This window comes from Erithacus rubecula (assembly GCF_903797595.1).
Source record: "Erithacus rubecula genome assembly, contig: SUPER_W_unloc_1, whole genome shotgun sequence".
NCBI lineage: Eukaryota > Metazoa > Chordata > Aves > Passeriformes > Muscicapidae > Erithacus > Erithacus rubecula.
This window is the reverse complement of record NW_027635709.1, coordinates 1-520520: the sequence shown is the minus strand read 5'-3', so window position 1 is coordinate 520520 and position 520520 is coordinate 1. Positions and strand designations below refer to the sequence as shown.

The 520520-nt window shown below is 44.6% G+C and overlaps 3 protein-coding genes and 1 long non-coding RNA gene across 8 annotated transcripts; 3 read left to right on the top strand and 1 right to left on the bottom strand.

Moving 5' to 3' along the window:
- Positions 1-27599: 27599 nt before the first annotated feature.
- On the top strand, positions 27600-109095 carry LOC306814072 (secretory carrier-associated membrane protein 1-like; the record flags this gene model as incomplete). Its single annotated transcript, XM_079329781.1, has 6 exons — positions 27600-27612; positions 29721-29849; positions 51684-51843; positions 95627-95728; positions 98190-98304; positions 108860-109095. The coding sequence occupies 6 exons, from the start codon at positions 27600-27602 to the stop codon at positions 109016-109018; spliced, it is 678 nt and encodes a 225-aa protein (XP_079185907.1). The 3' UTR covers positions 109019-109095.
- A 13646-nt stretch (positions 109096-122741) lies between these two features.
- Positions 122742-308469, top strand: LOC306814073 (ubiquitin-associated protein 2-like). 5 transcript variants are annotated; one of them, XM_079329785.1, is made up of 28 exons: positions 122813-122829; positions 151092-151231; positions 163172-163249; positions 164104-164214; positions 168200-168353; positions 170777-170854; positions 202558-202612; positions 203800-203903; positions 220007-220059; positions 225409-225476; positions 227727-227925; positions 228916-229120; positions 240518-240789; positions 241877-242049; positions 243812-244019; positions 245200-245239; positions 256327-256510; positions 261696-261762; positions 263093-263279; positions 264528-264619; positions 266749-266796; positions 299416-299494; positions 300924-301138; positions 303928-304027; positions 304111-304218; positions 305675-305742; positions 306447-306635; positions 308111-308264. In XM_079329785.1, the coding sequence occupies exons 2-28, from the start codon at positions 151133-151135 to the stop codon at positions 308201-308203; spliced, it is 3327 nt and encodes a 1108-aa protein (XP_079185911.1). In that variant the 5' UTR covers positions 122813-122829; positions 151092-151132; the 3' UTR covers positions 308204-308264. The 5 variants fall into 5 exon arrangements, with proteins under 5 accessions (XP_079185912.1, XP_079185911.1, XP_079185910.1 ...); XM_079329784.1 differs by having other exon boundaries at positions 266746-266796; XM_079329782.1 differs by having other exon boundaries at positions 241877-242055; positions 266746-266796.
- A 2326-nt stretch (positions 308470-310795) lies between these two features.
- LOC306814080 (ubiquitin-conjugating enzyme E2 R2) lies at positions 310796-439730 on the bottom strand. The gene is made up of 5 exons (XM_079329795.1): positions 439426-439730; positions 345281-345367; positions 323220-323317; positions 316025-316159; positions 310796-313864 (listed from the first exon to the last, which is right to left on the bottom strand). Exons 1-5 carry the CDS (start codon positions 439600-439602, stop codon positions 313645-313647), a joined length of 717 nt encoding a protein of 238 aa, XP_079185921.1. The 5' UTR covers positions 439603-439730; the 3' UTR covers positions 310796-313644.
- Positions 365946-431008, top strand: LOC306814084. Its single transcript, XR_013777086.1, has 2 exons — positions 365946-366045; positions 430616-431008. It is a non-coding gene; the product is annotated as an uncharacterized lncRNA (long non-coding RNA).
- Positions 439731-520520: the final 80790 nt, after the last annotated feature.

Genomic DNA, 520520 nt, shown 5'->3' with positions numbered 1-520520 from the left:
AGATAGCTTTGCTGTTTTTGCTCAGCCAGCAACCCAAACGATCCAATTGAGTCAAGGCCACCCCTGATGCTGTTTGGGGAGAGAATATCGCTACCAAGATTCTCTTTGCCTTGTTCCATGTATAGAAATTATCATCACAGTTCGAATAGTATTGTTGAATCCCTCTTTTCTATGTTTCAATTTTCTCAAAATTTTATGATCAGGTGTTAACAACATAAGTCTCCCAATGCTGCATGGACCCCCTTTGATGTTTGCAGGGATAGCAGGCCAAATTCTGTCCCCGCAGACGAAAAAGACTCCTGGTAGCAATCGCACAGGAACTTGGGAGGATGGTTTGTCTGAAATCAATGTGTCATTACACCACGAACTATTATTCTTATAAACATCCTGGTTTGGAGTGACATCTATTTGTATTTTTGTCACCTCCGAACCTTCAAATTTCACATAAAAATCCATTTTCCAGTTGAAACCAAAGATTTCTAGTTCTTCTGGTTCGAAAGAGGCCACAGGAGAGAATGAACCCACGTATACCATTCATCTACCTTTGGGGTTGCCCATTCCTCCACCGGAACTGCCACCAGAGACGTTGAAAACGGCTTTTTCAGCCTGGAGAGTGTCAAACAAATTGTGTCCAACCCCACTGCCTGCGCTAAACTTTCCCACACATTCTCCCTGGGCTGCATCATTGGTAGATCCATCTCATTGCCCAATATTTTTGCCAAAAAGATCAAACAGTGTCACATAAACAAACATGATTCTCTTTAAGTTTTTAAAGTTTTTTCTGCTTCACTTGAAAAATTCGCGCCATTGCTCTTTGTCTTGATCCGCAAGTCCCTTTCCTCACTCTCAGGGCTGGTTTCTGCTTGTGTTGGAGCCCGGTACAGTTTGATGCATTTCCCAGGCACCCACTTCAGACCTTTATCTGTGGAGACACAAGCAAAACCTTTTCCCCAAGTGATTAGCTTGAAAGGTCCTTCAGTTTTACCTGTTTCCAAATTTTTTGCCATAACTAAGGGATTCTCCTTCAGTTTGGCTCTCTTCTCGTTCATAAAGTGTCTTATAATGGGTGGTGTCAGCTCTGAAAAAGATCCATTCAAAAAATTCAGTACATATAATGCTTTATACAATCTCATGTGAGGCGTTGCCTCTGACTCCCCCCCTTTTTTGTTTTTCAAGGAGTGTTTTCAAAGTGTGATGAGTTCTCTCTATAATTGCTTGTCCTGTGGATGAATGTGGAATGCCAAACGTGTGTCTGACACCACATTTTTTCAAGAACTTGTCTAGAACTTTTCCAATATAAGTTGGCCCATTATCCGTTTTTACTTCTTGTGGCACACCCAATGATGCAAATGCTTGTAGAAAATGTCTACGTGCATGCTGTGCCGTTTTGTCTGTATGTAAAGATGCGAAAATTGCCTCTGAAAAGGTGTCAACAGAAACATGAATATTTTTTAATTAGCCAAAAGGCGGATACTTTGTAACATCTGTCTGCCATAGTTGAAGACTTTGCAATCCTTGTGGGTTAACTGCTCCCATGGAGATTGGTGGTTGAATCTTCTGACAATCTGGACAAGTTTGTACGATTTCTTTCGCTTGAGTTTTGGAAAGGTGGAAGGATTTCATCAATGCCTGCGCATTTTGATGAAAAAATGCATGACTCCATTTTGCTTGTTGGAAAATGTCAGGTAAAGTTTGCAGGACAGTCATAGTTAACTTGTCTGCTTGTGCATTTCCTTCCGCTAGGAATCCTGGAAGTGATGAGTGTGCTCTAATGTGTGTGATAAAATATTTGTGTGTCCTGTTTTCCAACATCGTTTTCATGCATGATAAATAAGAATATAGAAGATCATTATTTGTTTCTCTCAAAAGCGATCCTTCCAACCTTTTAACTACATTTGCTACACATGCCGAATCTGTGATCAAATTAAGTGGTTGTTGGAATAATTAAAAAACTCTGACTACTGCCGCTAATTCTACAGTTTGTGGTGATCCCTGTACTATTTTTACATTTGATTCCCATTTTCCTGTAATTGAATTTTACCATGTGATTGCTGATTTGCCCATTTTCCCAGAACCATCAGTGAATACTGTGATTCCATCCAATGGTTACTCACTTACTTTTGATTTTTCTCTGAATCTTAATTTTACTTTCAATAATTTGTGACTTGGATAATGAATTGAACAACTGTCTGTATAATCTAAAAGTGCAATTGCCAGGTCCTGTGATTTTTGAAATGCGCAGTCAAAACATGTTTTCTTCAAGGGTAAGTATATAATTGAAAAGCCCCTGCCCGCCATTGTCATCAATCTTGTTCTTCCTTTTATTATCACTTGTGCTGTCATTTCTAAGTCTGTAAGAATTTTCCTTGGAGATCTATAAGATAGGAAAACCCATTTTATAATTAAAAGAGGGTCTTTTTTGTGTTCATCCCATTGAAAAATCAAACCATATAGCTGTGTTTCTTCTCCCAACACTGCAAAATGCAATGGTAAAGAGTCCACATATCGATGTGCTTGTCTGTCTTGTATCATTTCTGCAACCTTTTGCAAGCTTGCTTGTGCTTCTGCCGTAAGAGTCCTGGGGGATTTGATGTTGTCCTCTCCTTTCACAAGATCGAACAAAGATGAAAGGTCTTCATTCATGATTCCCAAAATTGATCTCATCCAGTTGATCTCTCCAAGGAGTTGCTGCAGGTCTTGGAGATTGTTGACTTTTGAGCTGATCTCTAATTTTTGAGGTTTGATTGTTTTTTCGGTGATTTTCCATCCAAGGTACTTCCAGGGTGCGATTTCTTGAATTTTTGAAGTGCTGACTTCAAGTCCTGCCTTTTGTATTTCTTCGATCACACAAGCACGGACTTCTCGCAGTTCTCGGTCTGTTGCCGCAGCAATGAGGAGAACATCCATATAATGTATGATCCTTGCTTTGGGATATCTGTGTCTTGCTGGAGCCAAAGTTTGCACTACATACCATTGACAAATCGTTGGCGAGTTCTTGAGACCTTGGGGTAAAACAACCCAATGATACCTCTTCATTGGCTCTTCTCTGTTCAAACTTGGAACAGAAAATGCCATTCGGTAAACATCGTCTTCATGAAGTGGAATACTGAAAAAGCAGTCTTTGAGGTCAATAATAACAAGAGGCCAGTCTCTGAGAATCATCGTGAGTGATGGAAGTCCTTGCTGAAGATGTCCCATCTCCTCCACTATTTAATTCAATTTTCTGAGGTCATGAAGCAATCTCCATGATCCAGAAGACTTTTCGGATGACAAACACTGGAAAATTCCAAGGACTGTTTGTCGGTTTTATGTGTCCTTTTTCTAACTGTTCTTTCACCAAAGTTTTCAATGCACTCAACTTCTTCTTCTCCAAGGCCCACTGATCCACCCAACGAGGCGTATCAGTTTTCCATGTCAATTTTGGAGTGGCGAGTGCTGCAGTGAGCCCTACTAAAAATCCCATGTCAGGTACATGTTCCACTGTGAAGGGAGATCTCTTCCCCATACAGTGAATGGCTTTTGCACTATAAATGGACGAGTAATAGCTGTCTTTTGTCCGGATCCTGTGAATGTAATTGAATTTTTGCTTTGGAGGCATACAGAACTTCCTCCAATGCCTGTGATTTGGCCCAAAGGTACAATCAAGTTCCATTCTCGAGGCCAGAAAATATATGAAATCAGTGTCACGTCAGCTCCGGTGTCCACCATCCCTGTGATGGTTATTTTCCTGTTATTATATATCAAGTCACAAGTAATGATTGGCTGTTCACGGGTTATGTATTTCAACCATAACGCGTGTACTTCGACATGGTCATTGTAGTGTGGATGCCCTTCGCCCATCGCCGGCATTACTTGATGCTCCAATGGATGCAATGGCAGAGCTATCGCTTTTGCCAGTTGAGTATTTTGTGGAATTGTCAATGGGGGTCGAAGAGCCCTTGATAAAATTGTCAGCTCTTCGAAGCAATCTGCTGAAACAACAGTAGGATATATTATCAGTCCAAAAATGCTGCACCGGTCTCTGCGTATTATAAAAAAATCTTGTCTCTCTCGGCACGGTGCTTTGAATCCTGTACGTATAGATGCAGATTCTTCATTCAAAAAACAAACCACTTTTGAAGCTGACAGGATGTACTGCGTTCCTGGTGGCAGCAAATCCCTGTCACAGGGGATGCCCCCTAATGCCCTGCTGAGGGAGTCAGATTGACGTTCCCCGACAACTGCATTGTCTGTGCTGGTGTTGTTGCTGTTCCTTGTGTCACCGCCATCATCTCTGTCGTAGCACGGGGCTACCCCACTCTTTTCTTGTTTTTTTTTGGCAGCGGCAATGGTTTTCCGTCCACATACGTCAGAGAATAGCATTCACTTGCCAGATGTCTTCCTCTGCGATATCTAGGGCAAAGTTCTGATGGCTTGGAAGTCTTTGTGGATTAAGGACAATTCTTCCTAAAATGTCCAAAACCCCCACAGTTGTAGCATTGTCCTTCAGATGGATTATTTTTCTTCTTGAAATTTGCAAAAATCTTTTCATGTTGCTCTTGAAGGACTTCTGTCATTTACTCCTTGACTATTGAAGCTATGTGTTGTGGTGTTTCAGTCTTACTGCAGGCTTCAACCATCTCCGTCAAGGATGGCTCGCCTGCCAAAGCACTGATGACTCTTTTGCATTTTGGATTTGTATTGGCAAATGCAAGGGTTTTCAGCAGATATGGTCTGGCTGTTTCTTCTGTAATTTGTCTATTGATAGCTTGTGTAAGTTTGTCAACAAATGAGGAAAAAGGTTCAGATGGTCCTTGTTTGATCTCTGTGTAAATAATATCATGTGTCCCTGCTGGTGAAACTTGAAGAATTGCCCTGCTTGCTGCTTCCTTGATGTCTGCCAACACTTCCCTTGGAAGCCTGGCAGCTTGTTGTGCTGGATCATTGTGAGGAGGGTCTCCTGCTAATTCTGCCACTGTGAGGTTAGCATGAGCACCACCTTGGTATTTCTTTCGCAGCTCTTCCAAAGCTCTTCTCCATCCGCTCTCCCACATAAGTCCTTGTGTGTCAGTAAGAATCAATGACACAAGAGATCTCATGTCATATGGAGTCAAGTCATATTCATTGAGAATACCTTTTAAAAGCTGTTTAAAATATGAAGATCCCAGTCCATAATCTCTGATTACCTTAATTAAATCTTTAACTAAATAATGATTTATTTTTTGCCGTCTCGGGTTTTGTCCTTGTGGGTCATAATTCACTGGCATGGCTATTTCACCAGTCCCAATTTCAGGACATTCTCTGGTTCTTGTCAAGTTCATTCTAATATTTGCCCAATCAACTAAAGTATCTTTTGCTGCTGTTGCAGGTGTCTGTGTCTCTATAGGAATTTGTTTGCTCAAAGGAGTTACTTGTTGAGATTGAGGCCAAGCTGCTGCCTCATTCATTTTTTGATTCATAGGTATTGTCGATATTTGTGGTCCTTGCCGCATTGTTCTTTGTCCTGGCTGAAGAGTTCGAGAGCTTTGTAAAATTTCAGCCTTTTTCTGAAGATGAGGTTCCAAAACTGTTCCCATTTGCTGAAAAAATACTTCAAAAATGTTTTTCAGAATCACAGCCACAGAGCTTTGAATGTCTCCAGTGCTCACCATGCTTATTGGAATCCCTTCTGATGCTGTGATACATAGGGTGTTCTCCTGATCTTCTTCAGGAGACTGTGGCATCTTGTTTCCTTTATCGGTTTGTTTCTTGTATTTAACTGGAAAATAGTCTGGTATTATAAATCTTGCGCCACACGATGGCGCTGTTGGTCTAGCTTGGAGTGACTCGCTTTGTTGTTTTCGTGTCCATGGCAACTACTTGGCTTCCAGTGCTTGGGCCCGCCCCCCAGGGGTGCAGCCGCACTTCCCTTGGCCACGCCCCCGCTCGGCACGGACTGTCGGCACTTATTTCTCTCTCCCCTGCACGTCCCTGTCCCCTCTTCTCTGAATCCCGAGGTTTGTGGCATTTCCCTTTGCGCAAACGGTGACAAAACCGGTAAAATCTCACTGTTTTGAAACTCCAATGGTGTCGCAGTTACTCTATTTATTTCCACAACACCACGAATTGGAGTTATTGTCCCCTCTGCCACTGCAGAAATATAAGGCATCGCATGCCCTGTTTGTTCTCCCTCCCTGGTTTCTCCCACTGCCCCCGGGGTAGAATGTAACTGTCTCCCTGCTGGTGGTGAGGATGCTTTTGAGGGACTAAAAAAGCAAAAATCCAAATCATCAAAATTTTTGGAAAAACCTCCATTCTGAGCCTTCCCGATTGAGGGGTGGGTGTAGGTAATTCTAGAAACTGGGGTGTATCTGAGGAACCTGGGGTGTCTGAAAATGAACTGCTCTGCTGCTGGCTGGCAGTTTGTGTAGGCACCAGCTGCTGGCGGGATGCCCCCTCCTCCAGTCCTGGAATAACCTCTATAGCCTTCAAAGGACTAGAAACCTTTACTGTTTCAGTAGTCAAAGCTTCCAGCACTACTTGTGCTACTCTTAAAATATCCTTTGCTTTATTATATTTCATTGTTGCAGCATGATAAATATCTCTGTTTATCTGCTGCCAAAATCCTACTTTAAATATCTGACTTGTATCAATTTGGGGGTAATATATTCGTACCCACACAAGCAAATCTCTGAGCTCATCCTCCGTTACTGAAATTGGGTGTGAGGAGGCTAAAAACTTTAATAGATAATATTTGGACCTGTTCGTGGCTGAAGGACCCACCCATGGTGTGTGTGCCTGTAGTCTATCTTAGATCTGAACCGTCTTACCAAAGAAGCAAAGATTCCAGAACCGAATCAGAGTCCTCCTGGGCTTCTGTACAGCAGATGCGCAGGGAGAGGAATTCCCGAGATCCTCCCTTCCGACACGAGTCTGGTAACTGGCTTTTCAAGGTCTCTCTTCTGCAGCTTTCTTCAGGTGGATTTTCAGGATTTGGCGTTCATATTCACCTTTGTGAACTACGCTGCCAACACTCACGAGTCCAGGAATCCAGATGCGCACCCAGGGACGCCATGTGTCCCATCTCTGAGGGTCTCTTCAGGTGTGAGACCTCCCCAGAGAGGGCATGCAGGTGGTCAGAAGTCTGGTTCTCTCAGAGGCACCAGCAAGAAAGCAGCTTGAGACAACCTTGTGTTGTTTCAGGGATGTTTATTTATCTTATCTTTAAAAATGTTTCTGCCAGCCCGACACAGGTCCGCTCTGCAGGTCGACCATTGCAGAAGAACCCCTGGGCGGGCTGTGCCAAGGTCTTTATACTCTAAACTACGTATACAATATTTACAAATTTTCCCCAATGCCATGCAATCTCTTTACAATGTCCAGTTCTTTCTCCATCCAATCTGTGGTTCCCAGGGTGCAATTTCAGCATGGATGACACGAAGAAGAAGGAGGAAGAAGCCCACCACACTCAGGATCCTCCATCTTGACCACATGGCTCTTAATATAAACAATCTAAAAACCTGTATATACTACATTCTAATATTCTAATTTACACTCTACTTGTCATCATTTTCTGTGTCTCTTCCCTCAGCATTGGCAAATTCTCCCAAGGAGCCAAATCCAGCCCCTGCAGCTCCTGGACAGCACTCGGGAGTCTCAGAGGGGTCTGCCAGGGAGGTTTTTGCATCCCCAGAGGAGCCAGGGAAGTACCCTGGACTCCCACAGTGAGCCCTCTCTACCTCGTCACTTGCAAGAAGAACGATTTTCATTGGGGCCTTGAACAGCAGCAAGCCTTCGCCCAGATCAAACAGGAGATTGCCCATGCAGTAGCTCTTGGCCCAGTTAGGACAGGACTAGATGTGAAGAACGTACTTTACTCTGCAGCCGGGAGCCATGGTTTTTCTTGGAGCCTGTGGCAGAAGTTGCATAGTGAGACCCAAGGCCAACCCCTGGGATTTTGGAGCAGAAGTTACAGAGGATCTGAAGGTAACTATATTCCAACAGAGAAGGAAATCGTGGCCGCCTATGAGGGAGTCCAAATCCCTTCAGAAGTGATTGGCATGGAAGCACAGTTTCTCCTGGCACCCTGACTACCAGTGCTGGGGTGGATGTTCAGCAGAAATGTTCCCTCCACCCACCATGCCACCAGTGCCATGTAGAGCAAGTGGATTTCCCTCATCACTCCAGATTGGAAAACTAAATCATACTGGGATTTTGGAAATAATTACAAACTGGCCACAGATGAGGAACAAGAACCAGTGACACGGGCTGAGGAAGCTCCGCCATACAACCAGCTACCATCAGAGGAAGAACGTTATGCTTTGTTCATGGATGGTTCCTGTCGCATCATAAGGATGAATCAGAGGTGGAAAGCAGCTGTATGGAGCCCCACACGACGGGTCGCTGAGGCCACGGAAGGAGAAGGTGGATCAAGTCAATTTGCTGAACTTAAAGCCGTTCAACTGGCCCTAGACATCGCAGAAAGAGAGAAGTGGCCAAAGCTCTATTTGTACACTGATTCGTGGATGGTAGCCAATGCTCTGTGGGGATGGTTGAAGAGATGGAAAGAGGCAAACTGGCAGTGCAGAGGGAAACCAATTTGGGCTGCTGAAGAGTAGAAAGACATTGCTACTCAGCTAGAGAAGCTACTTGTGAAAGTTCGCCATGTAAACACCCATGTCCCCAGAAGTAGAGCCAATGAACAGCAGCAAAATAATCAGCAGGTAGATCAGGCTGCAAAGATAAGGGTGTCAAAGATAGACCTTGATTGGGAGCACAAGGGAGAGTTGTTCCTAGCACGATGGGCCCATGATGCCTCAGGTCACCAGGGCAGAGATGCACAAGACCGAGGGGTGGATCTAACCATGGACAGTATTTCCCAGGTTATCCACGACTGTGAGACATGTGCTGCCATTAAGCAGGCCAAGTGGGTGAAGCCCCTCTGGTATGGGGGGCGATGGTCCAAGTATAAGTATGGGGAGGCCTGGCAGATTGACTACATCACACTGCCTCAGACCCGCCAGGGCAAGCGCTACGTGCTGACCATGGTGGAAGCCACCACTGGATGGTTAGAGACCTATCTGGTGTCTCATGCTACAGCCCGCAACACCATTCTGGCCCTGGAAAAGCAGGTCCTTTGGAGGCATGGTACCCCTGAGAGGATTGAGTCAGACAATGGGACTCATTTCAAGAATAACCTCATTAACACTTGGGCTAGGGAACATGGCATTGAATGGGTGTACCACATCCCCTACCATGCACCAGCTGCAGGTAAAGTGGAAAGGTACAATGGATTACTGAAAACCACCTTGAAAGCATTGGGTAGGGGGTCTTTCAAAACCTGAGAACAACATTTAGCAAAGGCTGCCTGGCTAGTTAATACCCAAGGTTCCACCAACCGAGCAGGTCCTGCCCAGTCTGACTCCCTTAATATAGTGGATGGAGATAAAGTCCCAGTGGTCCATGTCAGAGGTTTGTTAGGGAAGTCAGTATGGATTAATTCTGCCTCGAGTACAGGCAAACACATTTGTGGGATTGTCTTTGCTCAAGGACCAGGTTGTACCTGGTGGATAAAGCAGAAAGATGGAACAATGTGATGTGTATCTCAGGGAGATCTGATTGTGGGGTAAGACAGAAGGAAATGTATAAGTGTTAAACGACTGAGTAAGATGAAAGGAAATGTCTAAGTCTTGAACATTTGAGCAAGTGAAATGAAAGTTTTTTCTTAATGAAGTTTTTGATCCTGTTCACGATATGGAGATAAGGGATGGAATGTCCTGGGGTGATGTTATCCCCAAAATCGTATGCTGTTCATGCTTGGACGGTTTGTTTTGTCTAGCTAGACAGCGCCCCTCCCCCCATTTGCTGGCCACTGCCCCTGCGCCTGCTTGCCCCTGCCTGCCCTCCCCCCACCCCCTTTGGCCCCTAGCTCGGCTCGGCTGCTCGCTCCGGCTGCTGCTCCTGCCACTCCTGCCCTCCCCCCCCCCCACCCACCCTGCTTGGCTTGGCTGCTTGCAAAAGCTGCTTTTTTCCCCTGCTGGTTTTTTTTTGCCTTTTTTTTTTTTTTTTTTTTTCTCATTTATTAGCTAGGAATACCACCTGAACCTGATTTCGGATGACCTGAACATCAAGAAATCCAGGACTCTGCTTGTTCGTGACAAGAAATACGCGTTTTCTGCCCTCCTCAACACCGGAGAAGTTCTGAGGCTGTGTACCTACTCAGATGGGTGACAAATTCCTTTGGCATCCGTGGCTGTTTTTTCCTTGTGTTGGGGAGTGGTTTTTGGTGTGTTTGCTAAATAAACAAGTTTTTTCCACTTTTCCTTGGAGGAAGTTCTTCCCAAACCCGGTAGTGGGAGAGGGAAGGAGTTCTGGGGGTTTGTTCCCTAGGGAGCTCCTTTGGGAGATTTTTCCCCTAATTTTGTCCTAAACCAGGACACATGGTTAAGGAACTCAAACAGGAGTTTAAAGAGGAGATGAGGGATGAGGGAGGAGATGAGGAAAATCAATGCAGCACCAGTATTAGTCACAGGCCCCAAATTTAGAGTGCAACGCCCCCCAGCTAGGCAGAGAGGGTACGCTCCACGAGCTGACCTGTGGTTCTTCCTGTGTGACCATGGGGAAGACATGGGAAAATGGGATGGGAAACCCACTTAAGTACTGGCAGCAGGAGTGCGTCAACTCAGGGAGGGAAGCACTAACCAAGGGAGTTCTACTAAAGTGAAGGTAGCCTCGACCTCCCATAACCAAGGTGCAGGATATTACAGAAGGGAAGATAATCTGTCAGACCCACTTCAAGGAACCTCCACCATTATGCCCAGGAAGGAAATAATAACCAGGGCTAGAGGGGCCCTGGCTCTAGCCATGGAGAGGCATGGGATTACAGAGTCTATTGGACGGTGTGGATCCCTTGGCCTAGCAAATCAGAGCCACAGAAGCATAGAGTGTTAGTTGATACTGGTTCACAGTGTACCATAATACCATCAGAAAATGTTGGAGAAGATGCTGTCTCCATTGGTGGGGTAACGGGGTGTTGCATCTGGTGTTGTTTGGGTTGAAAACAAGTAAGAAGCAGGAAGGGCCTTTGCAAAGGTTTCACAGAGATGTTTATTTCAGCCAGGTGTGTGCATTGCCCGTGGTTTAGAGAACAAAGGCTTGGTACTTTGTAAGGATCTACGTTAAATACATGAGATGAGCAGAGTGGGGAGAATATCGAAAACCAATTACCAGGGGACATTGGGGTGCACATGGGTGGGGTTATGGCCAAAGGGTCAATGGGGAAACAGGGTGGGAATGACCAAAAGGTTAACAGACAGGGAGAGGGCACAGGGCTAACCGAGGGAAAAGACGAGGAGTTGCTATCCCTAATTGGGAATGCCTTCGGTCTCTTCCTGGTTTGAAAGGACAGGTGTCTGCCAGTAAGGGCAGAGGTTTCCCTTTGAAATAGAGACTTTGGTTCCACTCCCCCCAAGTATTATAATTGTTTGAATCAAGGACTGAGGCAGAGATAAGGGGGTGGGAATAACAGCTCTTTTACTAATATATCTAACTGTACAAGCAGAAAACAACAGCAGTTGTTAAAATTGCTAACAGAACAGAATAGATAACTCGGTGTCAGTCCCTTTAGATGCAAGCACGCTGTCTCTGTGCTTGGTCCCAGTCCGGAGTTGCCGAGGGCAGGTGGGGGGCGCAGGTGGAAGGGGCGGCAGCGGCCACGCCGGTCTCGGGTGGGAACGGGCTGGACCGGGCGGCTTCTCGCTCACCGTGTGTGTCCGGGTGATCAGCTGTGTCCGCAGAGGCAGGAGGCTGGAATGGGGCAGATGCAGGGCAGGTGATCACAGAGGGTCTGGCTCTCCTGTGCTCCGGCCGCGTGGCTGAAGATTGGGCGTCCTCCTCCCCGCTCACTGGAAACACGAGTTGTCCCCCCCCGCCCCCCCCCCCCCCCCCCCCCCCCCCCCCGGAAGCCTCAGAGGTCTCTCCGGGAGCCGTTCCCACCTACCCCTTTTGTCTGGAGTCATCAGAGATTCTGGGTGTAACCTGGCCAACTCCATTGGCATGATAATGGGAAAAATTCTTTCAATTGACATAGTAATAGAAAAACACTCAAACCCCAACAGGTCTCCACAAGGAAGGGATAGCAAGAATTGACTCAGCTGGAAGCTGAGGTGAGTCTGACAGGGAAGGGGTGGCAGAAACATCCTGTTTTAACTGGCCCAGGGGCACCATGCATTCTAGACATAGACTTCTTCGGGAATGGCTACTACAAAAACCCAAAGAGGTTCAGGTGGGCTTTTGGAATAGCTGTTCTAGTGGCAGAGAGCATTAAGCAGTTGAACACCTTGCCTGGACTGTCAGAAAACCCCTCTGCAGTAGGACTCCTGAAAGTGACTGAGCAACAGGTGCCAATTGCCACCATGACAGTGCACCGCCGGCAGTACCAGACAAATTGAGATGCTGTGATCCCCATCCACAAGATGATCCGTGATCTAGAGAGCCAAGGGGTGGTCAGCAAGAGCCACTCACCCTTCAACAGTCCTATCTGGCCTGTGTGCAAATCTGATGGAGAATGGAGATTGACTATGGACTATCGTGCATTGAATGAAGTGACTCCACCACTGAGCGCTGCCATGCTGGACATGCTGGAACTCCAGTATGAGCTGGAGTCCAAGGCAGCAAGGTGGTATGCCACAAGTGACATTGCCAATGCATGTTTCTCCATTCCTCTGGCAGCAGAATGCAGGCCTCAGTTTGCTTTTACCTGGAGGGGCGTGCAGAACACGTGGAACTGACTACCCCAGGGGTGGAAACACAGCCCCATAATTTGCCATGGACTGATCCAGTCTCTACTGGAAAAGAGTGAGGCTCCAGAACATGTTCAGTACATCGATGTTCCAGTTTGAAGGACAGGTGTTGCTAAATACTGTAACTTCTTCCTATGTATCTATAAGGAGCTAGGCTTAGCATGAGATAAATGAAGTTCAAAAGAGGCTCCTTGCCTTTCTTAAATATTTTAGTTTATTTCATCGTCGTCCCAGGGCAAAAAAGGAAGAGGATTTCAGATCTTGGCTTTTTCTAGGAAAGGGTCAGGGAGGGGATATTTGACTCTCTGCCAATAGGATAGGGACAGGAGGGAAGGGTTAAAGCATTCCTTATACCTCTGATATTGGGTTACAACATCTCCCCGTTTTCTGTTTATTAAGTGAGGGCAAGATATTAAATTTATTTTGATTGGGATTATGATTTTGCCCACCATTTGTAATTGGTGGGAGAATTAGATTGTTCTATGTTTTTCATTTCTATGTGATTGACTACAGAGGTAGAAGGAATGATACCATTAATAGCTTTGAAAACTAAGTGACGTAGGATTCCGAACGCCACTATTACAAGGAAAACAATAACAAAGAATAACAAAATTGTTTTAACTATATAAGTCCACCACCCTGAGAATCCCCAGCCTTTGAACAGTTCATTGAACCAATCTTCTGATTCTTGCTTTACTTGTCCGATAAAGCTGTTCATGTTTCGGAGGGCAGTGTGGATGTTAGGAGCTTTTGAGGTCAGATTCATGCAGCAGAGTCCTTCAAATTCCTGGCATTCATGTCCATGCAGTAGCAGAAGAAAATCTATAGCAGCACAATTTTGGAGTATGGCCTGCCTGGTAATTTCCTCATCTTCTAGGAGGGAACTGATGGCGGTTGATGTTAAGTTTGCCTGTTTAACCACCCAACACTCTAAGTGGCCTAATTCACCTAGAGCTTTGGCTGCTGCAACCCACGGAAGACACACAGACACAGCAATTCTTTTTGATTTGGCCCAATGGAAAATATCAGCATTACAGTTTGGATGCAAATTGTCAACACTTCTCTTTTGTATTTTTCCAGCCGATTTTTTCTTGTGAGTCCAGTCACTAATTAAGGTTTTGTTGGGTGGTAACAGGGACAAGCGCCCGAAGGTACATGGCCCTCCTAGAAGCCGAGAAGGAATCCCTGCCCATGCCCGGTCTCCACAAATTAAAAACAATCCCTTAGGGAGACTTTTAGGACTTGAATACATTGGAGTGCCCATTGCAATATGGTTTAAAATATTACACCAATGTTTGGCAGTAAATTCCTTATGAAATTGTTGTATGAGATGGAACTCATTAGTGTTAGTAGGTTTTGGGACAATATTAAAATGAATGCAGTATTGTGCTGGGTAGGAACCCAATAACTCCAATTCTTGGGGTTCTTGAGCTGCTTTGGGCAACTTTGACAGACTCCTCTATGGGGTTTTTACACATTGCAGCTTGCTGCCTAGGATTTTTATCATTGAGCTTTTGTATTCCAAAGCTGGCTGAATATTCTCCAGCCTTCAATGGGACTCCTACCAGGCAGGTGGACATAGGATCCTTTGCTGCTTCAGTGGACAGACATATGTTTTCCTGTTGGAGCGTCTGTGCCAGGGTCACCCAAACGTTTTGATGTGGCTGAGGGACGATCCAGGCCGCTGCCAAACTGTTCAGTGTTAACAAGAAGACAACTTGGAAGGGGTTCTTCACAGGGTTGAGTGGAGGGTAGGTTTTCTCTAAAAGGAAAAACAAACATTTTAAAACATGTTAAAAGTCTCTCTCTGCCGGAAGGTCCTTCTTTATGAAGATTTTTTCTCTTCTTTCGGACGGCGTCTTCTTTTTGAAGCAATGGCTACTTGCTTCTCATCTCCTTCTGCTGGAGCTGGATTTTTTAGAACAAAAGGTTTCACCCACTTTTGGGGAATCCACCGAGGGCCTGAGGGAGTGGATATGCACGCATAACCACGTCCCCATGTAACAAGCTTATAGGGACCTTTGGTTTCCCATGTTTCTGGGTCCCTAATCAAAACTGGTGGATGCTGAGACAATTTGAACTGTTTACTGCTGTTAAAGTGACGTACCACAGCAGGACTCATGTTTTCAAATTAACAATTCAAGAAATTGACAGTGAATAGGGCTTTAAAGAGCTTTTGCTGTGGAGACATCCACACAGTGGAACTGCTCTGTCTAGCCAGGACCTGTTTGAGCATCTGGTGGGCACGCTCAATCACAGCTTGGCCTGTGGGGGAGTGGGAGATGCCAGTTTTATGTTCCACTCCTCACTGCTGGACAAATTCCAGGAACTCCTTGGATATGTATGCTGGGCCATTATCTGTTTTGATTTCCCTAGGGATCCCCAGCACTGAAAAGGCTTGCACGAGGTGTTGTTTAGCATGTACAGCCCTTTCTCCTGCATGAGCAGATGCATAAACTGTGCCTGAATATGTGTCAATAGTCACATGGACATATTTGAGGCGACCAAAACTGGGAATGTGTGTAATGTCTGTCTGCCACACTTCACAGCTGCCAAGGCCTCGGGGATTAACCCCCATACCCAGTGATGGCATGGCCTGGAGCTGGCAGCTGGGACAGGTGGCAGCAATGGCTTGAGCCTAATTCCGTGTTAGCTGGAACTGACGGACCAGACTTGGAGCATTCTGGTGGTATTGCTGGTGGCTCAGCTTTGCCTGTTGGAAGATGTCAGGGAGGCGTGATTTCTCAGCTGGGGCTGCAAGAGAGTCTGCCACTCGATTCCCTTCTGCGATTTCTCCTGGCAACTCAGTATGTGACTGGACATGCATCACATAGAAAGGATGCTCTCTATGTGAAATTAAATAGATTAGTTTTGAGAGCAGCCTGAAGAGATGCTTGTTATCAATATCTTGGAGAACTGCCTGCTCCACTCTAGACACTACTACTGCAAAATAAGCCGAGTCGGTTACCAAGTTAAATGGCTCTGAGAACTTCTCAAAGGCTCTCACAACTGCAGCCAGTTCAGCTATTTGGGGCGAACCCTCCACAAACTCAACATCAGCTTCCCAATGCTGAGTCTGTGGGTTTCTCCAAGTCATCACTGACTTGTGAGAGGCCCCTGATGCATCTGTGAACACTGTGAGAGCCTCGAGTGGTCTCTGACTCCTCACGAGGAATGAGGTGGAATTCCTCATTGAACAACTCATGAGCTGGGCCATGGACTGATATTTGTTCACTGTAGCTGTCTAGAGATATTTGGAGGCTGACATTGCCCTGGAGCAAGTGCTCAAACATCTCTTTGGTCAGCCTTTCAGGAGAGTTCCTTCCTTCCTCAGAAAGTTTGACCGGGAGGTGAATGCATGCAAAGTCACAACCAGCCAGCTTACGCAGTCTCATCCTTGCCTTCTGAATCAGCTGAGCCATCAGGTCTTGTGACTGTGTGATGGTTTTGGATCTTTGATGGGAGAGGAAGACCCATTCTATGATTAAGAGTGTGTCTCTCTGCCCCTCTATAAACTGGAATATTAGACCGTGCAGGTGTGGCAATTTCCTTAAAACAATGAATTTGAAAGGCAGCTCAGGCTGATAGCGGTGAGCCTGCCTCTCTGCCTAAGCTTTGTGTACCTTTACAATTGTAGTTTTTGCCTCTGGGGTCAGTTCCCTGGGAGAAACCAACTCTCTCTGCCCCTTTAATAAATTAAAAAGGGGTTGTAAGTCCTCATTTGTGAGGCGTAGCCAGGGCCTTACCCAATTCAAAGACCCACACAGGGAGTGGACATCTGCTAGGGTTTTAGGATTACAGTTGATTTCCAATTTCTGTGGGACAATAATCCATGCAGTAATTTCCAAGCCCAGATACTTCCAAGGTGGCATCCTTTGAACTTTGTCTTCCTGCAGTTGAAATCCAGCAGAGGTTAAAACTTTAACTACTAGGTCAAGTGTGTGTTGGAGTATTAAATTATTGGGAGCACACACTAAAACATTGTCAAAGAAATGTGATATTATGGCTTCCCTTCTCTGGCATGCACAGGGGACAGCAATGAGGTTACATACCACTGGCAGATGGAAGGACTGCACTTCATACCTTGTGGAAATACTTTCCAGTGGTACCGCTTCATTAGGGCTTCTCGATTTATCAAGGGAACTGAGAATGCAAACCTTGGGGCATCCTCAGGGTGTAGGGGGATTTGGAAAAACCAGTCTTTGATGTCTATTACAGCCAATTGCCAATCTCAGGGAAGCATTGTTGGAGATGGCATCCCAGGTTGAGGAGACCCCATGTCCTGAATTACTTTGTTTCTCTGAGGTCATGTAACAATCTCCACTTGTCCTTCCCCAGTTTCTTTATTACAAAGATTGGGGAATTCCAAGGGCTTGTTGTTTCCTCAATGTGGTTTTTTGCTAATTGCTCCTCCACAAGTTCCTCAAGTGTCTTCAACTTCTCCTTTCTCAATGGCTACTGTGCTACCCAAATTGGGGCGTCATCCAGCCACGTTAATTTCTGGGCAGGGCGCTCCACAGTGGCCAGTTCTAAAAATCCAGAGGAGTTTTAGGGATAATCATTCTAATTCCCCACTGGGAATGGTGTCTCTCCCCCATAAGGGACACTTGTAATCTATAACAAATGGATGGACACTAGGTAATTTTCCATCCGGCCCCTCAATTTGCATGATGCTTTTCGATATCTTTGCCAATTTAATTTCTCCTATACCTAGAATTTTTCCAGCCACAAGTTGCAGTTCCCAGTGTGAAGGCCATATCCTTTTCGGCATGATTGTCACATCTGCCCCTGTATCAAGCATCCCTTCTATATGGAGATGATCTGATTCATGTGTTAGGTTGCATGCCAAAGAGGGTTTTTCCTCACCCACCATTTCTACCCAGTAGGCCTCAGGTGATTTTCCATCTGCTGTGACCTCTGCTGGAATGGGAATGGCCTGGGCTAAGATTTGCCCTTCGCTTAGGTAGAATGGTGGCTGAGAACAGCATGCTAATGTTATGAGGCAGGATAATTTTCCTTTCATGATCATGGGAGCTACCTGAATTTCTAAGGGTGTGTGTGCTGTGTCTCCAACAACAAAATACTCACTCTCCATTTCCATGTGAAATACCATCACGTCTACTAAGCTGCTCGACAGGTCCACTGTAATAACTGTCCAATCAGTAGACCTGAAATGAAAACCTTTGGTAGTCACTAGCCTGACACGGCCACAAGGCTGCTGGACTTGGTTAATAGAACATTTGACATTTTTAATTTGTCTTGTATACCCACACCTTTTACCCCATCCTTGCTCTTTGTTTTTAAGAGAGAGGCTTTTGCCAGAGTAGTGCCCGCAGTATTTATATCTTTACGCATTATGGTGTTAATAGCAAGCATGCGCTGTAAAGCTAGTTTTTTTGTTTGTTGGACTTCTCCTGTTTCTGGTTGTGAGGGCAGTCTCTGGCAAAATGTCCTTGCTTTTTACACTGGAAGCAGGTGACATGCTGTAGCTGTTCAGGTGGCACTGGTTGCTTCTTTGCTCGTGGTGTTTCAGCTGCTGCAGGCTGGGATGGTGCTGGCCTTTGATTCCTTTCTGGTGCACTGAACAGTTCTGCTTTACTGGTGCAGGCTTCTATCATTTGTGCTAGGGTCGGTTCTGGATACATAGGAAGACTTAAAATGACCTTGCAACAGGCTTCATTAGCATTCCTCTGTGCCATCTCCTTTATCAATTCTGCCTGGGTTGCTGGGTCATGAACTTGTCTTTCCACCTGTGTGTGAAGTCTACAAATCTTAAAAAGTTCTCAGAATCATATAGTTTAACATTAATATAACTACCTGTAGCTTCAACTGTTGGTAATTAAGAGATTTTTTTGCTATATTGCAGATTTTATCTAAAATAAATCTAGATATTACTTGAGTTTGTTTTTCAGGGCAATGCCAATTCCCTTCACCACATAAATGATCAAGTGTAATATCATTATCTTCAGAATCTTTGGAATTGTCAGGGCTTTGGTGAAGCTCTGTTAAAAGAACCATTAAAGAACGCTTCCAAATATTAAACCATAAATCATATTCTGAGTGAGTTAGTAAACACCCGAAAAGATTTTTTATATCATGAGGTACTATCTCATTTGAAGTAAAAGTTGCTTTCATCATGCCTTTAAAAATCTCACTGGTTCTACCAAATTCTCTTTGTACTTTACAAATTTCTTTTTTATCTTGATAGGACAAAGGCTGGTAATTTCTCTTGCCATTTCTCCTTCCACCATAGACCATAGGAGCAGCTGATGGTACATATTCTTCTTCTAGGTTCTCAGCTCCAGGGCTAGATATCTCTCTATACTTTAGCCTGGGAGTTTGTGCATTGCTTCCTCCTTTACGGAGAGAATGTGTTTCCCAGATGCTGTTAGCTTAGCCCTCCCCTCCCCCATTTCCTGCAGCTGCTGGGTTATCATTCTCCCCCTGGCTCTTGCTATAGCTAGGAGGATTGGTATTTGTAACCTGAGCTGGGAAGAGGTTGTCACAGCCTGTGGTGTCTCCTTAGACTTGAGATCACCTCAGGATGACATAAAGGTGGTCTGGGATTCAGCTTTTTTTTGATGGCTGCCGAGAAGAGACTGGAGGAGGCTGTCCTCAGAGGTTTCAAGGTTGTTTATTGTTTCTTATCTCAAAAGTTCTTTGTCCAGCTAACAGCGATCTGTTCAGCCAGACATTCAGGGTGGAATCCGCCTTCCAGAGGCAGGTCTTATCTTTTATACTCTAAATTACATACTTAATATTTACAATTTTTTCCAATACACTACAATCTTATAACATTGTCCAGCTTTGTCCCCATCCAATCTGAGTGTCCCAGCATGCCATCCAACATGGGTGACATGAAGAAGGAGGAAGAAGGCATACTATGCCCTAAATCCTCCATGTTAGCTAAAACCCTCTAATATAAACATTCCTAAAAATCTATGTTTTCTACATTCTAACAGTCTAATTTATACTCTACTTATTTTGGTGGCTTGTATTTCTTCCCTCAATGTTGGTAGATTTTTCCAGGGGCATAAATCCAGCCCCAGAGACTTCAGGGTCCCATTTTAGGGTCTTTGAGGGCCTTGACAGGGGGGTCTCAGGGCCTCCAGGGAAGCCAGGGGAACACCCTGGACTCCCATAGAGGTGACTAAGGGAACCTGTGGGTGTAGGGTTACATGGGAGCAGAAACGGGTTATGAGAAAGGTAAGGGAAGGGGGCGGGGAAAGGAACTGAAGGGTAAAAGGGGTGATGGGTGAAGAAGCTGAAGTATGGCTACTGCCATAGACAGGCACCATGTGGTCGCTGCTGTGAAACAAAGAAAAATTACTTTTTGAACTATCATCATAGTGCCCTTGAGGTAAAATGGGTGAAAGAGACGGGTATAGAGAGGATTTCCTGACAGGCTGCTCAGAATTTTCAGAGCCTGGGTATATGGGAGGATTTGGAAACTTAGTAGCTTCCTGAGATATTTCTCATTTCTCCTCTTTTTTAGGGACAGGGGAATTTGGAAGAGATTGGGGGCAGAGGGTTCAAAGGATTTATCTGTGGCTGTCTTTTGTTCTCTGTTTCTAATAACTGTTTGCGAATTTGTAAGAATATTGGAAGAAATAAAGACACATTAGAATCTCCTTTTTCTACTTTTTGATGTTAATAAATTTCCTATATCATCCCAAAACAAAACCAAATTTATATCTTGCAATTCGAAATATGGAATTTCAAAAAACAGCCAGCAGACAAAATGTTCTAACCATTTTTTAGAAACTGTAATTTCTTCAGCACTTAAAATTTCCTTAAGCTGAGAAAATACACTCATTTGATGTGCAGACAACTGTGCGTCCATTTTGATGTTTTAAAAGTAATCTGCTCAATATCCTATACTTTCACACAATATCTACACAAACAAAAACGACTTTTTTTTTATTCAATTCAAAAAAACAGGGAGAAAAGGGGGTGTGGGAATCTCTGTATTTGGGATGACGAAACCCCGAACACGTGGCCAACGTTCCACTATCTGTGCCGGCCCCAGGTTAGCCCTGCCACTTTCCACTGCTTTTGGGGGGGGGGGGGGGGGGGGCAGGTGCCCTGCAGTGCCAGAAATGTGGGCTGCACCAGTGAGAGCGGGATTTATGTCGCAATCCTGTGCACACCGACAGGGAGCCGCTCCGCCCGTATGGCTGCTGCTGTGCCACAGCGTCCTAATGCCTCCCCCGCTTCTGCGCTGCTGCTGGTCCATGTGGGGAACCCTCTCCCTGCTGCTAGGGACAAATTTTGGGGTCCCCACCTCCCACGAGGGACTTTTACCTGTCCTGTGGACCTTGGCTGTCGTGTGGCTTGTGAAAGGTCCTTATCCCTGAGTCAGCACTCTCTAGAGCTGGAGTGAGTTCCTGGCCCAATCCTCCCTGCCTGGGGCTGTGTAAAAAACAGCTCTCAAGTATGGGGGGTAGTTGATCGAGCCAACTAGCGTAATAAATCTCTAAAAATGGGATTATAGTCACGTGGGCTCTTAATTTCAAGCCCCTAATGTTGGTCGCCAACTGCAGTAAATGCTGTAACTCCTTCTTAGTTATTTACTGTGTTAGTTTCTGAGAAGAAGCTAGGCTCTGCATAGGACAGGAAAAAGGATTAAAAGTTGCCCCTTTGCCTTTCTCAGGGTTTGTAGTTTATTTCATGGTGGTCCAAGGGCAAAAGAGGAAGAGGTTTCAGATAACGGTCTTTTTCTACGAAAGGGTCAGGGAGGGGATTTGCCTTTCTGCCAATAGGGTATTAACAGGGGGGAAGGGTTAAACTATGGGACATTTACAGGGGTCTTAGGACAAACCATTCCTTATACATTCCTGTATTGGGTTACAACACGAGGAGCTGCCCCCTCCAGCCTGCTCCCACCTGAGACACAGCATGGCCTCTGATGCAACCCCTGCCCGCTCCCACCTGCTCTCCGCAGCTGTGCAGGCTCTGCCACGTTTTCCATCACCGGGAACAGACACAGGCCGAGTGTGCCTCCGGCTAAAGAAAGGACTGGAATTGAGTTATCTGCTCTGATTGATTGTTAATTTTAATAGTTGCTGTTGTTTCTGCTTGTACCGTTAGATATATTAGGAAAGGGCTGTTATTCCTACCCCCTCATCTCTGCCTTAGAGTTCTTGATTCAAACAATTAAAATACTTGGGAGGGAGCAGAATTAAATTCTCTGTTTCAAAGGAAAACTTCTGCCTTTATTGGCAGATACCTGTCCTTAAAACCAGGACAGATTTTGGCACCCATTGTGGGGCAGAGGGCATTGAGTTGAGAGTTAAGACAGGAATAAAAACTCTTGAGTGGCAACATGTTGTCCAGTTTAATCTGGCTTAGGCTCCATGTGATCACAGATATCTCTCTCCCATTTGCAAGCCCTTATCTGAATATGGGCCCCCTCAACAAAGTTACTGTAGCTATTATCCGATTCGTTTGGTGGATTGATTATGTCAGGTATTCATGTTTTTTAAATTTGTTCTGGAAAGTGGTCACATGGATCCAGAGCTATCCTATTCTAACTGTGTGTTTCTGGGGTTATAACAATAATGGTACTTACAGTGAGGAAATGAATGCAAGGGCAATCTTCTCCCAACCCACAACCCAAATTTTTCAGGCTACACCACTGGTTCTCAAGGAGTTCAGATCTGCTTTAAATGCTAATCATAATATACAGTGGCTGGTGATGCTGATATGATTGTTCTATTTAGCATTACGAGACAAGGGAATATTGGCTTGTATAAGAACACTGATACCTACCCCAGGAAATAGAGGTGCTGCCCCAGAGCCTGACCTTACCCCAGGGACAAGGGATGCTGCCCCACAGCCCAGCACAGAGAGGAACCACCCGGAGTGAGTGGGGATTCTGCTGAAGGAGATGCGGGGCATGGGCCAAATGTTGAAGGAGCACTATTCCCCAGCTGGTGAGAAACCCTCCCCCTGCCCTAAAGAGGAAGTCTGATGGTGCTACAGTGGAACCTGTAGATGTTACATCTGTCCAGGTTCCAGCTGGAACACAGGGGCAGCCACAAGAAGCAGCAGCAGCCCCTGTGGAAACTAGAAAATCTAAGATTAAGACAAAGCACCTAGATAATGAGGATCATCAAAGAGGGCCCTCACAACCAGCAAGGGAGCCAGAGGTTGAGATTGTCACCAAGTCCCTCTCATATGATAGTCTCCGCAATCTGCGTAAAGACATTGCTCGGCGGGGCCGTGAGCCTTTTACAACCTGGTTACTTTGGTCTAGAACCTTACGGGAACAGGTGTACAACTGGATGGAACTGAGTCCAGGAATTTGGGATCCTTGGCCCAGGATTCAGGTGTGGACCAGATATTCGTAAGGGAGCAAGGCCTCCTTTCCCTCTGGGAGCAGCTTTTAATAAGTGTGAGAGAGAAGTTTGTACACAGAGAGAGAATGCAGCAGCACTGTAGGATGCGCTGAAAGACCCTTGAGGAAGGGATCCAGCAGCTTAGAGAGACAGCAGTATTAGAGGTACTCTTTGGGAGGGATGGACAGCATGACAATGACCCTGACAAGGTCAGGTACACAGGGCAGATGTTGTGGAATCTGGCAACCCTGGGGCCATCTCAATATACCACTTTTATTTCAATGATTAATGCTGATAACAACTAAGAGACAGTGGGTTCTGTTGCCAACAAGCTCAGAAATTTTGAGAATATGATCAATGGCCCAATGCAGACTCATGTCTCTGCCGAGGTCAAGGACCTCCAAGAGGTCCAAGAAGAAGTGAAGGGAATGAGAGAGTTGAGAGGTGAGATGAGGGATATCAGGGAGGAGATAAGAAAGATCAGTGCAGCACCAATGCGAGTCCCAGGCCCCAAATTAAGAACCCAATACCACCCCCCACACTCCCCCCCCCCCTCCAGCTAGGGAGAGAGGCTACACCCCACGAGCTGACCTGTGGTTCTTCCTGCAAGACCATGGGGAAGACATGGGAAATTGGAATGGGAAACCCACTTCTGTCCTGGCAGCATGGGTGCATCAACTCAGGGAGGGAAATGCAAACTGAGGGAGCCACACTAAAATGAAGGTAGCCTCAACCTCCCATGATCAGGGTGCAGGGTATTAGAGAAGGGAGGATGATCTGTCAGATCCCCAGGAAGGAACCTCCACCATGTATGCCCAGGAAGGAAATAATAACCAGGGCAAGAGGAGCCCTGCTTCTAGCCAGGGAGAGGCATGGGATATCAGGGTCCATTGGATGGTGTGAGTGCGATGGCCTGGCACATCAAAGCCACAGAAACATAAAGTGCTAGTTGATACTGGTTCCCAATGCACCCTGATACTATCAGAACATGTGGGGAAGGTACCTGTTTCCATTGTTGGGGTGACGGGGGGATCACAGGAATTCACTTTGCTGGAAGCTGAGATTAGCCTGACAGGGAAGGGGTGGCAGAATCATCCTATTGTAACTGGCCCAGGGGCACCGTGCATTCTAGGCATAGACTTCCTCAGGAACGGCTACTACAAAGACCCAAAGGGGTTCAAGTGGGCTTTTGGAATAGCTGCTGTAGCGACAGAGAGCATTAAGCAGTTGAACACCTTGCCTGGACTGTCAGAAAACCCCTCTGCAGTAGGACTCCTGAAAGTGACAGAGCAACAGGTAACAATCGCCACCTTGACTGTGCACTGCCGGCAGTACGGGACAAATCGAGATGCTGTGATCCCCATCCACAAAATGATCCGTGATCTAGAGAGCCAAGGGGTGGTCAGCAAGAGCCACTCACCCTTCAACAGTCCTATCTGGCCTGTGTGCAAATCTGATGGAGAATGGAGATTGACTATGGACTATCGTGCATTGAATGAAGTGACTCCACCACTGAGCGCTGCCGTGCTGGACATGCTGGAACTCCAGAACAAGCTGGATTCAAAGGCAGCAAGGTGGTATGCCACCACTGATATTGCCAATGCATTTTTCCCCCTTCCTCTGGCAGCAGAGTGCAGGCCTCAGTTTGCTTTGACCTGGAAGGGCGCGCAGCACACCTGGAACCAACTGCCCCAGGGGTGGAAATACAGCCCCACAATTTGCCATGGGCTGATCCAGGCTGCACTGGAAATGGGTGAGGCTCCAGAACATTTGCAGTACATTGATGACATTGTGTGGGGGAACACAGCAATGGAGGCATTTGAGAAAGGAGAGATCATCCAGGTTTTGCTGGGAGCCAGCATCACCATCAAGAAAAGCAGAGTCAAAGGACCTGCCCGAGCGATCCAGTTCCTGGGAGTGAAGTGGCAAGACGGACAGCGCCAGATCCCCACTGAGGTCATCAATAAGATCACTGCAATGTCTCCACCAACAAGCAAGAAGGAAACACAAGCTTCCCTAAATGCCATAGGTTTTTGGAGAATGCACATCCCTGAGTACAGCCAGATTGTCAGCCTGCTCTACCTGGTCACCCACAAGAAGAATGATTTCCACTGGGGCCCTGAACAAGAGCAAGCCTTTGCCCAGATCAAACAGGAAATCGCTCATGCGGTAGCCTTTGGCCCAGTCAGGACAGGACCAGAGGTAAAGAATGTGCTTTACTCTGCAGCTGGGAACCATGGTCTGTCCTGGAGCCTTTGGCAGAAGGTGCCTGGGGAGACTCAAGGCCGACCCCTGGGATTCTGGAGCAGAAGTTACAGAGGGTCTGAAGCCAGATACACTCCCACAGAGAAGGAAATCTTGGCTGCCTATGAGGGAGTTCAAGCTGCCTCAGAGGTGATTGGCACAGAAGCACAACTTCTCCTGGCACCCCGACTGCCAGTGCTGGGGTGGATGTTCAAAGGAAAGGTTCCCCCTACCCACCACGTCTGCCTTACCATGCACCAGCTACCGGGAAAGTTGAACAGTGCCACGGACCACTCAAGTCTACCCTGATGGCACCTGGTGGGGGCACCTTCAAGAATTAGGAAATAAACTTAGCAAAAGCCGCCTGGATGGTCAACACTCGAGGGTCCATCAATTGAGCCGGTCCTGCCCACTCTGAGCCCTTGCACACAGTGGATGGAGATAAAGTCCCTGTAGTACACATGAAAGGTATTTTAGGAAAGACTGTTTCGATTAGTCCCACCTCGGGAAAGGACAAACCCATCCGTGGTATTATCTTTGCTCAAGGACCTGGTTACACTTTGTGGGTAGTGCAGAAAGATGAGGAAACCCATTGTGTACCGCAGGGAAACCTAATCTTAAGTGAGAACTGTGTGTAAAATTTTCATTATGCAGATGGCAATAGAATAAGGGGTGGATAATATATTGGATTGCAATATAGGATGTGGCCAGGAATGTGCATTCTATCACCAACTGTTGAAGCTGGGTGAGGTAGTGATTTCCTAAAATTCGTGGCACATACCATCTGCTAATGGGCCATCTTTAAGACTAGGAGGGGCAATCATCTTTATCTTTTCCACAACCCATCCTCTCTCCAGGAAGATGTCATCTGTTCATGATGAGCCATTAAGTTCCACTGTATGACTGATAAAATTACATCACCCCACTGGGAGATGCTCTAGCCAGGGGGAGGAGCCTGGACCTTCAGAGGAAAACTGCACCCTTCTACAGGACCACTGCTTCATCTTAACCATATCTGCCACTGCAGGAGGACTGTAGCCACCATTTAATTGGACTGCTACCAACACCCTGACTGACAGAGTGTCAGGATGTATTCTGACTCTGTCAGGGTTGGGATTGTTCTTTGTAATACTGCATTTCTATTTTAATTTTCCCAGTAAAGAACTGTTATTCCTAATTCCCATATCTTTGCCTGAGAGTCCCTTAGTTTCATAATTATAATAATAATTTGGAGGAAGGGGGTTTACATTCTCCATTTCAAAGAGAAGCTTCTGCCTTTATTGGCAGACACCTGTCCTTCAAACCAGGACAACCTCTTTCTCCCCCTCCCTTTTATTGCACTGACCTTAGTGTCACCTTATTGTTCTCTTTGCATGTCTTCCCTTTTTTTTCTTTTCTCTGATTCTGGTGAGAATTGTTTTTTTTTCTGTTCTCAAGTTCTATCAATTGAAAAGTTTTCATAGAGTTCTGCAGTGCTGAAAAGTTTATCCTGGCTGGCCTCTACAATGGGGAATTGCTCGTCATGTCTGTTGCTGCTGAGCACGTGGTCCTCACCGGCATTGTGCTAGCCATGCTGGCTTCCAGCTTCACTCCATGCTTTTCCTCATATGGGGTGCTGAAAAAAAAAAAAAAAGCTGCTGCCACCCTTCCCTTTCTGTTCGCAGCATGGCTGTCTAAAAGCGGCTAAGCAAACAAAGCTCATTGTGAGCCACACTGAGATAGCCACAGCCACATGGCGCTGCACTGGCCGCTCTGTTCTTTGCCATGTGTTCCCAGCCACGTGGCCACTCCTGGCACTGGTCCTGGCCGCATAGTTGCTTGTAGAGCCAGGATGGCCCACAGCGGCATGGCCCAGCAGCACCACCAGTAAAGGGATCAGGAAGGGGCCCGGCCGGCCCCCACACCACTCCCTGGAGGCGATGGAGAAGAAGAGCTTCCCGCAGTTTTTTTTCTCTTTCTTAAATATGTTATCATAGAGGTGTTCTCAGATTTTCTAATTGGCTCAGCAGCATACCTATTTGCAGAGCCAGACAGTTTTAGGGGTAGAAGAAGAGATTATAGGGAACCTTGGCCCTGATAAATCACAGTTGTACTAATTACCAAAGAAGAGGAACAGCCTTGCCCTTAATTGGTTGCAGCTGTGGCTAATAAAAATAAATGTGATAAAAGGGGGGTGGGGGGCGGCGGCTGCTAGTCAGAGGGTTCCTGGAGGAAGAGTACCTTGAGGAGGTAGAGGAGCCTTGAAAAAGAAGGAATGATGCAAAGAGATGGTAAGGAGAATGAAACAAGGAAGAGTTACTGCTGTAAAAGATTTGCTCTGAGGTCAATCTGGGTCTGATGGAGTTAGAGCCTGCTCTTGGAGCCTTCAGTCATAGTCAAGCTAGGTAAAAGCCTGTAGTCAGTCTGCAAACCAATACTTGCAGTCATATTCTAGTGGGAAATTACCAGCAGTCAGAGTCTGCAGTTGGACCCCACAGCACGAGCTTGCTGTAGTCAGTCAGGATGGCTAATCTGTAAAGAAGAGTAAACCAGGACTCTTTTCATGTTGTTGAATGAGAGTCTGTCTTGGCTCATTTCTACCCCTAACAAGAGGTCTGCTGCAACAGCCAGTGATTTGTTCTGCCAGGCATGGAGGAAGCCCCCAGCAGCTCCTCACAGGAAATCACTTCTGTGGCTGGCTTCCTCCCTCGTCACCAAAAATCAAGCCATATAGAACCACCACAAATGGTCAGTAGAAGAGGCAGACAATTTAACAGATAATTAGTGTCTTGGACCTGTTTGGATTAAACTACCAGCTTCATCTAGTCTGAATAGCAAAAGAAATAATGCAAGTGTGTAATTTTTGCAAGTTTTCTGTTCTTATGTGGTGGGTTGACCTTGGCTGGCTGCTAGGTGCCCACCAAACCACTCTACCACTCCCTTCCCCAATGAACAGGGGAGAGAAAATAAGATGAAAAGCATCTCATAGGTTGATAAATCGTTTTACTAAAGCCAAAGTTTCTATGCCCACAAGGAAAGTGAAAAAAAAAAAAAGAGGTTAATTCTCTACTTCCCATCAGTGAACAATGTTCACCCACTTACCAGGAAGCAGGACTTCAGCATGCATAGCAGTTGCTCCAGAAGGAAAACATTGTAAACAAGAAATAACTCACCTTCCTTCTCCTTTCCTTAGCTTTTATATCTGAGCTGATGTCATATGGTATGGAATATCCCTTTGGTTAACTTGGATCAGCTGGCCTGGTTGTGTCCCAGCCTAGGATCTTGCCCACCCCCCAGCCTACTGACTGGGGGGGCAGAATGTTGGAGAGACAGCACTGATGCTGTGCCAGCAGTAGCCAAAACACGGATGTGTTCTCAACACATTTCCAGTTCCCAATGCAAAGCACAGCACTGAGAGGGCTGCTATGGGAGAATGAACTCCAGCTCAGCCCCACCCAATACAGATGAACTGCTAGTAAAGACATGGTTGAAGATGGCAGTTGCAAGCAAAACCTTGTCAGAATTTCAAATAAAGTTTCCTTTAGGTTAGAGTCTAATTCAGCTCCACTTTTTAAATATGGTAATTAATGTATCTCTGGCATCCAGAATTTGAAATTCTATGGTAAAGGTTTTTTGTAGTTAGTGAAGTTGAATCTCTAAGTCTATGCTTGTATTGACTTGTGTTCTGCAGAATGTATAGTCTGTGAGCAGATTAGCATATAAGAAATCCAAGTATCTGATACTGTGTTGACCTTTTGTGGTATCCTCACTCCATCACACAACTATATCAAAATATATTGATGCTGTAGTGCATCATCTTGTGACCAAAATAAAGTAGTTTACGCCATTTAAATAGCTGCTTTTCTTCAGGCTTATGGGCTTTTAGGTAAAGCTTTGACTGTAAAGTGTATTAGGAACTGGTTTAAAGTGTTAGAGATATCCAGGTGTTACAAATATCAGGATTCTGAGAATGAATAATGTTTTTCAGTCCCCAGTCTTTGTGCTCTACAAAGTATGAGAGTATGGTGGGACTTTGAGAAATGTGCATTTAAAAGTCAAGGAACTCTGAGAAATTGTGAAGAATTCTCTTTTCTCATTACTTTATAGGAACTGTCAGATGCCTGATTAGTCTTTTACATAGATAAAATATTGTACTTTCCTTGATCTGTCTTGTACTTCATTGTATTTTATTTCTGAAGTTTATTTTTAGTTTTGTGTGAGGATTGCGAATAAAACTTTGAGGTTTTGGTAGCCCAAGTTATCTATACACTTGTGAAATTTACATATAAAACAATTTGAACAAATCCAAATGCATCTCTTTCTGGTATACAGAGATTAAAACTGTATTATAAAGCATCCTTTTTTTGTTTGTTTGTTTGTTTTTCTTTCTGATTTGCAGGTAGAAAAAATAACTGGCCACCTCTTCCTGGTAATTTTCCAGTAGGTCCATGTTTCTACCAGGACTTTTCTGTAGACATTCCAGTAGAATTCCAGAAGACAGTAAAGATTATGCACTATTTGTGGATGTGTCAGTAGTTTATTTTAAAGAAAAAGCGAAGTCCATATTTGAACTTGATTATACATACCTGCTACTTTGGCTTTTGCAGTATCTGTAATGAGAATTTTTTTAAAATTCGGAAGTCAAATGTTGAAATTATATATTTTTATTAGCTTCAGTTTTAAATGTATTAGATTATTTAATAGAAATTTCCGTAGGAAAAAAGGAGGACAATTACCCTAAGGCAGTTTGTTTATAGTATAGCACAGTTTTCTGTTTTAAATATTTTTGTAAATGTAAATTTTTAAAATGGTTTTGTAAAATTAACTTTGACCATTTATTAATCTAGAAATAATTTTATTGTTTATTAAATCAGCTTATATATTGAAAAGTATAATTCACAATCAGTGTTAATAGACTGAGTTTAAGAAGTGCAATATCCATTTGCTTTATAATAACAGTTTTATATGGTTTAACATCATTTTAGTCTATAGCAGAGACAATATAATTTTAGTCTGTTTTAATAATTAGTATAAATTAAGTTAGCTGAAGAATCAGTCCATATTACAACCGTCCTTTGTACACCAAAAATGGTCTATAGTATTTGTAGGGTTCATTTTACTCTCATTTAGGTGCTATGTTTTGACTGGACAAATGCTGAATAAACCAAATGTACAAATGCCATGACATACATTTCTTCTGCATTGTCCAGTGTGATGAGTGCCTAATAAATACTCTGAGTCTGAAATTCCAAAGATTTAGGTGCTTTAATGCCATTAACATATTTTTATCATAATTAAGGGGATGTGAATTTCAGAACTCTTCTGTATTTTTTTTCAAATCTGCATAATTTTGCCTGGTAATCTTATTACTGTGATTGAACCACGTCATTGAAAAGCATAAAATGAGCAGTCAGCATTGAAACAAGTGAATTCCACTTCATAGTAATCAACAGCTTTTTATATTTACTGTTGGATTATTAATCTTTAAGCAACTAGATTCACTGTAGAAGGTGGGACTCATCGCTCATAAATCTGACAGATATTTAAATTTTATATTAAATCTAAGAGCAAGTACTCCAAAATTCTAGGCTAGTTACTAATTCTGGTCATTTGCTGGACTGAATTCTAAAACGTGCCATATGTTTCAAACACAAGTTGAAGTTGGGCAGCAAGAATTGGAATATAATACTGTTTTTCTTTTTCTTTCTTATGGCAGTAAATAAAGGAAGCAGTGATATTATAGTATTTCAAAGTGTATATGAGTTGTGCTCTTATACTAACATAACATTTTTCTTCCAGGTAGACTGAGTTTTTTAACTGAGTCCTCTTGTTCTTTTCCTTCTTTAGCTTTTGTGCTCTTAGGGATTACTCGGAAGGAAAGATGGGAAAGGGCATAATAAAGGAAAAGAGAGACAAAATCTATTTCAGGCTAAAAAATTAAAACACTGAGTATAGAACTTTGTGCCTTAGGGCTAGCTGTTGAATCAATCCTTGTGATCTTTCTTTCTATGGGAATTGTATTGTATATCATTAGACTTGCTTTGCTGCTTCAGTGGAGGAACTCATTACCATAGCAAACCAACCTGCTTCTTCTTGTTGGTCTACCCTACAATTTATTTCCTCTTCCAGAAGTTCCTAGATTTTGTAAGGTCTAGGGGTCTGTGAACATAATCACATTTGGATAAATCTGCCTGCTCAACACTTTGTAAAGTAGGTTATTTTTCCTCTTCCTTTTTAGCAGCCCTAAGAACATACCTTTTTATTGAGTTTTCATTTTTTGGGTGTTGCTTTGGTTGGTAGTAATGTTTATATCTTTAGTCTTGATCTGTATGTATCTGAGGAAATTTGCCTGCTTCAGATCCAAATGCTGTGCTTGTATCCCTATTCTGTGAATTCATCCACCTTTTCTCTATTCGTATCTGAAATCAGAGTTTTCAGATTCCTTGATGTGGTTTTCTCTTTGCACATTTTTTTTTTGTTTGTTTGTTTGTTTTCCCCCTGGGGAGAGCTTTTTTTTTTTAATTGACTGACTGCTCCCATGCTTTTGTGACCTACAGCAATTAATTAACAATGTCAGCTGCCAGTGGAGCTTTTCTGTACTATCTTGTTTTTGCAACAATTGCTGTTCTAGTTGCTTGTAAATAGAACAGCAGTTTGCCTGGCTCTTTACATCAGACACTACTTTTTAGATATCTGTATGGAGTTACTAAGGAAGTGTCTCTTGACTGTTATCTGACACCAAATACTTTTTGGCTGAAAAGCCTGTTTTCCAGCTATTTTCTGTCTAAGGATACAATCAATAGTACATATAACTACTCATGTTTGTTTTGCCTGTTCCTGAGAACCTCCAGAAGGATGGACACTTCATAAACTCCCCCAAGCCTGTTCTAGTGTGTTGTCCTCTTTATCCTTAGAAAGTGTTTCCATTATATAATTTAATTTTTCCCTTCCTGTGATTTATGTTCCCCTATTCTGTCCACTGTTGTTGTGGAGATACATTTATGCTCATTTGCCATCATCTTTTGTCTAAATTAGCATAGTTTCCTCAGCCTTTCTTTGTATATCATGTTTTCTAGAGATCTGTTTTTTTTTTTTTGTTGTTTTTACAGATTTGACACTTGGTCTACTTCATATTATTATGGGCTTTTAAATGTGTAGCATCAAGAACTGGAGAATGTGGACTATGTCCAATATTTTAGCTGAAGTCCTAATGTACCATGCAGAGTTAAAAAGATACTTTCGCATTTTTGGTAGTATGTCCTTGTGTTCTGTGCTGATTTAAGCTTGTTTCAGAATATTTTTTTTCTGATGAAAAATACTTGTCACTTGTAAGGTATCTTTGCAAATGTCTTGCCCTCTCCACAAAGAGCAGAACAGATAAGGAATAAAAGGCTAAATTACATTTGAAACCACTCTGATATGCTTTAAGGTTGTGTGCAAATTTTGCTAGCTTTGTCCTCACTTGCCAGTTTCCATGTGTCTTCAAAGCCCTCCATTTTGCAGGTATCCCATTTCCCTTGAGGCACTCCATTACAGGGTGACAGTCCAGCCGGTTCCTGGAAAGAAGCACATTCTTTTGTTGTGTACCCAGTGAGGATTTTGGTTTCTCAAGAATACCATCAATAAAACATCACTGAAATTAAACGTAATACAAAAATCTATTTTCATACCATCCCAAATGAGACTACAAAATAATCATCTTGATAATGTAGATGCCTAATAGCATCAGTGAAAATTGTGATCTTTATCTACAATTAACTTTCAAATGTTAATGGATGATAAAGTGTAATTAATTAAGACAGGGAATGTATATGTAAGTAGGGTTCTTCTATACAAGAAAGCTTACACTAAGAAAAATGAAATTCATAGAATCGTGGAATCCTAGAATGGTTTGAGTTCAAAGGGACCTTAAAGATAATCTAGTTCCAACTCCTCTTACAAGACCAGGTTGTCGAGAGCCCCATCCAGCCTAGCTTTGAACACCTCTAGGGATGGGAAAGTCTACAACCTCGCTGGGCAAACTATTCCAGTGTCACACCACCCTAAAAGCAAAGAATTTCTTTCTAATATCTAATTTAAACCTACCCTTCTTCAGTTTAAAGCCATCCCCCCTTGTTCTGTCATTATATGCCTTTGTGAAAAGTCCCTCTCCAGCCTTCTCTGTTGGGTTGATGTAGCCAGAAATGTGTATTCTATCACCAACTGTTAAAGCCGGGTGGGGTAGTGATTTCCTTATCTCCGTGGCACATACCATCTGCTAATGGGCCATTTTTAAGACGAGGTAAAGCAATCCTCTTTATCTCTTGCACAACCCATCCTCCCTCCAGGAAGGTATTATTTGCTGATGGCCCATTAAGTCCCACTGTATTACTGATAAAATTACATCATCCCATTGAGAGATGCTCCAGCCAGGGGGTGGAGCCAAGCGTTTCCTACTTAGATAAAAAACTGAGATTTTGAACAGCAAGTTATCCATCTTTCCACTGGATTCCAGAGGAACACCGGACCTTTCCACATCATCTCTGGACCTTCAAAAAAACCCCAAAACTGCACTCTTCTACAGGAGCACTGCTTCAGCTGAACCACATCTGCCACTGCAAGAAGACTGTAGCCACCATTTAATTAAACTGCTACCAACACCCTGACTGACAGGGTGTCAAGTTGTATTCTGACTTGGTCAGAGTTGTGATTGTTTTTGTAATACTGTATTTCTATTTTAATTTTCCTAGTAAAGAATTGTTATTCCTGGTTCCTGTATCTTTGCCTGAGAGCCCCTTAATTTCAAAATTATAGTAATTTGGAGGAAGGGGGTTTACATTCTCCATTTCAAAGAGAAGCTTCTGCCTTTATTGGCAGACACCTGTCCTTCAAACCATGACACCTTCTTGTAAGTCCCCTGTAAGTACTGGAAAGTCTGCTCTGAGGTCTCCTTGAGCCTTCTCTTTTTCAGGCTGAACAATCCAAATTCTCTCAGCCTTTCCTCATAGGAGAGGTGCTCCATCTCTCTCATTATCTTAATGGTTGTCCTCTGGACTTCCTCCACTAGATCAATGTCCTTGCTGTTTTGGGGGCCCCAGAACTGGACACAGTACTCCAGGTGGGGCCTCATGAGAGTGGAGTAGACAGGCAGAATCACCTCTCTGGTCCCACTGCTCTGGATGCAGCCCAGGATACGATTGGCTTTCTGAGTTGCAAGCACACATTGCCAACTCATGTCCAGCCTCTCATCCACCAGCACTCACATTCAAGTCCTTTTCAGCAGGGCTGCTTTCAACCTGTTAATTCCTAAGCCTATATTGATACTGGGGGTTGCCCTGACCCAGGTGCAGCACCTTGCACTTGGTCTTGTTCAACCTAGTGAGATCCCCATGGGCCACTTCTTGAGGTTGTCCAGGTCCCTCTAGAGCAACTCATGAGTGACTTTTTTTTTACCTCATCTGCTTCCATAGCTGAACTAGGAACAGGCTTTCTTAGATCACTTCACACTTAGTGCTGTATTGGTATAGCTGTGAAATCATTGTAATATAGACGTTGCGTGATGCAGACTTCTGCTAAAGCCTTAGGTCATTTCAGCTCTCAGGTGGCCATTATCTGTAATAACTTGTATCACTGTTAAATTTGAAGAGACAAGTAGGTGGAAGGTATTTAAACCATTACCCTGAACATTAAAACACCTGTGTATTCATACAACTGCAAAGCTTCTCTCTATCATTTAGTGAAGGCATTGGTTTGCAGCAGGTACAGAGAAGGGTGAAGGGAGAATTGTCAGTGAATTCCTATCTTCATCCGTAGCTTGTTAATACTCAGCTTTTATGATTTAGATTGTCTGTGACGGTACTGAAGTAGACCCCTATGTTGCCAGGGTTATTGTGTCTAATAAGTATCAGTAGTGGGTGAGATGTTTCTTCAACCCTCTTCTGCAGTGATGGTATGCTTTTAAAACTTGTCCTGTTTTTGTAACTGCAATTACCAAAATAAAGTAATAATTTTGGAAATGTCAAACTCCTTCAGAATGTGGACTTTTCTATTAATCTAGGGCATCTCCCTATTTTCCAGTATTGACTAGAAAAAGTGAGAATACCCCTTAGTAAGCTTTTTCATATTCATCAAAAGAAGGTAGGAATTTGGATTTATATCCTTTATTGGGCTTTATGCAGCAGGCACATACAAATTCTGAAATGAGTTGTTATCCTGACCTCTTGGAGCAGTGTTAAGTTGTAGATACATTAAATGTTCTTTGTTTAAAAATATGAACTTTTCTGTTTCTGATGACTCTTGAAGGAAAATATGATTTGTTTGAGGGAATTGTGTTTTGAGTTCCTTTAGCACTTTATGTATTGATGTGGGCATTTTGCTTTAAGATTTTTTTCCACTAAGTTGATTTGGGGCTTATTTAAGTACTAGATAAGGGGGAAGCAAAGATATTTGAAGAGCATTTTTCAGAATATTTATTATCTTGCCAATTCTTTACAGTCAAGGCCAAGGGGAACTGCTCAGGAGCCAAGGCAGAGCTTGGTGTACGAGGGGGTTTCCTGAGGCAGGGAAATTCCAGGGCAGCAGAGAGAGCCACCCTGAGCCTGCAGCTCTTGTGAGGCCTGGGCGTAAGGCTCCAAATAACTCACTTCACAAGACTTAAAAGGGCTTACAATTGTTCATGTACTCTTAGTTAGATGTATGGGAAAAATATTGACAAGATATTTTCAAGAGGTCAAAACAACATAAAAGACATTACTGGCAACTTTAGAAAAATCAAAGAAACTGGCAAAATATTTAGTGCAACATTCAATCAATATAAAACACTTCTCCAAGCATTAACTTGGCTGATTAAACTTGGCAAACTTTAGGCCCATTCAATTTCAAGTTACTCAAGAATTCCAAGAAGAGGGAGTTAGAAGAAGAAAAAAGAGAGACAGGAAAGATACAGAAAGGCACACATAAAGGGACCAACTCCTGGATTCCAATGATGATAGAAACTCCAAGAAGAGGTAGGGTCTAAACATATACATTGCCTCATGTTCAGCCTTAAATACCCCTTGGCCTTCCTGGGCCCTTCCCCAAGGTGGGACTTCCAGTCATTTGGCCACTTAGGAGCTGGGTTAGAGACTCCAGGGGCAGGTATGGAGCACTGCCTCTGGTGTGCCATGATTGACAGCCACTGCCAGGCTGAGGTACAGGCTCTAGGTGTGTGGGATGCAGGGCAGTTGTCTTTGAGTGACTGTATGATACTGCACTGCCTCATCAGCACAAGGTCTGACCTGCTCCTTCCCCCACACACATGCATCCCAAAATGTGTTGAGACACCAATCTTTCAGGTCTCTCACACACCCCCATACATATAAAAAACAGCTTAAGGAGTGCTAGTGAACAGTGTGCTGGGGTAATTTGTGTGACAGTTTGCATGGAAGGGTACATAGGAAGGATGTTGTCACCCCACCAGCTCAAAAAGTCCATTCAATTGGTGGTCATCACCCTCCCAGAAGGAGCTTATCTGTGGTATCCACGTAGCAGAAAGCTATGTCCTCTGCACTCACCAGAACTGATGTAGCAGTCCAGACAGTGCTCCCACAAAAACATGTAGCCATCCAGGTCCCAGGCTGTAGGACATGCTTTTGCTAGTACCTGATGCCAGTAGTGAGAACACCAGTGTGAGGTGTGGCCAAATAGATTATATGCTCGGCCTGATGGCAGAGCTATGAGAGGAAGTAGAAATGTTAAGGAGCATCAGGGAGTCTGAGAAAGATGGACTGGTAGAACCATGCTCTGCCCTCCCTGAGAAAGAAACAGGAACATCCACCAGAAAACCCCACAAAATCAAGGGGGTCCTGTATCTTCCCCTCCCCAGGCAGAAGGCAATAACTTAAAGGAAAGGAGTGAATGGAGGCAAGTCTATGCTCAGGATGGCAGGCAAACTCCCTACCTTGCCTTCCCAAGTGCCTCTATACAACAGGTATGATGAGGCTCTGGATCTGGGGAAGGTCAGTCAATTGATGATATGGATGTTGGTCCATATAGACCAAGGTCAGAAATGCTTACCCCCTATATCACAGCCACCTTTGCAAGGAAGAAAAGATGGGTTATAGTTGTAGGTGATTCCTTCTGAAGGGAACAGAGGGTCCAATATGCTGGACAGACCTCTTAGACCTCTGCTTCCTCCCTGGTGCTTGGGTTACTGTCTCAGTTTGAAAGACAGGTGTCTGCCAAGAAAGGCAGGAACCTCCCTTGGAACTGAAAATATGGCCCCCTTCCCACTGAATTATTATAACTTTGAAATCAAGAGGCTTTCAGGCAAAGATATGGGAAAATGAATAACAGTTCTTTACTAGTGTGTGTATGTATAAGGCAAACAACCAACAACAATGGTAACATCAACAAACAAAACCAGACCCAACAACAGCTTTCTTTTGGTTGCAGGCACTTTCCCCTTTGGTATAGTTATGGTCGCAGCCAACAGGGGTGCTGTTGGCTTCCAGCTGGGCACGGCTGGTGCAATGATTTCCCGGGGCTGCAGGGGGCGCTGTGGTGTGAGTTCGGGTGTCTCTGCAGGTGGACAATGGCGGGCACAGCCACCTGAGGAGATGGAAAAGGGGCTTCCTTTACAACCTCACGTGCTGGTGATCCCGGTGCTCCCTCTGGATAGGAACCTTGGAAGCAGCAAGATGGGACAGCAGGGACAAGCAGACTCTGGAGTAGCAAATGAAATGTATCAGACACTCTGCAGCTGTAGCAGGAGCTGCAGGCTATCCTGGCAGGCAGGAGGTGCAGGGTTACAGTATAGCAAAAATCCTGGAACGGCAGACAAATGGTGGGGCTGGGCAGAGGCAGCCCAGCTCCCCAATATGGCCGGGAGAGACTCCCTCAGAGGGGGGAGGGGTCCCGGGTTTTCTCCTGAGGCACCTGAGCAGATGGGGAGGGTCCTTTTCTAGTGAGGAAGAGTGTTGTTATAAATGAGAAACAAAAAGTCTCGATGTTCAGCAAAATTTAGATTGCTTTATTTTATAAAGATGGAGCAATGCAGCGCTGGGGAAAACGTGAGGGGTCACTGCCCACTCCACACTCTGTCAAACTTTGGTTTGCAGCTCTTTATAGTATGATTTTCTCATCGTAATCAATAATTGGTTCTTTTTTTGCTGTCATGTTTTTGCCAGGTAAGCAGTGGTGGTCAAAAAACATCCGTGAAGTCTCCGAGCGATTTGTCAGGTGTCATAGATAACTGTCTGGTCTTGGTAAATTCTTCCACATTTGTGTTCCCCCTATGGCAGGGCTCTTTTTGTTTCAATACAAAGTTTCATAGAAGGGAACTACTAACACTCTATTACCTTTTTCTTTTGGTAATGTAAAAAAGGCAGGCTGGATAATCCCTAGAGTACATGTCCCTCTCCATCTTTTTGGTAGGGTATTATAAGCTCTTTTCCCACAGATCCAAAATATTCCATCTGGGGCTTTCCAGCTTAGTTTAACTGATTCAGGTTGTTGCCAATAGATTCTTACACTTTTTACTTCTTTGTATGGGTTAGCTCTATTCTTATTATACCAGCATAGTCCTGTAAAACTGTTCTTTATACAATTGCCCTTTGTTAACTTTCCCCAATATCCTTTTGGAGCTTCAGGCCACCAAGACTAATTGCTTGTATTTGTAATCAGGATAGTCTTACAGGGAGTGTGCCCTACATATTGGGTAAAGTTAGTTCCCTGACTTGTTATACATACTTCTCCTATTACCTCATGACTTAGAACCCACCCTTCAGGTCTATTGACTCCCCTCAATATTTCCATTTAATTCCACTGTAACAACTGCTCTGGGCCTAATCCCTCCCCCCTCCATGGCCATTGTTCAGTTATTTACGTTCCTCCACAGATCCAACCGTGAGTTAAGTTCAGTTCAGTGGTAATTTCTTTCATTAATTCCACAAATAAATTCTTTCCCGAGGTGGGTAAGTCCTGTTCGCTGAGTTGTTGCTTTAATTTCTTGTACAAGTTAAAACTTCCCTCACAGTTTGTCCTTATTCCCTTGAACGCTTTAGTTATATTCTTTATCAAGTCCTCCTTGTAGCAATCTTGCACTCTTCCCTGATCTGAATATCCCCACATACCTTCTTTTGTGAAGCAGAGCTGTGCTTCTCCTACTGGGCAACTTTGGTATGCCGATAGAGCCCACCCTCCTTTTCCCAAATTGGTGGCTACCCAGGAACTTTTCCCCATAATAGTGCAGGTTTCTAAGTTGTGCTTATTATAGCAGGCCAAATTGATATGCGTGTGGAAGGCAAGGGTGGATACCGTGCTCTGCTGTACCTAATTGTCTGGTAGCACTAGGAACAAGCATCAGCACTATTTCTTTTTATCATAATTAGCAATAGGATGACTCCCATGATGATTTTCATCCCTCTGCCTCCCTCAAGGCCTACGGGGTTGCTACCAGTAGCCGAGGTTTGTTGAATCTTCTCAGCAGCAAGGAGTATGTCCTGGAGTCTCCCACTTTTTCTTTTGGCAGCATTTCTTAATTTTGTCCCAGCTTTTAGCTTTAACATTACAGTACAAGGTACAGCAGTAACAGCACAGTATACGCAATCCTTTCTGGCACTCTTTTGCCAATACCTTCGCTTTGGCTTTCTTCTTTCCTCTTGTTCCATTATCAAATAACTCCCACCAGTTATCAATTTCGATTTTTCCTTGTGCTGATAGGGTATTAAGTACCTTAACAGTTTCCTTATGTTAGTTTCTTTTACATTTGACACATAATGCGAATGGGAGATACCCACCATAGGAATGACACCACCACAACTCAGTACAATATGGACACTCTTTTTTTGCTAATTTTCAGGTAAATTGTCTTTTGACACTTCTCAGCTGTAGATTTTTACAGTTTCTTAGGTATTTCCCATTCAACAGGCACTAGAAATTCCCATTTACAAAACAAAGTTATTATATAAGTTACAGGTTAAGGCCAGAATATGAGAACTTTCTGACCATAACAGTCCTGATCTTTTTGTTTGAAGTGGAAGTATTCTTCCTCAAGGATGCAAAAACTCAAAGTCAGCTGCTAATGTTCCTGTTTGTACACAAAACAGGAAGGCTGCCCAAGCACTGAGGCTAAAGACATTTGAAATAGTAAATAAATACACATAAAACAACACTAAAAATTAGAATTTAACAGCACTAATTGTTTAGAATTTTAACTACTGTGCAAAAGCTGTTGAAGTGACTTTCTTTTAAACTAGCCATCACAGTTTATATGTAGCAGGTGTGTCATGCTAATATATCTCCTATTTCTTCTTTTCTTGCACACTGCCAGGAGCAAGACACTTCAGAGACCTTTCTTAGTTTTAGCTGCTGTTTCTTAAATTCTTATGACAGTTTATTCTATGCAGCCTCAATTGAGGCCGCTGCTACTGACTTTTGCCTCAGCATTGTCTTGTTTATTGCATTAATTTGGTTTTCAGGATAAGCCACATCAGTTTGATGTGCTTACAGAGCACTAGATGTTACTGTGCTCTACACACACTCCCCTGTAAACATTGAAACATTTCAAGGAATCACAGAACCACAGAATGGGTCGGGTTGGAAGGAACCACAGTGAGTCATTTGGTCTTACCTCCCTGCTCAGGGAGGGTGTCTTTAGAACCACATGACACAGCACATTTTTTTACTTTTATCTGTGGTGTTGCACTCACAGAATATTTAGCAAATCATTGCATACCGTACACAAAAGCCAGGAATGTTTTAAGTCAATGGCATGAAGCTGAGAGAAGTTAGAATCTCAGGAGAGGTTATGTTGGATATCAGGAAAACGTTTTCTACCCAGAGGGTAGTTGGACACTGAACGGGCTCCCTAGGGAAGTGATCACAGCACCAAGCTTGACAGAGTTTAAGAAGTTTGCACAACTCCTTCAGCATGTGGTGGGAATGTTGGGGTGTCCTGTATAGAGACATAAGTTAGAATTAATCCTGATGTGTCCCTTCCAACTCAGCACATTCTGTTATTCTGTGATTTTTATGATTCACCAAGTGCAGCACACTCCCCTGCTGCTGTTTTACACGAATATTTAACTCAGCTTACGTTCTAAGGCAGCCAGATTCTAGGTGCTGGCTGGGCAGTCAGGATTGCAGCATTTGAGAAGCACAACCATACATACACACATTTGATCATTACTTAAAATTACGCTGTATTCCTTAGAACTGACAAAATGTAAAGAGTTATTTCTTTTCTAGAAGCTTGATCTCTGCTCTTCAACTATCTGCACACATAACTTTACATTCAGCATTTATACTTTTTACTACTTTGTGTACAATAGCAATAGTCACTACATGATTATTCTTTTTCCTAGCTTGTACACACTCCACACTTTTCACTTAGTGAGTCAGATGGTCTACTACTATTAATAAAACCCAATATGTTGTTACTTATTTTGGGAACCAGCAAGACATTTCTTTTTTAGACTTTGATTTCATTCTTAATTGCTACACTTTTAATGATAGGAACTTTAAAATCTTTTTCTTCCTTGCCCTTGCTATTTTTACAGTGTTATTATGCACATTACATCTTTTTGTAATATTTACTACACAAATTCTTTTTATCCTAGTATTTACTATAAAATCTTAACACTTTTATTCTTTGGACTTGTTTTTAGAGTTATTAAAGGCCTTAAATGATAGAGCTTACGATCCCCCCCATTGTATTTCCTGGGTTATTCCCAGACTTCTTTTCAGATGAGGGCCCCCTCCTTCTCACAGTGCATTTTTCTTTTACAGCAGAAACAGGTATTATTAGCTTGCTTTTGGCACCCCAGCTACGTCAGTGCCTCTCTCTCTCTCCTCATCTCTAAAACACGAATATTTAGAAAGGGGGCTCATGGCGCCCGGGGCCGTGACGCCTGGTAGGGACGGGGAACTGGGCAGGGGAATCACAATGGGTTGTGTTAGCACAGGCAGGGAGGCCAACGCAGCCAAGGCGGTCAGGGCAACCGGGGCCACGGCCAGAGCAATCGGTGAAAAAGCCACGGCAGCCGGGATTGAGGCTGGGGGATCTGCCGGAGGTTTGGTGCCTGGACTGTGGGAAACACTGGGGCTGGGGGAAACTCGATGCTAACGAGGTAGGCAGTATTTTTAGAGGGTCTCAGCCCTTTCTTTTCTTGTTCTTTCTCTGGGGTTTCTGATATTTTAAAACCTTTTAGCCCTATGGGTTCTGTTTCCTGCCTGACACGTGGCATGCTCCCCGTTCTCTGGATTACTTGGTTTTTCTGAATATACAAATACATTTAAGGGCTGGCAAATTTAAGCCTCCCGGGGAATATCTGCCAGTTCCTTTATCCCTGGCCTTTACCTCCATTTAACTAGTTTGTTTGCTAACTTAAACATCACTTACTCTCTCCCCCCCCTCCCCCCCAATACAATCTACCTTTTCAGAAAACAAAGTTAAACTTTAAATTAACAATACATTATACATTCATTCATTTATGCTCACTTATTTTATTTCTTTGTGGACCACAGGAACTTGGACCCTTTTGTGGGTTGCTTGGACTTAAAACCTAGTTTTACCTCAAGAGACTGTTTTGAGGTGTTTGTGCTCTCCTTGTGTTCCGCCCAGATCCTGCCTCTGCTTGGGTCAGGATATGAAGGAATTTTGCCTCTACCTGGGCCTGGGATGGGGAAAGCAGCTTTCTCTCTTCCCTCTGTGACTCGTGTTGCTCTCCGCTTTTCCACCCCGCCGGGTCCCCACCTCTTCCTGGGCTGAGATTGGGAAAAGAATTTAGCCTCTACCTGGACTAGGATGGGAAAAAGCAGCCTCCCCTCACTCACTTTGTCCCTTCACCAGCTGGGTCCCTCGCGGGACACCGGAACCGCGGATAGAACTCCGCTCTCACTTTGTGGCAAAATCCACGTCTCATTCAGGCAAGCACACAGTCACCTTCGCCAAACCAGACAATTACAGCTTCGATGCTCCTGTCTGGGTCTTCGTGCACAAGAATTACAGGTGATTTTGCCCCGGTCTTCCGGGGAGCTCTTTCCTTGCTCAGTCTGTATTGTGAAGTACGTCATTGGGTCCTGAGAAGCACTGACGAACCGGGGCCACAGTAGTGGGGCAGCCCTCAAAATCGCAGTGCTTCTCAGGGCTCCAAGGATGTCCTGGGTTTCGGCACCAAAATTTTTATAAATGAGAAAAAAAAGTCTCGATATTCAGCAAAATTTAGATTGCTTTATTTTATATAGACGGAGCAATGCAGCGTTGGGGAAAACATGAGGGGTCACCGCCCACTCCGCTCTCCGTCGAACTTCGGTTTGCAGCTTCTCTTTATAGTATGGTTTTCTCGTTGTTATCAATAATTGTTTTTTTGCTGTCATATTTTTGCCAGGTAAACAGTGGTGGTCAAAAAACATGCGTGAAGTCTTTGAGTGATTTGTCAAGTCTCATGGATAACCATTTGGTCTTGGTAGATAAAACCGGTGAAAATCAGGAAGTCTGGTCTTTATAGATAGACAGCATTGATCGAACAAAGGCAGGAAGTCTGAGCTTGCAAAATCTATCAGACTAAATGTTATAGATAAAAAACGAGATTAAGCCGAATTAAATATGATTAAAATAAGCGATATTTATTTTGCGACCGAAACACAGTCCTCGATAGCCACAATCAAAAAGGACAATGCCGAGCCCGGGGTCGGCATCGGGTGAACACACGATTCGAACTGTATCGCTCCGAATCCCCAAATGTTCGCAAACCCGCTTTAGTTAGTCCAGTTTTTATAGTTTTTCCTTGCCCGGAGCGGAGGTCTTTGTCTTCTCTTGTCGTTCCGCATATTCATGTAGTTTTCTTTCACCGCATTGAGCTGGACAAAAGATGATGAATTTTGATGAAAGCAAGTTCAGGTTTACAGGAAGATGGAATTGAGATGTAACTTGCCGATTTTGGTTTACTGGAAACGGGCATTCAGATGTATTTTTCTTGATGGCTCTGGTTACCTTAATTGTTGGTGCTTATTGGGCTCTTATCTTTTGGGTGTTCCCTGGACAGAGCCATCTCCACCGAGGCTGTGTCTATTGTCTTGCTAACCCTGGCTCTTCAGCTTTTGTTGGCAGTTACAGTGTTGCGATTAAGTAAGCCCTGTTCCTCCCTTTGCAGCTTTTGGTTTTAAGTTTTTTATTACTTTACTCATACAGACATTGCTTATTCTACATTAATTTACATCTTTACACGAATTACATTATATATCACAAGACTAACGGAAAGTCTGGTTTTGCAAGCTGGTAGTAGATACAACTTATTTAGAAAACACAATATACATAACAGGGGGATTTAAAACAGAATGATTTCATTTTCATTTATCTAGTGTCATGCTTCACTTCAGACCTAATAATTCTGGTTTACACAAACCTCAAAACTTCTATGATTAACATGAATCTTTTAACAATTCTCACAGTATTAATAAGGTCCCAGTTCAACTGAGCCGACCCCAGCCCCTCACCTCCTCCTGCCAAAATCTCTCGGTATCTTTGCCCTTCCAAAGAGAAAACTTCCCAGGGAAGAGAGTGGCCAGCTCCACCCTTCCCCCACCTTGACCATTTCTTTTGTCTCTCTTAAATACCGGTCGTTATTGTCTCTTAGCAACAGATGGGACAATATTCCATGAGAGAAAGAAACAAAAGGAAAAAATCCTAACCCCCAACAGTTACAGACATCATTAGGAAACTTCCTACTCTGGTATGGCCCTTTGACTATTACCCATTATTCCTCTTCCACATGGGTGGTGATAAAGCTGCAACACAGCCCAAGAGCAATCAAATGAGACTTTCAGCGTCTTGTGACAGTCAGCAAGGAAATCTGGAGCACAGGTTATTCTTTTCTGTAGCTGTTTTTTAGGGTTGGGTGTTTTCCAACCCCGGGGTCTGCAGCCTTGAGTCCAGGTACTTTTGAACCCCAGATGCAGAGCCCTGAGCTACTCACTAGCGAAGAACAAAGGCTTGAGATCGTGCTGCAAAGTTCCAAGGATAACTTTATTGTCCTCGAAGGGAAATGCTAACAGTGGTCTAATTATATCAGATAACAAAACACTTTATATAGGTTTCCAAAGGATTGAGTTTCTAACCAATAAAAACTACAACTTACAAACTAACCAATTATCTTAAAACTCTAAGTAAGAAAAGAACCAATTAACTTGTGACTTTAAGAGCCAATAGAAATCCTAAGAGATAACGGGGTTTTCGGTAAGGGAGGGGGGTTTCGTTTGAAGGAATTTCTTTGTTCCATGGGATGGCGTCCCAGGGGTATGCTTTAGGGAGTGTAACATCTTCTACACTTTTCCTCTATCCTTCCAGTTGCAAGCAGCAATACTGGAAGAAACAGATGGGCCCAGGCTATTGATACATGGCTTTATGGCTGGTGTCATCACCAGAATTTTGTGTTTTTCTATAATGGGATGGCCATTAGGCATCAGGCCCAGCATCAGGCCTCCTGCTGGATGATTTACCTTTCCCAAACAGGGTAGAGAGTCTTTGCTCACAAGCTAGTGAACTAGGTTTATTGAAAGAGCTTTAAAATACACATGAAAGGGGAGAGGGATAATATGCTTGCCCATGGCAAGCTGTGGGACGATGCACCAAGGTTTGAGGGATGGGAGGCTAGCGAGGAACATCAGCCTTTGTCCCTAAGATAAACTGGGTACACTGGAGCACACCTGAAGTCTTATGGAGATGAGCCAGGGGTTCCTGAGTTAATAAGACCCAACAGAGAAACACCAGTGAATTGTCTCAAAGGAATTAAGGGGTGTTTCTCTAGGAAGGTGACACAGTTGACAGCCCAGCTGAGGTGCCTTTACACCAATGCACACAGCATAGGCAACAAACAGGAGGTAGAAGCCACCTTGCTGCTAGAAAGTTATGACCTTGTTGTCATTACTGAAACTTGATGGGATGAAGCAGTGATTGATGGCTACAGGCTGCTCAAAAGGGACAGGAGAGGAACGAGGGGTGGAGGGGTTGCCCTCTTTGTCAAGAAATGCATAGATTGTGATGTCTCTGAAGAACAGCCACGGGCAGGTCAAAAGTTTATGGGTAAGAATCAGAGATCGAGGCAACAAAGGGAACCTTGTGGTTGGTGTTTACTACAGGTTGCCCAATCAAGGGGAGCCTATTGATAAAGCCTTCTTTCTCCAGCTGCAGGAGGCATCACACTCTCAGGGTCTCATCCTGCTGAGGGACTTCAACCATCCTGACATCTGCTGGGAAAGTAGCATGGTGAGCTGTAGACAATCCAGGAGACTCTTGGAATGCATGGAGGACAACTTTTTTGAGCCAGATAATAGACAGCCCTACCAGAGGGGATGAGATACTAGATCTGATGGTCACAAACACAAGTGAGCTGATCAGGGATATCAAGATTGGAGGAAACCTGGGCTGCAGTCATCACGCACTGGTGGAGTTCACAATCCTTAAGGATATGGGTCTGGTGAAGAGTAACATTAGGACCTGTAATTTTAGGAAAGCAAACTTGCAACTCTTCAACGAGTTAGTCAAGAGGACCCCTGAGGAAACTACCCTCAGGAACAAGGGAGCAGAACAGTGCTGGCAGATCTTTAGGGATTCTCTCTGTAGAGCAAAAGATCTCTTGAACCCTAAGTGTAAGAAATCAGGCAAGGAAGGCAAGAGACCAGGAAGGATAAGTCAAGATCTTCTGATCAAACTAAAGGGCAGGAAAGAAATGCCCCGGCAGGGTAAGCAAGGACAGGTATCCTCTGAGGAATATACAGACGCAGTCCAGTTATGTAGGGATAGGATCAGGAAGGCCAAGGTACAGCTGGAGCTAAATTTAGCAAGGGGCACAAAGAATAGTGAGAAGGGCTTCTACAGGTATGTCAACCAGAAAAGGAAGGTCAAAGAAAGTGTACCCCCCAATAAACAAGGCTGGCAAACTGGTAACAATGGATGAGGAGAAGGATGAGGTACTCAACAATATTTTTGCCTCAGTCTTCAATGGCAACTTCTCTTCCTACACCTCTCAAGTGGATGGACAGCAGGATGGGGACTGGGGGAACAAAGTTCCTCCCACTGTAAGTAAAGATCAGGTTCATGGCCACCTTGAGGAGCCTTAATATACATAAGTCTTTGGGACCTGATGAGATGCATCCCAGAGTCCTGAGGGAATTGGCTGATATAGTTGCCAAGTATCTCTCCGTGATATTCAAAAAGTCGTGGCAGACAAGTGAAGTCCCAGGTGACTGGAAAAAGGGAAACATTCCACCCATCTTTAAAAAGGGTAGAAAGGAGGAGCCTGGAAACTACCAACATGTGAGACTCACCTCTGCCCTGGAAGATCATGGAACAGATCCTCCTAGAAGCTCTGCTAAGGCACATGAAGGACAGGGACGTGATTTGAGACAACCAGCACAGTTTCACAAAGGGCAAGTCCTGCCTGACCAACCTAGTGACCTTCTATGATGGAGTGACTACATCAGTAGACAAGGGAAGGGTTACAGATATCATTTGTCTGGACTTCTGTAACGCCTTTGACATCTTCCCCTGAAGCATCCTTCTCTCTAAATTGGAGAGAGATAGATTTCAAGGATAGACTATTTGGTGGATAAGGAGTTGACTGTATGGTTGTATGCAGAGTAGTGGTCAATGGCTCAAGTGTTTGGATAGCGATCAGTTACAAGTGGTGTCCCTCAGGGGTCCATATTGAGACCAGTAATGTTTAATATTTTTATCAGTGACATAGTGGGATCAAGTGCACCTTCAGCAAATTTGTATATGACATCACGCTGAGTGGTGCAGTTGGCATGCCTTAGGGACAGGATGCCATTCAGAGGGACCTGGACAAGCTCAAGAAGTGAGCCCATGTAAACCTCATGAGCTTCAATGTTAAGGAAACATTCCTGCCTGACCATTCAGGAGGCACTCTGGGAGTTGCACCACCTGAGACTTTTAACTACTAAGACCTTTGCAGTGGGCGGTTCCAGTGAACGAACAGGTGCCCTGCTTGACTCCCTACACACACCCCACTCAAACAGTCAGGCATGTTTCCTTTACAAGCTTAACCCTAAGTTTCCCATAGCAGTCTCATATGTCTGATTCCTTTAAGTATTTTAATTGTGGTACAATGTATTCCTCCAGGGAGGAACCCCAACCAAAGGAATCACTGGACTTTTATACACTTGCAATCTGTGCACCCAATCCAGTGGTGATATTTAGGCTGGGGTCTTCTCATTGTTCATTGGCTCCTGCAGTTTCTCGATGACCAGACACTTAACTGGGCAGAGCAGGTCTGTTTGCCCTGCTTGTAAAGGGTCAGCACCAGTCCATGGCTCATTGCTTAGGACTCCAGCCATTTCCTTCCATCCAGGACACAATTTGCAGCTTGCACATGGAGCTGCCTGCAGTACATGTATTCCTCAACATTGAGTAAGACCAAGTTGTGCTGGTTTTGGCTGGGGTAGAGTTAATTTTCTTCACAGTAACTAGTATGAAGCTGTGTTTCAAATTTGTGCTGAAAACAGGGTTGAAAATAAAGAGGTATTTCTGCTAATGCTGAGCAGGGCTTACACAGCATCAAGGCCTTTTCTGCTCCTTGTACAGCCCCATCAGTGAGTAGGCTGGAGGTGTACAAGAAGTTGGGAGGAGACACAAATGGGACAGTTGATTCTAACTGACAAAATGGATATTCCATACCATATGGCATCATGTTTGGCATAAAAAGCTGGGGGAAGGAGGAAAGGAGAATGTTCAGTTATGGTATTTGTCTTCCCAAGTAAATATTATGTTTGATGGAGCCCTGCTTTCCTGGAGATGGATGAACACCTGCCTGATGATGGGAAGTGTGAATGAATTCCTTGTTTTGCTTTTCTTGTGCATGCAGCTTTTGCTTTCCCTATTAAACTGCCTTTATCTCAAACCCATGAGTTTTCTAGCTTTTGCCCTTCTGATTCTCTTCCCCATCCCACCGTGGGGGAGTGAGCGAGCAGTTGTGTGGTGCTTAGTTGCTAGCTGGCATTAAACCACGATACAAGTGCAAGGTCCTATACCTGGGTTGGTGCAATCTCAGGTATCAGTACAGCCTGGGGGATGAAGGGATTGAGAGCAGCCCTGCAGAATAGGACTTGGGGGTATTAATTATTAATTAATCTGGACACGAGCTGACACCTTGCACTCACAGCCCATAAAACCAACTGGGCCGCATCAAAAGAAGCGTGATCAGCAGGTTGAGGGAGGTGATTCTTTCCCTCTTTTCTCTCTTCCCACCTGGAGTACTGCATCCAGCTCTGCACTCCTCAGTTCAGGAAAGACATGGACCTGTTGGGGCAGGTACAGAGAAGGGCCACAAAATTATCGGAGGGATGCGGCACCTGCTCATTGTAGGGGGTTTGGATTAGATGATCTTTAAAGGTCCATTCTAACCCAAATCATTCTATGATTCTTCTGTTAACCTTAACCTTCAGTAGAATAACTAGAATGTTTATCTGGAGATAAATAATAAATCATTCCTATGAGTAGCTGCTTGTCCACTCTCATTCATAAATATTTTATCCTGGTCTACAAGGATAGAAACTGTCCTCTGATATAGCAAAATCACTTCTGAATCACTGGTTATCGCTGAACAAAGACAGAAATTCATGTTAATTTTCTAAGTCTGACAGAACTAACTTCTGTGCCTCTTATGGTCCAGTTATTAAAGTTCTTAGAAATGCCTCTGCCCAAATTAAGGTACAAATGAGACCATATGCCAGTGTCAATAGTATGGGTTTTATTTGATAGTAAATAGAGAGAGATAGAAAGAAATAGAAAATTGATGGGGGGGACAGAAAGAGAGTGACAGAGACAGAATAAGAAAAATATCACCATTTGTGGATCCCAATGATGTTCCATTGATCCTCTCCAGCTAGTTATCTTGGTGGTGAATGTCCCTCCCAAAAAGCATAGAATCCTTAGCTAGTACTAGGTAGGAAAACCCAGGCATCTCCTGGGGGGGAGGGGAATTTACCATTGTTTCTTACAACAGACTCCAGGTTTGTTGCATCATGTGCAGTCCTGTGGTGCAAGGCTTCAGGAATTACTCTGGCACTTCAGGAGCTCTTTGATGGATTATGACACCACCTCCACTGCCTCTCAAGTGAATGTCCCATAGATATGGCCTGTGGGGTTGGGAGTTCCACAGCTGGGCCAGTTTGTGCAAGGAAGGATGAGTGCTCACTGCCTCTGACCAGAGGTTGCACCTGAAACCTCCTGCCCCCCGCCTTGTTTTGGGGGGGAGTCTATGTAAACCTGGCTTCTATGAACTGTGGTCTCCCACACCCCAAACTCAGCCAGGGAAGAATTTCCTTTGTTTTTGGCTTTCATGTGAATGTATTCTTCTCCTTCAGCCTTGTTTGTTTTTCCCTAGACCTGAGGTGATTAAACAATAGTGTGTGCTCTTTATCTTATCTAGGCGGCTTAATTAGAAGTCCAAAGTTCTTCAGGGAGGCTTCTGTGGTTGTAGCCTCTTTATACAGTTTTGGCTACAATGGGAAAAGCTTCATAACAATGTTTAAGGCATGAACCATTTCAGTCCCTGACAGTGCCAGATAGCATGAAAATAGCAGTTGTAATGTTGCTTACTACTGTTGTATCTTTTTTGTTCTAAGAGGCAAATATATTTGAAATAAACTGTGAGGTTGTAATGCCAATGCATGTTCTTTAGAAGAAATTCAGTAGTTAATCTGTAAGAAGGTCTGCCAATGCAAAAATGTCAGTATTAAGAGCTGAAAACCAAAAAACCCCAGATGTTTAGGACCAATAGTATAAGAAATATTTGAGTATTCAGTATGTATTAAAGAATCTAGAAGAACTTCTTGCAGATCTTGTTTCACTGAGAAGCATTTTTACTTAGCTGATAATTTTGCTCTATTACATGTAAGACAAAGAGCTTTTCATTAAAAGGGAGGAGGGGTTTGGAAAAAATTTCCTTTTGTATTGTAATATTAAGGCTGACAGTCCTGCACTCATTTACTTGCCTCATTGTAAGAGAAAATAAATAACTAGCATGTTAAAAAAAGTACAAATATCCAGTAATTACTGTAGAAGTAGCACTTATTGCAGCTGTAAAAGCCTCTTTTTTCTTCATTTTAGGTTTGAAAATATTTTATGACTGATTTTTTTCCTTGCTATATGCCTGATATTACTTGAATTTTCATGTTCCTTTCTTTTAGTTGTGAATATTTGCTTTAACCTGAAACTTGGAAAACTATAAAAATCAGCATATTACTGAGAAATTATATTGATTTATTGTCAGCATGCTTATGTTTTGTTTGAAAATGCACAGTTTAAGTATTACTTAAAAAACTGTAATAATTTATTATATGAACATAATTTAATTAAGATTTTTCTTTGCTTATGCTTCTACAGTCCATACAGTGACACTGTTTCTTAATATCTTTGGATGTTTGGCCTGGTTTTACATTGATGCTACAAGAGGGGTTGATTTTGGATTGAGTATCCTCTGGTTCTTGCTTTTTACCCCTTGTTCTTTTCTCTGCTGGTACAGACCACTTTATGGAGCTTTCAGGTAAGAACTTCAGCTTGACTTAAAATCTTTAAAAAAAATACTTCACTTGTTCAAATGCATTAACATTCCAGAATTTGTTTGTTTATCATTAAGATGATCCTTCAATGTAATTTCATTAGAAACAAGTAGAACAATTACCATGAATTCAATTGCTGTATCTGAAATGCTGATGGCAATAGTTAGGAATATCTTAGAATATACTTTAAAATATTTTAAAACCATTAGCTCCTGAGAGCACTGAAGGTCCTGGAGTGCATCTGAAATGCTTGTACATCAATTCACATAGTATGAGAAACAAGCAAGCTTAACTGGAAGCATCAGCTCCCAGAGCTATGATATCATTGGTATTACTGGGACCTGGTGGAATGAGTCCCACAACTGGGCTGCTGGAATGGAGAGCTACAGGCCGTTCAGGAGGGATAAGCAGAGCAGGCCAGGTGGAGGAGTTGCATTTTATGTATGGGAGATGTTTGATTGTACAGCCCTTAGTGTTAGGGATGATGTGGTTGACAGCCTCTGGGTGAAAATTAGGAGTATGGAAAACAAAGATGTTGTAGTGGATGTCTACTATCAATTGCCTAGCCAGGATGATAGCAGTGATGAGTTATTCTATAGGCATTTAGGAGAAATCTCTGGATTGGTAGCCCTTGTCTTTATGGGGAGATTTCAACTTCCCAGACATCAACTGGGAATACCATATTGCTGTGACAAGTAAGCATGGGAAATTCCTGAAGCTTGTGAAAGAACTTTTTAACACAAGGACTCAGGGAGCCCACTAGGAAAGATGCCCTCCTAGACTTGTTTGTGAATAGAGGAGGACTGATGGGAGATGCGATGGTTGGTGGTTGTCTTGGACATAGTGACCATGAAATGGTTGAGTATAAAATTTTCAGTGTAATGAGAAAAAAGTTTAGCAGAGTTCTAAGCTATTCAGGGAGCTACCTAGCAGAGTTCCCTGATTTTGAAGGCTTATGAGTCCACGAATGTTGGTCAGTTTTCAAGAACCACCTTTTAAAAGTGCAGGAGCAGGCAATTCCACTGTGCCAAAAGCCAAATGAGGCAAAAAAACAGGGAGCTCCTTGTAGAACTCGAGAGGAAAAAGAAATTGTAGAATCTCTGGAAGAAAGGTCAGGCTTAGCAGCAAAATTACCCAGCCATGGTTCTCATATGCAGAGAGAGGACATGAAATGCCAAAACTGAGCTAGAATTGAAACTGAGCAGTGTTTTGTCAGACAAGAAGGAGTTTTAAAGTACACCAATAGAAAGAGGAGGGCTAAAGAAAACATTGGAGTGCTACTTGATGATGGTGGTCACTTGAATAATAGGGATACAGAAAAAGCAGAGGCATAAAATGCTTTTATTGTCTTATTCATTAATAATACTGAGTCAGAGGACTGTGGGTGTGGTAACAGTCACTTTCCATTTGTGGACACTGAAATTGTGAGGGACCAGCTGTGTGATGAAAACCTTTTGTTCGCCTGATAGACCTTGAGAGGATTTGCAAGGATTTGCAAGGACTTGGAGGCTGGGATATCATTTTGCTATTTTGCTTTACTTGCAAGGATGCTGTTAATTACTTTGCTTTGCTTGTCTGAAAGACCTTGAGAGTGAGCCAAGATGTCTCTAATTGTTTTGCTCTACTTGCCAAGAAGCTGATAGTCATTTTCACTTTGCTTGCTTTAATCATCTATCGCCTTAAGTGTTAGTAAGGGTCAGTAAAACAAGGGTGAGGAAGACTACTCACCTTCATCCCTCGACCACCAGAAGGCAGAAGAAGACCCCCTAGCAACTGAAGGAGCCTGCGCGGAACTACTAGAGGGAGGGGCATGAAACCCGAGGAGCATGCGTAGAACTGCTAGAGGAGGGGCATGGAACCCCGGAAACGGAACAACTTAAAAGAAGTGAGCGGGGAGGGGGGGGGGCGCGGCAGTTTCGGAGCTGGAGGCTCCCCTGTCGCCCGGCGCTGTGGATTTTGCTTTTGCCTTCTGTAACTAATAAATCTTTTTAACTTTGATTCGATCCTTTATGGCCCATTTAGTTCATTTATAACAATTTGGTGCCGTGACTCGGATCGAGAATTCGGAGTGGGTTCCCCGCCTGGAGGGGAGGCGCGATCCACTGATTCATTTCAGTGGCCCCGGGACGGGGGCCCCATCCCAACCTCGACCGACGAACCCAAATTAAGAAGGCAAAAGCAAAGGTAAGAGGGCCCGGCTGACCCCTTAAATTTTGTGCTCAAAGTCCGGACAAAGACGCAGGACGCGTGAGTATAAAAGGGGATCCGTTCGGACGGGGTCGGGATCCCGGAGTACGACGAGTGGTGTGTGAGTGAGAGGGGAGCAGCCAGACTCCCCAAGCGAGTGCGGACCCTCAAGTAGTGCGGTTCCCATTGACCCGCGAGGGCGTGGGCCACGAAACAGGAGAAGCAAAAGTGATTTGTGATGTGAGTGAAGGTACTCCGGAGGAATGGGACAGGGGAAGAGTAAACCCCCTGCAGAAGTTAAGCTCCCACCCATACCCAGAGACAGTCCCTTGGGATTTATATTAGAAAACTGGGACTAATTCCCTGGGTCGGAGAATAAGGATAAGGCCAAGATGATACATTACTGTGTAGAGGTTTGGGGTGGGAAGGAAATTTTGAAAAATGTGTTCTGGCCAATTTTTGGATCAACAGAAAAATGGATAACACAAAAGTTAAATTTTTGGGTCAACATGAAGAAGCCCCCTAATAGAGAGGAGAGTGGCCCGTCCTAAAGCTTTTATTTATAAACTAACTGAAAAACCGGAGGGCAGAGGGAAAAAGAAGAAGGCAAATAAAAGGGAGGAAAGGTTGATTGTCCCACCACCGTTTGTGCCAGTTCCGAGTGCACCATCCCAAGCAGAAGATTCGGACTCAGACTCACCTAGTTATCAAGGGCCAGTCACAAGAAGTAAAACAAGGAAAGAACAGGAAGACCTGTTCCCACTGAGAGAAATGCCCATGGGGGGACCTCAGGCTGGAATAGGATTTATATCTGTGCCCCTTAGTTCAGGGGATGTTAGGGAATTTAAGAAGGAAATGGGACATTTATTAGAGGATCCACTGGGAGTTGCTGAAAGAGTGGACCAATTTTTGGGCCCCAATATGTACACCTGGGAGAAATTACAGTCCATTCTGAATATTTTGATCACTGCTGAAGAGAAAAATATGATTAGGAGAGAGGGGATGCGTATCTGGGATGCCCAACACGCTCAGGGTCCTGCAGCTAATATTAAATGGCCCCTTCAAAATCCTCAGTGGGATTATCAGAATCCCATGCATCGAGCACACATGCAGGACTTAAGGACAATCATAGTTCAGGGAATTAGGGAAGCAGTCCTGAGAGGCCAGAACATCAATAAAGCATTTAATGAGAGACAAAAGAGGCATGAAACTCCTACAGAGTGGATAGAAAGGTTAAGAAAGAATTTCCAGCTTTACTCAGGGATGGATCCAGACGGTCAAATGGGACAGGCAGTGTTAAAAGTACATTTTGTGTCTAAATGTTGGGAGGATATAAGAAAGAAGATACAAAAATTAGAAGACTGGCAGGATAGAGGCTTAGATGAGTTATTAAGAGAGGCCCAAAAAGTGTATGTTCGGAGGGAAGAGGAGAGCCACAAACGACAGGTTAAAATGATGGTTGCTGCGGTACGAGAAAGTAGGGAACAAGATCAGAGGGAGATACAGAAGCGGCCAGTAAGGGAGCCTAGGGAGCCTAGGGAGCCTAGGGAGAGACGTGACACCAAGGTGTGTTTTTATTGTGGAAAAAAAGGACATTTCAAGAAAGAGTGTAGGGTCAGGATTCGGGATGAGAAGGAGTTTGAGACAGATTAGAGGGGTCAGGGGCTCTATCTTTTGGGGACCCGGAAACATCATAAGGAGCCCTTGATAAAACTAAAGGTGGGCCCCCATGGCCAGGAGATAATTTTTCTGGTTGACACGGGAGCTGAAAGATCGACTATTCAGTTTTTGCCAAAAGGATGTAGTTTATCTAAAGAAACTGCCACGGTGGTAGGAGCAAAAGGAGAACCTTTTGAAGTGGGGGTTATTAAAAGGGTGACAGTTCAATCAGAATCAAAAATTGGATTGGGAGACTTTTTGTTAGTATCGGAATCTGAATATAATTTATTAGGAAGAGATATGATTATAGAACTAGGAATTAGGATAGAAGTAGCAGAGAATGAACTGCAAATTAAACTCTGCTCTCTTAGGGTGGAAGATGAAGAAAAGATAAACCCCGAAGTATGGTATAACCCAGAAAGTGTGGGACAGCTAAAAATAACCCCATTTTCAGTGATTATTAGAAATCCGGAGGTCCCGGTAAAAATAAAGCAATATCCCATATCCCCTGAGGGTCGACGGGGATTGAAACCTGAGGTAGATAGATTATTAAGCAAAGGGCTGCTAGAACCATGTATGTCACCCTTTAACACACCGATACTCCCTGTGCGCAAATCAGATGGCACTTATCGGTTAGTTCATGATTTAAGAAAAATCAATAAACGCACAGTGGCTCGATTCCCCGTGGTGGCAAATCCATATACACTCTTGAGTAAATTGGGGCCTAACAATTTATGGTATAGTGTCATAGATTTGAAGGATGCCTTTTGGGCCTGCCCTCTCGACGAGGCGAGCCGGGATTACTTTGCATTTGAATGGGAAGATCCTGATACAGGGAGGAGGCAACAATTGAGGTGGACAGTGTTACCCCAGGGGTTCACAGAATCTCCAAATCTGTTTGGACAAGCATTGGAACAAATTTTACAGGATTACCAAACAAGACCGGGAGTCAATTTGAACCAACATGTAGATGATTTACTCTTAGCAGGGGAACATGAAGAGGATGTGAGAAAAGAAAGTATAAACCTATTGAACTTTTTGGGGCTTAAGGGATTAAAGGTTTCTAAGGCTAAACTTCAGTTTGTAGAAGAGGAGGTCAAATACTTGGGACACTATTTAAAGAAGGGGGAGAAAAGAATAGACCCTGAAAGAATCCAAGCAATTATGTCACTACCTATTCCAAAGAATAAGAGACAAGTTCGTCAAATCTTAGGATTTACTGGGTATTGTAGACAGTGGATTGAGAATTATAGCAGTAAAGCTAGATTTCTTTACCAAAAATTAACACAGGAAGGAATAATGAAATGGAAACAGGAGGACACAGAGAAACTTCAGGAATTAAAAGAAAGTCTGGTCCATGCCCCGGTCTTAAGCCTCCCAGATTTAAGAAGACCTTTTTTCTTGTTTGTGAACATAGAAGAGGGTGTTGCATTTGGGGTACTTACCCAGGATTGGGCAGGGAAAAAGAAGCCTGTTGCTTACTTGTCAAAAATTTTAGATCCTGTGAGTAGGGGCTGGCCAACCTGTTTACAAATAGTGGCCGGATGTGCCTTACTGGTGGAAGAAGCTAGAAAAATTACTTTTAATGGGAATCTTAAAGTAATGTCCCCTCATAATATCCGGGATGTATTACAGCAAAAAGCAGAAAAATGGATATCAGATGCTAGGCTTTTAAAGTATGAAGGGATTCTGATAGAGGCACCCAATTTGGCATTAGAAACTACTACACTACAGAACCCAGCTGCATTCTTATATGGGAAGCCAGAGCATGAATCTTTAACCCATGACTGTATAGCTACAATAGAAGAACAGACTAAGATTAGACCGGATTTGGAGGAAGAAGAGTTGGAAAGTGGTGAAAAACTTTTTGTGGATGGATCCTCCAGGGTAATAGAAGGAAGGAGAAGATCAGGGTATGCAATAGTGCAGGGTCCAAACTTACAGATGGTAGAATCGGGCACATTAGACAGATCATGGTCTGCCCAAGCATGTGAATTATATGCAATATTAAGAGCTTTAAAACTTCTTGAAGGGAAGGAGGGGACAATATTTACTGACTCTAGATATGGATTCGGGGTAGTCCATACATTTGGAAAGTTATGGGAAGAAAGGGGTCTTATTAACTCACAGGGGAAGGATCTGATACACCAAAAACTTATAGTTGAAATATTAAAAGCTCTGAGAGGGCCAAAGAAGTTAGCAGTAGTTCATTTAAAGGGACACCAACGAGGAATAGATTTAAAAAGCAGGGGAAACAACGCTGCGGACCAGGAGGCAAAACGGGCAGCCCTGAAAGAAATGGTCCTAAAAGAAAAAGGGGGGCAAAAAGACAAGGATGGAGTCAATAACGATGAAGAGACTGATACAATTTTTACGAATGAGGAAAAAGGAAAACTTAGGAGAATGGGGGTTAAAGAGGAATCAGGGAAGTGGATATTATCAGACGGCCGGGAAGTATTACCAAAGGCAGTAGCTCAAAGGATACTGTATAAATTACATCAGAAAACTCATTGGGGAGCCCAGGGGCTGGTAGATCACTTTGCTGCCAAATATATGAGCATCGGGCTCCACGATATGGCTAAACATATTACAAAGGGATGTCGTACCTGCTTGCGGGTAAATAGAAGCAACCTCAGAAAATTACCCCATGGGGAAAGGCCTTTAGCAAAACGACCCTTTGCAAATATTCAAGTGGATTTTACCGAATTGCCAAAGGTGGGGAGGATTAAATATCTTTTAGTAATAGTAGACCATCTTACCCATTATGTAGAAGCCTTCCCGACATCCAGAGAAACCGCACAGACAGTAGTAAAAGCTTTACTGGAAGAAATAGTTCCCAGATATGGTGTACCAGAAACAATTGACTCCGATAAGGGGCCACACTTTACCTCAAAGGTAACTCAAGAGTTGGCAGCAGCATTGGGAATAAGATGGGAACAGCATACTCCTTGGCATCCTCAAAGTTCAGGCCGAGTAGAAAGGATGAATGGAGAAATAAAGAAACAACTTACTAAATTGGTATTAGAAACAAAGTTATCATGGGTTAAGTGCATTCCCCTGGCCTTGTTAAACATTCGGACTCAACCCCGAGCGGATTTAGGAATTTCCCCATTCGAAATGTTATATGGCATGCCCTATAGTCTGGAAAAGACACAGACAAATCCAAATGTTAATGAACAGTATGTTAATAAGTACTTAGTAATCTTAATGAAATTCAGGAAACAGTTGTGGGAAAAAGGAATGTTGGCACAGAGACCACCTTTAGATCTTGTATTACACCAGGTTCAGCCCAGAGACTGGGTACTGATCCGAAGTTGGAAGGAAAATCCGATAACACCTAAGTGGGAAGGACCTTACCAGGTACTGCTTACAACTGACACAGCGGTGCGCACTGCAGAGAAAGGGTGGACTCGTGCAAGTCGAATCAAAGGACCAATAGATCCGTCCAAGTTTACCAACGATCCTGAGTGGGAAGTGAAAGGCACACCTGGAGACTTGAAACTAACACTGAAAAAGAAGGTGCAGCCTTGAGAGACTTTTATTTTCCTTTTTTTTTTCTCCTTTCTCTAGGATATGAGACCTGTATCACATGGATGCTGAACTTTGGGACCCACAATACTTTTCTTTTACAATAGAAAACAGAAAAACTGGAGCGCCACTAGAGGGCAGGGAAAGCTTACTGGCTGCTGAAGTTAAAATCAAATGTAATGCTGAAAATTGTTGGGGAAATTGTAACCCATTTGTATGTTTTGTTTGTTTAGTTTGTAAAGAGGAGTGGTGGACCCATTGCCGCAACGGTTACATCCCTAGGGGGGTGTGTTGCAATTGTTATTTGAGTCAAAGGAAACTCACTTCTCAAGTCCTAGCCACCATAGTGGCTGCTGGTGGGCTTTCGGTGGATTCTGAAGTGTGGTGGAAAATCTTTTCAAAGGGAGTGAACCCTCAATTTTACTGTTATCACTCTAACGAACCTACCCCATTTGTGGCCAAAATTGTAGCTGCCCTGTGTAGATGGTGGGTACCTGAACTCAGCTGTTACACTCCTCTGATTAAAGCCCGTAAGTGGAGCAAGTACATAAAATGAATCAAAAAGCATGGGACAAGCACCCCTCCTGAAGAATACTCTTGCTGCCGAGAAGATGGAACCCCCCATAGCTTGTTGCAACCGAGTTGATGGGCGAGGCAGAGGAGGAAAATATCGTGGAGAGGGTTACCCAGGTGCAAAGAGGAGATCAGAGATCAAAACCCAGGGCAGGAAAAATAGACACTGGAATGATCAAAAAAATCATTGGCAAATAAGTTGCAGACAATGGGAAAGCTGCTACCTCCAGTTAGGAAAAATTTGTTTAATGGTTTTAGAAGGGGTGCATGCGAGTCACGAGCCCTTTAAATGGTCACTTATGAAATGGGAAGGTCAGAGAGAAATTCAAACACAAATTACTTTGGGAAGTCCTAGCTTTAATATAACCCTGGATGACCTGCTTGATAGGAGGGGTTCTAGCCCCTATAGTGTATTCTACATGTGTCCAGCATCCAACCCAGGAAGGTCATACTGTAATTACCCCGGAGAATTTTACTGTGGATATTGGGGCTGTGAAACGATTTCCCTGGGATGGCCGGTCCAAATCCAAGATAAATACTTAAGAGTTGAAAGGGGTCCACATGGATGCAAAAAGCCTTGGACAGATCTGTTAGGGGGGGTGATGAAAATCGGCACTTGCAAATGGGTCTATCTTAACGTCACGCAGCCCCAGGACCCAGGATGGGTAATAGGAAAAATCTGGGGAGGTAGAATATGGAAACCTGGGAAAGACCAGGGAGGATATATTATTATAAAAAAGGAAATTGTACCCCACGATCCTCAACCTGTTGGACCAAGTCCTGCAATAATAGACTCAGAAGCCACAATAATAGATTAGGGTGACTTAGACAGCATGACCCAAGAAAATTTCATAGAGGCCAACAATAAATCACAATTAATAGGAACCACAATCATGACACAATCAAGTAGAGGGGCCCTATGGAAAATTCTACAAGCCACCTTTAGGCTGTTGAATGACACATGCCCCAATTTGACTAAGGAATGTTGGTTATGCTACAGTATTAATCCACCCTTTTATGAAGCTTTAGGTTCTGTAGCAAAGTCTAGAAGAGTAAACGGGACCAATCCCTCCTTGTGCCTTTGGAAAAAGGCAAAAGAAAACACCCCAGGAGTGTCAATGGCTCTGGTAAAGGGGAAGGGGAGGTGTATAGGCAATATACCTTGATATAAAGACCACCTCTGCGGGGTAAAAATGGCCGTAACTGATTCCCACGAACCGGCCCAATGGTTAATCCCTGCTGCAAACACCAAGTGGGTTTGTAATACATTAGGGGTAACCCCGTGTATATCAATATCTACTTTCAATGAAACATCTGAATACTGCATTCAGGTCATGGTAATGCCCCGGATTGTATACTACCCAAAAGACTATGTGTATACTCATCAAATCCCTTCAAAGCATCACATAGAAAAACAAGAACCATTTACAGCCCTCACAGTTGCTGTATTACTGGGCATAGGAAGTGCTGGAGTGGGGACAGGAGTGGCTTCCTTAGTGAACCAACAGCAAAGATTTAAAAATCTCAGAATGTCAGTAGATGAGGATTTAAGTAGAATAGAGAAGGCAATGGACAGTCTCGTAAAATCAGTAAGATCTCTTTCGGAAGTTGTATTACAGAATAGACGGGGATTAGACCTGCTGTTTTTACAGCAAGGGGGGCTGTGTGTGGCTTTGCGGGAGGAGTGTTGCACCTATGCGGACCATACTGGGATAGTAATTGACACTATGGCTGAGCTAAAATGTCCCGTCTCTGAGGGTCTCTTCAGGCTTGAGACCTCCCCAGAGAGGGCATGGAGGTGGTAAAAAGTCTGGTTCTCTCGGAGGCGCCGACAAGAAAGCAGCTCGAGACGACCTTGAGTTGTTTTGGGGCTGTTTATTTGTCTTATCTTAAAAAAGTTTCTGGCAGCCCGGCACAGGTCCGCTCTGCAGGTCGACCATAGCAGAAAGGTCCCCTGAGAGGGCTGAGCCAAGGTCTTTATACCCTAAACTACGTATACAATATTTACAAATTTTCCCCAATGCCATGTAACCTCTTTGCAATATCCAGTTCTCTCCCATCCAATCTGTGGTTCCCAGGGTGCAACTTCAACATGGATGACATGAAGACGAAGGAGGAAGAAGTCCACCACACCCAGGGTCCTCCATCTTGGCCACATGGCCCTTAATATAAACAATCTAAAAAACTACTTATACTACATTTTAACAATCTAATTTACACTCTACTCATCATTCTTTTCTGTGTCTCTTCTCTCAGCGTGGGCAGATTTTCCCAAGGAGCTAAATCCAGCCCCTGCAGCTCCTGGGCAGCACTCGGGGGTCTCTGAGGGGTCTGCCAGGGGGGTTTTTGCACCCCCGAAGGATCCAGGGAAAAACCCTGGACTCCCACACTAAAAAAACTACTAAAGCAATGTAAAAGAAAGGGAGGCCCAACAAAGTTGGTATGAATCTTGGTTTAACTATTCTCCCTGGTTAACAACCTTGTTGTCTACCATAGCAGGACCATTAATCTTGCTAATTTTAGCACTCACTTTTGGCCCTTGCATTTTTAACAAAATCATTAGCATAGTAAAGAACAGGTTAGAAGCAGCTCACCTCATGTTAATACGAGAAAAATATGAAACCTTAAATGGGGAAGAAACAGAAGAATATTTAGAATTAAGTAAGAAAGAATTACAAAGGTTTAGCGAACAAAAGTAATAATATAGAAAAAGGGGGGAGTTGTGATGAAAACCTTTTGTTCACCTGATAGACCTTGAGAGGATATTGCAAGGACTTGGAGGCTGGGATATCATTTTGCTATTTTGCTTTACTTGCAAGGATGCTGTTAATTATTTTGCTTTGCTTGTCTGAAAGACCTTGAGAGTGAGCCAAGATGTCTCTAATTGTTTTGCTCTACTTGCCAAGATGCTGATAGTCATTTTCACTTTGCTTGCTTTAATCATCTATCGCCTTAAGTGTTAGTAAGGGTCAGTAAAACAAGGGTGAGGAAGACTACTCACCTTCATCCCTCGACCACCAGAAGGCAGAAGACCCCCTAGCAACTGAAGGAGCCTGCGCGGAACTACTAGAGGTGGGGGCATGAAACCCGAGGAGCATGCGTAGAACTGCTAAAGGAGGGGCATGAAACCCCGGAAACTGAACAACTTAAAAGGAGTGAGCGGGGAGGGGGGGGGCGCGGCAGTTTCAGAGCTGGAGGCTCCCCTGTCGCCCGGCGCTGTGGATTTTGCTTTTGCCTTCTGTAACTAATAAATCTTTTTAACTTTGATTCGATCCTTTATGGCCCATTGCATTCATTTATAACAAGCTGTATCAATTGACTGTTCGCAAGTCTGTGGGGCCTGATGGGGTCTGTGGGGCTCTGATATAGCGTATTGTAGGAGCTAGCAGATGTTAAGGCAGGATCCCTCAATAATCTACCAAGGATCATGGGAGTCTGGGGATGTCCCTGCTGACTGGAAGCTAGGCATTGCTATTCCAATTTACAAAACCAGCATGAAAGAAGACCCAGGGAACTACAGATGTGTTGTTAGTCTAGCCTTGGTACCTGGAAAAATTATTGAGATTATACTGAGTGCTATTGAAAAGCATTTAAAGAACAATGCAATCATCAGGCACAGTCAATGTGGGTTCACAAAGGGAAAGTCCTGTTTAACTAATTTGATATCTTTCTATGATAAATGTCACTTGCCTAGTGGATGAAAGGAAGGCAGTGGATGTAGTTTTTCCTCTGTTTTAAAAAGTAAGACCATTGATACTGTCCCTCACAGTGTCCTTCTGGACAAGTTTTCCAACTGTAGGATGAGCAGGTTCACGGCGCACTGGGTGAAGAACTGATGAAAGGGCAGAGCTCAAAGGTTTATAGTGAATGGAGCTATATCTACTTGGTGGCTATTCACTAGCAGTATTCCTCAGGGTTGAATTCTAAAGCCAGTCAGTCCTGTTCAGTATTTTTATCAGTTATCTTGATGCAGGAGTTGAATGCACCATTAGCAAGTTTGCTGATGACAGCAAATTGAGAGGGGCTGTTGGCTCTCTTGAGGAACAATAGGCCTTGCAGAAGGATCTGGATAGGGAGCATCACCGGGCAACCATCAGTGGCATGAAATTTAACAAGTCCAAGTGCCAGATCCTGTACCTGGGACAGTCATGCTGGGCACAAATATAGATTGGGAGAGGAGTGTCTGGGAAGCAACCCTGCAGAAAGGGATCTGGGGATGCTAGTCAGCAGCAGGCTCAGTATAAGTCAGCAGTGAGCAGCAGCCAAGAGGGCAAACCCCATCCTGGGGGACATCAAACACAGTAGAACCAGTTGGTCAAAAGAGGCGATAATCTTGCTGGATTCAGTGCTGGTGTGGCCTCACCTTGAGTACTGTGTGCAGTTGTGGGCCCCACAACTTAGGAAGGATGTGAAAGTCCTTGAATGCATCCAGAGAAGGGCAACCAAGCTGGTGAAAGGGCTGAAAGGAATGTCCTGTGAGGAGCAGCTGAGGACACTGTCTTTGTCTAGTTTGGAGAAAAAGAAGCTTAGGGGTAACCTCATGGCTCTCTACAGCTTCCTGTGGAGGAGAAGTGGAGAGGGACGTGCTGAGCTCTTCTTGGCATCCAGTGACAGGATGAATAGGAATGGTTCAAAGCTGGGGCAGGGGAGGTTCAAACTTGACATTAGGAAGCATTTCTTTACTGAGAGGGTGGTCAGACACTGAAACAGGCTTCCTAGAGAGGTGATCAATGCCCCAAGCCTGTCAGTGTTCAAGAGGCATTGGACAATGCCCTTAATAACATGCTTTAACTTTTGGTCAGACCTGAAGTGGTCAGGCAGTTGGACTGGATGATCACTGTAGGTCCCTTCCAGCTGAAAATATTCTGATCAATTCTATCTATAGCTTCTACCATTGACAGTATTTGTAGGAAATATTTAATTTCGCATTGACCTGATAATAGTTTTAAGGAAAATTCTCATTAAATCTGTATCCCTTCATGGGCAGGTTAATAGTTAAGGGTGTCTTTAATATTTGGCTTCCTGAATGAACTTCATAAAACTCTAGACTTAAAAAATCTTATGTTGCTATGTGACCTGTAGTGTCAGTAATTGAAGTAGGCTGATATTCTTAAAAATTAGTAGATTCGGTATGTATTTGTTATAAATGAACGCAATGGGCCATAAAGGATCGAATCAAAGTTAAAAAGATTTATTAGTTACAGAAGGCAAAAGCAAAATCCACAGCGCCGGGCGACAGGGGAGCCTCCAGCTCTGAAACTGCCGCACCCCCCCCTCCCCGCTCACTCCTTTTAAGTTGTTCAGTTTCTGGGGTTCCATGCCCCTCCTCTAGCAGTTCTACGCATGCTCCTCGGGTTTCATGCCCCCCCCTTCTAGTAGTTCCGCGCAGGCTCCTTCAGTTGCTAGGGGGTCTTCTGCCTTCTGGTGGTCGAGGGATGAAGGTGAGTAGTCTTCCTCACCCTTGTTTTACTGACCCTTACTAACACTTAAGGCGATAGATGATTAAAGCAAGCAAAGTGAAAATGACTATCAGCATCTTGGCAAGTAGAGCAAAACAATTAGAGACATCTTGGCTCACTCTCAAGGTCTTTCAGACAAGCAAAGCAAAATAATTAACAGCATCCTTGCAAGTAAAGCAAAATAGCAAAATGATATCCCAGCCTCCAAGTCCTTGCAAATCCTTGCAAATCCTCTCAAGGTCTATCAGGCGAACAAAAGGTTTTCATCACAACTCCCCCCTTTTTCTATATTATTACTTTTGTTTGCTAAACCTTTGTAATTCTTTCTTACTTAATTCTAAATATTCTTCTGTTTCTTCCCCATTTAAGGTTTCATATTTTTCTCGTATTAACATGAGGTGAGCTGCTTCTAACCTGTTCTTTACTATGCTAATGATTTTGTTAAAAATGCAAGGGCCAAAAGTGAGTGCTAAAATTAGCAAGATTAATGGTCCTGCTATGGTAGACAACAAGGTTGTTAACCAGGGAGAATAGTTAAACCAAGATTCATACCAACTTTGTTGGGCCTCCCTGTCTTTTTTACGTTGCTCCAGTTGTTTCTGGAGCTCAGCCATAGTGTCAATTACTATCCCAGTGTGGTCCGCATAGGTGCAACACTCCTCTCGCAAAGCCACACACAGCCCCCCTTGCTGTAAAAACAGCAGGTCTAATCCCCGTCTATTCTGTAATACAACTTCCGAAAGAGATCTTACTGATTTTACGAGACTGTCCATTGCCTTCTCTATTCTACTTAAATCCTCATCTACTGACATTCTGAGATTTTTAAATCTTTGCTGTTGGTTCACTAAGGAAGCCACTCCTGTCCCCACTCCAGCACTTCCTATGCCCAGTAATACAGCAACTGTGAGGGCTGTAAATGGTTCTTGTTTTTCTATGTGATGCTTTGAAAGGATTTGATGAGTATACACATAGTCTTTTGGGTAGTATACAATCCGGGGCATTACCATGACCTGAATGCAGTATTCAGATGTTTCATTGAAAATAGATATTGATATACACGGGGTTACCCCTAATGTATTACAAACCCACTTGGTGTTTGCAGCAGGGATTAACCATTGGGCCAGTTCATGGGAATCAGTTACGGCCATTTTTACCCCGCAGAGGTGGTCTTTATATCGAGGTATATTGCCTATACACCTCCCCTTCCCCTTTACCAGAGCCATTGACACTCCTGGGGTGTTTTCTTTTGCCTTTTTCCAAAGGCACAAGGAGGGATTGGTCCCTGTCCTGGTTTGAAAGGACAGGTGTCTGCCAGTAGGGGCAGAAGTTTCCCTTTTTGGAATAGAGACTTTGGTTCCACTCCCCTCCCCCAAGTATTACAATTGTTTGAATCAAGGACTCTGAGGCAGAGATAAGGGGGGTGGGAATAACAGCTCTTTTACTAATATATCTAACTATACAAACAGAAAACAATAACAGTTAAAATTGCTAACAGAACGAAATAGATAACTCGGTGTCAGTTCCTTTAGATGAAAGCACGCTGTCTCTGTGCTTAGTCCAGAGCCCGGATTTGCCAGAGGGCAGACGGGAACGAAGGCAGGAGAAAGGGGGGAGGGGCAGCAGTGGCCACGCTGGTCTCGGGCGGGAACAGGCTCACCCTCACTGAGGGCGGCGGCTCCTCGCTCACCGTGTGTGTCCGGGGGATCAGCTGTTTCCGCAGAGGCAGGAGGCTGGAACGGGGCAGATGCAGGGCAGGTGATCGCAGAGGGTCTGGCTCTGCTGTGCTCGGCCGCGTGGCTGAACGATCCCAGGCGTCCTCCTCCCGGCTCGCCGGAAACGCGAGTGCCCTCCTGGAAGCCTCAGAGGCCCCTCCGGGGCCGTCCCCACCCACACCTTTGTCTGGACCCATCAGGGACCCTGGGTGTAACCCGGCCAGCTCCATTGGCATGATAATGGGAAAAATTCTTTCAATTGACACAGTAACAGAAAAACACTCAACCCCGAACATTATCCACCCCGAATTTTTCCATGCCGTCATGCTACATCATATTGAAACCTTTAAATTATATACATACATGTAGTTACGGGCACAGTATCATATATAGTTCACCCTAGAACAAGGTCCCCTTGGGGTATGCATCGGGTCTCTCCATCCTTTTGCATCACCCACCAAGTGCAACCTGGTCCTTGAGCGAAAACCACCCCACGAACAGGATTGTCTTTGCTGGAAGCAGAGTTCACCCAGACAGTTTTTCCTAACATGCCTCTCAGGTGTACCACTGGAACCTTATCTCCATCTGCTGCTCCCAAGGGCTCTGACTGGGCAGGGCCTGCTCGGTTAGTGGAACCTCGGGTATTCACTAACCATGTGGCCTTTGGTAGATTGATCTCCCAGTTCTTGAAAGTCCCCCCACCCAGTGCCTTTAAGGTGGTTTTAAGCAGACCATTGCACCGTTCGACTTTCCCAGGCGCTGGTGCATGGTAGGGAATATGGTACACCCACTCGATGCCATGTTCTTTAGCCCAGGTGTTTATAAGGCTATTTTTGAAATGAGTCCCATTGTCTGACTCAATTCTTTCAGGGGTACCATGTCTCCAGAGGACTTGTTTTTCCAGGCCCAGGATGGTGTTCCGAGCAGTGGCGTGGGGCACAGCGTAGGTCTCCAACCATCCGGTGGTGGCTTCCACCATGGTCAGCACGTAGTGCTTGCCCTGGCGGGTCTGAAGCAGTGTGATATAGTCAATCTGCCAGGCCTCTCCGTACTTATATTTGGACCATCGCCCCCCATACCAGAGGGGCTTCACCCGCTTGGCCTGTTTGATGGCAGCGCACGTGTCACAGTCATGAATAACCTGAGAGATGCTGTCCATGGTTAGATCCACCCCTCGGTCTCATGCCCACTTATAGGTGGCGTCTCTGCCCTGATGGCCTGAGGCATCGTGGGCCCATCGAGCCAGGAACAGTTCCCCCTTGTGTTCCCAATCTAAGTCTATCTTTGAGACCTCTATCTGTGCAGCCTGATCTACCTGCTTGTTGTGCCTGTGTTCTTCATTAGCCCGATTCTTGGGAACATGGGCATCCACATGACGGACTTTCACGGGGAGCTTCTCTACCTGAGTGGCAATGTCTTTCCACTCATCAGCAGCCCAGATTGGTTTTCCTCTACGTTGCCAGTCAGCCTTTTTCCACCTTTCCAGCCAACCCCACAGAGCATTGGCTACCATCCACGAATCAGTGTAAAGGTAGAGCTTTGGCCATTTCTCTCTCTCAGCAATGTCCAAGGCCAGCTGAACAGCTTTGAGTTCAGCAAGTTGACTCGATCCACCTTCTCCTTCGGTAGCTTGTGCAACCTGTCGTGTGGGGCTCCATACGGCAGCTTTCCACTTCCGGTTCATCCTCACAATGCGGCAGGAACCGTCGGTGAAAAGGGCGTAGCGTTTTTCATCTGCTGGCAGCTGGTTGTACGGTGGAGCTTCTTCAGCCCGCGTCACTTGCTTCTGCTCCTCTTCATCAGCAAGACCAAAATCTTCACCTTCTGGCCAGTTCGTAATTATCTCCAAAATCCCAGGGCGATTTGGGTTACCAATACGGGCGCGCTGCGTGATGAGGGCAATCCACTTGCTCCATGTGGCGTCGGTGGTGTGGTGAGTAGAGGGAACCTTTCCTTTGAACATCCACCCCAGCACTGGCAGTCGGGGTGCCAGGAGAAGCTGTGCTTCTGTGCCAATCACCTCTGAGGCAGCTTGAACTCCCTCATAGGCAGCCAAGATTTCCTTCTCTGTGGGAGTGTAGTTGGCTTCAGATCCTTTGTAGCTTCTGCTCCAGAATCCCAGGGGTCGGCCTCGGGTCTCACCAGGCACCTTCTGCCAAAGGCTCCAGGACAGACCATGGTTCCCAGCTGCAGAGTAGAGCACATTCTTTACCTCTGGTCCTGTCCTGACTGGGCCAAGGGCCACTGCATGAGCGATTTCCTGTTTGATCTGGGCAAAAGCTTGCTGTTGTTCAGGGCCCCAATGGAAATCGTTCTTCTTGCGAGTGACCAGGTAGAGAGGGCTCACAATCTGGCTGTACTCAGGGATGTGCATTCTCCAAAAGCCGATAGCACCTAGAAAAGCTTGTGTCTCCTTCTTGCTTGTTGGTGGGGACATTGCAGTGATCTTATTGATGACTTCAGTGGGGATCTGGCGCCGTCCATCCTGCCACTTCACTCCCAGGAACTGGATCTCTCGGGCAGGTCCTTTGACTTTGCTCTTTTTAATGGCGAAACCGGCTCCCAGTAAAATCTGGATGATCTTCTCTCCTTTCTCAAACACCTCCATTGCTTTGTTCCCCCACACAATGATGTCATCGATGTACTGCAAATGTTCTGGAGCCTCACCCTTTTCCAGTGCAGCCTGGATCAGTCCGTGGCAGATGGTGGGGCTGTGCTTCCACCCCTGGGGCAGTCGGTTCCAGGTGTACTGCACGCCCCTCCAGGTGAAAGTAAACTGAGGCCTGCACTCTGCTGCCAAAGGAATGGAGAAGAATGCATTTGCAATGTCAATGGTGGCATACCACCTTGCTGCCTTGGACTCCAGCTCGTACTGGAGTTCCAGCATGTCCGGCACGGCAGCGCTCAGCGGTGGAGTCACTTCATTCAATGCCCGATAGTCCACAGTCAGTCTCCATTCTCCATCAGATTTCTGCACAGGCCAAATAGGACTGTTGAAGGGTGAGTGGCTCTTGCTGACCACCCCTTGGCTCTCTAGATCACGGATCATTTTGTCGATGGGGATCACAGCATCTCGATTTGTCCGGTACTGCCGGCGGTGCACGGTCATGGTGGCAATTGGCACCTGTTGTTCAGTCACTTTCAGGAGTCCTACTGCAGAGGGGTTTTCTGACAGTCCAGGCAAGGTGTTCAACTGCTTAATGCTCTCTGTCTCTACAGCAGCTATTCCAAAAGCCCACTTGAACCCCTTTGGGTCTTTGTAGTAGCCGTTCCTGAGGAAGTCTATGCCTAGAATGCACGGTGCCCCTGGGCCAGTTACAATTGGATGTTTCTGCCACCCCTTCCCTGTCAGGCTAATCTCAGCTTCCAGCAAAATGAATTCCTGTGATCCCCCCGTCACCCCAACAATGGAAACAGGTACCTTCCCCACATGTTCTGATGGTATCAGGGTGCATTGTGAACCAGTATCAACTAACACTTTATGTTTCTGTGGCTTTGACGTGCCAGGCCATCGCACCCACACTATCCAATAGATCCTGTCATCCCATGCCTCTCCCTGGCTAGAGGCAGGGCCCCTCTAGCCCTGGTTATTATTTCTTTCCTGGGCATACATAGTGAAGGTTCCTTCCAGGGGATCTGACAGAGCATCCTCCTTGCTGTAATACCCTGCACCTTGCTTGTGGGAGGTTGAGGCTACCTTCATTTTAGTGCGGCTCCCTCGGTTAGCATTTCCCTCCCTGAGCTGACGCACCCGTGCTGCCAGGACAGAAGTGGGTTTCCCATCCCATTTTCCCATGTCTTCCCCATGGTCTCGCAGGAAAAACCACAGGTCAGCTCGTGAGGTGTACCCTCTCTCCCTAGCTGGGGGACGTGAAGCTCTGACTTGGGGGCCTGTGACTCGTACTGCTGCTACGCTGATCTTCCTCACCTCCTCAATTCTCTCTATCATCTCCTCCCTCATATCCCTCATCCTATCTTCGACTTGTTGGAGGTCCCTGGCCACAGCAGAGACATTAGCCTGCATTGGGCCATTCATCATGCTCTCGAAATTTCTGAGTTTGTTGGCAACAGAACACACTGTCTCTGGACTGTTATCGGCATTAATCATTGCTATGTAGGTGGTATATTGAGATGGACCCAAGGTTGCCAAATTCCATAACATCTGCCCTGTGCACTTGACCTTGTCAGGGTCATTGTCATGCTGTCCATCCCTCCCAAAGAGTACCTCTAATACTGCTGTCTCTCTCAGCTGCTGGAACCCTTCCTCAAGGGTCTGCCAGCGCATCCTACGGTGGTGCTCCTGCATTCTCTCTCTGTGTAAAAACTTCTCTCTCACACTCATTAAAAGCCGGCCCCAGAGGGAAAGGAGGCCTTGCTCCCTTACGAATATCTGGTCCACACCTGAATCCTGGGCCAAGGATCCCAAATTCCTGGCCTCAGTTCCATACAGTTGAACACCTGTTCCCGTAAGGTCCCAGACCCGGAGTAACCAAGTTGTAAAAGGCTCACGGCCCAGCCGAGCAATGTCTTTACGCAGGTTACGGAGACTATCGTATGAGAGGGACTCGGTGACAATCTCAACCTTTGGCTCCCTTGCTGGTTGTGAGGACCCTCCTTGCTGATCCCCATTATCTAAGTGCCTCGTTTTAATCTTAGATTTCCTAGTTTCCACAGGAGCAACTGCTGCTGGCTGTGGCTGCTCCTGTGATCCAGCTGGAACCTGGACAGATACGACATCTATGGGTTCCACTGCAGCACCATCTGACTCTCCCTCTTTAGGGCAGAGGGAGGGTTTCTCACCAGCTGGAGAAAAATACTCCTTCATCATCTGGCTATGCTCTTTCAGCATTTGGCCTACATCCTTCACTAGAGCCCCCACCCACTCTGGATGGCTCATTTCTGCAGTGGGCTGTGGGGCATCATCCCTAGTCCCTGGGGAAGGTATCAGAGTTGTTGTCCAAGCCAATATTCCCTTGTTTCTAAATGCTAAGTAAAACAGGCCAATCAGCAACACCAGCCACTGTATAATAACAGTGGCAATTAAAACAGATCTGAAATCCTTGAGAACCAGTGGGGTAGCCTCAAAAAACTGGGTGATGGGTTGGGAAAAAATTTCCCTTGCACTCGTTATCTCACAGTAAGTAGCATTACTGAAATAGCCCCAGAAACACGCAGTTAGAGTACGATAGCTCCGGATCCATGCAACTGCTTCCGAGAAAAAATTAAAAACCCATGAATTCCTGACATAATCAATCCACCAAACCAATCGGACAATAGCCACAGCAACCTTGGTGAGGGGGCCCAAATTCAAAAAAGGGCTTACAAATGTGAGGGAGATGGCTGTGGCCACATGGAACACAAACCAGATTAAACCAGACAACATATTGCCAGTTAAGAGAGCTGTTATTCCTGTGTTAACTCTCAACTCAGTGTCCTCTGCTCCACGTCTGGGCGCCAAAATCTGTCCTGGTTTGAAAGGACAGGTGTCTGCCAATAAAGGCAGAAGTTTCCCTTTTTGGAATAGAGACTTTGGTTCCACTCCCCTCCCCCAAGTATTACGATTGTTTGAATCAAGGACTCTGAGGCAGAGATAAGGGGGGTGGGAATAACAGCTCTTTTACTAATATATCTAACTATACAAACAGAAAACAATAACAGTTAAAATTGCTAACAGAACGAAATAGATAACTCGGTGTCAGTCCCTTTAGATGCAAGCACGCTGTCTCTGTGCTTAGTCCAGAGCCCGGATTTGCCAGAGGGCAGACGGGAACGAAGGCAGGAGGGAGGGGGGAGGGGCAGCAGCGGCCACGCCGGTCTCGGGCGGGAACAGGCTCACCCTCACTGAGGGCGGCGGCTCCTCGCTCACCGTGTGTGTCCGGGGGATCAGCTGTGTCCGCAGAGGCAGGAGGCTGGAACGGGGCAGATGCAGGGCAGGTGATCGCAGAGGGTCTGGCTCTGCTGTGCTCGGCCGCGTGGCTGAACAATCCCAGGCGTCCTCCTCCCGGCTCGCCGGAAACGCGAGTGCCCTCCTGGAAGCCTCCGAGGCCCCTCTGGGGGCCGTCCCCATCCACACCTTTGTCTGGACCCATCAGGGACCCTGGGTGTAGCCCAGCCAGCTCCATTGGCATGATAATGGGAAAAATTCTTACAATTGACACAGTAACAGAAAAACACTCAACCCCGAACAGTCCCGTTTACTCTTTTAGACTTTGCTACAGAACCTAAAGCTTCATAAAAGGGTGGATTAATACTGTAGCATAACCAACATTCCTTAGTCAAATTGGGGCATGTGTCATTCAACAGCCTAAAGGTGGCTTGTAGAATTTTCCATAGGGCCCCTCTACTTGATTGTGTCATGATTGTGGTTCCTATTAATTGTGATTTATTGTTGGCCTCTATGAAATTTTCTTGGGTCATGCTGTCTAAGTCACCCTAATCTATTATTGTGGCTTCTGAGTCTATTATTGCAGGACTTGGTCCAACAGGTTGAGGATCGTGGGGTACAATTTCCTTTTTTATAATAATATATCCTCCCTGGTCTTTCCCAGGTTTCCATATTCTACCTCCCCAGATTTTTCCTATTACCCATCCTGGGTCCTGGGGCTGCGTGACGTTAAGATAGACCCATTTGCAAGTGCCGATTTTCATCACCCCCCCTAACAGATCTGTCCAAGGCTTTTTGCATCCATGTGGACCCCTTTCAACTCTTAAGTATTTATCTTGGATTTGGACCGGCCATCCCAGGGAAATCGTTTCACAGCCCCAATATCCACAGTAAAATTCTCCGGGGTAATTACAGTATGACCTTCCTGGGTTGGATGCTGGACACATGTAGAATACACTATAGGGGCTAGAACCCCTCCTATCAAGCAGGTCATCCAGGGTTATATTAAAGCTAGGACTTCCCAAAGTAATTTGTGTTTGAATTTCTCTCTGACCTTCCCATTTCATAAGTGACCATTTAAAGGGCTCGTGACTCGCATGCACCCCTTCTAAAACCATTAAACAAATTTTTCCTAACTGGAGGTAGCAGCTTTCCCATTGTCCGCAACTTATTTGCCAATGATTTTTTTGATCATTCCAGTGTCTATTTTTCCTGCCCTGGGTTTTGATCTCTGATCTCCTCTTTGCACCTGGGTAACCCTCTCCACGATATTTTCCTCCTCTGCCTCGCCCATCAACTCAGTTGCAACAAGCTATGGGGGGTTCCATCTTCTCGGCAGCAAGAGTATTCTTCAGGAGGGGTGCTTGTCCCATGCTTTTTGATTCATTTTATGTACTTGCTCCACTTACGGGCTTTAATCAGAGGAGTGTAACAGCTGAGTTCAGGTACCCACCGTCTACACAGGGCAGCTACAATTTTGGCCACAAATGGGGTAGGTTCGTTAGAGTGATAACAGTAAAATTGAGGGTTCACTCCCTTTGAAAAGATTTTCCACCACACTTCAGAATCCACCGAAAGCCCACCAGCAGCCACTATGGTGGCTAGGACTTGAGAAGTGAGTTTCCTTTGACTCAAATAACAATTGCAACACACCCCCCTAGGGATGTAACCGTTGCGGCAATGGGTCCACCACTCCTCTTTACAAACTAAACAAACAAAACATACAAATGGGTTACAATTTCCCCAACAATTTTCAGCATTACATTTGATTTTAACTTCAGCAGCCAGTAAGCTTTCCCTGCCCTCTAGTGGCGCTCCAGTTTTTTCTGTTTTCTATTGTAAAAGAAAAGTATTGTGGGTCCCAAAGTTCAGCATCCATGTGATACAGGTCTCATATCCTAGAGAAAGGAGAAAAAAAAAAGGAAAATAAAAGTCTCTCAAGGCTGCACCTTCTTTTTCAGTGTTAGTTTCAAGTCTCCAGGTGTGCCTTTCACTTCCCACTCAGGATCGTTGGTAAACTTGGACGGATCTATTGGTCCTTTGATTCGACTTGCACGAGTCCACCCTTTCTCTGCAGTGCGCACCGCTGTGTCAGTTGTAAGCAGTACCTGGTAAGGTCCTTCCCACTTAGGTGTTATCGGATTTTCCTTCCAACTTCGGATCAGTACCCAGTCTCTGGGCTGAACCTGGTGTAATACAAGATCTAAAGGTGGTCTCTGTGCCAACATTCCTTTTTCCCACAACTGTTTCCTGAATTTCATTAAGATTACTAAGTACTTATTAACATACTGTTCATTAACATTTGGATTTGTCTGTGTCTTTTCCAGACTATAGGGCATGCCATATAACATTTCGAATGGGGAAATTCCTAAATCCGCTCGGGGTTGAGTCCGAATGTTTAACAAGGCCAGGGGAATGCACTTAACCCATGATAACTTTGTTTCTAATACCAATTTAGTAAGTTGTTTCTTTATTTCTCCATTCATCCTTTCTACTCGGCCTGAACTTTGAGGATGCCAAGGAGTATGCTGTTCCCATCTTATTCCCAATGCTGCTGCCAACTCTTGAGTTACCTTTGAGGTAAAGTGTGGCCCCTTATCGGAGTCAATTGTTTCTGGTACACCATATCTGGGAACTATTTCTTCCAGTAAAGCTTTTACTACTGTCTGTGCGGTTTCTCTGGATGTCGGGAAGGCTTCTACATAATGGGTAAGATGGTCTACTATTACTAAAAGATATTTAATCCTCCCCACCTTTGGCAATTCGGTAAAATCCACTTGAATATTTGCAAAGGGTCGTTTTGCTAAAGGCCTTTCCCCATGGGGTAATTTTCTGAGGTTGCTTCTATTTACCCGCAAGCAGGTACGACATCCCTTTGTAATATGTTTAGCCATATCGTGGAGCCCGATGCTCATATACTTGGCAGCAAAGTGATCTACCAGCCCCTGGGCTCCCCAATGAGTTTTCTGATGTAATTTATACAGTATCCTTTGAGCTACTGCCTTTGGTAACACTTCCCGGCCGTCTGATAATATCCAGTTCCCTGATTCCTCTTTAACCCCCATTCTCCTAAGTTTTCCTTTTTCCTCATTCGTAAAAATTGTATCAGTCTCTTCATCGTTATTGACTCCATCCTCGTCTTTTTGCCCCCCTTTTTCTTTTAGGACCATTTCTTTCAGGGCTGCCCGTTTTGCCTCCTGGTCCGCAGCGTTGTTTCCCCTGCTTTTTAAATCTATTCCTCGTTGGTGTCCCTTTAAATGAACTACTGCTAACTTCTTTGGCCCTCTCAGAGCTTTTAATATTTCAACTATAAGTTTTTGGTGTATCAGATCCTTCCCCTGTGAGTTAATAAGACCCCTTTCTTCCCATAACTTTCCAAATGTATGGACTACCCCGAATCCATATCTAGAGTCAGTAAATATTGTCCCCTCCTTCCCTTCAAGAAGTTTTAAAGCTCTTAATATTGCATATAATTCACATGCTTGGGCAGACCATGATCTGTCTAATGTGCCCGATTCTACCATCTGTAAGTTTGGACCCTGCACTATTGCATACCCTGATCTTCTCCTTCCTTCTATTACCCTGGAGGATCCATCCACAAAAAGTTTTTCACCACTTTCCAACTCTTCTTCCTCCAAATCCGGTCTAATCTTAGTCTGTTCTTCTATTGTAGCTATACAGTCATGGGTTAAAGATTCATGCTCTGGCTTCCCATATAAGAATGCAGCTGGGTTCTGTAGTGTAGTAGTTTCTAATGCCAAATTGGGTGCCTCTATCAGAATCCCTTCATACTTTAAAAGCCTAGCATCTGATATCCATTTTTCTGCTTTTTGCTGTAATACATCCCGGATATTATGAGGGGATATTACTTTAAGATTCCCATTAAAAGTAATTTTTCTAGCTTCTTCCACCAGTAAGGCACATCCGGCCACTATTTGTAAACAGGTTGGCCAGCCCCTACTCACAGGATCTAAAATTTTTGACAAGTAAGCAACAGGCTTCTTTTTCCCTGCCCAATCCTGGGTAAGTACCCCAAATGCAACACCCTCTTCTATGTTCACAAACAAGAAAAAAGGTCTTCTTAAATCTGGGAGGCTTAAGACCGGGGCATGGACCAGACTTTCTTTTAATTCCTGAAGTTTCTCTGTGTCCTCCTGTTTCCATTTCATTATTCCTTCCTGTGTTAATTTTTGGTAAAGAAATCTAGCTTTACTGCTATAATTCTCAATCCACTGTCTACAATACCCAGTAAGTCCTAAGATTTGACGAACTTGTCTCTTATTCTTTGGAATAGGTAGTGACATAATTGCTTGGATTCTTTCAGGGTCTATTCTTTTCTCCCCCTTCTTTAAATAGTGTCCCAAGTATTTGACCTCCTCTTCTACAAACTGAAGTTTAGCCTTAGAAACCTTTAATCCCTTAAGCCCCAAAAAGTTCAATAGGTTTATACTTTCTTTTCTCACATCCTCTTCATGTTCCCCTGCTAAGAGTAAATCATCTACATGTTGGTTCAAATTGACTCCCGGTCTTGTTTGGTAATCCTGTAAAATTTGTTCCAATGCTTGTCCAAACAGATTTGGAGATTCTGTGAACCCCTGGGGTAACACTGTCCACCTCAATTGTTGCCTCCTCCCTGTATCAGGATCTTCCCATTCAAATGCAAAGTAATCCCGGCTCGCCTCGTCGAGAGGGCAGGCCCAAAAGGCATCCTTCAAATCTATGACACTATACCATAAATTGTTAGGCCCCAATTTACTCAAGAGTGTATATGGATTTGCCACCACGGGGAATCGAGCCACTGTGCGTTTATTGATTTTTCTTAAATCATGAACTAACCGATAAGTGCCATCTGATTTGCGCACAGGGAGTATCAGTGTGTTAAAGGGTGACATACATGGTTCTAGCAGCCCCTTGCTTAATAATCTATCTACCTCAGGTTTCAATCCCCGTCGACCCTCAGGGGATATGGGATATTGCTTTATTTTTACCGGGACCTCCGGATTTCTAATAATCACTGAAAATGGGGTTATTTTTAGCTGTCCCACACTTTTTGGGTTATACCATACTTCAGGGTTTATCTTTTCTTCATCTTCCACCCTAAGAGAGCAGAGTTTAATTTGTAGTTCATTCTCTGCTACTTCTATCCTAATTCCTAATTCTATAATCATATCTCTTCCTAATAAATTATATTCAGATTCTGATACTAACAAAAAGTCTCCCAATCCAATTTTTGATTCTGATTCAACTGTCACCCTTTTAATAACCCCCACTTCAAAAGGTTCTCCTTTTGCTCCTACCACCGTGGCAGTTTCTTTAGATAAACTACATCCTTTTGGCAAAAACTGAATAGTCGATCTTTCAGCTCCCGTGTCAACCAGAAAAATTATCTCCTGGCCATGGGGGCCCACCTTTAGTTTTATCAAGGGCTCCTTATGATGTTTCCGGGTCCCCAAAAGATAGAGCCCCTGACCCCTCTAATCTGTCTCAAACTCCTTCTCATCCCGAATCCTGACCCTACACTCTTTCTTGAAATGTCCTTTTTTTCCACAATAAAAACACACCTTGGTGTCACGTCTCTCCCTAGGCTCCCTAGGCTCCCTAGGCTCCCTTACTGGCCGCTTCTGTATCTCCCTCTGATCTTGTTCCCTACTTTCTCGTACCGCAGCAACCATCATTTTAACCTGTCGTTTGTGGCTCTCCTCTTCCCTCCGAACATACACTTTTTGGGCCTCTCTTAATAACTCATCTAAGCCTCTATCCTGCCAGTCTTCTAATTTTTGTATCTTCTTTCTTATATCCTCCCAACATTTAGACACAAAATGTACTTTTAACACTGCCTGTCCCATTTGACCGTCTGGATCCATCCCTGAGTAAAGCTGGAAATTCTTTCTTAACCTTTCTATCCACTCTGTAGGAGTTTCATGCCTCTTTTGTCTCTCATTAAATGCTTTATTGATGTTCTGGCCTCTCAGGACTGCTTCCCTAATTCCCTGAACTATGATTGTCCTTAAGTCCTGCATGTGTGCTCGATGCATGGGATTCTGATAATCCCACTGAGGATTTTGAAGGGGCCATTTAATATTAGCTGCAGGACCCTGAGCGTGTTGGGCATCCCAGATACGCATCCCCTCTCTCCTAATCATATTTTTCTCTTCAGCAGTGATCAAAATATTCAGAATGGACTGTAATTTCTCCCAGGTGTACATATTGGGGCCCAAAAATTGGTCCACTCTTTCAGCAACTCCCAGTGGATCCTCTAATAAATGTCCCATTTCCTTCTTAAATTCCCTAACATCCCCTGAACTAAGGGGCACAGATATAAATCCTATTCCAGCCTGAGGTCCCCCCATGGGCATTTCTCTCAGTGGGAACAGGTCTTCCTGTTCTTTCCTTGTTTTACTTCTTGTGACTGGCCCTTGATAACTAGGTGAGTCTGAGTCCGAGTCTTCTGCTTGGGATGGTGCACTCGGAACTGGCACAAACGGTGGTGGGACAATCAACCTTTCCTCCCTTTTATTTGCCTTCTTCTTTTTCCCTCTGCCCTCCGGTTTTTTCAGTTAGTTTATAAATAAAAGCTTTAGGACGGGCCACTCTCCTCTCTATTAGGGGGCTTCTTCATGTTGACCCAAAAATTTAACTTTTGTGTTATCCATTTTTCTGTTGATCCAAAAATTGGCCAGAACACATTTTTCAAAATTTCCTTCCCACCCCAAACCTCTACACAGTAATGTATCATCTTGGCCTTATCCTTATTCTCCGACCCAGGGAATTAGTCCCAGTTTTCTAATATAAATCCCAAGGGACTGTCTCTGGGTATGGGTGGGAGCTTAACTTCTGCAGGGGGTTTACTCTTCCCCTGTCCCATTCCTCCGGAGTACCTTCACTCACATCACAAATCACTTTCGCTTCTCCTGTTTCGTGGCCCACGCCCTCGCGGGTCAATGGGAACCGCACTACTTGAGGGTCCGCACTCGCTTGGGGAGTCTGGCTGCTCCCCTCTCACTCACACACCACTCGTCGTACTCCGGGATCCCGACCCCGTCCGAACGGATCCCCTTTTATACTCACGCGTCCTGCGTCTTTGTCCGGACTTTGAGCACAAAATTTAAGGGGTCAGCCGGGCCCTCTTACCTTTGCTTTTGCCTTCTTAATTTGGGTTCGTCGGTCGAGGTTGGGATGGGGCCCCCGTCCCGGGGCCACTGAAATGAATCAGTGGATCGCGCCTCCCCTCCAGGCGGGGAACCCACTCCGAATTCTCGATCCGAGTCACGGCACCAAATTGTTATAAATGAACTAAATGGGCCATAAAGGATCGAATCAAAGTTAAAAAGATTTATTAGTTACAGAAGGCAAAAGCAAAATCCACAGCGCCGGGCGACAGGGGAGCCTCCAGCTCCGAAACTGCCGCGCCCCCCCCCTCCCCGCTCACTCCTTTTAAGATGTTCAGTTTCAGGGGTTTCATGCCCCTCCTCTAGCAGTTCTACGCATGCTCCTCGGGTTTCATGCCCCCACCTCTAGTAGTTCTGCGCACGCTCCTTCAGTTGCTAGGGGGTCTTCTTCTGCCTTCTGGTGGTCGAGGGATGAAGGTGAGTAGTCTTCCTCACCCTTGTTTTACTGACCCTTACTAACACTTAAGGCGATAGATGATTAAAGCAAGCAAAGTGAAAATGACTATCAGCTTCTTGGCAAGTAGAGCAAAACAATTAGAGACATCTTGGCTCACTCTCAAGGTCTTTCAGACAAGCAAAGCAAAGTAATTAACAGCATCCTTGCAAGTAAAGCAAAATAGCAAAATTATATCCCAGCCTCCAAGTCCTTGCAAATCCTTGCAAATTATCTAAAAGTCTATCAGGCGAACAAAAGGTTTTCATTACATATTGATTAAATTCCAGTATTTTTCCTATTTTTTAGCAGTCTAGATTTTGAAAAAATTTACAATTTTGACAGGTGGTATCTTATTCTTGAAAAATAAAATGGTTGGTTTGAATGCAAAATTGAACTCTTTTTTATTTTTTTGTAAAAATCAGCATGTAGAAACTCTAAATTCACATACTGTTGGAGTATTTTTTAAAATTTCTTTTTTAGAGTGAAATTAATTGTGACATTCTCAGTTTAAATGCACTATTATTTTTAGAGATAGACTGGTAGCCATAAATTGCAGTTGAGCATAACCTTTAGACTGAGATGTTTCTTTTTGCTAGCCAAGAAGATATTGCTGTATTGTCACAATGCAAGCTGGCCTTGTTACTGGGCAACTGACTTCTCCAAATATGGAGAAGCAGCCTGGTGGGACAGACAGTCCTCCAGGAAACAGTGATAGGACAAATTTGAAAACAGACAGGGATTTGGACCCATGAGTTCCCTCCTGGACTGCGGAGGCTATTGGTCAGAGAGCTTGGACAGCCTTAACTTTGGCCAATCACAAGTGCTTGCCAAGGAACATTAAGGAGGTTATTTACGCAGCAGTTCTGAACAATAAAGTGCTTTTTGTCACATGGTCAGAGAGTGCTTGTATCTCTGTCTCGGATCGGGCACCATCGACGTCACAACTGCTGACCCCGATGTGATCAGACAGCCATACCTGCAAAAGCAGGGGGAGACAGAAATCTGTCCAGAAGAAGAGGTGGGGGAAAATTCTAGCCACGAGCTAGGGGAGGAATGCCCAGTAAGAGGGGCGGGAAACAACTGGCCCAGAGCCAAGAATCATCCTAAAGATGGGAGAAAATTTGGCCCAGAGTCAGGACATCCAGAGAGATGGGAGAAAAACATTTGGCCATGATCCAGGAAAAACGGGACAGACATGGCAGGAAGATTGTCTACAGACCAACATCCAGCAATTAAAGTATGGGTGCAGTTTCTGGAAGAGTGGGAGGTGGAATATGATGAGGAATTGCTTTTTGATTTAATATCATGGGCAAAAGGAAAAGAGGTGGAACTGACTGGAGAAATTGCATTAGATATGGAGTATTGGCAAAAAATAGAGAAAGAAATAATAAAAATTCATAACACTGATGAAAGCAGAAGTACAGAGTAACAAGGAGGGTGGTAGCAAAACACAGACAAAGGGAGGCATGGAGAAACGCAGTCGATCTCCTAATGGCGGCAGCACAGAGAAAAGGATACCTTCTCAGTGTGAAGCGACTCCAGAGGTCTACAGAACTTGGGAGACAATCCTGGCAACTGGTAAACAGCCTGCTGTTTTTGGAGAGACTCCCCAAATAAGTAAAACCTCAGCAGCTGGAAATAAAGAGCCAGGGGAGCATTCCACACCATCCAACAGAGAGGGGAGGGGGAGAGAACAAAGAAAGTCCAAAAGATGGCGGCGGCCGTGTGGTGACAGAAGGGCGAGCCCAGGAAAAAACCCCAGGATGGCGGCGGCCTCATGGTCGCCAGTGGGAAAAAAGAAACCCAGGCTCCCTCATGGGGTGTGGTTTCGGCCCCAGTCCAGCTCTCAGGAAGGCGTGGCCTCACCCCAAGCCCATCCCTGGTGGGGCGTGACTCCTACTCCGACCCAGACTTGGTGGGCAGTACCCTTGGTCATGGTCCTGCCTCAGGCAGGCGGGGTCCAGGCCCTGGGCCAGCCCCAAGGGGGCATGCCTCCACCCCAGGAAGCCCTGCCTCCAGGGAGAGGGGTGCCAACACCAGCCCAGCCTCTGGAGGGAGTGTCGTCGGCTGAGAAAGGAGGCGTGCCTCTGCCCTGAGTTGCCACGGAAACTGCCAACAACTGACGAGAGGGAGTGCCCCATGATGACGTCACACTTGGAGGGACAGGAGAAAAACCAGGAAGTGAAAACACCGACGCTCCGAAAAGCACACCTGCTTCGAGCCTCAGCCCCGACCCTGCTGTAACCACAGCACTGAAGGACACTCAAGAAAGCCAGGAAAGGAACACTACACTTCAAAGAGCAGCTCAGCCCCATTGATGTTCCGATCTGAGGTCATCTCTTCCTGGGACCCAGCTGTCTTCTGGATGAAGGTAAAGCAAAAGGCTTTAGAATTTGGTGATTTGGAGGGGGCTGAACTAATAACCCTGCCTATGTCTTCACCAACAGAAGAGGACTGGCAAAACAGGGGGGAACTGTAATGGCATTCCCATTAATGAGAGGAAATGGAACTGCCCCAGATAAATATGTACCATTTAATTGGCAAATCAGAATTACATCAGCTAGCTGCTAAACATGGGTTAGGATCTCCTGATGTAGCAAACATGCTTAGATTTGTGACTGTTAATGAGCTGACACCCTATGATATAAAACAGATTGCAAAATTAATCTGTGCTCCAGTGCAATACATGATGTTTGAATCAGCCTGGAGAACGTATGCAGAGGAGCAATAGCTAAAAAACTCGAGACTCTCACAGCAAGATCCGTGCTTTGGGGCAGGGGTCCCGCAGCTCATGGGAGTGCGTCCCATGGAAGACCCACAAACCCAGGCACATTTAAATTTGGCAAAATTAAGCCAAGCAAAATAATTAGGCATGTGAGTCCTAAATAAGGTCACAAATATGTCTGTGCCAACCCAGAGATATTCAAACATAAGACAAAGCCCCAGTGAACTAAATATGTAGTTCATAGAGCAATTGCAGGATGCCATGGAGAAACAGATAGCCAATGAGGATACAAGGAATCATGTATTGCTACAACTAGCACAAGATAATGCCAATGAGGAATGTAGAAAAATTATAAATACACTGCCCAAAGAAAATCCATCCTTGGAGGAAATTATTAATGCATGTGCTATGGTTGGGACTGCATCTCATTGTGAGAGTCCATCTGAGCCTCTCATCTGTTTCTGCCCAACGACCCTCGCCTGAGGCCTGCACTGCCCAGGGATGGGAGGAATGCCAAGTGACTGTTCCGCAGGTGATGCCTACCAGGACTGGTTTCTCATGACAACTAGTCACGGGGCGTTTACTCAACAAAGCTCCCACAGATGGAAGAACAATGGACTGGTCAGTATGGGCTACCCTGTGTGTGTTCATAACAACAAAGATGGTTTGGTGTTCCTTGAAGCGTCCTGTTTCCACCTGTTCCTCAGGGTAACAATCTCCACATATAATAGTCCATAAATCTTCCCACCTTTTGGCCAGAAGCCACTCGCTTTGGGAAAGGACTATAAAAGTGACTTTCCCAGAGGAGACCCCTGAGATCTCCCCAGACGGCAACAGACAGCTATTCGCTGTCTCCACGAGGATTCGTCTGCCCGTCTTGGTAGCTATAATCCCGACCCCCCTTTTCTCTCTCTCTCTCTCTCTCTGTCCCACTATCACATTTTGGTTGGCAGTAAATAAAGTGCATTTCTGTAAAAGTAAACTGGTTTTGTCCCCTGCTGTGTCTTTTGCGCTCTGAGATCCATAAAAGAACCAGTCACGACTCCCCCTCGGGTTGGGCGGACCGTGACACTCATAACATGGATATGTTAGCCAATTCTTTTGCAACTGCAGTAAGGCTGAGAGTGCAGTGCTTCAATTGTGGACAGCAAGGCCACATGAAGGCAAACTGCCCCAAGAAATCTGCCTCAGAGAAGAAGGCTCAAGGACAAGGTAATGACAATTCACACTGTGATCGATGTGGAAAACCCAGACATGAGACAAAGGTGTTCAAATCCAAATATCATATTAATGGTCGACTTCTCAAGAATCAGGGAAACCTGAATCTGAGTGCGATGGAGGAACGTGTGAAGACAGAAGTGCTTCCTCAGCCCCCAGCACAAGCCTTTGTGACCAGCTCACAGCAAGGACAAGGGGATCAGCCGGCCTGGATATTTACACCTCAGCCACAGTAACCATAGACTCATCAAAGGTGCATAGGGTCCCCCTTGAGGCCCAAGGGCACATAGTGAAAGGACTAAGTGCCTTCCTCTTAGGAAGATCTAGTGCTACTTTACAAGGTATTTTTGTGCATCCTTGTGTAATAGATGCGGACTTGACAGGACAAGGATATGCTATGGTATCCAGTCCTTCTCCACCTGTAACTATCCCTGAAAAAACCAGAATTGCACAACTTATCCTGTTTAAGTCTTGTGTCCCCAATGCAGATTTAACGGAGCGAGGAGACCAAGGCTTCAGATCAATGGGACAGCCAGAGGTATTTTGGACTCAAATCATAGGTAAAGAGAGACCTATTATAAAAGCTACTGTTGCTATGCCTAAAGCCAAGCCTCCACAGATAGGGATCGCAGGTTTGGTTGACACAGGATCTCATATCACCATTTTATCTGCATACAAATGGCCTTTATCTTGGCCTGCTACGCTTTCACAAACTACTATAGCTGGTATTGGAGGGACCACACAAAGCTAAGTGATAATCCAGTGCTAATCAAAAATGATAAAGGACTAACAGCCACAGTTTGGCCATATGTGATTGCAGAAAATATGAGCATATGGGGAAGGGATGTGTTATCAGCATGGGGAGTCTGAATGGGGGCGGATTTTTGACGGGGTCATTGTAATAGAGGGCAAAGAGCGTCCCACAATTGCTTTGAAATAGCTTACTGCTCAGCCTGTGTGGGTTTCACAGTGGCCCCTAACAGAAGAGAAATTAGAAGCCCTCAAAACCCTGGTTCAAGAACAGTTGGTTCAAGGGCACACAGAACCATCTATGAGTCCTTGGTACACTCCAGTATTTGTTATAAAAAAAAAAATCTGGAAAGTAAAGGTTATTCCATGATCTGAGGAAAATTAATGCTGTTATGGAAGGCATGGGTGCTTTGCAACCAGGTATGCCATCCCCCACAATGATACCTGCCTCATGAGGCATTTTGATTGTGGACTTGAAAGATTGTTTTATCACCATTCTATTACACCCAGATGATGCCCCAAAGTTTGCTTTTACAGTGCCTTCCATTAATAACGCTGCACCAGGGCAACGTTATCAATGGCGTGTGCTCCCACAGGGCATGCAAAACAGTCCAATGATCTGTCAATTGTATGTGGCTCAAGCACTCTCATCAGTGAGAGAGCAATTTCCAGGGCCATATTGTTATCATTACATGGACGATATATTGGTAGCAACCCAAACAAAAGAAGAACTTACAGAAATTCAGCCAATCTTATTAAAGGCACTGAAAACATTTGAGTTGCACGTAGCTACTGAAAACGTGCAGCAGCAAGGACCATGGAAATATTTGGGGCTAAAAATTCTAGATCAGACCATACAGCCACAGACCATTCAATTTTCAACTAAAATTGAAATCTTAAATGATGCACAGAAACTTATGGTCTTTATCAACTGGGTCGGACTGTATTTAGGATTAACTGATTGACAATTGGCACCATTATTCAATCTTTTAAAGGGTGACCCAGAGTTAACTTCACGTAAAAAGCTGAATTAAGAAGCAAAAGCTGCTCTTGAGATAGTAGAGCAAGGAATAACAAATAAACAAGTCAACCGGATATGCCCAGAGGTGTGTATTACTGTGTTTATTATCATTGTTAAGTGTTGGGGGTTGAGTGTTTTTTCTGTTACTGTGTCAATTGAAAGAATTTTTCCCATTATCATGCCAATGGAGCTGGCCGGGCTACACCCAGGGTCCCTGATGGGTCCAGACAAAAGGGGGTGGGTGGGGACGGCCCCAGAGGGGCCTCTGAGGCTTCCAGGAGGGCACTCGTGTTTCCGGCGAGCTGAGAGGAGGACGCCTGGGATTGTTCAGCCACGCGGCCGAGCACAGCAGAGCCAGACCCTCTGTGATCACCTGCCCTGCATCTGCCCCGTTCCAGCCTCCTGCCTCTGCGGACACAGCTGATCCCCCGGACACACACGGTGAGCGAGGAGCTGCCGCCCTCGGTGAGGGTGAGCCCGTTCCCGCCCGAGACCGGCGTGGCCGCTGCTGCCCCTCCCCCCTCCCTCCTGCCTTTGTTCCCGTCTGCCCTCTGGCAAATCCGGGCTCTGGACTAAGTACAGAGACAGCGTGCTTGCATCTAAAGGGACTGACACCGAGTTATCTATTTCGTTCTGTTAGCAATATTAACTGTTATTGTTCTCTGTTTGTATAGTTAGATATATTAGTAAAAGAGCTGTTATTCCCACCCCACCTTATCTCTGCCTCAGAGTCCTTGATTCAAACAATCGTAATACTTGGGGGAGGGGAGTGGAACCAAAGTCTCTATTCCAAAAAGGGAAACTTCTGCCCCTACTGGCAGACACCTGTCCTTTCAAACCAGGACAGATTTTGGTGCCCAGACATGGAGCAGAGGACACTGAGTTGAGAGTTAAGACAGGAATAACAGCTCTCTTAACTGGCAATATGTTGTCTGGTTTAATCTGGTTTGTGTTCCATGTGGTCACAGCCATCTCCCTCCCATTTGTAAGCCCTTTTTTGAATTTGGGCCCCCTCACCAAGGTTGCTGTGGCTATTGTCCGATCGGTTTGGTGGATTGATTATGTCAGGAATTCATGGGTTTTTAATTTTTTTTGGGAAGCGGTTGCATGGATCCGGAGCTATCATACTCTAACTGCGTGTTTCTGGGGCTATTTCAGTAATGGTACTTACTGTGAGATAACGAGTGCAAGGGAAATTTTCTCCCAACACATCACCCAGTTTTTTGAGGCTACCCCACTGGTTCTCAAGGATTTCAGATCTGTTTTAATTGCCACTGTTATTATACAGTGGCTGGTGTTGCTGGTAGGCTTGTTCTACTTAGCATTCAGAAACAAGGGAATATTGGCTTGGACAACAACTCTGATACCTGCCCCAGGGACTAGGGATGCTGCCCCAGAACCTGCCTCTGCCGCAGGGACTAGGGATGCTGCCCCAGAACCTGCCTCTGCTGCAGGGACTAGGGATGTTGTCCCAGAACCTGCCTCTGCCCCAGAGACTAGGGATGTTGCCCCAGAACCTGCCTCTGCCCCAGGGACTAGGGATGCTGCCCCAGAGCCTGATGCTGCCCCACAGCCCACTGCAGAAATGAGCCACCCAGAGTGGGTGGGGGCTCTAGTGAAGGATATAGGCCAAATGCTGAAAGAGCAGAGTCAGATGTTGAAGGAGCATAGCCAGATGATGAAGGAGTATTTTTCTCCAGCTGGTGAGAAACCCTCCCTCTGCCCTAAAGAGGGAGAGTCAGATGGTGCTGCAGTGGAACCCATAGATGTCGTATCTGTCCAGGTTCCAGCTGGATCACAGGAGCAGCCACAGCCAGCAGCAGTTGCTCCTGTGGAAACTAGGAAATCTAAGATTAAAACGAGGCACTTAGATAATGGGGATCAGCAGGGAGGGTCCTCACAACCAGCAAGGGAGCCAGAGGTTGAGATTGTCACCGAGTCCCTCTCATACGATAGTCTCCGTAACCTGCGTAAAGACATTGCTCGGCGGGGCCGTGAGCCCTTTACAACTTGGTTACTCCTAGTCTGGGACCTTACGGGAACAGGTGTTCAACTGGATGGAACTGAGGCCAGGAATTTGGGATCCTTGGCCCAGGATTCAGGTGTGGACCAGATATTCGTAAGGAAGCAATGCCTCCTTTCCCTCTGGGACCGGCTTTTAATGAGTGTGAGAGAGAAATTTGTCCACAGAGAGAGAATGCAGGAGCACCACCGTAGGATGCGCTGGAAGACCCTTGAGGAAGGGATCCAGCAGCTGAGAGAGACAGCAGTATTAGAGGTACTCTTTGGGAGGGATGGACAGCATGACAATGACCCTGACAAGGTCAAGTGCACAGGGCAGATGTTATGGAATTTGGCAACCTTGGGTCCATCTCAATATACCACCTATATAGCAATGATTAATGCCGATAACAGTCCAGAGACAGTGTGTTCTGTTGCCAACAAACTCAGAAATTTCGAGAGCATGATGAATGGCCCAATGCAGGCTAATGTCTCTGCCGTGGCCAGGGACCTCCAACAGGTCGAAGATAGGATGAGGGATATGAGGGAGGAGATGATGGAGAGAATTGAGGAGGTGAGGAAGATCAGCGTAGCAGCAGTACGAGTCACAGGCCCCCAAGTCAGAGCTTCACGTCCCCCAGCTAGGGAGAGAGGGTACACCTCACGAGCTGACCTGTGTTTTTTCCTGCGAGACCATGGGGAAGACATGGGAAAATGGGATGGGAAACCCACTTCTGTCCTGGCAGCACGGGTGCGTCAGCTCAGGGAGGGAAATGCTAACCGAGGGAGCCGCACTAAAATGAAGGTAGCCTCAACCTCCCACAAGCAAGGTGCAGGGTATTACAGCAAGGAGGATGTTCTGTCAGATCCCCTGGAAGGAACCTCCACTATGTATGCCCAGGAAAGAAATAATAACCAGGGCTAGAGGGGCCCTGCCTCTAGCCAGGGAGAGGCATGGGATGACAGGATCTATTGGATAGTGTGGGTGCGATGGCCTGGCACGTCAAAGCCACAGAAACATAAAGTGTTAGTTGATACTGGTTCACAATGCACCCTGATACCATCAGAACATGTGGGGAAGGTACCTGTTTCCATTGTTGGGGTGACGGGGGGATCACAGGAATTCACTTTGCTGGAAACTGAGATTAGCCTGACAGGGAAGGGGTGGCAGAAACATCCAATTGTAACTGGCCCAGGGGCACCGTGCATTCTAGGCATAGACTTCCTCAGGAACGGCTACTACAAAGACCCAAAGGGGTTCGTGTGGGCTTTTGGAATAGCTGCTGTAGAGACAGAGAGCATTAAGCAGTTGAACACCTTGCCTGGACTGTCAGAAAACCCCTCTGCAGTAGGACTCCTGAAAGTGACTGAACAACAGGTGCCAATTGCCACCATGACCGTGCACCGCCGGCAGTACCGGACAAATCGAGATGCTGTGATCCCCATCCACAAAATGATCCGTGATCTAGAGAGCCAAGGGGTGGTCAGCAAGAGCCACTCACCCTTCAACAGTCCTATCTGGCCTGTGCAGAAATCTGATGGAGAATGGAGACTGACTGTGGACTATCGGGTATTGAATGAAGTGACTCCACCGCTGAGCGCTGCCGTGCTGGACATGCTGGAACTCCAGTACGAGCTGGAGTCCAAGGCAGCAAGGTGGTATGCCACCATTGACATTGCCAACGCATTCTTCTCCATTCCTTTGGCAGCAGAGTGCAGGCCTCAGTTTTCTTTCACCTGGAGGGGCGTGCCGTACACCTGGAACCGACTGCCCCAGGGGTGGAAGCACAGCCCCACCATCTGCCACGGACTGATCCAGGCTGCACTGGAAAAGGGTGAAGCTCCAGAACATTTGCAGTACATCGATGACATCATTGTGTGGGGGAACACAGCAATGGAGGTGTTTGAGAAAGGAGAGAAGATCATCCAGATTTTACTGGGAGCCGGTTTCGCCATTAAAAAGAGCAAAGTCAAAGGACCTGCCCGAGAGATCCAGTTCCTGGGAGTGAAGTGGCAGGATGGACGGCGCCAGATCCCCACTGAAGTCATCAATAAGATCACTGCAATGTCCCCACCAACAAGCAAGAAGGAGACACAAGCTTTTCTAGGTGCTATCGGCTTTTGGAGAATGCACGTCCCTAAGTACAGCCAGATTGTGAGCCCTCTCTACCAGGTCACTCGCAAGAAGAACGATTTCCATTGGGGCCCTGAACAACAGCAAGCTTTTGCCCAGATCAAACAGGAAATCGCTCATGCAGTGGCCCTTGGCCCAGTCAGGACAGGACCAGAGGTAAAGAATGTGCTTTACTCTGCAGCCGGGAACCATGGTCTGTCCTGGAGCCTTTGGCAGAAGGTGCCTGGTGAGACCCAAGGCCGACCCCTGGGATTCTGGAGCAGAAGCTACAAAGAATCTGAAGCCAACTACACTCCCACAGAGAAGGAAATCTTGGCTGCCTATGAGGGAGTTCAAGCTGCCTCAGAGGTGATTGGCACAGAAGCACAACTTCTCCTGGCACCCCGACTGCCAGTGCTGGGGTGGATGTTCAAAGGAAAGGTTCTCTCTACTCACCACGCCACCGACGCCACATGGAGCAAGTGGATTGCCCTCATCACGCAGCGCGCCCGTATTGGTAACCCAAATCGCCCTGGGATTTTGGAGATAATTACGAACTGGCCAGAAGGTGAAGATTTTGGTCTCGCTGATGAAGAGGAGCAGAAGCAAGTGACCCCGGCTGAAGAAGCTCCACCGTACAACCAGCTGCCAGCAGATGAAACACGCTACGCCCTTTTCACCGACGGTTCCTGCCGCATTGTGGGGATGAACCGGAAGTGGAAAGCTGCCGTATGGAGCCCCACACGACAGGTTGCACAAGCTACCGAAGGAGAAGGTGGATTAATTCAACTTGCTGAACTCAAAGCTGTTCAGCTGGCCTTGGACATTGCTGAGAGAGAGAAATGGCCAAAGCTCTACCTTTACACTGATTCGTGGATGGTAGTCAATGCTCTGTGGGGTTGGCTGGAAAGGTGGAAAAAGGCTGACTGGCAACGTAGAGGAAAACCAATCTGGGCTGCTGATGAGTGGAAAGACATTGCCACTCGGGTAGAGAAGCTCCCCGTGAAAGTCCGTCATGTGGATGCCCATGTTCCCAAGAATCGGGCTAATGAAGAACACAGGCACAACAAGCAGGTAGATCAGGCTGCACAGATAGAGGTCTCAAAGATAGACTTAGATTGGGAACACAAGGGGAAACTGTTCCTGGCTCGATGGGCCCACGATGCCTCAGGCCATCAGGGCAGAGACGCCACCTATAAGTGGGCACGAGACCGAGGGGTGGATCTAACCATGGACAGCATCTCTCAGGTTATTCATGACTGTGACACGTGTGCTGCCATCAAACAGGCCAAGCGGGTGAAGCCCCTCTGGTATGGGGGGCGATGGTCCAAATATAAGTATGGAGAGGCCTGGCAGATTGACTATATCACACTGCCTCAGACCCGCCAGGGCAAGCGCTACGTGCTGACCATGGTAGAAGCCACCACCGGATGGTTGGAGACCTACGCTGTGCCCCACGCCACTGCTCGGAACACCATCCTGGGCCTGGAAAAGCAAGTCCTCTGGAGACATGGTACCCCTGAAAGAATTGAGTCAGACAATGGGACTCATTTCAAAAATAGCCTTATAAACACCTGGGCTAAAGAACATGGCATCGAGTGGGTGTACCATATTCCCTACCATGCACCAGCGGCTTGGAAAGTCGAACGGTGCAATGGTCTGCTTAAAACCACCTTAAAGGCACTTGGTGGAGGGACTTTCAAGAACTTGGAGATCAATCTACCAAAGGCCACATGGTTAGTGAATACCCAAGGTTCCACTAACCGAGCAGGCCATGCCCAATCAGAGCCCTTGGGAGCACCAGATGGAGATAAGGTTCCAGTGGTACACCTGAGAGGCATGTTAGGATAAACTGTCTGGGTGAACTCTGCTTCCAGCAAAGACAATCCTGTTCGTGGGGTGGTTTTCGCTCAAGGACCAGGTTGCACTTGGTGGGTGATGCAAAAGGATGGAGTGACCCGATGCATATCCCAAGGGGACCTTGTTCTAGGGTGAACTATATATGATACTGTGCCTGTAACTACATGTATGTATATAATTTAAAGATTTCAATATGATGTAGCATGTTGGCATGGAAGAAATTCGGGGTGGATAATGGTGGGGGTTGAGTGTTTTTTCTGTTACTGTGTCAATTGAAAGAATTTTTCCCATTATCATGCCAATGGAGCTGGCTGGGCTACACCCAGGGTCCCTGATGGGTCCAGACAAAGGTGTGGGTGGGGACGGCCCCGGAGGGGCCTCTGAGGCTTCCGGGAGGGCACTCGCGTTTCCGGCGAGCCGGGAGGAGGACGCCTGGGATCGTTCAGCCATGTGGCCGAGCACAGCAGAGCCAGACCCTCTGCGATCACCTGCCCTGCATCTGCCCCGTTCCAGCCTCCTGCCTCTGCGGAAACAGCTGATCCCCCGGACACACACGGTGAGCGAGGAGCCGCCGCTATCGGTGAGGGTGAGCCCGTTCCCGCCCGAGATCGGCGTGGCCGCTGCTGCCCCTCCCCCCTCTTTCCTGCCTTCGTTCCTGTCTGCCCTCTGGCAAATCCGGGCTCTGGACTAAGCACAGAGACAGCGTGCTTGCATCTAAAGGGACTGACGCCGAGTTATCTATTTCGTTCTGTTAGCAATTTTAACTGTTACTGTTTTCTGTTTGTATAGCTAGATATATTAGTAAAAGAGCTGTTATTCCCACCCCCCCTTATCTCTGCCTCAGAGTCCTTGATTCAAACAATCGTAATACTTGGGGGAGGGGAGTGGAACCAAAGTCTCTATTCCAAAAAGGGAAACTTCTGCCCCTACTGGCAGACACCTGTCCTTTCAAACCAGGACATTAAGTTTCATCCAACTGGAATTATTGGGCAGTGGAATTCACACGATTCTGATCCTTTGCATGTATTAGAATGGCTGTTTTTGCCTCACCAGCCAAAAAAGATGGCTCCTTCTGTCTTTGAGTTAATAGCACAGTTAATTATCAAATGTCGTCACAGGTGTTTACAGTTAAATGCTAGAGATCACTCAAAAATCCTTATTGCTGTGATGCAAGAACAATTTGAATGGTGTTTTGCAAACAGCACAGCCTTACAAAGTGCCTTGCAAGGTTTTTCAGGTCAGATTTCTTATCATTTACCAAGCCACAGACTGCTTAAGTTAAGTAGGGAGACTGCACTCTCTCTCAAAACTCTCAGTAGTCGAATACCCTTAAAGGGTGTTACAGTGTTCACAGATGGCTCTGGGAGAACGGGAAAAGCCATTGTAACATGGAAAGAGGGAAGTGATTGGCAAACACTAGAGGGATATGAGAGTGGGTCACCTCAAATGGTACAGAAGGACAGCAACCCTCTGAAAGCTCCTCGATGGATGTGGGGGAAGAAAATGTAGAACAATAATTGGAACAATTTACTCACCTACCTGGCAGAGTCATAGGACATTGAAATAACAGAGTTATTTGTTTACAAAATATTTTCTTGTTTAGAAATTGTTTTACTAAATTGGAATTTTGCACAGTTCTGAAGCTAAATGTCTTATTAAGTTATAATTTTTTAAAGAAGAGGTTTAAAGTTTTATGGTTATAGAGGTATAATTCTGTTATTAAGCAGGTAAATTGTGGTATGTGAAACCAGAAGGTAACTAAATACCCAACCGCTCCTGAACACAAGCACTGCAGCTTCAGGTACGTGGAACCTATCGCCATCTAAGAAAGCCAAATTTATTAAGCTAGGTAAATGACCCATTCAAATCAAATTTATGCTGTCAATGTCATCTTGCATGCAAAAGGGCCCTTGCGGATAAGATAACAGACAACAAGCTGCATATTTGCATTTTGAAAATTTTCTTCAAATTAATAAAAAAAGTACCGGGGAATTGTCACAGTACAAGCTGGCCTTGTTACTAGGCAACTGACTTCTCCAAATATGGAGAAGCAGCCTGGTGGGACAGACAGTCATCCAGGTAACAGTGATAGGACAAATTTGGAAACAGACAGGTATTCAGATCCATGGGCTCCTGCCTGGGCTGCGGAGGCTATTGGTCAGAGAGCTTGGACAGTCTCAACTTTGGGCCAATCACAAGTGCTTGCCAAGGAACATTAAGGAGGTTATTTACGCAGCAGTTCTGAACAATAAAGTGCTTTTTGTCACATGGTCAGAGAGTGCTTGTATCTCTGTCTCGGATCGGGCACCATCGACGTCACACTGTACCTACTCATCTTTGAGGAATTGTATAGTCTTAACTTGCATTTGCTTGTACACTAAATTCTTACATTCTTAAGACTAAAAAATGAGAAGAGGATTTTTAATTTACTAGTCTAACTTTTGTTGATGACTTTGGTTACAATGTGGGTACAAATTGAGATAAATTAAAAATACAGAGTTGCCAATATTTTAAAATTATAGTATTTAATTTTCATCATTAATATTGCATGCTCTCTCTTCGTAGTGTTGTTTTATATGAAATTATTATTCCTGATTTGGTGGAGTTCAGTGCCATGTTATTTTTCACTGGTTTAGATTTAGTAAACCTTAGCATTTCTTAATGAATATTTGTTGTTTGGAAAAGGAAAACATCTTGCATATTTAATTTTCAATCATCTGTTCAGCTGAAATAGAGTGAACTTGTTGAATAAATAAAAAATAACAAATTTCCTTCTGCAGAAAGACCTATTAGTGGCAAATTCTTGTTCAGTGACTTAAGTGATCTTTAGTTCCTTTAAAAATTTGGTAGAAAGCATATCATGCAGTCATTAGTTTTCATAGTTATGCATTGAGGTATTTGAAATTCTGCCTGTATGTTTATATTTGGAAGTTTTTTTACAGGCTTTTTGTCAGGCTAACAATTTAGTAATTTAAACAGCAAACATTTCTTGTATATTTTGTTTTTAAACAGCAACTGCTTCAGTATTCTGATCCACATTTTGTTTCAGTAATTCCATAATAGTTTTTATTGCTTCTTACAAGTAAAACATTTTCTTCCCATCATGTCAGCACTGTGAACTTCAGTCTAAAAGTGGAGCAGACTTCTGTTCTTTATGCATTGTAGCACAAGTTGTATGTTTAGTCTAAGAGGCCCAGCTGTATGCTGAACAGAACACTAAGGAATAGTATCTTGCTGTTATTCTCACCTCTGTGAGAGGTGCAAATGGCAAAAGTACTATATTAAAGAAGTAGCAATAGCTCATAAACACTCTACAAAACCACAGAATTAGTGATATTTCGAGTCACCATCAATAAAATATAAAAGCAGTTTTCCTTTAGTTAATGCAGAAAAAAAAATTAGATTGGTACTACAATATTTGTAAAAAATTATGAATTTCCTGGCTGCTTTCATTTTTCCCCCCCTCTTTCAGGAGTGACAGTTCATTCAGGTTCTTTGTGTTCTTCTTTGTATATATCTGTCAGTTTACTGTACATGTACTTCAAGCTGCAGGATTTCAAAGATGGGGAAACTGGTGAGTATTCTGTTTTTTGTAGCATTGTACTGTCTGTAAGACAAACGCTCATATTTGATATAGCAACTGCAAACCAGTCCATGTTTTTAAAAGAAAAAGTAATCTTGTGTTCACTGTACTTCTTACATTTAGCACTCAAAAAAGCATTTTTGGAGTGCTCTTAGCTAGAAAAACTATGTGAAACATATCCCAAGAGTGTGAGATACTTCTGTTCTTAGACTGGTCAAAGTTTTGTCTTTCAATTTAAGCCCTTGTCATGTTTTAACTCCAGCCAGCCCTCAAGGCCCCCACAGCTGCTTGCTCACTCCCCCACCAGTGGGATCAGAGAGATAATCAGAAGGGCAAAAGCTGTAAAACTCCCCGGTTGAGATAGACAGTTTAACAGGCAAAGCAAAAGCCACATACACAAGCAAAGCAAACAAAGGAATTAATGCACTGCTTCCCATGGACAGGCAGGTATTCAGCCATCTCCAGGAGAGCAGAGCCCCATCACACATAATGGTTACTTGGGAAGACAAATGCCATCACTCCAAACTTCCCCCCCTTCCTCCTTCTTCCCCCGACTTCATATATTGAGCATGATGTCATATGGTCTAGAATATCCCTTTGGTCAGTTGGAGTCATCTGCTCCAGCTGTGTCTCCTCCCACACACCCCCAGCTTAATTGAGAGCTTGATAGTATGAAAAGCAGCAAAGTCCTTGGCTCTGTGCAAGCCGTGCTCAGCAATAACAAAAACATCTCTATATAATCAACACTGTGTTCAGCAAAAATCCAAAACACAGTCCCATACCAACCACTGGGAAGAAAATCAATTCTATCAGCCAAAAACAGCTCAGTCACTTTATACTGCTCTTTTATATATTAGCTCACCTCTTTTAGTGGTGTGCGGAGAAATTATTTGCTCTATATTTAGGATAAAGAAATAAGCAAAACTTGGAAAAAATGAGAATAATTTAGGCTGTAATAATTTACTGTTTGAATATTATTTTGTATCATTTGTTATTTCTAATGATATTAATATACTTCCTAATAAAATGTATTGCTAAAATTGAAAGAATTAATCAGCTATATATTTGGGTGAATATAGTGCTATATCTTTGATATTATTTGAAAAGTTAATTTGTCCAAGTCAGCTTCTTATTCATAATAGTTGATTTTTCATTTTGATGCTTATAAATATAAAAGCTTTTACTTGAACTTTTTATGTAGATATAGCTTTATTTATTTTTATTAAGATTTTACAAGGAAAAGCTATTGGGAATCACTCATCCTTCATGGAAAAATCAAAACAAAAGAACAAACTTGAATTAACAAAAAGCATGGTTATAGTAGCCAGTTGATATCATGGAGAGCTATCAATAACTGGCAATAATGTACCTGTGTAATGACATTTAAGTGTATCAGTGGTTTTCTGCTAGCCTCCAAGTGTACATAAGGCAGAAATAAACATCATTGCTTTAGAACGGGAGTATAAGGAAAAATCCTGGTTTATTATTTTTGCTCTCAAAGCCACTATTTTGCTTTTTCATAGATACCTTGATTGACATGAACAAAGTAAAAAAGTGATTTTAAAGAACCAACTCTCCAAGTATGGCATGTGTACTTTTAAGGATACTTGGGGAAGTGGCATGAAAAATAGCCAGATCATCTTCAAATGCTAATTGCAGTTTTGATTTTGGAGTTCTGTGCTAGAGTCCAATTGAACATAGGGGATATCAAAGCAATTTGTAACAAGTAGAAGAAAGTTTTAAGGTGGTTTGGGTTTACATAAATTTTTTGTTCTTTTTGGTGAAAGAATCTTTTCTATCTTAATGTGGTTTTTTTATTAGGGCAACCTGCTCTTTGTGACTTCAAGTTTACGTTTCAAATTTCAAGAAAAGGGAAATATTTGAAGTAATACTTAGATAGCAATCTCTTATTTTAATCGATCTGACACTACTTAAAAAAATTATATTAATCACACTTGAGTGTTGAGAAAGCATCACTGTGTGGTTACAGCGAAATTAATTTTCCCACATAAAAGCTCTGTGTGTGTGCCATATTATTTTTTCTTTTTAAAGGAGTTAGAAGCTATCTTTTTAGGGATGTTTTCTTTTCCACAAAGTCATGGAGTCTTAAATTATTCTGAAATGACAGCATGACCAAAAAAACCCTCCAAAAATGATGAGCAACTCTAACATCTCTCTTAATTTCTTCACAGCTCTCTTGAAGGATAATAATCTTTGCTAAAATTTTCCTTATAGTTTCACTGCATGCATTGGGAAAAATATCAACTAAGCTGTAAAAGCTTATAGAACAGAAATATGCTCATATATAATTTTAATGAGATTTTCTTAAAAAATATTCAGTTGATCAGAACCAGGATATTATAAAGCTTCCCTTTATGTGGATAACTATGGATAACTGGCTGAATGGTTCACATGCTGTACTAGTCAAGTTTATTTTTTCTTTTTCCTTCAGTGGGTGGATTTCGTCTCTTACTAGTCTTAATAAGAGTATCCCTGTTGGCATTATGACAATCATAGCTGCACTTTTCACAGCATCTGCTGTTATTTCATTAGCTATGTTTAAAAAGGTAAGTTACTTATTATTCCTCTCTTCTGTTTTCTGTGTTGTGGAATTTGCTTTCCTGCTTGAGAGGTACTCTCTCACAAAGTAATGGGGATTAAATTATATTCTTGGGCATGTGCCTGTGCCTTACCTTTTAACAACCATGCTTCAGTAGTACTGTTTTGCTTATACTGTCACGAAGTTATGAAATGCTGTTTTTACAGTGCGCTTATTTCTGCAAACTAAAATGGGGAAGAATAGCTTTGAATAAAAGAAGCTGGGAGGTGAGCCCACAATGAAAGGGTAGGTGAATGCACTGGATGCTAAGGTAGGACCTGTAGATGCAAGGTTGCAATTTTCAAATCTGTGGTGATTCATCAGGCTGAGTGAAGCATGATTCAAATGATTACTAAGTTTCAGCTCTTATAAAAATAATTCCCCATTAAAATCCATAGAAGAGTGAGATGCCTAGCACCTTGGAAAAGGATTTTTATTTCTCTGCTTGGATTATTTTAACATTTTGCTGTCAGTGATTGCATAGCATAAAACCTCAAAGATGCTGTTGTCCCTTGGTTCCTTTTAGTGAATTTCCATCCAGAAGGCCTAAGTTTAGATAATAATGTACTAGTAAGTTTTTTATGTTGTTTCAGTTAAATGCAACTGATAATTCTGCTGCTGATGTGCTGGTAATTCTAATAATTCAACTGCAGTTACAGTTCCACTTAAAGGTCTTAATGCACCCAAACTCCTCTGGCCTATTTACAGTAAGGTAGAAACTTCCTTTCTCCTTATTTGTTTTTTGCATAAATACTCAGGTGTAGGAGAAAGAAACAAATTAGTATGGTGAGCATTTTTTTTTTACATTCTTTCTGCCACATAAATCTGTATTCTTTTCAAAAAACATGTATACTCATATATGATCTGGTGACATTTATAACAAAAAAAAAGTTACATGAATTTTCCTGCTATGCTTATAGAATCATAGAATCATTAAAGTTGGAAAAGACCTCTAAGTTCATCAAGTTCAACCATCAATCCAGCACCACCACCATGTTCACCACTAAACCATGTCCTCAAGTACCCATGTTTTTTAAACACTTTCAGGGATTGTGACTCTACCACTTACCTGGGCAGCCTTTTCCAAAGCTTTACAACCCTTTCAATGAAAAAATTTTTCCTAATATCTAATCTAAACCTCTCCTGGCACAACTTGGGGCCATTTCCTCTTGTCCTATCCCTTGTTACTTGAGAGAAGAGATCAACTCCCACCTTGCTACAGCCTCCTTTCAGGTAGTCGTAGAGAGGAATAAGATCTTTCCTGAGCCTCCTTTTCTCCTGGCCAAACACCCCCAGCCCCCTCAGCCACTCCTCATAAGACTTGTGCTCTAGACCCTTCACCATCTACATTACCCTTCTCTGGACACACTCCAGCACCTTAATGTCTTTCTTGTAAGGAGGGGCTCAAAAGTGAACACAGGATTCGAGGTATGGCCTCGCCAGTGCCAAGTACAGGGGGACAATTACTTCCCTGGTTCCACTTCCTGCACTATTTCTGATACAAGCCAAGATGCTGCTGGCCTTCTTGGCCACCTGGGCACACGCTGGCTCACGTTCAGCTGGCTGCCAACCAGCAGCCCCAGGGCCTTTTCTGCTGGGCAGCTATCTAGCCGCTCTTACCCAAGCCTGTAGCACCGCAGGGGGTTGTTGTGGACCCAAGTGCAGGATCTGCTTGGCCTTGTTGAATCTCATATACTTAGCCTCAGCCCATCAATCCAGCCTATCCAGATCCCTCTGTGGACCCTTCCTACCCTCCAGCAGATCAACACTCCCACCCAACTTGGTGTCATCTGCAAAATTGCTTAGGGTACACTCAATCCCCTCATCCAGATCATCAGTAAAGATATTAAACAGGACTGGCCCCACTACTGAGCTCCAGGGAGCACTGCTCATGACTGGCAACCAGCTGAATGTAACTCCATTCACCACTGTCCTGGTTTAGGAGAAATTTGGGAGGAAACTCCAAAGGGGTCCCTCTAGAAAGCAGATTCAAGTGGCTCCTCCCCAACTAGTTTGAGAAAAGATTTCCTTGGAGAAAAGTGAAGAAAACCTGTTTAGTTAAGCAAAGTATCCACAAGCATAAAAAACAAAACAAAAAAAAAAGGAGTAACATTAAACAATAAAACCTCTCGCTGTTCTGAAAAGATGGCAAATTAAGAAATTCCTTTTTATGGGGTGTAGCTTGGCTCACTCAGTCTCTTATCAGTCCCTCCTGCATTGGAAAATGCCATGTCTCGGGCCCCGGTGGGCCACAGGTGTGAGCTCCCGGGGTTTTTCTGGGTTTTTAGTCCAGAGCAGGTTTGAACAGTTCCAAGAAAAAGAAAAACCACAGTCTGGGCTAAACAGAAAAATGGGGATACAATTCAGCATCATAAAGTCACCCCAGGACAACCACTGTGCTGCAGACAACACAGTCCATGAGAAGGAAATCTGAAGCTCTTATCTCGATGTTTTGAATACAACTGCCTCAAGACATTCCACCACTTCTCCTTTGTTATGGGTTATGTTTTGACTAGCTCCTCTCCCTACCCCCCACCATGGAGCTGCCGGCCCCTCCCCCGGGCTGTTTTATCTAGCCGGGTGTTTTTCTGCTTTTGGGGGCTTTTTGCTGCTTCTGCTGCTCGCTGCTGCTCGCTGCTCAAGCTGCCGGGGGGAAAGCAGCTGAAGCAGCGGGGGGGGGGGGGGGGGGGGGGGGGGTGCAGGGGGCAGGGGGAGCAGCAGAAGCAGCAGCTAGAGCAGCGAGCAGCAGCGAGCAGCAGAAGCAGCAAAAAGCCCCCAAAAGCAGAAAAAACACCAGCCTAGATAAAACAGCCCGGGGGAGGGGCCGGCAGCTCCATGGTGGGGGGTAGGGAGAGGAGCTAGTCAAAACATAACCCATAACATCCTTCTACCCCCCTTCCCTCTCAGATCTAGTTTTAAAGGTGCAAAACTTATTTCTGGGCTAAACAGACAACTCAGCATCATAAAGTCACCTCAGGACAACCACCACTCTGGGCCTGGCCATCCAGCCAGTTTTTTACTCAGTGAAGATTGTGCCCATCTGCACCACAGGAAATCAGTTTCTCCAGGAGAATCCTGTGAGAAATAGTGCAAAAGGCTTTACTGAAGTCTAGGTAGACAACAACCACAGCCTTTCCGTCATTCACTAAGTGGGTCACCTTGTCGTAGAAGGAGGTCAGGTTTGTCAAGCCGGACCTACCTTTCCTAAACCCATTGTGGTGGGTTTAGTGCTGGCCAAATCGCCAGTGTACCCACTAGAATTATTTACTTTCTGCTGTGAGATAAGATTAGGAGAAGAGCAAAGAAGGCTCAAACTTTAAAGAGTATAAAGAAAAACTTTATTAACAGAAACTAAAAAAAAAAAATAAGAATCACAATAAAACCTTCAGGAAACTTTCCCCCCTACACCCTCTTTTCTTTCCCACTGACAATGTACAGAGACAAATTAAACAGTTTACCATCTCTAAAACAGTCTTTCTCCAGTTCACTTAGGAAGAGGAGTCTCGTCATGCTATGGAGACTTCTCCATAAGAAAACAGTTCTCTAGTGGCTTTTAATTTTCATGAATAACAGCCACCCAAAAATCTGCTATCACAAAGTCACTCCCATTTTTACAGCCTTCCCACAGCTGCATTTATGGGCCATGTCAATTTATGGGGTACTATTTTAAGGATGAGCTTTTCAAAAGCAAAGGTTCTCTTTATCTGTCTCTGAGATCATCTTAATCTCTGGGAACAGAGGTCTTTGTCTTCTTCCCTGGGGGCAAAGGGTCTTCATCATTCTCTCTCTCTCTCTGTTCAAACTTCTCATGGGATCATAGCTACTTCAACATCTGCTTGCTTTAGCATAGATGCTCATATCTACAATTTGAATGCTTCAACCACCCCATGCTTTTCAATGAGTTACAGAGAAAAATGTCTGATGTATCAATCATATCTTCACCATAGCCTTACAAGAGAATTTCAGTCCAAGTTAGGGAATGTCCTCATCCCCTCCCATCTGGGACCTGACTCCTTCCTTACTGATCTTGATGCCTTCATGTTGTTTCTCTACATGTCTTCACTCTGTCCTTTTCTTTCACCTTCAAGAGGATGGAAGGTCTGTAGGTCTCATACACTGAAAGAGTTAATATCTCCCCCAAGGCTTGCAGATAGTCATATAATCCCTGCCAGGTGGTGGCCCAGAGCTGTTTGCAGTGGAGAATTTTTTGGTGGCCAAGCTGGGGGGCAGGCCAGGATCTTAGCAGCCAGGCTTGAACATAATGGCAGCATCTGCGGGTCAATGGTTGCCCCTCTCCCTGTCCTGCGGTTTCTGTTGAAACTCAGCAGCAGCAGCATTCCAGTCGAGCCGCGGGCTGGTCTGGCCACACTTGGGGGAGGAGGAAGCAGCCAGGATCTCCTCATCTGATGGCTTCCTCTCCCCCTGCCTAGCAACTGCTGGGGCCTGGCCCAAATGGGATGGGGCCCGCTTGGCCCAGCTCCACGGAGGGCCGGGCTGGGCTGTTACCTGTACTCAGGCAGAAGAAAAAAGAGATATTCTCAGAGTTTTTTTGTCTTAAAATGTGAATCTCACAGAGACGTGTCCATCTCTTTAATTGGCTTATTAGCATGCCAATTTTCAAAACCAGCTATCAATTGGTTTTGTCAGGCATAAAGGAAGTTGTTAGCAGCTTCTCTTAGAACATCACTTCCTTGGCTGGGATCATACCCTCCTCACCAAAACTCAATTAATACAAAACCAGCACACCCATGCTGGCTGTGCCTAATCCCCTGGCTGTCTTGCACTTGTCTCCTGATGGCACTCAGGATGATCTGGTCCATGACCTTCCCTGGCATCAAGGTCAGGCTGACAGGCCCATATCTCGCTGGACCCTACTTCTGACCTTTCTTTTAGATGGGCATTACATTTACTCACTTCCAGTCACCAGTGACTTCCCCGGTTGACCAGGACTGCTGGTAAATGATTGAAAAGGACTTGGTGAGCTCTTCCACCAGCTTTCTTAGTACTCTTGGATGGATTTCATCAGGTCCCATGGGCTTATGCAGGTGTAAGTGGCATAGCTGGTTGCTGACCATTCCCTCCTGAATTACGGGGGCTTCATTCTGCACCCCGTCTGTATCTTTCATCTCAGGGGGCTGGATACCCTGAGGACAACTGGTCTTGTTATTGGAGACTGAGGCAAAGAAGACATTAAGTATGTCAAACCTTTCCTCATCCTTTGTCACTGTTTCCTGTCACATCCAACAAAGGATGGAGATTCTCCTTAGCCCTTCTTTCGTTGCTGGCATATTTGTAGAAACACTTTTTGTTGTCTTTTACAGCAGTGGCCACATTAATTTCTAGTTGGGCTTTGGATCTTCTAATTTTCACAACATCCTTATAGTCCTCCCAAGCTGTCTGTCCCTTTTTCCAGAGTTGGTAATCTCTCTTTTTTCCTGGTTTCCATCCAAAGCTCGCTGTTCAGCAAGGTCAGTTTTCTTCCCAGCCAGCTTATCTTTTGGTACATGGGGACGGTCTGTTCCTGCACCTTTAATTTTCATCCTTAAAGCACATCCAGTCTTCCCAGACTCCTTTGCCTTTCAGGACTACCTCCCAAGGGGCTCTCTCAGTCTCCTAAACAGGCCAAAGTCTTCCCTCTGGAAGTCCAAGGTGGAAGTTTTCCTGACCCCCCCTCCTTCCTTCTCTGAGAACTGAAAACTCTGTCATTTTGTGGCCACTGTGCCCAAGACAGCCTCCAACTATCACATCACCAACCAGTCTTTCTCTGTTCAAAAACAGCAGGTCCAGCAGGGCTTCTTCCCTTTTTGGCTTCAATACCAGTTGTGTCAGGAGGTTCTCTTCCACACACTCCAGGAGCCTCCTGGACTGTTTCCTCTTTGCTATATTGTATTCCCAGCATATATGTGGTAAGTTTAAGTTCCCCATAAGGACTAACAATTGTGAAACTTCTCCCAGCAGCTTGCAGAATATTTCATCTTCATTCTGGTTGAGTGGTCTATAACAAACTCCCACCAGGATATCTGTCCTGTTGTCCTTCCCCCTAATTCTTGCCCATAAACACTCAACCCTATGTCCTAGTTTGAAGGACAGGTGTCTGCCAATAAAGGCAGAAGCTTCTCTTTGAAATGGAGAATGTAAACCCCCTTCCTCCAAATTATTAGAATTCTGAAATTAAGGGGCTCTCAGTCAAAGATATGGGAGTTAGGAATAACAGTTCTTTACCAGGAAAATTAAAATAGAAATACAGTATTACAAAGAACAATTCCAAAAACACTGACAGAGTCAGAATACAACCTAACAACCCTTCAGTCAATCAGGGTGTTGGTAGCAGTCCGATTAAATAGTAGCTACAGTCCTCCTGCAGTGGCAGATATGGTTCAGATGAAGCCGTGGTCCTGTAGAAGAGTGCAGTTTTCATCTGAAGGTCCAGGGATGATGTAGAAAGGTCTGGTTTTCCTCTGGAATCCAGTGGAAAGAAGGTATCTTGGTGTCCAAAATCTCAGTGTTTTATCTAGGTAGGAAAGGCTCGGCTCCTCCCCCTGGCTGGAGCATCTCTCAATGGGATGATGTAATTTTATCTGTCATACAGTGGGACTTAATGACTTTTCATGGATGATATCTTCCTGGAGGGAGGATGGGTAGTGGAAAAGATAAAGATGATTGCCCCATCTTGTCTTAAAGATGGCCCATTAGCAGATAATATGTGCCACAGAGATAAGGGTCACTGCCCTACCCAACTTCAAGAGATGGTGATAGAATGCACATTTCTGGCCACATCAACCCAACACACCCTATCATCACTGTCATTAAATTCTAGACAGTCTAAACACTCCCTAATATACAGGGCTACCCCACCTTCCTTGGCTGTGCCTTCTGAAGATTTTATAGCCATTCATTGCAACACTCCAGCTGTGTGAGTCATCCCATCATGTTTCCATGACGCCAACTATGTCATAGTTTTCATGCTGCACAACAGCTTCCAGTTTCTCCTGTTTATTGCCTATGCTGTGTGCATTGGTGTAGATGCACGTCAGTTGGGCTAATCACCCTGATGCCTTTTTTGCATGGAAAAGCCCTAATTCCTGCATGACCAATTACAGGTGCTTCTTGGATTTCTAACATCAATAATCCCTGCATACTTCCTGCCATATGGATCTTCGTCCCCTGCCTCCACTGATATGGCAGACCGAAGGACCTTGCTAGCACACTGTCCCTCGAGCAGTGGTGTGCCACCCCCAGGCTTATCTCTATAGAGTCTGGCTTTATCCCTGTCCCTCTTCCAATCTAGTTTAAAGCTCTCTCAAGTAGCCCTGCTCGCTGCTGAGCCAAGATTCTTTTTCCCCTTTGACACAGGTAGACCCCATTGTTCTCAGCAGGCTCAGAGTTATGTAAACCAACCCATGGTCAATATCCACAAAATTCTGCTGATAACACCAGTCTCAAATCCAGGTATCAATCTGCATGATCTTTCTCTTTCTTGCCCCATCATTCCCTGTAACTGGCAGGACAGAAGAGAACACAACTTGTGCTTCAGATCTCTCAACGAGTCATTCCAAGGCCCTGAGGTCCCCCTTGATTATCTGCACATTTCTTGTTGGACTTCATTGCTAACCACCTGGAAAGCCAATAGTGAGCCATACCAAGCTGGGAAATTTCTTAGTGATTGCCCTTACCTGGGCCCCAGGGAGGCAGCACACTTCTCTGAGTTTGGTCCAGTTGGCATATCCATTCCTCTGTTCCTCTCAGAAGGGATTCACCAATGACAATGACCCTACATTTCTTAACTGAGGTGGTTGTGATGCAGAGGGGTAGGCTTCTTTGCCCTAGGCGACCCCTCCAACCTGGAAGAACCTTCATTCACAATTTCATTTCCCTGGTCCTCAAGTTGCAGAGCCTCATACTTATTGCATAAGGGCACCTGGGAACGTGAGTGGGAGGGGATTTGCCTGACAGAAATCCATTTCTACTCCCCTCCATCTCCAAGGTCCCTTCCTCCTGCTTGGTGGTGAGAAGGTAGGGGATCCTTTGCTTCTTATTATGTGGACAGTGGGTGCATTTGTCTAAGGGATAAATGACTACAGCTCCACCAATATCCTCTTCATAGTCCCTAATACATCTTAGCCTATTTCCACTCTCAGCTCTGCCACCAGGCTGAGCAGATCATTCGCCTCGTTGCACCTCAAGGTTCTGTTGCCTCTACTGTCATCCAATACCAGCGACTTCAGTTCTCAGATGTTACTCAAGATTTGGTCGGGCTTTTTTGTACTAGAGCTTTTAAGCCATATTGTCTAATACCTTTGTTTGTTATGCAGAGCAATTGATCATCACATTAGTATAGTTTATATTTATCTGCATTATTGGCATATTTTGGAGTTTTAATATTGTTCTGGTTTAACCCCAGACAGTAACTAGGTACCATGCTGTTGCTCGCTCAGTCCTCCCCATACCCCTCGTGGGGAGGAGAATTGCTAGGACGATTTGGAGCTTCCCTCCGGCTACTAGAAAGAAGCCCAGAGCCCTGCAGGAAGGAGGTAAAAGAAACAAAAGAGGCTCCTTCTCCCGGTGGTGTTCACAGCTTTATTTCGGATGTGGTGCTGGGAGAAAGAGGAAGTGGGAATGCCTGGACCTTGGATTTTAAACCTCCCGCCAGGGGCGGAGTAAAACCAGAGCCCAGACAATCAGCTTAGGGGGGAGGGGAAAGGAGAGGGGAAAGGACTGAACCACAGGACAGGGTACAGGGGAAGTTAGGGAGATACAATTTTCAATGCTACACACAGCAGTATATGAAATGCAACAGAGGATCAGAAAAAAATCTAAACCTTGTGTGTTGAGATAAGAAGAGTTTAATAATTGAAACAAAATAAAATATAATAATAACAGCGACAACAATAATAATAATGAAAAGGAGAGAGGAATAAAACTCAAGAAAAACAAGTGATGCAAAATACAATTGCTCACCACCCATTAATCAAAGCCCAGCCAGTCTCCGAGCAGCAATCAGTCCCTCCTGGCCAACTCCCCTGTGAGAGACTGGAAAGATTAATGTCTCAAAACATTTTGGGGTGCATGTTTGATGGGAAAGGGGCGAGTCAGGCCTTGCCCTGGTGAGGCAATGTACTACTTCACCCCCCCCCCCCCCCCCCCCCCCCCCCCCCGAGCCTGTATCCCAGCACTACAGTGGCTGCCAATCACTGGCACACCAGAGGCAATGTTCCGCACTCTACCTCTGGGGCCCCTAACCCAGCTCCTAAGTGGCTAAATGACTGGAAGTCCCACCTGGGGGAAGGGCTCAGGAAGACACAGGGGTAATTAAGGTCAAACATGCAGCTACCATGTCTTGATCCTACCTCCTCTTGGAATTTCTGTCTGAACACCACTGGAGCCCAGGAGTTGGTAGCTATGTTTGTTCTTTTGTATATCTTTTCTGTTTCTCTCTCTCTCTCTCTTTTCCTTCTAATTTCCTCTTCTCGGAATTTTTGAGTAACTTAAAATCAAACGGGCTTGGAGTTTGCTAAGTTGAATTGGCAAAGTTAATGCTTTGGGAAGTGTTTCATATTGACCAAATGCTGCTCTAAACCTTTTTCCAAAGTTCTTTAATTTTCTTCAGTTGCCAGTAAAGCTATTTTTTTGTTTGTTTGTTTGTTTGTTTTGACCTCTTGAGAACATCTTGTTAGTATTTCTCCCATGCCTCTAACTCAGAGTACATGAACAACTGCAAGACCTTTTAAAAGTCTCATTGAGCAAGGTTTTTTGGGGTTCTGCATCCTCCCAGTTTATATACTGGGCATATGTTCCGTGGTATGGAATATCCCTTTGACCAGTTCAGGTTACTTGTTCTGGCTATGCTCCCTCCAAGCTTCTTGTACATCTCCTCCCTGGCAGAGCATGAGCCATTGAAATGTATTAGACTCAGGACAAGCACTGCTCAGCAACAACCAAAGCATCAGTGTGTTATCAGCATTATTCTCATACTGAATCCTAAACACAACACTGTAGCAGCTACTAAGAAGAAAATTACCTCTCCCAGCAGAAACCAGGACAAATGTTCAGTCATAGCTTAATACATACTTGCAACCATGTCAATCAGTAAAATTAAGATTTCTAAAACTTTTTATATAAAAAAGTTTACTATAATGTTATTGGCACAGTAGATTCAAAAATATTTTTTTCTTTTTGTTTCCTGCTGTTACTTTTAACATGCACCCGTAGCATGTGCTATGCTAAGGATACAGCCTATTTGTATATTTTAATGTGCTGTTTCAGACAGTAGATAGCACATATGTAAACTTGGAAAAAGGTACAGGCATCCTACAGTCAAACTGCATGCATAGCAGGGCAATCAGAAGTTGTAGAATTTGTGGGGGGAAAAAAACCTGTTTATTCATTTTCAGATCCTCCCAAACATATGAACAAATCAGATTTTTCTACCACACAGCTCTACTTCATGTTTGAGACTTTGCTATTACTCTACCAAGAAATGGAAGGTTCAGCATTCTTTTTTTACTGCTTTTCCACCTCCCTAGGTGCATGGTCTTTACCACACTACTGGCGCTAGTTTTGAGAAAGTGCAGCAGGAGTTTTCGACAGGATTGATGTCCAACAAAACTCTACAAACTGCTGCAGCCAACGCTGCATCAACAGCAGCAACCAGTGCAGCTCAGAATGTGTTCAAGGGGAACTGATTGTAGAGAAATATAAAAAAATCATTACAGTTCTCTTCCATTGTACTTTATTTTCCAGTCACTTATTATATTCCCTAAAATCATATATCAGGATACACACAGAATATTTGTTTATTCTGCAGCAGTAAATAGGTAAAATGGAAAAAGTTTGTTTATTTCATAATAAATTTATTTTTAAAAGATAACCATTCTCTGTGCTTATTTAAAATGTTGCATTTTGGAATATTTAGCTTTCCTTATTTAGGGAGGACAAGCAATTTGAACAATTGGCTTGAGAATGAATTGTGGTATATAATGATCAAATAAATATATTAAAAATGTGGAGGTTTTTTTAGTGGTTCACCTTGGTAGTTTTTTTTTAACTTCAGGAAAGGACTTTGGCTCAATTTTTTTTTTTTTTTGTAAGAAATGTTTTCCCTATTTCTGCTATAAATGGGATAGACTTAGAGATGTAGAAGGTTAAGTTTGGCTATGCTTTTGCAATTTCAGCAGCTGCTGGAGGACAAATACAAGTAGGATAGATATAAATTATTTTATTGGGGTTTTTTTTTAGGATAAGTTTTTTTATATAAACCTGGAAGTTTGCATGAATACTCTTAACTGTACTTGTTTAAATAGTGTTTTGGCCCAGAATTTGCCTGCACAGAGTTATATCATTTGTTTGTATCTATTTTCATGCAGTATTCTCTACGTGTTAGAAATTACTATGGTGCAGAAACATTCTCTGTAATAGAATGTGCAATGCAGTGTATAATTTAAGGAAGTTAACTGATGGTTTCAATCATAGATCTAAATTATTATTTATTTGCTATTCTTAATTTCAGTATTCATGTCTTGGGGAAGTAAAAATCTTTGAAAAGAAACAAATATTGATCTCTAGAACATTAGTTTCATGCCACACTTCCCTCTTACATGCAGTGGCATTTTTGTTGTGTTTGGGATGTGTAGATTTGTATTTAACAGTGGTAGTAAATTTCTAGCCTTATCAGTCACAAAGTTTACTGCTTGTCCAAAAATCTAAATATACAGTATTTCATTTCCTAAAATAAAGCTTTTTAAGCAATGGCATTTACAGATAAATGCTTTCATTTTAATGTAACTCAGCTATTTCTGTGATTTCATTTAAGATGGGGGGGAAAACAGCTTCTGTTTTAGCCAGACCTTTATATGACTTTTTAACCCAAGACAGTCGTAATGTTTGGTATGGGCACCAGAAGGAGAGCGAAGCTTTAGAAAATTAAAAGACTAATTGATTAACACCCCAGTCTTAGCTCTTCCAGACTCAGAAAAGGAATTTGAGCTATATGTGGATGTTACAGGGTCATGCTAAAGGAATTTTGGTACAGAGCACAGGGGAACAAGGCAACCCCATTGCTTATTTTTCTAAAGTGTTAGACCCAGTGGCCAGAGGCTGGCCTCATTGTCTGCAGAATTGTGCATACAGCCACGACTTTATTGGTACCAAAAACTGACAATGGGAAAATATCTGATTGTAAAGTTCTGCATCAAATTAATGCTTTGTTTGTTATGATGGGGTCATTGGTTGGAGACAGAGACTACACGAATTTACTGAGGGTCCTCAACAAACAGCACCAAGTTTCTGATGGCCACCCCTTTTTATAGAGGGTTTGTATTTCCTGGGCTTAGATAGCTGATTGGTTGGGATCTCAGATTGCCCAGCTCTCTGACCAGTGAGAAGTCTGCAGCTTAGGATGGAACATGATTGGGTGAAGTCCCTCTTTGGGTTTGAATATATCCTATCATTGTTCACCCAGAGACCTGTTTATCGAACCAGGCTAGCTGAACTGGGTTTCTTATTTATGGCCAAATTGTTTGCCCAGCTACTGACTGGCTGTGCTGTGACATTGTTAACCGAAAAAGCCTCTAAATGGGTGACCAGTGCTTGGTTATTACAGTATGAATCTTGTTTAATGGAACAGGAAGATTTAGAATTGAGTAGCAGGGAAGGGTTTAACCCAGACTTCTGACTGAACGGCCCTGGAGAGAGGGGCCAGGAAGAAACCCATGACTGCATTCAAGTAATAGATCTCCAGACCTGGGCTAGGAGAAATTTACAAGACATTCCCTGGCCTGAGGAAAAAAATGTGTTTATTGATGGGTCTTCAAGGGAAGCGGGTTACAGGATGCACTATTGTGGACACCACTGAAGGCCCAGGCAGGGCTTGCTAGGACTTTTTCAGGTTCTGAGCTCTTTTTCTCTTTTCTCAGGCTGGGAAACCTTTTCCCAGGCTGAGACAGTTTCTCAGCTCTGGCCTGAGCCTTTCCCAGGATGATAACTTTCTGGTAAACAGAAAGGAATTAATAAAAAGAGATTAGCACCTGGTGTTGACTGAGAAACAGTTCTCGTGCTACGTGACAGGAGATGTTTTCTCCTGTTGTCCAATGGACCGCTGTCCTGTTCAAGACTTGCTAACCACAGTATAAATATGGTTCAGTTTTTCAATAAAATGCTTCTTTAGCCTCCCATGCTCAAAAAAGTCCTTGTCGTTACTACACGTGACTCTCAGCGTACGGCGACACACTATCATTAAGGGAATGGAATTAGAGGAAGGGGGGAGGTTACCACCCACATGGTCACCTCACAGTGGAGCTGTATGTGCTTAGAAAAATTATATTGGGACAAGATAGTGAATATTTTTACTGATTCTAAATATGCATATAAGGTGATATATGTATTTGGGAAATTATGGGAAGAAAGAGATTTATTGATCTGCAGGAGAAAAACGTTAGCTCATGAGAACTTAATTTCTTGCCTATTGGAGGTGGTGAATTTACCAAAAGTGGCAACAATAATACACGTTAGGGGACACCAGGCAGGGTGCTCAGAGGAGGCAATAGGCCATGGACTGGCTAATGAAGAGACTCAGCTGCACTGTTGCCAGAAATCTCTAAGATCCTCCCCTTGCTCCCAGTAACCCCACTGCTGCCAGAGAAACTCTTTTCCATCAGAGGAGCTTGAGATAAGTAAAAATAGTAGAGCAGAAAAAAGGGGATAATTTGTTTACAAGGGATGATAAACAGTGAATACCAAAAGCTCTGGCCCTACAAATATTAAAACAACTCCATGAAGGAGGTCACTGGGGCTCTCAAGGATTGGCAGAAGCCTTCATCAAAATGTACACTGCTGTGGATCTTTTAACTCTGGTAAAGTGAGCAACTGAAGGTTTCTTGTTTTGTGCTAAAGTCAATAAAAGGGTTACAAAAAAAGACTGCCAGGGTGTGTTGGTTTCACGTGCTCAGGGGGAGGGGTGGATTTCCCCTCAGGGAAAGCACCATGAGGCTGGGGAGTGGGAGGGACTCTCCCGTCTCTGGGAGCTTCCCCTGTGAGCTGCTGGCACCACTCAGAGAGCTGATTTGGTGATGGACAGCTCGGGAAACCAATGAAAAGTTATTTCGCTTTCACAAATCACAGTGGATCAAGTGCTGGGGTCTCTTCAGTTTCCGGCCTCCAGAGGAGCGGGGGTCTCCAGTCGGGGCCCTGGCCCAGCTCCGTGCTCGGTCTGGGGCCCAGCCCAGCATCCCAGCCCGGCACCGGCTCTGCGGAGTCCCGAGTCGGCACCCCTGCCTGGCACCGATTCTGTGGGGAGCCCTTAGTCCGGCCCCAGCTTGGCTCGGCGGGGCCGCATGGCCCCCGGCATGGGCCGCATGCTTTCCTCTTAATGATCTGGATACAATTTTAACTTCTTTATGCCTGGATAAGATTCTCGATCTCCTGAATCCCCTTAATGAGAAGAAATAAAGCATGGAGTCCACAGAAGTCGGCGGAATGAAGATAAAGTTCCTGATGGGAAGAGATTGAAAAGATGCAACTGATAAGTAGCTGAAAACCTTTTTTGTGGGGCTATGAGGGGATTGTGACTTCACTAAAATTCCTTTAAACTGTGAAATACACTTGGGGAGGATGGATGCTTGAGATGAAGACTTTTTTTTCCTCGGGAAATTGAGCTCTCTGTTCTGGGACTGGAATATGAACAGAGACACTTGATAGAGAAGGAAGTGCAGAGAATTTTGTTTTTCAGCAGCCTGCCTTTAAAAGTAGTACCCCACGTGTGCATCATAAATGTGATGAGTAAAAAAACCTTTTGTTCCCCTGATAGACCTTGAGAGGATATTGCAAGGACTTGGAGGCTGGGATATCATTTTGCTGTTTTGCTTTACTTGCAAGGATGCTGTTAATTATTTTGCTTTGCTTGTCTGAAAGACCTTGAGAGTGAGCCAAGATGTCTCTAATTGTTTTGCTCTACTTGCCAAGATGCTGATAGTTATTTTCACTTTGCTTGCGTTAATCATCTACCACCTTAAGTGTTAGTAAGGGTCAGTAAAACAAGGGTGAGGAAGACTACTCACCTTCATCCCTCGACCACCAGAAGGCAGAAGAAGACCCCCTAGCAACTGAAGGAGCGTGTGCAGAACTACTAGAGGTGGGGGCATGAAACCCGAGGAGCATGCGTAGAACTGCTAGAGGAGGGGCATGGAACCCCGGAAACTGAACAACTTAAAAGGAACGAACAGAGAAGGGGAGGCCGCGGCAGTTTTCGGCGCAGGAGCTCCTCTGTCACCCGGCGCTGTGGATTTTGCTTTTGCCTTCTGTAACTAATAAATCTTTTTAATTTTGATTCCATCCTTTATGGCCCATTGCGTTCATTTATAACAGTAACCCATAACACGGCTCTGGAAGGACTGTGGGAATGGGAGGAAAATTCATGGTTCTGTAAGTCCCCGGTGAATGCAGACTGTGAAAGTGAAGACACCCCCTAAGTCTAAAGCAGAAAAAGGAACTTTTCTCTTTTAAGTGAACTGAACTGATTATTTGGGTAAATAACTGACTGAAGTGTTCTCTGTATGTTCTTGGTAAGGAATATGGAATGAAGGGAGGAGGGAATAATCTAGGAATCTTATTCTGAATTTTTTTTGTGTGTTATTAATAAATTTCTTCTACCTTTTTTAAGTTTTGAGCCTGCGTTGTCTTTACTCCTAAATCCTATCTCTAAAGGAAATTGAAAATTTAAAATTGGCAAACCCTCTAGTCACACCGTGACACAGGGGAGGGAGGTCTTGGGCTGTATGTCCTTTCCAAAGATGTCAGGTAGATTTTACTGAAATGCCCTGAGTGAGAAGGTTTAAATATCTGCTGGTAATATTATATCAGCTAACACGGTGGCCAGAAGCATTTCCAGCTGTTTCAGCAGCTACAGGATCAATTATTAAAGTATTTTTGGAACAAATAATCCCAAGATATGGGACCGTGAAAGCAATAGACTCAGATAGGGAAACTCATTTTGCAGGAAAGATCCTTCAAGGGATTATGACTGCTTTAGGAATATAATGGAACCTCCATACCCCATGGCACCCTCAGTGCTTGGGTCAGGTAGAAAGAATGAATGGAGAAATAAACACCTTTTGAAGATGGTGATAGAAACTAAAATCCCATGGGTACAGCTTTTGCTACTGAATTTGGCAAGAATAAGGGCCGGACCCAGAGGAGATATTCAATTATCTCCCTTTGAATTCATATTTGGAAATCCTTACCCTTATAATTCTCAACCTAGTGGGTGTAGAAATATGTGACGTATATTTAAAACAGTATGAAGCCAGGGTACTGTCTCTTGTGAAATCTCTTAGACAGGAAGCTCAGCTGGCACAGACCCTGCCTTTGGACTTTGCTGTTCATAACATCCAACCAGGAGATTGGGTCCTAGTTAAGGAGTGGAAAGAAGCACCACTGGTGGTGAAGTGGTGTGGACCTTTCTAGGTGTTACTGACCACAGAAAGAGCCAAGACAGCTGAATAGAGATGGACCCATCACACCTAGGTCAAAGTCTCTAAGCCCCCAGAGATTTGGACTTCCTGTCTGGAGGAGAAATATGGGAGGCCATGACTGACACTCTGCAGGAGTGGATTGCAGCAGTAGCCAGTGCATTGACATCAGTGAAAGGCCCATGTGCCTATCCATAGACTGTCTGCTGAAATAGTCTGTGTGAGCATGCGTCCTTTCAGATCTCCAGTCATTGGAGGGCAAATTCTTGCTGTCATTGTTTTATGTTAAGTGCTTACTGTGCCTTTGCTCACCACAGGTGCTGTGGATGACAATGTGAGGATTAGATTAGGTAATTATAGGTGTTGGTTGATGTGGCCAGAAATGTGTATTCTATCATCAACTGTTGAAGCTGGGTGGGGTAGTGATTTCTTTATCTCTATGGTAAATACTATCTGCTAAGGGGCCATCTTTAAGACAAGATGGGGCAATCATCTTTATCTTTTCCACTACCCATCCTCCCTCCAGGAAGATATCATCTGCTGATGATGAGCCATTAAGTCCCACTGTATGACAGATAAAATTACATCATCCCATTGAGAGATGCTCCAGCCAGGGGGAGGAGCCAAGCCTTTCCTACCTAGATAAAACACTGAGATTTTGGACACCAAGATACCTTTTTTCCACTGGATTCCAGAGGAAAGCTGGACTTTTCCACACCATCCCTGGACCTTCAGAGGAAAACTGCACCTTCTACAGGAGCACTGCTTCAACTGAATCACATCTGCCACTACAGGTGGACTATAGCCACCATTTAATTGGACTGCTACCAACACCCTGATTGACTGAAGGGGTGTCAGGTTGTATTCTGACTCTGTCAGTGTTTTGGGGATTGTTCTTTGTAATACTGCCTTTCTATTTTAATTTTCCTGGTAAAGAACTGTTATTCCTAACTCCCATATCTTTGCCTGAAAGCTCCTTAATTTGAAAATTATAATAATTTAAAGGAAGGGGGTTTACATTCTCCATTTCAAAGAGAAGCTTCTGCTTTTATTGGCAGATACCTATCCTTCAAACCAGGACAGTTTTTTGAACCCAACATGGGGCTTGAGGACATCAAGAGATAAAAGGAATAACAATTCTTGAATAACCTAATTTTTGTGTGCTGGATATAGAAACCTCATTAGGTGGCATCATATGGTCTAGCTTACCCCATTTCGGGTGGCATGTGGTTGTGGCTGTATTTCTCCCATTTGCAGGCCTTATCTAAAAATGGGCCCCATAACTAAGGCTACTGTGTCTATTATCCAGTCTGCTTTATGGGTTAATAAGATGAGGAATTAGTGGATTTTTAACTTCCTTTTGAAAGCGGGTACATGAATTCAGGGCTATCACACAGTAACTGAATGTTTTTGGGGTATCTTTAACAATGGCACCTACTGTGAGGAAGTGACACCAGGGCAAATTTTCTTCCGACCCTTCACCCAGTTTTTTGAGTCAAATTCACCAGGTTTTGAAGGGTTCAGATCTCCTCTGAATGATAATGATGTCACACAGTGGCTGGTGTTGCTGATATGCCTGTTCTGTTTAGCATTCAAAGACAAGGGAGTATTGGCTTGGATAGCAATCTTGATACCTACCCCAGAGACTAGAGATGCTGCCCCAGAGCCTGACCCTGCCCCAGGGACTAGGGATGCTGCTCCAGAGCCTGATCCTGCCCCACAGCCCACTGCAGAAAGGAACCATCCAGAGTGGGTGGGGGTTCTAGTGAAGGAGATACATGAGATGGGTGACATGCTGAAGGAGCACTTTTCCCCAGCTAGTGAGAAACCCTCTCCCTGCCCTAAAGAGGGAGAGTTGGATGATGCAGCAGTGGAACCCATAGATGTTACATCTGCCCAGGTTCCAGCTGAACCACAGGGGCAGTCAAAGCCAGAAGCAGTTGCCCCTGTGGAAACTAGAAAATCTAAAATGAAAACAAAGCACCTAGACAATAAGAATCAGCAAGGAGGGCTGTCCTGGTTTGAAAGGACAGGTGTCTGCCAGTAGGGGCAGAAGTTTCCCTTTTTGGAATAGAGACTTTGGTTCCACTCCCCTCCCCCAAGTATTACGATTGTTTGAATCAAGGACTCTGAGGCAGAGATAAGGGGGGGTGGGAATAACAGCTCTTTTACTAATATATCTAACTATACAAACAGAAAACAATAACAGTTAAAATTGCTAACAGAACGAAATAGATAACTCGGTGTCGGTCCCTTTAGATGCAAGCACGCTGTCTCTGTGCTTAGTCCAGAGTCCGGATTTGCCAGAGGGCAGACGGGAACGAAGGCAGGAGGGAGGGGGGAGGGGCAGCAGCGGCCACGCCGGTCTCGGGCGGGAACGGGCTCACCCTCACCGAGGGCGGCGGCTCCTCGCTCACCGTGTGTGTCCGGGGGATCAGCTGTGTCCGCAGAGGCAGGAGGCTGGAACGGGGCAGATGCAGGGCAGGTGATCGCAGAGGGTCTGGCTCTGCTGTGCTCGGCCGCGTGGCTCAACGATCCCAGGCGTCCTCCTCCCGGCTCGCCGGAAACGCGAGTGCCCTCCCGGAAGCCTCAGAGGCCCCTCTGGGGGCCGTCCCCACCCACACCTTTGTCTGGACCCATCAGGGACCCTGGGTGTAGCCCAGCCAGCTCCATTGGCATGATAATGGGAAAAATTCTTTCAATTGACACATTAACAGAAAAACACTCAACCCCGAACAAGGGCCCTCGCAAGCAGCAGGGGAGCCAGAGGTTGAGATTGTCACTGAGTTTCTCTCGTACAAAAGTCTCCATAATCTGCAAAAATACATTGTAAGACGGAGCCGTGAGGCCTTTACAACTTGGTTATTCTGGGCCTGGGACCTTACGGGAACAGGTGTACAACTGGATGGTACTGAGGCCAGGAATTTGGGATCCTTGACCCAGGACTCCAGTGTGAATCCGGTATTTGTAAGGGAGACATTCCCCCTTCCCCTCTGGGAATGGCTTTTAATGAGTGTGAGAGAGAAGTTTTTACACAGAGAGAGAATGCAGGAGCACCACTGTAGAATGCGCTGGAAGACCCTTGAGGAAGGGATCCAGCAGCTGAGAGAGACAGCAGTATTAGAGGTACTCTTTGGGAGGGATGGACAGCATGACAATGACCCCAACAAGGGCAGGTGCACAGGGCAGATGTTGTGGAATTTGGCAACCCTGGGGCCATCTCAATGTACCACCTTCATTGCAAGGATTAATGCTGATAAACAACCAAGAGACAGTGGGTTCTGTTGCCAAGAAGCTCAGAAATTCTGAGAGTATGATCAATGGCCCAATGCAGACTTATATCACAGGCCCCAAACTTAGAGCCCAACACCCTCCAGCTAGGGAAAGATGCTACACCCCATGATCTGACCTGTGGTTCTTCCTGCGAGACCATGAGGAGGACATGGGAAAATGGGATGGGAAACCCACTTCTGTCCTGGCAGCACGGGTGCGTCAACTCAAGGAGGGAAATGCTAAACGAGGGAGCCACACTAAATTGAAGGTAGCCTCAACCTCCCATGACCAAAGTGCAGGGTATTATAGAAGGGAAGATGATCTGTCGGATGCCCTGGAAGGAACCTTCACTACGTATGCCCAGGAAAGAAATAATAACCAGGACGAGAGGGGCCCTTCCTCTAGCCAGGGAGAGGCATGGGATGACAGTCTATTGGATAGTGTGGGTGCGATGGCCTGGCACATCAGAGCAACAGAAACATGGAGTACTAGTGGATACTGGTTCACAGCGTACCATAATACCATCAGAACATGTGGGGGAAGAACCTCTTTCCATTGTTGCGGATATGGGGGGATGATATGAATTGACTCGGCTGGAAGCTGAAATTAGCCTGACAGGGAAGGGGTGGCAGAAACATCCAATTGTAACTGGCCCAGGGGCACCATGCATTCTAGGCATAGACTTCCTCAGGAATGGCTCCTACAAAGACCCAAAGGGGTTCAGGTGGGCTTTTGGAATAGCTGCTGTAGCGACAGAGAGTATTAAGCAGTTGAACATCTTGCCTGGACTGTCAAAAAACCCCTCTGCAGTAGGACTCCTGAAAGTGACTGAACAACAGGTGCCAATTGCCACCATGACAGTGCACCGCCGGCAGTACCAGACAAATCGAGATGCTGTGATCCCCATCCACAAAATGATCCGTGATCTAGAGAGCCAAGGGGTGGTCAGCAAGAGCCACTCACCCTTCAACAGTCCTATCTGGCCTGTGCAGAAATCTGATGGAGAATGGAGACTGACTGTGGACTATCGGGCATTGAATGAAGTGACTCCACCGCTGAGCGCTGCCGTGCCGGACATGCTGGAACTCCAGTACGAGCTGGAGTCCAAGGCAGCAAGGTGGTATGCCACCATTGACATTGCCAATGCATTTTTCTTCATTCCTTTGGCAGCAGAGTGCAGGCCTCAGTTTGCTTTCACCTGGAGAGGCGTGCAGTACACCTGGAACCGACTGCCCCAGGGGTGGAAACACAGCCCCACCATCTGCCATGGACTGATCCAGGCTGCACTGGAGAAGGGTGAAGCTCCAGAACATTTGCAGTACATCAATGACATCATTGTGTGGGGGAACACAGCAATGGAGGTGTTTGAGAAAGGAGAGAAGATCATCCAGATTTTGCGGGGAGCCAGTTTTGCCATGAAAAAGAGCAAAGTCAAAGGACCTGCTCGAGAGATCCAGTTCCTGGGAGTGAAGTGGCAGGATGGACGGCGCCAGATCCCCACTGAGGTCATCAATAAGATCACTGCAATGCCCCTACCAACAAGCAAGAAGGAGACACAAGCTTTTCTAGGTGCTATCGGCTTTTGGAGAATGCACATCCCTGAGTACAGCCAGATTGTGAGCCCTCTCTACCAGGTCACTCGCAAGAAGAGCGATTTCCATTGGGGCCCTGAACAACAGCAAGCCTTTGCCCAGATCAAACAGGAAATCGCTCATGCAGTGGCCCTTGGCCCAGTCAGGACAAGACCAGAGGTAAAGAATGTGCTTTACTCTGCAGCCGGGAACCATGGTCTGTCCTGGAGCCTTTGGCAGAAGGTGCCTGGTGAGACCCAAGGCCGACCCCTGGGATTCTGGAGCAGAAGCTACAAAGGATCTGAAGCCAACTACACTCCCACAGAGAAGGAAATCTTGGCTGCCTATGAGGGAGTTCAAGCTGCCTCAGAGGTGATTGGCACAGAAGCACAACTTCTCCTGGCACCCCGACTGCCAGTGCTGGGGTGGATGTTCAAAGGAAAGGTTCCCTCTACCCACCATTCCTAGTAATGAACTGTTATTTCTATTTCTCATATCTTTGCCTGAGAGCCCCTTAATTTAAAAATTATAATAATTTGGAGGGACAGGTTTTACATTCTCCATTTCAAAGGGAAGCTTCTGCTTTTATTGACAGATACCTGTCGTTCAAATCAGGACATTAGATTACACCATTAGAATGTTTTTCTTAATATTAATAATCCTACTTTTATATCGTCAGTTAGATTCAGGCTAGAGGTAGGAGAGTTGGTTTTTCAGTCCTAGGAAAAGTAACAAAAACCTTCAACCTTAGCAATTGTTGGGTCTGCGGATCGGCCAGGAGGATCTGAAGATTGGCCATGGGTGGCCAGCCCAGTTGAACCTAAATGGTGAGTCAGCACCCTGAGTCAAGTCCATAATGTTATAGGATTTTGGGATGAAGAAGGAAGTTCATGGCAACTTCATTCTTCTGAAGAAGGCATTTATTGTTTAAATAAACCAGGGGGTGTATACATGGAAAAAATATTTGTAACTGGACTTTACATTTGAATTTAGATTGTTGAACCCCCAACTCCCCTCTCTAGAATTATTTCAAATATCGAGGCAGATGGAATCAAATGCATGTTAAGCTCGCTAATAGTAGCTGGGTAAGGTGTTCGTACCATAATTTCTAAAGAGATTTTGAAGGCTGTAAAGCAGTGGGGAAGAGACGTTTTTTTACCACTTATTTTTAAGCTGCCCCTGAGATAATTCCACAAGTAGGACACATGTTGTTCATGACTATCAGTGGAAGTGGCAACACGGGAAGAGAACTTAAACTCTTTTTAATAATTTCTGGTCCAGATCTGACAAAACACATCTGGGATGTAACTGTAGGTGGAAACCTCATGTGGGATCTTGGAAATGTAAATATTGTGATTCTTATGGTAGGGCAACTACTGTTAGAGGACCATTAGGCCCAGGAAGCAAGCTGTATTTTGACCTACCAAATAATCATGAAAAATGGAAAAGCCCCTTTGCCAATGGAACCTGTGCTTTGAAAGGGCATTATTTGATTTGTGATGAACATGCTTATTGCAGGTTACCTCCAAACTGGTCAGGGATATATTGTACAGGGTATATTACACAATTGTTCTTTTTTTACTACCACAAGTTCAGGAAAATCAGTTAGGAATCAAAGTATATGATCTATTAGCAGAAGTTAGTGAAAAATTAAATGACTCAAATATCTATTTGCAAATAGATGACAACAGAAAAGTAGTAAAACATTAAAAAAATAAGAAAGCTCATGTACCAGTCCAAACATTAAATGCATGAGAAAAGATGGACGTTTTCATGGACTATGGGTTAAACCAAGGCTGTTTTTCCTCTTATGTGCTATAGTAACTCTAATCTTTTTACCATGCATGATAACTTGTCTAGTGCAGCTCATTCAGCATGTGATCAAGGGTATGCAAGTAGTAGCCATGCCTACTTATCCAGAAATGTCTACAAAAGGACAGAATTGAGGTCACTGCAAATAATCACAAAAAAAAAAAAAGAAAAAAAATTCAGGAAGAAGAAAAAAAAAAAAAGACAATTATTTACAAAATAAGAAGAGGGGGGGGGGGATTGAAAGGAATGAGTGAGATGTGTCTTTACAAACAAACTGTGGGCCTGCTGGAGATAAAGCCAGATACTGATAGGTGAAAAGCAATGGGGGGGGAACCACAAATTTCAGAGCAATTCCACTAATTGACATAGGCTGTTACTCAAGGCCATACTAATTTCCTGGACTTAGGGAAAAAGAACAGAGATACAAAGAAAAAGAATGGGGGAGGCACATTAGAAGGGGCTCTTAATTATTAGGTGATTTGGGAAGTGTACCTCTCAAGTACATCAGTCAGTGGGGAAAGAGAGAGAGAAATGAGACTGGGAAATTAGGATGAAAAGGAGGCTGCATCCTCCAGCAATTTGAGCAACCCCATGGGAAATGCCCCATGGCCTCTTCTTTTATTTGAATAAAGTTACAGGACTCCTCTGTCTCCTTTTTGGACACAAATATCTGACATAATGGATTAATTTTCCTGACAATACAATTGGCAATCTGAATGAGCTTTAACTTGTGACATAACTCCTGCCAAAATCCTGGAGAGCAGAAAATAAAGCCCACTTTTTAAAAGAAGCGCAAAAAACCCCGAGCTCCTAGTTCGAACTGTTCCTTTGACCAGTGAGAGGTACTGAACCATGAACGTTCACCCTGTTCCTAAACCCATCCCACCAAGGCCCAGGCTGCTTCCTAGGGTGTTAAGTCTTTGTCTCCGCACGGCCTGAGAGAGAGCTAAGGTAGGGCTGCCTGTCCCCGCAGATGCCCTTCCCAGTCGGGCTCCGCCGGTTCATCAACCCTACATAGAGCGACCCCAGTAACAGCTGCAGCCTTCCCTCAGAGCCGTCCGCGGAGCAGCCAGCAACCACCAGTACAGGGAAGACCCCTCACGGAGACGCACCATATGCCACCTCCCCTCAGCGCAGCTTTGAAGAGATTTAACCAACCCCTCCGGCTGCGCAGGCGCTTCGGGGGAGGGGTGAAGCCTCGGTCATATGCGTGCCAGGGTAGGCGGAAGGGCGGGCGAGGAGTGTGTCATGTGATGTTGCGTGACATCCCGTGGTGGGGGAGCGGCCGTGCGTGTGCGTGGGGAAGGAGGGGGAGCTAGGCAACTAGTCACGTGGCGGTGGTGAGCGCCTCTGCTGTTTTGTGAGCACATTGGGCAGGTATCGAGTAGGGGGGCCGGGGCTGCCTCCTGCTGGGAGGGGGGGATGGATGGATGGGAATGTGCGCGCACCTGTCCCCCTTCTTCACTGCCTGCCCCGTGCGCGCGGTGGCTGCGGTGAACTCGCGCGCCCAAGGGAGGTCTGGCGCCTCTTCCCATCTTGACGTTTTGGGGGCGGTTGTCGGACCCTCCGCGGTCTGAGGCCCTGGGACAAGCTCGCTGCCTAGGGCCGGTTCCTCATTGTGGTGTGAGCTTTTGTCCGGTGACGGGTGTCTGCTGGGACCGCCCCTCCCCGCTGGGCCTACTGCCCCTTCCCATCTGTGGGGGGGAATGAGGGTAGTAGCGTGAGGGGAGGTGGCTCTGCCCTACTTATGCTGGCGGCCGTCAGAGGGAAGCTTCGCTCTGCTCTAGATTGTCACCCTTCCCCCATTCCTTCAGGGGCGCGGTTAGGGGCCGTTGAGTAGGCTGCAGTTGCGGGTAGCTTCTGCCCCAGTCCGCGTTCGTGTGGGGAGGGGAAGGCCACCTGGTGGGTGTTGGGAGAGGTGGATTAATTTTTTGCGCCTTTCTATTCTGGAGAGGCGGTCTTGCACCCCTTTCTCCTTATTTTTCATCTCGTTACAGCTGGGGGGGGGGGGGGGCTCTCCAGAAGGATTTGTGCTTCTGGTTCCTTGGGCTTGTGGGTGTGAAAAAAGGGCGGGGAGTACAGTGGACCTTTCGAAGTGTATCTGGTGAAGGGAGGCGTCTTTAGGTCTTTCTAATCTCGAGTTGGGGCAAAGGAGGGCTGACAGCATAGGAAGGGAACAAGTGGGTGAATAACTATTGATTTGTGTTTTGTGTAGGGTGTTACTTTCACGTTTTATTTCTCTGTCTCCTTCCCCAGCGCTCCCTCACTGGTGCGGTAGGGCAGCTGTGTCACGGTCACAGCTACAGAATTCACTGATGGTAGCATATTGGCAGCAACACTAGGTTCCTCGAGGACATGACAATGAATGAACTGTTATTTCTGTTAACCATTTCTACTTAGTCTTTCCTCACCCCTAACTATGTGTGCTTGTTGAGAATTGCAGGTCAGTGCAGGGCTTTGTTATTGGACTGGCTTTTTTCATTTAAAAACAAAAAGAAAGCTCTTCTGTGTCTGCTATTGTTGCTGAAGAAAATTATAGCAGAAAAGTGAGCTGGTAGAAACCCTTCTGCAAGAAACTGGGTGTAGAAAGGGACCTGGTGCACCTTTGAGCTTGGTGCATGGACATGCAGAGCTCCCTTGGTTACCTTCAAAGGAACATGTGGTCTAGTGGAACAGAAACTTTCGGTTTGGTGTGGAGCTATGTAAGGGGACGCTCATACTGACCAGCCTGCTTTGTTTCTAGCTACCAAGCAGTAATCTGTTTTTAGTAATCTCAATTTAAGTGAATACTGAATATTTATAATCTAGCAGCAGATCAAGGTGTGATAGTCTCTGGGGTAGTGGTGGTGCCTGATAAAATGGAGGGACTATTCTTGTCTGAGAGCAGCTGTTTTCAAGAACAGAAATTACAGCTGGATGTGAGGGAAGGAGAAAGGAGGGGAAGTAGCATTTGCCATTGAAACAGGGCCCTTCACAACAAATCGTAGCAATTCAGCCTTCTGAGGCTTTGCTTTTTTAGTATTTACTAGGGTCTTTTAGTAATTCCCTCAATATTGATACCTTGGCCTGATCTTTTTGTTGTGGTTTGATCTAACTTGTTTGAAGAATATATTTTTAACCTTACACTAGGTAACTTGAAAGCAAGCAAGGCTAAATTATTTCATAGCATTAATGATTTTTGGGAGTCCTGGAAGGTTACACTGAGAAACTGGATTAACTAATGTGAATCAGTTTTGTGGAAAATAAGGCAACTGTGTTTATAATCTCATCAATTTAAAGGAGGTAGGTAGGAGTGGGAATGGGGCAAACTGTTCTAGTTGGAGTTTTATCAGTATGTTGATTTTTTTTTTTTTTAAGTGTTTATAGTAATAAAAACAATGGCATGGAAATTCAGAAATTTAGACTGTTTCACTTGCATTGTTTTGGCCAGTCCTCAAAAAAACTCCTGGTGCCATGAATTGCAAAAGGATTTGACAATTTAGGAGGACTTTGGAGTTACAGACTCAGCACTAAAATCTAAGGAAGCTAAGGGAAAACCCAACCAAAAAATCTTGTGTTACCAGGAGCGTGTGTACAGTTTTTAGTTGGTTTTTTTTTTTTTTTTTTTTTTTTTTTTTTTTTTTTTTTGGTGGTTTGTTGTTTTTTTTGTTGGTTTTTTTTTTTTTTATTTTTAGTTTTTAAAATTTTTAAGCTACCTTTATAGAAATTAGGAGCAGATTTTTGGTGTTTTACATTTCTTTCTTGGATTTCTATGTGATGCTTTCCTCATAGAATGCCATTTCTTGGTATGTTTTACATTTGTTGGTGTCCCCCTTGTGATACTGATTGTAGCAGAATAGTATGCTGATTAATAGTGCTTGAGAAATTTATGTATCATGGACTGTTAGTATACCGTTAATAATTGTCATTCATAGTATTACTGATGACAGTAATATTTACTTGCAATTTCAGTGATGTTTAGTACTAATACTTGAATAGGTACTTCATGAAAGACTAGGAATACAAACTAATATATTTTAATAATTTTTTAAATTTATCTTTGTCTCTTATTTGGTTACAGCACATGAGCAGGACTCTGAAGACCTGTTTTCTGTGCCTGGCTTTGCAAAAGCTTCATATGATCTTGGTAAAAGACAAGCCAAGTGACTTATCCCCTTTGTAAGATGACAGATTAAAGAAACTTAGTGTTGTATTTGTATCCTTCAAAATTATTGAATGGAAGGTGCTAGAGGAAATGTGTTGTTATTCTTCCTGAGCTTTTTGTTGAATTTATAGTTGGTTTTTTTTTCTAATACAGTCTGCTTGTTCGTAGCCCATTATGTCCTCTGCTTCTCAGAGACCTAGTTTTGACTTGTACTGTTTTTCATATAACTTTCCTATTCAGGTTATGCTCATTAAAGTGATCACCAGGATGAAAGGTTGTGAAGTAGCTCCTTTACAATTGCCTCAGATTCATATTTTACTAAAATAATACAGAGGGTTTCTCTGTTTTTCTCTGACGTGAAAGTCCATACTCTTTAATTTTGGTCATCCAAATTGGGAGTTTGTTGGAACTATCCATCTGCCTGGGGCTCCTGCAGGCTGTTTCAGGTGTGGTACCCTTGGCTATTTTCTTCCCACTACTTTGCAATGCTGCAGAGTAAACAGTGACTAAAGACAGAGTAGCAGTGATACAGTCTGATGCCTAAGATCTCATGGCTTGCTCATCTTGCTTTTACTATAGCATGATTATTTTGCTGAGCATATTGTTTTATTTGTGTTCCCTTTAGACTAAAGCTTGGAAGATAGCTTATGTGAACAACTTTGCTCAGCTCCCTTGGAGTTGTTTTTACTTCTACTTCTCTTGAATTTTTGGTTTTTTTGTTCAGCTGTCTTTGTGAAAGCTGCAAGACACTGGCTTCTTTTGAAGGTAAAATTGCCAAGCTTTTTTCCTCTCCCTCCCCGGCTTCTTAAATCAGTCTTCCAATAGATGAGCTTGGAGGAGTTCTTAACCGGGATGTGTGCAGCATTTTGCATTAAAAATGATGAAGTGTTTTCCGTATTGAGAGATCTTTGATCTTTCTCAACACTTAAAGTTTGCTCAAAGTAATATTTATATTGTAAACTTTATGGTTGGGGTGGGGTTTTTTTGCTTTATTGCACAGGAACCACTGGTTATTACAGATCTGCAAAAGATGCAGATTCAGTGGAATTTGTGTTACAGGATCATTCACTATTTGAATCCAAAGTTAAATGGAGAAAACAAACACTTGATTAACCTCCAAATTTAAATTATTAAGTTGTACTTTTTTTAACCTGGTTTAATGGAGGGGGAAGGACCCATCTTAATCTGTCATGTAGCCTTATGGTTGAAGGTGTAAAATTTAAATTCAATAGCCATGATGATATTCCTAAACATTTTTAATGGTTAGCTGTAGAGAGAGGAAGTTTTTCTGCAATTTTATTCTGTGTGGTATAGGCTTCATCTAGAACATTTCAGTTGTATTTCTTATGACTAAAATACTGTTCTTGGAAGTAGGATGAGCAAAGAAAATAATTTGTTGTTTTCAACTGTGTTTATTTTGTTAAGTGTTTTGAGGATGAGGGATATAATAATATAGAATGAAGCATATGGCTTCTGAAAACCCTTTCGTTTCCTCTATTTGGTTTCAAGTGTTAACTGAATTGTGTTTTTTTATCATAAACCACTTGTGTCCACTGCTTCTGGTCATGTCACTTGGAACTGTTAGGTTGTTATAGTAGTTTCTGCTGTTTCATCTGTTGGGCCAGGGGGGAGGGTTGGTGTCTGGTCGGAGACAAAGACACGACACTCATAGTTCACTGTATCAAGACTTAGGCTTCTTTATTCTTTTGTGAGCATTCTTAAATAGGGTGCTTGATCTTTCCCGGGCTCACACAGGTGATTGCTTATAATTTCTGTCATTCAATTTCTTGGCCAATGATACATCAGCACTTAAGGTCCAATAGATGAGCTGGGATTTTTACCCAGGTACCTGCCTGCTTATCAGACTGGCTGGGTTTCAGATTGCATCTTCTAGAAAAGCTGGAATATTCACTGCCACAATTCCCCATTTTTCAGTTAAAATTTAAAAATTTAAAAATTTGTTATTGAATTTTATAAGCTTAGTATTCTAAGTTATTGATGTGCTTGATGTATCATTGGAGCTGTGCTGTTTTTATTTAGAAAACTGTTAACATCATAATTTTTAGCTTGACATGTTATAGGTTCAATGCTTAGTAACTACAATTTTACAATTCAACATTAAAGAAAAATCATTTAGTTTCAAAACCATTAACATTTTAAAAAACAAGAAACCATTTAAATTAAAACAATTTCAAAAAAGAACATACATATTTCCTTTATTGCTTACTGGCCTTTGTTTGTTTTATTTAAAAACGATAAACTATTTGTCCTGGTTTGAAGGACAGGTGTCTGCCACTAAAGGCAGAAGTTTTCCTTTGGAATAGAGACTTTGGTTCCACTTCCCCCAAGTATTATAATTGTTTGAATCAAGGACTCTGAGGCAGAGATAAGGGGGTGGGAGTAACAGCTCTTTTACTAATATATCTAACTGTACAAGCAGAAAACAACAGCAGTTGTTAAAATTACCAACAAAGCAGAACAGATAACTCGGTTCCAGTCCTTTCTCAAGCTGTAGGCACACTCTCTCTGTGCTCGGTCCCGGTGCTGCAGCTGGAACAAAGCCCGGAGCTGCTGAGGGCAGGCGGGAGCGGAGGCAGGAGGGGGCGGCAGCGGCCACGCCGGTCTCGGGTGGGAACGGGCTGGAGCGGCGGCTCCTCGCTCACCGTGTGTGTCCGGGGGATCAGCTGTGTCCGCAGAGGCAGGAGGCTGGAACGGGGCAGATGCAGGGCAGGTGATCACAGAGGGTCTGGCTCTCCTGTGTTTCACAGCGTGGGATGGAGACGGAGCATCCTCCTCTGAGCTCACTGGAAACATGAGTCGTCATGTCCCCCCCCCCCGATCCCCTTCCCAAGCACAAGAGGCCCCCCCGGAAGCCGCTCCCACCTACCCCTTTTGTCTGGAGTCGTCAAAGATCCTGAGTGTAACCCGGCCAGCTCCATTGGCATGAGAATGGGAAATATTTTTTAAATTGACAGAGTAATTGAAAACCATTAAACCCTCGACATTATCCACCCTGAATTTTTTCTATGCCAACATGCTACAGCATATTAAAACTTTTAAATCATATACATAGATGCAGTTACAGGCACAGTATCATAGACATTTCACCCTAGAACAAGGTCCCCTTGGGGTATGCATCAGGTCTCCATCCTTTTGCATCACCCACCAAGTGCAATCTGGTCCTTGAGCGAAAACCACTCCACGAACAGGATTGTCTTTACTGGAAGCAGAGTTCACCCAGACAGTTTTTCCTAACATGCCTCTCAGGTGTACCACTGGAACCTTATCTCCATCTGGTGCTCCCAAGGGCTCAGATTGGGCAGGGCCTGCTCGGTTAGTGGAACCTCGGGTATTCACTAACCATGTGGCCTTTGGTAGATTGATCTCCCAGTTCTTGAAAGTCCCCCCACCAAGTGCCTTTAAGGAGGTTTTAAGCAGACCATTGCACCATTCGACTTTCCCAGCCGCTGGTGCATGGTAGGGAATATGGTACACCCACTCAATGCCATGTTCTTTAGCCCAGGTGTTTATAAGGCTATTTTTGAAATGAGTCCCATTGTCTGACTCAATTCTTTCAGGGGTGCCATGCCTCCAGAGGACTTGTTTCTCAAGGCCCAGGATGGTGTTCCGAGCAGTGGCGTGGGGCACAGCGTAGGTCTTCAACCATCTGGAGGTGGCTTCCACCATGGTCACGAGGTAGCACTTGCCTTGTTGGGTGTGAGGCAGTGTGATATAGTCAATCTGCCAGGCCTCTCCATACGTATATGTAGACCACCGCCCCCCATACCAGAGGGGCTTCACGTGCTTCGCTGGCTGTTGTTCAGGGCAGCAGTGGAAATCGTTCTTCTTGCAGGTGACCACGTAGAGAGGGATCACAGTCTGGCTGTTCTCAGAGATGTGCATTCTCAAAAGCCTATGGCACCTAGAAAAGCTTGTGTTTCCTTCTTGCTTGTTGGTGGAGACATTGCAGTGATCTTATTGATGACCTCAGTGCGGATCTGGCGCCGTCCATCCTGCCACTTCACTCCCAGGAACTGGATCTCTCGAGCAGGTCCTTTGACTTTTCTCTTTTTAATGGCGAAACCGGCTCCCAGCAAAATCTGGATGATCTTCTCTCCTTTCTCAAATACCTCCACTGCCATGTTCCCCCACACAATGATGTCATCAATGTACTGCAAATGTTCTGGAGCTTCACCCTTTTCCAGTGCAGCCTGGATCAGCCCATATCAGAGGATGGGCCTGTGTTTCCACCCCTGGGGCAGTCGGTTGCAGGTGTACTGCACGCCTCTCCAGGTGAAAGCAAACTGAGGCCTGCACTCTGATGCCAAAGGAATGGAGAAGAATGCATTGGCAATGTCAATGGTGGGATACCACCTTGCTGCCTTGGACTCCAGCTCGTACTGGAGTTCCAGCATGTCCGGCACGGCAGCGCTCAGCGGTGGAGTCACTTCATTCAATGCCCGATAGTCCACAGTCAGTCTCCATTCTCCATCAGATTTCTGCACGGGCCAAATGGGACTGTTGAAGGGTGAGTGGCTCTTGCTGACCACCCCTTGGCTCTCTAGATCACGGATCATCTTGTGGATGGGGATCAGAGCATCTCGATTTGTCTGGTGCTGCCGGCGGTGCACTGTCATGGTGGCAATTGGCACCTGTTGCTCAGTCACTTTCAGGAGTCCTACTGCAGAGGGGTTTTCTGACAGTCCAGGCAAGGTGTTCAACTGCTTAATGCTCTCTGTCGCTACAGCAGCTATTCCAAAAGCCCACACGAACCCCTTTGGGTCTTTGTAGTAGCCATTCCTGAGGAAGTCTATGCCTAGAATGCACGGTGCCCCTGGGCCAGTTACAATTGGATGTTTCTGCCACCCCTTCCCTGTGTAGGCTAATCTCAGCTTCCAGCAAAGTGAATTCCTGTGATCCCCCTGTCACCCCAACAATGGAAACAGGTACCTTCCCCACATGTTCTGATGGTATCAGGGTGCATTGTGAACCAGTATCAACTAGCACTTTATGTTTCTGTGGCTTTGATGTGCCAGGCCATCGCACCCACACTATCCAATAGATCCTGTCATCTCATGCCTCTCCCTGGCTAGAGGCAGGGCCCCTCTAGCCCTGGTTATTATTTCTTTCCTGGGCATACATATTGGAGGTTCCTTCCAGGGGATCTGACAGAACATCCTCCTTGCTGTAATACCCTGCACCTTGCTTGTGGGAGGTTGAGGCTACCTTTATTTTAGTGCGGCTCCCTCGGTTAGCATTTCCCTCCCTGAGCTGACGCACCCGTGCTGCCAGGACAGAAGTGGGTTTCCCATCCCATTTTCCCATGTCTTCCCCATGGTCTCGCAGGAAGAACCACAGGTCAGTTCGTGAGGTGTACCCTCTCTCCCTAGCTGGGGGAATGTTGGGTTCTAGATTTGGGGCCTGTGACTCACAGTGGTGCCACACTGATCTTCTTTATCTCCTCTCTCATCTCCTCCCTCATATCTGTCATCCTTTCTTGGGCCTCCTGGAGGTCCCTGACTACGGCAGAGACATTGGCCTGCATTGGGCCATTCATCATGCTCTCAAAATTTCTGAGTTTGTTGGCAACAGAACACACTGTCTCTGGGTGGTTATCGGCATTAATCATTGCTATGTAGGTGGTATATTGAGATGGCCCCAGTGTTGCCAAATTCCACAACATCTGCCCTGTGCACCTGCCCTTGTTGGGGTCATTGTCATGCTGTCCATCCCTCCCAAAGAGTACCTCTAATACTGCTGTCTCTCTCAGCTGTTGGATCCCTTCCTCAAGGGTCTTCCAGCGCATCCTACGGTGGTGCTCCTGCATTCTCTCTCTGTGGACAAACTTCTCTCTCACACTCATTAAAAGCCGGTCCCAGAGGGAAAGGTGCCTTGCTCACTTATGAATATCCGGTCCACACCTGAATCCTGGGCCAAGGATCCCAAATTCCTGGCCTCAGTTCCATCCAGTTGTACACCTGTTCCCGTAAGGTCCCAGACCCGGAGTAACCAAGTTGTAAAAAACTCACAGCCCCGCTGTGCAATGTCTTTATGCAGGTTACAGAGACTATCGTATGAGAGGGACTCGGTGACAATCTCAACCTCTGGCTCCCTTGCTGGTTGTGCGGACGTTCCTTGCTGATCCCCATTATCTAGGTGTCTGGTTTTCATTTTAGATTTTCTAGTTTTCACAGGGGCAACTACTGCTGGCTTTGACTGCTCCTCTGGCTCAGCTGGAACCTGGACAGATGTAACATATACGGGTTCCACTGCAGCACCATCTGACTCTCCCTCTTTAAGGCGAGTGTTTCTCACCAGCTGGGGAAAAGTGCTCCTTCTACATCTGGCTTTACTCCTTCAACATCTGACCTATATCCTTCACTAGAGCCCCCACCCACTCTGGGTGGTTCATTTCTGTGGTGGGCTGTGGGGCAGCATCAGGCTCTGGGGCGGGATCCCTAGTCCCTGGGGCAGGGGCAGACTCTGGGGCAGCACCTCTATTTCCTGGGGTAGGAATCAGAATTGTTATCCAAGCCAATATTCCCTTGTTTCTGAATGCTAAGTAGAACAGGCCTATCAGCAGCACCAGCCACTGATTAATAACACTGGCAATTAAAACAGATCTGAAATCCTTGAAAACTGGTGGGATAGCCTCAAAAAACTGCTTGATGGGTTGGGAGAAAATTTCCCTTGCATTCATAACCTCACAGTAAGTACCATTACTGAAATAACCCCAGAAACATGCAGTTATAGTACGATAGCTCCGGATCCATGTGGCCACTTCCCACAAAAAATTAAAAAAACATGAATTCCTGACATAATGAAACAAATCGGCAATAGCTACAGTAACTTTGTTGAGGGGGCCCATATTCAAATAAGGGCTAGCAAATGGGAGAGAGATATCTGTGACCACATGGAACCCAAACCAGATTAAACCGGACAAGCTGTTGCTACTTAAGAGAGCTGTTAATCCTGTTTTAACTCTCCACTCAGTGCCCTCTGTCCCACGTCTGGATCCCAAATCTGTCTTGGTTTGAAAGGACAGGTGTCTGCCAGTAAGGGCAGAAGTTTTCCTTTCAAATAGAGACTTTAATTCCACTCCTCCCAAGTATTATAATTGTTTGAATCAAGGACTCTGAGGCAGAGATAGGGGGGTGGGAATAACAGCTCTTTTACTAATATATCTAACTGTACAAGCAGAAAACAACAGCAGTTGTTAAAATTACCAACAAAACAGAACAGATAACTCAGTTCCAGTCCTTTCTCAAGCTGCAGGCACACTCTCTCTGTGCTCGGTCTCGGTGCTGCAGACAGAGCAAAGCCTGGCAGCTGCCGAGGGCAGGCGGGAGCAGAGGCAGGAGGGGGCGGCAGCGGCCACGCCGGTCTCGGGTGGGAACGGGCTGGAGCGGCGGCTCCTCGCTCACCGTGTGTGTCCGGGTGATCAGCTGTGTCTGCAGAGGCAGGAGGCTGGAACGGGGCAGATGCAGGGCAGGTGATCACAGAGGGTCTGGCTCTCCTGTGTTCCACAGCGGGGGCTGCAGACGGGGCGTCCTGCTCCGAGCTCGCTGGAAACACAAGTTCTCCCTGGAAGCACAAGTAGCCCCTCCAGAAGCTGCTCCCACCCACCCCTTTTGTCTGGAGTCATCAGAGATCCTGGGTGTAACCCGGCCAGCTCCATTGGCATGATAATGGGAAAAATTCTTTAAATTGACACAGTTATAGAAAAACACTCAATCCCTAACACCTTCTTAAGAGAACAGCATTCTTCCCCCAATCTTCTCCTCTGCAGGAGCTCATTCTTACAGGAACTGGCAGAGTAGATGGGGTTTGTACGTTGGCTGGCTTCTATTCCAGTCTTTGCCCTGGAGATAGCATGGTAGTAGAAGGGCTCTGGTGAACCTTCTCCTCTTCCTATGTAGCCTCTAACCCAGTTTTCAGAACTTTAAGTTCATAGAGCACATCTGGGCTTTGAGCATCAGCAATGGGAGGAGGAGATGTAACTCCAAAGGCGGCAGTTCCCAGGCCCAGCTCCTACCATCCCAGTGGGATCTTAGAATACTGGCACATCTAATGCCTGCAACCCCCCTCTGAACAGCGAGAAGAGAGAAGGGAGAAAGAGAAAAAGAAAGAGAAAAAGGAGTCTTGCTTTTGTCTTAACAAAAACAAATAACTTGGCAAGGTTTGGAGAGCTAGTGAGAGATTAAGGCTATCTCTGCCCTGGTTTTATCTTCTACTGCTCATGCCGGCCTTCCCCGCCCCTCTCTCTTTCCCCACAGCGGCGCTTTCAATGCTGTCCCTTGCTCCCCCTCCACTGCTGCTACTGTACTGTGGTGGCCCTGGCAAGGGCGAGCTCCACTCTAGCAGCTCGCTCTGGGAGCGGGATGGGAGGAGGGGGGGCTCACAGACAGCTGCCCATGTGGAGGAGCCTGGGGGCAAGACCCATTCCTCACCTCCCTCTCTCCGTCTCTCTTGACCTACCTGCCGGGGTCATGGTTGTTGCCCTGCAGTCGGGGCTGCAGTGGGCCAGGAGCCTCCCCCCTCCATGCCGGCAGCTCTGCGCAACTGCGCCCAGCACACCCCCAGTCACTGCACACAGTGACAGCCCCTCACTGCCCGTGGCTCTCTCTTGTGCCTCACTGCCCACGGCTCCCGCTGCCACTGGTCTCTGCTGTCTGCAGTTCCTGCTGCTAGCGGCCCCACTCTTCTGAACCCCCCTGTCCATGAGCGTGGTCTGCACCAATCAGTGGCCCTCCCCGCTGGTGGCCTCACACACAGCGGTGGCCACTGCTCCACTCCTGGGCTGTCCGATCTTCAGCTGGGCTGGTGGCACTGGGCGCTACTACACTTAGCAATTCTGGCCCGCTGCTGCCCAGGTGGACCTGTCTCAGCCGCACACCTTGGAGGTCTCTGGTTCCCCACGATCGCAGGCAACTGCTAAACACAGTCGTCACTGGCAGCTCTGCACAAGCGGGCCTGTGGCGCCAGGTTTTAGTGCTTCCAACTGCCTCTGGCATCTCCAGTCGGGTTGGCACCACCAAGAGTCACCATGCCAAGTGCCCTGAGCTGCCGTAACCCATGTGGAGCAGCCCCCATTTGTGGGCCAGTGCTTGCCTGTCGGCAGTGCCGTGCACAACCATGCCTAGTGCACCCTGCAGCTCCCGCCCCCCAACTGGGTCAGCAGACCAGAGGTCACCATGCCGGGCCCCTGCTTGACATTGACCACGTGGTGCTCCTGAGGTCCTGCGGCTACTCCACTCCACTTTACCGCTCCCACTGCCAGTGGCCCCACCCCATGCCCCAGTATGAGCATGGTCCCTGCTTGGGGAAAGTCTGTACAACCCTTTGTCCGCGGTCTCTGCTTGCCGCTGCCCACACAGGCTCTTGCGTCACCCCCCACCCTCCCCCCAGTCTGATAACTGCACAATTGGGTACCCTCTGATACACATGGTTCCCTCCAAGCAGTGGCCTTCCCACCACTGGTGCCGTCTCCACGCAAATGGGTATCCCCCAGTCTGGAAACCTTTCTACCGGGTCAGCCCCGCTGGGCTCTACTGCTTGGCATCCCTGAATCACTGCGGGCAGTGAGCCTGTGCGTGACAGAGCTTTATTGCACTTAGCACTACCGAATACTGTCTGCATGAATCTGCCTTCATTTGTAGTACCCGCCGCTGGCTTTTTCCTATTGCTCTATCACACGCATCCCACCACCCGTGGGGTCCCTGCTTTCCTCCACCACACGTCCCACCGTCCACAGGTTCCCACTTTCCTCTACTATGCGTCCCGCCTTATATGTCCAACCATCCAATATCCTGTAAGCTCCAGCGATCCAGGACCGGATGCCGTGTGCTACTACTTGCCTGGAGCTGGCATTTGCACACCCACATTACGGACATATAATCTGGCCAAAGCAATTATGAGGATCTTCTAAGTTTCACACTCACCCTAAGCAGTTCCCAGAACTACCCCACTCACACTGCAAGCATACTCTTGGCTCTCACACGTGCAAATACTCACAGTTCTCTAGATCTGCAGTTTTTCAGGGGCTTTTTCTCTTCTTCCCCTTCTTTCATTATTCAGTCTTTGTTGTCTCCCGGGTGTCAACCTACAATCACTGATGGTCCCAGGAAAGGTCATTTGAGCCACCAAATTTAGCAGGGGCGCACCATTCATCCAAAATCTAGGGCTACAGGGACAAGGTTATAGATCCTGGACTAACCCCCATTTGTGAGAAACAACGCTCACTTATGGAATTTCAAAAGTTTTTTAAACCTTGACAAAACTACAACAAAAGACTGAATAAGGAGAAAGAGCAGCGCTGGGAGTCCCCGTGACTAGCAGCCATATGCTCATTTGCAAAATGGATGCAACTGCTTTTATACCTTTAGCCCCTCCCAAAGTCTTGTTGGTCAATTATTTCTCTGCCATTCATTGGTGAATATTACTTTCTTATATCTTGATTGGAGGTCAGGTGTTGTTATGCTGTGCCTTCTAGTAACAAGCCAAGCCTCCTGAAATGCCTGATTACCAAGGCTATTACAAGGGGATGGGGAAAGAGGACTATGGGAGGATATATTACAATGACATAATTATACATCCACAGAACTTAACATACACACAATATTCATCCTTTAACTGTGAGATCCAACCATCGCATTACTCATCTATAACATCTGGCCACTCCCAGCAATCTTCTTTTATTGGTAAAACATGAAAGCGTACCGATAATATGTTTTCTTTCTCCTCTGATGTTTTGTCAGTGATGCAGATCTACTCCTGGCTATCAATATTCTTCATATTTGCCGGAGAAAACTAAGATGAGACAGAAATCCTCCCAGGATCCATAAGCTCTGGTTTGGTGGTGTTGGCTTGGGACATTACAGACACTGAGTAATCAACACTACTTCTGAGCAACATCTGACTCTTGGAAACTTTTTCCCTTTCAAGCAGTAATAAAGGTGGTGAAATGCTTTAGACAACAGGTACAGACACGTTTGTTTTGCTCCATTCTTTTTTTCTCATGCTTATATCATGGTACTGCATAGCAGTAAAATCTACACTTATTGTATACGTACAGTAGTCATGCCATCATGAAGCAGTATCCTGCAGTCTTTTCCCAGCCCTGTCATTGTGCGAAATCCTGAGTAACTTTGTGATTAGAGTATTGTGGTTTAGGAATGGTATTCTTCAATTTAGTGCTCCCACTAAAACCATGCTGCTGCTTGCTCTCCCCTCATTTTCCCCCCTCCCCCCTGTGGATTACTGTAGAGGAGAATTGGAGGCAGGAAAGGTAAAGATCAAGGGCTGAGATAAGAACAATTTACTGGAAACAGCAATGGGATAAGAAAATTAGCAGTAACAGCAGCAATATTAATAACAAAAGTGTACAAAAGAGAGAGTGATTGACATGCAAAATGCTCACTCTGACTACTCCCTCTGGCTTGGAACCTGTGTTACCCAAGGGGTAAGAATAAAAAGGAATAAGGAAGACTCTTCTGTTGAGTCACAAAGTTGAGAGTAGACCCCCTTGTTAAACTGAGCCCCAGAGTTGACAGACAGTTTAGACCCAAAGGTTTTAACAGCACTTAATTGATAGCTTAAGTTAAACAATTTAACTAAGGATTAGTGTAGAATTTGCTATAGCAGAACAGTAACCCACCAGCCAATTTACCTACAAATCTAAAGTACTTGAGAATGTATGAGAGCAACATTCCTAGTCCATTGGCTATAGCATATTCACACTCACACAGACCTAATAATATGTACAAGGTATATATGTATGAAAAATTCCCTTCAAAATCAGTGACATACATTGGATGCCTTTGCATCTTCTCAGTGGGTGAAGGGTTGAGCCTTGAGGAGTGGGGGGTATCAACCTGGGATCTGTCTTTGGCATTCAGTGATCCTCCAAGTATAGGAAACTTGAGAGTTTGCTGGCTCTGAGAGGCCCCACTCAGAGGGAAGTTGCTGGTCACAGTCTGCTGTGATCCAGGAGAGCTCAAAGGGTCTCACTTTGGACTGCTGTTTATAGGGCTTCAAGAGAGTGGGCTTTAGTCATAGTAATTTTCCATCCTGTCCACAATTTCGGGCCGTAACTTTATTTCAAAGTTCAATAACAGAAATGTTAGTCCACTTGAATGGTTATTCAGGCAGGAAAAATAAGTTTCCAATGCTGTTTGTTAAAAAGCAGGAGCTCATTAAACAGCACCAGTTTCTGGGAGCAGACAGTGTTTCTGATAAGCTCAAGAGAAACTCAGCCCAGGTGCTGCTGTCAAGGCCAAGGCCTAATGAACATTTCTCAGATTATAGTGTAGCCTGAGGGTGGAGAGGGGATGCATCACCACACTATAACTAGTATAGTGCACTATCTTTGAAGCAATTATTTTTAAAAATAATTATTAAGTAGAGATTGATATTACCCATAACAATGACTGTGGGCAAATCTCTTGCTCAACCTCAAGGAATAACCATGGGGGGCATCCTCACTCAAGGAAGGAATCTCCACACATACTCCAAGAAAGGATATGTTAGAAGACCCTGCCATTAAAAAGCAGGACTGGGCTTTTATACTAGTGTTTGACTGTCAGTTGTGTTTCTGAGCCAGCTGTGTCAGCTCAGCAACTTTAGATAAGTTATCAGTACTATCACTTGTTGGTTCCTTTATCTCAGGTACTTTACCAGGTCTGCCATATTTTCACCTCACTATCAGGATATTTAACTTTGGGACTGATGAGTTAGACTGGTTTCAGCATTTCTTCAACACCAAAAAGCTGCATGACATCCCTCCCTCTTCTCCATTCACCAGTCATAGCTTTGCAAATAGGGTACTGTTCAAGTTGTTTTGCCCCCACTCCAGGCAGAGCATCCTGCTACATCCCCATCTTATTAGTGATATCCCACTTAATGCTCAAAATAGTAGTTACTATGGTAATTAGAAGGCAGTTGCTAACTGCCCTCCTCCTTCCTGTTGCTTTGTTACTTTAAAGTGATGCCTTAAGTAGGTGTGGTAAGGTGTGAAACTGCGGCCCAGTGTGGTGAAGGTATGTCCATGACAGGGGGGTGCAATGTTGCCCTGGTCAGTGCACTGTTGCAGTGCATTGATGGTGGTGGAGCAGGGCCCTTCAGCTGCTTCTCGTTCTTGGGCTGGGCTAAATGTTGTGTCTACTGCCAATTGTGCTTTAAGATGACTGTGTTACATCTGAAATGAATTCTAATGTGCCCATATTGGCTTCATGGAGACCATCAATCTGGGGGTGTTTCCACAGTTACCATCACTGGTTTACTTCTTCAGACCTGTTGCCAAATTGTGCTGCTCATGAGTTGCAGTCAGCAAGATGAGGATATTCTTTAAAGATCTTGTTATATTCAGGTTGTTTGGGCCATTTTCACAGCAGACTGATCTTCCTGTGCTGCTTCATCCCCTCAGGAGTGTTCCAAATATTTGTGTGCATGTATTTTTCCTTAAAGTACCCTTTCATCCTGAAAATCAAACATGGATTAAACAACAAATTGAGACCTAGTGGAGTCAACATATCTTAAATCACAGTGTGCTAACTCCAGACTATCACAGGTGTGAAAAATGGAATAACACCACAGATTTTTTTAAAAAAAGTTTAATAGGGAATAAAATAAGAGACAAAAGTCAAGTGCTGGGGTGCTCCTGGCAAACATCCAAAGAACACACCAGTAGTCCCCAATAGCATTATCTTTATATTGTTACATTACTGAGGTACATACATATTCATACAGTCCATACATTATTCAGACATTCTTGTGAACTGTTTGATGTTATGGGAAATCTTCTGTTTGGTTTCTTCATATTCTGTCTTATCTGCATGACATCTTATGTGTCAAGTTAATATATTTTATTCCTTTTGTGTCTCCATCCTGTTGTTTTATGTCTTCTGATAAGGATTTAGTATGTCCTTTTTAAATTTAGCATGGCATTTTTAAATGGTCTTCCGGTGCTCTGGTTTGTGTCACAGTTATCTTATCACTTGGAGAATTCAGTCAGCGGAGAAGGGGGGTAACATGATTGCCTTACATCATTTGGTTTGGTTACATAGAGGTATTTTAACACCCAGTGTTTAGTTAAGGCCTATAATATCATATATTTGCCACACTACTATTTCTATAAGGTATGCAATACATACTTAAACTGGTAGATTGTGTTATACTAACAAACAGCTAAATAAAGGTATATATGATACTATATCTAAATACTTATGATCAATGCAGAAACTAATACCTAAATGCAAAAGCCAATATTATATTGCAGTCCTTTTTAAACAATTCCTCCCCTTTTTCTTTCTTAGTGTATTTGACTTGAGCTACTACTTTTGAATTTCTAAATTTTTGGCATACCGATACTTTTCATAGATTTTGCATGCTTTTTTTCGGCTTTTGTCATTTTTTTTCCTTCTTAATACTGGAATGTTTTGTTTTTTCCCTACATTTTCTAGTTCCGGATTGGTGGATACTGTCATCACTCGCATATTCTGAACCACATAGGTAATTAATCGGATTAGGCATGGGATTAAACATGGAAGGAAAATCAGACTCATTATTCCACAAAGTACTACGTTTCCCACTTTTTTCCACCAGGTTAATTAAAATAAATTTTTTAACCATTCTTTATTCATTATAGATTCTCATTTCTGGACTGGTACATAAGCTATTTTTCTGGATGTTTTTCAATATATCCAAAACTGCATCCCTATTATCACCAATTTGTAAACAACAATTGGATGTGTTAAATTTTCTGCAAACCCCTCCTTTTTTTTTTTTGCTAATAAATAGTCTAGTGCTATCTGATTTTGGTATGCAGCAGCTCTTGTTTGTCTTTGTTGACTATTAATCCATGGCCCCAACTGTTCCATTGGTTATGATTTCTAAAACTTCTTGGAGTCTTATGATGTGATTTAGCATATAAATTGGGGTTCAATACCCCCAACTCCCATCTTGTGTTCAGGTAACTGGACTATATGTCTGTATTATTCGTTCAGGAGGCCAGTCCTTATTACCTCACTTTTGGTGTTCTCCAATTTCTCCAAGTAGTTCTCTTTTATTTCTCTTTAAGGCATTGTATACTGGTATTTCCAGATTATCACTGTCTTGGCTTGGTAACAGGAAGAATCGTGGTTGTATAATTCCTTAGGTGCAACTCCCTTTCCATAGCGGAGGAAGATTTGGATAAGCTCTTCTCCCACATATCCAAAATAAGCTATCTGGTGTCTTCCAGTACTCCATCCCTTTGATTATTCATGTGTTCTCAAAATTTAGATATTTTAGGGATCTCATAATAAGGGTTTTCCCCAGAGTTATTACACAGGATTTTTTTTTTTTTTTTTTAATATTTACACTTCTTTTTCTTCTCCTGGGTTCAATATTGTGTTGGTTTTTTCAGGGATCTTCCATGTAAAAGTTCCATTAAACACATTATGTCTTTTACAGGAGGTTTGTCCTACATTGTCTGTGAACTCTTTTCCCATATGCCAGAGGCACTTTTTTCCTAGTATTTCTGAACTTAATATATACCCTTTGGGTCAGTGTTCTCCTTTCATGTTGATCTGGTTCAATTTGAGAAGTTAAACCGGGCTGCTACCTTTCCATGGCCACTCTTCAGACATTAACGCTCCCCCGCAAACCCAGCAATTGGTGACATTTAATTCTTTACTGATTCTTTCTCCCAGATCTTTAAACATTTTTTTTTAACTTTGGGATTTTTATCACATTTTCTAGTTGTTGTTTGATTCCGAAGGCAGCTTCGCCTTAAGTGTCCAATTTCTTTGCAATAGTGACAGATTGGGCCCCGGATTGTTCGGGGTTGAGTGCTTTTCTGTTACTGTGTCAATTGTAAGAATTTTTCCCATTATCATGCCAATGGAGCTGGCCGGGCTACACCCAGGGTCCCTGATGGGTCCAGACAAAGGGGTGGGTGGGGACGGCCCCCGGAGGGGCCTCTGAGGCTTCCAGGAGGGCACTCACGTTTCCTGCGAGCTGGGAGGAGGACGCCTGGGATCGTTCAGCCACGCTGCCGAGCACAGCAGAGCCAGACCCTCTGCGATCACCTGCCCTGCATCTGCCCCGTTCCAGCCTCCTGCCTCTGCCTCAGCTGATCCCCCGGACACACACGGTGAGCGAGGAGCCGCCGCCCTCGGTGAGGGTGAGCCCGTTCCCGCCCGGGACCGGCGTGGCCGCTGCTGCCCCTCCCCCCTCCCTCCTGCCTTCGTTCCCGTCTGCCCTCTGGCAAATCCGGGCTCTGGACTAAGTACAGAGACAGCGTGCTTGCATCTAAAGGGACTGACACCGAGTTATCTATTTCGTTCTGTTAGCAATTTTAACTGTTATTGTTTTCTGTTTGTATAGTTAGATATATTAGTAAAAGAGCTCTTATTCCCACCCCCCCTTATCTCTGCCTCAGAGTCCTTGATTCAAACAATCGTAATACTTGGGGGAGGGGAGTGGAACCAAAGTCTCTATTCCAAAAAGGGAAACTTCTGCCCCTACTGGCAGACACCTGTCCTTTCAAACCAGGACAGATTTTGGCGCCCAGACGTGGAGCAGAGGGCACTGAGTTGAGAGTTAAGACAGGAATAACAGCTCTCTTAACTGGCAATATGTTGTCTGGTTTAATCTGGTTTGTGTTCCATGTGGTCACAGCCATCTCCCTCCCATTTGTAAGCCCTTTTTTGAATTTGGGCACCCTCACCAAGGTTGCTGTGGCTATTGTCCAATTAGTTTGGTGGATTGATTATGTCAGGAATTTGGGATCCTTGGCCCAGGATTCAGGTGTGGACCAGATATTCATAAGTGAGCAAGGCACCTTTCCCTCTGGGACCGGCTTTTAATGAGTGTGAGAGAGAAGTTTGTCCACAGAGAGAGAATGCAGGAGCACCACCGTAGGATGCGCTGGAAGACCCTTGAGGAAGGGATCCAACAGCTGAGAGAGACAGCAGTATTAGAGGTACTCTTTGGGAGGTATGGACAGCATGACAATGACCCTGACAAGGTCAAGTGCACAGGGCAGATGTTATGGAATCTGGCAACCTTGGGTCCATCTCAATATACCACCTACATAGCAATGATTAATGCCGATAACAGTCCAGAGACAGTGTGTTCTGTTGCCAACAAACTCAGAAATTTCGAGAGCATGATGAATGGCCCAATGCAGGCTAATGTCTCTGCCGTGGCCAGGGACCTCCAACAGGTTGAAGATAAAATTAAGGATATGAGGGAGGAGATGATAGAGAGAATTGAGGAGGTGAGGAAGATCAGCGTAGCAGCAGTACGAGTCACAGGCCCCCAAGTCAGAGCTTCACGTCCCCCAGCAAGGGAGAGAGGGTACACCTCACAAGCTGACCTGTGGTTCTTCCTGCGAGACCATGGGGAAGACATGGGAAAATGGGATGGGAAACCCACTTCTGTCCTGGCAGCACGGGTGCGTCAGCTCAGTGAGAGAAATGCTAACCGAGGGAGCCGCACTAAAATGAAGGTAGCCTCAACCTCCCACAAGCAAGGTGCAGGGTATTACAGCAAGGAGGATGTTCTGTCAGATCCCGGGGAAGAAAGCTCCACTATGTATGCCCAGGAAAGAAATAATAACCAGGGCTAGAGGGGCCCTGCCTCTAGCCAGGGAGAGGCATGGGATGACACAATTTATTGGATAGTGTGGGTGCGATGGCCTGGTACATCAAAGCCACAGAAACATAAAGTGCTAGTTGATACTGGTTCACAATGCACCCTGATACCATCAGAACATGTGGGGAAGGTACCTGTTTCCATTGTTGGGGTGACGGGGGGATCACAGGAATTCACTTTGCTGGAAGCTGAGATTAGCCTGACAGGGAAGGGGTGGCAGAAACATCCAATTGTAACTGGCCCAGGGGCACCGTGCATTCTAGGCATAGACTTCCTCAGGAACGGCTACTACAAAGACCCAAAGGGGTTCGTGTGGGCTTTTGGAATAGCTGCTGTAGCGACAGAGAGCATTAAGCAGTTGAACACCTTGCCTGGACTGTCAGAAAACCCCTCTGCAGTAGGACTCCTGAAAGTGACTGAGCAACAGGTGCCAATTGCCACCATGACAGTGCACCGCCGGCAGTACCGGACAAATCGAGATGCTCTGATCCCCATCCACAAGATGATCCGTGATCTAGAGAGCCAAGGGGTGGTCAGCAAGAGCCACTCACCCTTCAACAGTCCTATGTGGCCTGTGCAGAAATCTGATGGAGAATGGAGACTGACTGTGGACTATCGGGCATTGAATGAAGTGACTCCACCGCTGAGCGCTGCCGTGCCGGACATGCTGGAACTCCAGTACGAGCTGGAGTCCAAGGCAGCAAGGTGGTATGCCACCATTGACATTGCAAATGCATTCTTCTCCATTCCTTTGGCAGCAGAGTGCAGGCCTCAGTTTACTTTCACCTGGAGGGGCGTGCAGTACACCTGGAACCGACTGCCCCAGGGGTGGAAGCACAGCCCCACCATCTGCCACGGACTGATCCAGGCTGCACTGGAAAAGGGTGAGGCTCCAGAACATTTGCAGTACATCGATGACATCATTGTGTGGGGGAACACAGCAATGGAGGTGTTTGAGAAAGGAGAGAAGATCATCCAGATTTTACTGGGAGCCGGTTTCGCCATTAAAAAGAGCAAAGTCAAAGGACCTGCCCGAGAGATCCAGTTCCTGGGAGTGAAGTGGCAGGATGGATGGCGCCAGATCCCCACTGAAGTCATCAATAAGATCACTGCAATGTCCCCACCAACAAGCAAGAAGGAGACACAAGCTTTTCTAGGTGCTATCGGCTTTTGGAGAATGCACGTCCCTGAGTACAGCCAGATTGTGAGCCCTCTCAACCAGGTCACTCGCAAGAAGAACGATTTCCATTAGGGCCCTGAACAACAGCAAGCTTTTGCCCAGATCAAACAGGAAATCGCTCATGCAGTGGCCCTTGGCCCAGTCAGGACAGGACCAGAGGTAAAGAATGTGCTCTACTCTGCAGCTGGGAACCATGGTCTGTCCTGGAGCCTTTGGCAGAAGGTGCCTGGTGAGACCCGAGGCCGACCCCTGGGATTCTGGAGCAGAAGCTACAAAGGATCTGAAGCCAACTACACTCCCACAGAGAAGGAAATCTTGGCTGCCTATGAGGGAGTTCAAGCTGCCTCAGAGGTGATTGGCACAGAAGCACAGCTTCTTCTGGCACCCCGACTGCCAGTGCTGGGGTGGATGTTCAAAGGAAAGGTTCCCTCTACTCACCACGCCACCGACGCCACCTGGAGCAAGTGGATTGCCCTCATCACGCAGCGCGCCCGTATTGGTAACCCAAATCGCCCTGGGATTTTGGAGATAATTACGAACTGGCCAGAAGATGAAGATTTTGGTCTCGCTGATGAAGAGGAGCAGAAGCAAGTGACCCGGGCTGAAGAAGCTCCACCGTACAACCAGCTGCCAGCAGATGAAACACGCTACGCCCTTTTCACCGACGGTTCCTGCCGCATTGTGGGGATGAACCGGAAGTGGAAAGCTGCCGTATGGAGCCCCACACGACAGGTGGCACAAGCTACCGAAGGAGAAGGTGGATTAATTCAACTTGCTGAACTCAAAGCTGTTCAGCTGGCCTTGGACATTGCTGAGAGAGAGAAATGGCCAAAGCTCTACCTTTACACTGATTCGTGGATGGTAGCCAATGCTCGATGGGCCCACGATGCCTCAGACCATCAGGGCAGAGACGCCACCTATAAGTGGGCACGAGACCGAGGGGTGGATCTAACCATGGACAGCATCTCTCAGGTTATTCATGACTGTGACACGTGCGCTGCCATCAAACAGGCCAAGCGGGTGAAGCCCCTCTGGTATGGGGGGCGATGGTCCAAATATAAGTATGGAGAGGCCTGGCAGATTGACTATATCACACTGCCTCAGACCCGCCAGGGCAAGCGCTACGTGCTGACCATGGTAGAAGCCACCACCGGATGGTTGGAGACCTACGCTGTGCCCCACGCCACTGCTCGGAACACCATCCTGGGCCTGGAAAAGCAAGTCCTCTGGAGACATGGTACCCCTGAAAGAATTGAGTCAGACAATGGGACTCATTTCAAAAATAGCCTTATAAACACCTGGGCTAAAGAACATGGCATCGAGTGGGTGTACCATATTCCCTACCATGCACCAGCGGCTGGGAAAGTCGAATGGTGCAATGGTCTTCCTAAGACCACTTTAAAGGCACTTAGTGGGGGGACTTTCAAGAACTGGGAGATCAATCTACCAAAGGCCACATGGTTAGTGAATACCCGAGGTTCCACTAACCGAGCAGGCCCTGCCCAGTCAGAGCCCTTGGGAGCAGCAGAGGGAGATAAGGTTCCAGTGGTACACCTGAGAGGCATGTTAGGGAAAACTGTCTGGGTGAACTCTGCTTCCAGCAAAGACAATCCTGTTCGTGGGGTGTTTTTCGCTCAAGGACCAGGTTGCACTTGGTGGGTGATGCAAAAGGATGGAGAGACCCGATGCATACCCCAAGGGGACCTTGTTCTAGGGTGAACTATATATGATACTGTGCCCGTAACTACATGTATGTATACAATTTAAAGGTTTCAATATGATGTAGCATGATGGCATGGAAAAATTCGGGGTGGATAATGTTGGGGGTTGAGTGTTTTTTCTGTTACTGTGTCAATTGAAAGAATTTTTCCCATTATCATGCCAATGGAGCTGGCCGGGTTACACCCAGGGTCCCTGATGGGTCCAGACAAAGGGGTGGGTGGGGACGGCCCCCGGAGGGGCATCTGAAGCTTCCAGGAGGGCACTCGCGTTTCCGGCGAGCCGGGAGGAGGACGCCTGGGATCGTTCAGCCACGCTGCCGAGCACAGGAGAGCCAGACCCTCTGTGATCACCTGCCCTGCATCTGCCCCGTTCCAGCCTCCTGCCTCTGTGGACACAGCTGATCCCCCGGACACACACGGTGAGCGAGGAGCCGCCGCCCTCGGTGAGGGTGAGCCCGTTCCCGCCCGAGACCAGCGTGGCCGCTGCTGCCCCTCCCCCCTCCCTCCTGCCTTCGTTCTCGTCTGCCCTCTGGCAAATCCGGGCTCTGGACTAAGTACAGAGACAGCGTGCTTGCATCTAAAGGGACTGACACCGAGTTATCTATTTCGTTCTGTTAGCAATTTTAACTGTTATTGTTTTCTGTTTGTATAGTTAGATATATTAGTAAAAGAGCTGTTATTCCCACCCCACCTTATCTCTGCCTCAGAGTCCTTGATTCAAACAATCGTAATACTTGGGGGAGGGGAGTGGAACCAAAGTCACTATTCCAAAAAGGGAAACTTCTGCCCCTACTGGCAGACACCTGTCCTTTCAAACCAGGACACGGATGTTCACTTCTCTTTAGGGTCCCTTCCCCAGGGAGTTCTGTTGACCTTAAACTTTTCCTGACACCACCCTTCTCCCCCCACCTTGTTTTGGCCCAATTGGGGCCTCACCTGCTTAAAGGAGTGTCTTTCCTTTGTGGTTTCTTTTGGCTATAGCAACTGCCATTACCTTATCTTTTGCCTTTGCTTTTTCCTCATCTCTCTGTACATATACCTTTTGGGCTTCCTTTAACAGGTCATTCAACCCTCTGTCTTGCCAATCTTCTAGTCTTTCTAGTTTCTTCCTTATATCCAGGTATGCATGGGTGACAAAGGTTACTTTTAACAGTGTTTATCCAGGTTTTGTATCAGTGTCCATTCCTGATTATTGTTTTATATTCTTTTTTAACCTCTCCAGCCATTCAGTTGGAGTTTCCTCCTTCTTTTGTTGCTCTGCAAATGCCTTATGAGCGTTCTGATTTTGGGGAGCAGCTTTTTTAATTCCTCTGATAATTAATGCTCTATACTCTTCCATGTTTTGCCTTCCCCTAGGGTTATTGTGGTCCCACATCGGGCACTGGAAAGGCATTTTATCCTCCCCAGGGAGTCGGTTTACATATTCCCTCTCCCATATTTGCATACCTGAAGCTCAAATCATCTGCCTTTTTTCAAATGTAAACAAAAGGTTTAGTATAGATTGTATTTCATCTTAAGTATAAATATTAGGCCCTAAAAACTGATCTACTTGTTCTGCTAATCCAATAGGATCTTCTAGTAGAGTTTTGAATTCCTTTTTGAACGCTTTTACTTCAGAGGAGTTGAGTGGGACAGTTACAAACCTAATTCCCTCCTGTGCCCCTCCCAATGGAGCTTCTTGGAGGGGATATAATGATGCTGCTTGGTTGTCTTTTTTTAATCCTTCCTGCTGAGCCATTCTTCCCTGGGTATTTTGACTAGGCCTGCCAGGGGGTGGAGAGGGTGCATTAGGTGCTAGTGGATATGGGGGCGGAAGACAGTCTAAGGGGTCCCAATTTTTTGACTTCATCTAATTTAAACACCTTTACTTCTCCCAGACAGTTTCCCTTCCCTTCCCCCCACAAGCGGCATAATCCTTTTCTTCTTAGCTGACAGCTTTCTTGGCATTTGCATAAGTATTTAAAGCTTGACACAATTCCCTTTCGAAAAACCCATGTAAGGGCCAGAATAAATGGTCTGTTCTTATCTCTTCTTTGGTCCACTTGATCATATAATAATGTATCATTTTGATCTTCTTTTTATTTTTTGTGTCTAGGTTGCGTTCCCACTGTTCTAGTTTTATTCCCAGGGGACTATCAGAGGGAATATTTTGGCTTTTCTTTCCCTTGGGGGCTTTCTCCTTGCTTGTCTTGTGTCCCATTTTATTAGTTTCTATTCCACCACTTCTCGCATAGCGCCTTTGCCTCTCTTTTTCTTTAATTCTTACACAAATCTACTATACACTTGTCACTATAAGGCTAGGAATGGCAAAATGATATAGCAACACACAACTTCCTTTCGAGGTAGAAAAAAAGCGATTTATTAGAAAAGCAACCACACTTTTATAGACTAGATCGTGGAACACAGGATAGACAGAGCTCATTGGTCCAAGGAAGGTAACACCTCTTGTAATCATGCTTTTACCAAAACATCACGTAGCTCACGCACTGTTCTGTGATCAACACCAGGTGCCAATCTCTGCCAATAATTTCTTCACTTCTGTTTTCTTTGAGCAGCTTGAGAAAATACAAGCTGCATCTTTCCACTGAATCTTCACCAGTATCCACAAGTCCCCCTTTTTTATTTAAAAAGAAAAGGAAAAGAAGTGTCTGTGGTTCCTTGCGGGGCCCTGTGCAAGGGAGAACAAACACAATTCAGGAGGCCTGAGGATACCTCAAGTACCCAGGGAATTTTCCAACCTGTTGCTCTTCCCTGTAAAAGGTCCATCACCAAGGCACTATTTCTAATACAATAATAAAATTAAAACCTATTACTATTTATAATACATTCTGAAAACCTGTTTAAAAAATCTCTTATTGATTTTAAAACAGTACAAACACAAACAGATGAATGTTCATTCTCTGTTCGTAGAGGGATTGTCTGGTTGGTGATCGATATGTTGGTCAGCATCTGAAGGCTGTGCATTGGTGACATTATATTTCTGGTGTCACAGCTCAGGGCGGACACACCTTGCAGGCAGCCAGCGTACCCTGGTATCTGTTGAGAGGCAGGCGTACCCGCGGCCACAAACGATAATTTCATGTGGGGCCTCCCACTTGTTCGTGGTCAGGTCACATATAAAGACCTTTGCTCAAGGCAGGTGTGTCTTGTCTGAATCCTGTAACAAGGTAAAGTGATTAACAATGACAGGATTATTTGAATCTTGTGGTACTGTGAGGTGATTGATGGTATATAAAGCATTTTCCTATTGGCTGTGTGGTATCTCTCCAGCCATTCCCCTTTTCTGTTTGTCCAAAATATGCTTTAGAGTACCATGAGCTCGTTCAACAATGGCTTTACCTGTTGGAGAATGAGGAGTACCAAACTTATGCGAGACTCCCCACATCTGCAAAAACTGCCTCGTCTTTTGGGAGATGTAAGAAGGGTCATTGTCAGTCTTCACAGCAGAAGGTATGCCCAGAATCGCAAAATCCATCCTCCAATGGGCAATCACATTGCGACCCTTCTCCCCAGTATGAGCAGATGCCCATATGGCAAAAGAAAAGGTGTCAATAGACACGTGCACATACTTAAACCTGCCAAATTTGGCTATGTGAGTGACATCTGTTTGCCAAAGCTGCAGGGCCTTTAGGCCCCTAGGGTTGACCCCTGCTGGCAAAGGTGCAGCAAACCCATGGAAGTCGTCACAAGAAGCAACAACATCACAAGCCTAGGTTGCCGTTAAATGAAATTGTTTTTGCAGAGTATGTGCATTCTGTTGGAAAGAAACCATGTGATGCCCTGGCTTGTGCAATCTTGTCAGGCTGAGGTGCCTCCCATGCAGGGTTAGCCAACCTATCAGCCCTGGCATTACCTTCTGTTAGAAAACCTGGTAAGTTTGTGTGACTCCGTATGTGCAGAATATAATACGGATTAACTCAGGCTTGAATTGCACACAACACGGGCCTTCAACAGCCGAAATAAAATGGCGTTGTCAACCTCCTTCACGAGCAAGCAATCCAGATGCTGAGTTATGTCAGCAACATAAGAGCAGTCAGTGACCAAATTCAAAGGTACCTGAGAAAACCTTTGGAATGCCATTGTGACAGCCTCCAACTCAATTATTTGAGCAGAACCTGTTTCATGGCCTTCCAATGTTTGCCAGCCAGACTGATCCTCCCATGTAACAATGGCTTCTTCCTTATATCTGGGTACGCATGGGTGACAAAGGTGACTTTTAACAGTGTTTATCCAGGTTTTGTATCAGTGTCCATTCCACAAATGGGATAGCACTGGTGGGTGTGTGTGGTTTGTTTTCTTTTGTTGCCATACAACCAATGTATGTTTAAAGCAGAGTAAATAGCTAGTTTTGTAAATAATTCCTTTAAGTGTGAGGGTCAACATAAAAATATTGGCTACAAAGGCTGATTTAAAGGTGAGGATCATAATTTTTCTGTAAGAGAGAATGAGAGTGGGAAGAAGAGTGGGCATTGCCTATGACTTCATGTATGTGTGCAGAAAAGCAGTTTAATGATGGGGAAGAAAGGAATGGCCTGGTTTGTGAATGTGACTTTTAGCATTCTGAGTGGGTATGAGTCGTTAAATTCTAGGCATCAAAACAAGACAGCAGATATTAAAGAAATTTAAGGATTGATCCAGCTGAAGCTAGAATTTCAACAGAGTAGCAGATAGAAAAGTCTGTATGTTAAATAACCGGGAAAAGCTGCAAGATCCAGATGTTGTTTGGAAGTAGAGATCTAGACAGATCCAAGTCAGCTTACAGAAATGCTTTTTATCCATTTCATTTACCCCTTTATTGTAAAGATTGCAGTAAGTCCAAAAATAGTGTACTGAAGCTGCTTTCTCGGGAGTCTCTGTATAGAGCTTGTATTAAAGGCAGGAAGAGTTCAATCTACTACATTTGTATATTATTGGAGTATTGAATGAGTATTCTGCCTTAACTCTTTTTTCCTTTCAGATTTTCTATTTTGTACATACATTGTTTTGTATAAACTGTATATGATGACTTCGGTGGGCAGTGAACGTACCCAGGGCACTAGGGACAAAATGCAAATTTCAAGCTCTCAGCCAACACAACCACAGAAACATGTAGTACAGGTACGTGCTCCTATTTAATCTTCTTTGAGTTGAAAGTGACCATGCAATGATTTGTATCTTCCTAAGAGAGTAAAAACAGAGAAAATATGGGGGGAGGTATGGTCTTATTTGGAAAAGTGTTTGTTTGATATCTTGCTTTAATTGCTTAGTTATCCAGCACAGCATTAAGTTGTCCTTGTATTTTTGTCTCTGAAGGAGCTTTGTGTTCTTCAGCAACAGTTCCCATGAGTGAGGAATTCTATGCCTATCCCTGTCAGGATTTCCGTCCTGTCACCTTAGTGTCTTCAGAGTTCAGCTCTTTCATATGCCAGCCTCATGATGCTAGAAAATTTCTGGTCAATAGAGGAATTTGGGTGGGTGGGAAAAGCTTTGTTATATCCATATTGCATTCTACAGCACGATTCAGCATATTTATAAGTCACAAAATCCTAAACTTCCTGTGCCTTCAAAAAGTGAAACGAGGATGGTTGTCCGCTAGCAAACTAAAGTTATTTTGAGTATCTGCAAGATTGAAATTAAGCTCTTATCCCATTGACTTGGTTCTCAGCAGCAGAATAGTTAGGTTGTGTGCTTGCCTGGGTTAAAGTACTGTTGAAGGTTGAGTGTTTTTTTTCTATTACTGTGTCAATTGAAATAATTTTTCCCATTATCACGCCAATGGAGCTGGCCGGGTTACACCCAGGGTCTCTGATGACTCCAGACAAAAGGGGTGGGTGGGAGTGGCGTCCGGAGGGGCCTCTCGTGCTTCCGGAGGGGACTCGTGTTTCTGGGGAGCTCAGAGGAGGATGCCCCGTCTGCAGCCCCTGCTGTGGAACACAGCAGAGCCAGACCCTCTGTGATCACCTGCCCTGCATCTGCCCCGTTCCAGCCTCCTGCCTCTGCAGACACAGCTGATCACCCGGACACACATGGTGAGCAAGGAGCCGCCGCTCCAGCCCGTTCCCACCCGAGACCGGCGTGGCCGCTGCCGCCCCCTCCTGCCTCCGCTCCCACCTGCCCTCGGCAGCTCCGGGCTTTGTTCCAGCTGTAGCACCGAGACCGAGCACAGAGAGAGTGTGCCTGCAGCTTGAGAAGGGACTAGAACCGAGTTATCTGTTCTGTCCTGTTAGTAATTTTAACAACTGCTGTTGCTTTCTACTTGTACAGTTAGATATATTAGTAAATGAGCTGTTATTCCTACCCCCTTATCTATGCCTCAGAGTCCTTGATTCAAGCAATTATAATACTTGGGGGGAGTGGAATTAAAGTCTCTATTTCAATGGAAAACTTCTGCCTTTACTGGCAGACACCTATCTTTCAAACCAGGACAGATTTTGGCAACCCAGACATGGGACAGAAGGCACTGAGTGGAGAGTTAAGACAGGAATAACAGCTCTCTTAAGTGGCAACAGCTTTCCAGTTTAATCTGGCTTGGGTTCCATGTGGCCATAGATATCTCTCTCCCATTTGAAAGCCCTTATTTGAATATGGGCCCTCTCACCAAAGTTACTGTAGCTATTATCTGATTCCTTTGGTGGATTGATTACGTCAGGAATTCATGGTTTTTAAATTTTTCGTGGGAAGTGGTCACATGGATCCAGAGCTCTCATACTCTAACTGCGTGTTTCTGGGGTTATTTCAGTAATGGTACTTACTGTGAGATAACGAGTGCAAGGGAAATTTTCTCCCAACCCATCACCCAGTTTTTTGAGGCTACCCCACTGGTTCTCAAGGATTTCAGATCTGCTTTAATTGCTAGTGTTATTAATCAGAGGCTGGTGCTGCTGATAGGCCTGTTCTACTTAGCATTGAGAAACAAGGGAATATTGGTTTGGACAGCAACTCTGATACCTGCCCCAGGAAATAGAGTTGCTGCCCCAGAACCTGCCTCTGCCCCAGGGACTAGGGATGTTGCCCCAGAGCCTGCCCCTGTGCCAGGGACTAGGGATGTTGCCCCAGAGCCTAACCCTGCCCCACAGCCCACCACAGAAATGAGCCACCCACAGTGGGTGGGGGCTCTAGTGAAGGATATAGACCAGATGTTGAAGGAGCACTTTTCCCCAGCTGGTGAGAAACCCTCCCCCTGCCTTAAAGAGGGAGAGTCAGATGGTGCTGCAGTGGAACCTGTAGATGTTGTATCTGTCCAGGTTCCAGCTGGATCACAGAAGCAGCCACAGCCAGCAGCAGCAGCCCCTGTGGAAACTAGAAAATCTAAGATTAAAACGAGGCACCTAGATAATGGGGATCAGCAAGGAGGGTCCTCACAACCAGCAAGGGAGCCAGAGGTTGAGATTGTCACCAAGTCCCTCTCATACGATAGTCTCCGTAACCTGCGTAAAGACATTGCTCGGCGGGGCCGTAAGCCTTTTACAACTTGGTTACTCCGGGTCTGGGACCTTACGGGAACAGGTGTACAGCTGGATGGAACTGAGGCCAGGAATTTGGGATCCTTGGCCCAGGATTCAGGTGTGGACCAGATATTCGTAAGGGAGCAAGGCCTCCTTTCCCTCTGGGTGCAGCTTTTAATGAGTGTGAGAGAAAAGTTTGTACACAGAGAGAGAATGCAGGAGCACCACCGTAGGATGCGCTGGAAGACCCTTGAGGAAGGGATCCAGCAGCTGAGAGAAGTGGCAGTATTAGAGGTACTCTTTGGGAGGGATGGACAGCATGACAATGACCCTGACAAGGTCAGGTGCACAGGGCAGATGTTGTGGAATTTGGCAACCCTGGGGCCATCTCAATGTACCACCTTCATAGCAATGATTAATGCTGATAACCACGCCATTAGAAAGAGAAAAGTCAAAGGACCTGCCCGAGAGATCCAGTTCCTGGGAGTGAAGTGGCAGGATGGACGGCACCAGGTCCTCACTCAGGTCATCAATAAGATCACTGCATTGTCTCCACCAACAAGCAAGAAGGAAACACAAGCTTTCCTAGGTGCCATAGGCTTTTGGAGAATGCACATCCCTGAGTACAGCCAGACTGTGATCTTGCTCTACGTGGTCACCTGCAAGAAGAATGATTTCCACTGGGGCCCCAAACAAAAGCAAGCTTTTGCCCAGGTCAAACAGGAGATCGCTCATGCAGTAGCCCTTGGCCCAGTCATGACGGGACCAGAGGTAAAGAATGTGCTTTACTCTGCAGCTGGGAACCATGGTCTGTCCTGGAGCCTTTGGCAGAAGGTGCCTGGTGAGACCCAAGGCCGACCCCTGGGATTCTGGAGCAGAAGCTACAAAGGATCTGAAGCCAACTACACTCCCACAGAGAAGGAAATTTTGGCTGCCTATGAAGAAGTTCAAGCTGCCTCAGAGGTGATTGGCACAGAAGCACAGCTTCTTCTGGCACCCCGACTGCCAGTGCTGGGGTGGATGTTCAAAGGAAAGGTTCCCTCTACTCACCACGCCACTGACGCCACATGGAGCAAGTGGATTGACCTCATCACGCAGCACGCCCGTATTGGCAACCTGAATTGCCCTGGGATTTTGGAGATAGATGCAAACTGGCCAGAAGGTGAAGATTTTGGTCTCGCTGATGAAGAGGAGCAGAAGCAAGTGACCCAGGCTAAAGAAGCTTCACCGTACAACCAGCTGCCAGCAGATGAAACACACTATGCCCTTTTCACCAACGGTTCCTGCCGCATTGTGGGGATGAACCGGAAGTGGAAAGCAGCCATATGGAGCCCTACACAACAGGTTGGCCAAGGTACCGAAGGAGAAGGTGGATTAATTCAACTTGCTGAACTCAAAGCTGTTCAGCTGGCCTTGGACATTGCTGAGAGAGAGTAATGGCCAAAGCTCTACCTTTACACTGATTCGTGGATGGTAGCCAATGCTCTGTGGGGTTGGCTGGAAAGGTGGAAAAAGGCTGACTGGCAACGTAGAGGAAAACCAATCTGGGCTGCTGATGAGTGGAAAGACATTGCCACTCAGGTAGAGAAGCTACCCGTGAAAGTCCGTCATGTGGATGCCCATGTTCCCAAGAGTCGGGCTAATGAAGAACACAGGCACAACGAGCAGGTAGATCAGTCTGCACAGATAGAGGTGTCAAAGATAGACTTAGATTGGGAACACAAGGGTGAACTGTTCCTGGCTCGATGGGCCCACGATGCCTCAGGCCATCAGGGCAGAGACGCCACCTATAAGTGGGCACGAGACCGAGGGGTGGATCTAACCATGGACAGCATCTTTCAGGTTATCCACGACTGTCAGACGTGTGCTGCCATCAAACAGGCCAAGCGGGTGACGCCCCTCTGGTATGGGGAGTGGTGGTCTAAATATAAGTATGGAGAGGCCTGGCAGATTGACTATATCACACTGCTTCAGACCCGCCAAGGAAAGCGCTACGTGCTGACCATGGTGGAAGCCACCACTGGATGGTTGGAGACCTAACCTGTGCCTCACACCACTGCTCAGAACACCATCCTGGGCCTAGAAAAGCAAGTCCTCTGGAGGCATGGTACCCCTGAGAGACTTGAGTGAGACAACGGGACTCATTTCAAAAATAGCCTTATTAACACCTGGGCTAGATAACATGGCATTGAGTGGGTGTACCATATTCCGTACCATGCACCAGCAGCTGGGAAAGTCGAACGGTGCAATGGTCTGTTTAAAACCACCTTAAAGGCACTTGGTGGGGAGACTTTCCAGAAGTGGGAGATTAATCTACCAAAGGCCACATGGTTAGTGAATACCCAAGGTTCCACTAACCGAGCAGGCCCTGCCCAATCTGAGCACTTGGGAGCACCAGATGGAGATAAGATTCCAGTGGTATGGGAATTGTTTGTATCCGGACAGTTCTCAGGGAGAAACTCCAGAGCCCAATATATGTGGATGGTTACAGTAACAATTTATTAAGAACGGAGAGGGCATGAACATTAAGAAATCCTACTGAGGGCTGTCTGCTACAGCCCAGTGTCAGACAGAAATTGAGAATGGGATAATAGGATAGGAAAAGGATAATATAATTAAGGGAGAGAAGAGGTAAGAAATGAAAAGCAGGAGGGTAAGGGTGAAGGGGGGAGAGAAAGAGAGGGGGCAGGGAAGAGAGAGAAGAGGAGGAAAGAAGGATATGCTAGGGATAAGCCAAAAGAGAGAAAAAAGAAAGCAATTTCTCATTTACAATACTTTAAATCTTTTTCTATCATGAATATTCTAATCCCCATTAACCAATGTAATACAAAATACAAATTCTATAGCATTTGCATAGAGCCTATAGGAACTATGATATTAGCATAGCGTGTTACATTTCAAGCTCTAAAACTACCCTTACTACCCTGAGGGGGGATGAGTCAGACCCTCAGGTCCACTACCAGGCAGAAGGCATTGTTTAATCACCAGGGGATAACCCAAGTGGCTACTCCTTTGTCCAGTAGTTATTTAGTAACTAGGGTTTGGTATCTCGAAAGTGGCTTTCATTCCAACCTCGTTCTCAGAATCTATATATTCATATTTGTAAGGTTTTACCATTTTATCCTCTCCAACACAGTGGTACACCTGAGAGGCATGTTAGGAAAAACTGTTTGGGTGAACTCTGCCTCGAGCAAAGACAGTCCTGTTCGTGGGGTGGTTTTCACTCAAGGGCCAGGTTGCACTTGGTGGGTGATGCAAAAGGATGGAGAGACCTGATGCATACCCCAAGGGGACCTTGTTCTAGGGTGAACTATCTATGATACTGTGCCTGTAACTTCACGTATGTATATGATTTAAAAGTTTTAATTTGATGTAGCATGTTGGCATGGGAAAAATTCGGGGTGGATAATGTTGGGGGTTTAGTGTTTTTCTGTTACTGTGTCAATTGAAAGAATTTTTCCCATTATCACGCCAATGGAGCTGGCCGGGTTACACCCAGGGTCTCTGATGACTCCAGACAAAAGGGGTGGGTGGGAGTGGCTTCCGGAGGGGCTACTTGTGTTTCCAGCGAGCTCGGAGCAGGACGCCCCGTCTGCAGCCCCCGCTGTGGAACACAGGAGAGCCAGACCCTCTGTGATCACCTGCCCTGCATCTGCCCCGTTTCCAGCCTCCTGCCTCTGTGGACACAGCTGATCACCCGGACACACACGGTGAGCGAGGAGCCGCCGCTCCAGCCCGTTCCCACCTGAGACCGGCGTGGCCGCTGCCGCCCCACCCCCCTCCCTTCTGCCTCTGCTCCCGCCTGCCCTCGGCAGCTGCCAGGCTTTGCTCTGTCTGCAGCACCGAGACCGAGCACAGAGAGAGTGTGCCTGCAGCTTGAGAAAGGACTGGAACCGAGTTATCTGTTCTGTTCTGTTAGCAATTTTAACAACTGCTGTTGTTTTCTGCTTGTACGGTTAGATATATTAGTAAAAGAGCTGTTATTCCCACCCCCTTATCTCTGCCTCAGAGTCCTTGATTCAAGCAGTTATAATACTTGGGGGGAGTGTAACTAAAGTCTCTATTTCAAAGGAAAACTTTTGCCTTTACTGACAGACACCTGTCCTTCAAACCAGGACAAGTGCAAAATGTCTCTATTCCTGGCAACTCATTATTCTTTCGTCAGGTACTTTTCAAAATTTCGTTCAATTGAAGAATTGCCTCAGTTCTCAGTCTAGAGGTGCTCCCATGGGAAATTGTCATATTTTCTCGACTGATCTTTAACATGGAGAGGCTCTTCTCTCTACAATAATAATTCTGTGACCTCAAGCCTTTATCTCCTTGTGTTACAGTGCTTTTCAGAGTGGTGATTCATGCTAATGTGTAGGTTTAGAGAGTTGCTTTCAACAAATGAAGTTTAATTTTATTTTTTTTTTTTTGCGTTATAACAACTAAGTGTGCAGGAGTATAATGAGCAAGTTGACAGAAGTGAGGGTTTCCCCTTTTTTGATGTTTGCAAGACATCAGTGAAATACTCTTCCCAGTTTTGGGTTCCTTAACGCAAGGCAGACATTGGCAAATGGGAGCAAGACCAGTGAGGAGCTGTGAAGATGGTTGAGAGGCTGGAGCACAGGACGAATGAGTGGTGACTGAGGGAACTGGATTTGTTCATCCCTAAGAAGGCAAGGCCAGGTTGTCTTCTATTCAAATACCTCATATAGGCTATAGAAAAGGTGAAGCCATCCTCAGAGACAATGGCACAAGTTGCAACACTGGAAATTCCAGCTGTTAAAAGGAAAAAAATTGTTTACCACAAACACTGTCATGGATTAGAGAGGTCGTGGGATCTCTATCTGGCCTCAAGCAGCTACTCTGATGGGACATGCTCTCAGTGGGATTGATTTTAAGCATTAAGTCTTAGACCTTTTTCTGCATTTTTTCCACTTATTCTGCCTCTTGCATAATAGATATTGATTTGATCATTTCAGTGGAAAAGGTGATTATTTAACATACAGCAGATATGCATTAGAACACCGTATATTTCTATTGTTTAGATCAGATGAACCTCCCTCTTTATGTTTTACAGATCAACAAAAACATGTGGGATTATACTATTCAATTACCACTGATTCATTTTTTGAATGTAGAATAATGCTACTTTCTGAAATGGAGTTTTCATTGTCATAATCACACTGAACATCATTTAAGTTATTTAAGAAATTACATCATAGTTTTTTCATTGTTTCTGGAAAATAAATATAATATTTTATTGTAAGATCTGGGCCCATTACCGTCACTTTGTGTTTTGCATACTTCTGTTTTCTGGTAGTTCAAAGTTGTTAAAAATTTCCTTCACTCTGTTATGCTGCAAAGATAATGTATCTTGTAAGGCTGAGCAAAGTTCTAGCTGTCTTAAGATGCTAGCTACCATTTTCTTAGTTGCAATTAAAATTAATTATACTGTTTATAGGATACTATAATGTCACTTCTAGCAATGGTGCCTTAAAAACAAAGAAGAAACACTCACTGGGGGAAAAAAAGCAAAACTTTTTGTGACACCAATTTGGTGTTTGTGTAGTAAACACATCGTGTGGGGTTTTGTTGTTTTTGTTCTTTTTCTTCTGGATCTTCAATTCTGTGTGCAATCCACTGGCATAAATGTTAGTGATATCATACCTGCTTGTGTTTCTAAGCTTTCTCCTTACACAGGAAAACAAAAGATGTTGTTGCTCATTTGATAGTGTTATGATGTTTTGTTGGGGGTTGAGTGTTTTTCTATTACTGTGTCAATTTAAAGAATTTTTCCCATTATCATGCCAATGGAGCTGACCGGGTTACACCCAGGATCTCTGATGACTCCAGACAAAAGGGGTGGGTGGGAACGGCTCCCGGAGGGGCCTCTCGTGCTTCCTGGAGGGGACTTGTGTTTCCGGCGAGCTTGGAGGAGGACGCCCGATCTTCAGCCACGTGGCCGGAGCACAGGAGAGCCAGACCCTCTGTGATCACCTGCCCTGCATCTGCCCCGTTCCAGCCTCCTGCCTCTGCGGACACAGCTGATCCCCCGGACACACACGGTGAGCGAGGAGCCGCCGCTCCAGCCCATTCCCACCCGAGACCGGCGTGGCCGCTGCCGCCCCCTCCTGCCTCTGCTCCCGCCTGCCCTCGGCAGCTCCGGGCTTTGTTCCAGCTGCAGCACCGGGACCGAGCACAGAGAGAGTGTGCCTGCAGCTTGAGAAAGGACTGGAACCGAGTTATATGTTCTGTTTTGTTGGTAATTTTAACAACTGCTGTTGTTTCTGCTTGTACAGTTAGATATAATAGTAAAAGAGCTGTTATTCCCACCCCCCTATCTCTGCCTCAGAGTCCTTGATTCAAACAATTATAATACTTGAGGGGAGTGGAACCAAAGTCTCTATTTCAAAGGGAAACTTCTGCCCTTACTGGCAGACACCTGTCCTTCAAATCAGGACAGGTTTTTATTTTTTTTTCTTCTAACATGGACTTGAAAAATGTTGGTTTACAGAAGAAATGAATATGAATCTCATTGGTTTCCTGTTTCTGGTCAAATATCCCATCATGTCTCTATAGAAATTACATTGAATGTTTCTATTCTGGATATCTTTAAAGGAAATCTCTTCACTAGCTAAAAAGTTGCTGTGGGCATGAGGAGGCTGAAGTCAGAGCAAGAAGATGGATCATCAGGACTTCATTTCTGAAACCAGCAGACTTTTCATTTTTGCTCTCTGCTGAGCTCTCAATAGATACCAAGAGCAAGCTCCTTCACACAGAGCACCACGCTGACCTGGGAAGCTTTTGTGGAGGGTAGCACCAGGGCTGGCACAGGGAATTCCAGAGCAGGCTCTCCTCTTGTGTTACTGACTGTCATATGAAGCTGTCAGCATGACACTTTTAAAATGTGAAGTAGTGCATAGTACTTAACTCTGTTACTATCTTAGTTTAAGACAATTGTATGGGGTGGAGACTCCACAATGAGTTACCTTCTCGTAGTTTTAGTCACTCCCCTTTCACCAATAAGGAGAAATTAATGCAAGAAGATATAAGTGAAAAAATAACAGTTTACTAAAAAGAAAAAACAGCAATAACCACTAGATACAAAGGTGTTGAGTCATCTCATCCCCCTGGGAACAAAGAAAAAAAGATCGTGGCGAAGCCCCCTTCTCTGGACCACTGTCAGAGAGAAGAAAGGAAAATCAACACAGCAACTGAGTCTCTGCAGTTCCACAACTCCCTTCTCCCTCAAACAACAACCAGCAGGGGACAGAGACAAAGCAAAACCTGGAAAAAACCCTTATTTTTGTCCAAAAGTCTTCAATGCTGCTGAAATGCCTGAAGAAACTTCCCTCCTTGGCATGGCTGGAACTGGAGTAGCTGCTGAAAAACTCATGGAGAAAGGGTCCTGACCCCTCCTCAGTGAAATAGCAGGCCGCTGTGGCAAAGGCGTTTCAAAATCTGATCTGAAGTATCTTTGGACTGCAAAATGCAGCTGAGTTGTGACTAGGAGACCTGCCCAAGGCAACCTTCTTGGGAGCCCAGAGACAACAAGAGAGCTCATTGGTGTGCATTCCGTTTTGAAAAGGACCCAGCCCCCCTCCTTTTACTGAACCGCGGTAAAACACACGTCACTGTAGAGGCAGGTGTGACATACAAATAGGCACACTACATTTCAGAAGGCTAATATCCCATTTATTACAACAGTATGCTGTCTTTTATACACTCTACAAAGTTTATACTTTGTTCATTGGTTACAATAGATCAACATAACATTGATTGGTGTAAGACCATCTACGCCACTGTTTTTCCTAAGACTTTTCTAAAAATACTTTTCCCAGCTGCAGGTTTTCTTCTGCTTATCTCCTTTTCCTTCTTCTCTTCTCAGTCTCCAGGCCAACCACCTTGATAGAATACCTTTCAGAAATAACCCTTATTCATTAACCCTCTCTGGCTCACAGGCCAGCTGTAAGTCTCTCCACACACACAAGTTTCACTTCCTGGGTTGTCAGGTCTTAAAGAGACTAATACTCTTGAGCAGGTTGGCATAGAAAAGATATGAAATACATGAGGTGTTTTGAGTCATCTAGGTCCCCTAGGACAGTTACAAATGCTGATTGTCTTGGAACATTGAGCAAAGCAAATATTACTTTCCTCAAGGAACTGGGGCAGCTACAGTGACTTTTTAGCCAGTAAGTAGCTGGTGTTTTATGGTGGAGTAATCTTTTAGACTCAGGATTTACATTCGGTGATCTCCTCTAAAGCTTGCATTTGTGGTAAACTCCAAAAGTAAAACAGTTTGAGACTGATTAAGTCTGAACTCGTGAGGTACAGAATTTCATGTAGGCATCCTGTGAAGTGAGACTGCCTAGGATGAATCCTTTCTGTCAAGAATTTCAGGAGATGATGTGGTCCCCTTCTCAATAATGAAATCTTCTGCAGTACATCAACTTGCATTTTGGGTCCTGGGTCTCTTCAGTATCAGCCTTCTCTAGCATGAGATAGTAGCCTCTTCTGTTTGAACAGAAATCAAATGAGGTCCAAGTTCATGTAGCATACAGTTATCTTTGGTATTTTCACGGGAGTGCTGTTCAAGTAGGCTGCAGATGCCGCACTATGAAGAGTGGCCTGTATGATGTGCTGTTAATGTTTTTGAGTATTCTCTTTAGGGTAGCCATAGCCTGTTTGTGTTTATGGCTCTTTACTGCATCCATCCATTTTAGTCTTTCAGCTTTTGGAGAAGTTGCCAGCATGCATTTGTTGTCCAGAAATGTTACAAAAGCACCAAATATTTCATCAAGAGCAAGATTTTTTTAGCAGTTTTCAGAGACTAGTATTCAGTTATAAAAAAAGGAAGTTCAGTTGTTCACAAGCAGAATCTTGAGACATGATAGTCTCTAAGTGCTCATAAAACTACAGTCAGGTGGTTATTGGGAGAGTTGTGGAAGGTGATGTGAACAGAGATCATCAGAAATGTGATTAATTTAGAAATCATTGTCAGTTTGTTATGATAAAACTCTCTGGAGTGGTAGATACTAAATAAAAGTAATATCAAAGTGTAAGCTTCTGTGGTAAATTCTATTATATGGTTGTCTTGTCTACATGGTGAGTTTAAACTGTGGTTTAAACACATGAGAATATGTTGAAACTGCTTCTGTTCTAGCTAACTTTTTAACTATAAAATGGGCATAGAGGAGATGTTAATCCCTTCCCTGTAGCACTGCTGTGCTTGTTGTGTATATTCCTTTTGAGAATCTTGAGAGAAAAAAATAAAGTGACACTCTAGTGACCAGTGACAGGACCTGAGGAAATGGCCTGATGTGTCAGGGAAGGGCTAGGATGGATATCAGGAAAAGGTTCTTCTCCTAGAGAGTGGTTGGGCACTGAATTGATTTCCCAGGGATTGGTCATGGCCCAAGGCTGTCAGAGCTCCAGGAGGGTTTGGACAATGCTGTCAGGCACAGGGTGGGATTGTTGGGGTGTCCTGTGCAGGGACAGGAGTTGGACTTTGATGATCCTTGTGGGTCCCTTCCAACTCTGTGTATTCTGTGATTGCAATAACTAGGAGATACTTTAAAAAAATGTAGTTAAATTTTGTGTATTTTATTGGATGTTTGTTTTTCAGGCAACAGCAGAACAGATTCGTCTTGCTCAGATGATCTACGATAAGAATGACACAGATTTTGAAGATAAAGTGAAACAAGTATGTTTCTTATGATACTGAGTTTTTATGCCCTGCAACAATGCTGACTTGTGTTTTGGAGCTAGAGCATTTTTCTGATTTAGATGAAACCTTTTTCACAAGGATAGAAGTTTAACTAGAAAAAGGTGCTTTTATTGCCCTGTAAAGTCTGTTTTCAAGAAATTGTGTGGTAATACAGCTATGACTGTATGGTTACACTAGTGTATTTTCCTTTGGCCTTTAAGCTAAAACTCATCTGTGCTGATCTCTTCCAGACTATGTCTCTTTAGTATGGTTCCAATTGAATAATTGTCAGAATAAAGAGTGCATTCAGGTTGTTCACGTGTACACACACATGGGAAAAATGTCACCTGTGTAAACTGAGTTTCCCAATATATTGGTTGCTTTTCAGGAAAAGCAAAAATCATAGAATCATAGCTTAAAGGTAAATTGAGGTATTAATTTAAAAAATAATTTGACCTTTCAGAGCTGTGTATGCAGTTTTATTGACTTTTCCTTTGCAAAACCTCATCTGAAGCATTAAGTGCTTTTTGTTGTTATAAACTTGTTTTGGTGATGTGCCAGAAGTGAAGTTTTGTACTTCCTGAAGCCAAAGTACCCTCATCAATAATGCCTGTAGCTGTGCTGGTGGGAAAGATAATAATTAAGTTCTGCATAGGAAATCTCCCAAGCATAAAGAGAAAAAAAATGAGAGAGTGCTTTCTTGATTGTTTAATTTGTGTTTACCTTTATTTAGGATTTTAGTTTGCTCTGACACAGTAGCTATGTGTGTTTTTGAATCCGTGGTGATACTAACTGTTATTTTCTTACAAAGATAATTTGAATATTTTAACATGTCTGACTCTTACTGACAGCTTATGGAAGTGACGGGGAAAACCCAGGATGAGTGCATAGTGGCACTACATGATTGTAATGGGGACATGAACAGAGCAATTAACATATTGTTGGAAGGAAGTTCAGACACGGTAAGGTTTTGCTTTCCTATTAAGCTGTTCTTTTTGTTTCCACTTCTTAGAAGTGATTGGGAAAGTCACATTTTGGAACCTATCAATTTCCACGCCTCCAAATTCTTTTGAAGGAAAAGGAGACCAGGACAGCTTTTCTGCTGCATGCATAACTTAGACTAGGCTGAACCTTGAAAATGTAGGTGTTTAGCCGGTTTCTTGCATAATCTTTTGGTTTTCATTTACATACAATAATTTTAACTATGCATCAGAAATCATTGCTCTGTCAGACACAGGCCTGTTTTTTGCTCCAATGTTTGTAGCACCTCCCAACCATGAGACCTAAGTGTTTGCCTCAAAGAATAATCTTTATAAACCTAAAGCACAGGTAGATATTTTAAGTTGTGCAGCTTATGTAGGTTTGCATTTCCAGTGTTGAATTTGGAGAAGGTTTCCACATCTGAAAGTTGCATTGACAGCACTACTAATGGCAAAAGAGGATACAAGTATCCTTTCGCTGTTGTTCATTTGCATAACTTCATTGAAAACCAGAAAGAGGAGACTAAACAATGTGTATATAACAACAAATAATGTTGCTTAGAATGTTGCACAGAGCAATTTTCTATCCCAAGAGATACCAGGAAAATGTCTTGCTGCAGCTCAAACTTTTGCTGGAGGGACTTCTTACAGTTTGTCCAAGACAGTAAGCTAGATTTCATTTCATCTAAATTGGGAAAGAAACCTGGACTTCCTTTCTTAATGCTGAACACTGAGTATTTCCTGTGATTTGTCAGGATGTGTGGTCTGTCTTATTGTTAATGAGGAAACCCACCCCCACACACTCTAAATCTAGAACACATACTGTATAGACTGAGAGGACTTTCTTTCCTATCCCCTTTTCATTTATCAGAGTTGAGGTAATCTAAAACATATAAATATATAATACTGAACAAACTGTCAAATTTGGAATAGAAGAGAGCATCTCATGATTAAATCTGTGTTGGTAATTTGCGGGTTTTGTGTTCTTTTGTACTTCTCATATTTGCTATTTTCTAGTTGAAAATAGTTTAATGACTGATAGAGAATTTTAAATGCCCCCTTACTTTAGCAATTTTTTTATAAGTGATCATGACATGGAAGAAAATTTCTGAAGTAATTTATCAATTATAAGCATCATATCCATATATTGCTCTTTTGACAAGTCCCTCTCAACCCACTGCACTTTGTAGACAAAATGCGACTCAAGAAGGAAGGAGCATTAATAGAAGGGGTTTTCATCAGAGTGTGAATAAACTTATTCTTTATGCAAATTTGTGGGCCTCCAACTTGAAGGCCGTTATACTCCAGAACACTTTAACTGTGGATTTGATGTAAGGTGGTACTAGTTCTAAATGCAGATTCCCAAATCCCTTTTTTTTTTTAAGTTTCACTCTGCTTTGATGCACTGGAAGGTTTTTTTTACCTCATTTGGATGAAGATGCGTCTATCCAAATGGAGTAATTCAAAGAAGGAGTGGTAGCTAGCATGCCAATTTATAATTTCTTTGGTACTCTGCCAGTTTTGTCTTTTTTTTAAATGCTGTAATATTTAAGGCTTTTTGCTCCATGACTGTTAGTCTTTATGAAGACTTCACTTGCAACAGTTGTGTCAGCCTGGATAGACAGAGGCTTGTGGATGAGAGTTGAGGGCATGTTTCTTTGCCCAAGACTTCTATTCATTTAACTTCCTACAGTCATAAGATCCATTTTATCTGACCATGTCTTGTTGCCATATAAAAGATTACGGAGCGGCGAGAGAACACAGCAACAAGACACTCTCTTGCTTGGTGCAGGAAAGAGCAAGAAAGAGCAATTTATTGAAGGAAGCCATTGCTTTAAATAAGGCAGTTTGTGCAAAACAAAATACAGACAGATCATTGGTCAGAGAAGGAGACACCTCTTCTCCCTGGCTTTCCCATGGACCTTGCAGGTGTTTATCTCATGATTCTTTCTCTTGTTTACAGTAGACAAAGAGCTTCTAGCTTGGGAAAAATCCTAGCTGAGGCTGACAAAGTTTCATGGCCTGAGAAAAATACTTAGAACTTGAGAAAAAGGCTTATCTAAAATGTGCCTAGGTCTTCAGCAGTGTCCACAATGTGTTATTTCCTAAACCTTTAAAGACAGAACAAAGGGGACCTTTCAGATTATTCTTCTTTCCATCTAAGACCAGGCCAGCAAGGCAGCTTCTGTTATATAGTTTTGAATGTCAGGCCCATAGCTGTCATTTGGGTTGCCTCAGGCATCCTCAGCTGAAATTGTAAGGCAGCTAATTGATTGCAAAAAGAGACAGCTTCAATAGTCTGTGATGGATTCCCATGCCCAGAGGTAGCATTATACTGTATCTCAAAGGACATGCCCAACTTTTTGAAGTTTTCCTCAAAATTATACTGTGGGAAAGCATGGATCCAATGCTTTCATAGTCATCCTTTTACTGATCCTTCCTAACTCATGTAAAACCTTACTAAGGAGAGGCTGCTTCCTCTTCAGCTTTGCAGACTCATCCAGTTTTGGGTATTTCTTGCAATAGTTCAAGATTTTTGGCACCATGCCCATCAGTAAAATAGTAGTGCATTCTGAAATTTTTAGATTTGGTTATTCAATTGTCAGTGCAAGTTGGGGTTTTTTCTCCTGTGAAATAACTACAGTTTTAGGAGTATTTTAGTGCATAATGCAGTGAGACAGGCTATGGCAGATGAAGCCATGTGATAGTTACTGGGGGAAACAGTTTTCTGCCTCACAAATAATGTGGTGTTCCTCAAACAGTTTTGTACTTCTAATCTGTGCTGTCTGTACTTCACCTAAGTTGGTTTATGGTGATATAGTCTTTATACTGGGGATGAAATTGAAAAGTGATTTCAGCCTTTTTTCTCACCTATATAATGTTAAAAAAAAAAAAGAATAACTATTCTTTTAGTACTTATTGTCTCCAAGGAGATACTGAAACATTGAATTTATACTTGTAAACTTTTGTTACCTGCTTTCTCAATGGAATTAGTTTCCTCAATTCTAGGCATCTTGGACTATCTGATCATTGCCTACCTTGTGAGGGCTGCTGAGTTGCTGTTGACTGAATTGAGAGGAGATAGGACAGGACCTGAAACTATTGATAGCCAATCTTTTTTGTTGAATGCAGGTGCCTGTTAGAGATCATGGATTTTTGTAGTGCTTCACAGTTGATGCCATCTCATTTGCATGTGCAATTTTACCTCTCAAATACCTTACCTAGAATAAAAGCTCCTAGAGATGGGGGCATATACATAAACCTATATGCCATCTTAATGGTTTGCATGTAATACCTTTCTTCTTTCTCTTGCAGCTAACAGCTCAATAGACTAACCCTGAAATTGCATGAGTTGCTGTGCTATTCTTGATGAGTGTTTTAGTTATTTTATTTTCAATTTCTATACAGCTGATATGATCCCTGAATTTATTTTAAAGATGGAATTTAATATTAAAGCTAAAGCTCCAGTTTTCCCAAGTTATTGTTTTGCCATTCTGTCTCTTGGTGCTTGAATTCTAGTACATCTGGATAGTGGTTCCCCCAGCCATGTACTTACTGTCTATTGTTCAATGATACTTATAAGCATTTTTTTGTTTCCTTTGGAGAAAAGGATAGCTCTGTACATGCTCCCTTGCTAGATTTATGGAGGTAGTTAGAGAAAAAAACTGCTGCTTGCTTTGCAGATTTTCTGTGTTGTGGTCATATCTAGGCTTCCTTGAACTAGTAAAAGTCTATTATAGCCAGAAAATATGAGATTCTTACATTCCATAAGAAAATCCAACTTTTAAAACTTGTTTCTTTTTCATTTCTTTCAAAAAATACAAGTTATGTTTCCTTTTCTATCAGTGTAATATGTATGTATGACTGTTTTTTTCCCATGAACTGGAGGGATGTGAGGTAGAAGCATACACTGAGAGCTGTCTCTTCCTTTTTGACTTTTGTATCTAATTCTATTCTATCCAAATAGACATCTTGGGAGACTGTAGGGGGAAAGAAGAAAAACCTTGGAAAAGAAGGTTTGGAAAACAAAGAGAACAGAGAGAAACGAGGGGACAAAGAAATGATCCGTGGATGGGGAAGTTCCAACAGACGGGGAAGAGGAGGCTGCCGTGGCCGAGAGTGTATGTATAGGGGTTCATTTTCAAAGATTCAGACACTTTTTTTGCAGCTGAAACTGATTAAGAGCAAATGCTTAATGGAGTAAAGTCTGTTCGAACTATAGATCAGCACTGAAGGGATCATAATCTGTTTATGCAAAAGGTATGCTCGATCTCTCTGTGACTTGGTTTTGGCATGGTCTGTGTTTATTCAGAGACACTTAATTTAAATTTCTGTCCTTTTTTGATTAATTGATCTTGTACAAATTGCTGTATTTTTTTAAGTTTTAGAATTGATTCTGTAAAACTTCTTGAGAACCAAGTATGTTGCTGCACAGCTGATACACTTTTTTTTCTTTTAATGAAAAAATTATCCAGCTTTGATTACATCTCCTTTTATGAGTGGGAGAACCTGAAGATGTTCTCATCTTTTTATAAAGGGGAATGAAAAGACTGGGATCATTATTACTCTCTAGCATATGTTACTCATAAGCCAACCAAAGGTGAGTTTCTACAACACAGAAAGTTCTTTGTGGATTGAAATATTTAAAATTTTTCTACAGCTTATACAGGTGCAAAAATACATTGTACAAAAGCAAACTGATGTTTCCAAGTTAGGTAGCATCACATTAGATTGCCATTGGATGCACATTGCTTTTTCCACTTTAAGTTTTATCAGCAGTATCAAAGCTATATAAATTGCCTGAAGGTGCCATAAGCACTGATAGATGAGCAGAGAAACACCAATGAAAAAAATTTGTTTAGCTTTTGACTTAAAAGCAGGAAAAAATGTATAATATTAGCCAATCATTTTAATTATTGTAATATCTTCAAATATTGTGAATTTTTGTAAAATAATGTCAAAGTTAGGAAAAAATAGTAATTAAACTTGTAGCTATGCATAGAAAAATTGAAATCAGATCCATCAAAATGAAAGTGAAAGGCAAAATTTTGACAGATCCAGATGCGGCTTGTCTCTTTTTGGAAACTGGAATTAAAGATTTTTTTCAAGTTGCTTCCAAATCTTGATATCTCCTCCCAGTGCAAGCATTACTGGTTTTGTTGCTGCCATCAGGAAAAGTGCAGTACAATATCTCGACAGTGTTTTAAGTGGTCAGTCTTTTATATATATTTTTTTCTCCTTCCTTCAATGAGCCAGCCATCTTTTAGAGTACTTCCTCAGGAGTTTTCTGTGAAATAGTTAAGGTGCAGTGCTTAGTGCTTTTCTAATGCCTTACCTTCACCTGGTTGTTATCCTGCTGGTTTAAATACAGAGGAAAGTTGTTTTAAGTTTCCCTGGTTGTACAGTGTCCTGGTTTGAAAGGACAGGTATCTGCCAGTAAAGGCAGAAGTTTTCCTTTGAAATAGAGACTTTAATTCCACTCCCCCCAAGTATTATAATTGTTTGAATCAAGGACTCTGAGGCAGAGATAAGGGGGTGGGAATAACAGCTCTTTTACTAATATATCTAACTGTACAAGCAGAAAACAACAGCACTTGTTAAAATTACCAACAAAACAGAACAGAACAGATAACTCGGTTCCAGTCCTTTCTCAAGCTGCAGGCACACTCTGTCTGTGCTCGGTCCCGGTGCTGCAGCTGGAACAAAGCCCGGAGCTGCCGAGGGTAGGAGGGGGCGGCAGCGGCCACGCCGGTCTCGGGTGGGAACGGGCTGGAGCGGCGGCTCCTCGCTCACCGTGTGTGTCCGGGTGATCAGCTGTGTCCGCAGAGGCAGGAGGCTGGAACGGGGCAGATGCAGGGCAGGTGATCACAGAGGGTCTGGCTCTCCTGTGTTCCACAGCGGGGGCTGCAGATGGGGCGTCCTGCTCCGAGCTCGCCGGAAACACGAGTCCCCTCCGGAAGCACGAGAGGCCCCTCCGGGAGCTACTCCCACCCACCCCTTTTGTCTGGACTCATCAGAGATCCTGGGTGTAACCTGGCCAGCTCCATTGGCGTGATAATGGGAAAAATTCTTTAAATTGACACAGTAATAGAAAAACACTCAACCCCCAACATACAGGTATAAGGACAGTATGGACAGACAAAGGAGTTGATGTTCTTGGTTGTCCCTTGTTCTTTCACTGTTGCCACACAGTCTATTATTGAGGAAGCATAGTATGAGGCAGGTTTATTTCCTACCTCGTTAAAGAGGTGAGGCCATAATTAATAGTATAGGCTGCAAAACACCGCCTTTCTCCCCTCCCCCAAAACCCCAACCCGACAGAAGTGTGTCTGCTGAAGGGCATTTTCCTCTTAGATATTTTGCTTCCTAATGGCCGAGTGCAAAGTAAACATAACTTGCTTGTAGCTAGGCTGCCGAAAAAGAGGGGTGACTGACATCTGTTAACAAGCCCACTTTAAAACCTTGCCTTTTTTTTGAGTTTTAGGTTAAGCAGATGGCTATACTGTCTCATGAGTGAGTCTCTTAAGCTATCCTCTCTCCACAGTCAGAGCTGAAGAGAATGGAGTGGACAGCAATCAAGGAGAAAGGCCTTCAGACCGTGGGAAACATAGCCGTGGGAGAGGTGAGATGGTAGTATTGGTGAAGAACTCGCACCAATTATTTCATATCCTGAAATTGAACTCTCCCATTTATTTCTTTACACACTTCTTTTTAAGCACTTGTTGGTTATCCTTTGATTCCATAAGCATTTAATCCACCTTTAATTTAGGTATATTCCTCTCCCTTTTCCCTTGTTATGTCTTGGTCTCAGAACAATTTAAAAGAATTGACACCAATTACTTCTATACTAATTTCCTGTGTATCAGGCTTGTGTGCTCTGGCTATGGAGAGCTGTTTTCCCAGATTGACTCATGACAACCTTTTGAGAGTGGGAGTATGCTGGGCTCTTCAGGATGTACCTTGGCAGCAGGAGAGCACAAGATTCCATCTGTATGGCTCTCAGGGAAGGATTTGATGTGTACTAGTGTTGTTTCTTTGGGGCAGATCTGGTTGTCAGGCTTGCCTTCCGTTTTTGGTAGCCAATCAGAGAAAGTACAAGCCACCTTAGAGGTGTTTTGGTAAGAGAAGGAATTCAGCATAGAGGACTTGATGAGAAGAACTGTGAAAAAAGAATACTGCAGAGTCTTAGGTACAACAGTCTTATCCTGTAGAAGAGATAGGAAAGGTGTTGATAATGGATTTGATGTGGAATCAAGGGATGTGTAGTTGGTTTGATTTTCATGGGTTGAAGTGGAAAGAGGCTTGTTTCTTCTAAGAGCAGGAGGAGTGGAAATTAGTAACTTCGGTACAGTGCAGATTGTGTGAGGAAGTGGATATTAAATTACTAAAATTGAGAAAGTGCATAGCAGAGGTAATGTACTTAAGTAATGTCTGATTGGCAAAAAATTCTGCCTTAAAAAAGCTCTCTTCTTTGGAATATTCAGTAATGAAGCATTCAAAGACAGGCACATCCAACATCATTGTCTCCAGATCTGCATCTTGAAGGAATGGAAACACGCAAAGACACGTAGGTTTCAAAGGATGGCAAAAATGACTCAGTTGTACCTGTGAATCAGCAAATACCAAATGGTGTGTGTAGAGGTAGCCTTGCAGGGGAGGTTGTGGTATAGTTCACAGCTACAGTTTTTGGTATGTTAGCCCTGTTAATAGATGGAATGTAAGTATTTCAGTTAATTGTTTTATAAAATAATCCTTTATACTCAAACTATAAATATAAAGGTAGAAGTTTTTAAAATTTTTGGGTGAAACTTAAAGGTTAACTTGGAACACAGTCTGTTTTTTCTTTGCAACCTTATGAACAATACACTGCTTTTGTTGTCAAGACTGTAGCTCTCTAGATGCATATCGTGTCTTAATCCAAAACACTGATGTATCTGACTGAAGAAATAGGAACAACTTCAACCAATTTTCATTCACTGGCTTAGTGTATAAAGTATTACTGTATCTCTCTACCAAGTATTTTTGACTGTGCATTCACATGTGAGAAAAGTATCTTTATGAAATGTTTTCAACTGTCTGGGATAAACTGGTTGACTTCAGTATTACTATATTACAAATGTGTGTATTCTGTGGCAGGAAATACCTAGTTAAATTTTAATACAAACCTCTTGTGGTTTTTGGCCAGGACAATTATTCTTTCACAGTAGCCATGAGGGAGAAGAGCCTGGAGCCATCTGGTCATGCCTAGGTTGTTTTTCTGTACTACTCACATCACTGCCAGGGGATGGAAATAAGGGATTCTCACTTCTGGGGTGTGGGGGGGGGGGGGGGGGGGGCATGGTTTATGGTTGGGAAGAAAAAGATGGCACATGAAGTGTCCCCCCACCATTTTCTTCATCATCTTGGGTGTTACGCAATGTGGGGATTTTTTGGTTTTTTTTGCATGCAAATCACCCTCTTTTTGTACACATTTGTTAGTAGTATTGTTGCTGTTACTGTTCATTTTCTTATCACATTGTTTTTTTCCAGTAAATATTTTTATCTCAACCTGTAATTTCTGACATTCTTATCTCCCACTGAATGGGAGGAGCGGGGGGGGGGGGGGGGGGGGAGATAATGGGACACACTCTAAATAAAGGAGTGCTGCTCTTAAACCAGCTTTTAATTGGCACCCAGTGTGAGGCATGAAGGGTTGAGATAACAGACCTGCCCAGAGTTGGTGGGAAGCAATTCTGATCTAAGAATTTGTAGTATTATGTATGGAGCCATCGTGTGCAATGTTGCTTGGTCTGTTCACATGGTTGTGGCACCTAACCCCGTAAGTGTTTCTGTATATGCACTATGTGCCCATCACAGTGCTCTTTTTCAGAGCAGGGATAGGGATCAGGATTGCTTTGTTGCTGTATTGTGTGATATCAGTTTATGATATGATAACATCAAGGGCAATGAGGGTCATTAGGGATGTCTTCAGTCCTGCTCTCCTGCCATGGCCTTGGGTGCTACCTCTGAAAATTCATTAATAATCTTACCCAGCCTGTGGGGGAAACAGGGAAGGATGATTTTCCCCAGCTTTTTACCCCCTTTTCCTCCTTCAGGCCTGTTACATCAGCTTTTGAGAATTTTGAATTTCCTTTGGATGTTAAGGAAAGCCTCTTCTTGTTGCTAAGTCTGCCAGTCTCCTCAGTGCAGTCTGCACCATGTTCAGAATCAAGAAAGAGATATCTAGGGAGGTTATTCAGAGATCTGCCACAAGGGTGGATGGATAGTCATGAGTGGCATGGAATGTGGGAGAAAATATGCCAGTTTTGGGGGAAATTCTCTGCTCCAGTTGTTTGGAAATTCACTCCTGAACAAGTATAGGACCCTGTTAAAGTGACAGAATATTTGCAAGGACAATGCTGTGACTGATCCACAGAGGAGCAACTTGTTGCAGTGTGCTTTATCCTGGCTACTATTTATTGGACACTGCTCGTCACTACACAGCACCCTCAGGGGGAGGAGGAGGAAAGCAGAGCAATTGACACTGTTGCCACTCAAACTACAGTTGAACCAGAGGAACAACCCATGCTGGTAGCAGTCATATCTATACAGAAAAAGAAGTCCAAGAGCAAATAATTTTGCTTAGTGAGGGTTGAAGACAAAGCAGGACCCTCAGAACAGGAGGAAGAGGCAGGGCCAGAGATAATCACCTGATCCCTATCCCTGGGTGAGCTACGAGATATGTGAAAAGATTTCAGCTGCCACTTGGGTGAGCCCATGGTGACCTGGCTGCTCTGATTCTGGGGTATGGTGGCCCATGATATGAAACTAGATGGTAGCCAAGCAACTGGGATCCCTGTATCAGGATGTGTGCATTGACCAGAAAATTAGGAAGAAGACAGAAACTCTCAGCCTCTAGAGGTGACTCCCGTCAAGAGTGAGGGAAAGATATTCTCTCAAAAATGTTCTAATCGTGCACTCAAGCAGGTGAAATGCCATGGAGCAAGGTATCCAGTACCTGAGAGAATTAGCTGTACTGGAGGTACTCTATGGGGAGTCAAATAATGAACAGTCTCCTATAGATCCTGATGAGATCCAGTGTACACAATACATGTGGCAGAAGTGCCTATGGAGTACGCTCTCATCATATGCCAACTCACTGGCAGTGATGTCAAGGAAAGGAGAATGAACAGTGCTTCAGGTGACTACCTGACTCTGGCAATAGACACTGTCAAGAAAATAGCAGCTATGTCCCCACCAACCAGCAAGAAGGAAACACAAGTTTTCCTAGGCACTGTGGGTTTTTGGAGGATGCATATTCCAGATTACAGTCAGATTGTAAACCCTCTCCATCATGTGTGATGGAAAAAAATAGTTTCAAGTGGGGTTGTCTTGGTTTAAAAGACAGGTGTCTACTAAGCAAGGCAAGAACCTCCCATGGAATGGAAAATTTGACCCCCTTCCCTCCAAATTATTATAACTTTAAAATTATGGAGTTTTCTGGCAAAGATATGGGAAAAGGAATAGCAGTTCTTTACTAGAATATATATATAAAGACAAACAAACAACAACAACAAGCAAAAAAACCTAGAAAGCCAATAGCACCCTTCTCTCGGCTGTCAAGCACTTTCCCCTTTGATGTAGTCATGGTCACAGCTGGCAGGGGTGCTGTTGGCTCCTGGCCAGGCAGGGCCGGTGCAATGATCCCCCTGTGGCTGCAGAGGGCGCTGTGACGCGAGCACAGCAGCCTCTTTCCACATGGTTAATGGCGGCTCAGACAGAGGGAGAGAAAAGGGGCTCCTGTTGCAAACTCATGGGGGAGCAGCCAGTCTCAGTATTACTATGGGTGGCAAAATGGACTGTAGCAGGAACCTCAGAGCATTAGGCTGGAGCAGCATAGGTGAACACACCTGGGGTGGCAAACAAAGTGTAGCAAAACCCCAAAATTGCAGCAGAAAACAGTGAGTCTGGGCAGTGGCAGCCAGGGTCCCGAAAGCAGCTGCTGCAAACAGCGGGAAGATGCTCCCTCTGGAGAGGGGGAGGGGATCGGGGTCCCAGGTTTCCCTTGAGGCACCCAAGTAGATGGTGAAGGTCCCTCCCCATGAGGTCAGGTGTTGAAAAGGTCCCAGTTCAATGACTGCTCTTGCGAGCAAAGGCTCACCCACAGCAAGGAGAAGCAGTGAAGGACGAAACTCCGCAGTGGCAACGAATCCTCAGGGCAGCAAGTCTGGCACCAAAGCCACTGACCATCCCCCCACCGATCCCGAGAGCAAGCGAGGGCTGAGCCCAGTACCTGATCCCCAGCCAAGATTCTCGGTATCTCTGCACTTCCCAAGAGAAAATCCCCCAGCTACCAAGCTCAATTCCCAGATAAGAGACTGCAGTCAACTGCACCCCTCCCCCCTCCAGGCCACATCTTTAGTCTCTTAAGTATTGTTGTTCTCATCTCTTGGCAACAAGTGGGAGAAAAAATTCCCTGAGAGAACGGAGTTTTACTTTTTTTTTTTTCCTAAGCTCCAACAGGGGTCCTGAACAAGAACAAACTTTTGAATAAAGTAAACAGGCCAGTCAGGCCAGGACAGGATGTGAAAAATGTGCTCTACACCACAGTGGAGGAGAATGGTCCTTTCTGGAGCCTCTAGCAATAAGTACCTGGGGAGACCCAAGGACAACCCCTGGGATTCTGGAGTCAGGGATACATAGGATCCAAGACCTTTTACTCCCCAACTGAAAAAAGATATACTGGCAGCTTATGAAGGGGTTCAAGCTGAAGCATAGCTCCTCCTGACACCCCAGCTGCCTGTGCTGGGCTGAATGTTCAATGGGAAAATCACTTTCACAAATTATGCCACTGATTTTACGTGGAGTAAGTGGGTTATGTTGATCACACAGCAAGCTCAAAATCCCAGTCACTCAGGGATCTTGGAAGTCATCACAAATTGACCTGCAGGTGAGAATTTCGGATTAATTTCTGAGGAGGAAGAGGAAAAGGTAATGTGCTGTGGAGGCCCCACCATATAGTCAGCTACCAGAAAATGAAAAGCAATACGGTCTCTTTCTTGACGGTGTTATAGATAATAAAGAGATTCAGCCAAATTGAGTATAATCATAATAAGCGATAATTTATTTCATGACTGGGATACAGTTCACGACAGCCACAATCGCAAAGGACAATGCCGAGCCCGGGATCGGCGCTGGGTGAACACGCTATGATCCGAACTCTATCACTCCAGGTCCCCCAATGTTCACAAAACCGCCTTGGTCAGCCCAGTTTTTATGCAGTTTTTCCCAGCCCAGAGCAGAGGTCTTTGTCTTCTTTCCTCGTTACACATATTCATGTACTTTCCTTTCTCTGTGTTGGGCTGGACAAAACCATATTCTGGGAGACGATGAATTCTGATGAAGGCAGGTCTTGGTTTACGGGAAGCTGGCAATGAGATGTATCTTTTCCCGATGGCTCTGGTTATCTTAATCGTGGGTGCTTGTCTGGCACTCATTGTTAGGATGTTCCCTGGACAGTTTCCAAGAGAGCCATCTCCATTTTGGCTACGTCTATTTACTTGTTAATCTGGGCTGTCCTGCTTTTGTTTGCTGTCACAATGCTGTGATGAAGCAATCTGTGTCCTTTTGTCCGTGGTTCTCTTTTTGTTTTCTGAGTTTTTATTATTTTACTCATACAAACTTTACTTATTCTACATTAATTTACTAACTTAAACGAATTACATTATATCATATATTACATTGGTTTCTGCCGTACCATAGGGATACATCAAACATAGAAAGCTGACTTATGGATTCATACATGGTGAGTTGCAGAAGCTATTGAGGACCAAGGTGTATCAAGTCATGTTGCAGAGCTGAAAGCCATCCAGTTGACTTTGGATATCGCTGAAAGAGAAATGGCCAGTGTTCCACCTGCCCACTGGCTTGTAGATGGTAGAAAATGCTTTGTGTGGGTGTCTGGACCAATGGAAAAAGACCAATTGGCAGCGCAGAGGGAAAGCCATCTTGCCAGATGACAGCACACCAGCCTTTCTCCCCTGGAAGTCATCTAGGACAGATAGAACCCACACTCATGGACTAAATGAACTCAACAGACATCTTGGAGGGATGGCCATTGCCAATGGAAATGATATGTATGCTTCTGTATATTTTTATATATACACATGTATATATTTGGAAGGTATAATATCTGGACATGAGCTAGATGGTATAGAACAAGGGGTGGATAATGTCTTGTCTTTTTGGCCAGAACAGAGTGAATTTTTCTGCAGTAGTTGTGAGGGCATGGATCCTGGTATATCTCCCACTGGAGGGGAGAGGGAAGTGAGCATGGTGGTGGTCGTGAAGTACCAAATCAGGGGGCGCCGCTCTTAAACCATGACAAAACCTGTGAAATCTGCAAAGAGTTGTATAAAGCTGTGTAATTTATTTCTCAGTATTTCAGGGATGGCTGACCTTTCTTTGGATTTTCATAGAAATTGTCTTGGGGTGATTTTATGATGACATTTTATTCCCTAATCCTCTCCTCTATGCCCAGAAATGTCTGCAGTAACTTTAAGATGAACCAGGGGTGAGGCTGGAGCCTGGGAGCCCTGGACACAATCTCTGTTCAATCTCTCTCTCTCTGGTGGTCTGTGACTACACAGATTTTGACTTCATTGCCTTTTGCTGGATTAATTTTCTCCAACTTAGGCAAGAAGCTTCTGGGTTTTTAAGGGTTTTTTTACCTTCCTCTGGCCTGAAGGCTTTTCACCAGCAAATCCTTTTGACAACTTTTTTTTTTTTCTCTGGCCCAGGAAGCCTGCAAGGTAGCCACAGTCAGTCTGAACCCTGGGAAAGACTGAGTCAGAAAAAGAAGGGACATACAAATTCACCAGTTTTGCCTATTGTGAGGAGGAAAATGATTGCCAGAGGATCAACAGGTTTCCCATCTGCTCTGCTCGAGGCTGCTAAGTGAACTCCTCTTCCCCTTCCCGGAGACAAAAGGGACCAGTTGCCATTTTGTTTTCCAGGCCATGCAGTCAGCCTGTATATTTTTCTTCCCTGGGCATTTGAGAGTTTTGGTTTTTGTTCTGCTGTGTGTGGGTGGACGGTAAGTTTCTGGGAGTTCATATCTAGCATTTATTCAGTCCTTTTCTGTGCCTTGAGGGCATTCTCTCCCCCCGCAATCCTTTTTTTTTTTTTTTTTTTTTTTTTTGTTAATGATCAATTCTTCTTTTTTTTTTCCCTTTCACCCACTGGTATCAATTTCTCTCATTGGCAGAAGAAAAGGAGGTTATTGAAGCACTTTCCCTTTTAGAGGAAACAGTCCTTCCATAGTATTCTACCAAAAGTTGTCTACAAAACCATGACGAAATAATAAAAATCTGTCATTTCATCTGGTAGTCTTTTCTCTTATGCAGAATTAGGTGCTTCAGCTGCAAGTAAATAGGTGGCTGGTAATCACTACAGAACCCTTTTTTAGAAATGTTTCATGCAGAGCATGTGTATATAGGCATCTAGGCATTGAATAAAAAAATAAGGATCAGCTAATATCTTTGCAATGCATTGTCTCTATTTTAAGCTACCTACTGAGACTGGAGTTTTCTTACTGACTGCTTTATAGGGGAAGATTTTCGGGGCCATTGTGTTACTTCTTTACTGCATAACAATATAATTTTAAGAAATGATATGCACTGAAAATAGCAGAAATGGGATTGACACTGTGGTGAAAATATGATGTTCATTAAGGGGGGAAAACCCTGATACTCAGTATTTCAGCCTCTGTGCTATAGGTGCTAGCCTTTTTAGGAGACTGCTTGATGGACTCCCCTGGGAGGCAGTCCTGATGGGCAAAGGAATCTGAGAAGGTTGTACATTCTTCAAGAAGGAATTCTTAAAGGTTCAGGAGCATGCTGTCCCACGTGCTGATAAATGAGATGCTGGGGAAGACTATGGGCCTGGCTTAACAGAGAGCTGTGGCTGGAAGCTGGGGGGAAAAAAAGAGTTAATCATTCTTGGAAAAAGGGGCAGGTCACTTGTGAGGACTACAATGATGTAATAATATTGTGCAGGGAGAAAATTAGAAGGGCCAAAGACTTAATATGGCTGCTACCATACAAGACAATAAAAATGTTTCTGTATCAGCAGCAAAAAGAGAGATAAGGAGAATATCCTTAATTAGGTGTGTGAGAAAGCATAGTGACAAAGGATGAGGAAAGGCTGAGGTACTCAATGCCTTCTTTGCTTCAGTCTTCTATAACAAGACTGGTTTGTTCTCTGGGTGCCCAGCCCCCTGAGCTGGAAGATGGAGACAGGTAGCAGAATGAAGCCCCCACAATCCAAGGGGAAATGGACAATGACCTGCTTACACCACTTAGACACACACTAGTCCTTGGGGCTGGATGGGCTCCACCCAAGGGTACTGAGGGAGCTGACAGAAGTGCTCACCAAACTACTTTCAATCATTTATCACCAGTCCTGGGTTGCCATCTACAGGAAGGGTTTGGATGTATTATCTGGGGAACTACAGGCCTGTCAGCCTGACCTTGGTGCCAGGGAAGGTTATGGAACAGATTATCTTGAGCACCATCATGTGGCACCTACAGGACAACCAGAGGATCAGCCCCAGTCAGCATGAGGTTTAGGAAAGGCAGGTCCTGTTTTGTCATCCTGACCTCCCATGACAGGGTCCCCTGCCTGGTAGATGAGGCAAAGGCTGTGGGTGTTGTCTGCCTGGAGTTTAGTAAAGCCTTATACTGTCTCCCACAACATTCTGGAGACACTGGTTGTTCATGGCTTGGCCAGTTGCACTGTTAGCTGGGTAGAAAACTGGCTGGATGGCTGAGCTCAGAGAGTGGCAGGGAACAGAGTTAAATCCAGCTAGAGGCCATTCACTAGTGCTGTTCCCCAGGGCTCAGTGTTTCGGCCAGTCCTGTTTAATATCTTTATCCATGATTGGTTGAGAGGATAGAGTGTACCCTCAGTAAGTCTGCAGATGACACCAAGTTGGTGTTGATCTGCTGGAGGATCTAAAGGCTTTACAGAGGTATCAGGGCAAGTTGGATCAATGGGCCAAGGCCAAGCGTATGAAGTTCAACAAGGCAAAGTGCTGGTTACTGCACTTGGGTCACACCAACCCCCTGCAGCACTGCAGGCTTTGAGTAGAGTGGTTGGAAAGCTGCCCAGCAAAAAAGGACCTGGGGATTCTGGTTAACAGCTGGCTGAACATGAGCCCAGGTGGCCCAGAAGGCTAATGTCATCTTGGCCTGTATCAGCATTAGTGTGGCCAGCAGGACCAGGGCAGTGATCATTCCCCTGTACTGGGCACTGGTGAGGCCACACCTCGAATCCTGTGTTGAATTTTTGGCCCCTCACTACAAGCAAGTGGAAGTGTTCAAAAGGCATGTGGATGTGGCACTTGGGGGTATTATGTTGGTGCTGGGTCAACAGTTGAACTTTATCTTGGACGTCTTTTCCAACCTTAATTATTGTGATTCTAAAAATGGCTACTAGAGTACATGCATTATATTATGAAACTGATTTAATGCTTCTAGCTTTATGATAACCAATAAGACAAAATTATTTTAATTGTAATATATATATAAGTAATATCAAGATATTATACTATATTGAATATAATGTCAGTGTTTGATTTGGCAATATGGAATACCTAGAATATGAATTTTCTATACTTAACCTCCTTATCTCTTTGTAAGGCTTAAACTTTTGTCACCTTGGTGTCTGCTGGGAGGATGGCTGGCTCTGTATTTCCAAAGCAGAGACCAGTACTCTTTGATTATTGTGTAGTCAGAGATAAGCACAAATCTAAGGTGTTGCCTGCACTTCCAGTCTGCATTCCCTTACTGTTCTTATGCCTATTTCTTAACCTAAAGTGTCTTCACCTAATTAAACCTGTCAGTGTGAAAATCTGAATTTCAAAATAAAGCATCTGTGATGCAGTGGAAAGATTTAGGTCTGCAAGCTCAGTAAACTGGATTTTACAGATTAGATTATTAAATTAATGGAGTGCTCCAATCTGAGTTTAGATGCTACACACCTTTCTCATGCTCCCATGCAATGTACATTTGTTTTGTTGGAAGAATAGTTGTATATGAGATGAACAATTCTTTCTAAGCATGGATGATACCAGAGTGAAGTCTTGGTTGAGTAATTATAAGTGTTTTGAACTCCCAATGGGTTTTAGTGGAAACAAAATCTCACTGCCTGCCTAGGTTGACTTCTCTATAATTCATTCCAAAAAAGAACAATATAAATTGAATAAGTGGTGACTAATGTGAACCTAGTCAACTGAGGGAGGTGTGTGTAATTTTGTTATTTGCCTGATTCCATTATTTGCTTTTGTGCTCAATATGCTGATTGATTATAAGAAAGACTATTCCTTTAGACTCAGTGGAAGATTTAATGAGCTACTGCCACATCACTTGTTGTCTTTTTGTCAGTATATAAAAATGTTGTTAGAAAAATTGCTGATTGGGAATTGCCACAGGAAAAAAAAATCAGTGAACATTGGCTGTTGTAATATAAATAATATCTATGTATCTCTTTAGAGTAGTGTTAAAGCTATAATTTTTATGTTAAAAGCATAAACTGGCATTACTGCTGGGAGGAATTGATCTTTTCTGTCTCCTGGTACATTTGAACTTTATTAGAGGATTGATCTAAGTTTAAAATTAACGAAGCCAAAAAAATAAAAAGGGGACAGGCAGCATGGAAGTGGGGGACAACAGGAGTTTTGGTGGCTTACCCTTGTGTAAAGGTGACTGGTTTTCTGGCATTTAACAAGCAGGAAACTGGTTTGAAGAGCTGATACAACAGTGACCTAATAATTTTGTTTTCTGATGGTGGTTTTGTGCTCACGTACTTTTTGACAGTATGTGCAAAGCTTAGTGCAGGAAAAAGCAGAATTGTGATCACTAGTGAGAAACTTCAGTTGTAGTAGTTCTGATTTAAATGGGTTTAAGTTACTGTGGGATTGCATGCTCAGAATATGGGTCCCTGCTCTGAATTGCCCTGTTTGCTCACTGACCTTTTAGTCATTGTTAAAAAGTAGCAAAAGTTTGGAAATACCTGATGGCCACTCACAGTTGCTTCATGACTAGCTTTTCTGTTAGAAGGCTGTGTGCCTCTAAATTATTTTAAGGCCATGTTTTAATTGTGGCAGTGAAATAACTTTCTTAGCATGAGAATTTAAGACTATAGTAGTGATTTGATTGTGTCGGAGAATAGCAGCCCTTCCTACTGGCATCTTGCATTAATGACCATGATGTATGAGATTCTGTGTAAGGGTGGTCTTTCAGTGGTGGGTACTCACTGTCCCATATTTTGAATCAGTTCTTTATAAGTGTCTTACAGATTTTAATTTAATGCTAAGCCTGTGGTTTGGTACTGCTCTTTTGTCTTCACTAGAATACTTTTTTGTTGGATTTGTTGATTTAACTTTATTTCAGTTTTGACAAAAGGCATAGACATAGCTTTATGAAGTTAAGGGAATGTACTTGAAATTCAAGTTGAGGATTAACTTTTTATACCAGATCACTGCCATGGCTGTGTCCCAGAGAAGCGTCTTTAGAAAGACTTCCTGGTGGCTCAGGCTATGTCCTTGCTCCCGGGCAAAGTGATTTAGCCCTTTTGTGAATCCTATTGGTGACACTGAAGAGAAGGGATGGGAGCCTCGTATGGGCTTTATTTGTCTTCTCCTCGAAGGGGTCCAGAGATGAGAAGCTCCAAATAGGGTTGGGGGAGTAGGGTTTAAATAGGAAAGCTTAGGGGAGGGGTAGAGCAACAGACCAATTCACTGAGGGTGCAGGGGAGGAACAAGGGGGGAAGGACCAATGGGATATAAATGTTTTCCCTAGAGCAGGGAGGAATTATGGGAGAAATATTCTTCTCTGTTATCAGAAAGGTGGGTGGGTGTCTAAGAGCCTTCTCTCCAAGGGAGAGTGGCTAACTCCAATCCTGTCAGCCCATTGGCCTCCACAACTCCCCTTTATTTATTAAAAAGGCTTCTCCAACTGCTCTTTTGAGGCAACATAACTGACACGAAATCATAATTAACACAATAAGAATAATAACAAAAATCCACAGAATACTCTTAAGTAACACAAGTCCCCACCTGCTCAATCCCTATTGTCCAAGAAGATCAATAAGTCCATCAACAAATTTTTCTTCAGTATGGATCTCTTGGACTTGTTTTTTCAGCATCTGGATGCTCCTTGAAATTGATTCAGTGTGCGATGATAGGTTGAAGCAATGGAGTCCCTCAAAGTCCTGGCAGCCGTGTCCATGTATTAAAAGAAGGAAGTCGATAGCCTCTTGGTTTTGTGAGGTGGCATGTCTGGTTGTTTCCTTGTCTTGGAGGAGGTCACTAAGCACTTTTGATGTCGTGTTGGCCTGCTTACTAAGCCAGCACCCCAGGTGATGAAGTTCACCCAGAGATTTTGCAGCTGCCACCCACGGGAGAAATAGAGATGTTGCAAATCTCATGCCTCTAGACCAATTTGTTACAGTTGGATCGCAATTTTCATTGAATTCAGTGGGTGCTCTCTTTTTGAGTGCCAATTTCTTTTTCCAATCTTGAAGGATGGTTGTGTTTGGAGTGAGGGTAGTAAGCCGGTGTCCTAGTTTGAAAGGACAGGTGTCTGCCAGTAAGGGCAGAAGTTTCCCTTTGGAATAGAGACTTTGGTTCCACTCCCCTCCCCCAAGTATTATGATTGTTTGAATCAAGGACTCTGAGGCAGAGATAAGGTGGAGTGGGAATAACAGCTCTTTTACTAATATATCTAACTATACAAACAGAAAACAATAACAGTTAAAATTGCTAACAGAACGAAATAGATAACTCGGTGTCAGTCCCTTTAGATGCAAGCACGCTGTCTCTGTGCTTAGTCCAGAGCCCGGATCTGCTGAAAGGCAGGCAGGAACAAAGGCAGGAAGGAGGGGGGAGGGGCAGCAGCGGCCACGCCGGTCCCGGGCGGGAACGGGCTGCAGCGGCGGCTCCTCGCTCACCGTGTGTGTCCGGGGGATCAGCTGTGTCCGCAGAGGCAGGAGGCTGGAACGGGGCAGATGCAGGGCAGGTGATCGCAGAGGGTCTGGCTCTGCTGTGCTCGGCCACGTGGCTGAACGATCCCAGGCGTCCTCCTCCGAGCTCGCCGAAAACGCGAGTGCCCTCCCGGAAGCCTCAGAGGCCCCTCCGGGGCCGTCCCCACCCACCCCCTTTGTCTGGACCCATCAGGGACCCTGGGTGTAGCCCGGCCAGCTCCATTGGCATGATAATGGGAAAAATTCTTTCAATTGACACAGTAACAGAAAAGCACTCAACCCCCAACATTATCCACCCCGAATTTTTTCCATGCCAACATGCTACATCATATTGAAATCTTTAAATTATACACATACATGTAGTTACAGGCACAGTATCATATATAGTTCACTCTAGAACAAGGTCCCCTTGGGGTATGCATCGGGTCTCTCCATCCTTTTGCATCACCCACCAAGTGCAACCTGGTCCTTGAGCGAAAACCACCCCACGAACAGGATTGTCTTTGCTGGAAGCAGAGTTCACCCAGACAGTTTTCCCTAACATGCCTCTCAAGTGTACCACTGGAACCTTATCTCCATCTGCTGCTCCCAAGGGCTCTGATTGGGCAGGGCCTGCTCGGTTAGTGGAACCTCGGGTATTCACTAACCATGTGGCCTTTGGTAGATTGATCTCCCAGTTCTTGAAAGTCCCCCCACCAAGTGCCTTTAAGGTGGTTTTAAGCAGACCATTACAACGTTCGACTTTCCCAGCTGCTGGTGCATGGTAGGGAATGTGGTACACCCACTCGATGCCATGTTCTTTAGCCCAGGTGTTTATAAGGCTATTTTTGAAATGAGTCCCATTGTCTGACTCAATTCTTTCAGGGGTACCATGCCTCCAGAGGACTTGTTTTTCCAGGCCCAGGATGGTGTTCCGAGCAGTGGCGTGGGGCACAGCATAGGTCTCCAACCATCCGGTGGTGGCTTCTACCATGGTCAGCACGTAGCGCTTGCCTTGGCGGGTCTGGGGCAGTGTGATATAGTCAATCTGCCAGGCCTCTCCATACTTATATTTGGACCATCGCCCCCCATACCAGAGGGGCTTCACCCGCTTGGCCTGTTTGATGGCAGCGCACGTGTTACAGTCATGAATAACCTGAGAGATGCTGTCCATGGTTAGATCCACCCCTCGGTCTCGTGCCCACTTATAGGTGGCGTCTCTGCCCTGATGGCCTGAGGCATCGTGGGCTCATCCAGCCAGGAACAGTTCTCCCTTGTGTTCCCAATCTAAGTCTATCTTTGACACCTCTATCTGTGCAGCCTGATCTACCTGCTTGTTGTGCCTGTGTTCTTCATTAGCCCGACTCTTGGGAACATGGGCATCCACATGACGGACTTTCACGGGGAGCTTCTCTACCCGAGTGGCAATGTCTTTCCACTCATCAGCAGCCCAGATTGGTTTTCCTCTACGTTGCCAGTCAGCCTTTTTCCACCTTTCCAGCCAACCCCACAGAGCATTGGCTACCATCCACGAATCAGTGTAAAGGTAGAGCTTTGGCCATTACTCTCTCTCAGCAATGTCCACGGCCAGCTGAACAGCTTTGAGTTCAGCAAGTTGACTCGATCCACCTTCTCCTTCGGTAGCTTGTGCAACCTGTCGTGTGGGGCTCCATACGGCAGCTTTCCACTTCCGGTTCATCCCCACAATGCGGCAGGAACCGTCGGTGAAAAGGGCGTAGCGTGTTTCATCTGCTGGCAGCTGGTTGTACGGTGGAGCTTCTTCAGTCCGGGTCACTTGCTTCTGCTCCTCTTCATCAGCGAGACCAAAATCTTCACCTTCTGGCCAGTTTGTAATTATCTCCAAAATCCCAGGGCGATTTGGGTTACCAATACGGGCGCGCTGCGTGATGAGGGCAATCCACTTGCTCCATGTGGCGTCGGTGGCGTGGTGAGTAGAGGGAACCTTTTCTTTGAACATCCACCCCAGCACTGTCAGTCGGGGTGCCAGGAGAAGCTGTGCTTCTGTGCCAATCACCTCTGAGGCAGCTTGAACTCCCTCATAGGCAGCCAAGATTTCCTTCTCTGTGGGAGTGTAGTTGTCTTCAGATCCTTTGTAGCTTCTGCTCCAGAATCCCAGGGGTCGGCCTCGGGTCTCACCAGGCACCTTCTGCCAAAGGCTCCAGGACAGACCATGGTTCCCAGCTGCAGAGTAGAGCACATTCTTTACCTCTGGTCCTGTCCTGACTGGGCCAAGGGCCACTGCATGAGCGATTTCCTGTTTGATCTGGGCAAAAGCTTGCTGTTGTTCAGGGCCCTAATGGAAATCGTTCTTCTTGCGAGTGACCTGGTTGAGAGGGCTCACAATCTGGCTGTACTCAGGGACGTGCATTCTCCAAAAGCCGATAGCACCTAGAAAAGCTTGTGTCTCCTTCTTGCTTGTTGGTGGGGACATTGCAGTGATCTTATTGATGGCCTCAGTGCAGATCTGGCGCCGTCCATCCTGCCACTTCACTCCCAGGAACTGGATCTCTCGGGCAGGTCCTTTGACTTGGCTCTTTTTAATGGCGAAACCGGCTCCCAGCAAAATCTGGATGATCTTCTCTCCTTTCTCAAACACCTCCATTGCTGTGTTCCCCCACACAATGATGTCATCGATGTACTGCAAATGTTCTGGAGCCTCACCCTTTTCCAGTGCAGCCTGGATCAGTCCGTGGCAGATGGTGGGGCTGTGCTTCCACCCCTGGGGCAGTCGGTTCCAGGTGTACTGCACGCCCCTCCAGGTGAAAGTAAACTGAGGCCTGCACTCTGCTGCCAAAGGAATGGAGAAGAATGCATTTGCAATGTCAATGGTGGCATACCACCTTGCTGCCTTGGACTCCAGCTCGTACTGGAGTTCCAGCATGTCCGGCACGGCAGCGCTCAGCGGTGGAGTCACTTCATTCAATGCCCGATAGTCCACAGTCAGTCTCCATTCTCCATCAGATTTCTGCACAGGCCACATAGGACTGTTGAAGGGTGAGTGGCTCTTGCTGACCACCCCTTGGCTCTCTAGATCACGGATCATTTTGTGGATGGGGATCACAGCATCTTGATTTGTCCGGTACTGCCGGCGGTGCACTGTCATGGTGGCAATTGGCACCTGTTGCTCAGTCACTTTCAGGAGTCCTACTGCAGAGGGGTTTTCTGACAGTCCAGGCAAGGTGTTCAACTGCTTAATGCTCTCTGTCTCTACAGCAGCTATTCCAAAAGCCCACCTGAACCCCTTTGGGTCTTTGTAGTAGCCGTTCCTGAGGAAGTCTATGCCTAGAATGCACGGTGCCCCTGGGCCAGTTACAATTGGATGTTTCTGCCACCCCTTCCCTGTCAGGCTAATCTCAGCTTCCAGCAAAGTGAATTCCTGTGATCCCCCCATCACCCCAACAATGGAAACAGGTACCTTCCCCACATGTTCTGATGGTATCAGGGTGCATTGTGAACCAGTATCAACTAACACTTTATGTTTCTGTGGCTTTGACGTGCCAGGCCATCGCACCCACACTATCCAATAGATCCTGTCATCCCATGCCTCTCCCTGGCTAGAGGCAGGGCCCCTCTAGCCCTGGTTATTATTTCTTTCCTGGGCATACATAGTGGAGGTTCCTTCCAGGGGATCTGACAGAACATCCTCCTTGCTGTAATACCCTGCACCTTGCTTGTGGGAGGTTGAGGCTACCTTTATTTTAGTGCGGCTCCCTCGGTTAGCATTTCCCTCCCTGAGCTGACGCACCCGTGCTGCCAGGACAGAAGTGGGTTTCCCATCCTATTTTCCCATGTCTTCCCCATGGTCTCGCAGGAAAAACCACAGGTCAGCTCGTGAGGTGTACCCTCTCTCCCTAGCTGGGGGACGTGAAGCTCTGACTTGGGGGCCTGTGACTCGTACTGCTGCTACGCTGATCTTCTTCACCTCCTCCCTCACCTCCCTCATCTCCTCCATCATCTCTTCCCTCATATCCCTCATCCTATCTTCGACCTGTTGGAGGTCCCTGGCCACGGCAGAGACATTAGCCTGCATTGGGCCATTCATCATGCTCTCGAAATTCCTGAGTTTGTTGGCAACAGAACACACTGTCTCTGGACTGTTATCGGCATTAATCATTGCTATGTAGGTGGTATATTGAGATGGACCCAAGGTTGCCAGATTCCATAACATCTGCCCTGTGCACTTGACCTTGTCAGGGTCATTGTCATGCTGTCCATCCCTCCCAAAGAGTACCTTTAATACTGCTGTCTCTCTCAGCTGCTGGATCCCTTCCTCAAGGGTCTTCCAGTGCATCCTACGGTGGTGCTCCTGCATTCTCTCTCTGTGTACAAACTTCTCTCTCACACTCATTAAAAGCCGGTCCCAGAGGGAAAGGTGCCTTGCTCACTTATGAATATCTGGTCCACACCTGAATCCTGGGCCAAGGATCCCAAATTCCTGGCCTCAGTTCCATCCAGTTGTACACCTGTTCCCGTAAGGTCCCAGACCCGGAGTAACCAAGTTGTGAAAGGCTCACGGCCCCGCCGAGCAATGTCTTTACGCAGGTTACGGAGACTATCGTATGAGAGGGACTCGGTGACAATCTCAACCTCTGGCTCCCTTGCTGGTTGTGAGGACCCTCCTTTCTGATCCCCATTATCTAAGTGCCTCGTTTTAATCTTAGATTTCCTAGTTTCTACAGGAGCAACTGCTGCTGGCTGTGGCTGCTCCTGTGATCCAGCTGGAACCTGGACAGATACAACATCTACGGGTTCCACTGCAGCACCATCTGACTCTCCCTCTTTAGGGCAGAGTTTCTCACCAGCTGGAGAAAAATGCTCCTTCATCATCTGGCTGTGCTCCTTAAACATCTGGCTATGTTCCTTCAACATCTGGCTTTTCTCCTTCAACATTTGACCTATATCCTTCACTAGAGCCCCCACCCACTCTGGGTGGCTCATTTCTGCGGTGGGCTGTGGGGCAGCATCAGGCTCTGGGGCAGCATTCCTAGTCTCAGAGGCAGGTTCTGGGGCAACATCCCTAGTCTCAGGGGCAGGCTCTGGGGCAGCATCCCTAGTCCCTGGGGCAGGCTCTGGGGCAACATCCCTAGTCCCTGGGGCAGAGGCAGGTTCTGGGGCAGCATCCCTAGTCTCTGCGGCAGAGGCAGGTTCTGGGGCAATATCCCTAGTCCCTGGGGCAGGTATCAGAGTTGTTGTCCAAGTCAATATTCCCTTGTTTCTGAATGCTAAGTAGAACAAGCCTACCAGCAACACCAGCCACTGTATAATAACAGTGGCAATTAAAACAGATCTGAAATCCTTGAGAACCAGTGGGGTAGCCTCAAAAAACTGGGTGATGTGTTGGGAGAAAATTTCCCTTGCACTCGTTATCTCACAGTAAGTACCATTACTGAAATAGCCCCAGAAACACGCAGTTAGAGTACGATAGCTCCGGATCCATGCAACCGCTTCCCAGAAAAAATTAAAAACCCATGAATTCCTGACATAATCAATCCACCAAACCAATCGGACAATAGCCACAGCAACCTTGGTGAGGGGGCCCAAATTCAAAAAAGGGCTTACAAATGGGAGGGAGATGGCTGTGACCACATGGAACACAAACCAGATTAAACCAGACAACATATTGCCAGTTAAGAGAGCTGTTATTCCTGTCTTAACTCTCAACTCAGTGCCCTCGAGCCCCACATTGGGCGCCAAAATCTGTCCTAGTTTGAAAGGACAGGTGTCTGTCAGTATGGGCAGAAGTTTCCCTTTGGAATAGAGACTTTGGTTCCACTCCCCTCCCCCAAGTATTATAATTGTTTGAATCAAGGACTCTGAGGCAGAGATAAGGGGGTGGGAATAACAGCTCTTTTACTAATATATCTAACTATACAAACAGAAAACAATAACAGTTAAAATTGCTAACAGAATGAAATAGATAACTCGGTGTCAGTCCCTTTAGATGCAAGCACGCTGTCTCTGTACTTAGTCCAGAGCCCGGATCTGCTGAAAGGCAGGCGGGAACAAAGGCAGGAAGGAGGGGGGAGGGGCAGCAGCGGCCACACCGGTCCCGGGCGGGAACGGGCTGCAGCGGCGGCTCCTCGCTCACCGTGTGTGTCCGGGGGATCAGCTGTGTCCGCAGAGGCAGGAGGCTGGAACGGGGCAGATGCAGGGCAGGTGGTCGCAGAGGGTCTGGCTCTCCTGTGCTCGGCCGCGTGGCTGAACGATCCCAGGCGTCCTCCTCTCAGCTCGCCGAAAACGCGAGTGCCCTCCCGGAAGCCTCAGAGGCCCCTCCGGGGCCGTCCCCACCCACCCCTTTGTCTGGACCCATCAGGGACCCTGGGTGTAGCCCGGCCAGCTCCATTGGCATGATAATGGGAAAAATTCTTTCAATTGACACAGTAACAGAAAAGCACTCAACCCCCAACAGCCGGCCAAGGGTGCATGGACCATTTTGAAGGCAGGAAGGGATTCCTGCCAAGCTCGATCTCCACAAATGAGGAAGACTCTTTGGGGGCATTTTCTGGGTTGAAAGGAAGCAGACATTTTGGGTTGTGATTTTTCCGAATAATTACACCAATCATCTGAATTATAGATCTTTTTTTTGTTGGGGTAATGTCATTGGGCCAGGAGGATGGATTGAAAAAGTAAAGACTTACACAGTAGCTGGCTTTAGCTGACCCAAATAAGTCCAATTCTTGTAGCTCCCCACATGCTGGTGGAAGAGCTTCTGACCAGCTTTTACCTTCTTCAGAAGGGTGGAGCCACTGTTTCCCAGATGTTTGCTGGTTTGGGCAACTCCTCCAAGGAGGGGTTTTCCCCATGTTTGAATGGAATCCCAACCAGACATGTTGAGAGCAGGTTATCTACTGAGCCCATGGACAGGCACAGGTCTTGTTGCTGCAGGGATTTGGCTAAAGTGACCTACACATTCTGATTGGGCTGCGGGACTATCCAGCCGAGGGTGCGTCACACAGTGAGGAGCATCCAGAGGACTACAAAGATAGCAGCGAGGTGAGTGGTTCTCATCTCAAGTGGGGAGGAGACCTCTGCTAGGGGTTGTAAAACAGAGTTATTAATTCAGACGAGAGGGTTATTCTTTTATACCTTTTAGTTTTCCCTCTATCCCCCTTTTTCACACCTTCCAAAATTACCAGTCTAGCTCCATGGTGGTGGTGGTGCAAGGTAAAGGGAAGATTTTAGGGTACAGGAAGGGAGGAAAGGGCAGGTGAAGGGCCGGCAGCACCATGAGATGTTCCAGATGATTAACGAGGCTCTGGAAGCCACCGAGGGGGGGAAAGGGTAGGAACAGCAGGCGGAATGGCACACCTGCCAGATGCTGCGGCAGACCTAAAGCACTGGCTCCAAAGCCAACCGAGATAAGGCACAGCTGGTGCAGAGCAAGGTGAATTACCTGGGAATCACCATTGGAACCGAGGAATGGGGGAAAGGGAAGGAAAGGGAAGGCAAGTACAAAGGTAAGTGGTCACAATGAGAAGGGTGTAGCAGCAGCAGCTAGGAGATGCCTAGCTTGTGGCTTGATGAGCTTTTGGTGTTGTGGTAGTTGGTTTTGTACTCTTTGCTGTCTGTGACCTGGTGACGGGAGGACTTGGAAGCTTCCAGTTCAGTTTTCGATGCCGTCTTCATCTCCAGGCAGCCTGATTTTGGTCTTTAGAATCTGCTTGAAAGTGCTTAGAAGAGATCTCATTAGTCTTGGCAGAGGCAGTGTTCGTCGGCCCTAAATATGGTTTGATATATTTCCCTGAGAGCCATTTTGGGCCAGAAGGTGCAGACACACAGGCATATCCTCTCCCCCAGGTAATCAAAGGGAAAGACCCTGATATTTGTTGGGTCTCAGGGTCCTTGATCAGCACCGGTGGCTTCTCATCAAGCTTAGCTGGGGCCGAATTTGAGAAGTGCCAGAGTATGGGGGGGGGGGGGGGGGGGGTGTCAGCTCGGAGAAAGAACAATTTAAGAAATTTATAACATACAGAGACTTATGGAGTCTCAACTGGGGACATAGTTTCTGACCCACCCCACTGCTGATCAAGGACTCGCTTGATGGTACCATGGGTCCTCTCTACAATCGATTGTCCTGTCGGGTTATGAGGAATGCCTGTGGTGTGCTTAGCTCCCCATTGGTTAAAAAACTCCCTTTGTCTGTGGGAAGTGTAAGCAGGCCCATTATCCGGTTTAATTTTTTTGGTACTCCCAGGGTAGCAAATGCTACGAGAAAGGGCTTAATGGTGTGAGCAGCATCTTCTCCTGCCTGGGCCGAGGCAAACACTGCGCCGGAAAAGGTATTAACAGAAACATGAACATATTTGACCTGTCCAAAAGAAGGGTAATGTGTCATGTCCATCTGCCACACTTGGCAGCTATTCAAACCTCGGGGGTTGACCCCAGATCCTGAAGAATGCAGTTGGTATGTTTGGCAGTTCGGGCAGGTGGCCACGATGGCTCTGGCCTGTTCTCTTGTCAGCTGGAACATTTTTATTAGGGCAGATATGTTTTGATGGAAAAAGGCATGGGACATCTTTGCTTGAGCAAAGATATCCGTCACATTTGCTGTTTTGGCAGACATGACCAATGCGTCAGCTCTCCTGTTCCCTTCTGCGATGGCTCCTGGGAGATCAGTGTGTGACCTCACATGCATAATGTGGAATGGTTGCTTTCTGTGGGAGATGAGATGAATTGGTTTAGAAAGCAACTTGTATAAATTTGGGTTGGAGACTTCTTTTAAAAGAGAATGTTCTGCCCTCATAGCTACACCAGCAACATAAGCCAAATCAGTGACCACATTAATAGGTTCTTGGAATTTCTGAAAAGCTCTGATGATGGCTGCTAGTTCTGCAATTTGTGGTGATCCTTCGACCACCTGGACATTAGACTCCCACTTCTGTGTCTTGGGATCCCTCCATGTCATTACTGACTTGTGGGATGACCCAGAGACATCAGTAAAAACTGTCAGGGCTTTGAGAGGTGTTTTACTTTGAATAAATTTGGGGAACAGATCAAAATTTGATTTGAATAATTTGTGGCTGGGTAGATGGATTGAAATTTGGCCTGGGTAGCTATCCAGAGCAAACTGAAGGCTCTCATTGCATTGGAGCAAATGCTCCAAATCTCCAATAGTTGCCAATGGCAGAAGGATGCATGTGAACTCACACCCTGCAAGAGAGTGGAGGCGAGCCCTGGCTTTCTTTATTAGGTTTGCTATGAGCTCCTGGGGGGTGGTGATGGTTTTTGTGGGCTGATGGTGTGGGAACACCCATTCCAGGATTAATAGAGTATCTCTGGACTGGGCATCCCACTGGAAGATCAGTCTATGGAACCAGGGGGCCTTACCTAGGATGGCTACCATGAAAGGCAAGCTCAGTTCACACCGGTGAGCTTGACGGGACGACAAGGCCTCCTGGACTTTTCCAATGGATTCTCGGGCTTCGAGTGTGAGTGTGCATGGTGAGTCGAGGTCCTCGCTGCCGTGGAGGAGGTTGAAGAGAGTCACAAGGTTTTCCGTCGTGACTCCCAGCAGAGGACGTACCCAGTTGATGGAACCGCAGAGATGGTGGAGGTCCCGCAGGGTCTTTGGGTTGTCCCGGATGGCCAGCTGCTGGGGTATGATGGTGTGCTCACGAATCCGGAGTCCAAAGTAAGTCCAGGGGCTTGTGTGTTGTATTTTGTTTTCGCTGAGATCGAAACCTGCCGACTCAATAGCTTGAACAGTTTTGTTGAGAGTCACATTTAAGTAAGTCTTGTCCGGAGCACAAATAAGGATGTCATCCATGTAGTGGAGGACAATCGCTTCTGGGAACAGGCTCCTCACTGGTGACAAAATGTGGACAACATACCACTGGCATATGGTTGGAGAGTTTTTCATGCCCTGGGGCAGGACAAGCCAGTGGTAACATTTTAGGGGGGCTTGTTAATTGAGGGAGGGAACTGAGAACGCAAACGTCAGGCCATCTCGAGGATGGAGGGGGATGTTAAAAAAGCAGTCCTTAATGTCAATGATAGCCAGCTTCCAGTCCCAAGGCAACATGGAAGGTGAGGGCAAACTGGACTGCAGAGGACCCATGTCTTCAATGACCTCATTGATTTTTCTGAGGTCGTGGAGGAGCCTCCACCTGTCCTTGCCAGGTTTTCGCAAAATAAAGACAGGGGAGTTCCAAGGGCTATTGGTCTCAACTATGTGGCCCTTGGAGAGCTGCTCCTCCACGAGGGCTTCCAGGGAGCGCAATTTTTCTTTAGAAAGGGACCACTGATTCACTCACACAGGATGATCTTGTTTCCAGGTGAGCTGAGGGGTGGTAGGTGTTGCGCGCCACACAGTGGCCCCAGCTAAAAATCCCGGGTGTTAATACGGATGGAAGCCCCCCATTGAGAGAAAAGGTCCCTGCCCCAGAGGGTGATAGGTGCCCTCACTACATATGGCCGGATGATAGCCATTTTGCCTTCAGGACCTTCCACTAGGATGTTACGCTTGCTCCTCATCGAGACCGCAACCCCTCCGATACCCGAGATCATTCCGGTCACAGGTTCCAGTTCCCAGTTTGATGGCCACTCGGAGCGGGCAATGATGGTGACATCCTCTCCAGTGTCCATCATCCCTGGGCGGAGGATTTTCTCCCCCTTACAAAACAGATTACATTCAACAATTGGTTTCCTGGACCCAACAATGTGTACCTACATGATGATGGGATTGAGAGGAACTGTTCCGAATAGTCAGTAGGTAAGAGGAAGGCTTGGGCAATTGGAGTTCCTTGGTGCAATTCAAAGGGTGTATTAGTGCAACAGAGAGACACAAAGATCTCGTCGTCTGGGCCTACAGTTTGCACCTCTGGAAATATGTGAAAATTATCTGGCTCATTAACCGTGTCTCCAATAACAAGAATGTCTTAAGGACTGTCCTGTGGCCTGTATTTCCCTGTGGGTATTCTAAAGATACACTCGTCCATGAAGGTGATGGACAAAGCAGTTGCCAACTGGCATCTGGTTCCCACCTGAATCGCTCCGTATGTGATGTCATCTGGGTGCAGGCTTTTGGAGATGTCGAGGCTGCTGGTTGAGCCTCCCGTTGCTTGGTGATGGAAAGCAAGGCAGGGCAAAATGGCTTCCGATTTGTTGTCCTAGTGTGGGGCTGTTCTGTGCTCCGCTGGAAGTTTCCCGAACACACTTGGTAAGGGGATTGGGATTGGGGCCACGGGTGACGTTTTTGACGGTCCTGTATTGTTGCCCTGTCAGGGTAGTCCTTTAAAAAGTGTCCTAGTTTGCCACAGTTAAAAAATGTTTGGCTTTCCCTGGAAGCAACTACAGCAAATGCTCCTGCTACCCCTTCAGCGATTCCCTTAGCTACAGCCTGCAATACAGTATTTTCGGTGGACGTGTGTTTGGTGCAGGCTTCCACCATCTGATCGATAGAGGCAGGGATCTCAGGATTGCTTGGCACTCTTGGCTTGCATTTGCCATGGCTATTTTGTTTGGCATTTCTTTTCAAGCCTCCGAGCTCTCAATTTGTTTTTCGAGTGCCAGCTTTAGTCTGTCCACAAATTTTATAAAAGATTCATCCACCCCTTGTTTAATATTTGTAAAGCTTTGGGTTGGGACAGAGTAATCAGGGGTTAGGAGTAAGGCTGTCTTTGCTCCATTTGCAATATCAAGGAGAGTGGCTTCTGGCAGTTGATTGACTTGATCAACAGGTTTTTGAAGATCTCCTTCTCCAGCCAACTGTTCTAGTGTTAAAGTTGGTCTATTGGCATCTTTCGAATAGGCATCAGATAGAGTTTTGAGATGCCTTTTCCAGTTCCTGTTCCACAGCATAGCTTCTGCTGGGGTGAGTAGGCAATTGATAATGTTTTTTATATCATGAGGCACTAGAACGTGGGCGGAGAAGGAGGCTTCTAGGAGGTTTTTAAAATAATGGGAGGTCCAACCATGCTCCTTGACCCCCTTACATATTTCCTTAAGTTCCCCATATGGGAGTAACTCCCATAGTGGGGGTGCTGTGGCCCACTTCCTACTCCCTCGCTTGTAGATAACTGGGAAGGCTGTGATTTTATTTGCCAGTTCCCAGTCTCCCTCCTGGGTGACTTCCCTCTGTATACTTGCCCATCGGTCCTTGGACTCAGGGTTTGAGTCGGAGTCCGAGGAACCTTCACTCTCATCCCCTGAGGGGGATGGAGGGCGCCTGGGCACAGGGTGAGGCTTCTTTGTCCGGACTGGAGCTGCCGGGTGGTGGGTGGCAGTGGAAGTCAAGATGGCTTCCTTCCAGTCCAGGTCACTTCCGGTTCTGGTGGTGTGGGAGCCAGGAGGGGGTTGGTCAGTGGGGGAAGAGCCAACCGCAGAGGGGGAGTGGTTGAGGTTCGCGGCGGGGACGGACTTCCCGATGGAGGGGGAGGTTCCAGACATGGTTATACCCATTGATGCGTGGGGGGAGGAGGGTCCGGGCACGATGAAAAGTGCAGGAAAAGGCAGAGGAGAGGCGGGAAAGTGGCCATTTTGAGGTGGAAGGGTGGGAAAACTAGAGTAGGAAGGAGGCAAAATGCCGGGGCTGGCCACGTTGCCAGCACCATTTTGTGCAACGTTAACAGGAGGCAGAATCGGGTAGGTGGGCATAGGTGGAAGGTTTGGGCAAAGTTCCAGAGCAGCATGGCCAGTGCCACTCTGGCAAGGGGACAGAAGGGATCGGGAGGAGTCAGGGAGTCAGATGCAGCCCTGTGCACTCTGGTAGCTACCGCCTGCCGATTGCCCCTCAGACAGGGAAGAGGATTTAGGAACATGGGGAGAGGAAAGAGGGGAAGGGGTTTTTAAAGGGGGACCCGTAACCCAACTCGAACTGTTCTCTGATAATTCAAAGGATTTAACAATCATATGAAATAAAGGGAAAACCTTCACAACAGAAAGATCCCTGCTTACCTGAACAGTATATAACTTTTCCCCCACATCATCCCAAAAGGAACTTAAATGGATAGAATCCCGATTAGTAAACGGAAAATGTTTAAAAACCCAGTGAGGAAATTCTTTTAAGTTGCCCCCTTAAAAACTTAAAATTTCCCGCAAGAAGGGTACCCAGAACTTGCTAATAAATGTCCCTTTGAGGAGGGCTAAGCCGCAGGCGGCTCAACTGATTGCCCATCCTTGATTCTTCAATTCCCCCACCCAGCAGTAAAAGGTGAAAACAGAAAAGAAAGAACCCTGGTGAAAACTCACTTTCTTTCTTCGGGCTGGATGAAGCCCACTGGGTTAACAAAAGCCTGGGGGGGGGGGGAGGGGGGGGCAGTAAGCCGATCGACCGGTCTTCCAAGGCGGTCCCACAACAGTCCTGCAAAGGTCCCGATCGCCCCTCAGATGGCCCTCACTAGAACGTGAGGAGCCCTCCTTGGGGAGCTGGCAAAAGCCAAAATCGGCTTGTGTCCCACAGCCAAAGCTTGCAGCAGATGCTTCTCCAGGAACCCTTTCGGGTCCCTGTTTGGGTGCCAGCTGCCACAGTGGGGCGGTGGTGGCATGTCGCGACCTCCCAGAGAAGAGTTTTTAGAAACATGTCCTGGTGGCTCAGGCTATGTCCTCACTCCCAGGTGAAGTGATTTAGCCCTTTTGTGAATCCTATCGGTGACGCTGAAGAGAAGGGACAAGAGCCTTGTATGGGGTTCTGAAGAGCAGCTTTATTTGTCTTCTCCTCAAAGGGATCCAGGGACGAGTAGCTCCAAATAGAGTTGGGGAAGTAGGGTTTAAATAGGAAAGCTTAGGGGAGGGGTAGAGCAACAGACCAATTCACTGAGGGTACAGGGGAGGATCAAGGGGGGAAGGACCAATGGGATATAAACGATTTGCCTAGAGCAGGGAGGCATTATGGGAAAAATATTCTTCTCTATTATCAGAAAGTTGGATGTCTAAGAGCCTTCTCTCCAAGGGAGAGTGGCTAACTCCTTTTCTGTTGGCCCATTGGCCTCCACAGATCACTTTGAAAATGCCTTGCTGACTAGTAGTCTAAGACTGTGTATGGAGCTTCAGGAACAACATGATGTTTTTCTAGCAGTTTCTAAAATTGTTAGAAGTTGTTATTGCTGTTTTTAGCCAGTAGTTTATTGTGCCTATCCTGGTATGGTATCTTACATATGCCTTGTTTCCTAAAACTTCATCTTATCTGTAATATGCTAAAGTTTTTTTTTCAGACTTTTGCACTTGGGAGGGTGGGGATACTTACTTCCTCTTCTAAAATCTATTTCTACTTTTATGCTAGCTATTCCAGCTACTCTCTTTGTACCTAATGTCTGCCTCACTCAAAAATATTTCTGCTTGACTGTTACTGTGATTTGCAGCTCCCAGTCAGTCTTGTAGTTGTGTTTGTAAAAAAACTTATCTCTCTTCTGTGCATCATTAGTAAATGGTGTTTAATGCTGTATTGATAGCTGTAGGAAGTACAGTGTCCCCAAGTAAACTTTTCTAGCTGGTTCTACTCTTTTAAGAAAACCAACAAAACCAATATTTACTAAGCAGAAAGATAATCCAGACTGCACTGACTTCTAAAGCTGCAACCCTGTAATGCCATGGATCAGCTTCCCAGGTTGTGGATTTTAGGTGGGTAAAGGAAAGAAGAGCAGTAGAAGAGGTAGGCTGAGCAAGGAGGTTTAGAAGGCTGAGTTATCAGATGCGTACAGTAGGGTCTGGGACACTGTTTATGACAGAGCAAAGAGCACAGCTCCATGTGTGGGCTCAGTGAAGAGGGGTGGCAACTGCCAAGTTGCAATTGTTACCCCTTTCCTAATCTCTGTCTCTTCTCTTCAGAAGACTGAGAAAAGAGTGCAAAGAGGGAAAAATGGCCTAGTATCAGAATTCATTCTTCTGTGATCTTGTTGTTCTGCATTGATAGATGGGAATCCTTCCTCTGCAGGTTTACATGGTTGTCATCCTGTATAGAATAGGGGTAAACCCTTGCATCAAAATTTTGATAAAGCTATCCTGCTAATTTGATATTTCTAAGAAGTCCTTGGGTTTGCATGACAAGGTTTTGGTAGCAAGGGGAGGGTACTACAGGGATGGCTTCTCCGAGAAGCTGCTGGAAGCTTATCTTATGCCTGACAGAGCCAATGCCAGATGGCTCCAAGACAGATCCACCACTGGACAAGGCCGAGCCAATCAGCAACAGTAATAATGTCTCTGTAATAACATATTTAAGGATGGGGAAAAAATATTGCAAAGAAGTAATTGCATCCAAGGAAGAGAGGAGTGACAATATGTGAGAAAGTGCTGGAGACTCCAAGGTCAGTGAAGGAGATGCAGGAGGTGCTCCAGGTGCCAGAGCTGAGATTCCCCTGCAGCCCATGGTGAAGACCTGCAGGATATCTACCTGAAGCCCATGAAGGTTCACAAGAGAGCAGAGACCACCTGCAGCCTGTGGAGGACCCCATGCTGGAGCAGGTAGATGCTCAAAAGAAGATTGTGACCCAGCAGGAAGTCTGTGGTGGAACAGGGTCCTGGCAGGACCTGTGACTCCATGAAGAGAGAAGCCCACACTGTAGTAGGTTTGCTGGCAAGATTTGCGACCCCATGGGGGACCCATGCTGGAGCAGCCTATTCCTGAAGGACTGACCCTGTGAAAGGGACCCACACTGGAGCAGTTAATGAAGAACTGCAGCCTGTGGGAAGGACTCACATTGGAGAAGTTCATGAAGGACTGACTCCCATGGGAAGAACCTCATCCAGGAAAAGGGAAACAACTCCTTTACCTGAAGGAAAGCAGCGACAACATGTCATGAACTGCCTGTAACCTCCATTCCTCATCTCACTGAACTGTTGGGGTAGAGAGCATAGAAAATCGGGAATAAAGTAAGCCTGGGAAGGAGGGGGGAGTGGGGGAAGGTGTTTTTAAGATTTGTGTGTTGGGTTGATGTGACCAAAAATGTGTATTCTATCACCATCTGTTGAAGCCGGGTGGGGTAGTGATTCCATATCTCCATGGAACATACTATCTGCTAATGGGCCATCTTTAATACTAGGTGGGGCAATCATCCTTATCTTTTTCACAACCCATCCTCCCTCCAGAAAGATATCATCCATGAAAAGTCATTAAGTCCCACTGTATGACAGATAAAATTACATCATCCTATTGGGAGATGCTCCAGTCAGGGGGAGGAGCCAAGTCTTTCCTACCTAGATAAAAAAATGAGATTTTGGACAGCAAGACACCATCTTTCCACTGGATTCCAGAGGAAAACTGGACCTTTTCCACATCATCCCTGGACCTTCAGAGGAAAACTGCACCCTTCTACAGGAGCACTGCTTCATCTGAACCATATCTGCCACTGCAGGAGGACTGTAGCCACCATTTAATTGGACTGCTACCAACACCCTGACTGACAGGGTGTCAGGTTGTATTCTGACTCTGTCAGGGTTGGGATTGTTCTTTGTAATACTGCATTTCTATTTTAATTTTCCTAGTAAAGATCTTTGATTCCTAATTCCCATATCTTTGCCTGAGAGCTCCTTAATTTCAAAATTATAATAATAATTTGGAGGAAGGGGGTTTACATTCTCCATTTCAAAGAGAAGCTTCTGCCTTTATTGGCAGACACCTGTCCTTCAAACCAGGACAATTTGTTTTGCTTCTCATTATCTTATTTGGATTTTGATTGGGAATTAATTCAAATAATTTCTCCAAGTCAGGTTTGTTTAGTCTCTGTTGGTAATTGGTGAGTGATCTCTCCCCTGTCCATTTGTGGAGGGGAGTGATAAGAGCAGTTTTGGTGTGCACCTTAACTCCAGCCAAGGTAAACCACTACAGTATTGTAGAAGTACAGAAATGTCTTTTAAAACATGGACAGTGAACTAGGGCAAGGAGGAGAACAAGTAGTGAGGCGAGGAAAAGGAAAGTAATTAAAACAGGAACTTTCTAAACTGAATTTACCATGTCTTTGAGCTACTGTTTATTCAGTTTAGATGATCTCAAAACAAGGGTTAATTTTGTTCCAAATTTGAAGCCTTTCATAGGTAATTCTGATGTTTGGACAACCAGTATATTAGTGACTTAGGATTATAACTTTTGTGCTATGGTAAGCTTGTAGTTTTTCAGTGACTTTTTATAACCACATAATTTTCTAATTAAAACAAACATCACTTTGTTCTCAACAGCAACTCTTGTAATACCAAATAATATACATAGTCTCCCTCAAAAAAACCCAACAAACCAAAAAACCCTCAGATACTGAGGTTCTAAAAAAGAAAAAAATTCCACCAAAACTATGTAGAAATATGCCACATGCAAGAAATATTTTCTAACAGTTTGCATAGACATGTGCTTTATGGATGATTAAGTAACACCAAAATTTTCATGCTTTCTTGACACTAATGCTGTTGCATTTGAGGCTTTAGGAGAGCGGCAAAGAGGATAATGTAACATAGTTCTTTGTGTAATGGAGAAGCAAAAGAGAAAGAGAGCTGTATTTAAACAAAAACTACACTTATATAGGGTAGTACGTGCAAAACAGAATAGAAAAGACTCATTGGTTTAAGAAGGCAACACCTCTTTGAAAACATGCTTTTTGCAAAACATCATGTCTCCAGCAGGTGTTTAATCATTGTTATAATTTTTTGTCCTTAAGCAGCTTGAGAAAGGGCTGCTTTCTTGGATCTCAGTAGTATCCTAATGACACTATGCAACATGCAAAAATAAAGCCATTCCCTATATGAAGCTTGTAAACTGAGGTTGGCAACCGAAATTGGAGGCAACAAATATTTGTTGTTGTTAAAATAGAGATTAATATTCTTTGTGGGTGATAACAAGGAAGTTTGAATAATTTGAATTGGATAATTTTCATGTCAGTAGTTATGCTTAAAGGGGAAACAGAAGGAATGTGTTAGAACGGATTGGTGAAAGCACAGGAGGGTAGGGGTAGGCTGAGTCAGAGAAGGAAGCAAATGGAATATTTAAACTTTCTTCTCACAGATAAGTGATGGAATTTCTTGAGAGATCAAGGTATGCAGGGAGGCTAGAATTTTAATGCATTTAGGCAAAAGGGAAAAATTAAATTAAAATTTTAACAAAGTCTAATGATTTTGGCAGTCTCATTGGATGATTCTTTAGGTAAAGTCTTGGCATTTGGATCTACTTTACTAAATACAGAGAAGATAGTAAAGAATTGCAAGTCTTACTGAAACACAAAGTCTTAGATGAACTGTGGCTTACTTGCATGTGTTAGGGAAATTTGGAAAGTAAATTATATTTAACCACAGTACTTTTTTTTCTTCAACTGTTATATTTTCGAATGTGACAGACTAACAATTGGTGGCTCCTCTGCTGTTGCTATTAAATGGTGTTTTCTCTCCTAGGGTTTGGACGTGGCAGAGAGAGAGGAGCAGGGAGGTTTTCAGCCCAAGGCATGGGGTAAGCAACACATAGAGCACAGATTTTGACAAGGATCAAACTCGCTGGCAATATTGAGTGTTCCCACTGTGTGTCTTAATATTGCTGTATGTTTGATAAACCTGTATAGATACAAAAATTCAAAATGTATTTGATTATTAATGGATTAATTTTGTCTTAAACCAGTATTTCTACCTAGACACACCTATACAAACCTAATGTAAGTTCACTCAGTGTTAATATCTCAAATTTGGGGAGATCATTTGTACCTATCAGTAGCAGCCATCAGTAGCGTCTTGGAGACTGAAAGTTTTGTGTGGTGCATATAGTTCTAGGTCAATTTAAAAAAATATTTGTTTCAGTGTAATGTAGAACTTTCAAGTTCTATATAAAACCAGAAAGACTAGTGATTCTAAACTTTCTCCTGGTTTTGAGGTTTCATGCTTTAGCTGTTTGGACGTACTTTGACCCTAAAACAAAACCAAAAGAAGTTACTCAGCAGCTCTAAAGTTTGTTCTCAGTTTTGGTGGAATAATTTGCTTCATGAAGTGTAGCCTCCACTACTTTCACTCGGTGTTTGCCTTTAATGACATTGCATGTAACATCATTGATGTCATGATGAACAGAAGATCCATTCTACTTTTCTGATAATCCTTTTTCATACTTGTAGATGATAAACTGAAAAGAGGTTTTTCTTCAATGATCCTTTTTCACCTTTTAGCTTCATCTGTGTGTTTTGGCATTGCTGTCAAGAGTGCATTCTCAAATAATCTTACTGATGATCGGACTCCTGTCCTGCACAGGTTTGGTGCTCTGAAAAGACGTGATACTGGTTTCTCATCAGTAAGCCACCTTCTGAGAAACTATCAGCTGAGAGAGGCTTATCATTGTGCAAATAAACTAATGCTTTATAAGACTGGAGGAGTAGGTATTGCCCTTAACTGCTATTTCAGGAATTGTTTACTTGGTTCAATTTCTCTACAGTAATTTTTTTCAGTCTCTTCACTTTTTTTTTTCTCCCCTTCTTTTCTCCCTCTTTTATCTATGTCTGCTCATAGAGGAAAATTTTTTGAAACCAAAACTATCAAGATAGATTATGTGGAAATCAAGAATTTAAACCTAATGCAACTTCAGATAAAAATGATGACATCTATATTCATTGAATGACCCATGTGTTCTTTTCCATTTTTAAACTTTTAAAACTTTAGGACATTTAACCCTGCAGACTATATGAAGTCTTCTGCCACTGATGGCTTTGGGACAAAATCAGAGATTTGGGAGACTGGTCAGAATGATGCAGATGATGGAACTGGTAAGATGTTTCAAGAAGTGGAAAGATTGAAATGAAGACCTGTAACAAATTGCAATTGAAATAACAATTCTGTTAGTGTTTAGTTAACTTCTGAAAATGTGAATGCATTTCACATGACACAGATATTAGTTCTTTTTTATAGCTTAATTGCTACTAATGTGCAGAGCACGTGATGTAGCCTGACTTGTTAGAATGAAGGGAAGGCAATTTGCAACTTTTTGGGTTTAATGCTATCAAACCCTTGAGACAAAGGGATTTGAAGAGTTATTGAAAGAGTCTTCTATGTGAAGAACTGTGTTAAAGGAGAAGCCAATGCCTGAGCATTCTCACACCATTCAAGGAGTCACGCATATACCACCTTAAACTGCTTCCACCAGAGTCCCTTCATAGTAGGCAGCTCCAGTGAGCCAATGAGTACCCCTTTTGACTTCTTGCTAGCAAACATTCAGTCTCAGGCGTGCTTCCTCCTTCTTCAGGCTTGACCCTAGGTTTCCCACAGCAGAGTTTCAGGCATCTGATTTTCTAAAAATAAATAATTTAAGAGTGGTACATCAGCAGGTCAATTCGACCTGGGTGCTTCTGGAGAAGAACCCTAAACAAAGAAAACCCTAGACTTTTATGCCCTCATAGTCTATGCACATGTAGTTCACCCATTCTTCACATACCTTGCACACACCTCTTGGTTCAATGGTGATTTTTGGTCTGGGGTCTTAAAACCCTTTAATTGTATTCTTTCTCTGTGTCCACACAGGCCACTAACTGTTCTTATCTTGTCAAGGTGCAACTTCTGATGATGGCTGTAGCCTTTTTATCTTCTGGTTTGTACTTCTTGTGCACTAGCTCAGTTGACAGAGCATGGAAAACTGAAAAGTCTTTGATTTTGAGTAAGCACTATGTAGCAACAACTAAAAAATCAGTGTATTATCAACATTATTCTCATACTGAATCCAAAACACAGCAATGTACTAGCTACTGAGAAGAAAATTAAGTCTATTTTAGTCAAAAGCATATCTAGATGAAAGTGAATTTTTTTGCATGTCACATTGACATATATTCTATTTACTTGAAATTATGTGTCCAACCATACACAACAACTGAAATTGAATGTTAAACAACAGTTAATAGTATTGGAACAATGAACTTTCCTCTTGCTGATTATCAAAGTTAAATTTTGAGCTTTATCCGATTTGCAAAAAGAGAGCTCTTTGATTGGGTTTTCCAAGGTTTGGTCACCCATTCCATAAAAGTCTATGTCACATACCTCCCCTTTAGTCTTGTTAACTTTATACCACAGCGGGTCATCCATTGACTTTATACTTAGCCATGCAGTTGTGGTCCTCTGGATTAACAGTACCAAGAGTAGTGAGATGCTCCACTTCATGTCTTTGGTATAGATTCTTTCCAATGCAGATATTTGTTAGCTGGTTGGTTATTCATTGCTTGTTTGACATAAGAATTATATATCCAATTTTCTTTTCATAAAACTTTAAAAGTAAAATTAGAACACATTAAGACAGTATATGACCTTTCCCCTTTGGGTTCTAATTTGGAGTTTTGTGAAAATACCTTAATTAACGCTTCCATCTCCAGGTTGTATATAAGGTACCTGTATTTCAGGTGGTGTGGACTGACACAACTGAACATACTTCCTTTTTTCCTCAAATCTGTTTCGTATATATATAACATGCTAGTTCTAGTTCTAGTACTTTAGAACTTGTGACAAAATTAAAATGTCAATGACCAGCTAGAGTGAATGGGTCTCTTCCTGGGAATGGATGAAGAGCCGAATGAGAGTTTATGGGTCATGATTAAAGGGAGAGAAGGGACAGGTGACATTTTAGTGGGGGTCTGCTACAGGCAACCCAACCAGGAAGACCAAACTGATAAGGCCCTATGCAGACAGGTAGAAGTGGCTTCAAGTTCCCAAGCCATGGTCCTCATGAGAGGGAGTGACTTCTACCACCCCAGTATCTGCTGGAAGGACAACACCACAGCAGGGTACAAGCAATCCAAGAGTTTACAGGATTATGTTGATGACAACTTCCTTCTCCAAGTGATAGAGGAGCCAACAAGGAGATGTGCTGTGTTGGACCTTGTTCTCACCAACAAGAAGGGGCTGGTGGGGAATGTGAAGCTCAAGGGCAGCCTGGGATGCAGTGACCATGTAATGGTGGAGTTGGAGAACCTTAGAGCAGCAACAAGAAGGATGCACAAGCTCCCTGTCCAGGACTTCAGGAGAGCAGACTTTGGTCTCTTTGGCGATATACTTGGTAGAGTCTCATGGGATAATGCCCTGGAAGGGAGGTTCAAGATAACTGGTTGATGTTCAAGGATCTCCTTCTCTAAGCTCAGGAGCAATGCATCCTAATGAAGAGGGAATCAAGCAAAAATGCTATGAGGCCTGCATGGAAGAACAAGCAGCTGCTGGACAAACAAGCTCAAACACAAAAGGGAAGCCTACAGAGGGTGGAAGCAGGGACATGTAGCCTGGGAGAAATATAGATTGTCTGAGCAGCCAGGAATAAGGTTAGGAAAGCTAAAGCTCCAACAGAACTAAACCTGGCCAAGGATGCCAAGGGCAACAAGAAAAGCTTCTGTGGGTTAATTGGTGATAAAAGGAAGACTAGGGAAAATGTGGGCCCTCTCCCAAAGGACAGGGGAGACCTGGTTATCCAGGTCATGGAGAAGGCTGAGGTACTCAACTTTTTTGCCTTAGTCTTCACCACCAGGTGTTCCAGATGCACCACCCTAGTTGCAGAAGGAAAAGGCAAGGAATGGGAAAATGAGGAACTGCCTGCTAGAGGAGAAGATCGTGTTTGAGACCATTTAAGGAACCTGGAGGTGCACAAGTTCATGTGCACTGGAAAAGGGGAAATATAACCCCCATTTTTAAAAAGGGGAATATGGAAGACCCAGGAACCTACAGGCTGGTCAGTCTCACCTCAGTGCCTGGCAAGATCATGGACCAGATCCTACAGGAAACTATGATAAGACATACAGAAAATAAGGAGGTGATTGGTGGCAGCTAACATGGTTTCACTAAGGGTGAATCGTGCCTGAAAATTTTGATAGCCTTCTATGACAGGGTTTATAGATGTGGTGGATGAGAGAAGAGTGACTAACATCATCTACCTGAACTTGTGCAAAGCATTTGACACTGTCCCGCATGACATCCTTGTCTCTAAACTGGAGAGACATGGATTTGATGGGTGCACCATGCAGTGCATAAGGAGTTGGCTGAACGGTCACACTCAAAGAGTTGCAGTCAAGGGTTCAATGTCCAAGTGGAGACAAGTGAAGAGTGGTCTTCCTCAGGGATTGGTGTTGGGACTGGTGCTGTTTAACATCTCTGTCAGTGACATAGACAGGGGGATTGAGTGCACCCTCAGTAAGTTTCCTGAAGAGACCAAGCTGTGTGGTGCGGTTGACACACTGGAAGGGATGCCACCCAGAGTGACCTTGACAGGTGGGCCTGTGCAAACCTCATGAAGTTCAACAAGTCCAAGTGCAAGGTCCTGAACCTGGGTCAGGGAAATCCCAAGCACAAATACAAGGTGAGTGGAGAATGGATTGAGAGCAGCCCTAGGAAACTGGTAGATGAAAAAATGAGTAGCTGTTATAGTCTCAGTTTGTATTATTTGCTACCCAGGAGTTTCTGTCACCTCTTGCCTGTTGAGCCAATTCAGCATCCTTATTATTTATGTTATCTCTTATCAGGTTAGAATAATTTCCTCAGCAACACCTCGGTATCTCCCTAGGTTGGATTGCATCCAGTGCATATACTGGAAGATAGTTGAGTACATTTCTCAGCATCTTTCCTTAGTCTCGGCATTTTACTTCCCACATAGAGCCAAGTCACCAGGATTAGAAAATATTAGTAAATATTTGCAATACAGATGGTGCTCCAACCACAGCCCTCTGTTGCATAGCAGCAGGATTAGGCAAGACACTAGAAAGCATAGGATAGAGTCTGGCACCCAGCAGAGCAATTATCTGAGACTTGTCTGGGTCAGTAGGCTCAGATACTGCAAGCATTACGTTTGGTGATACCTCTTTAATCTCGCACCTGACTTGGGTGTTTTTACTCCTACGCCCAACCATCCCAAATATACCAGTAATTCATTTGTCCTGGGAATCTATCCTTTAGTCTGTGTTGCAGAAAGGTAAGTCTGTGCTGGTCAAAGGTCCCTTGCAGTGGCCACTGTTATGCCAGGGTTCCATCTCTAGTTATAAATGCCCAATCTTCTAGATATAAAATATTTATGTACTTCTGTCCTGGTTTGAAGAACAGGTGTCTGCCAATAAAGGCAGAAGCTCCTCTTTGAAATAGAGAATTTAATTCCGCTCCCTCCCAAGTATTATAATTGTTTGAATCAAGAACTCTAAGGCAGAGATGAGGGGGAAGGAATAACAGCTCTTTACTAATATATCTAACTGTACAAGCAGAAACAACAGCAACTATTAAAATTAACACTCAGACAGAACAACTAACTCGGTTCCAGTCCTTTCTTTAGCCACAGGCACACTGTGCCTGTGTTTGTTCTCGGTGATGGAAAACGTGGCAGAGCCCGCACAGCTACGAAGAGCAGGAAGGAGCAGGAGGGGGGGGCGTCAGCAGCCGCGCTGTGTCCTAGTTGGGAGCGGGCTGGAGAGGGCAGCTCCTCGCTCACCGTTTGCGTCCTGGTGGTCAGCTGTGTCCTCAGAGGTAGGAGGCTGGAGCGCGGCAGGTGCAGGGCAGTTGACCGCAGAGCGTCTGGCTCCCCTGCGTTCCGACTGTGTGGCTGGAGACAGGCGTCCTCCTCTGCCGAGTTCAGTGGATGCACGAGTAGGCCCCCCCCAATCGAAACCAGCTCCCACCTACCCCTTTGTCTAGAGTCCTCAAAAGATCCTGGGCGCAGCTGGCAGGCTCCGTTAGCATGATAATGGGAAAAATTATTTAAACTGGGACAAAACCCCAACCCCCAACAAGTTCTTTTTGATAATTTGCTGTACCAAAATTCTTTTCCAGTTTTGTTGTACCTTGGTCAAGGGCACCCCCTTTTCTGTGTCGAGTATATTTCCCATCACTTATTTATCCTTGTGCACTTTACTCTGATCAGGCCAATCACCAGCCCTGTCACCTTGTGCAGTTTACACTGATGAGGCCACACACCGCTGTTTGTTTCTAATAAGTCTACTAATGGAATTTTAATACACACTCACTCTTGGGTGCCCTTCCTTCTTTTTCAGGCTCAACCCTAGGTTTTCCACAGTAGTCTCAGGTGCTGGATTTAATAAAAATAAGTAGTTTAATAGAGCAGTATAGCAGGTCAGCTTGAGATGGGTGCCTCTAAATAGACACCCAGAACAAAGAAATATCTTGGCTTCTATACCTTCAAAATACAGTACTTTACCAGCCACTAGAAAAATTACTAAGAAAGTGAACTCTATTCTAGCCAAAAGCGTATCTATAGTGAAAATACAGCTTGCAGCCTAAGGCTTCAGTAAATACAGCTACTCGTGCTAAGCAAGTAACATTAAACAAATATCATACTAAATCACACAATATTATGACTTTTGAATGACTTCTTATTTAAAACTTACTTATTAAGCTAAAAAAATTCATATTTCACATAAGTCCTACTAAAAGTGATTGGTCCATGGGCATTGAACAGTAGGGTATCAATATTTAAGTAGAAAAAGAAAAAAAAACATTTACAAATATGAATTCACTTCGTGACACTGGGATGGCTTTGGCAGCCCCACCTATATAACATAAGAATGTGAGTTTCTAGGATGGAGGAGAATTCTAAGATCAGCTATATTTGAAGAGAATTGTTAATTGAAGCATGAGTAGGCAATTAAATGAAAGCAAAAACAGCAGTCGGCCTGTCTGAAGATAGAAGCAGATGTGTATTTATGTATGAAGTTTCAAATGTGAAGTACACACTCCTGGCTAAAGGTAAGAGACAGACCTAGTTTGGAAAGGAACTGCTTAACAATGATCTTGTGGCAATTCAGAAATGAAGAGTGTGACCTGCTTGTCTGTGAGTGGTAAAACAGGATACCTTTCTGCTTCCTCTATTCTGTTACAGGAGATAAAGACACAGGAAACCCTGCATCAGGATGGAGATATTTTTGTATGTTATTGTCCACACTTGGGAACCATTGAGTAATATGATAATTTTTTTAACCCTAGCAAAGGGTAACTTCTGATCTCTTCACTGCTGAGGCCTACTCAGATGATTTTTCATCAACCTGTGTCAAGTGTGGAAGGAGAAGACTGGAGGCCAGAGTGTGCTCTGTTGGGCTGTTCTGCGAGCTGTGAGACTTTTGAGATGTAGCTTTCTAAACTTCATATAAGCCAGTTTCCACTTAACCAGAGAAGACAATAACAGGCTCAGAGTTTAGGAGGGCCTATGATGCAGCTGTTTTGTCACTCTGAGTCCCTTCTAGTCCAGTGTGGGAGAGTAGCCTTGGGTATATTAATGGCTGCTGAAAGGGAGCACTCTGGCCAAATTCTGGCATTTTTCCTAGGAATTACTTTTGAAATTACTTGGTGCTATAGTGCAAACAGAAACACATCTTTTACTTTCACTGATGTTAATTTTCCAAATAAGTTTAACAGGTAAATTAGAAGAATGCCTAATGACTTGTAAATTCCACCTAGGAATACTGATACTGTTGTTTGTTATATGGTACCAGAGGACAAAGTATGTTGTCACAAGTATTGTAGAAGCAATAAAGTTAGCTAAAGAAATAAGACAGCGAAGAAAGGCATGAGGAGACTGGACAAGAGGTAGAAAATTCACTGAGAAGTTTTTAATGAATGCAACTGTAAGGCTTATACATGACTGACTTGTGTTTCACTTCCTAAATGAGCTCTAAATTTTTGTGACCCTCTCTGTTAACTCAAGGTATCCTTCATGTGCTTTCCCTATGGCAACCTCTGTTCCTTCTTGTAGGTGTCTCCTCAGTTTTCAGTAATGGAAGAATTATGACTAGGAACAAGAGTATTTTGGTGTTGGTAAACAGATCCCAGTTAGAGTAGAAATGTGTCTACATGAGGGGTATGCTGCTGAGAAAATAGATTGATGGGAATCCAAAGTGACATATGGAACTTTTGTTTGGATGCCAAATGCATTGTTGCTGTTTGACTGTGCATGTGTCACTGAGAACTTCTCTGAACTTCAGTAACACAATTTGAGGCATGTATGAAAAGTTGGGGAACATAGTACGGAGAAGGTGTGAGAAGGCATTTGGGAATTTTTCCTGTCCTTGTCAGATTAATGATTCTTAAGGGTATCAATGAGTGAGTGTCAGTGTGAGGAGTTCCTGCAAAATCATTTGGTTGGTGGAAATTAAAAGTAAACTAGTTAAGCATGAATGTTCTTTTGGGGTGCTAAGTACCTTTTTACTTCTAATCTTAATTTACTTTCAGACAAAGGGAAAAGGTACCATAACTGACAAAACAAAAATGTCTCTTTTGACATCTCACCCTTAAGGGCAAGGAAGCACTTCAGATTTGCAAATGTTCGTGGTAGAAAGGAATAACAAAAATCAGGTGGTCTGCAAAAGCTTAGAGAGATTTATTTGTAAATTACACATTTGGCTTGGAAATTGGTATGTGTCCTGGTTTGAAAGGACAGGTGTCTGCCAGTAAGGGCAGAAGTTTCCCTTTGGAATAGAGACTTTGGTTCCACTCCCCCCCGCAAGTATTATAATTGTTTGAATCAAGGACTCTGAGGCAGAGATAAGGGGGGGGGGTGGGAATAACAGCTCTTTTACTAATATATCTAACTGTACAAGCAGAAAACAATAACAGTTAAAATTGCTAACAGAACAGAATAGATAACTCAGTGTCAGTCCCTTTCGATGCAAGCACGCTGTCTCTGTGCTTAGTCCACAGCCCGGATGTGCCGAGGGCAGACAGGAACGGAGGCAGGAGGGAGGGGGGAGGGGCGGCAGCGGTCACGCCGGTCCCGGGCGGGAACGGGCTGGAGCGGCGGCTCCTCGCTCACCGTGTGTGTCCGGGGGATCAGCTGTGTCCGCAGAGGCAGGAGGATGGAACGGGGCAGATGCAGGGCAGGTGATCACAGAGGGTCTGGCTCTCCTGTGCTCGGCCGCGCGGCTGAAGATCCCAGGCGTCCTCCTCCCAGCTCGCCGGAAACCTGAGTCCCCTCCCGGAAGCCTCAGAGGCCCCTCCGGGGGCCGTCCCCACCCACCCCCTTTTGTCTGGACTCATCAGGGACCCTGGGTGTAGCCCGGCCAGTTCCATTGGCATGATAATGGGAAAAATTCTTTCAATTGACACAGTAACAGAAAAACACTCAACCCCCAACAGTATGTTAGTCCCTGATCTCTTGCATAAGCACATGACATTGGGTTTTGGATAAAGGGGTAAGGTGAAAGGGAAGAGAGAAAGAGATGAATTAAAGAGGGGGGGGAAAAAGAAAGAGATCACCAGTCACCCTGGGCCTGGTGGGGGTGCCTTTTTATGGATAAGTTTTCTCCACCCTGGAGATAAGTTTCTTGTTTCTATGTGTAAGAGTCGGTCCAAAGTTTCTCTGATCTGCCTTGCGACCATCATCAGAGACTGAGACCCCAGGACCCCACCACTCGTTTTGGACTTGAGTTCTTGCCTGGCCAAGGTGGATGCTTGCCAAGGGACTGTTTGTAGGTGTGCCTGGTGCTTGCCATGGTATGCTGCACTCGAGCAGGGTACTGATTATAGCATCCTGTTCCTGCACCTGTTTCTTGGAGTGACAATCTCCACATACAATAGTCCATAAATCTTCCCACCTTTTGGCCAGAGGCCACTCGCTTTGGAAAAGGACTATAAAAAGTGACTTTCTTAAAGAGACTCTGAGATCTCTTTCTCCCCAACGGATCGAAGATGTGCCTATTGTCGGACGACTCGAGGACTCGTCCCTTCTGTTGGTAGCTATATCCCCATTCTCTCTCTCTCTCTCTCTCCCCTTTCATTTCATTTCCTTTATCTCTTTCTCTCTCTCTCTCCCTCTTCTATCACAAAACTGAATTGTTGGCACGCAATAAACTGCATTGCTGCTTGCTGCTGAGCGAAACTTGAGTCTCTTGCTTTTTGTCTTTTGCACCCTGGCATCAAACGAACCATCACGACTCCCACTCGGGTTGAGAGGATCGTAACACTATGCAAATCAGTTCTCATGCACAGTCTCTTCTAGACCTTTCTGGAAATGGATCAGAGGGCTTACGGGGGTCATTGGTGGTGTTGATTCTCCCAACCCCCCCATCCATGCCCACTTCTCAATCTCATTCCTGTGTTTGCGCTTGACTGTATTGTGCTTATCTCCAAGAACTAGAACTAGAACATTTGTCCCAGAAAACTGCTGGCCTACCTCCATATGGCCCCTTCTCCAGCCACATCCTGTTCTTTCTCACAGTGTGTTATTACCAACAATCTTTGGTTGGTTCCACAGACATCCAGCTATTGGTGTTTGAGGCACACACATTAGCCCCTTATCTTCCATTCTTCTACATCTCTCTATATGTGACTATAGGGAGAGTGTTTTGTTTTAGTGTTTCTTCTTTAGACAAGCTGTAGGAATGTCAGAAATAAGTCCCTGAGCCAAAAAGACTTCTTGAAAAAGAGTAATCTTTAAAAGTGAATTAGTTTTGTTCAAGTGGGAAACACTTTTAACCTTGTGATGGAAAGCATCTTGGGGGTTAATAGAGGATGCTGCAGCTGAGGTAATAGTTTTAAAATAGAAAAAAATGCTGGGAAGGAAGATGGAAATAGAGGTAGGGGAAAGGAGTGGCAGACAAGATGTGGGACTGGAAGCAGGTTGTACAAATTTGAGCTTTTGATTTGACTTATTAATCACAAGTTTTAGTTTTCAATTTTTTCCCCTTAACTTACAGCACTGTTATGTTAATTACAAATCAACAGATTCAGTAATAATGATGTTACCAATGTGGATTTAATAAAGATGTGAATGAGGGTGATGTTTATGTATGGAAACTCATATAGCCTGCAGTGGGCTTGCAAAGGATTTAAGATAAGTATATACAGAGACAAGAGGGCAGGATATAAATCTTTGTCTTTATTCCTTATTATTAAGTCTTATTTCTTCTTTAATCTTAAAATAAAAATAAAAAATAGCATATACTGGCTACATGGAGAATCTTACATCTGCAGTTACATTGAAAAGGAGGTAACAGGGCAACTACCTGGGGAACAAAACTAATTTTGCATATTAAAATTTTTTCTTAAGACATCACGCAAATAGAAACTCTGTGGAGTTTTGAGTATTTACTAGATATTTCCTCTTTAAGCCAGTGCTGGGAAATGATCAACATCACTTTCAACTAAAAATAATTACACTGTTTGTTTCCAAAATGTACTTGCCCCCATACCTTCTATGAAAGCACTCTAGCACCTCTTGTCCTGAATTGTTGCAGGTGCCAGAGGAATTGCAGTACCCTGAATGAAAGGTGTTTCTATGTGCACCATTGTATAATCCTATAGAAATGCTAGTTGCTTCTGTGGAGGTAAAATTTAGTGTTGTTGGATGAAATTAAAAAAAGAGAGAGAGAGTAAAGGGCAAATCTTTAATGGTTCATAATGTTTAAGTGTGATTGTATTTTAAATAATTCAGCATTGGGTTTTCTACATCCTAATTTTTATAGAAGTAATGTACAACTGAAAGGTAAAGAGAAGGGATAGGTAGGACAAAACAAAACAACCAGTCCTTATTCAAAAGTGAATAAACTTGAATAGCATGATTAATATTTTGTTACAGGCATGCTGAGTGTACAGTCTCTTAGCCTTTTTTGCAATGCACAAGTCCATGGGAGATCCTGAACCTCAAATTGCAATATGCTGTAACTCCTTCCTATCTATCTGTAAGAAGGAGCTAGGTATTGCATGAGATAAACAAAGGTTCAAAAGAGGCTCCTTGCCTTTCTTAAAGTTTGTAGTTTATTTCATGGTGGTCCCAGGGCAAAAGAGGAGGAGGATCTCAGATAACAGGCTTTTCTAGGAAAAGGTCAGGAAGGGGAATTTGGCTCTCTGCCAATAGGATAGGAACAGGAGGAAAGGGTTAAAGCATTCCTTATACCTCTGGTATTGGATTACAACATCAAATCACAACAGTTCTTATAAATAAATTATGTTGGAGGTGGTCGCTTCTCAAATAAGTTATAAAAAATGGTATTCTGGTAATTTAATGATACTTCTACTTTAATAGTTTCATAAATTTAACAGAAAAAAACTTCATTTATTATCCTGGTTAGGAGCAGCCTTAAATAACTTTGGAACTGAAGAAGAACATGAAAGAAAAAAAATTATAGTGGGGGAAGAAGGGAATTGTCTACCTTAAAAGTTACAAGAAAGATGGTTTTTTTAGGACTGCTGCAAAAGTCAGAAGGAACGTTTTAGAAAACTTTCAGGTCATTCTAGACTGTGAATGTAATCCAGAGGGAAAGGATTATTACATAAGTTTGGGATAGAGCAAAATAAAATTATTTTTGGGCTAATATCTAGCCAGAGAATTCTTAAATTGCGGTGCTTTGCAAGGCATGGGGGAAAGGTAGGGAAGAGGATATATGGAGTTGCAATAATGCCAAGGTGGATTTTGGACTAAAAGGAAATTGTATTTGTGGCAAGATCATACTTGGAATCCCATCAATAGGAGGAAGGCATTAGTAAACTAGATTTAGTGCAGAGAAGAGCAGTGCAATAACTGAAACTGGAACGATTGCATTGCAAAGGTAGAGTGGTAATTAATGATAGCAATAAACTTAGCAGCTTAAGTAAACTAATAAAAGGGTGATGGGTTGTGTTCAGTATTTAAAAAGAATAAACTCATAGAACCATGGTCATAAGTAGGAACAAGAGATAAATGTTTAAATTGAATATCAGGAAAATGTGCCAAGTATTCTAAGTAGGTTCAGTCTCCCAAAGGTGGTGGGGAAGCAATGGATCCCTTACCCTCTCATCACCAGGTGGGAGGAGAAGACCTTAGTGATGAAGGGGAGTGGAAACAGGGTTCTGCTCAGGATGGCAGGCAAATCCCCTCCCGACCTACCCCACCTTCCTAGGTGCCCTTATACAATAGGTGCAAGGACCTGGAATATGAGGACCAGGGAAATGAGGACCAGGAAAAGGAGAATGGGGATGAAGGTGGTTCTGGAATGGAGGGGTCACCTATGGCAAAACAGCCTACCCCCCCATCATGACCTCCTCAATTACGAAAAAAAGAAAGGTAGTAGTTATTGGTGACTCCCTTTTGAGAGGAATGGAGGGCCTGGTATGCTGACCAGACCCAACCCATAGGAAGATGTGCTGTCCCCCTGGGGCCTGGGTAAGGGACATCATCAAGAAACTTTCCAGCCTGATATGGCTCACTGACTATTACCTGCTACTGGTTTTCCAGGTGGGTACTGATGAAGTCCCAACAAGAAGTCTGCAGAGGATTGTAGGAAAACAGATTATGGGACATAGGAAATGGGGCTGCAGCCGAGACTCATCCCTAATGGGGTGCAGCTGTATAAGACAGGTGAACAGCATTGAAGGAGAAGAAGCACAGAATGCTGATGTGTATTGACCAACCACAAAAAAGTAAAAGGGCACACAGGTGTTATGCACGTGAGAGAAAAGGTATAAAGAGCTAAGAGGAGTGGTGGTGTTGGAGTTAGTAGGTCATGCTGTGAGAGGAAGGAGTCTGTATTGTGTGGTGCTGCTCATGGGATTACAACAGAGAAAAGGCAGAAGGCTTTAATAAACTGCTGATGTTTGCTAACATCTTTGGTGTAATGTTGACTGGTGCTGGGTCCGAGACAGAGACATGGCACTCTATGATCTATGTGACAAACAGCACTTTATTGTTCTCGACTTCACCTTAAATACCCTTCTTAATGTTCTTCGGCAAGCACTTATGATTGGTTGAAAGTTCAGGCTGCTCAGCTCTCTGACCAATAGATTGTGCAGCCCAGGCTGGAACCCATTGGGTCAAATCCCTGTCTGGTTTCGAATTTGCCCTATCACTGTTTCCTAGAGGCCTGTCTATCAGAGCAGGCTGCTTCTCCCATGTATGGCTGAATCGATTGCTCAGCAACAAGACAGCTTGTACTGTGACACTTCAGAGTCAGCCTTTTGAGCTCACTGTCAATTGGAGAAGATTTTAGATAACAAGGGACTGACGCTGGTGTCAGTCGTCAACACCGTCAAATTGGTGCCCTGTTTAAGGGTGAGTGACAACAGATGATCAAGAGGGATGTCAGGGCCTTGAGACGACTGGTTGAGGGATCTGGAGCACTAGTGTTCACTTCTGTCCTGCTAGTTGCAGGGAATGATGGGGAAAGAAATAGGAAAATCACGCAGATGAACATGTGGCTTTGAGACTGGTGTTACCAGAAGAATTTTTGGGTTTTTTGATCATGGGCCAGTTTATACAACACTGAGCCTGCTGGCAACACATGGCATCCACCTGTCTCAAAGGGGAAAAAGGCTCTTAGCTCTGGTGTTAGCAGGGCTTGTTGAGAGAGCTTTAAACTAGATTGGAAGGGAGATGAATGGGACAGGGCCAGGCTTGACAGATAAAGTGTGGGAAGGGGAGAACTATAGTGACAACCCAAGTAGCAAAAGGGGACTTAAGAGGGGATGCTTTGAGCAAGCACAAGCAACCAAAGATGTAACAAGAAGACAAGACTTAGGGCATTCCCTTGCACCCCCACTGGGATATTGACACACTCAAATACCTCTATAAAGTGCCTGTACAGCAACACATGCAGCATGGGAAACAAACAGGAGGAACAACAGATCTGTGTGCAGTCACAGGGCTTTCATTGCGATTGGGATAGCTCACAACTGCAATATTGTCATGAAGGGCAAAGCCCTGTTTGGGAAACATAGACCAGGAAGGTGCGGTGGTAGAGTTACCCTCTATGTGAGGCTACATTTGGAATATATGAAGCTCTGTCTTGGGGTGGATGACGAGCTAATTGAGAACTTATAGGTTAAGATAAAAGGCAGGCTAGTAAGGGTGACACTCTTGTGACTGTGTGCTACAGGCTGCCTGAGCAGGAGAAAAAAGTGTATGAGGCCTTCTACAGGCAGCTTGAAGCAGCCTCAAAGTCACAGGCCCTGGTTCTTGTGGGGGACTTGAACTACCCTGACATTTGCTGGAGAAGCAACACAGTGAAGCACAAACAGTCCAGGAGGTTCCTGAAAAGCATTGATAACAACTTTCTCTCACAGGTAGTGAAGGATCCCACAAGGAATGATGTGCTGTTTGACCTGATACTGACAAACAGGGAAGGCCTTGTTGGAGATGTGAAGGTTGGGGGCAGCCTTGGCTGCAGTGACCATGAGATTGTGGAGTTCAGTATCGAGCAAGGAGGAAGCAGGGCAGCAAGTATGATCACAACCATGGACTTCAGGAGAGCTGACTTAGGCCTCCTCAAGGATCTTCTTGGAAGAATCCCATGGGAATGGACCCTGCAGGGAAGAGGAGTCCAAGAATGCTGGTCAATATTCAAGCACCACTTCTTCCAGGCTCAAGAACGATGCATCATGATCAGCAAGAAGTCAGGCAAAGGGAGCAAGAGACCTGGATGGATGAATAAAGAACTCCTGTCACTACTCAAGCATAAGCAGGAAACACACAGAAGATGGAAGCAGGGTCAGGCCACTTGGAATGAATATAGAGAGGTTGTCAGAGTAAGTAGAATGAGATGAGGAAGGCCATGGCCTATCTGCAATTAAATCTGGCCAAGGATGTTAAGGACAACAATAAGGGCTCCTTCAAATACAACAATAACAAAAGGAGAATGAGGGATAATGTGGGCCCGTTACTAAATCCAGGGGGGACCCCAGTGACAGAGGACGCAGATGAGGCAGAGTTACTGAACGCCACCTTTCTATCGGTCTGCACTGACAAGGACAGCCCTTGGGGTTCTCTGACCCAGGAGAGCAAGGTAAAGGAATGGTGGAAGGCATTAATTTGGTCAAGGAGGATTGGGTCAGAAAACACCTAGGCAAACTTGACATCCTCAAGTCCATGGGCCCTGACGGGATGCATCCAGGAGTGCTGACAGAGCTGGCGGACACCATAGCGAGGCCACTCACAATCATCTTTGAAAGGTCGTGGAGATCAGGAGAGGTGCCTGAGGACTGGAAGAAAGCAAATGTCACCCCAATCTTCAAAAAGAGCAAGAAGGAGGACCCACGGAGCTACTGGCCAATCAGTCTCACCTCAATCCCTGGAAAGCTGATGGAGCCCTCATTCTGGAGGCCATCTCTACCCATATGGAGGACAAGGTGATCAGGAGCAGTCAGCATGGATTCACTAAAAGGAAGTCATGCTTGACCAGCCTGATTGCCTTCTACAATGAAACAACTACCATGATGGATCAGTTTTTTGCATCTGTAGGATTGTTTCCTGTAGTTTTTCTGTTGCTGGATGCTGTGGGGTCTGTGCTGTCCTCCAGTATTTGCCAAATAAACTTTGTGACAAGTTACAGGACAAAGAGTTTTGCAGCCTACAGTGGAAGCTATTGACTCTTCTGATGCTATTATTTTAATTATATCTTTTAAAAGAAAGTTGCTCTCTCAGGGGAAGTTATTTGGTTTATTTTGCCCCAAGGAGAGAGTTAAGACGTTGGAAAGGAGCCTCCAGAGGTGGTTTAGGTCTTGAATTTGAGTATGTTGACAGTAGGATTATGGATGGTAGAGGAGGTGTGGTCATGTTTTATTCAAGCTCTTGTATGAATTTGTGCAACCAACTGGGAGATCCCATAGAATGGTTGAGTAACCTCTCACTGTCATAAGAGGAAGTTATTCCAATGTTTTCAATTAATCACTGTGTAGAGACATATGTTCATGTAAATTATGTCTGGTACCATAGTGGCTAAGAAATACCTGAAATCAGAAATTAAATGGGAAAATAAACAAACCCACCTTCCAAAATTGTAAATCTGCAAAACAGTTTTCTAGAGCTTCCCATGTTTCCAACCACTATCTCCTTGCTTTGTGCTCCATGAGTAATGAAAACAGGATTGCTTATAAAGCAGAATGGTTGAAATATAGTGTTGTGCTTTTAGCTTGTAACTGTTTTCTTCCCTTCCTCTAATTCCAATAGGAGCATGGAAAAACTCAGTAGAAGAATGGACTGCAGAAGATTGGAATGAAGATGTAAGTGTGCCTTGTTAGGTAGACTGATTTATTATTTACCCTTTTCAGAGTTTCTGTGTTGTCTTCAAAAACTAAATGTTTGAAGTAATACTTTGTATACATGCAGTGATATTTCTTGTTTTGTTTTGTTGGGGTTTTTTTGCAATTCCTGTTTAAAATATATTTGAGCTTCTTTTTAGAATAAAATTGAATAAAGAAATATTAATTTATTTTTTCTTGGTGGATAATACATAGATAACAAAATTTTAAGTTTTATCCCAAATTATTTATTTGTGAATTATAATTCTCCACTGCTCAGTGCTGGTGGGTGTTACCCACATACTTCCCCCTATTATTTAAGGATTTAAAGCCATCTTATCACAAAACTTTTATGGAATTAATTGCTGAAGCTTACTATCAACTTTAGACTTCTTGTTTGATGCTTTTTGTTTTAAATCTGCATAACATTTCCAATTAGTCCACTTCATGTCCATAATCTTAAAAAAGGAGCTAGTTATATGCTGAAGTTGGTACTTAATTGCTTCATTCCTGTTTTTTCATCATGATGTGTTGTGGAAAGTATTTAAAAGAATTTGGGTTCTCATTCTTTAATGGGCAGGAGATATCTTCATGTATGCAATATATTTGGCATTTGTGATCATCAAGCATGAAATTCACATTTATGATTTTAAGTTTTCAGCTATTGTATTAAAGGTTACATAGTTCAGAAAATAAACTAGATAGTAAGAAACATGGAAAGGAAAACTTAGCTTTTAAGAAGTCTTTAATCTTTTATATGAACATCCATTATTTTAAGTTTGTTTTCAGAAGAGTAAGAGATTGTCTCAGAAGTCATCCCTTTTGCCTCCTCCTCTAGGGTTGCATGTCAGCGTTATCTCCAGAAATGTGTGAATGTTTAATATAACAGATATGAAAACTCCATCCTTACCTAATGAGAGGGACATATCTTCCAAGAAAATGAAAAGAAGTTCTAAAATTCATAGGTTTTCTGTATCGGTTACTCTCAGCAAAAGCTGGCAGCTTCTCTAAACCTGTACTCTATTTCTGCAGTATGTACTAGGAGTAAACTAAGGGCTAAGGATACTGAAAATTTATGGCCTTGGTCTTACCCGTTTGCTGGTACAATGCAGCATTTGTAACACAGGAGGGGTGTTGACCAATGCTGGTTAGGTAATTAACTATCAAACCCAAGTAATTTGTGCATGAATCTTGAAGGAACAGCAAATGAAATCTCTAACCTGTTGTTAATTTTTACTAATTTTGGTGTGCTGGAAAAATCCCTGTAACCTAGGAGAAAGTTATTCATGTGCTGATGTTCAAAAAGAGTGAATGAAATGGTGAGCTGCAGGCAAATTAGTCTAAAACATCTCTGGGGAAAAAATAAAGTAAAATTGATTCATTTGATTTAAAATAAAAAAAAATATAAATAAAAAAAGCATAAGAATGCACCTTGTGTCATGCAGTGTAGTTGTATGAAAATAGGTCCACTTCAAATAAACCTGATATTGGTTTTTAAGTAAATTTCAAATTAACTGCAAAGATAGAGTATGTCCCTGTAAGAGATTTGATCTACATCTTTTGTTCTAAATATAATTACATGCTATCATGAAACAGATTAGGTGGATTGAAATCTGCCATGAAAATTTTAGCCAATAAATCTTTTGCAGGAGGACATTTCTAGGAGGGCTATAAAGTAATCTAGTCTCAGGCCAGATGCCATCCAGTGTCTTTATCAATGATTTGGAAGTAATAAGAGCACTGCTGAATAAAATTTGTGAGAAATAAAAAAAATTATAAAGTAAGCCAGTCATACAGAAATCTGAAGCTCTGCTAGACTTGACCTGTTCTCAAATGAAAAATACTTTAATATAGCCAAGTGACCATTTGTTTTATAGGAATAAAGGCACACCTCCAGACCAAATGGCTGGTGTCTGGAAAGCAGCAACTGAAAAATTTTCAGCATTGTAGAGGATGATGAAAAAAGAACATCTCGGCATGATCTCCTAAAGAGGTGTTGCTATGGCAAAAAAACCCTATTGTAGTCTTTTTGCCTGTAGGCACTCTTCCCTGTCTCTTAATCATTCTTGATTTATATTTCAGTATGTGGACTCTCCTGAATTTGATTCTGAAACACTGCATCCAATTATTCATTGCTTCTACAAAATAAAAAATGTCGAAAATAGCTGAAAATATTTACTGATAGTATTGGTGTTTGAGAGTGAGATTTTTAGTTTACTGAATCTGAAAAAGTTACTTTATTAGCATATAATGGGTTCTTGTTTTAGTATAGCAAAAAAAGGCACAATGTGAACCTGTGGCTGGAAAATGGAGCCATGCATTTAAATGTATTATAAACAATTCTAGCCACATTACTAATGATTGAAACAACCAAGGAAGCTGAAGTATTTGCTGTCTGCAGGTAAAGACCAGGTGTTTTTTTTTAAGAATAATTTTGTTTAAATGTGGTGCTCCCTAGTCAAGTACAAGTTAGGTGCAGGTGAGTGAAATTTCATGTTGTTTGACCTTAGAACAATTTGATTTCTGTGATTTAATTACTAGAAAGGACTGGTAATTATCTTTAGTAGTGAGTATTGAGCAAGTACAGTATGCTGTCAGTGTGCTATTAAATAGAGGAAACTCCTTGAATGAAAATCAGATGTTGTATGAACAATGAAGGACCAGATAAATATTAAGGTACTCTAGATGGTTCGGGGTTTTCCTCTCAAAATTGTGATTATATTCTTCTGGCTAAATAAAATTAAGTTTAGCTACAAAAACTATCAGAAGGGAAGAAACAGAATACATACAAATTGCTGGAAAGTGGATGAAGGCAAACATTTTCTGTATAATATTGGTAGTTTTCATTTTTATTTGAAACAATTGCAACACTTAAAAAAATGTAGTGGGAGTGTTTTCTTTACTAGGAAGCAGCACAAGAACTTGTTTTAATTTTTTAACTTCAATACATCATATCAAAACACTAATAAGGTTTTGTTATTTCTGATTTGTTGTTGTTGAGTTTTTATGCCAGAGTATATTTTCTTGTGGTCCTCAATTATCAACTGTCCATAAGACCTGGTAGCTTAGTTGTTAAATATATTGTATGTTTGGTGATTGGAGAATGATTTTTATCATAGAAACAGGAGCTTAAAAGCACAGACATTTCACTGTAGATGGAGGAAATACCCTTGCAAGGCTGCTGCCTGCAAATGGTTTGCAACTGTTTATTCAGTTCTGGGAAAATGCCAGAGCCTCAGTGAAAGATTTGTGAGTGTAGTGCACAGTGAGCGTAAATAACTTTTTTAGGAGCTGATATTACTTCTAAGAAATACTAAATACATCTGTGTAACAAAGTTTTTCAGCTGTTACTGCACAAAGTATGTGCTTGGACAAATTATGTAATCCCAGCAGACTTTTGAATTAGTTGATTGTAACTTGTGGCAGTGAGCTTGTTGCAGGGTGTAGTGTAAACTTCAGTGTAGCTAAGCTGGTATCTGGAAATGTCTATTTTGCATGCTGGTTCACTTGAAGAGAATGTTTCCTCTCTCACATCAAATATGCTTTTGCACTATCATAAACATCCTCAGACTCCTCGATTTGCTCAATTTTCAGGATTCATCAGTGTTTTGGCCATGGTTCATCTTATCCTGGGCATTGTGAGCATAAGAAATTTTTGACATTACAATGAATTTGCTATTTAACCAAGAGATTGAAAAACATAAGCTGCTGCTTGTGCCATTAGCTGACCTCCTTCTGCCATATAATGCAGGAGTCTCATAACACCACAGAAAGTACAGTATACATTGTTCTAAAATAACACCTATGGTGGGGAAAGAGTTGAGCAATAGAGAAACAGCCTTTTAAATTGGAAATATGCTTGAGCTGAATCTTCTTTGTTTTGGTCAGTATATAGAGTTGCAGGCTGGCAGCATTATGCTCAGGACAGAATTGTGTTCCAGAAAGATGGTGTTAAAATGTGTTGTATTAGCAGGAAGGGTAGGAAATGAAGGGAGGGATTGGGGCAGTACTATTTTTTTTATGACCCGGTGTAGTGCTAGGGGAGAGCACATGAAACATTTGAACTTTGAGTAGTAAGTGATTTGCTCCCAGTCAGACCTTCTGCATCCTGCTTAAATCAAATGTTTTATAGAAGAATCCCAGATGACCATGTACAGAGATGTGCTTTCAGTAGAGCTGCTTGTGGGATGGCAGATGATATTACCTCAGGTCTGTGATGTACTTTAAACTGGGCTGCTAGCAATTAAAATGCATAATTTCCTGGAAGAGCTACATTCAAATGTCACATTCTAAAGGGATTCTTTGTGCATGTTTGAATAGGTCAGTTATTCTTTAGTCTAAATACAGAGCTACACCAAAGTAGTTAAGGGTGATTTTGCACAAATTTAATTTAAAATATAACCATTATACAGTCATATCACTGCCTTGTTAAACCAAACTTGTACTGGCTTAAGACTTATTCTGGTTTACAAGTATTCCTGTCAATAGAAATGAATTAGCTGTAAGAAGTTGTAGTTAACTACTATTTTTCTAAAAAGAGAAGCTATTAAAAAAATCCCAAACCAGGAAACAATCACCCCCTTTCCCCCCCAAAATGCCAACCAACCAGCTCCCCCTCCCCAGATACCTCTGCAAGTATCTATCTTTATTGTAACAGCATGGTGGAAGCAGTACAGTTTTCTGCTGTGGATGGTTTGACTTGTTATATTAGTATAGGCAATTACACACTTCTCCCTTTGTTTTCAAACTCATGCTTGCAGAGCAACCTGTTTAAGATGGTTTTGTCACCCCTAGCAGAAGTGCCAGGAAGGAACTATGAATGCTAGTTCACTGTACATATCTGAGTGCAAACTTGCCTCCACTGATGATGCGAGCTGAAATGTAAAACAGCCACATTAAATGAGTGGGAACAGTGCAATGTGTTAGACTTCTGCAATGAGATTTATCAGAGTTGCTCTATGGAGTCCTAAATTATGTCTGCACACTGATGATACACCAGCTGTCACATTAATTACTTTCTACTGGTATAGTTTTTAGTTAAACTATTTCCCAAACTGATGTAGTTACATTAGTATGGCATTCAGTGTTCAGTAGATCAAATTTCCTAACACTTTCATTAAATTGGTACTTGATTCTGTGGAGAAGACTTTGAAGGTCAACTACATGTTTTTGTGTTCTTAAGCAGATCTGCAGCATAACTGGTTGTAATGATAGTGTGACTTTATCTTAAAAGTGCATGACCAAGATAGAATTTCTGAAGATGACACAGTACCTTAAAGCGTGAGCACATGTATGATTAAAATAACTCTCCCCTCTACACACTTTTTTCAGCTTTCTGAAACAAAAGTCTTCACTGCTTCCTCTGTTCCAGCTGAGGATCACATGACTCCTAGACAAAGGTAAGATCTTCTTCCATAGTTTCCCTATACCTTAAAAACCTTCTACTTGTTGAAGCAATGCTAGCTTGTACATATGAAATGCTGACTAAAACACAGGGCAGCCTTGGTCAGAGATTGGTCAAGCTAGTTTCAAAATTATGAAAGCCTTCCTTTTGTGGGTTCCTGTGTTACCTTTTATTGACTACAGAAGTGGAGTCAAACTTAGCAAATCCATGAACATAATACTGACTTCTGCACAAAGACTACTTACTGGCAGGAACAAAAGTAGCTGGTAAGAAAACTGTGCTGCTGTTGTTGATAAGGAAGCTCTGACTGCTGTCCAGAAAATGAACCCCCCCCCCCTCCCCCCCCGTAGATGCAGAAAATGTTTAGAATGTAGTGCTTTAACAAATATGTTGACAGAAAAGCTTGTGTTGCTTACCAGGAAAATCACCTTCTTGCCATCACAGTTACTTGCCTTAACTGATGATATAGAGTTCAGATAGAGAATGGAAAATATGACAGTTGCTGCCTTTACTTGTCTTTGTCTTCACCAAATGCCTAGCTAATTATGTGGAAACAGCTGCCTGTGTTAGCCTCAGAGAGCAGCTTAAAGTTGTATGATGAAAACTTCTGTAGATGGATAGCATGAGATCTGAAAAGTAGATGGCCTAATGGTCCCAAACATCCTCATACAGCTCTACTAGTATACTTCAGACTCCAGCAAAATTTTTATTGTAACATGGGTGCAACCTGGAGGAGGCACATGTAGTAATTATGTCAAGACAGACTAGACTGACACCATCATCAGTCCCTTATTAAAAACTTTTCATGCCTTCTCTCAGTGGACCTCTCTCAGGCAACACCACACAGCACTAACTCCTCTCTGCAAGTTTCCTTGTTCCTTCTGCATGACCAGCTAACCCCAAGCTATCCCTTTCCCAGCCACCTAACCCTACCTGTCCCTTGCATGACCACATCCCTTCCTCCTCACAGCACAGCCAGCAGACCTCATCTCAAAGTGCAACAAACTCTAGATCTCAAGCTCCAACTTAAGCTGACCCACTCTTTTATAACATCCATCCTCATTGGACAGGCAAGGCTGTCTCCACCGCTTGGCAATCAGTACAGCTGTAATTCATTGAGGAAAATTGCCTTCTGCACTAACCTTACAAACTATCTTCCCACAGGCATGGTGTTAGTTGGCTTACAGTTTATATTCCATTCCTTTCCTTCTTAAAGGTGGTATGGCAGGAGGGCTGGACTAGATGATTTCCACAGGTCCCTTTCAACCCTAACTATTCTGTGATATGCTTATATGTTCATTGTTTTAATGCAAATATTCTTCCAGTGGATGTCCCTCAATTTATGTTAGAAAATATTTTAGTTCATCAGGTCAAATTCTGGTGTATTGTTTTGTGGTTTGTGTTTTTTTTGTTTCGGTTGTTTGTTTAGTTTTTACTTATCATAAGAAAGGTTTGGACACTAAAAAATATATGCTACTCAAAGTTCTGGAAGCAGCTCTTCAGCCCAAGCCTGTGGTATATTTAGGATAAACTTAAGTCAGAATTTTTTTAGTAGATTTATTTTATTGTTTGAATACTTTGCTTTTCCTTGGCTACATCTGTGTTAAACATGTGTAGGTGCTAATAGCCTATGTTAAATGTGAGAAAATTCACATTTCTCATCTTACTCAGGTATGTATGGTAATTTTGGAAATGTGTCTACTATCTGAGAAATGTAGCTTTTCTTTCCACTGCTCTTGTGACTTCCATACCATCGCACACTCAATTGCTGCATGTGACTTCATTCTTTACTGTCTGTATACCTACCCCATACAGAGGTAGGACTTTGATCCCTTGCTCTTTGTGATATACACAGAATGTGGATTATCAATGTATATAAAGAGTTGGCAGGTGGGATCAGCTTAAACACAATGTATCTTTTATGATTTGTCTCCAGTTATTTGGTTATATTAATCATATAGGTTATTTATGTGATACATGATGATATACATTTGATAATGTTTTAAATGAGAGCAAAGGCAATTTATATTCTAGCTGTAGTGGTATATTTCAGCTAGCAGAATTTTATTTTCTGGCAAAAACATCTATTATACCTCTTTTGTATAGCAAGTAAGCAATATTTGAAAAGACTGTTAATCATTAATAATTCTGTTGCTAGTATGGCAGCTTTAGTATTAGTGCTTTCCTCAGTTTCAGCACAGTCTAATCATTGTTTATTCCAGCCAAACGTTGCTTTGTCTTACAGCATTGATTTGGTAACACTCCTTCAAAAGCCTCAAAAGCCTGTGACCCTTACTCAAGAGACAGAAGGCAACTTATTTGAGGCTCCGCAGCAACAGACCTTTGGCCAAGCCCTAGTCTTCACAAATTCTCAGCACAGCACCCAGATGGCATTAGGAACTGACAGCTCCAGTGCTGTAAACTCTTATTCTCCTCAAAGTCTGGTAAAAATATCTTATGCTTTCTAAATATTCCTTATGATTAAATATTTCAGGTTAAGTAACTTTTCCAGTACTGGCCATTTAATGAGATGGTTTTGTATTTATAAAATTCAGGTTGCAAATGTTGAAGGAATTCTGAATTTCATTCCTTCCATTCACACACACAAAATAAAGTTTACTTTTTTTCTGGTTTTGCTAAGTAGTTGTTTCTCACTTCACATGAAGTACTTGTATTAATTTTTGAGTAGAGAGCGGATGCATATGCTGCATGCTGATTTAGGATGAAATCACTTGTTTATAGTGAAGAGTTCTATGCCAGAGAACTTTGATGTGTAATTTGCAAACACATATCTGACTGCTTTTTGTGGAAACCTGATTATTTCTGAGTCAATTCTGAGGGCTTGAAATTGGGCATTTAAACTGATTTTCACAGAATAAATGCAACTATTAGTAAATGCATGCTGTTTTAAGATGCTTGGATTAAAGTAAATCAGTATTGTTGTAGTCAGTGATGAAGTTATATCAGTGATAACCAGAGAGGGTGTGGTCATATGCTCCAACTGCTGCGTTTTTTACTGGTCATAAACTAAAATACAAGAAGTGACGCCTCAACACGAGGAAAAACTTCTTTACATTGAGAGTGGCAAAGCACTACAACAGCTTCCCAGGGAGGGTGTAGAGTCTCCCACTCTGGAGATGCTCAAAACCTACCTGGACATGCTTCTGTGTCACCTGCTCTGCGTGACCCTGCCTTGGCAGGGAGTTGGACTGGATGATCTCCAGAGGTCCCTTCCAACCCTAACAATTCTGTGATTTATTAGTAATCTAGGACTGAAGAGATTTTGGTTTCTGCCAAATAGCAGCTGTAAGCATTGACCCTATGGTTGTGGTTATGTTCAAATTATTTATTACTCAACTCCACTCTTCTCCCCCCTCTTTTTTTTTTTTTTTTTTTTTTTTTTTTTTTTTTTTTTTTTTTTTCCCTCTTGGTAGTCTGCAGTTCTTTGTTCTGGCTTTGGAGAACGTGGGTCTCCTAAACCGACAAACTCTACTGGAAGCCAAAACATGGACCAATTGATATCTCCAGATTTGGGTCAGTTTACCTCTCAACAAAACATTAATAGCTCTACTATCACTACCACATCATCCTGGGATCGAAAACCATCCATTACCCAGGCCTCAGTCCTTAGTCAGTTTGGTAAGTGCTTTGACATAGCTTTCTCTCTCTATTAAACTACAAGATGTCTTAATGCCAGTAGCAATTTAAAATAGCCTTAAATGAAAAGCTTTTTTAAAAAAACATAATCCTAATAATATAATTGATTACAGCATTGTGTTACACTCAGTTGCTGGTAATAGACATTATAAGTATATAACAAACTAAGCTTTGAGAGACTTAAGTCTATCTATAAATGTCATTGAATCTTTAGAGGTTGTTGAGCCTTCATGTAATGACATCTTTGATTTAAGGTGCTTGAATATTTAAGTGGAATTTTGATGTGACTTTGTGTCATGGTTTTTACCCCATCCAGCAACCAAGCCCTGTGCAATCAGAAGGGTAAAAGTGAGAAAACTTGTGGGTTGAGATAAAGACAGTTTAATAGGGAAAGCAAAAGCCACACACTCAAGCAAAGCAAACTAAGGAATTCATTCACCCCTTCCCATGGGCAGACAGGTGTCCAGCCATCTCCAGGAAATCAGGGCTCCATCACATGTAATGGTGACTTGTGAAGACAAATGCCATCACTCCAAATATCCTCTCCTTTCTCCTTCTCCCATCTTATATACTGAGCATGATGTCTCATGGTCTGGAATATCCCTTGGGTCAGTTGGGGTCACCTGTCCAAGCTATGTCTCCTCCCAACCTCCCACACACCCCCAGCCTCCTCCCCAGCATGGCTGTACAAGAAGCAGAAAAGGCCTTGACTCTGTGTAAGCTCAGCAATAAAGAAATCTCTATATTATCAACCCTGTGTTCAGCACAAATCCAAAGCACAGCCCCATACCAGCCACTGGGAAGAAAATTAACTCTACCCCAGTCAAACCCAGTGCAATTGGTTTTTCAACAAATCCTGGAAAATACCTATTTTCAGTGTGCCTATGTTGCTTCTAGGTTGTACCATATTTAGTCTTTTTCCCCAATTTTTTCTCTTCTCATCATTGCGTGAATTTTGAATGAGTACTATATAATTTCTTCATAATGTGCGTCATATCTCAGCATTCTTTCAGTAGTGTGAAGTCTATGTGTGCTGAAAATTATGCAGGTTACCCATTTTTTCTATTCATAATTGTATGGATTTTTCATTTAATTGAGTAAAATTAGTGGAAACAGTGAAAATGACACAAACTTGGTTTTACAGTGTAGTTCCTAGTAGTATTCTCACTGTGACTTTCAGCCATATTGAGATAGTAGATGACTTCTTATTTCTGTTGAAAATCTTTTATTTTGTAGGGTCAGGGGAATCCTAACTCATAATACCACTAAGTTGCAACTCTAGACCCCTTGGAAGTAATCACATTTTATCAGCACAGTTAATTGCTGTAAAACTTGCAGTGTTTGGCTAAAATAATCCATAACAGTTTTTGAGGTCTAATGTGTGATAATGTTATGTCACTGTATGAATAGGTTTCCTTTTATATTTTTTTCTACAAAAGCCAAGGCAAGCAGCTCTGGTGCAGATGTGTTTTTCAGCAGAGCGAGGAATCTATGGGAAGTGGTTGGTGATGGTGTCCTGAGCTGGAGAAACCCCAGAAGAGCACTGAGACCCATCAAGAGCCAGCAGCTTGCATGAGAGTGACTGACAAGGCATGGGCAGGGCCAGGAGTAATGGTGGTCACCCCCTGTGGCATCTAAACCTGGTAGTGGTGCAGCAGGTTGTGCAGGAGGCCCTGCCAACTCAATCAGGGAGCAATGGTATCCACCTGGCAGACAGTCATAGCCAACCTCTCCAAGCTCTGCACACACCATGACTGAAACAGCTGCCTAGACAGAGCTCCAGTGGGAACATATTGCCACCCAGGTGTCAGGCTGCAGGATATGTCCTGCTCTTATACCAGTATTGGACAGCAGTAGTGAGCACACCTGTGGGAGGTGTGCCTGTCACGATCCTCTCAACCCAAGCGGGAGTCGTGATGGTTCCTTTGACCACAGGGTACAAAAGACAAAAAGCAAGAGACTCAAGTTTTACTCAGCAGCAAGCAGCAATGCAGTTTATTGCGTGCCAACAATTCAGTTTTGTGATAGAAGAGAGAGAGAGAGAGAGAAAGAGGTAAAGGAAATTAAGTAAAAAGGGAGAGAAAGAGAGAGAGAAAGGATGGGGATATAGCTACCAACAGAAGGGACGAGTCCTCGAGTCTTTCAATGATAGATGCGTCTTTGATCTGTTGGGAGAAAGAGATTTCAGAGTCTCTTTAAGAAAGTCACTTTTATAGTCCTTTTCCAAAGCGAGTGGCCTCTGGCCAAAAGGTGGGGAGATTTATGGACTATTGTATGTGGAGATGGTCACTCCAAGAAACAGGTGCAGGAACAGGATGCTATAACCAGTACCTTGCTCGAGTGCAGTGTACCATGGCAAGCACCAGGCACACCTACAAACAGTCCCTTGGCAAGCATCCACCTTGGCCAGGCAAGAACTCAGGTCCAGAGTGAGTGGTGGGGTCCTGGGGTCTCAGTCTCTGATGATGGTTGCGAGACAGATCAGAGAAACATTGGACCAACCCTTACACCACCCTGTGACTCACAATCATTGTCAAGAGCCCTCCTTCATGGTGTTGTTGTGAAGTCTTCAGGACTCATCCAAGTTGGTAGCATATCCTGGAAAAAAACAGAGACAGGAAGTAGGACAGAATAGAAAAGTAGGAAAAAGATAAAAGAAAGGAAAAGGGAGAAAGAAAACAAAACAAATCAATTTAATAATCAATTTTTAATTTGATTCCAAAAAGATAATAATTTTTTTAGTTAAAGTACAACACAATTAAAAATAGGCGAATTTAATCAATATTCCAAATGCAACACAAGTAAAACAAGCAATTTTCAAATTTCAAATCAAATAATTAATTTCAATTAAAAATGCAACACAACTAAAATAAGCAATTTTAATTCAAAATGCAAGACAACTAAAATAAGCAATTTTGATCAATATCCATAATGTTACACAACAAAGATAAGCAATTTTTTTAATCAAAACCATGTTTTATCTTATTTTAAATCATACATTTCACCTTGTTTCAATAACCTTAGGGATGTCAACAGTTACTAATTTGTGTACATAATGTAGAGGATTGCTGATCTGTAGCAGGTGATGAGAGGTAAAAATCATATCCTTCCATTTTAGTAAAGTTACAGGCACAAAGATTTAAATGATTTTTAGTACTCACTACCAAATCTTCTAGGAAAGCATTATCGCAAGCAGTTTTTAAGCATGCACACCCATTGCCCATATACACCAGTATTGTTTCAGGAATCTTGTTTAGATGAATTTCAAAGTTACAGACCTTCTGTTCTGTGTCTAAGCAAATATCTTGAGCTGTGACTGCATTACTTTCACAGATAAACCCTTGTTGTTCCCGGAAAATGCGAGCTTCCAAATTAATTTGTTACTTCTCACTAATTTGACGAACCCATTCTCTGTGCTTGGAAGGATAGAGAAAAGCTCCATCATGATTCAGCCCTAATGCAATGATAGGGAATATTGAATGTACTGAAGCATTACATATGGTCAGTGCAAAGGCTGTGGCTGTGTTTGTGCTGGGGTCGTAGGTAAAATTTACCAAGTTCCACCAGAATTGCAATTCTCTTTCAAAATCAGTGGCATTATCCCAGATTATTCTCCGAATTTCAGTAGAGTAGGAAAAGTGACTTCCTCGTCTTCTCTTATAATTGAGGCAGCAACTGACTGCATCCACAGTTGAGCCTGGATACAGCAGAAAGCTAAAGAAATGTTACCCAATTTATTCATTAATACTTCTAAATCAATACTATTCAAAATTCCCCATCCTGTTCTCACACCGGTTATGTCTCTTGTCATTCATTTATTAAAAGGATCCAGCTTTCACAACCAGGTTGTCCACCCGTCAAAAGAGGTTTGCAGAAAAGGCAAACAAGCTGGCTGAACTACTGCGACATTGTTCTGCATTGACAATTTGACTTGTTTAAAAGACCATGGCAAATTAAACAATATTTGTTGTTGGCCAGTTTTCTGAATTACATATGATCCAATTTAAAAAATTTTCAGGCTCAGCATAGCTGCTGATTGGGTAGTAGGTGTTACAACATTAACATTGAGTTCTTTTCAGTATTTTGCATTGGTTTTTACCACACATAATTTTATGGGAAAATTGTACAGCAGCTCAATTTTGATTTTGAATCTCACAAAATAAAACATGGCTGTAAGATCCTGTGCCATAACTGTATACAGGTTCAATAAGGGATTCAGCAATTAATCTTCATGTTCCACAACATTCTTCTGTGAAAAGTAAACATAACAGAATCTGCCACAAAGAGACAGGAGGTTAAAATGATGGAATGATCCAGCATGTAATGCGGACTGGAATTCTGTTAACTTCCCAATCATTTTGCTGCCAAGAAGGAAGTCACTCTGTACCTCCTTTACAAACAGTATGAGTCAGTGTAGATGCAAACAAGAGAGTCACTCCACAGCTCACACTGGAAAACACTCCAAACAACCATCAGCTCCAAAACCTGAGGGCTACCCCCTCCCCCAGCAATAATTTGTTTGGCAGAAGCATTAGTGAATGAAGAATTTGCTGTTTGTTTGGGGGAGAAAGCAGAGACTACTTTAATTACCGAGGCAGGTTTGTCGTAGCTGCTACCTAAGCTCTCAGATTCTGTTATTGCCAGATTTTTACAGTTCCTTCTATTACCGAGGAGATGTTACAGTACGGCTCGATCTGGGCCTATCACTTCCTAACTGAGGATTTCTGGGCCACCCTGTCAGGGGGAGATCCCAGTAGTGGCTGTCTTCAAAAACTTCACTTCCTGAGAAGGTTTTTGAATTTTCTCTGAGGCAATTTGCAAATTAAGGCTTTCCTAATGGGCGATTATTTTTTGTTGGGTATCGCTCACTACTTCTATTTCATCTCCTCCCACAAGGGTATCATCAATGTATTGATAACCAGCCCCATTGTCAGGTTTGGGGTTTTGGATTGGCCATACAGGAGTGTTGAAAGGAGAATAAGTATCAATTATTACTTCTTGGTCTTGCAAGTTCTGTATAACCAGTTTGATCCCTTCTTTGGCACCAGAGGGACGAGGGTATTGTTTTACATTTACAGGTAATTTCAGAGATTATTTATAGCCAACAGTGAATTTTATTTCATGTATAATTTCCAAGCAGGCAACTTTGTGAATTTTTTCTAAGAGGAGGTCAGGGTTACCAACTAAAGCTACAAGGTCTATCCCCTTTTCAAGGGGTTAAGCCCTGCTGCCCAATAATCCGTGCACTGAGTTGGGGACCATGAGTTACATTTGACTTCTGTTTTTAAGAAAGCCCCATGTCCCCAGTACCCACTAGCTGCTTGTTCTGATTATTCAGTAGCAGTGTACAGGATTTCTGTAGTGGTTATTTGTGGGTCAAAATCCTCATCATTGATAAAATTGTATTCTGCTTTAACCACAGATGTCGAGCTAGGGCAGCAATGTTCCCCACTATTTTTCATCAGTTAGTTCTTTTTGAGGATATAATTGATTCATTTCCTTCTGCTCTGTTTCTTTTGGTGAGTCAGTGTGTTTTAAAGTGTTGGTGTGTTCTTGTCTTAGGGCAGCTCTTAAAGAATGAATCTCATCTCTCAAAGCATGATTCTCATTCCTTTCTTCATCTAATTGTTTTTTGCAAAATTTCCACTAAATTTTGTAGAGTCAATAATTGCTCTTTCTTCGCTTCTTCGCGTAAAGCAAGTTTCTATAGCTGCTTTAAGACAGGCCCCCCAAACTGAGCAGAGAATGGTCTTATTTCTGCCCAGTTTGAATTTTGTTTCATGTTGCAAAGAATGTATCCTGTCAATCACATTTTCTAAATTAAACCAGTTACTGTGTGCCCAATCTTCCCCCCCTTGGGAAACTCTGGCCTTATATTTAGCTAATAAAGCTAAAAATGCAGCTTTATCTTTTGTATTATGATTTTCAGTCGTTTTGCAAGGGGGAATGTAAAACCACTCAAGGAAGCTCAACACTTAGTTACACACACAGCTTTTTCTGCGTACAAGCGCCTCTCTTCCCTGGGTGGGTGAAAAGACTAGAGTTACACACGCACTCCTCAGCCTGTGCAGTTCTCCCCCCCTCACTTTAGGGAAGGTAAGTACACATACACACACACAGCCTATGCAGTTCCCCCCCCCCCCCCCTTACTTTAGGGAAGGTGAATACACAGGCTACTCAGTTTTCCCCCCTCACTTTAGGAAAGGTCAGTACACATACACACAGCAATAAAGAATAAGAACAGCACAGTTCTGCCTTTTGCACCAAGAGAACTTTTGTGAATTTCTGAAGACAGAGCCCTCAAACGAGTGTAGGGATGCTTTTCACCTAGTTGTGTGCAGTTTGTGGGAAATCTGAAAAGCCCCCTTGCTTTCTAGTTTGGCTCACTTATTTTGAGTCGGCCAGCTAGGTGTGGCTGAGGCAAGACGTCCTTCCCCTGTTACAGACTACACATAACCAGCAATCCTTCTGTCTGTCAGAAATCCTGTCTGTGATGCCAATTTAATGTCACAATCCACTCAACCTGAGTGGGAGTCATGATGGTTCGTTTGACCCTAGGGTACAAAAGACAAAAAGCAAGAGAGACTCAAGTTTTACTCAGCAGCAAGCAGCAATGCAGTTTATTGCGTGCCAACAATTCAGTTTTACGGTAGAAGAGAGAGAGAGAGAGAAGGAAGAAATAGGAAGAGCTAGCAGATCAATACCTGGCTCTGAGCCTGATGTCACCAGCAGAATTTTGTTGCATTGTGATCATGGGTCAGTTTACACTAACCAGGCCTGCTGGCAACAGACAGGGTCCATGTCTCAAAAAGGGGAAAGGATCTTTGCACAGGAGTTAGCAGGGCTCGTTGAGAGAGCTTTAAAAGGTTTAAACTAGATTTTTAGGGGGAAGGGGATAAACCCATGTGCGCTAGAGAGAAGCCTTTGGGCAGCACACCAGTGTTTGAGGGACACTGTGCTAGTGAGGTCCTTAGGTCTGCCATCCTAGTGTGTTGCATCTATTTGTTGCTTGGGCTGAAAGGCAAGTAAAGGAGCAGGAAAGGCCTTTGTGAAGGTTTTATAGAGATGTTTATTTCAGCCACACGTGCATCGTTCAGGGTTCAGGGAACAAAGGCGAAGGGGCTTGTGGGGGTCCAGATTTAAGTACATGGGATGAGCAGGCGGGGAAATCCTTAGGGACCAATTGCCAAGGGACAGGGGGTGTTCAAGGGTGGGGTTAGGGTGAAAAGGCCAACAGGGAAACAGAGTGGGAGTGACCGAAAGGCTGACCGACAGGGAGAGGGCACAGGGTTGACCCAGGGAACAGAACAGGGGTTGCATTCCCTAGCTGGGAACACCTTTCTGGGTCTCCACATTAGTGGAGGTAGGGGACGTGTTGCTTTTTGCCCAGCCTGGAAATGAAACTCAAGATAATTTTAGCAAGGAGGTAATATTAAAGGGGATCTTTTTTTGAAGGCCTTCAGAGGCAGTTATGGAAAGGTGTCCACAAAAGCCCACCTTCCCCCAGGGGTGAATACATTTTTATGGGTTTTAGGTAATTAGCATAATTTATTAAAAAAGCACCAATTAGAAGGACAAGTGGTGATGCAATTCCCCCCTAGGTCAAGCCCCTTCTCTGGAGCTCTCCCTTCAGCACTAGTTGTACTTTGTCCATGAGAATGTATCTCGAAGAATTGTTCTCGACCTTGGTTCCCAAGAAGAATCAATATAGCACAGAGCCTTGTACCTCCTGGGGCTTGGAGCTCTAAATATGTTTTGTCTTTCTGCTTAATGAAAGGCCATGGAAAAGTACTGGGAAAACTAGTCAGTAATGCAATAGGCTACAGAGCTATAAATATATGTGTGAAGAATACAGAGACCATATAAAAGAAACAAAGGCAAAACCTAAATGCCATCAGATGGAGATCCATGAGGCAGCAAAGACACAAGGGTTATTGATTTGTTAGAAATCCCAGAAGTGCCTGAGAATGATCACACGGGAATTGGAGCTTTTTCCCCCCAAAAAAGGCAGCATGATCAATAGCCCAAATGAAGTGCATCTACACCAACACACACAGCATGGACAACAGGAGGAGCTGGAAGCCATGGTGCAGCAGGAAAATTATGACATAGCTGCCATCATAGAAACATGGTGGGATGATTCACACAACTGGAAAGCTGCAGTGGATGGCTATAAACTCTTCAGAAGCAACAGGCAAGGAAAGAGAGGTGGTGGAGTAGCCCTATATGTTAAGGAGTATCTTGATTGACTGGAACTTAACGATAGTGACAATACAGTTGAGGGTTCATGTTGGAAGATAGGTTGAAAGGACAGTACAGAAGGCAATCTCTCCTGATGAATTACACCTGTACTGATTACTGAGGAGTGGAAACATCTGTGCCTGCCCAATGAGTTTGGGTGTTGTGAAAGTAGGTTAGTTGGCCACCAGTTGCAGTTTGAGTTGGGGTTGAGACTGAGAGTATGCTGGCTGTGCTGTGAGGAAATATGGGACACGTGGTCCTGTAAGGGACAGATAAGGTAAGAAGATGCATGAGGGACAGTCAGGGTAAGACAGCTGGGAGAAGGACAGGTTGGGGTTGAGCCAGTTATGCAGAGAGGAGAGGAGTCAGAGCTGTGTGGAGCTGCCTGTAAGAAAAGGAGTCATTACTGTGTGAAGTTGCCTATGAGGGAAGGAGTCAGATTTGTTTGAAAGAAGTGCACTGAAAGAAGGCATGAGAAATTTTTAAATAAAGGACTGGTGGTGATGCTGGTCATGTCTGTCTTGACATAACTGCAACATGTTCATGGGGAGGAATCCAAGGGAAGGCTAACAGAGCAGATATCCAAGTGTGAGTCTGTTATAGACCACCCAACCAGGATGAAGAGGTAGATGACATTCTGTAAGCATCTGGGAGAAGTCTCACAATTGCTAGTCCTTGTTCTTGTCCAGGACGTCAACTTACCAGATGTGTACTAGAAATACAATACAGTGAAGTGGAAACAGTCTAGGAGGTTCCTGGAGTGTGTAGAAGAGAACTTCTTGACACAGCTGCTGAGCCAACCAGGGGAGGTGCTCTACTGGACCTGTTGTTTCTGAACAGAGAAGGACTGGTGGATGATGAGGTGGTTCGAGGCTGTCTTTAGTACAGCAATCACAAAATCATAGAGTTTTGGGTTCTTGGTGAAGTCAGAATAAGGGTCATCAGAACTGCTATGTTGGACTTCTAGAGGGCAGACTTTGGCCTGTTAAGGAGACTGGTTAATGGAGTCCTGTGGGAGACAGTCCGGAAGGGCAAAGGAGTCCAGGAAGGTTTGACATTCTTTAAGAAGGAAATTCTAAAGGTGCAGGCAGTCCTCATGTGCCAGAAGATGATCTGATGGAGAAAAAGACCGGCCTGGTTGAACAGAGACCTTTGACTGGAACTCTGGGGAGAAAAAAGAGAGTCTGTCATCCTTGGAAGAAGGGGAAGACAACTTGCAAGGATTACAAGGATGCTGGGAAAAAATTAGAAGGGCCAAATCCCAGCTAGAACTCAATCTGGCTATTGCCATAAAAGACAATATGTTTCTATAAATATATCAGCAGCAAAAGGAGGGACAAGGAGATTATCCTTAATTAAGTGTGTGAGAAAGCATAGTGACAAAGGATGAGGAAAGGCTGAGGTACTCAATGCCTTCTTTGCTTCAGTCTTTTATAACAAGACTGGTTTGTTCTCTGGGTGCCCAGCCCCCTGAGCTGGAAGATGGAGACAGGTAGCAGAATGAAGCCCCCACAATCCAAGGGGAAATGGACAATGACCTGCTTACACCACTTAGACACACACTAGTCCTTGGGGCTGGATGGGTTCCACCCAAGGGTACTGAGGGAGCTGACAGAAGTGCTCACCAAACTACTTTCAATCATTTATCACCAGTCCTGGCTAACCAAGGAGGTCCTGAAAGACTGGAGTTCAGCAAATGGGATGTCTATCTACAAGAAGGATTAGAAGTAGGAACTGGGGAACTACAGGCCTGTCAGCCTGACCTTGGTGCCAGGGAAGGTAATTGACCAGATCATCTTGACTGCCATCACATGGCATCTACAGAACAACCAGGGGATCTGGCCCAGCCAGCATGGGTTTAGGAAAGGCAGGTCCTGTTACACCAATCTGATCTTCTTCTATGACAGGACAACCTGCCTAGTGGATGAGGCAAAGGCTGTGGGTGTTGTCTTCCTGGAGTTTAGTAAACCCTTTGACACTGTCTCCCACAACATTGTCCTGGAGAAACTGGCTGCTCATGACTTGAACAGGTATACTGTTGGCTGGGTCCATAAATTTGCAGAGAACACCAAGTTGGCTGGGAGTGTTGATCTGCTGGAGGATAGGAAGGTTCTGCAGAGGGCTCTGGACAGGCTGGATTAATGGGCTGAGGCCAATGGTATTCAGTTCAACAAGGCCAAGTGCTGGGTCCTGTACTTGAGTCACACCAACCCCCTGCAGTGCTATGGGCTGGGGCAGAGTGGCTAGAAAGTGGCCCAGTAGAAAAGGACCTGGGGGTGCTGGTCAACAGCCAGCTGAATATGTGCCAGTGTATGCCCAGGTGGCAAAGAAGGCCAATGGCATTCTGACCTGTATCAGCAATAGTGTGGCCAGCAGGACCAGGGTAGTGATCGTTCCCCTATACTGAGCACTGGTGAGGCCACACCTCGAATCCTGTTTTGAATTTTTGGCCCCTCACTACAAGAAAGATATTGAGGTGATGGAGTGTGTCCAGAGAAGAGCAATGAAGAAGTCCTGTGAGGAGCAGCTGAGGGAGCTGGAGGTGTTTATCTTGGAGAAAAGAAGGCTCAGGGGAGACCTTATTGCTCTCCACAGCTAACTGAAAGGAGGTTGTAGCAATGTGTAGATCAGTTTCTTTTCCCAGGTAACATGTGATGAGAGGAACCAGCTTTAAGTTGAGCCAGGAAAAGTTTAGATTGGATATTAGGGAAAATTACTTAACGGACAGTGTTGTCAAGCTGCTCAGGGAAGTGGTGGAGTTGCCATCCCTGGAGGTATTTTAAAAGCTGTGTAGATGTGATGCCTAGGGACATGGTTTAGTGTTGGATTTAGCAGTGCTGAGTTAGTGGTAGGACTTGATCTTAGAGGTCTTTTCCAACCTAAGCATTTCAATGATTGTAAATAATGCTTCCCCACAGCTGTTTATTTAAAGTAGAGACTATCAAGTGTTAGCTTTATTATTACAGTGGTAATGTTCAGTATGGAACTTGTGTGATGTCTGAAAGAGACTTGGGCTCTCTATAAAATCATAGCTTTCCAGTGTGTCAGGTCACCTAGATTGTTTCATAAAAAGTATAAGCACGAAGAACAGAGTTCAGTGCTTTAATTTTGGTGTTTCTTTTTCCCAACACTGACCAGACTTGAAATCGCAGCCTCAACCATCCCCGGTTCTAATCCATCTGACCCAGCGACAACAACAACAAATGCAGACAGCCCCTGTTCCTTCTCCTGGGCTGGACTCCTCCTCCCAGGTGAAACTCCATGAGCCATCACCAGTAGACACCTCTACTGCAGTTAGCAAAATGTTACAGCTCCCCGCTATATCTATGGATAACCAGGAAGTGACTGCCCACCAAACCCAGCAGAAGCAGATAAAACCACCAAAACGGAGGATAACTCCAGCATCCAAGGTGGGTAATTGAGATTGTCCTTAGTAAACATATAAGCATACAAAAGCTTGTATCAGCAATAATATGGCCAGCAAGACCAGAGAAGCAATTGTCCCTCTGTACTTGGTACTGGTGAAGCCGCACCTCGAGTTCTCTGTCTAGTTCTGGGCCCCTCAATTCAGGAAGGATATTGAGGTTCTGAAGCAAGTCCAGAGAAGGGTAATTAAGCTGGTGAAGGGGCTGGAACACAAGTCCTATGAGGAGCAGCTGAGGGAGCTAGGAGGGCTCAGCCTAGAGAAAAGGAGGCTTGGGGGGAACCTTCTCCCTCTCTACAACTAACTGACAGGAGGATGGAGCCAGGTGGGGCTCAGTCTCTTCTCCCAGGTAACAATTGAAAAGAGGAAATAGCCTGAAGTTACGCTCAGGTAGGTTTAGATATTAAGAAAGGTTTCTTTATGGAAAGGGTGGTCAAGCATTGGAACAGACTGCCCAGGAAGGTGGTGGAGTCACCATCCTTGGAGGTATTTAAAAACTATGTAGATGTGGTGCTTAGAGACATGGTTTAGTTGTGGACCTAGATTAATGGTAGGACTTGATCTTAAGGGTCTTTTCCAACCTTAATGATTCTATAAATGTTCCTAGGAAGAAGGAGGGCAAAGACCATGGTCTGTTTCTTGTTTATAAAGCAGGAAATTCAAAGCTGAATAGTTTTTTGGTTCAAAATACAGTGATGTCTTTTCCAAGCACATATCTAATTGTTCTGTGTGGAAAATGACTATTGCTATGTGATTTTTGGATTGACTTAGTAGCCACAAGATGACTATTGGCTGAGGGGGATGATCACAGATGATGCTTTGATATTGTATAATAGTATAGCTTTCTCTTTCAGCTCCAGATCAGGGCACAGAATCAATTAATTAGTTTCAGGTTGCAAGAATGTAGTTAATTTATGTAAATGGGGGAAGTTGTCACAGATCTAGTTAGCAGCAAAGGCTGAGCCAGTAACTGAAGAAGCCTGTAGTTAAGGGACAAGAGCGTCAGTTACTTATTATCTTTAATACAAATAGTGCATGCAAAAGAATTATGTTGGGTTTTTTCCTCCTTTAAGATTCCTGCCTCTGCAGTGGAGATGCCTGGATCAGCAGATGTGGCAGGATTAGATGTTCAGTTTGGAGCTTTGGAGTTTGGATCAGAGCCTACGCTCACAGAATTTGGATCAACTTCAAGCAGTGAGAATACCAGCCAGGCAACCAACACTAGCTTGTACTCAAAATCTGTCAAGTATGTGTGAGTTCCCCTCTTGCATGTCTTCTTTAAGGAGTCAAGTTGGTGCCAAAAACATCAAGGCACAATTACCATGTAATGAGAGGGGGAAATATGATGTTATGTAAGGTGAACGTGTGCCCAGGTGGCCAAGAAGGTCAATGGCATCCTGGACTGGATCAGCAATAGTATAGCCAGCAGGGCCAGGGAAATAATTCTTCCCCTGTACTTGGCACTGGCGAGGTCACACCTCAAGTCCTGTGTCCAGTTCTGGGCCTCTCAATTCAGGATGAACATTGAGGTGCTGGAGTGAGTCCAGAGAAGGGCAACAGAACTGGTGAAGGGTCTGAAGTTCATGTCCTATAAGAGGAGCAGCTGAGGGATCTGGGGGTGTTTAGCCTGGAGAAGAGGAGGCTCAGAGGGGACCTTCTCGCTCTCTACAACTCCCTGACAGGAGGGTGGAGCCAGGTGGGGGTTGGGCCCTGCTGCCAGGGAAGGAGGGACAGGACAAGAGGACAGTCTTAAGCTTCAACTGGGGCGATTCAGGTTGGACATTAGGAGCAATTTCTTCCCCGAAAGGGCGATTAAACATTGGAATGGGCTGCTGAGGATGGTGGTAGAGTCACTATCCCTGCAGGTGTTTAAGGAAAGACTGGATGTGGCACTTAGTGCCAAGATCTGGTTGGCAAGGTGGTATTTGGTTTTAGGTTAGACTCAATGATCTCGGATGTCTTTTTCAACCTAATTGGTTCTGTGGTTCTGTGAAGTGTTTTCTATGGATGGCATCTTAAACAAGAAATTTATTTTCTAATTACAGTCAAAATCTCCCTGGATGGGTCAGTGTGAAGCTGGAGATGACATGAATGTATATAACCTTATAATTAAGCTACTCTTTATAAAATTGCTATTTTGTGTTTAATTTTCCCGATTTTCAAATTTGTTTGAGGGTTTGTTCCTCACAACACAATTTTCTTTCTGCTTTTTGGTCCAGAAGAGTTGATCTTTGTACCATATATGTGTATTAGTCGATTGGCACCAGATTGCAAATTTAATGCTTCTATGGGATGAGAAAAAAAAAAGCCAGTCTTTCATTATGCAGAACCTCTTACTGAAATGCTAAAATGGCCAATGATAAATGATGATAAATGCCAACATACTAGTAACCCATTTTTTTTCTTCCTTATTCATTCAAAAATTGGCTTCAGTAAGAAGTTTCCCAAAGTTAAATCAGAAATATTATTAAAAATGAACTTTCACATTAATTTCTAGTTCTGCAAACTAAAAAAACAAAAACCAAAACTGTTTAGAAAATAAAACAATCCTGCATGTTTTAAAGTATTTTTCCTCTTTACATAGTTCTGTTAGACTGCTACTTTAATGACAGAATTCAGTTGTTAAAAGAGACTCTGTGTTTCTCATTATATACCAGACTTTATGGATCTACTTGTTTAACAAAGAGTTTATTTTCATTAATATATCCTTTGAGAAGGTGAAAATAACATGACCAAAAAAGTGCTTTGGTGTAAACTCTTGTTTTGGTTGGGCTGACAGGAGGAAGATGAATGGTGCTTAGTGCAACTGATGGTTTTGAAGCAGTGATTACTGGGGACCAAAGTAAAATCATATATTTTTTTCCTCATTATTAGATTTTCTAATATAAATAATGTAGATTTGACTGCATGTTTAAGGTAGTTCTAGATAACTATATAGGAGCTGATATTTTCACAAAGGTATTTGAGATGTAGTTTGCCATGTTGATAAATAATTTTTACTTTTCCAGTGATCCTTTGAATACCTCTCTGCCAATATCCAGTACAGTACAGGAGTCCACCTACACAGCCTCTGCCATCAGCTCTTCCAGTCTGACCTGCTCATCCCAGAGCACTAGCCCAGTAACAACTTCCTCCCATGAGCAGACTTCTGTACTTAGTAGGATAGTGTACCAAAGCTCCATGGCTCCATCTGAACCAACCCCTGTTGCAGTAACAGTGAGTGAAATTCTGAAATAAGACTTTGAAAAAAGGAAAATATTGTTATCGGTGTTAGACTTGTATTACCCAGATAGGTTAATATTTTAACTAAGCCAAGTGGTATTTTTGATTCTCAAGTCCACTCTGTTTTTTCTTTTCCTATTTTGTAGCCATTTCTTGTATATGGGATATAAGAGCCTCTGATTTTATGGGTTTTGGCATTTTAAGTTGCTGTTTGACCTTTATTTGTAGTAACACTAAACATTCTAGTTGAGTTTCCTTCCCTGAAGCTTGGTTTTTTAAAAACGGAACTATTGCTGCATGTAAATATCAGTCATGGTATTTTGCCATAACTTGACCATTTCTGTCCAAAGATATATTATTTATTAAATTAATATGGCACCTAGAAAATGGATTCCCAAACTGTTTGTGGCCCTTCCAGCATTACTCTTTTGTTGGATTTAAATGGCAGTTGTAATTAATTTCATCTTCTATTTTAAGAAGCATAAGGAGAGCTCTAATCTAGAACAGAGTGAGTCTCAGGAGATATTCAAAAGCACCTACTCTATTTGCATATGGAATGTAGGTTTGTTTTAAGAGAATTTGTTTTATCAAATATTTAAGGAACTTGTGAGAGTTTGTAAGTTTATTTACTCCTGGCCTTTCTTATGTAATGGCTCAGTCACACTTGTCTTCTGCACTAGCTCGTATTTACTGGTGAGGATCACGCATAGACTATCCACTTCTGTACTCCAGCGTTATCCAAAAAACAACTGGTGCTTCTCAAGTCTTATCTTTCAATGGAAAAAAATTGGCGTCTGTGTAACTTGGATAGTTTAAATTGTGAGTTGCATTAGATCAAAAGCACAACCATTTCCTATATGTTATAGCAATTCTTTCTTTCATATTAGTGTGAACCTGAAGTTTGTTATATACAGTAGATGGGATGGTCTCCTGCTGATGGGTGTATTATGTGCAGTATATGGGATTCTGTATGTTCAGTACACCTCACACTTGCAACAACTTTATACTGTGGTTTTGTTAAAGCCTATAAAAAAAGTTAATTTTCTGTCTTTTTGGTCTTTCAATTAAGAATGAATATAGAATTTTGCATGAAGCATGTTCTGTGTGTAGTTTGGTCTGAAAATTTAATATTACTCTTTGATAATTTATCCATCCATTTCTCCTTTGTTTACAGAATGGGCACAGCAGTGTTAGAACACAGGCAACTCTTGACAGTAAGTTTACAAAGCTTGGTTGTGCACAGGGCTTTTGAATATTTCCTTACTACTTGCTGTGTGCGCAACAGTAGCAGTGATGTCTGGTTTAAGGTTTTATATTTTTCTCACTGAATATTTTATTACTGACTCTTGAGTTTTTATATTTCCATAGGATATACTACTTGCTGCTTGACTAAAACTGAAGTGTGAAAGCAGCTCTATTACATCTACAAACCTAAGCATTCTTAAAGAAGATTATTTGTTCCTGCCTTTTCTTTTTAATTTAGCTGCCAAAATTGCTAGAAAATAAAAAAATATATAAAATTTAAAATTAGTATAACATTTATTAGTAATTCTCAGTTGGAAAGCTGTGAATAGCACTTAGTTAGAATGACACAGTCACATTCTCTGAATGCACCTCTCATTGGGTGTAGTGCCCTAATAGAAGCCTGTGGGGAATAAGGGTGACTAACATGCTCCCTCTATCAGGTACCTTGATCCCTTGTGATGGTGTAAGAATAACATAATACTGGCTCTGATACAGGTGTTACTGCTATCTTCATCTTGGCCAGGTTCTAATGTGGTATTTTACTTGTCGCATTGTCCTGGTTTGAAAGGACAGGTGTCTGCCAGTAAAGGCAGAAGTTTCCCTTTGAATCAGAGACTTTGGTTCCACTCCCCCCAAGTATTATAATTGTTTGAATCAAGGACTCTGAGGCAGAGATAAGGGGGTGGGAATAACAGCTCGTTTACTAATATATCTAACTGTACAAGCAGAAAACAACAGCAGTTGTTAAAATTGCTAACAGAACAGAATAGATAACTCGGTGTCAGTCCCTATAGGTGCAAGCACGCTGTCCCTGTGCTTAGTCCACAGCCTGGAACTGCCGAGGGCAGGCGGGAGCGGAGGCGGGAGTGGGCGGCAGTGGCCACGCCGGTCTCGGGTGGGAACGGGCTGGAGCGGGCAGCTCCTCGCTCACCGTGTGTGTCCGGGTGATCAGCTGTGTCTGCAGAGGGAGGAGGCTGGAACGGGGCAGATGCAGGGCAGGTGATCCCAGAGGGTCTGGCTCTCCTGTGCTCCGGCCGCGTGGGCTGAAGATCCGGGCGTCCTCCTCCGAGCTCGCTGGAAACATGAGTCCCCTCCTGGAAGCCTCAGAGGCCCCTCGGGACACCGCTGCAATTGACACCTTTTGTCTGGAGTCATCAGAGACTCTGGGTGTAACCTGGCCAGCTCCATTGGCATGATAATGGGAAAAATTCTTTCAATTGACACAGTAATAGAAAAAACACTCAACCCCCAACATTATCCACCCCAATGTCAACATGCTACAGCATAGTGAAACCTTTAAATTATATACATACATGTAGTTACAGGCACAGTATCATAGATATTTCACCCTAGAACAAGGTCCCCTTGGGGTATGCATCGGGTCTCTCCATCCTTTTGCATCACCCACCAAGTGCAACCTGGTCCTTGAGCGAAAACCACCCCACGAACAGGATTGTCTTTGCTGGAAGCACAGTTCACCCAGACAGTTTTCCCTAACATGCCTCTCAAGTGTACCACTGGAACCTTATCTCCATCTGGTGCTCCCAAGTGCTCAGATTGGGCAGGGCCTGCTCGGTTAGTGGAACCTCGGGTATTCACTAACCATGTGGCCTTTGGTAGATTGATCTCCCAGTTCTTGAAAGTCCCCCCACCAAGTGCCTTTAAGGTGGTTTTAAGCAGACCATTGCACCGTTTGACTTTCCCAGCCGCTGGTGCATGGTAGGGAATATGGTACACCCACTCGATGCCGTGTTCTTTAGCCCAGGTGTTTATAAGGCTCTTTTTGAAATGAGTCCCATTGTCTGACTCAATTCTCTCAGGGGTACCATGCCTCCAGAGTACTTGGTTTTCCAGGCCCAGGATGGTGTTCCGAGTAGTGGCGTGGGGCACAGGGTAGGTCTCCAACCATCCAGTGGTGGCTTCCACCATGGTCAGCACGTAGCGCTTGCCCTGGCAGGTTTGAGGCAGTGTGATATAGTCAATCTGCCAGGCCTCTCCATACTTATATTTGGACCATCGCCCCCCCATACCAGAGGGGCTTCACCCGCTTGGCCTGTTTGATGGCAGCGCACGTGTTACAGTCATGAATAACCTGAGAGATGCTGTCCATGGAACGATCCACCCCTTGGTCTCGTGCCCACTTATAGGTGGCGTCTCTGCCCTGATGGTCTGAGGCATCGTGGGCCCATCAAGCCAGGAAAAATTCTTCCTTGTGTTCCCAATCTAAGTCTACCTTTGAGACCTCTATCTGTGCAGACTGATCTACGTCCTCATTGTGCCTGTGTTCTTCATTAGCCCAACTCTTGGGAACATGGGCATCCACATGATGGACTTACACGGGGAGCTTCTCTACCCGAGTGGCAATGTCTTTCCACTCATCAGCAGCCCAGATTGGTTTTCCTCTACGTTGCCAGTCAGCCTTTTTCCACCTTTCCAGCCAGCCCCACAGAGCATTGGCTACCATCCACGAATCAGTGTAAAGGTAGAGCTTTGGCCATTTCTCTCTCTCAGTAATGTCCACGGCCAGCTGAACAGCTTTGAGTTCAGCAAGTTGAATTAATCCACCTTCTCCTTCGGTAGCTTGTGCAACCTGTCGTGTGGGGCTCCATACGGCTGCTTTCCACTTCCGGTTCATCCCCACAATGCGGCAGGAACCGTCGGTGAAAAGGGCGTAGCGTGTTTCATCTGCTGGCAGCTGGTTGTACGGTGGAGCTTCTTCAGCCCGGGTCACTTGCTTCTGCTCCTCTTCATCAGCGAGACCAAAATCTTCACCTTCTGGCCAGTTCGTAATTATCTCCAAAATCCCAGGGCGATTTGGGTTGGAAATACGGGCGCGCTGCGTGATGAGGGCAATCCACTTGCTCCAGGTGGTATCAGTGGCATGGTGAGTAGAGGGAACCTTTTCTTTGAACATCCACCCTAGCACTGTCAGTCGGGGTGCCAGGAGAAGCTGTGCTTCTGTGCCAATCACCTCTGAGGCAGCTTGAACTCCCTCATAGGCAGCCAAGATTTCCTTCTTTGTGGGAATGTATCTGGCTTCAGACCCTTTGTAGCTTCTGCTCCAGAATCCCAGGGGTCGGCCTTGGGTCTCGCCAGGCACCTTCTGCCAAAGGCTCCAGGACAGACCATGGTTCCCAGCTGCAGAGTAGAGCACATTGTTTACCTCTGGTCCTGTCCTGACTGAGCCAAGGGCCACTGCATGAGCGATTTCCTGTTTGATCTGGGCAAAGGCTTGCTGTTGTTCGGGGCCCCAGTGGAAATCATTCTTCTTGCGAGTGACCTGGTAGAGAGGGCTCACAATCTGGCTATACTCAGGGATGTGCATTCTCCAAAAGCCTATGGCACCTAGGAAAGCTTGTGTCTCCTTCTTGCTTGTTGGTGGAGACATTGCAGTAATCTTATTGATGACCTCAGTGGGGATCAGGCGCCGTCCATTCTGCCACTTCACTCCCAGGAACTGGATCTCTCGGGCAGGTCCTTTTACTTTGCTCTTTTTAATGGCGAAACCGGCTCCCAGCAAAATCTGGATGATCTTCTCTCCTTTCTCAAATACCTCCATTGCTGTGTTCCCCCACACAATGATGTCATTGATGTACTGCAAATATTTTGGAGCCTCACCCTTCTCCAGTGCAGCCTGGATCAGACGGTGACAGATGGTGGGGCTGTGTTTCCACCTCTGGGGCAGTCGGTTCCAGGTGTACTGCACGCCTCTCCGGGTGAAAGCAAACTGAGGCCTGCACTCTGCTGCCAAAGCAATGGAGAAGAATGCATTGGCAATGTCAATGGTGGGATACCACCTTGCTGCCTTGGACTCCAGCTCGTACTGGAGTTCCAGCATGTCCGGCACGGCAGCGCTCAGCGGTGGAGTCACTTCATTCAATGCCCGATAGTCCACAGTCAGTCTCCATTCTCCATCAGATTTCTGCACAGGCCAAATAGGACTGTTGAAGGGTGAGTGGCTCTTGCTGACCACCCCTTGGCTCTCTAGATCACGGATCATCTTGTGGATGGGGATCAGAGCATCTCGATTTGTCCGGTACTGCCGGCGGTGCACTGTCATGGTGGCAATTGGCACCTGTTGCTCAGTCACTTTCAGGAGTCCTACTGCAGAGGGGTTTTCTGACAGTCCAGGCAAGGTGTTCAACTGCTTAATGCTCTCTGTCGCTACAGCAGCTATTCCAAAAGCCCACACGAACCCCTTTGGGTCTTTGTAGTAGCCGTTCCTGAGGAAGTCTATGCCTAGAATGCACGGTGCCCCTGGGCCAGTTACAATTGGATGTTTCTGCCACCCCTTCCCTGTCAGGCTAATCTCAGCTTCCAGCAAAGTGAATTCCTGTGATCCCCCCGTCACCCCAACAATGGAAACAGGTACCTTCCCCACATGTTCTGATGGTATCAGGGTGCATTGTGAACCAGTATCAACTAGCACTTTATGTTTCTGTGGCTTTGATGTACCAGGCCATCGCACCCACACTATCCAATAAATTGTGTCATCCCATGCCTCGCCCTGGCTAGAGGCAGGGCCCCTCTAGCCCTGGTTATTATTTCTTTCCTGGGCATACATAGTGGAGCTTTCTTCCCCGGGATCTGACAGAACATCCTCCTTGCTGTAATACCCTGCACCTTGCTTGTGGGAGGTTGAGGCTACCTTCATTTTAGTGCGGCTCCCTCGGTTAGCATTTCTCTCCCTGAGCTGACGCACCCGTGCTGCCAGGACAGAAGTGGGTTTCCCATCCCATTTTCCCATGTCTTCCCCATGGTCTCGCAGGAAACACCACAGGTCAGCTCGTGAGGTGTACCCTCTCTCCCTAGCTGGGGGACGTGAAGCTCTGACTTGGGGGCCTGTGACTCGTACTGATGCTACGCTGATCTTCCTCACCTCCTCAATTCTCTCTATCATCTCCTCCCTCATATCCCTCATCCTATCTTCGACCTGTTGGAGGTCCCTTGGCCATGGCAGAGACATTGGCCTGCATTGGGCCATTCATCATGCTCTCAAAATTTATCAGTTTCTTGGCAAGAGAACACACTGTCTCTGGGTGGTTATCAGCATTAATCATTGCTATGTAGGTGGTATATTGAGATGGACTCAAGGTTGCCAAATTCCATAACATCTGCCCTGTGCACTTGACCTTGTCAGGGTCATTGTCATGCTGTCCATCCCTCCCAAAGAGTACCTCTAATACTGCTGTCTCTCTCAGCTGCTGGATCCCTTCCTCAAGGGTCTTCCAGCGCATCCTACGGTGGTGCTCCTGCATTCTCTCTCTGTGTACAAACTTCTCTCTCACACTCATTAAAAGCCGGTCCCAGAGGGAAAGGAGGTCTTGCTCCCTTACGAATATCTGGTCCACACCTGAATCCTGGGCCAAGGATCCCAAATTCCTGGCCTCAGTTCCATCCAGTTGTACACCTGTTCCCGTAAGGTCCCAGACCCGGAGTAACCAAGTTGTAAAGGGCTCACGGCCCCGCTGTGCAATGTCTTTATGCAGGTTACAGAGACTATCGTATGAGAGGGACTCGGTGACAATCTCAACCTCTGGCTCCCTTGCTGGTTGTGAGGACCCTCCTTCCTGATCCCCATTATCTAGGTGCCTCGTTTTAATCTTAGATTTCCTAGTTTCCACAGGAGCAACTGCTGCTGGCTGTGGCTGCTCCTGTGATCCAGCTGGAACCTGGACAGATACAACATCTACGGGTTCCACTGCAGCACCATCTGACTCTCCCTCTTTAGGGCAGGGGAAGGGTTTCTCACCAGCTGGAGAAAAATACTCCTTCATCATCTGGCTATGCTCCTTCAACATCTGACTCTGCTCTTTCAAGATTTGGCCTATATCCTTCACTAGAGCCCCCACCCACTTTGGGTGGCTCATTTCTGTGGTGGGCTGTGGGGCAGGGTTAGGCTCTGGGGCAGCATTCCTAGTCCCTGGGGCAGAGGCAAGTTCTGGGGCAACATCCCCAGTCCCTGGGGCAGAGGCAGGTTCTGGGGCAGCATCCCTAGTCCCTGGGGCAGAGGTTGGTTCTGGGGCAATATCCCTAGTCCCTGGGGCAGGTATCAGAGTTGTTGTCTAAGTCAATACTCTCTTGTTTCTGAATGCGAAGTAGAACAGGCCTATTAGCAACACGAGCTACTGATTAATAACACTAGCAATTAAAGCAGATCTGAAATCCTTGAGAACCAGTGGGGTAGCCTCAAAAAACTGGGTGATGGGTTGGGAGAAAATTTCCCTTGCGCTCGTTACCTCACAGAAAGTACCATTACTGAAATAACCCCAGAAACACGCAGTTAGAGTACGATAGCTCTGGATCCATGCAACCGCTTCCCAGAAAAAATTAACAACTCATGAATTCCTGACATAATCAATCCACCAAACGAATCGGATAATAGCTACAGTAACTTTGGTGAGGGGGCCCATATTCAAATAAGGGCTTGCAAATGGGAGGGAGATGGCTGTGACCACATGGAACCCAAACCAGATTAAACTAGACAACATATTGCCACTTAAGAGAGCTGTTATTCCTGTCTTAACTCTCAACTCAGTGCCTTCTGTCCCACGTCTGGGCGCCAAAATCTGTCCTGGTTTGAAAGGACAGGTGTCTGCCAGTAAAGGCAGAAGTTTCCCTTTGAATAAGAGACTTTGGTTCCACTCCCCCCAAGTATTATAATTGTTTGAATCAAGGACTCTGAGGCAGAGATAAGGGGGTGGGAATAACAGCTCTTTTACTAATATATCTAACTGTACAAGCAGAAAACAACAGCAGTTGTTAAAATTGCTAACAGAACGAAATAGATAACTCGGTGTCAGTCCCTTTAGGTGCAAGCACGCTGTCTCTGTGCTTAGTCCACAGCCCGGAGCTGCCAAGGGCAGGTGGGAACGGAGGTGGGAGGGGGCGGCAGCGGCCACGTCGGTCTTGGGTGGGAACGGGCTGGAGCGGGCAGCTCCTCGCTCACCGTGTGTGTCCGGGTGATCAGCTGTGTCTGCAGAGGCAGGAGGCTGGAACGGGGCAGATGCAGGGCAGGTGATCCCAGAGGGTCTGGCTCTCCTGTGCTCCGGCCGCGTGGGCTGAAGATCCGGGCGTCCTCCTCCGAGCTCGCCGGAAACACAAGTCCCCTCCCGGAGGCCTCAGAGGCCCCTCCGGGAGCCACATCAATTGACACCTTTTGTCTGGAGTCATCAGAGATCCTGGGTGTAGCCCGGCCAGCTCCATTGGCATGATAATGGGAAAAATTCTTTCAATTGACACAGTAATAGAAAAATGCTCAACCCCCAACACGCATCCTTAGATCTCTATTCCTGGAGTTAAAATAATAAAACTAAATTCTACTATTCAGTCTTCTGACCTTTATGTGATGCTCTGTAGAAATTTTCAAGGACAGCAGTGTGAATTATGATCTTTTGGAATTCCAACACTTTAAGTCTGTCTTCCTCTTGAACATCTCTTTTGGTAGATCACTAATAAGGCAGACTGGTTGTTTTTTGGTTTGTTTTTTTTTTTATACTTCTGAGTTGAAAGAAGTTGGACATTCAAACTTATAAACAATATTTTGTTAGTGCTAACTTAAATGCGCAGGAGAAGTGTATATGTCCAAAGAGTTACCACTTTAAAGATTTTTATATGTAAAAACAACTTTTCAAGTGGAAAAGTTTCTTACTCTTGTCTACCGAATTAATGAACAATGTATGAAATTCACTACAGGACTTGTATTTTTTGCTATGGAAAACAAAGATCTGAGAATTCCTAATATTTTTGTAATTATTCTGTACCAGCTTTATTAGTCTTTTTTTCTGAGCCAGTTCTCCTTTGAGAACACTTTAGGTTTTTTCTGTATCTCAAGCACATAAACGGGAAGCAGTCTTCTTCCATGTATCTATTTCGCAAATCCAAACTATTATGTAATTCTCTCTTTTTAACATTTCAAAGTACTGACATTTTCCCTTCTGCGTGTGCTGATAATATTCTTAGTTCATAGAATGGTTTGGGTTGGAAGGGGGTTTCAATTCTAGTTCCAACCCCCTGCCATAGGCAGGGACACCTTCCACTAGACCAGGTTGCTCCAAGCTCCATCCAACCTGGCCCAGAACACTTCCAGAGATAAGGCAGCCACAGCTTCTCTGGGCAACTTGTGCCAAGGCCTCACCACCCTCACAGGGAAGAATTTCTTTTTAATATCTAATCTAAACCTACCTTATTTCAGTTTAAAGCCATTCCCCTCTGTCCTGTCACTCCATGTCCTTGTGAAAAGTCCCTTTCCAGCTCTCTTGGAGCCCCTTTAGGTACTGGAAGGCTGCTACAAGGTCTCCCTGGAGCCTTCCCTTTTTCAAGGTGGGCAATCTAAACTCTCTTAGACTGTCTTCACAGGAGAGATGTTCCAGCCCTCTGATCATCATATTGTCCCTATTCTGGACTCACTCCATCAGGTCTACCTCCTTCCAATGTTGGAGCCTCCAGAGCTGGACACAGTATTCCTGGGAGTCTCATGAGAGCAGAGTAGAAGGGCGAAATCCCCTCCCTTGACTTAGTGGTCACACTGCTTTTGATGCAGCCCAGGATACAATTGGCTTTCTGGGCTGCAAGTGCATATTGCTGGTTTATATTAATTTTTTTCATTTACCAAGACCCCCCAAGTCCTTCTCCCCAGGGCTCTTTTTAATCAATTCTCCACCCACCTTGTATTTGTGCTTGGGATTTCCCTGACCCAGGTGCAGGACCTTGCACTTGGACTTGTTGAACTACATGAAGTTTGCACAGGCCCACCTGCCAAGGTCACTCTGGATGGTATCCTTTCCTTCCAGTGTGTCAACTGCACCCTGCAATGTGGTCTCATTAGGAAACTTGTTGAGTGTGAAATCAATTTCCCTGTCCATGTCACTGACAAATGTTAAACAGCACTGGTCCCAACACCAACCCCTGAGAAATACTACTTGTCACTTGTATCCACTTGGACACTGAGGCCTTGACCACAACTCTTTGAGTGTGACCATCCAGCCACCTCCTTATGCACTGCATGGTGCACCCATCAAATCCATGTGTCTTGGGTTGCAATGCAGGATGTAACCAAAAGTATGTATTCTGTCACCATCTGTTAAAACCTGGTGGGGCAGTCATCTTTATCTTTTCCATGACCTATCCTCCCTGCAGGGAGGTATCTTCTGTTAGTGGGCCATTGAGTCCCACTGCATGACTGATAAAATTACAACATCCCATTGTGAGATGCCACACCCAGGGGGAGGAGCCAAGCATTCCTACCTGGATAAAATCTGGTATTTGGAACACCACTGTCAGCCTTTTTCCACTGGATTCCCAGAGGAAAACCAGGCCCTTCTACATCATTACTGGACCTTTGGAGGGAAACTACACCCTTCTACAGGACCACCGCTTCAACAGAACCACATCTGCCACTGCAGGAGGATTGCAGCCACCATTTAATCAGATTGCTACCAACACCCTAACTGACAAGGTGTCAGGTTATATTCTGACTCTGTCTGTTTTTGTACTACTGCATTTTATTTTAATTTTCCTATTGAGTTGTGGTTTGTTTGTTTGGTTTTTCTTATATTTACACATACTAGTAAAGAACTGTTATTCCTATTCCCAAATCTTTGCTTGTGAGCTCATTAATTTCAAAATTATAATAATTTGGAGGGAGGGAGTTTACATCTGCCATTTCATGGGAGGCTTCTGCCTTCCTTAGTAGACATCTATCTTTCAAACCGAGACACCTTGTCTGTCCCGTTTAGAGACCAGGATGTAGTGCAGGACAGTGTCAAATGCTTTTCATTATTTCATGTAGATTATTTCAGTTGCTCTTCTCTCATCCACCACGTTCCCCTTTTTGAGTCAGTGGGCACTTCACTGGCCTGCCATGGCTTCTCAAATATGATGGATAGTGGCTTAGCCACTTCCTCTGCCTCTTCCCTCCAGACCCACAGACGTGTCTCTTTAGGTCCCATGGATTTCATGGTCTTGAATCTGATCTATTTCCTTGTCTGTTGTCAGTTACCCTCATGCTTATTGCCAAGGCCAAGACTTCCTGATTTCTGTTTGTATAGCAATCCAGCAACCTGACTTGGGTCATTTAGCGAGGAAAGCAAGCCAGTAACTTGAACAAACTGTGATGTGTACCTTCTGAGTGTATATGTGAATTTTCTTTTGCGACCATTCTAAGATTGTCTTTACATGCATTGTAAGTTAGTGGTCTCTGTGGTATGAAAGCATGGCCCAGCAGAAGGCAGGGCTCAACTCTCTGTTGCTTTTACTGGTGAATGAGTGCCTCTAATTCTGTACATTATCTTCAGAGAACAAGAGATAAGTGTAGAAATAGCTGGGTGTTCTGTTGGGCAGTAGAATTGTTCAGTGTCTTAGTATCATGGTCCTTTGGAAATGTATATCTGTGGTAAATAAGTTCTACTCTGTGTACCTGAAAAAGCACTACTCATGCTTAAAGCTTTTTGTTATCTAGGTCACATAAAGTCAGACAATATTTGACAACTCTTTAGCCATCAAAAGTGTTTAATGCTGTACCCAGTTGTAGCCTTTTATCATAGCTTCTTTTATTCTGCTTAATTAAACATTTTACTCAGTTCTCTGAACTTATAAGTTGCATGTGCTCTTGTACTCCAGCGATCCAAGTCTTTAACATCAAAGGTGCTGTGTAGGTTGCAGTGAAGAAGCAGAGGTTTAGGTAAAAGCAGATTTCTACACCACAAATTACTTCTGTTTGTGGAACTAAATGCAAGGAATTTTAAAGTGAGGATTGACTTGTGAGCAAAAGGTAGTAATCCAGATAGTGGGAGATGAAGTGCAGAAGACTATTTTGCTACACATGTAGCATTGAAAATTGTAAACCTACTGTAGGTGAAGAGCCTAAAGGGAAAAAATGATAGTTATGTTGCTGTTTGAATTTTCATTAATAGACTGATTCTTGATACTGTTATTGGTTCTTAGTGGTCAGGTTTTTGTAAACCAAGGGGAGAACACTACTCTGTTCTTGAATCCAGGCTGGGTTGTCAAGTATGCTGACATTTGTCTTTGAATGTCTCTTTTTAATTTGTTGCAGCTACTTCATCAGTTCCTGCGCTTAAGACAGAGCCTTCTCCCTCACTACCTTCTGCTGGTTCTCTGCCCAACATGGTGTCTACTACTGCTTCACTTCTGCCTTCAGCATTGCAGCACACAGGAACTTTGCCCAGTTTGCCTCAGTCCAGTTCTCTGGCCAGCAGCTCACTCTCACAGTTAAGCAGGTACAGTAGGAGTTGTGATAAACTGAAAGGGGTTCATATGTCAGAAAAGGACAGACATAAGGGTGATTGTGTATGGGGCTGCTAGGCACCAGAGTCTCCTTTTCTGACATTAACTAGAATTAGAAGGGAGATTCAGAAGAGTCCAGGATGTTTCTAGTTGCAAAGTATGAGTTATGGGCCACCTCTTAATGACAGAGCAGTTGCTGCCCTGAAGTTTTCATGGTTGTCTTGGTTTAAGACAAGTTAAGAGGTAGACACTTTGAAATAAGTTACCTCCCCTTTAGTTTTAACCCTTTCCACCAATAAGGAGACATGAATATGAGTAGATATAAGTGAAAAAATAAGTTTACTAAAAAACCGAAACAGAAACAAAGCAAACATAATAACAGTAATAGTCACTAGTTACAAAATTGCTGAAATCTTGCCGACTCCCTGGGAACAAGGAGAAATTTAAAAATGGCAGAGTAACCCTTCCCCCAAGATGGCACCCTCCACAGACAGCCATGTGTGGAAAGACAAAGATGGCAGCAGCCCTCCCCCCTCGTTTATCTCTGGCGGTGTGTTATAGTTTACGTTTGCTAATTTTAATATACTTATTTTCTGTTGTGAGATAGGATTAGGAGCAAAAATAAGGCAGGCTTAAAACTTAAAAGGATATAAAGAAAAAAACTTTATTAACAACACAAAGAAAATAATAATAAATTCAGGATAAGATTTTTCAGACCACTCCTTCCACCCCCTACCTCCCACACCTTAACAACAACATACAGAGACACATTTAGTCAGTCCTTCACTTAAATAATTTTTTCAGTTTACTTTAGGGAGAGGAGTTCTTTTGGTTCAGCTATAGGGATTTTTTTCAAGAGAAAACAAAAGTTCTCTTCTGTCTTCATTTTTCATGAATAGCAGCCACCCAGGAGTCTGCAAAATTGTTAAACTTTTCTCATGTTCACAGCCTTTCTAGAGCTGCGTTTGTGGGCCATGCCAAACTCATGGGGTATTACTTTTAAGGGTAAGCTGTTCAAAAGTAAAAGTTTTCTTCATTTCTGTTTTCTCTGTTCATACTTTATTTTCAGTAACAGTGATCCCTCCTCTCCCTCGGGGCAAAGGATCTTTTTTCTAAACACTTTAATTTTCTCATGTTATTTTTACGATTTATAGGAATCTTTAGTGCAGTACAGTTTACTCTCATAGCTTACAAAAATATTTTTTTCAGCCGACTTTCATGACATCTCTTTAATGTCTTTCTCTGGAAACTTGGCTCTTACTTTACTGACTTTGGTGTGAGGTCTGCAAGTCTTACTTGGGCATTGAAAGGGTTAAAATTTCACACAGGAGGTGCAGGGGGCTGGGCCGGGCCAGGCCATGCGGGAGTCGTGCCAGGATCTCAGGCTGCCCAGGCCATGCTGAGGGGATCTAGACAAAAAACTGCAAAGTCCAGTAAGCAGGTGTGTGGAGGGGGCTCTGCCAAAACAGAATCCAGCTGCCAGTCCCCCAGGCCGTGTAGGCGGTTGGGTGGACTTTGCCTTCCCACAGGTGCTCTGAGCCGGCGGCAGGGCCCTGCCAAGCTGTTGCCATATGGGGGGCTGGAGCGAGATGGCTAGGATTTTAGCAAAGGGCTTTTCCTCCCCCCTGGCCATCGGGTCCCCTGGCTGAGAACGGGGCCTGGCGGCTTCCCGAGCCCACCCCTGCCTGGCCCGGGCCGCATGGGGGGGGGGGGGGGGGGGGCGGGGAGGGGGCGGGCCAGGTCGATGTTACCTTGTGAAAAGCTGGAAACTAAAGAGGCTTTTTTCTGTGTTTGCCTGCTTCAAAATGTGATTCGCAGATCGAACTTACTTCTCCAATTGGTTTTCTCAGGCTATCAATAACTAAACCAATCCCTAATTAGTCCCATCAATTTACAGAGGAAGCTCTCATAGAGAAAAACTTCTGAGTGTGCTTTTTTCTTAGGTGCCTTCAATGCATAACCAGCACATGGCGGCAGCAGCTGCATTGGCGAAGGTAGCTGGCCCACTCTGGCAGCTGGAACTTGGTCAAGAGCTGGAACTCATGGAGGGACTTTGCCTTCCTCTTGGCAGAAGATGGCAAGGCAGCCAGATGGGGCAACTCAGACTGCGCCTTCCCATCTTCACTGGGCACTACTGCTGGGCTGGGGCGATTGTATGGAGCGGGGCTGTTCTGTTCTTGAAGCTGCAGGCAGGCGCTTATGGAATTTGCTTTGAGGCAGTCCAGGACCACCTCTCAGAAAAACAAAACTACCTGAGGCAACCCTCTAGGAAAAACACAAACCCAAAGGAGTGTCTCTGCTCACTGATGCCTTGGCTCTATCTCCCTGCAAGAACAAAGGGAAAAAAGCCAGAGCCATGAGGCAAGAGAGAGCTCTGCCTGAGTGCCCCAACCTCAAAAAATCTAGGCACCTCTCAGCCCTTGGGCAGTTGTTTTACTGCTGCAAGATCTTAAAGAGACAGTAACAATTTTGGGCACAGTTAGATATGGAATACAGTAACATTTTGGGCTACCCAGGACAGTGGTATATAAACAACTCTGTTTCAAGTACCTCTTCCTTCGATCATGTCAGCTAAATTGATTTCCCCAGTTTATTTTTCCTACTTTTTCTGCAGTGCCTGCTGTTTGTTTAGTGTTGTATGTTAAAAATTATCCCCTAACAATTTACTTCCTGGATAATTTTGAAATATCATGTTTTCATTTATATTTGTATTTCTTAAAATTAGAAAATGGAAATGATTCCACAGGGAAAGTGTGTGCCTTTTTCTAAGACATTTCCTCAAGACACTTTGAAATGTCAGATTAGTGTTCCTGGAAGTGCATTTAGAACAGCTTAGCTCATACACACTGTCTGATTTTTTTAGTGCCTGTTACCTGAGCTTTGTCCTTGGGCAGGTGACATCCTGAGGCTGTGCTGGTTATGTTTTAATACTCACCTTTGTACTGTATTTGTTTATATAAGCAACTAATTTTATGGGCTATCACAGGGGTTTTTTTTCTGTTTCACAACTAGGGCATAGTCTCTTAATGCACTAGTGTTTTCTGTTGAATAAAATGGTAAATGTGTCAAACAACAAGAATTAATTAATTCACATTGAAAACATATCCCCACATTTTTTTGTTGAAAAGCTGTGTACATTGGTAGAAATTTTAGGTGGACGATTGATGCTGTTGGTCAGATACAAAGCACCATGAAACATGATTCTTGAATTCCAAGCACGCCTGGCTTGGTTGTGCTGGTGGCTCTTGTTGGTCTCTACCATAGGTCAGATAGTGAATTAAGGCTTTTAGAAGAGCTGGGGAGAGTGAGCAAAGGAGTGTATTGCAATCTGGTTGTTGCTTGGGGTGATAGCAAGTAAAGAAAGCAGGAAGGGCCTTTGCAGGGGTTTCACAGAGATGTTTATTTCAGCCACGTGCATGCACGGTCCATGGTTCAGAGACAAAAGCAAAGGCTTTGTGAGGGTCCAGGTTAAGTACATAGGAGGAGCAGGGCGGGGAAGAAACATCAGAGACCAATTACCAGGGGACATGTGGGTGTCAAAAGGGTGGGGTTAGGGCAAAGGGCCAACAGGGAAACAGGGTGGGAGTGACCAAAGACTGAGGGACAGGGAGAGGGGCACCAGATTGACCCAGGGAACAGAACAAGAGTTGCTTTGGCCGGATAGAACAGGATTCGTTATCAAGAGGAGGAGCTGAGAGAGGCCTCTCGTGTTCCCTAACTAGAGAATGCTTTTCTGGGTCTCCACAGGAGTGGTTTAAAAACATATGTAGGACTGAACCATTTCTTTTCTTGGTGTTTGAAGTGGTGTCGTAATTTCTGCAGGCAGAAAACAGCTTTAATGGGTCAAAGTAAAATTAATCTATGGAACTGCCAAGATTTATTCTGGTCTCACACCTCAAAGACCTGCCAGAAGTGTTTGCCCTTTAATTAGGGTATATAATTTAGCCTGCAACTTTGCTATGAAAACTACTGTATTTTCTTGTGACTATTTCCATAGAGGGCACTAAAATATTTGCTATGGTTAGAATCTCTTTTGCTTCTGATTTCACGTGAGGAGGGTTTTTTTGAGCACCAAACCATATATAGTTTTTATATCTTTGCTTTGTCCATGTTCAATTTGTTTATAGTGCTGTAAGTTATGTTCTTAATCTCGAATGTAAGGTATAACTTCTATCACTGTAAATGTTTAGAAAGCATTTCAGTCACTTTTCAGGAAGATCTTTGAATTACAGATGTATGTCAGTACTACTGTTAGTGCCAAAAGTTCACAAGCCTGGTCAGTTAGGAAAAAAAGATGCTGCTAAAGTGGAGTTGTTTTCTAAAGCAAAGCTATTGCAAATGTTTTTCATCAGGGGATTCTTTATTTTCATATTTTACAGTGTATGTATAAAACTGAACTAATAGTTCTGTTTCATCTTTTCAAAGAGGAAATTGGTTTTGGTAGTATGTAGTGGTATGAATTGGCCTTGATTAAATTGACAGATTCTGTAGTAGTATGGCTGACTTTTGGGCTTTCACAGATGCTCTTCATTTGTTGGGGGGTTTTTTTGAGCCCTGTCTTTTGTGAGTTTCTTGGGGCTTTTGGTAGAGTTATGGGGCAAATACCCTGAAGTTCTAATTGGTTGAACTAATCTTATGCAGGTTATGTGAGAAATACCATAATGAGTCAAACCAAAGCACTATCTCATCTAATTAATATTTGTACCCTGTGGCAAGCAGCAGCAGTTGCTTATGGAAAGAATGAGAAACAAGCCATGTTTGTGTGAGATTTCTGATTTTGGACTTTTCATGTCTTAGAGTCATTGCTACGCAATTCCTGAATCAGCAGGTTTTTTTCTAAAAGTATAGTAATTTGATAAATATAAATGAATGGTGTTTTAGATGTTTCTTGTTAGTAAGAGTTGTCTCTGTACTTCATTTTTTTCATTAAACTGTAGTAGGATATTAGTTAAAGGGAAAATGTAGGGAGGTGTGTATATAGATACACACTTGTACAATTTTTTCTTTATTATTCTACAGTGTGTATATGTGTACACATAGCTACAATTTTTATCCTTTAACTAATATTCTACTACCATCTCTGTATATATGTGTAAGTGTGTGTATACACACATAGATATATATTAAAAATGTTTTAGGAAAAAATAATTTTATTAACTCTTTGCAATTTCTTTTTAGCTCCCTTTCCAATCATCAGAGCAGCCTCTCCCCTGCCTCAGTGTTGTGTTCAAGCACATCACATGTGGTAAGTCCTATTTGCATTTCCACAGATATTTGGCATATAGTCAGCTTATCTGATGATTAAGACCCTCTCTTAGGTCAGTGTGTTCCAGTATACCGATAACTGAAACAAGAGCTTTATCTCTCAGGGAAGGAGGACTGCCAGCTCTCTAATGGTAAAAATGTCTTTACCGCTTGTGATTTGTACTAGATCAGGACTGGCTGTTAGAGAGACTTTCCAGTCACACAACTGTAGAGGAAATTTTTGTGCCAGCAAGGGGGGATGGAATATAGAAAGAATTTCTTATAACAAATGTGTTTAAAAAACAAATAAAACTTTAGATGTGGCTGTCTGAAACTGCTCTAAAATGTGGACTGTTCACAGTCTCCACTGGAGAGGTTAGCTGGCAAAGTGCAGGTGATAGAGTGGTACATGTCATGACAAATGCCTCAAGATAGATGATTTTAGAGTTTACCATATGACATTGTTGTCACTTGTGTATTTAATGCATAGAGATAACAAGGCAAATGGTAGTGAACTCAGTTCTCTAGATGAGGTTGCACAAATAAAAGTCAGAGAGAGACTGCCTTGTTCTGTCTGTATAATCTTGGTTGGTATGTGCAGATAGGTTACTGCCTTTCTTTATGCTTGAATTTGGTTTGTAATGGTCCACCTCTGCTATATATGTAATTTAAAAATCGCACTTATCAAAATGTCCCCCTTTTTTGTTGTCATAGTTATTTTTGGCTTCTGTGTGTTGACGCTGTTTTGCAGGTGTGATCAGCTTACAGCTAAAGCACTGTATTGTGCTGGATTCAAACCAGGAACTCCTTGATCCTCATGTGTTCCTGTAATACATTTTGTTTCTGTTTCAGTTTAACACATTGATTTTGTTGTGGGACACTGCAGTTTTAATCTTTTAAATTCCACAAATGCACTGAGGAAATCACAGTAGCAGTGTCCTGCATTTTGAAAACAAATATTGTCTTTTGGAAGAATATAGTTTATTTAACCTAACAAATACTAGCTTAAAGGAATATACAAGCAAAAAGGGCAAGAAATAATGCAAGGGAGTGACATTTGAGCTACTGTGGTATAATTTTGTAATGATATAGCAGTTTGAATTTAATTCTCATGTAATAATTTTCTTTGAATACTTAAAAATCACAAGTATGCAACTTAATTGCTTGCCTGATACATAGATAATGCATTATTTTTTACATGTGCTGCTGTTACTTAAAAGATTTTTGGGTTCAATTTTTAGTTTTGTTCCCTTCACAACCCCCCCTCCCCCTGCATCTTTCACTGTGCCTCATTTGCTCTGTGATTCTCATTCTTTTTGTCTCCTTTCTAGCACACTAGTGTTGAGAACACAACTTCACTTCAGCCTTCAACAACTTTTTCAACTGCTTCAACCTCAGCCACTGGCACCACCTCTTCAGTTGTCAGCATGGAAAGCAGTATGAACACTACAGCTAGCCTTGGCCTGAATGTTACCAGTGTGTCTGCTACCACACGGGCAGCTCCCTTAATGTCTTCAGGTTTGCAATATTAACAGTTTGTGGAGAGACAGAGGACTTCAGTCAGCAGGGCTGTCAATTTAGTATCTTGCCAGCCATAGCTATGCTAAGAAATCCACACTCTTGACTAGCATTTCAGCATGCTTTGTTTTCTGGGTTATAAAATATAATTTTCTGGGTTTGTGTATTTGAGATATTTCTTAGGACATTATGTGGCATTTATGTTGCATATTCCATCCGCAAAGAGCTTTATAAATAGAAACCAGAGCAATTCTGAACTTGGAAGTTTTGTACTAGAAGATTCACCCTGTTTGTATTCCAGGTTATATTCAGCACTTTGCTGTGAGTGCACATTAGCTTTAATTTCAGTCTTCTCTGTGACTTGAATTCATTTGGCAGTGTCAAAATATACTGCAGAGTGTTCATTACCCTATGCCACATTCCTATTGACGCATCTAGAGAAAGGAAAAAAGTGTCTGATGTCTGGGTCATTCTGCACAAAATAGCACTTCAGATAAAGGAACCACAGAGGGAAGGTTGGAAGGCTTCTTGCACTGAAGTGAAAGCAAAGCTAAATTCTCTTTCTTTTCTAATCAGCCTGAACTGATAAAAGAAAGTCCTAGGGAGGGAAGGGAATGATTTAAATATTAAGATCAGACTTAATTACAGAAGAATTTCTCATTTCCATAGCTTGTAAGTAAAGTGTCTGATAACTGCTCAAAGTGCTTTTTTTTATTTTTTTTTTTTTTACTTTTCTGCTTCATAGTTTTGCTTCATGTAGGCAATTGAAACTGCTCCAATTTGCTATTCCCAGGTGCAGTAAGTCACCCACAAAAAGTATGCTGGCAAAATTTAGTGCTTTCCAGTCTATTGCTGGTGATAAGGGGCAATGTGTTGATAGAGCAGAAAATGAAAGTAGGTAATTTGCTCTTAGACTGAAAACAATGCCTGAATTTTGCCTTCAGGAGAGGACCAAGGAAAGGAGACATTCCTGTAATTCTCTTGGACAGAGTAAATAACAAAATTAGACTGTTCTCTGATGAGAATCTTCAGTCTTGAGTAGCCTGTGGTTTCCCTTCCTTGAGATGTGATTAAACTCTCCAGGCTATTTTGAGCATTTTCATCAACCAGCACAAAATTCTTCTATGTAGTTCTGCTTTTACAAACTAAGACAGTGCAGCTGCCAGGACTTGTGAGTTATTTTGTCTTAATGCTGAATTATTTTCTTTTATAAAGACTTGTTAAAGTGCCTGTATTTTAATTCTACAGGCAAAGCTCCCCCAAATCTGCCTCAAGGTGTACCACCCTTGTTGCATAACCAGTATATTGTGGGACCTGGAGGACTTCTGCCTGCCTACCCAGTAAGCAATTTGTTTGTCCTTGATTGCTTAAGCCTTGATGCAAGCGAACCATCCAGACCTGCTGTTGTCTATGCTAAGGCATTTCTGTTGGCACATGTTGCACCTGGAAATCTTGTCCCAGATGCTGAAGAATGTTAAATGTATTCAGCGAGGGTTTACTATTGATAGTAAACTGTTTAAGTGTTGGTACAGACCTGATCTGGCTGCTGTTGAAGCTAAACATGCATGTTGCTATGGTTTTCAGCATTATCAGGTTTTATGACCTTTGAATAAAATTAGCCCCATTTAGGTTTGTTTTACTGGAGTAGATAGTATTACATAGTAATGTAATAATAAAAGTGCCTAGTAATAGCTGAAATGTGCCACTTGTCCTGTCTGTCATACTTAAATAGATTGCACAAACTTAAAAGTCTGACCAGGATCAACATATTTTTGGTTATCTGTTTTTTGAATCAGAAACTTAATTCTAATAATTCTTCTATATCACACCAAATGCAAGGGGATGCCATAGGTTGCTTTGTGGTCTAGTCATCAAATCTTAAATCCTGCTATTTTCAGAAGTAATTATTACAGCAAGGAAGACTGTTGCTCTTAGTCCCAATTCTAAATGCACTGTAGATTTTTCACAATTTGATGAATGATGCATCTGCAAAAGCCATATTGAACATGGGACAGTAATATTCTCAGAGGACTGCTGTCACAAGGAAACATCAGAGTGAAAAGCCATTTTATGCTTTGTTCTACTAGCCTTAAAATGCTACAGTGCACCATGATAGCACAATGTGACATACATCTGTACATCTGTTCTGGTTTCAGTTGATAACCAGGCAGAAATATTAATTTAGTGTAGTGGTTTTGGTTTACTAATTCAAATTTTTTTTGTTGTACGATAGGATTAGGAGGAAGGCAAAACAGTTTTAACTTTAAATAGTACAAAGGGAAACTTTATAACTAGAAACTATAAAAAAAACCCTTAGAATAAAATTTTAGACTACTTTTCCTCCCCCTTCTTTACTTTTTTTTTGCACTGAAAATTTACAGAAAACAATTTAGTTTACTATCTTTAAAATAGTTTTTTTTTACCAATTTACTTGGGAGAGTAGACTCTCTTTTTTTCAAATTATGGAGATTTCTTTCCAAGAAACAGTTTTTTTTGTGGTTTTGATGTTATAGTGATCAGCCATCCGGGAGAATGGAATTTTGATTACTATGTAAATTTTTTTTTTTCTTAACTAATAGGTTTTTTTAGAACTATTGTTGAGGACTATATTAACTATGGGGCACACTTTAAGCATTATAACACTTCAAACAAAAGCTTTCTTTATTTTTGAAAAAAGAGGGTTTTTTTCTTCTTCCCTGGAGAGCAGCAGGGGTTTTTATTTTCTCGCTATTCAAACTCAGGGGATTGCAGTCATTTCGACATTTGCTTACTCTAACACTAATGCCTCTGCTTATATTTACAGCTAGAACAGTTGTATTTACTCTATAATATTTTTAGGTATTATAAGGAAACGAGTTTTTTTTCTCCATAGTTTTAAAAAGGGAGAAATTTCAGTCCACGACTCTTCTCTTTCTCTTATCTGGGACTTGATTTTTTTTTTTTTTCTGTTTGACTTCAGTGCTTTCATGTTGATTTTGTGGGTATTATTATTTTGGGGTGGGTTTTTTATTGTTTGTTTGTTTTTTGTTTGGTTTTTTTACTTAGGAAAAGAGAACAAAGTGTTTCTAAGTTTTCTTCTGGGTAGAGAAAGAGTCAATACCTTGCCCGGGCAACTGCAGGCCGTGCCGGGCTTGGCCCTAGCCAGGCTAGTAGCCTTCTGAGAGGCCGGAAATGAGAGAGCTTTCCCGGGGTTTTTTGTCTTTACATGTGTGTTTCACAAAGATGTATAAACTTTCTCATTGGTGTAACAATGTGTCAGTCTTAAAAATCTGACACTGATTGGCCCTTATTGGGTACCAGGGAGACTGCCCAGGTCTCGGCAGGTAAAAATTTCAGGAAACCTTTACAAACCACCATAACATCTTTAAAATAGACTGGGCCTAAGTCAAACTGTTTAAACAGAGCCCAAAATTGATCATCATCAGAGAAATGTGTTATAATGTTTTATTTTTTATCTGTCTTTAAGCAGATTTATGGTTATGATGATCTCCAGATGCTTCAATCCAGGCTGCCAATGGTAAGTAAATGGCTTGGTTTATTTCATTTGAAACAAGTTATCTTCAGTGTTGATCATTTGTGCAACACAAATTAATTAATTTGATAGTGACTGAGAGTTATGTTCTATCTGCTGTTTTTTTAATCATCCAGTTTTCTAGGTGGTATAAATTGATACAGTGAAAAGGTCAATTTACATATAGAAGCAAATGTGCTCCGTGCTTTTGAGTGGAGAAATTTTTAATTGTTTTAGGGAGAGTATAACCTCTTGTTTAATCTAGTTGAAGTCTGTGTGTCAATGTTGTTTTTTTTTACCAAGAGGTAGGATTGAACAGCAAGTAAACATTGGCAGTCAGTAGGTGCATCTGACAGGTTTTGGAAGTGCTCATGTCACCGAAACTGTGGGAAAGACAAAAAACCTCCAAAAACATTTTTCATGTTAGGGACTCGTTACTTTATTCTGGCCGGGATGTTGTTCTGGCCAGGATGTACCACAGGAATCATATCATCAACACATAGCCCGGATGTGCAGAGAGAATCATTAATTCCATGACACATTTTCTCAGGATTTTCTCCCAAACTTAATACAATCAAAAATCATAGAGATGCACAGTTTTAAATATCATTATTCTAGAGTTGAGCAACCCCCAGAATCCAGTTTCCCATTGGATCCAAATCTCCTCACCTCCGATGTTAATTAGATCTTCATTCTTCAGTTTTCTTATCAGCCCTTTCTGGATCAGATGTCTCCAACTCTGCCAGAGGTGGCACCTGAGGATAGATGTTAGTAGATGGCCACTGATGTTCCGTTAATGGCCGCTGATGGCCCGTTATATTTTGGGCTACTCCTAGTCTGATGATATCTTGAGTTCATCAGACCCCACCTGGTGGAACAATGCCCTGGAAAGAAAAAAGAAAATTTCCCGAGGCAAAGGCGAACAAAACTCCTTGACTAAAGTTATACAAAAATTTTTAAACTGGTATGTTTTCCAACACTCATAGGTGGAGATCTTTGCATGTGTATCATGGCAACAAATGCAGGTGAGCTGCAGGAGGGAGAGCATATGAAGTTTTCTTCCTTACCTGGATCGAGAATGTAAATGTCATGAGTGAAACTGAGAGTTAGATTCACAAAGAGCCTCAGCCTAGATTGCAGAAAGGTAAATAATTTTGTTTTCAGAAAACTAGGATAAGGATCTTGAAGAGAAAATTTGGTAGTATGTTACTGAGAAAAGTCACCAGATGAAGTGATTCGGTGTATCTCTAGACACAGAAATGTAACAACAACAAGCAGTGATCTGAAAAGAAGTATCACTGGATGAATGCTATAAATAAAGGTCTTTTGTGTGGAGTCTGGGGACAGAGTCAGATATTCAAAGGTAAATACAGGGATGTCCTAGACAAAACCCTGTTCAACTGCACAGCCTGATCACCTGTCTCAAATTCAGGCAACTTTATTTTATAATCCAGTAAATAACGCATGCTGAAAATTCTAGTCAAAAGTGTAGGTTTCTTATTGCAGTTATGGCTAGTCTTAGGAGGAGTGACCGAAGGAGCTGGAGTTGTTAAGCCTGGAAATAAGGAAGCTCAGGAAAGACATTATTGCTCTTTACAACTACCTGAAAAGAAGGTTATAGTGAGGTGAGTGTTGGTGACTTCTCCCATGGAACAAGAGGAAATGGACTTAAGCTGCACCAGTGAAGGTTTAGACTGGATATCCTGGAAAGGGTTGTCAAGCACTGGAACAGGCTGCCCAGGGCAGTGGTTGAGTCTTTTCTGCCCGAGTCTCTTCTGTCTGTAATGACCTGATGTTGGTTGTGGTCTGTTTCCCATGTGTGTTCTTTGTTATTAGCTAATCTTTTCACATTTGGAAGGGTTGTGAAATGATGTTGTTTGGAAGAACCTGGGAAGTCTCTTCCTGGACCAAGGGCTTTGTGGAGGGGGCAGTGGTGTGGTGGTGGTAGCTTCTGAGGAGATGGCTCTGGGTGTAGGCACTTGACTATTGGATTTGTTCTTGGATACAGCTGCCCCAGTGCTAATTACTGTAACTTCTTCCTATGTATCCATAAGAAGGAGCTAGGCTTAGCATGGAGATAATCACAAGGTTCAAAAGAGGCTCCTTGCCTTTCTTAAAGATTGTAGTTTATTTCATGGTGGTCCCAGGGCAAAAGAGAGAGAGGATCTCAGATCTTGGCCTTTTCTAGGAAAGGGTCAGGGAGGGGATATTTGGCTCTCTGCCAATAGGATAGGGACAGGAGGGAAGAGTTAAGACCTTCCTTGTACCTCTGGTATTGGATTACAACATCTCACCGTTTTCTGTTTAAGTGAGGGCAAGATATTAAATTTATTTTGATTGGGATTATGATTTTGCCCACCATTTTAATTGGTGGGAGAAATTGATTGTTCTATGTTTTTCATTTCTATGTGATTGACTACAGAGGTAGAAGGAATGATACCATTAATAGCTTTGAAAACTAAGTGACGTAGGATCCCAAATGCCATTATTACAAGGAAAATAATAACAAAAAATAACAAAGTTGTTTTAACTATAGAAGTCCACCACCCTGAGAACCCCCAGCCTTTGAACAGTTCACTGAACCAATCTTCTGATCAGTGTTAACAAGAAGACAACTTGGAAGGGGTTCTTCACGGGGTTTAGTGGAGGGTAGGTTTTCTCTAAAAGGAAAACAAACATTTTAAAACACATTAAAAGTCTCTGTCTGCCGGAATGTTCTTCTTTATGAAGATTTTTTCTCTTCTTTCGGGCAGCATCTTCTTTTTGAAGCAATGGCTACTTGCTGCTCATCTCTTTCTGCTGGAGCTGGATTTTTTGGAACAAAAGGTTTCACCAACTTTTGGGGAATCCACCGAGGGCCTGAGGGAGTGGATATGCACGCATAACCACGTCCCCAGGTAACAAGCTCATAGGGACCTTTGGTTTCTCATGTTTCTGGGTCCCTAATCAAAACTAGTGGATGCTGAGACAATTTGAACTGTTTACTGCTGTAAAGTGACATACCACAGGAGGACTCATGTTTTCAAATGAACAATTCAAGAAATTGACAGTGAATAGGGCTTTACAGAGCTATTGCTGTGGAGACATCCACACAGTGGAACTGCTCTGTCTAGCCAGGACCTGTTTGAGCATCTGGTGGGCACGCTCAATCACAGCTTGGCCTGTGGGGGAGTGGGGGATGCCAGTTTTATGTTCCACTCCCCACTGCTGGACAAATTCCAGGAACTCCTTGGATATGTATGCTGGGCCATTATCTGTTTTGATTTCCCTAGGGATCCCCAGCACTGAAAAGGCTTGCACGAGGTGCTGTTTAGCATGCACAGCTCTTTCTCCTGCATGAGCAGACGCATAAATTGCACCCGAATATGTGTCAATACTCACATGGACATATTTGAGGCGACCAAAACTGGGAATGTGTGTGATGTCTGTCTGCCACACTTCATAGCTGCCAAGGCCGAGGGGATTAACCCCCATACCCAGTGATGGCATGGCCTGGAGCTGGCAGCTGGGACAGGTGGCCACAATAGCTCGAGCCTGACTCCGTGTTAGCTGGAACTGATGGAACAAACCTGGAGCATTCTGGTGGTATTGCTGGTGGCTCAGCTTTGCCTGTTGGAAGATGTCAGGGAGGCGTGATTTCTCAGCTGGGGCTGCAAGGGAGTCTGCCACTCAACTCCCTTTGCGATTTCTTCTGGCAGCTCGGTATGTGACCGGACATGCATCACATAGAAGGGATATTCTCTATGTGAAACCAAATAGATTAGTTTTGAGAGCAGCCTGAAGAGATGCTCGTTATCAATATCTTTGAGAACTGCCTGCTCAGCTCTAGACACTACTCCAGCAACATAAGCTGAGTCAGTTACCAAGTTAAATGGCTCTGAGAACTTCTCAAAGGCTCTCACAACTGCAGCCAGGTCGACTATTTGGGGTGACCCCTCCACAAACTCAACATCAGCTTCCCAATGCTGAGTCTGTGGGTTTCTCCAAGTCATCACTGACTTGTGAGAGGCCCCTGATGCGTCTGTGAACACTTTGAGAGCTTTGAGTGGTCTCTGACTCCTCTTTTCATGAGGAATGAGGTGGAATTCCTCATTGAGCAATTTATGAGCTGGGCCGTGGACTGATATTTGTTCACTGTAGCTGTCTAGAGATATTTGGAGACTAGCATTGCTCTGGAGCAAGTGCTCAAACATCTCTTTGGTCAGTCTTTCAGGTGAGTTCCTTCCCTCCTCAGAAAGTTTGACCGGGAGGTGAATGCATGCAAAGTCACAACCAGCCAGCTCACGCAGTCTCATCCTTGCCTTCTGAATCAGCTGAGCCATCAGCTCCTGTGTCTGAGTGATGGTTTTGGATCTTTGGTGGGAGAGGAAGACCCATTCTATGATTAAGAGTGAGTCTTTCTGCCCCTCAATCCACTGGAATATTAGACCATGCAGGTGTGGTAGTTTTCCCAAAACAATGAACTTGAAAGGCAGCTCGGGCTGATAGCGGTGAGCCTGCCTCTCTGCCAATGCTTTCTGTACCTTTACAATTGTAGTTTTTGCCTCTGGGGTCAGTTCCCTGGGAGAAACCAACTCCCTCTCCCCCTTTAATAAATTAAAAAGGGGTTGCAAGTCCTCATTTGTGAGACCTAGCCAGGGCCTTACCCAATTCAAAGATCCACACAGGGAGTGGACATCTGCTAGGGTTTTGGGATTTCAAGTGATTTCCAATTTCTGTGGGACAATGGTCCGTGCAGTAATTTCCAAGCCCAGATACTTCCAAGGTGGCATCCTTTGAACTTTGTCTTCCTGCAGTTGAAATCCAGCAGAGGTTAAAACTTTAACCACTAGGTCAAGTGTGTGTTGGACTATTAGGTTACTGGGAGCACACATGAGCACATCGTCAAAGTAATGTAATATTATGGCTTCCCTTCTCTGTGCACGCACCGAGGACAGTAATGAGGCTACATACCACTGGCAGATGGAAGGACTGCACCTCATACCTTGTGGAAGCACTTTCCAGTGGTACCGCTTCATTGAGGCTTCTCGATTTATCAAGGGAACTGAGAATGCAAACTTTGGGGCATCTTCAGAGTGTAGGGGGATTTGGAAAAAACAATCTTTGATGTCTATTACAGCCAATTGCCAATCTCGGGGAAGCATTGTTGGGGAGGGCATCCCAGGTTGAGGAGACCCCATGTCCTGAATCACTTTGTTTCTCTGAGGTCATGTAATAATCTCCAGTTGTCTTTCCCTGTTTTTTTTATTACAAAGACTGGAGAATTCCAAGTGCTTGTTGTCTCTTCAATGTGGTTTTTTGCCAATTGCTCCTCTACAAGCTCCTCAAGCGCCTTAAGCTTTTCCTTTTTCATTGACCACTGTGCTACCCAAATTGGAGTGTCACTTAGCCATGTTAATTTCTGGGCAGGGCGCTCCACAGTGGCCAGTTCTAAAAATCCCGAGGAGTTTTAGGGATAATCATTCTAATTCCCCACTGGGAATGGTGTCTCTCCCCCATAAGGGACACTTGTAATCTATAACAAACGGATGGACACTTGCTAGTTTTCCATCCGGCCCCTCAATTTGCACAATGGTTTTTGATATTTTTGCCAATTTAATTCCTCTTATACCTTGAATTTTTCCAGCCACGGGTTGCAGTTCCCAGTATGAAGGCCATATCCTTTCCGGGATAATCGTCACATCTGCACCTGTATCAAGCACACCTTCCACATGGAGATGATCTGATTTATGTGTAAGGTTGCATGCTAAAGAATGTTTTTCCTCACCCACCGTTTCTACCCAGTAGGCCTCAGGTGATTTTCCATCTGCTGTGACCTTTTGAAATGGGAATGGCCTGGGCTAAAATCTGCCCTTCTCCCAGGTAGAATGGTGGCTGAGAACAGCGTGCTAGTATTATGAGGCAGGATAATTTTCCTTTCATAATCATAGGAGCTACTTCAATTTTTAAGGGTGTGTGTGCTGTGATTCCCACAACAAAATCCTCACTCTCCATTTCCATGTGAAATACCGTCACGTCTAATAAGCTGCTTGACAGGGCCGCAAGGCTGCTGGACTTGGTTAATCGAAAATTTTACATTTAATTTGTTTTGTATACCCACACCTTTTATCCCATCCTCCCCCTTTGTTTTTGAGAGAGGCTTTTGCCAAAATAGTGCCCGCAGTATTTATATCTTTGTGCGTGATGGTATTTATAGCAGGCATGCGCTGCACACTCAGTTTTTTTGTTTGTTGGACTTCTCCTGTTTCTGGTTGTGAGGGCAGTCTCTGGCAAAATGTCCTTGCTTTTTACACTGGAAGCAGGTGACATGGTGTAGCTGTTCAGGTGGCACTGGTTGCTTCTTTGCTCGTGGTGTTTCAGCTGCTGCAGGCTGGGATGGTGCTGGCCTTTGATTCCTTTCTGGTGCACTGAACAGTTCAGCTTTACTGGTGCAGGCTTCTATTGTTTGTGCTAAAGTTGGTTCTGGATACAGAGGAAGACTTAGAATAACTCTGTGACATGCTTCATTGGCATTTCTCTGTGCCATTTCTTTTATCAATTCTGTCTGGGTTGCTGGATCATGTACTTGTCTTTCCACCTGTGTACGCAGACGATCTACGAACCTCAAAAAGTTCTCAGAATCATATTGTTTAACATTAATATAACTACCAGTTACTTCAACTGTTGGTATTTGATTAAAAGTTTTTTCAGCTATATTGCAAATTTTATCTAAAACAAATTTAGGTAACACTCGAGTTTGTTTTTCAGGGCAATGGAAACTCCCTTCACCACATAAATGATCAAGTGTAATATCATTATCTTCAAAATCTTTGGAATTGTCAGGGCTTTGGTGAAGCTCTGTTAAGAGAACCATTAAAGAACGTTTCCAAATATTAAACCATAAATAATATTCTGAGGGAGTTAGCAGACACCTGAAAAGGTCCTTCAATTCATGGGGAACTAATTAATTTGAAGTAAAAGTGGCTTTCATAATGCCTTTAAAAATTTCACTGGTTCTCCCAAATTCTCTTTGTACTTTACAAATTTCCTTTTTATCCTGGTAAGACAATGGTTGATAATCTCTCTTGCCATTTTTTCTACCCACATAAACTACGGGAGCGGCTGATGGTACACAGTTTTCTAAGTTCTGAGCTTTAGGGCTAGGTGTTTATATATTAGCCTGGGAGATAGTGCAGTCTCCCCCACTTCAGGGACAGCGTCACTGCTGTTAACTGAACCTTCTCCTCCCCCATTGCCTGCAGCCTCTGGGTTATCACTGTCTGTCTGGCATTTGCTGTAATCAGGATTAGAAGCTGTAACCTGAGCCGGGAAGAAGTGACTAGGGGAACCTGTGGGTGTAGGGTTACACGGGAGCAGAAATGGGTTATGAGAGAGGAAAGGGAAGGGGGCAGGGAAGGAGATTGAGGAGAAGAAAGGGTTAAGAGATGAAGAAGCTGAGGTATGGCTGCTGCTATGGGCCATGTGGTCCCCCTTGGGAGACAAAGGAAAGTTTCCTGTCGAACTATTATTGCAGTGGTCCTGAGGTAAACTGGGTGAAAGAGACGGGAATATAGAGAATTCTGTAGCAGGCTGTTCAAAATTTTCAGAACTTGGGTATATGGGGGGAAGAAGCTTGGTATCTTCCTGAGGTATTTCTCGTTTTTCATTATTTTCAGGGACAGGGGAGTTTGGAGGAGATGGGGGGGGGGTTAAAGGATTTGTCTGTGGCTGTCTTTTGTTCTCTATTTCTAATAAGCATTTGTGTACTTGTAAAAATATTGGAAGGAACAGAGCAGCATTAGAGTCAAATTTTTCTACTTTAGATGTTAATACGTTTCCCACATTATCCCAAAATAAAACTGAATTTATATTTTGTAATTCGCAGTCTGGAATTTCAAACCAAGAGACAAAATGCTTTAACCGTTTTTTAGAAACCGTAATTTTTTCAGCATGTAAAATTTCTTGAATTTGAGAAAACACACTCTTTTGATGTGCAGATAACTCTGCGCCCATCCTGATTTTTTTAAAGAGATATGCACAATATCTTGTACTTCCACGCACACTCACACAAACACACACAACTCTTTTCTGACCCGAAATTTAAAAATCTCTGGGGGAGAAGGGGGACGCGGGGTTTCTGTCATGTGTCCCGCGTTCCTCTGGCCGTGCCGACCCTGGGGGAACCCTGCAGCGTTGCACTGCTTTCGGGGGGCTTCCCAGGCACTGCACAATGCCAGAGCTGTGAGCAGCTACACTCCGAGCGGGTTTATTTTTGTGGTTTCCGCGCAGACTGCGGAGGAGCCGCTCCGCTCCAATCGTGGCTGTCGCTGCTGAGGCGCCGCAGGGTGCTAGCCCGCCCTGCTGCCGCGCTCGCCATCGGCCCGCGTGAGGAACCCCCCCTCCCTGCTCCTAGGGGCAAATTCTGGGGTTCCCGCCTCCCACGAGGGACTTTACCTGTCCTGCAGACCTGGCTGTTGTGTGGTTCGTGGAAGCTGTTTATCTTCGAGCCGACTCACTCTGGCGCTAAAGTAAAGCTACCGGCTCAGTCCTCCCTGCCTGGGGCTGTATAAACACAGCTACCAAGCATGGAGGTAGTCGATCGAACGAACGAACGTAAAAATCCTGAAACTGGGATTCCAGCTACCTGTGGGCTCTTAATTTTAAGCCCCAATACGTTGTTCGCCAACTGCTAAATACTGTAACTTCTTCCTATGTATCCATAAGAAGGAGCTAGGCTTAGCATGGAGATAATCACAAGGTTCAAAAGAGGCTCCTTGCCTTTCTTAAAGATTGTAGTTTATTTCATGGTGGTCCCAGGGCAAAAGAGAGAGAGGATCTCAGATCTTGGCCTTTTCTAGGAAAGGGTCAGGGAGGGGATATTTGGCTCTCTGCCAATAGGATAGGGACAGGAGGGAAGAGTTAAGACCTTCCTTATACCTCTGGTATCGGATTACAACACCCCAGCTCCTATATTTGAAGCTTCTGAGGATAAGGAAGAAAGACTTTTCCTTTGGGTATATATATTGTTCCTCATCCTGCTGGGTTGGGTCCCTGGCTGTGGTGCCATGTATGTGTGCCTGTAACAGGAGTCTTGTGCTTTCTCTACCTTTTTGCCTGAGATGGCTGAGGAGCAAAGAAGAAAATGCCCCCCATAAGGCTGTTTGTAAGCAAAAGGCCTTGCATTTGGGATGGCCTTGAGCCCCTGTGCCCCAAGAGGAGGGGTATCCAAGAGTCCTCTGGAGATGGAGCTGAAACAAGTAATCTGGTTAGAGCCCTAGTACGAGGAGGAGGAGGAGGTGGTGGTTTCACTTGGTGAAGTTTTAAGGTCCCCTCCAACAGCAAGGATCACATTCTGCTTCTATGAGAGCTATTGTTGTTATAAATTACTCACCACAATTGTGTAGGTTAATCGATGAGGCAATTGATTAATTTGTTGATAAGGAATGGGCAAGCAGAGCTGGGCATGCAGGGAGTCTGTGCTTCACCAACACGTTCGTTCTACTCTTGGTCACTGCCCCTTTTATAGGCAGTTTCTGGTGGGGCTGTGTCATGCTTACTGTGCTGGGGTACAAGTCTGAGCAAGCCCGAACGTGTTGGCTAGCATGTAAGCAGCAGTGGCTACAAGCCCCCACCAGATCTGGACAAGACTTGAACATGTTGTTGGGTTACACTCCTAGCAAGCAGGTGACAGCAGTGACAAGCCTTGTCATGTTTGCACAAGCCCGCGTTTTCCCTATACCTAAAAAGTGAGTACAATTCATAATTATAGTGGCAAAAAATACATAACAGCAAAAAGTTAGCAATTCACAGCAAAGTGATTTTAAAAATATAATGAAATTATTATATTTTCCTGTGTCTCATGTCCATGCTTTACTTTGAGTTTAGTATTCTTGTTTATATTAATCCCATGGTGTATTTCTATAATGACACAAATCACTATGCAACATCTCACATTGTCATATATTTTATCGAAGCTTTCGGAGCAGGGAAAATGTCTGTGTGATGGTGTTGACAGGCCATGCTCTTGTCTGGCAGTGTGGTGTTGGGACGTGTTGCAATAATGAGCAGACAGGACTCAAGTTCCTTCAAGCAGGGAAACTCATTCTTTATTCACAAGGCTCATATTTTTAGAAAATATCAGACGGCAATGTGTTAAACCTATAAGGAAAATTAATCCACAAACACCAGAAGTTTATGTCCAAAAAGGAGACAGAGGAGTCCTTTTTGCTTTATTCGAAAAAAGGGAGAGGCCATGGGGCATTCCCCTGGGATCTGTCCAATTTTTGGAGGACACAGCCTCCTTTTTTATCCTATTTTCCCGGCCGCTTTTCCTTCTCTCTTTCCCTATTGGCTGAGGTACTTGAGAGGCACAGACTTCCCGGAACGCCTGACACCTGACATTCCCCTCTAATGTATAACCCTTCCTTTTAATTTTTAATTCTTATACAATTCATAGTTTCCCCCCCTATGCTTCTTTCATCTTCTGTTACCCAATTTCATTTACCAGCAAACCTACAGTTTGTTTGTAAAGGCAAATCTCTTTTCCCATTCATCAATCAGTGTAATCCCTCCCATTGTTTCTTTTCTCTCTAGGTGCTAACTTTATCTACCATCAAATCTACAGCTCGTTTGTAAAGACAAATGTAACATTCCTCTCAGAATCTACCTTCTTTTAGTTTAAAACCATTACATCCCGTCCTATTGCAACTGGCCTTATTAAAAAGTCTGTCCCCATCTGTCTTATAAGACCCCTTTAAGTATTGAAAGGTCGCAATAAGGTTTCCCCTGGAGCCTTCTCCAGGCTAAACAACTCCAACTCTCCAATAGGTCCCCACCTTCCTTTTACTGACTCCAGTGCTAATTATTAGTCAGTCTAAACCAGTCTTTATTTTCTGTCAAATAAATAAATTAATAAATAGTTAAAAACCCTTGTCAAATTAAATAGAATAAATGAGTAGCCAGTGGAGGCTCAGGGTCCATGGCTGTTCTTGTGGTGGATCTTGCCACCGATTGTGGAGGTGGGAGGACAGGGATGGGGATGGGGCAGTGGACCAGAAGCCGTGATGTTGGCATGGGTGAAACTGTGCGTGTTGGTCAGTGTAGTTGGGCTAATCACACATGATGTGGGTGTGGTTGTGGAGATGGAAGCAGGTGTGAGCTTCTAGGCAGATGTGATCCCAGGGATAGGGTCTGTGGTGGTGGGTGCAGAGGAAGTCATGGGTGCACCCAAAATATTTGTTGATGCTGAGCAACAGGTTGCAGGGCCCTTGGCCTTCAAAGAGTATGCTACTGGCTGGCACATTCTGCTGAAACTGCTGGATGTGGTGCAGGACCCAATGCCATATCTTGGCATCCCAGTGGTGGTGGGCAGGGGTGTTTGGGCTGCTAAGGGTGATGAAGAGCTTCTGGAGGATGCAGTGTGTGGTAGCAGCAGCTGCTGTAGTGATATTTGGACCACATATGGTCTCCCATACAATATTTCAAAATAACTTAATTTCCGTTTTGTTCTTGGTTTTGTTCTAATCCATACTAATGCCAGTGGAAGAGCCTGGGGCCAAGGCAAATTTGCCTCTTGCCCCAGCCTAACAATTTGTTGTTTGATCAAATGGTTAATTTTCTTTACTTGGCCACTGGATTGAGGGTGATATGGGGTATGCAATTTTCAATCTATTCCCAAGTGGTGACTAATTTTCTGTACAATTTTTCGAGATAAAATGTGGCCCTCTATCAGAAGATATAGTGGCTGGGACTCCAAAACGTGGTATTATTTTTTTTTAACAATGCCTTGGTCACCTCTCGTGCCTTAGCTGTCTGGCTAGGGAAGGCTTCTTGCCATCCTGAAAAGGTATCTGTTAACACTAATAGGTAACGATACCCCCCTTTCCTGGGCAATTCTGTAAAATCAATTTGCCATTGTTGCCCATGTCCACAACCTTTCCCAATTTGTCCAACTTTAGGCTTTAGAATGTTTTTAGGATTAGTTCAGAGGCAAAGACCACACTGACGAGTTACTTGTGTTACTGTTGAAATAAATGGGCCAGGAGACCTGCTCCTTTGTAAGGCCTTTGTTAGAGATCAGCTCTGGGTGGGGAACCCGAACGGCTGCTTACACCGCTGCTGCTCCGGAAGGGTGACACAGAGGAGGAGAAGGAGTGCAGCTCTGTCTTCACAGGCAGCGCTGAGTCTTTCATCCTCATGGGTCCCTAGAAAGACTGAAGTGGCTCGTTATCGTAAGGGGAGGTCCTGATTGTAGGATACTACTCAGGTCACAGCGACAAGACAGAGCAGCTCCAGGTGGTGACTTTGCCTTCTCCGTTATTTATCCCAGCTGTGGAACGCTATTTTCAGTCTTAGATGTTATTTGGGCTCGTTATTTTAGGGGCTTCAGCTCTGAATGGTGTTCCAGCATTCTCTGCGTCTTTCATTTGCATGTACTCCACTGACGTCACTCCTCCTCCTTTGTCACAGGCGCCATTTTAGGGAGACAGCGAGGGCATTAACCCGACGAGAGGGGAAAGGGATATGGGGTTAAGACAACTGGGGGCCAAAAACAGGGTGAGGCCAATAACTTAATATTAACAATTAACATTACAGACAACCAGGAACATTTATAAAAACATACAACTCTAACAGCTGTAGAACTTTCTCAGGGGGATGTCCCCTGGAATTTTTGTCTCTGTGAAACCACCTGCCCTGCCCGGGATCGCAGTGCGGTGCCACAGCTACGGGCAGCATCCTCCTCCCTCCTGCAGAAGCGGGAATGGGGTTGGGGATGACAGCAAGAGCGGGATCAGGGATGGCCGCACCCCCGCAGGGACAGGAGCAGGGAGCTGGGACAGGAACAGAACTCCCTCTGAAGGATTTATTTATCACAACTGTGCCTTGTAATTTTATAGCCAGAATTCTATCTTTTAAATAATTGTATAGGGCGTCCATTCCCCAATGTGTTTTCTCATGTTCTTTTAGCACTAGTGACCACAACAAGTAAGAAGGCACTAAAATTTTTCCTTCTTTGGTTACAGCCCACCCTTCCTGGTTATAAGTTGCTTCTTCTTCCTTAATAAATATATTATCCTTTTTGTTATATACTGGCTTACCTTCAATAGAGATCTTTCCATCTGGAATTAATGCTGCCTCGACTATTTCACTGGGTACCTCACCTTTGGCTGTGTCTTTTGCCTCTCTGTCTGCCACAATATTTCCTTCTTCCAATTCTGAGCTCACTTTTTGGTGTGCCTTGATGTGCATAATAGCTACCTTTTCAGGTAACTGAACTGCATCTAATAATTTTAGTATTTCTTGTGCATGTTTAATATTTTTTCCTTGTGAGTTCAGCAGTCCTTTCTTTCCAAATAACTCCATGTGCACGTACCACTCCAAATGCATACCTTGAGTCTGTATAAATGTTGATTTCTTTTCCTTTTGCCAGCTCTAAGACCCGGGTTAAGGCAATTATTTCAGCTTTTTGTGCAGAGGTATTTGTTGGCAATGGTCCAGACTCTATTACCTCTCTGCTTGTGGTAACTGCATACCCAGCATGTCTTTTTCCACTGATGATAGAGCTGCTCCCATCAGTCAACCAGCTCTCAGCGTCCTCGAGAGGAGTGTCCTTCAGATCCGGGTGACTGGAGTAGGTGGCTTCAATGGTCTCCAGGCAGTCGTGGATCACTGGTTCTCCCATGCTCCAGCTGAGGAAAGAAGCTGGGTTCACAATGTTAGTTACAACAATTTCAACATCATCTTGTTCTACCAGTATGGTCTGGTACTTTAGAAATCTTTGTGGGCAAAGCCAATGTCCCCCTTTTGCCTCCAGGACTGTAGACACTGTGTGAGATACTAGCACAGTTATCTTCTGGCCTAGGGGGAATTTGCATGCCTCTTGGATGTTCACTGCTACTGCTGCAACAGCTCTGAGGCACCCTGGCCACCCCTCGGCTGCCGTGTCCAGCTGTTTGGAGAGGTAGGTGATTGTCCTCTGGTACAGCCCCAGGTCTTGTGCTAGTACTCCCAGAGCAATCCTTTGTTTTTCGTGAGAAAACAGAAAGAATGGCTTACTCACATCTGGAAGTCTCTAGGCTGGAGCTGACATAGGAGCCTTCTTCAGTTGGTTGAAGGCTCGTGTTGCTTCTGTTGTCCATTGAAGATCCCTGCTCCCTTCCCTAATTAAGACATACAGGGCTTTAACAAACAATCCATAGGTATAAATCCACAGTCTGCACCACCCCGTCATGCCTGGAAAGGTTCTCAGTTCCTGTACTGTCTGGGGTTTCGGGGTCTTGCCCCAAGGTCCTTTTGTCCAGCACTTACTTCATAGCCCAGCTAAATCACTGTTTGTTTCACCATCTGGGCTTTCTTTTGAGATACCCGGTACCCCTGCAGGCCCAAAAAGTTTAGGAGGCTTACCGTCCAATCCACACATGCCTCCTGGGTCTGGGTGGCTATTAAGAGGTCATCCACGTACTGAAGCAGCTGTCCTTCTCCTGGTGGGAGTTCCTAAGACTCCAAATCCTTTGTCAGCTGTTCTCCAAATATGGTAGGGGAGTTCTTGAACCCCTGGGGTAGTACACACCATGTGAGTTCAGTTCTACATCCAGTTTTGGGATTCTCCCATTCAAATGCAAAAATTTTCTGGCTGGCTTCATGGAGAGGGAGGCAAAATAAAGCATCCTTCAAATCTAGAACAGTAAACCAGGTTAGTTCAGGTGTTAAAAGAGTTAACAAGGTGTAGGGGTTAGCAACCACTGAGTATAAATTTTCACTTATTTTATTAACAGCTCTTAAATCTTGTACTAACCTGTATGATCCATCGGGTTTTTTCAGGGGCAAAATAGGAGTATTAAAATCAGATTGACACTCTTTTAATAGTCCTATTTGCAAAAAGTTTTCAATGATTGGGCTAATTCCTTCTCTGTCTTCCCTTTTCAAGGGATATTGTTTGACCCTTACTGATTGTTTTCGTTCTTTAAGCCGGAGAGCATTCTTTGCTTTCCCTGGTATATCAGAGACCCACACTCTAGGGAACACCTGATCTGTATTTTCTTAATAATTTCTACTTCATTTTCAACTTCATTTTTTTTTTGTTATTAGCATTAAGCTTAACCATTTCACATATTGTTGATCTTTTACCTCCAAACTAATTTTCCCATCTTTAAATATTATTTTTGCTTCCAGCTGCTATAGCAGATCCCTGCCCAAAAGTGCAGATGGAGCTTTAGGCATATACAAAAATCGATGAATTTCGCACTGTTTTCCCAATTTATACTTTAATGGTTTGCAAAAATATGCTTTATCAGGTCGACCAGTCGCTCCCTTTATTACAACATAATTATTTGTTATGGGTATCAGGGCCTTGTTTAACACCAAATATGTTGCCCTTGTGTCTACTAAAAATTTCACATTTCTTTCATTGTTTCCTAGTTTGATTATAACCAGAGGGTCCTCTAGGCTAGGGCCCTCTGGTCCCCTTTAGTCCTCCTTTACGTGAGCCACCACGCCCTCCCCTTTTCGGTCACCTTTTCTCTGTTCGTCACCCCTTCTTAATTCTGGACACTGTTTTTTCCAGTGTCCAAATTTCTTGCAAAGCACACATTGGTTTTTTTTCTAATTGGGGTGGTCCTTGTTTGGGGGACCATGCTCACGTTTCTTTTTTACAATTTCTTGTATTATTGCTACTAGTTCCTGGTTTACACTTTTCTTTCTGATTGCCGACAACTCTCTATGCCTTATCTTGCAAAGTCTCTAAGTTCCAACTTGCTGGCCTCTGCATTTTCTGGAGCTTTCAACTGATATTAATTTGGTACAAAAATATTCTGGGCACACTTAACTCTAAGGATCTCTACTGGCTTCTGTAGGGTTTTTGAAACCCCATTTTCTAACAGTTCAAATATTCTACTACTACTAGGGTCCTCTTGATCAGTTGATATTAAGACCCATATAACTATCTGGGTAGCCTCTTATTTTTTTCTGTGACAAAAATTACAAATTCTACTTTTAGGTATCTTTTACTTATACACTTGTCTGACCTACAATTTTCAACAAATTACACAATGAAACACAATTCAGGGGTTACAGTTACAGTCCTCTCTTGGACAGGGAAGATCTTTTGTCCTGGGATCCCCCTCACTGAACCTTCTATTCCTTGGCATAGAATTTTATCAGCAAAGGAAAGGGTAAGGGATGAAAGCAAGTAACAAAATAAAGAGTTAACAGTGAAAACCAATGAACCAAATCACTTAAAATAACTTGAAAGGACACACATATCACAACCAAAAAAGTTTTAAACAGTTCACTCACAAAACTTAGACAAAATAACAAATTTATTCTCTCCCTTTTTCATTACTAATCATAGGTACCAAAACTCTCTCATTATACCTAGGGTTAAATATTCACAAAGCTATGCCAAGAATCTATCAAACTTTGGCCAAGACACAGTTTCTCTGTGGTGCGGGAAGAAAGCAGCTGAGGGCTCTCGTTGCTGTCTCACCCCTCTGCACTTAGAAACTAACCACGCTTAGTCAAAGCATCACCTTTCACACTAAAAATTTTAAAGCCTCACAAACAACTAACTATATTTTCTCACAAATCCACAATTCTTCTGTTTACACACAGTTAAAATACACACATACAGCCTAGCTCACACAATTCAAGCGTAATTCCAGCGCTCCAAATTCCTCTGCCCTCCTGGGTGCAAATATTCCTTCTACTACTCAGGTATAAACCTCAATTATTTTTTTTTCTCAACCTACACATGCAAAACTTTTGCCAACACACTCCCAAAAGCACACAAACCAAAACACATACAGCGCACCACTGACCCACAATTCACACACACAAATCTCACAGAAACAAGCTGCATGCTCAAACACACATATATTTGGCACATGCAAACTGTGATCAAGCCCACAAAAGGAGTCACGACAACCCAACACCTGCAAGCTTGGTGACCCAAGCTGAAAATTACCACCACGCCGCCTTTAAACCACAAATAAAACTGGAGCCACCACTGCTCCAGTACCACAACAATACTGGCAATGATGTTATTGCTTCTGCCCGAGCTCCGCCAACCCTCTGCTGGGCGAGCTTTACTCCCGATGGCCACAACTGGCCCGCCGCTAGTCCCCCACTATGGGACAAGAGTTCCTGGTGCTGTTACCAGCCTCACCTGGAACACAAACCACTACCAAATTCTGTGGAAACTTACAAATTCACTTTAGGCTTTTTTCACTGTGCGCTCGACATCTCGCAGCGTCTTACCAGTTTGCCTCTCTTACAGGTACCTGTCTATAAGTTTTAAACATGCCTTTCTGTCCATATCTCCGTCAGTTTTAGTTCTGCTCCCTGGGGTGCCAGTGAGGAAAAGGAGCCCTCTTCCTAGGAAGATCCCAGGTGGGTGCCCTAGAGAGGTCCCAAACCCTGCTGGCCCCTCGGCCAGAGAGAACAGGGTCCCACCAGAGTCGCCAACTGATTTACCAAACTATGAGTATTGGTCTAATACCGATACTCCACTGTGACGGACAAAAGACTCTCTAACAGTTTAAAGTTAGAAAGTCTATGTTTATTCAGCGCTGGGCAGCAGCGTGAGGTAATCCTCTAATACACACCGCAAAAATCACAGGTGATCACAAAGTCTATTTATTAGCAAAGAATTCAAACAAATACATATTCATAATAACAGCCACTCCTATTCCTCGCTTCCTATGGTAATTAGCTTGAATAGCTTTAAGCATGTGTGATTGAGTTCTTAAATTAAGTTTGGGGTCATTTTTCTGGGGAGGGGTCTTAAAAGGAGGAAGTAAGGTGAGTCTTCCTTACCCTAAACTCTTGACCTTTTCTATCAATGACAATACAAATTATTTCTGGGGATAGTTCAATTTTTTTAAAGAATGGGTTTCTGTTTGCATTGTCTATGTTCCTTTGCATCTGCTCACTAGTTTCGTCTTTTCCCATTGTAAGTGCAGCTGAGCAAACATGAAATGACAGACAATCAATTATTTAAGTTTCAGATAACTACTCCCTTCTAACTTCTAACTTTTAATTATTTTCAGCAAGGTAACTAAAATCCTAATTTTCTAAGATTAGTGTTTCATTAGCTGTGGAGGAGGGTTTTGGGGAAGAGAAAGGATGCCTGCTGGTGGCAGCAGGGCTGTGGCATGCTAGGAGTCATAGCCTGAAGGAGATAGAGGCTGTCCCAGGGGAAGGTGGTGTTGCGGAGACATGAGTAGTAGTGTATCAATGATGAGAGAGAGATGGGGACACTGAATGGTGATCAGAACCTTATTTTTACTGAGCACTACATGTGTTTATATACCATTTAGTAATAGTCTACTACAGTCATCTAGTTAAATGTCACACAAACTTTACATTTCTACTTAGTAAAATCTTATTTCCCCTAAGCCAGACTTGATTCAGTCTTGCAGTCAGAGCTCTGTTTGCTCTTGCCAGGGCACCCTTGTTATCAAGCTGCATATGCTGATTAAATCTACAGTACTATCAATCTCATTTACCATAGTGGTGAGGTCTGGCAGGAGCACCAGAGTACCATACCAAAAGCAGGGCTGTAGATCTGTGAGCACAGCCTAGGTGGTGCTGGGTGTGTGAGCCTGGTCAGACTTGGTGGTGTGGATAGGTGCTATGAGCTGGGTGCTCCCATGTGAGCAACTTTATGTGGTGTCATGGTTTTCCTTTCCTCGCTTTCTGAGTACAACCTTTCCCACTGTTTCCCACAGTTTTGTCTGGTGGCTGTGGTGGCCTTGGGGAAATGCAATGGTGGGGTAGCTGTGCTAAGGGAGGGTAATGGCATGTTGGGAGCAGGTTGGCCACAGTGGTTCAGTGGGGGTTGTGAAAGTGTTGGAATAGCAACAAGTGGGGCAGTTTTACCGCCGCTGTTTTTTTTTGTGGTTTCTCCTTTCTCTCCTGAGCTCTTATGCCTATTGTGTTCACTGAATTTCCCTTCTTGCCCGTGTCAGGAAAATTAATCCACAAACACCAGAGGTTTATGTCCAAAACGGAGACAGAGGAGTCCTTTTTGCTTTATTCGAATCAAGGGAGAGGCCATGGGGCATTCCCCTGGGATCTCTCAAATTTTTGGAGGACACAGCCTCCCTTTTTATCCTATTTTCCCAGCCGCATTTCCCTCTTTCCCCATTGGCTGAGGTACTTGAGAGGCACAGACTTCCTGGATCGCCTGACACCTGAGATTCCCCTCTAATGTATAACCCTTCCTTTTAATTTTTAATTCTTATACAATTCATAGTTTCCCCCCCTGTTGCTTCTTTCATCTTCTGATATCCAGTTTCATTTACCAGCAAACATACAGTTTGTTTGTAAAGGCAAAGCTCTTTTCCCATTCATCAATCAGTGGAATCCTTCCCATTGTTTCTTTTATCTCTTAGTGCTAGCCTTATCTACCAGCAGATCTCCAGCTTCTTTGTAAAGACAAATGTAACATTCCTCTCACCTGTCTCTTTTCCTTGTGTAATATACCAGTAGTGGTTGTGATATATATATTTTTTTAAAAGTTTTGGTATATTTATCATCTTTGGCTTTGTGTCAATATATAATTTTTTTACATTTTGGATGATTTGTAAAATTATATATTTTTGGGAATCTCAGGAGCTCTCCAAATCCAGACATCATTTGAGGAGGTAGCTCTGGGTCTAAGCACTTGAGCACTGTCAGGACTTAAAGAATGCAGTTTACTTGTCTCAAAATACTATCAAAGAGGGAAGTTCCCATAAGATAAGCCACCACAACAGGCACAGATGGCAAACAGGAAGGCATTAATTCCAGGCCTAAATAGAGGTTTGGAATTAGTGCAGGAGAAACAGGACTTCTGGACAGCAAACCAATAATTATGCAGAAGCCGATTTATTGTTTACTTTTTAGCCTAGTTATACATTCTAAAACCACTGTCCACGCAGTCACGCATTTCTTGATTGGTGGTTCTATGCTGTTCACGCGCCCTGCACAAGCCTCCCAAAGGCAATGATTGGTGGCCGTCCAAAGCTTCGCCACCCACCTTTATCTTGGGTTTTCTAATCTCAGTATTGTTTTTCAGCTCCTTCTCTCTCAATTTCACACAATTTATGTTTCAGTGGCCTTGAAGGGTCTCAACAAGTTGCTGAAAAACACCTAAAAATTGCTCATCCCGTGCACCTGTTATAAACACTGGTCTAAACTAAGAAATATACAGAAAGCAGCTAAGTGTGTGAAAGAACAGTAAAATATGCAGAAAAACAACTAGGCAGCAAAACATAGAGAAAAGCAGCTAAATATAGTTTGGCTGGTGCACACAATACAGAGCAAGGCCTGGATTTGTTCAAATATGTCCACTGTGGTCTAAACTTGTTCAGTATTACTACAAATTAGCACATCAGTCAACATTCCACTCGACTGTGTTAAATCCCCCAGTTTATATACTGGGCATGATGTTCTGTCTTATAAAAGATCCCTTTGGCCATAGGTCACCTGTCCTGGCCCTGCTCCCTCACAGCTTTTTCTGCACCTGCCCACTGGCAGAGCATGAGACACTGAAAAGCCCTTGACTCAGGGTAAGCACCACTTAGCAACAACCAAACCATCAGTGTGTTATCAACACTATTTTTATATTAAATCCAAAGCACAGCACTTTGCCAGCTGCTAAGAAAAAAAATGAACTCTATCCCAGATGAAACCTGGACAGTATCCACCCCTTAATCCATACCATTTGCATCATGCCAGGTCCCACACTTCCCAATATGCCATCATCTTTCCTATTTTTTGATAGATATACAGACAGATATAATTCCCTTAGTCTATGGAACATCCCTATAAAAGTCCATTGAGTTAATTTAGTCCATGACTTTGGGGTCCCATCCGTCCTAAGAGTCTTTTGGGCAGGAAAGATAGTGGATGGTGTTTGAATGTTGCATGTTGAAGCCAGTTCTGATTCCATCACTGCTGCACTCATTCTGGTTTATGAAAGGTCATTCGTCATTAATGTGCCAGCCAGAGGGGAGTCAGGTTCATATTTCCAGAATGGACATAGCAAAGATATATGTCACAAAGTGCCCAGTGTGATGATGCATATAGTTGCCACAGAGGTGATAATACAGTGTTCTATAGTTACTAACACCATACAGTTTAATTCATTGGCAATTCTCACCCCAAATTAAATCCCCTTGAGGCACACACAGACTTCCCCATCCTTCCACATTACCCACAAAGTGCACCCAGGTCCTTGAGTGAAAGTAATCCCATGGATGGGTGTCCTGGTTTTAGTTTGAACCAGGCAGAAAAACCAATTAGTGTAGTGGTTTATATTTGTTAATTTTAATATACTCATTTTCTGCTGTGATAGGATTAGGAGAAAAAGCAAAGCAGGCCTAAAATTTAAAGGGTGTAAAGAAAACTTTATTAACAACATAAAGAAATAATAAATTCAGAATAAAACCTTCAGACCACCCCTCCTCCCCTCTCCCACACTTTCTTTTCTTTCTTAACAACAACATGCAGAAACACTTCAGTTATCAACTTAAATAATCTTTTTCAGTTTATTCCAGGGAGAGGAGTTTCCCCTTGTTAGGCTATAGGGATCTCTCCACAAGAAAAAAAAACCAAAAAACAATCAGTTCTCTGGTGGCTTCACTTTCCATGAACAGCAGCCACCTGGGAATCTGCAATTGTGACACGCCTCCCATTTTTACAGCCTTCCCAGAGCCATACTTATGGGCCGTGTTAAACTCATGGGGTATTTACTTTTAAGAATGAACTGTTTAAAAGTAAAGGTTCTCTTCATCTCTCTTTTTCTTTCTTTAAACTTCATCCCCAGGAACAGAGATCCCCCTTCTTCCCTCAGGCCAAAGGGTCTACAACACAGGTGCCTTTGCTCATGATTTACAAGTTGGGCACTCCAACCCCCCATGTTTTTCTTTATGGTTTAAGGAATTTTTAGTGTAGTACAGTCTTATCTCCACGCCTTACAAAAGGATTTTCAGCCTAAATTCATGGCATCTCCTTATTCTCCTTCCATTTGGAACCTGACTCCTGCTTCACTGACCTTGGTGTCTTCTCTCTGTTCTTTTTTTCTCTCACTCAAGGGAGGGTTGAAGGTCTGCAAGTTTTATCTGAGCATTGAAAGAGTTAAGATCTCACATGGGGGATGCAGAGGCTGTGGCCAGGCCATGCTGGAGCTGTGCCAGGATCTCAGGAAACTCAGGCCACATTGGGAAGGGTTGGCCCAGGCCAGAAACAGTAGCAGCTGTTCTTGAAAAGGAGAGGAGGATGGCCAGGATCTCAATCAGCCTCCCTGGGCCCCAGCTACAGCACCCACTGCCAATAGCCACCCCTCCTCCCTGCTGGGATATGCCAGCTTCACAGACAAGGGGGCCCAGCCCTGCCCCTGTTACCTGCACTCCTGCCAGAAGAGAAAAGAAACTCTTCCTGGGTTTGCTCACTTCAAAATGTGAATTCACAGAGGCAAACCAAATCTTCCAATTAGTTTCCCAGGCTGTCAACAACCAAACCAGTCTCCAATTGGTCCCATCAACTCACAGAAGTTCTCAAGGAGAAAACTTCCGTGGATTCCCTCTTCTAAGTGCCAATTAATGCAAAACCAGCACAATGGGTTTGCCTTTGCCTGAGGTAGGGATAAGCCAGACTTTTCCTCAGCTTATTTTTAACATGCATGAGAGGAACTTCATCTCCTTCTACAATATGTAAAGGTTTTGATTGGGGAGGGTCAGCCCAATTGGCAAATCCTCTGATGTTGACTAACCAGGCTGGTTTTTGCTAAATGTATATCCCAATGTTTCAAAGTCCTACCATCCACTGCTCTCAGTGTAGTCTTTAACAGTCCATTACATCACTCAGTCTTTCCAGAGGCTGGTATGTGATAGGGAATGTGATACATCCACTCAATGGCATGTTCTTTGGCCCAAGTGTCTATGAGGTTGTTTTGGAAATGAGTTCCATTGTCTGATTCAATTCTTTCTGGAGTACTGTGTCGCCATTAGATGTGCTTTCCAAGGCCCAGGATAGTGTTCTGAGCAGTGCCATGGGGCACAGGGTGTTTCCAGCCATCTTGTGGTTGCTTCCACCATTGGAAGCATAGGGCACTTGCCTTGGTGGGTTTGTGGGAGGATGATAAAGTCAATCTGCCAGGCTACCCCATATTTATATTTCAGCCATCATGCTCCATAGCAAAGAGGCTTTAACTGCTTGGCCTCCTTAATTGCATCATGTTTCACATACCTGGATAACCTGTGTGATAGTGTCCACAGTCAAGTCCACCCCTCGATCACAGATCACAAGCCCATCTATATGTTGCATCTCTTCCTTGCTAGCCTGAGGTGTCATGGGTCCACCGATCTAGAAATAATTCACCCTTATGTTGTCACTTCAATCCCAGCAGCCTAATCCACCTGCTGGTTGTTCTGATATTCTTCAGTGGCCCAAATCTTGGGTATATGAGCATCTATGTGATGTACCTTTACAACCAGGTTCTCCACCTGGGTATCAATATCTTTCTATAATACAGCAGCCCAGATGGGTTTGCCCCTGTGCTGCCAGTTTTTCTGCTTCCATTGCTGCAACCACCCCCACAGGGCAATTGCCACCATCCACAAATCATTATAGAAACAAAGCATTGGCCATTTCTCTTGTTTAGCAATGTTTGAGGCCAACTGGATGCCTTTTACCTCTTCAAACTGATGGCAGGATCTATCAATAAAGAAGGCATACTGCTTTTCCCTTTCTGATAACTTATTATATAGTAGGGCCTCTTCAGCACATGCCCTCTCCTCCTCTGGTGATATTCCAAAACCTTTCCCTTCTGGCCAGTTCACGATCACTTCCAAGATTCCTGGATAACTGGGGTTCCCAATTGAACCTTGTCATACAATCAGTGTGATCCACTTACTCCATGTAGCATCGGTTGCATGATGTGCAGAGGAGACCCTCCTTTGAACACCCAGCCCAGCACTGGCAATCTGAGTGCCAGGAGGAGCTATGCTTCAGTGCCAATCACTTCTGAAGTGGCTCAGGCCCCTTGATAAGCTGCCACTATGTGTTGCAGTTATGTCAAGATGGACACAGCTGGTATCACCACCAATCCTTTAGTAGCAAACTCTACATGCCTTCATCTCTTAACTTCTTTCCTCACAACCCTCACTCTTTCTTTCATATACCTCTCCCAGGTAACTGTGACTCCTTTTCTTATAGGCAGCTTCACACAGTACAGACTCCTTCTCTTACTCTGCACGAGTAGCTAAACCCAAGCTGACACTTCCCTGGTCACCTAACCCTGACTGTCCCTCACACAACATCGTGTCCCTCTTCTCACAGCACAGCCAGCAGTCTACTTCTCTTACTCCAGCAAGCTCTCAAGCACCAACTGAAAGTACCAACAACCAGAGGCTAGCTAACCCACTCTTTTATATCCCCCAAACTGATTGGGCAGGCACAGATGTTTCCACTCCTTGGCAATCAATACAGCTGCAAGTCATTGGGAAAGATTCCCTCCTGCACTATTCTTTCAGTCTAGCTACCCACAACTATCTCCTTTTCAGTTGGAGTATAGTGGGCTTCAGATTCCCAACTCTAAAACCCTAGAGGTTAACCTTGAGTCTCCCCTGGTGCTTTCTGCCAGAGGCTCCATTCTCCCCAGCTGCAGTGTAGAGCACATTTTTTGCATCTTGCTGTGTCCTGACTGGCCTGTGGGGCTACAGCATGAACTGTCTCCTCTTTGATTTGCTCAAAGGCTTTTTATTGCTCAGAGCCCCATTTGAAAACATTCTTCTTCTGGGTCACTTGGTAGAGAGAGCTTATTATATTTTGGAATCTACATTCTCCAAAAGCCTACAGTACCTAAAAAAGCTTGTGTTTCTTGTGAATTGATGGAGACATTGCTGTTTTGTTGATCCCATCCACTGGTATCTGGCGATTTCCATCTTGCCATTTTATTCCTAAAACCTGGATTTCTTGGGCAGGTCCCTTGACCTTACTTTGCTGTATTGCCCCACACAATGTTATCAACTTCCGGAGCTTCACCCTATTCCAGGGCAGTCTGAACCGGACCATGGCAGATGGTGGGGCTGTGTGTCCACCCCTGGGGCAGTCGATTCCAGGTGTACTGGATGCCCCTCCAAGTGAAAGCAAACTGTGACCTGCACTCTGCTGCCAGAGGGATTGAGAAAAACACATTAGTGATATCAGTTGTGGCACCACTTGGCTGCCTTTGACTCCAGATCATATTGCTCCATGACCAGCACAGCAGCACTCATTGGAGTGACTTCATTCAGGCCACAGTAATACATTGTCAGTCTCCATTCTCCATTAGACTTTCACACTGGCCATATGGAGCTATTAAAGGGTGAGTGGGTCCTGCTGATCATTCCTTGGCTCTCTAATCGATGAGTCAGCTTATGGATGGGAATCAGGGAGTCTCAGTGTGATATTCCTGCTGGTGCATTCTTGGCACCTGCTGTTCTTCAACCTTCAGCAAGCCACAACTAGAGTCCTCTGAGACACTGGGCAAGGTAGGCATGTGATAACTTTCCTCTGTCTCTAGGGCAGCTATACAGAAAACCAACCAATACCCTTCTAGGTCCTTGAAATACCCTCTCCTGAGATAGTCTATGCCAAGGATGCACAGAGCCTCTGGGCCAGTGTTGGGGGTTGAGTGTTTTTCTATTATCGTGTCAATTGAAAGAATTTTTCCCATTATCATGCCAATGGAGCTGGCCAGGTTACACCCAGGATCTCTGATGACTCCAGACAAAAGGGGTAGGTGGGAGTAGCTCCCGGAGGGGCTACTTGTGCTTCCAGAGGGGGACTCATGTTTCTGGCGAGCTCGGAGCAGGACGCCCCATCTGCAGCCCCCGCTGTGGAACACAGGAGAGCCAGACCCTCTGTGATCACCTGCCCTGCATCTGCCCCGTTCCAGCCTCCTGCCTCTGCAGACACAGCTGATCACCCGGACACACACGGTGAGCGAGGAGCCGCCGCTCCAGCCCGTTCCCACCCGAGACCGGCGTGTCCGCTGCCGCCCCCTCCTGCCTCCGCTCCCGCCTGCCCTCGGCAGCTCCGGGCTTTGTTCCAGCTGCAGCACCGAGACCGAGCACAGAGAGAGTGTGCCTGCAGCTTGAGAAAGGACTGGAACCGAGTTATCTGTTCTGTTTTGTTGGTAATTCTGACAACTGCTGTTGTTTTCTGCTTGTACAGTTAGATATATTAGTAAAAGAGCTGTTATTCCCACCCCCTTATCTCTGCCTCAGAGTCCTTGATTCAAACAATTATAATACTTGGGGGGAGTGGAATTAAAGTCTCTATTCCAAAGGAAAACTTCTGCCTTTACTGGCAGACACCTGTCCTTCAAACCAGGACATACCATTAATAGGTATCTATACTTTCCTACCTTGGGTAATTGAGTAAAATCTAATTGAATCTTAGCAAAAGGCCAGTAGGCTAAGTCTCTCCCCCCCTAGAGCACGTTCTCGGAGTTGATGTTTATTCACTTTTTGACAAATTATGCAATCACTCACTATTCTTTTTGCAATGTTATGTTCCCCTATGCAGGCATATTTTATGGCAAATTGATCTCTCAATTCCTGTACTCCCCAATGGGTTGTCTTATGGTATTTATGCATAATGTCTATAGCAGTTGTCTTAGGGATTACTTCTTGGCCATCAGGGAGCTCCCATCTTCCTGCTTCAGCCTCTTTTGCTACCATTTGTGCTAACTTGTCTTTTTCCTGGACTGTGAAGGTGAACAAATAATGCTTTTTCCCATGTAAGCAACAAAATGTATGTGTAGTATCATAACAACTACAGTGTAAAGCTTCACTTTTAAAATCATCCCAACATTCATGACAGGGAGGTTCAAATAAATCTAGTCCACAAGTTGGGCATTTTTCTCATGTCCATTCTTCTTCACTTTCTTTTTCTCTTATTACCAGCAAGGCTGCCTTTTTAGCTTCCTGATCTGCTAGGTTATTTCCCCTAACTAGTGGAGTTAGTCCTTTTTGATACCCTCTTAAATGAACTACTGCTATTCCTTCAGGCCCTCACAAGGCCTGTAAAATCTGAATTTTTAATTCCTGGTGTATCAATCCTTTTCCCTGTGAGTTTATTAATCCCCTTTCTTCCCAGATTTTTCCAAAGGTATGTACTATGCCAAAAGCATAATTAGAATCTGTATAGATGGTTCCCACTTTTCCTTTTAACAACTTGAGTGTTCTTAAAATTGCATATAGTTCACAAACCTGTGCTGACCAGCTAGGATTTAGTGGGCCTGACTCAATTACCTCAAAAGTTTTCCCATTATGGCATATCCTGATTTCCTCTTACCCTCAACTACCCGGGCTGATCTGTCCACAAAAAGTTTTTCTCCAGTTTCTAATTCCTCTTCCTCAAGATCTGGTCTAATTTTGGTTTGCTCTTCAATGTTCCGTAAACAATCACATGCAATAAATTTGGTTGGTTCCCCGTACAAAAATTTGGCCAGATTTTGTAAACTGGTTGCCTCAAGCTCTAATCGAGGTGAAGATATTAAGATCCCTTCATACTTTAAAAGTCTAGCGTCGCTAATCCATTTGTCTGCTTTTTGTTGTAAGATTCCCCTAATGTTATGGGGGCGCAATATTTTCAGTTCTCATCCAAAAGTTATTTTCAGTGCTTCTCCTATCAGGAGAGCTGCGGCCACCATGGCTTGTAGACACGTGGGCCAGCCTCTGCTTACAGGATCTAAAAGTTTTGAAAGATATCCTATAGGCTTTTTCTTCCCGGCCCAATCCTGTGCTAATACCCCAAATGCAGTTCCTTCATCTATGTTTATGAATAAGTAAAAGGGTTTCCAGACATCTGGCAAACTTAATACAGGGGCGTTTACCAGATCTGTCTTAAGAACTTCTAATTGTTTGTCATCTTCTTCTGACCACTTCAGTAACCCTTCCTTTGTAACTTTACTATATAAAAATTTGACCTTTTTCCTGTAATCCTCAATCCATTGCCTACAATATCCCAACAGGCCTAACAGTTGTCTCGCTTCTTATTTTGAGGAGTTGGTAGTGATAAAATACCATTGACCCTATCAGGGTCTAAGGTCTTAGTTCCTCTGTTCAACCTGTGCCCCAGATATTTTACTTCACTTTCTACAAATTGCAATTTTGATCGAGACACTGAGTCCCTGTAAACTCAAATAGTTTAATAATTTGATACTTTCTTGCCTCACCTTTTCCTCATCCTGTCCAGCCAGTAGTAAATCGTTCACATATTGGACTAAAATTACGCCTTCATCCAATTCATACTCCCTCAAAATTTGTTCCAGTGCCTGGCCAAACAGGTTAGGAGACTCTGTGAATCCTTGGGGCAACACTGTCCACCTCAACTGTTGTTTCCTATGTTTATCTGGGTCTTAAGTAAAGCCTGCCCCACTGGGGTGGAAGGATCCAACCCCGAATATAATTGCAAATTATTTCTAAATCTTTCCAGCCAATCAGTGGGAGTCTTATTTTTCTTTTGCTGTTCATTAAAGGCCTTATTGATATTTTGTCCTCTAGAGACAGACTCCCAAAAGCATGTGGTTCTGGGCCAAAGAGCCTTTATCTGAGTCACAGCACCAAATTTGTTATAAATTTATCTGTAATAAATTGATCAACTCCAATAGATGGAATAAATAAAAAATTTTATTGAGCACGCGGCAGCAAGCAAATCAGCGCTGGGGTCCGGGGAGTCTCCGCTCCACCAACAGCGCACACCCCACTCCATTTCAGTCCGTGATTTATTTTCATCTTCTTCCGTGTCCGTGCCTTTCAGCATCTTCTCACGTTCTTTCTGCGTCTGCGCAACCAGTTGCTAGGGGGTCTTCTCCTGGCTCCTGGTGGTCGTGGGGAGGAAGGCCGTGGTCTTAGTCATTGGTTGGCTTTTCCTGTCTTTTGCAATCATATACAAACTGGGCACATACAGGATGTTTGTGGTTATTTGGGACATAATCTTTCTGCTAGCTTAAGCAAGATTCAGTGGTCTTTTGGTCGTGTTCCCTAATTTTGGCAATGTTTGATTAGCAAAGCCTTACTCTGTTACAGTGCCGAGGGGGAACTAGGATCTTAGCAGCTGAGCGGGCCTCCCCTCCCCCTTTTTATTGGGGGCCCCTGCCAAAAACAGGGCTCAGCGGGCTTTCCGAAGCCTGTGTCAGAGCCTGCTCAGCCCAGCCCCAGCCCGGACCCAGCCAGTCCCGCAAGCCATGCAGGGCCTTGCCCCAGCCAGGCTAGTTACCTTCTGAGAGGCCGGAAAGAGATCTTTCTGGGATTTGTTTATTTTAAAATGTGGATTTCACAGAGATGTGTCCATCTCTTTCAGTGGTTTAATCAGTTGTCAGTTCTGAAAACAAATCACTGATTAGTTTTTGTCAGACATAGAGGAAGCCTAGCTGCTCGTCTCAGAAAAAATCACTTCAGTGTGTTGTCTTTAGTGCCAAACCAGCACAGTTGGGTTTTGGGGGTTTTGTTTGAGTTTTGTTTGTTTTAATTTTGGTGTATATTACATTGGTATATGCTATCTTTTCTGTTAGTCTGTTCCAGGCTGCCTGTGTAGTAGAGATCTTATAAATGCCTTAGCTCGTGTGTGTGGTAGTGAGGTGCTTGGTGGAACTTCTATTACATCACAACACTTATTGTTTTTCAGTCCTTTTCTGACTTGCATTTTGAGTCTATTCCTGATATTTCAGTTTTGACTTCAGGCACCTTCTCCTGCATGCCTTCTGTAGGTCAGGAAATACCCGTGTTGTTTGAAGAGCAGAGTATCTCTTCTGATGTTTTCCTATGGGCGGGAATGAAATGTAAAGATAACCGGTTTGCAATCGTATTTTCTAATGATTTTTGTTTTGAATGAGTGTATGCACAGGTGTGTGGGATAGGGATATTCAGTGCTTTTGTGGTTTTCCTGTCATGGTTTAACACCAGCCAGGCACCAAGCCCCAAGCAGCTGCTCGCTCACTCCCCCACCAGACGGATCAGGGTGAGAATCAGAAGAGTAAAACCTTAAAAACTTGTGAGTTGAGATACAGATAGTTTAATAGGAAAAGCAAAAGCTGCACACACAAGCAAAGCAAAACAAGGAATTAATTCACTGTTTTCCATGGGCAGGCAGGTGTTCAGCCACCTTCAGGAAAGCAGAGCTCCATCACATGTAAATGGGGACTTGGGGAGACAAACACCATCATTCCAAATGTGTTCCCTCCCTTTTTCACCAAGCTTTATATGCTGAGCATGATGTCATATGGTCTGGAATATCCCTTGAGTCAGTTGGGGTCACCTGTCCCAGCTGAGTGTCCTCCCAACCTCCCACACACCCCTAGCCCCCTCCCCAGCATGGCCGTACTAGGAGCAGAAAAGGCCTTGACTCTGCAATCTTAGCAATAACAAAAACATCTCTATATTATCAACCCTGTCTTCAGCACAAATCCAAAGCACAGCCACTGGGGAGAAAATTAACTCTACCCTGGGTAAAACCAGCACATCCCCTACATGAGGGGCAGTAGTAATAATTGCAATCCTTAGATCCTGTCCTCATGTGGATATGGTTATATTTTTTCTGATTTGTATAGGGAAAAAATGCTACTGTGTCAGTTTCAGTTCACATCCAATGAATCCTGTTCAGATCTCTTCTCCAAATCTGCTTTTTGTGTTATGATGTTCCTTAGAAGGAGATTGGAGTGCTTCTTTTGAGTAACCTGCAAAGATTTTTAATAGGAATTTGGTTGTGTTTTGCTAAGTGAATCATGCTGGAGGTGCTGAGGTGGAATTACCTGGGAAAGAAAGGAGGATGAAATATGACAGTTTCAAATTACAGAAAACACCTGCAATAATAAATCCTTGCCAGATGGTTTCATGTTCCGTGGTGGAGGACTGGGTTTAGGAGATGGGAAAGATGTGCAGAAATGCAGCAAGAAGGAAGGTGCTGGGGAATTTGCAGAGAGGAGTATGAAGGAGGAGGATGCTTTTCCAGTGTTGAAGACTGTGGAAAATGATACTTAAATGGTTAAAGCATTACCTCTTTGTGCCGGTTTGAAAGCAAGCCAGCAGGAGGAATTAACTCCAAGCAAATATGTTGCAAGAGATTCCAAATCAGAACTACAATTTAATAGGACAGTTACAAAATTGGCAGTACTACATGAACATTGGTTTAAACCGACAAAGTCAGAATATGACCTGACACCCTGTTGGTCAGGGTGGTGGTAGCAGTCCCGTTGGAGTGATGGATGTGATATTGTCAAAGCGGTGATCCTGTAGAAAGGTCTGGTCCTTCTCTGTAGGTCCAGTGGTTGTATCATGGTGTCCCAAGCTCCATATTATATACAGGTAGGAATGTTCAGTTCCTGCCCCAGGGCCGGGAATTTCACAATGGGATGATATAATTCTATGAGTCATGCTGGTGAGTCCTTGATGGCCCATTAGCAGAGATGGCCCCCTTTAGGCTATGTGCATTGGGCTGCTGTTGCAAAGCAGTGACTATTAACAGCTCATCAGAAGGTGATATAGGTGGTGATAGAATACCTACCTTAAATTGTAAGGCAAGACACTCTTGATTTGGAGGTTGTGGAGAGAAAACCATGAGAATTAGGAGGAAAATTACTTAGTAGAGTACCAGCCTCATAAGTGTTCACCCAGAAAGGGAAGGGGGGCAGATTTTTTTTTTTGTCCCAAACTGAAGACAAAATATTGCTTTGATTTTGCTGGCATGTCCTGTCAAAGTGTGAGCTTTCTAGAGTGAGGATTTTCTTAACTTTATGTAGAAGAACGATCTAAGGCAGTGGTCTCCACCTTTTTTGATTGCACCACCTCATCAGCAAAAAAAAAAAAAAAAAAATTGTGAGCACTCACAATATATTTTTATTTACAAATTATATATGTATACTATTGTACTAATATGTATGGTATAAAACATACATGAAAATAAAAAGATGAAAATTAAAAAATTAGAACAAATTTTTATTTTCATGCTCTATTTTTACATTTTTTAAAATTTTATTTATTAATGGTACCAAAACCAATTTCTTCATGCACCCCAGTGGATTGCCTTGTGCACTTCACTTTAGAGACTACTGATCTGAGTTCTCTTGTAACATAGTTTAAGTAATTTTTCCAGTCATCAGGTGGCAACTCTTTTTCAACAGTTTTAAAAATATTTGTGCTGTTTTCCTAGCTGATGTTTTTTACTTTTAGAAAACAGAGCATGTTAGAACCTTTAGACTACATCCACATTGTGATTATGGTCCTGGCTTGAACCTAGGTCTTTGGCCCCTGATGGTCTGTTGCTCTTCCAGACACAGTCTCGCTGGAATATGACAGCTCAGAGCTGCGGGTTGGGAGGGGTAAGCGTTTAGTCATTGCCTTTAATTTACCATTAAGAGATTAAGTATTTGTTTATGATATTAAAAATGTCTGTAAAATAGGTTTATTTTGAAGTTGAGGATACAGGTAAACCTTCAGGTATGCTGTAAATGATAAGGTCAGTTTCTGCCCAAACTTCCTTTAGTTCTTCCTTTTAAAATTTTCTTATAAGAAATATAAGAGTTATATTATAAAAAGAATAAGGGTTCATAATAGTTGTCCAGCTCTGTTATGGCTTCAGCATTTCAGCTATTAATAAATAACAATGTCTTTTTCTAAGGATTACTATGGAATTACATTCCCTGCTCCTGCAACTTTGACAGGCAGAGATGGAAGCCTTGCTAACAACCCCTACTCAGGTGAGTATTATTTAAGAAGGAGAATGGTGAGTGAGATGTGCTGGTCATCCTGATGTTGCTGAAAAAGCAGTCATTTTCCCTTTCTGTAGGCAATTAAACTCATCAGTCCAAACTAGCCAAACAAAAGCAAGCATCTTTCTTTTCAACCCTGACATTGATTTTTTTTTTTTTATTGATTTTTTTTTCTTCATGGTTTTGGTCAGTAATTCATGTGACTCAGAGGTTCTTGGGAGTAAGTTGGATACCCTTTGAGAATAAGTGCAAAATTGTTATAAATTTAAATGGTAATGTCATCTAGTGTTCTTCCCAAGCGCATAGAGGTGCTTGAAAATATTCCATAGCTTAATCATTGTTCTTGACATTTGACTGGCTTGCTTTCCTTTGTTACTGCTATTTTAGTACTTGTATGTTCTCAGCAGGAGCTGCCTCTAGCAGTCTCCCTCTCACCCTCTCCAAATCTCATGGACTTCATTCCCAAAAGCATGTGGTCTAAGAAGCCCTTGTTTATTCCTGCTCTTACTCTTCAGTTATTGTGCAATGATGACATTAATGCTATCCAGGATTTTCAGCCAGTGGTTTTCTTTCACTGCTATCTGATTACAGCTTAAAACTGTAGCTATAGGTGTTATAATTCCTATAATGATGATATTATGTGTTGTCATACTTTTTGGTAACCAACATAAAGGAATACTAGTTGGGAATTAGATGGATGTGAGTAATATATGTCACTTCTCTAAAAACATGTGAGAATGGTGCTCTGTGGGCCACCAGAAAATACAAGTGTTCAGGAGTTTTTCTGCTGCATTCTCTTGGGAGTCTGCTTTCAGGGTAAAAACCAAATTTCCCTTTCTCCTTCTTAAAAAAGGTGGCCCATGATGCAAGTCTTGCTTTCCTGGCCTTCAGCTATTGTTTCCAGAACTTTGGTGGTGTGAGGGACCAGACATATTAACTCTAGTCATGCTTGGCAAATAAACAGACTGACAAAAATATGCCTATCACTTCCTGTAGATCCTAACTTGCTTTCAGCCCATGAAGCTTAACTCATCAGTTTAACCTCTAGAGAGTCACACTTTAGCTCAACAACTATTTGCTCTTTGTCTGTTTAACCACATTTTTGCTTTTAGCATGTTTTATTGCAATGATCTGATGTAATGAATCTTCTCAGATTGTGTGAGATAGGTAAGTATTGGTATCTCTATTTTAACAATGGATTAGCCATGGCATGGTGTTCTCTGCCACTAACAGGCAATGTCCCTGTAGCCATCAGGAACAGACTGGGAGAGGGCTTCCCATGAACAACTACAGGCTTTCAAGCGTAGGATGTGTTCTCTTCTGTAGTTGTCTACTTGTGTTCAGATTTTGAATCCTTTGAATTCTCCACTTCTGGTGTATCTTTGTTAGTTTTTCTGATGAGTTTGTTCTTTTGCAGGTGACGTAACAAAATTTGGCCGTGGGGATTCTGCCTCCCCTGCTCCTGCTACCACGCTCGCCCAGTCACAGCAGAACCAGACTCAGACCCACCATACAACTCAGCAGCCCTTCCTGAACGCGACCCTGACCCCAGGGTACAGCTACACCGGGTTACCTTATTATGCTGGTGTGCCCGGTGTTCCCAGTGCATTCCAATATGGGCCAACCATGTTCGTAAGTGTGATAGGCTAAACTGTAATCCTCCTTGTGTGCCTCTCTGGTTTTGCTCTCTTCAGCCCAAACCTTCTACATCTTAGAATCACAGGATGGTTTGGGTTGAAAGGGACCTTAAAGATCATGTAGTTCCAATGCCTCTGTCATGAACAGGGAGACCTTTCACTAGACCAGGTTTCTCCAAGCCCCATCCAACCTGGCCTTGAATACACTTCCAGGGATGGGGCAGCAACAACTTCTCTGGGCAACCTGTGCCAGTGTCTCATCACCCTCATTATAAAAAACATCTTCCTTATGTCCAATCTAAATCTATCCTCTTTCACTTTAAAGCCCCCCTTGTCCTGTCATTACAGACCCTGGTAAAAAATATTTCTGTGTCTTTCTTATAAGCTCCCTTTAAGTACTTAAAGGCCACAATAATTTATTCCTGGAGCCTTCTCTTCTTCAGGCTAAACAGCCCCAACTCTCTCAGCCCTTCTTCAAAGGAGAGGTACTCCAGTCTTTTGATCATTTTCATGGCCCTCCTCTAGACCTGTTCAAACAGGTCTTTCTTGTGATGGGGGCCCCATAACTGGATATGGTATTTCAGGTGGGGTCTCATGACAGCAGAATAGAGTCATCTTTCCCAGTCTGTAAGGGATCTCCAAAAACACGCAAGCATGAGAAAATAGCTGCAGTCTCTTCCTCAAGAAAATGGAAAATTTAAAAGGCCAGAGCTCATGGATTCCTGTGCAGGTTATTGTAAATAGCAGACAGCTGCAGCTCTTGGACTTGGTGTTCCTGAAAGCCTGTAGCATCTTCCAGATAGTGAAAGGGAGATCCAAAACTGAGTCAGAGAGCTGAGAATGCCTAGGAAATCCTTTTGAAGATGGAGGAGACTGGATTAAGTCAGAGAGCAGGGAGCCTCAGGAGGGAAAATGTTATTTGGGAAGAGGGATGCTCCAAGCAGAAGGGTAGTTGACTATTTTAGAGCTCTGTAGTACTGTGTCTTATGAAAAGGACTCAGGCAGGTGTTGGTGTTTCATTTGATTCTGTGGGTGACAATTTGCTCTTTACAGTTAGTGTATGAAACAGATTCAACAAGGCCAAGTGCTGGGTCCTGCACTTGGGTCACACCAACCCCCTGCAGTGCTACAGGCTGAGACAGATTGGCTGGAAAGCAGCCCAGCAGAAAAGGACCTGGGGGTGCTGGTCAACAGCCAGCTGAATATGTGCCAGTGTATGCCCAGGTGGCAAAGAAGGCCAATGGCATTCTGACCTGTATCAGCAATAGTGTGGCCAGCAGGACCAGGGTAGTGATCGTTCCCCTATACTGAGCACTGGTGAGGCCACACCTCGAATCCTGTTTTGAATTTTTGGCCCCTCACTACAAGAAAGATATTGTGATGCCTAGAAAGGCTGATCTTGAAGAGAGACTAGACAGAGTTAAAAGGAATAAAATAGGTATTTATTGAAAGGCCTTAAAAGGATACACCTTGGGCAGTACAAGAGCCTGCCTGGGGATGCACTCAGATTGAATCCAAGATGGATCCTGGTCACAAGGTTTTTACACTTTTATGTTTTGGTTCATCTACATATTGGGGTCAATTGTCCAACCACAGCCCCAGGTTATGAAGTCTCAACCCTCTGGCTTGCCCCCTTCCCTTTGCTATTATTTATGCTTTGTGGGTAACAGTTGTCCTTGATTCTCTAGTTGGGAAGGGATTGTTTTGTCTAACTACCCTGTGAATAGAACTTACACATAATATGAAGTTTCAGAGTTACACACCAGGCAGCAGAGAATTTGAAAAATATAAAAGCTAAAACCCAAGGCATCAAGGTGCTGAAGTGTGTCCAGAGAAGGGCAATTGAGCTGGGGAAGGGTTTAAAGAATAAGTCCTATGAGGAGCTGCTGAGGGAGCTGGGGGTGTTTAACCTGGAGAAAAGGAGGCTCAGGGGGGACCTTCTTGCTCCATAACTCCCTGACAGGAGAGTGCAGCCAGGTGGGGGTTGGGCTCTGCTCCCAGGGAACAAAAATCAGGACAAGAGGAAATAGCCTCAAGCTGTGCCAGAGGAGGTTCAGACCGGACATCAGGAAAAATTTCTTCATAGAAGGGGTTATTAAGGATTGGAATGGACTGCCCAGGGAGGTGGGGGAGTCACCGTCCCTGGAAGTTTTCAAGAAATTACTGGACGTGGCACTTAGTGCCATGGTTTAGTTGACAAGGTGGTGTTCAGTTGAAGGTTGGACTTGATCTTGGAGGTCTTTTCCAACCTTGATGATTCTAAAGAAATACACTGTCACAGTGGTGGGGAATGGAGACACAACACAATGTTGGTGTTTCACACAGCAGAGATCTTTAATTGCTTACACAGCTCTTATATACCCTATTCAAAAGACTCCACATTTGAACCTGATTGGCTATGATTGGTTACCACCCAGTTCATTGACCAATAGCTACCTGCTTATGTTCATGTCAGGGATTGGCTCTCTGTAGCTAAATCCCTTCTCCTCTTATGAAGCATACAGTCACAGCTATATGCTGTCATAATACACAGCCTGTTTTGAGAGAAGGTTGTGCTATAATCAGGGGGGCAGCTCTGGCAGAAAACTTGGAGCTTGCATAAAGCTACTGCAGTAATTTACTTCTGGAAGCGTGAGTGCCATGTCCTATGTCAGCCCAATGCTCCCAACTCCAGATTGAATTTCCCACAAGGTGAAGATGCCTTCTCCACTAGATGGCAGAGGGACCTTGTGTTTTGTGTGCCATTCTCTGTGTAACAGTCTTTTGTTTCTTTCCTTTGTCCAGGTACCTCCAGCATCTGCTAAACAGCATGGAGTCAACCTGAACACCACATCAACTCCTTTTCAGCAAGGGAGTGGCTATGGGCAGCATGGCTATGGAGCAGGTATGCTTACCACTGTGCTTTTCATATGAATATCTGCAGAGCTGTTTGCTCAGTGTAACACTTTGTCTTGTACACACCGGCAGGCTATGATGACTTAACACAGGGAACAGCAGCTGGAGATTACAGCAAAGGAGGCTACAGTGGGTCATCTCAAGCACAAAACAAATCTGCTGGCACTGGACCTGGAAAAGGTAACATGAGGTTGCTCTTGAGTGGGATTTAGTAGGGCCAACTCCAGTGCTGTGCAGTCAACAGAGCAGCCAGCTCTAAATAGGGTCACGATCCAAGCTGTTTGTCCATCTCACATATACAAAATGCTTTTTTAATGGCCCAGGTGTTCCTTTTAAACGTCACAACTGAACTTTGCATAAGGATTTGTGTGGCAGCTTTGTCCACAATTATACATGGGAGAAATGGTAAGCTGATTCCTCTGCCAAAGTTTTCTTTGCTGAAGAATATAATGATCCTGCAGCAGTGCTGTTTTTGAAGCCTAAGCAGTTGGATGCTGTTGCTGAAATTGTCCTCTGCCAAATGAAGACTAAATTGGATTTCTTGATAGGCACTTGAGGTAGCTGTGTGTTAGGGTTGAACAGGGCACTTCACACATCTCTGGGCTGTTTGGCTTCTGTCTGTACACCCTGTAACTTATCACTTTCTTTTGTGCCTGAAAATGTTTCTTTTGTGACTGTAAAGGCTGAAGAATTTTACAGCTCATATGAAAGCTTTATTATTCTGCACATGCTGGTTAGACCTGAGAAGTGTGTACTTAACTGCTTAGCACTAGCTAGTTCATCCTTGGACTTAAGCAAGTACAAAGCATTTGCTGTGCATTTGAAATGCTGTCTTCAGCCAAGAGCTGATCATGCTCTCATCTGTAGAGGAGCAATGGCCGAGGAAGGGAACAACCATAAAGCAGTGCACACCCTCTGACCCCAGTCCTCTGATGCACTGGCTAAAGGAACAGCTAGTTTTATTCTGATCCAAGTGAAATGATTAGAGACAGTCTTTATAAGACAGAATAAGTGCCTGGTTTGAAAATCACCTTGCTGGTGAGTGTTCCTGAGCCTGATATGGCACCAGACTGTCTAGATGGAAGGCAGCTTGAATCAGTGATATCCATGTTCTCCAGGCAAAGGAGCATTGCAGACCTCACCCTTCTGCAGGATGTAAAAGGACAAGGGTTCAAATGTGTAGCAGATGCTGAATCTCATTGCTCAGTGCACTACTGGAAAGCTGTTGAATGCTACAGTAAAGCCAAATGCACCCCTAATCCTAGGGGAAAGCTGTCTTTTTGTGAGCTTAAATGAGTGTTTGGTGCAGCCAACTGCTGCCTGATGAAGTGCATTTGAATTTAAGTGGTAATCACTAGGTTGTGAATGTGAGTGATTTATTCCAGTTGACTTTTTTCCTGCTTTGCAGTGAGTGAGGAACCGAACTATTTCTTCTCTTCCCATGTGTAGTGCTGTGGGTCTGACAGCTTGAAGAACCCCACCGGGTGGGCCAGCACCAGCATCGGGGTGTGGGGTGCAGTGGTTGCAGACCAAGGTGCATCTACTGAGGCTGTCAGAGCAGCTGGAAGCAAAGCATGGAGCTCATGCTAGGTGATGGTTGACTTTCCCATTGTTGGTGGCTGTTTTTTTTTTCCAGGTGTTTCTGTGACCTCAAGTAACACAGGTGTGCCTGATATCAGTGGCTCAGTCTATAACAAGACTCAGGTGAGCAATGCTGGACTCTCCTCTCCTGTTGTCTTGAGACATGATCCATGGCTCCCCTTGTGGAGGAGGCTAGGGTCATTCCCAAACCAGTTGGTTCTCAGGGTCAACAGGCTGTGGCATTTCTTATGCTGGCTGCTGTTGGAGAGGAGTCTCACACCCTGTCCCACTGCTCATGGTGTCAGCTGTTGGCACAGGTGCAGGCACTCTACACTGCCCATGCTGCCCCACACATGCTGTGTCCTGGTTGCAAATAAAGTGTGATGGCACTAATGTTTTTGGTCAAAACATCCCTCAAAGCAAGTGAGTCAAGAGGCTGGGTTGAGCTTTGGTCAGGGGGAGAAAAATCTTATTGCGAGTGGTTCTTCCACTTTTGTAATTCCAGCCTGAGCCCCCATAATGCGTGAAGGACTGATTTCAGGCAGCTGCTGCCATCCCATGTCCCACTGAATAAAAAGAGGTCAGGGAAAGAAGGAGCATACTAGCTGTGGAAATAAAAATAAAATAGAGTCATTAGTTCAGAAGAATGGATGAGAAAAGGAGCTGAAACTCATCTGCTGAAGTGCTTGCAGGTGTAATTTGTCTTGCTCTGTGGGGCTGGATGAAAGTTTCAGGTGATGTGTGTTTGGGCTACTCTTGTTCTTGTTTGGTCACCATGGGGCTGCTCACACTAGTCTCTGATGTTCTCTCCCTCGCCTCTTGTACAGACATTTGATAAACAGGGATTCCATGCTGGCACACCACCTTCTTTTAGCCTACCCTCTGCTCTTGGATCAACTGGGCTGAACCCTGGTGCTGCCTCAGGTTATGCTCCAGCCCCATTTCTCCATATCCTCCCTGTGCATCAGCATCCTCATTCCCAAATGCTGCATCACCACCCTCAGCAAGATGGGCAGGTGAGTCAGCCTCTTGATGATCTTCAGTGTGCCTGAGGGCAGATTCCTAGCAAGGTCTTGGGGGTTTTTGCTTCCTTCTGGGTTTTGCTTTGCTCATTGGGAAAGGGCCTTGACAGCAATTGTAGACTGACAGACTCAATGCTATTGGCCAGCTCGGGGAGGGAATCTCATGAAGTTTAACAAGGGGAAATGCCAAGTCCTGCCCTTGGGGAGAAACATCCCTGTGCACCAGTATATGTGGGGGGCCAAAGCAGCTTGGCAGAATAGGCCCTGGACATCCTGGTGGACACCAGGTTAACCGTGAGCCAGCACTATGCCCTTGCTGCAAATGCATTCTGGGCTGCATTAGCAGGAGTGCTACCAGTAGGTTAAGGGAGGTGATCCTTCCCCTCTGCTCAGCACTGGTGAGTCCCATGTCCAGTTCTGGGCTCCCCAGTACAAGACAAATATGGCTGTATTGGAGAGTCCAACAAAGAGCCACAAGGATGATGAAAGGACTGGGTCATCTCTTATCTGTAGAGGCTGAGAGAGCTGGGACTGTTTATCCTGGAGAGGAGAAGGCTCAGGACAGATCTCATCAATATATATAAGTACCTGAAGGGAAGGTGCAAAGAAGATGGAGCCAGGCTCTTTTCAGTGGTTCCCAGTGACAGGACCAGAGGCAATGGGCACAGGCTGAAACATGGGAGGTTCCCTCTGAACATCAGGAAACACTTTTTTACTGGGATGGTGACCAAGCACTGGCAAAGGTTGCCCAGGGAGGTTGTGAAGTCTCCATCCTTGGAGCTGTCTGGACATAGGTCTGAACAACTAGCTCTAGGTGACCCTGCTTTGAGCAGAAGGATTGGGCAAGAAACCTTGAGCGGTCCCTGCCAGCCTCAGCCAGGCTGTGATTCTGTGAAGAGGCCATCCTGATATGGGGCATGGAGAGATGGGCTGTGAGGTGTGAAGCCCAGGCAAGCATTGATGTCCCCTGGCTGTGGCAGGAGAGCAAGATGTGAACACTTGTACTGTAATTCTGGGGGGGGAATTCATCCCCTTGCAGGTTATGTGTTGGTTCTAATTTCTGATTTGGTTTTACCAGCCCACGTGTTTCCTTACTATAAATGTTCCCCCAAAAAAGTGTTCTGCCTTAGAATCAAGAAATAGGAAATTACTTCTCCCTCTGAATGTGTGTTGTCTTTGACTGGTGCACTGCTTCTGTTCACCTTTGGAGAGTTCCTTTGTTGTTCCCAGTCCTGCTCCTCTTCTTCCTTGTCCTTAAACCTGAGTATGAGGTGGTGGGATGGTGGTCTCTGCTTTTTTGCTTGGTTTCTCTGTGACTGTCCTGGATTGCAGGATGGAGATGTTGCAGAGCAGAAACAGATCTGTCCCGGGGGAAGCATTGCTGTGTTGGTGAAAGCTCTTCTGCTGATGTATGGACAGGCTTCTCTTCCTGGTAGTGTTGGTGCTTATGCCTCCTTTCTGATTTCTAGGGTGGATCTGGCCAACGCAATCAACCCAGCACCATGCAGCAAAAGTCTCAGGCTACCAAAACCTATGGCACTTCTCCATACTGGACAAGCTAAATCCAAAACTGGGGAGGGGGAAGAGAATGAAAGAAGAGGAGGCAAAAAAAAAAAAAAAAAAAAAAAAAAAAAAAAAAAAAAAAAAAAAAAAAGGCAAAAGAAAAAGCTGACCCCTATTCCTGGAATTATTAGGAGAAATTACTGCTCAGCCAAATGTCTGCATGGGGAGAACTGCAGCAAGGCAGCCATTCTCAGTGTTACTTGCCTGCTTCCTTTTGAAGTTGCTGTTGTATGTAATATATTTATGTATGTATTTGTAAATGTAATAGAGGCTAAATGTGGTTTTCTGCATCTTGCAGCCTGGTTTATTTTCTTTGTAGGGAAACTTATGAATTTCCCATCTGCACCAGATCATCCTTCCATGTTTTTTTAAGCTTTATAACTCTGTCAAAAGACAAACTGTGCTATTTTTTTTTTTGTTTTTTTTGAGCTGGCGCCCATTTATTTAATGCAGTTCTAAATTCAGGCAAATAAGACCTGCCTCCCCCTCCTAAAAAAAAAAAAAAAAAGATATGTCCTGTTGGTTTGATTTCTGCCCTCAGCCCCCAATATAGCTGTTACTTTAAAGACATTAAAAAGGGGCTGGGAGAAGGGGAAAAAATTTTGTGGGTCTTCGTCTTTCATCTCCTCATTCCTTCCTGCTGTGGAAGAACTCTTGTGGCTAGTTTGTTCACTGTGGCCTTGAGCTGCACTCTTACCTTTTTATTTTTCACTTTTTTTAATAATAAAGGCATTTTTTTGTTTGTGGATTTTGTTTATGTTTCTTTTGGGGGGGGGTGGTTGTCTGTTTTGGTATTGGGTTGGTTTTTTTTTTTGTTTTGTTTTTTGGGTTTTTTTCTCTCTAGCAAGAGACTTTGGCTCAGTGGGTCCTGCAACTTCCCTTCCATCATTACAGGCAAAAACTATGTATCAGTTTCTTCAATAAAAGTATAAGCTGTGTCTTGTACCTCTTTTTGCGTCAAGCCACCCTGCCCAGAAAAGACACAGCTACTTGACGGAAACTTCACCTGTCCCTCCCCATTTTTTTCTAAAACAAGACCCTGGAGGCAACTCCTGGTCCTTCTTGTCCTACACCAGTGTAGTGAATGTTTTAGGAGTTTTATTTCTTTTAACTTTCCCTCCACCTAATAAATATCTGAGCGTATCACTAGTGTTTGTCTGAATTTTCAAAGGCCTCAAGCAGTTTTGCTTTTCTAGCCTGTCCCTTTCTACCTTCTCCTGCTGGAAGATAAGAGCAAGAGATGGGTCTGCAAGGGATGCTGAATACTGTGACAAAGGTGAGCAAACCTTGGTACTGAAAGCTTATAGGCAGCTGCATTGGGTTGGGATTCTAGGCAGCACCCTGACTTCTGCCACAAGCATCATCTCTGTGCATTTGCTGTCCTGTGACACTGTGCTCTGTCTGAGGACCTGTGGAGCAGATGGGAGTGGTAAGGAGGGAGCACAGCAGCACTGTCCTTCCTTGCTTTGCCCATGAAGTCCATGGTCTCCATCAGGAGGAAGGTCTGTGGTGAGGTTCAATAAGGTGAAGTGCTCGGTCCTCCTGCACTGGGAATACAGCAATCTGTTTCTGCAGGTTGGAGACTTACTGCCTCCCTTCCCTCCCCTGGCCGGCCTAAACATGATATTTTCCCTTTATCATCAGCTCCAACAGGGTTCTTCTGCAGCAATTTCCTCTCTAAGTCTCTGTTCCACAGTCTGATGGTAGAACCAAGGTTGCTCTGCTGCACTTGGCCATCAAGGAACTGGAGAAAAAAGACCCCAACTACTCCACACAAGGGGCAGTGTGGAGTGTTTGTCCTGGTTTTGGTACAGCACCTTCTGCTAGATCAAGAAGCTACTGTCAGTTCAAGGCAGCCTGGTGCAATAGAAGCCAGGCAGGAGCTACAAGCAGGCCTGATCCCAGTCAGAAGGCTCAGATAGCACCATCTCATTCCCCAACCTGGAGACTCCTCTAGGAAGTTAGCTCTGCAATGCCATAACCATTCCTCCAGCATGGCTGTGAAGCAGAAACATTCAGGCCCCAAACACATTTGGCTCAGCCATTGCTGTGCTGCAAACAATCTTGTGTAGCAAATACAACACCTGTACTCATGTCCTGCTAATTTCAGCACTGTAAAAATATATACTTCTCCATTCTTGAGCCTGGAGGGAACAGCATGGGCCAGGCAGGGCAAGCACCCTGAAGGGGTGGTTGGCAGTGATTACCTCACTTCCTCTGCCGGTCTTCTGCATGAGGTCAAAGGACCTTGCCCCAGAAAACTGGCCACCAGCAGCACTTTTACCCCAAGTCCTTGTGTCCTGCTGCAGTCATATGATACCATGAACAGTCTTCTCCCTGGTCTCCTCTTTGCTGACTTAAGATGAATAAATAAATATAACAGGAAAGCTCATGGACTTTTGCCAAAGTGCTTCTCCAAATCAGTTTGTTCTTTAAGGTATAGACAGCTGTCAAACAGCAGCTTTAGTTTTCCAATAACCTTGTAGATAATTATGTATAGGTATTGATACTGGAGCACCACTGAATGTGTGAACAGCTGTTATTCAAAGCTTTGAGTAACCCATGCAAATAACTCAACAGGGAAGTAACAGTACTGGCATATTTTGATCTCACATTTTTATTAATAGATGTGCAGAATAGACAAAACATAACTACTGAAGGGGAAGACAACACAAAAATGCATCAGTTAATTTTTTTCTGGTAAATTATACTGAAGAAAAAAAGGAAACCATCTGGGATTTCAGCTAAGAAAACTACTAAGAAATGTAGCATACCCTGCTGGTTTCAGAATGGCTGCATTTGAAAGGGCAGGTAGTTTCAAATGTAAACACTAATATTGGCTGAGATGAGAAAAAAGTTAAGAAAAAAACAATACAAAGATCAGGTCAACATTTTTCCACAATTCCTTAAATAGGTAAAAAAAAACAAAACAAAAGAAACCCCCAAAACCAAACACAATACCCTCATTTTGGTTTGTATCTCAAAAAAAAAAAGAAACCTGCAAGTCAACAAGCAATGACACTGCACAGGACAGTGGGGAAATTAGTCTGGTTATGGTCAGAGCTCTCAAAATAGGTTGCTTTTTGTCTTTAGAAAGGTTAACATGAGATAATGCATCTTACAACACCAAGCTTGAAAATACAACTCACTGGAGAGCATACAGTGAAGATGGTCAAAAATACAAGGGAAATCCTGAAAGATGCATATAATTTCAAACCAAGTCAGCACAGCCAGTGTTGCCATACTCTGCTCCTTCATGCTCCCAACAGCCTCCCAAAACTGGAGACTGATTTTCTTGGCCCAGTGTGGCTTTGAGATGGTCTGGCATCAAGGAGTGCCAGAGGTCCATTTGCCAACACTGGCACCACCCTCCCGGGGCTGGTGTGAAGCTGGGAGCTGAGGTGGGGGGGGGGGGGGGAGGTGTGGGTGCTGCTGGCTCCAAAATGGACCAGGGGCTGTTAGTCCTTGATGGAAGGATGACCTGAAGGAGCCCTTGTGGGACACTTCAGGAGGGTTCCAGTTGCCTCCCCAGGTAAAAAGCAAGCAGGAGGTCAGACCATTACAGAACACACTGAGGACAAGGTATTGCCACTTGGGCTGCCTTCATTCTGCTTGAGGGCACACTAGCACGAGCTGGGGAAGAGGGACAGGGACTGTCCTTGCTGCAGCAAAACCCAGCCAAGCATCATTCTGACAATTTCAGAGCCCCTCAGGCCTTCTTCCCCTTCCCAAGGGCTGCCTGCCCCTCCTCTCCCTCCAGGCAACACACTTTAAGCTTGCTCACTCTCATCCTGCTCCTTGCTTCCCACCAAGCTGATCACAGAAAAAAGTTTATTCCCATCGAAGTACCTCTTGAGGGACTGCAGCTGGTGATGTATCATTAAAACCGCCAAGCTGTACCAAATGCCTGAGCCTGCAGTTCTTATCAGGGTGAGTGCCTCTTGTGAGAACAGTGTCTCACCAAGCAGAGCCAGCACCTCCAATCTGCTCCCCGGGCTGCCAGGGCTCAGTGCAGAAGGGCAGGGCTGGCTGCCAATCCATGTGAAAGGTGAATTCAGGACACTGCACTACAGCTGAACAAGAACACACTGCAATGGGGTGAAGGTGCGGAGGGCCCTAAGGTCTGCCAAGAGCTCCCAAAAACATGCAGGAAGCCGAGCTCAGGGCACCAGCTGAAACATACTCCTTGATAGGCTGTCAAACCCTGATTGCTGGCTTTCTCTTTCAGCCTGAAAGCACTATGTACCCTTCTCTATGTGGGGCTGCACACATCCACCCATGCCCCAGCCAGCCAGTCAGGAGAGAGCCCAGCACCCATCCATCTCTCTGCCCTGTGTCCCAGAAGCCACTGCAGTGACAGAAACAGCCTGGCTGCCTCAGGGAGCTTTATCTTCTGCCAACCCCACAGAGCTACAGCAGAGTGCATTTACCAACAGGTGACCTACATAAGCAACAGAAAGAAGGCTCAGGCCAGCACTGGACTTGGGCTGCAGGAAACAAGGGCTACTAGCAAGCACTGGAGAAGACGACTGTCCCACTGCCAAAAAGAAGTTTGGGATAAATGCTGGCCCACTGGACAGCGGGATACACTTCTGTTTTCCTCCCTCAGTAGAGGGGGGGGGGGCAGCTGGCAGCAGATCCCAGAAGAATGGCTAAACAGAACTTTTTCAACCCAAACCTAGTCTGAAAAAAATAATGCAACCCAGGGCTCAGTTGTAGAGACGTGAAGTGATGAGTGTTTATTTTAGGGTTCATATCACAAGCCTTTTTCAGAGACAAAGCTGATTGTGCCCTCTGGGGCTCCAGGGGCCAGCTATTTCCTAATTTGAGCAGGCTAAACAGATTTCTGTACCTTTCAGTAACATCTCATCAAGCTCAACACACAGTAGCTTTACACTTTCCACCTCACACCTTATAAAGGAAAAGCCACCACCACAAGGCTAAACAAATGTACACACGCTATTATTGTAAATGGAGCAGCTAAACCCTGACAATTTGCTTTGTGTGGATTTCTTTCTTCCCAGTAAATGCAGCACTTGAGCTCCTGAAAATCCATCTTCCAATGGGTTTGTTCCAGCTTTAAATACATTAAATATCTCAATGCAAGACTGTATTTAAATCAAGAATTTAAACACAAGCAAACCTGTTTCGCTGCGAGCATTTTGTAGAGAAATGAAAAAGGGAATTTCTTTTTAAAAAAGAAACCATAATACAGTGATGAAAGGGTTAAGAATGCAAGAATTCAGACATTCTGTGGAGGGTCTCTAAGAGGTCCATAAAAAAGGAGCAAACAGATCCATACAACAGGACACAGCAGGAGACAAAGTTTTCTTTTACTTCCCCCTCCCACCACTACTTTTTTGCTGGACTGCTGCTAGGTTACCACTGCTCCCTTCTGGCCTGAGTTGACAGGGCAGTATAGGGGCATAGAGGGAGCAGGTCAGGACTCCTCATTGCCAGAATCATCATCATCATAACAGTCGGCATCCTCCTCCTCCTCGTCTTCGTCATCAATGTCATCATCATACAAGTCGTCATAAAGCAAATCTGAACTGTTGTCATTGGAAGGCACTTTAGTTTTGATGCAGTACTCTGCCAGTGTAGTGGGGACCTTCACACCATCCTTCTCTGCCTCAGCTTTGGTAGCCAAAACCTGTTTCCTGTGGAGAGGAGGACAAAGCAATATGAGCAGGGCCATGTGCTGGCAGCAGTATGGCTCAACTACCCACCTCCCAACTAGCTCCTGCCCAGCCCTTCTGGCAGCTGTCAGGAGAGCTGACATTTGGCTGAAGCACCATATGCATCACTAGAAACAGATTTAGTTCCTGCAGCCCCAGGCTTGGGAGCACTTCAAGGGTGTTTGCAGCAGACACACTCTCAGCAACATATGAAATAAATTATTCTACAGGAATCTGCATTAGACCTGCCAGAACTCAGAGTAAATTCCATTACATTTGTTACAGAAGGGATAGTCACAGATTTCCTAAGATGACTTAGGAAATATCATCCAGAGATGCTATCCACAACCTCCCTCCACCACTGTGACTCTACCCCAACATGCTCAAAACTCTTATTCCTACAAGGATTTGTCAGCTGAGCTCCCACTGGAGGTTAAGAGCATGTGGCTGCACCCTGAGATGCATCTGTAACTCCAGCACTGAGGATAGCAGGAAACAAGTGTTTCCCTTTGCTCCAGGATGGGCTCTGGCTGGTGCCTCTCAGCAGTACTTGGACTGCGAACTGTTGCTGCCTTCTAGCAGGGAGAGGTGCAGATGGCAGTCTGTTCCTTTACTCCCACCCACATGCTCATTCTGCCATACTCTGTTTATAGAGTACATCCAGCTGAAGCCAATGGAGCTGGAGGGGACTAAAATAACCTCCCAGCAAGGCTCTTTGCACAGCCCAGGACAGTGACTGACTGCCCTGCGTAGCTCCAACCAGAGGTATATCCAGCTAGCAGTTAAGGCATACATGGTCTTGCCTCAGGCAAGTGTGACAGCAGTCCCATTGCTGTATGGGCTGCCCATTTGCCACTCCACAGCAATCTTGCTTTAAGTTTACATCATCTCCCTACAGCACCTGATGAACCATGAATTTCTCAGAAAAGGGCAGTAAAGACCAAACAGCGCTTTCAGCTAATCAAATCCAGCTGTGCAAGCACTTGCCAAATCCTACTGATATTCCTAAAAATTGGAGGGACAAGATTATTATTCATGAGTGAATTAAGCACAGAATTAGTAGCATGAAGGCAGTTTGAATCACATCCCAAACAATGCAAGCACAGTCCTCAAAGGTACACAGGGACATAGACTAGAATTTACTAGCAGCCAATAGGTTTTGCAGAGCATCATGCCAGATTAGTCAGAAAAAGAACAATACAAAGATAGAAGTTTGCACCATTTCTGTCCAGAATAATGAACTTGTAATAAAGCTGTAAATTTCATTTTGAAAGGAGCAACCACAGTGTCCTGGTTTGAAAGACAGGTATTTGCCAAGAAAGGCAGGAGTTCCTCCTTGAGATGGAGAATGCAGACCTCCCTCCCTCCTGATTATTATAATTCTGGAATCAGGGGCTCTCAGGCAGAAATATGGGGGTAGGAATAACATTTCTTTACTTGTGTATATATATATATATATATATATATATATATATATATATATATATATATATATATATATATATCAAGGCAAACAACAACAAACAATAAAACAGAACAGTAACCCAGTAACAGTTCCCAGTTCCAACAACACCTTTCCCCTGTGGTGCAGTTACTATCCCAGCTAGCAGGCAGTGCCAGCAAGCTCCCGGAAGTAGGGGGAGGTGCGGTGATCCCGCGTGGCTGCAGGGACACTGGGGGTGATGGCGGCTGTGTCTCGGATGGGAAGGGTGGAGGAGAGACGCTGCTCACGGATCTTGGGGGCTGTGTTGGTCTTGGTGCTCCAACAAGATGCGTGGAGGTGGGAGGCCATCTGGGCAGGGGGTTGCGGGGGTCCCCCAGCTGAGGAAAATAGCTCCCGGCGTTGGTGTGGCAGAGCGGGGTTTTTCCAGTGACTGTTCTCCTCCGAGCCAGGCGAGCGAGAGCCAGAGAGAGAGCAGCTACGCCCACCTCCTTTACTTGCCCGCCCCCCATCCGTGCTAGGGTGTAGCCAATAAGTTCTTAGCATCACAATGGGAAAAATTCCACAAAGAGAAAAGGGAAACAAAACCCAACCCCCAACACACAGCAAGAAGCTGGTTTTAGCAAATTCTGAAATCAGCCTGTTTTATAGGATTCAAAGCAGGAGGCCAGTAGCACAGCATCACACACAGCAAAGCTTACCTTATGATTTCAGCATACTCCTTGTCTTTTCCTTTACTGTCCCTCCATTTCCTGAACATGACTGATGCATCCACGTTGGCAGGAGAGAAAGTGTTTGGCTCATTAAGCAAAGAGATTACACTCAGTAAAATAGTTCTGAAAGAGATAATCACAACAGCAGAGTCAGAGCTAACACATTCATGAATTCTGGATGCTGACAACTTAAGTTGATACATCAGAAACATGTTCAAAGTCAAAACTTATGAATAATTAAGGATATCTAAGTGTATTGGGTTGATGTTGGCTGGATGCTAGGGACACACCAAAGCTGCCCTCACTCCCTTCTGCAACTGTACAGAGGATAGAAAATATAATGAAGGGTTCATGGGTTGAGATAAAGGCAGGGAGACATCACTCACCAAATACCATCATGGGCGAAACAGACTTGAACTGGGGATATTAATTGACTTTATTACTAACAAAATCAGGGCAGGATGAGAAGTAAAATAAGACCTTAAGAAACACCTTCCTTCCATCTGTCCTCATTTGAAGGACAGGTGTCTGCCAATAAAGGCAGAAGCTCCTTTTTGAAATGGAGTAAGCCCTCTCCCTGCCAAGTATTATAATTTTTGAATCAGGGACTCTCAGGCAGAGATCAGGGGGTAGGAATAACAGCTCTTTACTAATATATCTAACCGGACAAACAAAAACAACAGCAGCTACGAAAATTAACAAGGAAACAGAACAAATAACTCAATTCCAGTCCTTTTTTCAGCACAGACACACTCTGCCTGCGTCCAGTCCCGGTGGTGAAAGGTGGGGGGCAGGGTCCACGCAGCTGCGGAGGTGGCAGACGGGAGCGGGGGGAAGGCGGCAGCGGCAGCTGTGTCCCATGTAGGACAAGGGTGGAGGAAGGGCTCTCCGCTCACCGTTTGGGTTTTTGGTGGTCGGCTGTGGTCTCAGAGGTAGGAGGCTGGATGCGGAGCAGATGGCCGGACAGTGTCCGACCGGAGAAAACCTCGCTCCCCGGCATTCGGACCGCGTGGCTGGAAACGGGCAGTCCGCACTCCCCTCAGACTCCGCCGGCGAGAGAAAAGCCCGGGAGACAGCCCCCCCCCCCCCCCCCTTTGTCTCGAGCCACGAAAAGATTAGGTGTAACCCGCAGGCTTCCTTAGCATAATAATGGGAAAAAATTCTCCAAAAGAGGTGGAACAGTAAGGGAACAAACCCCAGCCCCCGACACCATCCCACCCTCCTTCCCAGCTCTACCTCCTCTCCCAGAAGCACAGGGAGACGGGAATGGGGGTTATGGTCAGTTCATCACTCGTTGTTTCTGCCACTGCTCAGGGACAGGAGTCCTTCCCTTGCTCCAACATGGAGTCCCTCCCACAGGAGACAGTCCTCCACAAACTTCTCCAACATGAGTCCATCCCACAAACGGTTCTTCAGCTCCAGTGTGGGTTCCTTTCCATGGAGTGCAGTCATCCAGGCACTGCTTGCTCCAATGTGGATCCCCCATGGGATCACAAGTCCTACCAGGAAACCTGCTCCAACATGGCCTCCTCTCTCCACGGGTCTGCAGGTCCCTACCAGTAGCCTGCTCCAGAACGGGCCTCCCACAGGTTCACAGCCCCCTCTCAGGCATCCCTCTGCTCCAGTGTGAGGTCCTCCATGGGCTGCAGGGGTACAGCTGCTTCATCATGGTCTTCACCATGGGCTGCATGTGATTCTCGGCTCTGGCACCTGGAGCACCTCCTGCTCCCCTTCTCCACTGACCTTGGTGTCTGCAGAGCTGTTCCTCTGACGTTCTCACCCCACTCTGGCTGCAATTATAACTGCACAGTCAGTTTTCTTTCTTCTTAAATATGTTATCACAGAGGCGTTACCATCATTCCTGATTGGCCCAGCTTTGGCCAGAAGTGGGTCCATCCTGGAGCCGGCTAGTGTTGGCTCTGCTGGACATGGGGGAAGCTTCTGGCAGCTTCTCACAGATGCCATCCCTGTAGCCTCTCTGCTGTCAAAACCTGGCCATGCAAACCCAATACACTAGGGACTGATGCCATCTGGGTTTTGCCTTTTTTTTCTGTTTTCTATAGTTGTCACACATATATTTGTAGCTCTGTAGCCTATTGTATTAGTGACTAGCTTTCTCAGTACTTTTCCATGGCCTTTCCCTAGGCAGAAAGATGAAACAAATTCCAGAGCTCCAAGCCCCTGAGGTACAAGGCCCCAGTGCTATCTTGGTTCTTCCTGGGAACCAAGGTCGAGAACAATTCTTCGAGATACATTCTCATGGACAAAGTAAAACTAGTGCTGAAGGGAGAGCTCCAGAGAAGGGGCTTGACCTAGGGGGGAATTGCATCACCACTTGTCCTTCTAAGTGGTGCTTTTTATCAATTATGCTAATTTCCTATAAAAATCTACTCATCACTGGAGGGGTGGGGTGGGTTTTTGTGGACATCTTTCCATAACTGACCCTGGAGGCCTTCAAATAAAGATCCCATTTATATTACCTCCTTACTAAAATTATCTCTAGTTTAATTTCCATGTTGGGAAAAAGGCAACAGGACAATAGTTGAAGTAAGAGCAAATACTTATGAACTTCAGACCGTGGTGATCAGCATAGAGAAGATGACACAATACAAACCTCAAAGACCTAATCTGATGACGTCATGTCTGTACATGTGCTTGTGATGGGGCAGCAGGTAAAATTTGTATCACACCAGAATTCAGCTTATCTGTACCACCTATAGATGGTGCAGGGTTGGAAACCTGCTTGGTGAGCCTGTTCTTCATGACATTCAGCCTCACAGCAGAAAGCCAGGCTCTTTGCTTACCCTGACCAATACAACCCAGATGAGGCTGCACTGCCTTCCCTATCCCACAGTGTATTAAGAAGTTGGAGCTGTGGCCAGGTTTCCCCTCTCCTCAGCCTGTGTACCAAAACTGCTGTAGCAGTACTTGAAAAATATCTGCACCGTCTTCCTCTTGCTGTACTCAACACTCAGTCAAGACACCAAGAGTCCAGCAAGACTGAGGTGCTGGTACTCGGCAAAGCCAGCATGAGTCAGTCATGTAACTCCTGGCAGACATTGCCTTCCTGGATTTCTAGCAGCAGCCCAGAGCTAGCCAGCTGCCCTGCTCTGCTGGCATTTACCAGGGACAAACACCACCTCCCTCACCCAGACCCTTTTCCATTTCTTATAACTATTTGCACTTCAGAGATTCAGCCCTTTGTTCCTCACACAGTGTCACAACCAGCATAAAACTCAACAGCAAATCCCATCAGGCAGCTCTACACACCTGGCCACCTGGCTGTAGCTACCACCACAACAGCTTCCTGTGTCTGAGGTGGTCCTGCTTTGAACAGCTTTTGATTTAAATGGAAGGGAAGAACAAGAGACAAGGAAATAAGTCTTGAAATACAGCAGTACATAACAACTGCTTTGCAGAACATGATTAAAGGAGACTACAGCCCCAACTATACTTGAACTGATTTAGAGGCACATTCAGAGTAGTGCATGCTGAGTGTATCTACAAGCATATAGTTTATCTGGGATACAATTCCAGGAAATGTTTGGCCATTTGGATGAAGAGTTTATAGGAAGGTTTTGAAACTAAACACTTGTATCTGGCCAGACTGTTCAGCATAGCTATCAGGAGAGTCATACACAACTCGCTTTCCAAATAATATAATTCAGTAGGAAATAGAACAGCAGCTCTGGAAAAAGCTGTCTGGTCAGACTGGAATGTTGGGCAGAAAAGAAATAATATTTTACTTCAACTCAATAATTCATTTAAAAGTCTGAATTCTCAGCAATCAGGCTGCAAAGCCAGCATGTCAGCTTCAGCATCATTATGGTAAAGCAAGCAAAATCTAGAGAAGGCCAAGGACAGGAATTCACATCTGGATTTAGCACCCACTCTACCATGCTTTATCTACTGTCTATTAGAGGTGAGACACTGCACTTTTCGTTTCTGACCAGCACATTAGATCAACTCCATCACTGCTGATATCCTTAAAAGCTGGCCAGTCTCCTCCAACTCAAACCCTGCTGCTGTGGGTAAGCAAGGTGAACAAGGTATAGTAACAGGAAGGGATCCCAGAACAGGGGATCTGACAGGACAGAAATCATAAAAAAGTTCCACCATGTGTGACTGAAAACATCCTCAGTATCACATACAAACTGCACCAGACTGGATACAGACTGACCCTCTCCAGTATAGTTATGGATCTGTTTCTCCCTTAGGTGAGGTTCTTCTGGCATGTTATTTCATGCAAGTTATTTGCATGAAGAGTGGGTATTTAAAGTCCACCTTTGCTTTCTTACATCCCCCACCCCATTCTGGGGAACAGTGTGCTCATCAGCTGCCATATCACTTTGGTTTAAGTGATTACCGTGCTGTTGTCTTCAGGGAGTGCCTATCCTGGTTTAGGAATGGTATTCCCCAATTTAGTACTCTCACTAAAAAGACCATGACCAGCAGTTGGCTCCCCTCCCCCCCTCTGATGGGAGGCAAAAAAGATCACGGGTTGAGATAAAAACAATTTACCAGAAACAGCAATGAGATTAGAAAACAACAATAACAGCAACAATATAAATAACAAAAGTGTACAAAAGGGAGGGTGATTCACATGCAAAAATGCTCACCATGGATCCTGGTCAACAATGAACAAATGGCGGGCGGGGTTTTTCCCCTCCTGCCACACCAGAGTTTTCTCCAGCGGAAGCTCCACCCTTCTCAGAAGCCAGTGCCCTACCCCCACCCCTGGCAATGATGTGAGGTGGCAAAAATAACCTCCTAGCCGTGGCCACACAGGTCCAGGCTTCACTCCCTCATGGCTGCTGTAAAAAAATTAACTCTGTCCTGGCCAGAACCAGGACAGTCCCTCTACACCCCTTTATCAGCAGAGGAGAGAAGCCAGTAGAGGCTCAAGGAATCATAACTGTTAACTACCTTTTTCTCTCCATATATCAACAAAAGTATCAGACTTAGACTGTACTGAAAGTAATGTTACATCTGAACAGTTTCTGCAAACAGCTCAATGCACTAAAGCAGCCAAAACCCCCAAGAAAAATGGGTATCCTCAGAAAAAAAAGCAGTAGTAAGATGGGGCATCACATATCAGCACAAGATACAGATGTACCAACATCTTGAATATTGTGCTGAATTCTTGCCTGTGCAACTCAAAAGAGAGTGAGACCAGGCAAGATAGGGAGAAAGGTTAAAATTTATCAAAGAGCCTCAACCCCTAAGCCCTGCCACCACTTCCTCAGCTTTATGGGATATAAGAAAAGCAATACTTTCTGCCATACAGATCACAGCTGCATTCTTTCACCTCTTGCTGGATGTTTGCTATATTTACTTATGCCAGCCTCATCTAGCTCCGAGTGATGGGAAAGTCCATATTGACTGTGCTTAAAAAAATTAATAAGCATGCTTGAAACCATTAGGTGTAGAGATGTGCACGTGCTTTCAAAGTTGAAGAATGACATTCCTCACTCCAGATACTTCAACCAGTCATCTGTAGTAAGCAAATTTACAAAATTCAGCAGCTGAAGACAAGCCCAAGGTTACACAGGCAGCAGGCTAACAGTGAAGGACAACTTTTATTTCTGCTTGCTGATACAGCTAGGAAATGTTTTCTCTCCAAATATCACTGTTAAGACCAACATGTTCCAAGAGTAAGCACCAAAAACTGCACCATGGTAAGGGAGAGCAGAAATCAGAGAACTAGTACCATAAGAAGTTTCATGTCAATCTTTAGGGTTGTATATCGTGAAATACTCAAAATGTGTGTGCATTATAAGCAACTAATGCCAAAAGCTGTTTTCTAAGTATAAGTTGAATCTTGTCACCTAGTCATAACCATACCAGATGTATGAAAAAAACAGTTTAATAGCCATCTGAGCAGAGGGACAGATAAATGTTAGCTTAGAAGTATAACAAGATAGTATTTAAGCCTATTTTTCCTTTTTAAAAATCTGAACTAGAATGTGTATTTGGTACAGATGGATTAGATAACCATTACTTCAAGCTTTAAGGATCAGATTCCCAACCCTTCATGACTTCATGCAGCTAAGATACACCGTTTCTCTTGGGCCTTTTTAACCTTCAAGTAGCATGCTCCAGGAGGAAAATCAGTTGTTATAATTTGCTGACTGCTACAATTCCTAGTCTCCTGCTATGTTAGCTCTAGTTCACCACTTTGCAGTGTGTGTTACAATCATATTTCAAGGGTCAAGAATCCATTGAATCCCCCTTGCTAGATCTTTGCTTTGACAGAGACTCTTTTCAAATGAATTTTGTGAAGCCAAGTTAGATGAAGGCTAAGTTAAACTGTCAGACAATCCTTTTCAAATCACTGTATTCCCTCAGGTGTCCTGAGATCCTTACCTGGATTTACCAATCAATAACAGATTTCAAGTTGAGGAACAAACATGTAATAAAACTGAGAGCAAGAATAATTTTCATATGATAAAAATCTAGAGGCAATTATTTTAACCTTATTTGGATAATAAATCAGATTAAAATGTTAGAACAGAAAGTACCTTACTTCAGGGTTTTTTCACTACATCACTTACTACTCCAGCTGCACAGGTAAACTGCTACTTGATATGAGTTTCATCAGTTCTTTATTGGCAGTATCTTGTAATGAGAATTAAATTAAGCTGGTGTTTAGAAAGACAAAAAAAAGACAGGTCAGCCCCAAATGCCTCTAATACTTAGTGATCCTTTGGGTCTTTCTGTCAGGAAGAAAGCTACCTGGCTAACTGCTCAAGATATCACACTGCAGGAGAGGAGACGCAAATACTGTAAGGCAAACAGCAGGCAGTATTATGAATAAAATTACTCCTACTGGGCACAAATACCCAAAAATGTTCTTTTCCACTAGTGGCATCTTGGAAGAGTTTGAAAATCCTAACTATAGGATAACAATGACCGGGGAAGGGCAGAAAAATTGAAATCAGTTGCTTTAGGAGCATGAAACCCTGTGAACAGGACAGATTTCTCCACATTGTTAGCCCATCATTGGGGCATCTCAGCATCAGCACTTCAGACAACTTGATAAGTCTGGTTCCCACCCAGTTAAGGACCTAAAGCTCCCAAAGTCTTGAATTCTGTTCCAAAACTTTCCCAACACAGGCCTTAGTCTTGGAGAGGGATCACAAGCCTTTGAGGTCACTGTTGTACATCACAGATTCACAGTTACCTGACATTTTGGGTAGGGTTCCACCTCTCGGAGGGCAGCTCTCCACTTTGTGGGTCATCTACAGGTGGGTGAAGAATTGAAATACATACATCTCCATTCTGCAAGACAGAAACAAAAGTTGAGAATAGCCTGGCTTGAGGCAGAGATTTGATGACACAACCAAGCCAGCTGACCTAAATGGACCAAAGGGATATTCCATACCATATGGCATCAACTCAGATATAAAAGCTTAAGAAGGGGGGCATTTGTTATTTGCAATATTTGCCTTCCGGAGCAACCACTACATGTGTTGAAGCCCTACTTCCTGGGAATTGGCTGGACATCACTCACTGATGGGAAGTAGAGAATAAAATCCTTGTTTTGTTCCCCTTTGTCTGCGTGTTTGCAACCTTTTGCTTTAGTAAACTGCCTTATCTCAACCTGCAAGTCATTTTCCATCTTATTTTCTCTCCCCTGTCCAGCTGGGAAGGGGGAATGATAGAGCAGCTTGGTGGGCACCTGGCATCCAGCCCAAGTAACCCACAAGTCCTTTTTAGTGGCAAACAAAGGCAGTTAGATATATTGCATGTTATAGTTATAATAGTTATTAAGTAGCAAGCTCCTGTGTAAGACATGGAGATTGTCAGCTCCACCGCTTATCTCTTTATTTTGCTGAGTTTGGGAACATGTAGTAACAAATGATGGCTCTGTGCTTTGCCATGGCATTGATGGCCTTGCTGTGCTGGGGGAGTTATCTTGTGGAGAAGATGAGGGAATACATCTTCCAGCATGGATTTGGGAGGGGCAGGTCCTGCCTGACCAACCAGATCTCCTTTTATGATCAGGTGACCCACCTGGTGGATGAGGGGAAGGCTGTGTATGTTGTCTACCTGGACTTCAGCAAGGCCTTTGACACTGTCTCCCAGAGCATACTTCTGGAAAAGCTGGCAGCCCGTGGCTTGGACAGGTGCACCCTTTGCTGGGTTAGGAACTGGCTGGAGGGCCAGGCCCAGAGAGTGGTGGGGAATAGTGTTGCATTGAGTTGGCAGCTAGTCATTGGTGGTGTTCCCCAGGGATCAGTGTTGGACCCAGTCCTGTTTAGCATCTTTATTGATGATCTGAATGAGGGGATCAAGTCTACCACTAGCAAATTTGCAGATGACACCAGATTGGGAGGGTGTGGAAGATGTTACTTCCCCCAAACAGGGCCCCTGGGACCTGATTCCTTAAAGAAACCCCTTAAAGAATGCTCCCCCCCTCCTTATCAAAACTTCTGCTATCTCTTAGGATTCCTATTGGTTTTAAAAGATGTTAAGTGATTGGTCTTTTCTTACTTAGAATTTTAAGGTAATTGGTTAGTTTGTAATTTGTAGTTCTTATTGGTTAAGATTTCAATCCTCTAGAAAGCTATAAAAGCCCTTTGTTATATCATATAATCGGACTTCGTGAGTAGATTCCCTTCGGAGAAATAAAGATACCTTCGAAACAGCTACAGTGAGTCCCTAAGTCTCATCTCTGCTGGCGAGTAGCTGTCCTTGGGGCTGGAACAAGTCCAGTCTCCAGGCAGCTTCAGGAGGGGGTCAGTCTGCTGGAAGGTAGGAGAGCTCTGCAGAGGAACCCGGACAGGCTGGATAGATGGGCCAAATCCAACAATATGAGGTTTAACAAGATCAGGTGCTAGGTCCTGCTCTTTGGTCACAACAACCCCATGCATAACTACAGGTTAGGGACAGAGTGGATGAACAGTGGCAAGGCAGACAGGGACATGGGGGTACTGATTGACAGCAGGCTGAACATGAGCCAGCAGTGTGCCCACATGGCCAAGAAGGCCAATGGCATCCTGGCCTGTATCAGCAATAATGTGGCCAGAGGAGCAGGGAATTGATTCTTCTCCTGTACTTGGCACTGGTTAGACTGCACCTTGAATACTGTGTCCAGTTGTGGGACCCTCAGTTTAGGAAGGATGTTGATATGCTGGAGCATGTCCACAGAAGGGCAACAAGGTTGATGAAAGGGTCTAGCACACAAGTCCTATGAGGAACGGCTGAGGGAGCTGGGGTTGTTTAGCCTGGAGAAAAGGAGGCTCAGGGGAGACCTTATCACTCTCTACAACTACCTGAAAGAAGGTTGTAGCCAGGTGGGGGTTGTGCTCTGCTACCAGGCAACCAGTGACAGGACAAGAGGACACAGTCTTAAGCTGCGCCAGGGGAAGTTTAGACTAGATATTAGAAACTGGTTCAGCATCAGAATGTGCTGCCCAGGGAGGTGGTCATGCCTTAGGATTTAGCTTTTATATTTTTCAGATCCTGTACTGCTTTAGTGTATAACTCTAAAACTCCATAGTCTGTCAGGTACCGTTCTCATATTTTATTCAGACAAAACAATTCTTCTCTAGGCCTGAAACTCAAAGACACCTTACTGTCTCAGGCCCTGAAAAGTATAAACAAAAGTGAATTGGGGGGGGACAAACTGGGGGTATATGACTTTATTATCTGAAGTTGTAATTGGAGGATTAACCCCAATATGTAAATGGACAAAATCTATATCTGTCTGAAAAACTCGTGACCATTGTCCATCTGGGGTGTAGCCTCTTTGAGGCTTTGACTGCCCAAGGTGTACCAATTGAAGGCCTTTAATAAATACCCGCTTTTATTTTCTTAATCTTGTCTAGCCTCTGTTCCAGGTAGCCACTCCAAGGCATTGGTGGAGTCACCATCCCTGGAGGTGTTTAAGAAAAGACTGGAGGTGGCACTTAGTGCTATGGTCTACTTGATAAGGTGGTGTTAAGTCACAGGTTGGACTCAATGATCCCAAAGGTCTTTTCCAACCTAGTTGATTTGGTGTGATTCTGTGATTTCCCTCTCCCTACCCTGGATTAATGTGTATGGTTTTATTATGTAGGCTCCTGAGGTCCTTGTTCATTGTTACATGATCTGTTTAATACCACTAAATAATACTTTCAGCATATTATGGGGTTTGTGGAATCTGGTGTTGTCCTGGTGTAAGAGAAAGCAAATTTTGGGTGATGCAACTTTAAATGTGCCCTGAAGCACCTGGTCCCTGGGTGGCAGGATTTGGGCAGGTTCCAAGGGTGGCTATCACCTCCCATTGCCTGGGACTTTGCACCTGAACAGGTAATCAACCCTGACAAACTGACCTGTCACCTGATAGAAGGATGCCTTGCCTACCCCAATGAAAACCAGCAGCTTCTCACCCAATACTGGGGCCTGGCCTGTGCCCACTGATCCACAGTTCAGTACTCTCAGAGGACTGTAGTTGAGGCAGGAGCCCAAATTGCATTTGAGGACACTATGGCTGAGACAGGGACTCAAACAACTACAGTAATTGACCCAGTAGTGAAAAAGTGGACAAAGAGAACAACACATCCATACCATCAATTAAAAAGGGAGGAAGAGGAGGAGGAAGAATAAGGAAAGGAAGCATCTGATCAAGAAGCCAATCATTCAACAAAGAAATTGGAGAAAGGAGTGAGACAATTCAAACAGGAAACCAAAGTTACTCAGTCCCTGACCTCATCAGAATTTTGAGACTTGCAAAAACATTACAGCCAGTAGCCAGGTGAGAGGATTTCTGTCTGGCTGTTTCGATACTGGGATAATGGGGCTGGCAGTCAGGACATAGAAGGTCATGAAGCCAAACCGCTGTTATCGCTTGCTAGAGATTGGGAAATTGAAAGAGGAATTGGAAAAGGGGCAGAAATTTGCAGCCTCTGGAGATGGCTCTTCTCAAGTGCAAGAGCAAGGGTTGGAGTGTGTAAAACAGACGCCTCTCCGAGTCCCTCAGAGAGAGAACAGAATGAAAGGATTGAATTAAAACCTTTAGAGAAATTAAAGTATATTAAGCTGCACAGACATGAAGCAGAAGTCTTAGTTTTAAGTAAGAATATGCCTTAAGAGAGTAAAAAGCCCTAGAATCTAGTATAAAGTTCAGGCCTCATTGAAAGTTCAGAAACTTAGCCCCAGACATAATGAAAACATAGTAAGAACATTGCTTACATTTTCTAGATAGAACGGTGTCTTAGGTTGCAATACAAGATGTAACCAAAAGTATGTATTCTATCACCATCTGTTAAAACCTGGTGGAGCAGTCATCTTTATCTTTCCCACAACCCATCCTTCCTCCAGGAAGATATCGTCTGCTAATGGGCCATTAAGTCCCACTGTATGGTTGATAAAATTACATCATTCCATTGGGAGATGCTCCAGCCAGGGGGAGGAGCCAAGCCTTTCCTACCTAGATAAAACACTGAGATTTGGAACACCAAAGCAGCCTTTTACCACTGGATTCCAGAGGAAAACTGGGTCTTTCCACATCATCACTGGACCTTCAGAGGAAAACTGCACTCTTCTACAGGACCACTGCTTCAAATGAACCACATCTGTCGCTCCAGGAGGACTGCAGCCACCATTTAATTGGACTACTAACAACACCCTGACTGACAGGGTGTCAGGTTGTATTCTGACTTTCAGTGTTTTGGGATTGTTCTTTGTAATATTGTATTTCTATTTTAATTTTCCTAGTAAAGAACTGTTATTCCTATCTTTGCCTGAGAGCCCCTTAATTTCAAAATTATAATAATTTGGAGGGAGGGGATTTACATTCTCCATTTCAAAGAGAGGCTCCTGTTTTTCTTAGCAGACACCTGTCCTCTAAACCAGGACAAACGGATAGAACCATTTACATGAATAGAAAGAGCTATATGCATAAGTTATGTGTAAGAATTAACACCACTTTTGTACTATAGAACTAGGATTCTAATAGGTTTAGAAGGAATGTTTTAGGTTTGTGTTTTTAGCTCATTGGATGATTTACAAATAAAAACCCTTGCATTGGAGTGAAAAAAACACCTCTATCCACCGCCATCATCACTACCACCACACACATGGAAGAAGAAGAAGAGGAAGAACAAGAAGGAGAACAAGAACAAGAACAAGAAGAAGAACAAGAAGAGAAGAACAGAAGAAGAAGAAATACCAGGGAGCTGCTGTCTCTGCTCGGGACTCTATGCCAGAAAGCTTTAACATGGACTTTAACATTCTGGACTCTTTGTCTTAGAAACTGATGTGCTTCTACAATAAACAACTTTACAGCAACCAACAACTGCTCTTGTTTCTTTGAAGACCTAAACCTATTAATAACTCAACAGGCAAGATATCCATTTAAAGAAGATTCTGTGAATTCCCCAAGGAAGTGATCCACTGCAGACAAAGCTATCCAGTACTTGAGAGAATAAGCAGTGCTGGAAGTCATCTATATTTATAGTAGGACCCACAGCTGGTCTGTGGGTTAGAGATTTTTTTGAGAAGTATTCTTTGACCAAGGCTGTTGGCATGGAAGCCAAGAGAAGAAGAAGAAAGTGAAGATAACTAGGAAAAATATCCCACAGCTGTGGAGAGTATTTTTAGAAAAATCCTGGGAAGAATAGGGGTGGAGAACTTTCCGCCAATGATTCCTATGTTGACTAATTGTGACCAATGATGAAAATGTAAACTGTCTAAAGGGTATAAAAGATGGTGTATTATTATAATAAACTTCTGAAGTATAGTGTACATTTTGTGTGTCACGCCTGCCTCTCTAGTGACATATAGTGATCTAAAAAGTGACAGGGTCTCTAAAGATCCAGAGGATGGCCCTTGCACACTGGCCATGTGGTGGAAGGTGGCTCAAGGTGCCCCTGCATCATATTCTAACGGCAGCAATGTATTACTCGCAAATAGATACACCAACTGCTTTGTGGCTCAAAAACTGTAGACAATCTTTGTACCTCCTCATCCCTACAGGCCAGCACCTCAGCTGTCAGGACCTGCCCAAGTGATTGGTCCTCTCCTGCCCTAGTCAGAGGGAAAGGAAGCCCCAGGCACATGCCACATGGTGCACTCTGGTTCTTCCTATTTGACCAGGAGTTGGAAATAAAGTGACATGATGAACCCACCTTTCAGCTGGAAGCCCATATATGTGAACTGAGAGGGAAGAGAGCTGTTAAGAAAGGGTCATCCAAAATGACCATCAGTATAGTTACTGCAGAGACACAAGAAGGCAATCAGCGATCTCCCACATAGAAGAACTGAAATCATGTCCTTTGATCCTGGTGCGGGGACTTCTGATCTGGCATCGCAAAGGTCAGACACTGAACACTCCAGTGAGGAACATGAATGGAGGGCTGTAGTAATGCTGGACAAGGTTTAGGCCATGGTGGACATGTCTGTACAAAGCTGGCCCTTGTGTGCACCAGCCAAAAACTATATTTAGTTGCTATGTTTTGCTGTCTAGTTATTTTTCTGCATATTTTACTGTTCATTCACACGCTTCTTTCACACGCTAGCTGTTTTTATGTATTTCTTAGTTTAGACCAGTGTTTACAACAGGTGCACAGCATGAGAAAATTTTAGGAGTTTTCAATAACTTGTTGAAACCCCCCCAAGGCCGCTGGAACATAAACTATGCTAAATCAGGAGAAAAGAAGTTGAAAACACAGAATACCAATATTAGAAGATTCAATATAATAGGAGGCGGCAAAGATCCTGAAAACCACCAATTACGGACTTTAAGGGGTTTAAATGAGTGGATGAGTATCCTAAAATTACCAACTGTAAAGTGTGTTCCCACGTGGGTGATGGTTCTAGAAATGTATAATTAGGGTGAATTGTAAACAATAAATCGGTTTCTGCAAAATCATATTGATTTGCTGTCCAGAAGTCCCATTTTTTCCCACAGAGGGCCCCTGCCTTCAGCCAGTAGGAAGAAATGTATGATCAGATATATCAGACTATATGGATTCCATGGCCTGGCATGCCATATCTACAGAAGTATAATGCTTTGGTAGACATTAGTGCACAGTGTGCACTGGTGCCATCAGGGGATCTCTGACGTGACAGATGCCAAGAATTTTCTGTATTAGAGGCTGAGGTGAGTGGGAAAAGCACTCCATTGTGACTGGCCCAGAGGCCCCTTGTATCTTTGGTATCAACTGCCTCAGGAGAGGGTACTTCAAGGATCCAAAGGGGTACCAATGGGCTTTTGGTGTAGCCACTGTGAATACAGAGAAGATCAGTTATCCACCCTGCTTGACCTCTCAGAAGATCTCTTCATTGTGGAAGTGCTGTGAGTTGAAGACCAGCAGGTACCAATTTCTACCAGGACTGTTGCACTGGTGGCAATACCACACAGAGACTCCCTGGCTCCCATCCATGTTCTGAATCATCAACTGGAGAGCCAAGGAGTGATCAGTAGAACTCACTCACCTTTTAATAGTCCCATATGGCCAGTGCAAAAATCTGATGGAGGGTGGAGGTTAACAGTAGACTATTGTGGTCTGAATGAAAAACCATCACCACTGAGTACTACTGTAGTAGACATGTCAGACCCCCAGTATGAACTGGAGTCTAAGGTGGTCAAGTGGTGTGCTGCAACTGACATTGCTGATGCATTTTCCTCAACTCCTTTGGCAGCAGAGTGCAGACCACAGTTTGCTTTCATGTAAAGGGGTGTCAAATACACATGGAATCAACTGCTCCAGGGGTGGAAACACGGCCCAACCATCTGTCATGGATGGATCCAGACTGCCCTGGAAATGGACGATGCCTCTGAATGTCTACAATATAATTGTGTGGGGCAAGAAGGCAGAAGAAGTGTTTGATAAGGACAAAAGAATAATTTAGATCCTTCTGTGTCTTGGGGTGACTTTATGATGCTTGTATCCCCAAATCATCTGTTCTGTTGGTGTTGAATATTGAGTTCTGCAGCTTTAAGACTGGTTCCAGGAGCGAGTGGGAAGAGAAAGAGGTGCCGAGTTTTCATCAGAGACTGCATTCGCGCCCCTGTATCCTTCACAGAGACTGGGTTGTCTGCAGTGGACAGCAGGAGAGAGCTCTCTTTTGCTTTTTGGTTAGTTTTTCTGGCTAGCTGAGGCAAAGGAGTTCCCTGGACTGTGTTTTTCCCTTTTTCTTGGAATTGTTCAAACCTGTTCTGGACTGAAAACCCAGGAGGAGCATCGGGAGCTCACACCTGTGGCCCACCAGGCCTGGCTTGGGCTGCAGCATTTCCCAGTTCCAGAGGGACTGAGAACAGACTGTGAGCCGAGCTGCAACCCATGGAAGGGACTCTACTGAATTTGTCATCTCTTCGGAGCGGCGAGAGGTTTTACTGTTTGGTATTGTTCATTTTTGTGCTGGGAAGTGCTTTGTCAGTTAAATAAACAGGTTTTTTCCACTTCTCTCTGGGAATATTTTTTTCCCCGAACCAGATGGGGGAGGGATTGCTTGAATCTGTTTCCTAGAGGGACCCCATTCAGAAGTTTCCTCCCAAATTTGCCCTAAACCAGGACATTCTGAAAGCTGGGTTTGCCATAAAGAAAAGCGAGCTCAAGGGACCTGCACAGAAGATTCAGTTCTTGGGAATAAAATGGCAGGATGGACACTATCATGACCCTATGGATATGGTCAACAAGATAGCAACTATGTCTCCACCAGCTAACAAGAAGGAAACGCAAGCTTTCCCACAAGGCCTTGTGGGGTTCTGGAGAATGCACATTACAGGTTATAGCTGGAAGATGAACCATTTTGAGTGGAGTTGTGAACAACAATAGGCCTTTGAGCAGATCAAACAGGGAATAGCTCATGCAGTAGCTCTTGGGCCTGTTCAGACACGACCAGCCATGTAAAATATACTCTACACTGCAGCTGGGAAACATGGTCCCACCTGCAGCCTCTGGCAAAGAACATCAGGAGAAACCTGAGGTTTACCATTAGGGTTTTGGAGCTGGAGTTATAGAGGATCAGAAGCTCATTTTACTCCAACTGAAAAAGAGATATTAGCAGCCTATGATGGGATTTGAACTGCCTCAGAGGTTGCTGGGACAGAAGCCTGTCTCCTCTTAGCACTGCAATTGCCCATGATACACTGGATGTTCAGAATAAATAAACATCCCCTCAACACATCACACAACCAGGCTACATGGAGTAAGTGTTGATCACATGATTAGCTCAACTGGGGAAAACTAGTTGCCCAGGAATTCTGGAAGAGATTATAGACTGGCCAGAAGGCAGAGATTTTGGAGCACTGCCTGAAAAGGTGACTCTTGCCCAAGAGGCACCACCATATAATGAGTTACCAGAAAACAAAGGAGGCTTTGCACTATTTGCTGATGGATCCTGCTGTGTGAAAGGAAACTATCAGAGGTGGAAAGCAGCTGTGTGGAATCCCACAAAACAGTCATTGAGGCTGCTGAAGGGGAAGGAGTCAAGTCAATTTGCAGACCTGAAAGCCATCCAATCAGCCTTAGAGATTGTAAAACAAGAAAAGTAGCCTGTATTCTATCTCTATACCAACTCCTGGATGGTGACTAATGCCCTGTGGGGGTGGCTGCAGCAATGAAAAAAGACCAATTGGCAACGCAGAGGTAAATCCATCTGGGTTGCTGTATTGTGGCAGGACATTGCTGCACAGGTAGAAAATATGGCTCTAAAGGTACATAGATGCTCACATGCCCAAAAGCTTTATCACTGAAGAGCATTGAAGCAATGAACAGATAGATAAGGCTGCCAAAATTGGAATAGTTCAGGTAGACTTAGACTAGGAATGGAAGGGTGAACTATTTATAGCCTGATGAGCCCATGAAACATTGGGACATCTAGGAAGAGATGCCACATACAGATGGGCTTGTGATCGAGGGGTGGACCTGATCGTGGAGGCCATCACACAGGTTATTCAGAAATGTGAAATATGCTGCAATCAAGCCAGCCATGTGAGTAAAATCTCCTTGGAATAGAGGGCAGTGGCTGGGTTTCTGATGTGGTGAAGCCTGACAAATTGACTGCATTTGACCACTGCCATGCATATGCCAAGGCAAGAGCTACATACTCACCATGGTGGAGGCAACAACTGGCTGGCTGGAAACACCCTGTAAACCATGCTGTTGGAAATGCTTCAAAGGTTAAAATGTTATTGTGGACACTGCTGAAGGCCTAGGCACATTTTAGCTAGGCCTTTTTCTCAGGCCATGAAACTTTCTCAGCCTCAGCTAGGATTTTTCCCAAGCTAGAAGCTCTTTGTCTACTGTAAACAAGAGAAAGAATCATGAGAGATAAACACCTGCAAGGTCCATGGGAAAGCCAGGGAGAAGAGGTGTCTCCTTCTCTGACCAATGATCTGTCTGTATTTTGTTTTCCACAAACTCTTATTTAAGGCAATGGTTTCCTTCAATAAATTGCTCTTTCTTGCTCTTTTCTGCACCAAGCAAGAAAGTGCCTTGTTGCTGTTTTTTCGCCGCTCTGTATCTTTCTCCACAGCAACGTTTTATGTAGCTTTAGTCAGTTTTGTTTGCCCTTGCCACAGGGGAAGGGAATTGAAATTTCTTTTCAGGGGATTGGTCGACCAGGTGATGTCTGATGAGCTTAATATCTCAACGGACTGGGAGTAGCACAGAAGATACACAAAAGATAACGACCATCAACGACTATTAACCACCAACTCCACCCCTGGCATGGTCCAGACACCTGGTCTGGGAAAACAAAGAATGAGGACCCAATTAGCATCAGAGGCGAAGAGATCGGTAGCCAATAGGAAACCAAATGCTAAGAACTGCACAACTTGGGACCAATGAACATTGAACCAATGTACTTCTATGGGGTTTGACTGCATAAATATCTGAAAAATCTAGTAAAATTTATGTCATGAAATGATTTTCTCTGCACAACCCGGGCTATATGTGGATTTAATTATTTCTGTTGCACATCCTGGCCAGAATAAAGTAATGCCTTGATTCTCTAACACTAAAAACATTGGAGAGTTTTTGTTTTTCCCGCAGTTTCAGTGGCAAAGTAATTGCCTGGTTTTGATTATCTGGAGGGGTGGAAGAAGCCCGTGGAATAGGAAAATAAAATCTATCTGTGAAAGGACGGGGGATAGTAGCAAATGAAAATGTATAAATCTGTATGTTGGGTATAGAGATGGTTTAAAAATGTAGACTGTGTTGTAAGAGTTGGTAAGAAGGAATTTCAGTAATGAGTATTAAATACACTGGATAGGTAAGATATATATATATTAAGTTATGTGAGATATGAGTATGACACAAATGGTATGGAATAAGGGGTGGAGTGAAATATTGGAATGGAATAAAATTGGTTCTGGCTGAGCTGGAGTTCATTTTCCCATAGCAGCCCTCCCAGTGCTGTGCTTTGCATTGGTAGCTGGAAAGGTACTGATAACACACTAGTGTTTTGGCTACTGCTGAGCAGTGTTGGAACAGTGTCAGCACTATCTCTTCAACATTCTGCCATCCATCAGTAGTGTTACAGATAGGTAATGTAATGGATTGGCTCTAGCAATTAAGGGATGAATATTGTGTATATGTTAAGAGAACTTTTATTGACGTATGGTTATGTTATTGTGGTCTTATTGTTTAGACATCCTCTGTTCTCCCCATAGTCCCCTTCCGCCCTCAGTATTGTTGCCACTAGACTGCCTTGGTTGTAAGACTTGTCGAGGGAGGGTGTGCACATGTGCTCCTTGCATGGGGCAGTTGGGAATAGGGAAGGCTTGTTGCTAAGGAGGCGCGGCCTGAGAACATGTCACCTCCAATCAGGTTGCAAGAAAGTAGTCTCCACCAATGGACGGCAAATGAGAGTTGACTGACAGACTTTGGGAGGGGCCAAGGTTGGCTGACGCAATCCGAGGGATATAAAAGGCAGAGCAGCTATTTTGTAGATGAGCACGTGGCAGATGGTCATATGCTCCCGGTGTTGTCCCTTTTTCCTTATTCAGTCTTTTGTTGTATTTCTTAAGGTTTAATAAACCTTTGAAAATTTTAAAGTGAGTGATTGTTTCTCACAGTAGGTTGGGGGAGGGCAAGATCCTGTCAGGGAACAGAACCAGGCCAGATGACCCAAATTAAGCAAAAGGATATTCCATACCATATGACATCAGCTCAGATATAAAAGGGAGGGAGGAGGAATGGGAGGCCTTTCATTATTTTACAATGCCTTCCAGAGCAATTGCTATGCATGCTGAAGCCCTGCTTCCCGGGAAGCAGTTGGACATTGCTTGCTGATGGGAAGTAGAGAATATTTTTTTTTTCTCTTTGTCTGTGTGTGTGTGCAACCTTTTGCTTTAGTAAACTGCCTCATCTCAGCCTATGAGTAATTTTCCATCTTATTTTCTCTCCCCTGTCCAGCTGAGAAGGGGGAATGATAGAGCAGCTTGGTGGGCACCTGGCATCCAGCTAAGGTCATCCCACCACATTATTGGTAGCTGAGTTAGTTCCAGAAATTTTTAAATTGAAGAGCTTAGCACACTGTACTATCTCAGGTATTACAACAGTGCTGCTCCCAGGACACAAAGATGTTGAACAGATGGTGTGGAGCAGGCTTACACTGCTTCCCTAGGACATAGCTGTTCAAAATATTAGGTGAAAAAGCAGGAGATGCTCTATGATTTTCACTGAAAATCCCTTCCAGCATACAAGAGGAAGAATATTTTGGCAGCATATGGAACCCATACAGCTACATAATCCTCAGTCTGTGTCAATCCACCCACAGTGCTATGGCCTGAATATAAAGTTCCATAATGCCTACCATTTACAAACACTTTAAGATGCCTGTAAAATCAATTCTCCATCAGCAAAAGCACTCTGACATGAATAGTTTGCAGGACTGCTATAGCAGTATCTATCACAGCTGACAGTCTTCATTGAAGTTAACTCCAGAGGATCATGGGGTTTCAGTGCCAGATGAGGTGGAGGTGCAGATGGGGCTTAGGGCCAGACATCAGATGTTGGCCTCTCTAGGCCCTGCTGGCTTGCTGCCTCTTGCAGCCGTCTGTGGGATGACTTACAAGTTCTCAGAGGCAGCCTTACACCAGCATTTACAACTGACCCTTATTAACCTTATCCAAGATATGTTAATGATAGGAACAAGAGAGATGCTGCAGATCAGTTCTGCTCAAGATTGCAGGCTGCCACTTCCCCAAGCATCTGGTCTCAGCTATGTCCTGAGGATACTCCAACACTACTTAACACACAGGAGCCAAAACACAAAGTAGCACTTTGATAGTATCCATGACTTTGAGCCCAAACCAGTGATCACAGCTACAGATAACAACAGCTCACCTGAAGGGCATTTATAGCCAAATGAGATCAATTTGAGGCAGATTTCAGCAGCTCACTAACCATTCCAGGTAGGCTAATTAGCAAGCCCTCAGCATTTGAAGCAGTTTTGTCAAGTACACAAGAAAAAACAGTAATATAGTATTTGAAGCTGCTTAATACCCAAGCACCCATTTATGTTGCTGGAACAGTTTTGTAATATATGTTATAAAATAATTCGTGTTGGTTTCTAATTTATGTGAAATAAATCATGTTTGTATAAATGAGGAAAATAATAAGGAAACTTTAGAACATAAGCTGCAGCGGGAGGAAAGGATTGCCTCACGAGAATTGCAACACTGCAGCTGTCAACAAAGCCTAAGAACCTAAATTAGCAAGTTAATAGAAATGGCTCCAGCAGAGATGGCTGTTCAGAGACAGTTCAGGGAACACCCAAGATGAACACTTGATAAGTATGGATCATCAAGATAACCGGAGTCTCAGGGAAAACTACATCTCAATACCTGGTTCCTGTAAGCCAAAATCTGCATTCACCGAAATTCATCACTTCCCAGACATGGTTTTGTCCAGACCAACCAGAGAAGGAAATCTACATGAATATGTGAAATCATGAAAAGAAAGGAGGACCTCTGCTCCAGGCTAGAAAAAACTGTATAAAATCAGGACCCACCCAGACAACATTGGTGAACATTGGGGGATCCGAAGTGATAGAGTTCGGATCAGTGTGTGTTCACCCGGCGCTGATCCAAGGCTCGGCGTTGTCCTTTTTGATTTTGGCTATCGAGGACGGTATTTCAGTCACGAAATAAAAAATGCTTTTTGATCATACTTAATTTGGCTTCATATTTTTATTATTTATACCAGTTTCCATAAAAAGGTGTCCTGGTTTGAAAGGACAGGTGTCTGCCAATAAGGGCAGAAGTTTCCCTTTGGGATAGAGACTTTGGTTCCACTCCCCCCCCCAAGTATTATAATTGTTTGAATCAAGGACTCTGAGGCAGAGATAAGGGGGTGGGAATAACAGCTCTTTTACTAATATATCTAACTGTACAAACAGAAAACAATAACAGTTAATATTGCTAACAGAACAAAATAGATAACTCGGTGTCAGTCCCTTTAGATGCAAGCACGCTGTTTCTGTGCTTAGTCCACAGCCTGGATCTGCTGAAGGGCAGACGGGAACGGAGGCAGGAAGGAGAAGGGGGAAGGGGCAGCAGCATCCATGCCGGTCTCGGGTGGGAATGGGCTGGAGCGGCGGCTCCTCGCTCACCGTGTGTGTCTGGGTGATCAGCTGTGTCCGCAGAGGCAGGAGGCTGGAACGGGGCAGATGCAGGGCAGGTGATCACAGAGGGTCTGGCTCTCCTGTGCTCGGCCGCGTGGGCTGACGATCCCAGGCGTCCTCCTCCGAGCTCGCCGGAAACCCGAGTGCCCTCCCGGAAGCCTCAGAGGCCCCTCCGGGAGCCGTTCCCACCCACCCCTTTGTCTGGACTCATCAGAGACCCTGGGTGTAGCCCGGCCAGCTCCATTGGCATGATAATGGGAAAAATTCTTTCAATTGACACAGTAACAGAAAAACACTCAACCCCCAACATTATCCACCCCGAATTTTTTCCATGCCAACAGGCTACATCATATTGAAATCTTTAAATTATATACATACATGTAGTTACAGGCACAGTATCATATATAGTTCACCCTAGAACAAGGTCCTCTTGGGGTATGCATCGGGTCTCTCCATCCTTTTGCATCACCCACCAAGTGCAACCTGGTCCTTGAGCGAAAACCACCCCACGAACAGGATTGTCTTTGCTGGAAGCAGAGTTCACCCAGACAGTTTTCCCTAACATGCCTCTCAAGTGTACCACTGGAACCTTATCTCCATCTGCTGCTCCCAAGGGCTCTAATTGGGCAGGGCCTGCTCGGTTAGTGGAACCTCGGGTATTCACTAACCATGTGGCCTTTGGTAGATTGATCTCCCAGTTCTTGAAAGTCCCCCCATCAAGTGCCTTTAAGGTGGTTTTAAGCAGACCATTGCACCGTTCGACTTTCCCAGCCGCTGGTGCATGGTAGGGAATATGGTACACCCACTCGATGCCGTGTTCTTTAGCCCAGGTCTTTATAAGGCTATTTTTGAAATGAGTCCCATTGTCTGACTCAATTCTTTCAGGGGTACCATGCCTCCAGAGGACTTGTTTTTCCAGGCCCAGGATGGTGTTCCGAGCAGTGGCGTGGGGCACAGCGTAGGTCTCCAACCATCCGGTGGTGGCTTCCACCATGGTCAGCACGTAGCGCTTGCCCTGGCGGGTTTGAGGCAGTGTGATATAGTCAATCTGCCAGGCCTCTCCATACTTATATTTGGACCATCGCCCCCCATACCAGAGGGGCTTCACCCGCTTGGCCTGTTTGATGGCAGCGCACGTGTCACAGTCATGAATAACCTGAGAGATGCTGTCCATGGTTAAATCCACCCCTTGGTCTCGTGCCCACTTATAGGTGGCGTCTCTGCCCTGATGGCCTGAGGCATCGTGGGCCCATCCAGCCAGGAACAGTTCTCCCTTGTGTTCCCAATCTAAGTCTATCTTTGAGACCTCTATCTGTGCAGCCTGATCTACCTGCTTGTTGTGCCTGTGTTCTTCATTAGCCCAACTCTTGGGAACATGGGCATCCACATGACGGACTTTCACTGGGAGCTTCTCTTCTGGCCAGTTCGTAATTATCTCCAAAATCCCAGGGCGATTCGGGTTGCCAATACGGGCGCGCTGCGTGATGAGGGCAATCCACTTGCTCCATGTGGCGTCAGTGGCGTGGTGAGTAGAGGGAACCTTTTCTTTGAACATTCACCCCAGCACTGGCAGTCGGGGTGCCAGGAGAAGCTGTGCTTCTGTGCCAATCACCTCTGAGGCAGCTTGAACTCCCTCATAGGCAGCCAAGATTTCCTTCTCTGTGGGAGTGTAGTTGGCTTCAGATCCTTTGTAGCTTCTGCTCCAGAATCCCAGGGGTCGGCCTCGGGTCTCACCAGGCACCTTCTGCCAAAGGCTCCAGGACAGACCATGGTTCCCAGCTGCAGAGTAAAGCAAATTCTTTACCTCTGGTCCTGTCCTGACTGAGCCAAGGGCCACTGCATGAGCGATTTCCTGTTTGATCTGGGCAAAGGCTTGCTGTTGTTCAGGGCCTCAATGGAAATCGTTCTTCTTGTGAGTGACCAGGTAGAGAGGGCTCACAATCTGGCTGTACTCAGGGACGTGCATTCTCCAAAAGCCTACGGCACCTAGAAAAGCTTGTGTCTCCTTCTTGCTTGTTGGTGGAGACATTGCAGTGATCTTATTGAAGACCTCAGTAAGGATCTGGAACCGTCCAACCTGCCACTTCACTCCCAGGAACTGGATCTCTCGGGCAGGTCCTTTGACTTTGCTCTTTTTAATGGCGAAACCGGCTCCCAGCAAAATCTGGATGATCTTCTCTCCTTTCTCAAACACCTCAATTGCTGTGTTCCCCCACACAATGATGTCATCGATGTACTGCAAATGTTCTGAAGCCTCACCCTTCTCCAGTGCAGCCTGGATCAGTCCGTGGCAGATGGTGGGGCTGTGCTTCCACCCCTGGGGCAGTCGGTTCCAGGTGTACTGCATGCCTCTCCAGGTGAAAGCAAACTGAGGCCTGCACTCTGCTGCCAAAGGAATGGAGAAGAATGCATTTGCAATGTCAATGGTGGCATACCACCTTGCTGCCTTGGACTCCAGCTCGTACTGGAGTTCCAGCATGTCTGGCACGGCAGCGCTCAGCGGTGGAGTCACTTCATTCAATGCCCGATAGTCCACAGTCAGTCTCCATTCTCCATCAGATTTCTGCACAGGCCACATAGGACTGTTGAAGGGTGAGTGGCTCTTGCTGACCACCCCTTGGCTCTCTAGATCACGGCTCATTTTGTGGATGGGGATCACAGCATCTCAATTTGTCCGGTACTGCCGGCGGTGCACTGTCATGGTGGCAATTGGCACCTGTTGCTCAGTCACTTTCAGGAGTCCTACTGCAGAGGGGTTTTCTGACAGTCCAGGCAAGGTGTTCAACTGCTTAATGCTCTCTGTCTCTACAGCAGCTATTCCAAAAGCCCACCTGAACCCCTTTGGGTCTTTGTAGTAGCCGTTCCTGAGGAAGTCTATGCCTAGAATGCACGGTGCCCCTGGGCCAGTTACAATTGGATGTTTCTGCCACCCCTTCCCTGTCAGGCTAATCTCAGCTTCCAGCAAAGTGAATTCCTGTGATCCCCCCGTCACCCCAACAATGGAAACAGGTACCTTCCCCACATGTTCTGATGGTATCAGGGTGCATTGTGAACCAGTATCAACTAACACTTTATGTTTCTGTGGCTTTGACGTGCCAGGCCATCGCACCCACACTATCCAATAGATCCTGTCATCCCATGCCTCTCCCTGGCTAGAGGCAGGGCCCCTCTAGCCCTGGTTATTATTTCTTTCCTGGGCATACATAGTGGAGGTTCCTTCTAGGGGATCTGACAGAACATCCTCCTTGCTGTAATACCCTGCACCTTGCTTGTGGGAGGTTGAGGCTACCTTCATTTTAGTGCGGCTCCCTCGGTTAGCATTTCCCTCCCTGAGCTGACGCACCCGTGCTGCCAGGACAGAAGTGGGTTTCCCATCCCATTTTCCCATGTCTTCCCCATGGTCTCGCAGGAAAAACCACAGGTCAGCTCGTGAGGTGTACCCTCTCTCCCTAGCTGGGGGGCGTGAAGCTCTGACTTGGGGGCCTGTGACTCGTACTGGTGCCACGCTGATCTTCCTCACCTCCTCAATTCTCTCCATCATCTCCTTCCTCATATCCCTCATCCTGTCTTCGACCTGTTGGAGGTCCCTGGCCACGGCAGAGACATTAGCCTGCATTAGGCCATTCATCAGGCTCTCGAAATTTCTGAGTTTGTTGGCAACAGAACACACTGTCTCTGGATGGTTATCAGCATTAATCATTGCTATGTAGGTGGTATATTGAGATGGACCCAAGGTTGCCAAATTCCATAACATCTGCCCTGTGCACTTGACCTTGTCAGGGTCATTGTCATGCTGTCCATCCCTCCCAAAGAGTACCTCTAATACTGCTGTCTCTCTCAGCTGCTGGATCCCTTCCTCAAGGGTCTTCCAGCGCATCCTACGGTGGTGCTCCTGCATTCTCTCTCTGTGGACAAACTTCTCTCTCACACTCATTAAAAGCTGCACCCAGAGGGAAAGGAGGCCTTGCTCCCTTACGAATATTTGCTCCACACCTGAATCCTGGGCCAAAGATCCCAAATTCCTGGCCACAGTTCCATCCAGTTGTACACCTGTTCCCGTAAGGTCCCAGACCCGGAGTAACCAAGTTGTAAAAGGCTCACGGCCCCGCCGAGCAATGTCTTTACGCAGGTTACGGAGACTATCGTATGAGAGGGACTCGGTGACAATCTCAACCTCTGGTTCCCTTGCTGGTTGTGAGGACCCTCCTTGCTGATCCCCATTATCTAAGTGCCTCGTTTTAATCTTAGATTTCCTAGTTTCCACAGGAGCAACTGCTGCTGGCCATGGCTGCTCCTGTGATCCAGCTGGAACCTGGACAGATACAACATCTACGGGTTCCACTGCAGCACCATCTGACTCTCCCTCTTTAGGGCAGGGGGAGGGTTTCTCACCAGCTGGAGAAAAATACTCCTTCATCATCTGGCTATGCTCCTTCAACATCTGACTCTGCTCTTTCAGCATTTGGCCTATATCCTTCACTAGAGCCCCCACCCACTCTGGGTGGCTCATTTCTGTGGTGGGCTGTGGGGCAGCATCAGGCTCTGGGGCAGCATCCCTAGTCCCTGGGGCAGAGGCAGGTTCTGGGGCAATATCCCTAGTCCCTGGGGCAGGTATCAGAGTTGTCGTCCAAGCCAATATTCCCTTGTTTCTGAATGCTAAGTAAAACAGGCCAATCAGCAACACCAGCCACTGTATAATAACAGTGGCAATTAAAACAGATCTGAAATCCTTGAGAACCAGTGGGGTAGCCTCAAAAAACTGGGTGATGGGTTGGGAGAAAATTTCCCTTGCACTCGTTATCTCACAGTAAGTACCATTACTGAAATAGCCCCAGAAACACGCAGTTAGAGTACGATAGCTCCGGATCCATGCAACCGCTTCCCAGAAAAAATTAAAAACCCATGAATTCTTGACATAATCAATCCACCAAACGAATCGGATAATAGCTACAGTAACTTTGGTGAGGGGGCCCAAATTCAAATAAGGGCTTGCAAATGGGAGGGAGATGGCTGTGACCACATGGAACACAAACCAGATTAAACCAGACAACATATTGCCAGTTAAGAGAGCTGTTATTCCTGTATTAACTCTCAACTCAGTGCCCTCTGCTGCACGTTGGGCACCAAAATCTGTCCTGGTTTGAAAGGACAGGTGTCTGCCAGTAAGGGCAGAAGTTTCCCTTTGGGATAGAGACTTTGGTTCCACTCCCCCCCCCCCCCAAGTATTATAATTGTTTGAATCAAGGACTCTGAGGCAGAGATAAGGGGGTGGGAATAACAGCTCTTTTACTAATATATCTAACTATACAAACAGAAAACAATAACAGATAAAATTGCTAACAGAACGAAATAGATAACTCAGTGTCAGTCCCTTTAGATGCAAGCACGCTGTCTCTGTGCTTAGTCCACAGCCCGGATCTGCTGAAGGGCAGACGGGAACGGAGGCAGGAAGGAGGGGGGGGGAGGGGCGGCAGCGGCCACGCCGGTCCCGGGCGGGAACGGGCTGGAGCGGCGGCTCCTCGCTCACCGTGTGTGTCCGGGGGATCAGCTGTGTCCGCAGAGGCAGGTGGCTGGAATGGGGCAGATGCAGGGCAGGTGATCGCAGAGGGTCTGGCTCTGCTGTGCTCGGCCGCGTGGCTGAAGGATCCCAGGCGTCCTCCTCTCAGCTCGCCGGAAACCTGAGTGCCCTCCCGGAAGCCTCAGAGGCCCCTCCGGGGCCGTTCCCACCCACCCCTTTGTCTGGACTCATCAGATATCCTGGGTGTAGCCCGGCCAGCTCCATTGGCATGATAATGGGAAAAATTCTTTCAATTGACACAGTAACAGAAAAAAACTCAACCCCCAACAAAAGGAAACTGCCTTGTTAGGATTCCAACAGGCTTGTACAATCTTATACACCCTAATACCTTTTAAAGTTTAATTCAAACTTACTAATATTAGATTATGTTCACAGACTATTCTGGTTTTATTAATAATTTTTATGAGTTTACCCAGTTTCTCCTTTAACCATCTCCTGGGAGATGATGACTAAGAGAAGCCATCACTGCACTCAGGAGAATTTCCTCATGTGATCAGATCAGCAATATGGGCACAAGCAGATATTCCGCAATACAAAGATATAGAAGGAAGCAAGAATGTGAGAAGTTTCACTCTTGCAACGATCAATATTGCATGATTAGGAATTCAAGCAGGGCAGCACTGCATTAGAGCCTGGATGGGTAAAGGTGTCATGGGGCTTGACGAAATCAGCACAAGGTTTTAGGGATCATTGTAGTCAAGGGGTGAGCCTTTCCCCATGTTAGTTCCTGGTTTGAAGTGGACACAAAGAAAGCCTGCAGAAGACCTGTGATAAGGAAACAGCTGCACCAAACTGAACATTTTTGAAAGGCCTTTAGCTCCTCAAAGTATTCAAGCAGTAGTCCTGGCAGGCTGATGTTTGTCTAGGATATGCAAAAGTTTAGCAGGTATTTGATTGGCTTCCACTAAAAAAAATGAGTTTTGAGCCAAAACAGGGCTTAAATTTTCAAATACAGCCATGAAATTTGATAATTTTGAACCAATTGTATGAAATGAAATGAAATGAAATGAAATCAAATTTAATTAAATTAAATACTGCTTTTCAGTCTTTGCAGCAACACTATTAAACTGTCTCAAGCTGCTGTTCACATGAGCTCTAACACAACAGCTCAACTCAACCAGGCTCCAGGAGAAACCTTAAAGGTCACTTGAGAGATGAAAGCCCAGCAAAAAACAACATAGTCCATTCACACCAGATGCAAGACAATGTATCCTATGCCCCAGAAACTGCAGAGGTTAGCCTGATCACTAAGCCCCTGAGCTAGTCCAGCAGCAGAACACCACACCAACCTCATGGCAGCACTTCCTCTATTGCTTTGGTCCTTGACAACTTTAAATCTGTTCAAGTAGCCCATGCTCAGCATCATGAAGAAAATGCTTTTAAGCTAGGGATTGCTTCTTTCTAAAAAAACATTTATATTAAATCCTTCTGAACCTGCTATGTAGTTGTACCATGATCCAATCATGGACTTGATAGCTCAGTGTTACACTCTGAACATCACTCACATGCACTGAACTAAGAGTGTCTTCAAATTGACTAGCAGACATTAAGTCAAAAGGTATCTCTTCACCCTGGTCCTAGGGTGACAAGGTTGTGCATGACTCCTCCTGAAGCTGGACTCCATTTCTGGTTATTTCTGCAGTTGGAGCATCCCAAATCCAAACCCCTTTATCATAGGCTTTTCCCCAACATTTTTTGTCTCATCACACAATTTTGTAGTATATACTCAAATTGAAAATGTACTTGAAAGGTGCACAAACTAATTGTCTAAGCATCCCAGTATGGCAAGACTCCACACACCAGTTTAGGGGATCCAAGAATCCCCTAAAACTGCCAATGCTCATGGCATGATGCTTCAGCTGGTGCGGTTTGCTGCACTTGCAGGTATGAGAAAGGCTCCATCCCTGCCTACAGAAACAGGAATTCCTACAACATTTAGATTTAACTGTGCAACCACAAAGCTGACATTTAAACACAAAGAGCTAACCACTTTAGTTATGGCTAGCAATGTTTAGTACCGTCAATATTTCCAGAAGTTTAAGGACATAGGAAACCTTTTCACATACCTGAGAAAAAAATTATTAGCTTAAAAAACACTTTACCTCATAAATGTTGGGGTGCCACATTTTGGTCAGGAATCTGAAGGTAGGTGGTGAATATGGATAGTCAATAGGAAATTTAATGTGAGCCTGGAAAATAAAGTAAAATATTTTAATTATGAAACAGAACAAAGAGATCAACAAGCAACCATTGAAGAGAAAACATGAGAAAAAATTTCCATTAAGTCCATTAAATTGTTTTATATATCAGTGCCCATGTGGACCCACAGTATAACTACACAATTTCTTATGAGGAAAATACTAACTGAACAAGAAAAATCTAAACACCAGGCCTTACTTGGGCTGGTAACACTCAGAAAACAAGCCATAAGGCATTTACCAAGTCCTAATTCAAGCAGTACTACCCAACAACTGTTGTTCAACAGGATAAACTAGATTTGAAAAGCTAGAACTCAAGATATAATTGTGCTCTTGCTAGGTTCAAAACACTTGCAGGATGAAAACACTTGCCAAGGTGAAAAGACCTGTTCTACATTTACCAGTGCAAAGGTTTTTAATTACTCTTTCTGTGTGGGGAAAAAAATTAAAATTATTAAATATCTGTTCAATTGATATCTTAAAGTTTCGGGCTTTTTGTCTTTCTTGTGCGAGCTAAACTGGTTGTCCTAGGGTGATTTTATGATGCTGTATTGTATCCCCTACTGTCTGCTTTATGCCAGATATGTCCTGTACCTATAAGCAAGATCGAAGAGAGAAGGGGAGAAGTGGTGGAAATTCCTTTCACTGCTTGTGTTTCAAAACAGAGATAAGGGTCTCGGTTTTTCTTCCAGCTCTCAGCCCTGCATCAGGGAAGAGACAGAGTTCCTCTGCTTTTACCTAGCTTTTCTAGTAGCTGAGGCAAAAGGGTTTTCATGGGACTGTGGCTTCTTCTTCTGGAACTGTTCAGCTTTTCTCCCTTCTGGAACAGCATTGCCTGGAGCCCCTCCCACACCGCACTGGCCCGGAGGGGCCTGGGATGCTGCATCCCAGCGCCAGGGGTAGAGAGAGAGAGCCAAGCCGGCACCTACAGAAGGACTCTGAACCACAGAAGGACCCTGAATTTACCATCTCTTCAGAGCAGTGAGAGGTTTTATTATTTCCCATTATCCATTCTATTCATGCCTGTGAACACCCTTCTTGTTAAACAAACAGCTCTTTTTTCCACTTTCTCCAAGGGAATTTTTTCTGAACCTTTTGTGGGGGAGGGGTTGCTGAAATCTGCCTTCTTCAGAGGAGACGCCCTTTCGGGATGTTTCCTCCTAAATTTGTCTCAAACTGGGACACTGGTCCATCTACTTGTGTTCCTAATACTACATTTCTTGCCACCAAAAGCATTTTCCAAGTCTGAATACCATCTGTTTGTTTAATAAATCAGCAAAACTTGAACCAAATGTTAATGGGCAATGACAGCAAAATTACCTTCCAGTGCCTCTGAAGTTAGTAGGCAGATGTGGGGCAAGACTCTCAGAGCCAAGTCAGTCATGGGAAGACTGCAGTGATCCCAGCACTGAATATTAACTTCCTTGTGCTGTCCTGCCATTCACAGCAGTCAGAAGAGCCAGCCAGTAGGAAAGCAAGCTGAATCTGGACTGATTAACACCAAAAATGCTCCCCTCAAAGCAGGACTTGCAGACCACTTTCTGCTCTGTGGAGCACAGATCCTTCCCTTGGCACTGCTCAACCCACCAAGAAAGTCTCACCAGTCTAATGTGCCATCTCCAGAGAAGCATCTCCTGGCACCTGCACCACAGCTAGGTTCACAATCAACTGAGAATACAAAAAGAGACTCAAAAAGCAGGTCACATACAATAAGAGCAGCATCTTGAGTCATCCTCTTCCACTTAAGCACCTAACTATGCAACTTGGATGCAGGGTGCTAAAGTTGTTCAACAGGACAAGCTATGGGAAGTTTTATTCCCAGAAACAGGAGCAGGCAAACAGATTGGATAAGAGCTATTGAGAACCTGGCTAATGTTTTAGTTAGATTGGTATATGCTTTTGCCTTGCAACCCAAAGTTTATGAGGCCAGAGTGCCAGATACATAGGAAAAGGTTTTTCTGTTCACCTTTATGAAACAAATTCAGAAGCTCATCTGGCTTTATAGTCTGTACATGCCTGCCCATAATACTGACTCTTATGTGGATATGTTACAGCAGTACTGAGTCCTTGCCTCAGTCATTTGCCACAGCACCCTCACAACCAAAAGATTTATGAACTGCATAAACAATCCTAGCCCACAGTTCAAGGTCAGTTACACAAATGGCATGGCTCCAAGAGCAGCAAACAAATGCCTCTTGTCACCACACCACCACAGAAGAGAGCAGCTATGGCTACGGCAGCAAGGACATGCCCAGCTCTACATGACACCTAATAATGGAAGAAGAGCAGAGATTTACTCAGGGCAGAACACATTCACTTCAGCTCAAGTGTTTGCATTGTGTAAGCTGCAGACTCCTCTGGACCACTGGGGTTTTCCCAGGAAAGCCCATTCCTGTGCTTACATGCAGTTTCATGAGATGCAACACAATAAAAACAACCCAAGGACTGAGATTAAAAATGCAAGAGACAACAAAACTCAGGGTTGAGCTAACTGTAAGTTTTCTTGGCAGAACCTTTGTCTTCTACACAGGTATAGCTTCTAGAACAACAAAAAAAGATACAGCAGCAGCCATGATTAAAGGTCGGGTTTTTTTCACTAAAAAGTCCAATTCTATGTTGAGACAAAAAGACTAAATTAGGCAATATTTTTTTTTTAATAAAGCAGTAGCTCACAGAACCATTTGCATCCCAAAATTTCACTGATGTAAGGCAAATCAGCTATCTGAGCTTAATTCAGCCAGGCTACTAGGTACTAGAAAGTGTCAGAGTTTTAGGGCAGCTTGTTGTTAGGTCAGTTACAGTGAGACAAGCTAATTCAAGAGGAGTGAAGATGCAACTCAGTCCCTCACCTACAAATACCCAACCATTACTGCATTCACTTTATGTTTAACTCCTCTAGCTGAGCTTAAACTGAAGAAATCTTATTTTGGTGTCCTGATTTTAGCTGCCTGCTCACCATAGCTCCTTAACACCACTGAATACACTCAGTATGCAAGGAGGTAGAGATGACAGTCATCAACCCATTCCCTCCTTCCCCAGTTTATAACTATCATGCTTACAGTCCCTAGAGAAAGAATAAACTCCCCTGATGCTATACTGAACATGATACAAAAGGGTTAATTCAATTTTTATTGTGCCTGTGAAACTTTTAGCAGAGAAACAAGGCCTGCGAAAGCTGCTTCCAGCAAGGACAGTCGGGAGATAAGAGGAAGACGTCTGGCCCAAAAACACAGTGATAGACAAAACAAAGGACTGAATCTCTGGGGTCACGGGGTGGGATTTATGATAATAGGTAAATTGTACTATGCATATAGCGACTGTATATAAGTAAATCTCTTGTAGAATCATGTCCATGTTAGGTTAGAATTCCCTGCATGCACCTCAGACCTGAATAAATGATGCCCTCTTTAACACAATTTTAGTGTTGGAAAGTCTGATTCCGATATTTCTGACATTTTGGAACAGCAATTTGGTAACCTAGATGGGACTTCAGACTTGAGCCCTGGAGGGTCTGCAGCCAATAGATCTCCATCCAGCTTTGAGGGATTCTTGGGGAGAGCTCTGACTTCTAATTGTCTCCTGGGGCTCAGGCAGAATTTGTGGGTAAGTAAAGGCATAATTTTAATTCTTTTGAGGTTATTGGCAAAGGGTATATAGGAGTTACTAGAAAGGGGGTTTCAAGTCCCCAGAAAAGGGAGGAGTAAGAGGTTCACAGATTCATGGGTAACCTGAGTTACAGAGACCTTGGGTAAGCTTACAAACAAAGGAGAGGAAAAGGGGGGGATTTCAATTCCCCGCCCCCCACCCCCTGGCGTTTCTGCCCTTTCAGGTATTAAGAGTTTGAGTCCTCTGGAAAAAGAAAAGGGAATCGGTGTTCGAGTCCCTTGGTAATATTAGAGGTTGTACCCAGGAGGTATCATCAGACCGAGTTTGTAGTTTTTGTCTTTCTAGCACCCCTGCTATCTTGATTCGGGTGGAGGAAGAAAAACAAAACCCATGCTCAGTTTACAAGTAGAGCCCGGCTCTGGCCTTGGCTGGAAAATGAAGTCTGTTCAATTGCTTTGCATTCTTTGCATTTTTCTTGAATTTGAGTGTGTTTGTGTGAGAGTGGTGTGTGTTGATTTGAGTTGACCAGCGTATAAGAGCAGGGATGCCCATGGCATAAAAAAAATGTTTTCTAAAAGACTGTCGAAGCATGAATTTGCTGAGGCTTTGGAGTATTATTGTGTATTTGGTTGGACATGTACTTGGTGTTGGTGGGTGAGATTGCATTTGTGGACTTGTGTGGGAGTCCAGGGTACCTCCCTGGCTCCTCTGGGAATGCAAAAACCCCCCTGGCAGACCCCTCTGAGACCCCCGAGTGGTGGCCAAGAGCCACAGGGGCTGGATTTAGCTCCTTGGGAGAATTTACCAACGCTGAGGGAAGAAACACAAAACATGAAAACAAGTAGAGTATAAATTAGAATATTAGAATGTAGAATAAGTAGGTTTTTGAATTAAGGGCCATGTGGTCAAGTAGGAGGAACCTGGGTGTGGAGGGCTTCTTCTTCCTTCTTCTTCATGCCCTCCATGTTGGAGTTGCACCCTGGGAGCCACAGATTGGATGGGAAAGAACTGGACATTGTAAAGAGATTGCATGGCATTGGAAAGAATTTGTAAATATTGAATACGTAGTTTTAGGTATAAAAGTTTTGACACAGCCCGCCCGAGGGGAGTTCTGTAATGGTCGCCTTTCAGAGCGGACCTGTGTCGGGCTGGCAGAAACATTTTTAAAGATAAGATAAATAAACATCCCTGAAACAACACAAGGTTGTCTCAAGCTGCTTTCTTGCTGGTGCCTCCGAGAGAACCAGACTTCTGACCACCTGCATGCCCTCTCTGGGGAGGTCTCACACCTGAAGAGACCCTCAGAGATGGGACACGTGGCATCCCTGGGTGCGCATCTGGATTCCTGGACTCGTGAGTGTTAGCAGCGTAGTTCACAAAGGTGAATATGAACGCCAAATCCTGAAAATCCACCTGAAGAAAGCTGCAGAAGAAAGACCTTGAAAAGCCAGTTACCAGACTCGTGTCGGAAGGGAGGATCTCGGGAATTCCTCTCCCTGCGCATCTGCTGTACAGAAGCCCAGGAGGACTCTGATTCGGTTCTGGAATCTTTGCTTCTTTGGTAAGACGGTCCAGATCTAAGATAGACTACAGGCACACACACCATGGGTGGGTCCTTCAGCCACGAACAGGTCCAAATATTATCTATGAAAGTTTTTAGCCTCCTCACACCCAATTTCAGTAACGGAGGATGAACTCAGAGATCTGCTTGTGTGGGTGCGATTGTGTTACCCTCGAGCTGAGACAAATCAGATATTTAAAATAGAATTTTGGCAGCAAGTAAACAGAGATATATACCACGCTGCAACAATTAAAGATAATAAAGCAAAGAATCTTTTAACAGTAGCACGAGTAATGCTGGAAGCATTGTCTACTGAAACAGTTAAAGTTTCTAGTCCTCTGAAGGCCATAGAGGGTGTCTCAGGACTTGAGAAGGGGGCATCCAGCCAGCAGCTGGTGTCTACACAAATCACCTGCCAGCAGCAGAGCAGTTCGTTTTCGGACATCCTAGATTCCTCAGATTCACCAAGTTCCTAGAATTACCCAAACCTACCCCTAAATGGAGAAAACTCAGAATGGAGGTTTTCCCAAAAAATTTCGATGATTTAGACTTTTGTTTTTTCAGTCTCTCAAAAATGTCCTCCCCACCAGCAGGGAGACAATTGCATTCTACCCCGGGGTCGGTGGGGGGAACAGGGGAGGGAGACGAAACATGACATACGGTACCTTATAGTTCTGCGATAGCAGAACGAACTATCACTCCAATTCGTGGTGTTGCTGGAATAAATAGACTAACTGCGACACCATCAGGATTTCAAACTAAGTGACCTTTTACTGGCTTTCTCACCGCTGGCGCAAAGGGGGATGCCACAGATCTTGGAAAGCGGAGCAGAGGGGACAGGGACGCGCACTGCGGCGGCAGGGGGTGGAGAAATGAGTGCAGAAACCCCAATGTGGTTCGTTGTCCGCGGAAAAACCCCATTGCTCAGCGGTGCCTCACCGGGAGCGCAGGTGGAGCCACTCCCAAAAGCGGCGGGATCGATCCTGGGCGCTGGGGCTGCAGAGGCGGCGGGCGGGGAGATTTCTCGCGGCGCGACAGGGGTGATTCCGAGTGGGACCAGCGCGGCGGGATGTGCAGGAGTGGCGCCGCCCATGCCGGGGATGGCGATGGTTGCGGAGGGCAGCGCGCAAGCGGCGGCGGGGCCACCTATGTCTGGGGGGAGCGGGACACACCCGGGAGGGGGGCAGTAGGGACGCCCGACCCGGAGGCAGCCAGTGGCGCATGCGTGGTTCAGCTAAAACGTAGGGAACACACGCAGGCGCAGTGCCTGGAGGTGCCGGCATCCCCGAACCCAGAAGTGAGAGAAACGAGGCCAGGAAACTCAAACATAGAAAGACGTCCAAGCAGGTGGGCGCAAAAGCAGAGATTTAGTTCAGAGGGCAGTGATTTTAGTTCGGAAGAGCAGGAAATAAGTCACAGCGAGCCTGACGGCAGACTAGCTGCGAAAGGCAGGGAGAGGCGTGGCCGAGAGAAAAGTGGCCACACCCCTGGGGGGCGGGTCCAGGCGCTGGAGCCCGAGCAGTTGCCACGGCCACGACAACGACAAAGTGAGCCATTCCAAGCTACACCAACAGCGCCATCTCGTGGCGCACCATTAACATTACAAGACTATTTTCCAGTTAAGTATAAAAAACAAACGGATATTAGAAACTAAATTCTACAAGCTCCTGAAGAAGATCAGGAAAACACTTTATGTATTACAGCATCAGAAGGAATTCCAGTAAGCACGGCAAGTGCTGGAGAGATTCAAAGCTCCTTGGCTGTGATCCTGAGAAACATTTTTGAAGGATTTTTACAGTAAATGGGAACTGTTTTTGAGCCTCATATCCAGAAAAAAAGCTGAATTTTCACAAAGTCCTTGAATTCTTCAGCCAGAACAAAGAACAATGCAGCAAGGACCACAAATACCCACAATACCTATGGATCAAAGAATGAATGAGGCAGCAGCTTGGCCTCAATCTCAACAAATAGTTCCTTTTCCCAGACAAATTCCTATAGAGACACAGATACCTGCAGCACAAGACACTTTGGTGGATTGGACAAATATCAGAATGGACTTGACAAGAAGCAGAGAATGTCCTGCAATTGGGATTGGTGAGATAGCCATGCCAGTGAATTATGACCCACAAGGAATGTTATGGGTTGATGTTTAAACTGTCCTAAACTTAAACAAGGACAAAACCCGTGATGGCAAAAAATAAATAATGAATTAGTTAAAGACTTAATTAAGGCAATTAGAGATTACGGACTGGGATCTTCATATTTTAAACAGCTTTTAAAAGGTATTCTCAATGAATATGACTTGACTCCATATGACATGAGATCTCTTGTGTCATTGATTCTTACTGACACACAAGGACTTATGTGGGAGAGCAAATGGAGAAGAGCTTTAGAGGAGCTGCTAAAGAAATACCAAGGTGGTGCTCATGCTAACCTCACCATGGCAGAATTAGCAGGAGACCCTCCTCACAATGATCCAGCACAACAAGCTGCCAGGCTTCCAAGGGAAGTGTTGACAGACATCAAGGAAGCAGCAAGCAGGGCAATTCTTCAAGTTTCAGCAGCAGGGACACATGATATTATTTATACAGAAATCAAACAAGGACCATCTGAACCTTTTTCTACATTTGTTCACAAACTTACACAAGCTATAGATAGACATGTCACAGAAGAATCAACCAGACCATATCTGCTGAGAAGCCTTGCATTTGCAAATGCAAACCCAGAATGTAAAAGAGTTATCAGTGCTATCCCAGGTCAGCCATCCTTGACGGAGATCATTGAAGCCTGCAACAACATTGAAACTCCACAGTATATAGCTTCAATTGTCAAGGAGCAAATGACAGAAGTCCTTCAAGTGCAAAGCGAAAATCTTGAAAAGGTTTTTGCAAATCTCAAGAAGAAAAACAATCCATCTGAAGGACAATGTTACAACTGTGGGGGTTTTGGACATTTTAGGAAGAATTGTCCACAAAAACTTCTAAGCCATCAGAACTTTGCCCTAGATGTCGAAGAGGAAGACATCTGGCAAGTGAATGTTATTCTCTGACGGATGTGGATGGAAAACCATTGCCACTGCCAAAAAACATCAAAAAAAAGCGAGGCACCCCAACGCACGACGACATAAGTTATGGCGGTGACACAAGGAACAGCAACAACACCAGCACAGACAATACAGTTGTCGGGGAACGTCAATCTGACCCCCTCAGCAGGGTACTAGGGAACATCCCCTGTGACAGGGATTTGCTGCCACCAGGAATGCAGTACATCCTGTCAGCTTCAAAAATAGTTTGTTTTTTGAATGAAGAATCTGCACCTATACCCACAAAATTCAAAGCACCGTGCTGAAAGAGACAAGATTTTTTGATAATAGGCAGAGACCGGTGCAGCATTTTTGGACTGATAATATATCCTACTGTTGTTTCAGCAGATTGCTTCGAAGAGCTGACAATTTTAGCAAGGGCTCTTCGACCCCCATTGACAATTCCACAAAATACTCAACTGGCAAAAGTGATAGCTCTGCCATTGCATCCATTGGAGCATCAAGTAATGCCGGCGATGGGCGAAGGGCATCCACACTACAATGACCATGTCGAAGTACACGCGTTATGGTTGAAATACATAACCCGTGAACAGCCAATCATTACTTGTGACTTGATATATAATAACAGGAAAATAACCATCACAGGGATGGTGGACACCGGAGCTGACGTGACACTGATTTCATATATTTTCTGGCCTCGAGAATGGAACTTGATTGTACCTTTGGGCCAAATCACAGGCATTGGAGGAAGTTCTCTATGCCTGCAAAGTGAAAATTCAATAACGTTCATGGGACCAGGACAAAAGACAGCTATTATTGGTCCATTTATAGTGCAAAAGCCATTCACTGTATGGGGAAGAGATCTCCTTTCACAGTGGAACATGTACCTGACAATGGATTTTTAGTAGGGCTCACTGCAGCACTCGCCACTCCAAAATTGACATGGAAAACTGATACGCCTCGTTGGGTGGATCAGTGGGCCTTGGAGAAGAAGTTGAGTGCATTGAAAACTTTGGTGAAAGAACAGCTAGAAAAAAGACACTTAAAACCTACAAACAGTCCTTGGAATTTTCCGGTGTTTGTCATCCGAAAAGTCTTCTGGATCATGGAGATTGCTTCACGACCTCAGAAAATTGAATGAAATAGTGGAGGAGATGGGACATCTTCAGCAAGGACTTCCATCACTCATGATGATTCCCAGAGACTGGCCTCTTGTTATTATTGGCCTCAAAGACTGCTTTTTCAGTATTCTACTTCATGAAGACGATGTTTACCGAATGGCATTTTCTGTTCCAAGTTTGAACAGAGAAGAGCCAATGAAGAGGTATCATTGGGTTGTTTTACCCCAAGGCCTCAAAAACTCACCAACAATTTGTCAGTGGTATGTAGTGCAAACTTTGGCTCCAGCAAGACACAAATATCCCAAAGCAAGGATCATATATTATATGGATGATTTGCTCATTTCTGCACCAACAGACTGAGAACTGCAAGAAGTCCGTGCTTGTGTGACCGAAATACAAAAGGCAGGACTCGAAATCAGCACTTCAAAGATTCAAGAAATTGCGCCCTGGAAATATCTTGGATGGAAAATCAACGAACAAGCAATCAAACCCCAAAAATTAGAGATCAGCTCAAAAGTCAACAATCTCCAAGACCTGCAGCAACTTCTTGGAGAGATCAACTGGATGAGATCAATTTTGGGAATCACAAATGAAGACCTTTCATCTTTGTTCGATCTTCTGAAAGGAGTCGACAACATCAAATACCCCAGGACTCTTATGCCAGAAGCACAGGCAAGCTTGCAAAAGATTGCAGAAATTATACAAGATATACAAGCACACCGATATGTGGACCTTTTACCATTGCATTTTGCAGTGTTGGGAGAAGAAACCCAGCTATATGGTTTGATTTTTCAGTGGGATGAACACAAAAAAGACCCTCTTTTAATTATAGAATAGGTCTTCCTATCTTATAGATCTCCAAGGACAATTCTTACAGACTTAGAAATGACAGCACAAGTGATAATAAAGAAAAGAACAATGTTGATGACAATGGCAGGCAGGGATTTTTCAGTGATATACTTACCTTTGAAGAAAAAATATTTTGACTGAGCATTTCAAAAATCGCAAGACCTGGCAATTGCACTTTTAGATTATACAGACAGTTGTTCAATTCATTATCCAAGTCATAAGTTATTAAAAGTAAAATTAAGATTCAGAGAAAAATCAAAAGTAAGTGAGGAACCATTGGATGCAATCACAGTATTCACTGATGGTTCTGGGAAAACAGGCAAATCAGCAATCACATGGCAAAATTCAATTACAGGAAAATGGGAATCAAATGTAAAAATATTACAGGGATCACCACAAATTGCAGAATTGGCAGCAGTAGTTAGAGTCTTTGAATTATTTCAGCAAACACTTAATTTGGTCACATATTCGGCATATGTAGATGTTCTGGGTTGATGTTGTGACTAGCTCCTCTCCCTGCCCCCGCCATGGAGCTCCCGGCCCCTCCCCCGGGCTGTTTTATCTAGGCAACTGTTTCGGCTGGCCTGCCGCTGCTGCTGCTTGTTGCTGCCCCCCGCTGCTTTAGCTGCCCCACGCTTGCTTTTGCTTGCCCTGGGCTTGCTTTAGCTTGATCCTGGCTGCCCCTCTCCCTTCTCCTCGTCCCTAACATTTGCACCGGCTCCAGAGGAGACGAATCTGAACTTCAGAGACCACCTCTGGAAGGTGAACGAGACCAGAGCCAAACTGAAGGAGAATCCCTTAGTTATGGCAAAAAATTTGGAAACAAGTAAAAATGAAGGACCTTTCAAACTAATCACTTGGGGAAAAGGTTTTGCTTGTGTCTCCACAGATAAAGGTCTGAAGTGGGTGCCTGGGAAATGCATCAAACCGTACCGGGCTCCAACACAAGCAGAAGCCAGCCCTGAGAGTGAGGAAAGGGACTTGCAAAACAAGACAAAGAGCAACGACACGAACTCTTCTTCAAGTGACGTGGAAAAAGCTTCAAAGACTTAGTGAACCATGTTTGTTCATATGGCATTGTGTTTGATCTTTTTGTCAACAATGTTGGGCAATGAGACAGATTTACCGATGATGCAGCCCAGGGAGAATGTGTGGGAAAGTTTAGCGCAGGCAGCGGGGTTGGACACGATTTGCTTGACACATTCCAGACCAAAAAAGCCGTTTTCAGCGTGTCTGGTGGCAGTTCCGGTGGAGGAATGGGCACCCCCAAAGGTAGATGAATGGTATACATGGGTTCACTCTCTCCCTGTGGCCTCTTTCGAACCACAGGAATTAGAAATCTTTGGTTCGATAAGAATGGATTTTTGTATAGAATTTAAAGATTCGGAAGTGACAAAAAAGCAAATAGATGTCACTCCAAACCAAGATGTTTATAAAAATGTTAGTTTATGGTGCAATGATACATTGGTTTCAAACAAACCATCCTCCCAAGTTCCTGTGCAATTGCCACAAGGAATATTTTTCGTTTGCAAAGACAGAATTTGGCCTCCTATTCCCTGCAAACATCAAAGGGGGTCCATGCAGCATTGGGAGACTTACATTGTTAACACCTGATCAGAAAATTTTGAGAAAATTGAAACATAGAAAAGAGGGATTCAACAATACTATTCGAACTGTGATGATAATTTCTATACATGGAACAAGACGAAGAGGATCTCGGTAGCGATATTCTCTCCCCAAACAGCATCAGGGGTGGCCTTGACTCAATTGGATCGTTTGGGTTGCTGGCTGAGCAAAAACAGCAAAGCTATCTCCAATGCACTGAGCGACATGTTAACAGACGTCGACAGTGTGAGGAGAGCGACCCTTCAAAACAGAGCAGCAATTGATTATCTATTGCTGACTCATGGGCATGGATGTGAGGAATTTGAGGGAATGTGGTGCATGAACCTGTCCGATCATTCAAAGTCAATTCATGAAAACATAAAACAATTACAAGAAGGTGTGGCAAAACTTGGAGAAGCCACTGGATCATGGATGGATGGTTTGTTCGACCTTTTTGACCTCTCACCCTTATGGAGGGAAATCTTGAAACTTGGTTTTTATATATTAGTGGGAATTGTTATTTTCTTTGTTATTTTTTTGGTTGTTTTGCCTTGTATTTTTCACTGTATTCGAAGGGCTTTGGACAGAACCATGAAGGAGGTCTTTTTAGTGCAAACAGAGGGGGGAGATGTGGGAGTCCAGGGTACCTCCCTGGCTCCTCTGGGGATGCAAAAACCCCCCTGGCAGACCCCTCTGAGACCCCCGAGTGGTGGCCAAGAGCCGCAGGGGCTGGATTTAGCTCCTTGGGAGAATTTACCAACACTGAGGGAAGAAACACAAAACATGAAAACAAGAAGAGTATAAATTAGAATATTAGAATGTAGAATAAGTAGGTTTTTGAATTGTTTATATTAAGGGCCATGCAGTCAAGATGGAGGAACCTGGGTGTGGAGGGCTTCTTCTTCCTTCTTCTTCATGCCCTCCATGTTGGAGTTGCATCCTGGGAGCCACAGCTTGGATGGGGAAAGAACTGGACATTGTAAAGAGATTGCATGGCATTGGAAATAATTTGTAAATATTGAATACGTAGTTTTAGGTATAAAAGATTTGACACAGCCCGCCCGAGGGGAGTTCTGTAATGGTCGCCTTTCAGAGCGGACCTGTGTCGGGCTGGCAGAAGCATTTTGGAAGATAAGATAAATAAACAGCCTTGAAATAACACAAGGTCGTCTCGAGCAGCTTTCTTGCCGGTGACACTGAGAGAACCCAGACTTCTAACCACCTGCATGTCCTCTCTGAGGAGGTCTCACGTCTAAAGACACCCTCAGGGACCGGACAGACTTGGAGCGTCCTCTTGTGTCGGTTTTAGTGATTGCAGGTCTGGTAATCCCCCTGTCCCCCATTACAAACTGTCATATTCTACGGTAAGGGCTCATATACTTGTAATTACTGAATATGGGGGTGGTTTATTCTAAAACTAAAGTGGGAGATCATATTCCAAATACTCCACTTATATGTATATTGAGCTACTGGAAAAAGATAGGAGGAGGGTCACTAAGTAAACCTAAATTACTTAGATGTAATCGTTTATGGGCAATATATAAGTTAAACTGTCAGGCTCAGTGGCTGGAGAATGGTACCTTAGATTATTGCACCCTTTTACATCTGATGTTTTTTTCTAGAAGAGAGGGGAATTGGGATGAAGTACCTTATGTAATTTGTTCTTTAAGTTAAGAAAGCACCCAGAATTGCAAAAGGTGTGCTTACCTGCCCCACCAGACCCTCTCATGTTTGCTTTAGAGAAAGAAAGGGCAAAGGGTAGAAGAATGAAGCAATCTTATTCCTCCTGTGGTATCAGGCATTGTTGTCTGAAATGCAATAGTGAATGAGAGGATGATGTAGAGATGATGTAGAGATGATGTAGAGATGATGGTGGCACCAGACAGAGATAAAAGATTTGTCTGTGTCTGAGACTCATGTAGCATGAAGGGGGGGATGGGCAGTTAGGAAGGAGTCAGTAGTTACTTTCAAACTTAGTGGTGGGGAAGACCTGGGGGAAACAGGAAGTGAGCAGACAGGAAGATGGTAAGCGGGAGAAGAGAGTAAGGAAGAAAAAGGTGAACAGGAGGTGATAGCTCTGCTCCAGGAGAGGGTGAGATCTCATAGCCCAGTTGTGGTAAAGATACCTTTCTCCCCTATCAACCTTGAGGCATAGGTGAGATGGGCAGGACACTATAGAGAAGATCCAGAGAGGGGAGCTAAAGTATTTGAGACCATTCTTAAAACCAAGAATCCAGATTGGGGGGAAATCCAAATTCCACTAGATAATCGATTAGATTATACTGAAAGAGAGGTGGTATCCAGGACTGCTAGGAGGGAGGTAGGATGGACACAGAGGAGAGGTTATCAGGAAATGCTGAAGAGCATTTTCCCTCCTGGGACCCCCATTGGGACTCAAGCACCAGGAAAGGGAGGGTTTCACTGGAACAATATCAAAGATGGACATTATTTGGCTTTAAATATGCTATTGTTGGGGGTTGGTTTTTCTTTTTTTTTTTTTTTTCCTTCCCCTTTTCTCTCTGTGGAATTTTCCCCATTGTAATGCTAAAACACTTGTGGACCATGCCCTAGCATGGATGGCTAGTAATGGAGGAGGCATGAAGAAAGAGAACACTGCAAGACCAAGGCGGGGGCGGGGGGGATGAACAGGTAAAGACAGAAGTGAGGGCAGCTGCTGCTCTCTCTCGCTAGTGGAGTCGGAGGGAGATGGCCAGTGCTGCTACCTACCACTCCCCCACCATCCCAACACCAGGAGCCACGTTCTCTGCTGTCGGACACACCACTGCTGCCTTCCCTACTTCAGCCTGCCACCTCCATGTAGCCTGCTGAGCCCCGTGATACACACTGTAAGCAGGGGAGTCTCTCCTCCATCCTTCTCACACCTGGGACACCGCCGCTGTCACAGCCTGAGGTGTCTCCTTAGACCTGAGATCACCTCAGGAGGACATGCAGGTGGTCTGGAACCCAGCTCTTTTTGATGCCCGCCGATGAGAGACTGCAGGAGGCTGTTCTTAGAGGTTTTCATGGTTGTTTATTGTTTCTTATCTCAGGAATGCTTTGTCCAGTGAATAGCGGTCTGCTTGCCAGATGTCCAGGGCAGAATCTGCCTGGTAAAGGCGGGGCTTATCTTTTATGGTCTAAATTATGTACTAGGTATTTACAAATGACTCCCAATACAATACAATCTTGTTAAACGGTCCAGCTCTGTCCCCATCCAATCTAAAAGTGCCAGCATGTCACCCAGCATGGAGAAGAAGGAGGAAGAGGTATCCACACTCCAAATTCTCCATCTTGGCCATGTGTCCCTTATCACAAACATTCTAGAAATCTGCTAATTCTAAATTCTAACAGTCTAATTTCCACTCTATTTATTTTTGCAGCTTGCATTTCTTCTCTCAATGTTGGTAAATTGTTCCAAGGACCTAAATCCCGCCCCTGAGACACCTGGGTCTCATTCAAGGGTCTTTGGGGACCCCACCAGGGGGGTCTTAAACCTCCCAGGGAAGCCAGAGGAATACTCTGGGCTCCCACACGCCGCCAACACCCCAGCCCTCCACAGCTGCACGGGATCGGCCCTGCCCCACCACCGGTAACAGAGCGCAGGGAGAAGGTGTCTGCAGCTGAAAAGGACTGGAACTGAGTTACTGTTCTGTTTTGTTGTTAATTTTCATAGTTATTGTTTTGTTTTGTCTTGTTAAATATAATAGTGAAGAACTGGTATTTCTATCCCCATATATTTCCCTGAGAGCCTCTGATTCCAAAATTCTAATAATTTGGAGAGAGGAGGGGAGGGGTCTGCACTCTCCATCTCAGGAAGAAGCTCCTGCCTTTCTTGGCAAATACCTGTCTTTCAAACCAGGACAGATTTATGGCGCCCGAATGTGGGGCCTAAGGGCATTGAGAGGAAAGGGTGAAAAAGGAATAACAGTTATTGAGTTACCTAAGTTTTTGTATTAGGTGGCACCATGTTGTCCAGCTTACCCTGGTTTGGGCTCCACATGGTCACAGCTATATCTCTCCCATTTGCATGCCCTTATTTGAACATGGGTCCCATCACTAAGGTTACTGTGGCTATTATCTGGTTAATTATGTGGCTTGATCAAGTGAGGAATTCATATATTTTTAACTTCCTCTGGAAGGCGGCCGCATGGATCCAGAGCTATTGCACTCTAACTGTGTGTTTTTAAGGTTACTTCAATAATGGTACTTACTATGAGGAAGTGACAGCAGGAAAAATTTTCTCCCAACCCATCACCAAGTTTTTAAGTCCACCCCACCAGTTTTCAAGGAATTCAGATCCTCTCTAAATGCTAGTGATATGATACAGTGGCTGGTGTTGCTGATAGACCTGCTCTATTTAGCATTCAGAGACAAGGGGAGATTGACTTGGATAACAATCCTGATATCTATCCTAGGAAATAGGGATGGTGTCCCACAGCTTGATCCTGCCCCACAGCCCACCTCAGAAACCAAATACCCGGAGTGGGTGGGAGTTCTAGTGAAGGAAATAAGTGAGATGGGCCAGATGCTGAAGGAGTAGCTTTCCCCAGCTGGTGAGAAATAGTCCCCCTGCCTTAAAGAGGGAGAATCAGATGATGCTGCAGTGGAACCCATAGATGTTACATCTGTCCAGGTTCTAGCTGAACTGCAGGAGCAGTCACAGCCAGCAGCAGTCACCTGTGGAAACTAGAAAATCTAAGATTAAAACAAGGCACCTAGATAAAAAGGATCAGAAAGGAGGGTCCTCACAACCAGCAAGGGAACCAGAGGTTGAGACCATCACTGAGTCCCTGTCATACGAAAGTCTCCATAATATGCAAAAAGACATTGCACGGTGGGGCCATGAGGCTTTTACAACTTGGTTACTTTGAGTCTGGGACCTTATGGGTACAGGTGTGCAACTGGATAGTATTGAGGCAAGGAATTTGGGATCCATGACCCAGGACTCAGGTGTGGACCAGATATTCATAAGAGAGCAAGGCCTCCTTTCCCTCTGGGAACAGCTTTTAATGAGCGTGAAAGAGAGATTTGTCCACAGAGAGAGAATGCAGGAGCACCACCATAGAATGTGCTGGAAGACCCTTGAGGAAGGGATCCAGCAGCTGAGAGAGACAGCAGTATTAGAGGTACTTTTTGCGAGGGATGGACAGCATGACAATGACCCTGACAAGGTCAGGTACACAGGGCAGATGCTGCAGAATCTGGCAAACCTGGGGCCGTCTCAATATACCACTTTTATTGCAACAATTACTGCTGATGACAACCAAGAAACAGTGGGTTCTGTTGCTAAGAAGCTTAAAAATTTTGAGAGTATGATAAATGGCCCGATGTAGGCCCATGTCTCTGCTGTAATTATGACCCTCCAAGAGGAGATGAGGAAGATGAGGGAGAAGGTGAGGAGGAACAGTTCCCATGCAGCACCAGTGCAAGTCACAGACCCCAAAGTTGGAACCCAACGTTCCCCAGCAAGGGAAAGAGGGTACACCTATCGAGTTGACCTGTGGTTCTTTCTGCGTGACCACAGGGAAGACATGAGAAGGTGGGATGGGAAACCCACTTCTGTTCTGGCAGCACGGGTGCATCTATTCAAGGAGGGAAACACTAACCGAGGGAGCTCCGCTAAAGTGAAGGTAGTCTCAACCTCCCATGACCAAGATGTTGTGTATTACAGAAGGGAGGATGATCTTTCCGATCCACTTGAAAGAACATCTAGTATGTATGCCCAGGAAGGAAATCATAAACAGGGCTAGAAGGGTCCTTCCTCTAGACAGGGTGTGGCATGTAAAAACTCCGTCTTTTGGAAGGTGTGGATCTGATGGCCTGGCACATCAGAGCCACAGAAGCATAGAGTGTTGGTTGCTACTGGTTCACAACGCACCCTAATACCATCAGAACATGTGGAGGAAGAACTTGCTTCCATTACTGGGGGGCAGGGGAGGGGGATCACAGGACCTGACTTTACTGGAGGCTTGAGGTGAGCCTGAATGGGAAGGAGTGGCAGAAACATCCTAATGTGACTGGCCCAGAGGCACTGTGCATTCTAGGCGTAGACTTCCCCTGGACCGGCTATTACAAAGGCCCAAAGAGACTCAGGTGGGCTTTTGGAATAGCTGCTGTAGACGCAGAGAGCATTAAGCATTTGAACACCTTGCCTAGACTATCAGAAAACCCATCTGCAGTGAGACTCCTGAAGAGGAAAGAGCAACAGGTGCCAATTGCCACCTCGACCAGTGCACTGCCGGCAGTACCGGAAAAATCGAGATGCTGTGATCCCCATCCACAAGATGATCCGTGATCTAGAGAGCCAAGGGGTGGTCAGCAAGAGCCACTCACCCTTTAACAGTCCCATTTAGATTGTGCGCAAGTCTGATGGAGAATGGAGATTGACTGTGGACTATCGGGCATTGAATGAAGTGACTCCACCGCTGAGCGCTGCCGTGCCGGACATGCTGGAACTCCAGTATGAGCTGGAGTCCAAGGCAGCAAGGTGGTATGCCACCATTGACATTGCAAATGCATTCTTCTCCATTCCTTTGGCAGCAGAATGCAGGCCTCAGTTTGCTTTCACCTGGGGAGGCGTGCAGTACACCTGGAACAGACTACCCCAGGGGTGAAAGCACAGCCCCACCATCTGCCACGGACTGATCCAGGCTGCACTGGAAAAGGGAGAGGCTCCAGAACATCTCCAGTTCATCGATTACATCCTTGTGTGGAAGAACAGGGCAATGGAAGAATTTGAGAAAGCAGAGATCATCCAGATTCTGCTGGGAGCTGGTTTTGCCAACAAGAAAAGCAAAGTCAAAGGACCTGCCCAAGAGATCCACTTCCTGGGGGTAAAGTGACGAGACAGACGGTGTCAGATCCCCACTGAGGTCATCAATAACATCACTGCAATGTCTCCACCAACAAGCAAGAAGGAGACACAAGCTTTCCTAGGTGCCAAAGGCTTTTGGAGAATGCACATTCCTGAGCATAGCCAGATTGTGAGCCCTCTCTACCTGATCACCCACAAAAAGAACCATTTCCACTGGGGCCCTGAAGAGCAAAAAGCCTTCACGCCCATCAAGCAGGAGATCGCTCATGCAGTAGCCCTTGGTCCAGTCAGGACAGGACCAGAGGTAAAGGATGTGCTTAACTCTGCAGCTGGAAACAAGGGTTTGTCCTGGAGCGTTTTGCAGAAGGTGCCTGAGGACACTCGAGGAAGACCTCTGAAATTCTGGTGCCAAAGTTACAGAGGGTCGGAAGCCAACTACACTCCAACAGAGAAAGAAATCTTGGCTGCCTATGAAGGAGTTAAAGCTGCCTCAGAAGTGATTGGCATGGAAGCACGACTCCTCATGGCAACCCGACTGCCAGTGCTGGGGTGGATGTTCAAAGGAAAAATTCCATCTCCCCACCATGCCACCGATGCCACATGGAATAAGTGGATTGCCCTCATCACGCAGCACGCCTGTATTGGCAACCCGAATCGCCCTGGGATTTTGGAAATAATTACAAATTGGCCAGAAGGTGAAAATTTTGGTCTCGCCAACCAAGAGGATCAGGAGCAAGTGACCCAGGCCAATGAAGCCCCACTGTACAACCAGCTGCCAGCTGATGAAACACCATACACTGTTTTCACCGACACTTCCTGTCACATCATAGGGATGAACTGGAAGTGCAAAGCAGCCATATGGAGCCCCACACAACAGGTTGCACAAGCCACCAAAGGAGAAGGTGGATCAAGTCAACTTGCTGAACTCAAAGCTGTTCAGCTGGCCTTGGACATTGCTGAAAGAGAGAAGTGGCCAAAGCTCTACCTTTACACTGATTCATAGATGGTAGCCAGTGCTCTGTGGGGTTGGCTGGAAAGGTGGAAAAAGGCTGACTGGCAACGTAGAGGGAAACCAATCTGGACTGCTGATGAGTGGAAAGACATTGCCACTCGGGTAGAGAAGCTACCCGTGTGTCCTGGTTTGAAGGACAGGTGTCTGCCAGTAAAGGCAGAAGTTTTCCTTTGAAATAGAGACTTTAATTCCACTCCCCCCAAGTATTATAATTGTTTGAATCAAGGACTCTGAGGCAGAGATAAGGGGGTTGTAATAACAGCTCTTTTACTAATATATCTAACCGTACAAGCAGAAACAACAGCAGTTGTTAAAATTACTAACAGAACAGAACAGAACAGAACAGATAACTCGGTTTCAGTCCCTTCTTTAGATGCAAGCATGCTGCCTCTCTGTGCTCGGTCCCGGTGCTGCAGACAGAGCAAAGCCCGGAGCTGCTGAGGGCAGGCGGGAGCAGAGGCAGGAGGGGGCGGCAGCGGCCACGCCGGTCTCGGGTGGGAATGGGCTGGAGCGGCGGCTCCTCGCTCACCGTGTGTGTCCGGGTGATCAGCTGTGTCCGCAGAGGCAGGAGGCTGGAACGGGGCAGATGCAGGGCAGGTGATCGCAGAGGGTCTGGCTCTCCTGTGTTCCACAGCAGGGGCTGCAGTCAGGGCGTCCTGCTCCGAGCTCACCGGAAACAAGTCACCCTCCGGAAGCACAAGTAGCCCCTCCGGGAGCCACTTCCACCGACCCCTTTTGTCTAGAGTCATCAGAGACCCTGGGTGTAACCCGGCCAGCTCCATTGGCATGATAATGGGAAAAATTCTTTAAATTGACACAGTAATAGAAAAACACTCTACCCCCAACACTGTGAAAGTCCGTTATGTGGATGCCCATGTCCCCAAGAGTCGGGCTAATGAAGAACACCAGCACAATGAGCAGGTGATGCCTCAGGCCATCAGGGAAGTAATGCCACCTATAAGTGGGCACGAGACCAAGGGGTGGATCTAACCATGGACAGTATTTCTCAGGTTATCCATGACTGCAAGACGTGTGCTGCCATCAAGCAAACCAAGTGGGTGAAGACCTTCTGGTATGGGGGGTGGTGGTCCAAATATAAGTAATGGGGAGACCTGGCAGATTGACTACATCACACTGCCTCAAACTCACCAAGGCAAGCGCTACGTGCTGACCATGGTGGAAGCCATCACCAGGTGGTTGGAGACCTACCCTGTGCCCCACGCCACTGCTCGGAACACCATCTTGGGCCTGGAAAAACAAGTCCTCTGGAGGCATGGCACCCCTGAGAGAATTGAGTCAGACAACGGGACTCATTTCAAGAACAGCCTTATCAACACCCGGGCTAGAGAACATGGCATCGAGTGGGTGTACCATATTCCCTACCATGCACTAGTGTTTGGGAAAGGTGAACAGTGCAATGGTCTTCTTAAAACCACCTTAAAGACACTGGGTTGGGGAACATTCAAGAAGTGGGAGATTAATTTACTAAAGGCCACATGGTTAGTGAACACCCGAGGTTCCACTAACCGAGCAGGCCCTGCCCAATCTGAGCCCTTGGGAACACCAGATGGAGCTGAGGTTTCAGTGGTACGCACAAGAGGTATGCTAGGAAAAACTGCTTGGGTGAACTCTGCCTCCAGCAAAGCCAATCCCATCCGTGGGGTTGCTTTCACTCAAGGACCATGTTGCACCTGGTGGGTGATGTAAAAGTATGGAGAGATCCGATGCATACCCCAAGGAGACCTTGTTTTAGGGTGAACTACCTATGATACTGTGCCTCTATATAATTTAAAGGTTTTAATTTGATGCAGCATGTTGGCATGGGAAAAATTTGGGGTGGGTAATGTTGGGGGTTATTTTTTTCCCTTTTGTCTCTGTGGAATTTTCCCCATTGTCATGCTAAGAAATCTGTTGACTAGGCCCTAGCATGGATGGCTAGTGGCAAGGGGCGGGGGGGAAGGGAAGAAACCACAAGATTCAAAAAGCTAGAAGAGGAGAGAGTGAGGCATTGGCTCGCCCCATTTTGCCTGTGGAGTCAGAGGAGGATGACCACTGCTGCTGTCCCGCACCCCCTGCCATCCAGCACCTTCACTGCAGCCCTTGCCAACCTCCAACCATACTGCTGACTTCCATCTTCAGCCTGCCACCTCCACACACTCTGCTGAACACCATGACCCACACTATGAGCAGAGAAGTCTCTCCTCCATCCCTCTCCCACCTGGGATGCTGCCACCATTGACCCAGCCCTCCGCAGATGCGCAGGATCTGCCCTGCCCCCACCACTGGTTACTGCAGCACAGGGAAAGAGTATCTGTGGCCAAAAAAGGACTGGAACTGAGTTACTGTTTTGTCTGTTGTTCATTTCATAGCTGCTGTTGTTTTTGCTTGTCTTGTTAGATATATTAGTAAAGAACTTCTATTCCTATCCCCATATCTTTGCCTGAGACCCCCTCTAATTCCAAAATTGTAATTTGGAGGGAGGGGTTATTTACCCTCTCCATTTCAAAGAGAGGATCCTGCCTTTCTTAGCAAATATCTGTCTTTCAAACCAGAACACAAATTTAATTTCCTTTTATGACAAGGTAACCCACCTAGTTGACCATGGAAAGTCAGTTTTGATATTTTTGGATTTCAATAAAAATTTTGATACTGTCTCTCACAGGATCCTTATGGACAAAATGATGTATTTATCCAGCTGTGTGCTAGATAACCATGTCATTTAGTGGGTGAGCAACTGGCTGACATGTCAGGCGCAGAGGGTTATAGTCAAAGGGGTGACAGGCTGTTGACCTGTCACTAGTGGAGTTCTGCAGGGCTCCATCTTAGGGCTAGTTCTTTTCATCATCTTCATAAATGACTTGGACACAGGATTCAAAGGCATACTAAGTAAATTTGCTGACAACACTAAACTGAGAGGAGCTGCTGACTTCCTTGAAGGCAAGGAGGCCCTGCAGAGAGACCTCAACAAATGAGAAGGCTGGACAATCACCAATCATATTAAGCTTAACAAGGGTACCTGCCAGATCCTCCACCTGGGATGGGGCAACCCTGGAAGCACAGAAAGACTGTGGAATGAGAAGCTGGAGATCAGCAATGGAGAAAGGGACTCAGGGGTCTTGGTTGATGCTAAGTTGAATATGAGTTAGCAGTGCCCTGGCAGCCAGGAGGGCCAACTGTGTCTTTGAGGGCATCAGGCAAAGCAATGTCAGCTAGTCAAGAGAGGTGATTGTCCTGCTCTGCTCTGCACTGGGGAAGCCTCACCTTGAGTCCTGGGGGCACTTTTGGTCACCCCAGTAAGAAAGATATAAAGCTATTAGAGAACATCCAAAGGAGGGCTATGAAGATGGTGAAGGGTCTAGAGGGGAAGGCACATGAGGAATGGCTGAGGTCACTTGGCTTGTTTAGCTGGAGTAGAGGAGACTGAGGAGATACCTCATCACAGTCTACAACTTCCTCATGAGGGACAACGGAGGGGCAGGCACTGATTTCTTCTCTCTGGTGACCAGAGACAGAATCCTAGAGAACAGCATGAAGCTATATTGGGAGGTTTAGGTTGGATATTAGGAAAAGCTTCTTCATCCAGAGAATGGTTGGGCACTGAAACAGGCTCTCCAGGGAAGTGGTCACAACTCCAAGCCTGACAGAGTTCAAGAAGGGTTTGGACAATACTCTCAGGCACAGGGTAGGATTCTTGGGGTTGTCCTGTGCAGGGCCAGGAGTTGGACTTTGATGATCCTTCCAACTCAGGATATTCTATGATAACAGCAGAATGACAAGAATATGCTAATGTCAACAAAGATGAATCACCTCTGGACCAGGGGGATGGGGAAGAAAGCGGTAAGGTTGCACAAAGGGTAACTTAAGACTAATTAACATGGTAAAAAAATCACACCTCTGGGAAGGGACCTTGTATGCTTATGTCACACCAACCTCATATATTGAACTAGTCACTAATCGGAGTATGCACAGAAATGAGTTGGTTAGGCTAACCAATGAACAAGTTTTACGCAACTTCTTTGTTTTATCTTGTATAAAAGCCTGCAAACTCTCCAAAGAGGTGTGCTAGCTTTGCAAACTATCACCTAGCATCCCTTTCTGCATAGAACCACATTAAAGGTTAGAAGGTAAATCTGAACTCTGTGCTCATTGTCACTTGCACACCAGGCATGAACCTAAACCCTGACTGAGGGACTCCACAGGGTACCCTACAGATTTCTTGATGATTGGTCTTCTCATCTCTTGGCCACACCACTACTGAAGGACTCTGAAGTATATTAACTTTTAGTTTATTATTGTCACATTGCAGCTAGTCTGAAGCTGCAGCCCAAACTTAACCAGCCTAGAAGTAAACAAGTCTCTGGGTGAGCGATGATAGGATGGATTTGAACACATACAAAAGATCCCAGTCAATTAATTGAACCCTAAATGCAGATGTATCATTAGCCAGGGAAATGAGTGTGCTAAGACCCCAACCAATCACATATATATATCTGTGAGATTCAAACCCTCTATATAAGGAAGGTCTGAGCAATAAAAGAGGCTTTTGTCACACGGATCTCTGAGAGTACTGTCATCTCAGTCTCTGACCCACGGATTCCATATTATCATCATCATGAACATTAGATATATGCATTCAAACCAAATTAGGTTTTAGGAGTAGGGTAAACATTTGTCTCAGTCTGCAATTGAAGATACTCAATACAGCTCCAAATTAGCATGCTATGCTTTGAAGTTTAGAAAACTCTTCCTCTCCACTCCTCCAATCAGCACTACAAACACCAAGAGAATTCCTGTTACTTGAAAGTATGCGAGTTTTGTTCTGAAGGTTACTGTTCAGTATTCACTATGTGAAGAGAGAAACACTAAACAAAAATAATAATTTTTTTTCAAGAAGCCTTTTAAAATTCACAACATTTGAACTGCTCAGGTCAGAGGTTATTCCATTTCAGCATCAGTATTAAAAAACAACATGCAACTCATCTGGGTATCAAACAAAATCAGAGTACTTGACAAATTATCCTGTGTCTCATTTTAAGACTGATGATACTGACACTAGTATACAGCATTGTGAGGAATCCTTAACCTTCCTAACAGGATACTCGGGAGTTATACAAGTGGATGTCACAGAAACAGAGAATGGGTAAGGTTGGAATAGACCACAGTGGGTTATCTGGTCCAACCTCCCTATCCAAGCAGAGTCCTCCCAGAGCACATGGCACAGGATTGTGTCCAGACAGTTCTTGAATATCTCCAGTGAGGAAGACTCCACAACCTCTTTGATCAGTCTGTTCCAGTGCTCAGTCACCCAGCAAGTAAAGAGGTTCTTCCTCATATTCAGGTGGAACTTCCTGTGCATCAGTTTCTGCCTGTTGCCTCTTGCCCCATTGCTTGGCACCACAGATCAGAGACTCATCCATCCTCTGACCCCTCCTTGAAGATACTTACAGACATTGATGAGGTCCCTTCTCAGTCATCTCTTCTCAAGGCTGAACAGGCCCAACTCCCTCAGCCTTTTCTCATAAGAGAGATGTTCCAGTCCCCTCATCAACTCTGTAGCCTCCACTGGATCGGCTCCAGGAGCTCCATGTCTCTCTTGTACTGAGGAGCCAAGGACTGGACACAGCACTCCAGATGTGCCTCACCAGGGCTGAGTAGAGGGGCAGGATTGTTAAGGAAATCAACCAGTCTGACCATTCATGAGACACTTTGGTAGTCACTCCCAATGCCAGAGTCTTTAACTGCTGGGACCAAAGCCCCTTCACACCGGGTGGCTCCAGTGAGCTGACAGTTACCCCACTTGACTTCCTACACACCCCACTCACATGCAGTCAGACCAGGTTTCCTTATCAGCTCCACTCCAGGTTTCCCATAGAAGAGTCTCAGATGTCTTGTTCCATAAAGCAATTTATTCGCCGTGCAGTAACACAGAAACAGCCCAAGATGGTACCTTTGAGGAAAGACCCCCAACTGAGGATTTTGTACCCTCAAAGTCTAAGTGCGTAATATTCTGGGTTTATTGGCTCCTGCTCCATCCCTGACTGTCAAGTAACCTGGCTGGGCCACAGGTCTCCATGTCCTTTGTTATGCAAAGGGCTGACAGTTCACAGCTTCTTGCCTTGGACTCCCACCACCCAGAGCTCAGTCTACAGCTGGCACTGCAGCCGAACACAGGACCACCTCTCTTGACCTGCTGGCAACGCTCTTCCCAATGCACCTCAGAATCCCATTGGCCTTCTTGGCCACAGGCACACACTGCTGGCTCATCGACAGATTGTTGTCCGCCAGGACGCCCAGATCCTTCTCTGCAGGGCTGCTTTCCAGCAGGTCAGCCCCCAACCTGTGCTGATGCACTGAGTTATTTTTCCCCACGTGCAGGACTTTGTTGAACTTGCGTTTGTTGGACTTCATACAGTTATATCTGAAGTTATTCAGGTGTCCTGCATCGTAGTGGTTTTTAGTCTGCCAATTTGAGATTTCCTGAGTTTCGACGCCTATTATTGTCCCAGGTCTAGCACTGGCTAAATCACCAGTGCACCCACTAGAAGCATTTACTAAATTTCCTGATGTGAGATAAGATTAGGAGGAAGGCAAAACAGGCTCAAACTTCAAAGGGTACAAAGAAAAACTTTATTTCTAGAAACTATAAGAAAAAAGAATAAAACTCAGAATAAAACTTTTAGAACACTTCTCCTCCTCCACAACTTCTTTCCTTTCACACTGACAATGTACAGAAACAAATCAGTCAGTTTACCATCTCTAAAAATAGTCTTTCACCAATTTACTTGGGAGAGGAGACTTCTCTCTTCAGTCTATGGAGATTTCTCCACAATAAACAGCTTTCTCGTGGCCTCAGTGTCACAGTGAATCAGCTGCTGAGGAGAATGGAAATCTGATCACTGTGTAAAAATCCCCTCCTCGACTAACAGTCTTCCCACAACTGTTATTGAGGACCATGTCAACTTATGGGGCACACTTTAAGGATTATAACAGTTCAAACCAAAGCTCTCTTCATCTTTGAAAACAGAGGACTTTCTTCTCTCCCCTGGAGGGGGGGGGGGGGGGAAGAAGCATCAGGAATCTTCTCTCTATTCGAACTTCTTATAAAATTACAGCCGTTTCAACATCTACTTTCTTTAGTGCAAATGCCTCAGATTGTGTCTACAGTTAGAACATTTCATCCACCCCATAATGCCTTCTATGAGTTATAGGAAAACAAGAGTCTCTTCTCCATAGTTTAAAAAAGAGAAATTTCAGTCCAAGAGTAAGGCATCTCCATCAATCTCTTCCATCTGGGACTTGACTTCTTCCTTTTGTCTGGCCTCTGTGTTTTCATGCTATTTCTATGTGTCTTCATCTTGGTCCTTTTCTTTCACTCAGGAGACAGAACAAAGTGTCTGCAAATCTCATTCTGGGCAGTGAAAGAGTTAATATCTTGCCCGAGCAGCAGCTGGAGCAGTTGGGGTGGTGCATTTCAGGCCTCAATGGAGGCTGGATGTTGGAGGTTGAGTGTTTTTCTATTACTGTGTCAATTTAAAGAATTTTTCCCATTATCATGCCAATGGAGCTGGCCGGGTTACACCCAGGATCTCTGATGACTCTAGACAAAGGAGTAGGTGGGAGTGGCTCCCGGAGGGGCTACTTGTGCTTCCAGGAGGGGACTCGTGTTTCCGGCGAGCTCAGAGGAGGACACCCCGTCTGCAGCCCCCCCTGTGGAACACAGGAGAGCCAGACCCTCTGTGATCACCTGCCCTGCATCTGCCCCGTTCCAGCCTCCTGCCTCTGCGGACACAGCTGATCACCCGGACACACACGGTGAGCGAGGAGCCGCCGCTCCAGCCCGTTCCCACCCGAGACCGGCGTGGCCGCTGCTGCCCCCTCCTGCCTCCGCTCCCGCCTGCTTTTCTGCAGCTCCGGGTGTTGTTGCGGCTGCAGCACCGGGACTGAGCACAGAGAGAGTGTGCCTGCAGCTAAAGGGACTGAAACCAAGTTATCTATTCTGTTCTGTTAGCAATTTTAACAACTGCTGTTGTTTCTGCTTGTATGGTTAGATATATTAGTAAAAGAGCTGTTATTCCCACCCCCTTATCTCTGCCTCAGAGTCCTTGATTCAAACAATTATAATACTTGGGGGGAGTGGAATTAAAGTCTCTATTCTAAAGGAAAACTTCTGCCTTTATTGGCAGACACCTGTCCTTCAAACCAGGACACTGGACCAAGATAGTAGGGGCTCAGAGAGAAAGCTGTGGTAGTTGTTATGGTTGCATGACTGTTTTCTGACATTTGCTGCATTCAGTTCCAGCCACAGGCAGATGGTCTTCCCTCCCCCTGTGCAGCAGGCAAAGAGGAGGAGCCTTGCCAGAACGGGGCCTGGTTGTCTCTCCCCCAGGCCGTGTGGGCACTGTGGTGGGGTAGGCCCCTCTGCCCGGAACCATTCCTGGGGCTGCGTGGACCTCCTGGCTCAGCCTGGGCCAGTGGCAGTGAAGGGTTTTGATGTTGGCTAGATGTTCTGCTGAGTCGTGGGCTCCCTGGCCGTGCCTAGGTGATCTAAGATCTTAGTAGCCCTTTCTATAGGGGCCCTGGCCAAAAATGGGTCCCAGCGGGATTCCCAACCCCTGCATCAGAACTTGCCCTCCCCTGCCCGGCCCAGCCTCACAAGGCTTGCAGGCCATGCAGGGCCTTGGCCTGGGAGACTAGGACTAGTTACCTTCTGAGAGGCCGGAAATGAAAGAGATATTCCTCGGGTTTTTTGTCTTTACGTGTTTCACAAAGGCACATAAACTTTCTCATTGGTCTAACCATGTGTCAGTATTAAAAATCAGACACCGATTACTCCTTGTCAGGTCCAGTGGAGACTTCCCAGGTCCTCACAGGGAACTATTTCAGGAAATTCATACAAACCACCACATGCATCTACCATAAAAACTAGAGCACATCATGATGATGTCTGCCTTTGACTGAATCACCAGTTTTCAACTTCATGTGCTACAAAATAAGTTACATCATTTGATTTTGCTAATCCATTCCAAATATTGTACACTTTAAATAAACCTGCAATGTAAGTTAATTAGACAACATTGACAAGCTAGTCTGTGAGTCCAAGAGCAAAACGAGAACAACACCTAAACTATTAATGGCTTCTGCTACTGTATCCCAGGAAACCAGCTGCAGCTACTTGATTCAAGTTGTGTACTATGGCAGAAAGGTCTGCAATCCCACCCTTATAACCAGCATTTCTGCAACTACTAAGCAGCGTCTACAAAGGAGAGCAGCAGGTCTCCTATAGGATCTTGAGCATGAACTGCACATGCAAAAGCACAGTATGTCTGGGGAGTCAGGACACTCCCATCTCAGAAATGTTTTGACTAGGTCAGACTATATATTTGCAGAGACAGCAGTATAAAACCTAGCTCACTTGCATGCAGTAGCACAATGAAGTAAGTGAGCACATGATGCCAGGGTGTCCCAAGCTAGATGGTCACTCAGTTTCTTTCCTCAGAACTGGCCCCATTGACCCCTTGGTCATGTAACTCAAGAAAGCCTCCTTAACTTCATTGAATACATTTAGACTTTCCCTAAAATGTAAGCATATTGTTTGTGGAAGGTTTTCTACATGGTAATATTTAATTTGTAATTTTAATGTCCTAACTAAACTATTAGATCATTACAATCATAAAATAGTCTACATAGACTCTTTTAGACTAAAATCCAAATTTATTTCAGGTACTATGTGTGCCATTTTAGTCTGCCATTTCAGTCTGCCATTTCATAGCCTTGAAGCCTTTATCTTTTTATACAGAGAAGATACCAAAACAACTACCCACACTCCAGAATTCAGCATTAAGATTCCTGAATTCTTCTCAAAGAATGCTTTAAGAAAGCCATAATTTGTCCAACATTATTTTTAATGTGTTACAAAGTTCAAGTTGTTGTCTCAAATATGGGTTCTACCCCATGTGCAAGAAGCTAATCCACACAGTTACTTATTTAATGTCTATGCAGAGATGGGTGGTAGGTGGTGAATCTACAAAGCCAGCACACTCTCAGGATGCAAGCAACCTGCTTTTATACACTACAAACAGTGAAAGATTAACATTTCCCCTATACCTGTGACAGCTACAGCTGGTCTGTAAGCTGCACAGATAAATTGGCCATAACAGATACCAACTCGACAAGCCTAAAAGCAAACAAGTCCCTGGGTAGGACAATGATAGGTTGGATTTGAACTCAAACAGGGGACTCCAGCCAATCCCATTCAATCCTGAATGCAGACATATCATTGGCCAGTGAACTGGGCAGTGTTGAAACTTCTACCAATTGTGTGTTCAAGCATGGGAATTTTGAACCTCCTATAAAAGGAGGTGTGCATCAATAAATCTTGGCTGTGTCGCACGATCCTCGGCGTGATTTGTCTCCAAAACTGCGACCCTAATGTGACATATACCCACAATCTAAAGCTACAGTCACTGGCTGTATCTTCCTCGATCTCCATTTTAAGATACAGTACCACAAGTATTTTACCAAGCATGTTCTATGACAACATGTGAAGGGGTTTATGTGAGTAAGGGGTAATTACAGGCTATGGGCAGGTATTTTACTATGCTAATGACTAAAGGTTAGCACAAAGTTTAAGTAAAATTCCTCTTTGACTTCATCAGCAGTTAGCACCAATATGGCAATTAGTCCTATTATTCTCCTAAACCAATTCCCCAAATTTGGTAACCAAAACATAAACCACTCTCATACTTCAGCACTGCCTAAGGATGTGTTATCCCTTTGTAATTCATATAATACTTTTACTTTCCTTATAACATTTGTCATTATTGTTTCCAGGCTTAAGCAAATCAGTATTTTTATAGATTACCACTATAGCTATAGGTAACAATATCACTAATACACAAAAACAACGACAATAGTCCTTAAGGACATTCTAATTCAAGGGGATCCAGATTCCCAGGTGCAATTAATTAAGGTTCTTTGTGTAGTTTTGTTTTTCATGGCCCCAATGGTGTTGATGTCCACTATGATCCAAAGCAATTTTCTTTACTTTGGAACAGAAAATCCAAGAGCTAATTCTGCCTTTACTGCTGTGTAGGTAGTTAAGAGTAGCAAATAGGGTCCTTTCCACTTTTCTAGTAATGGTTCATCCTTCCAAGTTCAAATAAAAACCGAGTCTCCAGGTTTGAAAACATGCACCAGAGAGTCCAAAGGAAGCAAAGTTCACTGGTTAATACCTGTGTGGGAAGGATAATACCCAAGAAAGAGACAAGAAATAATTTCTCATCCATTTCTCCCCTTTTAAGTGCATTTGGAGAGTTTGATTTCCCATATCACTAACAGGATAGTTTTCCATGTAATACTACAAATGGACTTACTCCTTCCTAATCCATGGAGTTATTCTAATTTTCATCAACACAAAAGGTAAAACCTCTACCCATTTACGCTGTGTTTCCTGAAATAATTTTGTGATTTGCCTTGTGTTGGGGGTTGAGTGTTTTTCTATTACTGTGTCAATTGAAAGAATTTTTCCCATTATCATGCCAATGGAGCTGGCCGGGTTACACCCAGGGTCTCTGATGAGTCCAGACAAAGGGGTGGGTGGGAACGGCTCCCGGAGGGGCCTCTGAGGCTTCCGGGAGGGCACTCGGGTTTCCGGCGAGCTGAGAGGAGGACGCCTGGGATCATCAGCCCACATGGCCGAGTACAGGAGAGCCAGACCCTCTGTGATCACCTGCCCTGCATCTGCCCCGTTCCAGCCTCCTGCCTCTGCGGACACAGCTGATCACCCGGACACACACGGTGAGCGAGGAGCCGCCGCTCCAGCCCGTTCCCGCCCAGGACAGGCGTGGCCGCTGCCGCCCCCCACCCCTCCCTCCTGCCTCCATTCCCGTCTGCCCTTCGACAGCTCCGGGCTGGGACTAAGCACAGAGACAGCGTGCTTGCATCTAAAGGGACTGACACCGAGTTATCTATTTCGTTCTGTTAGCAATATTAACTGTTATTGTTTTCTGTTTGTACAGTTAGATATATTAGTAAAAGAGCTGTTATTCCCACCCCCTTATCTCTGCCTCAGAGTCCTTGATTCAAACAATTATAATACTTGGGGGAGGGGAGTGGAACCAAAGTCTCTATTCCAAAGGGAAACTTCTGCCCTTACTGGCAGACACCTGTCCTTTCAAACCAGGACAGATTTTGGCGCCCAGACGTGGGACAGAAGGCACTGAGTTGAGAGTTAAGACAGGAATAACAGCTCTCTTAACTGGCAATATGTTGTCTGGTTTAATCTGGTTTGTGTTCCATGTGGTCACAGCCATCTCCCTCCCATTTGCAAGCCCTTTTTTGAATTTGGGCCCCCTCACCAAGGTTGCTGTGGCTATTGTCCGATTGGTTTGGTGGATTGATTATGTCAGGAATTCATGGGTTTTTAATTTTTTCTGGGAAGCGGTTGCATGGATCCGGAGCTATCGTACTCTAACTGCGTCTTCCTGGGGTTATTTCAGTAATGGTACTTACTGTGAGATAACGAGTGCAAGGGAAATTTTCTCCCAAACCATCACCCAGTTTTTTGAGGCTACCCCACTGGTTCTCAAGGATTTCAGATCTGTTTTAATTGCCAGTGCTATTATACAGTGGCTGGTGTTACTGGTAGGCTTGTTCTACTTAGCATTCAGAAACAAGGGAATATTGGCTTGGACAACAACTCTGATACCTGCCCCAGGGACTAGGGATGCTGCCCCAAAACCTGCCTCTGCCTCAGGAACTTGGGATGTTGCCCCAGAACCTGCGTCTGCCCCAGTGACTAGGGATGTTGCCCCAGAACCTGCCTCTGCCCCAGGGACTAGGGATGCAGCCCCAGAGCCTGCCCCAGGGACTAGGGATGCTGCCCCAGAGCCTGATGCTGCCCCACAGCCCACCGCAGAAATGAGCCACCCAGAGTGGGTGGGGGCTCTAGTGAAGGATATAGGTCAAATGTTGAAGGAGAAAAGCCAGATGTTGAAGAAACATAGCCAGATGTTTAAGGAGCACAGGCAGATGATGAAGGAGCATTTTTCTCCAGCTGGTGAGAAACCCTCCCCCTGCCCTAAAGTGGGAGAGTCAGATGGTGCTGCAGTGGAACCCATAGATGTTGTATCTGTCCAGGTTCCAGCTGGATCACAGGAGCAGCCACAGCCAGCAGCAGTTGCTCCTGTGGAAACTAGGAAATCTAAGATTAAAACGAGGCACTTAGATAATGGGGATCAGCAAGGAGGGTCCTCACAACCAGCAAGGGAGCCAGAGGTTGAGATTGTCACCGAGTCCCTCTCATACAATAGTCTCCGTAACCTGCGTAAAGACATTGCTCGGCGGGGCCGTGAGCCTTTTACAACTTGGTTACTCCGGGTCTGGGACCTTACAGGAACTGGTGTACAACTGGATGGAACTGAGGCCAGGAATTTGGGATCCTTGGCCCAGGATTCAGGTGTGGACCAGATATTCGTAAGGGAGCAAGACCTCCTTTCCCTCTGGGACCGGCTTTTAATGAGTGTGAGAGAGAAGTTTGTACACAGAGAGAGAATGCAGGAGCACCACCGTAGGATGTGCTGGAAGACCCTTGAGGAAGGGATCCAGCAGCTGAGAGAGACAGCAGTATTAGAGGTAGCTTTGGGAGGGATGGACAGCATGACAATGACCCTGACAAGGTCAAGTGCACAGGGCAGATGTTATGGAATTTGGCAACCTTGGGTCCATCTCAATATACCACCTACATAGCAATGATTAATGCCGATAACAGTCCAGAGACAGTGTGTTCTGTTGCCAACAAACTCAGGAATTTCGAGAGCATGATGAATGGCCCAATGCAGGCTAATGTCTCTGCCGTGGCCAGGGACCTCCAACAGGTCAAAGATAGGATGAGGGATATGAGGGAGGAGATGATGGAGAGAATTGAGGAGGTGAGGAAGATCAGCGTAGCACCAGTACGAGTCACAGGCCCCCAAGTCAGAGCTTCATGCCCCCCAGCTAGGGAGAGAGGGTACACCTCACGAGCTGACCTGTGGTTTTTCCTGCGAGACCATGGGGAAGACATGGGAAAATGGGATGGGAAACCCACTTCTGTCCTGGCAGCACGGGTGCGTCAGCTCAGGGAGGGAAATGCTAACTGAGGGAGCCGCACTAAAATGAAGGTAGCCTCAACCTCCCACAAGCAAGGTGCAGGGTATTACAGCAAGGAGGATGTTCTGTCAGATCCCCTGGAAGGAACCTCCACTATGTATGCCCAGGAAAGAAATAATAACCAGGGCTAGAGGGGCCCTGCCTCTAGCCAGGGAGAGGCATGGGATGACAGGATCTATTGGATAGTGTGGGTGCGATGGCCTGGCACGTCAAAGCCACAGAAACATAAAGTGCTAGTTGATACTGGTTCACAATGCACCCTGATACCATCAGAACATGTGGGGAAGGTACCTGTTTCCATTGTTGGGGTGACGGGGGGATCACAGGAATTCACTTTGCTGGAAGCTGAGATTAGCCTGACAGGGAAGGAGTGGCAGAAACATCCAATTGTAACTGGCCCAGGGGCACCGTGCATTCTAGGCATAGACTTCCTCAGGAACGGCTACTACAAAGACCCAAAGGGGTTCAGGTGGGCTTTTGGAATAGCTACTGTAGAGACAGAGAGCATTAAGCAGTTGAACACCTTGCCTGGACTGTCAGAAAACCCCTCTGCAGTAGGACTCCTGAAAGTGACTGAGCAACAGGTGCCAATTGCCACCATGACAGTGCACCGCCGGCAGTACCGGACAAATCGAGATGCTGTGATCCCCATCCACAAGATGATCCGTGATCTAGAGAGCCAAGGGGTGGTCAGCAAGAGCCACTCACCCTTCAACAGTCCTATCTGGCCTGTGCAGAAATCTGATGGAGAATGGAGACTGACTGTGGACTATCGGGCATTGAATGAAGTGACTCCACCGCTGAGCGCTGCCATGCTGGACATGCTGGAACTCCAGTACGAGCTGGAGTCCAAGGCAGCAAGGTGGTATGCCACCATTGACATTGCAAATGCATTCTTCTCCATTCCTTTGGCAGCAGAATGCAGGCCTCAATTTGCTTTCACCTGGAGGGGCGTGCAGTACACCTGGAACCGACTGCCCCAGGGGTGGAAGCACAGCCCCACCATCTGCCACGGACTGATCCAGGCTGCACTGGAGAAGGGTGAGGCTCCAGAACATTTGCAGTACATCGATGACATCATTGTGTGGGGGAACACAGCAATTGAGGTGTTTGAGAAAGGAGAGAAGATCATCCAGATTTTGCTGGGAGCCGGTTTTCTCATTAAAAAGAGCAAAGTCAAAGGACCTGCCCGAGAGATCCAGTTCCTGGGAGTGAAGTGGCAGGATGGACGGCGCCAGATCCCCACTGAGGTCATCAATAAGATCACTGCAATGTCTCCACCAACAAGCAAGAAGTAGACACAAGCTTTTCTAGGTGCTATCGGCTTTTGGAGAATGCACATCCCTGAGTACAGCCAGATTGTGAGCCCTCTCTACCAGGTCACTCGCAAGAAGAACGATTTCCATTGGGGCCCTGAACAACAGCAAGCCTTTGCCCAGATCAAACAGGAAATCGCTCATGCAGTGGCCCTTTGCCCAGTCAGGACAGGACCAGAGGTAAAGAATGTCCTCTGCTCTGCAGCTGGGAACCATGGTCTGTCCTGGAGCCTTTGGCAGAAGGTGCCTGGTGAGACCTGAGGCCGACACCTGGGATTCTGGAGCAGAAGCTACAAAGGATCTGAAGCCAACTACACTCCCACAGAGAAGGAAATCTTGGCTGCCTATGAGGGAGTTCAAGCTGCCTCAGAGGTGATTGGCACAGAAGCACAACTTCTCCTGGCACCCCGACTGCCAGTGCTGGGGTGGATGTTCAAAGGAAAGGTTCTCTCTACCCACCACGCCACCGACGCCACATGGAGCAAGTGGATTGCCCTCATCACAAAGCACGCCCGTATTGGCAACCCGAATCGCCCTGGGATTTTGGAGATAATTATGAACTGGCCAGAAGGTGAAGATTTTGGTCTTGCTGATGAAGAGGAGCAGAAGCAAGTGACCCAGGCTGAAGAAGCTCCACCGTACAACCAGCTGCCAGCAGATGAAACACGCTACGCCCTTTTCATCGACGGTTCCTGCCGCATTGTGAGGATGAACCGGAAGTGGAAAGCTGACGTATAGAGCCCCACACAACAGGTTGCACAAGCTACTGAAGGAGAAGGTGAATCGATTCAACTTGCTGAACTCAAAGCTGTTCAGCTGGCCTTGGACATTGCTGAGAGAGAGAAATGGCCAAAGCTCTACCTTTACACTGATTCGTGGATGGTAGCCAATGCTCTGTGGGGTTGGCTGGAAAGGTGGAAAAAGGCTGACTGGCAACGTAGAGGAAAACCAATCTGGGCTGCTGATGAGTGGAAAGACATTGCCACTCGGGTAGAGAAGTTCCCCGTGAAAGTCCGTCAGGTGGATGCCCATGTTCCCAAGAGTCGGGCTAATGAAGAACATAGGCACAACAAGCAGGTAGATCAGGCTGCACAGATAGAGGTCTCAAAGATAGACTTAGATTGGGAACACAAGGGAGAACTGTTCCTGGCTCAATGGGCCCACAATGCCTCAGGTCATCAGGGCAGAGACGCCACCTATAAGTGGGCACGAGACCGAGGGGTGGATCTAACCATGGACAGCATCTCTCAGGTTATTCATGACTGTGACACGTGCGCTGCCATCAAACAGGCCAAGCGGGTGAAGCCCCTCTGGTAGGGGGGGCGATGGTCCAAGTATAAGTATGGAGAGGCCTGGCAGATTGACTATATCACACTGCCTCAAACCCGCCAGGGCAAGCGCTACGTGCTGACCATGGTAGAAGCCACCACCGGATGGTTGGAGACCTACCCTGTGCCCCACGCCACTGCTCGGAACACCATCCTGGGCCTGGAAAAACAAGTCCTCTGGAGACATGGTACCCCTGAAAGAATTCAGTCAGACAATGGGACTCATTTCAAAATCAGCCTTTTAAACACCTGGGCTAAAGAACATGGCATTGAGTGGGTGTACCATATTCCCTACCATGCACCAGCAGCTGGGAAAGTCGAACGGTGTAATGGTCTGCTTAAAACCACCTTAAAGGCACTTGGTGGGGGGACTTTCAAGAACTGGGAGATCAATCTACCAAAGGCCACATGGTTAGTGAATACCCGAGGTTCCACTAACCGAGCAGGCCCTGCCCAGTCAGAGCCCTTGGGAGCACCAGATGGAGATAAGGTTCCAGTGGTACACCTGAGAGGCATGTTAGGGAAAACTGTCTGGGTGAACTCTGCTTCCAGCAAAGACAATCCTGTTCGCGGGGTGGTTTTCGCTCAAGGACCAGGTTGCACTTGGTGGGTGATGCAAAAGGATGGAGAGACCCGATGCATACCCCAAGGGGACCTTGTTCTAGGGTGAAATATATATGATACTGTGCCCGTAACTACATGTATGTATATAATTTAAAGATTTCAATATGATGTAGCATGTTGGCATGGAAAAAATTCGGGGTGGATAATGTTGGGGGTTGAGTGTTTTTCTATTACTGTGTCAATTGAAAGAATTTTTCCCATTATCATGCCAATGGAGCTGGCCGGGCTACACCCAGGGTCTCTGATGAGTCCAGACAAAGGGGTGGGTGGGAACAGCTCCCGGAGGGGCCTCTGAGGCTTCCGGGAGGGCACTCGGGTTTCCAGCGAGCTCGGAAGAGCACGCCTGGGATCGTCAGCCCACGCGGCCGAGCACAGGAGAGCCAGACCCTCTGCGATCACCTGCCCTGCATCTGCCCCGTTCCAGCCTCCTGCCTCTGCGGACACAGCTGATCACCCAGACACACACGGTGAGCGAGGAGCCGCGGCTCCAGCCCTTTCCCACCCGGGACCAGCGTGGCCGCTGCCGCCCCTCCCCCTCCCCCCTCCTGCCTCCGTTCCCGCCTGCCCTCGGCAGCTCTGGGCTGTGGACTAAGCACAGAGACAGCGTGCTTGCATCTAAAGGGACTGACACCGAGTTATCTATTTCGTTCTGTTAGCAATATTAACTGTTATTGTTTTCTGTTTGTACAGTTAGATATATTAGTAAAAGAGCTGTTATTCCCACCCCCTTATCTCTGCCTCAGAGTCCTTGATTCAAACAATTATAATACTTGGGGGGGGGGGGGAATGGAACCAAAGTCTCTATTCCAAAGGGAAACTTCTGCCTTTACTGGCAGACACCTGTCCTTTCAAACCAGGACACCTTGAGACTGATTCATTCTGTCTTTCTACCAGATTTCAGTGTCCAAGGAGTCTGTGAATCTCATTTCATTTGGAGAAATTTTGATACTCCCTGAACTACCTCTGAAACAAAATGGCGTCAATTATCTATCTATCTATCTATCTATCTATCTATCTATCTATCTATCTATCTATCTATCTATTTATCTATCCTTAGATAGGCCTTTGGGGATTCCAAACCTAGGGATTATTTCCTTTAGTAAGACCAACAACTTGCCTAGCTCAATTGTTATGATATGGGAAAGCCTCTGGTCATCCTGCGAAGGTATTCACTAAAACAAAGAGATACTTATAATATTATAATTTCATAATTTTAACATTTATAGTGCTATTTATAATGTTTTTGGTAACTCAGTAACTATGTGCCAATACTCCCCAAGAGCTATTCCTTTTTCACCTCTTCCACTGGGGGATTTATTTGGATTTTAGGATTATTTACACAGCAGACAGGACATCTTGTCATTGTAACCCCAGGGAATTGCTCTTTTGATCCTACAGCATGTCTTCTGGTACTACTTATCATAGCGTCTGCTCCCATATGGGTATCTTCATAAAACTTCTTGAACAGTGTCTCCACCATTTTAGCATTAGTTAAAAATCTGTTAGTTTGGAGCGACCCACCATCCTTCTGTATTTTTGGTGCAATTTAGACCCCATAATTGAGCTTCCTTTTGTGAATATTCAGCGAGTTTCATCTCCATTATTTTTTCAGGGTTTAAAGCTTCAGTTATTTGCTTTTGATTCACTGCCTTTTTTGTCACTAAGTCTGCTTTTCTATTTCTCTGAATCACTTTCCTCTGTCCTTTTTGATTTGCATTATAACCACTTCTTTAGGTTCTAGTACTGCCTGCAGAAGCTTCAAAATTTTCTGCCTGGATTTTATACCACTTCCCTACGAATTCAATAGTCTCAATTCTTTCCATATAGTCCCATGAGCATGTACTACTCCAAACACATATTTGGAATCAGTAAATATATAGATCCTCTGCTCTTTTCCAATCTCAAGGGCTTTAGTGAGTGCAATAATCTTGGCCTTTTGGGCCAAGGTATTCAGAGGCAAGGTTTCACTTTGATTTCCTCCCCTAATGTCACTATTGCACATCTTGCCCTTCTTACTCCATTTTGCACAAAGCTACTGCCATCATTGTAGAGTTTTTTAGCCAGATTTTGTGAAGGTTCATCCCTTAAATCTGGTCTGTCATAATATACTGGGTCTGAGCCAGCCCCCCTGCACTCAATCCGCCTAGAAGTAAACAAGTCCCTGGGTGAGCAATGATAGGATGGATTTGAACACAAAGGATCACAGCCAATTAATTTAAGTTGAAATGCAGATGTATCATTGGCCAGGGAAATGGGTATGTTAAGACCCCAACCAATCATATGTGTATATCCAGGAGATTCAAACCCTCTGTTTAAGAAGGGTTCGGGAACAATAAAGGAAGCTTTTGTCATATGGATCTCTGAGGGTTGTGTCATCTCTGTCTCCAACCATGACCCAAATTAAAGTAATACTAGTCAACTTGCATATATCTGCTCTATGGTATGCAGATGGCCATGTTATAGTCGTGTGTGACATCAATTTTAAATCCAGCCACTTGACTACCCCTTGAAGAGCAAGAGCCTTTACATCTCCCTGTTCCATTAGCATAGCTTGGTTTTTGCCAGTTGGCTTGGAGAGACCCAGTGATGATTCTAAACATTTATATGTTCTATTCTCATAGGATATCAGTTCACTCTTACTGGTTTAGCTCCTGGTTTCAATTTTATTTTACATGGTGCCACTTTTACCTGTTTTTTCTGAAGCCCATACCAGTGGAATCACCACACTTGAAACAGCACTTGGAATGTTTTCTGATTTCTTCCAATGGTTTGCACATTAGCAGGCAAAACTGAGCTTTCCATGCTGTCTCAGGTGGAATGTGTAACTGCATGGAATTCTCAAAAAAGACTACTTGTGCATTTAATTTACATAATATATCGCATCTTGTGTTGAGTTTAGGTTTCTCAGTGAATTTCTCCCCATTGTTTTCAGGGAGATGCTAGAAGGGGGAGTCAGTAGCTTTTCTGGGTGAATAGTCAGCAATTAAGATCCAAGGGGAAGTGGCCAATGGCTCTGGCATTCCAATGGAGTAATTTCCGGGCTGGGGAGTTTTGGATGGGGGGCTCTCCCAATTGGGGTTTTTTCGGGTGTTGCAGAGTAATGCCGCGAGAGTTGGTGGGGCTGACTCGAGACTTGGCTGGGAGGTGGGTCCTTCTTCCCTTCTGCTCGGGAATCCAGAGCCATGTGTGGTGTACCACCTGGAGTTGGGGCAGTCTCCACCAGATCTCCTTCTGAATACTAGCTCAGCACCACAGTCAAGCCCTGCCTACCTTCCCCAAATTGTGCCTGCTGCTGTTGGCAGTGCCAAGACTGGTTGCTGCTCATGTGAATGCTTAGTCGACTTCACTCCCTTTCTTTCATCTGAGCTATCATTAACCCTTGGGGAAATTCTGAGCTTGCATCAGAGTGCCCCTGCTGGCAGTGAGTGAGCTACTGCACCCTTTGCCTTGCCAGAGCTGCCAGCATCCCCTGCCAGTTGAGGTCATATTACAACAAAAGAAAAAAATAGTGCTTAGTGGGTGGGAAAATTCTGTTATTATTTTGTTGTTTGTTCTGTTCTTTTAGATATAGATAGTAGTAAAGAACTATTATTCCTTTTCCTACATTTTTGCTTGGAAGTCCCATAATTTTCAAAGTTATAACAATTTGGAGGGAGGGGTTTTATTTCCATTCCAGGAAAGTTCCTACCTCCCTTGGCAGATATTTATATTTTAAACCAAGACAGATCTCATCAAGGGAGGAGGCCATTCTGGCATAAATAGACACTCATTAGTTAGTGTCCCCAAATGTACATTCCATAGGTTGTAGGAGCAGTTGACGAGTTATCTTTCCTGTGGCCCTAAGAAGAGGTAGCTACTTTGCTTAAGGGTCCTTTACAACTTGTATTACCAAATGCATGGCTCTCCTATCCATTAGAGTCTATTGCTTCATTCTCTGGCTTTACCAAAACCAGGGGATCAGGAGGGGATGCCCTGATATTTTCCCCTGGTCCCCTTCATTCATGTCAAAATCCTCTAGCATCATAATATTTACATCTTCTAATTTACCCTTCCTGCCTACAAATAGCACATTGATTCAGGCAGAAGGAGGGGCCCTCCCAGACCCCAAATCCAACTCCCCCCTCCATTCCTCCTCTTTCAACTTCTCCCAATACCACTCTCTTTTCTTCCACAGTTAAAATCTATTCAATATAGCCTGCATATTCCCCATTACAGTTATGAGTCAGCAAGACAGTTTCCAAAAGCTGATACAGTCCTTCAGGATTGTCTCAGTATGATCCAACAGATGGTTTTCAATTCAACAAACCCAAACTAGTAAAAGGGACATGCACAAAAACTGGCAGACCCCCAATGCTTCTCTGAAACGTACCTGTATGACTGGGCAGGTATGTCTCTGAGTCCAGCCCACAACGGGACTACAATCCTCCCTTCCCATGTTTCTTATTTTGATCTGCATCCTCTTTATCAATCCCCACCTCAATGTTATATGGGAGTGCAAAGGAACTGTTATAAAAATTCTGATCAAATAATTGATTTAATAATATAAAATATTTAGTTATGATTACAAGTAGAAATTTGTGAAGGATAAGGTATAGGAATGTTAGGAGTGTTGCATTTGAAGTATGCAACCATATAAACTTCACCAAGAAGTTACTGGACTTCTTATGTTTTGTTCAATAAACTATGGAGACCACCATGTACACCACTTATACTGCTTGGAAACCTTTACCCTTCCCATCTTGATTTGAATATCAAGAATTCCAATCAATAGAGATCAGTAGAGATGCCCAATGATTGTTTTAGGATAAGAATATTGATGAAGTTATATAACCAGTGAACCAATTATTGTAATGGTTAAATTTAAGAGCAAGCATATTATGCATAGTATGTAAAAGAACTTATAAAACGATGGTTCAGCAGAAAAAGTATACAAAAATTGATGGATTTTGGCTGTTAAATGGAACACGTATGGAGGAGCAATCCCCTGTGTTTCCTGAATAGAGAAGTGTCTGTTTATTCACATCGAATTGGTTTTGGATAAGCTTCTTTAATCCTGTTTGGTGACAGAACTAACATCTGCACAACTTGCAATTCATCCTCTCTGCAACATACAATCCCTTGCTTTCTCTCCTTTTCCTCAATAAATGGCATCAGCATATCCTCTCCCAATTTATACTTTTTCTGAGTATCTGGATCTCTATATCATGTCACTGAATCATTAACATAAAAAACCCCAACTCATCTCATTTACCAAGTCAGCAACAAACCAGTGGTACTTAAATTGTTATAATGAAAAAAAAAAAAAAAAAAAAAAAAAGGGGCTGTGGGGGGAAATGAAGTTAAACTTACAAGGTTAACTGAGAAATTCAGAGTTATCTTCCTGAAAACATGAAATATCAGGAGTACTAGATGGCACTGTGCCATATTCAATTAAAACACTCTGCAGATACCCCAGGTGAGCCTCCAGCATCTATCTCTGGGGGACAGGTCACATCAGCAGCACTGTGAGAGACTGGAAGGATTGCTGGCTCAAAACATTTAGGGCATGTGTGGGGGGCAAGGGCAGGTCAGGTCTTGCTCTGGTCAGGCTATGCCCTGCTCCACACACTCCACCCCCTACAGAGCCTGTATTCCAGCCCTGCAGTGGCTGCCGATCACTGGTACATGGAAGGGAATGCTCCACTCCCCACCCTTGGAGTGCCAGTCTAGCCCCAGAGTGACCAGATAATCAGAAGTCACACCTGGAGGAAGGGCTCGGGAAAGTCAAAGAGTACTTAACCCAGAACATGAGGCAAGCAACCATCTTGACCCTACCTTTCCTTGGAATTTCTAGCAGATGAATACCACTGGAACCAGGAGTGGTAGCGATATATGTTCTTTCTTTTCTCTCTTTCTCCTCCTAATTCTTTGTTCTTGGAGTTTTGAGTAACTTAAAATTGGATGGTTTTGGATTTGGAGTTTACTAAGTTGAATGGGCAAAGTTAATGCTTTGTGAATTTTTTTTGGATGATTTTTCACACAGTCAGCTTCACTGTGCTGTAGTGTGAAGAACCTTTCAACAGCAAGAAGGCATTTGAAAAATAACAGAAAATGTTGCAGTGAATTCATTAAAGCACTAAAGGTGCTTGAGGGTTACTTGATGGTGAGCACAAATTAGTCTTTAAAGGAGATTAAATTTTGACTTGAACTTCTCAGATGAAGAGATTTCAACTCCAAGAAGGTATTGTAAGGAAGCAGCATTCTTGTAAACTTTATTCTTGTAGTTGTACATGAGTAAGGATGGTAGAAAGTTTCCATATTACCATCTGATAAATTTATACGGAACTAAATTTAAAATACCTCTAGAAACATGAGCTCGTGTCTATATTTTTTCTTTAATGAAGGTGCCCTTCTTCTCCCACTACCTTTGAAGAACATCACATTTTCTCAGTATTAAGCTTGCTCACTACCAACATGCCTTCTCTCTCCACCACTACAAACATTTGAAATAGCAGCTATTACAATGCTCATTGTGCACAAATGGCTGCAGTGTACAAACTGCTAAGAGAAACAGAAAAGCAATGGAAGTTCACTGGCAAAAGAGTCCCAGATCTTCTTTGTTTATAGCCTTTAAAAGCCAGGACTTAACAGGTGACATAAAAGCAGCTATCCAGCTGGATACAGAGCAGGATAGCTCAGGGTCCTAATCCAGACACTAAACACCACAAGTAATGTGTTGTCACATTAGGACACAAGCAGCAATCAAAGCTATTATGTAAAACAGATCAATGACAGTCATTGTCATGAGAATTGAAACCCTTAAAGTAAAAGTACATACTGTTGTTTCCTACCTGTTACACTCAGCTATAGGTCTTAGAAATCCTCAGCATTTGTGCTTAAAAAATACTTTAGCATTCAAACACTATAACCCCTAAGTGTGGAATAAAGAACAAATCAGCACAAATCAAAGCATAGCTTCTTCCTCCCACCTGTCCTAGCACCACTGTTTGTGGTATCCATGCTAATACCTAAGCAATATCTTGGCAGCTGTAGTGCAGGGGAATAGGAGTCCAATTTAGTGGTCCTGCTAAAACCATGCAACCACTCCACATCCCCACCACCACTGATTGAAAGCACAAAAGACAGAAATCACAGGTTGAGATAAGAACAATTTACTTTAAATAACGAGAAAAAAAACAGACACACCAACAATATTAACAATAAAAGGTATAAGACAAGAAGAAAACAAACACATAAAATAACACCTGACCCTATCGCTTGCCATGCTTTCTTCTACCAGAAGAAACGTCCTTCTCAGAAACAAGGGAGATAGTTCCTTTCTCCCATCCCGGCAATGATGTGAGGTGGTATGGAATAACATTAGGGTCTTGGCAATGGCCCCTCCCAGTGATCTGGGCTGACACCAATACATGATCCACCTCTTACTCTATACCACCTCACTCATGCCCAGATCCTACAACTTTCAAATATACACACACATATATATATAATGCACAAGCACAGCCATAATTTCCATTGTAAATGACTACCCCTCCAAGATGTCTGCTGACTTCATTTAGTCCATGACTGGGTTCTGTCCTAGATGTCTTCCCGGGAAGGAGGGCTGGTGTGCTGTTGGCTGGTTGCTTCATCAGGAGCTCACGACTGCTCTATCTGGAGCAGTCCATGGGAGTTATGACATAGTGGCAGTGCCATTCAGCAACCAATATTATACAATTCAACATTACAGGCTGTTCTCACCCAAAAATCAAATCCCCTTGAGGTACACATCATGTTTCCCCATTCCTCTGCATTATCCACCAGGTGCATCTGGGTCCTTGAGGAAAAACAATCCCACAGATGGGTTTGCCTTTCCTTGAGGCAGGACTAATCCAAACTGTCTTCCCTAACACATTCCTCATATGCACCAAAGGGACTTTATCCCCTTCTGCGGCATGTGGATGTTTTCATTGAGTAGGGCCAGTTTGATGGGTAGAGCCTCTAGTGTTAAGTAACCAGGTGGCCTTTGCTAAATGTAGATCCCAATGTTTGAAGGTCCCACCACCTATTGCTTTCAGTGTGTTTTTTACCAGTCCATTGCACTGTTTAATTTTCCCAGAAGCTGGTGCATAATAGGGAATATGATACACCCACTCAATCCCGTGCTTTATGGCTCAGGTGTTTATGAGGCTGTTTTTGAAATGAGTCCTGTTGTCTGACTCAATTCTTTCTGGGGTGCCATGTCATCAAAAGACTAGCTTTTCAAGGCCCAAGATGGTGTTCCAGGCAGCGGTGTGAAGCACAGGGTACGTCTCCAGCTATCCAGTAGTCGTTCCCACCATTCTCAGCATGTAGTGCTTGCCTTGGTGGGTTTGTGACAGTGTGATGTAATTGATTAGCCAGGTCTCTCTATATTTATATTTCAATCATCCCCCATACCACAGAGGCTTTACCCGCTTGGCCTGCTTGATTGCAACACATTTCACACCTATGGAAAGTCTGTGCGATAGTGTACACAGTAAAGTCCACACCTTGATCACAAGCCCATCTATTTGTTGGCATCTCATCCCTGATCACCTGAGATGTCATGGGCCCACTGAGCCAGAAATAATTTGCCCTTATGTTACCAGTCCAGATCCACTTTAATCCTGACAGCTTGATCTACCTGACCATTGTTACCATCTTCTTCAGTAGTCTGACTCTTGGGTATGTGGGCATCTACATGAGGGACTTTTACAGTCAAGTTCTCTACTCAGGCAGCAATGTCTTGCCACAATTCAGCAAACCAGATGAGTTTCCCTCTGTGCTGACAATTGGTCTTTTTCCATCAGTCCAGCCACCCCCACGGAGCATTTGCTACCATCCATGAGTCAATGTAGAGGTGGTGCTGGCCACTTCTCATATTCAGTGATACCTAAAGCCAGCTGGACAGCTTTCAGCTCTGCAACCTGACTTGATCCACCATGTCCTTCAATAGCTTCTGTGACACACCATGTAGGACTCCATACAGCAGCTTTTCATTTTTTAATGTATCCCTATGATATAGCAGAAACCTTCAGCAAAAAGAGAATGTTGCTTTTCATTTTCAGGTAGCCGATTATAGGGTGGGGCCATATCAACATGTGTCACCTTCTCCTCCTCCTGTTCTGATGACAGTATGAAATTTTCATCTTTGGGCTAGTTCCAGATGACTTCCAAGATCCCTGAGCAACTGAGGTTCCCTATTGGAGCTTGCTGCGTGATCAGAACAATCCACTTACTCCACATTGCATCAGTGAAATGTTGTATGGAAGGGACTTTCCCTTTGAATATCCGGCCCAGCCCTGGCAGTCAGGGTGCCAGGAGGAGCTGTGCTTTGGTGCCAACCATTTCTGAAGCAACTTGAATCCCTTCATAACACGCCAGTATCTCTTTTGATGTTGAGGTGTAAAAGGCCGTGGATCATTTGTATCCCCAACTCCAGAACCCCAGGGGCTGTCCTTGAGTCTCCCCAGATACTTTTACCAGAGACTCCAGAAAGAACCATTCTCCCTGGCTGCCGTATAGAGCATATTTTTCACATCTTGTCCTGTCCTGACTGGCCCAAGGGCTACTGCATGAACTATCTCCTGTTTACTTTATTCAAAATCTTGTTGTTGTTCAGGACCCCACTTGAAATCATTCTTCTTTCAGGTGATGTGATAGAGAGGATTTGCAATAAATATGACTGTAATCTGGAATATGCATCCTCCAAAATCCCACAGCGTCTAGGAAAGCCTGAGTTTCTGTAGTGGTTTTGGTTCACCAATTTGAAATTTCCTGGGCCAACAGACCAATTATGTCCTGGATTTAGTGTTGGACAAATCATCAGTGCACCCACTAGAAGTATTTAATAATTTCCTGCTGTGAGATAGGATTAGGAAGAAGGCAAAACAGACTCATATTTAAAAGGGTACAAAGAAAAACTTTATTTCTAGAAACTATAAGAAAAAAGAATAAAACTCAGAATAAAACTTTTAGAACACTTCTCCTCCTCCACAACTTCTTTCCTTTCACACTGACAATGTACAGAAACAAATCAGTCAGTTTACCATCTCTAAAAATAGTCTTTCACCAATTTACTTGGGAGAGGAGACTTCTCTCTTCAGTCTATGGAGATTTCTCCACAATAAACAGCTTTCTCGTGGCCTCAATGTCACAGTGAATCAGCTGCTGAGGAGAATGGAAATCTGATCACTGTAAAAATCCCCTCCTCGACTAACAGTCTTCCCACAACTGTTATTGAGGACCATGTCAACTTATGGGGCACACTTTAAGGATTATAACAGTTCAAACCAAAGCTCTCTTCATCTTTGAAAACAGAGGACTTTCTTCTTTGTATTCCCTGGGGGGCATCAGGGGTCTTCATCTCCTCTCCTCTCTATTCAAACTTCCTCGTGGGACCGCAGCCGTTTCAATATCTGCTCCTTTAGCACAAGTGCCTCTCTGCTCATGTCTACAGTTAGAACATTCATCCACCCCATAATAAATCTCTATGTGTTATAGGGAAACAAGAGTCTCTTCTCCATAGCTTAAAAAAGAGAAATTTCAGTCCAAGAGTAAGGCACCTCCATCAATCCCTTCCATCTGGGACCTGACTCTTTCCTTTGTCTGACCTTGGTGTTTTCATGCTGTTTCTGTGAGTACCTTCATCTCAGTCCTTATCTTTCACTCAGGAGACAGAACAAAGTGTCTGCAAGTCTCATTCTGGGCAGTGAAAGAGTTAATATATTGCCTGGGTCTGCAGATGGTCATGTGATCTCTTCCAGGTGGTGGCCCAGAGCTATTTATGTTAAAGAATCTTTCAAGGCCATGCTGGGGCTGGGCTAGGATCATAAGGGCCCATCCAGAAAGCTGTGGTGGTTGTTATGGCTGCATGACTGATTTCTGGCATTTGCTACATTGAATTCCAGCTGCAGACTGATGGTCTTCCCTCCCCCCTGCCTGGCAGGAACGGGGCCCAGCTGTCTGTCCCCAAGGCCGTGTGGGCACTGTGGTGAGGCGGGCCCGGATGGCCCAGAGTGACTTTGAGCCAGCGACAGGGCAAGGTTCTTACGAGCCGCAGGCTCCATGGCAGCGCCGCGGGGTGGGGGGGCTAGAATTGTAGTAGCCACATGGGCCTCCACTCCCCCTTTCTATTGGGGACCCCGGCCAAAAATGGGGCCCTGCGTCAGACCCTGCCCCCATCCCAAACCTGGCCAGGCCCAAGGGCTGTGTGAAGGGGCCCGGGCTGGTGTTACCTGTACTAAGGCCAGAAGGGAAAGAGCTTTCCCGGGGTTTTTCATCTTTACATGTGTATTTCACAAAGACGCATAAACTTTGTCACTGGTGTAACAATGTGTCAATATTAAAAATCAGACACAGATTGGTCCTTGTCAGGTCCAAAGAGGCTGCCCAGGTCCTGGCAGAGAACTATTTCAGGAAATTTATACAAGCCACCACATTTTGCTTCTTGCTGGCTGGTGGTGACATAGCTGCTATTTTGTTGACCATGTCCATTGGAATCTGACAACAGCTATCTTGACACTTTACTCCTAAAAACTAGGTTTCCTGGGCAGATCCCTTGATCTGGTTTTATGGCAAAACCAGCCTTCAGGAGGATCTCTATTATCTTCTCCCCTTTCTAAAAAACTTCTTCGGCTGTGTTGCCCCATACGATGATGTCATCAATGTGTTGCAAGTTTCTGGAGTGTCACCCTTTTCCAGTGCAGCCTGGATCAGTCCATGGCAAATCATGGGGCTGTGTTCCCATCCTTGGGGCAGACGGTTCCAAGTGTACTGGATGCCTTTCCAGGTGAAGGCAAACTTTAGTCTGCACTCTGCTGCTAAAGAAATGCAGAAAAACGTGTTGGCAATGTTGATGGCAGCACCACTTTGCTGCCCTGGACTCCGGTTCGTACTGAAGTTCCAGCATGTCTGACAGAGCAGCACTCAGTGGTGATGTGAATTCATTAGGGCCACAATAATCTACAGTCTCCATTCTCCCTTGGACATATGAACTGGACAAATGGGGCTATTAAAGGATAAGTACGTCATGTTGACCACTCCCTGGCTATCAAGTTGACAAATAATTTTATGGATGGAGGTCACAGAAACCCAGTTGGAGCAGTATTGTCGACAGTGCACAGTTGTGGTAGTGACCACCACCTGTTATTCTTCAACCCTCAGCAGTCCCACAGAAGACAGGCCCTCTGAGAGACCAGGCAAGGTATTCAGCTGCCTAATTTTCTCTGTCTCCACAGCAGCTATCCCAAAAGCCCAACAATGCCCTTTTGAGCCCTTGAAATACCCTCTCCTGAGGTAATCTATGCCAAGAATGGAGTATTTTTGCGATTCTCAGACAGGCTCAGTTCAGCTTCCAGTGCAGTCATCTGTTGGGAATCCCCTGTCACCCCAGGAACAGAGATGGATTTTGCCCTGTTATATCATGATGGCATCAGGGTACATTGTGCACTGGTGTAAACGAAAGCCTTATACTCCTGTTGGTCTGATGTGCCAGGCCATCAGATCCACACAGTCCAATAGATCCTATTGTCTCTCTCCTCCACGTGGCTGGAGGCAGGGCCCCTCTAGTTCTGGTCATGGTAATTGTTGCCCACTTGTTGTAAATATGATGAACCACAGGTCTCTTCAAGAGGATTTGAAGTAACATCAGCACCTTCCATTCTGTCTGAGGACCTGCCCACTGGAAACTGGAGCAGCATTTATCCTTGAAGAATTTCCCGTGGTGGTTGTTCTTCCTCTCAACTCACATACCCATGGCTCCTAGGGCAGAGGTAGATTTTCCATCCCACTTCCTCATGTCCTCTCCATGGTCATGCAAGTAAAAGCACAGGTTACCTACCTCATGGTGTGTTCCCTCTCTCTCTTGAGCAGGGGTGTGCTTGCTCTTAATAGCAGAGACTCTGGCCTGTACTGGCAGGGCACAGGACATTTCCTCTTTAAATTGCTGAAAGTCCTTGGACAGTCTTTCTGTGGCTGAGATGCAGGCCCACAGGGAGGAAGAGAGATTTTCCTCATATTACCAGTTGAGCAACCAAATTATCCACTGTTTGTTCTCCTTTCCATGATATCACCACCAGTGAGTTGGCGTACAATGATGGCGTGCTCCATAGGAACTTCCGCTACATGGGTTGTGTGCCCTAGACTTCATCTGGATCTATAGGGGACTGCTTGTTACTTGAATCCTTATAGAGCACCTCCAGCACAGCTAATTCTCTCAGGTAAGGGATACCTTGCTCCATGGTGTTCCACTTGTCTCGGTGCACTGATAGATCATCTGTGAAAAGATACTTTTCCCTCATGCTTGACAGGAGTCATCTCCAGAGGCTGAGTGTTTCCGTCTTTTTTCCCCATCTCCTGGTCAATGCCCACATCCCAGGACAGGGATCCCAGCTGCATGGCTTCACTACCATCTAGTTCCATATCTTAGATCGTGATATCGCAGCATTGGAACAGTCACGTCACCATGGGCTCACCCTACTGGCAGCTGAAATCTTTTCACGTATCTCGCAGCTCACCCAGGGTTAGGGATCAAATTACTATCTCTGGCCATTCCTTTTATTCTTGTTATGAGTACCCTACTTCCTCTTTATCCCTCACTTTAATCTTGGATTTTTTTCTTCTGTATAGGGGTGACTGCTACCAGCATGGGTTGTTCCTCTGGTTCAGCTGCAGTTTGAGTGGCCACAGTGCCAGTTGCTCTGTTTTCCTCCTCCTCCCCCTGAGGGGGCTGTCTAGTAATGGGCAGTGTCTGATAAATAGCAGCCAGAGCCCAGCAAATTCCATAATTTTGCCCCTCTCTGGAACCGCCCACAGCATTTTTCCTTCACATATTTTATCACTCTAACAAGGCCCTGTGGTTGTTTTGGGGTGAACATCCAAATCATTGGAGAAGTCCTCCAAATACTGGCCCATTTTCTACCACATTCCATGCCACTCATCACTATCCCACCCTTGGTGAAAATCTCTGAATGACCAAATCTCTGACTATCCTCCCTAGAAATCTTTCTTGTCTCTTTCATGGTGTGGACTGCACTGAGACCTGGCAAACTTATCAACAATAACATGCTTTTCTTACCATCCAATGGGAATTCAAAATTCTCCAAAGCTGATGTAACAGGCCTGATGGAGGAAAAGGGGGTGAAAAGCTGGAGAAAATCATCCTTCCAGGTTCCCACCCCTCCCACTGGGTACTATTATTAATGGACTCCCAAAGCCAGCAACCAAGGTAAGAGTAGGAGAGCAACACCGAATACACATCCCAAATGACCCTCATTACCCTTGATGTTATCATGTCATAAACTAATATCCCATAGTACAGCAACAAAGCAATCCTGATCCCTCTCCCTGCTGTGAAAAACAAGACCACTAGGAGCACATATGGGAATATATACAGGGTTAGCTACCACATGTGCATGAACAGACCAAGCAACCATTGTAACCAGTGGCTGCATACCTAATACAACAAATGCTTAGACCAAATTTGTTTCCAACCTGTTTGGGCAGATCTGTTGTTATCTCAACCCTTTGTGCTGCACATTAGGTGCTAATTAATGTTGTCATGGTTTAGGAATGGGCCACGTTAATGCAGCTAGCTCCCCTTCCCCCCTACCCCCAAGCACAAAAGCTAAAGATCACAGGTTGAGATAAGAACAACTTCTTGAAACAGCAATGAGGTAAGAAAAGGAACAGTAACACCATCAGTATTAATAATGAAAGGTGTAAGACAAGAAAAGGATTTACATGTAAAATAAAACAATACTCGACCATTTCACGGGACATGCTTTCTCCCACCCTTTCCCCCCAACCCAGCAATGATGTGAGGTGGTGTCAAATAACATTAGTCTTGGCCATGCCCCCCCCCCCCACTGATCTGGGCCAAACCCAGGACAGTGACCTACTTGTTAGTTTAGTGATAAAGAAAGCCAAGCCAGCAATTTTTTGAGCAGACTGATCACTTGACTTACAATGTAGATTTTAAAATTACAGCTTCAGCAGCACATGTACATCTACAGAGCATATCATTAACATTCCACGTTTAACTCTCTGAGAGTGGAAAAAGAAGGACTCACCAGAAGCCAGCTGTTATAGAGTCTAGTTACGAAAAAAAAAGTCACCCATCATCACCCTTTAGAGTATACTGGGCTTTCAAGAGAGCTCTAATTTACTTCTATTTGCATACTGGAAGCTGTACAGCAACCATAAATTTTGCATCTCATTCGTAGCCAGATAACCCTTAGTGCATTTATGGTCTGGGTTAACTTTGCAGGTTTGAGAGCACCTATCAAATCACCGCTTCATGTACTGGACCTTAGACAAGCAGTAACACACATCTTGTCCTTAAAATATGTCAACAGCACTGCCTGCCTCCTGCAAAATGAGACAAGTTTCAAAATATGCTCCTTTACTCTTGTTATGCAAAGATTAGTCTCATTTGAGTATATTGTTTTGCTGCTAAAGTGTTTTCAGTTGGCTTCTTCCCAATAGAACATCATTCAAAGTATGTGTGATCACAGAAAAAGGAAGAATCAGATGCTGAAAGTAACACAAGAACACTAGTTAAGAGTCAGTTCCAGGTGCTTTAAAAATAACAAACAACAAGCCACACTCACAGTCCCCCAAAAACAGCCAACCAAAAACATGTGAGTCCATTTGAGTTTTATAGGAAGTAGTATTTTCTCCTGCTGGTGAGATGGTTCCTGTGCTAAAAGCAAATAGACTGTCAGCTTTACTACGGATCCAGTGCATTTTATGGCTTCAAAGTATTTATCCCAAAACAGATCTCTGGAGTATATCTACATAATTATCTAATGTTTAGTGTTGCTCAGCAAAGTCACATCATCTTTTCAAGATAGAAAGCCTGCAGAGATAAAAAAGTTGAATACAGTGGTTGTTTATAGCCCATATTAACAGCAAGTGGTACAGCATTTCAGGCTCAACAGTCCCAATCTTAAGAGGGAAAAATCGAGGAGTCAGATGCTGGGCAACTGATGTTAGAAGTATCCAAGCAATTACATGCAGAAAACACAAAGGGCTGTCCAATCTTTCAGGATAGCATGCCTGTTGACACCAAATTTTCTATTTCACATAGGGCTATTACTGGTTGCAGCCATGAGGAGTAAAATGCTGTCATTCTTCTAGTAGTAGGAGAAAAAAAATATTCCTCAGCAAATTCAAAAGAGGGTAACCCATACTGTGCACTAAGCTATATGGGTTGTGGAGCTCACATAAACTGTACAATCACTTCCACACTGGGCGCTGCAGCCTGTATTGTAGGGGTTTTTTTAATGCTTCTGCTGTAATCTCCAAAGTAAACATACAAGGCAGCTTATCTAATCACAAGGTAACACATTGCTCATTTACTTTCTTATTGTGAATGGTTAGCTGTAAACACAGCTAGTGCAATATCAGATTAATGATCATGGAATTGTGCATCACTAGTTCATTATTCTTACAGTTCAGTAGTTTAACACAAAAAGTCACATTAGCATGATTTTCAATTTGCAAATTATACACTGACTGATCTGACATTCTCGTATCATACTGTATTAAAGTTGCTTCCAATGTGAAATGGTGTCTAAAATCACAGCTTAATCAAAGAGACAATTGACTACAGAAAACTAATGAGAAAATTTCACCAGGAAACATTCATATGCAAAAAAAAAAAAAAAAAAATCCCAAAAACCACCTCAGCCAATGATAAAGTGTTTACAAGCATGGATTTTAAAGTCATCCTTTTACAGAGAAAGATTTTCTCACATATTTCCCCCATAAAAACATAGCACAGAACAAGAACTGGTTGAGACTACTTCCTTATCCTATATGTAGAGAAGTGTCCTCCAAAAAGATAAGCACAGAAGTTTACTCGGGTAAAAAGGATCCTGTGCTATCTTGAAGAAACTTAATTACAAATAGTTAATCCTTAGATTTTCTGGATAACGGTAGAACAAGAGTGACGCAATAACCATTGCATGGATGAGCATTACAAGTCTGATGCTTGTGAAGTGCATATCAGGAGCCAGTGCTGACCTGGGGACCCCACCCTGAGAAACTCCAGGTCTAAGCCCAGAATTCCACATATATATCTTCGCAGTAATGCTTAGTGAGCTGCCCAAGAGAAGTGACAAGGAAGGAAATGCAGACACATCCTGAACACTGAACTCCAAGTTTAATACTAAACTCAAGGTTACAAGCAGATGTCTGTACAAGGTTGACTCAGAGCCTGAAATCCTGTATGTAACCACCTTTTTACCACTCGTGTAATTCAGATAATTGTCTTATTTTCCTCAAAAAAACTAAAGTGGGATGTCTTATTCAGTCAGCTGGTAGTGGGGCATTTGGTCCAAAGGCACTTTAACTTGCATCCTACACCTTCTGGGTGGATGTTCTACTCTGAAAGCCACTGCCTAAACAGGAATGCAAAAGTCCAAGCCAGAAGACAAAAGAAGCTTGATTGCTGCCCTGGTTTAGGAATGGTATTCTCCAATGTAGTACTCCTGCTAAAACCATGCAGTGCTTCCCCTCCCCCCCCTTTCGTTGGAGGCACAAAAGGCAAAGATCACTGGTTGATATAAGAATAATTTACTGGAAACAATGAGATAAGAAAACAAACAGTAACAGCAACAATATTATTAACAAAAGGTATAAGAAAAGAAAGGATTCACACAGAAAGCCCATAACAATAAATACCGAATGGCTTCCCTGACACGTTTTCTCAACAGGAACCCCTTTTCCTTTGAAGCAAGAGTCCCTTTCCCCCCATCCCTGGCAATTACATTAAGTGGTATAGATTAACCTCAGTCTCTTAGCCATGCTCCCTCCCAGCTACTGCAAAAATTATCCCTGTCCTGGACAGAACCAGGACACTTCTCAGAACATAAAATTTAGGAAAAGGTGCCAGGATTATAAATATTTCCCACTATAAAGTGAGATGATAAACAGGACCAAGCCCTCCTTCCAGATGAGCATCTTAAGATACCAGAGGCACATTCCCTTACTGCTGGCTGGGTTTTGGCCCTAGCCCACCATGCAGCTAAAAGCCCACGAGGCAAAAGTTTCAACAAGAAAGTGAAGGATTCCCCAGTATGAACTCACAGCCTGATAACTTGCTTCAAAAAACCCAGAAGATATGGGTTTAGTCTCTTCAAGATGAAGATGGAACTGAACCCATCTCCAAGCAATAAAACCAAGGCTGGCCAGTATTTTTGGCTGAGCCACATATTATGTTTCTCAGAGAAGCTAAAGTTATAAAGAGTCCAGTATTTCTCAAACAAGAAATTATAGAATCCCTTCAAGTTTTACTACAAAGCTGGGCACTTAAGTAGGGTAGCCCTTAACATCACTCGTCCGTACTGAAGTTATTGACACTTTAGGCACCTCTGCACAATTTCAGTTCTTTAGACTGTTTTCCACTGTCTGCTCCAAAACTGTGATAGAGTTACAGGACAAGATTATATGGGCTAAAAATAGTGCAACAAAAGCATAGCAGGGATTATTTAAGAAGTCTGTAGTATTCCTTAACTTTAATTAGAACGTTAGCCTTGGACAACCAAACTTGCCTAGAACAAATGCACCTAAGGAAGTAGAAGGAATAAAAATCCAAGTGAAGTCCTTTCCATTATCTTAGCAGAGATAAACAACATCCAGATCATACATCCAGAATGTCTGAACACCAACAACCTTCCTTCTTGTAGCGGGTTAATGCTGGCCAGATGCCAGGCACCCACCAAAGCTGCTCTCTCACTCCCTTACACAGCTGCACAGGGGAGAGAAAATAAAACAAAGAGTTGATGAGTTCAGAAAAGAACCAGGAGAGATCACTCCCCAAATAACATCACAGGCAAAACAGACTCGAATTAGAGATATGAATTGAATTTATTACTAACAAAATCAGAGCAGGTAAATGGGAATTAAAATAAGACCTTAAAAACACCTTTCCCCCCCTCCTTCCTTCCCAGCTCTACTTCCTCCTCCAGCGGCACAGGGAGACAGGGAATGGGGGTTATGATCAGTTCAGCACCCATTGTTTATCCCACTGCTCAGGGACAGGAGTCATTCCCCTTCTCCACTGTGGGGTCCCTCCCATAGGAGACAGCTCTATGCAACCTTCTCAAACGTGAGTACATCTTACGGGCAACAGTTCTCTGCGAACTGCTGCAACATGGATCACTCTTCCACAGGGTGCAGTCCTTCAAGCACTGGCTGCTCCAGCAGGGGGGCTCCTCCCTCCACAGGCCTCCCACAGGGTCAGCACCTCCTCTCAGGTATCCACCTGCTCCAGCATGGGGCTCCTCCAAGGGCTGCAGGTGGATCTCTGCATCCCCATGGATCTCCATGGGCTGCAGGGGGACAGCTGCTTCACCATGGTCTTCATCACAGGCTGCAGAGGAATCCCAGTTCCAGTGCCTGGAGCAGCTCCTCCCCCTCCTTTTCAATGACCCTGGTGTCTGCAGAGTTGTTCCTCTCACACATTCTCACCCCACTCTTCTCTGGCTGCAATTACAACTGCACAATCACTTTTTTTTTTTTTTTTTTTCTTCTTAAATATGTTATCACAGAAGCCTTACCACCATTTCTAATTGGCCCGGCCTTAACCAGCAGCACATCAGTCTTTGGAGCCACCAGGGAATGGCTCTGCTGGACATGGAGGAAGCTTCCAGCAGCTTTCACAGAAGCCACCCCTGTAGCCACCGCCCCCCCTTCAAACCGTGCCATGCAAACCCAATACACTTCTTTACCATGGCTACATGTAAGAGTAGCATGGTTAAACTGAAAGCAGAATGTGAGCTGGATCCCAAATTTGCATTTAAAAGGACACAAATGATCTGTTTTCTTGGTGAATGCAAAGCTTGCTACTAAATATTCCATACTTTGTGAAGGAGGCTATAAAGTGCTTTTAAAATCCTGTCATGTCAAGTGGAAACACAACACAAGAGCTTGGAAGACAAGCTTTAAAAAGGATTTGAGCTCAGGGCTGGCAATCAGGCTGATGCAAGCATCAGTCTGAACAGGTTCCCATTCACCATTTATCAGTGGAAATACTACCAACAAAAAATCTTAACAGGTCACCACAAACAAAATTTCAAAGGTTTGATCAAGAATTAAACAATACGCAAACCACCTGTATTTTGCTAATTATTGCCAAGCAACATTAAGGCAAACATCTTAGCAGAATTTAAAAGGGATTAGGCATTATCTGGGTAGTAATGATATCGAAATAATGAGGAAAAAGACTAATGTAGATATAGTAGTAGTCATGCTAAGGCTTAGAAAACTGCAGTTTTCAGACAGGCCCTGAGAACCTACCTTGTGAAACAATAGTCAAAAGAATTAGTAGAGCATATAGAACATTTAGAACTGTGAAAACAATAATCAAAAGATTTAGTACAGCATATAGAACATCTAGAAACTTTCAAGATAAGGCTAAAGTATAATAATAAATAAAGGGTTCTGGTGATGGGCAAACATGCAAGGGGGATTAAGGGGGGTAGCCTATAGTTCTGAGTAGACAAGCATGCAGAATTTATAACTTTTAGGAATGATACCTGCAAGATTTATGTATCTGTATTGTTTTGAAGAATGTGTATTTCTGCACGTAGACCACTTTGTAAAAAAGGTATAAAAACCTGATGGAAAAAGGGAACTGTGGGATCCTGACTTTGGACGCTAGTCCGCAGGTTCCCCGGGCCCTGAATAAAGCACCGCATAAACTAACTCTGTTAGTTTGTGTTCTGTTTGGGGCATCGGGCAACAGTTTTCTGGCGACCCAGATGGGACTCCGGAGGTGGCAGGGGCGGTTCGTGGGCTGATCCACTCCACGCCAGCACCAGGTGATTTCTGGGGAGAACATCAACCCGTGCCCGACCCCGCGCCTGACGGACGACCTTAAGGTAAGCCCGAAGGTGCTTTATTCTTTTTATTGAGGGGAAGGGGGGCCTGCCGATTAAGTCAGAACGGCGATTCTGCACGGGGGTCACAGACGTCTTTAAGGTTGTGGAAAAGCCTAGGCGCTGACCGTCAGACGCGGCAGTGACTGCGCAGGTTCAGCACTTGCCACTCGCGGCGACGAGAAAGGCAAGATTGGTGGATTGGTGGAAAAGGGTGTGAGTGTTGTGTGTGGTGTGCAGTGTGGCAAGGGTGTGAGTGTTGTGTGTGGTGTATATTGTATAAAAAAAAAAAAAAAAAAAAAAAAAAAAAAAAAGAGATGTGTAATGATGTCTTTAAAAACGTTTAGAACTATAGCAAGTTCTGGGATAGAAATCCCGGACGATTCGCCTTTGGGCTGCTTATTACAACATTGGAATGTGGGGAATTTTGGTCAAGAACTAAGTAAAAGGAAATTAATTGATTTCTGTAATCATGTATGGCCTTTCTATGAACCCGATGGTATGCAATGGCCTAGAAATGGTACACTGAATCCTGACATTATTACACCTTTGATGCATTTTCTGCAAAGTAATGAAAAATGGGATGAAATACCGTATCTAGACCTCTTTTATTATTTGAAAGATAAACCGGAGTGGCAAAAGGAGTGTGGGATCATGGTTTTGAAAACATTAAAGCAGAATTGTGACGGATGTAAGGGTTGGCAGAAAGAGAAGGAATGCTCGGTTAAGTTTTCGGAACCTGAAGAGGATGTTTCTTTGCTGATAGCCCCTAGTGCCCCTCCGATGGAGGACCGTGGAGAAAGTATGCCAGAGGTAGAAAGGGAGGATCGGGAAGCAAAAATAGAAACCACTGATATACCACGGACCCCCTTATGTGAAAGAACTCGGAGAGGGCGGTGGGAGGTGGAAAGGAAGAAAAAGGAAGAAGGTGCTCATTTAATGGTTCTGCTACGTGAAGCTGTCGGGCCGCAGGGGGAACGGGTCATAGTGAAAGTTCCCTTTTCTCCGAATGATTTACTAATTTGGAAACAATCAGCGGGGGCGTATCGGGAGGATCCTGAATGAACTGCGCAGGTGGTAAAAATGGTAATTAAGACTCAGAACCCAGATTGGAATGATTTACAAGTTTTGTTAGACACAATAATGGATTCTACTGAAAAGGAAATGGTGTTTAAAGCTATGACAGAGAAAGCACGAGAAATGATTAGGTTACGGCTTGTGGTTGGTACAGTAAATGATTTAGTACCTAGGGAAGATCCGGAGTGGGATCCCAACTCGACGGGCGGGTCTCGGAGACTTAAAGCTTATCAGGAATTGTTAACGGAAGGAATACGGAATGGAATACCAAAAACTTTGAATTGGTCTAAGTTGTATTCGGTCAGGCAGGAAAAGAATGAGTCTCCGTCAACCTTTTTAGAGCGGCTTAAGGAGACAGCTCGTAGATACACTAATTTAGAAGTTGAAGGGGAATCGGGAAAATTACAGCTAGCATTAATTTTTATGGGGCAGTCCCAGGAAGATATTAGAAAGAAATTACAGAAATTGAAGGGAGAAGATACTCGGAATTTAGATAAACTATTGGAAGTTGCGTGGAAGGTATATAATAATAGGGAAAAAGAAACGGCCAGGAAACAACAGGCTACTATGTTGGCGGTGTTACAGCAAGCGGCTGGAAATAATATGAGACGGGGGAGTCGTGGACGTGGACGAGGAGGGGGAAGAGGAATAGCAAAAGGGGGAATGCCAATGGGTGCGGGAGGACTTATGGGTCAATTGAATATGGGAAGAGGGAGAATGCAGCTAGGGATAGATCAATGTGCTCTATGTAAAAATAGAGGACATTGGAAAAATGAGTGTCCTCTCAACCAAGGAATGGGTGTTGGGGGAAGAATTATAGCCAGCGGGGATGGAAATCAGGGATTGATGAATAATACAGGTGCTTTCCCAGGAAATCCACAAGGTGTTGCCCAAGCCTTTATGATGGGGAATTATCAAAATTCAAGTTGACTAGATGAGGACCTGAAAGTAGTAATGGAAGTAGATGGGGAACCGTTAGAATTTAGAGTAGATACGGGGGCATCATACTCAGCTGTTAACACTAAGCTAGGACCTTTGAGTGATTCTACTATCCAAGTAGTGGGGGTTACGGGACAAGTTGAGGAACGAACATTTTTGTGGCCATTAGATATAAAATTTGGGGGGAAAGAATTTGATCATCAGTTTTTATATATGCCAAATAGCCCAGAATCGATATTTGGGAGGGATCTATTGTCAATGTTAGAGGCAAAGATAATATTTGAAAAAGGTAGAGTAAGATTGGAATTTCCTGAGGAGAATATTGCTAAGTTGTTCGTCGTAAAAGAAGTTGAAGCAGCAGAAATACCACAAGAAATAGAACAAGCTGTAGTACCATGGGTATGGGAAACAGGAGTACCTGGAAAATCAAAAGCAGCACAACCGGTTGTAATAGAACTAAAGGAAGGAGCCTCCCCAGTAAGGGTAAGACAATATCCTTTGAAATTGGAAGCACGAATAGGAATAGCACCCATGATTGAACAATTTCTTAGCTCGGGAATTTTACAGGAATGTGAGTCAGAATTCAATACTCCGATATTCCCAGTCAGAAAGCCGAATGGTAAGTATAGATTAGTTCAAGATTTAAGAGCAATTAATAACATCACTAAAGATATACACCCAGTAGTAGCTAATCCGTATACATTGTTGACAGCTGTGTCGGAAAGGTTTAAGTGGTTCACAGTAATTGATTTGAAAGATGCATTTTTCTGTATCCCCTTGGCACTTGAAAGTAGGAGATACTTTGCCTTTGAGTGGGAGAACCCAGACACGGGACACAAGAAGCAGCTCACCTGGACGCGTCTACCACAAGGATTCAAAAACTCACCAACTATTTTTGGAAATCAATTGGCTCGAGAGTTAGAAGAATGGAAGACGACTCAGGTAAAAGAATCACCTTTCTTATTTGTTCTCCTACAATATGTTGATGACATCTTTATAGCCTCCACAGAAAAGGATGTTTGCCTCAGACTCACTATTGGATTACTTAATATGCTGGGACAAGCTGGATACCGAGTATCGAAAGAAAAAGCTCAGCTGGTAAGAGCCCAAGTAATTTACCTAGGCTGCGAAATTTCACAAGGGGTGCGAAAGTTAGGAGTTAATCGAATACAAGCAATTTGCACCATACCCACACCACGAAATCCACAAGAGTTAAGATCCTTTTTGGGCATGGTAGGGTGGTGCCGCTTGTGGATCCCGAAATTTGGACTAAAAGCAAAACCCCTGTATGAGGCAGCCAAAAGCCCTGTGTTTCAGTGGGGACAAACGCAAGAAAAGGCATTCCAGAGTTTGAAACAAGCCTTAAAGGAAGCCCCAGCACTAGGATTGCCAGATCTTACAAAACCTTTTCAACTATACGTAAATGAGAGACAGAGACTGGCAATAGGGGTTCTCACCCAAAAACTGGGCTCATGGAAACGCCCGGTAGGGTACTTCTCAAAGCAGCTAGACACTGTAAGCGCCGGATGGCCTGGTTGTCTTAGAGCTGTGGCAGCAACAGTGCTCCTAATTCGGGAAGCCAGAAAATTGACTCTGGGAAAAAGGATGGAAGTATTTGTTCCCCACATGGTCATTGCAGTTTTGGAACAAAAAGGGGGGCATTGGCTCTCGTCAAGCCTCATGTTACAATACCAGGCACTTCTCCGAGAACAAGATGACATTAAATTAAAAATAACTAATCATCTCAACCCAGCAGAATTTCTTAGGAGCAGCAGCCAGGAAGAAGGAGGCGAATTGACACATGACTGCATAGAAATCATTGAACAGGTGTATGCCAGCCGGAAGGACCTGAAAGACGAGCCTTTGGAGAATCTGGAATGGGAACTGTTTACAGATGGATCCAGCTTTGTGGAAAACGGAACCAGGTATGCAGGATACGCAGTAGTGACTTTGACACAAATAATAGAAGCTCGAGCTTTAACCCCTGGAACTTCAGCCCAGAAAGCCGAGATACATGCTCTGGTGAGAGCCTTAGAATTGAGTCAAGGGAAAAGAGTAAACATTTGGACTGATTCAAAATATGCCTTTGGAGTAATACATGTACATGGAGCACTATGGAAAGAAAGAGGACTGTTGAATTCTCAAGGATCAGAAATTAAGCATAAAGAACAAATATTAGCACTATTGGAAGCAGTGCATAAACCTCAGGCAGTGGCAGTGATGCATGTAAAAGGACATCAAAAGGAAGAGGGAAAAGCGTTCCAAGGAAAGCAGTTGGCTGACAGAGTTGCCAAACAGGTTGCCCGAGAGGTATGGACACAATTAGCTTTATTGCCAGTGCGAATTAACCCTGCAACTTCTTTTCTTGAGCAGAAACCATGGTATACACATGAAGATGAGAAGCTTGCTCAATTTGTTCAGGCCCAGAAGAACGAAAAAGGATGGTATGTCACAGCTGTAGGTCAGGTTGTACTACCAACAAAAGTAATGAAAACAATTTTAGAAATCGAACATAACAAGTGCCATTGGGGAACAGACGCATTGGTACAATTTTTAAAACATGAGGTGATTTCCAACCAGATGTTAACAATGGCAAAACGGATTAACGCCACATGTCCAGTCTGTATTAAAAATAACCCAGTGACACGAAGGCAAATACAACTAGGAAAGTTACAAGTAGGGCCGCAACCAGGAGACTATTGGCAAATAGATTTCTCAGAGCTACCAAAAGCACAAGGGTATTGTTATTTACTGGTGTATGTGTGTACCTTTTCAGGGTGGCCGGAAGCTTTCCCGTGCAGGACTAACCAGGCAAAGGAAGTAATTAAAACCTTACTACGAGAAATCATTCCTAGATTTGGGATCCCATTAGGAATGTCCTCAGATACGAGACCTCACTTTGTAGCTGGAGTAGTCCAAGAGGTAGCCAGAGTATTAGGGATAGCTTGGGATCTCCATACACCCTGGAGACCACAATCTAGTGGCCAGGTAGAACGGATGAATCAGACATTAAAAGGGCAGATTAAGAAAATTTGTCAGGAAGCAAAGATACAGTGGCCTCAGGCACTACCTCTAGCCTTGCTAAGAATCAGGATTAAACCCAGAGAAAAGATAGGAGTAAGTCCATACGAAATTTTGTATGGCAAGCCATATCATGCTGCAACCTACAAAGGGGACCCTCACTTAGTAGGAGATCAAGTATTGCTGAGTTACATTTTGTCTTTAAATAAAGTCCTTACAGCGCTGCGGGGAGCATTGCAGTGGAACCGGCCTCTGCCCTTGGAAAATCCTGTCCATGACATCCAGCCAGGAGATCAAGTATATGTGAAGAACTGGAATATGGAACCCTTGAAAGAAGTATGGGGCGGTCCTCACCAGGTGATCATGACTACTTACACGGCAGTGAAAGTCCAAGGGATCAACAACTGGATTCACTACACTCGAATCAAGAAGGTCCCGTCAAGATGGGAAGTACAGCCTCTGTCAGCAACAAAGCTGGTGTTCAGGGCAAGGACTTAGTTCTTTTAACATTAGTCTGTATAATGCAGGTGGGAGAAGCATTTGTTAAAATTACAGTTCCGGAGCCAGATGTAATGGTGCCAGAAGGTGCGGGAATAAACTTAACCTGTCTGTTTTCTGACAACCAGAGAACTGGATTAAAAGAAGTAAAGGTAGCCTGGAGACAAATCACCACAGACAAAGTATTTACAGAAGGAATCGTGACATTTTGGGATATGGAACAGCAAAGAGGTAACACCACATTGACAATATCTCATATGCAAGCTGATCAGGTAGGACAATTCTCATGCATTGTGTGGATTAGAGAAAGCTTTGATTATGGGGACATAAATGTAAGTATTTTAAAGGAAAATAAAACCCGAAGGGGGTACTCGGTGCAGGTAATACCAGTCAGTGCACAGGTAGATATGTGAAATAGATTGAGAAATACAAGCTTGGCATTACAGAGAAACCAGGAACAACAAAATTTAGTAGTAGGGTTAATTTGAGATTTTAGACAAATACAAAACGTATCAAAAATAACGGCATGTTTACCTCTGCCACAAGCTGCAGGGGAACCAATCCCTTGGGGAGTGATTCTGGTAGAAAATTTACCCCTAATAAAAAGAGGTGAGAATGGAAGTTGTGAATTAAAATTACGAAATAAAATCGAAATTGAAGAAATATGGGAAAAGGTTGGAGAAACATTAAGAATATTAACCTATAAGGACTGTCTAATTAGCCATGGAAGGTTAGGACAAATTAGGGATTGGGGAATTCAATTAGCGGCAGGGGGAAAAGTAAAACCTGAAGATGCTGCTAAGTGGGAATGTTTTATACTACATTGGCAAAAGAAAAGAATACCTAAAAATGAAAGCTATTATGAAATGATATGCCAGAACTCGTCCCGGCAGGAATCCTCGTGGGACAGTTGGAAAATGGTATGGGGCCCCAGCATATTAGAACATTATAGTTACATTGGACAAGTTAATTGGTGTGTCCAATGGACGGGAAGCAGGAATGCCACTCACACAGAAGTATCTCAAACCAGCACATCTACAAAAACTTTGAGCGCCACAAAAGAAAATTGGAACTGCACCCAAATTCTCACCTGTGACACTCCAGAGAATCAAATTAGTTTGGCACCGGTCAGAATGCTTATAAAATGGGGTTGTGAGTGTAGAAAACTTAACCATACAATCCCAGGAAGAGCTTTCCTGCAGGACCAGAAGGGTAAAACTTTGAGCTGTAAGGATACAACTATCAGGAGTCCAGGAAATTTAGTATGGATTATGGGACATGGACAATGGACAACACATTTACCATTAGACGGGCCTGTAACACAAATTACCTTAGGGTTTCCCACATTATGTCCTTTTTGGAAACAGTCTAAATTAACGCAGAAAGAGATGCAGTCACGAGCAAAGAGAGAAACAAATGAAGTAGCAGAAGAACTAGGACAGGGAGATGAAGATGAATGGCATGAACCCTCATCAGGAGTTAAATTTGGATGGGTACTGGAATCCTTGTTTGCACCAATTTCTACATATAGAAACCGGGAGATGCTGTACAAATTATTAGGACAAACTGAGAAGCTAGCTACAGTTACAAAGAAAGGATTTAAGGATCTAAATTTACAGTTGCAGGCAACAACAAGAATGACAATCCAAAATAGAATGGCATTAAATTTGCTTTTATTGAAAGAACATGGAGTCTGTGGATACCTCCAAGGAAAGGTTGATCATTGCTGCATACATATCCCCAAATGTCACAGAAGAAGTAGAAAAGGACATAAGTCAATTGGAACAAATTGAAACAAAAGTGCATGAAGTCCAGGAGGAAGCTGAATATAACTGGGTAGGAGCACTGTTTAGCTCCCTAGGAATCCAAGTCTCTGGTTGGATATCATCAATTGTACAATATGTAATAATGATTGTATTAATTATTGTAGTATGCATGATTATGTATAGATGTCTTTTAGGAATGATTGCCAGAGAAGGAACTTATATCCGACGTGTTATGAGAGCACTGACCCGGAAAGAAGTAATCCTGCCAACTCGAAAAGAAAACTCACCATCCTACATAGAAACCACAACTTGAAGAATTGAGCATCCTTGCAGAAAATCTGAAGAATGCTCAAAAGGGGGGAGTTGATACCGAAATAATGAGGAAAAAGACTAATGTAGATATAGTAGTAGTCATGCTAAGGCTTAGAAAACTGCAGTTTTCAGACAGGCCCTGAGAACCTACATTGTGAAACAATAGTCAAAAGAATTAGTAGAGCATATAGAACATTTAGAACTGTGAAAACAATAATCAAAAGATTTAGTACAGCATATAGAACATCTAGAAACTTTCAAGATAAGGCTAAAGTATAATAACAAATAAAGGGTTCTGGTGATGGGCAAACATGCAAGGGGGATTAAGGGGGGTAGCCTATAGTTCTGAGTAGACAAGCATGCAGAATTTATAACTTTTAGGAATGATACCTGCAAGATTTATGTATCTGTATTGTTTTGAAGAATGTGTATTTCTGCACGTAGACCACTTTGTAAAAAGGTATAAAAACCTGACGGAAAAAGGGAACTGTGGGATCCTGACTTTGGACGCTAGTCCGCAGGTTCCTCGGGCCCTGAATAAAGCACCGCATAAACTAACTCTGTTAGTTTGTGTTCTGTTTGGGGCATTGGGCAACAGTAAGAACATCCACAATTACATTAGCTAGGATAAAACAGTTTATAAAAGGATAAAAAAAGTCCTAAACCTTGTGGCATGAGTCAGCCACTAGATCATAGATAAATTGTTCTTTCCAATTGCTTTGCTTAGCATAAAGCAATTGAAACCATGTCCACTGTTCTAGCAACTGATAGTTAAATTGTACGAAGGATCAGCCTACAAAAACCAAAATCAAACTGGATTTCACTTGCTCAGGTTCAAGCTTCTCAAGTGAGCTTGTTCAAATGTATATTACATTTCTCTTGGAACAAAGGCAACTCACACCAAACTTTAGCTGATTTATATTCACAAATGCTTGCAACACATTAAACTAAAATCAAAACGTTAATGTCACAGGAGTTGTTGTGATCTGACTTTGAGGGTGTCACATGAATGAAACACCCAGACCAATAAAATGAAACATCTAAGTAAGCAACTGGTGATTTCAGTAAGCAGCTACTACCTGGAGCTAGAGGGGAAAAAAACCCCAACACAAAACAAACCAAATGTCTCCAACAGGTTTGCCTTGTCCTGTCCTAAAACAGATCAACCAGAGAATATAGATCCTTCTCCGTTTAGAAGATTTGTCTCCAGTGGTAGGACCATTCATTTTAGAATAGTTTAACCACTTTAACCTCATACCTTGGACTGCAAGTTTTGGGCTCAGTGAAAGTCTGATAGAATAATTAAAGATGTGCAAAAAGCAAATATTTTTAGCAGTTTGCCTTCCTTGCATCCAAAGAGCAGCTTAATTTGCCATTAGCCCCATGAGAGGGATTCAGAAAAAGGAGCTATAACTACCAAGTCATCTCCAGCTGAAGTGCCAGCTTCCATATGCTCTCTTCAGAAAACCCAGACTACTCATGTGCCTAGTTTATAAAGCTCTCTATATCAAGCTTCATTTTGACAAAAGGGTGGTTTTGATTGCACCAGACTGTGCTGGTTTTGCATTGCAGGCAAGCTGGGGGGGAGACAAACTCAGAAGTTTTTCCATGAGAACTTCCTCTGTGAATTGATAGGACAAATTGGAGGCTGATTTAGTAATTGACAGCCTGGGAAACCAATTAGAGAAGCTACTTTGCTCCATTAATCACATTGGTAAAAGCAAGAAAACATTGGAAAAGCTCTTTAATTTCTGGCCTTTCACAAGGTAACATCGGCCTGACCCGGGCCCCCCCCCCCCCCGCAGCCCACGTGGGCAGGGGTAGGCTCGGGAAGCTGCTGGGCCCCATTTTTCAACCAGGGGGCCCCAATGGCCAGGGGGAGAAGAGGTGGAGAGAACCTTTGCTAAGATCCTAGTCCTCCCCCCCACCACGTGGCCATAGCTCGGTGAGGCTCTGCTGCTGGCTAGGCGCAGATGTGGGGAGGTGAAGCCCACCCAGCCACCCATGCCCAGCTACCCATATGGCCTGAGATCCTGGCATGGCTCCAGCATGGCCTGGCATCTTCTGTGTGAAATTTTAACCCTTCCAATGCTCAGATAAGACTTGCAGACCTCCCATCCTCCCTTGAGTAATGGGAAAGAAACAGAAAAAATACCAAAGTCAGTGAAGTAGGAGCCAAGTTTCCAGATAGGAGGAGAATAAGGAGATGCCGTGAAAGGTTGGCTGAAAAATCTTTTTGTAAGCTATAGGGGTGGACTGTACTGCACTGAAGATTCCTATAAATCGTGGAAAAAACATGGGGGGATTGAAGTGTTTAGAAAGAAGATTCTTTTCCCCGAGGGAAAGGGTGGGACCTCTGTTCCTGAGAATGAAGTATGAAGAGAGAAAAGAGAGATGAAGAGAACTTTTGCTTTTGAACAGTTTACCCTTAAAAGTAATACCCCATGAGTTTGACATGGCCCATAGACACAGCTTTGGGAAGGCTGTGAAGATGGGAGGAGTTTCACGATTTGCATATTTTTTCCCGGGCATTTGGTATCCATGAAAAGTGAAGAGAGAACTGTTATTTTTCCCTCTTGGAAAAAATCCCTATAGGCGAACAAGAAGGAACTCCTCTCCCTGAAGTGAACTGAAAAGAGTACTTAAGTGAGGGACTGACTGAAGGGTCTCTGTATGTTGTTGTTAAGAAGGTGGGGGGGAGGGGAAAGGGAGTTGTCTGAAGATCTTATCCTGAATTTCTTAGTTTCTTTGTGTTGTTAATAAAGTTTTTCTTTATATCCTTTTAAGTTATAAGCCTGCCTTGTTTTTGCTCTTAATCCTATATCTCACAACAGAAAGTTGAGTATATTAAAATTGGCAAACCTAAACTACTACACAGGCCTTGTTGTAACTTTTAGCTGTTAAAATAGTGAAAATAGAAAGTAAAAAAAACCAAACAAAAAACCCAAACAAACAAACCCCAGATCCGAAAAAGAGAGCAGCCCACTATTAGTACAGTATTCAAATAGATCACATTAGGTGATCCAGGTTTCATCCCATACTCCCTCCTCACTCTTTTTGTTAAATTTTCTTTGCCCATGATAGGAAATATTTGGAAAATGTACCACTACTTTCAGAGGTGATTTATGAAGCTTTATCTGTTGATCATGGTATCAGATTAAGTTTCAGAAGTCTTAAGAAGGTCCAAGTCTTGTATTTGAGATTAGCACTTTCAGTGTAATAACACCTTGAAGGGTCAGAGGGAGATGTGACAGGTAAAAAGCTTAAAAACCAAAAAAGCAATGGAAACCTAAACAAAAGTTTTTGCCATTGCTCCTTCAGCAAAAGCTATTAATAAAAAAAACCAACAAAAAACAACCTGCAATCAGTATCTGCATTATACCAGGGACTGTAATTTTTTTACTTTAACATTTGAGTACTGCAGAAGCCAATGTCACTCACCAAGGAAAACTTCCATCTAACTTACTAAGACTTCAGATGTCCAATGAACTATTAACTATAACACTAGATTACATTACTAGTAGAGAAAGAAGAGATTTTGCCACATTTTTTAGCGTAGACAAAGTAGAAATAGCTGATATGATGGAAGCTTTGAATTAATTAGTCACAGCACCAGCTGAATCTGCATCAGTTACATCATTACCTGCCTAGTAACTTGTACCAGTACCAGTAGAGCCAAATAGCTTTGAAACATGCAGGTTTAAAAAAATATATACAGAAATACTGTCCCTATTTCTAGATGTTTCCTAGTAAAAAGGTGATAGGAAATTGATCCTACCACCACTTTTGTCCACTTCTGCCTTTTGCAGCAAGTAGTAGCTCATGAGTTTTCCACTTACATTTGAATGAAGCTTTGACCATGACTTTTCACAAGTCACATAAAGAGCAGCTCAGAAACTGGTTATTAGATGAGAGGCAGAAAGTGTGTACTTAATCTTCAAAAGTTTCTCTGAGCACCTGGTGTTCTGTTTCAGTGACTGTAGAAATAGTTGTCATAGTTAACAGTTAAGTAATTGGCTCAAAGCCTGCTTGTTTTATTCAGTCAGTCTTTCTCTGGGATTTGCTTTTTGTGCAAAGGTGAAAGAATTAAATGGTCCATAAAGAAAGAAAAAGATTCAAACTTACCAGTTTTACCTACAGAACCACAAAACAGCATGTGCAATCATGATTAACAAAGCACAGTCTGCAATTTAGCTCTGACATTGAACACAATTCTCACACATATTTGTTTGCATGCAAGATTTATTTTGCACTGGGTTTTGCTGCAATATTTATATGACTACATTGAACAGTGGGACTGCAAAATGAAGCACTCCAACAGTACCAGAATTCCCACCACATCCATCTGCCATTTTTTGGGAATTAATACACTCTGGGAGGTAAGCATTTCTCACCAAGGATCTTGCATCATGCAACAAGAGGGCAGCCAGACACACTACCATTACAAGGCAAGAACCAGCAAGGTTGCATCACTCAAGGATCCTACCACTGAAAACAGCAACTTTCTATTGTAGTCAAATCAATTCCTTGTACAAACCTCAAGCTGCTCATTGACCTGGGTTCTTCTGTCAACCCATCACCATTTCTCAGTCTTAAATTTTGCTTTTTATTTTCCTAGAGATATTTAAGTGACTGCAGTTTCTAAGACAACCATTTTACCAACACCAGCACCTCAGCTCATCTACCCTGGGCTTCCCTTCCATTCACCATGGCTTCTAGGAAATCAGCTGCCAGAACCAGTAATTTTGAACTTTTTTTTTTTTTCTTTTACCTTTTAGTGGGCTTTGAGACCTATCCTAAGGATCTTAAGTTACTGTCATTGGAATGTTTTTTTTTTTAGTTATATCCTCAGAAATAAAGTTTCCTGCAAAAGCTGGAAGATGTCCAATAGCTAAATTCCAGAGCACTGAGGCAATGAAGGGAAAGATGTGATCACAGAGATATACATTCAAACCAGGTTGATGCACACCTATGCTGTCACTTTCAGTTACTCACTAAAGTCTCCCTCTGTTTTAATGTCTGTTACGGAGAGAAGCAGAAAGTGACTCAGTATTTGCTATAATAATGGTCAAATTCAACTACGCCTTGAAACACATGCTCATACAGGTATCTTCTTTAAAAAAAACCAACAAACTAACAGAACTTCCACAAAGAAATTAATAAGTGGATAATTGTAATTACGCTCGTTACATTGTGGTGCTTGTGACTGCTGCATGGTGGGGGAGGGGCTGGAGATAGACACAGCACACTCCTTTGCTCATTCAAGGACAACAGTGTCAGTTTATTTATGGAGGCTACCTTTTATAGAGGGTTAAAAATTCATGTACCTGATCATATCATTGGTTGAGGTCTTGGTGCCGCCCAGCTCCTTTGACTAATTATATGTCTGCAGCCTAGATGGAACCTGATTGGATGAATATCCACTCAGGGGCCAGCCCATGGAACTCAGCTGGGTTTTTCAAGGCAACCACAGCACAAGCCAAGCTTGCACTGCAGAAAGTGCCTTTTTCTTTTTATTATTAAAATTTTAAAAATGCTCTCTGTCACCTATCTACAAGGGCCCATTGCAAACAGGGTGGCAGAAAACAGCATAAGTCTAATTCGAGATGAGGTTTCTCACTGGAGCTGCAGCATTCATGTCAAAGGAGCTGTTAGGCAAGAACTATTAACATCACAATTTTTCAGCTTAACATGTTACAGGCTCAATGCTTAGAAGTTATAAAGTTACAATCCAACACTAAACAAAAAACCATTTATCTAAAAACTATTTGTGATTAAAACCTTTTGTTCGCCTGATAGACCTTGAGAGGATTTGCAAGGACTTGGAGGCTGGGATATCATTTTGCTATTTTGCTTTACTTGCAAGGATGCTGTTAATTATTTTGCTTTGCTTGTCTGAAAGACCTTGAGAGTGAGCCAAGATGTCTCTAATTGTTTTGCTTTGATTGCCAAGATGCTGATAGTCATTTTCACTTTGCTTGCGTTAATCATCTACCACCTTAAGTGTTAGTAAGGGTCAGTAAAACAAGGGTGAGGAACACTACTCACCTTCATCCCTCGACCGCCAGAAGGCAGAAGAAGACCCGCTAGCAACTGAAGGAGCGTGCACAGAACTACTAGAAGGGGGGGGGGGGGGCATGAAACCCGAGGAGCATGCGTAGAACTGCTAGAGGAGGGGCATGGAACCCCGGAAACGGAACAACTTAAAAGGAACGAACAGAGAAGGGGAGGCCGCGGCAGTTTCGGAGCAGGAGCTCCTCTGTCGCCCGGCGCTGTGGATTTTGCTTTTGCCTTCTGTAACTAATAAATCTTTTTAATTTTGATTCGATCCTTTATGGCCCATTGCGTTCATTTATAACAATTTGGTGCCGTGACTCAGATCGAGAATTCGGAGTGGGTTCCCCTCCTGCGGGGGAGGCGCGATCCACTGATTCATTTCAGTGGCCCCGGGACGGGGGCCCCATCCCAACCTCGACCGACGAACCCAAATTAAGAAGGCAAAAGCAAAGGTAAGAGGGCCCGGCTGACCCCTTAAATTTTGTGCACAAAGTTCGAACGAAGACGCAGGACGCGTGAGTATAAAAGGGGATCCGTTCGGACGGGGTCGGGATCCCGGAGTACGACGAGTGGTGTGTGAGTGAGAGGGGAGCAGCCAGACTCCCCAAGCGAGTGCGGACCCTCAAGTAGTGCGGTTCCCATTGACCCGCGAGGGCGTGGGCCACGAAACAGGAGAAGCGAAAGTGATTTGTCATGTGAGTGAAGGTACTCCAGAGGAATGGAGCAGGGGAAGAGTAAACCCCCTGCAGAAGTTAAGCTCCCACCCATACCCAGAGGCAGTCCCCTGGGATTTATATTAGAAAACTGGGACTATTTCCCTGGGACGGAGAATAAGGATAAGGCCAAGATGATACATTACTGTGTAGAGGTTTGGGGTGGGAAGGAAATTTTTAAAAATGTGTTCTGGCCAATTTTTGGATCAACAGAAAATTGGGTAAAACAAAAATTAAATTTTTGGGTCAACATGAAGAAGCCCCCCAACATACAGGAGAGTGAATATGCAAGAATTTGGGTGGCCCGTCCTAAAGCTTTTATTTATAAACTAACTGAAAAACCAGAGGGTAGAAGGAAAAAGAAGAAGGCAAATAAAAGGGAGGAAAGGTTGATTGTCCCACCACCGTTTGTGCCAGTTCCGAGTGCACCACCCCAAGCAGAAGACTCGGACTCAGACTCACCTAGTTATCAGGGGCCAGTCACAAGAAGTAAAATAAGGAAAGAACAGGAAGACCAGGAAAATCTGTTCCCACTGAGAGAAATGCCCATGGGGGGACCTCAGGCTGGAATAGGATTTATATCTGTGCCCCTTAGTTCAGGGGATGTTAGGGAATTTAAGAAGGAAATGGGACATTTATTAGAGGATCCACTGGGAGTTGCTGAAAGAGTGGACCAATTTTTGGGCCCCAATATGTACACCTGGCAGGAATTAACAGTCCATTCTGAACATTTTGTTCACTGCTGAAGAGAAAAATATGATTAGGAGAGAGGGGATGCGTATCTGGGATGCCCAACACGCTCAGGGTCCTGCAGCTAATATCAAATGGCCCCTTCAAAATCCTCAGTGGGATCATCAGAATCCTGTGCATCGAGCACACATGCAGGACTTAAGGACAATCACAGTTCAGGGAATTAGGGAAGCAGTCCCGAGAGGTCAGAACATCAATAAAGCATTTAATGAGAGACAAAAGAGGGATGAAACTCCTACAGAGTGGTTAGAAAGATTAAGAAAGAATTTCCAGCTTTACTCAGGGATGGATCCAGACGGCCAAATGGGACAGGCAGTGTTAAAGGTACATTTTGTGTCTAAATCTTGGGAGGATATAAGAAAGAAGATACAAAAATTAGAAGATTGGCAGGATAGAGGCTTAGATGAGTTATTAAGAGAGGCCCAAAAAGTGTATGTTCGGAGGGAAGAGGAGAGCCACAAACGACAGGTTAAAATCATGGTTGCTGCAGTACGAGAAAGTAGGGAACAAGATCGGAGGGAGACACAGAAGCGGCCAGTAAGGGAGCCTAGGGAGAGACGTGACACCAAGGTGTGTTTTTATTGTGGAAAAAAGGGACATTTCAAGAAAGAGTGCAGGGTCAGGATTCGGGATGAGAAGGAGTTTGAGACAGATTAGAGGGGTCAGGGGCTCTATCTTTTGGGGACCCAGAAACATCATAAGGAGCCCTTGATAAAACTAAAGGTGGGTCCCCATGGCCAGGAGATAATTTTTCTGGTTGACACGGGAGCTGAAAGATCGACTATTCAGTTTTTGCCAAAAGGATGTAGTTTATTTAAAGAAACTGCTACGGTGGTAGGAGCAAAAGGAGAACCTTTTGAAGTGGGGGTTATTAAAAGGGTGACAGTTGAATCAGAATCAAAAATTGGGTTGGGAGACTTTTTGTTAGTATCAGAATCTGAATATAATTTATTAGGAAGAGATATGATAATAGAACTAGGAATTAGGATAGAAGTAGCAGAGAATGAACTACAAATTAAACTCTGCTCTCTTAAGGTGGAAGATGAAGAAAAGATAAACCCCGAAGTATGGTATAACCCAGGAAACGTGGGACAGCTAAAAATAACCCCATTTTCAGTGATTATTAGAAATCCGGAGGTCCCGGTAAAAATAAAGCAATATCCCATATCCCCTGAGGGTCGACGGGGATTGAAACCTGAGGTAGATAGATTATTAAGCAAAGGGCTGCTAGAACCATGTATGTCACCCTTTAACACACCGATACTCCCTGTGCGCAAATCAGATGGCACTTATCGGTTAGTTCATGATTTAAGAAAAATCAATAAACGCACAGTGTCTCTATTCCCCGTGGTGCCAAATCCATATACACTCTTGAGTAAATTAGGGCCTAGTAATTTATGGTATAGTGTTATAGATTTAAAAGATGCCTTTTGGGCCTGCCCTCTCGACGAGGCGAGCCGGGATTACTTTGCATTTGAATGGGAAGATCTTGATACAGGGAGGAGGCAACAATTGAGGTGGACAGTGTTACCCCAGGGGTTCACAGAATCTCCAAATCTGTTTGGACAAGCATTGGAACAAATTTTACAGGATTACCAAACAAGATCGGGAGTCAATTTGATCCAATATGTAGATGATTTACTCTTGGCAGGGGAACATGAAGAGGATGTAAGAAAAGAAAGTATAAAGCTATTGAACTTTTTGAGGCTTAAGGGATTAAAGGTTTCTAAGACTAAACTTCAGTTTGTAGAAGAGGAGGTCAAATACTTGGGGCACTATTTAAAGGAGGGGGAGAAAAGAATAGACCCTGAAAGAATCCAAGCAATTATGTCACTACCTATTCCAAAGAATAAGAGACAAGTTCGTCAAATCTTAGGACTTACTGGGTATTGTAGACAGTGGATTGAGAATTATAGCAGTAAAGCTAGATTTCTTTACCAAAAATTAACACAGGAAGGAATAATGAAATGGAAACAGGAGGACACGGAGAAACTTCAGGAATTAAAAGAAAGTCTGGTCCATGCCCCGGTCTTAAGCCTCCCAGATTTAAGAAGACCTTTTTTCTTGTTTGTGAACATAGAAGAGGGTGTTGCATTTGGGGTACTTACCCAGGATTGGGCAGGGAAAAAGAAGCCCATTGCTTACTTGTCAAAAATTTTAGATCCTGTGAGTAGGGGCTGGCCAATCTGTTTACAAATAGTGGGTGGATGTGCCTTACTGGTGGAAGAAGCTAGAAAAATTACTTTTAATGGGAATCTTAAAGTAATGTCCCCTCATAATATATGGGGTGTATTACAGCAAAAAGCAGAAAAATGGATATCAGATGCTAGGCTTTTAAAGTATGAAGGGATTCTGATAGAGGCACCCAATTTGACGTTAGAAATTACTACACTACAGAACCCGGCCGCATTTTTATATGGGAAGCCAGAGCATGAATCTTTAACCCATGACTGTATAGCTACAATAGAAGAACAGACTAAGATTAGACCGGATTTGGAGGAAGAAGAGTTGGAAAGTGGTGAAAAACTTTTTGTGGATGGATCCTCCAGGGTAATAGAAGAAAGGAGAAGATCAGGGTATGCAATAGTGCAGGGTCCAAACTTACAGGTGGTAGAATCGGGCACATTAGACAGATCATGGTCTGCCCAAGCATGTGAATTATATGCAATATTAAGAGCCTTAAAACTTCTTGAAGGGAAGGAGGGGATAATATTTACTGACTCTAGATATGGATTCGGGGTAGTCCGTACATTTGGAAAGTTATGGGAAGAAAGGGGTCTTATTAACTCACAGGGGAAGGATCTGATACACCAAAAACTTATAGTTGAAATATTAAAAGCTCTGAGAGGGCATAAGAAGTTAGCAGTAGTTCATTTAAAGGGACACCAATGAGGAATAGATTTAAAAAGCAGGGGAAACAACGCTGCGGACCAGGAGGCAAAACGGGCAGCCCTGAAAGAGATGGTCCTAAAAGAAAAAGGGGGGCAAAAAGACGAGGATGGAGTCAATAACGATGAAGAGACTGATACAATTTTTACGAATGAGGAAAAAGGAAAACTTAGGAGAATGGGGGTTAAAGAGGAATCAGGGAAGTGGATATTATCAGATGGCCGGGAAGTATTACCAAAGGCAGTAGCTGAAAGGATACTATATAAATTACATCAGAAAACTCATTGGGGAGCCCAGGGGCTGGTAGATCACTTTGCTGCCAAATATATGAGCATCGGGCTCCACAATATAGCTAAACATATTACAAAGGGATGTCGTACCTGCTTGCAGGTAAATCGAAGCAACCTCAGAAAATTACCCCATGGGGGAAGGCCTTTAGCAAAACGACCCTTTGCAAATATTCAAGTGGATTTTACCGAATTGCCAAAGGTGGGGAGGATTAAATATCTTTTGGTAATAGTAGACCATCTTACCCATTATGTGGAAGCCTTCCCGACATCCAGAGAAACCACACAGACAGTAGTAAAAGCTTTACTGGAAGAAATAGTTCCCAGATATGGTGTACCAGAAACAATTGATTCCGATAAGGGGCCACACTTTACCTCAAAGGTAACTCAAGAGTTGGCAGTAGCATTGGGAATAAGATGGGAACAGCATACTCCTTGGCACCCTCAAAGTTCAGGCCGAGTAGAAAGGATGAATGGAGAAATAAAGAAACAACTTACTAAATTGGTATTAGAAACAAAGTTATCATGGGTTAGGTGCATTCCCCTGGCCTTGTTAAACCTTCGGACTCAACCCCGAGCGGATTTAGGAATTTCCCCATTCAAAATGTTATATGGCATGCCCTATAGTCTGGAAAAGACACAGACAAATCCAAATGTTAATGAACAGTATGTTAACAAGTACTTAGTAATCTTAATGAAATTCAGGAAACAGTTGTGGGAAAAAGGAATGTTGGCACAGAGACCACCTTTAGATCTTGTATTACACCAGGTTCAGCCTGGAGACTGGGTACTGATCTGAAGTTGGAAGGAAAATCCGATAACACCTAAGTGGGAAGGACCTTACCAGGTGCTGCTTACAACTGACACAGCGGTGAGCACTGCAGAGAAAGGGTGGACTCATGCAAGTCGAATCAAAGGACCAATAGATCCGTCCAAGTTTAACAACGATCCTGAGTGGGAAGTGAAAGGCACACCTGGGGACTTGAAGCTAACACTGAAAAAGAAGGTACAGCCTTGAGAGACTTTTTTTCCCCTTTTTCTCCTTTCTCTAGGATATGAGACCTGTATCACATGGATTCTGAACTTTGGGACTCACAATACTTTTCTTTCACAATAGAAAACAGAAAAACTGGAGCGCCACTAGAGGGCAGTGTGAGAATCTGTCCGAGCCTCTCATCTATTTCTGCCCAACAACCCTCGCCTGAGGCCTGCACTGCCCAGGGATGGGAGGAACGCCAAGTGACTGTTCCGCAGGTGATGCCTACCAGGACTGGTTTCTCATGACAACTAGTCACGGGGAGTTTACTCAACAAGCTCCCACAGATGAAAGAACAATGGACTGGTCCAGTATGGGCTGCCCTGCGTGTGTTCATGGCGACAAAGATGGTCTGATGTGCCTTGAAGCGTCCTGTTTCCACCTGTTCCCCTGCGTAACAAGCTCCACATACAATAGTCCATAAATCTTCCCACCTTTTGGCCTGAAGCCACTCGCTTTGGGAAAGGACTATAAAAGTGACTTTCTCAGAGGAGACCCCCTGAGATCTCCCCAGACGGCAACAGACATCTATTCACTGTCTCCACGAGGATTCGTCTGCCCGTCTTGGTAGCTATAATCCCAACCCCCCCTTTTTTCTCTCTCTCTCTCTGTCCCACTATCACATTTTGGTTGGCACTAAATAAAGTGCATTTCTGTAGAAGTAAACTGGTTTTGTCCCCTGCTGTGTCTTTTGCGCTCTAAGATCCATAAAAGAACCAGTCGCGACTCGCTCTTGAATTGGGCGGACCGCGACAGGCAGGGAAAGCTTACTGGACGTTGAAGTTAAAATCAAATGTAATGCTGAAAATTGTTGGGGAAATTGTAACCCATTTGTATGTTTTGTTTGTTTAGTTTGTAAAGAGGAGTGGTGGACCCATTGCCGCAAGGGTTACATCCCTAGGGGGGTGTGTTGCAATTGTTATTTGAGTCAAAGGAAACTCACTTCTCAAGTCCTAGCCACCATAGTGGCTGCTGGTGGGCTTTCGGTGGGGTCTGAAGAGTGGTGGAAAATCTTTTCAAAGGGAGTGAACCCTCAATTTTACTGTTATCACTCTAACGAACCTACCCCATTTGTGGCCAAAATTGTAGCTGCCCTGTGTAGATGGTGGGTACCTGAACTCAGCTGTTACACTCCTCTGATTAAAGCCCGTAAGTGGAGCAAGTACATAAAACGAATCAAAAAGCATGGGACAAGCACCCCTCCTGAAGAATACTCTTGCTGCTGAGAAGATGGAACCCCCCATAGCTCGTTGCAACGGAGTTGATGGGCGAGGCAGAGGAGGAAAATATTGTGGAGAGGGTTACCCAGGTGCAAAGAGGAGAACAGAGATCAAAACCCAGGGCAGGAAAAATAGACACTGGAATAATCAAAAAAATCATTGGCAAATAAGTTGCGGACAATGGGAAAGCTGCTACCTCCAGTTAGGAATAATTTGTTTAATGGTTTTAGAAGGGGTGCATGCGAGTCACGAGCCCTTTAAATGGTCACTTATGAAATGGGAAGGTCAGAGAGAAATTCAAACACAAATTACTTCGGGAAGTCCTAGCTTTAATATAACCCTGGATGACCTGCTTGATAGGAGGGGTTCTAGCCCCTATAGTGTATTCTACATGTGTCCAGCATCTAACCCAGGAAGGTCATACTGTAATTACCCCAGAGAATTTTACTGTGGATATTGGGGCTGTGAAACTATTTCCCTGGGATGGCCGGTCCAAATCCAAGATAAATACTTAAGAGTTGAAAGAGGTCCACATGGATGCAAAAAAGCCTTGGACAGATCTGTTAGGGGGGGTGATGAAAATCGGTACTTGCAAATGGGTCTATCTTAACGTCACGCAGCCCCAGGACCCAGGATGGGTAATAGGAAAAATCTGGGGAGGTAGAATATGGAAACCTGGGAAAGACCAGGGAGGATATATTATTATAAAAAAGGAAATTGTACCCCACGATCCTCAACCTGTTGGACCAAATCCTGCAATAATAGACTCAGAAGCCACAATAATAAATCAGGGTGACTTAGCATGACCCAAGAAAATTTCATGGAGGCCAACAATAAATCACAGTTAATAGGAACCACAATCATGACACAATCAGGTAGAGGGGCCCTATGGAAAATTCTACAAGCCACCTTTAGGCTGTTGAATGACACGTACCCCAATTTGACTAAGGAGTGCTGGTTATGCTACAGTATTAATCCACCCTTTTATGAAGCTTTAGGTTCTGTAGCAAAGCCTAAAAGAGTAAACAGGACCAATCCCTCCTTGTGCCTTTGGAAAAGGGGAAAAGAAAACACCCCAGGAGTGTCAATGGCTCAGGTAAAGGGGAAGTGTATAGGCAACATACCTCGGGATAAAGACCACCTCTGCGGGGTAAAAATGGCCGTAACTGATTCCCACGAACCGGCCCAATGGTTAATCCCTGCTGCAAACACCAAGTGGGTTTGTAATACATTAGGGGTAACCCCGTGTATATCAATATCTATTTTCAATGAAACATCCGAATACTGCATTCAGGTCATGGTAATGCCTCGGATTGTATACTACCCAAAAGACTGTGTATATTCATCAAATCTCTTCAAAACATCATATAGAAAAACGAGAACCATTTACAGCCCTCACAGTTGCTGTATTACTGGGCATAGGAAGTGCTGGAGTGGGGACAGAAGTGGCTTACTTAGTGAACCAACAGCAAAGATTTAAAAATCTCAGAATGTCAGTAGATGAGGAATAGAGAAAGCAATGGACAGTCTCGTAAAATCAGTAAGATCTCTTTCAGAAGTTGTATTACAGAATAGACGGGGATTAGACCTGCTGTTTTTACGGCAAGGGGGACTGTGTGTGGCTTTGCGGGAGGAGTGTTGCACCTATGCGGACCACACTGGGATAGTAATTGACACTATGGCTGAGCTCCAGAAACAACTGGAGCAACGTAAAAAAGAAAGGGAGGCCCAACAAAGTTGGTATGAATCTTGGTTTAACTATTCTCCCTGGTTAACAACCTTGTTGTCTACTATAGCAGGACCATTAATCTTGCTAATTTTAGCACTCACCCTCGGCCCTTGCATTTTTAACAAAATCATTAGCATAGTAAAGAACAGGTTAGAAGCAGCTCACCTCATGTTAATACGAGCAAAATATGAAGCCTTAAATGGGGAAGAAACAGAAGACTATTTAGAATTAAGTAAGAAAGAATTACAAAGGTTTTGCGAACAAAAGTAATAATATAGAAAAAGGGGGGAGTTGTGATGAAAACCTTTTGTTCGCCTGATAGACCTTGAGAGGATTTGCAAGAATTTGCAAGGACCTGGAGGCTGGGATATCATTTTGCTGTTTTGCTTTACTTGCAAGGATGCTGTTAATTATTTTTCTTTGCTTGTCTGAAAGACCTTGAGAGTGAGCCAAGATGTCTCTAATTGTTTTGCTTTGATTGCCAAGATGCTGATAGTCATTTTCACTTTGCTTGCGTTAATTATCTATCGCCTTAAGTGTTAGTAAGGGTCAGTAAAACAAGGGTGAGGAAGACTACTCACCTTCATCCCTCGACCACCAGAAGGCAGAAGAAGACCCCCTAGCAACTGAAGGAGCGTGCACAGAACTACTAGAGGGGGGGGGGCACGAAACCCGAGGAGCATGCGTAGAACTGCTAGAGGAGGGGCATGGAACCCCGGAAACTGAACAACTTAAAAGGAACGAACAGAGAAGGGGGGGCCGCGGCAGTTTCGGAGCAGGAGCTCCTCTGTCGCCCGGCACTGTGGATTTTGCTTTTGCCTTCTGTAACTAATAAATCTTTTTAATTTTGATTCCATCCTTTATGGCCCATTGCGTTCATTTATAACACTATTCACTAAAAACAAAAAACCATTTAACTCAAAACCATTTCAATTAAAAAACATATTTCTTTTTCTCATTTCTTCAATTTTTTTTTGTTTTAAAAACTATAACAGGAACAAAACATGCACTTTTGAATGAAATTGATATGGTGAGACTTATAATTGCCTATATGCTTTTCCATCATCTAGTGTCTGTAATTGCTGAGGAGCTTCCCTTTCAAGTGATAACTTAAGAGAATCTTCTTTGCATAAGATTTTCCATGTTTATCTCAAAGGAAAGGGTTTCAGCTTTTGCAAGGCTAAATCAGCTAGTCAAAATGACTTGCTTTCATCTTTAGCTCAGAAACATCTGAGTTTAATCTTTTTTCCTTGTCAGTCAAAGCCACAGTCTGGCCAGGGCAAAGGCTGAAACTGAGAAGGTCTTTGATGGTGAAACTTTTCCTTCCTGGTTAAGGTTACAGCTTGGCCTGAGGTGAAAACATAAACTGGCAGATTTCCCTATCATATCTTTAATATAAACCTTAAATTATTGATTATAGAAAGAAATTATAAACAAATATATTTATCTATATATATGTAACTCTTTTGAAAATACTATTTACCCTTTTGTTATACTTAATAATTCAAAACTATTACAGGAAACGTCTATTTCTTAGGTTTTACGAGTCTGGTATATAATTAGAAATTACGTGTTTCCGTTAGCATTACAGAACAATGATAACACAAGTAATTTTGATTTCTAAAGACACTATGAAGTTATTTCCTGAGGTTGGAAGGAATTTATCCTTATACAGTTATTGTACTATCATTTGCATATTTATATAACATCACAAATGGTTGCAGTGTAAATTAACAAACCTTTTTCTTTTGTTAAGAGTGTTTAAATTAGCAACAATTTTAACTGCTTTAAAGGTGTTTTGAAATGATAATGCATCTTTAAATAATATGTTTTCTTCAGGAAAGGCATAGGGATATGACCTCTAAGCAGTAAGGCAAACTATTTTGTTAAATTTGAAGTTTCTGTTATTACTTTTTTATGTATAGTTTCACTCTTGGGTGATTTCAAATGATCTCAAATGACTTTAGCCTTGTGAATATTGCAGCTGCATATTTGGTTGGAAAAATGTAATATTTTAAAGTTCTGTTTATATTTTGGTTCGGAATAACAAAACATGCAAATTAGTATTTCAGTGACAGCAGTGGTAAGCTTGTTATACTGTTGGTGGTTGAGTGTTTTTCTATTACTGTGTCAATTGAAAGAATTTTTCCCATTATCATGCCAATGGAGCTGGCCGGGTTAAACCCAGGATCTCTGATGACTCTAGACAAAAGGTGTCAATCACCGCGGCTCCCGGAGGGGCCTCTGAGGCTTCTGGAGGGGAAGGCAAGGGAACGACAACTTGTGTTTCCGGCAAGCTCGGAGGAGGACGCCCGATCTCCAGCCCACGCAGCTGAGCACAGGAGTGCCAGACCCTCTGTGATCACCTGCCCTGCATCTACCCCATTCCAGCCTCCTGCCTCTGCAGACACAGCTGATCACCCGGACACACACGGTGAGCGAGGAGCCGCCGCTCCAGCCCGTTCCCGCCCGAGACCAGCGTGGCCGCTGCCGCCCCCTCCTGCCTCCGTTCTCGCCTGCCCTTGGCAGCTCCGGGCTGGGACTAAGCACAGAGACAGCGTGCTTGCATCTAAAGGGACTGACACCAAGTTATCTATTCTGTTCTGTTAGCAATTTTAACAATTGCTGTTGTTTTCTGCTTGTACAGTTAGATATAATAGTAAAAGAGCTGTTATTCCCACCCCCTTATCTCTGCCTCAGAGTCCTTGATTCAAACAATTATAATACTTGGGGGGGAGTGGAACCAAAGTCTCTATTCCAAAGGGAAACTTCTGCCTTTACTGGCAGACACCCGTCCTTTCAAACCAGGACACTGGCCCAGGAGCATTGTGCATTCCAGGCATAGACTTGCCCAGGAACAGTTATTACAAATACCCTAAGCGACTCCGGTGGGCTTTTAGAAAAGCTGCTGTAGAGGCAGAGGACATTAAGCAGTTGAACACCTTGCCTGGACTGTCAGAAAACCCCTCTGCAGTAGGACTCCTGAAAGTGACTGAGTAACAGGTGCCAATTGCCACCATGACAGTGCACCGCCGGCAGTACTGGACAAATTGAGATGCTGTGATCCCCTTCCACAAGATGATCCGTGAGCTGGAGAGCCAAGGGGTGGTCAGCAAGAGCCACTCACCCTTCAACAGTCCCATCTGGCCTGTGCAGAAATCTGATGGAGAATGGAGACTGACTGTGGACTATCGGGCATTGAATGAAGTGACTCCACCGCTGAGCGCTGCCGTGCCAGACATGCTGGAACTCCAGTACGAGCTGGAGTCCAAGGCAGCAAGGTGGTATGCCACCATTGACATTGCCAATGCATTCTTCTCCATTCCTTTGGCAGCAGAGTGCAGGCCTCAGTTTGCTTTCACCTGGAGGGGCGTGCAGTACACCTGGAACCGACTGCCCCAGGGGTGGAAACACAGTCCCACCATCTGCCACGGACTGATCCAGGCTGCACTGGAGAAGGGTGAGGCTCCAGAACATTTGCAGTACATCGATGACATCATTGTGTGGGGGAACACAGCAATGGAGGTATTTGAGAAAGGAGAGAAGATCATCCAGATTTTACTGGGAGCCGGTTTCGCCATTAAAAAGAGCAAAGTCAAAGGACCTGCCCGAGAGATCCAGTTCCTGGGAGTGAAGTGGCAGGATGGACGGCACCTGATCCCCACTGAGGTCATCAATAAGATCACTGCAATGTCTCCACCAACAAGCAAGAAGGAGACTCAAGCTTTCCTAGGTGCCATAGGCTTTTGGAGAATGCATATCCCTGAGTACAGCCAGATTGTGTGCCTCCTTTACCTGGTCACATTTAAGAACAACGATTTCCACTGGGGCCCCGAACAACAGCAAGCCTTTGCCTAGATCAAACAGGAGATTGCTCATGCAGTAGCCTTTGGCCCAGTCAAGACATTACCAGAGGTAAAGAATGTGCTTTACTCTGCAGCTGGGAACCATGGTCTGTCCTGGAGCTTTTGGCAGAAGTTGCCTGGTGAGACTCGAGGCCGACCCCTGGGATTCTGGAGCAGAAGTTACAAAGGGTCTGAAGCCAATTACACTCCCACAGAGAAGGAAATCTTGGCTGCCTATGAGGGAGTTCAAGCTGCCTCAGAGGTGATTGGCACAGAAGCACAACTTCTCCTGGCACCCTGACTGCCAGTGCTGGGGTGAATATTCAAAGAAAAGGTTCCCTCTACCCACCACGCCACTGACGCCACATGGAGCAAGTGGATTGCCCTCATCACGCAGCGCGCCCGTATTGGTAACCCAAATCGCCCTGGGATTTTGGAGATAATTAAGAACTGGCCAGAAGGTGAAGATTTTGGTCTCGCTGATGAAGAGGAGCAGAAGCAAGTGACCTGGGCTGAAGAAGCTCCACCGTACAACCAGCTGCCAGCAGATGAAACACGCTACGCCCTTTTCACCGACGGTTCCTGCCGCATTGTGAGGATGAACCGGAAGTGGAAAGCAACTGTGTGGAGCCCCACACGACAGGTTGCACAAGCTACCGAAGGAGAAGGTGGATCGAGTCAACTTGCTGAACTCAAAGCTGTTCAGCTGGCCTTGGACATTGCTGAGAGAGAGAAATGACCAAAGCTCTACCTTTACACTGATTCGTGGATGGTAGCCAATGCTCTGTGGGGTTGGCTGGAAAGGTGGAAAAAAGCTGACTGGCAACGTAGAGGAAAACCAATCTGGGCTGCTGATGAATGGAAAGACATTGCCACTCGGGTAGAGAAGCTACCCGTGAAAGTCCGTCATGTGGATGCCCATGTTCCCAAGAGTCAGGCTAATGAAGAACACAGGCATAATGAGCAGGTAGATCAGGCTGCACAGATAGAGGTCTCAAAGATAGACTTAGATTGGGAACACAAGGGAGAATTGTTCCTGGCTCGATGGGCCCACGATGCCTCAGGTCATCAGGACAGAGACGCCACCTATAAGTGGGCATGAGACCAAGGGGTGCATATAACCATGGACAGTATTTACAGGTTATCCATGATTTTGACACGTCTGCTGCCATCAAGCAAGCCAAGCAGGCGAAGCCCCTCTGGTAGGGTGGGCAATGGTCCAAATATAAGTATGGAGAGGCCTGGCAGATTGACTATATCACACTGCCTCAGACCCGCCAAGGCAAGCGCTACGTGCTGACCATGGTGGAAGCCACCACCGGATGGTTGCAGACCTACCCGGTGTAGCACGATACTGCTCGGAACACCATCTTGGGTCTTGAGAAACAAGTCCTTTGGAAGCATGGCACCCCTGAGTGAATCAAGTTGGACAACGGGACCCATTTCAAGATCGGCCATATCAACACCTGGGCCAGAGAACATGGCATTGAATGGATATATCATATCCCTTACCATGCACCAGCTGCCGGGAAAGTTGAGCAGTGCAACGGCCTACTCAAGACTACCCTGAAGGCACTTGGTGGGGAACCTTCAAGAATTGGGAAACAAACTTAGCAAAGGCCACCTGAATGGTCAACACCCGAGGGTCCATCAATCAAGCTGGTCCTCCCCAATCTGAACCCTTGCACACAGTGGATGGAGATAAAGTCCCTGTAGTACAAATGAAACGTATTTTAGAAAAGACTGTTTCGATTAGTCCAACCTAATGCAACAACAAACCCATCAGTGGGATTCTTTGCTCAAGGACCTGGTTACACTTGGTGGGTAATGCAGAAAAATGGGGAATTCCATTGTGTATTGCAGGGAAACCTAATCTTAAGTGAGAACTGTGTGTAAGGTTTTCATTATGCAGATGGTAATAGGAGAAGGGGTGGATAATGTCTTGGGTTGCAATATAGGATGTGGCCAGAAATGTGCATTCTATCATCAACTGTTAAAACCAGTTGGGGTAGTGACCCTTATCTCTGTGGCACATACTATCTGCTAATGGGCCATCTTTAAGACTAGGTGGGGAAATCATCCTTATCTTTTCCATAACCCATCCTCCCTCCAGGAAGATATCATCTGATGAAAAGCCATTAAGTCCCACTGTATAACTGATAAAATTACATCATCTCATTGGGAGATGCTCCAGCCAGGGGGAGGAGCTAAGCCTTTACTACCTAGATAAAAATCAAGATTTTGGACAGCAAGGTACCATCTTTCCACTGGATTCTAGAGGAAAATCAGACCTTCAGAGGCAAACTGCACCTTTCTACAGGAGCACTGCTTCAGCTGAACCACATCTGCCACTGCAGGAGGACTGTAGCCACCATTTAATTGGACTGCTACCAACACCCTGACTGACAGGGTGTCAGGTTGTATTTTGACTCTGTCAGGGTTGGGATTGTTCATTGTAATACTGCATTTCTATTTTAATATTCCTAGTAAAGAACTGCTATTCCTAATTCCCATATCTTTGCCTGAGAGCCCCTTAATTTCAAAATTATAATAAAAATTTGGAGGAAGGGGGTTTACATTCTCCATTTGAAAGAGAAGCTTCTGCCTTTATTGGCAGACACCTGTCCTTAAAACCAGGACAGAGGGGTTGTCATTGACAATAGAAATTATCAGTGATGGAGAGATGGAGACATCCGGGTTTGGATCAAAAGTCGATTTTATTGAGTATACAAGGCATTTATATAGGGTTTTACTTTTATGGCACTTATGTCTTCTGTTGTATAAATTTAAGTTTTTAACAAAAGTTGACTTTCAATGCCTTTTCTACTTAGCATTTTTAATAACTTATGGCCACAAAAAAACAAACAAGCCTCTTGAGAGGTTAGGCAGAGATCTCACTGAAGTAGCTATACCCTTAAGAACTGACAAAGCTTTCATCAAACATTTTTGTATGGGCATTTTGTTATCACATTAATGACAAATTAGAAAGGATTTAGATGAGAGCTAGATGACACTGGAAAAGATACATAAGAAGCCTTAATCTTTCAGGCTTAACACATCACTGAAAGGCATTCAGCTATGGTGGCACAAGTAGTGGTAGAGTTGTATTTTGCAAGAGAAGTAATTGGGAGCAGAGATGAAATTCAGTTTTCATCAATGCATCATAACATGCACATTGTTTTAATAAAGGTGAGTACTTTCACAGATAGTTATTCTAGCCAAGATCAGCAAACATTTACACACCAGTGTAGTTTATACCCATGAATTCAAGGATTACACAAGCAGACTATGCAAGACCAAATGCATACTCATAGAATGCATTTAAATTTAAAGCGACTCCATTGCATGGCTTTTGTTTTGACAAGGCCAAAGAGGGTGCTGCAAAAGAGAATATTATCCACAGCCTTTGCCTAGGTCTGACAGCAAAAGGTTCCTCGCTGTAGAGATTCCCGAGGATTAATTTAAAACCAAACATTTTTGCACCATGTCTATCACACAAGAATTGACCCAAGTGGCACAATTGACTAAACATTGGTCCTTACACTGTTCCAATACTCTGGGCAAGAATTTCACATCTTAACACCTCCAAATATTTTGCTACAATGAATATCAAAACATATGCTTTAAATACTTTAACTAGGATACATATCTTAACTAGGGGAAGAGTCACATAGCTATTTCAGACATGTCCCTACTGCTATCAACTTAAGTTTCTTCTCCCAAGCAAAATCCCTTTACCCAAATTTCTCAAATACTTCTATCATTTTAAGAAAACAAAAGAGCCCAATGGAAACTCATCATGTCATGTTTTAGTACTAAAACCTTAAGCAGTAAGACACAGCCTGCTTGCCAGGCAGCCTTCTCTGGGATTAACAAATACTACAGTATCTGAAAGTGTCACCCACTTAAGACAGCCCTTTTACATTCCCCTTGTTTTCCATGTGATGGCCTCAAAAAATTCCAAACATCCACAAAGTCTGAAGGTCACATTACTTCAAGTCAAGCAAGATTCCAAAATATCATACATGCATCCCAATTCAGTAGCCTTATCTTTTCTCCTATTTGTAGGCCACTTAGGGCAGATATTTACACATTTAAAATATTTCAGAAAATGTGGAGATAGGCAATCAGTTTGGCTCATCTTGGCTACTAGTGCTTCGGGGGAAGGTACACAGTGCCAAATAACTAATTAACTGATCTGGTGAGATGAGACATTATTATTCAATCATTACCACAACAGCTTAGTAATTGCAATTCTTCCAACTCAAAATTCTGGATAAAACACTAAAGTTTTAAAAAATTAAGTAGCACTCTGGAAATAGGAAGCTAATTTTGTGTACATGCATGTATATGCACACATCTGATGACACACAGCCCAAATTATAAGAGGACATGCTATATTATGAGTCACATGGCCTCTAGTCCAGCCACACTGCAGTCCATCTGTAACTGCTAAATTTCCAACTAACTCAGTTACACTTCAGTTCAAGATAATATCTCGGCTGTTTAGCCTATACTACACATTACTATGACTATCTGATAATAGCCATAAACTACACAGCCAACCTGGATGTCAAAGAACAGAATAAAGTTCTGCAAACATTTTTTTTCTGGCATTTCCTACTCTCTAGATGTATAATGAGCATCATGGATTACAACAAAAGTGTTATTAAAAAGAAAACACTCAGTGTGAATATATCACTATGTAAAATAACAGGCAGTGTAAACATGACTTCAGAAACAACAAGGTAAAAACATGTTTGAGCTTTTGAGAAGTTAGAGATGTGGTCCAACACTCAGACACTGGCAGAACATCACTGCAATAGCAGAGATCTTAAGGATTTAGCAGGCAAACAAAATATTAAAAACACCCTTCTAACACTACAGAGTCAAAAGCTTCCATTAATTTCCATAATATAAGCCAGATCTAAAGCTATGCACATGCTTTTAGTTATTATTTCTTGAACAGACTTACAAGAAACCTCAAGAGGCACAATTCTTCACATTGCTATCCAAGAAAAAGTAATGTTTTATTTTACCTTATCCAATGATCACTCTGTGCAGACTCATGGAAATAGAGCCAAACCATGCATTATGCAAACTGATAGTGCTCAATCTTTCCAAATGGAAAGCTTTCTATTTTTATCCTCATGGCAGAGGCAAGGTCTCCTCTTCCCATACAACAGGACCTAAGTGCACACAATCTTCTATTCTCAGGCAGTATTAGAAGTGGAAACAATTTTCTGTGCTTCTTAGCATATACAATATCCCTACTTGGATTAGAGGAGTCCTAGGGGAAGAGCTGGAAGCTGGCTACCATCATTATCTTGCCTGTTGCCTCCTGAAGCCAGGCAGATGTCCAAAAGAGTCTACAGTCTAGGGGGTTCTGTGGGTACCACAGATCCAACTACCCAAAAACCTACATGCAACAGCAGAGTGAGGGTCAATCAGGCATTCCTCAGGTCTGAGAGTTAGAGATCATAAAGTATGCTCATGAACCAGTATCAGACATTTCTTGCCTTCCTACCTACATACAGCTTCATATCTCTCTCACTTTGGAGATAGCCAACAATAGGTGATCCTATCCTACAGATAGGCAGGTTGCTTACTAGCATCAACAATACCTAAATTAAACAAAAATAGAAGCTTAATTACACTGAGAGAGAAGCTTTGTAGCACCATGCAATGCAGAGGCCTGCAGAAGGCAGCTTTTATGCTCAGAGTACCACACATTTGTTCCTTGGCACCAAGAAATATTTTTGTGGAGTTGTGTTCTACAAGTTAAAACTTTTATTTGCTTAATTTTAAGCTCTCTAGAAAGCATCCCATAAGACCAAAACTTTTAAACATGGTGCTCATACTTGCCATCAGTTATCTGTAAGTTCCATATCAATTCACTGCTCTGAAAAAAAAAAAAAAAAAAAAAAAAAAAATTCCCATATTGCAAGTTGCTTTGAAATCAAAACAAATCACTTGGAAGAAACTGAGATCCAACAATATAGAACTTTAAGCAGCACATGGTTAACAAGTTACAGAAAGCAGGGAAAGCAATGCTTTAACAAGTATTTAGCTCCCAAATTATTTGAAAAAACTAAGCATAATGCTTGGGTTCCTCCCTCCCCCATTTGTTTCAAGATTTGCTCCTTCATATAGCAAAAATACCTTATGAAATAAATTGTCCTAAGAACTACCCAACTCCAACAGTGCAGTTCATTCTTCTTGTTTCCTTGACACAGCAAACTTGGTCAAACTGTGCTTCTGGGCAGCACTATACATTTAATAATGAAGTTTTTATTTATATAATTTCTCACTTACACCTTCCCTGAAATATTGGCTTCCAGCACGAGAATGGAAGGTCACCAGTGTATGAAACGACTCCTTCCTTGAGGGTGGCGATCTGGAACCCGAGCAAAGAGTTGCCCCAAACATTATTCCCAGTCATAGCTACATAAAGTCACTAGATAAGGCAAAGATTAACAGGGATAAGGACAGACATTCAGAAACATCTGAGCTTATGACAACCTTCACTGCAGATGTACACTTTTAGCTGATTGCATGAAGGGGGCTTGCAGTTCAGGACTGCTCCTATCCCTCACTGATACAAGCTTCTCTCCACAAAGTGGTTGCTTCTCAAGACTGCTGCCCTTTCCATCTATCTAGGAGGTCTTAAACTGTGAAGTACTGCAGTAAACCTGAGCATGCTATATTAGTTTATAAAATATGTTTAGATGCTGTGCTTGAATTTTTAACAAGTCCCCAATCTTTATTGTAGACAGCACTAGAATACTGATAACCTACCATTTAAACAAACATTCAGGGGGACAGGTTTTCTGCTCCAATTTATTAAATACTAGTTACAGGATTAGCAACTGAAAGCAGAATCTGTTGACATGTTGAACCAGTCTTTAACAACAGTAGCTCCTGTCAAAAAGGTACAAAGAGAACACTTCCCTCATTTCAGTTTATTCAGGTAGTTCAACAACCCAGAGATAAAGGTCATATTTATTCAAGAAAAAAAAAAAAATCTGTTAAAAGGTCCAAGCGTTTCATGAGCACAAATCAAGCATTTGTATTCCCAACCAACTAGCACTAACACTTTATTAAGGTCACATTAAACACAGGCTTTTCCCAAAATATTTATACTTTAGCTTAACTAGAAGCCTTTGTACTTCCCTTCCAGTTCCTACCCTCAAATCACACCTCAAGTGGAAAACTCCCAAACTCTCATTGCCACAAACTTTAAAAATGTTGCAGATTGTGCATTTCTAATCCTGTTTACCTAATCTTAGAAAACTAAAAAGACAAGATGAAGCTAAATATTTCATCAAGTCAAGAAATCTGAAAAACAAATCAGATGCTCTGAACTAGTGCTCACCTTGCATATACTATGAATGTATCATAGAAGTCACCCCACAAGATTAATACCCAACTTTATTTTATTTCTAAATGATTCAGCAAGCCAAGTCTAACACATCTAAAAGTTTGCCTGAAGGCCCAATACAAAGTAAATCAACATCACTTCTCGGGACCACAGGACTCCTTCTCCCTAGTGACAGAACAAGAGTCTAAAAATCATTTTTCAGAATCTAAGATGCATAACCAAAGACCAAATACTACCAAAACAAAACCCACCATGTGCAGCTCCTTGTGGAGGGAAAGTGGGACAGAAACACCATATGAGGGACTTCACCCATGATACTTGAAGAGAATTCCTCTGCTGTGGAGGGGTGAAGGCATCATGAGACCTTCATCTCCCACTCTCAAAATAAGCATCACAGGACTGGTCAGAAGGATTTACGCGAAAGGTACAACATTTCAAGGACATAAAACACCAAAAGAAATTTCACATTCATAATACTGAGGTAAGGCAATTGGCAACCTTGCCTAAAGTCTACACTTGTTAATGCACATCCCTAGATTATTTCATAGGTTGTTTTAATTTCTTTCCAAGAACAATTACAAACACATAGTCCCCAAGCAAAAATATTTTGATCCATTGTGATTTCTTTGAAAAAAAATGGATGAGTAATGTAAGTGCAGGAAGAGACTGTCAAACTATTCAGATGTAAAAATGGCCCAATTACCAACCCAAGACTAGGGCAACTTCCAGAATAAGTAATAATAGAGGCGAGTCTAAGAATATACCTATCACACCTACATGAGCATGTCCACCAACTCATTACAAAAAACAAGCCTTGTGGCAAAGCCTTCCCTTCTTTCTAAATAATGAAGCCAAACTGAACACAAAACTATTATTCCACATGCAACAAGTTAATTCTGAGTTTGTGGAACAAAGCTCTTAAACCTTGACCCAGCATCATGATTTAAGCCCAGCTGGAAATAAAGCACAATGCAGCCAGTCACTCAACCCCCCCATCCCACCATGGTGGAACAGGGAGGAGAATAAAAGTAAAACTTGTAGGCTGAGATAAGAACAGTTTAATAATTGAAAATAAAGTAAAATACAGTAATTATGGTAAATGATGATAATAATGATAGTAAAAAGGGGAAAAAAAGTGATGCACAATACAGCTGCTCACCACCTGCTGATCAATGCCAGACCCTCCCCCTTCCTGAACTCAGATTTGCCACCCTTCTGGGTAACTCCCCCCAGTTTATATACTGGGCATGACATTCTAAGGTATGGAATATCCCTTTGGTGAGTTTGGGTCACCTGTCCCGGCTGTGCTCCCTCTCAGTTTCTTTTGCAAACCTCACTAACAGAGCATGAGACAAGGAAAAAAAGTCCTTGACTTAGGATAAACAGAACTTTGCAAAACACTTCACACACTGGTGTGTTAATAACACCATTCTCATTCTGAATGCAAAATGCAGCACTGTAACAGCTACTGAGAAGAAATTAACTCCACCCCAGTTGAATCCAGGACACCCAGAGAAACCAAGATGCATGTCAGCCAAGCAAAAGAATAATCCAGAAATTTATTTCGGTTTGACAGAAATCAAAGGGTGTGAAATGAGAGACACAGGAGCCACTACTAAAATAATAACTCCTGGGAGAAGGGAGCTGAAGGGGACATTATTTTGCTAGAGGCCAAGCAGACATCAAGTGCAAAGGGGTCTGCCCGATGCAACAGATCTTCTGCAGGCACTATGGCTTTTCAATTGCTTCCTTTAAGAAAAATCATGCAAATCCTCCTCCAATTGTTTTGAGAATTTAAGTTTTCCCCCTTTTCTGGTGCAGCAGTGCCAGATTTCTTGCTTACTGTATTTACAAGAGAACCACAAACACATTTTTGGATTAACAGGAAGACTCAGAGATAAATGCTTTTAATTTATCGACCTTCACCAATTATGTGTTGCTGTAACCCTTTGAAGGCTGCCCTCTAGAAATTTGGAGAAGAGGAAACCAGAGGGAAAAAAGTCACGAAAAACAGTCATAAAGTCCACGAAGTTTTGAAAAAAAACCACCTCACAGCTTTTATCTTGAGTTAGTCATCCTACACAGGATGCTCCTACATGACAAACGAAGCTATCAAGAGAAGCCCCCTTTGAAATAAATATACAGAGACTAGAGCCAAGAGAACAAACTTGGGGGTCAAAGGGAAGAACTTGCTCTCTGCCATGAGGTACCTGCGTTTCTTTGGTGTTAAAATTGAGAAATAACAGAATAGAGTCAGCTATAACACGGCCTCCTCTTCCCAGAAGGCATCCTGAGAGAAGAGGCCCTGCAGGCCCCCAGCCAGCCTGCCCTGCAGATCGTCCCCCCTGCCGCCGGCAGCGGGCGGGGAAGGGCAGCTCGCAGGACACTATCTATAGGCCCCGAGCCGCCCTGCTTTCCCTCTTTACGTAGGCCCCGGCCCCCTCCCGCGGAGGGCAGAGGAGCTAACAGTGACCGCAGGCCCGCCGCGGCCCCTCCGAACCCGACAAAGAGGCCCGGCAGGCGGCAAGGGGAGTGGTGCAGGCCCCGGCGGCAGCTCGCCGGGACATCCGCGGCGGCGGGAGGCCCGATCCGCCGGCAAAGCGGGGAAAAGCCGTACCTTGAAGTAACCGCCCTCGTAGAGGGTGTTGGGGGGTCCGAAGATCGCCACCTCCCAGTTGTAGAGGTCGGACTCGTCAACCAGGGTGATGCGGAAGCCCTCTACCGGCTCCTCCTGCAGCGACTTCAGCTCCAGCATCAGCGCCTTCTGTGAGCTGCTCATCTGCTGCTGGGCCATGGTGCGGCGCGGCCCCCGCCGCCCAGGCTGCTGCTGCCGCTGCCCCGCCGCCGTCGCGCTGCCCCACAGGCTCCCCGCCCTGCGCTGATAGTCGTCGCCGCCACTTCCTTTTGTGACGGCGCCCACTCGCATCTGACCTCAGCGCGGCGCGCTGCGCCGCACCACGACGCACCCTGCCGCACGGCAAGCCCCGCCCCTCTCTTATCGGCGCACTTAAAGGGGCAGCGCTCTCCGCCACACCGTCTGTGGAGTGCGTGGGTGTGTGGTTCCTGGCGTTGCATTAGCCCTTACGGGGCAGGTCCACATGTCGTTTGAGGCGGAAGAAAAGTTGGGTGGAGAGCTATGAGTGGGATGGAGGGAGCGGTGTTCTGTGGGGGTCCCGAGTGGGGCACGGCCAATCCGTGCTGCTGCACTGATACATTCACGGTCAAAAAAGGAGCAGCTTTTGAACAAAGGATGGGTTTTGAGGAGCGACCTTCCATGATCCAGGGTCCCCTAAAAACCCTGCGGACACCCCCAAGCAGCAGTGTGTCAGGAAAATTAATCCACAAACAGCAGAGGTTTATGTCCAAAAAGGAGACAGAGGAGTCCTGTAACTTTATTTGAATAAAGGGAGAGGCCATGGGGCATTTCCCCTGGGGTCTATCAAATTTTTAGGGGACACAGCCTCCTTTTTATCCTAATTTCCTGACCACATTTCCCTCTATCTTTCCCCATTGGCTGAGGTACTTGAGAGGTGCAGACTTTCTGAAATGCCTAATACCTAAGACCCTTTCTAATGTATACCCCCCACATTTTTTTCTCTGCGTCTCTGTTCTTTTTCTCTAAATCCAGAGATTTTTTTACAGTCTTGAATGAGTAACAGTCTGTGTCAATTAGTAGAATTCCTATGAAATTTATGGTTTCCCCCATTGCTTCTTTCACCTTGCTGTATCTGGCTTTATCTACCATCAGGCCAACAGTTTGTTTGTAGACACCTCCTTCTCATTCCTTTCAAGTAGGAGAGGAACAAGCAGTTATCTCTCTCCCACTGGTGTTGTTTTCACTTGGTTCCACGAATGTGTGAGGCGCTACAGGCAGAAAATGCAGTTTCAATCCTTCCTCCCATTTTTGGATACGGTTAAGGGAGGAAATATTTGCGGAGTTGGCAAGGTACATCGACCCGTGAATGTGAGCAAGCACCTCAGACCATGCTTGTGATCTCCTATTCCTTATTCAGCCTTTGACGAGTGATTTTATTAGCTATATTATTTATTGTATAAATAAATAACTTTTTTTTTTCATTTATTATGCAGGAGGAGGACAAATAGCATAGCACAACCCCAGATGGTGTGACTCTGGGTTTCACTTCTGAAAATGTTAATGCACACACCTGGCTTGGCAGCACAAAGGACCCCCCAGCTGTATAAGAAATATCTGGCATGGAGGTGTAGTTGCAAACTAGATATCTTATCTCAGCCAGGACAGGAGAAGTAATAGGGATATAACAGCACTGACGGAAAAGCTGATGCCTATTTCTTAATAAAGAGTTAATGTGGTTCTAGCAGGATTAATTTAAAAAACTAATAGGCTGTGATGAGTTCTAAACAAATTGTAATGTCCCCCAAAATGTCAGTTATTTGAAGGAAATCTCTGTTGTCTGTGGACTTGCAGCCAAATAAAATTGGGGGCAAATAAAAGTGAAAATCATGTAATGCCTTAATATAAATCTGTGGCATTGGATTACATGGAGTCCAGGGGTGAAATGGTAAAAGCCTCTGAGATGCTGCTACACAGAGAGGGATTGAGGAGTGTTTGCCTTAGAGATTGTCACCCTGGAATGAGCTCAGATGTACAGAAAGTTGCTTAATCCTGCTCTCACATCCTCAGCCTGGGGGCTGGAGGGCTGGATCAAAAACACTTGTGTGGCTGGCATGCTGTTTGGTGGAGCTCCTTAGCAGCCAAGCTGTACTGCGCTGGGTGTTTTTTCTGGTAGGAGCTCAGACCCATATTCTTTTTATTAAAGTCATGAATAGAATAGAATAGAATAGAATAGAATAGAATAGAATAGAATAGAATAGAATAGACTGGAATTGTTCATTTGGAAGGGACCTACAATGGTCATCTAGTCCAACTGCCTAACCACTTCAAGGCTGACTTAAAGCATTTTGCTACCCAAATGCCTTTTAAATATTGACAGACATGAAACATCAAACACCTCTCTAGGAAGTCTGTTCCTGTTGCAGTCTGATTATCTGTTGGAATGGTGCATGTAAAGAAGCAGGAAGGGCCTTTGCAAGGGTTCCACAGAGAAATACGCACGTGGACAGTCCTGGGTCTGAGGGGAAGGCAAAGGCAAAAGGGGAACTTTGTGCTGATGGTCTAGGTTCAAATACCTTGGTCTTTGGGGCTGGGGGAACATCAGAGACCAATTACCAGGGGACATGGGGGTGTCACAAGGGTGGGGTTAGGGCATGGGAGCCAACAGGAAAACAGGGTAGGAGTGACCGAGAGAATGAGGGACGGTGAGAGGGGGCACGGGGACAACCAAGGGATCAGAACAAGGGTACATTGGCATGACAGAATAGGGTTTGCTATGAGAGAAGCCTTTTGTGTTTCCCTGACTGGGGAATGCCTTTTAGGGTCTCCACAACTCCCCCCTTCTTTATTACTTTAGAAGGCTTATTTTAAGGATTTTTAAATTAAATGTTTGAGGCAACCGAATGAACACAAAATGACAAAAACAATCAAAAGCACTCATAAGACAATTTTCAAAAGGCAAGCCATTCCCTGGGTCCTCAATGTCCCAACAGATTTTCTGAAGCATCCTAGAGCTGGTAGAAGGGCGGCGAGGTTTTCTCAGGAAACTGAGTCAGGAAAGGGATTTCTCAGCAAGGACTGGTATCTTCTTGCTGGCTGTTAGCAGTATGGTCAGCTGTGATGGAGTCTGTACAAGGTAGAGTGGGGAGTGGTGTACCTGTTGAAACTCCAAATAGAAGCTGTTAATTTTGAAGAAAAAGTTGTTATCTTAGGAGACATTCCTTTCTTTCCCCCCCTCCCCTCATATCACCCCCCCCCCCCCCCCCAGCCCTTTTATTAAGAAAGAACTTCGGGAAAAGGGATTGGTAGGTGAGTAGCTGTGTTTGGTTGATGTGGCCAGAAATGCGTGTTCTATCACCATCTGCTGAAGCTGGGTGGGGTAGTGATTCCTTAACTCTGTGTGTCATGATCCGCTCAACCAGAGCAGGAGTCGTGATGGTTCGTTCGACCCCAGGGTGCAAAATACAAAAGGCAAGAGACTCAGGTTTTGTTCAGCAGAAAGCAGTAATGCAGTTTATTGTGTGTAAACAATTCAGTTTTGCAATAGAAGAGAGAGAGAGAGAAAGGATGGGATATAGCTACTAACAGACGGGATGCATCCTCATGGTCGTCCAACGAGAGACGCATCTTCAGTCCATTGGGGAGAAAGAGATCTCAGAGTCTCTTTAAGAAAGTCACTTTTATAGTCCTTTACCAAAGCGAGTGGCCTCTGGCCAAAAGGTGGGGAGATTTATGGACTATTGTATGTGGAGATCATTGCTCCAAGAAACAGGTGGAACAGGACGCTACCGCCAGTACCCTGCTCTCGAGAGAAGCGTACCGTGGCAAGCAGCAAGTGCATCTACAAACAGTCCCTTGGCAAGAATCCACCTTGGCCAGGCCAGAACACAGGTCAGAGTGAGTGGTGCGGTCCCGGGGTCTCAGTCTCTGATGATGATCGTGAGGAAGATCAGAGAAACTTCGGACTGACTCTTACACCACCTGGTGACTCACAATCATTGTCAAGAGCTCTCCTTTGTGGTGCTGTTGAGAAGTCTTCAGGACTTGTCCGAGTTGAGAGCATATCCTGGAAAACAAAGACAGAAAATTGGACAGAATAGAAAAATAGGAAAAAGACAAAAGAAAGGAAAAGGGAGGAAAAAAATCAAAACAAATAATCAATTTAATAATCAATTTTCAAATTCAATTCCTGATTACAAAAAGATAATAAATTTTTTAGTCAAAATATAATGCAATTAAAAATAGGTAAATTTCAAAATGCAACACAATTAAAACAAGCAATTTTAAAATTTACAAATCAATTAATTTAAATTTAAAATGCAACACAACTAAAATGAGGAAATTTTAAAACAAAACCATGATTTATCTTTTTTTAAATCATACAGTTTGCCTTGTGTCAACAACCTTAGGGATGTCAACAGTGACCAATTTGTGTACATAATGTAGACGATTGCTGATCTGTAGAAGGTGATGAGAGGAAAAAATCATATCCTACAATTTTAGTAAAGTTATAAACACAAAGATTTAAATTATTTTTAGTACTCACTATCAAATCTTCTACAAAAACACTATCGCAAGAAGTTCTTAAGCATGCACACCCATTGCCCATATACACCAGTATTGTTTCAGGAATCTCGTTTAGATGAATTTCAGGGTTATAGACATTCTGTTCTGTGTCTAAGCAAATATCTTGAGCTCTGATTACATTGCTTTCACAGATAAACCCTTGTTGTTCTCAGACAATGCAAGTTTCCAAATTAATAGTTTGTGACGTCTCACCAATTTGACAGGCCCATTCTCTATGCTTGAAAGGATAGAGAATAGCTCCATCATTATTTAGCCCTAATGCAATGATAGGGAATTGTCCTGGTTTGGGACAAAATTAGGGGAAAAACTCTCCCAAAGGAGAGCAGGTCCTGCCCAGTCTGACTCCGTTAATATAGTGGATGGAGATAAAGTCCCAGTGGCCCATGTCAGAGGCTTTTTAGGGAAGGCAGTATGGGTTAATTTTGCCTTGTGTACAGGCAAACCCATTCGTGGGATTGTCTTTGCTTAAGGACCAGGCTGCACCTGGTGGATAATGCAGAAAGATGGAGCAACGCGATGTGTACCTCAGGGAGATCTAATTGTGGGGTGAGACAGAAGGAAATATGTAAGTGTTGAAGGTCTGAGCAAGTGAGACGAAAGAATTTGTGTAAGTTTTGAAGGACTGAGTAAATGAAATGAAAGTTTTTATTTAATGAAGTTTTTAATCCTGTTCATGATATGGAGATAAGGGGTGGAATGTCCTGCGTTGATGTTATCCCCAAATCGTGTGCTGTGTGCTTAGAAGGTTTGTTTTGGCTAGTAGCTCGCCAGCGCCCTCCCCCATCAGCTGCTGCCGCTGGCTGGGGGCTGCTGCGCTCCTCCCTGCTGGTTCCTGCTGGTTCTGGGACCATACGTTACGTTATTCACCCATTGTTAAGAAAGCTCCATGGCCACAGTACCCACTAGCTTTTTGTTCTGATAATTCAGTAGCAGTGTACAGGATTTCTGTAGTGGTTATTTGTGGGTCAGAATCCTCATCATTGATACAATTTTATTCTGTTTTAACCACAGATCTCAAGCTAGGGCAGCAATGTTCCCCACTATTTTTCACCAGATTTAGTTCCATTTGAGGATATATTTGATTATTTTTTTCTCTGTTTCTTTTGGTGAGTCAGTATGTTTAAAAGTGTTGGTTTGTTCTTGTTTTAGAGCAGCTTTTAAAGAGTGATTCTCATCTCTTAAAGAATGAATCTCATCTCTCAAAGCATGATTCTCATTCCTTTCTTCATCTAATTGTTTTTGCAAAATTTCCACTAAATTTTCTAGAGAGTCAATAATTGTTCTTTCTTCACTTCTTCGCTTAAAGCAAGTTTCTATAGCTGCTGTAAGACAGGCCCCCCAAACTGAGCAGAGAATGGTCTTATTTCTGCCCAGTTTGAATTTTGTTTCATGTTGCAAAGAATGTATCCTGCTGTTGGGGGTTGAGTGTTTTTCTGTTACTGTGTCAATTGAAAGAATTTTTCCCATTATCATGCCAATGGAGCTGGCCGGGCTACACCCAGGATCTCTGATGGGTCCAGACAAAAGGGGGTGGGTGGGGACGGCCCCGGAGGGGCCTCTGAGGCTACCGGGAGGGCACTCCGGTTTCCGGCGAGCCGGGAGGAGGACGCGCGGGATCGTTCAGCCACGCGGCCGAGCACAGGAGAGCCAGACCCTCTGCGATCACCTGCCCTGCATCTGCCCCGTTCCAGCCTCCTGCCTCTGCGGACACAGCTGATCACCCAGACACACACGGTGAGCGAGGAGCCGCCGCTCCAGCCCGTTCCCGCCCGGGACCGGCGTGGCCGCTGCCGCCCCTCCCCCCTCCTTCCTGCCTCCGTTTCCCGCTTGCTTTTTGGCAGATCCGGACTGCGACTAAGCACAGAGACAGCGTGCTTGCATCTAAAGGGACTGACACTGAGTTATCTATTTCCTTCTGTTAGCAATATTAACTGTTATTGTTTTCTGTTTGTATAGTTAGATATATTAGTAAAAGAGCTGTTATTCCCACCCCCCTTATCTCTGCCTCAGAGTCCTTGATTCAAACAATCATAATACTTGGGAGAGGGGAGTGGAACCAAAGTCTCTATTCCAAAGGAAAACTTCTGCCCTTACTGGCAGACACCTGTCCTTTCAAACCAGGACACCTGCCAATCATATTTTCTAATTAAACCAGTTGCTGTTCGCCCATTGTTTCCCCCCTTGGGAGGGTCTGGCTTTATATGAAGTTAAAAAAGCAAAGAATGCAGCTTTATCTTTTGTATTTTGATTTTCAGTCAGTTTGCGAGGTGGGAAGTAAAACCACTCCAGGGAGGTCAACACTTAGTTTCACACACAGCTTTTGCCGTGTACAGCGCCCTCTCTTTCCTGGGTGGGTGAAGAGACCACCCTGCTTACGAGGTACTACCTTAGTTACAAAACAACTTGTCTCTTCATGATCCCAAGCAGTCAAAAAACACCAAAAATTACAAGAAGAAGAACAACAACAACTACAACAACAACAATAACAATACAGTTTGTGCTAAATACTGTAACTTCTTCCTATGTATCCATAGGAAGGAGCTAGGCTTAGCATGGAGATAAACACAAGGTTCAAAAGAGGCTCCTTGCCTTTCTTTATTTCATGGTGGTCCCAGGGCAAAAGAGGAAGAGGATCTCAGATCTTGGCTTTTTCTAGGAAAGGGTCAGGGAGGGTATATTTGGCTCTCTGCCAATAGGATAGGGACAGGAGGAAAGAGGTAAGACCTTCCTTGTACCTCTGGTATCGGATTACAACATCTCACCGTTTTCTGTTCATGAAGTGAGGGCAAGATATTAAATTTATTTTGATTGGAATTATGATTTTGCCCACCATTTTAATTGGTGGGAGAATTAGATTGTTCTATGTTTTTCATTTCTATGTGATTGACTTCAGAGGTAGAAGGAATGATACTATTAATAGCTTTGAAAACTAAGTGACATAGGATTCCGAACGCCATTATTACAAGGAAAATAATAACAAAGAATAACAAAGTTGTTTTAACTATACAAGTCCACCACCCTGAGAACCCCCAGCCTTTGAACAGTTCATTGAACCAATCTTCTGATTCTTGCTTTACTTGTCCAATAAAGCTGTTCATGTTTCGGAGGGCAGCGTGGATGTTAGGAGCTTTTGAGGTCAGATTCATGCAGCAAAGTCCTTCAAATTCCTGGCATTCATGTCCATGCAGTAGCAGAAGAAAATCTATAGCAGCACGATTTTGGAGTGTGGCCTGCCTGGTAATTTCCTCATCTTCTAGGAGGGAACTGATGGCGGTTGATGTTAAGTTTGCCTGTTTAACCACCCAACACTCTAAGTGGCCTAATTCACCTAGAGGTTTGGCTGCTGCAACCCACGGAAGACACACAGACACAGCTATTCTTTTTGATTTGGCCCAATGGAAAATATCAGCATTACAGTTTGGATGCAAATTGTCAGCACTTCTCTTTTGTATTTTTCCAGCCGATTTGTTCTTGTGAGTCCAGTCACTAATTAAGGTTTTGTTGGGTGGTAACAGGGACAACCGCCCGAAGGTACATGGCCCTCCTAGAAGCCGAGAAGGAATCCCTGCCCATGCCCGGTCTCCACAAATTAAAAACAATCCCTTAGGGAGACTTTTGGGACTTGAATACATTGGAGTACCCATTGCAATATGATTTAAAATATTACACCAATGTTTGGCCATGAATTCTCGAAGAAATTGTCTTATGAGATGGAACTCATTAGTGTTAGTAGGTTTTGGGACAATATTAAAATGAATGCAGTATTGTGCTGGGTAGGAACCCAATAACTCCAATTCTTGGGGTTCCTGAGCTGCTTTGGGCAACTTTGACAGCAACTCCTCTATGGGGTTTTTACACATTGCAGCTTGCTGCCTAGGATTTTTATCATTGAGCTTTTGTATTCCAAAGCTGGCTGAATATTCTCCAGCCTTCAATGGGACTCCTACCAGGCAGGTGGACATAGGATCCTTTGCTGTTTTAGTGGACAGACATATGTTTTCCTGTTGGAGCGTCTGTGCCAGGGTCACCCAAATGTTTTGACGTGGCTGAGGGACGATCCAGGCCACTGCCAAACTGTTCAGTGTTAACAAGAGGACAACTTGGAAGGGGTTCTTCACAGGGTTGGGAGGAGGGTAGGTTTTCTCTAAAAGGAAAAACAAACATTTTAAAACGCATTAAAAGTCTCTGTCTGCCGGAATGTCCTTCTTTATAAAGATTTTTTCTCTTCTTTCTGGCGGCATCTTCTTTTTGAAGCAATGGCTACCTGCTTCTCATCTCCTTCTGCTGGAGCTGGATTTTTTGGAACAAAAGGTTTCACCCACTTTTGGGGAATCCACCGAGGGCCTGAGGGAGTGGATATGCACGCATAACCACGTCCCCATATAATAAGCTCATAGGGGCCTTTGGTTTCCCATGTTTCTGGGTCCCTAATCAAAACTAGTGGATGCTGAGACAATTTGAACTGTTTACTGCTGTTAAAGTGACGTACCACAGGAGGACTTATGTTTTCAAATGAACAATTCAAGAAATTGACAGTGAATAGGGCTTTACAGAGCTATTGCTGTGGAGACATCCACACAGTGGAACTGCTCTTTGTAGCCAGGACCTGTTTTCGTGTCTGGTGGGCACGCTCAATCACAGCTTACCTGTGGGGGAGTGGGGGATGCCAGTTTTATGTTCCACTCCCCACTGCTGGATAAACTCTAGGAACTCCTTGGATATGTATGCTGGGCCATTATCTGTTTTGATTTCCCTAGGGATCCCCAACACTGAAAAGGCTTGCACGAGGTGTTGTTTAGCATGTACAGCCCTTTTTCCTGCATGAGCAGACACATAAATTGCACCCAAATATGTGTCAATACTCACATGGACATATTTGAGGCGACCAAAACTGGGAATGTGTGTGATGTCTGTCTGCCACACTTCACAGCTGCCAAGGCCTCAGGGATTAACCCCCATACACAGTGATGGCATGGCCTGGAGCTGGCAGCTGGGACAGGTGGCAGCAATGGCTCGAGCCTGACTCCGTGTTAGCTGGAACTGATGGAACAAACCTGGAGCATTCTGGTGGTATTGCTGGTGGCTCAGCTTTGCCTGTTGGAAGATGTCAGGGAGGCATGATTTCTCAGCTGGGGCTGCAAGGGAGTCTGCCACTCGATTCCCTTCTGCGATTTCTTCTGGCAGCTCGGTATGTGACCTTACATGCATCACATAGAAGGGATGCTCTCTGTGTGAAACCAAATAGATTAGTTTTGAGAGCAGCCTGAAGAGATGGTTGTTATCAATATTTTTGAGAACTGCCTGCTCAGCTCTAGACACTACTCCAGCAACATAAGCTGAGTCGGTTACCAAGTTAAATGGTTCTGAAAACTTCTCAAAGGCTCTCACAGCTGCAGCCAGGTCGGCTATTTGGGGCGAACCCTCCACAAATTCAACATCAGCTTCCCAATGCTGAGTCTGTGGGTTTCTCCAAGTCATCACCGACTTGTGAGAGGCCCCAGATGCATCTGTGGACACTGTGAGAGCTTTGAGTGGTCTCTGACTCCTCTTTTCATGAGGAATGAGGTGGAATTCCTCATTGAGCAATTTATGAGCTGGGCCATGGACTGATATTTGTTCACTGTAGCTGTCTAGAGATATTTGGAGGCTGACATTGCTCTGGAGCAAGTGCTCAAACATCTCTTTGGTCAGCCTTTCAGGTGAGTTCCTTCCCTCCTCAGAAAGTTTGACCGGGAGGTGAATGCATGCAAAGTCACAACCAGCCAGCTCACGCAGTCTCATCCTTGCCTTCTGAATCAGCTGAGCCATCAACTCCTTTGCCTGAGTGATGATTTTGGATCTTTGATGGGAGAGGAAGACCCATTCTATGATTAAGAGTGAATCTTTCTGCCCCTCAATCCACTGGAATATTAGACCATGCAGGTGTGGAAGTTTCCCCAAAACAATTATATTGAAAGGCAACTCAGGCTGATAGTGGTGAGCCTGCCTCTCTGCCAAGGTTTTCTGTACCTTTACAGTTGCAGTTTTTGCCTCTGGGGTCAGTTCCCTGGGAGAAACCAACTCCCTTTCCCCCTTTAATAAATTAAAAAGGGGTTGCAAGTCCTCATTTGTGAGACCTAGCCAGGGCCTTACCCAATTCAAAGACCCACACAGGGAGTGGACATCTGCTAGGGTTTTAGGATTACAATTGATTTCCAATTTCTGTGGGACAATAATCCATGCAGTAATTTCCAAGCCCAGATACTTCCAAGGTGGCATCCTTTGAACTTTGTCTACCTGCAATTGAAATCCAGCAGAGGTTAAAACTTTAACCACTAGGTCAAGTGTGTGTTGGAGTATCAGGTTATTCGGAGCACACACAAGAACACATCTAAATACTGTAAGATTATCGCTTCCCTTCTCTGTGCACGCACCGGGGACTGCAATGAGGCTACATACCACTGGCAGATGGAAGGACTGCACTTCATACCTTGTGGAAGCACTTTCCAGTGGTACCGCTTCATTGGGGCTTTTTGATTTATCGAGGGAACTGAGAATACAAACATTGGGGAGTCCTCAGGGTCTAGGGGGATTTGGAAAAAACAATCTTTAATTGCGTACTTGTAAAAATATTGGAAGAAACACAGTAACATTAGAGTCAAATTTTTCTACTTTAGATGTTAATAAATTTCCCACATTATCCCAAAATAAAACTGAATTTATATTTTGTAATTCACAGTCTGGAATTTTAGAAAACAGCCAAATGACAAAATGCTTTAACCGTTTTTTAGAAACTGTAGTTTTTTTAGCCTGTAAAATTTCTTGAATTTGAGAAAACACACTCTTTTGATGTGCAGGTACCCGTGCGCCCGTCCTGATGGTCTTCTTTTAAAGAGACCTGCACAATACCTCATACTTCCACTCACACCCACACAACACACACGACTCTTTTCTGACCCGAAATTAAAAAGAAAAAAAACTCAGAGAGAAAAGTGAATGCGGGGGTCCTGTGATCAGGAGGATCCAATCCCAACACGTGTCCCGCGTTCGTATGGCCGTGCCGACCCTGGGTGAACCCTGCAGCGTTGCACTTCTTTTGGGGGCTTCCCAGGCACTTCACAATGCCAGAGCTGTGAGCAGTGACAGGGATTTCTCCAAGTCATCACCGACTTGTGAGAGGCCCCTGATGCATCTGTGAACGCTGTGAGAGCCTCGAATGGTCTCCGACTCATCTTCTCACAAGGAATGAGATGGAATTCCTCATTGAAGAACTTATGAGCTGGGCCATGGACCGATATTTGTTCACTGTAGCTGTCTAGAGATATTTGGAGGCTGGCATTGCTCTGGAGCAAGTGCTCAAACATCTCTTTGGTTAACCTTTCAGGACAGTTCCTTCCCTCCTCAGAAAGTTTGACCAGGAGGTGAATGCATGTAAAGTCACAACCAGCCAGCTCACGCAGTCTCATCCTTGCTTTTTGAATCAGCTGAGCCATCAGCTCTTGTGGCTGAGTGATGGTTTTGGATCTTTGATGGGAGAGGAAGACCCATTCTATGATGAAGAGTGAGTATCTCTGCCCCTTGATACATGGGAATATTAGACCATGCAGGTGTGGCAGCGGGGGGGGGGGGAAACTTAGTAGCTTCCTGAGGTATCTCTTGTTTCTCGTCCTTTTCAGGGACAGGGGAATTTTTAGGAGATTGGGGGGGGGGGGGGGGGGGGGGGGTTTAAAGGATTTATCTGTGGCTGTCTTTTGTTCTCTGTTTCTAATAAGCATTTGCGGACATGTAAAAATATTATAAGAAATAGAGCAGCATTAGAGTCAAATTTTTCTACTTTAGATGTTAATAAATTTCCCACATTATTTCAAAATAAAACTGAATTTATATTTTGTAATTCACAGTCTGGAATTTAAAAAAAAACCCACAGAAAAAATGCTTTAACCGTTTTTTAGAAACTAATTTTTTTGGCATGTAAAATTTCTTTAATTTGAGAAAATACACTCTTTTGATGTGTAGATAACTGTGCGCCCATTGTGATGTTTTAAAAGTGATCTGCACAATACCTTGTACTTCCACGCAACACTCACACAAGCAACAACAACTCTTTTCTGATCCGAAATTAAAAACTCGGGAGTAAAGGGAATGCGGGGATTTCTGTGATCGGGATAACGCAACCCCGAACATGTGTCCTGCGTCCTGCTGGCCGTGCCGACCCCAGAGTAGCTTTGCCACTTTGCACTGCTTTTGGGAGGGCCCCCGGGTGCCACGCAATACCGGAGCCACGAGCTGCGTCGCTCCGAGTGGGGTTTATTTTGCAGTTCCCGCGCGCACCGGCGGGGAGCTTCTGCATTGAAACTGCGGCTGCTGCTGAGGCGCCGCAGGGTCCTAGTGCCTGCCCCTGCTGCTGTGCCGCCACTGGTCCACTTGGGGAAGTCCCTCCCCGCCACTAGGGGCAAATTTTGGGGTCCCTGCCTCCCACGAGGGACTTTTTACCTGTCCTGAAGACCTGGGCTGTTGTATGGTTCGTGGAAGCTGTTTATCCTTGAGTCAGCTTACTCTGGCACTAGACTAGAGTTTCCGGCTCAATCCTTCCTGCCTGAGGCTGTATAAAAACAGCTGCCAAGTGTGGGGGGTAGTTGATCGAGCTAACTAGCGTAAAAATACCCAAAGTGGGATTATAGCTACATGTGGGCTCTTAATTTCAAGCCCCACATTGGGCGCCAACTTCAGTAAGCTGTAACTCCTTCCTATCTATCTGTAAAGGGGAGCTAGGCATTGCATAGGATAAACAAAGGTTCAAAAGAGGCTCCTTGCCTTCTCAATGTTCGTAGTTTATTTCATGGTGGTCCCAGGGCAAAAGAGGAGGAAGATCTCAGATAACAGTCTTTTCTAGAAAAGGGTCAGGGAGGGGAGTTTGGCTTTCTGCCAATAGGATAGGAACAGGAAGGAAGGGTTAAAGCGTTCCTTATACCTCTGGTATTGAGTTACAACAGACAAGGTCAGGTGTAGAGGGCAGGTGTTGTGAAATCTGGCAAACCTGAAGCCATCTTATTATACCACCTTTATTGCAACAATTAATGCTGATGACAACCAATAAACAGTGGGTTCTGTTGCTTGTGGGAGTCCAGAGTATTCCTCTGGCTTCCCTTGGAGCCTCAACACCCCCCTGGCGTCGTCCCCAAAGACCCTTGAATGAGACCCAGGTGTCTCAGGGGCTGGATTTAGCTCCTTGGAACAATTTACCAACATTGAGAGAAGAAATGCAAGCTGCAAAAATAAGTACAGTGTAAATTAGACTGTTAGAATGTAGAATTAGCAGATTTCTAGAATGTTTGTGATAAGGGACACATGGCCAAGATGGAGAATTTGGGGTGTGGATACCTCTTCCTCCTTCTTCTCTATGTCATCTGTGCTGGGTGACATGCTGACACTTTTAGATTGGATGGGGACAGAGCTGGACCATTTAACAAGATTGTATTGTATTGGGAGTCATTTGTAAATACCTAGTACATAATTTAGACTATATAAGATAAGCCCTGCCCTCTACCAGGCAGATTCTGCCATGGACATCTGGCAAGCAGACCGCTGTTCGCTGGAGAAAGCATTCCTGAGATAAGAAACAATGAACAACCATGAAAACCTCTAAGAACAGCCTCCTGCAGTCTCTCATTGGCAGGCATCGAAAAGAGCTGGGTTCCAGACCACCTGCATGTCCACCTAAGGTGATCTCAGGTCTAAGGAGACACCTCAGGCTGTGACAGTTGGTAAACAAGCTCAAAAATTTGAGAGTATGATCAATGGCCTGGTTTTAACAAATGGCCCATTAGCAGTGATACCTCCAACAGAGATAAGAATCACTGCCCCACCTCGTTTCATCAGATGGTGAAAGAATACATACCTTTGGGCATATCTTTACATTGTAACCTAGGACAGAAGGTGAGATGGGAAACCCACTTCTGTCCTGGCAGCACCGGTGCATCAATTCAGGGAGGGAAACACTAACCGAGGAGGCTCCACTAAAGTGAAGGTAGCCTCAACCTCCCATGACCAAGATGTTGGGTATTACAGAAGGGAAGATAATCTGTCAGACCCACTTGAAGGAACCTCTACTATGTATGCCCAGGAAAGAAATAATAACCAGGGCTAGAGGGGCCCTGCCTCTAGCCAGGGAGAGGCATGGGATGACAGAATTTATTGGATAGTGTGGGTGCGATGGCCTGGCACATCAAAGCCACAGAAACATAAAGTGCTAGTTGATACTGGTTCACAATGCACCCTGATACCATCAGAACATGTGGGGAAGGTACCTGTTTCCATTGTTGGGGTGACGGGGGGATCACAGGAATTCACTTTGCTGGAAGCTGAGATTAGCCTGACAGGGAAGGGGTGGCAGAAACATCCAATTGTAACTGGCCCAGGGGCACCGTGCATTCTAGGCATAGACTTCCTCAGGAACGGCTACTACAAAGACCCAAAGGGGTTCAGGTGGGCTTTTGGAATAGCTGCTGTAGCGACAGAGAGCATTAAGCAGTTGAACACCTTGCCTGGACTGTCAGAAAACCCCTCTGCAGTAGGACTCCTGAAAGTGACTGAGCAACAGGTGCCAATTGCCACCACCATGACAGTGCACCGCCGGCAGTACCGGACAAATCGAGATGCTGTGAACCCCATCCACAAGATGATCCGTGATCTAGAGAACCAAGGGGTGGTCAGCAAGAGCCACTCACCCTTCAACAGTCCTATGTGGCCTGTGCAGAAATCTGATGGAGAATGGAGACTGACTGTGAACTATTGGGCATTGAATGAAGTGACTCCACCGCTGAGCGCTGCCGTGCCGGACATGCTGGAACTCCAGTACGAGCTGGAGTCCAAGGCAGCAAGGTGGTATGCCACCATTGACATTGCAAATGCATTCTTCTCCATTCCTTTGGCAGCAGAGTGCAGGCCTCAGTTTGCTTTCACCTGGAGAGGTGTGCAGTCTACCTGGAACCAACTGCCCCAGGGGTGGAAGCACAGCTCCACCATCTGCCACGAACTGATCCAGGCTGCACTGGAGAAGGGTGAGGCTCCAGAACATTTGCAGTACATCGATGACATCATTGTGTGGGGGAACACAGCAATGGAGGTATTTGAGAAAGGAGAGAAGATCATCCAGATTTTGCTGGGAGCCGGTTTTTGCATTAAAAAGAGCAAAGTAAAAGGACCTGCCCGAGAGACCCAGTTCCTGGGAGTGAAGTGGCAGGATGGACGGCGCCAGATCCCCACTGAGGTCATCAATAAGATCACTGCAATGTCTCCACCAAAAAGCAAGAAGGAGACACAAGCTTTCCTCGGTGCCATAGGCTTTTGAAGAATGCACGCCCCTGAGTACAGCCAGATTGTCAGCCCTCTCTACCTGGTCACTCGCAAGAAGAATTATTTCCACTGTGGCCCCGAACAACAGCAAGCCTTTGCCCCGATCAAACAGGAAATCACTCATGCAGTGGCCCTTGGCCCAGTCAAGACAGGACCAGAGGTAAAGAATGTGCTTTACTCTGCAGCTGGGAACCATGGTCTGTCCTGGAGCTTTTGGCATAAGGTGCCTGGTGAGACCCGAGGCCGACCCCTGGGATTCTGGAGCAGAAGTTACAAAGGGTCTGAAGCCAATTACACTCCCACAGAGAAGGAAATCTTGGCTGCCTATGAGGGAGTTCAAGCTGCCTCAGAGGTGATTGGCACAGAAGCACAGCTTCTCCTGGCACCCCGCCTGCCAGTGCTGGGGTGGATGTTCAAAGAAAAGGTTCCCTCTACTTATCATGCCACGGACGCCACATGGAGCAAGTAGATTGCCCTCATCACGCAGCGCGCCCGTATTGGCAGCCCGAATCGCCCTGGGATTTTGGAGATAATTACTAACTGGCCAGAAGGTGAAGATTTTGGTCTCGCTGATGAAGAGGAGCAGAAGCAAGTGGCCCGGGCTAAAGAAGCTCCACCGTACAACCAGCTGCCAGCAGATAAAACACACTCCGCCCTTTTCACCAACGGTTCCTGCAGCATTGTGGGATGAACCGGAAGTGGAAAGCTGCCGTATGGAGCCCCACATGACAGGTTGCACAAGCTACCGAAGGAGAAGGTGGATCGAGTCAACTTGCTGAACTCAAAGCTGTTCAGCTGGCCTTGGACATTGCTGAGAGAGAGAAATGACCAAAGCTCTACCTTTACACTGATTCGTGGATGGTAGCCAATGCTCTGTGGGGTTGGCTGGAAAGGTGGAAAAAGGCTGACTGGCAACGTAGAGGAAAACCAATCTGGGCTGCTAGTGAGTGGAAAGACATTGCCACTCGGGTAGAGAAGCTCCCCGTGAAAGTCCATCATGTGGATGCCCATGTTCCCAAGAGTCGGGCTAATGAAGAACATAGGCACAACGAGCCCGTAGATCACGCTGCTCAAATAGAAGTCTCAAAGATAGACTTAAATTGAGAACACAAAGGAAAAGTGTTCCTGGCTCGATGGGCCCGCGATGCCTCAGGCCATCAGGGCAGAGACGCCACCTATAAGTGGGCACAAGACCGAGGGGTGGATCTAACCATAAACAGCATCTTTCAGGTTATTCATGACTGTAACACGTGCGCTGCCATCAAACAGGCCAAGCGGGTGAAGCCCCTCTGGTATGGGGGGCGATGGTCCAAATATAAGTATGGAGAGGCCTGGCAGATTGACTATATCACACTGCCTCAGACCCACCAAGGCAAGCGCTACGTGCTGACCATGATAGAAGCGACCACCAGACGGTTGGAGACCTACCCTGTGCCCCACGCCACTGCTCGAAACACCATCCTGGGCCTGGAAAAGCAAGTCCTCTGGAGGCATGGCACCCCTGAGAGAATTGAGTCAGACAATGGGACTCATTTCAAAAATAGCCTTATAAACACCTGGGCTAAAAAACATGGCATCGAGTGGGTGTACCATATTCCCTACCATGCACCAGCGGCTGGGCAAGTCGAACGGTGCAATGGTCTGCTTAAAACCACATTAAAAGCACTTAGTAGGGGGACTTTCAAGAACTAAAAAAACAATCTACCAAAGGCCACATGGTTAGTGAATACCCGAGGTTCCACTAACCAAGCAGGCCCTGCCCAATCAGAGCTATTGGGAGCACCAGATGAAGATAAGGTTCCAGTGGTACACCTGAGAGGCATCTTAGGGAAAACTGTCTGGGTGAACTGTGCTTCCAGCAAAGACAATCCTGTTCGTGGGGTGGTTTTCGCTCAAGGACCAGGTTGCCCTTGGTGGGTCATGCAAAGGGATGGAGAGACCCGATGCATACCCCAAGGGGACATTGTTCTAGGGTGAACTATCTATGATACTGTGCCTGTAACTGCATGTATGTATATAATTTAAAGGTTTCAATATGATGTAGCATGTTGGCATGGAAAAAATTCGGGGTGGATAATGTTGGGGTTTGAGTGTTTTTCTATTACTGTGTCAATCGCATTTTTCCCATTCTCATGCCAATGGAGCTGGTCGGGTTACACCCAGGGTCTCTGATGGCTCCAGACAAAAGGTGTCAATTGCTTTGCCTCCCGGAGGGGCCTCTGAGGCTTCCGGGAGGGGCCTCATGTTTCTGGCGAGCTCGGAGGAGGACTCCCGGATCTTCAGCCATGCTGCCGGAAAACAGGAGAGCCAGACCCTCTGTGATCACCTGCCCTGCATCTGGTCCGTTCCATCCTCTTGCCTCTGCAGACACAGCTGATCACCCGGACACACACGGTGAGCGAGGAGCCGCCGCTCCAGCCCGTTCCCACCCGAGACCGGCGTGGCCGCTGCCGCCCCCTCCTGCCTCCGTTCTTGCCTTCCCTCGGCAACTCCGGGCTGGGACTAAGCACAGAGACAGCGTGCTTGCACCTAAAGGGACTGACACCAAGTTATCTATTCCGTTCTGTTAGCAATTTTAACAACTGCTGTTGTTTTCTGCTTGTTCAGTTAGATATATTAGTAAAAGAGCTGTTATTCCCACCCCCTTATCTCTGCTTCAGAGTCCTTGATTCAAACAATTATAATACTTGGGGGGGAGTGGAACCAAAGTCTCTATTTCAAAGGGAAACTTCTGCCCTTACTGGCAGACACCTGTCCTTTCAAACCAGGACAGAAACTTAAATAATTAATTGTCATTTCATGTTTGATGAGTTGCTCTTACAATGGGAAAAGACGAAACTAGGGAGCAGAACCACAGGAACATAGACAATGCAACTAGAAACCCATTCTTTGGAAAATCGGACTATCCCCAGAAATCATTTGTATTGTCAGTGATAGAAAAAGTCAAGAGTTCAGGGTGAGGAAGACTCGCCTTACTTCCTCCTTTTAAGACCCCTCTCCTCGAAAACGACCCCAGACTTAATTTAAGAAGTCAATCACGCATGCTTAATAGCTATTCAAGCTAATTATCATAGGAAGCAGGGGATGGGAGGGGCTGTTATTATGAATATGTATTTGATTCCTCTGCTAATAAATAGACTTTGTAATCACCTGTAATTTTGCAGTGTGTATTAAAGAATTACCTCACGCTGCTGCCCAGCACTGAATAAACATAGACTTTCTGACTTTAAACTGTTAGAGAGTCTTTTGTCCGTCACAGTTGAGTATCGGTATTAGACCAATACTCATATTTTGATAATTCAAAAACTCTTCACCTTCTTCTTCTTTATTCTTATAATCTATTTTTAATATTTATTTTGTGTGTCTCTTTCCTTCTTCCTGCAAGCCATATTCCTTAAGGATGACAAACTGAGAATTAACTCCTTTGCTTATCAACAGCAGAAGCTTTGAAAATGTAAACACTGTCTTGGTGTCACATTAAAGGGATACTGCCCCATGAGCTGGCAGAGAGAAAGGACAAAAGGTGGAAAGATGGGGCAGGTCCCACCTATGCAACTCTGTTCTTGGGGCAGGATCATCTCACACAATATTCTTTAGTGCTTTAGCCAATTTCTTTCCTGAGTGGCTAAAAGTATGAAATATCTGCTCCTTCCTCTAGGAAACCGGACTTACCTGGGCTAAAAGATGACACCATCTCCTCTCCTGCTGCCTCCTCCCTGCTCCTCTGCTCTGCTGAGGCATCAGTGAGGATCTCAGAGACTCTGAGCTGGACTTTAACACCATCTCACTCCTGGCACATGAGATGGATGCTCCTTTGATGGAAAAAATTAGTCAGGGAGTAGGAGCTCTGCTCATCATCCCTGTGGACTGCTTACAGGCCCCTCTAGAGCCCCTTGTAACTCAAGCCACAGACAGCTATTCCTTGGGCTGTACTGAAGCAGAGCAGGACACCTGTGTCTTGGGATGACTTGTATCCCCAAATCGTCTGTTGGTGTTGAATATTGAATTCTGCAGCTTTAAGACTGGTTTCAGGAGTAAAAAAAGAGAGAAGAGGTGCAGAGTTTGTTATCAGAGACTGCACTTGCTCCCCTGCATTCTTCTCCCAGACTGTGTTGTCTGCAGTGGATGGCAGGAGAGTGCTTTCTGCTTTGAGTTAGTCTTCTGGCTAGCTGAGGTAAAGGAGTTCCCTCAGACTGTTCTTTTCTTTTTTCTTGGAATTGTTCGAACCTGCTCTAGACTGAAAACCCAGAAGAGCACCAGGAGCTCACATCTGTGGCCCACTAGGTCTGGCCTGGGCCACGGCATTTCCCAGCACCAGAGGGACTGAGAACAGACTGAGTGAGACAGGCTGTGACCCACAGAAGGGACTCCTCTGAGTTTGTCAATTCCTTCGGAGCGGCGAGAGGTTTTACTGTTTGGTATTGTTCATTTTTGTGCTGGGAAGTGCTTTGTCAGTTAAATAAACAAGCTTTTTTTCACTTCTCTCTGAGGGAATATTTTTTTTTCCCCGAACCAGTTGAGGGCCTTCATTCGGAGGTTTCCTCCCAAATTTGCCCTAAACCAAGACAACCTGGAGGTCTGCTTCATTACCCTCCAGCCCCAAGGCAGTATCAGCTATTCTTAAACAGCCAAAGACATATTTCCCCAACTCATTCTTTATTGTTTGTCTTTCAAATTGCCCAAAGTGGAAATTCACTTGCTCCTAGGTCAATGTGTCTCTGGGTTCAGATCACCTCCCTGTTAGAGAGCGGTTATGTGGGTGTCCCCTGTGAAGTTCATCCTGGTTTTTCTTGTCTAGACTACTATGGGGATATGGAAGATAGAGAGGCCAGGATTATTTCCTCCATCTCCTTCCTGAAGTGCCATTGTCCAGACTAGATGCAAATCTCCAGCTAATGCTATACCAGTGTTGGTAGCATATTGTGCTCACCACAGCAGGACACATTGCCTGTGGGCCAAGGGCAAACACCACTTGGGGCTTTGCAGGCTGGTTTCTCAGCCCCAGAGGAACAGGTGGTAGAAGAATCTGGGGTTGCTTCAATTATTTACACTAGATACCTCGGTCTCAGACAAAAGGGCAGACAAACATCACAGTGATAGATCTCAGCCCAGAAACTAATGCCCTGTTGCTGAGGAAAAATTTCCTTCCAAAAATCCCTGAGAATTTAACAAGGGAAATCAAAGTGCAATTCTCTGCTCTCCTGCCCAAGTGAGCAATGTAGGGTTTCTGCATGGGGTGATTCTCACCTCCAGAAAAAGAGAATAGGTGTGCAAGAGTCCTTACCTTTACATTGGCACCTATATAGGTTTCTATATTTGGGGAAGAGAGCATCCAAGTTGTTATGGGCTGATGTTTGGACTGGCTCCTCTCCTTGCTTCCCCCGTGCAGCTGCCGGTCCCTCCCTCGGATGGTTTTATCTAGGCTGGTGTTTTCCGGCTCTCTCTCTCTCTTGCTGCGCTTCGGTTGTGGGCTGTGTCTTGCTCTCTGCCGTCTGCTCAGCTGTGACCCCCTCCCCTGGCTGCTTTGGCCGTTTTTTTTTCCCTTTTCCCCAGCTGTTTTGTCTGTGCCCCTGTGTTGGCTTGTCTTGGGTTTGCTTTTGCTTGTCTTGGGCTCGCTTTAGCTTGTCTTGGGCTTGCTTTGGGCCTGCTCCCGGCTGCCCCTCCCCCTCTCTCCCTTCTCCCTGCTCCAGGGATTTGCACCGACTCCGGAGGACAAGGATCTGGACTTCGGGGGCCGCTGCTGGAGGTCGGCTTGGGAGGCTCTGCCGCTCTCCCCGGCGAGGACCGGCTGGGTTCGTCTCATCTGGGTTTGGGTTGGGGGAGTGTTTCTTGTGTATTTTTGTTAATAAAAAGTTTTTTCCATTTTCACCACAAGAACAATTCTTTCTGAGCTCATTGAAGGAAGGAATTGTAAAAAAGAAAAGGGGGGGGGGGCCCTTTGGAGCTCTTTTTTCCCCAAATTTGTCCTAAACTTGGACATACTTTTTGGTGCCCCGTGTGAGGAACTCATGACCTTCAGATTATCAGCACCAGAAAAAAGTGGAAAAAACTTTTATCTAATACTATGTTGGTTTCAGCTGTCGTCATGGCTAAGTTTCTTAAATCCATAATGTCTTTTGTTGTGGGCTGCTGATGAGTGGAAAGACATTGCCACTCGGGTGGAGAAGCTCCTCGTGAAAGTCCGTCATGTGGATGCCCATGTTCCCAAGAGTCGGGCTAATGAAGAACACAGGCACAACAAGCAGGTAGATCAGGCTGCACAGATAGAGGTCTCAAAGATAGACTTAGATTGGGAATATAAGGGAGAGTTGTTCCTGGCTCGATGGGCCCATGATGCCTCAGGCCATCAGGGTAGGGATGCCACCTATAAGTGGGCACGAGACCGAGGGGTGGATCTTACCATGGACAGCATTACCCAAGTCATTCATGACTGTGACACTTGCGCTGCCATCAAGCAGGCCAAGCGGGTAAAACCCCTCTGGTATGGTGGACGGTGGTCCAAATACAAGTATGGGGAGGCCTGGCAGATTGATTACATCACACTGCCTCAGACCCGCCAGGGAAAACGTTATGTGCTGACCATGGTGGAAGCCACCACTGGATGGTTGGAGACTTACCCTGTGTCCCATGCTACTGCCCGCAACACCATCCTGGGCCTGGAAAAGCAGGTCCTTTGGAGGCATGGTACCCCTGAGAGAATTGAGTCAGACAATGGGACGCATTTTAAAAATAAGCTTGTTGACACCTGGGCTAGGGAACATGGTATTGAGTGGGTGTACCATATCCCTTACCATGCACCAGCTGCAGGTAAAGTGGAGAGGTACAATGGATTGTTGAAGACCACATTAAAGGCATTGGGTGGGGGATCTTTAAAAAACTGGGAGCAGCACCTGGCAAAAGCCACTTGGTTAGTCAACACTCGAGGTTCCACCAACCGAGCAGGTCCCGCCCAGTCTGAAGGCCTTAATGTGATAGATGGAGATAAAGTCCCAGTGGCCCATGTTAGAGGGTTGCTAGGAAAGACAGTATGGATTCATCCTGCCTCGAGTACAGGCAAACCCATTCGTGGGATTGCCTTTGCTCAAGGACCAGGATGTACTTGGTGGATAATGCAGAAGGATGGAACAACCCGCTGTGTACCTCAGGGAGATCTGACTATAGGATGAAGTATAGACAAATGTTATTGTTGAGTGTTGCCACCATTGTATACTAGATTCTATGAATAGAAAGAAATGTGTAAGTATTGAAGGTTTAAGCAAGTCAGGAAATTTTCATATCGTGTGTATCCCAATCGTGTGTCAATGATCACGATGTGGGATAAGGGGTGGAATGTTATGGGCTGATGTTTGGACTGGCTCCTCTCCTTGCTTCCCCCGTGCAGCTGCCGGTCCCTCCCTCGGATGGTTTTATCTAGGCTGGTGTTTTCCGGCTCTCTCTCTCTCTTGCTGCGCTTCGGTTGTGGGCTGTGTCTTGCTCTCTGCCGTCTGCTCAGCTGTGACCCCCTCCCCTGGCTGCTTTGGCCGTTTTTTTTTCCCTTTTCCCCAGCTGTTTTGTCTGTGCCCCTGTGTTGGCTTGTCTTGGGTTTGCTTTTGCTTGTCTTGGGCTCGCTTTAGCTTGTCTTGGGCTTGCTTTGGGCCTGCTCCCGGCTGCCCCTCCCCCTCTCTCCCTTCTCCCTGCTCCAGGGATTTGCACCGACTCCGGAGGACAAGGATCTGGACTTCGGGGGCCGCTGCTGGAGGTCGGCTTGGGAGGCTCTGCCGCTCTCCCCGGCGAGGACCGGCTGGGTTCGTCTCATCTGGGTTTGGGTTGGGGGAGTGTTTCTTGTGTATTTTTGTTAATAAAAAGTTTTTTCCATTTTCACCACAAGAACAATTCTTTCTGAGCTCATTGAAGGAAGGAATTGTAAAAAAGAAAAGGGGGGGGGGGGCCCTTTGGAGCTCTTTTTTCCCCAAATTTGTCCTAAACTCAGTGGAAACAACTATGAATCACTGAGAATAAAGATATGTCAAAATTCACCTTTTGGCTCACTTTCACCTAAAAATAGGGCAAGTTGATCCTCAGGCAGAACTCATCACAGGGATGACAAGATGATTTTGAGCATCAGTCAGCAGCATCTGGATTAGTGGGAAACTTGGATCATTCCAACCCCCTGCAGTGCTGCAGACTGGGTGCAGAGTGGCTGGAAAGCTTCCCAGGAGAAAAGGACCTGGGAGTGCTGATCAACAGCTGGTTGAACACAAGCCAGTAGGTGCCCAGGTGGCCGAGAAGGCCAATGGCATCCTGGCTTGTATGAGCAACAGTGTGGCCAGCAAAACCAGGGAAGTGATTGTCCCTCTGTATTTGGCATTGGTGAGGCCACACCTCAAATCCTGTGGCCAGTTCTTGGCCTTTCACTACAAGACAGACATTGAGGCATTGGAGCATGTCCAGAGAAGAGCAATGAAGCTGGTGAAGGGTCTAGAGAGTAAGTCCTATGAGGAGACACTGTGGAAGCTAGGGTTGTTTAGCCTGGAGAAAAGGAGGCTCAGTGAGGCAAAGTTCCTTTCCTTTCCCTGGTCCTCAGGCTAGCTCTGGACCAGACATGGATGGAACTTCCTCATGGACAAAGGCAAAAAACCAAAAGGGGGCTATTCTACCCAGGATAACATCCAGCATTTTATTTCCGAACAACTTCCAGGGAAAAAGAGAGCAGACAAAGGAGGTGGTGGAGAATTTCAAACCTAGGGTGAGGGGAGGGGGAAACCGAGCTGCAGTCAATGGAGAAGCTGACAGAGAGGGGCTAAGGGAGGGCTGAACCAACTTCACAGAACTCCAGGGGATTACAGTGTAAACCACTTTCTCAGTGCTATATGAAACAATAATAATACAGAGTCATAACAGTGCAATACAACATCTCCCCCTATTTTGTTTAAAAAAAAGTTAAAAGAAAGGCATCAGGTTTTATTCTGATTCAGCATATGGACTTGCCCACCACTTATGATTTGCAGGCTAGTTATACTGCTTTCGGTTTGTCAACTCTGTGCAGTTGACTTCTGAGGTAGTAGGAATGAGACCATTAATGGCTTTGAAAATTAAGCAATGTAGAATTCCGAATGCCAACACTATGAGAAAAAGAACAACAAAAAACAACAGAATTGTCTTGACTATTGAAGTCCACCACCCTGTGAGTTCCCAGCCTTTGAACAGACCACTGAACCAATCCTTGGACTCTTGCTTCACTTGTCCGATCAAGCTTTTCATTTCCCGAAGGGCTGTGTGGATGTTGGGAGATTTGGAGGTGAGGTTCATGCAACAAAGTCCTTCAAATTCCTGGCACTCATTTCCATGCAGCACCAGGAAGAAGTCTATGGCTTCACGATTTTGGAGTGTGGCCCGCCTGTTAATTTCCTCATCTTCTAGGAGGGAGCTGATGGTGGTGGATGTTAAGTTTGCCTCTTTGACCACCCAGCACTCTAGGTGGCCCAATTCACCTAGAGCCTTGGCTGCTGTGACCCATGGAAGGAACAGGGACACAGCAATCCTTTTTGACTTGGACCAATGAAAAATTTCAGAATCACAGTTTGGGTCCAAATTGTCAATGATTCTCTATTGAGTTGTGTTGGCTGAATTGTTTTTGTGAGTCCATTCGCCAATTAAGGTTTGGTTGGGTGCCAACAGGGACAACTGTCAAAAGGTACCTGGCCCTCCTAATAGGAGAGAAGGGATTCCTGCCCATGCCCAATCTCTGTAAATTAAGAACAGACCCTTAGGGAGGCTTTTGGGGCTAGAATGGTATGGATTGTCTGTTGCAATATGGCTCAGAATATTACACCATTTTTTGTCAGTGAACTCCTCTCGATATTGCAGCATGTTGTGAAATGCTTTGGTGCTAGATAATGGGCTGTAGGTAAAGTGAACGCAGTATGGTGCCGAGGAGGAACCCAATAGCTCTAATTCTTGGGGTTCCTGAGCTGCTTTGGGAAAACTTGGCAGCCACTTCTTTATGGGGTTCTTAATCATTACAGCCTGCCGAAGACAATTTTGGCGTGGTCGGATGCTGTGTGACTCGCCCTGGATTAGGCATAGGTGTGTCAAAGCTGGCTAGATATTCTCCAGTCTGCAATGGAATCCCTAACAGGCAGGTAGACATAGATTCTTTTGCTGCTGCAGTGGGCAGGCATTTATTTTCCTGTTGAAGTGCCTGTGCCAGGGTCACTGAGATGTTTTGGCATGGCTGAGAGACGATCCACACAGCTGTAAGACTGCTCAGTGTGAACAGTATGACACTTTGGAAGGGGCTCAGTGTGAGGTTGAGTGGGAGGTAGGATTTTTTCTCTAAAAAGAAAAAAAAACATTTTTAAAGCATGTTGAAAGCTCAGTGAGTCTCCCAGAAGGTACCCAGATCTTTGGAAGTTTTTTTCTCCTCTTTCTGGCTGCGTCTTCTCTTTGAAGCAACAGCTACTTGCTTCTCATCCCTTTCTGCTGGAGTTGGTTTTTTGGGGACGAAAGTTTTGACCCAGTTTTGGGGTATTCAGTGCGGGCCTGAGGGGGTGGATACTCACACATAGCCACGTTCCCAGGAAACAAGTTCATAAGCTCCCTTGGTCTCCCGAGTTTTTGCGTCCTTAATTAAGACTGGTGGACACTGGGACAATTTAAACTGACTACTGCTGTTAAAGTGACATACCACCAGAGGACTCATATTCTCAAATGAACAATTTCAAGAATTAATCTCAAACATGGCTTTGCAGAGCTTTTGTTGTGGCGACATCCACACTGTTGAACCGCTCTGTCTAGCCAGGGCCTGCTTGAGCATCTAATGGGACCGCTCAATCACACCTTGGCCTGTGAGGGAGTGGAGGACGCCACTTTTATGTTCCACTCCCCACTGCTGGACAAACTAGGAATTCCTTGGATGTATGCACGGGGCCATTATTGGTCTTGACCTCCCTAGGGGTCCTCAGCACTGAAAAAGCTTGCACTAGGTGTTGTTTGGCATGCAGAGCCTTTTCCCCTGTGTGGGCAGAGTTACAGACTGCACAGGAATATGTGTCAATGCTTCCATGTACATATTTGAGGCAATCAAAACTGGGAATGTGTGTAATGTCTGTCTGCCACACATCACATGTCCCAAGGCCTCGGGGGTTAACCCCCATACCCAGCAATGGAATGGCCTGGAGCTGGCAGCTGGGACAGGTAGCCAGAATTGCTCTAGTCTGACTCTGTGTTGTTTTGAACTGACGGATCAGACCTGTAACATTCTGGTGGTATTGCTGGTGTCTCAGCTTTGCCTATGGGAAGATGTCTGGGAGGCGTGCCTTTTCAGCTAGGGCAGAAAGAGAGTCTGATTCATGATTTCCTTCTGCAATTTTGCCTGGCAAATTGGTATGTGACCTAATGTGCATCACATAGAACTGATGCTCTTGATGTGAAACTAAACAAATTATGTTTGAGAGTAACCTGAAGGGATGCTCATTCTCGATGTCTTTGAGAACTGCCTGCTCCTCCCTGCAATCTACCCCCATTACGTAGGCTGAGCCAGTGACCAAATTAATTTGCTCTGAGAACTTCTCAAAATCTGTCACGACTGCAGCCAGTTCATCTACCTGGTGTAACCCCTCCACAAACTCAACATCGGCTTCCCAATGCTGAGTCTGGGGATTTCTCCAAGTTATCACCGACTTGTGGGACACCCTGGATGTGTCTGTGAACTCTGTGAGAGCTTTGAGCAGCCCACGGCTCTTTATCTCGTGAGGAATGAGGTGGAATTCTTCATTATACAATTTGTGTGATGGTGCGTGGACTGATATTTGTCCACTGTAGCTGTCCAGAGATAACTGGAGATTGGCATTGCTCTGGAGCAGGTTCTCACACATGCCTTTGTTCAACCATTCAGGAGAGTTCCTTCCGTCCTCAGATAATTTGACCGGGAGGTGAATACACCCAAAGTCACAACCAGACAGCTCATGTAGCCGTATCCTGGCTTTCCGGATCAGCTGAGCCATCAGCTCTTGTGGCTTGGTGATGGTCTTGGATCGTTGGTGGGAGAGGAATACACAATCTATGATTAAGAGTGGATCTTTCTGCCCTTTGATTCATTGGAATATCAAACTATGCTAGTGTGGCAGTTTTCCCAGGACAATGAATTTGAAATGCAGCTCGGGCTGATAAGGATGAGCCTGCCTCTTGGCCAAAGCCTTCTGTGCTTTTTCAATTGCGGCCTTTGCCTCTGGAGTCAGTTCCCTGGGAGAAACCAGCTATCTCTCTCCCCTTTCAATAAATTGAGGAGGGAGTCTAGGTCCTCATTGGTGAGGCCTAGCCAGAACCTGACCCAGTTCAAAGACCCACACAAGGAATGGAGTTCTGCTAAGGTTTTGGGATCTCTATGGATTTCCAATTTCTGCAGAACAATGGTCGGCGCAGTGATCTCCAAGCCCAGGTATTTCCAAGGTGGCATCATTTGGACTTTGTCTTCTTGCAATTGGAATCCAGCAGAGGTTAAAACTTTAACCAGTGGGTCAAGTGTGTGTTGCAGTATAGTCATTGGGGGCACACACAAGCACGTCATCCATGTAGTGTAGGATGACGGCCTCCCTTTTTTGGGCACACACAAGGTACAGCAATGAGGCCACATACCACTGCCAGATGAAAGGACTGCACTTCATGCCTTGCAGAAGTGCTTTCCAGTGGTAGCGCTTCATTGGGTCTTCTCGATTGATAGTAGGAACTGAGAAGGCAAACCGTGGGGCATCTTCTGGGTGCAGGGGAATTTGGAAGAAACAATCTTGATGTCTAGGACAGACAATTGCCAGTTTCAGGGGAGCATAGTTGGGAAAGCATTCCAGGTTGGAGTGACCCCATGTCCTCAATTAATTTGTTTATTTCCTGGAGGTCGTGTAGGAGTCGGCTCTTGTCTTTCCCCAGCTTCATTATTACAAAGATCCAGGAGTTCCAACGGCTTGTTGTCTCTTCTATGTGGCCCTTGGCCAATTGCTCATCGAGCACCTTATGCTTATCCTTACTTAACAGCCACTGTCCTTCCCAAATTGGGGTGTCATCCAGTCATGATAAGTTGTGGGTAGGGCGCTCTACAGCAGCAGCCGCAGAAAATCCTGGGGGGTCTTTGGGATATCTAATTTGACTACTGACTGTGACATGGTGTGTCTCCCTGTAAGAGTCGGTCCAAAGTTTCTCTGATCTGTCTCACGACAGTCATCAGAAACTGAGAGACTGGGACCCCACCACTCACTCTGGACCTGAGTTCTGGCCTGGCCAAGGTGGATGCTTGCTAAGGACTGTTCCTAGGTGTGCTTGCTGCTGCCATGGTACGCTGCACTCGAGCAGGGTACTGGTTATAGCAGTTCCTGCACCTGCGTCATGGAGTGACGATCTCCACATACAATAGTCCATAAATCTCCCCACCTTTTGGCCAGAGGCTACTCACTTTGGGAAAGGACTATAAAAAGTGACTTTCTCAAAGAGACTTGGAGATCTCTTTCTCCCCAATGGATCAAAGTCACGTCTGTCATCAGACGACTCGAGGATGACGTCCCTTCTGTTGGTAGCTATATCGCACATGCTTTCTCTCTGTTTCTCCTCTTTTACTTAGTTCCTTAACCATTCTCTCTCTCTTTCTCAAATGGAACTAAATCTGGTGAAAAATAGTGGGGAACATTGCTGCCCTAGCTTGAGATCTGTGGTTAAAACAGAATAAAATTGTATCAATGATGAGGATTTTGACCCACAAATAACCACTACAGAAATCCTGTACACTGCTACTGAATTATCAGAACAATAAGCTAGTGGGTACTGTGGCCATGGAGCTTTCTTAACAATGGGTGAATAACGTAACTTATGGTCCCTAACTCAGTGCACAGTTTATTGGGCAGGGGGCTTAACACCTTGGAAAGGTGAGACCCTGTAGATTTAATTGGAACCCCCGATCAACTCCTAGAACACATTCACAAAGCTGCCTGCTTGCAAATTATACATGAAATAAAATTCACTGCTGTCTATAAATCACCCATGCAATTACCCATAAATGTAAAACAATACCCTCTTCCCTCTGGTGCCAAAGAAGGGCTCAAACCGGTTATACAGGACTTGCAAAACTTCCCTGTATGGCCAATCCAAAACCCCAAACCTGACAATGTGGCTGTTTATCAATATATTGATGATATCTTTGTGGAAGGAGATGAAATAGAAGCAGTGGGAGATACCCAACAAAAAATAACCTCAGAGAAAATTCAAAAACCTTCTCAGGAAGTGAAGTTTTTGAAGACAGCCACTACTGGGACTGCCCCCCCTGACGGGGTGGCCCAGAAATCCTCAGTTAGGAAGTGATATGCCCCGATCAAGCAGTACTGTAACATCTTCTCAGTAACAGAAGGAACTGTAAAAATCTGGCAATAACAGAATCTGAGAGCTTGGGTAGCAGCAACGAGAAACCTGCCTCAGGAATTAAAGTTGCCTCTGCTTTCTCCCCCAAACAAACAGCAAATTTTTCATTCTCTAATGCTTTTGCCAAACAAATTATTGATGCGGGAGGGGGTAGCGCTCAGGCTGGGGAGCTGATGGTTGTTTGGAGTCTTTTCCAGCTTGAAGTGCAGAGTGCCTCCTTTGTTTGTATCTACACTGACTCTTATACTGTGTTTAAAGGAGGTACAGAGTGGCTTCCTTCTTGGCAGCAAAATGATTGGGAAGTTAACAGAATTCCAGTCCGCATTACATGCTGGATAGTTCCATCATTTTAACCTCCAGTCTCTTTGTGGCAGATTCTGTTATGTTTACTTTTCACAGAAGAATGTTGTGGAACATGAAGATTAATTGCTGAATCCCTCATCGAACCTGTATAGAGTTATGGCACAGGACCTTACAGCCGTGTTTTATTTAGTGAGATTCAAAATCAAAATTGAGCTGCTGTACAATTTTCCCATTAAATTATGTGTGGTAAAACCAATGCAAAATAGTGAAAAGAACTCAATGTCAATGTTGTAACACCTACTACCCAACCACCAGTTATGCAGAGCCCGAAAATTTTTGAAATTGGACCTTAGGTAATTCAGAAAACTGGCCAATAGCAAATATTGTTTAATCCTGCATGATGTTTTAAACAAGTCACATTACCAATGCAAAACAATGTCTCAGAAGTTCAGCCAGCTTGTTTGCCTTTTTTAGGGGTGGACAACCTGGTTGTGAAAGTGGGATCCTTTTAAGAAATGAACGACAAGAGACATAACCAATGTTGTGGGAACAGGATTGGGAATTTTGAATAGCATTGATTTAGAAGTATTAATGACTAAATTGGCTAACATTTCTTTAGTTCTCTACTGTATCCAGGCTGAATTGTGGATGCAGTCAGTTGCTGCCTCAATTATAAGAGAAGGCAATGAAGGCACTTTTCCGACTGAAATTTGGAGAATAATCTGAGTGCCACTGATTTTGAAAGAGAATTCCAATTCTGGTGGAACTTGGTAAATTTTACCTACGACCCCAGCACAAACACAGCCACAGCCTTTGCACTGACCATATGTAATGCTTCAGTACATTCAATATTCGCTATCATTGCATTAGGGCTGAATCATGACGGAGCTTTTCTCTATCCTTCCAAGCATAGAGAATGGGCTCGTCAAATTGGTGTAATGCAACAAATTATTAATTAGGAAACTTGCATTGTCCAGGAACAACAAGGGTTTATCTGTGAAAGCAATGTAATCAGAGCTCAAGATATTTGCTTAGACACAGAACAGAATGTCTATAACCCTGAAATTCATCTAAACAAGATTCCTGAAACAATACTGGTGTATATGGGCAATGAGTGTGCATGCTTAAAAACTGCTTGCAATAGTGTTTTTGCAGAAGATTTGGTAGTGAGTACTAAAAATCATTTAAATCTTTGTGTTTATAACTTTACTAAAATTTCAGGATATGGTTTTTACAAATCAATCACTGTTGACATCCCTATGGTTATTGACACAAGGCAAACTGTACAATTTAAAAAAAGATAAACCATGGTTTTGTTTTAAAAATTGCTTGTTTTAGTTGTGTTGCATCTTGAATTGAAATTTGAAAATTGCTTGTTTTAAAATTGTTTATTTTAATTGTTTTGCATTTTGAAATTTACCTCTTTTTAACTATGTTACTAAAAAAATTGATTAACATTGATTAAAACTGTTTATTTTACTTTAACTAAAAAAAATTATTATCTTTTTGCAATCAGAAATTGAAAATTCATTATTAAATTGATTATTTGGTTTGTTTTCTTGCTCCTTTTTCCTTTCCTTTATCCTTTTCCTTCTTTTATATTCTATTCAACTTACTGTCTCTGTTTTCCAGGATAGGCTGTCAACTTGGGCGAGTCCTGAAGACTTCACAACAACACCATGAAGGAGGGCTCTTGAAGATGATTGTGAGTCACAGGGTGGTTTAAGAGTTGGCCCAAAGTTTCTCTGATCTGCCTCGCGACAGTCATCAGAAACTGAGAGACTGGGACCCCACCACTCACTCTGGACCTGAGTTCTGGCCTGGCCAAGGTGGATGCTTGCTAAGGACTGTTCCTAGGTGTGCTTGCTGCTGCCATGGTACGCTGCACTCGAGCAGGGTACTGGTTATAGCAGTTCCTGCACCTGCATCATGGAGTGACGATCTCCACATACAATAGTCCATAAATCTCCCCACCTTTTGGCCAGAGGCTACTCACTTTGGAAAAGGACTATAAAAAGTGACTTTCTCAAAAAGACTTGGAGATCTCTTTCTCTCCAACGGATCAAAGTCACGTCTGTCATGAGATGACTCGAGGATGACGTCCCTTCTTTTGGTAGCTATATCCCTCATCCATTTTCTCTCTCTCCCTCTCTCTCTTGTTCTCTCCTCTATCGCAAAACTGAATTGTTGACACGCAATAAACTGCGTTTCTGCTTTCTGCTAAACAAAACCTGAGTCTCTTGCTTTTTTTCTTTTGCACCCTGGGGTCGATCGAACCATCACGACTCCCGCTCTGATTGAGTGGATCATGACACTCCCCCATAGGGGGAACTTGTAGTCAGTGACAAACAGACTAACACTGGCTAATTTTCTATCTGGCCCTTTGATTTGTACGATGCTTTTTGAGATTTTTTCCAATTTGATCCCTCCTACACCTTGGATTTTGCCAGTCAAGGGTTGCAAGTCTTAATTTGATAGCCACATCATCTCAGGTATAATCGTCACATCTGCCCCCGTGTCAAGCCACCTTTCCACATGAAGATGGCCTGATTCATGGGTTAGGTTGCATGCCATAGATAGTTTGTCCTTGCCAACAACTTCTGCCCAGTAGACAGCTGTAGCTATTTTTAGGGTTGGGTGTTTTCCAACCCCGGGGTCTGCAGCCCTGAGTCCAGGTACTTTTGAACCCCGGATGCAGAGCCCTCAGCTACTCACTAGCGAAGAACAAAGGCTTGAGACCGCTCAGCAAAGTTCCGAAGATAACTTTATTGTCCTCGAAGGGCGATGCTAACAACGGTCTAATTATATCAGATAACAAAACACTTTATATAGGTTTCCAGAGGATTGAGTTTCTAACCAATAAAAACTACAACTTACAAACTAACCAATTATCTTAAAACTCTAAGTAAGAAAAGAACCAATTAACTTGTGACTTTAAGACCCAATAGAAATCTTAAGAGATAACAGGGTTTTCGATGAGGAAGGGGGGGGTTTGTTTGAAGGAATTTCTTTGTTTCATATGATGGCATCCTAGGGGTATGCTTTAGGGAGTGTAACATCTTCTACAGACGGCAGATGCTTTTTCATCTGCTGGGACCTCCACTGGAACGGGAATGGCCTGGGTGAGGATTTGCCCCTTGGCCAAATAGAAGGGTGGCTGAGGGCAGCATACCAGGAGAATGAGGTGAGTTATGCCTTCCTTGATGGTCATGGGAGCCACCTCAATCTCCAGGGGTGTGTGTGCTGTGTCCCCAATAACAAAATACTCACTGTCCAATTCCGTGTGGTTTATTGTCACGTCCTGTGTGTTGTCCAGCAGGTCCACTCCAATGAGTGTCCAATCAGTAGACCTTAAATGAAAGCCTTTGGTAGTCATGAAACTGAAAAGCCCATGACGCTGCCAAACATTGTTAAGCAAACATTTGTCATTTTTATTTTCCAGCTGTTCCACACCCTGTTTTCCTTCCTCCCCCTTTTCTGTTAAAAGAGAGAAGCTTTCCCACACTGTGGAGTCCACTGTATTTAGGTTAGAAGCAGGTGTGCACTCTGCTCTCAGTTTTTTTGTTTGTTGGTTGCTCCTTCTTTCTGATTTCTCTTCTGCTGCTGGCTTTGAGGACAGTCTCCGGCAAAGTGTCCTGGCTTCTTGCACTGGAAGCAGATGACCTGTTGAAGCTGCTCTGGTGACATCAGTTGTCTCTTCACTCCTGATGTTACAGCTTCTGCAGTCTTTGGGTTTGCCAGTCCCAGCATCCTCTCTAGTGTACAGAACAGCTCTGCTTTCTTGGCACAGGCCTCTATAATTTTTGCTAGTGTAGGTGGAGAGTCAAGGGTTAATCCTAAGATTACCCTGTGGCAGACTTCGTTGGCATTCCTCTGAGCCACCTCTCTAATTAACACTGTCTGTGCCACTGGATCTTCGACTTGCCTCTCTATTTGCGATCGAGGACGTTCCACAAACTGCAAGAAATTCTCTGAGGCATGCTGTTTAATATTAATATAGATACCTTTGGCTTCAACTTTTGGTAGCTGGTTAAAAGCCTTTTCTGCCACACTACAGATCTTATCTAAAACAAACTTGATTGGCACCCGAGTTTGGTTCTCGGGGTTAATTCAGACCCCTTTCACCACATAAATGTTCAAAAGTTATATCATTCCCATCAGCATTTTTCTCTCCCTGGGAGCTTTGCTGAAGCTTCACTAGGAGTCCCCTCAGTGATCTTTTCCATGTGCTTTGCAACAGATCAAATTCTGAGGGGGTTAAGAGACATTGGAAAATATCTTGGAGGTCAGCTGGGACCAACTCACGCGAGCTCAAGGTAGCCCGCATCATCCCTTTAAAGATCTCACTATCTCTGTCAAATTCCCTTTGGGTTTTACAAATTTGCTTTTTATTTTGGTATGAGAAAGGCTGATAACCTCTATTCCCATTTTTTCTACCAGAATATATGACAGGAGTCACTGATGGTATGGCTTCTTCTTCCTGGTTCTGACCCCTAGGTTCCTGATTCTCAGGGTTTCCCCTCCACCTCCCCCCCTCCATGGGAACTGGAAGGCAGGCCAGTTTCGGGGCAGAGGGGGAAGTGGGAGAAGGGGTAGGAGAGGTTGGGGGAATTTCCTGCGGCTGTCCGTTCAGTTCCCTCTTAATCAATTATTGGTGAATTAGCAGGAATTTTGGGGAGAAACTGAGATACTGTTTCCTCTCCATTTTCCATTTTTGATATTAAAATGTCTCAAATTTTGTCCCAAGAAGCGCTAGAATTATATTCTGCAGGGTAAAGTGAGGAAACTGTAGGGACAGCCAGCAAACAAATTGTTTTAACCGTTTCTTATGTTTTAACATTTCTATGACCTAATATTCCCCGAATTTGGGAACATAAGCTCCTTTGTTGTGTAGAGAGGCGAGAGTCCATATTGATGTTAAAAGCCACTCACACAAACGGATTTACCTTTCTTTGCAGTAAGAATGCAAACACAAGCAGTTGTTTTCTCCCTTCCTCCCACCCCCAGGTTGGAAGGAGTGCCATGCGCCGGCTGCGCTGCTTTTCAGTCAGCAGTTGGTACTGGTGCAATGTGGCGCATCCACGCTACGCGGTGATGCTGTTTGACACGCCAGGTTTGCTGCAGCTCCCGCGGAGCAGGGCTGCGCTGCCCCTCGGTGCCACGCCGCAGGGCCACGATTTCAGGCAGCGCACCACTGGCTGCTCAGCCACAACCGCCATCTGCCGCAGTGTCGCCATGCTAATTGCCGCCTGGGTTTCACATATCCCTGGTGCAGGCCGGTCCCCTACCGCTCTCCTGGTACAGTGGCTAGCGTGCAAACTCCTGTAACCAGGGGCTGTTTCTGGGTCCCTGCCTACAGCGAGAGTTACTCACCCCATTCCTGGGAATCTCGGCCGGGCGAAAGTGCTGCAAAGAGAGTCCCTTGTCCAGAACCAACCTGCCTTGGGCTTGGCAGGGTGCCAGTTTTTGTCTGGGAGCAGTCGCTAAGCAAAAAGCAACTCCGCGCTGCTAGGGTAGCTGTATGGTCCAAAAAGGCTTATAATCCAGCCGTTGTGTGGAGTCTCAACCTCAAGGGAGGCCTCACGATGGTGCACTAGCTGAGGCAAAGTTCTTTTCCTTTCCCCAGTCCTCAGGCAAGCTCAGGACCAGAGATGGATGGAAATTCCACATGGACAAAGGTAAAAAACCAAAAGGAGGCTATTCTACCCAGGATAACGTCCAGCATTTTATCCCCGAGCCATGTCCAGGGAAAAAGAGAGTAAACAAAGGAGGTTGCAGGGAATTTCAAACCTAGGGTGAGAGGAGGGGGAAACCGAGCTGCAGCCAATGGAGAAGCTGGTGGGGAAGGGCTAAGGGAGGGCTAAACCAACTTCACAGAAATCCAGGGGATTGCAGTGCAAACCATTTTCTCATTGCAATATGAAACAATAACAATACAGAGTCATAACAGTGCAATACAACAGCTCAGGAGACACGTTAAAGAAGGTTGTAGCAAGGTGAGGATTGGCCTCTTGCCCTGGTTTGAAAGACAGGTGTCTGCCAATAAAGGCAGAAGCTTCCCTTTGAAATGGAGAATGTAAACACCCTTCCTCCAAATTATTATTATAATTTTGAAACTAAGGGGCTTTCAGGCAAAGATATGGGAATTAGGAATAACAGTTCTTTACTGGGAAAATTTAAATAGAAATGCAGTATTAAAAACAACAATCCCAAAACCACTGACAGAGTCAGAATAGAACCTGATACCCTGTAAGTCAGGGTGTTGGTAGCAGTCCAATTAAATGGTGGCTACAGTCCTCCTGAAGTGGCAGATGTGGTTCAGCTGAAGCAGTGCTCCTGTAGAAGGGTGCAGGTTTCCTCTGAAGGTCCAGGTTCTTCCGCCTGGCTGGAGCATCTTCCAGTGGGAACCTTTCCTTTAAACATCCACCCCAGCCCTGGCAGTCAGAGTGCCAGAAGAAGTTGTGCTTCTGTGCCAATCACCTCTGAGGCAGCTTGAACTCCCTCATAAGCAGCCAAGATTTCTTTCTCTGTGGGAGTGTAATTGGTTTCAGACCCTCTGTAACTTCTGCTCCACAATCTCAGACGTCAGCTTCGAGTCTCACCAGGCACCTTCTGCCAAAGGCTCCAGGACAGACCATGGTTCCTGGCTGCAGAGTAAAAAATATTCTTTGCATCTGGCCTTGTCCTGACTGAGCCAAAAGCTACTGCATGAGCGATTGTTGGGGGTTGAGTGTTTTCTATTACTGTGTCAATTGAAAGAATTTTTCCCATTATCATGCCAATGGAGCTGGCCAGGTTACACCCAGGATCTCTGATGACTCCAGACAAAAGGTGTCAATTGCAGCGGCTCCCGGAGGGGCCTCTGAGGCTTCCGAGGGGGAGGCCTCTTGTTTCGGGCAAGCGGGGGAGGACGACACCCGATCTTCAGCCCACGCGGTCGGAGCACAGCAGAGCAAGACCCTCTGTGATCACCTGCCCTGCATCTGCCCCATTCCAGCCTCCTGCCTCTGCGGACACAGCTGATCACCCGGACACACACGGTGAGCAAGGAGCCGCCGCTCCAGCCCGTTCCCACTCGAGACCGGCGTGGCCGCTGCCACCCCCTCCTGCCTTCGTTCCCGCCTGCCCTCGGCAGCTCCGGGCTGTGGACTAAGCACAGAGACAACGTGCTTGCACCTAAAGGGACTGACACTGAGTTATCTATTTCGTTCTGTTAGCAATTTTAACAACTGCTGTTTTTTTCTGCTTATATGGTTAGATATATTAGTAAAAGAGCTGTTATTCCCACCCCCTTATCTCTGCCTCAGTGTCCTTGATTCAAACAATTATAATACTTGGGGGGACTGGAACCAAAGTCTCTATTTCAAAGGGAAACTTCTGCCCTTACTGGCAGATACCTGTCCTTTCAAACCAGGACAGATTTTGGTGCTCAACGTGGGGCCGAGGGCACTGAGTTGAGAGTTAATACAGGAATAACAGCTCTCTTAAGTGGCAATATGTTGTCTAGTTTAATCTGGTTTGCGTTCCATGTGCTCACAGCCATCTCCCTCCCATTTGCAAGCCCTTTATTTGAATTTGGGCCCCCTCACCAAAGTTACTGTAGCTATTATCCGATTCGTTTGGTGGATTGATTATGTCAGGAATTCATGAGTAGTTAATTTTTTCTGGGAAGTGGTTGCATGGATCCAGAGCTATCGTACTCTAACTGCGTGTTTCTGGGGTTATTTCAGTAATGGTACTTACTGTGAGGTAACGATTGCAAGGGAAATTTTCTCCCAACCCATCACCTAGTTTTTTGAGGCTACCCCACTGGTTCTCAAGGATTTCAGATTTGCTTTAATTGCTAGTGTTATTAATCAGTAGCTGATGTTGCTAATAGGCCTGTTCTACTTCGCATTCAGAAACAAAAGAGTATTGGCTTGGACAACAACTCTGATACCTGCCCCAGGGACTAGGGATATTGCCCCAGAACCTGCCTCTGCCTCAGGAACTTGGGATGTTGCCCCAGAACCTGCGTCTGCCCCAGTGACTAGGGATGTTGCCCCGGAACCTGTCTCTGCCCCAAAGACTAGAAATGCTGCCCCAGAGCCTAACCCTGCCCCTCAACCCACTGCAGAAATGAGCCACCCAGAGTGGGTGGGGGCTCTAGTGAAGAATATAGGCCAAATGCTGAAGGAGCAAAGCCAGATGTTGAAGGAGCATAGACAGATGATGGAGTATTTTTCTCCACCTGATGAGAAACCCTCTCCCTGCCCTAAAGAGGGAGAGTCAGATGGTGCTGCAGTGGAACCCATAGATGTTGTATCTGTCCAGGTTCCAGCTGGACCACAGGAACAGCCACAGCCAGCAGCAGTTGCTATTGTAGAAACTAAGAAATCTAAGATTAAAACAAGGCAACTAAATAATGGGGATCAGCAGGGAGGGTCCTCACAACCAGCAAGGGAGCCAGAGGTTGAGATTGTCACCGAGTCCCTCTCATATGATAGTCTCTGTAACCTGCATAAAGACAATGCACGGCAGGGCCGTGAGCCCATTACAACTTGGTTACTCCGGGTCTGGGACCTTACAGGAACAGGTGCACAACTGGATGGAACTGAGGCCAGGAATTTGGGATCCTTGGCCCAGGATTCAGGTGTGGAGCAAATATTCGTAAGGGAGCAAGGACACCTTTCCATCTGGGACCGGCTTTTAATGAGTGTGAGAGAGAAGTTTGTACACAGAGAGAGAATGCAGGAGCACCACCGTAGGATGCGCTGGAAGACCCTTGAGGAAGGGATCCAGCAGCTGAGAGAGACAGCAGTATTAGAGGTACTCTTTGGGAGGGATGGACAGCATGACAATGACCCTGACAAAGTCAAGTGCACAGGGCAGATGTTATAAAATTTGGCAACCCTGGGGCCATCTCAATATACCACCTACATAGCAATGATTAATGCTGATAACCACCCAGAGAGAGTGTGTTCTGTTGCCAACAAACTCAAAAATTTTAAGAGCATGATGAATGGCCCAATGCAAGCCAATGTCTCTGCTGTGGCCAGGGACCTCCAACAGGTTGAAGATAAAATTAAGGATATGAGGGAGGAAATGATGGAGGAGATGAGGGAGGTGAGAGAGGAGGTGAATAAGATCAGCGTAGAATCAGTACAAGTTACAGGCCCCCAAGTCAAAGCTTCACGTCCCCCAGCTAAGGAGACAGGGTACACCTCACGAGCTGACCTGTGGTTTTTCCTGCAAGACCATGGAGAAGACATGGGAAAACAGGATGGAAACCCACTTCTGTCCTGGCAGCACGGGTGCATCAACTCAGGGAGGGCAATTCTATCCAAGGGAACCGCACTAAAATGAAGGTAGCCTCAACCTCCCACAAGCAAGGTGCAGGGTATTACAGGAAGGAGGATGTTCTGTCAGATCCCCAGGAAGGAACCTCCACTATGTATGCCCAGGAAAGAAATAATAACCAGGGCTAGAGGGGCCCTGCCTCTAGCCAGGGAGAGGCATGGGATGACAGAATTTATTGGATAGTGTGGGTGCGATGGCCTGGCACATCAAAGCCACAGAAACATAAAGTGTTAGTTGATACTGGTTCACAATGCACCCTGATACCATCAGAACATGTGGGGAAGGTACCTGTTTCCATTGTTGGGGTGACGGGGGGATCACAGGAATTCACTTTGTTGGAAGCTGAGATTAGCCTGACAGGGAAGGGGTGGCAGAAACATCCAATTGTAACTGGCCCAGGGGCACTGTGCATTCTAGGCATAGACTTCCTCAGGAACGGCTACTACAAAGACCCAAAGGGGTTCAGGTGGGCTTTTGGAATAGCTGCTGTAGCGACAGAGAGCATTAAGCAGTTGAACACCTTGCCTGGACTGTCAGAAAACCCCTCTGCAGTAGGAGCCCGGAAAGTGACTGAGCAACAGGTGCCAATTGCCACCACCATGACAGTGCACCGCCGGCAGTACCAGACAAATCAAGATGCTGTGATCCCAACCACAAGATGATCCGTGATCTAGACAGCCAAGGGGTGGTCTGCAAGAGCCACTCACCCTTCAACAGTCCTATGTGGCCTGTGCAGAAATCTGATGGAGAATGGAGACTGACTGTGAACTATCGGGCATTGAATGAAGTGACTCCACCGCTGAGCGCTGCCGTGCCGGACATGCTGGAACTCCAGTACGAGCTGGAGTCCAACGCAGCAAGGTGGTATGCCACCATTGACATTGCCAATGCATTCTTCTCCATTCCTTTGGCAGCAGAGTGCAGGCCTCAGTTTGCTTTCGCCTGGAGAGGCGTGCAGTACACCTGGAACCGACTGCCCCAGGGGTGGGAACACAGCCCCACCATCTGCCACCGGCTGATCCAGGCTGCACTGGAGAAGGGTGAGGCTCCAGAACATTTGCAGTACATCGATAACATCATTGTGTGGGGGAACACAGCAATGGAGGTATTTGAGAAAGGAGAGAAGATCATCCAGATTTTGCTGGGAGCCGGATTTTGCATTAAAAAGAGCAAAGTAAAAGGACCTGCCCGAGAGATCCAGTTCCTGGGAGTGAAGTGGCAGGATGGACGGCACCAGATCCCCACTGAGGTCATCAATAAGATCACTGCAATGTCTCCACCAACAAGCAAAAAGAAAACACAAGCATTCCTAGGTGCCATAAGCTTTTAAAGAATGCACATCCCTGAGTACAGCCAAATTGTGAGCCCTCTCTACCAGGTTACTCACAAAAAGAACCATTTCCACTGGGGCCTCGAACAACAGCAAGCCTTTGCCCAGATCAAACAGGAGATCACTCATGCAGTGGCCCTTGACCCAGTCAGGACAGGACCAGAGGTAAAAAATGTGCTTTACTCTGCAGCTGGGAACCATGGTCTGTCCTGAAGCCTTTGGCAAAAGGTGCCTGGTAAAACCCGAGGCCAACCCCTGGAATTCTAAAGCAAAAGTTACAAAGGGTCGAAGCCAATTACACTCCCACAAAAAAAAAAATCTTAGCTGCCTATGAGGGAGTTCAAGCTGCCTCAGAGGTGATTGGCACGGAAGCACAGCTTCTCCTGGCACCCCGACTGCCAGTGCTGGGGTGGATGTTCAAAGGAAAGGTTCCCTCTACTCACCATGCCACTGACGCCACATGGAGCAAGTGGATTGCCCTCATCACGCAGCACGCTCGTATTGGCAACCCGAAACGCCCTGGGATTTTGAAAATAATTACAAACTGACCAGAATGGGAAAGATTTTGGTCTCGGTGAAGAAGAGGAGCAAAAGCAAGTGACCCAGGCTGAAGAACCTCCACCGTACAACCAGCTGCCAGCAGATGAAACGCGCTACGCCCTTTTCACCGATGGTTCCTGCCGCATTGTGGGGATGAACTGGAAGTGGAAAGCAGCCGTATGGAGCCCCACACAACAGGTTGCACAAGCTACTGAAAGAAAAGGTGGATCGAGTCAACTTGCTGAACTCAAAGCTGTTCAGCTGGCCTTACACATTGCTAAGAAAGAAAAATGGCCAAAGCTCTACCTTTACACTGATTCGTGGATGGCAGCCAATGCTCTGTGGGGTTGGCTAAAAAGGTAAAAAAAGCCTGACAGGAAACGTAGAAAAAAAACAATCTCAGCTGCTGATAAGTGGAAAGACATTGCCACTCGGGTAGAAAAGCTACCTGTAAAAGTCCGTCATGTGGATGCCCATGTTCCCAAGAGTTGGGCTGATGAAGAACATAGGCACAATGAGCCCGTAGATCACGCTGCTCAAATAGAAGTCTCAAAGATAGACTTAAATTGAGAACACAAAGGAAAAGTGTTCCTAGCTCGATGGGCCCATGATGCCTCAAGCCATCAGGGCAGAGACGCCACCTATAAGTGGGCACGAGACCGAGGGGTGGATCTAACCATAAACAGCATCTCTCAAGTTATTCATGACTGTGGCACTTGCGCTGCCATCAAACAGGCCAAGCGGGTGAAGCCCCTCTGGTAGGGGGGGCGATGGTCCAAATATAAGTATGGGGAGGCCTGGCAGATTGACTATATCACACTGCCTCAGACCTGCCAAGGCAAGCGCTACGTGCTGACGATGGTGGAAGCCACCACCGGATGGTTGGAGACCTACCCTGTGCCCCACGCCACTGCTCAGAACACCATCCTGGGCCTGGAAAAGCAAACCCTCTGGAGGCATGGCACCCCTAAGAGAATTGAGTCAACGAGAGTCAACAATGAGACTCATTTCAAAAATAGCCTTATAAACACTTGGGCTAAAAAACATGGCATCAAGTGGATGTACCATAATTTTTTCCATGCACCAGCGGCTGAAAAAGTCGAACGGTGCAATGGTCTGCTTAAAACCACCTTAAAAGCACTTAGTAGGGGGACTTTCAAGAACTAAAAAAACAATCTACCAAAGGCCACATGGTTAGTGAATACACGAAGTTCCACTAACCAAACAAGTCCTGCCCAATCAGAGCCCTTGAAAGCACCAGATGAAGATAAATTGCCGGTAATACACCTAAAAAGCATGTTAAAAAAAACTAAGTGAACTCTGCTTCCAGCAAAGAAAATCCTGTTCATGGGGTGGTTTTCGCTCAAGGACCAGGTTGCACTTAGTGAGTGATGCAAAAGGATGGAGAGACCCGATGCATACCCCAAGGGGACCTTGTTCTAGGGTGAACTATCTATGATACTGTGCCTGTAACTGCATGTATGTATATAATTTAAAGGTTTCAATATGATGTAGCATGTTGGAATGGAAAAAATTCAGGGTGGATAATGTTGGGGTTTGAGTGTTTTTCTATTACTGTGTCAATTGAAAGAATTTTTCCCATTATCATGCCAATGGAGCTGGCCGGGTTACACCCAGGGTCTCTGATGGCTCCAGACAAAAGGTGTCAATTGCAGCGGCTCCCGGAGGGGCCTCTGAGGCTTCCGAGGGGGAGGCCTCTTGTTTCGGGCAAGCGGGGGAGGACGACACCCGATCTTCAGCCCACGCGGCCGGAGCACAGCAGAGCCAGACCCTCTGTGATCACCTGCCCTGCATCTGCCCCGTTCCAGCCTCCTGCCTCTGCAGACACAGCTGATCACCCGGACACACACTGTGAGCGAGGAGCCGCCGCTCCAGCCCGTTCCCACCCGAGACCGGCGTGGCCGCTGCCACCCCCTCCTGCCTCCGCTCCCGCCTGCCCTCGGCAGCTCCGGGCTGGGACTAAGCACAGAGACAGCGTGCTTGCACCTAAAGGGACTGACACTGAGTTATCTATTTCGTTCTGTTAGCAATTTTAACAACTGCTGTTGTTTTCTGCTTGTACAGTTAGATATATTAGCAAAAGAGCTGTTATTCCCACCGCCTTATCTCTGCCTCAGTGTCCTTGATTCAAACAATTATACTACTTGGGGGGAGTGGAACCAAAGTCTCTTTTTCAAAGGGAAACTTCTGCCCTTACTGGCAGACACCTGTCCTTTCAAACCAAGACAGCGATCTCCAGTTAGATCTGGGCGAAGGTTCGCTGTTGTTCAGGGCCCCAGTGGAGGTCATTCTTCTTAAAGGTGACCAGGTAGAGTGGGCTCACAATCTGGCTATACTCAGGGATATGCATTCTCTAAGAGCCAATGGCACCTTGGAAAACTTGAGTTTCCTTCTTGCTTGTTGGTGGGGACATTGCAGTGATCTTATTTATGACCTCAGTGGGGACCTGGCACTGCCCATCTTGCCACTTCACTCCCATGAACTGGATCTCTCGGGCAGGTCCTTTGACTTTGCTCTTCTTAATGGCAAAGTCAGATCTCAGCATAACCTATATGGTCTTCTTCCCTTTCTCAAATACCTCCATTGCCGTGTTCCCCCACACAATGATGTCATCAATGTACTGCAAATGTTCTGGAGTCTCACCCTTCTCTAGGGTAGCCAGGATCAGCCCATGGCAGATGGTGGGGCTGTGTTTCCATCCCTGGGGCAGTCGGTTCCAGGTGTGCTGCACGCCTCTCCAGGTGAAAGCAAACTAAGGCCTGCACTCTGCTGCCAAAGGAATGGAGAAAAATGCATTTGCAATGTCAATGGTGGCATACCACCTTGCTGCGTTGGACTCCAGCTCGTACTGGAGTTCCAGCATGTCCGGCACGGCAGCGCTCAGCGGTGGAGTCACTTCATTCAATGCCCGATAGTCCACAGTCAGTCTCCATTCTCCATCAGATTTCTGCACAGGCCAGATAGGACTGTTGAAGGGTGAGTGGCTCTTGCTGACCACCCCTTGGCTGTCTAGATCACGGATCATCTTGTGGTTGGGATCACAGCATCTTGATTTGTCTGGTACTGCCGGCGGTGCACTGTCATGGTGGTGGCAATTGGCACCTGTTGCTCAGTCACTTTCCGGGCTCCTACTGCAGAGGGGTTTTCTGACAGTCCAGGCAAGGTGTTCAACTGCTTAATGCTCTCTGTCGCTACAGCAGCTATTCCAAAAGCCCACCTGAACCCCTTTGGGTCTTTGTAGTAGCCGTTCCTGAGGAAGTCTATGCCTAGAATGTGCGGTGCCCCTGGGCCAGTTACAATTGGATGTTTCTGCCACCCCTTTCCTGTCAGGTTCACTTCAGCTTCCAGCAAAATCAATTCCTGTGATCCCCCCGTCACCCCAACAATGGAAACAGGTACCTTCCCCACATGTTCTGATGGTATCAGGGTGCATTGTGAACCAGTATCAACTAACACTTTATGTTTCTGTGGCTTTGATGTGCCAGGCCATCGCACCCACACTATCCAATAAATTCTGTCATCCCATGCCTCTCCCTGGCTAGAGGCAGGGCCCCTCTAGCCCTGGTTATTATTTCCTTCCTGGGCATACATAGTAGAGATTCCTTCAAGTGGGTCTGACAGATTATCTTCACTTCTGTAATACCCTGCACCTTGGTTATGGGAGGCTGAGGCTACCTTCACTTTAGTAGAACACCCTTGGTTAGTGCTTCCCTCCCTGAGTTGATGCACCCGTGCTGCCAGGACAGAAGTGGGTTTCCCATCCCATTTTCCCACGTCTTCACCATGGTCGCACAGAAAGAACCACAGGTCAGCTTGTGGGGTGTACCCACTCTTTGTAGCTGGGGGATGTTGCACTCTTACTTTGGGGCCTGTGAGTCGTGTTGGTGCTGCATTGAACTTTCTCATCTCCTCCTTTACCTCCCTCATCTCCACTTGGCAGCTCTTGACCATGGGAGAGACATGTTTGAATTGGGCCATTCATCATACTCTCAAAATTTCTGAGCTTGTTGGCAACAGAACCCACTGTCTCTTGGTGGTTATTAGCATTAATCATTGTTATGAAGGTGGTATATTGAGATGGCCCCAGGGTTGCCAAATTCCCCAGCATCTGCCCTGTGCACCTGACCTTGTCAGGGTCATTGTCATGCTGTCCATTCCTCCCAAAGAGTACCTCTAATACTGCTGTTTCTCTCAGCTGCTGGATCCCTTTCTCAAGGGTCTTCCAGCGCATCCTGCGGTGGTGCTCCTGCATTCTCTCTCTGTGGACAAACCTCTCTCTCACATTCATTAAAAGCAGTTCCCAGAGGGGAAGGGGGCCTGGCTCCCTTACAAATACCTGTTCCACACAGGAGTCCTGGATCAAGGGTCTTAAATTCCTGGCCTCAGTACCAACCAGTTGTCTACCTGTTGCCATAAGTTCTCAGACCTGGAGTAACCAAGTTGTAAAAGCCTCGCGGCCTCATCGTAGAATTCTTTTCGCAGATTACGTAGATATTCGTATGAGAGGGACTCAGTGATGATCTCAACCTCTTGCTCCCCTGCTGTTTGCGAGGGCCCTCTTTGCTGATCCTTATTATCTAGCTGCTTTTTTTTCATTTTAGATTTTCTAATTTTCACAGGGGCGACTTCTACTGGCTGTGACTGCCCCCACAGTTTACCTGGAACCTAGACAGATGTAACATCTACAGGTTCCACTGCAACACCATCAAACCCGCACTCTTTAGGGTTGGGAAAGGGTGCCTCACCAGTTGGGGAAAAGTGCTCTTTCAACATCTATCCAATCTCCTTCACTAGAACCCCCACCCACTCAGGATGGTTCTTTTCTGCAGTGGGCTGTGGGGCAGGATCAGTCTCTGGGTCAGCATCCCTAGTCCCTGGGGCAGGGTCAGGCTCTGGGGCAGCACCTCTATTTCCTGGGGTAGGTATCAGTGTTGTTATCGAAGACAATATTCCCTTGTCTCTGAATGTTAAGTAGAACAGGCCTATCAGCAACACCAGCCACTGTATGGTATCATTAACATTCAGAGGAGATTTAAACCCTTCAAAAACTAGTAGGGTAGACTCAAAAAACTGGTTAAAGGGTTGGGAGAAAAATTTCCCTCATGCCATTCCCTCACAGTTGGTGCCATTATTAAAGTAATCCCAAAACCATACAGTTAGTGTATGATAGCCCTGAATCCATGTACCCACCTTCCAAAGGAAGTTAAAAATCCACAAATTCCTCACCTTATTAACCCATAAAGCAGACTGGATAATAGACACAGTAGCCTTAGTTATAGGGCTCATATTTAGATAAGGGCCTGCAAATGGGAGAAATACAGCCACAACCACGTGCCACCCTAACCAGGGTAAGCTAGACCATATGATGCCACCGAATGAGATTTCTATATCCAGCACACAAAAATTAGGTTATTCAATAATTGTTATTCCTTTTATCTCTTGATGCCCTCATGCCCCATGTTGGGTGCCAAAATCTTTCCTGGTTTGAAAGACAGGTGTCTGCCAATAAAGGCAGAAGCTTCTCTTTGAAATGGAGAAAGTAAACCCCCTCCCTCCAAATTATTATCATAATTGTGAAATTAAGGGGCTCTCAGGCAAAGATATGGGAATTAGGAATAACAGTTCTGTAGCAGGAAAATTGAAATAGAAATACGTTATAACAAAGGCACAATCCCAAAAACGCTGATAGATTCAGAATACAGACTGACACCCTGTCAGTCAGGGTGTTGGTAGCAGTCCAATTAAATGGTGGCTTCAGTCCTCCTGCAGGGGCAGATGTGGTTCAGCTGAAGCAGTGCTCCTGTAGAAGGGTGCAGTTTTCCTCTGAAGGTCCAGGGATGATGTCGAAAGGTACGGCTTTCCTCTAGAATCCAGTGGAAAAAAGGTAACTCGCTGTCTAAAATCTCAGTTTTTATCTAGGTGGTAAAGGCTCGGCTCCTCCCCCTAGCTGGGGCATCTCCCAGTGTGTCCCAGTCTGGGGTTTCTCCTTTGCCCCGAGATCACCCCAGAGGGACACGATGGTGGTTCAAACCCTGGTTTTCCCCGAAGCCGCCGAAGAGAGACTGCCGGAGATGGTTTTCTCTTTTCCCAAGGATTGTTTATTATTTCTTATCTCTGTGACTTTTTGCCTGGCCAGCAGGGTCTGCTCAGCCTGGCATCCATGGTGGAATCTGCCTGGTGAAGGCAGGGCTTATCTTATATAGTTAGTACTACGTATTACATGTTTACAAAATTTTCCCAATACAATACAATTTTATTAAATGGTCCAGCCCTGACCCCATCCAATCCAAGAGTGCCAACGTGTCACCCAACATGGATGACATGGAGAAGAAGGAGGAAAAGGTGTCCACCCCCCAAGTTCTCCATCTTGGCCACGTATCCCTTATCATAAACATTCAAGAAAACCTATTTATCTACATTCTAACATTCTAATTTACACTCTACTCATCATTATTTTCTGTGTCTCTTCTCTCAATGTGGGCAGATTCTCCCAAGGAGCCAAATCCAGCCCCTGCAGCTCCTGGGCAGCACTCGGGGGTCTCTGAGGCATCTGCCAGGGGGGTTTTTTCACCCCCAAAGGAGCCAGGGAAAAACCCTGGACTTCCACATCTCCCCCCTCTGTTTGCACCAAAAAGACCTCCTTCACGGTTTTGTCCAGAGCCCTTTGAATACAATGAAAAATACAAGGTAGAACAATCAAAAAGACAACAAAGAAAATAACAATCCCTACTAATACTTAAAAACCAACTTTCAAGATCTCTCTCCATAAGGGTGAGAGGTCGAAAAAGTCGAACAAACCACCCATCCATGATCCAGTGGCTTCTCCCTTTGTTGTTTGCAGGGATAGCAGGCCAAATTCTGTCCCCACAGATGAAAAAGACTCCTTGTGGCAATTGCACAGGAACTTGGGAGGATGGTTTGTTTGAAATCAATGTCTCGTTGCACCATAAACTATCATTTTTATTAAAATCCTGGTTTGGAGTGACATCTATCTGTTTTTTCGTCACCTTCGAACCTTCAAATTTCACACAAAAATCCATTTTCATCGAACCAAAGATTTCTAATTCTTCTGGTTCGAAAGAAACCTCAGGGAGAGAGTGAACCCATGTATACCATTCATCTACCTTTGGGGGTGCCCATTCCTCCACTGGAACCGCCACCAGACACATTGAAAATGGCTTTTTCGGCCTAGAGTGTGTCAAACAAATCGTGTCCAACCCCGCTGCCTGCGCTAAACTTTCCCACACATTCTCCCTGGGCTGCATCATGGGTAAATCCATATCGTTGTCCAAAATCCTTGCCAAAAAGATCATACACAGAATTCCATACACAAACATGATTTTCTATAAGTCCCTCAAGTTTTTTCTGCTTCGTTTGAAGAATTCACGTCACTGTTCCTTGTCTTGGTCTGCAAGTTCCTTTCCTCACACTCAGGGCTGGTTTCTGCTTGTGCTGGAACCCGGTACGGTTTGACGCACTTCGCAGGCACCCACTTCAGACCTTTATCTGTGGAGACACAAGCAAACCCTTTTCCCCACGTGATTAATTTGAAAGGACCTTCAATTTTACCTGTTTCAAGATTTTTTGCCATAACTAAAGGATTCTCCTTCAGTTTGGCTCTTGTCTCATTCATGAAGTGTCTTACGATAGGTGGTGTTGGCTCTGAAAAAGATCCATTTAAAAAATTCAACACATATAATGCTTTGTACAATTTCATGTGAGGCGTTGCTTCTGACTCCCCCCTTTTTTGTTTTTCAAGGATTGTTTTCAGTGTGTGATGAGTCCTTTCTATGATTGCCTGTCCCGTGGATGAATGTGGAATGCCAAACGTGTGTCTGACACCCCATTTTTTCAAAAACTTGTCTAAAACTTTCCCAATGTATGTCAGTTCATTCATTGAGAATACCTTTTAAAAACTGTTTAAAATATGAAGATCCCAGTCCATAATCTCTAATTGCCTTAAGTAAATCTTTAACTAAATCATGATTTAATTTTTGCCATCTTTGGTTTTGTCCTTGTGGGTCATAATTCACTGGCATGGCTATTTCACCAGTCCCAATTGCAGGACATTCTCTGCTTCTTGTCAAGTCCATTCGAATATTTGTCCAATCAACTAAAATATCTTGAGCTGCTGTTGCAGGTCTGTGTAGGAATTTGTCTGTTCAAAGGTGTTACTTGTTGAGATTGAGGCCAAGCTGCTGCCTCATCCATTTTTTGATTCATTGGTATTGGAGAAATCTGTGGTCCTTGCTGCATTGTTCATTGAAAAGTCCCTGCCCGTCATTGTCATCAACCTTGTTCTTCCCTTTATTATCACTTGTGCTGTCATTTCTAAGTCTGTAAGAATTGTCCTTGGAGATCTGTAAGATAGGAAAACCCATTCTATAATTAAAAGAGGGTCTTTTTTGTGTTCGTCCCACTGAAAAATCAAACCATATAGCTGTGTTTCTTCTCCCAACACTGCTAAATGGAATGGTAAAGAGTCCACATATCGGTGTGCTTGTCTGTCCTGTATCATTTCTGCAACTTTTTGCAAGCTTGCTTGTTCTTTTGGCGTAAGAGTCTTGAGGGATTTGATGTTGTCGTCTCCTTTCAGAAGATTGAACAAAGACGACAGATCTTCATTCGTGATTCCCAAAATCAGTTTCATCCAGTTGATCTCTCCAAGGAGTTGCTGGAGATCTTGGAGATTGTTGACTTTTGAGTTGATTTCTAGTTTTTGAGGTTTGATTGTCTGTTCGGTGATTTTCCATCCAAGGTATTTCCAGGGTGCGAATTTTTGAATTTTTAAAGTGCTGATTTCGAGTCCTGCTTTTTGTATTTCTTCAATCACACAAGCACGGACTTCTTGAAGTTCTTGGTCCATTGATGCAGCAATCAGCAAATTGTCTATACAGTGTACAGTTCTTGTTTTGGGATATTTGTGTCTTGCTGGAGCCAAAGTTTGCGCCACATACCATTGACAAATTGTTGGCAAGTCCTTGAGGCCCTGGGGTAAAACAACCCAATGATACCTCTTCATCGGCTCTTCTCTGTTCAAACTTGGAAAATGCCATCCAGTAAACATCATCTCCACGAAGTGGAATACTGAAAAAGCAGTCTTTGAGGTCAATAATAACAAGAGGCCAGTCTCTGGGAATCATTGTGAGTGATGGAAGTCCTTGCTGAAGAGGTCCCATCTCCTCCACTATTTCATTCAATTTTCTGAGGTCGTGAAGCAATCTCCACGATCCAGAAGACCTTTTTCGGATGATAAACACTGGAAAATTCCAAGGACTGTTTGTCGGTTTTATGTGTCCTTTTTCTAACTGTTCTTTCACCAAAGTTTTCAATGCACTCAACTTCTTCTCCAAGGCCCACTGATCCACCCAACGAGGCGTATCAGTTTTCCATGTCAGTTTTGGAGTGGTGAGTGCTGCAGTGAGTCCTACTAAAAATCCCATGTCAGGTACATGTTCCACTGTGAAAGGAGATCTCTTCCCCATACAGTGAATTGTTTTTACACTAGTAATAGCTGTCTTCTGTCCGGGTCCTGTGAATGTTACTGAATTTTCGCTTTGGAGGCGTACAGAACTTCCTCCAATGCCTGTGATTTGGTCCAAAGGTACAATCAAGTTCCATTCTCGAGGTCAGAAAATATATGAAATCAGTGTCACGTCCGGTGTTCACCATCCCTGTGATGGTTATTTTCCTGTTATTATATATCAAGTCACAAGTAATGATTGGCTGTTCACGGGTTATGTATTTCAACCATAACACGTGTACTTCAACATGGTCATTGTAGTGTGGATGCCCTTCGCCCATCGCCGGCATTACTTGATGCTCCAATGGATGCAATGGCAGAGCTATCGCTTTTGCCAGTTGAGTATTTTGTGGAATTGTCAATGGGGGTCGAATAGCCCTTGCCAAAATTGTCAGCTCTTCGAAGCAATCTGCTGAAACAACAGTAGGATATATTGTCAGTCCAAAAATGCTGCACCGGTCTCTGCGTATTATAAAAAAATCTTGTCTCTCTCGGCACGGTGCTTTGAATCCTGTACGTATAGATGCAGATTCTTCATTCAAAAAAACAAGTGACTTTTGAAGCTGACAGGATGTACTGCGTTCCTGGTGGCAGCAAATCCCTGTCACAGGGGATGTCCCCTAACGCCCTGCTGAGGGAGTCAGATTGACGTTCCCCGACAACTGTATTGTCTGTGCCGGTGTTGTTGCAGTTCCTTGTTGCACCGCCATCATTTCTGTCATAGCACAAGATGGTCCTGCACTTCGTGTTTTTTGGCAGTGGCAATGGTTTTCCGTCCACGTCCATCAGAGAATAACATTCACTTGCCAGATGTCTTCCTCTGCGACATCTAGGGCAAAGTTCTGGTAGCTTGGAAGTCTTTGTGGATTGAGGACAATTTTTCCTAAAATGTCCAAAACCCCCACAGTCGTAGCATTGTCCTTTAGATGGATTCTTTTTCTTCTTAAAATTTGCAAAAATCTTTTCATGTTGTTCTTGAAAAAATTCTGTCATTTGCTCCTTGACAACTGAAGCTATATGTTGTGGTGTTCCAATCTTGCTGCAGGCTTGAACCATCTCCGTCCTCTCTCTGTGGAGACACAAACAGAACCCTTCCCCCAAATGCTTACTTTGAAAGCTTTTCAACTTTCTCTGTTCTAAATTTTTGATCAAAACTGGAAAATTTTCCCTTAACTATTATTTCAACTATTATCTAACAAAAAAACAAACCCAAAGTTTACAATCTTCTGCAAGTAAACACAATTAAATAATTAACAATGCTTTAAACAACAGACATACATTTACAAGATTAGATAATCATCATCTTTAAAAAATTGTGTCATCACCTCAGGGTCTGCAGACAGCTGACAAACCTTGATTCAATGAGGAATTAGATGGTCATCTCCGGAAAATGAACACCAAATTCACTTCAAAGTCAGCTTCAGCTGTTATATTGATAAGTCAAATTGCCAATCCAAATGACTGGAATATTATTTTGATGCAGAAAACACCTGGGTTACACAATTTCTCTTTCAGTTAGAATCAAGGCTTGGCCAGAGCCTTAACTCTAATTGCAAGATAACTCCCTGACATCATCTTATTAAAGAAAAAACCCACAACTCTTAACAACAAAGTTACAATTAAACATTTCAAAAAGAAATCAAACTCCTCTAGCAACTCATTTCCTCTAAAATTTATCTTTAGGGTAAAATACTTTGAACATGGCAAGACACTGCAGTGCTTCTGTGGTAGCAACTCAGGAAAACCATAACACTAGGAATTTTTTCTGAGAATGAAGCTCAAATAATTTTCTGGAATTCTGCAAAATATTCAAAACCATAAGATAGCACAGTGCCAGGTCACAAAAGACCTGCCAAAATAAAAGAGAGAATTAATAAAAATATTAAGAAGCATTAAGTTCACTACTTAGCTGATTATCTTCATACATTTGATTCAAGGACACGTCTGGAGGCTTTCCAAAACTTACTTAAAATGTTGAAAGATTTCAGATTAAACAATGAAACAGAACACAAAATCGCTCTGTGATATAGAATTCATACAATCTTATTACAGTGTTTGTAAAATTAAATACAGAAACTAAATTTAAATTTTAAAATCCAACTCAAAATCTATTGATTTATATTGACAATATTGCAAATACTTATAAACTGGCTTCTCTAAAACAATTACTATAGGAAAATTAAAACTCAATGTTGACATTTAAATAAATGTCTGTGATGAAAACTTTTTGTTCGCCTGATAGACCGTAAGAGGATATTGCAAGGACTTGGAGGCTGGGATATCATTTTGCTGTTTTGCTTTACTTGCAAGGATGCTGTTAATTACTTTGCTTTGCTTGTCTGAAAGACCTTGAGAGTGAGCCAAGATGTCTCTAATTGTTTTGCTTTGCTTGCCAAGATGCTGATAGTCATTTTCACTTTGCTTGCGTTAATTAACTATTGCCTTAAGTGTTAGTAAGGGTCAGTAAAACAAGGGTGAGGAACACTACTCACCTTCATCCCTCGACCACCAGAAGGCAGAAGAAGACCCCCTAGCAACTGAAGGAGCGTGCGCAGAACTACTAGAGGTGGGGGCATGAAACCCGAGGAGCATGCATAGAACTGCTAGAGGAGGGGCATGGAACCCCGGAAACTGAACAACTTAAAAGGAACGAACAGAGAGGGGGGGGCCATGGCAGTTTCAGAGCAGGAGCTCCTCTGTCGCCCGGCACTGTGGATTTTGCTTTTGCCTTCTGTAACTAATAAATCTTTTTAATTTTGATTCGATCCTTTATGACCCATTGCGTTCATTTATAACAATTCGGTGCCGTGACTCGGATCGAGAATTCGGAGTGGGTTCCCCTCCTGCGGGGAGGCGCGCTCCACTGATTCATTTCAGTGGCCCCGGGACGAGGGCCCTATCCCAACCTCGACCGACAAACCCAAATTAAGAAGGCAAAAGCAAAGGTAAGAGGGCCCGGCTGACCCCTTAAATTTTGTGCACAAAGTCCGGACGAAGATGCAGGACGCGTGAGTATAAAAGGGGATCCGTTCGGACGGGGTCGGGATCCCGGAGTACGACGAGTGGTGTGTGAGTGAGAGGGGGACAGCCAGACTCCCCAAGCGAGTGCGGACCCTCAAGTAGTGCGGTTCCCATTGACTCGCGAGGGCGTGGGCCACGAAACAGGAGAAGCGAAAGTGATTTTTCATGTGAGTGAAGGTACTCCAGAGGAATGGAGCAGGGGAAGAGTAAACCCCCTGCAGAAGTTAAGCTCCCACCCATACCCAGAGGCAGTCCCCTGGGATTTATATTAGAAAACTGGGACTATTTCCCTGGGACGGAGAATAAGGATAAGGCCAAGATGATACATTACTGTGTAGAGGTTTGGGGTGGGAAGGAAATTTTTAAAAATGTGTTCTGGCCAATTTTTGGATCAACAGAAAATTGAGTAAAACAAAAATTAAATTTTTGGGTCAACATGAAGAAGCCCCCCAACATACAGGAGAGTGAATATGCAAGAATTTGGGTGGCCCGTCCTAAAGCTTTTATTTATAAACTAACTGAAAAACCAGAGGGCAGAAGGAAAAAGAAGAAGGCAAATAAAAGGGAGGAAAGGTTGATTGTCCCACCACCGTTTGTGCCAGTTCCGAGTGCACCACCCCAAGCAGAAGACTCGGACTCAGACTCACCTAGTTATCAGGGGCCAGTCACAAGAAGTAAAATAAGGAAAGAACAGGAAGACCAGGAAAATCTGTTCCCACTGAGAGAAATGCCCATGGGGGGACCTCAGGCTGGAATAGGATTTATATCTGTGCCCCTTAGTTCAGGGGATGTTAGGGAATTTAAGAAGGAAATGGGACATTTATTAGAGGATCCACTGGGAGTTGCTGAAAGAGTGGACCAATTTTTGGGCCCCAATATGTACACCTGGCAGGAATTAACAGTCCATTCTGAACATTTTGTTCACTGCTGAAGAGAAAAATATGATTAGGAGAGAGGGGATGCGTATCTGGGATGCCCAACACGCTCAGGGTCCTGCAGCTAATATCAAATGGCCCCTTCAAAATCCTCAGTGGGATCATCAGAATCCTGTGCATCGAGCACACATGCAGGACTTAAGGACAATCATAGTTCAGGGAATTAGGGAAGCAGTCCCGAGAGGTCAGAACATCAATAAAGCATTTAATGAGAGACAAAAGAGGGATGAAACTCCTACAGAGTGGTTAGAAAGGTTAAGAAAGAATTTCCAGCTTTACTCAGGGATGGATCCAGATGGCCAAATGGGACAGGCAGTGTTAAAGGTACATTTTGTGTCTAAATCTTGGGAGGATATAAGAAAGAAGATACAAAAATTAGAAGATTGGCAGGATAGAGGCTTAGATGAGTTATTAAGAGAGGCCCAAAAAGTGTATGTTCGGAGGGAAGAGGAGAGCCACAAACGACAGGTTAAAATCATGGTTGCTGCAGTACGAGAAAGTAGGGAACAAGATCGGAGGGAGACACAGAAGCGGCCAGTAAGGGAGCCTAGGGAGCCTAGGGAGAGACGTGACACCAAGGTGTGTTTTTATTGTGGAAAAAAGGGACATTTCAAGAAAGAGTGCAGGGTCAGGATTCGGGATGAGAAGGAGTTTGAGACAGATTAGAGGGGTCAGGGGCTCTATCTTTTGGGGACCCAGAAACATCATAAGGAGCCCTTGATAAAACTAAAGGTGGGTCCCCATGGCCAGGAGATAATTTTTCTGGTTGACACGGGAGCTGAAAGATCGACTATTCAGTTTTTGCCAAAAGGATGTAGTTTATTTAAAGAAACTGCTACGGTGGTAGGAGCAAAAGGAGAACCTTTTGAAGTGGGGGTTATTAAAAGGGTGACAGTTGAATCAGAATCAAAAATTGGGTTGGGAGACTTTTTGTTAGTATCAGAATCTGAATATAATTTATTAGGAAGAGATATGATAATAGAACTAGGAATTAGGATAGAAGTAGCAGAGAATGAACTACAAATTAAACTCTGCTCTCTTAAGGTGGAAGATGAAGAAAAGATAAACCCCGAAGTATGGTATAACCCAGGAAACGTGGGACAGCTAAAAATAACCCCATTTTCAGTGATTATTAGAAATCCGGAGGTCCCGGTAAAAATAAAGCAATATCCCATATCCCCTGAGGGTCGACGGGGATTGAAACCTGAGGTAGATAGATTATTAAGCAAAGGGCTGCTAGAACCATGTATGTCACCCTTTATCACACCGATACTCCCTGTGCGCAAATCATATGGCACTTATCGGTTAGTACATGATTTAAGAGAAATTAATAAATGCACAGTGTCTCTATTCCCCGTGGTGGCAAATCCATATACACTCTTAAGTAAATTAGGGCCTAGTAATTTATGGTATAGTGTTATAGATTTAAAAGATGCCTTTTGGGCCTGCCCTCTCGACGAGGCGAGCCGGGATTACTTTGCATTTGAATGGGAAGATCTTGATACAGGGAGGAGGCAACAATTGAGGTGGACAGTGTTACCCCAGGGGTTCACAGAATCTCCAAATCTGTTTGGACAAGCATTGGAACAAATTTTACAGGATTACCAAACAAGACCGGGAGTCAATTTGATCCAATATGTAGATGATTTACTCTTGGCAGGGGAACATGAAGAGGATGTAAGAAAAGAAAGTATAAAGCTATTGAACTTTTTGAGGCTTAAGGGATTAAAGGTTTCTAAGACTAAACTTCAGTTTGTAGAAGAGGAGGTCAAATACTTGGGGCACTATTTAAAGAAGGGGGAGAAAAGAATAGACCCTGAAAGAATCCAAGCAATTATGTCACTACCTATTCCAAAGAATAAGAGACAAGTTCGTCAAATCTTAGGACTTACTGGGTATTGTAGACAGTGGATTGAGAATTATAGCAGTAAAGCTAGATTTCTTTACCAAAAATTAACACAGGAAGGAATAATGAAATGGAGGCAGGAGGACACGAAGAAACTTCAGGAATTAAAAGAAAGTCTGGTCCATGCCCCGGTCTTAAGCCTCCCAGATTTAAGAAGACCTTTTTTCTTGTTTCTGAACATAGAAGAGGGTGTTGCATTTGGGGTACTTACCCAGGATTGGGCAGGGAAAAAGAAGCCCGTTGCTTACTTGTCAAAAATTTTAGATCCTGTGAGTAGGGGCTGGCCAATCTGTTTACAAATAGTGGGTGGATGTGCCTTACTGGTGGAAGAAGCTAGAAAAATTACTTTTAATGGGAATCTTAAAGTAATGTCCCCTCATAATATATGGGGTGTATTACAGCAAAAAGCAGAAAAATGGATATCAGATGCTAGGCTTTTAAAGTATGAAGGGATTCTGATAGAGGCACCCAATTTGACGTTAGAAATTACTACACTACAGAACCCAGCTGCATTCTTATATGGGAAGCCAGAGCATGAATCTTTAACCCATGACTGTATAGCTACAATAGAAGAACAGACTAAGATTAGACCGGATTTGGAGGAAGAAGAGTTGGAAAGTGGTGAAAAACTTTTTGTGGATGGATCCTCCAGGGTAATAGAAGAAAGGAGAAGATCAGGGTATGCAATAGTGCAGGGTCCAAACTTACAGGTGGTAGAATCGGGCACATTAGACAGATCATGGTCTGCCCAAGCATGTGAATTATATGCAATATTAAGAGCCTTAAAACTTCTTGAAGGGAAGGAGGGGATAATATTTACTGACTCTAGATATGGATTCGGGGTAGTCCGTACATTTGGAAAGTTATGGGAAGAAAGGGGTCTTATTAACTCACAGGGGAAGGATCTGATACACCAAAAACTTATAGTTGAAATATTAAAAGCTCTGAGAGGGCATAAGAAGTTAGCAGTAGTTCATTTAAAGGGACACCAATGAGGAATAGATTTAAAAAGCAGGGGAAACAACGCTGCGGACCAGGAGGCAAAACGGGCAGCCCTGAAAGAGATGGTCCTAAAAGAAAAAGGGGGGCAAAAAGACGAGGATGGAGTCAATAACGATGAAGAGACTGATACAATTTTTACGAATGAGGAAAAAGGAAAACTTAGGAGAATGGGGGTTAAAGAGGAATCAGGGAAGTGGATATTATCAGATGGCCGGGAAGTATTACCAAAGGCAGTAGCTCAAAGGATACTGTATAAATTACATCAGAAAACTCATTGGGGAGCCCAGGGGCTGGTAGATCACTTTGCTGCCAAATATATGAGCATCGGGCTCCACGATATAGCTAAACATATTACAAAGGGATGTCGTACCTGCTTGCAGGTAAATCGAAGCAACCTCAGAAAATTGCCCCATGGGGGAAGGCCTTTAGCAAAACGACCCTTTGCAAATACTCAAGTGGATTTTACCGAATTGCCAAAGGTGGGGAGGATTAAATATCTTTTGGTAATAGTAGACCATCTTACCCATTATGTGGAAGCCTTCCCGATATCCAGAGAAACCGCACAGACAGTAGTAAAAGCTTTACTGGAAGAAATAGTTCCCAGATATGGTGTACCAGAAACAATTGACTCCGATAAGGGGCCACACTTTACCTCAAAGGTAACTCAAGAGTTGGCAGTAGCATTGGGAATAAGATGGGAACAGCATACTCCTTGGCACCCTCAAAGTTCAGGCCAAGTAGAAAGGATGAATGGAGAAATAAAGAAACAACTTACTAAATTGATATTAGAAACAAAGTTATCATGGGTTAGGTGCATTCTCCTGGCCTTGTTAAACATTTGGACTCAACCCCGAGCGGATTTAGGAATTTCCCCATTCAAAATGTTATATGGCATGCCCTATAGTCTGGAAAAGACACAGACAAATCCAAATGTTAATGAACAGTATGTTAACAAGTACTTAGTAATCTTAATGAAATTCAGGAAACAGTTGTGGGAAAAAGGAATGTTGGCACAGAGACCACCTTTAGATCTTGTATTACACCAGGTTCAGCCCGGAGATTGGGTACTAATCCGAAGTTGGAAGGAAAATCCGATAACACCTAAGTGGGAAGGACCTTACCAGGTGCTGCTTACAACTGACACAGCGGTGAGCACTGCAGAGAAAGGGTGGACTCATGCAAGTCGAATCAAAGGACCAATAGATCCGTCCAAGTTTAACAACGATCCTGAGTGGGAAGTGAAAGGCACACCTGGGGACTTGAAGCTAACACTGAAAAAGAAGGTACAGCCTTGAGAGACTTTTTTTTCCCCTTTTTCTCCTTTCTCTAGGATATGAGACCTGTATCACATGGATTCTGAACTTTGGGACTCACAATACTTTTCTTTCACAATAGAAAACAGAAAAACTGGAGCGCCACTAGAGGGCAGTGTGAGAATCTGTCCGAGCCTCTCGTCTGTTTCTGCCCAACAACCCTCGGCTGAGGCCTGCACTGCCCAGGGATGGGAGGAACGCCAAGTGACTGTTCCGCAGGTGATGCCTACCAGGACTGGTTTCTCATGACAACTAGTCACGGGGAGTTTACTCAACAAGCTCCCACAGATGAAAGAACAATGGACTGGTCCAGTATGGGCTGCCCTGCGTGTGTTCATGACGACAAAGATAGTTTGGTGTGCCTTGAAGCGTCCTGTTTCCACCTGTTCCCCTGCGTAACAAGCTCCACATACAATAGTCCATAAATCTTCCCACCTTTTGGCCTGAAGCCACTCGCTTTGGGAAAGGACTATAAAAGTGACTTTCTCAGAGGAGACCCCCTGAGATCTCCCCAGACGGCAACAGACATCTACCGGTTGACTCCACGAGAATTCGTCTGCCCGTCTTGGTAGCTATAATCCCGACCTCCCCTTTTCTCTCTCTCTCTCTCTCTCTCTCTCTGTCCCACTATCACATTTTGGTTGGCACTAAATAAAGTGCATTTCTGTAGAAGTAAACTGGTTTTGTCCCCTGCTGTGTCTTTTGCGCTCTGAGATCCATAAAAGAACCAGTCATGACTCGCTCTTGAATTGGGCGGACCGCGACAGGCAGGGAAAGCTTACTGGCTGTTGAAGTTAAAATCAAATGTAATGCTGAAAATTGTTGGGGAAATTGTAACCCATTTGTATGTTTTGTTTGTTTAGTTTGTAAAGAGGAGTGGTGGACCCATTGCCGCAAGGGTTACATCCCTAGGGGGGTGTGTTGCAATTGTTATTTGAGTCAAAGGAAACTCACTTCTCAAGTCCTAGCCACCATAGTGGCTGCTGGTGGGCTTTCGGTGGGGTCTGAAGAGTGGTGGAAAATCTTTTCAAAGGGAGTGAACCCTCAATTTTACTGTTATCACTCTAACGAACCTACCCCATTTGTGGCCAAAATTGTAGCTGCCCTGTGTAGATGGTGGGTACCTGAACTCAGCTGTTACACTCCTCTGATTAAAGCCCGTAAGTGGAGCAAGTACATAAAACGAATCAAAAAGCATGGGACAAGCACCCCTCCTGAAGAATACTCCTGCTGCCGAGAAGATGGAACCCCCCATAGCTCGTTGCAACGGAGTTGATGGGCGAGGCAGAGGAGGAAAATATTGTGGAGAGGGTTACCCAGGTGCAAAGAGGAGAACAGAGATCAAAACCCAGGGCAGGAAAAATAGACACTGGAATAATCAAAAAAATCATTGGCAAATAAGTTGCGGACAATGGGAAAGCTGCTACCTCCAGTTAGGAATAATTTGTTTAATGGTTTTAGAAGGGGTGCATGCGAGTCACGAGCCCTTTAAATGGTCACTTATGAAATGGGAAGGTCAGAGAGAAATTCAAACACAAATTACTTCGGGAAGTCCTAGCTTTAATATAACCCTGGATGACCTGCTTGATAGGAGGGGTTCTAGCCCCTATAGTGTATTCTACATGTGTCCAGCATCTAACCCAGGAAGGTCATACTGTAATTACCCCAGAGAATTTTACTGTGGATATTGGGGCTGTGAAACGATTTCCCTGGGATGGCCGGTCCAAATCCAAGATAAATACTTAAGAGTTGAAAGGGGTCCACATGGATGTAAAAAGCCTTGGACAGATCTGTTAGGGGGGGTGATGAAAAACGGTACTTGCAAATGGGTCTATCTTAACATCACGCAGTCCCAGGACCCAGGATGGGTAATAGGAAAAATCTGGGGAGTTAGAATATGGAAACCTGGGAAAGACCAGGGAGGATATATTATTATAAAAAAGGAAATTGTACCCCACAATCCTCAACCTGTTGGACCAAATCCTGCAATAGTAGACTCAGAAGCCACAATAATAAATCAGGGTGACTTAGACAGCATGACCCAAGAAAATTTCATGGAGGCCAACAATAAATCACAGTTAATAGGATCCACAGTCATGACACAATCAAGTAGAGGGGCCCTATGGAAAATTCTACAAGCCACCTTTAGGCTGTTGAATGACACGTACCCCAATTTGACTAAGGAGTGCTGGTTATGCTACAGTATTAATCCACCCTTTTATGAAGCTTTAGGTTCTGTAGCAAAGCCTAAAAGAGTAAACGGGACCAATCCCTCCTTGTGCCTTTGGAAAAGGGGAAAAGAAAACACCCCAGGAGTGTCAATGGCTCAGGTAAAGGGGAAGGGGAGGTGTATAGGCAACATACCTCGGGATAAAGACCACCTCTGCGGGGTAAAAATGGCCGTAACTGATTCCCACGAACCGGCCCAATGGTTAATCCCTGCTGCAAACACCAAGTGGGTTTGTAATACATTAGGGGTAACCCCGTGTATATCAATATCTATTTTCAATGAAACATCCGAATACTGCATTCAGGTCATGGTAATGCCCCGGATTGTATACTACCCAAAGGACTATGTGTATATTCATCAAATCCCTTCAAAACATCATATAGAAAAACGAGAACCATTTACAGCCCTCACAGTTGCTGTATTACTGGGCATAGGAAGTGCTGGAGTGGGGACAGGAGTGGCTTCCTTAGTGAACCAACAGCAAAGATTTAAAAATCTCAGAATGTCAGTAGATGAGGAATAGAGAAAGCAATGGACAGTCTCGTAAAATCAGTAAGATCTCTTTCAGAAGTTGTATTACAGAATAGACGGGGATTAGACCTGCTGTTTTTATGGCAAGGGGGACTGTGTGTGGCTTTGCGGGAGGAGTGTTGCACCTATGCGGACCACACTGGGATAGTAATTGACACTATGGCTGAGCTCCAGAAACAACTGGAGCAACGTAAAAAAGAAAGGGAGGCCCAACAAAGTTGGTATGAATCTTGGTTTAACTATTCTCCCTGGTTAACAACCTTGTTGTCTACTATAGCAGGACCATTAATCTTGCTAATTTTAGCACTCACTTTTGGCCCTTGCATTTTTAACAAAATCATTAGCATAGTAAAGAACAGGTTAGAAGCAGCTCACCTCATGTTAATACGAGCAAAATATGAAGCCTTAAATGGGGAAGAAACAGAAGACTATTTAGAATTAAGTAAGAAAGAATTACAAAGGTTTTGCGAACAAAAGTAATAATATAGAAAAAGGGGGGAGTTGTGATGAAAACCTTTTGTTCAACTGATAGACCTTGAGAGGATATTGCAAGGACTTGGAGGCTGGGATATCATTTTGCTGTTTTGCTTTACTTGCAAGGATGCTGTTAATTATTTTTCTTTGCTTGTCTGAAAGACCTTGAGAGTGAGTCAAGATGTCTCTAATTGTTTTGCTTTGCTTGCCAAGATGCTGATAGTCATTTTCACTTTGCTTGCGTTAATTATCTATCGCCTTAAGTGTTAGTAAGGGTCAGTAAAACAAGGGTGATGAAGACTACTCACCTTCATCCCTCGACCACCAGAAGGCAGAAGAAGACCCCCTAGCAACTGAAGGAGCGTGCGCAGAACTACTAGAGGTGGGGGCATGAAACCCGAGGAGCATGCGTAGAACTGCTAGAGGAGGGGCATGGAACCCCAGAAACTGAACAACTTAAAAGGAGTGAGCGGGGAGGGGGGGGACGCGGCAGTTTCGGAGCAGGAGCTCCTCTGTCGCCCGGCACTGTGGATTTTGCTTTTGCCTTCTGTAACTAATAAATCTTTTTAATTTTGATTCGATCCTTTATGGCCCATTGCGTTCATTTATAACAATGTCCACTCATATCTGAGCAATAACAAATCACTAAATATAGATGATATGCATTCAAATAAAATACAAAATACCTTATTATACCTTCAATTATTAAAATACCTAATACTATGAAAATACCTTCACCATTCTTAAAGTTTTAGCTTTTTTTAACAACAATGCAAAAACAAACACCTTTAGTTTAACATACAAGAACTGAAAATAAAACTAACTCTCTTATCCTGTTCCCTTGCTCTGTTTGTTCTCCACAGTATAGATAAAAAGCAGCTCTTGGCATCTCTCCGTCCCCCATCCCTCATCCCGTCTGCAGCACTGGACCCGTGCAGGCACAGGGGGAGCATTGGGGGTGCTGCCGGAGCCTCTGGGAGCAGGGTGGCTGTGCCTCCCCCCCCTCTCAGTGAGCCCCGGGCTGTGACCTCACGCTGCTGCGCCCGGGTTTTCTCTGTCCGGCTCTTTCCGGGCAGCTGCCTGCAATTGCCTTAAAAGTTGTTAATTTTTTCACCTTTGACTTAAAAAGCATAAATTTCTCTCCCCATTAGAATCTTCCAGTTCTAATGTGGACAACTCAGGTTTCCCTGAAACAGGGCATTCATCTCCTCCCCCAGCATTTCTGACAGCTGGAGACAGGTCTGTCTGTGTCTTTTCGCAATTCTCGCTTTCCTGCATCCCGGCCATTGCCGCAGGTTGCCCCTCCCTGGACACCCTTGCAGCTAAATGCACCAAACCCGCGCTTTTCCCTGTTTTTTTCCCGGTCAGTGTGAAGGCTGCTGCTCCCTCCCCCTTTGGGCTGAGAGCCGCCCGCATAGTCTTGTCCTTCTGCGTCCCGGTCCCCGCAGGTTGCCCCTCCCTGGGCATCCCTGCGGCACCGAGCCCGCATTTTTTCGTGGTCCCGTCCCCCTCCCCTCTGTCCCCCACGGCCCGGGGAGTCGCCTGTAGCGCCCTCCCGCCTTCTGGGGTCAGGGTTTCTGAAGGGGTGAAATAACAAAATTCTACATTCTGTAACTCACTTGGAAATATTTCTAACTTAATTTTTCCCCGACCTTGCTGCTGACAAGGCCTTTGCTGAACCACCTGCTGCTGGCAAGGCAGTCATAAACTTCCCTCCCCCAGCTCATGGCTAGGTGAGAATCCTATGATGTGTCTCTTTCCCCAGTCTCTGAGGGACTTTGCTTTCTCCGCCTGCTGATAGCAAGGCAGCCATAAACCTCCCACCCCCTCCTCATGGCTAGGTGGGAATCCAATGATGTGTCTGATTCTGAACCATCTTACCCAAAAGCAATTCGTCCAAAATCGATTTGGAGGTTCCTGAAACCGACCAGCAGTGCACAGGAGTGAGGCTTCCTGGGACACCTTCTCTCCGATTTGCGTCTGGAACTCAGCTTTTTTTGGCAGAGGGCCAGAAATCTCCTCCGCAGTCCTCTTCTGAAGCTCGATCTTCTGGGGGTCTGTACCTGCCTTTACAGGCTACAAGGATCCACCAGGGTCTGTGCCAAATGTCTCTGCTGGGGGGGGTCTCCTCCATCTCTGTGCGTCTTGTTGACCTTGCCCTTCTGGGGGTCCACACCCACCTTTGTGGGCTGCGGTGCATCCAGAGACGTCAGATGTCACTGCCCAGCCAGGGGAATGCCAGATGTCACTGCTCACCCAGGGACGTCAAGTGTCAATGTCCACCCAGGGACGCCAGGTGTCCCAGTCTGGGGTTTCTCCTTTGCCCCAAGATCACCCCAGAGGGACATGAAGGTGGTTCAAACCCTGGCTTTCTCTGAAGCCGCCGAAGAGAGATTGCCGGAGACGGTGTTTTCTTGTTCCAAGAATTGTTTATTATTTCTTATCTCTGGGACTTTTTGCCTGGCCACCAGCGGTCTGCTCAGCCTGGCATCCATGGTGGAATCTGCCTGGTGAAGGCAGGGCTTATCTTATATAGTTTGTATTACGTATTACATGTTTACAAACTTTTCCCAATACAATACAATTTTATTAAATGGTCCAGCCCTGACCCCATCCAATCCAAGAGTGCCAACGTGTCACCCAACATGGATGACATGGAGAAGAAGGAGGAAAAGGTGTCCACCCCCCAAGTTCTCCATCTTGGCCACGTGTCCCTTATCATAAACATTCAAAAAAACCTATTTATCTTCGTTCTAACAATCTAATTTACACTTTACTAATTTTGGTAGCTTGTTTCCATTCCCTTTGTGCTAACAACTTCCCCCAGGGTTTAGAATTCAGCACCTGTGACACCAGGGTCTCACTCAGAGGTCTTTGAGACCCTTTCCAGGGGGGTTTTGAGACCCCCAAGGAGGCCAGGGGTACGCCCTGGGCTCCCACATTTCCAGCTGCAGAGGGGAGTGAACGAGCGGCTTTAGTGGGTGCCTGGCATCCAGCCAGCATCAACCTATGACACGTGGCTATCAGCATCACTGGTACAAGCTGGGATAGGACCCTTAATACACTCTGGGAGAGGCACCAGACTAAGACAATATCCCCTTGCTTCACCTTCACCTCTGCTGTAAGGTCAGCTCTTCAAATCCTTCTCCTGAAATTAGGTAACCATCAAGCAGGGACTCCCAGCTGTCCCCATTCCTGGGGATGAGCCATCTGGGTTAGGCAGGCTCTGGCAGTGGAGTGAAGGAACTGGAGCCCACAGAGCAGCTGCTTGTTGGACTACTGAGTTGGTCCATCAAACCCCCGTTTTGCCTTCAGAGCAGCTAGCTCTTTGTATTTGGACAGAAACCATGGTGTGAAGGGACAGCATTTTGCAGATGGAACCCCCCATAGCTCATTGCAACCGAGTTGATGGGCGAGGCAGAGGAGGAAAATATTGTGGAGAGGGTTACCCAGGTGCAAAGAGGAGAAGAGAGATCAAAACCCAGGGCAGGAAAAATAGGTGAGTGAGGGGAAGGAGGAAGCTCTTCTTGGTCTCATTCCTAGTTCAGTGGCTAGATGCACATCAACACCATGATCCTCACTGGGTTGAGACCTTTCACTTCTGGCACATTATTGACTGCTATCAGCTGAGCTTATGATCACTCTCACTCTCTGCCATACCTCTGGTGGTCTCCATGGTCTGGTCTCCAGCACTGATGCAATCATCTTCTGCCAGTAGCTCCACTGAAATTCAGGGCCAGCTAAGTCTTAGCTGAAGATGGACAGCTCAGGTCCTGCCCAGGGCCTTGAAAACTGACCACAAAGAAGAGCTTCCATTAGGAAACAGAGGGAGACCCAAGTGAGTTTAGCTGGATCTTGTTTTGCCAAAGCTGAATTTGGCCTTTTCATGACCTATCCCACAACAAATATGAACAGATTCAGAGGAAGGAAACCAAACTGAAGTGTAAGCACCAAGTCTCAGGAAGAGGCAACAGGCTTGATGGCTGAATGGCAGACTCCCTTGGGTGAGAAGGTCTTGAGGGGATGGGGCAGAATATGTTCCCTTAAAGCCACCAGCTTCCTATAAAAATGAGATGTTCCTCTAAAAAAATGCTTGCAATTTTCATGGGGCCTCACTCCTCAATATGCATGGATAGGGTATGAGCTCTGAAAACCACACTGATGGGTGTGAAGCCCTGCTCAGCAGCATTGGGAGAGGGAAAACCATTGCACTGGCCCTGGAAACTGCCTGTGTGGCAAGGAGGAGGCTGAGCTTTCCTGTTGGAACCTGAATCACCAGGAGGATAGTTAACGCAGATTTCCTAGACAGGCAAACAAGTCTGGAGAAGCCTTGCTGCATGGCCTGAACTGCTGAGTGGTGCTGTCAGCTCCACCCCAGGGCTTGTCATCCTGTGGAAATTTGGGAAGAGCTTCTAAAGGTTCTGGGGAAAAACAACAAGAAAACCACTGCTCTAATCCTACAATGCTGAAACTCTCCAGTGTTGTCTGCGTAGAAGAGCAGTGCTCACTCACCCTCCTGGAGAAAGAAGGTTTGTGGAGAGATGGGAACCTCAATACCAGCTTGAAAGGACAAGGGCTCAGGAGGAGATATAGCTGGAGGTTGAATGTCTGCCCCTTGGCCCCATCAGTTCCTTTGCAACCATGTTCCTTCCAGACACTCCTTGATGGTTCCCCTTGTTTCATTGGCACCCTGTTGCAGATCTTAGGGCAACCCCAGTTATGTCCCTGCTCTTCTTTTGTGGCTGTGACTGGAGGGCTCAGCCCAGCAAGAGGGTCCCTGGGGGAGCTGTGGGCAGGACAGACAATGGCTGTGTCCTGTAGGAGCTATGCCTCAATACTTTGCTGTGCTACTATCTCATTTCCCATCTACAGCTGCCTGCAGGGCCAGGCAAGTTTCTTCCAGATTTGTCTACCTGCCAGGAGATTTTCATTAATTACCCTCATGCTTATTCATCCTTCAGAAAATCCCTTGGCTGCACCAACTTGAAGCTCTCAATGCAAGGTAGGCTTAGCACATCCCACATCCTTGTGCGATCTAGCACATCTCAACATCCTCTGCCCAGCCTGTAGGATAGATTAGTCCTCTTCTCTGAACCTTGGCTGTCAATTCAAGGGCTGGCAGAGTACAAAGGGAGCCAGCACTGAGCTGCACACTTACATCTGGGTGTGCATCAGGGCTGGTCTCCTCTGCAGGAGAATCCCAGTTTTAAATGCGGAGAAGGCTTTGACACTGCCCAAACTATCAGCTGTGGATTTGATCTCAAACGAATTTTTTCTGTCTTCACGTGGATGTCCCAAGGGTCTAGAAGACTAGGAGGGAGGGAGTTTAAGAGTCAACCCAAGCCTTTGTATTGAGACCCTAATATGTGCAGTGCTTTAAATAAAATGTTCTTGTTCTTGTCTCTGACGAGGCATTCACCGGTGCTTCCCAGGAGGCATTCAGCCAGTGAGCTGATTTCAGCTAGATCCTGTCTGGTTGTGGTCCCTTTATCTTTAAGACAATCAAAGGACCTTTCCTTGCTCTTGCCCTGGGGAAGGAAAAAAAAAAAAAACGCTGAATATACTTGCAGGCTGGCAGGAAGGCAGTGAGAGGAATGTTACATTTGTCTTTACAAACAAACTGTAGATCTGTTGGTAGGTAAAGTTAGCACCTATAGATAAAAGAAACAATGGGAGGGATTACACTGATTGATGAATGGAAAAAGAGATTTGCCTTTACAAACAAACTGTAGGTTTGCTGGTAAATAAAATTGGGTAACAGAAGATGAAAGAAGCAACGGGGAGGGGGAAAACTGAATTCTACAAGAATTAAAAATTAAAAGGGAGGGTTATACATTAGAGGGGAATGTCAGGTGTCAGGCGTTCCGGGAAGTCTGTGCCTCTCGAGTACCTCAGCCAATGGGGAAAGAGAGAGGGAAAAGTGGCCGGGAAAATAGGATAAAAAGGGAGGCTGCGTCCTCCAAAATTTGAGAGATCCCAGGGGAATGCCCCATGGCCTCTCCCTTTATTCGAATAAAGCAAAAAGGACTCCTCTGTCTCCTTTTTGGACATAAACCTCTGGTGTTTGTGGGTTAATTTCCCTTACAAATTGGGGGCTCGTGTCCGGGATATTTCCACCGTCCGGGGCGGCAGGCAGCGGTGGAGCTGAAGGCGCGCCTCACCCAGTTTCGGTGATCAGCTCCCCCGGGTGCCGGCTGGCACCGGGCGATCGATTGGGTTCCCGAGACTGTCCAGGAGACAGACGAGTGGCAGACCAGGGGAGTCCGTGAAGAGTCCGCAGGGAAGGACCACTGAAAATCTCACCAGTGAGTAAAATGGGATCCTCGGGGAAGAGGTACACCTGGGAGGGCGCCCATGGAGGGCAGCACAGGTGAAACGGGGAACCCATGGAGGGTTGGAAGGGTGAAGCCGGGAAAGGGACACTGCAAAAAGAATCCCATAATACCCCCGGAGAGTCCTTTGGGGAGAATGCTGAGGTCTTGGGACAGATTGTATATTCACCCAGAAGTAACTATGGGAATTATGATAAAATATTGTTATTTTGTGTGGCCAGAGTATAAGTTGTCAAAGGGGCTTATAAGGCCATGTTATATAGATGCCCTGGGGGGGCAATATGGGAAATCGAGAAGGGATCTCGATAGTCCATGCCCTGAGGGGCAAAAAGGGGAGTCGAGAGAGAGTCTCGACAGCGGCGGATGGATGGAGAGTGTTTGTGTGTTGGAAGAGAATTGAGGAGGAGTGTGTCATAGGTATGGGTGAGGCAATGAGCGGCAGGTCCGAGCACGGAGCTGCGGGACCAGGAACACGGGCTGGGGCTGTGGGGCTGCCGGGGCTCAGTGCGTGGCTGTGCCTGACCCCGCCATCCCCGGGCAGGGCCAGCAGTGTCCACTGGCCCCTGTGAGGCTCGGGGTGCCCCGGCCCCGTAAGGTTTGGGGTGCCCAGCCGCCTGCGATGCTGCGGGCCGTGCTCGCTGGGAGCATCGGTGGGGGAGGAGCTGTGTTTGCACTGTGACAGGACGCAAACTGACTCTGTTATACGGTGTGTGATGAAGAGAGGGAGAACGAGAATAAAGGAATATATGGGAAATGCAGATTGTACGTGAAAAGATTAGGATTCTATTTTAAGGATTTTGTGAGTTTTGCTGGAAAATACAAGTAATACAGGGAAAGCCATGGGAATTTGCTAAATGTGTGGGAGGGGTTTAAAAAGCATGAGTTTCTGATTGCTCCTCATTGTGACTGTAATTTACTGGGAAGAGATTTGATGACTAGAATGGGAAAGCAAATTATTTTTGTGAAAAGTAACAAGAGTAAAAAAAAAAAAAAAAAGTAACACAGAGTCTGTGTTACTGTCTGTAATATCTTTATGTAAAATGTCTGGTAAGATTTATGCTGAAATGCAGCTGCAGAGATATACGAAGTTTGTTTAGGCAAGCTGTGCAGAAAATATTAAGAGTTTACTCCACCCTCAGGAGTTAAGCTGTTGCAATATGTAGATGATTTGCTGTTATCGGGGGAGCAGAAAGAGGTGGTTGAGGAGAGAGTCAGATATTTGGGACACCTTCTGACTGAGGGGTTGTGGTGTGTTGGTCCAGAAGGAGTGCAGGGGATTTTTGCCCCAGACTGACAAGGGGTTGTGGAAATTTTTGGAGTTGGTGGGGGACTGCGGAGCTTGGATCGAGGATTTTTCTGTTGTGGCTAGACCTTTGTGTAGCTTTTTAACCCAGAACGGTCCTGGTGTTGTGATGTGGACACCAGAAGTGGAGCAGTGCTTTGGAAAATTGAGGGATGGATTAGTTGGTGCTCTGGTCTTGGCTCTTCTGGACACAGAAAAGGAATTTCAACTACATGTGGGTGTTGAGCTGGGTCATGCTAAAGGAATTTTCGTGTAAGAGAATAAGGAACACAGAGGCCTGTCGCCTGTTTTTCTGAGTTGTTAACCCAGTGGCCAGAGGCTGGCTCCATTGTCTGCAGAAACTGTGACCACAGCTCTGATAGGGGCTGACAATGGAAGGGTATGTGATTGTAAAAAGTTTAGCATCAAATTAAAGCTTTGTTAACTGAGAGAGCCTCTATGTGGATGACGAGTGCTCAGTTATTACAATATGAATCTTGTTTAATGGAACAGGAGGATTTAGAATTTAAAAATAGGAAAATTTTAATCCAGCCTCCTGTTTAAATGGCCCCGAAGAAAGGGGGAGACAGGAGGAAAGCCATGATTGTATCCAGGTTATAGATCTCCAGACTAGAGCTAGGGAAGATTTGAGAGATAATCCCTGGCCTGAGGGAGAGAATGTGTTCATCGATGGGTCATCAAGAGTAATAAACGGGAAGCATTTTACAGGATACTCTATCGTGAATGGCAAACAATTAAAGGAAGGGGGGAGGTTACCGCCCACCTGGTCAGCCCAGACAGCTGAGCTGTATGCGCTGATCAGAGCCTGTGAGTTATACCGGGATAAGACAGTGAATGTTTTTACCGATTCTAAATATGCTTATGGGGTGATACATGCATTTGGGAAACTGTGGGAAGAGCGAGGTTTATTAAATTCTAGGGGAAAGACGTTAGCCCATGAAAACTTAGTCTCTCGCCTATTGGAGGTAGTGAATTTACCAAAAAGGGTGGCAATTAATCCACATTAAAGGGTATCAGGCAGGGTACTCAGAGGAGGCAATAGGAAACCGATTGGCTGATGAAGAAGCTCGGAAAGCTGCATTGTTGCCAGAAATCTCTAAGATACTCCCCTTACTTCCAGGAACTGCACCACTGCCAGAGAGTCTGTCTTTCCCACCAGAGGAACTCGAGATAATTAGGGGGAGTGGGGCAGAGGAAAGAGGAAACGATTGGTTTACAAGGGATGGGAGGCAGTGGATCCCAAAAGCTCTGGCCTTACAATTGTTAAAACAACTTCATGAAGGGAGTCATTGGGGCTCTCGAGGGTTGGCAGAAGCCTTCCTAAAAATGTATGCTGCTGTGGGTCTTTTTAGCTTGGCAAAACGAGCTATTGAGGGTTGTTTGACTTGTTCTAAAACCAATAACAAGGTTACAAAGAAACTTGCCAGGGGAGGGAGGCCTTAGGCTGTACGTCCCTTCCAGAGATGTCAGGTGGATTTTACTGAAATGCCCCGAGTGGCAAGGTTTAAATATCTTCCGGTAATAGTATGTCAATTAACAGGCTGGCCAGAAGCATTCCCTACTGTTTCAGCAACTACAGGATCAGTTGTTAAAGTATTTCTGGAACAAATAATTCCAAAATATGGAATTGTGGAAGCAATAGACTCAGATAGGAGAACTCATTTTACAGGAAAAATTCTTCAAGGAGTTATGGCTGCTTTAGGGATACAATGGAACCTGCACACCCCCTGGCACCCCCAAAGTTCGGGTCGGGTTGAAAGAATAAATGGAGAAATAAAAAAAAAACACCTTCTGAAGCTGGTGATAGAAACCAAGATGCCATGGGTACGGCTCCTGCCCCTGGCTTTGGCAAGAATGAGGGCCAGACCCAGGGAAGATATTCAATTATCTCCCTTTGAGTTAATGTTTGGAATTCCTTATCCTTGCAACTCTCAGCCTAGTGGGGGGATAGAGATAAGTGATGTGTATTTAAAACATTATGTGTCTCGGGTACTGTCTCTTGTGAAATCTCTTCGACAGGAGGCTCAGCTGGCACAGACCCTGTCTTTGGACTTTGCTGTTCACAACATCCAGCCAGGAGATTGGGTCCTAGTTAAGGAGTATAAAGAAGCACCGCTGGTGGTGAAGTGGAGTGGACCTTTCCAGGTGTTGCTGACCACAGAAACAGCCATCAAGACAGCTGAACATGGGTGGGCCCATCACACTCGGGTCAAGGTCTCTAAGGCCCCAGAGATTTGGACATCTCAGCTGGAGGAGAAGGACGGGAAGCCACGACTGACACTCCGCAGGGGCCGACTGGAGCAGTAGCAAGTGCGTCGACATCGAGGGAAGCCTCGTGTGCCTACCCACGGACTGCCTGCTGAAATAAGTTTGTGTGAGCATCCCATCTCTTGGATCTCCAGTCACCGAAGGGGCCAGCCCTTTGCTGTCGCTGTTTTCCTTTATATTAAGCTGTTTCTGTGCCTTCACTCACCACAGGTGCAGAAGACAACGTGAAAGTAAAAATTAGGTTAGGGAATTACATAACCCAGTTAGAATGTTTCTCTTAGTGATCTTACCTTTATACTGTCAGTTAGGATGGGGCCAGGAATGAGAAAATAAGTTTTTAACCTTAGGAGAAGAAGTAGCAAAAACCTTCAACCTTAGCAATTGCTGGGTCTGTGGGGGGCCAGGAGGATCTGAAAACTGGCCATGGGTGGCCAGCCCAGTCGAACCTAAATGGTGGGTTAGCACCCTGAGTGAAGTCCATAATGGAACAGGATTCTGGGATGAAGAAGGAAGTCAATGGCGGCTTAATTCTTCTGAAAGAGGCACTTATTGACTAAATAGAACAGGAAGCATATACATGGGGAAAAGTGTTTGTAACTGGACTTTATCTTTGGGTTTAGATTGTTGGACCCCCAAATGCCTTCCTTATGATCGCTCCAGATATCAGGGCAGATGGAATCAAACTCATGTTAAGCTCTCAAATGCTAGTTGGGTAAAGTGTTCCTACCATAATTACCAGAAAGATTTGGAAGGCTGTAAAGCAGTGGAGAGAGACAAGTTTTTTGACTCCTTATTTTTAAGCTGCCCCCAAGATAATTCCACAAGTAGAAAAGGGCCCCTCTTTGTGTCCATGGCCTGCGCCTTTACACTGGGTTTCTCCCTGCTGAAATTCAATATTGAACTGCTTTTCTCCCACACAAAAGATGCCTCCACTTTGAAGCCTGGTTCTTCTCTGAGTGCCAAACACCTCCTTTAAATAGACATTACAAAAGTGATGAACTGACCTTCATTTCGCTGGGAAATAAAGCTCTGTTTGTATCCTGGGCCCTGTGACTGTGACTGGCTTTCTGCCTGTTAAATTTCTCTATGGGTCAAGCTTTCTTGCAGATTAGAGGTGCCACCAGGGAGAACCCGACTTATTCTTTGAGTGCCAAAAGCCTCCTCTAAATAGACATTACAAAAGTGACAAAATCTGCTTTATTGTACGGAAAAACCAGCCCCTGATATTTGCCCAAGGCCCCAGAACAGAGATTTGGATTCTGCCTGTTCAATTTGCCTATGCTTCAGGATTTCTCCCAGACTAAGTATACCACCACTTAGAAGCCTGGTTACAAGCCGAGTTACAAATACTTCCTCGAAAATGTATTAGGAAAATGGGAGGGTGTGTTTCTTTTCATAGGGAAAAGGGCCCCTCTTTGTGTCCATGGCCTGTGCCTTACACTGGGTTTCTCCCTGCTGAAATTCCATATTGAACTGCTTTTCTCCCACATTGAAGACTCTTCCACTTTGAAGCCTGGTTGTTCTGTGAGTGCCAAACACCTCCTTTAAATAGACATTACAAAAGTGATGAAGTGACCTTCATTTCGCTGGGAAATAAAGCTCTGTTTGTATCCTGGGCCCTGTGACTGTGACTGGCTTTCTGTCTGTTAAATTTCTCTATGGGTGAGGATTTCTTTCAGACTATAGATGCCACCAGGGAGAAGCCTGCCTATTCTTTGAGTGCCAAAAGCCTCCTCTAAATAGACATTACAAAAGTCATGGAGTCTGCTTTATAGTACAGAAAAACCAGCCCCTGTTTTTTGCCCAAGGCCCCAGAACAGAGATTTGGATTCTGCCTGTTCAATTTGCCTATGCTTCAGGATTTCTCCCAGACTAAGGATACCACCATTTAGAAGCCTGGTTACAAGCGGAGTTACAAACACTTCCTCCAAAAGTTATTAGGAAACTGGGAGGGTGTGTTTCTTTTCATAGGGAAAAGGGCCCCTCTTTGTGTCCATGGCCTGTGCCTTTACACTGGGTTTCTCCCTGCTGAAATTCCATATTGAACTGCTTTTCTCCCACACTAAAGATGCCTCCATTTTGAAGTCTCGTTCTTCTTTGAGTGTTAAACTTCTCCTTTAAAGAGACATTACAAAAGTGGTGAACTTACCTTCATTTCGCTGGGAAATAAAGCTCTGTTTGTATCCTGGGCCCTGTGCCTGTGACTGGCTTTCTGCCTGTTAAATTTCTCTATGGGTCAGGATTTCTTGCAGACTATAGATGCCACAAGTAAGAAGCCTGCCTATTCTTTGAGTGCCAAAAGCCTCCTCTAAATAGACATTACAAAAGTGATGGAGTCTGCTTTATTGTACAGAAAAACCAGCCCCTGATTTTTGCCCAAGGCGCCAGAACAGAGATTTGGATTCTGCCTGTTCAATTTGCCTATGCTTCAGGATTTCTCCCAGACTAAGGATACCACCATTTAGAAGCCTGGTTACAAGCGGAGTTACAAACACTTCCTCCAAAAGTTATTAGGAAACTGGGAGGGCGTGTGTCTTTTCATAGGGAAAAGGGCCCCTCTTTGTGTCCATGGCCTGTGCCTTACACTGGGTTTCTCCCTGCTGAAATTCCATATTGAACTGCTTTTCCCCCAGACTAAAGATGCCTCCACTTTGAAGCCTGGTTCTTCTCTGAGTGCCAAACACCTCCTTTAAATAGACATTACAAAAGTGGTGAACTGACCTTCATTTTGCTGGGTAATAAAGGTCTGTTTGTATCCTGGGCTCTGTGCCTGTGACTGGCTTTCTGCCTGTAAAATTTCTCTATGGGTCAGGCTTTCTTGCGAATTATAGATGCCACCAGGGCGAAGCCTGCCTATTCTTTGAGTGCCAAAAGCCTCCTCTAAATAGACATTACGAAAGTGATGGAGTCTGCTTTATAGTACAGAAAAACCAGCCCCTAATTTTTGCCCAAGGCCCCAGAACAGAGATTTGCATTCTGCCTGTTCAATTTGCCTATGCTTCAGGATTTCTCCCAGACTAAGGATACCACCATTTAGAAGCCTGGTTACAAGCGGAGTTACAAACACTTCCTCCAAAAGTTATTAGGAAACTGGGAGGGCGTGTTTCTTTTCATAGGGAAAAGGGCCCCGGTTTGTGTCCATGGCCTGTGTTTTACACTGGGTTTCTCCCTGCTGAAATTCCATATTGAACTGCTTTTCTCCCAGACTAAAGATGCCTCCACTTTGAAGCCTGGTTCTTCTCTGAGTGCCAAACACCTCCTTTAAATAGACATTACAAAAGTGATGAAGTGACCTTCATTTCGCTGGGAAATAAAGCTCTGTTTGTATCCTGGGCCCTGTGCCTGTGACTGGCTTTCTGCCTGTTAAATTTCTCTATGGGTCAGGATTTCTTGCAGACTATAGATGCCACCAGGGCGAAGCCTACTTATTCTTTGAGTGCCAAAAGCCTCCTCTAAATAGACATTACAAAAGTGATGGAGTCTGCTTTATTGTACAGAAAACCAGCCCCTGTTTTTTGCCCAAGGCCCCAGAACAGAGGTTTGGATTCTGCCTGTTCAATTTGCCTATGCTTCAGGATTTCTCCCAGACTAAGGATACCACCATTTAGAAGCCTGGTTACAAGCGGAGTTACAAACACTTCCTCCAAAAGTTATTAGGAAACTGGGAGGGCGTGTGTCTTTTCATAGGGAAAAGGGCCCCTCTTTGGGTCCATGGCCTGTGCCTTACACTGGGTTTCTCCCTGCTGAAATTCCATATTGAACTGCTTTTCTCCCACACTAAAAATGCCTCCACTTTGAAGCCTGGTTCTTCTCTGAGTGCCAAACACCTCCTTTAAATAGACATTACAAAAGTGATGAACTGACCTTCATTTCGCTGGGAAATAAAGCTCTGTTTGTATCCTGGGCCCTGTGCCTGTGACTGGCTTTCTGCCTGTTAAATTTCTCTATGGTTCAGGATTTCTTGCAGACTATAGATGCCACCAGGGAGAAGCCTGCCTATTCTTTGAGTGCCAAAAGCCTCCTCTAAATAGACATTACAAAAGTGATGGAGTCTGCTTTATTGTACAGAAAAACCAGCCCCTGTTTTTTGCCCAAGGCCCCAGAAAAGAGATTTGGATTCTGCCTGTTCAATTGGCCTATGCTTAAGGATTTCTCCCAGACTAAGCATACCACCACTTAGAAGCCTGGTTACAAGCCGAGTTACAAACACTTCCTCGAAAATTTATTAGGAAACTGGGAGGGTGTGTTTCTTTTCATAGGGAAAAGGGCCCCTCTTTGTGTCCATGGCCTGTGCCTTACACTGGGTTTCTCCCTGCTGAAATTCCATATTGAGCTGCTTTTCTTTCAGACTAAAGATGCCTCTACTTTGAAGCCTGGTTCTACTTTGAGTGCCAAACACCTCCTTTAAATAGACATTACAAAAGTGGTGAACTGACCTTCATTTCGCTGGGAAATAAAGCTCTGTTTGTATCCTGGGCCCTGTTCCTGTGACTGGCTTTCTGCCTGTTAAATTTCTCTATGGGTGAGGATTTCTTTCAGACTATAGATGCCACCAGGGAGAAGCCTGCCTATTCTTTGAGTGCCAAAAGCCTTCTCTAAATAGACATTACGAAATTGATGGAGTCTGCTTTATTGTACAGGAAAACCAGCCCCTGTTTTTTGCCCAAGGCGCCAGAACAGAGATTTGGATTCTGCCTGTTCAATTGGCCTATGCTTCAGGATTTCTCCCAGACTAAGGATACCACCATTTAGAAGCCTGGTTACAAGCGGAGTTACAAACACTTCCTCCAAAAGTTATTAGGAAACTGGGAGGGCGTGTGTCTTTTCATAAGGAAAAGGGCCCCTCTTTGTGTCCATGGCCTGTGCCTTACAGTGGGTTTCTCCCTGCTGAAATTCCATATTGAACTGCTTTTCTCCCACACTAAAGATGCCTCCACTTTGAAGCCTGGTTCGACTTGAGTGCCAAACACCTCCTTTAAATAGACATTACAAAAGTGATGAAGTGACCTTCATTTCACTGGGAAATAAAGCTCTGTTTGTATCCTGGGTCCTGTGACTGTGACTGGCTTTCTGCCTGTTAAATTTCTCTATGGGTGAGGATTTCTTGCAGACTATAGATGCCACCAGGGAGAAGCCTGCCTATTCTTTGAGTGCCAAAAGCCTCCTCTAAATAGACATTACAAAAGTGATGGAGTCTGCTTTATTGTACAGAAAAACCAGCCCCTGTTTTTTGCCCAAGGCCCCAGAACAGAGATTTGGATTCTGCCTATTCAATTTGCCTATGCTTCAGGATTTCTCCTAGACTAAGCATACCACCACTTAGAAGCCTGGTTACAAGCCGAGTTACAAACACTTCCTCGAAAATTTATTAGGAAACTGGGAGGGTGTGTTTCTTTTCATAGGGAAAAGGGCCCCTCTTTGTGTCCATGGCCTGTGCCTTACACTGAGTTTCTCCCTGCTGAAATTCCATATTGAACTGCTTTTCTCCCAGACTAAAGATGCCTCCACTTTGAAGCCTGGTTCTTCTTTGAGTGTTAAACACCTCCTTTAAATAGACATTACAAAAGTGGTGAACTGACCTTCATTTCGCTGGGAAATAAAGCTCTGTTTGTATCCTGGGCCCTGTGACTGTGACTGGCTTTCTGCCTGTTAAATTTCTCTATGGGTCAGGATTTCTTGAAGATTATAGATGCCACCAGGGCGAAGCCTACTTATTCTTTGAGTGCCAAAAGCCTCCTCTAAATAGACATTACAAAAGTGATGGAGTCTGCTTTATTGTACAGAAAAACCAGCCCCTGTTTTTTGCCCAAGTCCCCAGAACAGAGATTTGGATTCTGCCTGTTCAATTTTCCTATGCTTCAGGATTTCTCCCAGACTAAGGATACCACCATTTAGAAGCCTGGTTACAAGCGGAGTTACAAACACTTCCTCCAAAAGTTATTAGGAAACTGGGAGGGCGTGTGTCTTTTCATAGGGAAAAGGGCCCCTCTTTGTGTCCATGGCCTGTGCCTTACACTGGGTTTCTCCCTGCTGAAATTCCATATTGAACTGCTTTTCTCCCACACTAAAGATGCCTCCACTTTGAAGCCTGGTTCTTCTCTGAGTGCCAAACACCTCCTTTAAATAGACATTACAAAAGTGATGAACTGACCTTCATTTCGCTGGGAAATAAAGCTCTGTTTGTATCCTGGGCCCTGTGCCTGTGACTGGCTTTCTGCCTGGTAAATTTCTCTATGGTTCAGGATTTCTTGCAGATTATAGATGCCACCAGGGAGAAGCCTGCCTATTCTTTGAGTGCCAAAAGCCTCCTCTAAATAGACATTACAAAAGTGATGGAGTCTGCTTTATAGTACAGAAAAACCAGCCCCTGTTTTTTGCCCAAGGCCCCAGAACAGAGATTTGGATTCTGCCTGTTCAATTGGCCTATGCTTCAGGATTTCTCCCAGACTAAGCATACCACCACTTAGAAGCCTGGTTACAAGCGGAGTTACAAACACTTCCTCGAAAATTTATTAGGAAACTGGGAGGGTGTGTTTCTTTTCATAGGGAAAAGGGCCCCTCTTTGTGTCCATGGCCTGTGCCTTACAGTGGGTTTTCTCCCTGCTGAAATTCCATATTGAACTGCTTTTCTCCCAGACTAAAGATGTCTTCACTTTGAAGCCTGGTTCTTCGTTGAGTGCCAAACACCTCCTTTAAATAGACGTTACAAAAGTGGTGAACTGACCTTCATTTCGCTGGGAAATAAAGCTCTGTTTGTATCCTGGGCCCTGTGCCTGTGACTGGCTTTCTGCCTGTTAAATTTCTCTATGGGTCAGGATTTCTTGCAGATTATCGAGGCCACCAGGGCGAAGCCTACTTATTCTTTGAGTGCCAAAAGCCTCCTCTAAATAGACATTACAAAAGTGATGGAGTCTGCTTTATTGTACAGAAAAACCAGCCCCTGATTTTTGCCCAAGGCGCCAGAACAGAGATTTGCATTCTGCCTGTTCAATTTGCCTATGCTTCAGGATTTCTCCCAGACTAAGGATACCACCATTTAGAAGCCTGGTTACAACTTGAGTTGCAAACATCTCCTCCAAAAATTATTAGGAAACTGGGAGGGTGTGTTTCTTTTCATAGGGAAAAGGGCCCCTCTTTGTGTCCATGGCCTGTGCCTTACAGTGGGTTTCTCCCTGCTGAAATTCCATATTGAACTGCTTTTCTCCCACACTAAAGATGCCTCCACTTTGAAGCCTGGTTGTTCTTTGAGTGCCAAACACCTCCTTTAAATAGACATTACAAAAGTGATGAAGTGACCTTCATTTCACTGGGAAATAAAGCTCTGTTTGTATCCTGGGCCCTATGCCTGTGACTGGCTTTCTGCCTGTTAAATTTCTCTATGGGTGAGGATTTCTTTCAGACTATAGATGCCACCAGGGAGAAGCCTGGCTATTCTTTGAGTGCCAAAGCCTTCTCTAAATAGACATTACGAAATTGATGGAGTCTGCTTTATTGTACAGGAAAACCAGCCCCTGTTTTTTGCCCAAGGCCCCAGAACAGAGATTTGCATTCTGCCTGTTCAATTTGCCTATGCTTCAGGATTTCTCCCAGACTAAGGATACCACCATTTAGAAGCCTGGTTACAAGCGGAGTTACAAACACTTCCTCCAAAAGTTATTAGGAAACTGGAAGGGCGTGTGTCTTTTCATAGGGAAAAGGGCCCCTGTTTGTGTCCATGGCCTGTGCCTTACACTGGGTTTCTCCCTGCTGAAATTCCATATTGAACTGCTTTTCTCCCAGACTAAAGATGCCTCCACTTCGAAGCCTGGTTGTTCTTTGAGTGCCAAACACCTCCTTTAAATAGACATTACAAAAGTGATGAACTGACCTTCATTTCGCTGGGAAATAAAGCTCTGTTTGTATCCTGGGCCCTGTTCCTGTGACTGGCTTTCTGCCTGTTAAATTTCTCTATGGGTCAGGATTTCTTGCAGATTATAGATGCCACCAGGGCGAAGCCTACTTATTCTTTGAGTGCCAAAAGCCTCCTCTAAATAGACATTACAAAAGTGATGGAGTCTGCTTTATTGTACAGAAAAACCAGTCCCTGATTTTTGCCCAAGGCCCCAGAACAGAGATTTGCATTCTGCCTGTTCAATTGGCCTATGCTTCAGGATTTCTCCCAGACTAAGCATACCACCACTTAGAAGCCTGGTTACAAGCGGAGTTACAAACACTTCCTCCAAAAGTTATTAGGAAACTGGGAGGGTGTGTTTCTTTTCATAGGGAAAAGGGCCCCTCTTTGTGTCCATGGCCTGTGCCTTACACTGGGTTTCTCCCTGCTGAAATTCCATATTAACTTGCTTTGTCTTTCAGACTAAAGATGCCTCTACGTTGAAAGCCTAGGTTCTACTTTGAGTGCCAAACAACCTCCTTTAAAGAGACATGTACAAAAGTGGTGAATGACCTTCA

What these genes read in the sequence shown, in the direction of transcription:
- LOC306814073 (XM_079329783.1), top strand. Translation starts at nt 151,133, where the DNA reads ATGATGACTTCGGTGGGCAGTGAACGTACCCAGGGCACTAGGGACAAA. An exon ending in TCACTCTCACAGTTAAGCAG is followed by an intron (nt 256,511 to 261,695) that starts GTACAGTAGGAG and finishes ATTTCTTTTTAG; the next exon opens with CTCCCTTTCCAATCATCAGA. An exon ending in AGCTCCCTTAATGTCTTCAG is followed by an intron (nt 263,280 to 264,527) that starts GTTTGCAATATT and finishes TTAATTCTACAG; the next exon opens with GCAAAGCTCCCCCAAATCTG.
- LOC306814080 (XM_079329795.1), bottom strand. Translation starts at nt 439,602, where the DNA reads ATGGCCCAGCAGCAGATGAGCAGCTCACAGAAGGCGCTGATGCTGGAG. An exon ending in ACGAGGGCGGTTACTTCAAG is followed by an intron (nt 345,368 to 439,425) that starts GTACGGCTTTTC and finishes TTTATTTTCCAG; the next exon opens with GCTCACATTAAATTTCCTAT. An exon ending in GAGTATGCTGAAATCATAAG is followed by an intron (nt 313,865 to 316,024) that starts GTAAGCTTTGCT and finishes TCCTCTCCACAG; the next exon opens with GAAACAGGTTTTGGCTACCA.